The 576716-nt window shown below is 42.5% G+C and overlaps 12 protein-coding genes across 21 annotated transcripts in view; 6 read left to right on the top strand and 6 right to left on the bottom strand.

Moving 5' to 3' along the window:
* Positions 1-43454: 43454 nt before the first annotated feature.
* On the bottom strand, positions 43455-121910 carry satb2 (SATB homeobox 2). Of its 5 annotated transcripts, none has more exons than XM_049593957.1 (14): positions 120832-121909; positions 104346-104561; positions 96180-96365; positions 80869-80995; positions 78476-78599; positions 76589-76691; positions 72872-72922; positions 72103-72695; positions 71104-71316; positions 68427-68513; positions 67504-67656; positions 63432-63626; positions 46190-46396; positions 43455-46096 (listed from the first exon to the last, which is right to left on the bottom strand). In XM_049593957.1, exons 2-14 carry the CDS (start codon positions 104515-104517, stop codon positions 45596-45598), a joined length of 2712 nt encoding a protein of 903 aa, XP_049449914.1. In that variant the 5' UTR covers positions 104518-104561; positions 120832-121909; the 3' UTR covers positions 43455-45595. The 5 variants fall into 5 exon arrangements, with proteins under 5 accessions (XP_049449914.1, XP_049449917.1, XP_049449915.1 ...); XM_049593960.1 differs by having other exon boundaries at positions 72175-72695; XM_049593958.1 differs by having other exon boundaries at positions 46190-46375; positions 120832-121908.
* Positions 121911-151931: 30021 nt separating this feature from the next.
* dnajb11 (DnaJ heat shock protein family (Hsp40) member B11) lies at positions 151932-160666 on the bottom strand. The gene is made up of 10 exons (XM_049593974.1): positions 160469-160666; positions 159893-160049; positions 158286-158383; positions 156821-156953; positions 156458-156600; positions 154729-154811; positions 154581-154638; positions 154356-154467; positions 154049-154208; positions 151932-153064 (listed from the first exon to the last, which is right to left on the bottom strand). Exons 1-10 carry the CDS (start codon positions 160540-160542, stop codon positions 153000-153002), a joined length of 1083 nt encoding a protein of 360 aa, XP_049449931.1. The 5' UTR covers positions 160543-160666; the 3' UTR covers positions 151932-152999.
* Positions 160667-162213: 1547 nt separating this feature from the next.
* Positions 162214-171743, top strand: tbccd1 (TBCC domain containing 1). The gene is made up of 9 exons (XM_049593967.1): positions 162214-162419; positions 164387-164451; positions 164536-164802; positions 165037-165195; positions 165355-165471; positions 166183-166432; positions 166575-166761; positions 166848-167378; positions 169291-171743. Exons 1-9 carry the CDS (start codon positions 162227-162229, stop codon positions 169502-169504), a joined length of 1983 nt encoding a protein of 660 aa, XP_049449924.1. The 5' UTR covers positions 162214-162226; the 3' UTR covers positions 169505-171743.
* A 3498-nt stretch (positions 171744-175241) lies between these two features.
* crygs2 (crystallin, gamma S2) lies at positions 175242-176927 on the top strand. The gene is made up of 3 exons (XM_049593978.1): positions 175242-175250; positions 175659-175901; positions 176595-176927. Exons 1-3 carry the CDS (start codon positions 175242-175244, stop codon positions 176865-176867), a joined length of 525 nt encoding a protein of 174 aa, XP_049449935.1. The 3' UTR covers positions 176868-176927.
* A 77-nt stretch (positions 176928-177004) lies between these two features.
* Positions 177005-185422, bottom strand: lcmt2 (leucine carboxyl methyltransferase 2). Of its 2 annotated transcripts, none has more exons than XM_049593965.1 (14): positions 185037-185422; positions 183479-183597; positions 182788-182869; positions 182489-182669; positions 182233-182389; positions 181510-181699; positions 181305-181412; positions 181104-181191; positions 180797-181024; positions 179638-179883; positions 179448-179545; positions 179015-179202; positions 178767-178902; positions 177005-177403 (listed from the first exon to the last, which is right to left on the bottom strand). In XM_049593965.1, exons 1-14 carry the CDS (start codon positions 185082-185084, stop codon positions 177239-177241), a joined length of 2034 nt encoding a protein of 677 aa, XP_049449922.1. In that variant the 5' UTR covers positions 185085-185422; the 3' UTR covers positions 177005-177238. The 2 variants fall into 2 exon arrangements, with proteins under 2 accessions (XP_049449922.1, XP_049449921.1); XM_049593964.1 differs by having other exon boundaries at positions 177007-177403; positions 183479-183603.
* A 131-nt stretch (positions 185423-185553) lies between these two features.
* Positions 185554-191137, top strand: rab5b (RAB5B, member RAS oncogene family). The gene is made up of 6 exons (XM_049593977.1): positions 185554-185669; positions 186487-186803; positions 186900-187051; positions 187327-187449; positions 187861-187954; positions 190656-191137. Exons 2-6 carry the CDS (start codon positions 186638-186640, stop codon positions 190769-190771), a joined length of 651 nt encoding a protein of 216 aa, XP_049449934.1. The 5' UTR covers positions 185554-185669; positions 186487-186637; the 3' UTR covers positions 190772-191137.
* Positions 191138-195800: 4663 nt separating this feature from the next.
* Positions 195801-202525, bottom strand: dbr1 (debranching RNA lariats 1). Its single transcript, XM_049593968.1, has 9 exons — positions 202391-202525; positions 199920-200258; positions 199713-199837; positions 199547-199627; positions 199378-199463; positions 199051-199275; positions 198822-198899; positions 198592-198737; positions 195801-197140 (listed from the first exon to the last, which is right to left on the bottom strand). Exons 2-9 carry the CDS (start codon positions 200114-200116, stop codon positions 196366-196368), a joined length of 1713 nt encoding a protein of 570 aa, XP_049449925.1. The 5' UTR covers positions 200117-200258; positions 202391-202525; the 3' UTR covers positions 195801-196365.
* A 257-nt stretch (positions 202526-202782) lies between these two features.
* Positions 202783-219111, top strand: armc8 (armadillo repeat containing 8). 2 transcript variants are annotated; one of them, XM_049593963.1, is made up of 22 exons: positions 202783-203074; positions 206135-206211; positions 207142-207213; positions 208978-209120; positions 209239-209336; positions 209457-209549; positions 209650-209730; positions 209839-209914; positions 210435-210525; positions 210619-210679; positions 210783-210983; positions 212436-212531; positions 212626-212708; positions 213289-213370; positions 213468-213554; positions 213651-213743; positions 213938-214087; positions 214664-214759; positions 215022-215117; positions 215363-215435; positions 218234-218327; positions 218419-219111. In XM_049593963.1, exons 1-22 carry the CDS (start codon positions 203030-203032, stop codon positions 218450-218452), a joined length of 2022 nt encoding a protein of 673 aa, XP_049449920.1. In that variant the 5' UTR covers positions 202783-203029; the 3' UTR covers positions 218453-219111. The 2 variants fall into 2 exon arrangements, with proteins under 2 accessions (XP_049449920.1, XP_049449919.1); XM_049593962.1 differs by lacking the exon at positions 202783-203074 and adding an exon at positions 205671-205750.
* A 786-nt stretch (positions 219112-219897) lies between these two features.
* Positions 219898-455764, bottom strand: kcnh3 (potassium voltage-gated channel, subfamily H (eag-related), member 3). The gene is made up of 15 exons (XM_049593955.1): positions 455197-455764; positions 307696-307929; positions 293905-294039; positions 286562-286701; positions 282231-282489; positions 278665-278822; positions 277910-278111; positions 262699-263064; positions 254789-254988; positions 252933-253182; positions 240110-240324; positions 231059-231315; positions 230562-230662; positions 230398-230450; positions 219898-227730 (listed from the first exon to the last, which is right to left on the bottom strand). Exons 1-15 carry the CDS (start codon positions 455270-455272, stop codon positions 226756-226758), a joined length of 3621 nt encoding a protein of 1206 aa, XP_049449912.1. The 5' UTR covers positions 455273-455764; the 3' UTR covers positions 219898-226755.
* A 7893-nt stretch (positions 455765-463657) lies between these two features.
* Positions 463658-477213, top strand: idh1 (isocitrate dehydrogenase (NADP(+)) 1). The gene is made up of 9 exons (XM_049593969.1): positions 463658-463795; positions 465598-465727; positions 469338-469629; positions 473276-473378; positions 473960-474137; positions 474253-474404; positions 474537-474677; positions 474836-474998; positions 476245-477213. The coding sequence occupies exons 2-9, from the start codon at positions 465606-465608 to the stop codon at positions 476336-476338; spliced, it is 1245 nt and encodes a 414-aa protein (XP_049449926.1). The 5' UTR covers positions 463658-463795; positions 465598-465605; the 3' UTR covers positions 476339-477213.
* Positions 477214-479022: 1809 nt separating this feature from the next.
* epsti1 (epithelial stromal interaction 1) lies at positions 479023-508661 on the top strand. Of its 4 annotated transcripts, XM_049593971.1 has the most exons (12): positions 479028-479289; positions 483090-483152; positions 483450-483476; positions 486756-486814; positions 486918-487001; positions 488828-488901; positions 489077-489160; positions 494291-494364; positions 497419-497497; positions 504372-504445; positions 504794-505005; positions 508333-508661. In XM_049593971.1, exons 1-12 carry the CDS (start codon positions 479117-479119, stop codon positions 508464-508466), a joined length of 1137 nt encoding a protein of 378 aa, XP_049449928.1. In that variant the 5' UTR covers positions 479028-479116; the 3' UTR covers positions 508467-508661. The 4 variants fall into 4 exon arrangements, with proteins under 4 accessions (XP_049449930.1, XP_049449927.1, XP_049449928.1 ...); XM_049593970.1 differs by lacking the exon at positions 483450-483476 and having other exon boundaries at positions 479027-479289; positions 483090-483260; XM_049593973.1 differs by lacking the exons at positions 483450-483476; positions 504794-505005 and having other exon boundaries at positions 479023-479289; positions 483090-483260; positions 508333-508468.
* A 62272-nt stretch (positions 508662-570933) lies between these two features.
* The window catches only part of tnfsf11 (TNF superfamily member 11), a 9180-nt gene continuing 3397 nt past the window's right edge, over positions 570934-576716 (bottom strand). The window contains exons 3-4 of the mRNA XM_049593976.1: positions 573544-573670; positions 570934-572804 (exon numbers count right to left, since the gene is read on the bottom strand). Of these exons, the coding sequence (XP_049449933.1) occupies positions 572365-572804; positions 573544-573670 (567 nt within the window). The 3' untranslated portion in view covers positions 570934-572364. The remainder of the gene's footprint in view (positions 572805-573543; positions 573671-576716) is intronic.

Raw genomic sequence — 576716 nt, 5'->3', positions numbered from 1 at the left:
TTCACCTCTGCTCTCACCCCCTCCCTCTTTGACCGCCTCTTTTTTCTTCGTTCAGTTTTTTGCTTCACGTTGCCAAACACACACACATGCAAGCATACACACACATTGCAGTAATACATGTGAACACCTACATGTGCAGAGAAGCTCACCTTCACATAGAAAAAAGCATCCACACACACACACGCACACACAGCCGCCCCCTTTCTTCCCTCTTACTCTGCATTATTTAGGGAATCAGCGCCTGCAAACATGGTAAACAGGAGTGTGTTGGGTTGTGTGAGGCGATAATGGGCAGGGCACTGGAGCCACGCAGTAACACAGGCGCTCTTTAGCAACAAAAACTGCTCCAAAGTCTTTTTCCCCTTCGACTGTCATGAGATCAAACTTATCCAGTTTACATACATGTACCTTACATGCTGCTGCAGACTCAGCGTTTAGCTTCTGTTAGCAAACACATGCAGAAAAGAAAACAGTGGAGGAGGACATACTGAGATAGAGATGCAAATAAAGGGAAAGTAGCAATACAGTATGTAAAAAAAAATATACTTCCTTCAGCATGAAAAGTTTTGCTGACTAACTAGAATTACTGTTGGGTAGCACGGTGGTGCAGTGGGTAGCATAACCACCTCACAGCAAGAGGGTTGCTGGTTTGAACCCAGAGTGGGGAGCCCTTCTGTGTCGAGTCTGCATGTACTCCCCATGTCAGTGAGTGGTTGTCTGTCTCTGTAGCCCTTTTAAAATAGGAGTTGTGCAAATTTGCAGGAAAGCCCAATCAGTCTTTTTTCAGCATTGGCAGTATAAAAACAAAATCGGGGAGTGCAGCAAAATGCCGCCTACCTACTTTTGTTTATACAGAATGTGCCTTTTTCGGGGCAATGGGGGGCGTGAGCAAGTAACAAAACGTGTAGCTCAGCGTGTGACGTAAACAGTGACGTGGGAGGGAAGCCGCGGCTGGTCAGTCCTTCGGTGATTCTCTCATAAGTCGGCTCGTTCTTCACCGTCCCCGTCATCTGACGGTTAATGGCCTCTTCGTTTGCGAGGACAAGGAGGGCGCGCAGTTCCTTGTCTCCCCAGTTGCTCATCTTTACAGTGTCTGTCAGGTTTGTGTTTCCCTCTTGCTACTAGCTGCTCGCTAATTCCTGCTATCAGCTGTTTCCTGTTTATCCACCGCCAGTGGCTCGCACGTGCAGCGTCATCAACAGCTCCTCCCACAAGTCATCAACAGCTCCTCCCGTTGCAGAAGGCCGCCTCAGTCTGTTTAAACTAAAAGGGTTCCACCAATATGTCTACCCTACGAGGAGGAAAATTGGACACCAACTCGCCAATCCGGCTCTGTGTGTCTAAACGCTCGCAGCTGGCCGGCAAAACGGCCCAACATTCGCAGAAAATCTGGCAGTGTGAACGGGGCTAGAGTCAATAAATCAGCCAAACCCCAATCATCACAGTGACTCTGGCAGCTTAGTGGAAATATGACCAAATCACTTAAGACTGCCTGTAAAGAATAATGTTGTACTGTACTTAGTGCTGTATTTAAGCACAAATTTGAGGTACCTGTACTCTGGAGAACTTATATAAGAAAACATTATTTTGCAACTATTGCTGCCTTCAAATCATGTCGTGTTTACCTCAATCATGAGATGAATCCATTTAATCGGCCCCTTGTTGTGGTGTTCACAACCTTGTACGTGGAAATTTTCTGAAAGCACCGAGTTCACGAGTTGTGACTCGTTTGCTGATGTTTTCAGAAATGGCGACGACCATAGAATTTCATTTCTCGGTGGCTGGTAAGATAATTTATTGGAATTAAGAGTTTTTCTTTGTAATTTTATATGTTTGAGGAAAATGTTGATGTTTGTCCTCATCATTTTCCTCAGTCATTATGCCTTCACATTTCCTGCATCACATGACCCGCATGCCAACTTGCTAATTGTTAGCCACTTAGCCAAAGGGGCTTTCAGACCACGACAGTAGCATCCATGTTGTTGTTCCCTTGCAGCAAGGCTTTTACGACTTAACCGCTTGCAAAGCATATCGTGGATACAGCTTCCTGTGCTGTAACCTCAAACTCACCAGTTCTATTAAATTTTGACGTTTGGTCTCTTTCATGCAAAAACATTGCATGATCCCAAGTTCACCAATGTGAGAATTTGCTGGGGTTTTTCTTTTATTATTATTAGTGTTCATCTCATTGTCATGAACATATCTCAAGAAGGCCTTGGCGAACTTTCTTTGAATTTGGCACAAACAACTGTGAGGCAGTAATTCTATTGATTCATCCATTTCCGTTTCCTGTTGGGGGTCGCGCGGGCTGGAGCCTATCCCAGCTGACACTGGGTGAGAGGCAGGGTTCACCCTGGACAGTTCACCAGACTGTCACAGGGCTGACACATAAGCCCCTTTTACACTGCCAGATTTTCGGTAAATGTTGGGCCATTTTGCCGGCAAGCTGCAAGTATTTAGACACACAGAGCCGGATTGGCGAGTTGATCCGAGGTGTCCAATTTTCCGCCTCGTAGGGTATTGCCCCGAAAAAGGCGCATTCTGTATAAACAAAAGTAGGTAGGCGGCATTTTGCTGCACTCCCCGATTTTGTTTTTATACTGCCAATGCTGAAAAAAGACTGACTGGGCTTTCCTGCTAACTTGCACAATTCTTGTTTAAAAAGGGTTTGTGTGATGGATGGACGGTCCAGTATCGACTCTGTATGTTTCTGATTTGGATGTCGTGGTTGTTGACTTTGTTGCAGACTGTTGAAGATTATTTGCCAGATTTTAGTGTCTAAAATTTTGAGCATCTTAGGCCTTGATGATCTCTGGGTTTCTGTATGTGGACAGTTTTATTCTATGTTTCTCCTATGGTTCCTGGAGAATTGAACTTTGAATGAATCTACAGTGGGCTGTTCTGGGATCAGCTGAACACACTTACAGTGAATGTCACGAGTAAAAGTCCTCATTATGCGAAATGTCTCTCAGAGTGTAAACTGTAATCTGCGTTATATTGTTTTAGTGGCTCCAGGTGGTGTAATCTCAAACTCTATTGTTGTTGCACATCATCAGAGTTTATCACGTGTGTTATGTCTAACATCGCACTGTGATCTGTAACTACAGCTGATGAAACATGTAGGAGCACAGTATCCTCCTTCAAAATAAAGAAGAGTAAAAGGGAAATACTCAAGTTCAGGAACTCAGAACTGTACTTGAGTACAAATGAGTGTTAATCTCATGCGATGACACACACACGCACGCACACACACACACACACACAGATTTGTTGAATTGGTGTGTTCATCTTCAGGCCACTTTTAGACGTCTATCGTGATGGCTGCAGGAATGTGTGGGGAAAGCTCAGCAGTAAAGTCGAGCGACTGGGCCTGCGTCTGGCCCCGGCTGAGGCATGCGCTGATAAATATAGCTGCCGCGGAGGCAGTCTAAATACAAGGCTCTTCTTTGCTGTAATAGATGGGTGTCGCTAACCTATGGTGCAATCACGCTAGATTCCACAGAAATATTTCTGCACAGTGGCAAACAAACAAAGCAAAAAACAAAAGCATGGAGCAGGCAATGCTAATCATGAGGCATGGCTAGGCGTCTGTGGCCAGGGCGGTGGAGGTGGGGTGTGTGTGTGCGTGTGTGTGTGAGTGAGTGAGTGTGTGTGTGTGTTTGTGTGTATAGCAACGACTGTAACAACCACCGCTGACCCTTATGGACCACAGGACCTCTCCACAGGAGGACAAAACCAATGTGTGTGTGTGTGCGCAGTTACTTTATAGTGTGCATGGCAGTGTGTGCGTGCAGAGTGAATAGGGTGATATTTATGACCAGGGATTATCCTGAGGACACTCTGCAGAGTCCAAAGGTCGCCCTGCTGTCTGTCTCTCTGTGTTTCTGGGCGCATCATTAACCAACATTTAACTGCTGGCTTATGAGTACAATTTAACAACCTGGACCGTCCTCTTGTGTATAAGTCACACAACACACCCATCCAATACTGTCGCTTCCCTCCAATATCCGGACTGTTAAACCACTATTTATCAACCAATGAAATGACAATAATCCTTCGATAAAAGTGCACTTGGTCCTCTTTGTCACATAAAACTTGCATGTGCCACATAAATTCATACACCTTTATAACGATGTGGATGTGCTTGGTTGGTCTTTTCTCTCTCTCTCTCTCTCTCACACACACACACACACACACACACACACAACAAATCGCCAGAATAAATTTTGGCATTGTGCGTTTCTGCAACCCAAGGATATGTACATTCTATTTCAATATGCAGTGGATATGTTTAAACTTTACTTTTCTTTATGTTTCAACAACACTGTGGTGAACGTGTGGTTGTGTTTAAGCACAAAATCCACCTATGTTTGGGAGAAGAAGTGTGGGCTGAAAATACCATGTTTTGGTAGCAGAGTTTCGGCTGGAAATGCTCCCGATATCTTCTGAAGAAAAACCTGCTTTTAGTGGCACAGTCAGTGATGTAAATGTTGCTGATGTCTCACTAACAAACACCTGCTTTTAATGGCACTAGTGCTGCAGTAAATGCCATCTATGACTTGCTAAAAACTGCCCGTCGTTGGTGGCTCACTTGTGGCTGAAAATATCGCCGATGTTTCGCTTAAAAACACATGATTTTAGTGGTACAGACGCCCGAGAACTGCCACTGATGTGCTGTTTTTGGTGGCACAATCACTGTTGGAAATGCCGCCTATGTTCTGCTAAAGAACAACCCGTTTTGGAGGCACGATCCAGGCGGATATGTTGTTGATGTTGGTAATGCCACTGATGTCTTGCTAAGAAACACCCACTTTTGGTGGCTCAATCATCCCTGGAAACGCCACCAAAGCCTCACTGGCAAACACCTGCTTTAAGTGGCACTGCAGGAAATGTCACCGACGTCCTACTAAAAACTGCCCTTCTTTGGTGACTCAGTTCTGGCTGAAAATGCCACTGATGTTTCACCTAAGAACACCCGCTTTTGATGGTACAGTTGCCCTAGAATTGCGATCGATGTCTTGCTAAAAAACACCTGTTATTGGTGGTGCAAATAACAACAGGTTTTGGTAGCACAATCCACCACAATCCACGCACAGCTGATTTAGTGGTAAAGTCATCCTGAAATTGCTGCCATCTCACTAAGACACCCTCTTTTGGTGGCACAGTTGCCGCTGGAATTGATACAGATGTCAAGCTAAAAACACCAGCTTTTGGTGACACCATAATAGCTAAAAATGCCACCAATGTCTCACGAAGAAACACCAGTTTTTGGTAGCTTAATCAGACCCTCCAGAAAATTGCGATCTTGCGATAATAATTAATGCAAATTCAATGAAAGTCTGCAATATCTTTGGGGGCTTGCAATTTTTCCAAAAGTCCCGTGATTCTTCCGCGTTTTTACGCATTTTCCTGCTGACTGGAGGTTGTTGCGCATGCAACGTCATTTGAAACCTCATCAGATGCGTCATCAAATTGCGCTAATGGCATTGCAGTATGGAGGAACGCTCTGTATTGACATAAAAATGTAAAAAAAAAAAAAACAAACAAAAAACAACACTTTTTTTTCTCCTTTTGTCATTTGCCACAAAAAAATCCCATAAAAATTTTGACAAAATTGGACGCAAATTCAAGGTTTCAAGAAAATTCAAGATCCCAGAGGGAGTGCTTAATCATGGCAGGAAATGCTGCCAATGTCTTTATAAAAACAATCACTGCAAGAAATGCCACTGACATCTCACTAAAAACTGCCCATCTTTGGTGGCACAGCCCCGGCTGAAAATGCCGCTGACGTCTTGCTAAAAAACACCTGCTTTAGGTGGCTCAATCACAGCTGGAAATGTTACAGATGTCTAGCTAAAAACACCTACTTGTGGTTTCACCATTACACCAGAAATGTCACAAATGTCTTGGTAAAACCAGTTTTGGTGGCACAACTACAGCTGGAAATGCAGCTGATGTCTTCTAAAAAACATCCATCTTTGGTGGCATAATCCTGGTTGGAAATGCCAATGATGTCTCATTAAGAAATACCAGCTTTTGGTGGCACAATTGTCAGGTGAAATGTTGTCTATATCTCGATGAAAACACACACTTTTGGTATCAATCATGGCTGAAAATGCCGTCGAGGTCTTGTTTAAAAAAAAACAACAAAAAACACCTGTTTTTGTTTTTTCCTGAACAGTGGTCTGCAGCTTGGCAGCCATCTTGTTTGCACCATTTTCTCCAACTCTTAATAACAAAGACAGCGCGTATGTAATCAGAACGACATCACTTCAGAAACCTTGATATGGTGCTTATGAAACATGTATTAAACGTACAAATATAACAGAGGTTTGCAGAAACGTACAATGCCAACATTTTCCTCTGGCGACTGGGCTACACACACACACACACACACACACACACACACACACACACACACACACACACACACACAAGTCATCAGCTGCCACAGTCTGTGGTGATTTGCAGGGCAGCTGTTGTAATAGAGTGGGTTGATGTGAAACAGTTTACACACACAATTACTATTAATACCAAAGACACATGCGCCTCTGCTATTTATCCAGCTCGCACTGTGCCATCTTTTGGACGTGAAGCGCGACTGATTAGGCTGCTCCGTGTGTGTGTGTGTGTGTGTTTGAGAGTGTGTGTTTTCATGTATGTTTGAGGGAGAAAGACGGAGTTAAGAGGCAGGAGGCAGTGTAGCGTGAGGGACACACCTGTTAGGGACACACACAAGCAGAGGCGCAGACACGAACGTTCACAAACAGCGAGCGGCTCACAGGCAACAAGGTTATCGCACAATACGAGTATGTAGTGACCCTGCAAGCTGAGTGTGAGTGCGCTGTAGTGATAAGGATGGCTGAAGGGTCAGTCTCACAAAGCAGTGACACAAGAGTGTGTGTTATCAGAGTCTGTTTTGGATTTGGTGAATTCATTGATCTGTACAGGAACATGGTGATACAGTTTATTATAGGCTGGTGATACAGAAGATCCCTTTAAACATTTATCATCCTGTTAAATGGCTTTAAGGTTGGAGAAATGATCTTACTCCACATTGTCTGATATTTTAATGATTTACTTTGTCAGCTTGTTTCACATCCTGTTTGAAGCTACACAATGTTTAAACAGTAAAATATTTATACACAGGACTTTGTGTTTTCGGTGTCTGAACCACCCAATCAAATATTCTACGTCTTGTGTATCTTTGAGCTGGAGTTTTAGGATGAATGCAAACTCAAATTAGGTGCTCTTTTTATATTGTTTTATTGTATAACCAAGTTTGTGGCCACTTTTGCTTTTTGTCAAGGCACGTCTAACTTTAATTAAACGAGTTAAACTGATGGACTGAGGCCACAGCTGCTTTCTGAGAAGGGACAGGTCAGTGTCTGTAGTCCAGACTTGACTGTAATAAAGCAGGATCGAGAGGGTCAAATTACAGTTATTTTAACATTGATAGTTAGACTAATTATCGGTAGCTCTGTTCCATTCAGTGTCACAGTAAGTCGTGTCAGTGAGCCAACATGCACAGTATCAGGACTCTGAAACCACAGCAGCTGGCTAAATTAAATTCAGCCATTTTTTGGTCATATAATTTACACCTGATCTTCTCCTACTAAAACATGTCAGGAAGTGTGGCTGTTTGTGGCAAATAAACATCAACAAACATTCTGACCAAACAATTAATTTGTCTCACTGTTAGTCTAAACTCACATTTACAGACAAAACACAAAGTGTGCAAGGTCAAAAACTTTTGTTACAACAGATGGAGTGCAGCAATGTTGGTGGGAGTGTTTATGTTGTAATATTTTATGAGTGCAGTCATCGTTAAAATTACTAAACTTTTTCTTCTTGTCTTAAACATAAACTTAAAGACATCATTATTTGAAATACCTGTAGGCTATAGTCTGTATTTTTCTATATAACCCAGAAGACAGCCATGTGCTTCCTCCATGTTTCCCATCATGTCACATTTAATATTATTTAACTCTTTATCTTGTTGTCACAGAATTATTGTTTGTGCTACAAACCCCATTATACTTTTCTGTATTTTCTGTATTTTCTTTCATATATATGATGTTCTTATTAAAATGTGGCCAAAGTTTTAAACATTGAAGTAAATGTATGAAAAAGTAATCTGTGTTCACAAAGTTTTGAAGTACAAAGAGTTGCTTCTTGTGATGAAATTCTAAGAAAAGTCCTAGAATTGTGATATTTTCTTAGAATTTTCCCTTAAAGTTAAGACTAGACCTAGTAAAGATAAAAGTTATTCACAGAGCGTCTCAGACATTAAAAGAGCTCCTAAGGTAATAAACTGCCAGGAGCAGGGAGGAGGAGTTTCTTAAGCAGAGGAGAAAATAGTAGAAAGACAAAGAGGTTGGAGAAATATTCTCCGAACGTTGGATGATTGTGAAATAATGAAATCCTACACATTAAATCACTCATTAGGAATGTGTACACATTTCCCTCTTAACGCTATAATGCCAGAAATAAAATGATCACAACACTACGATACTTAGCAACTGGAAAAATGAAATGATGACAGGCCTCCATCAGCAGAATCACACTCCATCACACAAACAGTGACAACACTTTTACAGTCTCATATTGAGCTGCAGTTCATTTAATGCCCACTGGGTGTCCACACCTTCTTTGTCTCTGACAACCAATTACATCTGCTAAAAGAACGCGTCACACCTAGCAACGGGGTCAACCACACCTCCTCACTTAGGTAGAAGTTTCTGTCCCTTCAATGCTTAGAGTCGCTCTGACAACTTTCCTAAATCACTCCTAAGACAGGACTCCTCATTAAAGATTTTTCGTCTCAGTTAGCAGCTCTTTATATGGTCATCTGCTCCTAGCACAACTGCAAGTGTTTACATTATGTAGCCTACACTGCTACATGTAGCTCCATGCTAACGTCAGGGTTGTTTCGCCCTGATATTTCTATCATACTCCTGCTAGAAGGTGTGCTATGTAAAGATTTTGGTTTGGAAGCTTTTACTGATGATTCTCAGTGGTAGAAAGTTTTGCTATACTCTGTTGAAGTCATTTCCCCATCGCAATGACGATGCAGGAACGCCGAAATACCAAAGACCCTGAAATGTTGACCAATCAGAGCAGGAGGAGGGGCTTAAAGAGACAGGCACTAAAACGAAGCATCTCAGGCAGAAGGTGAATACAGGTGTTCAAACACAGACAATATGAGGAGTGTTTATTGAACATTAAAGTATGTAAACATGTTGTAGTACAAACACTAAATACAAGTATGAACCTGAACTTGAGCAGAGTAGGTCCCCTTTAACCTCGCTGCTACCTCCTCTTACACACTAATGCACAGGCCTTCATACAGCAGCAGTGAGATCTCATAAAAACTGAAGAGTCAGCTCATAAACGTCCCCCACACTGACAGACAGGCAGCACTGTAAATGTGAGTCCAGTAATCCGTCACTTGCTGCTGATTTGACCACATATTAGTGTCTCTGCTCCCATTAACTCTGTCACTCTCTCTTCCCTGGCCTGTTATGTCCTCTTCTAGATTACCCTAATCCTTTCTCCTTTAGTAACGCCGTTTCCTCTCACTGTTGTCCTTTATCTTGCTCCCTAATCCCCCCATCTCCTTCTGCTGCTGTCTCTCCCTTCTTCCTTCCTATTCCCTTGTTCCCTGGATGCCTGAGTGGACCAGATGCCAGTTCAGGGGACCCTCAAATCCCCCCGTTGCTCCAGACACACACACACACACGCACACATACACTGTAACATATTGGTTCATAATTAATGAAATTAGCGGCTTTATCTGCTATGAAGAGGCCTGCGTCTGTCTCTGGCTGACTGGAGGGAGACAGATAGGGTGGGGAGATGTTGGGGGAGGAGGAGGGGGTGAGTGAAGGGGCTACAAGGAGGGAGAGATTGATGGGAAAGACACAAGTGATTAACAGGAGTGGCAGTAATGAGTGGAGAGAGTTGAGAGGAAGTGCGTATATACTTCAAATGAGCCACAGAGAGAATGATTGAAAAGTTTGTGACGATAAAAAGTGTGAGAACTGAGGAATCGTGTGTCCTTCAATATTACTGCTGCCGTCAACACGCATTTCAATTAGCTGTTCTGATACTATGTCAACTTTACGGTTGTGTTCGCGGTCAGTTAATTACAAGTATTGAAAAAGTGCAGATCGATGACTTATGGTCACGGCGGCTGTTACTGAGAGCTGGGTTGCCAGATATTTGATTAACCCCCATTAGTGTGGACAGTGTTTTCCCCCAGAGGAGCCTCTGTGGTGACAGCAAGTGCCTGATGGGTGTCCATCACTGAGTGCAGCATCTCATCGGCCATCTTAACTCGCACACAGTCTCTACAGTGTTTATATGCCTCCGTGCAGACGGCAGCCGTCGACAGAAGCATTATGTCATCGGGTTGTCCATCCCGATCAAGTGTCGTTAACGTAGTGACCGAAAAGAATTTCTTCAGAATTGGCACAAACATCCACTTGGACTCAAGGATGAACTGATTAGAATTTGGTGGTTAAAGGTCACTGTGACCTTGTATCAGTGTCATTTTCATTAATGTGAACAAGAACGTCTCAAGGGAATTTCCTCAAATTTGGCATAAATGTCCACTTTGACTTAAGGGTGAGCTGATTTGAATTTTGGTGGTCAAAGGTCAAGGTCACTTTGACCTTGTGTCCACCTCATTCTCAGTAAAGCAATATCCCAAGAATGCCTTGAGGGAATTTTTAAAAAACGTTCGCACAAACGTGACCTTGTGTTCATCTCATTCTCATTAACGCAATAAATCAAGAAAGCCTTGTGGGATCTTTTGGCACAAACGTCCACCTGGACTCAATGATGAACTAATGAGAATTTGGTGGTGAAAGGTCACTGTGGCCTTGTGTCCGTCTCATTCTCGTGAACGTGGTATCACAAGAATGCCCTGAGGGAATTCCCTCACATTTGGCACAAATGTCCACCTGGACTGAAGGGTTAGCTGATTGGATTTTGGTCGTCGAAGGTCAAGGTCACTGTGACCTCAAAAAAATGTTTTTGGCTATAACTGATGAATTCATACGCTAACTATGTCAAAATTTCACACAAATGTCTACACTGATAAAATGATGAGGTGATGGTATTTTCTGTTCAAAAGGTCAAAGGTTTTCTTCACTGTGACATCATAATGTTCTGCAACAACACTTTTCTTGTCGTTATTGAATGCCATAACAGAAGGACAGACGTGGTGACTGTGGCTCAGAGGTAGAGTGGGTAGAGTGGTCATCCACCAATCAGAAGATGGGCAGTTCTCCAGTCTGCATGTAGAAGTATACTTGGGCAAGATACTGAACCCCAAATTGCTCCCAATGGCTGTTCCATCAGTGTGTGAATGGGTGAATGTGACGTAGTGTAAAAGCACTTTGAGTGGTCGGAGGACTCAAAGACTAGTGCTATACAAGTGCAGTCCATACCATTTAATTGGTGACACTATTCTTGAAGATGTGTATCCACACTAGAATATGCAGCTTCTTTGCAGCAACTTGCATATTTGAAACACTCAGTACGTTTACATGCACAGTTTAATTCCACTTTTAATCGGAATGAAAGGCCATTCCGATTAAAAGTGGTCATGTAAACGCTCATTCCGATTGAAAATTAAATCCGATTAAAGGGGGTGGTTTATTCCGTTTGTCATTCCGAATGAAAGAATTTTGTGTGCATGTATACACTCATTCCTCTTTAAGTTCATTCCGGTCTTTCTGTGCATGCTTGTTTCCTTGCCCTTCTGGTGCGTATATAGTGCGCATAGCAACGGGCTGAGATAGAGCAGTTGGACTCGTTGCGCTCACTGGTTTCCATTCGCCACAGCACGGTCTTCTATCTCCCTTCTTCGACCTTCTACCTCCCTTCTCCTCCTCAGCAGACGAAGCATTAGCAGAACAAGGTTGTTGTCGTACTGCTGCTTCAAGAATATAAGCAAAACAAGCCTGAAAAAGGCACTAAGAACGGCAGCGTCAAGCATCTTGTTATCCGGAGCGAGGACTACAGTGTTTTCTTCCGGTAAACGTAAACATGTAACATCCGCCCCGCCCCCTATCCAATCAGAAACCTTCCCTGCCCCAAACCTTGCGCAGACCCAAATAAAGGCGATTAAACTGATCTTCCGTGTAAACCCTCATTCAGAATGAATATTTCTCATGTAAACTACCTGGAAAGACTTTAATTCCGAATGATTTCATTCAGATTTATTTCATTCCAAATGAGAAGCCATCACGTAACCGTAGCCACTGTCAACAGTTATGGCTTCATATGTGTCAGGACAGACATGGATGTAAACTGCAACTTGACTGGTTCGAATTAGCATCTAACTATGTAGTGGTAAATCTAGTCCTCAGCAGATATGTGCTGTGTCAGCTCTGTAATAATCAGTGCGCAGTATTAATCTCATCGTCAACTCAGAGGAATATTTACGCCACACTGGCTCTGCTACCAGTCCTCTGGGTGTCTTTAGTCAGCCTGCGTGGTTCCTGTCCCACCCAGCCTCTGTGTTAACACACACACAACAACACACACACATATCAACTGTGGTTTAGACTAGGTGAGTAAATTGTTTTCTATTCTTGAGGTATTTATCAACCGCGGTGCCGCCCGTTGGACCAATGGCTTCCGTAATGGATCTGATTAATGACAGCTTATTAACAAAAGCTCTGTTGTCGGGGCCCTGAGGGCTCGGTGTAATTCTAGAGCTCAGTGCTGATATAATGGCCTATTTTAGGAGCTCTGTGATTAAGCACCATTAAGCGGCAAGCAAAGCCAGGCTTTGGACAACTTCAATGGCAGCAAACGTAAACGCAGCCGTGTCCCCAGAGTCCCTCCATCCCTCTCTGTCTGTCCCACTCCGTCTCTCTGTCTGTCTGTCTGCCTCTGTTATTGAAATAGAGAGCTGTATTTATATTGAGTTTGGAGAACGATTCTCAGGGGAGCAAAATTTATCTACATTTTGTGCAAACAGTAAAGACGTATCACGTCAGCAGCCATTGGCAAAATGGGAAATCCATGTTGTGGAGGGAGTATTGGAGAGCCTGCTCCCACTCTGGGAAATTATGAGGCCGAATTAATCTGTGAGTTTGTGCACTCATTTTGTTCAGTACATGGCAGAATGAAGAAGGGCGGTCAGGCGTAGCGCCAAACTGCATCCCCAAACAGAGACTGCAGCAACTCAGGTCCCTGACATCAGCATGCTAATGGCTAACCAGGTTACTCTGTCTCTTTACCTGCATGCTAATATGGTTAGCCTAAATTCAGACCACACACTCTCCAAACAGGGAAATCTGGTGACCCTGAGAGCTTGACTCACTGCAAGTTCTGAAAACAAGTGCAAATACACAACACAAGCAAATAAAGAAACCTCTTCACCAACCTGACGACATATAAAAACATCAATTTGACAATACATGTCTAATATTAAGAAACTGTGCTGCAAGAAGTTCACAACCTTACGGCCGCACTGATGTGTGTTGTCACCTTAACAGGTGACAAATGAAGACACATCTTCAGCTTCATGAAACGTGCAGCATTGAGAAAAGGTGCTGTGGGAAGCTCACAACACATGAAACTTTTTCCAAGGGACACTAAAAAGTGATAAACACAGCTGGCCACCTGTTCTAACTCTGAAGTCATCGAAATTCAGCACTTGGTCAGTGATTTCTAGCGTCAGACACTGACGGAAAGAAGCTGTCTTTTCACATCGGCATGATATTCGGCACCTAGTGGCAACAGGTAGAAATTAGTTGGGATAATCACGAAAACGAAGGCAGCGTAAGTCTGAGTAACCCCCAAATTCCACCAGATTTGTGTTGGTTGCGATATGTTTCAATTCTAGTCAATGTGTGTGTTTCCATCGGCTGCGGCTGTGCTGCGTTCCGGCTCCGTCACAGCTGCGGCACTCCGGAGCCCTCCGCAACAGATACACAGGATTTCTATTTTTGCCGGACGCCGGAGCACAACGCAGCAATTCAGCACAGAGCAGATCGTGCGGGGCAGGAAGTCGTGCACAGAAACAAAATAAAACATCCGGTTGATTTTCAAAATAAAATACACAGTGTTCACGGCGGATCATATTTCCCTGCACTACACCTTGAGAACATCATAATGGGCGGAGGCAGGCCTGAAGTCAACAGGTCAGAGGTTTTCAGATGTCATTTCACCCCGTTGACACCATGGACGAGGAGATGTCAATCATGGAGGTGCACCCAGATGTCTTCCTACTACTCCTCTGGTTTTGTGGTTCTGTTTATAGAAGCTACATCTTGTTATATCAAGCGATTATGCGTGAATTCGCAAGATCTTGTGGGTACTTGTGACTCTGCACCGCTCCGCACAGCAAACGCAGCCGGTGGGTGTTGACAGATGGCGAAGCACGCAGCGTATAACCAGCACTGCTGTTCCGCAACAGACACACATCCAGTGAAATTCCGGCGTCAATTTTCATGATTGTCCCACCGCATTTCACCCACCAGGCGCCATTAAACAATGACAGCGACTGGCCACATATCATGCCAACGTGATAAGACAGCTTTTTTCGTCGGTGTCTGACGCCAGGAGTCACTGACCAAGTGCTGGATTTCGACAACTTCAGAGTGACACCGAGTTGCCCAGCTGTTTATCACTTTTTAGTGGCCATTGGAAAGTTTCATGTGTTGTGAGCTTCCTGCAGCACTTTTTCTTACTGCTGTGCACGTGTCATCAAGTCGGTGAAGATGTTTGTTTGCTTGTATTGTGTCTTTTAGTATGTGTTTCAGATCTTTTTAGTGTGTGGAGGTCCCTAGAGAAAGGCAATTTGTTGATTAAAAAAAACAATAGTTCTAGCATTGCACATATACAGTTTACAATAATAACATGGGCACATTTATCGCTCTAAATTCTAAATCATTTTTGTAATGTTGGGTTCTTGATTTAAGACAAAGGTGGACAAAATAGCTTTGTCATGTGTTGAGCAGCGATTTTACCAACAGAGATATTGTTCTAAAGCTGTGTCAGGTAAACAGCGAAGAAGACATGGAAACAAAGAAAGTATTTTTCATCTCTTACAGTGTGAAACTAGTGTTTGGATAAATGCAAGATCAGACTCTAACACAATGCTGTGTGGCTGCTTAGCTTACATACACTGGATAAACAAGACAGAGGTCAGATGTGTGCTTTATTTATTTATTTATTTATTTAACTTTTCTCGTGACAAGAGCAAATGCTTTTAGGAAGAGGACTAACTAATGTGTTTGGAGAATGTAAAGTTCTCTGGGATAATACGTTTTGTTTCAAGTTGCTGTAACGTCAGTTTCCCCAAATCCAAGCGTAAGACAGAGCCTTTGACGTCAGTCTGCATTCTGATAACATCCAGGAGTCTCCACAGTGTCGTCTCTGCTGACTTTATCCTGATACTTTCACTTTGAAGCTGAAAATGCCGATTCATGTTCTGCAGCATGTGTTTTGAATGGCACTTTGTTTTTCACCTTTCCTGGTGTTTTACATATTTTCGTGTCTCTTATAAATCTGCTCTTGTCTTTCTCAACAGGAAGACTCTTCACCCTTCCTGCTCTTTTCACTGTCCACCTCCTCCTCCCTCCTTTCCTCCCCCCTCTCTATCCCACCCTTCATCTCTCCCCAGACCCTGGCGTTCTCCCCTGGCTCCTCTGGGGAGGGCGGTAATAATTATTATGTAAATAAATACGCCTGCTGTAATCACATTCGTGCCACTGATCCAATTAGAGAGCTGATAGCAGGCGGCTGATTGCGCGGACTGGCGGCTGATGGTCAGGGCCTGTGTGTCTGTCTGACTGGCCAGCCAAGGTAGCTGGGGAGCAGGCATTAGCGGGCTAGCAGACTGGCGTAATGAAAGCCGTTTGGTGCCGCGCTGCATGCAGTCATGTACTCTAAATAATGCTCTTTGACCAGGACCCTGCATGTCTGCCAGCCTCGCAGTCTGCTCGCTGGGTTGTCTGTCACTGTGTGTTGGTCTGTGTTTGTGCTATCATGATCCCTGGCTCTGGATCACTTTCACCATACATCAGCTTATCACCAATTACTGCCTGGTTGTGATTCTCATCAGCTTAATGATGCTCCACTGAGACCATCATCGTCAGCCTCACCCTTCACCCTCCATCTATACTCGCTCACTGTCCGCTCCTAATGTTGGGATTTTCTTAGAGGGTGAATGATGTGCTTTTAATGACTTTCTTTTGTTTATCATAAATGTAATGAGCGGGCGATATTGTTGTTCTTGGGGTTGTAGAGGCTTTGTTTTTCCACCACTGTCAAAAATATGGAGCCTTAGTTTTCCCTTGTGGTGCTTGGTTTACTCCACACAAACTGTCGAGCGCAGCAGCCCAGTCGCCAGAAAAATATTGGTGTTGTACATTTCTGCAAACCACAGATACGTTAGATTTGATTGTTACTATGTGGCTACAATACAATGCTGAGGTTAACGTGTGGTTCAGGCTGTTCCCATGCGCTGTACGTATGTTTGCCTGTGAAAAATAATGCACCAAAATTTGCATACATCCTACGTATCCATGAGCCAGTTATTTGTGCATTACCCATGTATTTTGGAAGGCTGTAATCTCGTGACTGTTGAGCTAATGGGAGTAAAGAAGGAAGCATCCAGTAAAGAGGCAGGTCGGGTCACAATACACAGGACTTTCCACAGGAGACTGGTGTTCGAACCCATGGGAACTTTGAGTCAATTTAAGATACCTTGTCACCACAGACGGTAGATAAAGATGGAATGACGCGTGTCCACTTACCCCCACTGCACAAAATGAAGCTAGAATTTCCCAGATATGGCCACTGCAATCTTTCACAGGTGAAGTCATTTGGAGCCAGAGCCTGAGCAGTAGTGGACTCTGTGAGTATTACTAGTTATAACCAAACTTTGCAGACAAACAAACACTTGAACAAACATCAGCGTAATTACAACTACATAATACAACAGAAACTATCTTTGGGAGAATTTTATTTAACATCTACATGGATCTTGTAGTTTGGCCCATGTCCCATCCACTAACATGGAGGGAGTGGTGCTTATGACCTATACTGCAGCCACCCACCAGGGGGCAGTTAAGATGTTTTGGCTTCATTTTTGGGGAGCTTTTTTATCATCCATTTTTTAATACAGTCTCTGGTCGTCACCGTGTTTATTTTTTCTAAACCTAACCACAGTAACTTTACGTCAATTATGTAACTCTACGTTAAGTACGCAATGTCATTCATGGGGCGCTAATTTTGAGGATATCATACAAACTGTTGTTTGGTTGGGTTAAGGCACAAAAACTGTTGAGATATGGTTGGAAAAAGCACAGGTTTTGGCTCAAAATACCCAGATTTGGGGGCACAAGCCCTGCAGGAAATACAGTGATTTCTTTGTAAAAAAAACAAAACATTGCAATTCATGGCACTTTCCCGCTGGAAAAAAAGCATCAGGATGCTGAAAAACACCCACGTTTGGTGCCTGAAAAGCTGCTGGAAACAGTAGCTCCTTTTACACTGCCAGATTTTCTGCAAATGTTGGGCCGTTTTGCTGGCAAGCTGCGAGCGTTTAGACACAAAGAGCGGGATTGGCGAGTTGATCCGAGGTGCCCAATTATCCACCACGTAGGGTAGACATATTGGTGGAACTTTTTTGTTTTAAAAAGACCGTGGCAGCCTTCCGTAACAGGAGGGGCTGTTGAAGACTTGTGGGAGGGGCTGTTGAAGACTTGTGGGAGGAGCTGTTAATGACGCCGCACGTGCGAGCCACTGGCGGTGGATAAACAGGAAACAGCTGATAGCAGGAATTAGCGAGCAGCTAGTAGCAAGAGGGAAACACAAACCTGACAGACACTGTAAAGATGAGCAAGTGGGGAGACAAGGAATTGCGCGCCCTCCTTGTCCTCGCAAACGAAGAGGCCATTAACCGTCAGATGACGGGGACAGTGAAGGACGGGCCGACTTATGAGAGAATCGCCGAAGGACTGACCAGCCGTGGCTTCCCTCCCACGTCACTGTTTACGTCACACGCTGAGCTACACGTTTTGTTACTTGCTCACGCCCCCCATTGCAACGAAAAAGGCGCATTCTGTATAAACAAAAGTAGGTAGGCGGCATTTTGCTGCACTCCCCGATTTTGTTTTTATCCTGCCAATGCTGAAAAAAGACTGATTGGGCTTTCCTGCAAATTTGCACAATTCCTGTTTAAAGAGGGTTTGTGATGATTTATTGAAAAACAAACGGTTTTGTTATTGGTCTTGTATGGTCTACAGTCGTCTGCAGCTAGGCGTCTCGTCTAGGTGACATGTCATCGAAATGAATGGATTACTGCACGGGCATACCAGGCACAGGCCCAGGGGCCCAAAGTGTCACTGGCCTTCATCATCTGCAAAATGTCACTCAAATTACCGACCAGGAGGAGACTTAAAATGACCACAAAGAGACACGAAACCACAAAAAGGTGCATTCTGACCACAAAGAGACACAAAACAACAGTAAAGAAAAAGACAAAACCACAAAGTCTGTGTTTTAATCCTGTGTAGGAGAGGTGGTGGGGCCTTTTGCATATCGGCGCCCATGGGCCCATTTTCTCATACTCCGCCTATGGCCATCCACCATCCTCTCCACCTCCCAACGATAAAGTCAGCTCATATACTGTGTCAGTTTGAAAATGTTGATATGATATGGACAGATGTAATGTGTTTGTGGTTCGCAGAAACATACAATGCCACACTGACTGAGCCGAGCGCAGAAGATAAAATGTTGTGATTTAACAGACCTTTATATTTCTAATTTTGGATTTGCTTCAGGAGCCTTTGCAAATCATCGCCTCAGTGTTTTTCTTCTCCGGGTGAAGGCAGGAGCGCTGCACTGTTTTTAAGTGCAGAGGAAAAGTTGAATCTGGGCTGGGAAAAAAAAATGAACAAGTGGTTTGAATATGATAACTCTTTACATTAACGGATACCACAATCCGGGAGCGTCTATGTGAAACATGTCAGTTTTGTGGCAGTATCATGGCGCTGCCAACCGTAGCCCATACTTTCCGAGGGTGTGGGCACAGGCGAGCGGTTAAAGGAGGGGGGCATTAGTTCTAACCTCACCGTTTGCCCAGGGGCCATACTCCCACCACCATGTGTCGGCTGAGTAGACTACTGTTAATGTTGGGAAGTAATGTATGGGTCCCAGTGCTAACTCCCTGCCTTTTACATCTCAATCAGGTCACTCTAGTTTATTTATATATTGTCAGGGGGCGGGGGGGCGGGGGAGCACCGGGGCTAAGAGATGAATGTGGCAGGTTTTTTTCTCTCTCTCTCTATTTAGTTAGCAAAAAGCTTTTATAATGAATTTGAAAGGCGGCACAGATCCAAGCGTTTGAAATTCCCAGAGCACTGCTAAGTGAAAGACGGGGATGGGGGGGGGGGGCGGAGAGAGAAAGAGAAAAGACGAAAATGCATTAACTCACAAAATGTGGAATGGATTTTAAAAAAAAAATTAATACATCTTCATTTTTTCCCATGCTGTTTTCTTTCCTCATTTCTTCATTAGTATTTTCCTTCTCTGCCTCCCCCTCCCTCCCTCCCTCCCTCCCGCCCTCTCTCCCGCCCTCTACATTCTGCTCTTACCCAGTTGGTCGCACGCTATTAAACAAACAGTCCTAATATTTTGAGCTGGCTGGCAGTTTGAATTTCATCTCGCCGACGCATCTTGTTTCTCTCAAGCCCTGACTGTTTTGACATGCGCCCCGATTAAATTATAAACAAGCAGGCCTCCTGATGGTGATGCTGGAGCCACTAATTTCCCTAATTGTTTGCAGTTGTCTGGGAGGCGAGGCTCGGAGGCCCGGGCCTGATCCCACTGACTGGCACGGCCTAGTTAAAGGAAAGAGAAGGAGGGACGGAGGGACGGAGGGAGGGAGGGAAGTAGAGAAGCAGGAAGAGGGGAGGAGGAGAATGAAGGAGGGAGGAGATGAAGCAGGTAAAAGAGAAAGGTAAGAAATAAAAGTGGGGGTGTAACTGGAACTTCCTCGGTTGGTTTACTCACCAGCCTTCACACACACCCATTAGTGACCAAAATGGCTGACCTGCAGTGACCTGGTGAGCAGCGGTGGGAGACGTACTCAGATCCTTTCCTGAAGTAGAAGTACCAGTACAACAATTATTTCAAAAGTACTCCATTACTAGCAAACAACTTGCACTCAAAGTTTTACTCAAGTGAAATACAAAAGGATTTGTTAGCAAAAGATACTCAAAGTGTCAAAAGTAGATTTTATTCCAGAGAAGAACATGATTCCTGTGACTGTTTTATTATTAAATATTATATGATTTAGAGTAGCTTACAAGGTGGAGCTGGTTGAAACTGTTTCATACAGTTCAGTAGTATAGTCCACTGATTTCCAGCGCAGGGGTCAGGCCTCCTCCAAAAGGTCACCTGATAAATCTGGAGCGTTTCTGCAGATCCTTCAAAAGTCCTAACAGGCACTGACGTCTCTCCTTGGCTCTGCCCTCCCTATGCTGCTCCTTACTTTTCTGTCTACATATGCTCTTGCCTACTTTTCTATCCATCTAACCTTCACCCTTTGGCTCCCACTTGGTAATCCCCCAGACGGCGCTATAAGTCCCACTCATAGCCTCAACTATGTGCATCAATAGATTGTAACATCTAGTCCTAAACTGAACTGATTAATCTGAAAAAATAAGGTCTTACTTGGCAATAAAATGTTTGATATTAAACTTTTAAAAGTCTAATATTATGCTTATTATGATGTTTCATTGTAAAATCGCAAATTAATTGGTTCTGTCTATTTTTTAAATAATTTACTGAATGTCTCTCGCATTAACGTTGTGCAGTGAAGGACAGTGGAACCAACAACATTCAAATTTCTGTTTCTGGCTGGGATGCTCAGAGCAGATGATGTCTGCTGTCTGCTAGCTAGCTGTCACTGCTCTGTGGACGACATGGGGAAGTGCAGATTCAACTAAAAGCGGTGATTTAACTAAGATTTTGCAGCATATGAGGCTGGTTAAATACAAAATGGCCAAGTCATGTTTGTCCCCGACCCTGAGACATTGATGTTGGTTTAATGTTTGTTTTTGTTGGTTTTGATTATTGTAAAATTGGTCTTAAATTCTATTCAAAGTGCCATTAAAAAGAAATCTTAAAAAGTCTTTAACTTGTCATAAACTGTAGGAACCCCGATCTGATGGCTCCTCAGAAAAGTTCTGAGTGAGAAAAGAAGAAAAACCAAAAGTAGACAAATACACAAATTCCCTTTTTTGTACATTTCTCTAATCTTCGCTTTTTGTGGGAAAAATAAATATTTTTACCCTTTATATTTATATGCAGTTCTCAAATGTTTAAATCCTGCTCTATAATTAAAGGTTATAATTATATAATTATATTATTATAATCAAATGAAACTGTTTGAGGAGCCTTCTGTGGAACTACTACCACCGACATCAGAAACATCACAATGCACCATTTATTATAAACTAATCCAGTGTTTTTAGTGTAACCTTTATTAATCTGAACAGTTGGAGTAAAATGCAATAATACTGAAATGCAGTGAAATAGAATTATAAAGTAGCAAAAAAATAGCAATACTTAAAGAATAAACAAGTACAACAAAATTGCCCGTTGAGGGATAGTTTGGATTTTATTGAAGTGGGGTTGTACGGGGTACTTATCATTCACTCAGCCTTTATTTATTCTCGAAGAATCATTGAGGGCTTGCCCTCATTTCCACTGATGACGAGAGTACAAAAACAAATAATATGCAGTTAAACAGAACAATAAAAAGACAGTAACAACACAATTTAAAAACAATTACACTCAAAGACAAAGTATTTATGTAGCATGGTTTTAAACTGACCCACTGGAGCGAGTGTCTGTAGTTTTAATGTTTGCTGTAAAGTGTTTCATGTGAATGCAGCAGAGAAACCAAATCAAGTGTTAGTCCATGGCACTCGGAGCATTAGCTGGTTGCTAGAGCGTGTTGAGTAGTGATTGTGAGATGTATTTAGTGAGGAGGTAATATATGATGGCATCTTGCCAATTAAAGCTCTTTAAATGAATATGAACCAGTGCCTGTCACGTCTCACAGTTAGAGGAGCCCAGCCCACCTTTTCATATAAAATACAATGATGAGTGGAGTGACTGTCACCAGTGATGAATCTGAGGGCAGTGATAAATGGAATTAGAGGAGCAAGTGTGGAGGCAGAGGCATTCCTATAAACAACATCACCATAATCTAAAACAGATTTAAAAAATGGTGTTAATGATCCGTTTTCTGCAAAACATCAGAAAATTTGTTTTGTTTCTGTGCAGGATATCTTAGTTTGTTTGTCAGGGAATCAGTATGGGATTTGAATGTGAGATTGTGATCTAACCAGATACCAAGATATTTGTATTCAGACTCTCTTTTAATACTGTGTCCTGACAAAAAAAACATGTATCTTTAGTCAGTGTGTTACACATAGCAGATGTCAGTCGGCACACCTTCAGTTTGGAGAAGCAGACTGGAGTCTGAAATGGAAGCTTAAGCAGTGTGTTGCTGTGGAAAGGTCAGCAACAAAACATATTTTAGTCCCCTAAAAATGTTCAATATCAGTTTAACTGTATGTTATAGTGAGAGTATTTCAGTGCTTTGTCTTTTCGTCAGACAGCCTGTTGCAATGGGGAAATGGTTTCAGTTTCCCTTCTATACTCGTGTCAAAGCCAGACTCCATTGAGAAAAACGGTAATTTTAGCTCCCTGAACACAGGAGCTGCTGGTCTACTGCTGCCTCCATCAGTTAGTTAGTTTGTGTTATTGTGTGACTTTGGTGAAATACAACTAACCCTTTTAATGCTAAAGTCACAATAACACAAACTAACTAACTTATCGTGGCAGCAGTAGACCAGCAGCTCCTGTGTTCAGCATTATTGAATCACTGTTTTTCTCAATGGAGTCTGGCTTTGAAGAGAGCGATATAACTGCTTCATTTTCCAGTTGGAAATCACTGTCTGGCATTGAGGTGAAGCAGTGAAAATATTCTAAACTAGACCATACTAGTCCCATTGAGTGCACAGTTGCCCACGTACAGTTTCACATGGTGTGTGTTTGGGATACAGGTCATAGGAAATTGCAGATTAAATAGTCAGCTGAACCCATTAAGAAGAGCAATGTATTCAGACAGAGTGTTTGTGAGTTTGATAGTACGATTGCTTTATTGAAAGTACAGTAGTACCATTGCCAATAGTGGTAGAATGGTATCATTTGTCAAACATGGGACAGACAGAATGACTGACTGACAGAATGACACACTTACAGTTTCCGTGATTATGTACAGCATACCATACCATGACTTAGTCATACCAAACATTAGAAAACAACACCAACATTGGTCCACAGGGGGAGCCACATCCATCGGTCGCATTTTAGCCATTTTGGAGCATTTTTCTGTTGTTATAGCGCCACCCAGTTGCCAATTAGAGTTAAATTTCTCCAGTCACCTTGAGGCGTCCTGTTCTACATATCTACCAAGTTTAGTAAAAATCCATATGGCGGTTAGGCCTAGATAAGAAATGAGCTCTCTAGCGCCCCCATTTTGTTTGATGGGCTCAATAATGGAGGGGTCCCCTCAGATTATGTGTGGTCATATGCCTACAAAGTTGCGTGGTGATGGGTGAAACCCTTGAGATGTTCTACACCTTTATGTGATGAGCCACGCCCTCCGCAATATTCATTGCCTTATAGAAGCTCAGGTTTAGGAAGTTTTCCAACTTTTGCCAAGAGGGAACTTTAGATATTGCTCCCTAGATTATGTTCACCCAGTTTCATGCAGATGGCTCAAACTTCCTAGGAAGAGATCCATTTGAAGTGTTTTTCAAAAAATTCAAAATGGTGGAAAATCTATATAAGCGGAAGTTATGGGTTCTTGAGGCAAATGTGTTCCTCATGAGGAGAGGCATCTCTGTGCAAAGTTTCATGTCTCTACGACATACGGGACATGAGATATGCCCATTCAAAGTTTGGCATTTCAGTGGGTTGCTATAGCGCCCCCCTTTGGCTAATTGATGTAATATTGCTTCATTGGCATCCTCCCATGACCCTCTACCACTGTGCCAAATTTCACATGGATTGACCAAGTCAGTGAGGAGAAAAACGTGGAACACACACACAGAGGTTTCATCATTATATAGTGAGATATAGCGTACACTTAAACTGATATTGATTTTTTTAGGTGGCTAAAATACCATTTTGTTGCTGATCCCTCCACGGCAATGGATGAATTAGCTTCTGTGGTGACCTCCAGCCTGCTTCTCCAAACTGGGGGCGTGTTGACTGACATCTACTGTTTGTAACACACTGTCTATGGATAAATACCCCGTACAACCCCACTTCTAAACCTAAACTATCCCTTTAAGTGCAGTTTTTGAGTAACTGTTACTTTGCCCCACTGCTGGCAGGTGATGGCAGGAGTGTGTTAGCATATACTGAGGCCAGGATACATTTGGGAAACACTAAAAACACATCAGTTTCTCTCAGTCCGTGCTTGTTTATTTCACCTCCCTCACCTTCAGCTCGTATCCAGTGTCACGTGTGTCTGAGTTCCAGGAGTCACCGATCACAACACGTCACTCCAGCTCATGATATCATCTGGCCTTCCAGTCGCAGTGTTTTCCAGAGCTCCGGTGGGGCAGCCTACTCAAACAGGCCTGCTGTGTGACACAATGACTCACTCACATGCTGCTGAGAAGTTAAACCAAAATAAAAAGGTGGGGAAGCATTATTTGAAATATGCAGCCTTTGGAAGCTTCTCACTGTGAAGCAGCACTGCTATGCCCTGCATGGTTTTATTTCTATCATCCCAGTAATCCCAGTAAAATGAAAACGTTGGAAAACACACAAACATCTGTGGATTGTGTGTGTGTGTGTTTGTGTGTGTCGTCGTGCTCCAGATGGGAGGGGATGAAAGAGTTCTGAGCGGAGCTGTGAATGTTATCCACACTGGCATCAACAGACAGGCATCGTTACCTAGCAGACGGGGGGGTGCAGTCATATCGCCGCTGTCATCACCCAATCACTGGTGTCGTCCGTGTGTGTGTTTGTGTTTATGTGTGTACGTGCCCAATGAAGGCTAATTTAGCGTGACACTGGAGATGGCTGGTATTGTTATTGAGCAGGTGAGCTAATACACCTTTGTGACACAGAGGTGAGACCTGAGGGGGAACACGTACACCAAACCAAACGTCTGCAGCTTCCAATGTGGAGTTAATAAAAAACTGGCTTCATGGTGAAAATAGGACTGAAGACGAGTTACAGGTCAAAGACAGAAAAACGGATATCTGGGATGTATTTTGGGTGATAGTGCTGAGTTGTCCGTCGGTCAGTGGGTTGGTCCGTTCACTACTTATATCCACACTGAAATATCTCATTAACTACTGGATGAATTGTCATGAAATATTTGTATGGACATTCGTGGTTTCCAGATGAGGAATCCTACTGACTTTATTGATCCCCTGATTTTTCCTCGTCACATGTCCACGTTTGGTCATGGACTTTCCACGTCCACATATGACGTCCAAGGTACCCTGGGTGTGTTGGTTGTTGACGTTCTGGGACGCCGTGTCAACTTCAGCCTGTTACATGCATTGTCTGTTTTCAAAATACACTTCTGTTTTCACAGGAAATGTGCAGTTTACAGTCTCTTTCAAAATAAAAGCACTACGTCGGTACAACACCGCCAATTGATGTTTTTCCCGTCAACAACACACACCTTGGTGGGTTTAGGAAAACGAACATGGTTTGGCTTTACCCAGGTAAAAGTTGGTGGCTGTCCAACCCCTCCACCAACCCTCCCGCCCACTTTACTCAGACTTCCGATGCCTTAACTTTTGTTGTTGTCCCCTCATGTCTCCCTCTCATGGTGTTAAACAGTAATAGCGACTGGCCACTTGCTATGCCAACATGAAAGGATGGTAGTTTTGGCTGTGTCTGACGCCAGAAGTCACTAATCAAGCGCCAGATAGAATCCCATGAAATTTGCTGCAGATTAGAGCCCAACCAAGACTGGATTTTCAGGGCCAATACTGATATTGGGGAGCAAAAAATACTGATATTGATATTTATATCATCTGATACTGATAATGATATATTTGTACAGTTAAACAGTAAACTTTATTGTCAAAAATGACAACGTTGCCCCACATGGGCCATGCTGGGGCTTCCATCTTAGACTTAGACTTACTTTATTCGTCCCAGAGGGAAATTCGTTTCCACTAACTGTACATTTACAGAGATCGATCACAAATATCACAGGCACAGACATATCACAGACATCACAAAACATCACATGTCCATTTACAGGGGTAGACGTTTTGAGTCAACAGGTCTCTCGTTCAGCGTTATGGCTGCTGGGATCAGGCTCTTCCCGAGTCGAGCTTTCCTAAATTTAAGTGTTCGGTACGTGCGCCCTGAGGGTAATGGGATGAGTGGGTGTGTGGTGTCCCGTTCTATTGATTTTGCAAAGCGTGTAATGGACCTGTTATTAACTGTGAGGTTGGGTGTGAGAAGACCAATGATTTTGGAAGCGGTGTGTGTGATGCGTGTCAGTTTGACCCAATTGGTGACAGCATGGTGAAGATCTTGGGTCAACTTGGGTAAACCCACACATGTGGGCAAATATCATGAGGCCAATGTGGAACCCATGGACAGTCCCACATAGGACCCATTTTTCAGCCCATTCACCCCCACATGGGCCCCACATACAAATGTTGGCTGGATAGCACCGCCCAGGACGATTGTGATTGGTTTAAAGAAATACAAACAAACCAGTGTTTTTTCCTCTCCATGTTCTCTTTCAGTATTTATTGAAATATTCCAGCAGCTGTTGGACGGCTCGCCTCGACATTTGGTACAAACATGCATGTTCCCCTCAGGATAAACTGTATCACTTTGGTGCGCTTCTAACTTCTCGTTTAGCGCCATCACCGGGTCAGATCAGTCAAATCACATGACCAAATACCTGCAAAAATAATGACTGTCTCATCAGTCTCGGCTGTACTTTGTGTTTACTGCTTATTGACCAGTGTTAGCATGCTAACAGCTGCCACCATGGAGCTTTGTTTAATCAGGACACACTTCGTCTTCCCTTTCCTACTCACTTCTATTTGCTTGTTACTGGGTGTATGTGTGTGTGTGTGTTTGTGTGTGTGTGTGTGTGCTGCTCTGCTGCTCTGTCAGCTGTTTAACTATTTCAACGGAAGGAGCCCATTATGTGACAGCTTGTGGTGATGAATATTGAATACACTGTGAGCCCATGTTAATGTCTGCAAGTGTGTGTGTGTGTGTGTGTGTGTGTGTGTGTGGCCTCTGTCCTTTCTTGGGAGGAAAATGCGTGCAATGAAGAAGCTGCACACTCATCTTGATTTTAGTTTATTAACCCACACATGCAGATGCATATTTACCACACACACACTCACACACACACACACACACACACACACACACACACACAGCTACATTAGTGCGCACACTGCGTTCATTACTCATTTTCACAGTAGTAAATATTTGAATGATTCCTGTTTGTCTTTAGCAGGGGAGCGGAGGTGGAGGGACGCTGACAGAATGATGGCTTGGACATATTAAGATAAACAGACAGGGAGAATCAGTGACAGATGTCCATTCAGCCAGGACATGCTGCTCAATAGGCTACTGATGCAGTTAATGCCTAATTGAGAATTCAACACCAATGGTCCCAAATGCTGAAACCAGTGGTTACTGACTGACAGCACTCTGCTGCCTGTTGAGGTTCGGGCTCTTAATGTAAGGACGTGAATTTAAACGGACAGGTTTGAGATGTGGGGTGAAACAATCTGCAACACTGAGACCATTAAAAGTCTAATAAGTGTAAATGTGACTCAGGAGCTTCACAGGAAATCTGGACAGTTTGACATGTCACAGCAGGAAAAGCACATGTAAATGATAAAATAAATGATGGTTTAATTCCATTTAGCTGCTTCAGTTTCAGGGTCCTGGTAGTCTTCATGCTGACTCACTGTCCTGACTTCCTGTGAAATAAATAGAACAGACATTGTTAATTTTATTAGTAACACCTGTGTTTGTCCTACTATGACAAGTCAACATGTCTGCTGGGAAAAAAAGCCCACAGAAGTCATACTTTGCTAAATTACCAACACATTCTCACTCCAACCTCGTCATGGACTTCCCACGTCGAGATACTACGTCCAAGGTACCCTGGGTGTGTTGGTTTTTGATGCTCTGGGACGCTGTTTGCATACAGTCTCTTTCAAAATAAAAGCACAACACCGTAAAATGGCTTTTTCCCCTTCAATAACACTCATGTGCTTACGTTTAGCTAACACACAAACGTGGTTGGGTCAAAGAAAAAGAAACAGCGTTTGGGCCTACTTGGACTTTTGCCGCCTTCATTTTTATTTTTGTTCTGACACGTTTCCCATGACGCCACTAGGTCCGGTTAAACAATAACGGCGAACAACCATGTGTCACGGGAAAAGGATGGCTTTGTCCTTGGTGTCTGATACTGGAGGTCACTGACCAAGTGCCAGTTTTTGACAACTTTGGAGTGAGACCAGATGTCCAATGCTCGCTATGGTGAGCGAACCACCCCCCCTGCCCACCCTACTTGGATTTGCGCCACTGTAACTTTCGTTGTTGTTCCGCGTTTGTCCTGATGCCGCCAAGCATGGTTACACAATAAGGGTGACCGGCTGTGTATCATGCCGACATGAAAGGACGGCTTTTTTCATCCGTGTCTGATGCCGGAAGTCACTGACTAAACACTGGTATTCGATGACTGCAGAGTGAGACCGGGTTGAAGTTAAAGCCATTTTTGCAGATTTTACAAGGTGACACAAAGTCTACAAGAAGTCTTCTACAGTACAGTGATACATTTAGGGATGTCCTGATCACATTTTTTTTGCGTCTGATCTGACACCGAGTCCTTTATTTTGAAACCGAGTCTGATACCGAGTCTGATCCAATACTTTGCAAAGCATTAAGAAAGAAAAAAAAACAAGAAAGCATCCAAGTTGTCCCATAAGGTTTGTTTTTTATTTAAATAGTATCCAAAAAGCTTATCGGTGGTTCAGCAGCACAAAATGTAAACAAATTCTGAATTGTAAACAAATTGTCCCTCCAGACTTGCCGTAGGGCTGTGGTAGGCGAGGTTCTGCCATTAGGTGTGGTTGTGTTGCTCGAAATAAAGAGAGAAGTGGTGGTCGCTGAACCTGTTGTCTCTACTCCTGTCTGTTTATTGCTCATTAGCTGCACTCAGTTGGGCAAACCCGGGACACTTGGGTGCAATACATTGGAAAGCGGAGGCAACAATGAACAACGTAGATGAAAAACCTGGCCATTTTTGTTGTTTTGATTCCTCCGATCTTTTATTACCGATTCTGTAAAAATAATATAAATAAATAATTATTTATACAGTCTATGAAAATAACATGATCGGTGCCGATACCCGATCCGGGGCATTACCCTCTGGTGGTCTATTTCATTTTAATTTATATATTGAATAACTTATTTTTGATGTAACTTATTAGTTTGGTTACTTTAAGTAAGTTCATCCTGATAATCCATTTCTTGTTGCATTTGTTTGTTGACTTCCACTACAGATTGGTGGAGCAGAATTGGGCAAGAAAACAAGTAACGTATTTATAAATAAACAATCTAACTTAAAAACTGATTAACTTAGAATAACTACTTTTACCCCTCAACCAAACCACCCACCCACCCTACTCGGACTGCTGCAGCCTTAAGTTTGGTTGTTGCCCCACCACATTTCCTCCTGATGCCTCTGGGCACCATTAAACAATAACGACAACTGGCCGCGTATCAGGCTGACGCGAAAGGACGGCTTTTTTGTCTGTCTGATGCTGCAAGTCACTGACCAAGCGCCAGTATTTGACAACTTCCAAGTGAGACCACGTTGGTCTGTTGTTCGGTGTTGGGCAGGTAGTGTACAGTGGATTTTTACAGCTATCTCGCAGAGAATGGTGAGACTGAACCAAAACAATGAGCTGAAAGACTCTGAAACACTCTGCAGAGTCAGGTGATCACTGAGCAGTATTTATTCTGCCAGCTTTACCTCAGTGTCTACTAATTGGCTGCAAAGACATGCAGTTGTAGCCACATGTGCATCTGCAAGCTCGGAGATGAACTATACTACCTAACCTCACCACTACTCCCATTATTATTTTGCTCCTTACTGTAAACACACAGTATTTCTTTGAGGCTACAGTACAGTTACCACAACACTGTGATTGCTACTCCAACACCAATCGCTCTCCAATCAAAACTTTGGCTGACTCGACTTTGACTTGAGGTTGGTTCATCAGCAGCAGTCTCATCTCACCAGCTCTGCTCTGCTATTCTCATCGCTGCCTCATTCCAGCAGTTGTTCCGGCTTCTCTGTCAGGAAGCATCAGCGCTGGGCAAGGTGGAGGCCGCCACCCAGGGACGGCCTCAGGCTGCTCTGTCCTACACACACCTGCCTCTGCTCACCCAGAGCGTCAGACCTCCACCCCACCCAGCATCATAGCCTGAGGGAGACTGAGCCGAAGGCCGTTCTCATGGCCCCTGAACCGAACAGTCAGATGTGTTCACTGCTGCTGAGTGACACCTCCCACGAACCAATCAGTGACAAGATGCATTGTTTCATGAAAATTAGAAGCTGTTACGACCTTTTAATGGTGGATTTTCTTTTACTTTAATCATCCTCATTAGGGTCGATGCGTCCAGGGTCCATTTGATGAAGCCCAAACATAAGCTGATGTGACTCCTTTAGGGTCTTTTGAATGAAAATTTTTAGGAAACCACAATGAGCCACTTTTGATTTAACAAATGAATACATGTAGTTCAACTGTGCAGCCAAATGTAGGAGCTGAGTTACATCGAAAGGTTTATTTACGCTGGTAAAGACCCAACAGCCACAAACAAACTGAACAAACTCAGTGACTTCTTCCAGGTGACTCCTTAAACTAATATTATCTTCATCACTGCTTGGATGCTGCTCCATGTGTGTGTGGGTGCATCCAAGACTTTGGTTAAAAGTGTTTGAGTAAATCCTTTGATGGATGAAATCATTACATTTGCCCTCATGTATATTTCATGTCCCAGTCCAGATTAGTTATTCCAGGGTTTAGAGAAATGCTGAGTGCGATTTATTTTTAATCACAGCAGCTGTTTGCCTTCTCGTATTGAAGATCTCGCCTGACAAAGACCCAGATTGGATGAGACAAATCTGACCCCATGCGACCCACGCCATTTTTAATTCACACAACATTTTGCAGATGAAACGGCCGTGTTTCAGTTTCCTGCAGCCTCGTGCTTCATACCAAATTAATCCACTTCTCTCAAACACACATGTCCAATCAAACAAACACAACTGCGGTTTCCAGTCGCTCCGTCTCCCAGAGCAACATCTGAAAGTATTCTGATCAACTTGAAATGTCACAAGCCATGTTCGCCGAGGATCCGATGAAAGGCTTCGTCCTGACAAGCGGTTGTTAATCTTGCCGTAACATTTGGCTAATTGAATGTCTGCTGTTGTTTACTGTTTGTTTCCATGTTGCCCCTCGAGTGACTACCACCGCTGCCTTCTGTTTCTTCGGTGCATTAGCGTTGACGTACAGCGCTGCCATGCCACGAGCCCGCCAGCTGCCCCGCCACTCTGCGGCTCCATGGCAAAGCTCCCAGGGGGCATCGCTCCATAAAAACTCACGGCTCTGTTCTTTAACTCTTCTCACATCTGCACCTTATCACGTACTCCAGCTAACAGGACATCGTTGGGTTGTGTGTAGTGAACTCTATTAACACCAGAAAACGCTGTGACTCTGTGGTCTGTCACAGAACGAGTACATATGTGCATACGTGCTTCATTCATGCTTGAATATGTGGTAAAATGTATGTTGATCTACACACACACCTCCCTGAGAGTGTATCATCTACACAGCGGGAGGCCACAGGTGTGTGAGCCCGCTCCACAGAGAGCCTCCCCTCTGATGCTGCATTGTGGGTAATAATAGTTAGCAGCAACAGCTGTGCCCCCTTCTCCCCCTCTTCACCTCTAATGTCTTCTAATCATCCATCTATCAGGCCTAATACCCTGCAGTGGTGCCCTCACAGCTGTCTGAGGGGCCGTGGGTATCGACACACCTGTCAATCTCTCTCTGCCTCATTCAAACAAACAGAAACACAGGCCAAAAAATCTGAGACTGTTCTATTATGTCACAGTTTGATTACACTCTCAGAGAGGAAACACACACTTCCAACATCCCGCTTTGATATGCTGCATGTCAAGTTGATACCAGTTGAGACGTTCAAGTGAGGAAGGCCTCTAGTGGAGCGAAGCAAGGCCAGAAAATGGAGGCTGGGATACTTTGTCATACAGTGTCTTACCACTGGGGTACAACACAAGTGTAGTAAAGTCTGGTCTGCACTTGTTGAAAGGCTCAATAGCTCAAATAGATGGCGCACTATTATAAAACATGAATATGCGCTGGACGTTGCTCTATGTACCCTCTTTCAGTTCGATGATCCTTATGTTCTCCCTGCGGCTGTGGTTTTCCTTGTCCTCGGCTTGTTGTGATAGAATGTTTGCTTCTTTTTTGAGAGCCCCGATCTTGTTAGACAGAGACGCAGCGTAGTCTTCGGCCTTCGTAATACAGGATTCTGCCTCTGTGATGTGCTTGGTGTTGTCCTCGATATGCTTGTTAACTCCCTCCAGAGTCTGGTGCAGTTTGGTGAATGTCAGGTCCATTAAAGTGCTGATTTTCTGTTTGATGTCCTCGGAGAGTCGAGTGGTTTCTTCAACTCTGAGCAAGTTCTGGTCAGAGTATCATGTTGAGTTTGGGCGGAAACAGAAAACTGACTCCATGGAGAAAATAATGGTGATGGAGGTCGGCGCCTCTCACGTAGAACGCATCATGTGACTCCCCTGCCTTCGTTCTAAAAAAAAAAAAAAAATAGAGCAATGTTTTTTAAAAACAATTAGGACATGGATGAGAATTACAATTCTGCAATTATTGAAAAGATCTTCAGTAAAGCACCGGGGTCTAAAACTAACACCCATTAAGCACCAAATGAGGATGGATTTTCCATTGGGGAGTAAATCTGGGAAGGCTATCTGCCACCCGGACGGGTAAATGTTCATACCAAAATAGTCATAATAATAATAATCGTAATAATTAACCATGTTGAGTCTCTTCTGCATTGCGGCGTCATTTACAGGCCGCTCTGCTGCTCCTTTTCTGTCAGTGTCAGAGTATGACACACAAACACACACTGCAGATGTGTTTTTTGTTTTGTTTAGTTTTGTTTATGATCCTCATTGCCACTATTCTTCCTGGCTTCCGGGACATATTCTCAATATATGCAGTGCATAACATGTAACTGTACATAACACGTAACAATAAAGACAAAACTAAACAAATAGATGGAAAAGTAAAATGAAAAGATGGAAAATTAAACACAACTGTTTTTGCTAAACTATCGCTAAACAAAGCATTGTTGGATTATACTCTTGTGGAGGAATTTGTTGTGTACATGTGTGTACAACAAATTCATCCATAGAAATTGTTAGTGTTTGGGGTGGCGAGGGTCCGAGACTTTCTCTGCACACTTTAATGGTGTAAAATGATTTAATTGTACAGCTCTTGTAGACTGTCCAAATGTTATTGGACTAAATTTGTCAAATTCAAATCATACAGTCATTTCACTCAGAAACATTTGTTCATTTTAACAGACTCTCTTGCAGTAATTGTATATGGGGAAAAAAGGCTTTTGGGCTAACTTTATAAGCTAATATTGAGTGTAACCAGTATGCTACAGGCGACACAGGACCCCTTACCTCAACCAACAAGTTATTTTAACCCAAACTATGATCTTTTCTTAAACTGCAAACCTGTAACAACAGATTTCTTGTGCTGGGAACACATAATTTCACCTTTTAAAGATAAATGTTGAACTTTGGGCAAACAGCTGCTTATTTACACGTACAAAGTGACATTATCATTCATTTAGAGTCATGTGTCAGGCCACCTGGTGAATGTAAATCCCTTATTCATTCTGCTTTGTGCTCTGTTTTGGTCCCCAACTCTTGAGGGAAATATCTGGCTCTTTAGCCGCTAAAAATCTCTGGTCTGTTCTTTAGTTTGTCTGTGTTTGGTGCTGAGCTGGGAGCAAGAGCTGGGGGAGTGAGCCAAACATAGCGGGCTGGAGATCCAAAACATTGAGCTGAAAGATGCTCTGAAGCTCCGCGGAGCCGAGGGAGACTGCAGAGTCATTGTGGTTTCATCACTACAAGCGTCCCCTTTTTACATAACCACTACTGTAGTCATTTAATATAATAGACACTCGACCCACGAGATCAGAAACTCGTTTTATTTGTGCAACAGTGATTTGTAACGAAATGATGTCGTCCTGCCTGAGGCGGCGTCGGATCAGAAAACGCTTACATGTGTCGCTCTGGAGGGCAGCGGCTTTGTTGTTTCATTTGGAGGACTGGAGCAGCAGTTACTGCAACACTGACTGTGGATTTAACTCATCGTTTGTCCCAGGAAGCTCAGGTTCACATACTGCTGCATTGTGATCTACATGAGAGTGCAGAGCCGTGACTGTCGCAGCTTCCTGTTTGTCCACCGGCAGAAGTGATAAGCTTCATTTGCCTTCAAAATAAAAAAAAGAAATCCTTCAAAGAGAGGTCAAATTAGCGGTCCCCAGAGACTTCCCAGAAGCCATCACCCAGACGGATGCTCAGCTCACATCAGCCGAGCGCCAAGACTGCAGTGAGCATCTCTGAGAACCACAGACCTCTGGGTGGTCTTGCTGCGTCTAACCAAGCAGACCTGACTCCCATCCAACTTCTGACGGACCCGCTGTTTAACACTGGGAGGCTGATATGTGTTTAACTGCAGCGACACCCCGCAGGCTCTTCAGGCGCTTTATGACACTGCATGTGTGTGTGTGTGTGTGTGTGTGTGTGTGTGTGTGTGTGTTTGGGCCTGCTACCCCCTTGCTCTGCTCCGTCACAAATCCTGTCTGCTAATGACTACCAGCTCTATAGGACCCGAGGCAGGAGGGGTTAAAGCCCACCAATTGAGCGAATAATGAGTTGAATTAGGAGATTTAGGGATGAGGTGGAAGGAGAAGGGGACGGGTGGTACTGAATGAAAACCAGAGGTGCTTACCGCAAAGCTGCAGAGCAGAGAGGCTGTGTGTTGGAGTGTAATAGGGGGGTACAGCTGGGCGGGGGTGAGAACGGAGGAGTGAAGACGGAGAGAAAGCATTCTGATGTAGAGGTGGAAGTCACTTCGATTTGTAGACACTGATGTATTTTACTTCAGTACGTACAACAGTACCTGAACGCATCACCGACCCTCTTCAGTTCTGTCGTAGTTTACACTGTCTCCTTCAGTTCAGTACAAAACTACAAGCACGGCACACAATGGTGATAAGTCAGCGGTCTGTTATCTATGACAGAGTTATGAAATAATTTCACTGGCTTTCAGCGTCTTTTAAAAATGCTTTTAATGAGGAAGTAACACGCTGACCCAGTATTTACTCAAGTAAAGTAATAATCTCAAAGATTTTCATTAAAATAAATATCTGCTCAGTTACCATTATCTACTTCCACATGAAATAACACAATGGTGATTGAGCCTGTGGACCACTGATGAAAGTCCTCCATTTGCAGTCCTGTGAACTCGCTATATTTCTGGGAAAAATCACAAGCTCCACACAGTTATTAATAATCCGCTCTCACAACATACACACACAAACACACACACACACACACACTGGTTATGCTATGGTAACCCTTTCATCTCGCCAGCTGCTGGGCTCATAAAACGAGCTGATATAAATGTTATGAGAGCCCATCCACACCGTCCAAACCGCAAAGATATACGTTAATCAACCGCCCAAACCTGACCCAACCACAAGCCGCCAACTTTGAGCATTATAATAGCACAATTGTCAGGACTGAGGACTGAGACAAGGAATATGTGCTGAGGTCTGTGTGTGTTTGAGACAGAGATAAACTGACAGAGAGAAGGTGGAAGGTGGACTATTGCATGCAGTGTCTCTAAGTTATTAATAACTTACTTGGAATGCTGCTTTCTCACTTCAGTCACTTTTCCAGCTGCTAGATCTGCTTAACTGACCAGCAACAACAACAATCATCTATTAAGTGTCTGGTAGATTTTGGAATCCAAGTTCCAACCCTGCGCCTCAACCCATTATAGTACAAACATTACATAAAATAACACAACAATGGCACACGGCGTGGCTGAAGTACAACAAATGTTACTTAAGCAAAAGAAGGACATTCTTCCTAGTTTACAAATAACGTCTGGCTCATCTGATTGTAATAACAAAATGATTTTAAACATACATGGACGGTTGAAATGATACTTTGGCAAATACCTTTTTCTGTAAGTCGTTAGTCATTAGAAAGTAAGTCAGGAATTATTGTACTTTTTATTCCACTACATTTATTTGAAAACTTAAGTTACTTTCCAGACACAGATTATCATTAAAAATATAATGATATTATAATTGAATATAGTGAAAAATATCATCAATAAATGCTCTTACATGCTCTGTTATTAATTAATCGAAATTAATTGCATACATCAATTTGTTTGTGAGTATTTAAAAATTTCAGTTCAAATGAATGTTGGCAGATGTGTCGTAGTAAAGCTGTAGGATTTTGGACACTATTGTCCCCGTGTCCTCCACCACCCAAACTGGTCTGCAGTCCATTGCAATCCATTTTATAAGGGAGTTAGTCAGTTGGTCACAGGTAGACTGACTCAGTCTGCGTCTGACTGTCCGGCCGAGTGTGGCTTGACGAGGCTGACTGCTAGCGTTAGCATCAGAGGCTGTGCTAACTCGGACCTCTGGGTTTGCTGCTAAATGCTTTGTGTGGTAAGGCAAGGCAAGGCAAGTTTATTTGTCTAGCACAATTCAACACAAGGTAATTCAAAGTGCTTTACAGAGACATTAAAAGCAACAAGACACAATTTAAAACAATAAAAACAGTCGATTAAAAAGGGAAATAGAAATTGAGAATGATAGTGATAATAATAAAATACAGTAACATAAAATAAAAACAGGCTCAGTACATTGAACAGTCAGGATAAGAAAAGAAGTAATGGTATGAAAATTCCTTCAGTGGTTCCATCTGGGTGTTTTTTAAATGTAAATGTTCCACTCACGGGGCCGAGCAGCGTCGGCCTCCGTCATGTGACAAAGCCACTGTGGCCTTCAGTGACACACACCGGGTCAAAGGCCACCACACAGTGCGACTAATCAGTGTTACTGTTTTAACATGATATTTCTTCTGTGATTAATTAATCGAAATGAACGGCTTATTTTGACAGGCCTAATAACTAAGTATATTTTGATGCTGATATTTTTACTCAAGTTTTAAATGCATGCATAGCAGAGTATGTCTGCACTGTAGTGTTGCTACTTTTACTGATGAAAAAGATTTGTGTACGTCTTTCACACTGCTGTGATTAATGAGGAGCTCCACTGCTGAAAGCTCAGTATAGAGAAGATTCATTGGCTCATATATTGAACACTTCTACTCTGTTATTGCCGTTATGCTCCCACAACACACATTTATGGATGTATTAATTATTTTATTAACACCATGAGAAGGGGCTCAGAGAAGAAGTATGAACAGATAACACTGCTGGAACAAATGTCATCACTGTGAGGAGCCGTCTTCTTAATCAGAACATTCAGTTCAGTTTGCTGGCAGAAGATTACGCGGGTGAGAAAAGCGTTTCCATTCAGATGAAGCTGTTCTCTCTTTAAAAGCCTGATTCTGCATAATATTTGTTGGTGGGTTTTTAAACTGATGAGTTTGGACCATTAAAAGGAAAATGTGCGTCTCAGTGTTTATCAGTCTCGAGGAGGCCGGGCGATGGTTTGATTCTTTTAATTTCCTGGAACATCCATAGAGGCCTAGTTTTCAGTCCAGTTTGCTCACAGAAGAATTGGCAGGTTTGAATATCATCACCAATCAGAGCGAGCTGTTGGCCACTTATTAGCTTTATCTTGCATAATATTCTCCTTTACTTAGTCTGAGGCTGATTAGTTTAAATGAGAACTTAGATTGACAGCTGTGAGTTGGCCCCGTCAGAGTTTATTTTTTAATTTCCTGGAACATCCATCGGGCTCGTCTTTGGTAATAGTGCTTTTAAAATGTATTCTTTCTCTATATAAACACAGGAAGCTGCATTGTCATCCACAATTTCCAGTAAATTCCACCCAAACAGCCTCTTGGGCAGTGCTTTTTTTTTTTCCATCTCTGGTTTTCTTTGATTGCATACATGTACAAATGAAGCAATATTTGGTTCCTGTGGCCACGTAGTTGACTCGGCCCAGCCTGCCCCCCCCTCCTCCTCCCTTGAGCTAAGCCCTATTCAAGTTTATACACAATGAACAACATTGTTCAAAAGACAAAGCGCTCTGAAATAGTCTGGAAGCCTTTGAACATCATGAAACAAGTCATTCCAAGGTTAACTTGGACGACTTAACATAAACTCTCAGAGAGGAATGATTCATGCTGCAAAGAAGAAATAGATGACAGGTTTCTGTTCGCTGGATAATGAAAATATCAACTGCAGCAATAAAATGAGCAGCTGCTCCGTTTCAAGAAGCACCAGCGAATTCTTTTCATTTCTCTGTAATTCTTCTCGTAGCTTCGTCAGCTCTCTTCTACCCTCTAGAAGCATGCAGCAGGGAGACAGACACGCTATTTTGGGGGGGGAAGTATGGAGAGACGTCGGTGTGTCTCAGCAGGTATAATTATCCCACTGTGGCAGAGTCACAGCGTGAGCTGATTGTCTTCAGTCAGAGAAGACAAGCTGAGAGGAAAACGCTTCTTTAGGAAGACCTCGACCCTCCAGCTCATCACCAACACTTAGGCTCTATTGTTTACTGAAGGAGTCCAACACACACACATACACGCGCACACACACACACTCACACACACAGATACACACACAAAATGCCTGACCCAACCCCCAGTGGCAGGTTAAACACCAAGATTGTTCTGCCCTGCCACACCTCATCAGAGTTGAAACTATTTAGAGAGGCAATTGAAGTGTGTGTGTTTGCATCTGTGTGTGTGTGTGTGTGTGTGTGTGTGTGTGTGTGTGTGTGTGTGTGTGATGCCTGTGCAGCTGATTGTCTGGAGGTAGTCTGTCAGAAGAACTATATTATTTCACTTGTTTACTCAAGTTGATTTTAGGGCTGCCACATAGTTTGATAGATTGACGGCCGACTGGTCAGTGTGTCTGTCTTGACCAGGGTTGGGTATCATTCACAATTGGACTAGCACCAGTTCCAGGACCTGGACTTTGGTGCTGGTACTCAACGGTACCTTTTTCGGTACTTAACTTCCACTTTAATTACAAAAATGTAATGTTTGTTTTGGAACAAGTGGCATGGGATGATGTTGTAGACTGAAAAGTCACTCTGCTGCACACACAGAGCATAACCTCTGTTTCTGTGTGTGTGTGTGTGTGTGTGTGTGTGTGTGTGTGTGTGTGTCCTCGTCAGCAGTGATACTAGGCTATTACTAAAACAATATAGAAAAAAAAGTTGACCAGCAGATCTGCAGCAGCAGTAGTTTTAGCTCACTCAGTAGTAGACACAGCCCATACCGGCTTCCCAGCTTTGGGATGCGTCTGCCTCCTGTTTGAAGTTGAACCTGAGGTCTCTGCAGAGCTCCATTGCCACGCTTTGAGCTCTGCTGCTGTCTTCAAGGCTTTGGGGCATTTTGTGGCACCTCTGATTCTTGTCTAACAACCCAGTCTCACTCCAAAGTCGTTGAAATATGGCACTTGGTCAGTGACCTCCGGATTCAGACACCAACAAAACGTCGGCATGATATTTAGCCAGTCACCGTTATTGTTTAACGGCACCCGGCAGCATCAGTTAGAAAGCTCTACTTTTATTATTTTCACAGATTACACAGCAAAAAGCATACATCATGCTAAGTGATAGTCAAAGTCTTTTTTTATGGCCCCACACTGTGGCACAGGTTTCACAAAATACAATATGTTAGCCTGGATTTAGGCCTTTCTTAGTTCTGATGTTAGACGAGTCTAATGCTAGTTAGTTGAAGAGAAACTTTAGATTTTCAACCAGGTCTGTGTCAGCATGGTGTGGGGAGTGAGTGCAGATAAATGGTGTTCAGGTGCCCCCAATACTGACAGCTCCTCAAGCTCTTCATCCGTCCACCAGCCACAATCTGTTGGACGACGATGCAAAATGACCAGTTTCCCTTTGCTAGGCAGACTTTTGCTCATGGCGCTGCAAACAGGCAACTTGGCAACTTTCATCTGCACACACTCCCACACCACAGTGACACAGACCTGGTTGAAAATCGTCAAAGCTTCCATGTAATACTCCCTGTTCTACCTCTGAAATGATACCTGTGTTTGATTAACTGATGAGTGTGAAACTGTTTGTTCTTATTTAATGTAGCTGCTTGAAGCCATAGCTCCATTAGCTGTGTTTGTAGTTTAAAGCAGTGGTTCTCAAACTTTTTTTTATCATGCCTCCTTTAGAGGAAGACACATTTTAATGCCCCCCTTCCCCGCCCTGATAAAATGACAAAATGATGAAGAAATGGGCCAAGCTGAACTTGTGTATTGAAATAACCAGAGCTTTGTTACTGCCGCAGCTTTTACGATTTGTTCCTGTTGATGGTATTCACACAGTTTCCTCTGAAAGAACTCGAGTGGCTTATTGACGTGACTGCGGTGTTTCAAAGTGTCTTGTGTTGGGTCTCTTACTGTCAGCTCCCAGACATAAAATACACACACTGGTCTCTCCCCATCTCCCACCGCATCCACTGTGAACCCGAGAGCCAGATAGTCTTTGTCATATTTTCTACTTGACTTGTTTTTTAGTTGATTACAATCAGCTGGGCACTTTGTCTTGTTTGTCTCAAAAGCTTTTCTTTTCGGCCCTGACAAATATCTGTTCATCCTGTAAACCTACAGACTGTCTGTCTGAAGAACACCGTTAATATTGTGAAAGCATGATTTATTAACTGTTGCACTATGAACGTCAAACACTAGTTCTGCAGCACATTTCCCCCCTGTCATGTGTGTCACACCTGTCATTAAGAAACACAAATTCGGTGATATTCTATATTTTTCTCATATATAAAAACACATCAGTGAGTCACATTGTTGCGCTGGGTGACATGTTCCTTCATTACCATGAACATTGCGCTGTAGCTGCAGTGTTTTTTTAAATCGATCCCACTCTGTCCTGCTGCTCTAAATACTCTCTGACGCACCAGATCTGCTGCTGAAAACAGTCCCCACCAAAATGCAACATTTCCTCCTGTTTGAATAACCTTTGCTAAATACCAGTGTTCACCACTTATAGTGACCAATTTTTAAAAATGTTTGTCTTCAGTAGCAACAAACTGGCGTGAGGCTGAGAGCCACAGAGAGGGCAGTGAGGTCGGAAAGTATTTAGAGACGCACTGACAGGCCTTTACACACTGGAGGCATTTATTTTATTAATTCACAGGTCAATATATTTTTAAGCCATGAGTACTTTGACACAGAAAGGGAATATTGATAAAAAGCCAGGAGGGCTTGGAGGTTTCTCTCCTCAAATAAAGGCAGCAACCAATCATATTTTACAGACCACACATCACAGTGTCACAACAGTGACAGACTTGTTGCAACTCTTGCAAATTCATATTGCTGTCAGTATGAATAGTTTTGATGTGGGCGAGCATTTCACATTTTAGTGTCGGATATTCACCTCGCCTCCAGTGCCTAAAGGCCTTAAGGTGTTGGTAGTTTTGGCCTTTTTGTAAAATGTGTTGACGATAACAAAAATATAGACTATCGCCAGCTTTACTCCTTAAAATGAAACTCAGCTGATTTTTAACCAGCTCTGTGTCATCGCAGGTTGGCATCACCCGCTGGACTGTTGCCGGCAGATAGGCTGCACAGGTTGCCATCCAGGGGCTTACTCACTTCATCATTTAAGGGGACACATTTTAAATGGGGGTTAAAGGGTCCACCGCCAGAAAATTTTGAGCATCAAACACTTCATTTTCTGCAACCTGGTGAATTTCTATGCACCAATTTGTGCCTTTTCTGCATCAGTTTATAGAGTAAATTTGTTTTATTTTGACAAATATAAGTCCTCTGCTACTTTCAGGTTTTTTTGGGGGGTGGACAAATGCACATGTTCTGAATATTGTAGGGGACGTGTCCCCCTGCTTCTCCCTTGGAATCTACTCCATGCTGCCCACACTGCAATGACACAGAGCTGGTTGAAAACTGGCATAGTTTCCCTTTTAAAAGCGTCTTAATTTGCCCAAAATACACCAGATTTCCACAGCTTTGTGCAACCTGTGATCTTAAGCTCTTAAACAGCTAGTCTCGCACGAGTTGCCATGTAAACACAGCATAGCTGCAGGGCAGGCTAACTGACCACAGTGAGAAATGATGCTAAAACTGTGCTGTGTTTACATGGCAACTCGCGCGAGACTAGCTGATGGCTAGTGGTGGTGCTAGTTCTCGAGTCTCGCGCGAATTGTCATGTAAACACAGCACAAGTGTAGCTGTTATTCTGGCTAGCTGTTATCCTCTGATACCCCGAACAAGTTTTGTGGATTTAAAAACTACACTGGACTTCTTGTTGGCATGAGGGTCAGTAAGTACTGTCTGTATTTTCATTCTAAAGTGGCCATTTCCTTTAAGCATTAATTCACTGGGCCGACTGCCGGCAACTTTTAAGGTGGAACATTAACTTGTAATGTTACTCAATGCATGAGTTGATGACGTGAATCCATCAGCACACCTTAAATTTCAATATGACAACTTTGACCGTTCCATTAGTTTTTATATGACAGACACTTTTAGTAATGAGTGCATCTTCAAGCATTTAAATATAGATTCATTTGGAGCGGATTATGTGAAGGTCATATATTCTAATCCTCACTTCCTGTGGGCTACAGCAACACTAAACCCCTGAGCTTGCCTGAGAAGGACTAAATGCACAAAGCTGCTATTTTGAAATATCCCATGGAGAGAGACTCTCACTGCAGCCTGTTCTATTTTGTTGTGAAAATGTGGGCGTGCAGCCTCGTTCTGTGGACGATAAACCAGGTGCAGACTTCCATCTGTGTCAGCGTTGATGAGGAAATACAGCGAGTGCTGGACGGAGCAGTGAGTGACAACAACCCCGCCCACATTTAAGAGGACTGTCTGAACAGACCGAGGGTCTAGGTACCATGTCTGAAGGCTTACTGCTGGTTCCAAAGGTGCTGGACTGAAAGGGTTTGGTGGAGACGGGGCTTTTGTGTTTAGAGTGTGAAGATCCATAAAAAAAGAGTGATGTAATTGAAATAAAAACAGACAATGTTTGAATTCACAAATTTTAATTCACTTCAACATGGGATGAACTAAGATTTCATTGGAACTGCATTTGAGTCTAACCCTGATTCCTGTTGTACAGAAAAGCACAATATCATCATACGGAGTGATTGGAGTCGACGTCATCATTTAAAGGCAGGTCATCTGTTTGAGTGTAGCAGCCGATGAGGATAGTCAAACAACATGGACACTATCCATTGTCAGATCATTATCAGATATGTTTTTTAACATACTTTATAGTTGTTCACAACTGACACCAAGCAAAGAAAAAAAAGCCAGTCTGAATTCTTTTTAAATACTCTGGTGATTGAATTTGCCTGGCACAATGAAACTGATTTCACTGAGTCGTCTAAAGAAAAGGAAAACAGAACAGCACTCTTCTGATACTCCAAACTGGCTCAAACACTTAAAGTCACTCAGCAAAAATAAAAAATAAAAGTATATCAATAACAATTTATCCTGTGTCGGGTATTTACAGACATCAAAAGTGAAGAACAGAGTCGAACCTGCCACATTTCTTTAATGGCTCAAAAAAGTAGATTGTCATCAACTGCAGCAAAAAAAGCTCAGTTTGGCTTTCTTATTTAACTGCATCTCTCGTTTACTATTTTTGGGAAACAACTATAAAAAATGGCATAATACAACATGACAGGTTTTTTATTTACCCAATAACACTCAGTAACTTGCTTCTTTTTATTTCTTTCACTCTCTGCTCCTTTTCTTCCTCTTTCTCTCAGGGCAGAGCACTCCTAATGTCTCTTGTTTCCCAAACCACCGCCCTGCTCTGAAAACCAATATTTAAAACCATGGAAATAAAAACTAAAAATAGCACACGATGACAGCAATTCTAACCATAATAACAACAATAATAACAATAATGATAATAATAATCATGGATAAAGATAGCAATAAATAGGGTTGGTGAAGTTTAAGTGCGGGTAGGTGTGGTGAAACACAAGACTGTGGGCACCAATTAGAGAGGGGGGGGGTGAGATGGAGAGAGGAGAGGAAGAGTGGAAGGGGTGGACTACCGCACATAAAGTGACTGATTGTTTGGTTGCTGAATCTCCGCTCTGTCCTTCCTTTCTTGACATTTTTCTCACCGCATGTACGCGGGGCGGTGCCAGGAAGGGATCAAGAGTCGTGGGTACGTAGGCCTCGAGTGTCCCTCCGCGCCACATCCTCTTGAAGTCGGTCCGATATCCTCCCGCCAAACTGTCCGCTGTCATTTCTAAACCTCACACTTGTTTTGTGAGCCTTGAGAGGAGAACCAGAGGGAGGGGAAGGGAGGCAAGAGTACATCACATCCACAAAATGTCAGTGTCTTTGTGAACAGTAAGTGCTAGATAGGACTGGTAGTGATTCTGGAGTGCGGCGGTGAGGCGAGGGCAGGTTGTCGTGGTGGTTGTTTCCTTTTTTCCACAATGAAATGAAACTCGTGGATGAACAGCGAGTGCCGTCCGTCCACGTTCTCAGGCAGGCAACAGCATTAGCAACATCAGTGTGTGTCCTGAGGATTTATAGGATTGTAGAGGTCTCAGAAGGCCCCCGGGATCCAGTCTATGAATGTCACTCAGCGGGGCAGATTCAACCCAGCATGTAGGGAGTATGTCTTATGTGACTGTGCTCAGACTTTAGAGAGGAGGAACAGGAACCATTTCTGAACCCCACCTCCTTGGAGTGTCTTCTGGTGTTTGGCTGATTAGGAGAAAGTTTAGTTGTTGACACGTGGACATTCTTTGTCTCTGTCCGTCTGTAGGTCGGAGGCGTGAGCAGCACTAGGTTACCTGTTAATGAGAGTTTGTGAGTGAATTATTTAAATGTTTTTTGGGAATACTTTCTTTCACAGTTACACAACCGCTGCTGTGTCACAGCACTCTTCTGTCTTTTTGCTGAGGTAATTTCACTCTACACATCAGGCGTTCACAGATGTCTGTCTGAGATTGTCACTATAAAGAGTCGTTTGAGAGATGTACAGTATTTCAGCCTCATTGTTTCTTGACGTTCACCTCTCACACAGTTTCTATGCAGCCATCCTCCATCAGTTTATGACCAGTTCCTCACTTCATCATCATAGACCTTTCTTGCTTTCTCTCCCTCTCTGTCCGCTCCTCTCTGAGTGTCAGTCTCTACCTCTGGTAGTCAGCCTGCTCTCTGGGACTGGATGAGGAGCTCCCAGGGCCCAGAGGGCCACCAGGCCGACTGTGCCCCTTGTCCTTTCCTTCCTCCTGAGCAGTGTTGGTCCCTGAGGACGACTGGTTGGAGTTGGAGTTGGAGCCGGAGGAGGCCTGTGGCTGGTTCAGCCCCCCTGTGCTCCCACCATTCCCCTCTGTGGACTGGTAAATCTCCTCAGCTCCATCCTCGCTAGACTCCGGGTCCTCTGAGCCTGAAAGTAGCTCCTCTTCCCTGTACTCGCTGACGTCCACACCTCCGCTGGCGGCAGCCCCCTCGCTCAGCTCCTTGAGGCGGCCGTGGTGCTTGACGTGGTAGCGCTGGTTCTGGAAGAACTTGATGATGGTGTGTTTGGGCAGGTCGAGCTGGGCTGACAGGGTGTGGATGGCCTCCTGGTCAGGGTACAGGCCAACATCCTGGATGAAGCTCTGCAGGATACCCAAGGCCTCCAGGGAAATCTAGAAAAGGCAAAGAACATAGATTAAAACCTGCCACTAAAATGTATTATCATCACGTCATGGGTCCTGAGAAAGCGGAGTAACGTTCTGTACCTTAGTGCGTGATCGTGGCTTCTTGTTGCTTCCTGCACTGCCAACTGTGCCAGGTGGACATCCGCCTGCACCTCCTGCTCCCACATTCTGAGACCCCTCCTCGTTGACCGGAGCAGATAACGGCTCTTCACGCATCGGAGACAGGCGGTGCTCCTTCATTGGGGTGGGGGGTGGCCTGTGAAGTGCCTGACGAGAAAGACAAAAGAGCTGATTGATTAATGGGGCACAGTGACCCCTGATCAAGACTGCAGCAGGAATATTTACAGCAACAAAATGACAAGCAAGATACATGAAATGCGTTTATGTGTTTTATCTGATGCATGTCCTGCATAATGTACATGTGCATTTGTGTGACAAGCTATCACACAGACTCCTCAGTATAAACTGTAGTAACAGTGTACAGTAACCTTGTATGATGCAACACATCTTATAATTCCAGCAGTAACCTGTGTCCCCTCTCCAGCACACAGTAGCCAGGGCTGCACAGAGGGTGAGAACAAGTGTTTCACAGCTCACAGAGTGTCACGGTCTATTAACCAGCTCCGAGGCTGGCATTCAAACTGCCTTGCGTCCCCGGTATACCTTTGACCTAATGTGTGTAAGATTAGCTCCAGTAAAACGCCAACCACCTGTCTGCCAGGAAGTCTCCTATTTACAAACTTATGACACCCCATCACTATTTAACCAGCCCACTCAACACCCACTCACCGCGGAGGGTGGAGAGCGAAGAGAGAGGACAAAGACATGTAATCGTTTTGATTTAGTACTTAGATTAGGTCGGTAACAACTGCTGTGGCTGTAGTTTGATCATGAAGGAAAAAGGCAAAATACAGAGAAAAAGTTTCTCAAGTGAATCAAAGTGTTAAATGAATATATAGTTGCAGGACTGGGTTTAGTTTCAGAAGTCAGGGCACAATAAAATAAAACTAGGCAAGTTTATTTGTGTATGCAGCTTTTTAAGACAAAAAGGAGACAATTATAAACTGCACTGAACTTTCTACAAAGCAATAAAAATGCAAAAATAAAATAAATTAGAATTAGACAATAATAATAACAACTTATTACAAAAAATGTATTACAAAGCAGTGACAGAACAGTTTTTGGTAACACTTAATTTGGATAGTCTCTACACACTTTCAGTTGGACTTTAACTATTCACGCAACCTTTGGTACACAGGTTAAGTTAATAGTTCAAAATTATTCTGAGAATGTGTAGGTACGTTCCTGAATCGTCACATATACTCTATAGACAATGTGTTAAATATTTACAGACAAAGAGAGACAGTTGAAGCTGTTGAAGTGATACAGATACGCTATGTAGTGCAAACCCAACAATGACCACAAACCACCAAAACAATGTAACTATTTTGTGAGTGCAGGAAATTTAAATAAATCAAATTCATCACTTGATAACACAGGGATGTAAATGTGAGTATTGTCTGCATAGAATCGAATTTGTGCTAACAGGAAGTTTGAACAGAAGTGGCTCAAGAATCGATCCCTGAGGAACTCTTCCTATTATTTCTGTTTATTAAGACATTGTGTTTGTTCATGAGTCGTAAGAAATCACAAATCATCTTTTAGAGAGGGAAGATGTTGACAAGATGAAGATGAAGATGACATCTTAACAGGGCGAGGCGAGCTAATCGTGAATACCATCAGTTAAAAAGAAAAACATTCAATGCTTTAACATTGTAATAAAAAATATAATCACTTAAGCTTCATTTGCTGACGTATGCTTGAACGTAGATCGTGGACACAACGAAAAATACCTCAATAATGGCAGAAAAACCCATGCACTTTGGTTATAGTAAGTTTAGCATGATCTATTAAAGACTGATTGTTGCCTTTGTGCTTTACTGACTTTTCTGTGTTTTTATACATTGTTACCTGTAAAACAAATGATAGCTTTCTTTTAAATGTTTGCCAGTGGAGCTCTCTGACTTTGCTGCCTGGTTACTGATTTGTCTTTAAATTTGATCTGTTTGATTGTCTTTAGTTTCAATCCTAAACACCTAACTCGAGGTTTAAAAGAAAGTGCTACTTTGACTGCTGCTGGTAAATCAGCTGGAGAAGGATGAACTTTAAATGAGGGTACATGGATTTTCAGTATTGCAGATTAAAACAGAGACGAGGAGCTCGATGTTTCCAGCAAGACTTGAAAAAAGTCCATGTGAGCAGCATTAGGAAGGTGTAAAGAGAAGTTATAAATCAAGACAATGTGGGTGTAGAAATGTGTCTGCTATGATGATGGGTGGAGCCCCACTCTGTCAGCGAGGGGTCCTCTGGTTGTCAGGAGTGTGAGGGCTGTTTGACAGCAGTGAAGGAGGGCAGGATAAAGTGTTGGAAGGGAAAGTGGGGACTTTGGTTGTTTGTCAGAAGGTAGTGGCTGTTGTGAGAGCGTTGCGGTCGTGTCCCGCCCGCTCGCTTTAAGAGCAGGGAGGGGCCTCCCCACTGGAATGCCCAGCTATAAATCTGTGGCGCATTAAAATTAAAGGACCCACATAAAGATAATAGTCATTCGCTTTTCTCTCCCTTCTCTTCAATAATAACAGGGTATTACTTAAATAATATTGAGGGCAGGCCAGACCATGAAATTGCTCCGATTTCATTCGCAGGGGCTTTATTTTCAGGGGGGGTGGAATGACCAATTTACAGGAATTCACTTGGTTCTTTCCTTTTTTTGTCATTTTTCTCCCTCCTTCCCCCCATCCTCTGTTTCTTTCCCGCAAAGTGACGGTTTTAGATATTGAGAAAAGACCATAAGAATGTTGGAAAACCAACAACAAAGAGAGTGAGAGACAGAAAAAACAGATATGTACCCTTGCCCTAATGAGGACCACACAGCCACAAACTTCCCCCCGTACAAACTTACTGAGACACTTAATAACTAAATTGAGGGTAAATCATGGGGGAATTGCGAAACCTACCGTCTCCCCTCCTCCACCCACAGACCCCTTCATCATTTCTGGGCTTATTTGGTCTGACAGCAAGGACTCTTGGATCAATTGCCACACACACACACACACACGCATGATGCAACAATGGCGGGTCTGGTCTCCCTCATGCACTAATGATGATGTTAGAGAGCAGAGCCAAACACACAGGCCTGCTTGGCTTCTTCAGAGTTTATCTCTGCCTTCAACTGGTCATCCTCTTTCTTCCGTGCTCACACTCGTCTTCACCTTTAGTTTTTCTTCCTCTTTTCCATCTCTTCTTCTACCCCACTGTACTTTCTCCTTCCTCCGCCTCCTGCTCCCCTCACTTCTAATGCATCAGGACACTAATGAAGTGGGCCTCTGCCAAGCCAACATGACTCCACATCCAAATCAGCCCTGAACTGGTGGATGCCAGGAGCTCCTACCCCCACCTCTGCATGTCCTCCACCTCTACCTCCCCTCCACTCCTCACTGCCGTCCCTCCCATTGTAACTCGCCACTTTTTACACCTTCAGTCCCCTCTACCCTCCACCTCCTGTGCCTATTTGCCTGGTGCTCTTCGACCTCTCATTGGAGCCTGTAAATCAGTACACCGCAATATCGTGTGTTACAATCAAAACTGGCATTAGTTAAGGTGAGACTTACTGGTTTTGGTTTATTAAGAAATTCTGAATTCTTCAAAAATCTGATCTTATACATTTAATATTTCAGGCTGGACTCGCATAAATCTGTAATAAACTAGAGCACAATCTGCACCCTGATACATAATTAGCATTTCATTTTTTATAAGCCTTTACACTGGAAGCATTTTCTCAACAGTGCATGATGACTTGTGGGTAATGAGTGTCTTACAACACAACTTTTGGGTGCGTGGGAGCATAAAATCCAGGTGAAAATCATTAAACTCATCCGCTCCTTTTGGTAAATATGATTAGAACCTGAAAAACAGTGAGCATTAGTCATATGCCGTGTAGGGCAAACTCACACCCCGGGGAATAATACCGAGAAATGTAACCAACCCCTGCATGTCAGTGGCCAACAAGTCCACCAAACTGAATGACAAAAAGTTTGTCATTGCCTTATAAAATGACCCATATGACCTTTCTGTGATCCTGCGCCCACATCTGCACGACAACTTTGTTTTTCAGTGCGCGGACTGTCACTAAATGATTCATATGCCTGTTGTCTGACCTGCCACCTCCATGGTTAAGGTTTGGTTAGTTTTAGGGATAAAAACTACTTAGTAAAGGGAAAGAAAAGATGGTGGTCATGGTTTAAAAAAAAGCAAACTGTTCATAGGAAACTGAGCAATACGAACACTCAGCTGACCCTTAAACACCCCGATCTCCTTTTTATAGTCCAACAATAATGCTGAGCACCTTCTTCCTTTCCTTTGACAAATTTCATAATTAACACAACCACAAGGAGTACCTGTCACGTTAACGCAGTGTTTCTGTAGGTCCTTGTAGAAATCTGAACAAACAACTAGTGCATTGTTTTCTTCAATGAGAACCATCTCCATCGCTTACTGGCTGTTTGACTGACATAAGCACTTACAGTGTGGCACTGTATGTCCATTTTAAGCAAATTTATAGTTTTCTTACTTTTATTTGTCAGCTAAAGTTCCTAATACTTTGTTGTTAAAGACTCATCATACAAAACATGAGCTTTTGAACTTGTCAGTGAAGATTCTCAGTCATTCAGGTCATGGTAATCGTAAGTGCTAGTATCGTAGGTGACTGGACTTGCTTGTGTTTCTTGAACGCAAGAAATGCAAGCAAGTCCAGTTGCCTACGATACTAGCACTTACGATGAGCTTTTGAAATATGATTTGGACGACATACTATACTATGACTTTTTTCCATGATTTTGGACGACATACTATACTATGACTTTTTTCCATGGTTTTGGATGACATACTATACTATGACTTTTTTCCATGGTTTTGGACGACACGCTATAGTATGACTTTTTTCCATGGTTTTGGACGACATACTATACTATGACTTTTTTCCATGATTTTGGACGACATACTATAGTATGACTTTTTTCCATGGTTTTGGACGACATACTATACTATGACTTTTTTCCATGGTTTTGGACGACACGCTATAGTATGACTTTTTTCCATGGTTTTGGACGACATACTATACTATGACTTTTTTCCATGGTTTTGGACGACATACTATACTATGACTTTTTTCCATGGTTTTGGACGACACGCTATAGTATGACTTTTTTCCATGGTTTTGGACGACATACTATACGATGACTTTTTTCATACTTTTGGACGACATGCTATAGTATAACTTTTTTCGCTGATTTTGGACGAGATGCTATACTATGACTTTTTTTCATTCTTTTGGACGACATACTATACAATGACTTTTTTACATGGTTTTTGACGACATACTATACTATGACTTTTTTCCATGGTTTTGGACGACATGCTATACTATGGCGTTATTTCATGATTTTGGACAACATACTATACTATGACTTTTTTCCATGGTTTTGGACGACACGCTATAGTATGACTTTTTTCCATGGTTTTGGACGACATACTATACTATGACTTTTTTCCATGATTTTGGACGACATACTATACTATGACTTTTTTCCATGATTTTGGACGACATACTATACTATGACTTTTTTCCATGGTTTTGGACGACATGCTATACTATGACTTTTTTTCATGGTTTTGGACGACATACTATACTATGACTTTTTTCCATGGTTTTGGACGACATGCTATACTATGACTTTTTTCGATGATTTTGGACGACATGCTATACGATGACTTTTTTCATACTTTTGGACGACATGCTATAGTATGACTTTTTTCGCTGATTTTGGACGAGATGCTATACTATGACTTTTTTTCATTCTTTTGGACGACATACTATACTATGACTTTTCTCCATGGTTTTGGACGACATACTATACTATGACTTTTCTCCATGGTTTTGGACGACATACTATACTATGACTTTTCTCCATGGTTTTGGTCGACATACTATACTATGACTTTTTTACATGGTTTTTGACGACATACTATACTATGACTTTTTTCCATGGTTTTGGACGACATGCTATACTATGACGTTATTTCATGATTTTGGATGACATACTATACTATGACTTTTCTCCATGGTTTTGGTCGACATGCTATACTATGACTTTTTTTTCATGGTTTTGGACGACATGCTATACTATGACTTTTTTTTCATGGTTTTGGTCGACATGCTATACTATGACTTTTTTTTCATGGTTTTGGACGACATGCTATACTATGACATTATTTCATGATTTTGGATGACATACTATACTATATACTATACTATTCTTCCCTCCCTCCTTCACTTGTTACTCCTCCCACCTCTGACCATTACGCTTTGTCATTTAAAACCATGAAAAAAATTCATGGTAAAGTATGTAGTCAAAAACCATGGAAAAAAAGTCATAGTATAGCATGTAGTGAGAAACCATGGAAAAAAGTCATAGTATAATAGTATGTTGTCAAAAACCATAGAAGAAAGTCATAGTATAGTATGTAGTCAAAAACCATGGAAAAAAAGTCATAGTATAGCATGTCGTCCAAAATCATGAAAAAAAGTCATAGTATGTCATCACAAACCATGTTTACAAGCTGCAACATCTTTGGGTTTCCAGTGGATCTTCCTCTTCATTTGTTTTTGGACACTGCAGTGCTGTACTATTTCACAAGATGCGTAACAGCACCCCCTACTTATAAGAAAGACAACACGGATTGCCGGAATATCTCGTCAATGGCGGGGAAGTGTTGTGTCATAAATGGCGCAATGTCTTGTCAATGGCGGGGAAAGTATTTAAAATTTCATTAAAAAGATGTAGTACAGCATGTCAATAAAAATGTCATCAAAAACAATTTTAAAAAAATCATAGTTTAGCAAGATGTGTAACAGCACCACCTACTTATAAGAGTGAAAACACAGATTGCCAGAATATCACGTCAATGGTGGGGAAAGTCTTAAAATGCCATAAAAAAGTCATAGTAAGGCGTCAAAAATGTCATAAAAAGCTCATAGTATATCATGTCATTAAAAATGTCATAAAAAGTCATAGTTTAGTATTTCATTAACACTTTGCCCACCAGAGTGTTATTTTGAAGTTTCCAGCCACCACCAGCATTTTTGATCATATTCACTAATCTTTAAAGACCCACAAAATAAGTTGTTCCATAAATATGTAAACAGTGTATACGTGAAACGAAAGAAGAGACCTTCTGTTCTTAAGCGCAAAACATCTTTATTGTATCTCATTCCATTTCCTTTATATCAACACTTGTATTTGTGCATTTTCATAAAAAAATTTCATACAAAAAGCTGAGAAAAATGCATTTTTGTCAGACATTTTTGAGAACACATTCAATTTCACATTTACATTTTGTTTTTTCATTTTCCCACATCAGTTTGAATTGTATAAATGAAAGCAAGAATAATGATATGTTGTCTCCCGCTCCTCTCTGGTCATATCTGTGTGTCACTGTCACCCTCATGGAGATCCTGTTTCATCCCACCAAACTCGCTGACGCCAGCATTTTCGTACAGTTAACAAGCTGCAACATCTTCTTTGCAGACTATAACATGTCGTCCAAAATCGGTAAGAAAAAAAGTCATAGTATAGCATGTCGTCCAAAATCGGTAAGAAAAAAAGTCATACTATAGTATGTCGTCCAAAACTATGGAAAAAAGTCATACTATAGTATGTCGTCCAAAACTATGGAAAAAAAGTCATAGTATAGCATGTCATCCAAAAGTATGAAAAAAAGTTATAGTATAGTATGTTGTCGTCCAAAACTATGGAAAAAAGTCATAGTATAGCATGTCATCCAAAAGTATGAAAAAAAGTCATAGTATAGTATGTTGTCGTCCAAAACTATGGAAAAAAAGTCATAGTATAGCATGTCGTCCAAAAGTATGGAAAAAAGTCATAGTATAGCATGTCGTCCAAAAGTATGAAAAAAAGTCATACTATAGCATGTCGTCCAAAAGTATGGAAAAAAGTCATACTATAGTATGTCGTCCAAAATCACGTAAAAAAAAAAAAAGTCATAGTATAGTATGTCGTCCAAAATCACGTAAAAAAAAGTCATAGTATAGCATGTCGTCCAAAATCACGTAAAAAAGTCATTATAGCATGTCGTCCGAAATCATGGAAAAAAGTCATAGTATAGTATGTCGTCCAAAATCACGTAAAAAAAAAAAAAAAGTCATAGTATAGCATGTCATCCAAAACATCACAAAAAAGTCATAGTATAGTATGTTGTCGTCCAAAACCATGGAAAAAAAAGTCATACTATAGCATGTCATCCAAAAGTATGAAAAAAAGTCATAGTATAGCATGTCGTCCAAAAGTATGGAAAAAAGTCATACTATAGTATGTCGTCCAAAACTATGGAAAAAAAGTCATAGTATAGCATGTCGTCCAAAAGTATGGAAAAAAGTCATAGTATAGCATGTCGTCCAAAAGTATGGAAAAAAGTCATAGTATAGCATGTCATCCAAAAGTATGAAAAAAAGTTATAGTATAGTATGTTGTCGTCCAAAACTATGGAAAAAAAGTCATAGTATAGCATGTCATCCAAAACATCACAAAAAAGTCATAGTATAGTATGTTGTCGTCCAAAACCATGGAAAAAAGTCATAGTATAGCATGTCATCCAAAACATCACAAAAAAGTCATAGTATAGTATGTTGTCGTCCAAAACCATGGAAAAAAAAGTCATAGTATAGCATGTCATCCAAAAGTATGAAAAAAAGTCATAGTATAGCATGTCATCCAAAACTATGGAAAAAAGTCATAGTATAGCATGTTGTCCAAAAGTATGAAAAAAAGTCATAGTATAGCATGTCATCCAAAAGTATGAAAAAAAGTCATAGTATAGCATGTCATCCAAAACTATGGAAAAAAGTCATAGTATAGCATGTCGTCCAAAAGTATGGAAAAAAGTCATAGTATAGCATGTCGTCCAAAACCATGGAAAAAAAAGTCATACTATAGCATGTCATCCAAAAGTATGAAAAAAAGTCATAGTATAGTATGTCGTCCAAAACTATGAAAAAAAGTCATAGTATAGCATGTCGTCCAAAACTATGGAAAAAAGTCATAGTATAGCATGTCGTCCAAAAGTATGAAAAAAAAGTCATAGTATAGCATGTCGTCCAAAACTATGGAAAAAAAGTCATAGTATAGCATGTCGTCCAAAACTATGAAAAAAAGTCATAGTATAGTATGTTGTCGTCCAAAACCATGGGAAAAAAAGTCATAGTATAGTATGTCGTCCAAAACTATGAAAAAAAGTCATAGTATAGCATGTTGTCCAAAAGTATGGAAAAAAGTCATAGTATAGCATGTCGTCCAAAAGTATGGAAAAAAAGTCATAGTATAGCATGTCGTCCAAAACTATGGAAAAAAGTCATAGTATAGCATGTCGTCCAAAAGTATGAAAAAAAAGTCATAGTATAGTATGTTGTCCAAAAGTATGAAAAAAAAGTCATAGTATAGCATGTCGTCCAAAACCAAGGAAAAAAGTCAGAGTATAGCATGTTGTCCAAAAGTATGAAAAAAAAGTCATAGTATAGCATGTCGTCCAAAACTATGGAAAAAAGTCATAGTATAGCATGTCATCCAAAACATCACAAAAAAGTCATAGTATAGTATGTTGTCGTCCAAAACCATGGAAAAAAAAGTCATAGTATAGCATGTCATCCAAAAGTATGAAAAAAAGTCATAGTATAGCATGTCATCCAAAACTATGGAAAAAAGTCATAGTATAGCATGTCGTCCAAAAGTATGAAAAAAAAGTCATAGTATAGCATGTCGTCCAAAACCAAGGAAAAAAGTCATAGTATAGTATGTCGTCCAAAACTATGGAAAAAAGTCATAGTATAGCATGTCGTCCAAAACCAAGGAAAAAAGTCATAGTATAGCATGTCGTCCAAAACTATGGAAAAAAGTCATAGTATAGCATGTCGTCCAAAAGTATGAAAAAAAAGTCATAGTATAGTATGTCGTCCAAAAGTATGAAAAAAAAGTCATAGTATAGCATGTTGTCCAAAAGTATGAAAAAAAAGTCATAGTATAGTATGTCGTCCAAAAGTATGAAAAAAAAGTCATAGTATAGCATGTCGTCCAAAACCATGGAAAAAAGTCATAGTATAGCATGTCGTCCAAAACCATGGAAAAAAGTCATAGTATAGCATGTTGTCCAAAAGTATGAAAAAAAAGTCATAGTATAGCATGTCGTCCAAAAGTATGAAAAAAAAGTCATAGTATAGTATGTCGTCCAAAACCAAGGAAAAAAGTCATAGTATAGCATGTTGTCCAAAAGTATGAAAACAGTTATAGTACAGTATGTCATATGTCATATGGATTAGAGCACACAGAGGTCGCAGGCTTCACTCTGATCTTCAAGTAGCAGATAGGTGTTTGCTGCTGTATTCATGTTCTGAATGTCACATACTGAACCTTTAAGATCGACGTTAAACTCATTCATATTTTCAGGTATTTTACATGAAATCTTTTCCTTTTTTTTTTGCAGAAATAATAAGTGAACAGTACAGACCCAGTCGCTGATGTGAAAACAAGCTTGCAGTATATTTGTTCCGTTTCACCTTCCTCCTTCCCTCCTTCACTCGTTACTCCTCCCACCTCTGACCATTACGCTTTGGAAGAGATTACATGTCACTTCAGCACAACACAATACAGCCCCGCTCTCCCAAAACCACAAGCACTGGAGCCCCGCGGCCAGACCAGCTCTTCTCATGGCATGATTCAATATTCCTGAAAAACTTCTTTCCCTTCCTCTCCCTCCATCTCTCCGCCCCCCCTCCCTCTCTCCCTCTCTCCTGGCAGCGCTGTGAGTGCACTGCAGTAAAATGAAAAGTTTTCTTTTAAACGTAAATCAAGGCAAATTACGGCGCAGAACTATGAAAGAATTATAGAACATGAAATATTCATCTTCTCCTTAATGAGCTCTGGTCCTCCAGGGCCCCTGACTCTCTCCCTCTCTGTGTTTTGGTGGGGGTGGGGGTGCGGGTGGAGGAGGGTGTCTCTGGTGTATGACCACCAGAGACACCATTAACACAGGGGTAAATATGTAATGAAGGAAAAATCACTTTTCTGTTAGTTTTGTGCATGACTTCACCTCTCCTGTTAATCAGTGTGTTTTTTATTTTCTCCTTCTGTCTGCCTGTCTGTCTCTCTGTCTTACTGTCTGTCTGTCTCAGTCTTGTATTTGAATATGTGTGTGTGTGTGTGTGTGTGTGTGTGTGTGTGTGTGTGTAGTTGCGATTCATGAGGACTGGATCCAGGCTAGGGGAGTAGATGAGTCACTGCACCGTTCCTTTTTATAAAATAATGTTTCTTTGATGAAAAGCTGTATACACGTAATGTTATTGAGGCTAGCTGGGAGTGCAGCTCAGTGTGTGTGTGTGTGTGTGTGTGTGTTTGCGTGGTAATAATGTGTGTATGTGTGTGTGTGCATGCACTTGTGTTGTTGCATATTTTTTTCGTTCGAACTGTGTGTGGTATTCATTCCATTTATCTGCAATTAAACAATTAACTTAATTGTGGTTTGCCAAAAAAGCCCAAACTCCACCCTGCACCAGTGAATAAGAGGCCACCGGGACGCACTGAGGACTGCAGAGGGAGGGAGGAGACACAGAGACAGAAACACAGAGACAGAGACAGCTACTTCCCTCAAAGTGAAGAAATCAACAATACAAATAAATAGTTGGAGCACTGACAATCTTTCCCCAAATATGAAATGAATTCCAATAGATTTTGGGAGAAACAGCAGCAAATTATTTATTGTCACGATGACAGAGAGGAGGGACTTCATGTTTATGACTTCAATACATTTTTCTATTGATAATTTATTATGCTGTTGAAATATTTGATATTGTAATTGGCAACTGTATCTTCTTTCATAACACTAATTTAAGGTAAAACCTGTGCATTTGTCTGGGACTATTTTCAGCGGCGGATTGATACACATTTGGTGTTCTAGTATTTACCATATACTGTATAACATAATGGACATAGCTACAGCTTTTTGGAGCCAGAAGTGACTATATTTGGATGAGAGGGTGGAGCTGTGGAGGAGTGAGGGGTGGACCTGATTCACAGACTGCTGCTACTCAAGCAGCCACGCCCTTGAATATGTGTAACTTTAAGCCTTAATAAAATGTGAATGGGTCAGTTAGATAAAATTCACCCTCTGTACAGTTGTCATAAATGTTGAAATTAGCTGTACAGACCAAAACTGTTTTTTGTACCAGGCTGTAAACATTTTTATTTCTGCTCTAAAGTTGGACATTTTAACATGTCAGTCTGTGGGGATTGACTCACTCTTGGAGCCAGCCTCAAGTGGCCATTAGAGGAACAGCAGTTTTTGATACTTGGGCTGTTGTTTCATTTACTGACATTATTTTGAATAAAATTGTTTTGAATCAACTCAGTTTTGTCAAATGTTGTGCTCTCTGGCAAAAGTTTTTTCATGCTCTGACAATAAATAATAGTTTAAACTAGGGATGCACGATAATATCAACATGTCATCGGTATCACCCAACATGCTTTTACTTATTTTGCATGATGAATGAACATTACATAAACTGAAAAGTATTGTATTTATTGCCCCAATCTGCTGGTGGGCCATTACAATAAGAGTGTGCATGTATAATATGATGTTAATTCCACTACAGAAGAGACTTGATGATCATTAAAATTAGCTGGGGAAAGAAGTGGACATATCGGTATCGGCCAAATAAGTTGATATACAACCACATATCGGATATTGACAGAAAACCCAATACTGTGCATCCCTAGTTTGAACCACAATTAACTGTATGATTTTAAGCTTTTACTCAGGAGCAAAAAATTTGCCTTTAAATTTGAAAGAATTTGAATTTTTTAGCGCGATAATTATCAATATCGATTGATATGAAATTTTTTTTATCACGACAACATTTAAAGCACCATCATCCATTCCCAAAACAAAAGCATGTTATTTTTGTGTACTGTCACACCCTTATGTCACCCAGTGCAACATGCGGCTCATTGACTTTTTTTTTTTATGGCGCAGAGGAATGAGATCAGGATTTAACTTCACACACACAACGCTTGTAGATACTATATAGATTTGTTAGATGGTCAGGGTGATTTTTCAGCCTGTGCAGAATCATGTGATCATTTAAAGGGGCACTATGCTTATTCTACACATCAAGCTCAGTTTACTCATCGGGGGAAGCACCACTCTGCTGGTTGTGTAATGGCTCTGGTGGGAACTTTCCAAACTCTGAGAAAGTAATACCTGATGATGTCATCAGGGTTTTCTTGGCTTGAATGTCTGCGTTACAAAATCAAGGAGTGGAGGTTAAAATATGTGGGCATGTGCCAGGCAGTGAGGGTCTAATGATGACACTATTGAGTTGCATTATGGGAAGTGCAGCAGCTTCAGAGCTTGGCACATAAAGGGACTACTGTAAGAGTCAGAAAATCTTGGCCTCTGTTGCACTAATTTGACCACTCTTGCTTTAACCTGCCTTGGAGCTATTTGTTGCTGCTTTGGTTATAAGTGTCTTCAGTTTGTGATGCCAGTCGAGCACCTTTGGATTGATGTGAGACACAAGAAGAGAGAGGAGGAGGAGGAGGAGGAGGAGGAAGGGCACAGTGGTTGTTGCGTCTTGTTCTAGTCCACCACTCCTGGGGTCTCAGCCTCGGTGAGCGGTCACACACATACACACACACACACACACACACACATACATAAACAACCCCTTGACTTGCAGCAGAAATCAATTTAGCAAAAACAATAAAGAAATTATTTATAAGGGCAGACTCTGCCAAATTAGCTGTGGGACGCACTTAACTGCTAAAGCCGTATGAATAAGAGCTGTGGAGCGAGCACCAGGGCCGTGTCACTCATGAAGAAATGTGATGCTGCTGAGGTTACTGACATGCATGCACACACACACACACACACACACACACACACACACAAAGCACCTGCAGACTTAATAGACACACAGTCAGAGACCTCCCAGAGCCCCAAACATGCAGAAATGGCTCACGCTACTGTACACGCAGTCCAGTCCAAGCACACATCACTGCTGTGTGGATTAACTGTGCAGCTCCATCTCAGCACCACATCCATTTTTCATGTGTATTCTGTGGTTGGTTGCTTCAGTTTTCGAGACCCTCTTATTGTCCACAACACAAAGGAGTGCTCACATTACCAACTATCAGTGTGAGATGTTGTGTACGTGCATGTGTGGCAGATGGGACACATGTGTGGTCTGTGGTGGCAGGCTGGCTGGAGCCTGAGGTTTGGTGGGGGGCTTCATCTGGGACGGAGGGGGGCGTCTGAAGACAGCAATGCACATATTTATACACACACACACCTCATTTTCCCATTAATAAATCACCAGTGTTTCACCACAGTTCATCTCCGTGCGTCTCTCGAGGTGGGTGGGGGGTGGTGGAGGGGTTACAACATGGGCGTTTTGAGGGTAAACTTTATTTTTAGTCTTTGCTGAGAGTGTGAGAGGAGCAGAGGAATGTGTTAATGGTGCCACCACAGCTTCCTCCCAGTCTTCCCATCAGCCTTTAATACACAGCTCTGAATGGGAAGAGAAAAGATTGCTCCGTGGTGGAGTTGGAGGTGGGAGGAGCCGCAAACTACAGCAGAGGATTCGTGTTGAGATGCTAAATGGGAAGTTTCAGCATTTGTCTGTTTTTGATTTATAGCATATGGTATATGCTATATGTGGGATATAATAGCTGTGAGTTGGGGGATGGGGATGGGGGGGGGGGGTGACTGGTGGTTAGACAGGCTATCTCTCAACTGGAAGACCCGGGCTCAGTCTGAAGCATGTTTGAGAGAGCAGTGCATTGTCAGATTGTGTGGCTGGACCCTGACCTTTGACCTTTTTACAGTTCAGTCAGTTGGTAGTCGTGACAGGAGCCGTGTTTTTATGCACAGTGTGAAGTGTCGCATCAGTAAAAGCTGCATGAAACGGAAAAGTTTAATCAAATGCTTGCTTGAATTTGAAATGGAAAAGCCTTTGCTGAAAAAGTTCTGATATAGCGAACATTTAATTCACATAAATGATCGGCTGTTTTCTTCCCCGATATTCTCCTTACAACATAATTTGTCTTTGTCTCTAGAAGTGTGACGAATCTGACATTTATAAAGATAAATAGTACTGTTGAAATTAAATTAAATAAAGCATGACCACTGGTGCTTTTATTCTGAAGCACCCGGCTTGTCTTAGGCTGGAAGTGTTAATGTTTTTGCTGTGAACTTGAGGCTTCGGGTCAACAGTTAGCTGTTAGCAGTTAGGACACAGTTAAACTGTGCCTTTATACGTGATGATTTATTCACTGTGAGCTGTAAACAAACTTACAGTTCTCCAGTTTATATATTAATAGTATTTGCAGGTTGCACTGGTGCTCCATGGTCACAAAATGTGACTAAGTAGTTGCGGTCTGCAGATACAAAGACAGGCTTCCTCTCTCACGGTATTGTTAATCTCATGAAGTTAAAACTGTTACTGTGGTTTCATTACGTGATGATTTATTTACTGTAAGGTGAAAAAAACAAACGGCCCTCCAGTTTATATACTATTATCATTTGCAAGTTGCAGTGGTGCTCCATGGTCTCAAAATATGACTAAATAGTAGCAGTCTACTAATGCTACAATGCTTCGCCCTGCTCACACACTTTTGCTTGGGAAAAAGTGATCCAGATAGGGAGGAGTGTAGATTTGAACATCTGCAGTCCAATCCATCTTTGTAGCCCTTTAACAAACAGGTTTTTTTTACAGCCAAACTAATCACCTGACCTCAGTCCAAATGAACGTGTTACTTGCTAATACCAGACTTCAGGCAAAAAAAATATGTGGCTGCAATCTGACACAAGCAGGCAGTGAAGGTGGCTGCAGTAGAGGCCATTAAGCATTTCATCCCTTAATTGGGGAACTGTGTATAAAACCTCCAGCTATCTAATGTACTGGGGTTCAGAGACAGCTAAACAAAAAAGTCTTCTCTTCAAGTGAGTGAAAAGACAGTTTGTCATATTTTTCCGTGGTGTCTGCTACTTAAAATCAGTAACCGATAAGGTATTATCTGTGCAGCCTGAGAGTGATAAAGACAACCGGACAGATAGACAGGGTTCAGTGTGTGTGTGTGTCAGAGTAGGAGGGTTACAGTAATGACAGAGGACAACAGGTCAGAGTGTTTCCTGCATCGATCTCCCTCAGCCCTCCTTCAGCCTCTGCCTTCCTTCATCCTCACAAACTAATGGGGCATTTCCTCCAGTGCCACACCACCCAGCAACTCTGTTTACGCTTCGTTCCACTGGGGCACGCACTCACACACAAACACATGTGCACACACAGCTAGATCAAACAGTACAGTACGTTCTCATACCTAATGAATATAATGAGGAATTAATAACGACGGGTGTGGTCTCTGAGGGCGGAGAGATACAGTTACACCCTTTTTAGCTTTTAAAGGGAGTATGTTCAATAATAATCATCACTGTAACTGATGGTGGTGAAAAGTAACGAAGTACATTAATGTGCTTTTAGGTGGTGATTATTGCTGATATTATAAAGGAGCTGTTGAACATATTTAGCAACATGATGCGACAGATGACAGATAATTAGCTCAGCAGAGCAGACTGGAAACACTTAGCCTCTGTGGGTCTTATGGTAAAACAGTCCGCCTAGCAGCACCTGTAAAGCTCACTCATTAACACGTCTTGTTTGTTTATCCGCACAAAACTACAAGTGTAAAGATCATAAGTTGTGGTTTTACTGGTAGTTATGTGTTGGACAGTTTCTTGACATGGATCGGTCGCCAGGAAAAGCTGCAGAGTGTCCAGGAAGTTGTTGCTTCCAGCCAAGAAGCACTCTGGCACATTAACAACGAGTTTTCATTATTTCGCTTTGTACGGAATTTTTGTATAAAATGGAAAATTTGCTTTTGTACACTGATCCAAAAACAAAACAGGGGTTGAGGAGATCTGGTAAAAACACATTTCTCAGGGTACTGGTACATGGTGGGGAAGACGGACAAGGTGTTTACAGTCAATTTCAGCAGATGTAAATATTGTTAGATGAGGTGACGTGTGCAGGAAATCTGTTTTTAATGCCTGAACCGGACGTCCATTTTAACACCAGGTGTTGCAGCCATCTGGACGTGACGATATGAGGTGCATGTTCGCACCAGCAGTAAACATGCCTGGTTCTTACCTGTGTGTCCTGTGGCAGGTGGAGGACGGTGTGCAGCCTCTCCGAGTGATGGTGTCTGGACTCTTCCTCGTACGCCAGGTCTCTCTCAGCCTGCGGCAGCGTCAGGAACCTCCGGATGGTGCACAGGTTCTCCCACAGAGTGCGGTTCTCTGGGCTCGGGTTCTCCTTCCACCGGAGCAGCTCACACAGCCAGCCCTGGAGAGGAGGCGGAGGCAGACGAGGAGAAGGAAGGTGGGGGTTAAAAAGAGCTGGTGTTGAAGGAATACTGTACTTCCATAGTTTGAGAAATATGCCTTTTTGCTTTTTGCTGAGAGTTAGATGAGAAGATAGATTCACACTCTCATGTCGGTACAGTAAATGTAAGGCTACAGCCGGTTAGCTTAGCTTAGCATAAAGACTGAAAACAAGGGGAATCAGGTAGCCTGGTTCTTTCCAAAGGTAGAAACATCCACGTACCTGCACCTCAAAACAACAAGCTTATGTCTCATTTGTGCAGGATACATTTTTAGCCAATGTAGGGGTGGGCAATATATTGATTATACCCTGTGTATCACCGCTTGTGCCATTTGAGACCTTTTAGTCATTTTTTGCGACCATGGAGCACCAGTGCGACTTGAAAGTACGATTAACATATAAGATGGAGAGCTGTTAAGTTAATTTCCTCCTCACATTTACTAGCACTGCTGTAACAGTTTAACTTTCTGCTAAGTACTAACAGATCACTGTTGACCAGAAGCTTTAAGCTCACAACGAGAACATTAACACTTCCTGCCCAAGATGAACTGGGTGCTTCAGAATAAAAGCACCAGTGGTTTCGCTTTGATTTAATTTAATATATCAATACTTTTTTTTTTAACTTAAATATACATATATATGTATATATATAACTGTACTTTAGTTTAACTTTTTTTTAATAACAGTACGTTATTTAATTTTACTGTAACTGTGGGTGGTCTATTGTAGTTTTAAAATATTGTATTATATACTGTGTATCACCATAAAGCCTCAATATATCATAATATTTTTTTACAGGTCATATTAACCAGCCCTAGCACGGTGCTGTGTTTTGCTGTAGCCTTTACATCACTGGGAGGTTGCCAGGCAACCACCGGAAACTTGAGCCAGGCTAGCTGTTTCCCCCTGTTTCCAGCCTTTATGCTAAGCTAAGCTAACCTGCTGTTGGACGTAGGTTCTAATTTACAATAAAGACTCGTGATACGATCGTACTCTCAGCAAGAAAGCATGTAAGTGTATTTCTCAAGACTTCAGACTATTCCGTCTCATAAATAGAATCTGACGGAGCGGGTTCTGTCCCCCCTTTAAAGACTACAACAGTGGGCCCTCCTTGTATTCCCTGTTTTATGAACCATTTTATGGGCTTCCTCCAGTTGTGGAGCCCAAGAATCAACACCTCTCACCTACTAGCAATGACACAGGGTGAAGGAGGAGGATGATGAGGAGCAGGATGGCAGAAGACAGATAAAGAAAAATGTGAGTGCAGGGAGGTAAAATTAGCAGAAGAGTTGAAAAAGTTGGAAACGTGCAGAGTGTGTGAGGTAAATGCAGGAGAGAAAGATGGGGGAAGGAGAGACGGAGAAGATTCAATTATATCTGCTAGACTGGTTCAGTTTGTGACACCAGCTGTTGTGTTCAACCAGCCACCTCGGGCAGCATGCACCGCTAATAGCCTGATCATCGCTCCCTTCCTCTCTCTCTGTCCTTGTGGCCAGCTGCAGCAGATGGGTGCACTGAGCCGTGACCCTCAGCCACCCCCAGACCCACCGACCTGGGGGACCTCGCTAACTGCACACACACACACACACACACACACACACACACACACGCACGTACTGTATACATGATGCATACATCGCTACATCTTCTCACGCTTACACAAGTGAATCCTGTGTGTTTTGTTCTCTTTAAAAATATATATTTAAGATCTTTGAGTTCTTTTATATACAGTTCTTGTTTATATATCTACGACAGTGGGTGCAAGTAAAGCATTGTCCTTATTATCCTCCTCCTTCACCTGATGCCACTGCTACAGTAAGACACTGAGAGGCTTTCTAAGGGGTTGAGTGCAGTGCTTGCATCTGTGTGCAAGTACACCAGTTCTGATCTGACTTAAAGGAATACTTCATCCCTGAAATTGCTATTTGTATGTCAGTTATTCACCCTGTGTTCTGTTGAATTTGTGAATTTGCTTTTCTCACATGCCTGCGCAGTGAATAAATCCAAAAACTGAGAAAACTGATGACGAATTGAGGTCACAGGGGTCCAGGGTTAACAGTAGCAGAACTATGTCAAGAAATCTGTTTTGAAATTCTGACAACTCGTGCAGTTTAATCCAAGTTTTATGTATCTAGCAGTGTGCTCAGTGCTGCCAAAACAGTCGGCCCTTTTTGACAGGGAACTGAACTGAAGGTGAAACTTGTCTACGCTCTCCTCACAGCCAGAATCCACTGACAAAAACTGTACTTTTACCTCTCTCAACACAGGAGCTGCTGGTCTACCACTGCCTTGATCAGTTAGTTCAGGGGTCAGTGACCATTATTATCAAAAGAGCCATTTTTGACCAAGAATAATAAAAACAATCTGCATGAAGCCCCAGAATATACAGTATTTGAGGCTTTTAATGAAACCTATTAAGTCTAAGTTAGCCTGTACTAACAGTCTAAATGAGCTTTCATGTTTTACCACAAGGCTGCTGCTCTGCAGGATGCTATTAATAATTATTTACCACTTTAACTTTGCAGAGCTGGCAGTGAACACAAACAAAAATGTCCATGCATTACTAAATTCTCTATTTTATTCCAAGACTTTTACTTTTTGGATTTGGCAACCATAGCTAGAAGACTCGAGACGAGCCACTGCTATCGAGGTTCACAAAATTTTAAGGAAAATCTCCCAGGCAGTAGATTAATTGTTGAAATGTCAAAACGATTTTTTTTATTTGTATAGAGGCTTCACATTTATACAATTGGAGGATGATGAGAATTTCTTTAGGCCTACAACACTGATATCTAAAAATTAAAATGTTAAAAAAGAAAGAGCCATTTGCAGGTTGCCGACCCCTGAGGTAGTTGATTGTGTTAATTTTTGATTCTGTCATTTTAAAGGGTTAGTTTGGACTCACTGCAGTCACACGACAACACAAACACACTAACTGACCGAGGCAGTCGTAGAACATCTGCTCCCGTGTTCAGCTGTGTCTGGCTTTGAAGAGATCGTAGATAAGATTCACTTTCAGTTCAGTTCCCCATCAGAAAGGTCTCTATGTTTGAGAAGTACTGACTATACGACTGAAAAAATGAGTTGTGTGAAAGTATGTAAACGCATATTTTGATATAGTTTTGCGGTTTTTAAACATGGACCCCTATGACTTCAATTCATCGAGAAGTTTCTGTTTTTGGTTTCTTAGTTCACCGTGGAGGCATCTGAGAAGGTTTCTTCACTAATACAACTTAACACAGGTGTGGTACAGGTATACACAGGTATACAAGTGATAATCTGGAGAGTGTAGTATTCCTTTAAACAGAGCCATTAGTAATGTTATTATTATTTTAATGACATGTTGATTAATTATGGGATGCTCTGTAGCAGTTAGCAGCAGCTCACTGTGCATGTATGTCTTTTTGTGACAATGTGCATCAAAAAGCTACGTTTCAAAATAGCTATTGTTTCCAGTCATTTCTAGAGATATTAATCAAAAATTGCAAACATTATAATAGTTTCAGTGCCGCAGGACATCACGTTATCAGAGCTCAGAGGAAACACAACTATCAGAAGTGTCCATCATCCGCGAGTGACAGATGACAGAGTGTGTACACTGTGGCAGCGCTCCAGCTGAGGTCTCTGAGAGTGTTTTGGCTCTGAAGCTCTGTTTTTCTGTATTGTTGTTTTTATGAGGGTTTTAAAGCTGTTCTGATTTACATATTTATCAAGCAGTAATATGTAAATGGCTTGACTTTCTCTGGGGATAAAAAAAAAAAGCTCCTTCATTCAGAAGTTACTGCCTGCTCCTCTGACGTAAGACTTTTGTGGTTTCTTGTCCCCAGTGTTTCCTCACCTGGCTCTTGTTGGCAGCCACCTTAGCGAACAGAGCTTGGGACACCTTGGCTCTCTTCATCTCCTGCTGAATTTCGTCGTAGATGCCTGACGTTATGTTGACCAGCGACTCCAGCTTCAGTGGGAGGTCAGGAGCCGGGCCGGACGGCTTCGGCTGGAAGAGAGGATCAGCGGGATGATGTTAGACGCAGTAAATACAAATTAAAGTCCCTCTGAGCAGTTAATGTTTAACGAGGAGATGTTATCAGATCAGTCTGGACGACAGGAAATATCATAAAGGCATCTATCACTTAAGGATTCTGCTGCAACTCTAAATCTAAAACTAAGAGTTTCATCCATAAAAGCAAATGTTGTGTATATGTACATGAAGAAAGGTTATCAGCTGAAGATCAGGAGAGCTGCTCTGGGAACAGACATGCAGTGTTCCCTGTGTGTGCATCAGCGGCACATCTGCAGCGCACGTCTCCACATGAATTTTGTTTACAGATCAAAGTCATTAAGTCCTCCTCTTTTGTCTTTCTTTGTTGTTTCTGTTTGAATGAACATGTATTGGCTCTCAGAAAGCTTGTATACACAGTGTTTGAAGTCGTCCACAAGACATGTTCAGACCAGCTAGCTTACATTCCCCCAGTGTAAACGATGCTGAGATTATTTTACATAGACATAATAAGAATAGCACACAAATTCACCCACAGCCATGAATGGGCATCAGAGGGAACGTCTTATCACTGATGTTGCTGAACTGTTTTGTGCATGTGGAAAAAGAAATGTCCAAGTACTGTATAATGTCCTTTATGTTTACAGTGTGCTGCTTTGAAGCTGTTTTTCCTTTATAAATGGGATTTGTTGAAAGTTTTAAGACTTGGCGCATGACGTGCTGCCGTCTGCTCTGTGAGGGCGAGTTAAAGATTGGAGATAACTCACCGAGTTGGAGATCTTAGTCTTGTTCTTCCAGATGGAGGCCCAGGTATCAGGGGTTATCTGGTCGTCCAGGCCCCTCTCCCACACTTTCTATGCACACACACACACGCAGGGCACATGGCATGTTACAATCATTGTTTGCATCAGTGTGATTACACATGCAGTCACATTACAGATCTGGAAACCAACTAATGGCACCACTGACTACGGCGGCGTACCGGGGCCATTGTAGGTCAAAGAAACAAAAAACAGAGCCAGTGGAGAGGGTGATATTCAGAGAATAAAAACAAGAAGAAGAAATTATTTATTTATTTTCCATGATTATAAAGTCTTGTGAGCACTTGTGAGGAAAAACGGAGATATTCCCTGACTGCCAGAACGTCAGGTAAATTAGTATAACAGGCTACAGAGCGAGGACTCAACATTGGCTTATTATTCTTAAACTTAGTTGACTCATGCACAGGATGTGTGTCTCTGACTCTGATCTGTTTTGATGCTGCAAACAAGATAAAGGTACTTTTTAATCATATGGTATGGACTTGTACTGAGATTAAAACCTTCTGGGAAAATGTCATGCAACCCCTGGGAAAAGTTATTGGCTATACTGTTCACTGTGATCCAGCAATGTGTCCTTTGAATTATACTGTTAAAGGAATCTGGTCAAAACAATACACAAGCTTTAAGAGCTGTATGACAGCTAAAGACTGATAGCAACTAATCTGAGGGACGCAGATCAGCTGAAAGAGGGAGTGAGGCTTCAAACATTTGGAGATGATCTCAATGGAGGAAGCAGCGTCTCAACTTTCTGATGTTTATAATGAGGAACAACAACTGTGGAGATCGTACTGGATACTTTTTGTAAAATACATATCTTTCCAAGAATCTAGAGACTCCAGGAGCAACATGAATGGACCAATATTTCTTTCTGTTTGTCTAGTTTATCCTGTCGATCCACAACTCACTGAGACGCACATAAACCCTCTGTAATTAGTACTCTTTTATTTTTTTTCTTACTCTGTTTAAACATCTTTGCAGGTATGCAACTTAAATATTCTGAGTTTTTTTTCTTCCGTTTGTTGAGAAAATCAATAAAAGTTCAAGTAAATTATTCAAGTAATTATTTTTTTGTTTTTAAGATGTATAAAGCTGCTGAGTGCACACTGTGCATAAACTTAAGTAGGATAGCTGAACATGTCCACATCATATTTTAACACTGCAGATATTCTGTGAGATCATAAAGTCATACATTTGTGAGGAAAAGTGATGTATGAAGAGCAACAACGTCCACGTAAGGAGGAAGTCACGGTGGACTAAAGGGTCAAGCACAGAGCTCAACGCTGGCTTATTATTATGAGACTTAGTTAACTCGTTGGTTTTAGTTTTTAGGATGTATAAAGCTGTTAAATGCACACTGTACATAAACTTAAGCAGAACAGCTGAATAGGCCAGCTTGTGTCAATGTCATATTTCATCACTGCAGTTACTCTCTGAGATGAAATGTTAAATTTACCAGGAAGAAAAAATGTTTGGTTTTTTTTGTCAAGGAACAACTTAAACCTCATCACCAGTGTTGTGCATAAAGTCTCTTGGTGAACAGAGAACTGTACACACCAGTTTGCAACTAACAAACCTGAACATGAGCGTCATTGACTTTTACGACAGTTAAGTTAGGATTTACAGCACCCAGCATGCTGACACCACACACAATACAGCACCAGACAACGCAGCTACGGGTGCTGCTGAAGTCTCTGAAGGACTTTTATTAATAATTCAGTCAGATACAGCTTCAAATGGAAAAAAAAAATATCCCACATTTATGCAAACTGTGCACACCGGGTCTGAATAAATGAATCTGAATATCAGCCACATCAGCAACAAATTTATAATGACACAAGGTTGAAGCATCTAATTGGTCTTTGGAATTATATGCAAGTGAATGATGCGCACAAGATTATATTTCATTTTTAAAATAATTCTAGTTCATCTTTTGAGACTGTGAACTTGTTCAACTTGTAAACTATGAACACTAACTAGTTCATTTCAATCTGTGTAAACTGAACTTTGAGAGAGCTCATGTAAAGTGTGAAAGTGCTCAAGTTTGAAAATTAAAGTTGTGTCGAAGTCCGGGACGTTACTGGCAATCAGCTAAACGTCCTTCCTGGGCATCCTGGTCAAGTATTATGTTAAGACAAACTAGCCTATTCAGCTATTTTTCTAAAGTGTATGTACACTGTGCGTTCAGCAGCTTTTTACATCCTTGAAAACTGATGATAATTGAGCAACAAAGTCTAAAAGAAATTAGCAATCGTTGACTCACACAGGACACAAACCCCTGTCTCCTGGGTCGAAGTCCTGTGTCTGACCCATTCATCAACTACAACTTCCTCCCTACATAACTTTAACGCTCTTTAAACAAACTCACCAAACTTCACGGCCAGTTATCTCAGAGAATTTCTGAGTTTTTTTCCTGCAAATGTACAACTTTATAATCTTAGAGAATATCAGTTTTTACTTGTAAATTTACTGCTTCAACCTCAGAGAATATCCATTTTTTTCTGTAAATTTATGAGTTAAACTTGGAAATTTTTCTTGGAATCTTACCCTTCTTCCCAGGCTCCATTTTTTTTTAATCTACAATGGTCTGAACATGCCGTTGTAACTGTCTCCATGGCACACTAACCTGTGAGAGGCGCGGAGGTCCGGAGTTGGAGGAATTCGAGGCGGGGAGGCCGACTGAAGGGTTCATGGTGCGTTCTCTCTCCTCCTGGTAGATGCGGTCCCTCTCGCTCTCCGGCAGGTTGAGAAAGTTCTGCATCGCTTTCAGATTCACCAGCAGAGACTGCGAGGCCGTACGAGGGTCCTCCTCCTTACGCAGGATCTCTGACAGCAAGCCCTGAACAGTGACGACACACACGGAGACACATTTAAACTGTGAACTTTACAAGATGCTTCATATGTTTTGTATGTAAAACCTTTAATCTATAAAGTAACTAAAGCTGTCAAATAGAATTAACGGTGGAAAAAAAGTAGTTTTCCCTCTGAATTGTTGCAAATGAAAATACTTAAGTACAAGTCTGATGTACTTCAGTGCAGCACTTGAGTAAATGTACTCAAGTAAAAACTTCAAATGAACATTAGATACACAGTAATTGCACAATACGTACACTTATATACAGTCACACACATGCAGAACGCACTCACACACACCTGGCCTCTACACCAACAGGTCTATGAGCCTCCTCCCATTACAATAATCTAATGGGGCGTGTGGTAACCAGTTTAGCACAGCCTGAATGCATCAGGTGTTTGTGCTGCTGCGAGGGCGGCGAAGGAGACTCAATGACCCAGAGAGCCACCCCGCCACGCTTCCACTAATCCCACTGAAAATACCACGAGGTGGGTGAGAATTACCCTGCGTGAAAAATGACAGTCTATCAGTGACGTCAGGTTCCATTACAGCTATTATCTCTGCTCACCTGAGATGTGAAATATTATCTGATAAAATGACTTCACGCCACCACAGGGTGATATTAATATTCAGATTATCCCTGTCTCTGTCTATGCCTTCTGACGCTACCCTCTCTCGTCCTTGCTCCTCCTCTTCCTCTGATCATTCTACCCCCACTCTCCCCCCGCTGTCTCCTAACCTGCTTGACCGCAGTCTGTCCTGTTTTCCTACCTGTGTGCGGTTGAAAGCCACACGGGCGAACACGGCCTGGGAGACACTAGCTCTCTTCAGCTCGTCTCTGACCTGCTGGTAGATTTCACAGGAGACCTCGGCGGCCGAGGGGTTGCTCCCGGGATGGTCGCCGCTGGCTTTTGATGAACCCCGAGGGATGGGCGGGTGGTTGAGGAACTGCTGGTTGATGGCCTGCGGGTGCTGGTGGGCCAGCAGGCGGCTAACAGCCAGTTGCTGGTTGATGAGGTGGGCCATGGCGAGCTGCTGACGCACCAGCTGTGGGGAGAGCTGAGGGGAGAGCAGCCCACCTGGCCCCAGCAGGGGCTGCAGGGCACCAGGCGGGGGCGGTGGTGGCGGAGGAGGCACCTGGCCTGTACGCAGAGGAGGGCTGTGGTGGAGGGGGCCGTGGGGCGAGGGCTGCTGTTGGGGAGGAGGAGGCTGCTGAGGAGGCTGGGAGGGCGCTTGTGGATCTCCAGATCCCGCCTTGAGGAGGGGACTGCCGGCTCCCAGGTGACTGAGCTGCGCCAGGCCGGCCAGGTGAGGCGGAGGTCTCTGGCCCAGCACACAGAAGTCGGCCATGTTGTCTCTCTCAACTGGAGAGGAGAAACAGTCTGGGGTCAAACCACCACCTTCACATCAGCAGACAGATGTGGACAAAAGGCCACATCCACACTTTGTTTTAAACACGTAACTGCTACATTTACAACTACTGTCCACACTATTCCACATATCAGTGTGGACGAGGCCTGAGATTAATATGAGTCCTTACTTTTGATGTCAGCAGCGTCTCGTCCAGACCACATCTTCTCCAGATAATCTACTGCTCAACCAAACACAGAGATTAGACCAGTCAGACTGTTCGGATGTAAAATGCATTCGCCAGAGAAAACAAATATTTGCCCCGTTTTTCTAAATTAACGAGATTATCTCAGAATTAAGAAAAAAAAAATCTGCTCATTTTCCTGAATGAACCCAGCTGACACCAGGCGCCATTATGATGTCAGGATGATGTTGGACTCTTATCTTGGACGGACGTGAAATTTTAGTTGGAATGAAAATTGGGTTGACAATATTTTTTTAACGTTAGTGTTTCATTTTGTGTGGACGTTAACTTGATGTTTTGCAGACGTTGGGTTTTATTCGTCATATGTCACAACTAAATGTTATTCGATGATGTTGGCGTTAGACGTTTGGAAGATGTTGGATTTTGGTTACTTAACACAATTTACAAGCAACAAAACATAAACATCTGTCGTCGGTATTCTACGTCAGTTGATGTTGGCTTTTAGACGTCCTGACATTTGAATCTTGGTCACACAACGTCACAACCTAAATTCAATTAAATATGAATGCACAACCACGCTGGTGGCCAACTTCTTTTCTTTTTCTTAACAAAATGTATTTTCTCAGTAATTAAAAAACAGAAAACAAGCAGATATTTTTTTCTATAAACCTTTGTCATTATTCTACGATAATAATCTTGTTAGTTTAGAAAAACAGCAGATTGTTTTTTGTTCTTTTTTTCAAGTGGCTGCATCAGGCTGTCATAAGAAGGGAACATCCTGATGTTGATACACACACGACCAAACTAGTTGACAACAGTCTCACATCAAGGTCTATGTAATGAACTTTGAAGCTCGACTTTTGAGCCAACATTAATAAGAAGTCCTTGAAGGGCTCCGAAAAATGGAAAATTGATCATTTCAACATTTCCGTGACGACTGGACGAACTCCAGCTGCTGATGGAGTGACCTTGAGTTGAGATTTGTCAGCTGCTGTGTCAAAGAACGACGACTGAAGCTCATGAACACATTTATGTAAAACTCAAGATTCAAAAAAGAAACTTTTGTTGTAAGTTGAGGAGTTGTCCCCTTGATGTTCCAGCTATGATTGACAGGTGTAGCAGCCAATCAGAGAGCAGTGAGCTCAATGAAACTGCTGCCAGGTGAAGAACAGGACTAAACACTCCTCCCTCTGTCAGCAGCAGGCTCCACCATCGCCCCACCCTCTGACTCTGTCTTCCTATTTTCCGTTCAGGCTCAGGGTTTAATGTGATGATTATAGTGCAGCTTCTCAGGAGGAGGAGGACGGGCTGACGGGGTCGACGAAGAGTCATTACAGATGATTAGTTTGAGAAAAGTCAGAGGAGCATGATGCTGAATATCTGCGCTGATCAGAGTCACTGTAAAGCTACAGTACAGTAGATACACACACCCCCACCCCTGTTACACAGAGACGTATTTATTCCACCCTTCATGAGTGGTTGCATGTCTGAAGCTGGATTTATACTCGATGCCAGAGGTCACAGATACCCACAGCACAGGTTCTGATTTACAGTCTGGTGTCAGATTTCACCCTCTGAGAGCAGCACTGCAGTGAATGTGATCAAGCCACCATGTCTGAATTAGATTTCCAGTTAAATGTGTTTACATACTTTTATTTACTTTATGATATGGAGCGACGGGAGGCTGCGTATGCACCGCTTCGTCTCTTATACTGAACGGGAGATCGCTGCCATGCAGTCACTGTGTTTACGTTCATTTATTCATGGAGGGAGAGTGGTGATCGAGGCCAGCAGGAAATAGACGTGTTGTTAAGTGAAGACGACGATTTTAACTTCTCAGTGTATCAACAATCTCCACTGGCATCACACACTTGTAGAAAACACAAGCAACGTACTACTGCATGTGTAGTCATGTGACGCCGCCCATTCAAGTCTGCAACCTGGAAGCAACATGGTGGAGAACTCAAACACTGAGAGACATGCCCTGTCTATCGTTTGGACACATTTTGGTTTTTGTGAAGACGTCGCCGTACAGAAATCAAATGTAAACACGGAAAAAATGTTTCAGTGACCAAAGGTAACACCACCAATCTGTTTCAGCACAATCATGTTACCAAATATGAACAGTGCACAGCTCAAAAAACAAAGATGACGGGAAAAGTGCCTCCACAAAGCAGCTCTCAATAACATGAGCATTTGCAAAGGCTACACATCATGAAAAAGATTCAAGAAGATGGAAAGAAATAACTGATGCCATTTCCAACTACGTCGCGAAGGATTTGGCTCCCAGAGCAACATTGGAGGATACACTGTGCCGTCACTGTGTTTTCAGGGAACTTGCCTTTTCCATTAAAACTAAAGTGTGACCTTTATCGGGAGACATTTTCATTTCAGTGCTTTAATTTAAATTGTTGGAAATATTCAATTAATAACCATTAACAGTTCATCTGCATGTTTCCTTTGGTTATTTTAAAATCACAAAGCTAAGAAATGCACTCTTTCATGAGAAAAAATATTTCAGCTTTAATAGTTGAGCATATATAAAGTACAAACCTTGTCGGTGAACTATGAGGGCAAAAAACCCCAACAAAATAATCTGCTGCTATAGTGAGCCAATCATACAGAAATAAAATGTCTCTGTCTATTTACAATATTTTTTATTGACATTATTGTGATTATAACTGTTCTGATCTACCCCAGATTTGTAAAATGCTCTGTTGTTTGGCAAATGGTTATCTTCTGACAATAAAAAAAAAGTTTGGTAACACTTTACTTAAAGGTATCTACATAAGGGTGACATGACACTGTCATAACTATGACATGACACTGTCATGAACCTGTCATAAACATTATGTACATGTCATAAACGTTTATAACTGCTGTCATTAAGTACCATTTGGTCTTTGTAATGACAAGTTGACATTGTTTGAGTTGTCTTGATTATGACAACTTGACATTAATTAAAGTGACATTACCAGAAGTTGTCTTTGTCATGACAACTTGACATTAAATTTGTTAGGGATGTCCTTACTTATAATGTCCAACTTGACATTAACCAGGATGACATTATCAGAAGATGTCTTTATGTTAATGTCAAGTTGTCATTATAAAGACATCCCAAACAAATTTAACATCAATTTGTCATGACAAAGACAACCCAAACTATGTCAACTTGTCATTATAAAAAACAAATGACACTTAATGACAGCAGTCATAAACGTTTATGACATGTACATAATGTTTATGACAAGTTCATGACAGTGTCATGTCACCCTTATGTAGATACCTTCAAGTAAAGTGTTACCAAAAGGGTAAACCACAATGAACCCTCTGGTTCCCTTCAGGAGCAAAACATAATGATTTGGCATTTATTGTAATAATTACTGATATTATTTTTTTAGCATGAACAACCTTGCTTAAGATATATTACTGCACATGCATAGATGTGTGCCACTTCTCATACATATTTGTATACAACCCAGCAGGAATGATCCTCACTGTTAACCTGTTTATACTATTGGCATTGTGTATTTTTGGATTTGCAACTCATTAATGTTTTATCATTGTATGTTTGCATTTTTCCTAACTTGTCCTTCGGAAGAAATAAATGTCTTATCTTGTGTTATTGGGTCCAAACCCCTTCTGCTGGAAACCAACTGTCAGAGCATTTAAAGACACTGGACTACTGTCTGAACAGCTCACCTTTAATTTTTTTGTACTTCTTGTACCAGCGACCGAACTCCTGGCATTTGGCGGTGGAGACGTTGGCGTAGTACGAACTGTTCACTATGGAGGAAATCATACTCTGAGGACAGAAAGAGAGGGGAAAGATAATTAATAACCAACATAATATGAAATGCTTACACTCACGCAACCACCTCATGGCATGCTCACATAAACACACACACACACACACACACACACACACAATAGAAATAGACAAACATTAATCATGATTGGAAGCCACCCATGGAAACTCGAGCCAGTGCAGCACAGAGAGGGAATCTCCAGCCACACACACATATGCTTACAATTGATGCTGCGATCAACACCCCCACCAGAGCTGCGTTTAAACACTGTACACTCACACACACATAAATCTCACACAGCAGTCGTTATGAGACCAGGAGAGAGGGCGAAACATGCAGCTGGGGACTTGAACATGATTGAGGAGACAGTGCTTAATTTTGTGGGGTGGAGTTTGATTAAAATGTAGCAATAATCAATAAAAGGCATGTAGGATTAATTCTGAGTGTCTAAATCTCCCGAGGCCGACTCCAGTCATTAGTCAGGACATGTGAGGCCTCATCAGGGAAGTGACACTTACAATAAACATTTTTAAAAGTAGATGTAAAGAATTAGTAAAGTGATAAACAGGTCAGTCAGCTGAGGAACATGAGGGGCTGTAACGTTGTTGTTGTTGTTGTTGTTGTTGTTGTTGTTGTCATTGTTTTGCAAGTCACAAGTTAGTCTCAAGTCTTTGACCTCAAGTCCCAACTCTTAAACTTTGAGTTTTGAGTCCTAAACAAGACCTAATGTGCTCTTCGCCAGATGTAACGTCATCTTAACAACAGAATAATAATATATTACATTCACAAAAATCCTAATATTTTTTTAAATGTTGTATTTATTTTTTAAAACAGCTGTGTTGCAAGACTGTGACTTCATCTCTAATTTTAATCCACATGTTTTGCGTACTGCATTTCATTTTCTGTCGACGACCGCTTTGTTTTTGTGCACAGACGAAATCATCTTAAATAGCATTTTTAAAGAGGAATATAAAAATGATAGTTTGGAACAGGAGAAAACCAAGAAAAGGCCTAAAAGCCAACAAAAAATTTGACGGAGTCGGAAATTAACGTAATTAAATCAACGTAATTATTCACTGACATTATTAGAAACTGGATAACTGCTAAAATGAACATCTCAATTTCAGTAACAAATAAATTTATTTCAAACTCAAAGTAATGAATACATATCAAATAAATCTGGACATCAAACTAACCGTAAAAAAAATCTAGGTGGGATTGAATTTCACTTCTTGAGCTCTCACATTTCCTCAATGAAAACCTAAAATTTTTAAATACACAGTGACATCACTTTGACTTCATGTACGGAGCCTCTACGCAAAATGGTGATCACAGATGGACAGTATTTGTCTTAATTGTAGTTGAAGTACGTATTTTATTTACTTTAAAGTAAGTTGTAATTGGACATTACACAGGGCTGAAAATGTTCAAATATAATTTGTAACAAAACGTTAGTTCTTCATGGTTCTCTCCTGTAATTTGACAGGATGTTGGCTCAAACAAAGTGGATCTGATGATATAAGTGTTGACTCATTGGGACTGAATGGAGTTAATGGCTTTTTAAATAACAGACATTCTGATTTTTGGTCTTGAGGGAAAGTGTCAAGTATGTTTTAGTCAAAAGGCTCAAGTCCAGGCGAAGTCACGAGTCATCGGTGTTAAAATCCAAGTTGAGTTGAAGTCTTTTTTTATTCTGTCAAGTCTGAAATCATCAAATTTGAGACTTGAATCTGATGCAAATCCGAGTCATGTAACAGCTGCTGTATCCAGAGGTTGATACCTGAGACAGAGGACACTCTTTGGCCAGAGTGCTTTGGTTCATTTCCTTCAGCAGCTCTTTGAGAGCGTTCCTGACGGTCGCGTGGTTCCACTGTTCACAGGGCAGATCCTCCAGCTTTGAGAAACTACAACACACACAGTCAGGTACATCTTCAGCTTAGCGAGTCGAGACATGAAACGATTAACAACAAAAAATGTTTAACAGTAAAATATTGGCATAGATATGCTTTCACTTTTCTGCCAAGGCTGTGATCTTCTGAAAATGTTTTTTCAGACTTATGGTGAAGCTGGTCAGCAAATAGTCTCACAATAGAGACCTTTCAAAAACTAATACAGTGTTGTCCTTTTATGTGTTATATTTATTTCTGTATGTAATAAAATGGACACCGTATTTGCACTTCTCTCTCTTGCCGGACCTGGTATCCTGCCCCACCCAGAGGATCACGAAGGAAATAAGCCTGTGGCTTTCTTACATCATTTAATCCTCTGACAGTTGTAGATGTGTGTGATAACTGTCCTCTGGTGGGGCAGTTTTATCTGTATTTTATGATGGTCAAATAAATTTATATGTGTATCATATATTAAGTAATTTTGCTATTGTCCAACTGTTGCCACATAAGTCTTGAGGAAGTTCCAGGTGATGATTAGCCAAGTCATTTATAACCAAATTGTAAAACTACAACTTGTTCAACTTTTGTATGGATTAAACAAATTAGTTTTTAAGCTCACTACCTCGTGGTTGTTTTCCACAGCAAACCAGTCAAGTTGCAGAATGGCAAGAAGTGTTTTTGCAGAACATTATGATGTCACAGTGAAGTTGACGTTTGACCTTTTGAATATAAAATGTCATCACTTCATCATTTTATCCTGTTAACATGAGTGTGAAGTTTTGTCATAATTTGCGTATGAATTCTTGAGTTATGGCAAAAACATGATTTGTGAGGTCACACCAACCTTGACCTTTGACTACCAAAATCTAGTCAATACATTGTTCAGTCCAAGCGGACATTTGTGCCAAATTTTAAAAAACCCTTCAAGGTGTTCTTGAGATATGGTGTTCATAAGAATGAGTCAGACAAAGTCACAGTTGAACTTTGACCTGTAATTGCCAAAATCTAATCAGTTCATTGTTGGGTCAAAGCAGACGTTTGTGCAAAATTTGAAGAAATTCCCTCACAGTGTTCTTGAGATATGGTGTTCATAAGAATGAGTCAGACGAGGTTACAGTTATCTTGACCTTCGACCTGTAATCACCAAGACCTTATCAGTTCATCCTTGATTCCAAGTGGACGTTTGTGCCAAATTTGAAGAAATTCCCTCAAGGTGTTCTTGAGATATCGCCTTCATGAGAATGAGTCAGACAAGGTTACAGTTATCTTGACCTTTGACCTGTAATCACCAAAATTTTATCAGTTCATCCTTGAGTCAAAGTGGACGTTTGTGCAAAATTTGAAGAAATTCCCTCACAGTGTTCTTGAGATATGGTGTTCATAAGAATGAGTCAGACAAGGTTACAGTTATCTTGACCTTTGACCTGTAATCACCAAAATTTTATCAGTTCATCCTTGAGTCAAAGTGGACGTTTGTTAACATGTGAGCTTTAAGGTGCTGGTGGATGAATGCTGCTGCCTTTAAACAGAGCCAGGCTAACTGTCTAGACTTTATGCTAAGCTAAGCTAACTGGCTGCAGCTTCATATTCACCACACAAACATGAGAGCTGTATTAATCTTCTCATCTAACTTCTCCTTTAATCCTAAATTAACCCCAAATTAAACCTTCACTCTGCTGATCTCTCAAACATCCTGCATTAACCTCAGACCCACCACTTCCTGTATCTTCCCACAATCTTCCTGCTTTTATTTCATTTCGACCTCAAATGAATCATTTCGACTCTGAGCGCAGAGCGTGCCAAAGCCCTGCCATCGCTATGGAGACACACATAAACATGTAAACAAACCTGGCTGGTATGTTCCAAGACAATAACAATAATAAGCGTCTCATCTGGAGTTTATCTGTTTTTATCTGTCCATCAAGACCCTGCTGCACTTACTCGAGGGAACTAGGAGTTCCTGGCAGTCGGACTCTCCCTGACGGAGACAGATAATAGATAAATCCCCACCGGGCTGTTTAGTGTTTCAATATTACCACTTTTAAACGTGATAGATATGGGAAATTCTTGAACTGCAATCAGCTGCCATGACATCAGCGGACCAAGTGTCTGAATCAGTGAAACCGCACACAATGACGTGTACAGTTTAAATGGCCTTAATGTGTGTATGAAATATGGACGTGCACTCCTTCCAGTCTTGTTTTCACAGAGATTTCTACCTTCCCACACACACACAGTGAACTCCAGTGATTTTAAAACATGTCAGTAAAGGTGTCAGTCTGACCTTTGCAGCTGGATGCGTAGTGTGACCATGTGATAAACCTCCATCAACATGTCTGCTACTGTAGCTTCTGGTGCGTCAGTCAGGAAGTGGATGGGCAGAGGGTTCCACCTGCCCACCTTGATGATGCCTGGAGGGAGACACGAGAGGTTTCTGTCAGTTAAACTCTTATTCATTTCATTTCATTCAAAAAAGGCAGTCGAAGAGAACAACTTCAGAACAACCGGCAACTTAAAGGGATAGTTTGGAGTGTCTGAAGTGGGTTTTATGGGGTGCTTATCCATAGTCAGTATATTACCTACAGTAGATGTCAGTCAGCATGCCCCCAGTTTGGAGAAGCAGGCAGGAGTCTGACACAGAAGCTAAGCAACGTACTGCTGTGGAGGGGTCGGCAACAAAACATAATTCAACCACCCAAAGAAATCTATATCAGTTTATGTGTGCGCTATATTGAGAGTATTTCCACCTCTTAATCTTTCCGTCAGACAGCCTGTTCCAGTGGGGAAGCCTTTTACGCCTTCAGTTCCCCATCTATGCTCTCATCAAAGCCAGACTCCATTGATAAAAACAGTAATTTAACTTTGCTGAACACAGGAGCTGCTGGTCTACTGCTGCTTCGATCAGTCAGCTAGTTTGTGTTATTGTGTGACATCAGTGAATCTGAAATAACCCTTTTAAATGCCAAAGTCACAAAATACCACAAACATGATAGCTGATGGAGGCAGCGGTGCAACAGACAGTTTCTGCGTTCAGTGATGTTAAATTACTGTTTTTCTTAATGGACTCTGGCTTTGAAGAGAGCAAATTAGCAGCCTCATTTTCCCGTCTAACATCACTGTCTGATGAAAAAAGTAGAGTAGTGAAACTACTATTGATAAAGTGCACACTTAAACTGATACTGATTTTTTTTTTTTTTTTCAAATTAAAAATACGTTTTATTGCCGCCCCCTCCACACCAGTAGATTGCTTCTATGTTGGACTCCGGGATGCTTCTCCAAACTGGAGTTGCGCTGACTGACATCTACTGTATGTATCAAGTATCCCATACAACGCTGCTTCAAAAAATCTGAACTATCCCTTTAATACTGCTTCATATTCTGTGTACTCGTACCCTCTCTGAGATGTTGTCCCCTAAATGAAAGTCAGAAAGCGATGCCAGATTTGGCTGTTTTTGCTTTGGACATTATTAACGTTGGCAGTCTCTGTCATGAGTCGGTCTATGTGGGCTCTTCCAGTTACATAAAATAAGCCCAGCTGCTCTAATAAAACCAGTTACTGCAAACCCAAACTGTGCTTCAGTAAGTCCTGATGACGTGAGGAGTTTATCCCCTCACACACACATTTGTGGCGATTCTGGTGGAGGCTGTTTTAGCCATTCTTAAAGTTTCTTTCAGCATCTCCTCAGAGAAAGGGACAATTCCACAGGACGTGTAGAAATGTGCACGCTTCCTTTTTACATTTCCAACATTTTAAACACGGGGTGTGCAGTTATAAATATCTTCTTCTAGTATCTATCTTCTTGCATCTCTTGTGGCCATAAATGTTCCGTAATCTCACTTTCAAGATTGCTTTGCTATTTTAATCTTTAAATAAAATACTGCTGCAGAATGTAATATACTAGGAGAAAAGTATTCAAGCAAATTCTCTTCTTCCTCTTCCCCCCTTTTTCTTTAGCATGGACAGCATGGGTACATCATGAGACAATAGACCTCTGGGCCCCACCACCTCTCCTACATCAGAGCAAGACACACAGTTTCTGGTAGTTTTGAGACTCTTTGTGGTCGTTATGTATCTTTTTTGGTGGTTCTGTGTCTCTTTGAAGCCATGTTGCCTGTTTTTGTAGTTTCTTTGCATCTCTTTAAAGTCATTTTGAGTCTCTTCAAATTACGTGTTAATTTGACATTTTAAATTTTGCAGGTGGGCGGCACGGTGGTGTGGTGGTTAGCACTCTCGCCTCACAGCAAGAGGGTTGCCGGTTCGATCCCGGGCGTGGGAGCCCTTCTGTGCGGAGTTTGCATGTTCTCCCCGTGTCAGCGTGGGTTCTCTCCGGGCACTCCGGCTTCCTCCCACAGTCCAAAGACATGCAGATTGGGGACTAGGTTAATTGATGACTCTAAATTGTCCGTAGGTGTGAATGTGAGTGTGAATGGTTGTTTGTCTCTATGTGTCAGCCCTGCGATAGTCTGGCGACCTGTCCATGGGGTACCCTGCCTCTCGCCCGATGTAGCTGGGATAGGCTCCAGCCCCCCCGCGACCCTCAAGAGGATGAAGCGGTTAGAAGATGAATGAATTTTGCAGGTGAGGTCAAGGGCGCCCCCTGACGGACCTGTGCTCAGTCGGTCAGTTCATTAATCTATCCATGGTTTTCAGGATTTGTTCTTGATTAGGGCTGCAACTAACGATCATTTTTCTTGTTGGTTAATCTGTCTGTTATTTTCTTGATTAATCGATTAGTTCTTTGGTTCATAAAATGTCGGTCAATATTTCCCAAAGCCCGAGATGACGTCCTCAAATGTCGTGTTTTGTCCACAACCTAAACATGTTCAGTTTGCTGTCAAAGAGGAGGAAAGAGGCCAGAATCAGAGAATTTATTTTCTTTTCTTCGACAAATGACTCAAGCTGATGAGCAAATTAGTTGCCGATAATTTAATAGTTGACATCTAATCGATTTATTGTTGCAACTCTGTTCTTGTTATAATGAAACACTATAAGAGACTAGTTAGGGTTAACAAATAAACAGTGGTGTAAGTTTCAAATGCAGTTTGAATAGTAAAAATCTGTTCAATCGCTGTGGAGATATTATCTAAAGACAAAAACAGTCTTGCCTGCAGATCTGACGCTGTAGGTTTAAACAGTTTAACATCTATAAGCTGCAGGTGGGTGTTTTTAACATACTGACCCAGGGAAACATTAGCCTTCACTGCTGAGAACATAAAACCCTTTAACTGGTGTCGTTAATGTGTCATATTAGAAGGATAATACGTTTTTGTATGAAATATTTCAGACAAACCCTCCTGATGGTGTTTTTTTATTTGCTTCTCTGCATCTAATTCTAAAAAGCGAGCACAAACTAACAACTCATTTTTAACAATTTCGCTAAATTTCAAAATAAGAGAAAATCTTGTGACGGGCTCAGTGCACGAGTGAAGTATACTCTCAATCAAAAAATGTACAACTCCTTCAAAAACAATCCAAGGCACACTGTAGGGTGTATGCAAAAAAGTCTGCACAAGTTTTTTAACTGACAGATTTTGACTGAGAGTAACTTCACTGATACAATGAGCCCTTCACTAGATGAGATAAACACAGTGCACCTGTGTGTGACTAAGAGCCAGTAGCACTTCTACTCATTTGTCATCAAGAGAAAATCGTATTTTGCCTCAGTGAGTTGCAGCAGTATACCGTAAAATCGTATACCGTGGTATGAAAAGTGACAGTTATCATATCGTGGACATTTATAAAACTGGCCGAGAATCTCAACCTGCCTGTGTGCATCTCTTTTCCTCCTCAGCTGCCTGTTATTTGTTTTAGAAACTGCTTCACATTTTAATCACAATGAGGCATTTGTTCTTCTGTTTTCATCCCTTTAAGGATCACTGTCGCTGATGTGTAATACTGGATACAGTGACACTGTGTTTCTTTATTCTGAGATGTTATCAAACCATAAAAACTCTCAAACTGCTGCAGCCCTACTCACCATGTCTCAGTTTTATGTGCTAAAGTTTGAGAGTCGTATCCACCTGTGGAAGTGTTGCCACCAGCCAAAATAATGGACCAAAATTTGCAGCTCAAAGCTTTTAAAAAATTAAAAATGAATCTTTCTGTCAACTGTCTATCAAGGAGACTTTTACACAGCTGAGGGCTCATATTCATGAGTTCACAAGTGACTGGGTTAAACTGTATCTCAGCTAATATTTGGTGTATTTTGGGGTCTATGTTGGTGGAACAGCTACAGAAATCCTCCCAAATTACAGACAGAACTAAGAGCTTTTTATGTCTAATCATGTGCGAGTTTAGTTTCTATTTCTGCAGTGTTACCATATAAATATCTCTTTATTTGAACAATCCAGATGAATTTCTTTAAGAGGAACCGAAAAAAATCATTCAAACACAGGACATGACACACACGTGCACTTCACCTCCGCGTTCACACACACTCTGAAGGGTTTTCATGGGGACTGGCTGGAGCTGTGAAAACTAAACAAAGCTAATCGCATTACTATCCTCTAAATGAGATCCAGACGGGTCCTGAGAAGTCTCTCCCTCTCTGTCCCCTTGTTCCTCCCACCTCCCCTCCCCCCATATCTCCCTCCGCTCCTCAGACGTCTCCTCTCTGCAGACCCCTCTGATCTCTGTCTCTTTTTGTTCTCCTCCACTGTGTTTATATCTCAGTTATATCTTTGATTCGCGTCAGGCCGAGCTGTGTTCTTAATTATCTGCTCGTACAGGGGGAGCATCATTTCATCCGCTACGAACAGAAAGGACGTGGACCCCTCGGGGCGGGGACGAACCCCAGAGGAACCTAAGACCACCAAGACAACGTTTAAGAAACCAAACTGAACCAGATAGTCACATTATAACATTAGTTTATTAGTTTTAGTTCATCTGGGCTGCATGAAAATTTTCTTTTTACAATATGAGAGCTGAGTTTTCTGTTTAAATACAATAAGCATCAGGTTTATGTGGAGATGTTCTGATAACATTTCTTTTCCTTCCCAATACCGACTGTGACACCTGAACTTGGATATATACTATTTTTAAAATAGTAAATGAAGTATTTTGATGTTATATACGACATCAACAACTTCGGGAATTTAAAGTTTATTAATAAGTTACGTGGTATCGGATCAGTGCACAGACTCTGTATCAGTATCAGAACAACTTTGTTTTAATGTGAGAAAAATATGTCCTTATTTTACAAAGAACAAGTTACACAAAATAGCACAGGACGCTCTTATTTCATATTATTCACATATGAAGCTCAATTTCACATGTGAGAAATGTGTATTCACGTATGGTTTTGAGACATTCCACAGTTCATAAGATCACATGGTACAGGCTGAAGTGGTTTTAAGACATTCTACTTAATAAATGTCAAGGTGTGTAGGATTTAATGGGGTTGGTTCATATAATTACCTGGAAATAAGAATCATTGTGTCCTCGTTACCTTAGACTGAGCTGTTTATATCTACAGAGAGAGCAGGTCCTTGTCTACAGAGATCACCTTGTTGCTTTGCCATGTTTCTACAGTAGCCCAGAACGGACAATCAAAGACTGACTCTAGACAAGGACATTTATGTTTTCGAGGAAGAGACCTCTTTGGATAATTCAGCTCCTGGTAAAAACCTCCTGAACAGATGGATCTTAAGTTATCAAAGAAAAAAGGGAGCACACGCTAGTAGGTGCTGGGCTAGTGGCCTGTCTCGGCAGAGCCGAACAGTGTTGAAGAAACACTGATTTTTAACGTTAAACTACTTTATTCAGTGTTTTTACCAATTTCTTTTGGAGAGGAAGAGACCTCTGCGGATAATTTGACTCCCAGTAAAAAACTTCCTAAACAATTAATACTAGCCCCTTTAACACAGTGTTCAAGGCGGAAATTTTGCAGCGTTATTCCGCCGCGTGGTTCTTTATAAATGGTACAATCACGGAGTGAGAGGACAGAATTGTGTCACCTTTTAAGTCAGCAGTGAAGGTAGTAGCAGCACCAAATCAACGTCTGTATAAAGAGTGTAGTTAGCTGGACAGGACCACTGATTGGGCAGGTGTGACATTTTGATGATGTGTTGATGTGTGACCCACCGCAGGAGATTTAAAAAGCAGCTAGCAGCAGTTAGCAGCTAACTCAAAGACGAAGAACAGCAGCTGAAAATGTCTGCAAATTGTAAAAACAATGAGCTCCTTACCCTCAGAGCAGAGGATGAGATCAGCCACCATATAACAGGGACGGTAAATGATTGTTACTGGCATGTTAATGTTGTTGTTAATGTTCATAAGGCGCTGTGGACGTGCATGTTAAATGTCACACTAGAGGCCGATGCTGTTGTGTCACATGTCACGCCTCTTTCTTGCTGGATGCCAACATGCTGTCTACAATCACACACTGGAGCCACATGACGTTGCTGTTGTTTGGTTTGGTGTGTGCAAATGCAAAGGCAGCATGAAGAGGTGACGTCATGACGGCCCTATTGCATGACCTCTGTGTAAAAAGTCTAAAGGAATCCTAACTGGGACAAGTTTCAGCTGGTTGCAATCTGCAGTCCTCACTGTGAAATACCATTGAATCCTGGACACTGCTGCTTTAAGTTGTTTCATGTATAAATTCTAAATATAATATCAGATTTGTGATATTACACGTGAAATAAAATATTGCACATGACACGTGACAACACGAGTTTCAACACGTGAAAGAGTTTTGTTTGGAAGACGTCATGAAATGCATTTTTAAGAGATGGAAGAAAATACTCAGATCATTTTATGAGAGAGAGGAAAACACTGAGCACATCCTCCTCGCTTGTTTTTCTTATTTTTCTTCTTCACACACACACACACACACACACACACACACACAAACACTTCATCTTCAGCATCTGAAAATAAGCCATAACAATTTCACTAATGCCAAGTTGGGTGGAAGCAAACGCGTGAATAAGCAGACAAACACAAACTCACAGAGGACCCATGACAGCACACAGAGAAGTGGACATGTACATGTACCCGCTCGCATGCAAGCACACACCCACCCACCCACCCACCCACGCACACACACACACACTCATGCTCACAGTGTGACGGTAAATGCATTAATAATTGATCCATCATTTTTTGGTCTGCTGTTCGATGGGCTCTGCTTCTTGTCCACATTTAAAAGTAGAAATCATTGTTCCCATTTCCACATTAAAATTCCACCTCCCAGAGACATGCTTTTATGTGGCCGGCTGGTGGCTTGGCTCATGTCTGAGTGTGCCCATCCGCACAAACGCAAATCCATACACAAACACACACTGATGTCTCCGACTCCTCTCATCGACACTCGCGCAGGCCTGCACGCATGGATGCCTGCGTGCACACAAACACACGGGTACACACAGTAATCCCATTGTCCCATGCTAGAATAAGTCTTAATGGTCGCAGCAGCCTGCACACGCATGCAGGGCTTCATCCAAACTGGTTCCAGCTTCCACCCCTGGCACACGGCGAGGGAAACCCCACACGCCTGACTCACCCTGATCACCCGTCACTGCACCCTGAGGAACTCCTGTTGATGAAAATCTGTCATGCTGTTATTTTAGGGAGTGCTCCTCTCCGCTGAAATGCTTCTGAAAGGCTCATCTGTAAAATACTGTGCACGAGGTCGAGCCCGCCGCTGAGGAACAGCAGAGTTTCAGGCTTATTGTGCCGCAGCTCGCTCGATCCAAATACTTTAAATATGGCTGCAGCTTTCTAATAAAGCACACTTTATGAAGGGTTTGTACGTTTGTCTTTATCAACAGTTAATGCATCACTTTTAATGCTTGACCGAGCAGCAATAAGTCATTAATAAGAACAAATATTGAGTTGCCATGCTGTGAGAAATCCATTCAGTTTGTTTCTATCCTCAGTTTTGTTAATGGAATTAAGCTTCAGAGCAAAATCCATTTATCAGTGTAACATTTACAAGTCCAGACTGGATGAATTATGTTTGTAGAATAATCTCTGATAAATGACTCTAATGTTTATAACTCTAAAATAGGGAACTTGTGGCCCATTGCTGAGATGTGGGAACACGGAGACATCACTGCAACAAAGTCTGACGGGGCATAACAACAGATAATCAGACAGGTTGCAAATAAAAGGCAACAACTGATCTAAAACACTTAATTATTTGGAGTTAAAACAGAAAGTGAACAAAGCCTGAACATTTGTATTCATCCTTCATTGCACACATAGTTCCTACCATACACTAGACAACTTTGAAAACGGTGACACCCTCTTTCATCTTAAGACAATACGAGTTTTGCAAAGACTGAGAATCTTGCAGGGACACTATTCACAAAACTACAATTAAATTATTTTTGAGATTATCTCTCTTCCTGCTCCTGGTCGAAAATATTACACCAAACTCCCTTTAACAAATATGACATTTTAACAATTCCTTACGTGTCTGCAAAAAACATAACTCTAAAAACACAAGATTAAATGAGTCATACGTCGACAGTATTCTTGTCAATTCGGCATCAGTATAATCCATTAAGATTAACTGTATTTAAGTAGAAACTTTTAGATTTCGTTTCCTCAACTTATGACCAGCCTCCACTGGTTAGTCATGCTCAAGTCAGACTCTTGTTTACTCCACAACTCCACCAGTTTCTCCTCCTTTTCCACAGTCCAAGAGAACCAAGACTTTTTGAGTCCCCTCCATGTTTACTGTCTACCCTATTTACTGCTTCCTGTTTGGTGCTGACAACAGCACAGCTATTGGTTATTGATGTTCATGTCATTGATCTTCAGAATTTGCATGAGCAAAGACTAAAAACTTCCTATAATATTAAACATGTTTGATTTTGTTGAAACATCAAGAGAAGAAAAAGGCTGACTTCAGACAGCTCAGACTGAGATTTATGACGGCATTACAGCAAACAGTTCAGACCCAGTAAGGTGCTAAAACTCTAGTAAAAGTCTCATGATTTTATTCTGTTACTGGAAACTTGTCAGCCGATTTAACCAAGATGGACGCCTGTGATGAATGTTACATCTGCAGTCCATTGACTAATTTTGGGTTATACATCTCATTCTTAATAGAAAGCTGAATTATCATCTGGTGACAGCCGTTTGAAAGTTAAAAAGCACTCATTACAATCCAACAAATGATACTAGTTAGTTGCATCATGGGAGTTGTAGGATCCTTGTGTTTGTGTTTGCTTGTGTTTTTCACCCATCTGACTTTTATTTAGCAAAGTGGCCATGCTCTCAGATCTCAGCATCGACCCTGGTGACTATTTAATAAGTCCCAGGTTTTTACCAGCATTTAAAGGAGACATCATCCCCCAAATGACCATTTGTGTATCATTTACTCACATTGGTGTTTTTTAAGAGTCAGTTCGGGTTCACGCGACACGGTGGTACTGCTGTGGCCTCACAGCAAGAGGGTTCCTGGGGCTCAAACCCAGGGTGTAGGAGCCATTAATGTTCTCCCTGTGTCAGCGTGGGTTTCCTCCAGGTGCTCCGGCTTCCTCCCACAGTCCAAAGACATGCAGGTTAATTGGTGACTCTAAATTGTCCGTAGGTGTGAATGTGAGTGTGAATGGTTGTCTGTCTCTATGTGTCAGCCCTGTGATAGTCTGGTGACCTGTCCAGGGTGAGCCCGCCAAATCTGGATACCCACACGGGGTGACTAACTGATATACAAATGATCATTTAGGGGTGTGAAGTGTTCCTTTAAGACAAACTGGAGAGCAACTGAAAAAGAAAAAAGCTGCTCATCAATAAGTGGATAACCACCAGCGGAACTTTGAAGCCCGAAAGATGTTTTTAATACTGGACACTTACTGATTTATAAATGTATTAGCAATTAATAAACACAGCAGTAAAGTATGCCTTGAATAAACAAGCCTGCTGTATGAGGAACAACTGCCAGACCCAAGGCTACACTTCACAGACGGTCTGAACTCAGATGTCCAGTGAGTCGTGGACACGGTCTGCAGCAGTGACCCTTTGTGGCCTGTCAGACGTGGCACTGCAACAATGCTCTCCCTCTCTCACACTGACCACTGTTAACTGTTCGCTGGCTAAAGCCGTAAAGTACAGGTCTGCTCCCATCCATTCTATAAAAGCCTTCAGACCCTTATAATTGAAATAAACAATATCTCCCAGTTAATTACTGGGCTAAGCTAATTAAAGAAAGGCCGTGGTCCTCGGCGGGGACTTTAAATACACCGCTGGGACACAAGAATGCAGGACACAATTCAAACAGGGAGAAAATAGCTGGGACTCTGTGTAATTTTGGTCGTGGACCGCAGGGGAAAAAATGTATAATTTAAGCCAGAAATTATTCATTTAACATAAACGCTTGTTTTAAAAAACAAAAAGTATTCATTTGAGAGAAACTGGGGGAAGTGTGTGTGTGTGTGTGTGTGTGTGTGTGTTTTGTCTGTGATACTGCAGGACTACACGGTGTGCTCCACGCCGAGTGTATGTGAACTTTGAGCACATGCATCCTCGCATGGGTTAAATAGAGTTTACAAGTCTGTTGTGCACACACACACACACACACACACACACACACACACACACACTGTAAGCGAACAGCGCTCGAGTCGATTCTCAGAGTTGTGTTTGTGTCGAGCTGCGATGTTTCGTTTAGTCTTCGCCTTTGAAGCCCCTGGTGTGGTGCTTTTTAGAGGGGGCTGCATTGATGTGGACAGGGGACCAATGTGGCGCTGTTTTCCACACACACTGATGAGACAGACAGAGAGAGACCTCCCCTGATACTTGGCAAAAACACTGAGGCCAAAAGTGCTACTAATGGCATTCATCTGCAAGCTGTACCAAAACTCGCCGTACAATTTAGCGGGCTATTTTCAGCCATCACTGTAGCATAATGTGCATCTGTGTGTTGTTTATGTTTCTAACTCGCTTTAACAGCCTGTCAATTGCAGTTCTGAAATTTTACAACCAAAAGAGAGAAGAAAAAGATCTGTGACACAACCAGCAGATGAGAGTCAGTTTATACGTACACCAGAAGGACCAGTAACAGTGACACAGACTGCATTTGCATAATGTGTTAAGAGCAGCAACACTGCCTGAAGATTTCTACTGACTTCCAGCTGTGTAATGCCTCATGTTGCTGCAGTGGTGTGCAGGTATACTCCATGTGTGTTAGTGCGCTGTGACATCACAGTTGGGTGCAGTCAGAGGTGCAACAGGCTTCAAACCTTTCAAAACTTTCTATCAAAGAAGGCAGAAAAACGCTGCTTTTCAGCCCATGTTGCATCTCTGTTGTCAACAACTTCGACTACTAGGGATTAGATAAATTTAAAGAGCCAACAGATGCATCTTTTCCTAAATATATCATTATGAAAATAATGTAAAATCAGACTATCAGCGTTTACATAGGTTACTTAGTGGCTTTGCAATCTTTACAATAAGCTTCTGCCACCGGTGTAGAAATTTCGTGGAAAAAATCTGCTTTACGGCAGGAAACGCATCATGAATTGTGAAATTGGTCGGTCAGCCAATCAGGGACTGGAGCTGGTCCTTATGAGGAGTTGGGCATGAGATAGTTGAGTCAGGAGCACAATGGCAGACGGACAAAGTTTGGAGACAAGTGAAAAACGGCCTAGCAAAAGAAAAGGAGCTCCTCTGTGTGAGGAGGCAAAGAAGAGCAAAAAGGAGAGTGATAAAAGAAGAGGAAAAACAAGAGTAAACCTCAGTCAGGCGTTCAAGAGATGGAGGGAGCTCCGTGTCCAGCTAGCTTTCTTTCTAATGGATCAGTAAGTAACACGGCTAAATGTTAGCTAGACCAGAGAGGACTGGACTGTACTGGCTGCTAGTTCATTCCTAGCTGGCCAGCATCGCAAATCGCCGCAACCAGGGAGCGGGTAGCGAGTGTTGGTCGGCTGACATCCTGGTTGCCATTCTACGGCAGCCCTCGGACAGTGATACCCCCCTCCCTTCCTTCTGTTCTCTTCTCACGGAGGCAGCTATCCACGCACATCGCCCAGCTGAGTTACGTTATAATTCCACTGTGTCTACTGTTGTTTGTACTGATAGTGTACATATTGGTATCATTTACGCATTTGACGCAGCGGAAAAAAACCGAAGTCATCAAATACTATGTCCCGAATGCTATGTCAGTGGACGTCCATGTAAGACATCGACACACAAAACACCAGACTTTCACCCAGGAAGCGGCTGTCCTTTTCCTGTGCGAAACCAAAAGTCAATAGACCTATTTTAATAACAACATAGTGTGCTAGTGTGTGTAGTATACTACAGTAGTGACATGTCACATGATTTCACGTGACGTGACGTTAGCAATAACCGTAATTATTTTAAGCCAAACTATGATGTTTCTTTCTGAACCTAACTACGTTCCTTTGTTGCTTAAACTTAAGGAAATAAATGTAAAAAACAGGTGTTTTAGGTACGCTGTAAGTTTATTTTGAAAAAGTGTAACGAGCAGAAACTGTTAATTTTTATTTTGAAACGACACAATGCACGTAATGTCGTGTTCACACCGGGAGGGAATAAAACAATTTGTGTGAGTGAATTACATGTAAAGTCATGTAAAGACATGATTAGATGCTAACTCCTGCCGGGTGGCTCTATGGATTCAATGGACGTGACACAAATGACGCAAAATATGCGAATGAAGCAAGTAGCGCAATTTCGCATCATATGCTCATTCACGAGAGTTGAAAAATCTGAATTTAAGTGACCAATTCACGCTGAAATCACCTATCAGCGTTGAGATCCTCCGGGGATGTATGACAGCGGGGATGTACCGGAAGTAGTTCATGTATCGATTCAGCTATTTTACACATGTATGACACAAGTCAACAAAATATTCTAGGGTTGAAGCTAGCATGAGTGACGCGTTTGGTGTCAACACAAAAAACCAGGAGGGTATCTAATGCGTCATATTTTGCTGTTGTTTAACACGACCCTCTCTAAAGTCATCCAGAATCTCCTCTGCTTTTGGATTCTTCATTCACTGTGGAAGCATGTGAGACAAATAAAGTTTTGTTCACAGATTCAACGTAACACTTGGTGAGTGACTGATACACACATGATCATTTGGGGGTGAAGTATTCCTTTAAGTTCAGGATACCTTGAGTCAGATTTCTAACTGAGGTCGAGAGTACACGCTTTGTTTCAGGTGGGCTGCAGGCCTGATAAGAGCTGCTGGCCTTGAGGCTGTAAAGGGATTACCTGCAGCAGTGTGTTTCTGAGAAGGCGAGAACACACACACACTCACACAACTCCTACACATTAGAAACATGTCTGCACGCTCACGGGTCTGCAGATTTAATTCGAACGAGACCTGGTGGAGATGACACACACACACACACACACACACACACACAGTGGAGCGAGATGTCAAACAGATGGGGATCTCCCACCATTTGCAGTCTCTTGCAATAGCCTTGTTGCTCACTGTTTCTCTGTTGTTACCATTTTATATCGATGTGAGGCAACTTCCCCAGATGGCATTTTCTGCATACTTGAGAAAAGACAGCAGTAAATGACACTGTCCTGTTGCAGATGACTACCATGTGTGCAACAATAAATTACAGAGTTTTTCTTTTCCTCTGCTTCATAAACATTCTCACACATACTGTACACACACACACACACACACACACACACACACACACACACACACGCACAATGTATTTTTGTCTTGCGGAGACATTCCTGTCCAGCTCTTTGTTGTGTCTTTAATGACTTTTACAGGCTCTGTCTGTGTCTTAGTTGTGTTTTTCAAACATTCTTGTGCTTATTGCCGCCGTAACAGTACAGTGTCTGCTTCAAACAGACGACCTCACATCCAGTTCTCTTCTCGGCCCGCTGATTAGAGGGACGGTCTCCTCTCAAGGATCATTCCCATCTTGACCCCTAAGCTGCACGGTATTTAATTCTGAGTCAGAAGCACCAGAGTTTACATAGTCCGAGACACTTGGAGGTTGGAAATTATGACTATTATTAATAATGGCCTTGATGAAATCCTCTTAATACAAACAGACACAGGCAACTTGACCTCAGATATTTAGCTGTTTGAATGATATTCTGTTTTTCTCTGCCAAGCTGAAAACGTTTAAAAGTTGGTCATCTGTACAAATGTCTTTTTCTTCCTCCAGCTAGCTCTCAGGTTCTTCCTCTGCTTTCTTTCTTTTTATTTAATTTGTCAAATGAATGCCACATTACACATAACTTCTCCTCATTTGGGGATTTTTCCAAATAATTTTTTCCCCGAAGCAAAGACCAGCCAGACAAAGTCTTTCATCTGAAAATGTTACTGCATTTTATTAATGACAACGCTAACAAGCACAAAAGCAAAGTCAAGAGGCGATCAGTCCTGCAAGTTAAGAGTGTGCAAGGACCAGTGTTTGGACTGTAACTCAATTATGTGTTGGTGACATGAAGCTACAAACCGACGCCCAACACTTGTCGCTGCTGACGGGAGTGACGTGCTACAAATGAAAGTTGAGCTGGTCTTTTTCAGCGCTCCAATGATGCGGTAAGGTGTGAGAACAGGATCAGAGGGCTCGGCGGGGACGGAGCACCTGCCGCAGCAAGCCAACACGCCGTCTGCGGTCATTTTGACTTGACCAGCGGACTTCACTACAAGCTGATTGGCTGTTGAAACAGGTGACGTGCTTTAAAACCAGCCGCCAGCGATTGGACCAGCTAAGTTGCAGGTGACACCATCAGCCGGCAACAGTTTTGTCTCATCCTGAATGTTTGGTCTGAACAGATTTTTATTATATCTGGACAAAGCCATGCTACCTGCTTCCCCCTGTTTCTAGTCTTTGTGCTAAGCTAACTGGCTGATCAAAGAAGCTTCATAAATATAAGAATGATAACAATCTTCTCATGAAATTCTTGATAAGAAAGAAAATGTGCTACAACAATTTCCCAATATCTCTCCTCATAACTGTTCCTTTAAGGGTGCAGAGACAGATTTGTAGGCATAAAAAAGTTTGGATGCACAAAAAGGTGAATGCATCTTTATAGATCATGGGTCTGTGCGTCACCAAAATTTATTTTCACAGCTCCGATTGTGGTTTCAAAACTTCTATCATAGTCACAAATTCAGTCCATGTAAACGCTCAAAACTTTGCACTTGATGCCGGTCAGAGGCTCTGAAATTTGACTCACAGATAAATTTCCATTTGTTTTGTGCTTGCTCTGTAGTTTCAAACTGCCGTGGTGTGAGTGTAGTCACGGCATTAGCATGCTATCGTTTTTGATCTCTTACAAATTCACCTATAACTTCATTTTTAGTACACGTACATGCACAGTCTCATATGAAAGAAGTATTTCCCAACAGTCAGAGTCACTTTCAGTGCTTCTGTCATTCAGTAACAGAAATTTTACCACACTTTTTTATCTTCACTTGTGCTTTTTCAAAACAAAAAGAGGGTAAAACACTGAGTGTGTGATCAAGAGTAAAAAACACATCAACGGAAGCAGAAATGTTTCCTCAAGAGATTATCTGAATTATAGTTATAATTTTAGGCACCAAAGGCCTCATGTCCTGAATTTCAAGTTTCTCGGACAGATCCCAGAGATACAGCAGTGCCTGTGTTTGCAGTGTCTGTCTGACTGACCGTGGGCTTGTGCCGCCGAGCTGTGGGAGTATCCGAGGGCCAGCAGAGCTGTCTCCACCAGCTGAGAGAAGAGAATATCCTTCCTGACCAGCACAAACTCTGCATGCTCCTCTCTGCCCTCACATCCGTCTGTCTGGATCCCTCCATCCGACTGCTCCACCACACAGAAGACTGGAATCATTAGACCTGCGGAGGAGAAGGAAACAACAAGAAGATTCATTTTAATGTCTGGATTTTATTGTGTGTGATCACAACACAGTTTTTCCCTCAGAGACAGCAGACATGTGGATCACATTTATTGTGGGTCAAGCTTGTAATCACTTCATCCTTTGTGTTTTACACAGTTGAATAATGCAACACCTGAAGGTCTCAATACGCTAAGGTCAACCAGAGGATGTAAAACAAATGATATGTGCTCCTAAATCAACTGTAACAGTGCTGTTCACTGTCAGCTGGACGTTTCCAGGCATCTAATCTAACGGCATATTAGTCTCTCCTAACAGATATGCAAAGATTATACAAATATACAGGAGAGCTGCACTGACAGCAGCTTTCATTAGAGTATTAATAACAGACTACAATAAAAATTTAACATCCAACACAACTGTAAACAGGAGATTTAAAGCAGAGGATGCTAAATATTAACGTTAATGTAGTTATTAATTGTTAAGAGAGACGTGTATTAATTTACACGATAGTCTTCCTCGGAAATGCAAATTCAGTCCAGGTGAAAACCAAACTGGATTCTCTGGAAGAGTTTAACAGTTTGCATGACTGGAGCTCTCCCAACACACACACACACACACACACACACACACAGACCTTGACATACTTTCAAATTCATAGTTCTTTAAACCATTTCACAGCAACACACGTGGAAGTGTGACTCAATAACAGAAAGGCCAGAGAAGATATAAATGCGTCCAATCTCGCTGCTCCAGCAGGTCGGGACTTTTCATGCCAGCCTCTGACCTAAATGACAAAACAGGTCCTTGTTGTTTCCTTCAAAACAACTGAAATGAGTGATGAGCTCATCTCGTGTCAGGACGATATTATTTGCCTTCCTTACCAAAATTACTCAGTCTGATCTGCCCCCGCTGTGGTTCAGGTTTGGTTTGGTTCAAGCAAACAAAACTAATGAAAAGAAACAGTTGACAGTTGGTAGGAAACACAATGTGATGAACGTCAAACTCATCAGACGAGCTTCTCTCTTCTTTTGGGACACAATGACAGTGTTACGCTACTTCTGACAGACAGCAGTCACGATCTGAAGGCCACCATAGTTCCTTATCAGGAAAATATCAGTGCCAAAAACTGCAGTTCCACTAATGACCACTTGAGGCCGGCTCCAAGAGCGAGTCAGTCCCCATAGACTGCAGAAATAATGGACGTAGCTTCCGTGATGTCACCTATTGGTTTGTGGACTCCTGTTCTTTGAAACCAGAGGTGTCCATATTTGTACGAGGGTGGAGCAGAAGGAAGCATCTACTGCTAGCTCATCTAGCACCACTGAGCTAGCTAGCGTTACAGCTCAGCCAAGGAGGACGCCATTAAAAGATGTATATCTCATGCTGTCACAAGCACGAGCCTCTTGTCCGAGAGTAGATGCACGCCTCCCTCTGTGCAGTGATACAGTTGGTGAGTGTAGTTCAGTAAAGAGAAAACAGTTCCTACATAAACTGCTCACAACAAGGTCTGTGGATTACCTTGAGTTACCACGTCATGATTTCTGGAAAGAGACACTGATGTTGAGTTTTTGAGCTCCACAAGCTGAGTGCCTCCTAGATCCATTATACTCTACGGAGTATACAGACATCTCAACAGCTGATATCTCCAACACTTAACGACTCACACCAAAACTCATCCTCACTGTGACCTCGTCACATGTCCACGTTTGGTCATGGACTTTCCACGTCCACATATGACGTCCAAGGTACCCTGGGTGTGTTGGTTGTTGACGTTCTGGGACGCCGTGTCAACTTCAGCCTGTTACATGCATTGTCTGTTTTCAAAATACACTTCTGTTTTCACAGGAAATATACAGTTTGCCTACAGTCTCTTTCAAAATAAAAGCACTACGTTGGTACAACACAGTGAATCAACACTTTTTTTCCTTCAACAACAAACACACGTGGTTGGGTTTAGGAAAAAAGAACAGGGTTTGGCTTTACAATCTTACAAGACACAAACAACACTCTCCTGGGTGAAAGTCAGTGTTTGTTGGACCCATCCACCCCCCTACCACCTGCCCTACATGGACTTCGTTGCCTTAACTTTCGTTATTGTCCTGCCATGTTTCCCGCTGATGCCACTGAGCGCCATTAAACTATAACGGCAACTGGCTGCATATAATGCCTACATTAAAGAATGGCTTTTTTCATCGGTGTCTAACCCTGCAAGTCACTGACCAAGCATCAGGTTTTGATAACTTCAGAGGGACACCGGGTTGATCAAAACACTCTATATTAACAAAAAGCACTACAGGTAAGAGGAAAAATGCATAGCTGTCAAGTCTCCTGTTTTGGCCAGGAAACTACTGTATTTTACCCCTCTTTCCCGCCGTCCTCCCATATTAGTATTTTCCCGTATATCTCCCGTATTATGTGTGCCCTCCAAAAAAACCCCAAACAAACAAAAAAAAAAACCCTCGCCAGTTTTCTAGACTACTGCTCATTTCCACGTCAAGTTAGTGGAGTGGGTGCTGGGGTGCCCCTATTATCACGTTTCAACCAGCAGCAGAAAGGAAAGGTGAATCCTGGTGGTTGTGGGTTGAACGGGGGTCACAGACAGGAATACGGCGGAGGATCATAGTGCTCTGAGGCACAAGATAACGGCTTACAGGTGACAGAGAAGTCCGCCGAGGGATGATTCGCCCAGGGCGTAAAACTAGCCAGGACCGCCTCTGTGTACACCTGTCTTAAAATGTAAGGGATACTGGAGCTTGGTTGGGGTGGTGGGACGGCTCGCGAAAATTTCCCTTATTTTCAAATCCAAAACTTGACAGGTATGAAAATGTGTTTTGGATTTTGGAACAGTGCATTTAAATTACTGATATGGTGAACTGTAGTCAACACTGGAAACTAAACTACAAACAAAACTGAGTAAAAACAAAAACACGTCCATCCATTTTTGGCTATGTTATAAGTTTTTTATGGCAGTGTTTGCATATAATTAATAACGCACTCCTGTGCTCTACGTCTCGGCGTTCTTCACCTCCTGCTTGTTTAGTTCAATCTCATAAGAAGACACCCTGACTTGCATTATTGCTTATTTACAGCCTCCTCGTCAGCTCCACGTTATCAATACAGCACTTTACAATATTTAAATCGTGACAAGCACTTGTTCCTGCTCAGTGTTTTCGGTATCTGGTTACATTAAGTATCCGATTCCCAGCATCCGCGTCGTTTTGGCTCTGTGCACCAATATCAATCCTTCCTCTCCAATCTGACCCTTTTTCCTAAAAGGCTTTTGGTTTTGGGCCACCTGTCAACTGGCAATTAATTAAAGCTCTCTGAAGAAATGATGGAGGGAGAGCATTAGGCAGCGTCCCAGCACTAATAATACAGGGCACGGCAATGTGTTCCACTGCATGGATACCACACAATACCAAACACACACACGCACACCCATGAGGTGCATGCAGCATTAGCCCCCACACCCCCCACCCTCACACAGATCCATCCCACCCGTTGTTTTAATCAGTCAATTCCTATATTTCTATTTCCTCCTCATTAATCACTCGGCTCCCAGTCCTCCAGGCTCTCATGGAGTGAATTACACACTGGAGCACTGTGCCAATTCAAGTAAGTGAATTTCCCCCAACAGGGAAATATAACTGTCAACACAGAGCAGCTCCCTCCGACCAGCGCTCCTCTCCCTCTCTGCCTCTGTCGGCCTGTATCGCTCTACGCTCGGCTGTCTCCACCTCAGTCTGTCTTCTCTTATATCCAGTGTCCTGTGATTTGCCCGCTCACTGTATGATCTGGTTTGGATGATGTGATGTTGCCTCAAACCTCTAATCCCTCTAATATGTATGGGGATGAGTGAACGGGGATATTAAAATAAGATATGTGTGTGTGTGCAGTGTAAGTGGGTGTGTGTTTTGGCAGCATTTGTTGGGTGTCACAGCGTACAAGTTTGAATGTGGACATATGGTGTGTGAGAGCATGTAAATCTGTGTGTGTTTGTTGCTCTGTGTGTGTGTATGTGTGTGTGTGGCCCCCTCCTCGTGGCAGCAGTGTGGTTTGGAGGAGACACGTCGAGTTTCCTGTCTTCAAAGACAACCCGTCATTATTACAGGCCAACCATCCGTTGAGCACAGGAAACCCCTTCCTCCTTCCTCCCTGCGTCCCTCCCTCGATGCCTCCACACTCTTCTCACACCGAGATGTTTTCGTCTTCTCTACGTTTTTAAACATTCATTCATTCTCTCACTTCAACACGTCGCCTCGTCTTCCTCTCTTCTTACTGTGGTCAAATCTGAGCTCCACATTGATTTGTTAACCTCTTTCACTCTTTCCCAAACCACAGATGGGTCCATCTTTACAAAAACTCTCACTGTGCAGCCGAGCACTGTTCAAAGCCACAGAAATGGATCTTTCTTATTCCAGTAAAGAAGAAGAGTTTCGCAGAAACATTCAAGAATTAATTTTACAGGGTGTCAGATGATTACATTTAAAGCTTCTGAAGACGTTTTCAAGATAAATTTAACCAAACTTAAGACTGATGTTTTGACAAGCATTGCAGGTAAGTTTAAAGGTGAGTACGTGGTCCTGCGCAGAGGAAGCTTTTATGAGCGTGATTAAGGTTAATGTGCATTTTGCTAACAGGTACGTTCAAGTATAAAGTTAAGTATTGGGTTGATTGGTCAGATTAAAGGTCCAGTGTGTAGGAATATATTGGCAGCAGTGGAATATAATATAATAAGTTTGTTTTCTTTAGTTACAATCACCAAAAAAAAAAAGAAGCATCGTGTTTTCGTTACCTTAGAATGAGAGTTTTATTTCTACACGTAGAGCCCTCATTTGGGTAGATCACCAAGTCATCCTCACTGCGACCTCGTCACATATCTACAGTTGGTCACGGACTTTCCATGATGAGATACAACGTCCAAGGTAGGGTACCTCGGACGTTGTATCTCAATGTGTGTTGGTTGTTGACGTTCTGGGACGCCGTGTCAACTTCAGCCTGTTACATGCATTGTCTGATTTCAAAATAAACTTCTGTTCTCACAGGAAATGTACAGTTTGCACACAGTCTCTTTCAAAATAAAAGCACTACATCGGTACAATATCGCAAATCGACTTTTTTTTACCTTCAACAACGCACACGTGGTTGGGTTTAGGAGAGAAGAACAGGGTTTGGCTTTATAATCTTACGGGTCACAAACACCGCTCTCCTGGGTGGAAGTCAGTGTTTGTTGGACCCATCCACCCCCGCTCCTGCCCACCCCACTGGGACTTTGGTGCCTTAACTTTCGTCCTTGTCCCACTGTGTTGCCCCCTGACGCCGCCAGCTGCTGTTAAACTATAATGGCAGTTCAGCTCCTGCTAAAAACTTCCTGAACGTCTTCTTCTCAACTTATCAGAGACAGAAGTTGAGCACGTATTAGCAGGTGCTGGGCCCATCTCCAATGTGCCAAATAGCATCAGAAAAACACTGATTTGTAATGTAAAACTGCTTCATTCAGTATTTTTACCAGTTAAAATCATCTGGTCTGTTTGTTTTGGAGACAAAGAGAAGTCTGCAGATAATTCGGCTCCTGCTAAAAACCTCCTGAACAATTAACAGTAAAGGAGCAGGAGAAGATTCAGCTGTTTGCAATCTGCAATCCTCTCCTCTAGACAACACCTAATCCCCCTTAATCTTACACACTGGACTTTAAAGATTTGTAACATCTGAAACTTTCTGGTAGAAGAGCTCGACTTAAAAAGATAAATGAAATTAGATAAAATGTTTGTGGCAATTCAGACTTCAAAAACTCAAATTAAAGACTATTTAATGACCCTAAGGTCTAATACGAATAAAACTGAATTTAAGATATTTTAGGACTTTTAAGGACCTGCAGACACTCTAAAGGAAAATGTGTATAAAATGATGCACATAATATTTAGAATATTCCTGCTTTGATGTGATGGTGCAGCGTTAAAATCACAGCATCTTTGATCAAATGTTTCAGTCAGTGTAAAAGTATAAAAATAACTGATGTCAATAATGTGTTGGAACAAGAACATGATATATTAATACACTGCAGAACAGCGTGGAACATATTTCCTTCTAAATCTAAGGAAAGTCACTGAAAAACGTCACCTGAATTATTTCTGCAAACATATGGCGACAGAAACAGGGTTAAGTGCACACACACACACGCACATAAACAAGAAACAACTTTCACAATGAATGCAGGGATCGATAAACCAGAGTGAGTTGTATAAATCTTGTTTATATGGAGCAATCTCCTTTATTTGGTAAGCCTGTGTTATACAGTTCCCCCCAGACTTATAGATTAACAGTGCAGAAACAGCTCCAGTTCTCCCGGCAGCGCTGCCACACTACAACACAGCGCGCTGAGCCAAACTCCGCTCGTGGCCAGGATGTGGCTCGCTGCAGAGCCAGGAGCTGTCTTTGGGTTTGGTACTCAAAAAACCTCTGACACCTGAGTGAAAACGGCAACAGCTGTTCTGAGGTGTCGTCATCTGGCTTCCTCTTTTTCAACCAGAACCCAGTGATGTGAGCACTTTGGATAATAATTCCTACCTTTTTGTTCATTTCTGAAACATGAGATATTTTAATTTTTTTTGTCTGAACCACATTAAAGGGAGGTGTTGATTAACTTTTCATAAATCAAATTTTCATCAAAATTTAGTCACATTTTGGCCAAATGTCCAGAAATTCTGCAGAAGAAAATGCACATTAATGCTCCTTTCTTTCCTCTTCTGTTTTGTGAATATTTGGAATTGTTGGTGGACGTAATTCAACCAGTCAGGTGCCAGCTTCTTCCCTGCATCTTAACTTCACAAGGTGGCCCGATTTAGATTCTAACCACCTACATATGTATGTGACTTTATCATTTTCAGTCACACTGATCCTGCAACACATTTTGAGTTTTATGCACTGTTGGAAAGAGGAGATTCTTGGCTTTCTAATGGTAAACAAAAGCACGTGGTTATGTTTAGCCAACACGCACACGTGGTTGAGTTTAAGAAAAAAGAACAGGGTTTGGCTTTACAATCAAACGGGAAGTGAACTATAACTGCGCATGGCCGAGTATCATGCCGACGAGAAAGGACGCCTTTTTTTGCCTGATGTTGGAAGTCACTGACCAGGCGCCGTATTTTGACGACTTTGGAGTGAGAGCATGTTGCCTCAGTCTGTACAGAATTTGGTAAAAGGGCCTTGTTCAACTCTTCCATCACAACCTGGAGCACGCTACAGCAGGAACCGAAGCTGTCCAGCATGAGTCCCTTCAGGGAGAGATCTGAGGAGAGTTTGTGTTGCTTGGCGATATGTTTTAAACTATCAGTTTGGCAGTTTCTTTACTAATCATTGAATGATTTGTGTCCTGTTTGCCTGTAATTTCGTGAACAGGGGTCATTTATAAACACTGTGTACACACAAAACGAGGACCGAAAGAGGCGTACGCCACTTCCCAAGGAAAAGTTGTGATCTATAAAAACAGACCTGACCCATGCGTACAAAGATTTTGGAGATGGGAAATTGGTAACACAGAGTGTGAGGTGGAAGCCAAATATTTTTTGGGCACATGCCATTTTTGGCTTTTGTCCAAACGTACTTTTTCAGTATGGATCCTATTCATCATTTTATAAATGAAACCCCAGGTCTCTGAGGAGGAGACTCTGTGTCTCAATGAAACACTGCAGAAGAAGAGGGTGCATTGAGGTGACATGAGCTCCAGTCAAACTTCAAATGATGGAAAACCCGTGTAGAAAGCATGATGGAAATATGACATTTCTGCCAGTTGCATGTGTGAATGTGAGGAAGGTTACAGTCTCCTCTTCTCTCCACACATATACAATGTTTTCATCTCTTCACAGGTGGATGGAAACTCGCTTATAGAGTTTGTCCCTTTGAAATGAATCTCTTCATACTATGAATAAACAACACCAAAGCCCATATGTTTGCATCTCTTGATCAACATGTGGCTTACCTCCCAGAGGCCTCTGTGGGGCTCCGTTGTGACGTATTCGTGGCCCAGTGGGGCTCCCGTTGAGCTCCAACCGGCCCTTCTTCCCCGGCGGTGGAAGGCCGCTGAGGTCGGGGCTGCCTCCCCTTCGCTCAGGACTGTCCTGGGTGATGGGACTCTCTCCTCCTCGCTCCATCCTCCTCCAGACCCCCAGAGGAGTTCCAGCCAGAGAGAACGAGTCTGGAAACAGTTAAAGGAGAAATCTGAGGGGTAGAAACTATGTATTATGTGTGTATTAATACGCAGCTGCAAGTAGTCCCCAAAGTACAGTGCCCAGCTTTTTTAGGACAAATTATTCTTAAAAATAAAACTTGATATTTGCAACTCTTTTTTTTTTTTCAAAAAGACTTGTGTCTTGTGTAAGGAATGGGCTTGGAGCTGAATGCTACAGACAAGAAGAGAGGTAAGACAGAACTGCGAGATGGACCGAGGCTTTGGTCTCTGAGTCGTCCTGAGGACTGCAGCCCAGCTATTATTACTGATGTTGATGAGGTTCAAGGGCAGTTCAAGTGAGATAAGGCCCTTGCTCTTGCATTCAATTTTTTCTTTCTCTCCATCAAAAAAATTCCAGTAATGTGGAAAACATCTTGTCTTCCAGGTCCCAAAAACGCAGGAGGAGCAGTAGTCTCAGTAACCTCAGACCTACAGCCCTCATGGTGCACATAATAAAATGCTTTGATAGGGTTGTCCTGGAGTGACCTGGCCGGCAGGAGGACAGGTCTTCGTCTTTAAAGATCCTTTGCAATTTACTTTCAGGGAAATGTGGCAGTAGACTGTGCACTACCTTGTGACAAGCGCCGGCCCTGTTAGGATTATATTTTGGATTTTTTTTTTGGTGCTTTTAAAAGTGGTACTTTGCAGATTTTGACCCAGCTCTGCATCAAAACAATGTGGGCAGTATGTGTAAATGACCTGTGATAAACTTCCCTCCATCTAATGAGTGCCCAGATATCCCACCTCGCCCCCCGGCCAAACTCCAGATAACATTAATTATGTCATCCGGAGCAGTTTCAATGGCTCTCAGGCTGTTGCTCAAACTACAGGATGTACTGCCCGCCACCCATGTTGTCACCACAGACCCGAGGAGTATAGAAGTGGGTCAAGAGAAAGACCACTTTCTCTCTCTCTCTCTCTCTCTCTCTCTCAAGCTCTGACTGAAATCCTGTCAAATGGTAAAATTAGGCAGCACTAATCAAATATATAAAATATTATGTTACTCATTCAGTTATTTATGGCCTACAATGTTTTTTAGAAACATATTTAAGTGCACTGTTTAGCTGTAATAGTGAGAATTTGTTTACAGGAAGTGGGCGCCATACTGTTTCTTGAACAGTTAAATGGAGGCAGAAAAACCTGAGATCAAACCATAAAACTAGGCAGCGCTGATCAAATTCTGTCTGCCTGTTTCTCACCTCAGTTACTGTTTAACTTCAAGAGACTGAGATAGTTTCTTGCCAGCTGGCTGCCATTGTCCAAACAGGTGTGTTTGCATTATGTCACCCACCAGCAAGAGTGTGTATTGGTCCGGTGCAGCACAGTGCATTCTGGTAGTTGTAGGTTTTCTCCCTCTTTAGCAAAAGCATCCTTTTTCTCTGTTTTCTCTGGTTCTGTGGCAACAATTTCAGTATTTGTGTCTTTATACTGCAGAGACATCCTGGTTTTATTAAACGGCCATCTGTCCATCAGCGGAATAATAATAATAAAATACTCTTTAATACAGCTGCCACAGCTTTCAGCTAATAAATTAATGAATTTAAATCTGCACAACACAAATATCGCTTGGGTTTTAGACTATCATTTGTCTCAACCTCAGTTTGTCAGGTGTGATAACAAACTGTTTGGCACTATCTTAACTAAAACAGGAGCCCCTCTTTTTATTCACACTCTATACCGCTGACTCAACTCATCCTCACTGTGACCTCGTCACATGTCCACGTTTGGTCATGGACTTTCCACGTCCACATATGACGTCCAAGGTACCCTGGGTGTGTTGGTTGTTGACGTTCTGGGATGCCTTATTTTCATTCTTTCCTCCTAAGGCCACTGGGTGCCGTTAAACTATAAAGGCGACCGCCTGCGTATGATTTGGACATTAAAGGACGGCTTTTTTCATCTGTGTCTGACGCAGCAAGTCACAGCCCAAGAGCTGGATTTCAACGACTTCAGAGTGAGACCAGATTGGCTGCCTATAGGCACAGTCAGGCATCTTGTCAAATCTAAAATTATTTAGATGATACTGCGCTAGTTGGTCTATTTAACCAGGGCAAACACCTTGTCGATTAAGGCATAAATGACAAACAGGAAGCCTTTATGAACCAGAGTGTACACAAAAACTTTTGAGGAGGGAGATGGAACAGACCAAAAGAGAGATGTGTAAGAATACGGATGTCCTATGGTTGAGAAAATGTAGTCCCCAAGGAAAAGGCTGTCTCTTCCAGCGTGAAGGCGAGAAGCTCCGTCCCTCCTATGCTGTGTTTGTACCAACAGCAAGGTAAAAATATTCTCAATACAGCGCACACTTAAACTGATACTGATTTTTTAAGGTGGCTTAAATACATTTTGTTACTGCCCCTGTCCACAGCAGCACATTGCTCAGCTTCCATGGCGGTATTTCTGCTGCTCCTCCAAACTGGGGGCGTGCCAGCTGACATCTACTGTCATAAAACCCTACTTCAAAATATCTGAGCTCTCCCTCTGAGTGGCAAAATATGGCAAGTTTGTTAGATTTAATCAAAGAATTGAAAGGGAGACAAATAGAAACACAAGACGACAGAGAGTCCTGTTTCTCAGTGTTTGTTGGGACTGTAAACTCAGCAGTAACAGTGCAGGCTCGCCTGTGTGTTTGCGTTTAATATGTATGAGTACATATACATCATGTACGCACACACATTCACGAGAGCGTGAGCCTCGTGGGTCGGTGTCCCCTGATAAGGGAGCGTCAGCCAAACGTCTAATACAGGGTAATGCCATTAGAAACGCTGCCAGGCCAGACAGGGGACACACGCCAACATGCGAAAGAGCAGCCAGCTCACTCACGCCAAATGCGCCCGCTTTTATTTACATACGAGCCCCTGGACAATATCTGCCAGCATGTGTGACCCTCAGAGAAGAGAGGGAGATTAGAAAGTGTCCATGGAAAAAACGGTAAAGAGGGAGCGAAGTATGGAAATCAAGTTAGTGAGCAGATTTGGGAGTGGAAAAACACAGAGGGTCTCTGCACTGAGTGACATTGGCCAGCGATGCAGCAGAACAAATGAGGGAGAATCCGTGGTTATTGTTTGAGTGTGGCATTTTCCACAGCGCTTGATTAGAAACCGAACCCCCTCCTTCTCCCTCACTTTTTAATATTTCTGCTGCTTTTTACGGCTGCAGCTGTCGTAACTCTGAACAAAAGACAATGTTTTGTGTGGTGGTGCTTCTCTGCCTCCCTCCTCCTCCTCCTCTTCCTCCTCTCGCCTCCTCTCTACCTTCTATACCGACTCTTTCACAACAACGCAGCTGAAAAACACCATCCACCACAAACAGTGAAAAAACAAAACTCTCAATCTGACAAGTATTAAGAGCTCGGGCAAAATTTCAAAATGTATAATAAATTAAAAACATTAGCTTTGGCGTGATTAAAAAGTGTGGGAGGCAAAGAGGCCAAAAAATGTGAGTGGCAGAGTTTAATAAAAAAGAGAACAAGTTCAAAGAGTTACACTGAGTGGAAAGCAATGGCTTTAAATGTGAGTACAGTGGCTATAATTCACAATGTGAGGGCTCACTGAGAAAAAAGGGAGGCTTTGCAAATAAATCCAACCGCTAACAATGTTGTAGCTACAATAAAAAAACAACAGAACACTGAGAGGAATTCACTGTCGGCTGCACATCACATCCAGCGCTGCTCTTCTGAGATGATAAGTGGAACTTTACCTGCTTTGTAAAACTGCCAAGAGGAAGTGACGGACTAGATTTCCTTTTCTTATTTACAAATAATCCTGCACAGAATCTGTCTTTATCACCGACAGGTCCCAACCTGCTGCAGCTCCTCCGCTACTGACGATCCCTATCAAGACCTGTCCTCGCCGACATCTCACCATCTAACCTCCAACAGTTTCCCAGCATCATATAATCTCTGAACACATCCTGCTTCAATTACATTTCATTTGGTATTTGACCCGAGAGATAAAGAATATCGTGCTTTCCTCGCTCAGATAAGACGTCCCATCTCAACAATGGCAACTATCGCCACATCAAATCATCGTCAGGTCACGTGCGGTCAAATGAAGCAGATTGTTACGTATTTATTAAAAGTCCAGTGTGTAGAATTTAGCAGCAATATAATAAGCATGTTGTGTTTTTGTTACCTCAGAATGAGACATTTATATCTACACAGGGAGCAGGTCCTCAACTATAGAGATCACCATGTTGCACCACCATGTTTCTACAGTAGCCCAGGACAGACAAACCAAACACTGGCTCTAGACGTGGATGTGTTTTGCATCGGAGAATCACAATTTTTAAATGTGAAATTGCTTTACTCAGTGTTTTTGCCAGTTTAAATCACCTGGTCTGTTTGTTTACAAGAGGAAGAGACCTCTGCCAACATCATCCTCACTGTGACCTCGTCACATGTCCACGTTTGGTCATGGACTTTCCACGTCCACATAAGGCGTCCAAGGTACCCTGGGTGTGTTGGCTGTTGACGTTCTGGGACGCCGTGTCAACTTCAGCCTGTTACATGCATTGTCTGTTTTCAAAATACACTTCTGTTTTCACAGGAAATGTACAGTTTGCATAGTCTTTTTCAAAATAAAAGCACTATGTCGGTACAACACTGCTGTTTTTCCCTTCAACAACAAATGCACGTGGTTATGTTTTGCCAACACACACACACACGCACACACACGGTTGGGTTTAGGAAAAAAGAGCAGCGTTTATGGGAAGCAAACACTGGCCTCTCGGGTGAAAGTCCGTGGTTTTTGGACCTATCCACCACCCCTCCCACACGTCCTTCTTGGACTTCTGCCACCAGAATTTTTCGAAGCCTTTGGAGTGAGACCGGGTCGGCTGAGATGCTCTAACTTCTGTTTTATTGGGACTTTACAGCTTATTACATGGTATCTGATCTGTGCATTGACTTCTGCCAGTGTGAAAGTTTGCGATGTGGCGGCCATGTTGAGAACAGTTAAGCCAAAATGATGCATCACCCACCAGCTGATTTACAGCTAAACAGCACACTGAAATATGTTTCTGAAAACATTCGGGGTGAGAAATAGACAGTGCAATAACAGAATCTTGACTTGCATTTTTTTAGCGCTGCCAAATTTGACCACAGCTCGACTGCAGTGATTGACAGTGATGGAAGCCACTGCCCTAGTGCTGGATTTCAGTGACTCTGGAGTGAGACCAGGTGCCTCTGTGGATAATTTGGCTCACTGTAAAAAGCTCCTGAATGTCTGGATGTTAAGTTATCGGAGAAAAAAGGTGAGCACACATGAGTATGTGCTGGACAAGGGGGCCGGCTCTGACATGCCAAACAGGGTCAAGAAATACTGATTTGTACTGTGAAACTGCTTGATTCAGTGTTTTTCCAGGTTTTAATCTCTGAATCTGTTTGTTTTAGAGAGGAGGAGACCTCTGTGGATAATTCAGCTCCCGGTAAAAGCCTCCTGAACAATGAACTCTGAAGGAATTCTAACTGGGAGAAGTTTCAGCTGGCTGCAGTCTGCAGTCCTCACCTCTAGACACCATTAAATCCCCCTAAATCTTACACACTGTACCTTTAATGCATTTATTAAAACTATAACACCTCCTGTGAGCACCCATAAGTGAATGCTGGTATTCAGTTAAATTCAATCTGCACCCTCTGTCCTCGGACCCTCACAGTGGATGAGGAAAAACTCCCCAAAAACACCCTTTAAAGGAGGAAAAAGTGAGTGTATTAACACACACTCACTTGTTTGTCCTTCAGGAAAGTACTACAGATCCATCAACGCCACAAGATTAACATTTTCTACCCGACGGCCGTCACCACACTGAACTCTGCACTGAATGCACACCCACCATAGACAATATTCATACTGTGCTGGAAAACCGACCTCTGTGCAATATCCTTCATTCTTCTTCTGGTTTAATACACATATGGGTGCACAGGCATGATGTGTACGTGTGTTCAGTGTGTGTGAGTTGCATGAAAAGTTTTTTTTATTCTTCTTGCTCTTTTCTTCTGTCTTTATATATCTTGTATATTTGGGCTCCACCCAGAACAGTAACAATAAAGAAACTCCATTCTGTTCATAAAATCAAATATTCTTCACAGTCTTCAAACATGACGTTAAGATTATTGACACTAATAAACACGTAAATATTTGTGTTCTTATGCCCCAATTGAGGTATACAATTTAAATAGTTAAAATAATTTAACATGGTCATATTATTTTATCATGTTATGGGAAGGAAGCACATAGTTCTCAATGTATTGTCCCTAATTACAGTTTTTAGGTATTTGTACTTTCCTCCTGTGTTTCCATTTCATGCTACTGTAAACTTCTGCTCACTACAATTATTTGACAGCTTTAGTTATATGCTACATTCAGGGATGGGCGATATGTTAATATTATATTAACAATGTGATATTAGACTAGATATTGTAATATCGTAAGTTTTGTATATTCCTGCTTTTAATGGCGAAATTACAGTAAAACACTTACCAGACTTTTCTCGCCGTTCTATTATATCCACAACATTTACTTATCAAAAATTTCATTACGTAAATATATTGTGAAAGCACCAATAGTCAACCCTACAGTGTTACAGCAGTATTGTTTATTTTAGTTTAGTTTATTTAAGAAGGGACCGTCTTGATTCCAGGTTAAGAATTTACATTAAAAACACACATATGGATAATTTTTGTATGCATACACATTTAAAGATTTAACATTTAACATTTTTGAATTGTGACTTGTTCCAAAAAAAGGTCTGTACTTTTAACTTTTACATGTCATTTGTCTCCGATTTTCTTCTCTCTCCGTATCTATCATCTCATGACCCCTCAGGTTTATCTGGTGACCCTCAGGGGCCCGACCTGGGTTATATAAAGTGGTTAAACTAGCTCCACCTGGAGCAGCTGCAACAGGAAGCTGCCCTCACATTAATGCATCTGTATGAGTCAATATAGGAGGTGATTAAAATTATTCAGCAACTGTTTTGATAATTGATTGAAGAAAAAAACGCAAATATTTGTCTGTTACAACTTTTTCACTGTGAAGATTGCTGCTTTTCTGTGTTTGATGTGAAGGTGAGCTGAACATCTTTGTGTTTTTTTCCGCTATTTTCTGACGTTTTAAAGATCTAATGATTAATCAAGATCAACAACGAGAATGATTGCTCACCAAAGCTCTACTAATGTTGGGATACATGACAGGAAAATCTGAGGTTTTGATAAGAACATTTAGTTAATAAAATGTATGTTCTACCTAGATTAGGATTTTAAATGCAGGGCTTTTCCTGGGGTGGTTTTGGTGCTTTCACTAAAGTAAAGGATCTTCTTCCAGCACTGGGAGGGCGCTGTTGTTTTCATAAAGTGAAACATTAACATACATCCTCATTCACCACTGCAGTCACTGTCATACGATCCCTCACTGAAGCTTCATGCTGCATCGTTCAGTTTATGGTCGAGGAGCTTCTGTTAGTTTGAGGGTCAGTGAACTTAAATCAAACCTGGCGCCTCATTTCAGCAACAAAGTGTTGTGTAATACAGAGTTTTAATGGTATCCTGTGGGCCAGAGAGCCCAGATGCAGATGCGTACTTACAGAATAAAAGTACATCATCCTACATCTCTGTTTTTACTTTGTTTCTTTCTCCCAGTTTTCACTGTAAACACTTTAAAAATGTTGCAGAATGACGTGTAAATAATAACACGGGTGTGGACGTGCCCGCCGTCACGCACTGATAAATGCTAATCTATTTTATGCAATTATTATGGGCGTGCTGAGCAATAACCTTTTGTTCTACACATCTTTAACGGCGTGACGACGATCAGCACATTAAATCGAGGACTGATATCACCCAGATTGTTATCGCCTGCATCCTAAATCCATCTGTGCTGCATTGTTTGATAAGGCGTGTGATAGTTAGAGCAGTTAATAAAGACGCGATAAGAGGAGCTGTTGCATATCTGCTATGGAGACGGGCAACAAATGTAATGTCTTTTTGATAAGGAGAGGGGTCATGACACATTTCCCAATTTACTGCCTCTCTGGTCAACTGTCAGCCCTGTGTGGGAAACTTTACAGTCAACTGTAAAGATTTTTCTTTTAAAACCTGCACCAGTTAAAGTGAAAATAAGCTGCTGTATCTTTGTCGCTCACTGTCTTTTCAGTAAAAATGTAATAACGTCAATATTTCTGCTCTGAGACCGTCAGATGTCAAGAAATAAAACCCCCACTCTGCTCTGTTTGTCCCGCATTGTGTTTGATTCTGGGACAACCTCTTGTTTTCAATGATAAGCCACTATCAAATTCCACATTATTACACGTTCTAGACATAACAAATACACACTGAGGGCCAAAGACAAGATTGCAGAGCAAAAAATGCAGACACACCCAAAGAAATAGAAGAGTGGGACACGACAACAAACACACCTATAAACAATATGTCCAGCTCAAAGACATAAACACACACAAACTGAGGCTAACGTGTAATTCAAAGCCAGTCTAAACTCTACAAATCAGACAGCTGACAAACACTGATTGGTAGTCCCATCCATTTGAAAGACATACGGTGTAATGACTGGTTTGAAGTGGGAGCTGCAGCAGCGGCCCATGAAAGCTGCTTTTTGTAAATCTGTCTGTCATTTACTTTTTTTTTAAAGGTTTATTTTTGTCTCCATCACTCTCTCTCTCTCTCTCGTGCTTTTATTTTTACATCACTCAAAGTTTGGAAAAACACTTGAAGTTGCATCCAGCTGTTTTTAATGTTCGGCCTCTGATGAAGCAACATGTTCACAAAGTGTAAAACTTTTTCATCCTGGGTGCTATTTTCACATATTCTTGTGTCTAAGTGACAAATGGAGACACTGTTTCTGACACTGATCCAGTATCGACAGAGAAAGAGAGCGCTGCAGACGTGAGAAAGGCTGCAATGTAACCACTGAGGGCGTGTTCGCTCTGTCAGTGTACGTCTACTAAAAGTGCTTATTTTTGACATTGACAGGCTCAGACTGTTATTCTGAGCGTCTGACAACATTAAGGAAAGAATCCCAACAGAGAAATGAAATGTTTTTTCGCTTACTCCGGTCTGTTTTTATTGTGTTTCACTCTTGAGGAAGTTTTGTTTTGAAACCTCACAAAGTTTGATTTGTTGCAGAAAAACAAGGTGGAAACATTAATGAGAGCTGGAAAGTGAATGCCAAGAAGGGTGTGTCAAATCGAGGTAAAGAAAGTGTAACTTAAACCTGGGCCACACTGCCTGTGTAAGCAGCACACATGCATCGCTTAACGTCTAGTTTTTTGTTTGTTTTTTGCAGCTGATTTAACAGGGTAGAGCAGCCTCACTGCTTTTTTTTAAAATCATAGTGAAATCATACAACCTTTCTCTGCAGTCTTACTCTGAAATCCCACAAGGTGTGACATGTAGCGGGAAAAATAACGGTGGAAACACTGGTGAGAGTTTGAGACAGGAGTGTCGAGAAGAAGAAGTTGAGTCAGAGTACACCTGGGCCACACTGCCTGCATGAACAGTGCATGTGTGTGGCAGAACGTCTAATGTTTTGGGGGGTCTGCGGCCAATTTAACAGGTTAGAGCAGCCGTACTGCCTATGTGAGCAGTGCTGCTCAGGTGCAGAACATCTAGAGAATCAAGATCTCACCTACTTTTTCCGCGTGTCGCACACAGTTTTCAACAAAACTAGACAGTTGAAATGGTCTTTCGATAACTATACTGACATCGTATCACCTTTCTCTGCAGTCTTGTTGTGAAATCTGGCGAGGTGTGACTTGTTGCAGAAAAACAAGAGTGTAAACATTAGTAGGAGTTGGAGAGAGGAGTGTGTTGAGTTGGAGAAAAGAAAACGTAGCGTACACCCTGGCCACACTGCCTGTGTAAGCAGCGCACATGCATCGCTTAACGTCTGTTTTTTTTGTTTGTTTTTTGCAGCTGATTTAACAGGGTAGAGCAGCCTCACTGCTTTTTTTAAAATCATAGTGAAATCATACAACCTTTCTCTGCAGTCTTACTCTGAAATCCCACAAGGTGTGACATGTAGCGGGAAAAATAATGGTGGAAACACTGGTGAGAGTTTGAGACAGGAGTGTCGAGAAGAAGAAGTTGAGTCAGAGTACACCTGGGCCACACTGCCTGCATGAACAGTGCATGTGTGTGGCAGAACGTCTAATGTTTTGGGGGGGTCTGCAGCCAATTTAACAGGTTAGAGCAGCCGTACTGCCTATGTGAGCAGTGCTGCTCAGGTGCAGAACATCTAGAGAATCGAGATCTCACCTACTTTTTCCGCGTGTCGCACACAGTTTTCAGCAAAACTAGACAGTTGAAATGGTCTTTCGATAACTATACTGACATCGTATCACCTTTCTCTGCAGTCTTGTTGTGAAATCTGGTGAGGTGTGACTTGTTGCAGAAAAACAAGAGTGTAAACATTAGTAGGAGTTGGAGGGAGGAGTGTGTTGAGTTGGAGAAAAGAAAACGTAGCGCATGCGTGTCGTGGAATGTCTAGTGTTTTTGTTTGGGTTTTTTGCGCCTGGTTAGAGCAGCCTCACTGCCCGTGTGAGCAGCGCTGTTCAGGTGTGACTCGCCGCGTTTGGGGTCCCACCTATTTTCTCCAAGTGACGCACGCAGTTTTCAGCAAAAATAGACAGTTAAAATGTTTGACTCAAAACTTCCTGTGTCCATTTCAAAATAAAAGCCCGCTTACAACGTTTCAATAGAAAAAATCCCTTCATTTGTTAACACAAGGGTTTTAATGTGAAGTATTTTCAGATTGACATTACAGTGGCTTGTGTGACTCCATAAATGTGTGGAGTTCTGGCTTTTATTTGTGGAAATACGCTAACAAACAGACCAGATGAAGTGAAAGGTATGGAAAAACATTTCATTTCTCTGTAGGGATTCTCTCCATAACGTTGTCAGACACTTAACAACAATCGAGCCTGTCAGTGGTAAAAACAAGCACATTTAGCGGACGTACACCAACAGTGAGAACATGATCTGAGTGGTTACACTGCAGCCTGTGTCACGGCATCAGTGTTCTCTCTTAATACTGGACCAGTTTCAAAAATTGTTTCATTATGTTTCTGCATATGTGACGTCAAAGTTGTCAGCTGTCGGGAAATCACTTTTCTGATTATTCCCACATCACATAAATGCATCATAAGTGACTAATGAAAGTAAATGTTTGGTTGACAGTAATAAACTTTTTATTAATTCTTGTGTTGCATATCTTTTTTTTTTTTGCTCACATGAAATCTATTAAATGGTATTTTTAATTAGTAAAGTTATTTATTCCAGTATTTTGGTGTGGTATAAAACCACTTTGTAATATAAAGTTTCAGCATATTTATAGCTCCGTGAATTTTTGCTGGGTCGTCCTGTTGTACAAAAAAAAAAAAAAGATTCATCAATACACAATGATTCTGAAAATTTAAAAGGTTTCATTACTTATGTTTTAGCATATGGGACCATCTGAGGAGCAACGTTAGACACAAACACTCAAGAAAAAGAGTCCAAGTTGAAAAATACCAAAGTTTCCCTTTAAAGGAGAACAACAGGTAGAATTGAAAAAGCTCCCCGGGCGATACAATAAAGAAGAAACCAGTTTTTATGTCGCCTCCTGCCTCCACACACACACACACACACACACACTACTTCACTGCACTCCCATTGTGATAAGTGTGCAGGAAGCAGAGAGCAGAGAGCAGCAGCTCACACACTTACACTCTGAGATTTAAAACACGAGAGGAAATAAAAGAGGGATAATTGTGGGTGAAAAGTGAACGCAATCATCCGAGCAGCAGGGAAACATCTCCAATCTGTAAATGTATGAAACTAATGGATCTCAAAGTGTTAGTAAGAAATACAACTAACCTCTCACACTGCAGGGCTCAGGAGCCAAAGCTACATCGCCTCCGCTCCCTCCGGTATCTCTTTTACCGTTACGATACTGTGTCGGCTAATGAAGGGTTGTGCCTTCAACATGCAAACCAGACAGAGACAGACGGAGACGGAGAGAAGGAGAGTGACCTGTGAGGGCATTATTAGCACTGATAGCAGGGAGGACGGGACAGGCGTCACCTGTGTAGGAAAATATTCAGATACGGCCGTTCTTCCCGTTCGAGATCCACTTTTATAGCAGCGTTATCAAGCTATTGGTTAATGCTTGGCTCTGCAGCCCAGATAAAAAAGAAGGCAGCGGGAGGAGGAGGGGGAGCGATATTAAAAGCCCTGCTGTCAAACTGAATGTACACACACATGTATGCACAGGGAGGGACCGACGTCATGTTGGTACTCTTCCCGAAAAAACAGCAGGAAGCACAAAAAATATCACAATTTGTTTGCTTTCGAAGTCTGAAAACAAAACGGGGAACAACACAAAAAATTTTATGTGGCTGTTTATGAGAAATGATTTCTGTTCGGGAACATTATTGTGGAATTTGTCGTTTATGGACGTCAGATGTGTCGCTGTGATGTGGGCAGAGCTGGTGTGAGGGCAAGACAGACCTTTACAGCACACACACACACTCAGACACAACTTATGTGGAGCTGTGGAGAGGGTCCTCGGGCTCACACACACACACACACACACACACACACACACACACACTCGTGCGCAGAGAGGAAAATAACTGGGGCGAGGGAGGAGGGGACGAAGGCCTCCTGGCAAACATGTTTGGCTCCCTTGTAAACTTCTCATTTGATAATATGGGATGAAGAGTTAACAGCGAGCATTTACAGCCTCGCCCTTCCAGCTAGAGGATGCATGCTTAAACACACTCATCCACACACACACACACACACACACACACACACACACACACACAGACAGACACTAAGCCACACAAACCACAGCCAGCACGCTACACAGACTCTCTGCTTTAACACTTCCAGGGACCACACACTGACTCAGCCAGGGACAAGTAAGAGTGTGAGGAGCACACGCATGTATACAACACAGGAGGAGTGGACAAAATAATACAACACGCTGCAGCTCAGCGCGGTGATGCAACCTGTGTTTTTTTTAACAGCGTTACATCATAAGGTGTTCCTGCTGTATTGTCAGATATTTAAAGAGGTGACGCTGCTCCAAGAAAATGCTAAAACTTTACTGCAACGCGCTCCGATGCCAAACCAGTCCACCACAGCCTCACCAGAGTGGGAAAACACAGAGCTCAGGTCTCAGCGTCCACATGTCGGAGTTCTCTCAGCTAAAATAAATGAATTTACCCTCAACGATCACGCCGAGGCCGATGATGAATCTGCACCAGGCCGAGCAGGAGACATTATGGAGATCTGTGAGCGACGCCCACAGCCCGACAGAGGAGCATCATTAGTGCCCACAGAGCTTCTCCACTATCTAATCTGCAGTTTAATAGTGCGGACACACCCATATTACGTGTGAACAGATAGCTGAGTTCACACAGAGAGGCAGGAAGCACAGAGGAGGACTCTCACTGAAATACTGACAGATTTAAAGTTAGATCTTTAATTTGGAAATTAATTGTGACTTAAACTTTGTTTTTCAAGATTATTTTTATGCTGCTGACTGCTGAAGCACTTCGCCTCTGTTTTTATTTCCTCTTTATGTGTTTCTTGAACGCAAACCTACTTGGAAATAAACCTGATTTTGATTATCTGACGACAAAGAGCTTTAAGAAGTTACAATAACTAAGAAACACTCGGGAATTAAAAGAATATTTCAGCTATTGAAACAACGACAAAGCCGAGTTGCAGAAGTCAGGGAGGTCAGAGGGCACGTCCTCCTTAATATTCAGAACATGTGCATTAATGCCATCACCCAAACATAAGATCACTAAACTAATAAAGCAGTAGGTCTTTTATTTTGATGGAATTAAATATATTTCCATCATAAACTGCTGCAAGTAAATTCACCAGAATGCAGGAAATGAAGTGTCTGATGCTCAAACTTTCCTAGATGAGGACCCCAACCCCCTGTTTCATATTTCCCCCCCTATTTATTGAAACAAACCTACGCCCCTGCTACAGAGTGAAGCTAAATAAAGTCAGAGGGGGGTCTTCTTTATGTGCGTAAAATTGCAGACCATAAATAATTTGCGCATTTTGGCGGCAGCGTGAAAAAAGCCTCGAATCCACGCGCGCACATGAAGCCCCTGCAGCTCAGCTGGAGCCAAAGAAAATATGAGTTTCCCACTATTTTTGATACGCAAACTCTTTGCACATTAACGCCCCCTCCTCCTCTTCCTCCTCCCCGACAGAGTCTGCGCGGCCCGTCAACTTTTTGAACATGTGAGCAAACTTTGAGCAGACAGGGAGGCCGGAGACCTGCAGAGCCTGCGCACACTCTCCCATCACAGCAGCTGAGACGAATCCGTTTCTCCTCGCGGTTTGCTCCAAAAAAACTTATGTATTTTTTGTTTTATTTTCCTGCTGTGATGGACGGACTGTGGCGGGGAGGAGACGGCACAGTGGTGCGCTGAGGTGTCTGACAGCGCGTCACAGTGCCGCCATTATGATTTCATTAATTATCAGGCCTTTTTTAATTAAATCTAAACTATTATAATTACTGAAAATGATTCTCTAATAAATATTAATCCGGATTCTGCAGCCACACTTTACCTGCTCAGGTGACAACAGGCGCATGTGTGTGAGCGCAGTCTGTCGGTTCACACGCGTTTTAATTAGATGAGAAAAAGCCCAAACGCTGTTTGGATTCCTGCTGGTTTTGGAAAAGAAGACTCAGCCTGTTTTTTTTCTGTTAAAGGTCAGAGAGGACGAGGAGCTGGAAGTAGCTGCTGTCAGAGAGGAGGCAGAAATAAATACAAGAATCATTTCACTTCTCTGCAGCCTCGCATGTGACATTTTAAAACCTTTTACTGCACATTCAGAATTAATTCTAAAACCTACTTAAGGATGTGGGTTTGATTTCTCCATGTTTGGTGCAGGGCAGAGTATTGCTGCTGACAGGACGGTCTGCAGGAGGACTGGTTCTCATTTGGACGCATTTGGCTTCAGTTTCTGGTGATTACGCAGAGCGGACTGGAGGCCTAAACTCCTCCACAGTCCCTGACCAGACCTGGGCTTTCTGATCTCTCCGTGTTCCTGAGTGTTTCTGACTGTTTCCACCCTCCGTGTCTGTGCATCTCTGCTCGGAGGCGCAGTGTCTCCTGCCCCAGGTGCTGCAGAGGTTAAAGGCCCTTGTAGCAGCCGAGAACACTCGGAGCGTGTTCGACACCTTTCTGTTCCCTCTGTATGTTTTATTCATCGTACTGTCCCGGTTACCGGTGGAGGTGCAGTGTTTAAAAAAACTGGTGCTGTTATTTAAACTGTGCACGTGTTAAACAGTAACACCAGTGACACCTCTCACTGTGTGTGTCTCATTAATTATTTTTTAAAAGTTAAAAAGTCACAAAGTCCTGTTGTGGCGCATTGTAACGTGTCTCCGAAGATTTATAATAAACTTCTCTCTCTCTCTCTCTCTCTCTCTCTCTCTCTCTCTCTCTCTCTCTCTCTCTCACACACACACACACACACACACATATAAAGTTTTGCTATAAATTATTCTGAAGCTCTGCGATTAATCAAACACTTCCTGCCAAGGCTCCAAAATAACTTTTCATTTTTATTTTAAAGGCTCAAAGCATCATCTTAAATATTAAATTCACAATATTCACACACTAGTTAATAACTTATATAAAATTTTACTCACGTATCTACATTTTGTGCATATTTAAAATACTAAATACAACTAATATTTCGTAAAAACAATACCAATACATAAAGAATCTCATTTTACTTCAGTGCCAAGAGACTGAAATTGTTCATGCATGTGCAAATTTAATAAGTAGATATGATTTAATTTGTATAAACTTTAAGAAAATTAACGCATACTTATAATTATTGAAAAATAAGTGGCTTATTTGGAAAATAACTAATTATAATAGCTTAATATTTAAATGCATGGGCGTTAAATATTAATAGATTAACAATAAACAAAAAAATTAGCAGCCTAATAATTGTAATCACAATAATCACAATAATAATAATAATAATATATAAGTTCGTTGTATTAACTGGAGGGACGGTGCCAACTCAGAGTAAAAGTTTTAGTGAGATCAGCTGGATCACTTTATTATTTATAATTTATTTTCACTTTATTATAATTTACAGGCACTTTAAATGGTGGTGTCTTCAGTACTGTGTCTCTGAGTGTGTGTGAGAGTGTGTGTGTGTGTGTGTGTGTGTGTGTGTGTCTGTACTCACTGCTTACGGCGTGTCTGTAGCGCTGTTGGCCGCTGAGGAGGCTCTGTCCATTGATCAGGAGTATTGAATCCAGGGCTGGGCTGTGGGTCGGCTCCTGGATACACGGCGGGTCACGCTGCTCAGTCTGGACTCGTCGGACACCGGACCGGATCCACACAGGAGAGAAAAGTTAGTGGGCAGGGAGGTTTGGAGAGGGGGCGAGGACAGCGCGCAGAGCAGCGGAGTGCGTGGAGATCTGGACGGAGGATGCTCGTCTGTGGGAAGTGGAAGCGAACAGAGAGACAGAGGGAGAGACTTTGTGAGCACCGGTGGGTCTGTCCTGGAGCCGTGAGCCGGAGCGCGCGCACAAACTTGATATTTTAAAATTCTGTCTTCCGTCCTCCTTTTTTACGCTTTTATCCGCCTGTTTTAGCTCAAAACGCGTCTCTGTGGCACAAATCTGCCCTCCTCTGAACTCATGGCTTCATCCTCGGAGAAAGCGCAAAAATAACGCGACGCAGCGGGAAACAGGAGCAGCACAACCCGGGACACAGAGCGCACAACACGGACCTGACCGAGCAGCAAACACCGGCGCGTGAGGTACAGTAAAAGCGGGATTTCTCGGCGCAAAGGACCGGGTCCTAATCAGAGTGTCACTTTCAATCGTCCCTGTGCCAACGGGCGCACTGACTGATAGAGGGAGGAGAGAAGGGAGGAGAGACAAAGAGAGCAAGGGAAGGGAGGGAGGCGTCAAAAAAAAAATAATGTGACCCATGGAAGCATTTTGTGGGCCGGATCTCTCTTATAGGACGCTTAACATGATATAGAAGAGTCCAGCAGAACTTTATTCTGTTCATAAACAAGCCTTTTAGGTGATTGTAAACAGACCCATCAGGAGGGGGCACCCACAGGGATCCTTGACTAAACCCTTCCTTCAGATGCTTAAATAAAGTCTGTTTTGACTTTATGTTGTCTCCACTCAACATAAACAGTTGCGTAATAATCCTCTAAATCATATCTGACTGAGATCTTCCTCCCCGGGGCCATAACATGGAGCAGGCTATCACACAGACCTTGACATCAGAGCGCTCTGCTGTTACTTTTCCACCAGGAGAAGATTTCTGCCTCACGCAGCAGGAACTTATCAACTTCCCTCTAATACTTTCACACATGTCGGTATCATCCCGGATGATAATCCGCCCGAGGTGAAGTCCACGCGCTGATACATGTTAATAAGTAGCCTAATAATAAGTCTCCTCTTTATCTCTCGTTATTAGACGCGCTCAGTGCAGCCGCAGTCTCTCTGTTAATGATCAACCCGTGCGTGGGATGAGAGGTCACGACCCTCCAAATATATGAACAACGGAAACTTCTGTCAATATTCAGAGTTAAAGGGACTCACAGACACTGCGGATGGTCAGTGAACTCCTCTTGCTTCACGTGAGACAGACAGTGAACACAACAGCTGCAGGAGCGCGCACCAGGTCATCACTGTGTTGCTGCGCACAGGCGCATTGTCTGTGGCGCACAGTTCACTCTGTGTGTGTGTGTGTGTGTGTGTGTGTGTGTGTGTGTGTGTGTGTGTGTGTGTGCTCAGTGTTTTACTGAATGTAGAGCTGCTAGTTAAAGAGATAATACTTAGACCCCGCTCCATATCAGGTTTTCACTACACCTTTATGGCGGCACAACAAGTTCACGATAACGATATTATCGCAATATCGAGAGAAAATTCGCCTTTAACTTTGATTGTTATGGATTTTGTTTCTCTTTTTGGCACATGACTTACACCAAAAATACAAGAGTAAGTTGGTGGAGAGAGTGTCTGTCACTGTAACCAAACAAAAGTGTATAGAAATTACAGTAATTCCTCTAAGTGGACAGTGAAGGCAGCCAGATGGCGCTTGGCAGAGAGAGACAAAGCCAGAATGAAACTGATTTAAAAGGTGCTGGATTATTTACACATTTATTATTATCATATGTCCACGAGTGTCAGAATATTAGGGAGTATATTAGGGGTGGGGGAATAAATCAATACAGTATAGTATCACGATACTTTTGTCTGGCAATATCGTATCGTCACACAGATTTTTTAAATTCTATAAATTACTAATATTATAAATACCAATTTAACTTTATGGGAGCCTTCTAGAATAATACAATCAGTTGCTTTTTCAGTCCACTAGATGCATTTTGCTGCTGCAAAAAAAACATGTCTGAAGTCAGATGAACTGACTGAAAACTTTATCTTATTGGATTAAACAGATGTTGACAAAGTTTTCATTTGAGGACGTAATTTACGGTTTAAAAAAAGTAAATAAATCGCAATATATTTTATTGCAATACTCAGCATATTGATTTAAAATCGCTATAATATTGTATCGTGACTCAAGTATTGTGATAATATCATATTGTGGATTCTCTGGTGATTCCCACCTCTACGATATGTCATTTTGAAATATCTCAGTTATCGTCGGTAGGCTACATCGCTACGCCCCTATTGGTCATATTCAGTCAGTGTCATATAGATGGGCGATATGCAGGAAATCAAATCGCACGATATTTTTTACCTCAACTTTGACAATTTCACAAAATACTCACACAATGAGATTTCTGATAAATGAATCATCAGTAATGTCGATATAATGACTACGCGACAGATAACGGAACAGCGAGAACAGTCGTTAAGTTTGGAAAATGACATCATCTTACTGTAATGCAGGAAAGACACCACATGATATAACAATATCCCAAAGACAAATCTGGTCTCATGTCACGGTATCTATTAAATATCAATATACTGCACAGCCCATATACACACTGCGTGTCATAGGGCTGGACGATACGGAGATATCAAATATCACAATATTGTTTTAAACCAAACATCTCAATATTGTGACGATACTGTGACTGTTGGTGCTTTCATGAAATATTTACACACTAAGATTTCTGACAAATAATCACCAGTAATGTGGATTTAATGACTTAGTGGGTAAAGACAAATAATAGAACAACAGTCTCAGACAATCATATTTTACTGCGACGCATTCTTTGACGCCCCAGTGTGGGATTTAGTGGGATATACTGGCAGAAATATAATATAATTATGAAACTGTATAACCTGAGAGTAGGGTGTGTTTTTGTTACCTTAGAAATCAGGTCCTCGTCCTCAGAGATCGCCATGTTGCAAAAATTACATAACTTTACAGTAATGACGCTGTTCAAACCAGGAAAAGACGACATGTTCAATATCAGGATATCAAAATCTAATCTCATATCCTGATATTGACATAATATCAATGTACTGCCCTGCTGTCAGGTGTGTGTTTGGATACAGAAAAACTCATTTCATAGATCAGTACCTTTAATAATTACCCATTAATGCTTTAATAAATATACAAATATATATACACACAATTTTATGAGGCTACCAGCTGCCCTCAAGTCTGACTGAAGGTTTCACCTTGACCCTGTGACCTGTCAGATGTTGCTGTCTGATAAGGAAGTTGCAGAAGGTCAAATGACACTAAAGATATGGAAAGTTTTCTGAATGCAAAATAACTGACAAAATTAAAAACGTGTTTTTAAAACTGTGGGGAAACTGCAGCCGTAATGAGGTCACTCCTACTGTCTTCTTTTTGTGAGAATTCATTTGCATCATTATTTGTTTAAATCCATAAAGAGTTGCTCTACGCTGGAGGCCAGTGGTCAGACATGTAAACTTATTTTAACAGGAGTTCAGACCACATGTGAGTTTTTCAGAGTATTAACTCAGCAGTAAATATTTTACTTTAACTCCGTTTGTGATTCCCTCTCCTTCCTCTCCTTCTCCCTGCTCAGATGTGCACGCGCTGTCTCCACGGCCTCACGGTAAGCTGCAACAAGGGAGTCTTTCATGCACATTTTAACGAGAGCATGCGCGACGGAGTTGAGCAACACGACCGAAGCCACAGGTTTGCAACATCTGCAACACTGTGACTGTGCGTAAAGCGCTGCTGGCTGCACGGAGCCTTGTGTTGGCACCAGAGGAGCCGCGGCGGGCACCAGTGAGGAGGGGGCGGGTGGACCCACTGCCTGCTCCGGCCCGGGGGCCTCTGGATGCTCAGATCGTGGATGGGGAGCCAGAGGGGGTCCCACTAAAAGAGCGTTAGGCGTGTGTGCGTCGCCAGTCGTGCGCGTAGCTTTCCAGGAAAGAGACTCGAGCTGAACGGGCCTAATTTTTGGATTTTGGTCCTGATCAGCAGGTAGAAGACGAGAATTTCGGACATCCTGAGATTTGAAAATCAGCACCAACCTCTCCTGACTGAGCTCCTGACAAACAGCTGCTGAGTCTTAATTAAAACCTGATTTGGAGACAGAAGCGCTCCGCTGTCTGAGACTCTTCTTTACATCACCAACACTGCACCAAAGCGTAAAAACAGTCTCTATAAAGCATCTGTAACTCACCTCTGTAACGCAGCCTGGTTATCAGACACCTGGCAGCTCAGCTCTGACGCCAAGTGAGAATTAAGTGGCAGCAGCCGGTGGCGCAGAGCCAGTCCGCTCCTCGCTGCTCATTCGTCAATAATATTAAATATGATAATGACGGTGATGATGATGTCGACGCGCGCAAGTGAGGCTGCTGGCTACAGCGTGGGTCTGCTGCAGGCCTGGCTCTGATGTGACAAACTGAACCTGTGTGAGAGTCATAAATAAATATGAAATGCTCATTAAACTATTTCTATAAACATAAAAATGAGCAGATTGTGATTTTACCTCTCCAAGCCGCGCGGCGACATTTACGAGTCTCTGCTGAATTCTTGCAGTTATTTTTAATTTCATCGTAAAGCGCTCATTAGAGGTTGAAAATAAGAGTGTTAAAATCCATTTAAAGCTTTATTTCTCACCATAAACCCAAAGTGTCTGCGGTTTTTGGATAAGGCGATATTAAGCTCCAAAGTGCTGCTTTTGGCGGAGCGGAGGACGCGTCATGTGACCTGTGGCATTTGTAGTTTATTTAGACAATTATCTTCAGATTAATGGCGCCGTTGGAGACCTGGGTCACAGGAATATTTCGTTTTGTTGTTGCTTTACAAGATCATTTAATGGAGTTAATTCTAAATTAATTTAGTACGCAAATATATTTTGGGTTAAATATTTAATCACTGCGGGTTTAATGACTGAATCAAAGCTGCAGATTGAACCAAAGTATCTCACTAAACTAAAATATCACAGAAAATAATTAGACAGACATTTTTTCCGTCTGTGTTTAAATATTTAAAACTCTTCTCCAAGCCTCATTTTGTCAACTTAAATTTCCCTCCTGCAGCAGGAGTGTGTGTGTGTGTGGGTGTGTGTGTATTTATTCAAAGAAATGTTCTGTTAACTAACTGCATCATGTGCATCTCATCTCATCATGCAGAGACATCGGGCTGCAGCAGGCGCTGTGAATTATTGAAGCCCGGCAGGGAATCGTTTGCCTGCAGAGCTCCTCCGCTGCATCACTTTACACACTCAGTCCCTTTATCTATTTTCCATTTCTTGGGGAAAGAGGGAATCTAGGAACGAGACCAAACAAGCGTAAAAAGCTCCACAATGCCGTGAAGAAGAATGAAATATTGATCCCTGAAATAACCCCGATGGAGGACAAATTCAGAGGACCGGTGTGAATAATTGATGCGATCCTGCGCTCCCACAGCTTGTGTTAAACATGATAGTGACTGGAGAGTCATGTGGGCCACTTACACTTATTGAGAACATATTTAGAGCGCAGGTAAGTGTGTGTGTGTGTGTGTGTGTGTGTGTGTGTGTGTGTGTGTGTGTGTGTGTGTGTGAAGCATGGCCTGGAGGGGGCTGAGTGCTGTGGCCGATCACCCCTCCTGCCTGAGCACCAGCCTCCCCAAACTGAAAAAAGCAAAGAATAACAGGCTTTTATTTATTTCACATCCTCGGAGCGGAGCGATTTATAGAAGTGACCCTGTGATTTGAAGCAGAGCTCAACTCCGGCACAAAACTCATTTAAAATTCAAGAAGTCAGCAGAATAATTTAGAGAAGAATGCATCTGGCTTGGATCAGGCAAAAATGACACATTAATAAATAAGCACAGTTGAGTTTACATTATGGAAGTACAAAGAGGAAATCAGGCATTTTTACGCACCTTTTATTCACGAATCTACCTCTATCTTTATGAGCTTTCAACAGACAACACAGAAACAAATGTGCTTTTAGGAACTGTTTGGTTTCGTCTGACACGAGCACATCTTCCCCTCAGCTTTAGTGGCACGCGCCCGCCTGTACTCGCCATCGGGGACGCGGTTTTGTTTGGTGTGCATGATTTTTCAGACGCCTGTTGTCACCTCCTGAGTGTTTGCCTGAGAAAAGAAGAAGCATCATTTGTGCAAACAGCGCGGCTGTGTGGTGGAGAGGAAAAGACAGAAACAACAAAAATACCAGGGCACCAAAACCTCTGAATCTAAGTCTAAAAAGTGTCAGATTAAATTATGATCCTGTGTCTTTGTTTGTCTTTAATTTAACGGAGCGAGAATCTTTTCAGCTCCTCTGTTGGCGCCATGTTCCCAAACACTGCTGCTAATTATTTCTGATGAAAAAATTACTTTATGTCAATCAGATGAAGAGCTGTCCACTACATGAGGACACGCATGCGTGTCAGGAGGTTGTGACAAACCAGCCTGCTCCAAACTGTCTTATTACACACTGACACACACGTTAGGAAGTCTTTTAATCATTTTAACTCATTTTAATTAGTGTGTTTATTTGTAAGAAGGCCGGAATATCTGCAGACAGTTGCCATCAGAGCGGTGGACTGACGGACGGAGCTCTGAGCTGATGATTCATCAAACATTTCTTAATTAATTTCACAGTTTTTCAGTGTTTGCGAAGATTTCACGCAACGAAAAACCCAATTACACTCAGTGAACTCTCTTCGATGGTTTGTTTTTTTCAGAGAAATGAACCTTTCCCATATCGCCAGTTCACTCCAAGGAGTGCGTCATTTATTTATGTGAATGCTGGTGATGTGTCGGACCGCTGGTAATGATGATGATGATGGTGGTGATGATGAGTGAGACAGTGTGTTAAAACAAAAGGCCTTCAAGGCCAAAATTCAGGGCCAAAATATTGACAGAATCAAAGAAGCTCACCTGAGGACGGAGACTCAGGTGTGAAGGAAATAATGGAAAAAATAAATAATGAATGAAACATTATACTAATGTGTCCTTGTGTTATTGAATTAAGAGTAATAATATAATTAAACATGATAAAATCCGACTGAATTAGCAACACGTTTATAACTGCTACCAATAATAACAATAATAATAATAATAATAATAATTTGAAATTAAATAGAAAATTCTCATTTCTTTATTTTACCCTCATTATGATCAATATTATTATTTTATTATTACTATTATTATTATTATCGCATTTTTTATGAGTGACGCAAACGCTGTTTTTTATATATAAATATATTCTTGTATTTCCCAGTGTTCCGCTAAATTACCGGCTCGTGCTGGACACAATCAGCGTTAATTGAAAACGAAAGTAACGAACGGGTAACGAACAACAGGCGCGCGACACTAAACAGACAATTAGACAAAAAGCTGAGAGAAAATAAATACATATTTCTGCAGAAAATCTATTTCACATTTTTTCTTACCGTTTGCGTGATTACAGTGAATCATGAAGTTTAAAGGTTGTGAACTTATTTTATTTCTACTCGTTAATAAATAGATTTAAAGTTTCATTTGATTTTATTATTATTATTATTTTCTGAGCGGTAATAAATGATTGCTGTGAGATACTGTGTCTCTGTGCAGCTCTTAAATCGCTCCGGTTGGCTGAGGAGGAACTGAAGGGCCACAGCGCTCCAAATGGCTTGTTCTTAAAGGATGTATCTCGTTTCCGTCGAGGATTAATTTGTCTTTTGCGCCACTTTCAAAGCTTTTTCCCCAAATTGCTTCCATACAGAGGTCACGGCTCACAGTCCATTATTGCGCCTTCACACCATTTCTCACTCCGCAGCCTCCAAAGCTGCAGACACTGGATCCTAATACCTGATTTAATCTCAAGCTTTGGCGCCTCTTAAACCACATTTAACGAAAAAACAATAATAGCAATAATTATTAAGTCAATTATCTTGTTATTAAGTGTTAATAGTAACAAATAAATACAGTTAATCAACATTAATGTAATCATAGTAATTGATTAATAGTAGAAGCTGTCATTTTAATACTCTAGAGAAAGAAAATCAATAATCTGATAGACTTCTAATTGAAATATTTCAATACTATATTAAATATTTAATCTATCAAGCAAATAAAATTGTGTGAGGGCAAATTCTGACCTGAAATTTTCAAAATATTGCATTGCAAGTGTAATAGTTTAAACTAATGGCTTTTTAAATATTAAATTATTTACTACACATCAGTTACAAGCCATTAATAATACATTAATAATAAGGTTGAGGATCTGGATCAAAATCTATTAATTAACTTAAATTATTAAGCATTTATCAATTGTTTATGAACATTTCCAACTGTGTTTTTACCACTTAGATGAGAGAAACATTGGCCAAAGAGATTTTTTCACAACCGCAAACTTGCTTTTATTCTTATAACTGATCATTTATTAACCATTAATAAAGCCAAATTATACCTTAGAAAGACTTTATGAAAGGTGTCATATTATAAAGTGGTGATTAACTGAAGATTATTGAGTGTAACGGCTGGTTTAAGATGAATTTATTTTCCTTTCTGATGCACAAATGTCACATAAGTGGAGCCAGCAGCACCTGACGGCCTCAGAAACCAAACTGCAGACGATTTTATTTTCCGAGCAGATTTGCGTCTATCAGAGGCAGCGGCTCTAATGTCCTCATGCCTATCTGAGCTCCTCAGCGTCTGGGCCTTTGGAGCTGTGATACGCACCGCAGAGGATTGTTTTCCTTTCGGTAAAAGCCGTGGCCCTCGCTGGCGGGCCCCCACAGCCAATAAGTTCTTACCTGAAATCAAATCCGCCTGCTTAACGAGGAGGGAGTCGAGTTTGGAGGGAGTGAGGCGGTTGTGAGCGTCAGCACTCTGCACTATGTCATTGGGCACAAGTATTTGACAGTTGGAATTATCTGTAAATACTTCATTAAACTGTGTATGAGTTCCCCTCTTGTGCCTCATGGTCCACTTCTGGTAAGATTTACAAATGATAACATAAACACTTTGAAAAAGAAATTCAATTCTCATTTGAAAAGAATGGCACAGGGTGGAGGAGAGGAGGAGGAGGAGGAGGAGAGGAGGAGGAGGTGGGGGGTTTGATTGGGGCCCACGAGCAACAAAACAGCGGAGGTCTCTGTAATGAGGTTTGGAAAGTGTGTTCAGTGTTCAGAGGTTTGCTTGACCTGCCAGAGGGATTGTCTTCCACACGGACAGCGTGCCAAGAGCTGAGCCGTCCAGACATTCACTAGCAGCTACCTCTGCTCTATTAAATCTCTTATAAAGCTGAGTTTCTCAAAGTGCGTCAGACAAACGGTGTCAGCTCATCAACAAGGTGAAGCTAATTCATCCTGCAGCTTGGCCCCTAATATCCAGCCTCCATGAAGCAGAATCAAACTCCCTCTGCGCCAGTCCACTGTTTATACCGTGACATTTTTTCCTTGACGGATACTCGCTTCTCCCCCTAAAAATACAGCGTCTAAATTAAGCGCCGCAGCGGGCGAACAGACAGGACAGCCTTCAGACCGGTGCACACAAAGCGTGCCAGTAGAATAAAATGCTCTCTGGCTCTCACATCATTGAGGCTACACTCACACTCACACTGACACACACACAGCATAAAGTCACTCCAGATTCAACTCTGTTCCACCTCTGCTGGTCACTCTGCTCCACAGGCTGACACAATCACCCCGGCACACACACGCACTCGCCATGACAGGCTGTCCGTCCTAATAACACAGGCGGCCGGCCTCTTATACCTGAGAGCCTCACGTCAAGAGCAGGCTGATGTTTGGAGGAAACGGAAACTGATACGCTTTAAAAGTGTCGGCGCTGGAGGAGGGAGGAGGGCTGGAAAAAGTGAGGGTACTGAAGAGGAGAGAATGAAACAAAGGAGGGAAGAGGTTTTATATTTGGTTGCAGGTGGAGCTGCAGATGCTGAAGCAAGATTGAGTCTGAGGACCCGGAGAAGACGGACGCACGCCCACAAACACGTACACACACTCACACAGGTCCTACCGTGCAGCGCGCTGCTCCCCTGAGCCTTCTGGAAACGTGTCGTCTACAGTCGGCGTCACAAATTCCCCCAAACGAACCCTGTCTACGACTCTGAACCGCTGCGGGACACAGACGAGCAAACGGCCTTGTGGGTAAACAAGGGTGCTGGGTGGTGGATGGTTTCACTTCGCAGGTCCCCCCGGAGTGGGCGGGGCCAATGCATTCAAAGTAAATGTCAATCATTTACTGTCAGACACCAACGAGGAAGCTTTTGTCTCCCAAAGTAACTCCCTTTGATTTCTCTGAAGGGAGTCAATGATTGAAAACATGAGGGACACCCATACTGGCCTGTCGGGTATTTAGTGCGTCTGAGAATGCGTGCGTGTGTGTGTGTGTGTGTGTTGGCCGGTTCCTGAGTGGCTGTCAGAGCGATAATGATCTGGTCGGCTGTGCGGAGGGTGCAGGGTCAGAGGTGACCTCACTGCTGTGATCTTGTGTTTGTTATTGCTTTGCTGCCCTTGGACGGGTTAACATAGCACACACTGCATCAGCTGGTCTGTGCACTTCCTCTGACTCACACACACACACACACACACACACACACACACACACACACACACACACACACAGACAGCGCTCAGTCAGCGGGCCTGTGTGAGGCGTCTGAGGGTCACTTCCACATGTGTTGATGGGCCCTGAGCGAACTAATCTAAACTGGTGAAATGTTATCCCGCTGCAGGGCGGACAGGAGCCCAAATGGCCCCACGGCTGCTGCTCGCTTTATCCCCTAATGTGCAGAGAACAACCGTGGAAGAATCTAGACGTGCACGTACTGATGGCTCGAGGCTTCAGAGGGAGAAAGAATTGGTTTCATGGATTAATTTGTGATTTTCTGTGATATTACATGTGAGGTTCCTTTTTCAAAATCATGTCAACTCACTCTGCAGACTTATCCTAAAACACAAGCCTCACACAGCAGTAATCCCTCTCAATCATCTCTTACAACGCACTCTCAGTGTGTGGTGGTGTGTTTATCTTGCGTGGCGTTTGTGGCCGTGTACCCCCGCAGCGCTCAGGTGAGGTTGGAGCTTTGCATAAAAAGGTAGCCACCAGGTGCCAGACTGTGCGCAGCAGGCGCCCACGAGACACACACGGAAAATAATGCAAATATACTGAGGCAACACGCCAACGAGAGTGAATCTGGGGTTGGCTTTCACTTTCACTTTTGCTGTAGCTGACTTTAGTACACCTTTAAGCTTGTGTTCTCTGCATAAAATGGTCAGTGGGACACAGAATGGCTCCCACTGCCTTTACATTCCCCCTTACCGTCATCCATTCATTTTCCATAACCGCTTATCCTGTTGGGGGTCGCAGGGGGTGGAGCCTATCCCAGCTGACACTGGGTGAGAGGCAGGGTTCACCCTGGACAGGTCGCCAGACTATCACAGGGCTGACACATAGAGACAGACAACCATTCACGCTCACATTCACACCTACGGACAATTTAGAGTCACCAGTTAACCTGCATGTCTTTGGACTGTGGGAGGAAGCTGGAGCACCTGGAGGAAACCAACGCTGACACGGGGAGAACATGCAGACTCTGGGTTTGAATCAGGAACCCTCTTGCTGTGAGGTGACAATGCTAACCACTGCACCACCATTTTGTTTAGTGAAAATTACATGCAAAAATTAGCCACCATCTCCACTTAAATCACAGCTCTTATTGTAACTGCAATATCTGTCAGAATAGATGCAATACAATTTTTGGCACGCTGAGATTTTTAGGTGGGTTTTTGCATATCGTGCCGCCCTCTAAATGGTTAGAGTGGTGGAAAATACACTTACATCAATACAGCACAGTATCACAATATTTTGCATGGCAGTATTGTGTCGATACGCGGATGCCAAATATCTTTCTTACTATATAAATTATTAATATTGCAAATACAAATTAAGCATTGGGACTTTATTATTGTCTCATTTGAAGACATTAGGGCGACATGGCCCTATATCACAATATATCAGGGTATTTTCTTGATGATATGACAAATTAGTAAAACATTTTTAAAAAATAAAAAATATTATTAATTTAAGAACATAGAGTTGCAACAAAATAAGTGATAAAATTTTACAGTTTGCTTCAAATATTCAGTAGAAACAAAACTGATCTCTCATTTCTTCAGTTTGTGAACAACAGTAACTCAAAGTGAGATTCAGACTCTGTCACAATATTAATAGTTCAACTAAATAAATCTACCACTAATTACACATTTCAAAAAATGTCCCCAGCCCAGTGATCTATATATATATATATATATATATATATAAATCAACAGGTGATTTCCTTCTCTTTCTTTATGCTCTGCCATTTCTCCTCTAATCATCAGGCTGTAACCTGTGACAGGCTGTTATGATACCACAACTATCACACAGTCACATATATGGAGTTTTTTCATCAGCAAAGGTTTATGACAAAATCACTTAATGACACGGCGAGAGAGGAGAGGGAGAGACGCTGTGCTGCTGCCAGAGGAGCCGCTGACTGAGTTCCTCTGAGCGCTAAGAGAAGTAAAACAGTCAGGACGCCACAGTTTCTTCCACACTACTGAAGCTGCTCCTCTTTTTGGAACCAACAAGGAGTCGGTAATAATTTCACTTTCAGCCATGCTTGTTGTTGCCGTGGGTAACAGTATGATGTCAATATGTCAACAAGTTGAAATATTGCGAGTATCACGATATGAATTTTTCATGATATTATGGTATTATTGTGAGCGATATGATATGGCACACCCCTATTGTGCAGCCCTCTATCGATACAAGGATGCCAGTTATCTATTTTTAATTATATAAATGATTAATATTGCAAACACTGAGACTTTATTGTTGTCTCATTTTAAGACGCTGGGACTTTATTTTTGTGTTACTGCAGCATTTCACACAGGCTCATTACATGTGACAGACTGATGCTGCAGACAAAAGGACATTCTTATCTTGGAATATGAAGCAGGGAAAATTCATAGACTTAGAAAACAGGCAAATCACAAGGCTTCAGATTTGTTGCATTAAAATGTTTTATAGTATTCCACACTAAAAATCGTCTTTGTATGAGGACAAAACTACTTCCTGTTCAAAGATGACGTTCAGTTTTTTATACTTATCAGGTCCTTCTGATCACAAATAACTTGGAAAGATTAAACATGCATACCAGACAAAAGCTGGGGTCTCAGGAGGTTAGAGCACACAGTCACAGATCTCATGTGACCTGACGTATTTAATCGATGGGCTTCAGCCTGCAGATACTCATGCGGTGTAGCCTCCATACAAATATAATCGCAGCCACATAAGAGAGTGGCGCTGACTGTGTCTGTGCCAGCAGAGGTATGCTAATGGAGTCAGAGGATAGTTCTGTGTGCGTCACAGGTCTCCTCTGAGTATGGTGGTCGGATGCCCACCCACCTCCTTCATTTTCATACTTCAAACACTCAACAAAGCCCCACTAATACAGAACATACTGGGGAAGTGGAGGGCCAGAGCGCCGGACATGTAAGACAGAAGAGAGTGACGGGAAAGAAAGAAGAAGAGACTTAATCAGCCATTATTTATAGTCCGCCGAGGTTTTAAATCAACATGCTCAGGACCCGGGGCCAGGCCTTATGGCTTTATAACTGCTGTTCAAATAATCACGGCACAGATACCAGATATGGATCGTTCCACCTCAGCTCCCGCCGCTCTCTCCTCCATCTCAGGCTCAAGATTCACGACACATTTTACTAATAAATCTCAGCATTTCATTATATTTCTGAGGCACCTGTTTGCTTCCATCTGCACTCGTCTGTGCTGCTTTTACATTTGACAGAATCGCTCAGGATGGGTGATAGTAGACGTGTGTGTGGTGTGTGTGTGTGTGTGTGTGTGTGTGTGTGTGTGTGTGTGTGTGTGAGTTTACATGCATCTTTGTGCAATTGTGTGCACACATGCATATGCAGATACTCGCCTGCCTGCCTGCCTGTGTGTGTGTGTGTGTGTGTGTGTGTGAAAGCTGTGAAATGAAAACAAATGGGAATCCTAAGCGAGGTGAACATGACGGATGGAGCTGCTCAGAGGGAACAGAAGCATTAGTGTATATGGAGAGTGGTCTGGTTTGGCACATGGGGTGTGTGTGTGTGAGTGTGTGTGTGTGTGTGGGGGGGTGTGGGGGTGGGGTGGGGTGGTAATAGAGGAACGGGAATGACAGCGCAGATGAGCGGAATGGTGGGATGGAGTCAGTGAAGGTCTGACATTGCCAGAACCTGCCATGTGTCATTGATTAACCGGGTAGAGTTGCAATGATTTAGTTGACAAAGCATCACATTAGTGCTGTGGAACCAAGTGTGTGTGCGTGTGTGTGCATGTGTGTGTGCAGATTAATGATCCAGCGAAAAGCCAGATACTTGTTGACATAAACGGAGTTGCCAAAGTGATATCATGACATTGTTTTATTTCTCACGGTGCTATTTTCCTTTTATTACCGAGACATTATTGAGTGTGACTGCAACGCTCTGCTGGAACGGGCACTCACAAAATGATTCATGCAGCAACAGTAAATATTAAAACTGAAAAGGAAAAAAACAGGACAGCAGTTGTTTGGCCATTGTTGAGAAAATTGCAGTAATTATAAAAGCAGTCCGATTCATTTCAGTGCATTCGTGCTACAAACGAAAACCCGAAGCTCTCCGACCTTCGAGCAAATCTCTTGGTTTAGTTTTAGTGTCAGGAATACAAACACAAAAATGCTCCACTTTCCGACCGACAGACATGCCTTCTTGAAATTACACAATGGGGGCTGGCGCTGGTTTCATGGACCTTAAAGTTCATGGAGCTTACTCAATTCATGAGAGAGCGTAAAACCACTCGGATCAGGAAACAAAAAGGTGAAAAGCATCAACAGCGCGGATTTAAGCTGGCAGCAGAGCTCGCAGTGCCTCTGGATCGAATACGCTGCTTCAGCTAAAAACTGTAAACAGCATGAAACTATATCTACGACTACTACAGTGTGTCTGAAAGTGTGTGTGTGTGTCACAGAGGGGGAGAAGTGTGTGTGAGAGGTGAAACGGCCAGGTAGACTAGACAAGAGGAGTGGATAAGTGAGGGACGGGAGCAGCCGACACTTTTCTTAAACCGAAGCTGGACCTGTTTTATCTCAGCGTGGAGGAGAGACAGAGGGAGCGAGGTCTTTGCAGGGACAAGGCCAGGCGTGGCGTTGTGTGGCTGGTGGGGGAGGAGGTGGGGGTGGGGGGTAAGATGAGGTTGCTGTAGGTCTGGGGCTCTGTCTGTTTGTCTGCGAGCTGTGGAGGGCCTGCTCCTGGGGCTAACTGATTAGGCCATAATTTGAGGGGGGTGTCTTGAGGGAGCAGCCCCCTTCTTCGCCCACCGCCACCACCCATGGGAGGCTGGAATAGGTGCAACAGGACCCGAGACGTATCGACACACACACACACACACACACACATACACATGCATGCTTATGAAATGATGGATAAGCAGACGTGGGGATTGAGAACAGGAAGTGATGATTTAAACAGAGCACCAGAGACGCCAGCAACAGAGCTACTCCCCTCCTCCTCCTCTCTCACAGTGAAACTATACGCACGCTGGAGGAGCAGGTAAGCTTTGAATTATGTTTCATATTCATGTCGCCAGCGCAGATCATTTCGTTTAAAGCGGCTGTAATCAATATTTCACTGGATCAGCGATGGAATGAACGGCACGACTACATGTATGTGAAAAGTATGAACCTACAGAGAATTATCTCCTCAGCTCTGAGAGGGTGTTCATGGACTTGGACAACTTCGGGCCGTGAGCCTTTATGGATATACGTACACCTTAAATTAATAACAAATTTGTCACTTGTTTGCATACTTCTTTTGTTTGTTGTTTGTTTGTTTTGTTTACTTGGGAATATGGGAGTGGAGGGAGGAAATGAGGGACATGATGATATTCAATTTAATTAATTTAAATAATTATATAATTATTTAAATTAATTATTTAAATAATTTAAATTAATTTAAATAATTATATAATAATAATTAAATAATTATATAATAATAATTAAATAATTTAAACTGAAGTAAAAATATGAAGGAAAAAAGTTTCTTTAGCATCTTTTAGCTCCTTGTTTTGGTTTTCTGCCCCTGAACTTTTCAGCCTTACGGTGTTCCCACTGGGAGTGGGAATCACCAGAGGATCCACGACACGATATCATCACGATACTTAAGTCAAGGCTTGAAACTTGACTTGGACTTTAACAACAATGACTCGTAGCTTCACTTGGACTTGAGCCTTTTGAGTTTAAAATACTTGATATCTTCCCCCAGGCCCAAAGACCAAAGAGTATGTCATTTAAAATGTGTGTGAAGTATCAATTCATTTCCTGAATCAACTTGCATTATCTTCGCATTCCCAGTAAGTCGACACTTCATTCCCCAGATCCACTTGCTTGAACCAGTCCAACAGCGTACAATAATCATGCAGAAGAGAACCATGAAGAACCAACGTTACATTATTGAGCGCTAGCTGGAGAAAAAAACAAAACAAATATAATTTCGTTTGGATACAAAAACTATGCAGTGGTCAACAAAGAACAAACTGCAGCATGTAAAAAGTGCAGGTCGAAAATTACAGACGAAGACGCAACAACTTCAAACTTTATTTGACATTTGAAGTTGCACAAAAGACAGCTAATGCTTAGCTAACGTTAGCTTAAAAGTTGAGTAACTTTTTAACAAACTTGTTTTAACAAATATATACAGATTTAAAAGGCATTTATGATTTTTGTAAATTTAATATATTATCACTCTGCTGTTAAGATGGCTTCACATTTCATGAGCGTATTACGACTTGTTCAGGACTCAGAGTTTAGGATTTTGGACTTGACTTGGGACTTGACTCGCAAAGCTGGAGTGCAAAGACTTGCAACATACTTGTGACTTGCAAAACAATGACTTGGTCCCATCTCTGGAGAGAACACCAGAATATTATACGAGTACTGTAGCAACTGTTGTTTCCGTTATTCAAGTAAAAGTAAAAGCATAAACGCAAAAAGTAGGTCAGTTTTACTCTGCGTGAACTTCACTGTGTTACATAAAGAAAAAACATATCATGATAAAGCGGAGGCTGAAAGGCTACTGTTGAATTAGAAACAACCTACAATATGAAGCACATTAACATGTCAGCTTCTACACCAGTGGAACAGCATCACAACACAACTGGCCAAACCAACAATAAGTTCAATTTCTACAGATGCAGCACCAGAAATACAGCAGAACATCAGAGACAAATATGTAACCACTGTCCTCAGTGCAGCCTCGTTAGAGCCGACGAGAGACAGAACTCAGACGACTGCACAGAAATGACCTACAATAAATAAAGTGTGTGGACTGAACACCACAGGTAAGAGCAACAGATATTATCAAGCCACAGAAATTCAATAGACCTTACGAGTCAACAGCAGAATAAAATATCAATATCAGTCCCACTGATCACAAGTAGGGTTGCAACTGTATGAGATATTCACGGTACAATAACTGTCTCAGAGATTATTGCAGTTTCACGATATCAGAATGTGACATCATTTATATTATTATCAATCATGACCATTAAAGGAATGAATGATTTTTCTACTCAATATTGTAGATAAGCAAATGCACAGGTATAAGAACCATCAACTTTTATATCATGGTATACTCTGAAACTAGTACATACATAAGTAACCTGTTGACACAGGTAACGCCCCTAAACATGATATAATGACAGGTGTGCAAAGACCTCAAATTTAAGACTTATGTTTGAGTCTCTGGACTGTGACAATTAGATGTGTTTTTACTTATCTTGGAACAAGTGTCCTCGACCACTCCTGAATTATTTCCTCTTCCCTAAGAGAATAATAAAAAGAAAAACAAACACTGCGGAATTTCAGAGATCAGTCGATACAGACAAAAGTAACAGACATTTTGTTGGTCATCTATTCTTTGCTGCATGAGGCCCAATATAAACTCCACAGCAGCTACAGCAATAAACATGTAACAACAGAAACAGAGCTGCACAGATTTGACCCACTGCAGAGCAGAATACGCATGCGCACACAGATTAAAAAAGGAAGCTTTACAGTTACAGTGTTGAGTGTGTTGATGTACTCACCTGTCTGAACGTCATCAAGTGTCTGCTGCAGGTGTAACACCTGTGCTCGTTCACTCCCAACGTAAAAGTCCACTCAGCTTCTCTGGTCCCAGTAGAACCAGTCCAATTATCCTCTCTGGTCCCAGTAGAACCAGTCCCTCGGCCTCTCTGGTCCCAGTAGAACCAGTCCCTCGGCCTCTCTAGTCCCATTATAACCAGTCCACTCGGCCTCTCTAGTCCCAGTAGAACCAGTCCACTCGGCCTCTCTCTGGTCCCAGTAGAACCAGTCCCTCGGCCTCTCTAGTCCCATTATAACCAGTCCACTCGGCCTCTCTAGTCCCATTATAACCAGTCCACTCGGCCTCTCTAGTCCCATTATAATCAGTCCACTCGGCCTCTCTGGTCCCAGTAGAACCAGTCCACTCGGCCTCTCTGGTCCCAGTAGAACCAGTCCACACACTTCAGTGAAGGTAAAAGTTCCTCAGTGAGCAGAGAAGTCTGAAGTCTGCTCCTCCACCTGTTAGCATCTTAGCATGTTAGCTACATCCTGCATCCACCTGTTGGCTGTGCAGGTGTTTGATTTGCGTCACTTCGCGCGCGCGGGCGGTGCATTACATGACTGATTAATTCATGTGAATGTAACCTGGTTTTTATCATGCCGAGGTACAACATGGCTGACCATGACCTGCAGTGATGTCATACTTACTGTTATTAGCATCATCTATGAGGAAGAGTGTTAGCTAACTGCTGACCTCGGACTGTGTGCGCGTCCGAACACACTCGCGACTGAATTCGTGTTTCCCTCCTGTTTTCCGTAGCGCCGCCCCCAGGTGACACACCTGAGTGTCTCCTCTCGGTCACAGCGCCCTCCTGCGGCTGCAAACACACCAGCAGCTTCTGCTCTAGAGTACATTTAAGTACGTTTACTCAAGTAGCAAGTATAAGTTAGAGGTAACGATAGCTACTTGTACTTGACCATGGTATTTTCATTTCATTTTATTTTATTTTATTTACTCTGTACATATCTACAGACCCATACTTTTATACTCTGATACATCATACACATTTTGTTATTTCACTTTTTTGTGGGAGTCAAATCCCACCAATATTCACATAATCTTCCAATACACAGAAAAATCCTAATCTACAACCATGCACCGCTGTCCAAATAAATGATTATCACATGTAATCATAATCACAAATAAACTTAAAGTAAGTACATTTTGCTCATACATATCTTTTTACTTAAGTAAGGTTTTGAATGCAGGACTTCTACTGGCAGTGGAGTATTTTTTACAGTGTGGTATTTGTACCTTTACTTCAGATCTGAATACTTCTTCCACCTCTGGCTGCAGCTGCTGATTTATCTCATTTCTTTGGTTCCACTTTCACACAGTTTATCATGATGTGTTCTTACTCTGTGGTAAATGCAGCTTGAAATGTTGCAAAGTACAAATTATGTGATTAAAAAGTACTTCAGTAAAAGCCTTTAAAAGAAAAATACTCCAAAAAGTCAAACTTTGACAGAGCAACAAGAGTAAACTTCCAAAGACAAAATTTTACCTATTTCTATTATTTTGTCCACCCCATCTCTCTGCAGCCTGTAATACAATCAGAAACTACTCTGAAATGTTCACACAGTGGACTCAACATCTCTCCAGAATTAGTTTTAGTTATTTGTCCCTGTATAAACTGGCAGCTCTGTGTATTTCTCTACAAACACACATAATTAACAAATGAATAAACCCCAAAAAATTAAATATAGCAACCCACTTCAGTCCAGTCTCCATGAGCCCTTCATATTTTAACCAATACAGACAACATAATAGCTGTAATTACGGCAGCATATGATATTTATTGCTGTCGGTTTTAAGCAAAGAAGCTGATATTTATCTGGTAATTACAGGTACTAAAGCTCAGCCCTGCTTTGTTTCCCCGTGTTGTTTGGCCATTGCCATGACGCTGTGTGGGTCTCCACTGTCAACAAGCAGCCTGCAATCTCCCATTAGATCAGATGCTATTAGTGCAGAGAGGAGTCACTGAGCAAACAGTATCCCTGCCTTTAAAACCGGGTTATCTAATCTAGTCAACAGGGATGAGCTGGACTTTGGAGTTCACAGACTGACAGGGCAGTTTGTCCACAAGTGTTGTTTGGCACAGGAATAAAACACCACTCGAGATCAGACGAGTCTTGGTTGGTCGATTCCCCCAGACCCTCCTCGCTGAGCTTTATGAGTGGGGATCAGATAAGAGTTTGTGGAGGTACTTTGTTGAGGGTCAGATAAGGTGTGGTGCTGATGACTGGAGATGGTGCTGTGGTCCCTCTCACTGGAGAGTTGGTTCAGAGGCTGAGTTCTGTAGCGTTAACCAACCAGCTGCTTTGTTCCCAGACAGTGAGGAAGGGTTTAAATTTAGAGGTAGATGTGTTTCCTCCTCACTAGTTAAAATATATAGCTTCACATTTTTAAATCTACCTTCAAACCACGTGTTCATTTAAAGTTTGTGGTGGCTGTAACTTCCTCCTGTCCACAGCGGCCCTGAACACATCCCCTCCTGACGTGATTTTAATGGAAGAAACAAGAGACAAAAGTCCTTTCTCTGTGTAAAATGCATTCAGAAGTTCAGTTGAAACTTATGTGGTGTTAATTAGACAAATCTACAGTCTGTTTTGCACCAGTTTCATCGTGTTTCCAGACTGAGAGTTCTTGCTGAGCTGCAGGAGAGAGATGGAAACACAGGAGTTTCGTTTGGCATTGTACGTTTCTGCAAACCACGTATACGTATCAAAAGTGACATACTATATCAGCTGACTTTGTCATCAGGAGGTGGAGGGGATTGTGGACAGCGCGTCACCTAGGTGAGACCAACCTGCCAGGCTGTAGACCACTGTTTAAGACCAACAAGAAAAAAAACCCGTTGTGATTTAGCGAGTCATGGCTGTGTTTGCAGCGGCTTCTTAGCAAAAGTGGGTGTTTGGAGCTATTCTTGATACCAAATCTTTGCTGCTTTTTCTCTTGGGAATGTGGCCCGAAAATGTTTTGTTCTTTTAACCGTGACAAAAAAGCATCATTTATGTACCGAGACAACGCTGCTTTACTGCCAGGTTTGTGGTTGGAAAACCGGTTGTTATTTGCAGAGTCACCGCTGCTTTTTCTCCCGGAAACGTGTCCCGAAAAGCTCTTGTTCTTTTTACTAAGACATCGCTGCTTTACTGTTGGAATTGTGGTCAGAAAAGTAGTTGTTCATTGCTGCTTTTCCCGCAGAGATTGTGGCCTGAAAAACTGTTTCTCTTTTTATGGAGACATTGCTGCTTCTTGCCGGGATTGTGGCCAAAAAAGCGTTTTTTTTTTACATGCCAAACTTCTTCCTCTGGGAATGTTTTCTGAAAAGCTTTGGTTCTTTTTTACTTCCTGCCAGGTTGTGGCCTGAAAAGCGCTTGTTCTTCTTATTGAGACATTGCTACTTTGCTGCCAGGGTTGTAGCCAAAAGAGCATTTTTTATTTACTGAGACATCGCTGCTTTACTGCCGGAATTGTGGCCTGAAAATCGGGTGGTATTTGCTGAGACATTGCCACTTTTCCGCCCTGGCATGTGACCTAAAAAGCTGTTGTTTTTTCCCAAGACATCACTGCTTTTCCTGCTGGGATTGTGTTTGAAAAACGGTTGTTATTAACTGAGACATTGCTGCTTTTTTGCCTGAAAAGCTGTTGGTTTTTTTTTCCTACACATTGCCGCTCTTCCTGCCAGGACAGTGGCCCATAAAGTGGTCATTTTTTACCGATACTTTGCTGTGTTTCCAGCGGGGGTCGTGGCCCAGGACGGGGTAAGCCGTAACATGATCTTTTTCTAACCATAACTAAGTGGTTTTTGTGTCTAAACCTTACCGCACGTTAACCACATTATTGTTGAGAGTTTCAACTCATCTGCTGCATAATAACAAATGAAACGTATCCTCTGTTTGCAGAAACGTTCAATGCCAATGTTTTCTCTGGCGACTGGGTTGGGAACTTTGTTCTACAAACACAGGAACTTTTAAAGATACCAACTTGATTTGGTAATCTGAGACTGATGAGGCGTCTTCTTAGGTTTCTAACTTTAGAATGTGTTTTTACACAAAACAAGGAATCTGGATTTTGTTGGAAATATAAAGGATCTCCTCGTGGCCAGTGTGGACAGGAGGAGCTGCTCCAGTGTATATTGGCATGTGAACATTGTATTAAGACAGACTTGTAAAATATGTGAACTTCTCCTTTCTGCTTGATCCTGGACGGAGCTCTGCTGCTGCATTGAGACTGGCACTGAATTCTTCAGGGAAGACACCTGAGCTGAGTCTGGAAAACTTGCCCCAGTTATTCACCCTCTTCATGCCTATTAGATCCTGCTTAAAACCATCCCCACACAGTGAATGTTTTCCTGTAACACCCCTGTTTGTTTTGTCTGATTCATGCGCCCATCCTCTAAAACCTCGACCCGTGTATAAGTCTCCATCTCTGTGTCTCTTCTCCTTCATGGCCGAGTGCTTTGGTCCAGGCTCAGGAGGCAGAGGCGGCTGTGTATGCGGGCTCGGCCTGGCCCGGCCTGCCCAGCGTCAGGCTAAGTGCCTCTGACAGCCCACCGCACAGTTATTAACTGTGATCCGCCACCACAGGGCCTGGGCAACCCCGCGCCGAGGGGAGGGTCCACCAGAGGGCTCTGCTCTAAACACAAAGACCGCTTTCACCTCTCTCGCAGTCCCCTCTGCAATCCACCATTTACCCTCCTGACCCCCCCACCAACCCGCTAATACATATTTACATCATTTCATATACTGTGCATACAGTTTTTCTAATATGGCCCTATTCATGTGTCCCTGGAACTGCTGCGGAGCTGCTCTGCCAACCGTCCGGGCCGCTGACACTGATGGGCTGAATAAAAATGCTTTTGTAAAGGACAACTGTGAAGGCGGTTCTTTTATGAAGGATTACTGGAGGGCACATACATATACAGGAACATGTACAGCGCTGCCTCGGCGGCTTGATGTTGCCTATGGAATGCCGTCCGTACACTTGTGGCTTTCATCCATATAGGTGGTCTGCAGCACTGTTTGTCCTGCGCTCGCCCTCCAGTATCCCAGCCGCCCCCTTTTTCTTCCTCAGGATGTGGGAGACCGGAGAGCCATCAGCCCCTTCAAACAACAACACAACACGGGTCATTAGATGACAAAATTGAGAGAGAAATAAATAAATGTTAGTGAGGGGGAGGACAGAGGGAGAGACAGACAGACAGACACGGAGAGAGAGTGAGATCCATAATGACAGTTGACTATGTTTAGCCCCCAGAAAGGCATTGGGATAAACAGCCGCTCGTCCTAGCTAACAGGAGGGCTTTAAGTCGCTGAATTGAAAACCCCCAAAGCCACTTTTTCCTGCCCACATTGGCCATAATGAGAGCCCCACCATTCAATTGTTGAATAGTTGAGGCTTTTCCCTTTGAGGTGACTGGCTTTAATATAGCAACACGACATACACAGTGGAGCAATGGACGTCCCCAGCAGTGTTCAAAGCTGTGGCGGGATAAGGATACGGCTGACATGCATTATTCCTTACAAAAGCTGCCCTTTGTTTGCTTTATGCTCAGATCCCACAAATTGTAGGCTTTGTCCGTCAACATTTCTTATTTCGGGCAGAGTCCTTTTTATTTTTTCTCTCCCTCCTCGCCCCCCTCTCTGTCTCTCTGTCTCTCCTTCTCCTGCTGTCCTCCCTGGCCTTGGCATGTGTTGGTGCTTCACGGCATTGATAACTGTGCAAACACTGAAAACAGTCGGATGATTTGGTGAATTCATGCTCGCTGCAGCTCTGCAGGAGCTTGAAGGGAAGGCCTGTCAGTCTGTGCCATGCTCGGCTCACAGATGACAAATTCAACCCAGATTTTTGAGAACTGTCATGACGGTGACGTTTGCAATTTCCTATATCCAGATTAAACGTCTCTATTTCATCCTAGAAGATTAGTCTGAATTTTTATTGATTTTAAATGTGATAGAATATTGTTACTCAGTGAAAATCATCTGCAGTGTCTCTCACACACATCGAGGTGCAAAGAAAGAAAAACCTAACTGTTGGTTTTTGTTTTCCTGGAGAAATAAGTAGAGAATTTAGTTTGGTTGCCAAAGAAAATCTGTCAAACAGGGAAAAAGTCTTCAAACTATCAGCTGTTTGTAGCAGAGTATTATTGATTTCATTTTCTGCTCATGCTCCAAAATAAAAAGTCACTTTGAGCATTTTATCTTTAACAAACGACAGAATTTGTACATGATTTCTATGCATAAAACGAACTGTCATCAGAATTCTCATGTACAACCATGTTCAGTCCTTTACAGGGATGGTTTGGATACTTATCCACTGACAGCGTGTTACACACAGCAGATGTCAGTCAACACGCCCCCAGTTTGGAGAAGCAGGCTGGAGTCTGACATGGAAGCGAAGCAGTGTGCTGCTGTGGAGGGGTCAGCAACAAAATGTATTTTAGCCACCTAAAAAAATCAATATTAGTTTAAGTGTACGCTATATTGAGAGTATTTTCACCACTTTACCTTCATCAGACAGTCTGTTTCTACGGAAAAAAAGTTCCCCATCTATGCTCTTGTCAAAGCCACCAGACTCCATTGAGAAAAAATGTAATTTTAGCTCTCTGAACACAGGAGCTGCTGGTCTACTGCTGCCTCCATCATTTAGTTAGTTGTGTTATTGTGTGACTTTGGTGAATCAGAGCTAACCCTTTAAACGAATAAGTCACAATAACACAAACTAACTAACTGATGGAGGCAGCAGTCGACCAGCAGCTCCTGTGTTCAGCAATGTTAAATCACTGTTTTTCTCAATGGAGTCTGGCTTTGAAGCGAGCTACTTAATGGCTTCATTTTCCCGTCGGAAATCACTGTCTGGCATTGAGGTGAAGCAGTGAAAACATTCTAAATATAGCGTACACTTAAATTGATATTGATTTTTTTAGGTGGCTAAAATACGTTTTGTTGCTGACCCCTCCACAGCAGCACATTGATTAGCTTCAGTGACAGCACTCCAGCCTGCTTCTCCAAACTGGGGGCGTGCTGACTAACATCTACTGTGTGTAAAATACTGTCTAAGGATAAGTACCTGATACAACCCCACTTCAAAAAATCTGAACTATCCCTTTAAGGTCTAAAGGATACAGTATGTGTACCAGCAGTGCTTTACAATTTAAGTCCATTTCTACAGAGAAAACGAGCTCATTAATATTTAGATCTGCTTTCAGGTCCCCCAGCAAGTTTATTCCGTGTTTGAAATATAATAATAAGATGACAAAATGCCGGGAAACGACTGTAAATGTTTCTGTGTTCTGCTCTGTGTAACGCTCTGGTGTTGTTTTGGGGCTGTACTCTTTACAAACTCTGCATTTGACAGGTCAGGCACCATTAACCGAGCACACTGTCGAGTCAGAGCAGGTCAAAACACCCATTGGCGCCACCACACACACACACACACACACACACACACACACAGATTGCTCAATTAACCCTCCTTTAGCCTGTGCCTCTCTTAACCCTGCAGCTACGCTTATAAGTCATTACACTCAGGGTCAAGTGTGATCCCTGTGCTTATCTGCATCAACGACTGGCAAGTGCAGGCCTTCTCTAACACACACACACACACACACACACACACACACACATGCAAACACAGACACACACACACTCAAACTACACAGATCCTGGCGAGTGCTGTGGGCAATAAAAAGTGATTTAGCGAGGGATTTGATTGAAGAGGCAATGCTGCCCTCATGTGCTCTGCAATTTGTAATTACAAGTGGTTAAAAGATATTATTTGTGGGCGATTGGTAAATCCCCGACATAACTCACCCTGCTCTCTGAGAGCCACATCTCACAGATAGGGTCACTAACAGTCACTTCATGTATGGGACAGAGGGGTGGTTTGGGACAGGGGACAGTTGGGACAGTGCCACCTCTTTTGAGTGAGTTAGAAAACAACCATGCCTTTAACATTAGCCACACTCATACTCAGCCACACCCTCTTTACTTTCAACCTCACAGTGGAGACCTTCTGACTATACTATACCACATTTTATCCACAGTTTTGATATTTACAGCTGTTGTTAGTTTTGCCACATTAAAAATATATATCATTAGAGAGGAGATTTTCTGGCCATCAGCTGATGCTAGTGCTATCTGTTTACAACTTTGTGAGGAGCTACACACCTTCAAAACACTAGTCTGGGGGAATTCTGTGAAGTGCTGTAAAGTTTGATTGATTAAAAAAAACCTCACATTAAACTCACATCAAACATGGCTTAATAGAGACAGTTTCAAACACAAGTACACTAATCAGCTTCACTATAACTCCCAAAGTTCACAGACAAACACTTGTTTTTATCTGGACACGTTTTCCCCACAAATACATCATGCTAACATTATTAGCACAAGCCTATGGCATTTTACATTGAATAAATTAGCCTAGCAGCTAGTGGAGTTTTTGCCTACTCAAATGAAACCAGGAAAAACGTTTCTAGGGAGGTGCTTGTCAGGCGACAGTGTGGGTAAGCCTATAGAGTCTGCGCTGTAGGTACGGGGTCTATTTGATGCAGAAGTATAAATCCTGCTTTGCCCAGGGGTGGATGGGACAATATTATTTATTGTTCCTATCTTGTTACAAATTAAAAAAAAAAGTGGACAAAAAAGGCAAAAAATGTTTTCCATAACTGAATAAGACCCACTGTGAAGTCACTGAGTGAATGCATAGGAGAATTAACAGATATAATAATTCTTAAAACGTTTTTGTATTTTGAGATCAAGTCATAAATAAATGTAAATAAAAGGTGCTTAAATTTAAACTGCTTTTTTTTTTTCAATTTAAATCTGTTTAAATTTGTAAATTTGTTTTAGCTCAGAACGAGGAATCCCAACTGCCCCTGTGTTTTTGCTTATGGTGATGCAAATTCTTGGAGTCTTCAAATGCTTCATGTCCCTGAAATCTGTACAACCTGAGCTAAAGTGTTATGAAAGTCAATAGACCTCAGTAACTGAGAAATGTATAGAAAATTGCATCATTAAAATAAATAGAAAAATCTGGGACCAGTTGCACAAAACACCTCAAGTTAAGATTGTCCTTATAGTTCAGGTTAAGATTTTCTTAGAATAAAATTGGTTACACAAAACACATCTTCTCCTTCAGGTTTCCTTAGAATATACACTTAAATATTTAAGGTTTTCTCCTTAGCTTGTTATGTACTTAAGGAATTTCTTCAAGTTAGTTAAACCATTGCACAAAAGCATTTAGGTGTCACAAGCTCCAGTACAAGCAAACAAATGGTTGTCATGGAAACTGTAAAAGTTTATCGCTGTAAAATCTCTTTCACTGCAGTGAATGCCCTAACTTTCTTTCTTAACTAAAGACCCCACACCCTTATGTCGGTCCCTCAATGAATGAAAAATTAAGCCTAAAGTGTCATACAAAAAAATTGAGGTGTTTTGTACAACTGACACCGACGTGCCACCAACGACGTTTTTTCATCAGATTTTACAAAATAACAACACAAAACATAGTCTGAAAAATTTAAAAATTTAGAAACAAACAAAATATTTCTTCACACCCCATACGTTATTTGTACTATGTACATTATTTAGTTTTTGAGATATGCTCATTTTTTTGAGCAGAGAGCATTGTGATGGATTCACCATTCAGTCCTCTGATGCCGCTGTGTGTCCACTGGGTTCTCCTGGTCACAGAGCACTCCTCCCATCTTTTTTAATTTATCACCATAAACTCGGTCATGTTGTTAAGATAGAGTCAGAGATACCCTAAGTTGTTTTTTTTTTTTTTTACCTTGCTTTGGTTGCTAAGGTCTTAAGGGATTCCTTAAGTACAAGACAGTAATCATTTTGAGGAAACCTGAAGGAGAGGACCTAAGGGTGTTTTGTGCAACCGATTTTATCTCAAGGAATTTCAAATCAATTTAATTTTTGAATTTAAATCATATTGTTTTAGCAGAGAACGGGGTGTCCCGGCCGCCACAGGGAGGGGGAATTTTTTGCAATCTGGTACATTTAACCTTTTGAACCCTGCAACACAAATGATCTACCAGTCCCAACATCGGTATTTGTGCTTATGGTGATGCAATTTCTCTGAGTATTCTTGGGATTCCTTAAGTATAAGACCAAGACAAGGAGAAAATCATAAATACTTAAGTGAACATTTTAAGGAAACCTTAAGGAGAAGATTTAGGGATGTTTTGTGCAACTGATATTATCTCAAGGAAATTCAATTTAAATCAATTAAGACCTTAACTCGAACTTCACGGAAACTCTTAACTTAAAGTGTTTCGTGCAGCTGGCCCCAGACTCTAATATGAGCTGAACGAACAAACATGGAGACAAATATTTGTCCAGGTGCTGAATCCTAAACGTGTAACTGTGGGCTGTGTCTCCTGAAACACCTTCAGTTTTGTGTGATGAATTATAAATAAGAAGTGCAGCAGTCTGACACACAGAGCAGAGATGCAGCTCATGCTCAGACTTTAGTGTGTGTGTTACTGTCTGAGTCTCCCTGGTCCTATTAGGGTGTAATAGCTGTGAGGTGAGACAGCGATGTGTTTTATCTGAGCAGCATCACAAAGCCTCTCTTCTCCTCTCTGGAGCCTCCTCAGGCTGAAAATGACTCCGGGATGTGCGGCAGGCCGCAGAGGAAACTCCCTTCACCACAGCCCTGCTATCTCTGTGGGAGTTCATTATACACACAGACCGGCCACACACATGAACGCACACACGCAACACACACACACACACACACACATTCATAAGCACACGCTGCATGTACAACACACGCACACACGCAGTATCTATTGTGGGAGATTATTCCACACTCACACAGTCTGTGACATGAACACTGGAGGGCAGATGTGTTCACCATTCACCACACCAGAAACTTACCATCATGGATATGTTTCTGTGGACATCCCCTGCTCCACCCATGCAGACAGACTCTCTGACAGCCTTCCACCCACAGTCCCTCCGCCCACGAGGTGCGGGGTGTGTGTGTGTGTGTGTGTGTGTTGGGTCTGATGTCTCTGACACTGAACCACTTGTGTTCAGACGGCAGCGGTTACTGTAAAACACACAGAGAGGTAAAACCACAGAGGGGTCACAAGGTCAGGACATGTTGGGGGTCAGCCTCCTACAGTATCTCATGGACCACACACACACACACACACACACTTGTACACTTACACTTGTGGCGACCCTCTGACACCATGCATTCCCTAGTTTCTAACCTTAAAGATGCACTGATCAATATTTTATAACGCTAAATGCTTCGATATGTTCACCAGCAAGTCGCTAACTTTGTCTGTCTGCTGCTTGGAGCTGGGTAGGTAACTAAGTGTGGGTCTGTGGGAGCTTTTTTTTGCTACGAGTGGGGCTGTGAAAAGTGTAAAGCCACAAAAAAAGATTACATCACTTTGTAGTTCATCTCTTTGGAGAGTTTTCACATCTTTTAGCAAACTGTTTTGGCTGTACTGCTCACAGTTTTGCTGTTTCAGTGCAGAAAGACAAATATGATATTTCCTCCATCAGCTGACAAAAACAGAGCGAAACGACTGAACATTGGTTTCAAATTCGTGATGTGGCCAGAAACAATATTTCTCTGTCTCTGCTGGATGTGTAAATAGGAATTTAACTTAAGGTTGGTAGGGTGGTGCAGGAATGAGTCCTTAAACCCCTAAATATAACACTCCTGGTCTCCTCATCTCAAAGTCAGTGTTTTGTTTTGTTTTTTTTAATTAACACAAGCTTAAGAGACTTTCATGTTCTGTTCTGCAACATGAAATCCATCAGTAAATACCCCACTGTGAATATTGAAGCTTTTACTTCAGAAAGGTGGATGGTAACAAATGAAGCTCAGCCGAAGCACAATCAGGAAAACTTTCTTTTGCTACATCCATTCACAGTTCTCCCTCTATCCCACCTTCTCCAATCAGCTGATTATGGATGTTCCCTCTTCTCGTTAATCAATCAAACTTTGCCATGATCTCCTTCAGTCATTCATGTTTAAATCTCGTCTCCTCTCTGCTCCAGTCAGCTGTCATTTTAGACCCCAGTCACCTCATCCAGAGCCCAGGACTCTTCCTCACACCCAGATCCTCAGCTCCTTCATCTCATCATCACCACCAAAGTCTAGACTCCATAGTGTGTCTCCTAATCTACTACATCTTCACTTCCCTCCTGGAATATGTGACATCACGATGGGGTCTAATCGCCAAAGACTTTTCACATGTCTCATTTTATGTACACATGTAATTAAATAGTCTACTGGTACAGGTAACACTCTGAGTTACACACCAATCCTGTTTTAATGGGTTACGAATCTACACATGTAAGGCCATTAATTGTGCTTCACATAGACTGGTTGTCCATAAAAATAAAGCAGCACATTGACATTACCATAGTGCTTCTTAAGCCAGAAACAAATATGTTCCCCAAAACCACTGTAAGAGTGAGGAACACCTGATGTCCTCTCACATTAAAGGATATTTTTGCTCCATGTTAGACGTCTCAGGGAGCTCTTCCTCCACAGCTACATTCGAACTTTGACCTCAGTGTGCCACCTGTCTGAATTCAGGACAAATAAAGTCCACCACTCTACACTCACTACATTCCCTGCTTCTTGGAGGTCAGGGTGACTCACTTATGACCACTAACTAGACTCTGATGCCCTCTGCTGGTGAATCTGGGGTATGACATCTCATCAGAATTTGTAGAAATCTTTATTTATAGTCAGTCAAAAGTACATTTATCCCCTTAAGGCCATGACACTCTCAGAACATTGGGAGGCAGCGTTGCAGTCGATAGTAAAAACAGAGACAAGTGAGATCCTGAAACCACATTAGAAACCTAACCCTCAGGAGCAGCAGCACCCAGCGTGGATGTTGATGCTTCCTGGTCTGAAGTCCCTTTGAGTCTGAAGCCCAGACAGAGAGAGTGTCACAGGTGTGTGTGGTGGTGCTGGAGGATGTGCAAAGGGCCCAAATACCTCCAAACATATTAAACTTCACTGTCTCATGAAGAGGTCAACTCTTGTTCAGTGAACCGGGGGGTTTGTGCAATGCGGACGGCTTTCCTGCTGTAAACATGTGAACAGAAGAGCCAACATAAATTAGGAAAACTAAAACACAACAAACAGATGAGCTTTGTTCTTCCTTATTTACAAAGTATTATTGAGGAGGAGACGATCAGAGTGACGTCAGTCAACAGGTGCTGCTGGTACATTCATAAAACTAGTAAAAATCACAGGGCATCTTTTGATTAGTTGGAAGTTGTCGGGGATTTTCTTCTTCTTCTTCTTCTTCTTCAGGTGTGGAGTTTGTCAGTAGCTCATCCTTCAGATGTAGTGGGTGGCACCCAGACAGGTTCATGGACACGTCAGTAGACAGTGTTTGTTTTTAACTTCACTCAGGTAGAAACAAGTGAATTTGTTTTGGTTTTTTTTGCTTCTTAAAAAACAAACAAAAAGGTCTTATTACAATAAGATGTGGGGACAAAAAGTACAACAAAGACATGGCATCCTTCCCATTTATACACACAAATAAAACATCTGCACCTGTGCCGCTGCCGTCAGAATGTAGAACGTTAAAAACAGATTGGGTTTCGAGCCATCCTGAGAACAATCTGAAAATAATAAATACACCCTGGCCAGAATTGTGGAGCAAGGTCCTGTTGATTGACGGTGTGTGTGTGTGTGTGTGTGTTCGTGTGTGTGACTGTGTTTGGTGTGTGTGTGGCAGGTAACTCAGTCCAGGCTGTGTCTGTTTGTGTGTCAGTATCCTTGTAGTCCGTTATAAACCTTCTGTACAGATCCCTGCTTCAGGAGACTTCGAATACCTGCAACAGCACAAAGACAACTCTTAGCAACAGCAACACATCAACGACAACAACAACAACAAAAAAATCTATATCTGTATAAATATAGACATAAATATGTATGTATGAGATGAGCAACAAAAATGTGCCATGACTATGGGCTGTTAAAATTTAGGGAATGTAATCAGGTCTGCAACTAATGATTTTTAAAATATTTGACAATTATTTAGTCAATGAAATGTCCATAAAAAAGACAAGTGATCACTGCATGTTTACAGAGTCTAAGGTGTTATTCCCCCGTCTGCCTGAACATTAAAACACAAACATAACAAACAAACAAACAAAAAAAACTTCTTATGATATGAGTTTAAGAAAAATAATCAAATGGTCACATTGGAGAAGCTAGGACCTTCAGTTTTTTGGCATTTCTCTCTGGGAAACTACTTAAAAATATTAATTAATATATAAATGAACGCCCTGACAACCATCCCATTACAGCTCTGATTTTCTGCCTGAGCCTGATTGGGTTCGACCTGACCAATCGGGTTTGGGCCAGGCCATAATTTCTTATTTCATTTCACCCGGGCCTGAATCAGGTCGGGTTCTTACCACTTTTCTTTTTTTCTCTTTAAATTAAACTAGCAGCTCTTGTGCATAAATGGCAGGAGTTGTACCGACTGGGGGAGATAGATACAATATAAAACATATTTGAACTCAGGTTGGGCTTGGACAGAAAATGTGGGTGTAGGGTCGGGCCTGATCAGAGGAAATGAAGCTGCTTTCTGAAGCACCAGTGACGTCAGAAGCTTCGGACGCCATCAATCAATTGTTTGTCTTTGTTTGACACAAACTCAGACAAACTGTTTTTGGAACATGTCCATCACCGGAGTGAAACAAGCTTCAGAGCTTCGTTATCATTTGGCATCTCTACCTTAACGTAGAGCATGAAATAATTTCCCAGCACTGATCCCGTCAGGACAAATATCCTTTAACCTTCATTCTCACCGTCTTTCTGCTGTTCATCGAGCTGCGTCTGAGGAAACTCCACGTCGAAGGTGATGATGAGGGAACCTCGAATGTTGATGTTGTCAAAGTTCGGCAGTCCCTCTCCTTTCTTCCACATTCTAGCACCAGGCTTTGTGACCTTATCTCTCACTATATGAACCTGTCAGGCAAAAACAGACCTGACATTCAATCACACACTCCTCTCTTTTGTGATAATATGAAACTGTAAATTATCTGAATAGTGTGCGCTCTGAAAAACTGTTCCATATCAGGACAGCTCTGTAACAACACCATGTATGTACAGAACCTTGTGTCCGTCCAAATGTATGATGTCCATCTCAAAGCCGACCAGCGCCTCCACCAGGGAGATGGTGACGTTGGTGTACAGGTCGTCTCCTCTGCGTTCAAACACAGGATGTCTACAAAGAAAACATCCCCGCATCATGTTACTGTATGTCACTGACTGAATGTTCTGCAGTGTAAGTATTTTGTTGAAAGTCACAGACACACAGGAAATCTGGCTTATACATACTTTAACACTTTGATGCGGAATCGTAGATCTCCAGGTTCACCGTCGATGTGAGGCTCCCCTGTGGTCACATGTAACATGTTAACAACAGGTGACATTTATTTTAAAATAAACATACATATGATTTATATGAAGCTTTACATAGTTTTACCCTCTCCGATGAAGGGGTACTCCATCTCATCTCTCACTCCCTGTTCAATTTCTACCTCCAAGGTTCTCTCTTCATTTACAAGCCTGTGGTGGAGAACACAGAAGAAGAACACATGTTGTCACCTCTAATAAACACTCAGCTGCCAGATTATTTTGTGAAACCAGCGAAGACCAATTCAGTCCAACACAACAGTCCTGCAGTGAGTCCTAACTATATGAAGGTTATAATGATAGGTTTTGTGTTGAGGCTGTTTTAGAGGTGATGATTCAACTGTATGATCATTTTAGAAGATGTATTTTGTGTAACTCAGAGAGGTGTTGGGCTTCAGATAGAAAGCATTTAGCAGCTGGAGGCGGTGATTTGTAATTGTTTTTAATGAGAATGAAGCTTTTTGCTTGCAGTTTTTTTGTTGCTGCACACCTCATGTTTCTGCGCTCCAGGTGCCTCGTGCTTTTGTTGGAGCACTCTGAACTCCTCGAGTTGAAAAAACTTCAACTCGGAGCCGAAAAGAGCCGCACGCTTTCTCTCCATTAACCAATAGGATGATTTGAGAGATGGGCCTTCCGTGGTGGTCACAACAACAAGTTTACAGTCCGTAAACAATGGAGGAGAAACTGGTGGTAAACAGCATAAACAGCAGGTTGTCAAACTGCCCCTGAGTCGTCCTAAAATCTGCCTGTAAACGTCCATGATGGAGGAGAAGCTCCTGGACCAACTGGTGGTACTCCCTGTGATCCAGCCTCTTTTTTAGGGTCTCATGTACCCACACAGATCTCTGTTTATCTGCTGACAGCCTCTCACCCTCAACCAGAGCTACAGACAGCACCCTCTGCCTCAACATGGCAGCAGCTACACACTGAGTACTGCAGGATAAGTAGAATAATAAACAGTAGATTGATTACACAAGACGTTTAGGGTAAGGAGACGATGAGCAAACTCTTTTTTTAATAGTGGCATTCAATATTAAAAAACAAAGAAAAAGGCAATGCAGAGCACCTTGCGTTTAGAAACCAGCAAAACACTTTCTGTGTGATCTGGCCTGAGGCTATTCTGCCTATCCTCATTAATATACATGCAGTAGAAAAAATAAGAGAAACAAGTAAAGTATGACACATCCTATGATCAATGCACATTCTGCTGGTAGACATACGACACAGACTTAGGATCTGCAGCAATAGAGGTGGACCCTACCAGGCTCAGTTAGACTGGGTATAAGCTGGAACCAGCTTGATTCGAATCCCGGGTCAGGTCTCATTTTACTGGGAACCAAAAGGACGAGGCCTAAAATTTCATTATTTTAGGGACAAGACAGATTGGCCTGTAGTGGGGCAATTTTTTTTAGAGGGCACAAAAGCACCATGCCGGGACATCAAAGCAGTACGTTAAAAAACATGATTCTGATTTCACTTAAGGGGACGGATCAATTTCTAAAAGCAATAATTCCTTTTTCATAAAATGTGTCCCACTCTCAGAGAAATAAAACACAAATTTAACAAAATAAAAAGGCAGAGAGCGAGCACCAAGGCCACAGTGACTGACAGACGTACTATTTTAACAAGGGAATCATGGCCAGACAGAGGGGCCGAGATGGCCATAGCTCTCGTGACACCCGTGAAATTCCTGCCCTGGAGATCAGGGCCTTGAAATCAAGCACTGCAGATAATCTGTGTTCCCTGCACTATTCAGAATCGTGATAACAATAAGAGTTTAACTACAAGCAATGACTTACTTTACATTGGGACACTCGTCGCACACCATCTCCTGAGTCATCTGGAAGCGGCCAGGACCGAGCTGCGTCGTCCTCATTTCCTGTCTGCAGTTACACTTCCTCTTGCCGGGAGCTTCTTTGGCTACAGGCTTGTTGCGTACAACCTGTTCGACAGAGCAATTTTAGAAAAGATTATAAACAAAAAGTAAATAAGTAAACAGTCAGAGAGTAAATCAGATGATGAATCAGTGCATGCTGCGGCGTGACAGCTTTAACAACTTAATGACATCAATGTCTGTCAATCAAACACACAGCAGTCGTGACACAGACTTCAGATATGATTAATGAGCGCAGTCAATTTAGAGAACAGGATTTGCTCCTCACCTCCACAAAGTTTCCAGAGTACACCTCTTCAAGCGTGACCTCCAGGTCTAGTACAATGTCATTTCCTCTGGGGATGTTCCTATCCTGCTGCTGTCGGTTTCCTCCGAACATGAACCCAAAGTCACCAAAGAAGCTACAGAGAAGGAAACGAGGCAGAGGAGGCTTTTAGTACAGACAAAAACACAACATTCATTGCAGATACATTAAATATCCAGGTTTTTTGAGCATGTTTGTAGAAAATATCCCCAAAACAATTTAATCTTGTAGACCTATGTCCCTAAAGGGCTGGTTCACCTTAATTACAAAACTAAAATCACCACCTCACGATCTGTCTCCGGCAACCAGTCTAGTTGCAGTTCACATCCATGTCAATCAAGAATCATATAATAAATGTAGAAAAGACTCCAGAAACACAGGACAGGACATTTAATAACAGGGTTTAAGTGTATTTTTGGGGCAAAACACAGATCTTCAGCCTGGCAACACAGAAGATCTATATAATCAGCACAGTGTCAAGATGCACTCCCAAAATTAGAGACACAAATTCAGTATTTGATTAATACATTGAGTTATGACATTGAGTAACAGCCAGAAAAGTGTTTTTGCATGACATGATGATGTCACAGTGAAACTGACCTGTGACCTTTGGATATAAAATGTCATTACTTTATAGTGTTGGACATTAATGTGAAATTTCATCATAATTAGTATAGGAATTCTTGTGTTATGATTAGATAACACTGACCTTACATCACCAAAATATCACCAGAATCTAATCAGTTCATTGTTGAGTCCAAGCGGATGTTTGTGCCAAATTTGAAGAAAGCCCCTCAAGGCGTTCTTGAGATATCGTGTTCACGAAAGGGGAAAGCAAATGAAAACATAATGCCTCTGGCCACAGCTGTCATGGGCACTGAGGCATAACTCCGCACCAAAACTTTGTCAGTTATGACTATTGTTATGGAGCTTTATCTCTATCTGACTCAATCTAGTTTTGGTTAAATTTATTCCACTCAAAGGACTGAAAAATCCCCCAGGAAATTCAACAGCAATGTTTGTTTTCAGAATCAGTGTCACATTGACACGGTCAGTTTGACCTATCACTCTCAATAATCCACAGAACACAAAGTCAGTGGCTTTGATATTAACTATTTTTTGTTGATGTTACAAAAAAGTAGTTCGAGGGTAATCTGTCCCTGATGAGGTCTGTGGATTATCCAGATTAACCACAATGCTGTTTCTGCAAAGACACACTGTTGAGTTTTTTTTAATGTGATCATTCAGTGCTGTGACCGCCACACACAGGATATTTATCTCAAATATATCAAGGTGGAGAAGGAAAAATTTGTCTTTTGGGTGAACTGGCCCTTTAACTTGACCTTACATTAACCATTCAGCTGCATACAGTAAAGAACCCCACTGGACTTTACTCCTGTATAAAACCACCTGAGCTCATGAAACCCACCTGGAGAAGATATCGTTGTGTGAGCTGTGGTGACCCTCTTTGAGTCCGTCTTCTCCGTATGCGTCATATTGTTTCCTTTTCTCCTCGTCTGAGAGCACCTACAAAAATACAAGCTGTCAGTCACACAACACGCAAAGTCTACACTGTGTTTAGCACAATGTGTGGAACGAATAAAACAAACATTTTTTCAATACAACATTACAAAACACAAGCTCAAACAGCTCTTTTATTAGAACTGGGTGTAGTTAAAAAAAAAAATCAGATACCAGTCCCCGTAGATTACTTCATTTGATACCTTTTTGTTTAACTTCTTTAGATACCCATCATGTGAATAGAAGCATTCAGTTTTGGTGGCATCTCGGCACGCTGAAGTGCCACACTTGACTTCACCACAGCACAGACTGTGTGGGTTGTAGCAGCTGATTTAGAGGGCCAATCATACGTTGCGTTAAATCAAAGAACGCTTGCTGTGATTAGCTCCGAGCAAAAACCGTACAAATAATCTTTTTTTTTTTTCCTGGATCTGGGTACAGGAAAGATTGAATGCAGGTATCGTCTGACTCCAGAACTTTCAATACCCTGCACTCTTTTACACAAGCTTGAATAATAGAGTATTCACTAAAGCTGTATTATTTGCATACTGATTTACATCACACTGTTCAGGTGTTCATGTGTGTATCCACTGTCTGCATATCCAATCACATGACTAATCACAGAGACTTTCAGTGGTGGAAAACCATATTGGACGATTCTGATATTTCATACTAAAGCCAGGCTGCATTAATGCGTATGTGTCATTTTCCTGCTGTAGATGTTGAAAGTTGTGCTCATTTTCACACCTTTATACACTGTTGGGTAGTTTAATCTACAGCAATGTATCATATTCTATAAGAGCATCATATGTTTGAAGCGTGGCTGTCTTGTGACGATCACATATCTCTACAAAGTCACCTTTTTATGGCGTCAGAAACCAGCCCTGTTCTCAGCTTTGTGACGATGCGTTTCAGCTGATCCAGGAGGGTTTTTAAAGAGTTTATTTAGCCTTTATTTCATCCTTCACTTTATCACAAACAGTCAAAATCAACACATCTGGAGATATGCAATTTTCACTTGACAGGAAAGGGACTGTGATCTGAAAAGTAGCTACAGCTGTCAGATAAATGTTGCACAGTAAAAAGTACAATATCTATTTACTTTATTACACTCCACCGCTGTTATTTTTAGGAGCAATGTGAACATTTGATAGGCAAACACCTGCAGCTCTGATCTGAATCCACTCCGATTGATCCACGTCTTGTTTTTCTGGATACCAGCTGTGCTGCGTAACAGCCAATCAGATGCAGCCACACGGTCTAATCGACCAATCACAGCGGCCGTGTCGTTTCCAACAACAACCAAACAGCTAACGTACAAAAGTCTTTTGTATCGGTGCCTCCGGCTGTTCCGCACACAATCACCATTTACCACACAAACCCCACGACATCAGTGTGAAGTTAGAGACAGTTATTTAAATAAAACCTTTATCTGTTGAGTCTGAATGAGTTTCCGGTGCCTGTGTTCAGCTTTAGCTCACAACAATAGCTGTGTGTGTGTGTTTGTGTACTCACCTCATAAGCTGCTCCTAAATCTGCAAACTTGTCTTGAGCTTTGGGGTCATCCTGGTTTCTGTCGGGGTGTAGCTGCAGAGCCAGCTTTCTGTAGGCCTTCTTTATGTCTCTGATTGATGCGGTCTTACTCACCCCCAGGATCTTATAGAAGTCTCGCCTACAGACAGGAAGGTAGCGTTAACAGTTATGGACGACACGGAGAGAACAAAATGTACGACACATGACGGCGGGAGCTTGATAACACTGTTGTGTGTGTACAGGGTGAATTATTCTGGTGACAGTGAGCTAGCTAGCTACAGACACAGGAGGAGGAAGCCGGCCGGTGCAGCTTCACAGGCAGCGGTATGAATGCTAACAGCTAGCTACAAGCTAACTAGTCAATCCAAACATGGCGGTTACAGTCCTGAATATGAACTCTGAGCTAGATAACAGCAAAACACATCGAAACACTTATTATGGAGTTATCTGAGCTGCTCCCGTTCACTCCACACATGCACAGCTGCTCTGGACCAATCACAGTGGAACATGTGTACCACCTGGCGATGCTGTTTCACCGCACACGTACAAGCGACTCACCCCGCGAGCACCGCCGTGATAACGTAAAGCAGCAGGCAGCACACATTGCACAGGTTCATCCCTTTGTTAGCCATAGATCCCGGTGTTCCTGAAGGGAGGGAGCAGACAGAAAATACAGCCGGCTTTTGAAGGTTGGATCCCGGCTGCCAGTCAAGCCTTCTTCCTCCTGTCAGACAGAGCCCGCCCGCTGGATGTCGGCGTGTACGCCTCTCGGTCTAAACCCCGCCCACCGTTAAAGGAACACATCTCAGCCTGCCCCTCCAGTGGAGAAAACATAAGAAAGTGCTCGCTGAAGTGCCCTTTATTGGAGAAAGCACAACTATGGGTCCTCTAGTGTCCCCTTGAATGGATAAAACATAATGATGTACCCTCCCAGGTACTCTTCCAGTAGAGAAAATGTAATAAAGTGCACTTTAGTGGAGAAAACACGATCAAGAGCCCTCTAAGATGCCCTTCCAGTAGATTGAAATGTGATGTAGTGCCCTCTAGGACGTCCTTAAATGAAGAAAACCTAATGCAGTGCACTTTACGGCGCCCTTCCAGTAAATAAAATGTGATCAAGTATCCTCTAGGGTGCTGGGGTCCCTTTCCAGTGGAGAAAATGTGATGAAACACACTCCAGGTTGCTCTTTTGATAGAGAAAACAAGATGAGGTGCCCTCCCCAGTGCCCCTAGGTGGAGAAAACACGATTAAGGGCCCTCTAGGGTGCCCCTCTAGTGGAGAAAATGTGATTTTCCCTTTAGCATGCCCTTTAGCAGAGAAAACATAATTAAGTCCCCTCCAGGTTGTTTTTACAGTTGAGAAAACATGAAGTGTCCCCGGGATTCCCTTCTAGTGGAAAAAATGTGATACAGTGTCCCCTGGAATGCGCTTTGGTAAAGAAAATGCAATTAAGGGCCTTCTAGGGAAAATGTGATGAGGGGCACTCTGGGGTCCCCTTCCAGTGGAGAAAACATGATAAAATGCCCTCCAGATTGCTCCTACAGTGGAGAAAATGTGATGAAGTTTCCCCTGGGGTGCCCTTACAGTAGAGAAAATGTAATAAAGTGCCCTCTAGGGTGTCCTTAAATGGTGAAAACATGATGAAGTGCTCCCCAGGGTGCCATTCCAGTGGAGAAAACATGAAGCAATGCTCTGTGGGACGCTCTAACAGTGGAGAAAACATGATGACGTGCCCTCTAGAATGCCCTCGAATGAAGACACGTAATAAAGTATCTTCTCAGATGTCTGTAGAGAAAAAATAATTGAGTGCCCATCAGTGGAGAAAACGTGATGCAATGCTCTGCAGGGTGCCCTTCCAGTGGAGAAAACATAAAGTGCCCTCTGGGATGCCCTTAAATAGAGAAAACATGTAGAAGTGCCCTTCCAGTAGAGTAAACGTAATATGAGGCAGTCTAGGATGGCAATTAGTGGGGAAAACATGATAGAGTGCCCTATGGGGTCCCCTTCCAGTTGTGAGAACATGATGCAATGCTTCTAGGTTGCCTTAGAAAACGAGATGAAGTGTTTTCTACAGTAGCCGTAGAATTGAGGAAACATGATGCCATGAAGGCTACTTGCTGGAAAACTTTGTGCACACTGGTGTCCTTTTTTATTGTTTTGCCCCTGCTCCTCAGACAGCCTGAGTCCGCCACTGTTCACACATGTAGATATATAAATTCAAATACAGCAGCATTAGCATATTATGCTAACTGTATGCAAACTGCTGTCAGCTCAGGCTGAAGCTAAAGCGCGCCCCCGCGAGCTGCGCGCAACAGATGTCAGCTCCAGTGTCAGAGGAGAGGAGGGCGCCAAATAGGAAGAAGAGCAGATGTGTGTGTGTGAGTGTGTGTGTGAGTGTCGGGTCTGACTCTAGTCACAACAACCCGACAGGACTCGTCTTTGCCGTCACGTATGAGAGACTCGTGGAGATGGAGCACCGCGCTGCCTGGACGAAGACAAAGACTGACAGTAAGACTTGTCTCATAGTCCTGTCCTGTTGACGTTAGCATGGGGAGCTAACTGTGGCTAAGTTAGCTGCTGAGCCCTGAACTAGCTCAGTGAAGTTAACTTAGAGACCAACAACTCATCCCTCCAGCTAACAAGCTAACGTTAACTCACCTGTCACACCTCACCACAACAGGAAGTGAGTTTGGTGCACATTAACCTGCTGCCTGACTGAGTTAGCTCAGGTTAGCCTGCCAAACTTGGTGTGATGATGCCAGGTCAGGTGTTGGTGACATTAGCAGCCTGGTGCTAGTTGTCATGGGAGCATTGTAAGTTACAGCAGATTTGTGGTGTGTTAGACACTGCACAGATCCCCCTCAGTTAATCTGTAAATGTAGTGTTTAAGAATATAATCTCCTAATCTGACAGCACCTACAAATAAACAACCTAATTCCCATTTCATATCATGTGTGGAAACAATTACAGAACATTTTTACCACAGTATAATGTAATATTACAAAACACAACCCCAGAAACTATCAACACCTCTTTTGTGACGTATGAACACTTACTTTCAAACAGCTTTTTATCATGATACATTACAGGGGGTGAAGCTAACCTTTTAGGTTTGATTTAATCCATATTGTCAAATCCTTCTGTTAGTTATCATGAGTTATACACCTTACAAAGTGCAGGTTTGTCACAATATATAACACTTGTTTTATTTCACTCTTGTTTGGCTTTGAACCTTTTGTCTTGTTACTGAATATGTTAATTATTTATAGTATACATTTATGTCACATGACCCTCACGTGAGCTCTTAAACTGCACACCTGTTTCCACTGCATTTTACACCTCTCATGTCAAAACACGTTGGCGTATCCATGTATTAATAAAGGATTTTGAACTGCAGTCAGAGAGCCTCGGATGCACTTTTGGACCGCCTGCCTGTACTGCTCATGTGTGGTCGACCTTTTAACAGGTGGTAATTTATAAAAGCTGCTCCTCAGCTCTCTCCTCACCGAATCACGTTTTAAAATAAATTTTGCATCATGTCTGGGTCCCTGTTCTCAAGCTTTCGATAGCTCATTAGGATGTCCCATTTCACATCTCCTTTTTTATTTTTTATGTTCATGTGAATAAAAATTGTGAATCGTGAGTCTCTAAATTTAGTGTTTAGGACTGTGGTTTTCAAATGTTTTGTGCCCAAGGTACACCGAAGGGTAAGCCAAAATCTCAGGGTACACCTGTATTTATATCTGCGTACAATAGACTCTTTATCACTGCTATCACAACATAAATATTTGTTTTTATTCACTAATAAAATTGTATGCTCTGATGAAGGTCAAGCAGACCGAAAGCTTAACAGATAAAGTGAAACACTGCATAGATGCAAGTGTGCGGAAATCTTTTTTTTACCATTTTATTTACTAATCTCAAATGACAATAGTGAACCTATTGAAATATTTGTTAACAAAATGATACAAGAATTAATTTTAACTTTTTAAAATTACATCACAGCACCAATAACACATCCATTTAAATGGAAAATAATATAAGATAATGTGATGTGTTACACACACTTATAATTTCCTTGTGCACATGGCGACAAATAGGTTCCCATGAAGGTTTTTTAAATTAAATTAAATTACATTTTTTAAGTAGAGTTTGGCTCTTTATTAAGAAATGGGTGTGCACAACATACTGATTAAAAACCAAATTAAATATTCACTCATAACTTTTCCCATAGGCCCAGTTGAATATTGCAATAATAATGTGTGGTAATCACAAAATGCCACAGCACCCCTGGATCTGCATCATGGTGCACCATTTGAGAACCACTGATTTAGGGATATAGTGCAATACTTGCACCAAAGATGCTCTGTGATGTCGTGTGACTCAAAAGAGACTTGATTACATTACTCTTGTATACTGTGAAGTTCTTGCGTATCAGTCCATCATGTGTCTGACTTCCACATCTTCCTCTGTAGACATGGACACAGACAGTGTGAGCATATGGCCACGTATGGAACCTTTCTTACTGGGAGCCCTGCAGGTGAGTGTACTCTTCCCCACTGTTTCCTGTAATTAAATCGCCCAATGGATGCTGTCTAATAACTGTAATTAATGCAACTTGTAGGTGGCTCCCTCCTCCAAGCTCAGCCTGCACTATCTTCGCAAGATGGCGATCTACGTGCGGACGCGGGATGGCTGCTTCCCCATTTTGGGCTGGCCCATGTGGAGGCACATTGCCTGTGGAAAGCTGCAGCTTCCAGAAGACCTTGCGTGGCTCTACTTTGAGACATTTGACCTTCTTATAGGTCACACTCCAGAGGAGAGGCTGGAGTGGGCAGAGTGTCTGTCACAGTGCTCTTCCAAAAGCGAGCTGGACCAACAAAGGAACAAGGTACAAAAAAAGAAAATGGGTGGAGTGTGAATGTCTCAGTTTACCCAAGAATGTAATGCTATCTCATCGTCCTGGTTAACTTTTTTGTATCATGTCTGCCTCTTTTGTTTCAGTGTGCTGCTTGTATTGTTGTGTTTTGCCCCAGGCAGAAGTTGTTGTTGTAACCCTGCTCTTAAATTCATCTAACTACTCATTGACATGCACCTCTTTTTCCTTTCCTCCTCCTAACTGCAGTTGTCTGTGGACACACTGCAGTTCCTCCTCTTCCTCTACATCCAGCAGCTGAACCGTGTGTCTCTGCGTACCTCTCTGATTGGTGAAGAGTGGCCCAGTCATCGCACTCGCTCCCCGTCTCCATCAGACCGAGAGACAAAGACCAGCTCCCAGAACAAGGTCCTTGTTACTGTGAAGGACAAAAGACACACTGAAAGCATAACTGCACATTCTGCAGCATTCTGTAATTCTAATTACAGCCTATTAGGTTTAAAGCACCAGTGTTCATCATGATGTGCCACTCATCGTCCTTTATTTTGTTTCTGTTTGATTCTGCAGAACTGGGATGATCAGGCCCACCTGTCATTTGTACAAAGCCATCTAGCTGAGGTCCTGGAGCTGCTGGTGGAGCCAGGCCAGCTGTCACAGTCGGGACAGGCTCTCAGAGACTGTCAGGTCTGAAGACAGCAACAAACGCATCATCTATATTTTTATTACTTTGTGTCAACTGACAGTGACGATGTTTACATGCATAAAATACTCTGGTTTTTGCCCTTACTCTGAAAAAGAAAATATTCCTGCAAAGTTGTTTCCATGGCTAATGAAAACCAACATTCCTCTAATATTCCTGTTTATGTGCAGCTGTGCACACTCTGATTAATGTGCCCTAACATGTCGTTTATCACGTTAAAATTTGGGAAAGTGGAACAGAGCTGCTGATGCATCAAAATAGGATTTTTTTCAAAGTTTTCCACGGGTGGCAGACGTGTTCTAACGTGCAATCGCAGCCTCCCTTTTTTATTCCTTCAACCACCTTCTTGAAAAGTTCGTCACCGCAATACAATATCTAAAACCCTGTCAGTCGCTGAGAGGCTGAGCCTGGTGAACTTGTCTGACATGCCAACAAAAGATTTGATGAGATCCAAAAATTTGTTAAATAAATATGTTTATGAAAAGCAATCAACCTTTTATAACGTGCACAAGCTGCAGCTTCTCTCGGCTTTACAGATGCCATAGTTTTAAATCTTTGCTCTCAGAATAGCCAACATGTTTTCAGATACAATCATCGGTGCGTCTTAAAATTTTGACTGAAATGAACCTCTAAAGCAAATTACCACTCATATTACATGATGCATTGTAGCTGATTTTACAGCTGTGTGTTTCCAGATATCCCTGGAGGCTGTGAGGAGCTTGGGTCTGCTCTTGGAGGGCTCGGCCTGCCATGGCAGAGCTGTTCAGCCTGTCCACCGGCTGCTCACCAAAGGTCCGCTCCAGACACGAGCCGGCTACTCCACACTCAGCCGCTCTTTCCCCCTGCACAAGCTGCTCTCGTGTCTCCAGCAAAACCTCACGCTCAACCCGTTTGGGATGACGGCCTGCCTGCGCTCAGGCAAGAAACTCGCCTGGGCTCAACAAGGTATCCAGTTAGATTTTATATTGCAGTTTCTTAAAAATCTGTTCAGTCATTTTTAGGGGGAAGAATTACAGGTCAGTCGGGAATACGGTAATGTATTGGTGTGTGTGTGTTCTTCCTGCATTTATTCAATCGTGCTTTTTAGTGGAGGGGGCGATGAAGAGAGCCAAGATAGCCCGAAACACCCACACGGCTCCACCTGGCAGCAAGATGGTGCTGATGTCACAAGTCTTCAAACAGACCCTGGCCAAAACCTCAGACAGGCTGACTGGTGCCAACATCAAAATCCACAGATGCTCAGATGCCTTCATATACCTTCTCTCACCTCTCAGGTAAGGTTTGCGTCCATCAGGCTGTGTTATGAACTTTAAGGGACACAGTTCACATATCATGGGTTTTATTGCGTCTGCTCCTTCAGATCAGTCAGCGTGGACAAATGCCGTGACTGCACGGTGGTTCTGGGTCCTGTCGAGACCAGCGTCCACATCCACAGCTGCCAGAACCTGCGGGTGGTGTGTGTGGCCGGAAGGGTCGCAATCGGAGCCTCCTCACGTTGCACTGTTCACGCCTTGACGCCCACCCGCCCCTTGCTCCTACCTGGAAACACAGACATTACACTGGGGCCTTTTCACACCTTCTACCCCTCCCTGGAGGATCACATGGCCAGCGTGGGGTTGGCTGTAGTCCCCAACGTCTGGGATCGACCTTTGCTCCTGGGGACTGAGGGCCTCGTCAACCCCTCGCTCAACGTGTCATCCAACCCGGACCCCGCCTGCTACCGCCTGCTGCCCCCAGCTGAGTTCCACACGCTGGTTGTGCCTTTCCAGATGGAGGGCGACACATGTGAGGTGCCGGGGGGTTTGCCGCCTCCGTATCAGGCGGCACTGGATGAAAAGCAGAAGAGGATACAGAACTGGCAGAAGACTGTGATGGAGGCCCGGCTAAACAAGTGAGTGGAAAATCATGCTCTCAACACACCATTATTAATGAGCGGAGTAACACAGCGGTGCAGGGCTGATGTTTATTGTAGGCCAAGTTTGCATTTAGTTTGCATGTACCTGCCACTCACCCAGCCAGGGCTTGACGGGTCACCAGACTATCACAGGGCTGACACATAGAGACAGACAGCCATTCATACCTATGGACAATATAGAGTCACTAATTAGGCCAGAGAACCCAGAGAAAACCCACACTGACATGGGGAGGACATGCAAACACACAATGACCCAGCTGACCGGCGGGTTTGAACCTGGAACCTCTTGCTGTGAGGCAACAGCGCTAACCACTGCACGCCCAAAAACAAAGCAGCCATGCCTTATTGCACGATTCAGTCTTCATCAAAACGTGTCATTTTCAGTGTGTAGGCTGTTTGCTCAGAGGTTTTTGTCTCCTGTAGTGAAGGGGATTTGAAAACGGTAACATGCAGATAGCGGAAGAGGGGAGCACGTCGCTCTAAATAACCAGCCAGTGGCAGGCTTATAGCCGCAGTCTGCATCCGGTGAGCCAGACTAACATCACCCTGGTTCCCTCGACAAAAAGCCTGTTGGATTCTTTTCCACTGGATTTTTGATAACTGCAGAAAAAAAGCTCTGTGCCAAGTTTATGATGCTCTCCCATTGTATTCAGCAAGATAGTCTTCACAAATGAACACCACTTTTATGATTCTTTACATGTAAATGCAGTTGTCAAAAGTAAAAAGCTAACGTCACCGCCACAACGAAGCTATGAAGCTGGATTAGGTGACAACCTCTGTAGTCTTATTTAGCTACTTGCAAGTTACAGTCTTTTTTTGAGACACATAAAAACTTCAAAATTCACAAGTGGGGTATTTACTTACGTATATTGTGTCATAGAACAACATGTACAAGTCTCTTTACCGCGTGTTAACCACAGACCTTATGTCAGGCTTCCAACCAAAAGCCTATTGACTTTGAGGCGAGGGACCTTGGAGTGCTAACATGCCAACTCATTTCCAGGTTTAAGGACTCATTCCTGCACCGCTCTATTTAACAGGAATAGAGTCTCAAATTGCGTACTTTTGTTAGTACACTTCAGTGTAGGGTAGTGTTGTCTCAAATCATGCACTGCTGTTTTACACTTACAAACTTTTACTTTTTTTAAATCGTCTCTTCTTTGCCTTCCTTTTAATCATCAAATTGCAAATGGATGGTGGAGTATTATCGCCCAAATTTGACCGCTATCTCCGCTCACGCATTAACAAAACTTGCGGCACAACGTCAGTGCTGATTAAAGTGTGCCGCTGTAGCTAGGAGCTAACTCTCTAAATCTGGAACTAAGTTTGTTTGCAATGGTTATGTTTCACTTTCACCGCGCCTGACTTTCTGCTTCTCCATCTGTGCTTCAAATACACTCTGTGCTCTGAGACTGTGGTGCAGTGAATAACTGAATGGTATGTATTCCAGTGGTGCTCTAATGAACGGTCGACCTCCAAAAATAACAAATGTATGTGCCGATGTTACCGTGGTTGGCTGGCAAAAATAAACCTTGATGTGTAAAATAAGGTTTTATATTCTGCTATCCAGTATGCTATTTTACCCAGTGGAAAAGTGTAACAGCACAGCCGTTCCAAAAATCAATAAGGATGTGAGTTAGCCACTCAGCTGGAGAGATATTACAGAGTTCACTGATGGATTTGGTGTCAGAAAACTTGCTGGAGGGGCTCCACTCTCTACCTGACCCTGACAGCACAGGGAGCAACAGAGATGTCACTTCATGATTTATTTATTTCTTTATTACGGTATTTTAATATCAGTTTCTCTCTTATATTGCAACTTTTACTGCTCTGTGGTTTACCTCTTTTGTTTCTCTGTTGTAACCGATTTCTCGTTCTCGTTCTGAAGGGAGCAGAAGCGGCAGTTCCAGGAGTTGGTGGAGGTCAAGTTCCACGAGTGGCTTCTGGAGGCGGGGCACAGGCAGGAACTGGACAGCCTCATCCCGCCCACCATGGCCTCTCTGAAGGACTCCAACGGGCCTGCAGGAGACACAGCCCGAGTTAATGACAACAAACATATAAGGACTGGACAGGCAGCGGGACAGTCACCTATGGCTTGTTGAGTCGTTGGGTTTGTCTTATTTGGGTCTGAGCCAGCAGAATAACTGTACCTGTACATGAAGGTAACATGACAGTATACACAGACAGGCTACATGCTTAACAGACGAGTATGTTAACTGCAAGTATTGCACAGTGTGCTTGTAGTCACTGACATTTTACTGTGGTGAGTCTGGAGCTGCTGATTCAGCTTATATTGCAACTCAGGTCCCACTCGTTGTTGAGTGGGAGGCCAGTATGAGCTGCTCTACAAGTTCTTCTGAAAACAAGGCAGCTAAGTCTTTAACGTAAGTAGGGAGTGGATCGGCATGTGGTAAAACAACATCACAGGCACCTCTCAGTAGACACACAGGGTGTTGCATCTGTGATGTCACCACAGGCTTTCAGAAGGGACATTTTGAAAAAAAAAAATTGTCCTTTTTTTGGAGTCAGAAAGAAAGTGGGTGCAGCTGAGAAAATGCTGTTCTCTTAAAGCATCAGTAGCTCTTAAATGTACATTAAGCCACAGTTTGAGAGCGGAAATTCACCTCTTGAGAAAACTCATCATAATATGGTTGGATGTTGTGGAGTCTGCATTTAAACACCATTAGAGGAGCTTAAACGTTAAGGAATACTTCACCTGCAAAAGGAGGATTTGTACATCAGTTATTCACCGTGTTACGTGTAATTTGGTAAGAACACTTTGTTTTTCTCGCATCCCTCCGCAGTGAACGAAGATTAATTCTTGATAAACTGAAGTAAACGGGGACAGCGTTTAACAACAGTAAAACGATATCAAAAACATCAGTTTACAGACTCTCACACAACTCGTGCAGAATAATCAAGTCTAATTTTTCCTGTCATATACTCAGGACTTCCCAATCACACACATTTTTACAAAAACATTACAGTTTAAAACACTTGTAGTGCGCTCTGAGCAGCCTGAGCAGCACCAACGGGCCACTTGAGCTCAAATGCACGAGCGCGCTCAGGCACACTTCTCGTCCATGCGTGATTTTTTTTTAATGAAAATGCATGTGTTAGGGAAGTACTGAGCATATGGCTGGATAAATGAGACTTGGGTTATACTACACGAGTTGTGAGAGTTTGCAAACTGATGTTTTGATGTAGTTTTGCTGTTAAAACATCTCTGTTTACTTCAGTTCATGAGGAACGTTTGCCTTTTTGGATGTTTTGTTCACTGGAGGCGGACGAGAAAAAACAAGTTTTCTTCACAAATGTAATGCAACACAAAAATGACTAATTGATTTACAAATGATAATTTGGGGAGTGAAATCTTCCTATATGATATTTTCTTTTAAAAAAATAAAAATAATAAAAAAAGAAGGTTAACATGCATTTAACGATGGAGGATATAGAAACTAAATAAATGTAGCACTTTGGGTATTAAGGACGTGTTAGTGCACCTACAGTTATTAGCTCAGGTCGTAGAACTTTTATTAGCAATCAAGGGTTTTCCATTTTGGAGGAAGGAATATTAATTTATTGTAGGTTTGTGAACGCACCGTCCAAACTGTAAGTATAGAGTAAGTTAACAAAACTACTCCGCTCTCCATGTGCTGAATGTTAGGAGCCGGGCCCAGTTATTGATCTCATGTTGGGGGTTGTCACCAGCTGTCAAAAACAGATGTTTGCTCTGACATGTGTGACTGCTGTGCGGACTGGTCCTTCAGTATAAATCAGTACGATTGAAACAGCTGCCAAATGAGGCTAAAACACTTTGGGTTGCCAGATACTGTCTAAATATTTATTTTTATATTAATGCATCTGAATTAATTTGTATATTTTAGCATTATAGTGAGATTATTTTGTCATTAATCTACCCTGCCTACAGAACCATTTCTAGCATTAAAACCTTGAAGTGTACTTCAGTCCAGTAGCTTCCTGTTTCCACACTTTCACTCATTACAACATGCTAACGGTCGAGCTTTCGCAGATTGGGACATACATTACATACAACAGAATCACTGCATGTGTCTTCAGGGCAGCTTTTGAATTAGTTGTAGGAAGTTAAGGGAAATTAGACTTGATTAAAAAGGTACTGTTAAATGCTGTTACACGTCAGAGAATATTGCTGTATGTTATGAAAATGCTAGTTATGTATCTTTTTATTTTCATGGTGATTACACAGTTAAATGCCTCACTGCTGAAAACATTTAATCTGAACACATGCACCTCTATGCAGTTACCACATGAAGAGCACAACTTAGTTTATGAATGTTTAAAGAATAAAAATGAATAAAGTTTTTCACTAAAATAAAACTGCTTTTTATTTTCTGTCTTTACCCAGGTCGTGGTGATCTTATTTGAACTGTTTTTATTTGGAGTTTCCATAACAAAAGACAGGTCACGGTGATCTTAAGTACTGTATCATAGGCAACTGGACTTGCTTGAGTTTCTCGAAGATGCCTCTCATCCAAGAGGCTTCTTCAGTCTTGGGAACCCTCCCCAGACGACCTAACACCCTTTCTCACCTGGGCCCATCCAACCCTAACAACACACATGATGGCTGGTTGGGTGAACGCCTCACAGGTGACCTCAGCGACTCTGTAAGTGTTCACACCCACACTGAGTTTAAAGCCTCTGCGATGGCAGTCAGTTATAACTGAAGAAGCCTCTTGGATGAGAGGTGAAACGTCTTCAAGAAACTCAAGCAAATCCAGTTGTCTATGATATAGCACTTATGACAATCCCTTGATGCATACATTTGAGACCAGGAGAGATGTGTGAGGGTTCCCAAGTGGGAGCTAAAGCGTTAAGGTTAATGGATAGGAAAATAAGATGGAGCATAGGGAAGGCAAAGCTTGGGAGAGACATCTTGATGAGAGAGGAAACTAGTCTGGAGAAAAACGTACCGAACTTGAATCGAGGTGGAGTTTAACTGTTCAAATATTATAACACATACTTGGTGGTGTTAGTGATAGTTGGAGCCATGCTGGGGAAGGGGGTGGGGTTCAGTGGGGACTTCAGGTGGGTACCCTGATGTAATATGTAATATATATCACAGTAATGTGCTCTAAATTTAATGGGAATTCTTCAAATCAAATCAAACTTTATTTATATAGCGATTTTCATACATTAAGAATGCAACACAAAGTGCTTCTTGATTCTTGATGAGATTCACCAGAGTACCAAAGAAATACAGTGAAATGTTTGAATTCCAATAATACTTAGAAATAATACTATTTATTGCATCTGTCATAACACAACACTGCCAGTGGTGGAACATACTGATATATATTTACTCACTTAAGCACAATTTTTGGGTATTTGCACGAGAATTTCCATTTTATTCTACTTTTTACTTCAACTTCACTACATGTCATTCCCATTTTCCACCTACATACAAAACCAGCACGGGTTTCTGCACCTTAGTTTGAAACATTCAGAGCATTTCGACCAAAAGTAAAGTGGGGAAAAAATCAATACAGCATAGTATATTAATATTTTTGTGTGGCAACATCTTATCTATACACTGTGCCACGTGTCCATTTTTTTATTGTAGAAATTACTTATTTTACACATACAGATTAAACTTTTGATAGCCTTCTAGAGTAATAGAATAAATGACTTTTTCAGTTCAACAGAAACATTTTCCTGCAAGAAAAATTATCAAAGTGAGATGGACATATTAAAAACTTTGTACGTTATTAGATGAAACATTTGTTGATGAAGTTTTCCTTTTAGGACGATTTACAGTTGAAAAAAATGTAATGAATTGCAAAATATCGCAATATTTTTGATATCGTAATAATACCGTATCGTGACTCAAGTATTGTGATAATATAATAGTCTGTGTTCAGGTGCATAAGCCAGTCTGAACAGGTGGGTTCTGAGATGGGATTCAAAGGATGTTATGCTGTCAGACTGTCGAATGTGTGGAGGTAGGGAGCTCCAGAGCCTGGGGGCGGTGCTGCTTAAAGCCCTGGCACCCATGGTGCTGAGGCGTGAGGTGGGGATGGTCAGGAGACCAGCAGAGGAGGAGTGCAGGGAGCGGGAGGGGGCGTACTCCTGGGGAAGGTCAGAGAGATAAGTGGGAGCTAGGCTGTGGAGGGCTTTGAAAGTGAGCAGAAGGTTTTTGTAGTCAATTCAGTACTGAACAGGAAGCCAGTGCAGCTGGATAAAAATGGGGGTGATGTGGTCGGATGATTTGGTGTGGGTTGATCCGGGCAGCAGAACAGTCATTGAATAGCCTTAAATTTGATTTTATAAGGTCTTAATTGCCACAAACATTTTACGTAATTTCATTTATCCATCTTTTAATTTCATTTTGTCAAAATAAGTCACGCTCTTCTGCACCAAAGTGTCTGATGCACCAAATCTCTAAACCTTTGAACCTAATAGTCTTTTTACTTTTCACCTACCTGTTGGCAAATGTAGATTAACCTAACTCACTCTAATGATTATATACCCACATAAAACCTACCCCTGAACAAGAAAAAGATGATTTGTCCAAAAATCTGGTTTTAAATAATCTTAAGAAGGTCTTAAAATAGATTAAATTTAAGTGTAAGATACCTGTAGACACCCTGTTTTTACTCCACTACATTTCTTTGGCATTAGTTAATTTGCAGATTTAAATTACTAATACAAAATATAATCAACTTACAAATTATTATGTATTATTATTGTTGTGTTAGGTACTCAGCAGTATATAAAAAATTATCTCCACTTTTACCAGCTGCAACATGAACGTGATGAACACATGAATGCATAAATAATTATGATCCAATAAGTACTTTTATTTTGGTACTTTAAGTATATTTTGATGCTTACACTTAAGAACTTTTCCTTCAGATTTTGAATGCAGTATTTATACACTGTACCAATGCTACTTTTGGTTAAGTTAAAGATGTGCGTTCTGCTTCCATCACTGGGTGAAACCTTAAGTTAGGTGTTTTTTCTTGAGTATTTCCATTTTGTGCCACTTTATATTTCTGTAATACACTCAGAACTCTGCCACTATAGATACAACTTACTTTGCTGTTACGCACAACCCTACAGTATGTAAAATAGATAAAATTAGTTCCACATGGACCAAAAACTATGATAAAATGCTGCTTTAAATGGCTGCATTAGTGATAATAATTCAATATATAATAAGATATAAGCATTAATATCACCCACTGGGGCTTTTTTTCTGAAAGAGTACTTTTGATCCTTCTAAGTGAACTTTGCTGTTAATATTTCTGCACTTTAATCTCAGTGAGATTTTGACGGAGGACTTTTTACTTGTAATGGAGTATTTTTACTGTGTGGTTTTGCTGCTTCTACTTCTGACATATTTCTGAGCACCTCCTCCACCTGTGGACTCTGCTCTGTCTGGATTCATCCATAAGGCAGAATAAGTCATGAGCTGGCAGGTCCTCTCCAGGTGGGGGCAAGCTGCTGGAGCTGGCATGTGTAACACATGGCACGGTGCGAGAGCCGCAGCGAGGGGTGGGCACTGGACCCAGCCAGTACAGAAGTGGGGTCAATGGACGCTTACCATGCCCGGCCATTATGCCGTAATCCTTCCTCGCTTTTCTGGAAAAACTGAATAGCACTAGAATCACTGACTCAATTTTTGGATCTCATTTTCATGACAAAGCGATTGTTCCCCTTTTGCCTCCACTGTTGCTGTTTATAAATGTGGGGAAGTGGGGATATAAAAGGGACCGGAGAGGGGACAGTGCAACATCGAGACCTCAGGGGAAGGACCACCACCGCCATCACCAAGGCTATCCTACACATTACATCAAGATGGGCAGGGTGAGTTCAGACAGAGTGGGACTGGCACTGACATAGAGTCAGGTAACACTGTGGCATGGAGCTGAAGTATGACTGTGTGGCTTTAGGTCATGGCTACGGCTGCTTACGTGACCCTCTCTGGAGGTGTTACTGGGGTTTGAACCTATTTTAAACTGGTTCACAGGTGAGGCGAGTGTTGCTGACAGGACTGGACAGGTATAGGTGCTGATGGCTTCAGTCAGCTTGAACTTAAAGCTGCACTATCTGCTGTAAAACACTGCCAAAAGAATGCTTTTCAAGCCTTTATGAAGTCAGAAAAGCTTATTGTAAAGTTTGTGTGGTTGCTCAGGAAATATCTGACCTCTCTGAGATGAACCACCCAATGTGAAATATGGAAGAGAGCTAAGACTCCCATGTGTCGTCCCCCAGATTGTCTTCTATGAGGACAAGAACTTCCAGGGCCGTCGCTACGAGTGCGACAGCGACTGCTCGGACTTCCACGCCTACCTGAGCCGCTGCAACTCCATCCGGGTTGAGAGTGGGGCCTGGGTGGTGTACGAGCGGCCCAACTACATGGGCTACCAGTATGTCCTGACTAGGGGGGAGTACCCAGAGTACCAGCGCTGGATGGGCCTCAACGACCGCCTCAGCTCCTGCAAGATGGTCCACTTTGTAAGTCGCCTGTGATCTGCACTGCTGACCTATTTCACTGAGTGTGTGGAACACTGCGTGCACTAACCTGTCCAGATTTGACCTACAGAAGGATTGGGTGTGAAGCTCTGTGTGGGTTATGAACTTAAGGTGCATGACTCAGGCTGTCTGAGTGAGCTGATAAAAGCCACAGTGAGCGCAGGAGAGTAGAACACACTGACAGGCACAGCACAGAGGTCATGGGATGGTGTTGATGCTCCCAGTGACTGCAGGGCTTCGTCGATGGAGACCAATACGTGGCTCAGTCTATTTGTATGATCGGGCTTCGGTCCAGCCGACCCACAGCCTGCAGGCAGAATCAGGGACCTCACTTTCATACAAAAATCAATCTTGTTAGTACGAGCATGTGTGCAGTGTTGTGCTATTTATAAATGCAGCAACAGAAGTCAGTTATCTGATTGATGTGGTGCGTCACACCAGATAACCATGATGAGTCTAATTATACATGCAATGCTACAAACATTTTCCTTTTGTCAGATGCACATCTCATCTCCCTACATATCTCCCCTTCTCCCTTTCTCTTCCCCCACAACCCCTCCCGACTCTACCCCAACCCCCTGCACTAACCACCACTCTCCACCTGCGTCCCCTTTCCACCCTTCTTCCACTTTAACCCTGTCACCACCTCCCCTGCTTCCTCCCGTCCCCTTCCAGACCAGTGGGACCCTGTACAAGATGCAGCTGTATGAGAAGGCCGACTTCGGGGGCCAGGCCTTCGAGGCCACAGAGGACTGCCCCTCTCTACTGGAGAAGTTCCGCTGGAGGGAGGTCAACTCCTGCAAGGTGTTCGACGGCTGGTGGGTCTTCTACGAGCACCCCAACTACCGCGGACGGCAATACTTCCTGGAGAAGGGGGAATACCGCAAGCCTGGCGACTGGGGTGCCGTCAGTCCTGCGGTCCAGTCCTTCAGGCGCTTCACTGAATGATTTCACCTCCATCCAAAATCTAAAAGAAAGCAACCTGCTATGTCGATATTTGACCATGATTTTAATTTACTACATTATTTTGTGATTTTGAACTGAGGTCTCGCAAATAAAAGCCTGTCCAATAAGCAGACCAAGGACGTCTCTTTGGATTTTTCTATGCATGAAATGTTTAATGTCTTTTCAACCTGCATACTCACTGTAGACATCCACACATCAGGGCTCAATAATAACAAGTGCCTGGAGACGTAAGCTCTATTCAGAATGTCCCAAATAACGTCCATTATATCCTGTTTGAGATGTCTGATAGTTGGTTCACTTTAAGTCACTAATTTGAGCAGCTTAACAGTTTCACAGAAACCCTTAAGGCTGCTTCATCCCAGCACAGGTCTGAGGTCCACAGTCACAGGCTGAGGGTTGAAGTGAGTCCCAAAAGAGAAACAGTTTCCTCCCCCGCCTATTAGGAGCAGCTCTGGTTCTTCGGAGTCCGTCAGCTCAGAGCAGAATGAGTGCAGCATCAGAGGCCAGGGCACAGAGGTCTAGAGATGACAGAAGACCCACACACAGGGAGTTATCACCCAGCGTCTTGTCTATTTGACCTTTGTACAGTTTGATGATGATGCGCATGCAGTTTGGCAACAGAAGTATAGCAGAGTGCAGCAACTTGTCAAGCTATGCAGAGCATTAACCATCAAAGACTGCTAATGCTACATAAACAATTTAGCTGATAGTGGGTTGAAGACATTAGCAAGTAGCCCAATACTCAGAGTGGTCAGATATGTACATGTATTCGGTGGAGAAATGTCGGGTTAGCATGTACGTCAGCGAGAAATTATGACCATACGAGTCACTAAATGCTACTGACTACTTTATAAATGGTTATGTGCAGAATGTCAAATGCCATGACAGACTCAGAATTTGTGTCTTAAAGTCAAAGATAAGGACACAAGACGACTCTGTATGAAGCTTGTGCTGTAATTAACAAACCTAAAAAACACTAACGTGATGTCCTGACAGAAGTCTGTACCTGCATTTTGTGTTGTTGGTGTGCTAGCGAGCATAGTTCAGAGCTCAATGATAGTTGTTATCCAAGCATGAATTCTGCTTGTTTCACTGTAGCTCGAGAACTCTTGATCCTGTCCTCAGTCCAGTGGTAGTCAACGTTTTAAGGCTCGCAGCCAGAGATGTCGCCAGTGTTTCCGTTTAACAAGTGACTATGTAAACTGGTTTTAGCCGAATGTGTCGTGGTTGCTGGTATCGAAGGCAACATGTGAACATGTAGGCGTCCTTGTAAAAGCCTCCAATTTAACTTAAATCAATTCTAATTACATAGTACTCATATAAGTTTACTATCTGTGCCAAGTTACAACGAGCAACTACAAACGCATCCGGCTGAAAGTCACCAGCTGACATGGTCACTCCTTAAACCAAAACACCTTTTGCTCTGAAACAGTTGTGATCATGGTTGGAAATTAGCACCAGTCACCAGCAGAAAGTTGGTAAAACATGTGAATGGCTGCTAAATTTGCTTCACTCATCAGCCAAAACAATAATAATAATCTATTCAGTGGCTTGGAATCCACCAGCCACAGTGGCAGATGAACACAAAGTTAATGTCCGACCCCGTAGAACCTGAGTCTGCTGCTGGAATCTCAGTTCTGACAACTGAACAAGCAACAACCGGACATTTATTCAATAATGTCGGTTATAAAAGGGTCTACAGATCCATCCTAAGGCAACATGATCAATAAAAATGCATTGATAAAAATGTACTTTGTGTAGCACTTGATGCCACTTTTTGGGCAATAACCCCAGATGTTTAGCACCTGTGGTGAAAGCCACTGAATATCAGTTACAGCCACTGTCGTAATATCGGTATCTTAGAAATACATATGAACTGACCGTGTCCAGACTGAATTCCACACTGCTGCGTGTGGCGAGGTTGATCATGATGACACCAGGTACACCATCTGAATGCAGCCACACTCCACCGACCACAACCAGCTTTTCACCGATCACATGGGCAGAATGAGAGTACCTGAAACACAGCAAACAGCAGGTGCTTTCCTTAAATAGAAACTTCAGGACACGGTCTTAAGAGTTTGGATTTGATGAAGTGAATGATGGGGAGGGTTAGAAAAACATCAGACCTGGGAACAGGAGGAGGCTGCACCTCTATCCTCTCCCAGGAGAAGCCTCTGTCAGTTGGCCTTAACACTGCTGTGTCTCCCAGTGGCACTCCTCTTCGGTCTAGTCCTCCAAACACCACCACACCTCCCTGATAGGAACATGCTGAGTGGGAATGACGAGCCTCTGGTGCTGCTCCCTCTACCGGGACCTGCAAATAATACACACACACACACACACACACACACACACACACACACACACACACACACACACACACACACACACTCTTACCTCTTTTCCTCCAACATGGAACAGGTTCAGTACCAGTTCCCCCACTTAATGTTGAACCGTTTGGGGCATTTCGTCAAAAAATAATTTTGTTCAGAATCAACAAATTTGGTTCTCACTGGAACCCAAAAAATAGCTTTGAAAGGGTTTTGAAAAGACACTGACCTCAGTCCAGTGCTGCTGGTTTAGACACAGGAAGTATCCGTCAGCCAGAACTGCCTCTGATTCGTTCTTTCCACCAAACACAAACAGAAAGTCTTTGCCTACAGACAAAATGAGAAAGCTTTATTGTGCAGGCTGAAAATAAATGAGTGAGAGACAGAAATCACACAAAACTTCCTGTTTTATATCTCACCTTTGCGACTGACTGCAGTAGCAGTGTGCCTCCATCTTGGCGGCGGTGGATCTCCCGTACAGACCACCTGCTCTACATTAAGTTTCACCGTTTCTCTGTCCTCTGAGTCGGGAGGATCAGGTGGACCACCGGGGTCCAGCATGACTCTGAAAAGGCCTCTGGTTGGGTTGAGTGGGGAGGAGCGACCACCATATATGACGATACCTCCTCCAGGAAGAGAGGTAGCTGTGTGGTAGAGTCGCACACCTGGGAGAAGGAAACACAACAACCATCTGTTCACACTGAAAGTAAAATCAGTCTCACTTTACTTTTGATAACACAGCTAGAGAGATAATTTGTTATACTAACACCAACTAGCTTTTCTGAACAAATAATTTTGAGCAGATGCTTTGTTCAGTGCTACAGGAAATAACACAGTATTAATTCTTATAGACGTCTTGGCTGCCTTCGACTCTATTGATCACTTAGTCCTCTTGGACCGTCTTCAGCATGTTGTGTGCATTCAGGGACTGACCCTACAGTGGTTTGCCTCCTACGTACAAAACCGAGCTGCCTCTGTTTCAGTCGACAATGTGTCCTCTTCCTCTGTACCCATTTCCTGTGGTGTACCACAAGGCTCCATATTAGGCCCCATTTTATTTTACTTGTATATGCTTCCTTTGGGGTCTATTTTTAGAAAGTGACGACACTCAGCTTTACCTCTTGCTCAAACCTTGTGATCTATGCAGTGTCAACATCCTCCTGTCCCGCTCGCAGCTTGTTAAAAATGCAGCTCCTCATTGGTACCAGGAAGAGAGACCATATCACCCCAGAGCTGGCCTCTCTTCACAGAATTGATTTCAAAACTCTTTTATTTGTTTTCTAAAGTGCTTGCTTATATTTTTGAACTGCTCATCTCCTATTCCACTTTCTGACCCCCCAGATCTGGTGACCAATCACTGCTTTTATTTCTTTGCGAAGCACTTAAGTCAACGTTTGCTGTTTTTAAATGTGTTTTATAAATAAATCTGATGACTACAAGCCTGCTATACTGGGATTTGGAGAGAAATTTCCAGGCACTCTGAGTCCTGCGTGAGTGTTAAATTGCTGATTCCATTGTAGTGTAGGAGCAAAAACACCTACTGACAGAGAACCAAAAAATCAGAAGCAGCTCTCTCACCTAAATCAACTGATGGTTCAACACCAACAGATCTCCAGCCTTCCTGGCCCCTCAGGAGGATCCAGGTCACTGGCCCCCTGCCTCCTCTACTTGAGCCTCCTGTTAGCAGGACCTGCCCCAGGCTCACCAAGGTGGATGCCATCCCCAGCCCCTCCATACAAACTGGTACGGTCTGCACACTCAGGGCTGTGGAGCTCCAAGATGGGCAGAAGGATGACACTGGAGATACTGAGCCAAACAACAAAACATTGTTAGTTGAAAGTAGGAACTGTGGGTTTCTATAAGAGGGAAATAAAGTGGTAGCTACCTGGAGCAGGCTTGAGTAAAACCTGTGCCATCAAAGAGCCTTGAGATGCAGTGAGGATGAAGTAGTGGGAACATTTCTGGTGCCACTCCTGAATGTTGACAAGATGTCACCAGGTTTAATATTATTACGAGGAGGTTTGATTTTATAAAACAGAGAGACACGCACGAAGCCACAAAATAAGAAGACATTTGAACAGCTAACCTCGTATTCATCAAAAGGCTCCAGGCTCTCCACTCTGCCTCTCTCCTCCTCAGATACCAGCCCGAGGTAGAAGTCATTCATATCCAGACACACACACTGCTCCCAGCCCTGAAGACAAAAACACCACGATACCATCTGATTAAACACTTGTCAGCACAGAGCAAATAGCAACAGTAACAAGACACAGTTTAAAGAATGTACTGGCCTTGCCCAGGAAGCGGCGCCTCTGAGCAGCAGTGTCCGGGTAAAGTTGAAGGGCATGCAGAGTTGAGTTCAGCTTCAAGAAATGATCCTGCATGATCCGACCGAAGGGATCGTGTGGATGTATCTGCTCATACATCACAAAGAGTGACTGTGGCAGGTGCTTTGACGCCCAGCGAATAACAGCATCTGACCTGGAAGACAAAACATGAAACAGACTAGAATTACTGTCTCGCGGTTGTGTGCCTCCGCAAACCAGTCAAGCTGCAGTTATAGTTTACATCCATGTCTGTCCACTCATATGGAGCCATGACTGTTGACAATACTTCAAATGGAGTAATGCCAGAAATGTGTTTTTGCAGAACACCGAGATGTCACGCTGAAGTTGACTTTTGACCTTGTGGAAATAAAATGTCATCACCTCATTTTGTCCTATTAGTGTGAAATTTTAGTTAGGCCAAAAACGTGTTTTGTGATGTCACAGTAACCTTGAAATTTGACCACCAAAATCTAATCAGTTCATGGTTGGGCCCAAATAAACGTTTGTGCAAATCTGTGGAAATTCCCTTAAGGCGTTCTTGAGATATTGCACTCACGAAAATCACGTAACAAACGGACAACCCGAAAACACGATGCCTCTGGCCACAGCTATCACCGGCACGGAGGCATGAAAACATTCTCATTAGAGCTGCAGCATATAGCTTATATACCAAACAGCAGTCCTTACCACTGTGTCTCCATGTAGGTGAGCACCACTTCAGAGAGAATTAGGGTGGGGGCAGCCCAGTCCAGCCCAGCTGCACCCAGAGCCTCCTCCACCTGGGACTCCTCTCTAACATCCACCCCGAGCAGACGGTACTGACCACTGGACACAAATACAGGTCCTGAACACACACAGGTTTATGCTCATGAATATAACATTATGATATATGACAAAGAACATCTCTTTGAATCTCAGTGAAGTGTGTGACGGAATGACAAACCTGTCAGAGAAGGTAGATGGGGGTCTAACATCTCCCTCAGTGTATTATTAGAGTTGATAAGAGCAGCCTTGCGCCGGCTGACATCAGGAAAATCCACCTCAAAAACAACAGCCCTGTCGAGTGCTTCAGCTGCGTGCAGGCGGAAATACACAGAGTCGAATCCTGCGCCCAAAGACAAAATCTAACAAGAGGGGAAAGATAATGTCAGAGACAGACAAATGATGGTAAATAAATAATGCCACCCTTCATAATGCAAACCTTCTATATAAAACAGTGTTGGACATGATGCTGTAACTTGCCTGTCTTTTGGGGCAGTTTTCAGTGATGTGTAGGAACCTCCTCACACAGTGGTCCACAGCTCGCCAGCGCACGTAGTAGCCCCTGAAATGTGCGGATACACGAAAGACTTTAATTTGACAACACATTATTGTTGTTGTTATTATCATACACTGTGATCTGTTTACAACTGTATACAATATGAGGACATAATATTGAGTTCTAAGAAAAACTTTCTAATGTTTTATAACCAAGAAAAAATACTTTAGATCAATCCAGAGTAAAAATAAGTGGTACTGTAGTTACAGTCCTAATCCCAGGCCTTCTGATTTGTCATTCATTTTTTTGATGTCATTCTGTCATTATTAATACTTAACAATTTTTTATCACCTTGCAGTACATATAAGTCTTTTGAAACCTTAGTGGGTATTTATGTAAAGCAGGAAACATCAGACCTGCTTTATGCATCATCCCACAGTACACAGTGTGATGTGATGATATGTGATCTGTGCTTGTTGTACCGTTGTTCCACCTGCACTCTTCCGTTGCACATAAGATTAATTTCATCCTACCCCAAGTGTGAGGCGGTTCTTTGTCAGTGCATGTTCATAAATCACACCGCCATTTTCAACCAAGGCCAACTCCTGCAAAGGTACATTGTGTGTTTAATAAAGTGACTGTGACCTCGATCACTGAGTCCCATGCACCGCTGACCTGTTGATGAGCGGGGCCCTCCTGGCCACTTTACACACAAAGTGTTGGAGGAAGACATCCTGGAAGTAGCCCTGCGCTGCAGCAGACACCTTGCTCACCACACTGCTGTCATTGGTCCCCTGTACCTGGGTCCAGCCACACACACAAAAAAAACAAACAACTCAACAGAGTCTTTATACTGCAGATGCCTCAGCCTGTAACCAGTTTGAGTCAGGCTACTTTCTGCCAGTAGTAAATCTAATCTGCATTTTATCCATATCTATACATTTACATTCAGGCTCTTACTGTGTATGTGCACCCAAGTCTACATGTTAATCACAAGGAGTGAGTACATAAGAATAGAAAGCAATGACTGTCCCTGCTTACTCAGTGTAGATGTCCATGGTGCGGGCTGAGAGTCAAACAAGGCATCCAAGGCACTCTGATTATGGTTAAAAATTCTTTATTCATACATGTGAATAAAAGATTATCCCAGCTCATACCATGGACCTCTACTCTACTCTAAACTGGGACAGGCATTGCTTTTAATTCTCACATGACTGTTGGTCCTTTCCTTGAAGAGCATCTGATATTTTACAGTCACTTATATTTCAATTCAATAAGCTTTAGTGGCAAGACATTTCATATGTGTTGCCAAAGCACAATTACAATTTTTTTTAGGGCATTTTTTGCCTTTAATTGATAGGACAGTGAAATGTGAAGGGGGAGAGAGAGAGGGAGTGACATGCGGCAAAGGGCCACAGGCTGGACTCGAACCCGGGCCGCTGCGGCAACAGCCTTTGCACATGGGGCGCCTGCTCTACCACTAAGCCACCGACGCCCCCACAATTACAATTTAAGAAAGTGAATTCAATTAACTGCAATGGGATATAATAGGTAATTAACTTATTTAAGGAACAATTAATAGTAAAGTATTAATACAAAATTAAAGAAAAAACATTAAGTGAAGGAGTAAATACAAAGGCAGAGTGTGATCTGTGATGAGATGATCTGTAGGTTGTGTTGGTTGTCTCTCAGGCTGTGACATGCACTGACACATTTTGCTGCATCTGTGGAACTGGCACTATTTCTCCAAGTAGATGTTGCACTTCAATCTGGCCAGAGAGTCAATCAAAATCTTAGTTTACATTTAATTTTTGTTATGAAGTTTGTTCTCATGTTGCTCTACCTCCTGTCTCTGTGGACAGAGCTGAACCAGCCTGTCTTCTAAACGCAGCTACACTAACTATTTTCTTCATTATTACTAATTTTTAAGGTGTTTTAAACATCGTTTGGGGTAGTTTAATCTATATCAAAGCTTCATATCCTATAAGAGCATCAAGTTTGCATGTGAAATCTTTATTTGTGAAGTAACTGAAGCTGTTAATTAAAATGAAAAGCACAACATTACCCTTCTGAGCTGCAGTAGTGTTGAGCTACATGGTGCCATGCAACAGAAATAAGTTACCCAAATAAAGTACAAGTACCAAAAATTTTACATACGTTTGATATCAGGTTTGCTAGCTCTAACATTAACAGTAAATAAGCAGCAAGTAGAGGAAAGTAAAGTCAGATTTACCGCGGTGTCTCTCCCCTTCTTCTGCTTCTTTTTGTTTGTAGTTGGCATTACGTCAGCAAACTGTCACATCACCACCAAACTCTAACACACATTATAAAGTGTATTTAATAAATGTTAATAGTTTTCAGTGCTGAGTGGAGTCTACACATCAAAATAATTCAAACATCCTTCACGTGGTAAAGACTTCCGGGTGTTTTCCTGTCTGCCCTCTGGCGCCCCCTGCGGCCTGGAGGCCACACTCTCGGTCAGGGAATCCCGTTCAGAAGCCCATTCAGATTATTTACAATTTAAAGGGAATATTTGTTATTGCGGCGGCAGTCATGTGATTGTCTGGACTTTGAGTATACGTGCTGTTGTAAATGGAAATGATTTTGCATTCGGCTGTAAAAAATAACAATAAATGTTTGTCTAAATCAGTAAATTTAATCAAACTGAAGACTGTAAAACTGTGAAGTCACTGAAGGGACCGTTGGGGAATGCGGTCCTTCTTTCACAGGTTTGACAATGCGGCACTCAGTGCGCATGCGCCAGCTGAACAGGAAGTGTTAACATTTTTCTTTTACCAGCTGATATAGCCAAATTGTCAACAGTCAAACCTGCGATACCTGCGCCGCTGAAACGACACTAAACAAGGTGAATATTTTTATATTTTCCTCTCCGTGGAAACACGTTATTCAGATGTACAGGTTGTGTTTGTGTGTTTAATCGGGCGTCGAAATATAAATTCAGTTTTGTCTCGTCTGACCCGAGTGATCGGAGCGGTGTCCCGTTAGCACATAACGCCAGATAAGCAGGGCTGGTGATCTGATAACATTTACTGAGGGACTAACCTTAATGTTAACAGTGACACAAAGCAGGGACGTCACACACCTCACAGTGAGAGACGCTGAGGTCGCAGTAATGTCTCAAATGACTAATGTGCTGCAGTGATGGATGATCAGCACTGAGGTCTGTGAGGTGGGAGACAGCAGTTTGAGGCGCAGCATCCCTGTTAAAGCTCGAGTTTCACTGCATGATAATGGGACACAGCGAGCATCGGGTCATATTTTGAATCATGGGTCTGAATCTGTGAACACACAACAGACATGCAGGGCTGCTAAGTGTTAAGCAATGCAGCTGCAATGCAAACTTGTCTGTTGGTGTTCCTGCAAAGGAAATCTCCACCCTCCTCTGACTTCATGGAGGCGTTTGTTGCCTTGAGAAATACAAGTATTTGAGAAGCAAGGAAACAACACACACTCAGGGCTGATGAATGTAAAGTGGTGCAGCTGCAATGCAAACGTGTCTTTCTTTTCCTACAATTCATGTCAGATCTGCACCCCTTCTTTAAAACCATTATCTTTAGACTTTATGGATGCATCTGAAGATGTGTGTGTTCCTTTGAGAAAGAAAGATAAGTGTATATAAGGTGAAGCATGATGTAATCTTGCACCACAACAAAACCTTTCAGGTAAAACAAGGAGCGAAGAGAGGTCAAGACACCATCAGCGAGGCTCGACTTCACTCTGGAACGGAAGTGCAAGTGACTGACATCCCAGAAGCACCCGTCTCCAGCCCAGGGAGGAGGCCCAGCCCACCTGCCGTCTCCTACGAGGGCCAGTATGAGCTCCAGAGGGAGTGGAGGCCGCTCCAACGGCACACTACCGCAGACCAAGATCTGCCAGTTCAAGCTGGTGCTGCTGGGAGACATGGCTGTGGGCAAGTCCAGCCTGGTGCTGCGATTCGTCAAGGGACAGTTCGATGAGTTCCAGGAGACGACCATAGGAGGTGAGTGAGGAGGGTGAGAAGGTTGTATGTTGGGTTTAAATAATACTCAGGTGATTTTGAGGAGGTAACCTGTCATTTCTCTCCCTTCACATCCAGCTGCGTTCCTGGCTCAGTCGGTGTGTCTAGACGACACCACAGTGAAGTTTGAGATCTGGGACACTGCAGGACAGGAGCGATACCACAGCCTGGCTCCGATGTACTACCGTGGTGCTCAGGCGGCCATTGTTGTCTTTGACATCACCAAGCCGGTACAGTATAAACAGCTTCAATACTATTCTGGGTAACACCCTTTGCCTCTTGCCGAATTGTTCGTGAGGCATTCATGGTTTATTTTACACAACTAAAACAAATGCATGAAGAAATCCTACATCAGAATATCAGAGCAGTTTGTCCCCTAACTTATATGACTGAATAACTTCCCTGATGTGTTATTAAGGCTCAGCTTCCCCGACCTCTGTCGTCTCTCCCTTGTGTTTACATGTGTGTCGGCGGTGTATCTGACCTTGATCTTGTGTTTATGCAGGAGACCTTTGAGAGAGCCAAGGCCTGGGTGAAGGAGCTGCAGAGGCAGGCCAGTCCCAACATTGTTATTGCCCTGGCCGGGAACAAGGCTGACCTGGCAGAGAGGAGACTAGTAGAGTACGAGGTGAGACACTTGTTTTCATTGAGATTGCAGTGGAGCAGGTGGAGGTGTTTACATGTGAACAGTCGATCAAGACTACTGTAGGAGTGGAAATCAGGCTCAGGCGTGTGGCGGGAGAACAGGGCACAAGGATCTGTGCATTAAATTGTTGTGAAATGCATTTTAACCATACCTATTCAGCTGCACTGCACTGGTGAAGTCCCTCTGAGTCAGCGGCTACCTTACGATACGAAACATAAACCTTATTTGTTGCAGAGGCTGCACGTCACAGCTCAGAGATTTGTGTCGTGCTCTCCTGAGTGCCTGCTGTTTGTAGATAAGAGACATTCTAGTTCTTTTCCGCTTGAGGCTTTTTTAAGTGTTTGTTAAACTACTGCTGATGTTATGTTTGCTTGTGTGTGTTGTGTGGAAAAGGAGGCCCAGACGTATGCTGAAGACACTGGCCTGCTTTTTATGGAGACCTCTGCTAAGACAGCCATGAACGTCAATGAGCTCTTCCTGGCCATTGGTGAGTGTCGTTTCATTTAAGCAAATGATTAGACAGAAGAGAATGAGGCTAAAACTGTGGGCGTCATCAGGTATTCTATGCAGGAACTGTTTGTGAACAGCATCACAAGCAAAAGTGAAAGCCAACCTCAGATTCACTTTACTTTTGGAACGAGCTTCGTCCATTTGGCACTTCATCCATCCATCCATCCATTTTCAACTGCTTATCTGAAGCCGGGCTGCAGGGGCAGCAGGCTGAGCAAAGTACTCCAGACATCCCTCTCCCCAGCAACACTTTCCAGCTCCTCCTGGAGGATCCCGAGGCGTTCCCAGGCCAGATGAGATATATAATCTCTCCAGTGTGTCCTGGGTCTGCCCTGGGGCTTCCTACCAGGTGGATGTGCCCGGAACACCTTTACCACGAGGCACCCAGGAGGATCCTGATCAGATTCCCAAACCACCTAAACTGACCCCTTTCGGCGCAAAGGCTCTTCTCAGAGCTCCCTCTGGATGTCTGAGCTCCTCCCCCTATCTGTCTGAGTCCAGACACCCTATGAAGGAAACTAATTTCAGCTGCTTGTATCTGCGATCTCATTCTTCCACTACCCAGAGCTCGTGACCATAGGTGAGGTTTGGGACGCAGATGTACCAGTGAATCGAAAGCTTCACCTCCTTGCTCAGTTCTCTCTTCACCTAGACAGTCTGGCACTTTACCCACATCACTGCAGACGCCACGCCGAACCACTAGTGTTTCGCCTTGCTATATTTGCAAGTTTTGTAGCTTCCTCTCAGATCTGTGCTGCTTATGATCTAGCACCAGGGGCCATACATATAAACGATGCATATGCAGAGAAACCACATGTACGCCTTTTTCCACACATTAACTAGTATTTATACAGGACGAATGTGCAGCAAATATGTGCAGACCTCACGCAGACTTCAAACCAGGTGTACACACTGAGATGTGTTTTAGCTGAGATGACTGCAGGTAATATGAAGGTCAACATGAAATATAAGGCGAGAGATGTAACCTCATAATAGCACATTGTTTTCAGGTTGTTGGTCAGTTTCACTTATCATATTACTGTTTTTGCAGGCTGCACAGCGTTCTGTAAATTAACAATTAAAAGCATAACAATAAACTTCATTTTGAAATATTTAGGGCTTATCGATCTTTTTATATATGTTTGAGCCCTAATCTCAATGTTAACTATTGTTGAATTTGATGCTGGATTGTGAAGCACTTTGCAAAGTCAGTTTCAACATGAGTGCTATGAATGAATCACTGATCATCCTTCTGACGTTTAACAACAGTAATAATGGAGATTTTAACATTACAATGGACTGCAGAAATGTAATGAATTATTGGTACAAATGCTACAAATATCCACAGCCATGTGTAACATCAGCTGCTCCGACACCGCTTGAAAATCTCGCCAGTCAAATTGCACTTTCTTTGCTGTTGTTTTCATTCACAGGTATAATCAGTGGTACAGCAGGAACAAGTATCAATATGCAAATGGATATTTAAGGGCGTTTCCCATCAATTTCCGGTGATCTGTGGGGGTGGAAATGAGGCACATGCACAGCTGCAGTGATTGAGATTCAGAAAATAGAATCAGGCATACATGTTGCTTATAAATCTGATAAAAGAATGGGTACGCACATTTCTGTCTTTGAACGATGTACGCAAAGTTTTAGTCGTGTATCTACAAAGAGTTTTATGCATCTGGCTCCTGGTCGCAACCTTTTCATTAAGTCTCAATCTCACCTCCACACTGTGCCCCAGGAACATCCTGAACACAGCAGAATAAGAAAACCACCACACACTTCTCATGGTCTTTAGTTTTTTGTTTTTTTTTAGGAAAATCCTGCATAGTCCACCTTTAAGAGATTATATGTTTGGTCCAGGTTGTTTGTAAATTGGCTGCATGTCAAGGATTTGCTCAGAGACTTAATTAAATTTGGTGGGAAGTTAAGCCACAGGACAGGCAGGGTGGAGGACAGGCACAGCCAAAAAACATTCACAGGTGCTGGATCAAAAAAATCAAACTAAGGCAAGAGCCAGGCACAAGATCTGCACACTGTATTTAAAGCTCCCAGTAGCTTTATCATCCTGATTCTTGCTTAAATTAAGTCATAGGCTAATGAACAAGTTATTATTTTTTATGCAGTCCTAGAGTCTTTAAAAGGATAACCAGACATTGTGAGATATGAGGATTAAAAATAGTATTTCCTTCTGATAAAATGATGTATTATGATGAGAAAATGAGGCTCACACACTATGTGAATTAAGGTGCAAATCCAGATTAAAATGTGGATTTAGGGATTACTCAAAGTATTTTTTGACAGTGTGATACAGACGTTATTTTCTTTTGAGCTACTGGACTTATCTGTGTAAAATATTTTTGAAAGTCTGGTGCATGTATCCATAATTATCTGTTACTACTTTGGTTTAGATCTAAATTCAGATGTAGATACAGGAATTAAAACAAAAAAAATTTCTTACTTATGTCATAGGTGGGGGAGCTACTTCGGCTAGCGTTGCTTAATGGCGGCTGTACCTCAGTATTTTCTGACCCATGAGTAGTTTTCCTACTGTTTCTAGTAACTCTGTTTTCCATCGGGAGCACAAAAATGTGCCGTCTTAGTACTTTCTAGTTACAAAGTGTGAGTTCATTTTGATTATCTAAGGTTAACATATTTCACTTTGTCTTCTGTAGCAAAAAAGATGCCAAAAACAGACACCCAAAACCCTACACATGCAGCGCGACACCGGGGAGTCAACCTCCAGGACCCAGATGCCCACTCCACCCGAGCCTGCTGCGGTGGGAACTAAACCTCCGCAAGTCCCACCAGTATTCCACCATCCACACCACCACAGCCCTTCAACCATCCTGTCTCCTTCAACCAACTTACAGGGGTGGGCCTGATGCGGGGAGACCCAGTGTCCACTCACCCTCTTACCCTCCACTCATCCTCCTGTCAAAGCAGACAGAAATTCAGAGACAGAAATTCAAAGGAGAGAATAAGAGGAAAGGAAGAGCGAGCACAGATGGAGGAGACGTGTCACACCTGCGTCTCTTGACCAACAACTGAGATTCTGCGTTTGGAAAGAACGAGGGAGGTAAACTGAGATTGAGAGGAGGAAAATAAAGAATGTGGAAGACAGTGGCGAGCCTGTTGTAGTATTTAGCACTAATTGTGAACTTTCTTTTTCGTCTCATTCTGCCTTGCATTGTTTAGTCACAGCCCCGGTTGCGTAAAAATGCACAAAATGAGCAGCACATGCTGGCGAGTGGCCAAGAAAGGAAAGGAGAAAAAAGGGCAAAGACATAAAACAAAAAAAGCCAAAACGTAAAGTTGTGACCGCTTTCTTCTTCTCCGTTTGTCGGAGCTCGCGCCCGGCTTGCTTTGCCTCCTCCTAGACCAGAATCAAACAAATCCTGCTGTGAATATCGCCACATATTGTACCCCTGGAATGATCCCATGATTTGTAATCCCTCCATGTCCTGCCTGACCTTCCCTGGTGTCACTGGCACTGTCGAGGCGCACATTAGATAAGACCCATGGCACAGTTTGCTCAAGTCCATTTGTACGTATTTGTTGTCCGGTGTTCTGAGTGCTCCTTCCACTCACATCTCTCCTCTCCTTCTGTCAAGACTGTGTGAGGAAAAGATTTAAACTCTACATGATGGCTGATTTTACATTGTGTTTCTGATTGATACTTTTGGTCTGATGGACTTGATATTTTAATGAAAGATTGCTGAAGTGCCGTGTTCCTCACATTTTGGGTGTCAATGCCTTGCTCGAGTGCTATAAGGAAAAATGTGAAGCAACAGGTTGTCGCTGTGTACAGCAACGATGTAGGATTGATCTGGAGTGTATGTAGTGACATGACATTGAAGGGAAACAGGTGTTTGTAAACCTGTACCCTGTGTTCTCAAGTTTTTGTGTGTCAGTGACTAATGAAGACAACAATTTTGGAAGCTGGTCCAGTATTCAGAGAGGTAGCTGCAGCAAAACAGGCGATGTGCCGTCAATTTACATCCAATAAAAGTGCCTGTTTTTTGTCACTGACAGCTCAGATTATTAGGACTCATGTCAGACATTACGGGAAGGATCCCGACTGAGAAATGAAACCCTTTTCTTTACTTTTCGCTGGTACTTTTGTCATTGTGTCTAACCAAGTCTCGTTTAAGAAGTCTTGTCCTAAAATCTTGCGAAAGGTGACTTACTGCAGCGAAACAATTGTGGAAACATTAGTATGAGTTGGATGATTTCCTTGTGCTTAAGCACAGAAATCTCACGAGTGTTATCGAAAAGGTTTTCAACATCATGGCTAATTATTTTGCTAATTTCGACTCTATGGAAATGTCTGCAAAATTTGAAGTGAGACTTGGTTACACACAATAACAAACAGGCCAGGGGTCTCATTTATAAACATTACGTCCGCATAAAACGAGGCCTGAAAGAGGCGGACACCACTTCCCACGTAAAAGTTGTGATTTATAAAAACAGACTTGATGGGAGACACTTTGACCTATGCTTACGAACATTTTAGAGACAATTGGCGACAGAGATGGAGAGGTGGATTGTAGAAATTGTCGAATATTTTTTGGTGCACACCATTTTTGGCTTTTCTTTGTACATACATTTCTAGTAAGGATCCTACGCACTGTTTTATAAATGAGACCCCACATGAGTGAAAGTTAAAAAAACCTTTAATTCCTCTGTAGGATCGTTTTTATAACGTTATCGGACACTTCTATAAAGATAACGTGAGCCGTAGTCAAACCCACCAGTCTCCATTTAAATAAACAGTAATTTTAGCGTGCATAGAGGCAGCATGTTTTCACATCTAACTGGGTGAATTAAGGGTTTATTTCAACCACACCAGAGATGGTGATGGCTGGAACAGTGGAAAGACAAACCAAGACAGCTTTTGTTAATTGTCTTTTGTGTGTGTCGACTTTAAATGAAGTTTGTTTTATGATGATAAAATTACTGTCTATTTAAATGGAGTCTGGTTGGTTAGACTACGGTGATTTTAGAGCTGTTTCTGGTTAAACTTAAAGGGATTTTTCTCTGTAACAAATAGGTATATCTCTGTAGGGATCCTTTCCATAATGTTATAAAACACATATATTACAATCTGAGCCTGTCAGTGGCAAAACTTAACACTTTCACTGGACAGAAGTTGACAGTGCACAGTTGCCGATGTGGACGAGCCACATCGCTGCTTGTTACATCCGTGCAGCGCTCTCTCTCATTACTGGACCAGTTTCAAAAATTGTTGTCTCCATTTGTCACTTAGACACAAAACATGGGAAAATAGGGTCCAGGTTGAAATGACCAAAGTTTCCCTTTATCATTGCTATGTATGAGGAGAAAACTGAGTTCTAGCTGATGACATGTCTGTAGCAGAGAACGTGTCCCTCAAATACAACCCTTACAAATTCCCTGTGCGGAGTAAAAAAGCTTAAGCTAATTTTTCAATTATTGTAGGAGTGATGGGGCTCATGATCCATCTATGGCTCTGTCCAGATTAAATTACTGGTGTCAGATAAATGAAATATTGGAGACAGAGAGAAAGAAAGGAGGAAAGGAAACTATGAGAGTTGTAGTAAACCTGTACCATGTACCCTGTAGGAGAACATCTCCCCATCTTGTGTCCAATGTGTCCCTCATCTGTCCCGTGTCCTACGGCTAAGTTGTTGGTGAACATGAAACCATAGTGATTTTGAATGGTTTTGCTTTTTCATTTATCTCAATATGATGCTCTTAAAACAGAGTTGTGTGCTTGGTTGCTGTCTACGGCTTGGCTGAAGAAAAAAAAAAAAAAAATGAGGAAGTGAATTGATGAAAACACACACAAAAAAACAGAAGTGCCTATTCCCAGTTTTCTTTTTCTGTGAATCATATTTGAGGCTTTCTCTAAGTGTGTGCTTGCTTCGTAGGCAACGTGCAGGAAAACCCATTTCCCTGACATCGGCTTGTACTATACAATAACCTGGCACCCTGTCATTAGGCTATACTGTATTGGCTCTTTGTATGGATGTAAAGAGATCTTGTTGAATACACTGTATGTTATATATTATTGTCTTAATTTTAATGAAAGTGTATGTTGATTTTAGCAGAGCACACTTGTGAACCTGGAATGGATCGTTTAAGAAAAAAAGGACTCTAATCGATGTTAGAAATCTGTCTGATTTAAACACATACTGGTGTCCAGGAAAATCTTTTGCTGTGCTTTATTTTTAGAATCACAACCAGGCTTATTTAAAGGTGTTTTGATCACAATATGAACTAATTAAGGGTCTGAAAATAAGACTTGAATTTGAAGAACAACGCTGTTTTTAATTAGTTTTCAAATGAAAGCTGAAATGATTCGCTCTCTCCTCCAGGACACTAAGATCTCATTAACAGCATTCACTTACTCATCCTTCAGTGATCACAGGTAGGTTCAGTGTTCTGTGCAATTTAAACTTGATTTTTCATCAGCACCTTGAGTATGTAAAGTGTTCAATAAAGCTGTGAATGGCGCTTTGAGTGCAGAATGCTGATCGCTTTTCTTTCACTTGACTACTGTCTCTGATAACTAAAACAAAAGACAAAGTATTAAAGGTCCAGTGTGTAAGACTTAGTGGTATCTAGCAGTGAGGACTGCTGATTGCAACCAGCAGATATTCCATCAGTCCTCATTATTCAAGAGGTTTTAAATGGGAGCTGAATTATCCACAGAGGTCTATTTCTCTCCACAACAAGCAGATCAAGTGATTGAAACTGATGAAGAACACTGATTAAAGCAGTTTCACGTTACAAATCAGTGTTGCGCTGACACCGTTTGACATGTCGGAGACGCGCCATTAGCCTAGCACCTGCTATTTTTTCCTCTGATAACTTAACATCCAGTCATTCAGGAGGTTTTTACCTGCAGCTGAATTATCAGCAGAGGTCTCCTCCTCTTCAAAATAAACAAACCTGGTGATTTAAACCAGTAAAAACACTCTAGTTTACATGACATTAGGAAAAATAGATTTAATGTGTTAGTCCGACTAAAACCGGACTTTTAAAATACATGTTAACGTGTTCATCCAACTGAAATTGTACTAAATTGAATTTCTCAAAGTCACCCAGATAATGCGATTGGAAGTCAGATTAAGTCAATCAGAGCCAAACTGTCAGAGGCGCTCTGAGCATGCTCCACAGTTTCCGCCCTGGGTTTTGACCCGGAAGTCCAATAGCATTAAATGTGTAAGAGAAGAAGAAGCCGGTAACAACATGGAGAAATCTACATCCAGAGCTGTGACTTTCTGGACGGACCAAATGTACAGAGCTGTAAAGTTGTCCACCATGGTAGCAGTTAGCTGCTAGCTAACCGTAGCTAACTTGTTTGTCCATTGTTTAGTCTGTGACGTAATAGGTCAACAGGAAAAAGGTCCAATACTAACAAGATGAAAGGGGGCATATCTCCACCTATCGTAGAGGAGTCGCACATACTTGGCTCAATAAATGGATTCCCCTCCCGTGCTTGTATACTGGGACAAGGACAGTAGGCCAGTTAAATGTCCTCGTCCAGCTGAAACAGTAGCTCCACTTCACTGTGACTGGGAACCTACTAAATTACGCAGTTTCTTGTGAAAAAACTCTGTGGGTTTTTTTTGACACCCTTGTCATGGAAGGGCTGCTAACTGCGGTGGCCAGTGGGAATGGCTCTGAAGGACCTGCTCCCAATGAAGATATAAACGGCTTATTCAAAGGTAACAAAAATGCAATTCTTCTTTTCAGGTGATTAATATTAAAGAAAACATAATATATTATAAATAATAATATTTGGCAACATATTAGCATACAAAGTCAGAATGTGACATGTTAACAGTTGGATTTATTTACATAATAAACATGTGTCTGAAAAATCTACATAAGTCTGGAAATTTGAGTTTAGAAAAGTCTGGAACTTTGAAATGGAAAATGTGTAGAAACCCTGAAAATACATTAACAGCCACAATTCATTTGTTCCTTTTGCCAACTGGCTGCACAACTGTGTATGATGTGATTAATTCATTTAAAAACAAGTCTCCTCACGTTGCCGTTGTCTTGAAATTATGTCCAAAAAATTAACACAAAACCCAAAAATCTGTTTCCTAAAATCCCCTTGGTTCAATTAAAATATATAAAAATAATATTAAAACAAAGAGACAACATTTTTGTGGTTATAATCTATAACCTTTCTGTAGAAACTGAATCCAGAAACTAACCCTCTCTAGTCGTCTGCTGTCTGCTGCACCCCTGCTCTGTCATGTCAGCAGCAGACAGAAAATATTTAAACGAATACTAAGTTTTACAACTCAGTGAAACTAATGAAGTGTTCACTCTGTGACAGATGGTATGTAGTGAGTCCTCACCTTTGGCCTGATCTCACCCTGACCTCTAACCCTCACTCTCGTCATCCTCCACTGCCGTATAGATGACCTGGTTCCTGCGTTTGATTCTCGGAGTCGGGCCTCTGCTGCCAGGAGCCTCGGCCTCGTCACTGGTACGTTTTGGGACACGTACAGCTGAAGCATCTTCAACATCATCCTCACAGTGTTCTTCCCTTTCTGCTCCAGAGTTAGTGCGGACTGTTGCTGGCGTAGAGTGAGAGGGAGGCGGCAGGTTCATCAGTTTGGACAGTAGATTGGGGGAGGCGTCAGATTTGGGCGGAGGCAGAACCATGCGGCTGGGGGTGTGGACTTCACCTACAGGTACATCAGAGAGCTGAGCTCCCTTTACTGCTGCCTCTGAGTTAGACCTGTCCTCAGCCTCCTCGTTTCCCTCCTCTTCCTCCCACTCATCCTCTATTGTGATCTCATCAGGGTTAAATGAATTGGACAATCCTGAGGTGTCGGTCGGGTACTCGCTGGGCTCATCTGCACTTCCCACACTATTTCCATCTTCATCATCCTCCTCTCCTCCAGTACTGCCCTGAATTCTCCCCAGATCACCGCCTCCCTGCCCGGCGTAGGCGTAGAGGTCTGTGAGACCTAACGTGGCACAGAGCTCAGTGGTCTGAGGGTTGGTGCTGCAGCTGGGAGCGGCGTGGGGCTGAGGCCTGTTGGGGTCATACGGTGTCACAGTCTGGCTGAAGTTGTCTGGAATGGCGAGGTCACCGTTGAGATCCTCCACTACCTGCATCATGGCCACCTCTGAGGGTCTGAAGTCCCACCTGATGGGTACAGACAATCCATATATAATAAACAGCATGAATCAAAAGTACAAGCCCATCAGCTGTGTCACTGAGCATCTTACACCTGCTGCAGAGGGGCACACAACACAGCACAACTGTTGTTACTAGTTTCAGACTGACGCAGTTGTCATTTTTAAGACCAGCGCCCATGGTGTGTATGTAGCAACTGTACTTAGTCCATCTGTGCACCCATGGGCATGTAGGTCTTAAAATAAGTAAAATATTAATGACAATCTCATAACTGTATTGAGATAAAATGATTATAAGCACATCATAAAATACGTATCAAAAAAACGGTGCACATGAAAAAACCAATGCCTGTGTACTTACTCCATGCCAAGCAAGTTTAATAGACAACATTTCGAAGCAGCATAACTTCAGTGATTAATTCAGCAGCTAAAAGTTTAGGTCTGTTTCCTCTGTCAAGTTTAAACTCCAGCTTTTAGTTTTGCTGCTTAAATGTCCCCAGTTTTACTGCTGTTACTGCATTACTCTCAGCAGACAACTGCTCGCTTCTCCACTTTGCCAAACCCACCATGTAAACAGCAGTGTGGCAGGTGCAGGCACCAGTGGCTTTTAAAGGGAATGGTAGGCAACACTCTGATTGGCTGAATAAATCTCACACCCAAAACACACCTACGATTAATTAAGGGACTGGATACAACCCCTTTGCCCCTTGTGCCTTACTTTGCAAAAGCAGAGTTGGACACACCCCACATGCACTTGTGCCATGCATATATAAAACTACGCTGAAGCTGCAAAAGTATGAGAGGGAATTTTCAGCAACTGGCTGATTAACTATTACACCAGCTACATTATTTTAAGCATCAGTCCTGAAAAATTTCCATTAAGAGCTTGTCTTGTCTTACAATAAAGTAAACTGAATATGAAAAAGAAAGGCTTTGTGTTAACATGTACGGGGCTGATTGTGCTGCAACTGTAAGATGAGCACATAACAGAAAAAAATAGATTTAAAACACACACGGGAAACTCACTAGGTTTTTCCTTCATTCTGTGCCCATTCTCTAAAATTGAGGTTTTAGCGGGTCCGTTTACCCAGCACATGTATACCTTTCTTCTCCCGCAGGGGCAGGTTGTTAAGTTTGAGCCTTGGGGTGGAGAACTGATCAGTTTGTGGTCAGACTGATCAAAGCTAATCAGATCAGATTGATGGATAAGAGAAGCAGTTGCTACAGAGGAATGCAAAGGAGTGCAGCTGGTTTTCTCTTCAGTCGGGTGTAAAAGACAAAGACAATACTAAAATGCAAGCGCTCAAAAAAACAAACAAACAAACAAAAAACAGTGTTCTATGTCTATAACTTAACAAATGGTTAAGTTTCAATTTCAATGTGCCTGACACTGTGGCAGGGCTGCCACAAACAAATTAATGTGTGGGGAACCTGTAATTATATGTCTTAATATCTGTGTACCGTTCATGCAGGCCATTATTCTCTGGGGGGTTCCAGGGGTTAGGAGTGGTCCTCTGCAGACTGTTGGTGGCCTTCAGAATAGCAAGCCACTCTGGATCATACTCAAGACCCTCAGATGAACCCGGTCTGTCTGGCACATCCACAATCTGCAACACAAGCGTATATGTCATCACCTAGCACGATCACTACACCTTCAACTAGACTGTGACCTCAACACAACAATCTCTCACCTGTAAGAATTCCCTGTAGGGCAGACATTTATCCAGCGACAGGAATTTGGTCAGACGTGGGGCAGCGTTACCTTTGGGCTACAGACAAGAGCATTCACTGAGTTGGTGTAACATACTGGTACATTAGACTGGTGCCCAGAATTATTAAAATCAACACCTAAGACATATCAGCTGCTGATACTGACAGGAGCAACAATTCAGCTCGCTGCACACAAACTGTGATTCTCACCGGATGCTGCATAACAGCAGCAAATTTGACATGCAGATGAGCAGAGAACCAGTAGCTGGGCTGGAGGTAAGCTAGGAGCTCCTCTGCAGCAGGACTGCCCAGAGTGTTGGACTCCACCTCCTGACGCAGAAACTTCTTCTTTCGCAACAACTCGCCCGTACTGCCATAGTGGTAGATTCCACGAGGCCAGTCGTGGCTCATAAAAATGTCGATAGGCATCTGGATCTTAGTGGAGATAAGCGTTTATGAATTATTATTAGTAAATATTGTTGAGATAATTTTTTTTTAAATGTGTGCAAGAGAACAAGCTGAATCTACGATATTTACCTGTTTCAATTTGAAAACCTCAATATTTCGGATGTGGTAAACACTTCGAAGTGTATCAGGATTGTATGGAGGGAATTCATGGTGACCTTAAAGAGCACACATTTCTTGTAAACATACTGCATGCATAGTGTTTATAACTTCAACCATTAGACAGTAAATAAAAACGTACCCCTTCTGTAGTCGCGGGACTTGAAGATTCCAGACAAGCCGCCAATTCTGATCCCTTTGTAGCGGACAACACCAGCATAACCTATGGAAATACGGTTAAATCAGGACTGGGGATTAACAGATAGAAGAGACAATAATAATAGCAGCTCACGTCAGGTGGTCCCTACCCAGGTAATAGATGTTGGGCGCCACCCAGCCGCCATATGGCAGCTCCTGCAGGTGGTTGGAAGCCTCATGGTTCCCTCCGATGAAGATGGTCAGGACCGGAGCCTTCTTCTCTCCAGAATAGTATCTGCAACAAAGACAGTAAAGTTTTAACCTCCCTCACTGACATCTTGCACTTTTAAAACACTGAAACTAAACAGAGAACTGACTTGTAAAAGGTCTGCATCGTCCTGTACTTGGCAGGTACTGCCATGCACTTCATGTCTCCCTCATTTCGCACTGCTTGGAAGTCTCCGCAGCAGAGCAGCAGGTCCACTTTCACCCCTTCCTTCTTCTCCAAATAGCCGATTGTCTCGTAGATCTTGTCTAGCTCGCCATGGCAACAGCCCTCCACTGCAATCTTCATTCTGCACAAATAGGTGAGCTGCTGATCCCCAGATAAAAGTCACAGTAAGGGTTGGTTTGTATTCTGTGCCCACTGAGGGGCGGTCAGCCTCCACACTCAGGGACGCTGAGGACGGCTCCTTTGTAAATAATCGGTTGGTGATCTGTGGGGAAACAAACAACACAACGTTCAAAACACTGGTGGTGCTATTCCTTTCACTGAAAAGGATCAGCCATGACAGGAGAGTAACAACATGGTTTTAAATAAGGCTGCAAAATTAATCCAAATATTATTGATATTGTGATGCTACAAAGCTGCCCTGGCCTAAAAATCATATTCCAGATGTAAGGGAACATGCTTTTTTGGTACAGACTGAAAATGAAATGCAAAGATGACCATTCCCACTAAAATCCTGACACATATTGCAGTTGCAGTATCTGTCAAAGTAATTAGGGCCGCAGCAGTGCATCCTGATTTTGAGGTAAAATGTGGTATAAAAATTGACATTTATCCTACAGTGTACATTTGCTTGTCTTTGGTATTGAGGAAAAAAAGCAAAAAGACGGAGAATCTTACCTTAATTTTAATTATTTTCAGAAGGGAGACTTTTTACATACAGATATATTTGCATTTTTTTTCTCCATATCACGCAGCCCAAGTTTTAGGTCAGTGGGTCTGACATTAAATTAAAGCTGCAACTATACGTCTAATAATCAACAATAAATTAACTGACAACTGTTTTTTCTGGAATAATTTGTCATTTTTTAGGCAAAATATAGAAACATTTTCTGCTTTCATGCTTCATAATTGTGAAAATTTTATGCTTGTCTTTGTCATACGTGATAACAAAGTGAATAGCTTTGGGTTTTTGGATGGTTGATTAGATAATAGGCTACCTATCATTTGCAAACATCACCTCAGGTGTTTTTCCTACATTTTATTGTTACAACAATTAAGAAAATAATCAGCTGATTAATTGATATTGGGTTCAAGCCAGTGGAGTAAGGTGGTTACCAGGGGCCCCAGTGCATGCTAGTTACGAGTTACAAGGCACAAACACACACACCATTTGCAACTGTTTATAAAAATGCCTCCTATTCATTCCTTGCTTGTTCTTTCTTACTTCCGCTTCTGTTTAAAAGGCATGACTGCTTACTGGACCTGCAGATGTGCTCAACTTGTCAGTCTTGACAGATTTTGTGCATAAACTAGCTCCTTCATCGTATCGTCTTGTCACATGATCAAATAGAGACTTCAACATTAACATATAGGCTACACAACAATCATCACTGCAGATCTGTACATGACAAAATATCAAAGAAAATAATAAATGATTCATTATTTATTATTCGTTCATTTAATTTAATAAATATATAGTTAATTCATATGTTTTTATAGTTTATGTAGAATAAGCACTTGATTTTGTTATAGCTTACTACTCACTATTTCACCCCAAAAAGAAACGAAAATCATAATGGTGATGGGTTTGCATTTTCCAGGGCAAATAGCCTGTAGTAAATGGCACCATTTTTAATTTAATCTGAGTTTCTTTTTTTATATAAACACAGTGTAGTTCTGAGGTGGTAATCTAAATCATTTACAAAGGCCAACCCTTCCCACAGGCTCCAGTGCAACTGCACTGTTTGTTTTTACGCCCCTGGTTCAAGCCTATCAACAGTATTGTCGGTCAATGTACAGAGAGTTGACTTCATTTTTTTATTTTGGTTAAACTTGCTGTAAATTCAAATAATAGGGGGCTTGAGTTGGACTTTCCAATACAGTGGCAGGCATCATCTTTAAGTCAGAGTAAGCACAGAACAGTCAGTGTTAAGTTTCATATTTAAATAAAGGGTGTACTGAGAGGCAATGAAATGAAATCCATGGGAACAGAAGCTGTTAGAGTGGCAGGACTGTCTGTGTCCACTTTCATCACTGCACCTGGCGTTAGGGTACAGTTACTTTGGGCTTGTGGAGCTCTTTAAAACGTGTATATTGTATCACCTTTATCTGACACATGAGGCTGTTTGTACTTGGCATTCAGCCTAATCAGCGAGTCCACAAGGCCTTTGCAGTAATTAGTCTGTCCAGTGTAGTCACTTACAACACACCGTTAGTTAGCAACTTCACTGCTAAAACTAACCACATAACAAAACATGCATTAGCTAGCTAAGCTACGAAGGTTATAAATGCCCCTCAACGTTACATGGTGTTAAAACGACCACCAACGGTCGTGAACCATGTTTCTCACGTTAACACACAAACAAAACTAAACAAGGACACAAACTGAGCACTTACGGTGATTAATGAAAAACTGAAGAGTGTCTGTCGGGTTGTGTGCTCCGTAAAGTTAGAAACTTCTCCTGAAAATCATGTTTATGTCTCGAGTATGAAGAGACACCATAGAATGAATTTTCCCACCTCGCAGCTATCACTAAAGCGCATGCGCGAAACGTCATCAGTGCTTTGATCAACGGAAGCAGATTCAACACAAAAAATGTTGAACGCAGTTATTTATATTTACGTATTTATTTGCGAGTATATAGTATTGATTGCTAAATGTGAAAAAATCTGTATATAATCTTAATTTTATTTATTTATTAGATAGTTAGTATGGGTGAAGTTATTGTGTTGAATCTACCACACCGACACACCACCTACGTCACATTTATAAACAAAATTTACTTCATTGACAAATCCACTGTGTGACAGACAGCTCGCCAAGTTAGCGGTGTTGTTTTCTGTTGTATATCTGCTGCTAGTGTTTACAGCCGAGCCGACGGAGGATTACAGGGACCTGTTTTCAGCCCAACACCAGCGAGGAGCGGCGGGATTCAGCTACACTTACTTTTTTTAAAAGCCGCTCACAGCTGCTCTGGGGGGCGGAGTGTCTGCAAAGTGCTGCGCCGATTGGGGCGCTCGATCGGGGGAAGAGAGATGGCGTGCTTGTTGGAGGCCCCTCTCCGCATCAGTGTGCTGTCTGTGAGTGTCACTCATGATTTTTGAATAGCGTTGTCAAACTAACAGTGTGCTCACTCCAACTGTGCGCGGCTGGTGTCATTTGCTCGGTCACATGAAGGAGCTAGGAGCTGTCAGAGGTGTGCAGGGTTTATGTGTCCTGTTAGCCTGCAAGCTAAGTTAAAGGCTTTGCAACACATAGCGCTGTAGCGGTCCGCCTACGTCGCTGATGGTGGGAACAGTTTTGTGTCCTGACCTCGCCCGGACGGGCGGGGACGGTCTGAACATGTCGAGCTAAGCACGCGGGTTATGTGTCCGTTCGCGCCGTCGGTGTATCAAGGAAAGAAAATCAAACGAGCGAAGTACCTGTCAGTGTCACTCGAAATGAGTTAGCAGCTAACTGCTAAGTCCTCACTGTTCCAAACACGCTTAAATTATCCCGTATTGCACATTGGAAGATAAGTTGCAGGATTTAGCTTTTAAAATAGCAGTCACCCGACATTATTTGTACTAAACCATTGCAGCTTGCTAATCACAGCAGCGGAGTTACCATTTTAAGCTAGCTAACGTTATGTGCTCTAAGTAACATCGGCTAACCACTAGCTTCTGGTTAAGCTAGCGAAGCTAACACACTGTAACTCATGGATTGCCGACTTCTTGAGGAGTTTTCTACCCGGCAAAATGAGCTTTATCAGCAGCCTAAAGTCTAGCAGTTAGCTAAAGTGTGGTATTACAGTTTATTTTCAGCAGGTGACAGTGGCTGTCAGGTGTAACTTAGCTAAAGTTAGCGTTAAAAGGGTAATGCTAGCGAAAAGGAGCATAGTTAGGGCTTCAGTAGTGAAACGCCCCCACGTTGGAGACATGCAGAGGGGAGACTCTTAGATATTGTGACAGCTTGTCCTTTTTTACAAATGTTATTTTTATGCTTTCCATAACAAACGCATTACAGAAGCATTTAAAGGGTTAGAATAAATACAGAGCAAAACAAAAGAAACATATGACAGGATCTGGGACCAGTTGCACAAAACACCTTAAGTGTGACGCTTAAAGCTTAATTTCTCCTTAGCTGAGGGACTTACATAGTTGCACAGAATCATTCTAAGGGGTTCTTTAGTTAAGGAGTAATGTTAATTCATTTAATGTGTTGAAATAGATTTCACAGCAGTAAAAGTTTCCATGGAGATTGTTTGTTTGCTTGGACTCACGCTTGTGACCCCTGTTATCGTGTCTCAAAGTGGGCTTATAGTGAGATGGTGAAAACATAGCAGAAGAGAAGAAGACAAAGAAACCATACTGGTCAGAAAAGGAAGGGGTTAAACTTCTGGTGGAATACAGTCATAAAAAGCTCAAACTATAAAGTGAAGGTGATCCCAAATAGCAGGAACCTGAAAACGACTGTTGGAAGAGGCAGCAACAATGAATTCAGTCACATGTATTGTGTAAAATCAAAAGAGTATTCACCGAGTTCCCCTGGTTGTAGAACACTATCCTCGGAGTGTGTTAGTCTTTTTCATTTATCATCATAAACTCAGTCATGTTGCAGTTAAGACAGAGTCAGACGGACCGTTTTTTAAACCATGCTTTGGGTGCTGGATTCCTTAAATATAAGACCAAGGCAAGGAGAAAACCATAAACACTGGAGTGAACGTTTTATGGAAACCTTAACTAGGACCTTAACAACATATTCATTGATTCAGTCTCTTACCTTGTCGTTGCCATGTAAACAGTGCCCATTTCTCTCGACAGCACTCCTCTTAGGTTCTCATCCAATGAGTTTACAGTGCCATATCATATATTTAATTGTGTTGGTACCGCCTCTTTGTGATGGTTGTTTTACAAGCTGACAACAAGATTTTCCAGAGATCTCTCTCTTCTCTTAACACAGTTTGACCTGTCATATTGCCAAAGATCTAGGGAGGCATGATACTGGATTTTTTGCCAATATGTAACAACTCATTTGACCGGAACCGATGCATCTGTGGTGGAAATAACATCATATTATGCATCCATGCTCGTTTCATGATGCCGCACCCGCAGATAGAGGCATGAAGTACAGTACTTTTCAATCTGTGTAATATTCATTCATTTTGCAAATTAAGAAAAAGCATGTTGGCTGATTCTGTCAGTTCATTTTAAAGCCAATATCAGCCGATGATGTGCCCATATTATCGTGCGTCTCTATAAAGTACAATACTGTGCATGATGTAGGTGTATCACAGCCCAGAATTCTGGTAATAACCATAATAACATTTACACAAAACTACAATTTCAGGACGAAGCCAGACTACATAGATATGGTCCACATTTATTGCCCCACACATGGTTGTGCTATAGACAAGTATTTGCTTTAATTTGGGGTGAAGTAAAAAATCTGTTCTTCCAGCAGTGTTCTCTGCAGATACATGAGGCTTTTATTACTCCTTTGAACATACGCAGCCCTGTTGTTGTGTGTACTGTATTTATATGATAAACATTTGAGCTAAATGTAATGACTGCATATCAAAGACAGGTCTGTGCAGGCGCCAGAAGCCAATAGAAGCAGTGTGTTTTCAGCAGGGTGAGGTTTGCTCCTCTGGGGTCATGCAGAAAGTTCTGGCTTAAGCTGTCCATGATATAAACACAGTTTTCTGGTGTCACATGCGGCCACTGGGTGCTATGTGTAACAGCTTTTTAAAGGGCCCTGCCATGGAGGCTGCTGCTGTATGTGTTGGTGTGCATGCTTTTATTTATGAGGAAAGATCAAACAGTAATTATTTAACACGGTTTAGTTGTGTTTCCTAACATTTGAATGTCTTTGAATTCTTGTTGTTGCTCCAGATTATGCAGACGTAGTGCGACAGGCTCGGTCTCTCAGCCTGGCAACTTTAGTTTGATGTTAAATTGATCTTGAAATGTATGAATGGCTCGTAAATACGTTCAAATCTGTTCATTATATTTATTATTTTTTGCTGTGTGTGTGTGTGTAGCTGTGTGAGAGAGAAATTGAGTAAGATACAATGCCTTTCTAGTAGGTTCGCCCTAAGTGGGAAATGTACGTCAGTGAACATTGTCTCTAACGTTTCTGTTATATTTGTCCCCACACAGGAAGTCACTGCCACTAGTCGCCATTATGTTGACAGACTGTTTGACCCCGACCCACAGAAAGTGCTGCAGGGAGTCATGTAAGTCCAGCAGCACTTTATATATATATCATCTTCTCTGGGGCAGGAGGCAGTAAATGACATCCCATCCTCTCAGGTGGTTGGCTACATTTTGAAGAGTAGCTATTGCTGCTATCTCACAGCCAGCACACCGAACGAGGGTGGACTTGATGTTCTTTTATTCTTATTTCTTTGCCAAACACTGATTAAGTTCCTGTGCCTGTGTGTTGGTTGAGTGAGCAGCATGACCTCTGTGTTTACATGCACAGGCTTTCATGTGACGATCTATTTCAAAATGTATTTCACTCATCAGTGTGACTTCATATCTCTCACTCTCGCTGTCTCTCTCGATGGCGGTGACCTGGACTCTGACTGTTTCACCGTTATTTTTAACTTCGGAGGAGACTAGCTCTGGTTACGGCTTGTAGCACTCCGTTAGCTGAGCACCTGACTGACTTGACTGCCTGCTACAGCTGTACTTTTCCATTAGCCTCACTCACCTGCTATATGATATCATCTGGGGTGCTGGCAGAGCGGAGGAAAAGCTGCGTGGAAAACAAATGCAGTGCATGCAAATGAAGCGGCTCGTTCTGTGTCCGACAACAACATGTGGAACATCTGCTTTATGTAAATCTCCTGTGTTTCATTATGGAAATGTCGGCCTGGCTGCCCTCTGTCATAAGTTCTCTAAAGATCTGACGTCTGACAAGTTCCCAGATTGTCACTGCCTTATTACCTAACTTCACATCTTGTTCTTTTGCACCTACATGTTTATGCTGTTAGAAAAAAATCCCTGCAAACTGCATAGAATTACGCTGTATGCTACAGGCCATTATCTGGGTTACCATTTCAACACTTAAACTTTTGCTACTGATTTCAAATTTGTCTCAGTTGCCTCAAGTAGATTGCAGAGAAGGGTCCTCATCTGTGTGTGTCTGTCTGGCTTCACAGTGACATGAAGAATGCTGTCATTGGAAACAACAAGCAGAAGGCCAATCTGATCGTCCTCGGAGCTGTGCCGAGGTACGTCCCTGCACACCCGTCCACCTCTACTCCTTCACGCTTTCTGACTATTAAAACTTGTATTCAGCTACACTCAAGATACAGACGTGACATTTGAGTTACATAATGTTTTTGTTCAGACAGACGCTAAATGAAAAATGACAATGGCTGCATCTGAAATTCCGCACTAACATGTTATTTAGTCGACTAAAACAGCATGTGAGATCTTTTTGTATGTCCAGAACCTCAGCACCTGTGTGAAATATTGCAGTATACAAACATTGGACACTACGCTGGCATAAATATCCCACAATGCAGTGTCGTAGTGACTACAGTGTTTACAACAGCAAAGAGGCTGTGCTGCTATGTCATTAAGTAATAAAAACCATGAATAACTTTGATCATGAGTCCTCCGCCTGATGTGCAATTTAGCAAACATTACATGACGTATTGTTGTGGGGAAATCATCACAGATGGATGACATATTACAGTTAAGGAGTTTTGTTTTGGGCACAACATGGTTTGGTCACTCCACCACTCTGATCCAGACTGAAATATCTCCAAAACTATTTTGATAGCATGCTGGGAAATTTTACCTGCTAAACACCCGCTTGTTAGCATGGTGATGTTAGCATTTATCACTGTTAAAAATATATATTTTTGAAAGGGGAGGACACGCAATAAAGGTGCTCTAGTCTGGACTCAAACCTGGGTCACTGCATTAAGGAGTGAGGCTCATTTATACTCCAAAAACATCACTGCCCTCATACTTTCATGTGTCCTTTATGTCGGTGTAAATACAGCCAATAGATGGCACTAGAGGGCGGAGTCAGAGTTTCACACAAGAACAAACAAGGCGACAGTGGAGTAGGTTATGATATTGGACCTTTAAATAGAGACAGCATTGCAGATGATGGCAGTCTGTGAGGCCATTAAATACATCCCGACATGTGGATGGAGAATTATTGTCACTATATCACCAATTTGTTACGTTCCACCATTATTTAAATTTCTTTGTCGTCTCCTACAGTCATATCTAGCTTAAACTATGCCACACTGCCTCCACGATCTCCAGTGGTACTGCCTTGTTTCGTCTGTAACTGTAAGCTTTCGGAAAACATGCACAAATATGGACAGAAATGACCAGAGTGCGGACAGAAGGCTCTATACGTCTCTGTCTCCATATCTAACATTGAGCATAAATGAGCCTTTAAAGGTGCACACTCTACCCGGCGCTCTAGCATTTAGCTAATTCAAGCATCACCTGGTGACCAAGATGCCTGTGATGTTACGTTACACAACAAGTTTGCCTGTGATTCATATTTTCTTACATCCAAAGTAACTACTCCTACAGAGGTGATGGAAAAACCCAACCAAACTGGAGAGGTTCATAATGCTTGTAGACACCGCTAGAGCTAAATTTGGCACTGGTTATTATAGTTATGCGTCTCCAACCGGCAAGGAGGCTCTCAGAGAGCGGCGCAGTAATCACAGCTCAGTGCTTCCCAAAAGATACCACTGATTGTGTATATAAAAGTTTGTTAAACCATAGCACACATATTGGGTATGTGGTGCATAGTATGAGATTTCAGACACAGCGAATCTCACAAAATAAGTGTAGAAATACAACAGAAATATCAAAGTGTAAGACTTTAACTTCCAAGCATCATCTACCCTCCACCTTTAACACCCTTTACAGTGAACTTGCTTCTGTGTGTGTGTGTGTGTGTGTGTGTGTGTGTGTGTGTGTGTGTGTGTGTGTGTGTGTGTGTTCATCTGCTCCAGATTACTGTACCTGCTTCAACAGAGCTCGTCCAGTCTGGAGCTGCGGACAGAGTGTGCCGTGGTGCTGGGCAGCCTCGCCATGGGCACCGAGAACAACATCAAGTCCCTGGTGGACTGTCACATCATCCCTGCCCTTCTTCAAGGTTGGAGCACACACACACACACACACACACACACTTAATGCATGTAAATACTTAATGTAAAGGACGACATGTTTGGTGACATGAAGAGAGCTTTACAGCAGCTGTGTTGTGCTCGCAGGTCTTCTGTGTCCGGACCTGATCTTCATTGAAGCTTGTCTTCGGTGTCTCAGAACGGTCTTCATCAGTCCAGTCACCCCTGTGCAGCTGCTCTATACTGTAGGTTGTCTTGAGTGTACTACAAAAACACATACGATACACACACATTCTGTCCCTGCATACATTTAATCAGTTCAGTTGTCCTCTAGACTGAGTCTAACTATTGCCATTTGTTTGTAGGACCCCACTGTGATTCCCCATCTCATGTCTCTACTGAGCCGCTCACAGAGAACACAGGAGTACATCACACAGATCTTCTCCCACTGTTGTAAGGTATTTGTTGGTATTCGCACACACACACAAATGCAGTGGAGTCCATCACACTCGTGGCTCGAAGAAGATTCATTGTTGATTGGTTGTTTGTTGTCTCCAGACCCCGGAGCACCAGACGGTTCTTTTCAACCACGGTGCCATCCAGAACATTGCCCCTCTACTTATCTCACCCTCTTATAAGGTATGTGGCCGTCTGTCTGTGAGTGTTTTCATTTACCTGACTGGATGATAAGTCCTTTCACACATAATTACCTCTGTTTGTCTTCTTCTGACCTTGTTGTCGCTGCAGGTCCGGATGCAGGCGTTAAAGTGTTTCTCAGTCCTGGCCTATGAGAACACTCAGGTCTCCATGACACTGGTGAATGGTGAGTCTCCTCTCTTCGCATCTTATCTCTTCTGTTCTCGTCAAGTCTCGTCTCTTCTGTTTGCATCTCGTCTCTTCTCTTCTCGTCTCATCTCTTCTGGTCTCTTCTTCACATCTCTTCTCGTTGTGTCTCGTCTCTTCTCGTTTTTCTCTGCACATCTCGTCTCATCTCCTCTCTTCTGGTCTCTTGTCTCGTCTCTTCTCTTCACGTTTTGTCTCCTCATCTCCTTTCCTCTGAGCTTCACTTTTTTCTCTTCTCTTCTCTTCTTGTCTCGTCTCTTCTCTTCTCTTCTCTTCACGTCTCTTCTCTTCTCGTCTCGTCTCTTCTCTTCTCTTCACGTCTCTTCTCTTCACGTCTCGTCTCATCTCTTCTCTTTTGGTCTCTTCTCTTCATGTCTCGTCTCTTCACATCTTGTCTCGTCTCTTCTCTTCACGTCTCTTCTCTTCATGTCTCGTCTCCTCATCTCCTTTCCTCTGAGCTTCACTTTTTAACCCCAGTCTGTCTGTGTTTTTGTCTCCAGTGCTGGTGGATGGCGAGCTGCTCTCTCAGGTATTTGTCAGAATGATGCAAAGGGATCAACCCATAGAAATGCAGCTAACAGCAGCCAAATGGTGAGTGACATAAATCCATATGAATCAATATTATAAGTCTATATTTCCTATGTGCTCTTTCCGTGAGTGTGACCTCTTCTCCTTCTGTCCCAGTCTAACGTACATGTGTCGAGCGGGTGCCATCAGGACAGACGACAGCTGCATAGTCCTAAAGGTCAGGCTTTTCTGAGACCTCTGCACCTGCACCTTTATTAATCACTAAGATATTATATCACTTCTTTATTTGATGTGCATGTCACTTCCTGTTTTTCATCCAGACTCTGCCGTGCCTCGTGCGGATGTGCAGTAAAGAACATTTGCTTGAGGAGAGGGTGGAGGGTGCAGAGACACTGGCCTACCTGATGGAGCCTGACGTGGAGCTGCAGAGGATCGCGAGCACCACTGACCATCTGGTGGCCATGCTGGCCGACTACTTCAAATACCCCAGCTCTGTGTCCGCCATCACTGACATCAAGAGGGTGGGTCAGTGGGCCTGAGAGGGCCCTTTACATGTCACATGGGCAGGTGTTTAATGTATGTGTCAGGACTGTGTCATCACACTGACAGAACAATAGTACATGTCCGTAGGATCTGTCACCTAAAAGCTTCCCTTGCAGCCATGCAATGCATTCTCATTGCACTGAGTTGTGTTTGGAGAGGCAGGTTGTCCGCTCCTCATTTGCATAAAGTTGAATCTAGGCTACTTCATGCAAATCAGGTGACACCAGCACAACTCCCACCTTTGATAGCTCATGAAGAACTTTGAAGGAGCCGTTGTTTTCAGAACATAAAGCTTCCCGCTGCACAAATAACCCGCTTACATCTGTTTTTTAATGTAATAGAAAGGTTAAAGTTGGCATTCACAACCGGGTAAAATGACTCAGCAGTAGTCACAAGTATTTACCAGTTCTGGGTCTGATTGGCTTTGATGGAAACACAACACCCTGATGAACACAGTAAATTTAGCACTCAAACATCGTTCCAAATGAGTCTGCGCTGAGTTTGAAAGAGAGACTGAATAAAAAAGAGGAATATCAAAAGAAGTGACCAGGCCTCCGTGCGGCTTTCTACAATTTACTAACCTGTTTTTAAGCCTGTCCATGACATCAAACATGACACACCAAAAAACACACACACAGAAAGGCATATTTGAGTCTTCCCATGTACACGTGCTAATTTTGGACGACAAGGGTTGTAAGAGAACATTTCCAAACAAGCTGCAATGTTGGTTCGGTTTGAAATACAAGAGGAGACAGCCCATGTGCCAAGTGACGCGACCCCTCACGTCCAAAAATGTCACTGCTGACATGTACCACAGCTTATAGCCACGCTAGCAGCACCATGAGGCTGCGCTTCGAGCTAAATGCTAATGTCAGCATGCTAACATGTTCACAGTGACAATGCCAACATACTGATATTAAGCTGGGGTCATTTTCACATCCTTAATTTTGCTTGTTGGCATGCAATCATTTGCTAGTTAGCACTAAAGGCAGAGTACAGGGACAAAAGGGCGGACCGACCAACCTTTAAATCTCTAGAGCCGTGCTTGCGTGGCTACTAATGATAATCACGATGTAATTTCTTAATAAGGCCAATTAAAGGCTATTTTTATCAGAATAGTTTATTTTGCTCAGACTTCCAGACAGCACTTCAGCCAGTCTACTTATGCCGCTATAATCAGCTATGACCCAATAATCTTAAGTGCATCTGAATGTCGTCATTTGTGGTTCATATTTCCCAGAAACTAACAAGTGAGTCTAATTATGAATGTCATCCACGGAGCAAAATCAGATTATTGGGAGTGGAAATGGAGCCTTATGGAACGCCTGACCTTTGATCAAGTTTAAAGATCTCATCTTTGTGTATGAAAAAGTTTTGTCTCTTAGTGACATCATGCACCGTTCACTTTCTGTCTGCTCTGTCACCTTCAGCTGGACCATGACCTGAAGCACGCACACGAGCTGAGACAAGCTGCTTTCAAACTTTACGCCTCGCTGGGCTCCAATGACGAGGACATCCGCAAAAAGGTCACCTTTCCTTGGGTGCATTTTTGTTTGCATATGCAATTGTGCACATACATATTTATATTCTGATCCATCTTTTTCTTGTTTCTGACCTCAGATCACAGAGACGGAAAACATGATGGACCGGATAGTCAGCGGCCTGTCAGAATCCAGCATTAAAGTCCGTTTGGCGGCTGTCAGGTACGGCGAGAAGCGAGTCTCTGTCACCCACCATGACATCTGCCCCTGCTGATATTGCCCTCTTATCCCTGTTATCCGTTTATAAAGAATTTAACGGACATTTGTGACATGAAAGTTCTAAAAGAATTTAATGAGCTTTGAATTTATATTTAACTTGTATTTAACTGTTTCTTCCCTTCAAAGTCTAAATTACATCAAAAGACGTTAGGAAACAGTATTGCTGTTTAATTTGCTTATTTTTTAAAGATTGGTCAAAATAAAGTCTCTGTGTCTCTTCACCATATTCCCTTTTGATTCCTGTTTTCTTTTTATAAAAAAAATAAGATGCAACGCTCTCAACTCATGATTAGACTCGGACAGAAAGATAAGGACAGCTTTTCAGTTTGCCTTTTTAATATCGCCACACAGACATTTCAGTGAAATTGCCAGAATACACGCTGAAGAAGGCAAAAATGTCCACATAGCAATATTAAAAAGTCAAATTGAAGTGCTGTCCTCGTCTTTCTTTTTAATTTTTTCTTACAAAGTGTTGTGCAACTGTGACTAAACTCTCCCCTGTTTGTCCGTTCATATTTGGCAGGTGTCTCCACAGTCTTTCGCGGTCGGTGCAGCAGCTGAGGACCAGCTTCCATGACCACGCTGTATGGAAACCCCTCATGAAGGTCAGTGGAGCGGTGACGGAGTTTAATGAGTGTATACGGCAAAGCATATCTCTACATGTTTGAATACTCACACACTGACTGAGATGTTGTGTTGTAGCTATTGCAGAACGCCCCAGATGAAGTCCTGGTCATGGCCTCCTCTACACTATGCAATCTACTGCTGGAGTTCTCGCCCAGCAAAGAGGTACACACACACACACACTCACACACACTCACATGTATAAAGAGAACAGATTGTATGATTTTAATATTGTGGCCATTTGTTTGTGTCGATCTGCAGCCCATCCTGGAGTCAGGGGTGATTGAGTTACTATGCAGTCTGACCCAGAGTGACAGTCCTGCACTGAGGGTCAACGGGATCTGGGCCCTGATGGTAAGAACATTTTACACTTGGACATTTCTTATTAACATCAAAGTCCAGGAAAGTCTGTTGAATTTGTGTTTTCCTTGACTGTGTATGTGAGGCTGCAGCGAGTTAAAGTAAAGTCAAGCAGATCCTTGTCACATTTTCACACAGTGACTCATACTGTCGGATTATTTCAGTACAAACTCTGTTTATGTGTTAAGAACATGGCGTTCCAGGCAGACCAGAAGGTGAAGGTGGAGATAGTTCGGTGTTTGGGTACAGAACAGTTGTTCCGCCTGCTATCAGACCCTGACACCAATGTGCTGATGAAGACCCTCGGTTTGCTGCGCAATCTGCTGTCAACACGCCCAGTAAGACTCTCTCTCACACGCACACACACACACACACACACACACATACACACACACTCACACACACTCACACACACACAAGCGTGATTAGAGACTTAAAGAAATACTTCATCCCCCAAGTGATCATCTGCACATAAATGTTTTTCTGGCGATCCTTCATGGTGAACGAAGAATCCAAAAATGGAGAAAATTCTAGATGAATTGAGGTCATAGGGGTCCACCAAACTCACGCCAGGGTTATTATAGGTAAAACTAAATGCCTCAGATACAGTGTATACCACACAGGATGTAGTCAGGCTCAGTCCCTGTAGTTTAATCTATATCCTCCAAACACCTGCAGGAGCAAAGAGGCTCCAGTGTATGTATGTCGGCTCTTAGACTGCAGGCTGCATCTTGGACTGTTGTGTTGAGCGCTGCGGTCAGTGATGTCACAGAAGAGTTGTAGTATTCCACCTCCAACCTTGAATGCTTCACACTTCTTACCCACTCTGTAGATATTCGTACAAATGCACGTGTGTACTGAACTGGCATAAATCCTTGCATACTGATTGTCTCCCGCTCCCTCTCCACCGTCAGCACATTGACCAGATCATGAGTTCTCATGGGAAGCAGATCATGCAGGCAGTGACTCTCATCCTGGAAGCAGAGCACAGTATAGAGGTCAAGGAACAGGTGAGCTCTCCCTCTGCTTCATGTTTGCAAATGGTTTCCACACAGAATTCATACTACAGCTGCACAGAAACAGCCGCATTGCAGAGTGGTTTTAACATTCTGCAGGTATGATGACAGGCTGAGGGGTCGGTCTTTATTCATGTCCAGTGTGCAGAGCTGGAAGCACATGAGACAGAATCAGCTGGCAGTTTTTTCTTCTGAATCACAAAGTACAAAATGTTCACATAACAGCACTGACGTAACATTTCTCCTTATCTGTCAGACGCTGTGCATCCTCGCCAACATCGCCGACGGCAACACAGCCAAGGAACTCATCATGACCAATGACGACATGCTCCAGAAAATCAAATACTACATGGTACTTTATATAAAACCATCTAGTGCAATCAGATCAAGTGTGTGGTGTTGCTGCAGCATGCATACTCACTCTCTGCTTCCTCTTTACTCCTGACGTGTTGTCAGCACACAGAGCTTTAATGAGAAGCAGATCACGCAGTTATGTTCAACCAGCTGAAGACTGTGGACTGTTTAATAGTTCGACTTCTTATCACAGACACGTGACCTGTGCTTTTGTTGTTTTCTTCACTTCTGCTGTTCCTGCAGGGGCATTCGAATGTGAAACTGCAGCTCGCTGCCACCTTCTGCATCTCAAACCTAATCTGGAATGAAGAGGACGGTAAGGAACACACTACACCTCACACATGAAGAGAGCCTAAAGAAAGGTGCCGGATTCAGAGAGAGGAGGAGGGATGTGAGGAAATGTTGTAGGTCTGAAGGCGTATTCACATCACAGTGGGAAACATGAAGGTCTTGTGCTGCAAGTTCTGTGTTACCTGGTGCAGGATTTATCATTCAGGGACTTCGTGTGGTTCTGTCATACACACAGGGTTCCTACGCAAGTATGGAAAGTATGGAAATAAATTTGATCAATTTCCAGGTATTAAAAAGTATGGAAAATGAAAAATAAAGTCTGGAAAAATATTTGTGTTTCCAGATTATTACCACAGTTCTAAAATGCTGTTTTCTAAAATAGAAAATTAGGTATTTCCAAAAATAATTTAATCAATCCGGATCGTGTTTTATGCCGGGCCAAGCACAGTTTGTGTGAGAGCAAATGTCTCAGGAAACATACCGCCCCTTTTACCTGATTGACAAGTGGTATGTCCAGTCCGCTGCCCCATGACCCTCCTCCAGCCCCCCAGGTATCAAGTTTCACTCCAACACTGCACCTTCGACAAGAAGACGAGTTTCACGTGGTTCACAATGGGTAGATGCAAGTTTTTGGATGGATGGCTTGATTGAATTCACACACAGCTAGATGCAAGCTTTGTGTGAAATCGCCAACATGGGGGAGAAGGCGATTCTGAGCCACATGAAAGGAAAAAACACTGACGTCTCGTTACTGCATCGCTTGCACCCAGAGTCCCGACCTTTTTGCCTCAGCCCAGACATTGTACTTACCTGAGTTTCTATTTGCATGCCATTATGATACTTGGCTAGCCTGGAAATCCAGACCCAAAGATTTAGGGTCTGGCCATGAGTAATGAAAATGGCCCAACTCGAGGGGCGGCACCAAGCATGTGTAGTGTAATGTACTGATTTACTGAAGTGTTTATACTGTAATTTTAAGTTGACTTTTAAAAGATACGTGTTGAAGCAATGTACTCAGTGCAACTGACAAATCACACACTGAGTTGTTATTTCATGTATTCTTATGACACACATACACACACATTGAGCACTTAAGCATTGTGGTAGAGAAGTACCTAGGATTCACTGTGCATCATTTCTAAAAATAGCATGAAGATGGGCTCAGAAACATTGGTGGAAAGTTAGGGGAAATTCCAGCTTGTCCTGATATGACTCTAGAGGAGGTGGGTTTAGACTGCCCAGAAAAGCATTATACGGTGAAATTGGCTCCAAGGGAGAAAAGGAGAGCGGGGATACTATTATGAACGAGTGCAAGGATTAAAGCAGCCATCAGGGGGAGAGCGGAGAAATGTGACACCGTTATGTTTCAGTTCCAAGGGGGAAGGATTAAAGAAAAAGTGGAAACTCAGCAGAAATGGGATACTGTTACGATCAGAGCCAAGTGGGAAGGATTAAGAAAAAGACGACTCAGCAGAAAATCTTCACAATAAAAGCGAGTGCGCAGACAGAGACATTCCAGTCCTGCTCCGGAGCTTGACTCATTGAGTTGTGATGTGTTTGTTGCCTGCGAGCACATTAAACTCAGTTGCATCTGATTCTACGTGTCTCCAGTGATTTTTTTATCTCGGTAATTTGAGTTTTTGATATCTAATAGAAAACAACGAAAGTCCGTTCAAGAAGAAAGCAACGAGGTCACGAGCTTTCTGGCCCAGCTCCAGACCCTTAAATTTATGTTTCAACACATGCATTTGAAAATATCACTGCATGCAATTGGATAACACTACGACCAATCAGAACAATACACAGGGTGACGTATCCAGAGCTTAGCTACCAGTGGAGCTAACTGGTAGATTAGACTCTTGCCGTATCCGGTCAACAAAACAGCAAAAACATCCTTCTTGCAAAGGAAAGACTCGAGCGCCGTCTTCTGTTCCTCTTTTAGAGAAAAAGCCAAGTCTAACTCGTTCATTGTAGCGGCCAAAGCCATTTCAAACAACTGGTGTTCATCCGTAGCCATCTTGCAGTGTTTACTGACTGATTCCGGACTTCGTCGTCGCAGCGCTGTCGTCATTTGTTTAGCTTGCCTCTGGCCCGCCTATATCAGATACACCGATGTGATTGGTGCAGCTCGGCTCCAACGGCATGGGTAATGAGCATCATTACTGATTGCCAGAGTGACTCGCTGAGCAAATTCAAATTGTGCTCTCGCGAGAACTCTGGATTTCCAGGGTAGTAGTTGGCTACAATCGCCTATTAAGAATAATTAAATATGATGTGAAATATGATACACAGATATATTTACTCAGATGTCACATATTCTCTGGGAAAACAAAACAAAAAAAACGCCAAGAAGTCTGGAAATAACGGTATGGAAAAGTATGGAATTTTGAAATTCTAAATGTGTAGGAACCCTGTACACAGAAAAAATGATGAAGACACAACACATGCCGGTGGCGGGTGCGTGTCCATGTGACGTAAAGTTTGTCTGCGCTATCAGCTACAATGCTAATGATGCTAGCAGTAGATCACTGCTTCAGAGACTCCAACTAGAGTCTAGTCAGTAGCTCCATCCATACGCTGATATGAATATCTTGTCTGTCTTTCTTTTCTGTCCATCTTTCAGTTTAAGCTGTGGTCAGCAGGGATTGTACTCACTAAGGTTCAGCACAGCTCAGGTCAAAGTTAGACAAATTTCAAGATGCAAAGTGAACTCAAAACACTCAGATTAAAGAAATAAAGCCATTTAAGCTTGAACCCAAAATGGAAGTGTCAGCTATTAATAGATGTGAATGAATTAATCTCTGCTGTATCGTGTGTTCTCAGGTTCTCAGGAGCGTCAGGACAAGCTGAGGGAGATGGGCTTTGTAGACATCCTGCACAAACTCACCCAGGCCTCTGACCCCAACCTCTGTGACAGGTGGGCCTGAATAAGAACATCCTAAACCTCACAGCACTCTCATCAGACACTTGTTGAATAGCTGAACTGATTCGGTCTCTCTGTCTGTCAGGGCGAAGACGGCGATGCAGCAGTACCTAGCGTGACCACAGAGGGGAGAGAGCCCCTCACCGCCAGCCTAACTAACAATCGTCGGGAGGACACCTGCTGTTGGTTCTTTTCTTGTTTTCTTTAACCTCGAGGCTTGTTTCGTTGCACAAAGACACCTTTTTTGGACCTGTGGCTGGCCTCCCTTCACCTCCCGCCCACCGCCCGAAACCACCCTCAGCAGTTAAGCTCACTCCAGACCTCACCTTGGAGACTCTGAGGCCATGGTTGTTGGGAAATCAACGGTTAGGAGGGGTTCTCTTGTTTTATTTTCTTTTTTCAACAATGAAGTGATTTATTTTTTTCCTTTTGGGACTTTTGTGATTTGAGATTTGCAATCTTTTTTGTTTCTTTGTTGGAGTGCAGCAGCCTGACACCAGCGCCACTGTGGCGCTTCTGGACTCCCGACAGTGGAGAATCGGGTCTCAGTAAACCAGACTATGAGGTTTGACGCGAGCACGGCTGGTGGACAGCAAAGCTTCCGATTTTTTTTGTTTTTTTTTAATTATTGCTATTAATAATAATGTTTCCTTAAGGCGTCGCAGAGCAAGGACACATTTAGAAAAACACAGACTGCCTATTTTGAAATTTTGGGTGTTTTCTTTTTTGTGGATACATACCTCGTAAATATATAAATATATATAAATATAAACATAAATATATATTTTTGGATTTTTATTTTCCCCTGACCCTCTGTTTGTGTTCAGTCACTCTGAGTCATGATGTTTGGCACACGAGGGCGAATCCACTGCAGTCTGATTCCAGTATGTTTCTGACGTTGATCATGGTCTCTGGAGGTGAACAAGGACAAGAAATGTAACACCCCGAATTTTTATTTTTCTCACACCTTTGTGGTTCTGCGTGCACTGTCGCCTGTCACTTCGGTCCCACCTTATAATCCCAATGGGAAATGTAGTTCCAGAGTGCTCACTCTGTCTCCGACCTGCCCGGTTACTCATTAACAGGCATGATTACACACGACACCAGAGATCAGAGGATGCATGTATCCTCACATCTCTGTTAAATATGAAAGTCTGTCCCTCCCCTCCCTGACTGGGTGTTTGTCCAAACGGATAAACGAAAGCTCCTGGGTTTGTTTCAAGAAGCGAGCGATTAGATGTAAGGAATAAAGGAGCAATGATTTGAGACCGGCCCCGGGGGGTGAAGCACCAAGTGCGTCCACAGCAGCAGAGTCGAGCGCTACATCGTGTTTCTTCCCTCAATCATATAATTTCTTCTTCCATCAGGATATTTCTAGAGTGTTGATCCCTGACATTTCAAACCTTAATGAAACTGATAGAATGAATGTTACCATTGAAAATATATGCAGACCTGAAGAAGGATTACCTCTGTGTTGCGTCTTATTTCTCCTCAGAAGGTTCAGTCTCACCTTAAACAAACAGTCTGGGTTAAAGGGATAGTGCACCCAAAAATGAAAATTCAGCCATTATCTACTCAGGAGTTGTGTTGCTACCTCCTCTCCCCTTGGATCTCCGCAAGTGATGTGAGGACTCTAAAACGTCACCTGAGCCTCCCTCGGCATATGGGTGAGTAGATAATGGCTGAATTTTCATATTTGGGTGCACTATCCCTTTAAAGCAGAGGGCTGTGGGGCTGCCTCCAGGGATGCACCGAGGCTTTAGGTATCAGCAGATGGTGTGCACCAATCCAAGACCAGTGTTTAAATATAGCAGCGAGCGGGTTTAAGCCATCATGGAGCTGCAAAAGATCAAGACCTCTGACAGTTTACAATACCTGTATGACAGATAGCTAAAATGTTTTATGACAATCAGGTATATCCTCCTGAGACCTGGAATTTTGTTTGGTTAAAAAAACAAAACATTCTCAATGAAAATAAATTCCCAATGTCTTCAAACGAGCACTTTTACATTAACAGTGCCTGCGCTTGTCACTGTTTCTAAAATTGGTTAAGTGTTTGGCATATCGAGCTACAAACATTAATTATTAAATTTGATCAGGTTTTGGACGTTGTCCACTTTTGTGTACTGTGCTCTTCCCACCACTAGATGGCACAAAAAAGTGTCCACGAACGAGGACAACAGGTCTAAATTAAGCAGAATAAAGTATAAGGTCCAGTAAACCCAAAATGTGGTGTCCTCAAAGGAGGACGCAGGGTCTCAGCAGGATATGTTCATTCATTCATGTCCAAATCTCTGCGGGTCATGCTTTTCTTTGGTACACTGTCGCCCTCTGTGGGTCAGTTGCAGAAATGTTTTGGGGATAGGCGTTAACAGCTCAAATAAAAATATCCACCAGGTTTGGTGACGTTTGGACAAACTGTCATTGATTTATGACCAAATTCTACGAAAGGCCAGTGCACTTGTTTGGAACTGATGGCGCCCCCTGTTAACTGATTTCAAAACACACATGGTTATGAAACATATCCTGTGGTTTTGTAATGATTAGACAATATCTGATATGTGTTCTACCACACTATATACCAGGGGTCGATTTGAATGAACCCTTCAAGGTATGTTTCAGATACTTACGTGGACATATCCTGCAACGACAGTTCAAGTGTAAACCTTGAAATGAACAAATTCAACTGCATAAAAGCAGAACAAAATGCGATCTGTTGGCGCGCTCCTGACACATGATGTACACACGTGTAATGAGATTAATACAATGAACTGATAATGGATTGGTCCCACAGTGTCTGGTACCTGATCCAGCTGTGTGTGATGCTAATATCAGATCCACATCGGTGCAGCCCTGGTTGCTTCATGTGTTTAGTGCTGCAGTCACATGTAGCACAGAATACATTTCTCTCCGCGGTGTAAAGGAAGCACAAATACAGTTAATGCAAGAACAGTGAACTTGTGTTTCCCCACTGAGTCTGAGTCACAGAGGTAATTATCAGTTTCTTTGAAAAGTAAATTCGTAGTGATGTCTGAAGAACCCAGAGGCTTTTTTTAACAACACTTCCTGCTGTGCTGAGGATAGTTTCAACTAACACAACACTTCTCTAACAAACTGGATAAAAATACTGTGTCTGCTGCAGGACGGAAAAAGATTTCTGACCTTTTTCTGACTCTGTTTCCTTCCAGACAGAGACAGTATCTAAAAATAATGTCTTTTATGCATCTATGCAACATGAACAAACATTTTAAAATGTTATCAGTTACATTTGTTTCTATTGCCTCTTTCTATGTGTTTCATTTTAAAATAAAAAATGCATTTTTCTTGCATTTTACAAAAAGAGTGAGGATCACCTGGATCACAAACAGCCGACGCAACTTGTGAAACAGGAAAACATATTAGTCTTGCAGACAGAATATAATTTCATCCAGATGGTTAGACTTACTAAAGAGTTCGGATTTTTTGAGGTGGGGTTGCATTGGGTGCTTATCCACAGTCAGTGTAATACCTAAAGTAGATGTCAGTCGGCACACCTTCAGTTTGGAGAAGCAGGCTGGAATACTGACATGGAGGTTAAGCAATGTGCTGCTGTGGAGGGGTCAGCAACAAAATGTTTTTTTAGCCACCTAAAAATATCAGTATCAGTTTAAGTGTATGCTATATTGAGAGTTATTTCACTGCTTTACCTTTCTGTCAGACAGCTTGTTCTAACAGGGAAGCTGTTAATGGCTTCAGTTTTTCATCTTTGCTCTCGTCAAAGCCAGACTCCATTGAGAAAAACAGTAATTTTAGCACACTGAACACAGGAGCTGCTGGTCTACTGCAGCCTCGATTAGTTTGTTAGTTTATGTTAATACATGACTTTGTTGACTCTGAACTAACCCTTTAAATGCAAAAGTCACACAATGAGACAAACAAACTAACTGATGGAGGCAGCAGTCGACCAGCAGCTCCTGTGTTCAGTGAGGTAAAATTACTGTTTTCCTCAATGGAGTCTGGCTTTGAAGAGAGCGATATTACGGCTTCATTTTCCAGTGGGAAATCACTGTTTGACATCAAGGTAAAGCAGTGAAAATATTCTAAATATAGCGCACACAGTAACACTGAAATTGATCTTTTTAGGTGGCTAAAGGTTTTTGTTGCTGACCTCTCCACAGCAGCTTCCATGTCAGACTCCATCCGTCCACTGACATCTACTGTATGTAATATTCTTTCTATAGATAAGTGTCCCATACAACAGCACTCCAAAAAATCTGAACTATTCCTTTAACAACTCTGAAACTATCTCCAGATCAGCAGTTAGTATTGTTAAGTGTCCTTCTAGGTTTCCCAGTCATCCTCAGTATTTATTTTTCAGACAGGACGCTCACCTCTGTGACTCAAACTGGGGCTAATGGTTCCCAGAGTAGCACAGGAGTCCAACATGTTACAAAACAACACTTCTTTATTGTTGTACAGTATGTAATCCTGGTAAAGTTCTTTTTTTTAATGTAACAGCAGTCTTTAATAAAACATCTGAAACCCAACAGCCTCCAGTCGGGCGGGGCAGTTTGTCGTCTCCCGTCAGCCCTCCGCCCTGGACAGCTCCAAAGCAGGCACATTCCTCATGCAAAAAAAAGCTGTGACATGCATTTAAAACCCTTTTGTGTACCCAAGACCCTCCCACCCCCACCCCAGAGCAACCCGCAGGATCTGAACTCCATGGACATCAGTGGGAGTTCTGCTCAGTGAATCTGTGTGTGTAAAGAGTCCAGGTCGTCCCTCCCCTGCTCCCGTTACAGAAAATAGAAACCAGAAATCTGACTGTCTATATTACAAGTAACGCGGCGCACAAAGCACCTCACCAAAGCAAAAAGAAGTCCTGAGACCTCCGTAGCAATGCAGCCTGGGTATTGGAGTTTTAGGGTTAGGCTGTTGTCTCGTCCCAGCATAAAGCTCAGTGGTTGGCGAGGTTGGGGGGGTGAAGATGATGATGATGATGAATGTGTCAATGCATGTGTGCTACATAAGAATCAGGAAGGTGACAGTCTGGAGTGTTAATGTGCAGTTAGATGGCAAACACTCGTCACAACCTTCCCACTGAAAATAAGTTTCCCTCGTTGCTTTGCTCCACAAAATAAATAAATTCACAGCCTAAATAAATAAATAAATAAATAACATTTTAGATAAAGGTGCACGTGTTCTCTGAAGGTGACTCTGATGGCTTTCTGTGTAAATTTTGATCCAAATGCTGCCTGTGATTAACAGGTGGAGGATTTTAGGGAACTTTTCATGAAGAAGGCACGAATGGCTGGATGGCTAAAGCTCAGGAGTGATGTGGGAGTTTGCTATACAATCTGATTGGCTGTTTGTAAACAGTCATGATGGTGATGGGTGCTGTTTATGATGTTTGTGTTTCCGCCAAGTTTTCCATCAGTCTTACTTTTTGTCTTTGGCACACGTCACAACCGCTTAAAGTTCACACCAGTGACTGTGAATAAAGATGGACGACGGGTCTCCACTTCGTCCCACTGTACAAAAGTGAAGCCAAAATATTTGGTGCATCGAATACTATGGCAGTTTCGTGTTACCGACCAATAACGAACAGCAAAACTGATCAATCATGATGTCAAACCCCCTTTATATAGCCTCAAATTTAAAAAAAGAAAAAAAAAAGGTATCGTTAAAACCAAAACTTATCAGAGAGGTGAGCACTTCAACAAACATCAGCGTGATGAAAACTAACTAAAATGTCAGAAACCATCTTCGGAAAAAATGTATTTGATGTGTACTTTGAGTTTTTAGTTTGGCCCATGTCCCTGCTGCTAACATGGACAGGGTGGGGTTTATAAGTTATACTGCAGCCAGCCACCAGGGGCCGAACAATATGTTTTGGCTTCACTTTTGAGGAGCTGTCACGTCGTCCATCTTTATTATACAATCTACGGTTCGCACTTTAATAGAAGCTGCTCCTCGACATGCTCATCTGCTGACCCGACTGTGTACAAACCCACTTGCTAAAATATTGGGACGCTGTGTGAAATAAAAACAGAATGCAAAGATCTGCAAATCCCTTTCAAAATGAGAATTCAACACATCCAATTTGTTTTCATTAAACATATTTTGCAGCTGTTCACATAACGTGTAAAATGACCGTCTGCATATCAGTTACTCACTGCGTGTTACGTCGAATTAGTGACAATAGCTTTATCTTGAATGCCTACATGGTGAACGATGAATCCAAACAAAGCGAACATTCTTCATGAATTGAGGTAAATGGGGGCTGAGTTCAACATCAGCAAAACTACATCAAAACATCGGTTTACAAACTCTCACACAACTCGTTTGATTTATGTGGTCAGTACTTTCCAAACACATACATTTTGATAAAAAAATGTAAAACTTGAATTAATAGCCCGGGCTATTATTTGCTTAAATCACTGAACTCAACAGGCCTGTATTTGAGACAGGCCTTTAATTCCTCTCACACAAAACTGGTGCTCAGCAAAGATCAGGAAATACAATCAAACTGTTTATTGAAACCAGTATGAATATTACTTGTATGAAATTAGGCTTCAGATAAAAACTCCGACAGACAGAGCATCAGAGAGTGAGTTACGTCACCACTTTATCCTGTTAAACAACCCTCACAACTTGGATTTATCTTTTGATCTGAGGACCCTTATGGACCAAAGAAATATGATAACTCACAGGGTAATCAAGGAATGGACACATAATTTGAGGTAGCCAACAACCCGCTTTTATACATCTTTTTATAATTAAAAAAAAAGAACTGCGTGGGAACCAGACCAGGCCTCTAATCGAGACAGGCCTTTATCTGTCAAAATGTGTAGCCACACCAGGCTGGATGGCTGAGTAGCCTGCCTAGGCATGCGTTTGAACTCTGCTCCAGCGCAGCTCATATGCACACGTGTGTGCTATGTGTAGCTGGAAGTTTTTTTTAAAGTAAAATGTTTTAGTGAAAATGCATGTGACTGCATAAATGGGACTGGGATTATACTGCAAGTGTTGTGAGAGTTTGTAAACAGATGTTTTGATGTAGCTTTGCTTTTGTTAAATGCGGCCTGTGTTCACTTAATTTCATGGCGAGTATTGGATTGGATTCTACGTTCACTTTGACGCACAGGAAGGACAAACTTTTCTTCACAGATTTAACCTAACGCACGGTAACTTACTCACAAATGGTCATTTTGCAAGTGCAGTATTCTTTTAACCCTATAAAACTACACTAATAAAGAAATCCTAACATTTCAATCCCGAAAAATTATGTGCGTAATGTGGAATGACACCAGGAAAAAGTAGTGAAAACACTAAATACAATTTATATAATACTTTTGTTTGCGATGTACGCCTCAAGACGATTCCTGTAAGAAGAAACTAATCTCTCACAGTGTTCACACGGGATTTTCTTCCACAGTCTGTCAGTCTTCAAGATTTTTGGGGGCCTGCTTGAGAAATTTCACTTTCAAAACTTCAACAACTGGTGTCCTCGGTTCCAAAGAAAAGGTGAAAAGGTTTTGGAAAGTGTTGCAGGTATAAAATTCAGAATAAGTTTATCAGTTTGAACATTAAATATCTTTGTACTGTATCCAATTAAATATACGTTGCATTCTGTTTTTATTCACACAGCGTCCTGACTGTTTAAAATCGGGTTTCTTCCCTCAAACTTATTTTATAGGGGTAAAAAAAGTTTCTGTCAGAAGTTAAAACCAATTCAAACATCTCTGTTTTTTTTTTTTGTGAACATGAGTAACGGCCGTGTGTATGACTCTGAAGATGATGTCAGCTTCCCTCCACCAGCCCAGAGGAAGATACTTTAAAAAATAATCCCACTGATGAAACGAACTGGCTCTCCAGGAGAGGTGACCTGATCTGTCTGAGACTGAACGAAGAGTTTACATTCCCAGTCCCAGTGCTGTGGCTCCGACTATCTGGCTTTGTTAAAGATGTGTCCCGCTGAGATATGTGTGTTTGTACCTGCCCTTTGAAGAGGAGGAGACATCCATACTGGGTTTAAAAAGCAACATTAAGTCAGCTGGAAAAATTCGGCTCCAGAGTTCAGTGGAACTGGTTAAAAAGCTCTGGTCCTGCGTGTCCCAGTAGCTGCGGGGGTCGACTGATGCTACTGACGTGTTGATACTGTAAGACAAGTTGTGCTGTTGTTGTTGATCAGTGTAGAAAAGTACTCCCTCACACTGATTTGCTCACAGCTGGCGTTGCGTGTCGGCCTCCCAGGTGTGTTTCCTGTCTGTCCTTTGAGCATCACTTCCTGTGTGAAATGGACCAGGTGTCTGTTTCCCTGTCAGTCTTCACTCCATCATGCAGCCGTCACTTTCCCTGATCTGATCTCCATTGTTCCCCTTTTTTCATCTCTTTTATTCTCTGCTGCTCTTTTATCATCTCTCACTCAGTTCCAACTCGTTCATAACGCTGGCTCCTCTTCGTCGATGAAGCTGATGTGCTCTGTGGAGGACTTGCTCTCCTCCACCTGTCGTCCCCACTCCTGCATCTCCAGCTCCTGTGGCTGAGTGACGGGTCTGGCCTCCCCGCGGCGCAGCTGCGAGTTACACCAAAGTGGCGTCTGGCTGTCTCCCGGCCTTCCCTGTGCACTGACAAAGTCCAGAGACAAGGGCAGGGAGACGGTGGAGGGGTGGAGGGAGACGGGGGGAGAGACGAGAAGGACGGAGGGGGAAGGCCTCAGCCGATGGTCTCCTGGTGAAGATGTGAGCGATGGGGGAGCTGAGCAGTGGGAGGACGGGGGAGGAGGGGTGTCCTGGGAGGGTGGCGGGGGGAGCAGGCCTCTGCTGGCACAGCTGCCAGGTCGGGACGGGTGGGGGCCTTGGCAGGGGGACAGAGATGGCGAGGAGCAGAGAGACATGGAGAAGGACAGAGAGGGTGACGGGGTGTGAGAGGCCAGGGGAGGCTGGTCCTGCAGCGAGGGCAAAAATATCCCGTTACTGGAGGAAGCGTTGAGGCTTCGGAGGCCCTCGGGATGCGCCTCCTCTGGGGAGGAGGGGTTGGAGTGGGTGGGGCCCGTTACGTTGCACCCTGGGGGTTTGGACGGGACCTGGGGCAAAGCTGAAGATGATGAGTTAGGCCTTTTCGGTGAATGAGGAGTCGGGAGAAGGCAACCTGGCAGGTCCACACCCTCAATGTCTCCACTGTCCAACAGGGAGTGAGTTTCAGGTCTCTGGAGGGAGCAAGGTGTGGCGGGGGGCTGCAGCACCAGGCAGGTGCTTGTGGACAGCTGGCTGGCGCTGCTTGGAGGCGGGGTTAGATTTGGCATCATGGTCATCAGGATTGGCTGTGGTGCTGTTTGGAGGAGGGGCTTGAGCAGGCGTGTCATTTCCTGCAACTCCTGACTGAGCTTGGAGACTTGTTTAGAGAGACTGTTCATCTGAAGAGAGGGACAGGGTAAACACACACACACACACACACACACACACACAAAGGTCAGTCCATGCAAATGTTGTATCAAGTTTCTTGTTGCTCAGGAGGATGATGGGACGGCGGGGTTCTTTCTATCTGCCAGAGTTAATCCATATTTGTGTAAAAGACAATCTGATACAGACGCTGCATACGTAATGTTCACACACACATCAACATTTATCTGACTGCAGAGCACACGCTGCGTGCTCAGATGGAATATTATGCTGGAAACACTCAGAGAGTTTGTACCTCTGCTAAAGCAGCATAATCCCTCTAAACCTATTATCTTAATAATAATAATAATAATAGAATTTAAATTAATTTGCATCTGGAACAAAACCTACACGGTGATGACAGACTGTCCTGCTGATTGGCTGATGGGGCTCCTGATTATGAATGCTTAAATCCCTCAATGGATTATTGGGGCTTTGCACAAGGATGCAAACGTTAAAGCAAATTTTTAGTGAGTCGACTTTTCACCACCAAGTTATTGACGTTTAAATTAATCATGTTGTTGAAGTCCCATGAAGAAATGGAAAGCCATCACATTCTGCCAGTAGTGGTAGTGGTGATATATTTTTTACTTAAGTAAAAGTAATGGTATAACGACATTCAAAACCCCACTTCCTGCACGTACAGGTATTGTAGTATTAACAGAAAAATATACTCAATGCTGGGGTAGGCAAATGCACATGTTCCATACAGTAACCCAGTGTTTCCCAGGCATCCCAAGCAGGCATCAACTTGGGCAAGGGACGTTTGGTTGGTGGCGGCTTGAATTCAGCCAGTACACACCCACAGTGTGTGCAGCAGAGCCAAGTCTAATCTGTGTGATGGCAGCAACAGAAAGTTTTATGATCTGCTGGCTGGATTCAGGCTGCTGCAGCCGCTGACTACGGCTCTGTCTCTGGAGCTGCTGCTCCTCTCCTCCAGGCGAAGTGGTCTGTAGCGGTGGGGAGTGAGGCGGACGACAAACTGTGATTCGAGGCTCTAGCTAACATTAGCTACATAACCATAAACATGAAGCTGCAGTCATGAGCCTCTGGCTCCAATTAGCAGAAGGCTAAAGTATTAGCAACATTACCTCTCCATCTTAAGGCCCGTTTCCACTGAAGAAGTTCCTGGTACTCTTTGGGGGGCAGGAACTACTACGGGAACGTCCTCTCGCTCGGCCCTCTCAACCACCGTGTCTCCACTGAGAGAGCGGAGTAGGAGGAAGGTTCCTGTAAAGTTACCGGGCTCTGGATGTGACGTAATCATTGCGCGACCATTTTGACCGGGGTGACGTAGTGGTGTAGGGACGCTGTTAGCTGTTACCCGATAGCGGTGTCTGTAATAACTCACTAAATGGCCCATGAAAAAAATATTTTCTCCAGCGGATGTCTTAGTTACAACATGATTGAGCTAACTGGAGTAGTTTCATGTCGTTTCCGACAATGGGAGGCTTTTAACAGATGAAGTCCTGATGTTAGCTTTGCTGCTGCTGTTAGCTGTCCCTGTCAGCTGATGCTTTCTAGACATTGTGATTTCCCAAAACTGAATAAATACCACACATAGCAACACAAAACTGCTTTGCTAGCTCAATCATGTTGTAATAAGATATCCGCTGGAAAAAATATGTTTTTCACGGACCGGTAATTGAGTTTTTTTACATGGCGGTGGAAGCTATGAACGAGCTAACCCTCGTCTGCTGAGCTTTAAAAATGCCGGCTATTTTGTTGCTTTCTGTTGACGTCACATCCCACCTTAAGTATATCCAATCAGCACCAAGTAATCCCCAAGCCCCACTCAGGAGTTTTTCGGGGCCGTTCAGAGTACCTACTCCGAGGCAGGGACTTGTTTAGCCCCTGTAAAAGTTCCGGAACTCTGTCCTTCGGGGGTGGTTCCTGTGGTGGAGACACGCACCAACAGCCCTGGCCCCGTAAAATTACCCTGAAGTTCCTGCAGTGGAAACGGGCCTTTAGAGACGTTTAACCGATTCTGACACGTATTTTGTTTATTGTCAGACTTTGTTTTTGATCAGTCCGTCTTCCTTTTTTGGGTTCCTTTGCAGTGCATGCAGTTGTCGCCAATACTGGAATAGCAACTTTTTCTGCAGGACTCTTTGCCATTGAATCAGACTTTCACCAAATGGACGTACATCTGCATTTGTAGAACAGCCAATAGGAATGCCCTCTCTCTGAAATGACCTGTGATTGGCTAAAGTCTCCTGTCACAGGCTATAATTTCTAAAGCCTGAAAACAGAACCATGAGGAGGTGCAGAGCTTTCTCTCAGACCATTTGAATTACAATACAATCAAAGTTTATTATGGGATTTTTGCCCACTGACACCAAATGAAACTGCCTACCCCAGCTTTAAAGTATTAAAAGTACTCATTATACAGTGTTATTATAACTATTAAAGTGTCCCAGTGTGTCACGACAGGGTGCCAACATGCACAACACCAGGACTTATTAACACACCTAATTCCATTATTTGCACTGGTCCTTTAATGTAAAAACGTCTGCAGTGAAAGCTGTTAAATAATTTATGAAATATTCTGCTGACTAACAGATGAACGAACAAAACACCCAGAGCCCTCAGGTAGATGTAGACAGGCATCATCATCATGTACAAACAGCATCAGCACTCACCTCCTCAGTCAGTTTAGACACACTCTGCTTGATCTCAGAGTGCTCACGGATCCCTACACACACAACACACAACACAAACATGAGCATTAATCCTCCAGAAAAAACAATTCCTCGGACAGAGAGGTAAAATGGTGTGTGTGTGTGTGTGTGTGTGTGTGTGTTACCTGGGTACGGGGACGGTGGTGCTGCAGGTGACATGCTGGGACTGAACTCAAACTTCTGTGACGATGTGCAGTTGCTCTCAGTTTCGATGCCGTCCACGAATCTATGCAGGAAAAAGGGATTTAAAGTAAGAGATGGTGAACAGGAGAGGAATGTAAAGCAGCTGTAGGAGCACTAATTACAGTGTGTGTGTGTGTGTGTGTGTGTGTGTGCAGTGTATTTATTCGCACATATAAAACCCCTCGGTCAGCAGGTTTGTTCACACACTGCAGCACAGCACACAGGGTGTCATTAATCTCTGTGCACATATGGACACATTTACTTTGCATGAACACACGTCGTCCTACAGCGAGAAAACCTGTACACCTGCCAGCAGCTGCCATGTGACCCAGCAGTATGGTTACCATGGCAGCCAGACACCTATGCTGCAGCATCAACTGCTGCTACTTCTTTCACAGCAGTCTGTGTGTGTGTGTGTGTGTGTGTGTGTGTGTGTTACCTGGGGCTGAGTTCAGGCGGCGCGCTGCTGAAGCTGACCACTGGTATCTGCAGGGTGGTGGGGCGGGAATGCTCTGAGGGAGCACGGAACGGCCTGGGTGGCAGCAGAGGAGAGCGCAGGGGAGAGTTGAGCCCCCTGCTGAGACGCAGCGGGGAGCGAGGAGCACGGGACACTGTGTTCTGCTCCTCGTCGCCCTCTTCGTCCTCACGGATCGATGGCAGCTTCTTCACCAGGCCGCCGTTACTCTCCCAGTCCACCTGAGGGAAGAGGAGACAGTGAAAGTTTGAACCCAGTCACAGTGAAACAACATGAGCCGTCTCACCTGCTGTCAGTGACACAGAGGTTGTGTTTGTTTAGAGCTCAGCTGCATGTGTTGGCAAATAGAGCGCAGTGACACGGTTGTACCAGTGGGTGGCAGAATAACACCAGTTTCTACCAGTGAACACTGAATGTTTGATGTATTGTACTCACACAGGTTCAGTTCAACACACTGCCTCTACTAACAGAGATCAATTAAAGAAATAATTCAGATCTTTTAAAGTGGGACTGTACGAGGTAATCATACATAGTCAGTGTGTTAGCTACAGTCATAGAGTTTGAAGAAGCAGAAAGGAGAAAGACACGGAAGCTACGCAATGTGCAGCTTTAGAGAGGTCAGCAACAGAACATATTTCAGCCACTTTAAAAACAAATCTAAATCAGTTTAAAGGTCCAGTGTGTCAGATTTAGTGGCATCTAGTGGTGAGGATTGCACATTGCAACCAGGTGAGACTTCTCCAGGTTCAAATTCCTTCAGTGTTCATTGTTCAGGAGCTTAATTATCCAGAGGTCTCTTCCTCTCCCAAACAAACAAACCTGGTGATTCAAACTGATAAAACGCTGAATAAAGATGTTTCATGTTACAAATCAGTGTTTTTGTGGCACTGTTCACTATGTTGCAGACGCCCAGCGCCTGCTAATGTGTGCTCATTTTTTTGTATTTGATGACTTATGATGCAGATGTTCAGGAGGTTTTACCAGGAGCTGAATCATCCACAGAGGTCTTTTCCTCTCCAAAAGAAATGGACCAGGTGATTTAAACTGGTAAAAACGCTGAATAAAGCAGTTTAAAAATATTTGTTTTGGAGTCAAATGCTCTTTGCTACTGCCCCCTGTCAGTGGTCGAATGCAACTAAGTGTATTTACTGAAGTACAGATTTGAGGTACTCATCCTACTATATAATGATGAAAACTCTGTCTGTGTGTGTGTCTGTTCCATGTTTTTCTCCTCACTGACTTGGTCAATCCATGTGAAATTTGGCACAGTGGTAGAGGGTCATGGGAGGATGCCAATGAAGCAATATTACATCAATTGGCCAAAGGGGGGCGCTATAGCAACCCATTGAAATGTCAAACTTTGAATGGGCATATCTCATGCCCCGTATGTCGTAGAGACATGAAACTTTGCACAGAGATGCCTCTCCTCATGAGGAACACATTTGCCTCAAGAACCCATAACTTCCGCTTATATAGATTTTCCACCATTTTGAATTTTTTGAAAAACACTTCAAATGGATCTCTTCCTAGGAAGTTTGAGCCATCTGCATGAAACTGGGTGAACATAATATAGTGAGAAATATCTAAACTTCCCTCTAGGCAAAAGTTCGAAAACTTCCTAAAACTGAGCTTCTATAAGGCAATGAATATTATGGAGGGCGTGACTCATCACATAAAGGTGTAGAACATCTCAAGGGTTTCACCCATCACCACGCAACTTTGTAGGCATATGACCACACATAATCTGAGGGGACCCCTCCATTATTGAGCCCATCAAACAAAATGGGGGCGCTAGAGAGCTCATTTCTTATCTAGGCCTAACCGCCATATGGATTTTTACTAAACTTGGTAGATATGTAGAACAGGACGCCTCAAGGTGACTGGAGAAATTTAACTCTAATTGGCAACTGGGTGGCGCTATAACAACAGAAAAATGCTTACAAATGGCTAAAATGCGACCGATCGCTGTGGCTCCCCCTGTGGACCAATGTTGGTGTTGTTTTCTAATGTTTGGTATGACTAAGTCATGGTATGGTATGCTGTACATAATCACAGAAACTGTCAGTGTGTCATTCTGTCAGTCAGTCATTCTGTCTGTCCCACGTTTTTCCAAAACTCTGTCTGAATACATTGCTCTTCTTAATGGGTTCAGCTGACTATTTAATCTGCAATTTCCTGTGACCTGTATCCCAAACACACACCATGTGAAACTGTACGTGGGCAACTGTGCACTCAGTGGGTATGGACTAGAACTTAAAACAAAGGAATACTTTGCACATCTATTTCCAAACAGGTGTGTAGGAGACATACAAGAACAACAAAACTTGTGGATCAAAACCAGGCAAACCTGGTTTGGCTGATGAAGGCCTAGTCACTGAAACTTTGCAGCATTAAAGTCATTATTTTTGCAAGTTAGACAGTGTGCAGGAGTCTTTCCAGATCAAATATACTGTAGCTGGAGAGTCAGGCTGGAGAGCAAGGCGCCGAAACCCCAACTGCTTGAGGCCCCAGTCTAGTCTTAGTGTTTCTGCACTGGGTACTATTACTTTTAATACTTCAAGTATATTTTTGTGCGATGAGTATTGATGATACTCACTTTACTTCAGTAACATCTCCAGTGCAAGGCTTTTACTTTTACTTAGCTTCCATGTCAGCACTCCAGCTTGCTTCGTCAAACTTAGGGTGTGCCAACTGACATCTGCTGTATGTAACATACTCACTGACTATAGACAAGTACCCCATACAACCCTACTTTAAAACATCTGAATAATCCCTTTAAGTAAACACAAAGCATATCGTATCAACACACTTACACATGAGCAAACGTTTAGATATTACTTGATAAATTATATTTCTTTTATCTATATTTTTTGAGCCTCTTCTGTAAACTTCTTTTTAGTGAGGAGTTTTAGATTTACTCAGGTGTAGAGGTGATGTCAGACAGATTTTATATCAGTGTGTCTGAGCAGGTATTTTGATCAGTGGTTTAAAATCCTCACAAGACTCTAATATCTAACTTCTGGGATAGAAGATCTCTTCATGTCATTGATATTATCTCTGCTAGTTTTTACTGAGGAAAGATTGATGTGCTGGCCTTGAGAAAATAAAATATCGGCAGTATGAAGGTTTAATTCAAACTTATCTTGTTTTATTTGACTTTACTATGTCTCATGTTTGCTTTAAGTTTTATTATCAATATCATTTCATGATTTACTTTATGGTGCTGCAATCTGTTTTGATTTTGTGTCTATCAAACTATGAAGAATGAAATACGTACACATGCTGACATTAAAAGTTAAACTCATGAAGGACTTCCAGAGTTTGAGCCATGTTCCAAACTCCTCCTGTCACCCTGGGGGATGATGTCAGAGAGAAATCAGACGGAGAAATGAAGGAGAGAATCATAACAACTTAAATTCCAATTATTTCTTATTTTGTTTTGAGTGAATATTGTTTTGCCTCCGACTTTGCCAGACTGTCAAAAGAAGCCTGTCATGCTACATTTAATACAGACTGCTGTGTCTGACTTTTCCTCATCACTTTCCTCCAAGCGCACGCACACACGCACGTGCACACACACACACACACACACACACACACACACACACACACTCCCCTGGCAGTTACACTCGTCCCTGTTCCCCATCAGCTCTGTCCCTGCTTATGAACTGAATAATTTAGGCTGTCTCCAGTGTTGATGCTGGGTCGCTGAAACTTCCAGAAATGACGAGCTAAACAAAACAGGACTCTGCGACTGTGATTGAACGACAAGAACTTTAAAGTTCTGCGTTAAATACACAACAGAAGAAGACACAGAGAAAACCCAAGGAGAAAATCTTAATTTATTAATTCCAGATGATTGCTGTGTAAGAGTTGGTGTGACTTAAAGGAACAGTTCAGCCCCAAATCAAAAACCCACACATTTTTCCTCTTACCTGGAGTGCTGTTTATCAGTCTAGACAGTTTTGGTCTGAGATGCAGTGTGCTGGAGATATTGGCTGTAGTGATGTCTGACTTATCTCCAACATAATGGAACTAGATGTCACTCAGCTTGTGGAGCTCAAAGTGCCAAAAAAATACTTTTGAATCTACTCATAAATGAGGGGCTTGTGACAGTGTGGCATGTAAACATTAACGGTGTCCTCCTCCACTGAGGTGTAATGTTACTTAGCTTAGTGGTGCTTGGTGAGCTAGCAGATGCATGCTTCCTTCTGACCTACACGTTTGCAGGTGTAGTTCTATAGAAAGAAAACAGTTCCTACATGGAGGGTGTGGAGCCTATCCCAGCTGACACTGGGTGAGAGGCAGGGTTCACCCTGGACAGGTCACCAGACTATCACAGGGCTGACACATAGAGACAGACAACCATTCACACTCACATTCACACCTACGAACAATTTAGAGTCACCAATTAACCTGCATGTCTTTGGACTGTGGGAGGAAGCCGGAGCACCTGGAGGAGAACATGCAAACGCCTCACCCTGGGTTTGAACCAGACACCCTCTTGCTGTGAGGCGACAGCGATAAACACTGAGTATTTAAGAAACTACTGATCTACTGGGATTTTCAGCACAACCATCTCTAGGGTTTACAGAGGATGGTCCCAAAAAGAGCAAATATCCAGTGAGCCAAAATGCCTTGTTGATGCCAGAGGTCAGAGGAGAATGGCCAGACTGGTTCAAGATGATAGAAAGGCAACAGGAAGTCAAATAAGCACTGGTTCCAACCAAGGTGTGCAGAAGAGCATCTCTGAAGCAACAACACCTTGTCCAACCTTGAAGCAGATGGGCTACAGCAGCAGAAGACCACACCAGGTGCCACTCCTGTCAGCTAACAACAGGAAACTGAGGCTACAATTCACACGGGTTTTCTCACCAAAACTGGACAATAGAAGATTGGAAAAACCACATTCAGATGGAAGCATGGATCCATCCTGCCTTGTATCAACGCTTCAGGCTGCTGCTGCTGCTGCTGCTGGTGGTGTAATGGTGTGGGGGAGATTTTCTTAGTACCAACTGAGCATGGTTTAAACACCACAGCCTACCTGAGTATTGTTGCTGAGCGTGTCCATCCCTTTATGACCACAGTGTACCCATCTTCTGATGGCTACTTCCAGCAGGATAACGCACCATGTCACAAAGCTCACATCATCTCAAACATGACAATGACTTCACTGTACTCCAATGGCCTCCACAGTCACCAGATCTTTTAGATCTTTAATATGATTTTGTGACAGAATTTTCTTTCTTTAATGCTCTCTCACACTACCAGTATTATAATGAGGAATAATAAGTAAGAGTAAATAATTTGTGTGTAGGAGCAGAGTGGCCATTAAATCTCCCATGTTCCCAGTAAACTGAGATCCTCTATGGTAGCTTCTAAAATACAACAATGAAATAATAAGAGTGAGGAAGAGTCTTTCCTGCGTGTGTGCTGTGTCTAAAATCAGTGACATTGAGTTTGACTTTACCTCCACCTTCAAACTAATTCATTTACTTCATCAAGGGATCACATGACAAATTGCCATTCTCCTCCACCGGCTTCAAAATAAAAACATAACTCGTGCCCTGACACAGAATGACTGGTGCAGTGAGTAATGAATGTATTTCATTCCTCATCATGCAGACAAGCCAACGCCCCTCCACTCTCCCCCTGCTCCTTTAATCAAGTCTCTCCTCTCCCTCCATCTCTGCCTGCTCAGCATACTCGCTCTCTTCGTCCTCCTCCCCCACTGCCCTCCTCTCAGCCTCCCCCCTCTTCTACTCCCCCCTCCTGTGCCACCGTAATTTATTTTTAGCTCCCTTGTTCTAATATTAGCTCCCAGCTCTGGAGGAAACCGAGGAGCGCTGTGCGATGCGGGGGCGTGATAAGTGTGCACTTGCCGCGTGTCGGCGTGTGCTTGTCTGTGTGTGAACGTGTGGGTGTGCTGAAGTTTGCAGTCATGTATGTGTGATGGAGTCATGCAGGAGTCTGGGAGCGGGCATGCACATGTGAGGATGTATGTGAGCTCTGTGTGTGCTCGCAAGGACAAGAATGAACAAAGTGCTCTTTTTTTCTGGTTTCTGCTGCAGCAGTGTGAGTGCAGTGTTTGTACAGTATGTGCAGGTGCAGGCACGATGTTGCCGTCATGTTTCTGCTGCAGAGATTGAACAGCACAAGAACACGGGGTACTCAAACATGCTGTAATGCCCCCCTCTCTCTGTAGCACAGCTCAGAGCACCCAGCTGACTGGTTGTTTCTGCACATTGCATTGTTTCGCCTGAGGCTGCGGGGTCATGACAGTCAATGTGCAGCCTGTGAATCAGCAGGGAAGGCCGCCCGAAGTAACCATCACTTCGATGATGGATCTTTTGCTTCCTCGTCTTTTTCAGACAAAAACTTCTGCCTTCTTTCTCGCTTTGCAAACCATTTCCACATTTGGTACCTCAACGTTTCAATCCCTACTTCCCATCTCCTCTTCATCATCCTTTCTTGTATTTTTCATCAGGTCTGCAGCGGCCGACACGTCTTTTTCCCTGCTATAAACATTCTCATTCATCCTTTGGGATTGCCTCTTGCAGTATGTTTACTGAGCAGGGAGGTGCTGGGTACCTGCAGGCTTTTCCCCCATTTTCCAGCAGTCTTGTCTAACATACATATGCATACACACTCTCCTGTGTTGCTGGTACCAGAAGGGATCAGCATACATAACCAGGATGGACATCTGCAGCGCGGATCAAAGATACGGGCAGCAGCTTGTGCATCTGGACTCGTGCATCTTCTCGATGCTGCTACAGACACACGCTGATATGTGCACACATTTGCACCCCGCTCACACTCTGCAGTAAGCGTGCCGTAACCGGGAGAAACACATGGCACTGCAGTGGAAAAGGAGGAACTGAAGAGAACAGAAAATGAGCCCCCTCCCCTTCGTCTCTCCTCCTCCTCCTCCTCCTCCTCGTTTCTCTTCTCCTCGGCTGGCTGAGCTATTTATATCGAGCAGGATCCAATCTTAGCAGCAGCTGCGGGGGACACAGCCAGTCAGGGACAGCCCGTGCTTCCCCCCTGCACTATTTTTAGCAGCAGGACAGCTTCAAACAGCAGCACTGAGCTATTCTTGTCCCGGTGTTTCGCTCCCTCTGCTGCTGCTGCTGCACCAGCCAGAGGCGCAGGCTGTGTGTGTGTGTGTGTGTGTGTGTTTGATGGCAATAGTTAGGAGAAATTGTGATGTGTGCAGAGATCTGTGTGTTACAGTAGCAGTGGTGGAGAGGTCACGCATAGCTTTTATCCACAAGACCCCTCTTAAGGTGTCGCTCAGGCTGCCCATTAGCACCAAACGAAATGCCATTTATAATTTGCACTTTGATGGCTGCACACGGATGGGTGGGACTGATCTGATGGGTGGTATGCCGCAGGATGTTGCTGAGTTTCTTTTTATGAGAGACTTTTCTTGTTTTTGCTAGATCATTCCTCTAGAATAACATATTAGATATTAGATATAAGATATTTTCCTCGTTACTGGATACCAAATGATCATGTTTTTACAAGAGGCTTTTATTGTTACATATAAACATATTTCTCTATCCCATTATATCACAAAACCGATGCTGCTGTCGTCGCATGCAGTCGGCTTTGCCTTTGTGTATTAATAAATACTCCCATGAACAGTCTTTATGCACCTGCACACCTTTCTTTCACCATTTAAAGGACCATTTCTGTTGACGCAGTCCCAACCTTTAGCTACATTAGTCTCTAAATACCACTTCAAACTGCACAACTACTCATATTCCTTCTGAGTGCTCAGCATTGGATGAAGACGGGTTAATATGTACATAAGCCTAGATGTATGTGATTTGTAGCATTAAAATGTTTTGTTCAAATTTGGCCTCTACCTTCTAATTCTGACTAAAACAACCCAACAACTCCGACCCCATCTGCTGGCAAAATCATCACCACAAGGGGGCAGTCTAATCTGTTCAAGTCAATTAAAAATATTTGTCCTTTAAGGGGCAATTTGAGGCATGAGGGCTTGCAAAAATAAAAACACACAAATCCAACCCAAGCAACCCAGTCACAACTCTTAAAAGAATAGTTAGTTCACAGCGTTTGAAGTGAGGCTGCATGAGGTACTCGTCCATAGTCCATGTATTACATACAGTAGATGTCAGCTGACACGCCCCAGTTTGGAAATGGAGGCTGGATTACTGACATGAAAGCTAAGCCATGTACTGCTGTGGACGGGGGCAGCAACAAAACCTACTTTAGCCACCCAAACAGTCAATGTTAATTTGTGTATATGCAGTATTTAGAATGTTTTCACCACTTTACTTTGCCATCAGACTTCCCCTTTCCAATGGAGAGCTGAAGCTGTTATTGCTCTCGTCAAAGCCTCCAGACTCTTTGCAGTCATTTCACCGCACAAAACACAGGAGCTGCTCGTCTGCTGCCGCCTCGATCAGTTAGTTTGTGTTCTTGTGTGATTTTGATGTTTAAAGGATTAGTTTGGATTCACAAGAGTCACGGCATAAAACCCAGAACAGACCAAAGATTCACAACAAGACGAAGCTATTTTAGAACGTTGCAGAGAAAAGTAGCAGCCGAGTGAATTGGACAGTCTGAGCTCGACTCAAGCCAGCTGACTGGTCAGCTGTTCAAATGGCCGGTGGCTGCTTTTACCGCTGGTCAAGTCAAAATGACCACAGACAGGGTCTCGCTGTGAATCTTTGGTCTGAACTGGGCTTAATGCAAACAAACCAACCAATCAAGGCAGAGGTAGACCAGCAACTCTCATGTTCTGTGAGCTGAAATTATTGTTACTGTCAATGAAGTCTGGCTTTGAAGAGAGCACAGCAAGTTAAAGCAGTGAAATTATTTGAAATATAGCGTCCATTGCTGCTGCCTCTGTCCACAGCAGCACACTGCTGAAAGGGACTACGGGAAAGTAACACACTGACGTGGATAAAATCCGAACTATCCCTTTAAATTCACTGTGTTGCCCTCTGCCCTTCAGCACTCTACATGACTGTGCGTACTCACGTCAGCCCCGTGGCCTTCTCGCAGATTATACGTGAGGTCGTGCTGTATCTCGCTAACAAACTTCTGGGCGTACTCGGGGTAGAGTCGGAGGACCTCACGGAGGCCCTTGAGGCTGATGTACTGCAGGTCGCAGTAGGTCAGGGCCTTGACGTTGGCGTTGGTCTTGATCACCTGCTCCTTCGTGAGGGAGTCTGAGCCAATCAGATCTCCTTTACCTGCACATGTAGACAGACACAGAGACACATTAATGTCTTTGAACCAGTACATCAGAGACGGTGTATTTCCACCAACTGTCTCCACCTGTGGGTGAAATAAACACACAGACTGTTTGAGCTGCAGATATTCAAAGACAGACGGTCTAGGTAATGAACAGGAATATCATTTCAACAAAGACAGTTGGGAGAACGTGTTGACTGTATGTATAATGTACATAAGAATTCATTTGGCCAGGGCCATCGCTGTATTTTTGTCACAATTGTCAAAGTTGGCCAGTTGCATGGTTGATAGCTGAGTTATTCTTAGTAAAATTAGAGGTATTCTAATCTCTAAACTCTTATTACTTGTTGTAATTCACCTCCCCTCGATAAACATGACAAACATGCTCCTAAGAAAGCTAACAGGGGTTTAACATCAACTGAAAATGACACTGATGGGAATGACAAGACACGTCAGACTGAATATTGAAATTAGAAAAGGCTGAATTCTAAATTTCTGAAGAAAAAGCTGTGGTTGCAGGTGAAAATTGGCAATTTAAATGTTTGAAATAGTCAAAATACTGACAGAAGCTGAAATGGCAGTTAAAGAGGTTTAAGTGGAAGCTGAAGTATCAGTGGAAGTTAAAGTGCTGAAAGGAGCTGAAGATTCTGACAGATTTGAGGGAGCTGAAGAGACCTTTGAAGAAACCTCCTAAACATCTGAATCTTAAGGCCCAGACACACTAACCTGACTCCAGAAAACTAGCGGCTACAAAAGCCGACTGTTGCGTTGCCTCATGTTAACTATATCTCTGTAAAAAGTTGCACTGAATGCACCAGAAAAGACTACAGCCGACGGCCAAAAGTAGCATGTAGGTTCTGCACATGCGTGAGAGGAAATAACGCTCCACACAAGCGGTGGTCGTCGGTATTTATCATTCACAAATGGGACACCGGAAGATCTTAATGCTATTAGCCAGTTAGTGCATTAACAACATGATCCAATATTGACAGAACTTAGCATATTTACTGTGCGACAGTGGATAAAGAAAAATAATCTGATAATCTTCTGTAACAAGTTTGTTTTGATCTCACTCCCTCTGGACTTTAGCTTTTTGTTTACTTTCCTCACTTCTGTTTCTCTACTCGTGCTGAGCTGAACTACAGAGTGATTTCATTAAGTGATGGGCTGATGCTGAATCAGACAAAAAAAGCTGGCAGGGGCCAACAAGGTGTGGGACATACTGCACTGACTAGGTCGACAGACGCTCACCAGTGGCCCAACATGGACCAACGGCCAACTGTTGGTTTGGTGTGTCCGGGCCCTTAAATTATCAGAGGAAAAAAGGTGAGCACACATTAGCAGGCGCTGGGTTAATGGCCGGTCTCCGACATGTCAAACAGCGCAGGTTAAACACTATTTTGTAACATGAAACTCTTTTATTCAGTGTTTTAAATCACCTGGTCTGTTTGCTTTGGCGAGGAAGAGACCTCTGTGGATAATTCAGCTCCTGGTAAAAACCTCCACTAAGTCCTCCTAAATCTTACACACTGCTCCTTTAGCTCTTTTTTAAAGCATCACTGCAGTAAGTTTTCTTCTGGCTCTCCTTTAGCCACTCATGCAAATCCACTGCACTGTACAGATGAATAATGTTGGGCACCACCCACAATTTCTTTTACAGTAATCATATTTGAACGGATTATTTTTGTGTTTTGTCAGGAAATGCGTTGCAGAGGAGCTGTCTGTTGGCATTTCACAGAACAACCAAACCAGTAGGAGAAACAAAGCCGGGGTGTTACTGAAGATAACAAACACTGCTGCTCTGCTTATTATTCACCCACTTTCTTCTTCAACAATATGTGACCATACAGCATGCATATGCAGTGTTTTCATTAAGATTATTAACTGAGCGCACAGCGTGATGTCAAACAGAAAATGCATTATAGTTTATGATGGGCGACATTCATTTGTGAGGCGTTTGACAGACAAAGCTGCGGCAGTATTGGGAAAGAAAAGGGAAAAAGTCAAACAAAGACTGCTTCAGGGCTGCAGAGTCACACAGCTGAGAACAGAGGAGCGAGTAAAGGAAAGAGGGGGCTGGAGAAAAATAGGCAGAGAAACAGAGGCAAGATGGAGGGAGGCAGGGCAGGGTCGGCCAGGGACCTAAAATGGGTGATGGAGTATGGAGGAGGACTGCAAAGAGGGAGGGTGAGAAAATGAAGGAAACAAGGGAGAGAAAGGTGAGATTGAAGAGGGACACAGTGTGGGGGTGGCTGCGGACTGGCATGGGCTGATTGAGTCAAAATGGATGGGTTGGGTGAGAAAGTGAGAGGGGAGGTGATAGTTAGGGCGAGCAGGAGTTTGGAGCACGCCATGTTAGCAGCCATTAGACATGGACCTCAAACTCTCCTCCAAACCTCCTACCACCTCCACATCCGGCTGTCTCTGCACCCTCTTCTCTTGATCTCCCCCATCTGTGCTGTACTTAATTTGGCACGATGGGCTCTTCACATGCTCCGTCTGTCTCTTTATCTTATTCACATCACTCACACTTCTGCTCCTCCACTTCCTTTTTTCATTCCCACACCACACAGTTCAGCTCCAATTGTCTTTTGTCACACAGATGATGGGTGTCGACAGAGCCAAGAGCGACAGCGAGCGTCGGGGAGAGCTTGGGCTTATAATCACAGCAAAATGTTAAACTGAGCAGGAGGTGAATACTTGAAAGTGACATTTAAGAGTGTGTATTTGTCTCGGCTTCAAGTGTTTGTATCTGTGTGTGTGAGTGGAGGTGAAAGAGATGAGGGCAGCTTATGAAAGGAGTTCATTTTATCCACGTTAAAGATGTTAAGCCTTTAATACTGTATGCACTAACAGGTTGTTTCTTTGGTCCTTGCTCTGTTATAAATGTGAAGTTTCAGTTGATATTTCATGCAACACTATTCTTCTTATGAAAAATGACTTGTTGGGAAAATATTCACATTGTGGCACAGCAGCCGCACTGATCAGCCGAATCAATAAAACCACTGACAGGTGAAGTGAATAATATTGATCACGTTGTTACAGTGCAATGTTTTGCTGGGAAACCTTGGGCCCTGGCATGTGGATGCCACTTGACATGCTCCACCCACCCAAACACTGTTACAGGCCAAGTACACGCTTTCATGGCAACTCCCTAAAGGCAGTGGCCCCCAAGCGTGACAATGCACCACACAACACTGCAAAAACTGCTGAGGAATGACCCAAAGAACGTGACCAAGAACTCAAGGCATCGCCCTGGCCTCCAAGTTCCCCAGATGCCAATTTAATCAAGCATTTGTGGGACGTGCTGATACCCCAGAGGTGCCCCTGATCCAGGGTGGGTCTCCTTGAATTGGACTCTGACTTATCTAGGCATGGACACAGGACCTCTGGGGGTGCTGGGTGAGGATCCTTTGAGTCCTTTGAGTTCTGAGGTGGGGTATCACGTCCCATGGCTACTCAATCAGATTGGTATCTGGGGACTTTGGAGGTCAGGTTGATACCTTGAGTTCTGCAACAGTGAGTGGGGTGGAGCATGTAAAGTGGAATCCACATGAATGAGAAAATCAAAGGTTTCACATGATCAAAATGATTCACTTCACCCGCCTGTGGTTAATGTTGTGGCAGGTCGGTGTATATTACAGGTTAGTGATGTCAGACTTCAAAACAAATGATTCTTTTTAAACAACTCTCAAAGAGGATCGAGTTAACATGATTTGGAAGCCAAAATCCTGGCTCTGTATGTTACATTCACAGCTGTGTGTAAGATAAGATGGTCAGTTGCTCAAAGCACCTTAAAGTTAAGATTTTCCTCAAAGTCCAAGTTAAGGTTTCCTTGAGATAAAATCGGTTGCAGAAAAACATCCCTAAGTCTTCTCCTTAAGGTTTCCTTAAAATGTTAGTGATTAAAGTTTGTCTCATCATCTTGGTGTTGTACGTAAGGAATTGCTTAGTCTCGCCTCCAGACAATCAGAGATCTCCGCCTTCTGATAGTCTGGGGACACTCCTTTCTAAAGTGTGCTTAACACACCGGAGAAAATGGCCAGCAACAAAGCAACGCCTCTTGCATTTTTGAAAAGGACACGCCCTCCTGGAAATGTGCGCTCATGTGTGCTCAGTCCACAAGATTGTGGAAATGAAGGACTTACAGCAACTTTGTTTAAAACTTTTAACGCAGTCGGACTATGTTTACGAGCACAAGAGTTCAGCGAGCCACCGAAGGACCGCCCTGCAGATTTACTATTGGCTCTGCAATGTAGGGAGTTTTTTTAACCTCTGAAACTGTATCCGCCCATCTAAACACAAAATCAGGGTTCCACTTGTTTGTCAAGTGGGACACCTGGTGAACTTTGGTATGTTGCTCTGGTGTTTGGCTAATATCAAACCGGTTTGAAATTTTTCACACTGACCCGACCCTACCAATCAGAACAGACTGGGCTTTTTTGGGAGGGGGCGCTAAAAGAGACAGAGGCTAAAATGGAAGATCTCAGAGAGTGAAGACAGGTGTTCCAGCACAGAAAATAAAGTGTTCTTTGAACATTAAAGCAGGTAAATATGTTAAAGTAGAAACCCAAATACAAGTAGGAACCCTTCAAATGAGCACAATAGTTTCCCTTTAACACTGCATGATGTGCAAAATGTCTCCAGCCATGACTGTAATTGACTTAATGCATAGCTGCACTTTAACTGTTGGGTCAGACTGACTATCAGCTGGAGATGAACAGCTCTAACATCAGCACGGACACAGTATCATTCCTAGAAGAACGCTGTACATGCAGGTTCTTGTTAAAGGCCATGATGGGCTGAACCATGTGAAGAGCTCGCTGTGCTCTGCAGGCTCTGCTCGATCCACTCTTCAGCATTAATAATCAAGGTGCTTTAATAATGTAAAATCTATTCATTATTAATACCAGCACAGCACTGCATTCCCTCTATTGATGTGCATGTGTGTGTGTGTGTGTGTGTGTGTGTGTGTGTGTCATGATCAAGATCAAATATGGCTGGGGGCTTGGCATTTGAAGATAAATCCACTTCATCACACACACACACACACACACACACACACACACACACACACACACACACGGATGGACACAGAGGGAGATGCAGGCGCGCAGGTACAGACCATTAATTCAATACACCTTGACCTTTTGAGAAACCGACTTTTGAGACGTATACATCTGTCATCGCTGCGCAAACATACACACATGAAATCCTCCCCCTTCCTCCCTCATCTGTCCGTCTATGACTTTCTCTGTTACACATCCACACAAACACACCTCGGGAAAGCTCGCCCCGTTTGCTGGATTAGTGTTGCGAGGGCTCTGAAGCACATCCAGAGGAAATTAGATTTCAGCCTGCGAGACAGCCAACTAAAGAAATTATTTTAAGCTGTTGTCACAGGTGCGACATCGTGTCTGACCACACAATTTACAATTTGTTCTGTTCTTTTCAGTGTTCAGTTGTCTTTAACTTTTACTGCTGAGCACTGATTGATTCAGATTTTATTCCTAAAACATTTGGGTGTGTCTGCAAAGAGAACTACCTCAGGAAAAAAGTGAATCTCTGAAGCGACACGGGGATTAGCTTCTGATGTTACCAGAGTCATTAAAGAGACGGCTGTTGTGTAAACTCCATTCACTCTGTTTAAGCAGATTCTTGCTGCAGATCTGCAACATTTGGAATAAAGTAGAAAACATCATTTACTTCCCTCAGGATGAACTGTAATAACTGTGTTGATTCCTGCACACTGAAATTTGCTTGAGTATGTTTGTTTCTGGTCAGCTGGGATAGGCTCCAGCCCCCCCGCGACCCTCAAGAGGATGAAGCGGTTAGAAGATGAATGAATGAATGAATGTTTGTTTCTGTCTTTCATTCACTGAAGGGGACGATATAACATCTGACGAAGCAGCATCGTTGTCCAGGTGAAAACAGTAAACTTTGAGAGTCGCAGAAACCAGTTGTGATAACGATAAGGTGTGAAAAGGTGCATTTCTACTTTTAGTGATTATATATTACTGTTATTGTTGTTTTGATTTCAGTTCCGTTTTACTTGGCGAGCCTGATGGTTCTTTGTTTGCTTATTGATTGTTTTTAATGTCTCTGTTCATGTTCACCACCACTGAAATTAATTTCCTGAGTCTTAGACAAGGGTTTGAATGAACGAATAAATGAAAAAAAAGTTGTCATAAATTGGGAAAAATTCTGAACTGTGACCCCGGGAAAATAACCAGGAGAGGGCAATAAAAAACAGTGATCTCCTCAGTAAATCAGGAAGGTTGGCACGTATGAGCTTCATACCTTTGTACACAGAAACTAGTGGTCTGCCTTGTAAACCAGTTTGAACTGTACATCTCTTGATGCCAGGTACACTGATATCAAAATACCGGCCCCATATCTGAATAGATTTTTGTTGTTGCACATAATTTAGTCCACCTAAATTAAGCACAATTTAGTTGTACATATTTGCCAGTATAATGTTATGATCATCAGTTAGTGAATTTATCAACGGTCAAGTAAAAGTCATTTGAAAATCTGCAGGAAGTCTAGCTGCAGTTGAAGCTGTGCCAGCAGTGCAAGGAGCAAAAATCAAAGTGTATCTTCGTAAAATCGATTATGACAAAAAAAAAAAGTCATCTCTGTTTGAAATTACAGTCAAGTGTGAGGCAAAGATTAAGCTAATAAAAACCTCTGCTAGCTTATTTAAAAAGTGATGAGACGACTCATTGTGTACACTGTTTATATGTAGATTATTTTTATTCTTATTTTACTTTATCTTTATGTGTATATTTATATATATGTGTAAAGAGTACATGGCTGTCAGCTCTCAGTTTTGCAGTCAAACTTAATGTATGTAACATCAGGACTGTTTAGGAACCTCAGTATGCAGAAATATTTAAATACACCATTTTGAAAAATGACAATGTTCCTTTTTCCCTCGCCAAAATTTACCGCAACTTTGGAGCATTATTTGGCCCCTTTCCAACAAGATAGCAGAACATGGTTAGTACCAATGGATGCCTCAGGTCCTGTAGTTTGATATGATACCAGTGTCTCTACTGTAGCTTTAAAATGGAGCTCCATACAGCAGGTTTTATTCGCTAATATTAGTCCGTCTCACTTCTCACCTTCAAACCTGCCTGTCATACCTGCTGCGTCTTCACATATTTTTTGTCAGACATCAGGTCAGTGTCTCTCTGCTGCTTTCATTTTCTTGTTCTCTCTGTACTCTGACTTCTTTGAGGAGCTCCTGATTTTGGTGTGACATTCTGACCTAACTAATCAGGCAGCAGTCCGACTCAACGTTAACACCAGCTGCACTTGTGAGTTCTGCACATCGCACACCTGTCAGATGGACCGAACCATTTCGCAATACCTGCAGGGGGTGAAGTATCAGATGGCATGTTATTAGTGATTTAAGTCAGTAAGTAAATTGTTGTAGTTGATCCCATTTAAGGGTCAACCACAGAACTTTTCATGAGCCCTCATCTAGACTCTTACACTTGATCATAATATGTGTTGATGAGTTTTTAAACCGATGCTCCAAGCATCACAAAGAAACTTTCTGTTTACCACCTGCGTTGTTTTGTAGCGGCTGAAGAAGTTTCAGACAGACACAAGAAATACCGCACATCTTCTTGACTTGACAACACTCGTAGTAAGTGAGGAAATATGCTTTTGCTCCATTACAGTGTCACCTGACTTCCTCTTTTGTTCCCACTATAATTACCACTGTCACTGGAGGGCTTTGTCATTTAAGTAAACATGTGGTAAACATGTGGTTTTGGGGCACCTGCTGAAATGACTGATCCTGTTGTTTTCCTTTGAAGGACTGAGCGCAGCTGTCACATCAGACTAGAAAAGATTGAGCAGAACAAAAGGACAGAAAAAAAAAACACCACCAGTGTCTCTTTAATTAATGGATATAATGGAGTAAATGAGGTGTGACTTGTAATAAAGCACAGAGATGACATGTCATGTGATGGTGGTAGTTGTGATATTTGTGGCTGTGCAGAGCATGACTCTCTGGTTGTTCCTCCCACACACTGTCTGCAAATCAGTCCTGTTTAATATTAGACTTCACTGGAACACAACACCGCCTTCACAGTCTCCAGAGACCGATGTGAGTGAGCACATATGATCACACCATCTCATAAATGCCAGTGCGCACACACACACACACACACACAAATGTTTTCCTCACACAGTTACATGTTATTCCAAAAATCAAAACTCAATTTCAATGTGTGAAAGCCGACAGTTTATCTTCTGTGCGATGCCACAAAATCCATCTTTTCTAACTGATGAGCTGCTCGTCACACTTTTGTATACAAGTTCACATCACGCTCCTCAAAACTTGGACAAAAATATTTCTCTTTGTGGCTCAAAAGACGTTTGAAAGTTCTCACCATTTACAGATGTTCAATGTGTTGAGCCACACAGACACTCCACACTTTATAAAAATCTCAAATTGCACATTTAAGTGCCTCTTTCTGCAACAGCCAAAACGTACAACCTCTGTGGTCAGATCGATCGACTGGTGCTCACACTAAACATAAACATATACCCCCTCAGGGTGCGAACTAAAGAGGAGCCAGAGGCAGCTTGGTTTCTCTTAATAAGAGCTCTTCTCCTGCGTCTTCATCATGTATAAAATCAGGCTGTTATTCACGTACGCTGGTTTGTTGATAACATGACCCTCAAATTAAAATACCTGGTTTGGTCACCACAAGCACTCCTGGAAATGTCCTGAACTCTTGTTGCAAAATACCTAGTTTTGTTGCCAAAAAATGTCCTTAACTCGTTAAAATAATCCAGATTGTGGCGCCAGGGACACAGCTGAAATATGTAACTGATCTCAAACACTGTTCTGCTTCTTGGCCGCCTGCTCACAGCATGATAAACTCAGCTCATATATATGTCATCAGAACTATGTCACTTTAGAAATGTTGATGTTTGTTGTGCAAATGCAACATGTCCGTGATTTGAAGAAACGTACAATGCAAAAATTTTATCCTGGTGACTGGGCTGGTTTATTGATATGAAGATGTGACTGACTGTTAAATACGTGCAGCCAGTTCTTCTCCCCAGGTTGTCAAATACCAGCGCCTTGTCACGCCCCTCTGGCGTCTGATAGTGATGCACGTTGCAACTTTTAGTGTATCTGTGTGACTCACAGTTCTAACTAGGACTGTCAAATGATTATTTTTCTTAATCGCGTGTTTAAAATTCCATTATTTTGCATTTCAAAACACTTTTGAAGTCCATATAAGCAAGGTGAAGCAGTTCTTACCAGAGTGTCTTAATTAAGAATCAAATGAATTTACTGTGCACATTTCAGGAGTTTCAGTTTAGTTGCTTTCTCTGATAATACAGGTCCTGTATGATTGAAACTAATGCTCCCTGTTACAGTAAGACATATGCCTGGTCACAACATGTCAACCTGACGACGTCCCTTAGACCCGTGTCTGCCATAATGTTGACTGTTCTGCAGTCAGTTGCAACCCGTTTAGCAGCGCTGTAGTTAACTTCTTAGTTTCATCCACAGGTCCGTGGTGATTGCAGGCTTTGGCGATGCGATGATATCAGTCTGATTAGCTGCATCTGTGTGCTCAAAGTACTTCAGTGATATTTTAATTCTGTTTGACACTAGGTGGTATCACTTTTGACTTGTCAACTGAGCCATTCGGGAGTTTTATAAAGTGAAAGGAACCGTTTAAAAGCAGGGTTGTGTCATTATTTTCCATCACTGCAGCAGCAGGAAGCCGCTGTGGCCGCTTGACTAAACGTAAGGACATGTGGAAGGGACAAAGTAGCAGCATGTGATGCATGGTCAAGGTAAGGTTTAGGCAACAAAACTATTTGGTATATAAACTGCGTTTCGTTACAACACTGACTAATGGTTTCACACGGGACACAAACTGTGGTCTTGTGGGTGGAAGTCCAGTTTTGTTTGACACATCCACCTCCCTCCCATTCAATGAAAACTTTCTCACTATTTATACGCCAGTTACTCTCAGCGGAACGTGTTGCTGTGGATGGGTTTACACTGGAGTTTGTTGAAAGCCCTGTGCATCTCATGCAGATACTAAAGGTTGATGTTGCCGTCTTTATCACATGTCACGGAGTGTGACGAAGTATTTGATGACCTGGAGATGATGTACTGCGTTTGCCACAGATATTAATGTAAAAACTATAGCAGGGTATAGACTGTGCAGAATCTCAGTGATCTGCAACTGATGTATGAGGAGCTTCCCACCCTCATCTAGCTCTCATGTATTCATACTTTGTGCATCCTCGTTCATTCATTCATCCGTCTCTTTCTGGATGTCTTTACTCTGCCATATGTGAGGTCTGATAGCACGACTCCCTACATCTCTATTCACACTGGATTGAAGGATTATTGTGTTTAGCTCACAGGCTCAACACTGTGGGGGCCTTGACTCTGTGTGTGTGTGTGTGTGTGTGTGTGTGTGTGTGTGTGTGTGTGTGTGTTGAGCATGGTGATGATAACTCTTTAAAGCAGCAGAGCACAAACAACAGCTCTTTATCAGCTCTCCCTCAGCCCTGCCTTCCCTGTTGTTGAGTGATACACACGCACGCACGCACGCACGCACGCACGCACGCACGCACGCACGCACGCACACACACACACACACACACACACACACACGTTACTCCGTCTCCCTCATCAACCTAATTTCCCCTCAAATCCAGATCAAGTGACTCCTCAGGTCTGATTGGATGAAACTGAGCTCAGCACTGTGAAATGATTTCACCTGTAATCACTGAGCTGAGGTGATCTCTCAGTCCGTACTTCATTACCAGCATTTGATATCAAACAGACACAGTTCTTATCAGAGCGTTCTTCAAATTAACGGTTCTCACCTTCATTAACTGTCCCACAGATCGTCTCACATCCTCTCATTAAGTCTCACTCTGACAGGTAATTGTCTGTCAAAGCTGCCGGGCTGCTGCGTAGTTTTCATCCAATTCTGCGTCGCCAATTTACACATAATTTTCCTCAAATAATAAACAGACCATCCTTGTTGTATTTTACTCTAATTAGATTACCGGTGTGTCATTTCTGCAATCCAACAATCAGCTAAAGTCATTTCAGATCAGTTTCTGTTCCCGTCTCTCAATTCATTTGAACACTACTGTGGTAATTTGGGACAACAAATAATTTGAATATTGAGAGGGGAACAGCAGAATAAATGGATATAAATAGAGGCAATAAACAAGGAAAGTATGATTTTAAGCTTCCTTTTTTTTAATCAAGCACACACTCTCAGCTTTGACACGTACTGCACAGTATCAAGTATCTCTGCTAGGTATTTAAATTAAATACAGTCTTATCTAACAGCTGCTTGTGCCCTTTAAATTCTTATTTTTATGGGAGCAGCTCACATTGAACGCTATCAGTCAATATGTTCATATGACATTAGAGAAAATTGATTTATTGTGTCAGTCCGACTAAAACCAGACTTTTAAAATCCCTGTAAACATGTTAGTCTGACTGAAATCATACTAAATTGCTTTTCTCACAGTGGGACTAACACACCCAGATCATGTGACTCCTGCATGTATACAGTTAATCAGACCCAAACTGGCCGAGGCGCTCTGAGCATGCTCCACAGTTTCCGCCCCGGGCTTTGACCCGGAAGTCCAATAGCATTAAATGTGTAAGAGAAGAAGAAGCCGGTAACAACATGGAGAAATCTACATCCAGAGCCGTGACTTTTGGGACGGACCAAATGTACAGAGCTCAGAGCTGTAAAGTTGTCCACCATGGTAGCAGTTAGCTGCTAGCTAACCGTAGCTAACTTGTTTGTCCATTGTTTGGTCTGTGACGTAATAGGTCAACAGGAAAAAGGTCCAATACTAACAAGCTGAAAGGGGGCATATCTCCACCTATCGTAGAGGAGTCGCACATACTTGGCTCAATAAATGGATTCCCCTCCTGTGCTTCTGTACTGGGACAAGGACAGGAGTCGAGCTGGAACTGTAGCTCCACTTTGTGCATGTAAATGGTTCAATGGGCTGCACTATAGCACTTTTCTAGTCTTCCAACCCCTCAAAGCACTTTTACACTATATATCACATTCAAACAGTCACTGGAGGCCGAGGCTACCATACATGGTGTCACCTGCTACTCAGTGTCCATTCACACTCTCTCACACTTATGGAACAGCCATCAGGAGCAATTTGGGATTCAGTATCTTGCCCGAGGGCACTTCAACATGCGGACTAAAGGAGCCCAGGATTCGCGGACGACCTGCTCTACCTCTGAGCAACAGCACAGCCGCAAATGTATTGAATTAATGTATTGGCAGAAGTAAAGAGGTGCGCTTTGGTGGATCCAAACAACTTGTCCTCACACAAGGGTTTGTATGATGTTTTACAAATTAGCGCCCCATCAGTTAGCTTAGGTTTAGGAAAAGAGAAACGGTTGGGTGTGTTATTTTGGCGAGTATTTTCAGTATGCTCAGGCCTGAACAAAGGTCAGTGAGTCTAACCTGAAACAACACAACCTAAAGAGTAAAGAACAGAAGAGCACATTTCTACAAACATTACCAGGAGCTTCTGTCTCTGTAACCTCACTTACCCAGGATGGCCAGCACAGTGTTGTCTTTCAGCACCTCCATGGACCCTGAGCAGACGAAGTAGATGGCCTGCAGGGCGTCTCCCTGCCTGATGAGGAACTCGCCCGGAGCACAGAAGGAGGTCTTGATGATGAGGGAGAGGGAGCGCAGGCAGCCCCTGCTGGCTGACTCGAACAGGGGCAGCTGGAGCAGCTCCTTGTTCAGGTGCATGGCGATGTCGGCCCTCAGCTCGTCTGGGAAGTCCTTCAGTAGCTGTAAAGCGAGAGGGGGGTTCACACTCATCAGGTGGTCTTTCCTGAGACTCACAGCGGCTGCTTCGACTGAACAGCAGGCTTCCACACAACTCCACCATCCTTAATTACCTGAGAGCAGTAACTCCCAAACATGTGACTGAGGACAAAGATGTGGAGCAGAATGAAAGTTAAATAAAGATTCAGGTTATCAAGGTTTATCCTGACAGCAAAAATGACATGACAGTAAAGATAAACAGCATTTTTAGAAGATCATTATGGGGTATTTTATGCCTTTATTTGATAGTGACGGATGAGAGAGGCAGGAAATGTGGGGAAAGAGAGTAGGGGATTGAAATGCAGCACAGGGTGCCGCTGGTCAGGTTCCAAACTGGGGACTGGAAATCGGGTCCGACTCTCTAACAGATCAGTTACAACCAAAATATGAAGAAGCAGCAAAGGGCTGTGGGTGAATCGAACCCGTAGCTGTCGGGGTACGGACACAGCCTTTGAACCAGGTGAGCTCGAGGGCGAAATCAAAATCCTCAGAGGGGCTGCCATTGTGCGTCAACGTTGGGACTCTCAACATGAAGTGGAAATGCGCTGGCATGGTGACATTTCCACTTTGCATACGATGGATTAACCTCCTTACGTTGCAAACAATGGATTACAGCAAAGGGAAAGAAACGCTTGTTGTGATCAAAGACATGGCAAATTCATTTAAAGTGCACTCTGTAGAAATGAGTAGTGTTAACAACAGCTTGTATTAAATGGCCCTGTTGGGCCTCACCACTGGTCGCATATTTAATTTCCACGTTTCATGCCTAAATCAGGACTTTGGCCGGGAATAAAACACATGGCCAGAATGCACCAGAATCTAGTGGCAACCTCCAGGGCTGACAAAGGAAGCCTACGTGGAAGTGCCAAAAACTGCAGCTCCTTGAACGTCCACTCAAGACTGGCTCAAGAAGCCGGTCAGTCCCCATAGGTGCCCAACTTTACAGCAGAAATAAACATGTTTACAGCCTGGTACAAAAAACAGTTCTGATCTCTTTAGCTAATTTCAACATTCATGACAACTGTAAGGTTGATCAGTTTTTACATAACTCACCTGTTTACATTTTTTTAAGGCTTAACGTTGGAAATAATCGAGACTGGTTCCGCTTGAGTGACAGGCTGTCTGCCAAAAGTGTCTTGGATTCTGAGTCAGATCGAATTTGGTCACCAAAAACCAAGATAGTGACGACCAAAATAGTGAACTAGAGGCTTCAAAACTGGAGGCTACAAACCAGTGGGTGATGTCACGGTAGCTACATTCATTATTTTTACAGTCTATGACCAGAATGCATCAAACTGCACCAACGCAACACTCATAAAGTTCAGTTAAAAAACAATAATTCCCAGCAGCACCCATTAGTTCTCCTCCATGATGCTGACTGAAACTAAAACTATTTGCAGTTCTGGCTTTCTCTGCATTTTGAGTGAAATGACCCTTTATGATGATACATATGTGAGGTTTAAAGTGGAAGAATGTGTTCATGAGATCCTTATAAACAGTGAATATTCACACACTTGTCCCTCTGTATCACATGCATGTTGAGGTGAGATGAATGTATTTGCTCTCTCACCTCACTGACGTCTATCCCATTGTTGACCGACCACGTGGTCTGGAAACACTCCAGCATGCGCTGCTCCAGGGCCTTGGGCAGCCGATGGACCCTGATGAAGTCCTTCAGGTCCTTGGTGCGGGTGTGGTACAGCGAGCGGCGTGAATACATCCTCTGGATGATGGCGGTCACGTTACCAAACACCACTGCATGCATCAGCGCTGCAGACAGAGGACAGGTCGTGTGCTATTAGTATGATACAGACTTAATTACAGAGTTATCTGATTGGCTCTTATCTACAGTGGCTCAGGATAAATCCCATAATACTTCTGCACAGTGGGGAGCTTCACAGGACGTCTTTATAAACCCCAAGAAGTTAAAGAGCACGGGGCTTAAAAGGACTTAGCTGCTCTAAAACCACTGTAAAGCACCGCCTTGAGTGGATTACTGCTGCCACAAAGGAGCAGAGACACTGCTGAAATAAAATGAATGAATCTTTTATTTTAATGAACAAAAAAACAGTTAGAAAATTATTATTCTAAAACCCAAAACTAACGAGAACCTCAGTCTACGAAATGACTCTGGTGTATTAATATTTATTAAACACTTCCACAGCCACACTTGAGTTAGAACGTGCACACAGCTCACCAGCAGCCTCCCAGTGAGGACTGGATCTCTCTATCCCATAATGCACCTCCTGACTGTCCTGCAGAGCACTTTCTCCTCCTAAATTTAATTCCTGTCCAAGTAGAAAAGGTGCTGAAACAGCGTTCAGACCACAGGACACTTAAACAGTCCACTGACACCCAGACTAATGACATTATTTTAGGATGACTGCTCCTTCAGGCACAATGAAACACCTCACATTTAGAAAAACTCTGAGTTCAGATGTGGAATTATCCGTCAGTTAGAGCTGAAGGGCACCTGCTCAGTAGGCAGGAAAAATGTTGGCATTGTACATTTCTGCAAACCACAAAATGCTACATCTGCAAGTTTCATATGTGTCGCATCAATGTTTCTAAAGTGACGTAGCACATGAGCTGACTGTCGGGATAGTGAGACACCTGCCAAGCTGCAGAGCGCTGTTCGAGACCAACAAACAATAAACCAATTGTTTCTTAGCAAGCAGCTTTCTGGCCGCCAAACATTGGAGTTTTATGGTGACTCAAGGCTGTTTTTCCAGCATGATAGTGCCATGAAAAGCCATGGATGGTGTGAGACCTAGGTGAGATATCTGCCAAGCTGCAGAGCACTTAGGTTTTTAGTAAGATGTCTCTGTGTTTCCAGCTGCTTTTCAACCACCAAAAATGGGTGTTTTTTCACCGGGATATCGCTGCGTTTCTAGCGGGGATAGTGTCCCCAAAACTAGGGGTCATATTCACAAACATTTGGAAAACACTCACTCTCAGAGAATTTTTTTAGTAAGGAGTCGTAGCTTAGGAGTGATTTAGGAAAGTTCTCAGAGCAACTGAGGGAAGGGACAGAAACTTTGACCTTAGTGGAAATGAAATGAACTGCTGACTGTGAAAGTGTTGTCATTGTTAGTGTGATCACTCTGCTGATGGAAGGTTGAGACAGACGCAACTCATCACTGCTGCACTGTTGCTTTTTGTTGCCCAAATATGTTGGTATCTTACTATATAATGATGAAAACTCTGTGTCTGTGTGTCTGTTCCACGTTTTTCTCCTCACTGACTTGGTCAATCCATGTGAAATTTGGCACAGTGGTAGAGGGTCATGGGAGGATGCCAATGAAGCAATATTACATCAATTGGCCAAAGGGGGGCGCTATAGCAACCAACTGTTTGAGCAATCTGCATGAAACTGGGTGAACATAATCTAGGGAGCAATATCTAAAGTTCCCTCTTGGCAAAAGTTGGAAAACTTCCTAAAACTGAGCTTCTATAAGGCAATGAATATTGCGGAGGGCGTGGCTCATCACATAAAGGTGTAGAACATCTCAAGGGTTTCACCCATCACCACGCAACTATGTGACCGATCGCTGTGGCTCCCCCTGTGGACCAATGTTGTTGTTTTTTTCTAATTTTTGGTATGACTAAGTCATGGTATGGTATGCTGTACTCAATGGGTATGGACTAGTAATTTTGATTTTGGCGTTATAGCGTAAGGTGGGAAATGTGTTTGTATTAATGACATCAATCACTCATATTATCATCGCACCATCTAACCTGTAGCATTTCATTTACTCACTGTCATCCAGTGATTGGAGAATATTTCTCTGATTACATCATTTTCTCCTCTGATTAAGAAACTCTTAAGCCTCTTAAAAGTCCTCCTCCCCTCCTAACAGTTTTACCTTAAGGTCTAAGATGCTCTGTGAATAACTTTTATCTTTACGAGGACCTAGTCTTAACTTTAAGGGGAAATTCTAAGACAACGTCACAATTCGAATAATTTTCTTAATATTTCATCACTAGGAGCAACTCTCAGCACTAGGAAGCTTTGTGAATACTGCCCCAGGTGTTTTAACATGATCTTTTCCTAATCATAACTAAGTGTTTTTGTGCCTAAACATAACCACACATTAACCACAGCGTTGTTGAAAGATAAAGAAATGTAAAGTTTAAACATATTTTCTACAAAATAACACAAATCTAACGTATACTTGGTTTGCAGAAATGTAAAATGCCAAATGATGTTCTTGCGACTGTGTTGAGGGCAGACACTGCTGCAGGGAAACTCAGCAGGATAAAATTCAGAGAGATTAATGAAGCTATAGTGTCCTCTCTTTAGCCTCTCTGTGTGTTGGTGAGCTCGCTCTGCTTTGACAGAAGACTGTACACACACACGTCTGTGGGTGCAAGGTTATTAAAAATCAATGCAACACAAAAAACACCTACTCCAAAACCAAAATTTAATTAAAGGACGAGGAGCTTTATTCTATGTTTTTCTTTCTGTCTGCAAATCCCATGAAAAGACAGGACCAACGTGTTGGTCTCTCAACACTGTGAATGCTCTGTCTGTGGCGTTCAGCTCGTTGGTTCCCTCTGAAGACGTAAATCTTTAAAAAGGGGTCAGAACAAACAGTTTTTAAAAATCGTTCACTGATTTCCTTAAGCAGCTGGGCTCTGCAGCTTTTAGCAAATGTCACTTTAACAGCAGGGTGAATGGAGAACTGCAAAGTGTTCTTGCTTCATTAAGCAGTGTTCTGTGGTGGGCTGTGTATAGTGTGTTGTGAACAAGCTGCAGGCTGCAATATCAATCTGTGAGTGGCCATCTTATACTTCTATCACAATGTTCTAAGCCCTGATACAAGCATTCAACTTTTGGATAGGCACCTAACCAAAACACGGATAGCTTTTATTACATATTTATGACTTGAAAACTTGACACAAAGTGATGAGTCCTCATATTAGCATCTCAAATTAACCCTCAGGTCCCCAGCTTTCAGATTATGTGTACCACTTCGATGGGCTACATACTGCTGACCTGATATCGCCCCCTAAAGATCCACTGTACGCCTAAAAAAAAAAAAAAAAAAAAGGGTCTACTAGCGGACGAGGTTAATGTTATAACATTAAAGTTCAGGCACATCAGCACCTCTCACTGGAAAATGGCAGATTTGATTACTTCCACTGAAGAAACATCGAGCACAGGCAGAAGTCACCGCCTGAAGTGTGTGATTTGTTACCTAAAGGCTGTGTGTGTGTGTGTGTGTGTGTGTGTGTGTGTGTGTGTGTGTGTGTGTGTGTGTGTGTGTGCCATGTGTTTACTGTGGACAGAGAACCTTTTCATTGTCACACATGAGTTCATGTAACTGCACGGTGGCAGTTAAGGATAAAGTTTGGGTTTTAGCCCCTGGAGAAGAAACGCAAGTCGATATAATGTCCTCACACGTATAACACTAAAAGTGTGAGTGTGAGAGTGTGTGTGTGTGTGTGTGTGTGTGTGTGTGTGTGTGGTCATTTACAGCCCACTTAATGTGCAGCGAGGCCTGAGACATCCCCACACCTCGCTGTGTCCTCTGACCATAAATGTTGGCATTTCTCTCAGCAGATAACCTTTTCCTTCCCTCCATTTCTCTCTCATTTCTTCTTTTATTGCTTTCTGCCAGAACATTCAGCTCCCTTCATTATGCATCAGCACAAAAACATCTCAATTCATAGCTCAAACAGGTGGTATGGTGCCGCATTCATCCAACACATATTCTGTTTTAGTTAAGTAGGGTTAAAAAAGAGACCTTTAGGCAGACTCACCGATACAGATACACCTTGCTGGTACCGGGTTGGACCCCTTTTTAATTCTTGGTGTCACAGATTCAACAAGGTGCTGAAACATTCCTCAGAGATGTTGGTCCATATTGACATGATGACATCACACAGTTGATCCATGATGAGAATCTCCCGTTCCAGCACATCCCAAAGGTGCTCTGTTGGACTGAGATCTGGTGACTGTGGAGGCCATTGGAGTACAGTGAACTCATTGTCATGTTTGAGATGATGTGAGCTTTGTGACATGGTGCGTTATCCTGCTGGAAGTAGCCATCAGAAGATGGGTACACTGTGGTCATAAAGGGATGGACACGCTCAGCAACAATACTCAGGTAGGCTGTGGTGTTTAAACCATGCTCAGTTGGTACTAAGAAAATCTCCCCCACACCATTACACCACCAGCAGCAGCAGCAGCCTGAAGCGTTGATACAAGGCAGGATGGATCCATGCTTCCATCTGAATGTGGTTTTTCCAATCTTCTATTGTCCAGTTTTGGTGAGAAAACCCGTGTGAATTGTAGCCTCAGTTTCCTGTTGTTAGCTGACAGGAGTGGCACCTGGTGTGGTCTTCTGCTGCTGTAGCCCATCTGCTTCAAGGTTGGACAAGGTGTTGTTGCTTCAGAGATGCTCTTCTGCACACCTTGGTTGGAACCAGTGCTTATTTGACTTCCTGTTGCCTTTCTATCATCTTGAACCAGTCTGGCCATTCTCCTCTGACCTCTGGCATCAACAAGGCATTTTGGCTCACTGGATATTTTCTCTTTTTGGGACCATCCTCTGTAAACCCTAGAGATGGTTGTGCTGAAAATCCCAGTAAATACTCAGAGCAGCCCGTCTGGCACCAACAACCATGCCACGTTCAAAGTCACTTCAATCACCTTTCTTCATCATTCTGATGCTCCGTTTGAACTTCAGCAGCTCGTCTTCACCATCGCTACATCACTAAATGCACTGAGTTGCTGCCATGTGATTGGTGTACCTAATAAAGTGGCTGGTGAGTGTATCTTAACCATGTCAGACAGATAAGATGGGACAAGGCCATTTAGTGATATAAAAAACAATAAAAGAGTTGTACAATTAGTTCTGTGATGGACAGGGAACTGATGAGTAATGTGGGCTCTCTGTCTGGTTTTTGTCAGAACACATGCTGCTGCATTTTGTACAAGCTGTAGCTCACTAATGTCTTTCTCAGACACACCAGACAGGAGAGCGTTTCAATAGTCCAGTCGGCTGGAGATAAAAGCATGTATTACCTCGTCTGTATCTGCATGGCAAAGAACTGGTCTGACTCTGGTGATATTCCTCAAGTGATAAAAGGACACTTTAGTCACGTTTCTAATATGATGCTCAGAGTTGAGGTCAGAATCAGTGATAACATGTTTGTTACATGTTCCTTGGTGTTTAGTGAAAATAATTTCAGGTGTTAAACCAGTTTCTCTCTGCTTTTGCTCTAATTACAAAAAGTTCTGATTCATCCACAAAGATACTGTATTTATTCAGTGTATTATTATTTCAGACGGCTGGAAAATAATTCTTCAGCTTATTAAATACGAAATTTTAAAGTTCCATCCACGAACACGTGTTGATCGGAGCATTTCAGGACAGTTGGATGATTGTTAAAAACCCTGCTGATGTGCTTTTAGTGATTAGAGACGCTCGCTGACATTTTACAAGACGTCTCTCAAATGGTGCCCTTTTTTTTTAGCAAACAAAACCTTATTTTATGTTCAGTGCTGTGGAATCATTTCCCCACAAGTGACATCAATCACATCAGAGAGCAAACTGAAGGGAGCCTTGAAAAGATGATTTATGAGTCAGTTTGGAATATGTGAGCCTATTGTCTCTGCGTCGGTGTGCTGGGTTATTTGGTTTGTTTGAAGACAAAGAAAATGAGGTGTTTGTGAGGCGTTATTGTCTTGTTGTCCTCACTGATTGGAGCTCCAGTGCTGACTTTTATTTTAATCAGGAAAGAAAATCAATTAGTTATATTTAGCATCAAAGCAATATCACCCTGAGACTTGAGTCGATTATATTAATGGGCAGCCATTGTTTTAAAGTTAATAGTCTGTCAGATGTGCAGCGTTCAAAGTCTTTCTCCAGTTTTCTCCCATTAATCATCTGATCCTCACTGGACTCCATGAACAGAAGCTCCATGACAAAATGCACATATTTGACTCATTCTGAAGATTCAGCGTCTGTGTGTGTTTGTCTGAAGGTGAAACTGTGGAGTGATGGCGTCCAGAGCAGAGACTGAAGTCACGCTCCCTCTGTGTGTGTGGTAATCTGAGCTTCTCTGTTCTTTGTTGGGTCTGGTCGAGTGAGCGTGTCAGTGCATGTGAATCCCTGTGTGTGTATCCCACTGGCTAGCTCATCGCTGGATGGCGTTATCATAGCACCCATCCTCCAGTTCCTACCCAGGTAACAGTAGGTGCATTTACACAAAGCTAATATTCAACTAATAATCTGAATAAGCACCTAGATGAGAGGAGACTAGCTCGATCAGACGGGTTCTTCAAACGGGTTGAAAGGGGTGGTGTAAACCTTTTAATAACCCGGTCAATAGAAAAATATTAGCACCTGATTAACCATATGTGTTTGTTCCAATCATCTCTCTGTGGGAGGAATAAACATATTCTTGTGGGTCAGACAAGACATGCCACAACAGCTCTTTCTACACACCTTCCTCTGTTGATATCGACAGAGAATCATCCAGAAATTAGAAAATATTTCACACTCTGCTTGAGCTACACTCTCATGTGAGTGCTCTGATTTATAAAGTACTCTCTGATTTTGAAACAGCAGACTTATCTAATGTTGCGGCTACAGGCTAAATTGTTGAGTCGCTGGATATAACATTCATCAGTGCTACCAGTAGCAGTGCCCTGCGTGTGAGACATTTGGGTCCCAATCATACAGAAAGTGATTTAGCAGCCAGAGGCGAGAATACAACTTTTTGCTTTCAGCTGAATTCTCTAATTAGACTGATTTCAATTGGATTGAAGACATATCGTCCATGTAACCAGGGATCAAGGTCAAACTCTGAAAAGAGTAATTATCAGTGTGTTGTAGAATTTTAGCAATGTACCATTTTCTATTAAACTAGATATTAAAACTGCATAATTCTCTACGTTTATTTACAGTAAAATAAATGTTGTATATTTTTAATCAGTGTCTGGATTCAAAACAAAAATACTAACAGTGATATAAAATCATTGAAATAGTTCATGAGAAATATGCTGGAAATGTTCAAAAAAAAATAAAGAAATCAAATAAATCCCATACACACAAAAAACTGATGACTCATGGCAGAACTTTCACTGAAATCTGTAGTCAGCAGTTTTTGATACGTCCTGCTAACAGATAAACAACTGCACCAAACATGTGATGAAAGCATTCAATCAAGAGAATGGGACTAATGAGACACTGAAGATACAAGTGTGAGTGTGTGTGTGTGTATGTGTGTGTGTGTGTGTGTGCGTACGTGCGTATCGATCGTACAAAAAGTGCTCAGCTGTGTGTTGATGTCTTACTGGTGCCAGATAATGAGCTGAGTACTTAAGACTAAGAGGAGGAGAGCTTCACGCCCTGACGGGAAACACCAACATGCATACAAAGCAGAACTTAAACACACACACACGCACGCACACACACACACACACACACACACACACACACACACACACACACACATTGTTCTCACCTCCTATGAGCATGGTGCAGATGGAGAAGATCTTCTCAGAGTCTGTGTTTGCTGACACATTTCCAAACCCCACACTGGTGAGACTGCTCAGAGCAAAGTACAGTGATGTCACATAGCTGCTGCGCATCGACGGACCGCCACCCAGCACCCCGCTGCCGGTGCCCATTCCCAACACGGCCTCGCCTCCAGACATGTTTCCGTAATACTGGCTGGAGTTCCAGGAGCCCTGATTCCCGACCTCTGACCCCGACACGTTCCACTGACTGCTGTTGGCCGGGAGGCTGCTGACTGTGGTGGGGACCAGCGTTGTGAGGGTGGGCAGGAAGTAGGGCGTCCCCAGGCGCTTGGCCAGCTCATGGAGCCAACCTGAGAGACAAAGATGGAGAAATTCATTAGAAAATGTTCAGCTCTGACACATCTTCTCTCAGATACCTGAGATAAATGAAACAGACTGTTACTATTCCATCACAAAACTAAACCATCATCTCCCACTGTCCACAAAACTCCTGCTGAAGCTCATTTAGAGCCAAATATTTCCTGACAAATCCACCTTTTGGTTATGTGGCATCCAGTGGTGGAGAGTAACTAAGTACATTTATACAAGTCCTTTCATTTAGTACCATTCTGAGGCACTTGCGCTTTATGGGACTTTATACTTCTACTTCACTACATGTCAGTAAAATATTGTACTTTTAAATTTATGTAACAGCTTCAGTTACAAATCACTTTGATGCAACAAAACTAAATAGAGTTGGTCTAAAGTCCAGATCCATATCCTGTGCACATAAAATTTCATAACCTTTCAGGACCTTGGTGGCTCCATAGTTAATAACACTCCAAAAGAGGCCATTACGCACAATGGGAACTTATACTTTGGATACTTTAAAGGTCCAGTGTGTAGGACTGAGGGACAGAAATTGTATCTAATATTCAGAATTATGCTTTTATTAGTGTTTAATCATCTGAAAATAAGAATCTTGTTTTCATCACCTTAGAATGAGTCGTTTATATCTACATAGGGAGCAGGTCCTCGTCTACACAGACTGCCATGCTGTATTGCCATGTTTCTACAGTAGCTCAGAATGGACAAACACTGGCTTGAGATAGGGACACTCACATTTTCACGACTTTGCATTGACCATAGTTCACCCACACTTCGCACACGGGAGGAGTCTCAGCTCTGTCACCTCACCTCAACAGAATATTTTCACATTGTAGTATTGCTAATTTGACTTAAATGAGCAGTGTGTAAGATTTAGTGGAATATAATGTTTAGGACTGCAGACTGCAACCAGCTGAAACTTCTCCTGGTTAGAATTCCTTCAGAGTTCATTGTTCAGGAGGTTTTTACCAGGAGCTTAATTATCTGTAGAGGATTCTTCCTCTCTAAAATAAACGAACCAGGTGAATAAAACTGGTAAAAACACTGAATAAAACAGTTTCACTTTTCTAGTCAGTGATTCTGTGACGCTCTTTGGCTCATCACAGATGGGCCACTAGCACGCTCCTGCTAATGTTTGCTCACCTTATTTCTGATTCAGAGGTTCAGGATGTTTTTACCAGCAGCTAAATTATCCATAAAGGTCTCGCCCTCTCCAAGACCAATGTACCAGGAGATTTAAACCAGTAAAAACACTGAATAAAGACGTTTCAAATCTGTGTTTTTTCAGCACTGCTTGTTGCAAAGGGACTGCAAACTGTCCGTTCTGGGCTACTGTAGAAACATGGCAGTGCAACATGGTGATCTCCATATACGAGGACCTGCTTCCTATGCAGATAAAAACAGCTCATGCTAAGGTAACAAAAACACAATGATTATTATTTTCAGGTGTATTCAGGTATATTCCATTTCTGCCAACAATCCTACAATAGACCTTTTAAGAGATAATTTGTGTGAGGAGTGTGTGCAGAAAAACCGTTAAGGCACTCATGCCGCTAGGTCCCGGAGCTCCCCGCCTGCCCGCCAGGGACGCCAAACACTGTCCATCTGCACACACTCCTCACACTGCCATGACACTTGGTTGAAAGTCAGCAATGTATCTCTTAAAGTAAATTACGTTAATATTTCTTTCACCCCAGAAGGCATCGACAGCGCTGGAATGAGCTGCCGTCACTCACTACAGGACCCGCACTGTAGTGTGGGGCTCATATTAAAGACTTCACTCATTCTGCTGATTTGTATTTCTAATTAAGCAAACCTGGACATTAAGTTACCTGGAACATGTGCATCTGTCTGTCTGACTTTGTTGTTCAAAGACAGGATTAAGTTAATTTTACAAACATGAAGAAAGCGATTCAGCTTTAGAGGAAGGACAGGAGGAAGGACAGAAAAGGGAGACTGGAATGGACCAAAGAAGGAGAAAGTAGGAAGCAGGAGGTGAGGAAGGATAAATTATAGATAAACTGTTTGTGAGTGGACGAGCAGTGAAACCCAGCTGAGACACCGACAGCAGAATCAGTAAAAGAAAGACAGCAGAGTGGGAATATGAATAATACAATACGGATGCATCCATTCATTGATCTCCGGCATCACACACTCCAGCCAAGCAGCTTCGACCTTGTGTGTGTGCGCGTGTGTGTGAGAGCTCTCCGCCTGCCAGCATAAATAAGCTGGAGTGACAATCGAGCTGCGAGCAGAGTCCCAGCAAAGCAGCTAAACCAACAACATTAGCGGATTTAACACCTGAGTAGTTTCCTAATTACTTTGTCATTAGCACAACTTAACCTCTGCCTTCCTGCAGAAACGTGGACCCGACTGAGCCCTCACACTGCATGTGTGTCTGCGCCTGGAGAGCAGAATATATAAAAAAAAATAAACTACAAAGAATTTCTTTTATCTCGTCAATGCACAAGGGAACGTGAAGGGCATTACTGATGTTAGCGTAGGCTGCGCCATAATGAAGTCTGCACGTCTGAAGACACACTGAGATAAAACACTTCTTTCTTTTTCTGTTCATGATTTCAGTTTGTGACATTGAATTCGGCTGAGAGGGCAGCATTGTCTGGGTATTGTGACAGTCTCTCTGTAATTTAACTCGATCATCATGCTCAGTTTCATCTGGTCCTCATAGTGGCAGGTTATCGTTCAGCCATCGCAACAGGTGATGATGTTTTTTTTTTATCAGGGGATCTTCAGGTAAATACTGTACAAGTATTCAAAGCTCCAGTGGAGGATTTAGGGGGATATATTGACAGACATGGAATATAAGAAATATGTTTTCTTAAGTGTATAATCACCTGAAAATAAAAGTCACTGTGTTCTCGTCACCTTTATAGCCATTTATATCTACGCAGGGTGCAGGTCTTTGTTTAGATTGCCATTTTGCCCCACTATGTTTCTACAGTAGCCCAGAACAGACAAACCAAACACTGGCTATAGATAGTGTCATTCCTGTTTTCGTGGGTTTGTGTCACTCAGCTTAGTTCGAGGCCCAACTCTAATGAGCAGCACTGCAGTTACACTGATTTGTAACATGACACTCCTTTATTCAGTGTTTCTGACAGTTGAAATCAGCCGGTCTGTTTGTTTTGGAGAGGAAGAGACCTCTGCAGATAATTCGGCTTGTGGTAAAAAACCACACACAAGATAACCACACATTTGCAATTGTGGGACAAGCTGCCTGCAGCGACATGCCAAACTACATCAGAAACACATGGATTTGTAATGTCTAACTGCAATGTTCAGTGTTTTTACTTGTTTAAATTACTGGGTCTGTTTGTTTTGGAGAGGAAGAGAACATCTGAGATCCTCAGATGCATCTTTTTGTGTTGTTCCGAGGTCTAGATTAATCAACAAAGGTGACAGAGCCTTTGCAGTACGAGCTCCACGACTTCAGAATGACCTACCTGAGGAGATGAAGGCTGCGAATTCTGTCTCATCACCTCTGAAATCCTACTTGTTTAAAATGGCCTTTCTGCTTTATTATTGTGTGTTTTACTCTGTCATGGGTATTTTGTTTTTATTCCTTTTATCTTGATATTTGCTCTGTCCTTCATTCGGTTTTGTAAAGCACTTTGTTACTGTGTTTTTGAAAGGTGCTATATGAATAACGTTTATTATTATTTTTATTTCCTGGATTACATAAAGGAGAGCACACATTAACTTATGAGAAAAAAGGGGCGAGCCACACATGATAAGATGCCGAACAGCGTCCGAGATACACTGATTTGTGACGTGAAACTGCTTCGACTCCCAATAAAAATCTCCTGAACAATGACCACTACAGGAATACTAGCCGAGAAAAGTTTTAGCTGGTTGCAATCTGCAATTCACTGCAAGACGACACTAAATCCCCCCAAATCTTACACACTTCACTTTTCAGAATATTGACATTTATTTTAATCTTACTGCCTGTAAACTAGACGTTTCTGCAAAGGCAAAGACCTTTTATATTCTGCTTGTTAAACACATAATGGGCAGGCAGGTGAAACAGCAGTAAGAGTCAGTTTCTTGGCTTTGAGCCTTCCAAGACATGAGTTCAGTATAATGCACCTGGCATAGCACCCAGCAGCAGAGAGCAGGTGGGTCACTAGTGTCCGCTGGATCCACACAAACCGTTCACAGAGGGAGCAGACAGGAGGCGATGTCAGATAAGCAGAGAGTCCGATACCAGGTGAACAATGCTGTGGTTAACATGTGGTTATGTTTAGGCACAAAAATCACATGGTTATGTTCAAGAAAAAAAATCATATTTTGGCTGAAATCACCCAGATTCATTGGCTCAGTGCTGCTGGAAAACACTGTGGTGAGTCAGTGAAAAACACACAAGTTCTGTCCCACAAACACCTGTGGAAATATCACAAAGAGTCAACAAGAGACAGCCAGTGTGGTCTTCAGCTTGGCAGGCGTCTCACCTAAGTGCCACACCATCCACCATCACCTCCACCTCCCCATGACAAAGTCAGCTCATATATGATGTCACTTTAGCAAGGCTAAAAATGATATGTATGACACGTTCAACTGTAACGTCTTCATGGTTTTCAGAATGTGAACATTTTCCTCTGGTGACTGAGCTGTGTGTCTCGCTAAATCATCAACACTTCATAATGATGGTACAAAACACAGACCTAAGTTTCATTCATTCCTGCTGCTCAATATTTAAGTGCTTCAGATTACACTCTGCCATCTGGGCATGATTAGAGAGCAGCAGAAGACAGGAGGGAGAAAATATATAAAAACAACTAAAAGCAAACAGACATCAAAGGAGCAACCTGAGGATTTCCCTCCCAGTTGTCGTTAGGTGCTGTCGGATAAAACTACTGAAGTCTGATACAAAAGTGCTGCTATAAAGAGGCTCTAATGTTCAGCTACATGTTTAAGAGGTGTTAATTTAACTATATGATCATCTGAGACAAGCTCCTGACATGACAAGTGTGTTTGGGTGCAGCTTCTCTGCCTCTGTCCACGGTGCTGATTCCTCCTGTTGACTGAACTCAGCTGTGAGCTGTCTGTGGTCCTGAATGCATCAGTCTCTCTGTGTTCATGTCAGTATTCACAACAGTGACATTATTTAACTGCTGCAGTCAGTGGATTTTATTCCAACACAGAGCAAACACACATCTCAATAAAAGCACAGGACTAAGTCATATAACAAGTCCTTGAAATGCATCAAGGTATAAAGTCAATACAGCTCAAAGTGCACCGTGCATCATTCAGCGAAGAAGATGCCCACGTGTCAACCAGAAGGAGCCACTTGACCTCCTGGAGCAGAATGAAGGTGAAGTCTCTGAGGATTTTACTGACCTTCTGAAGGACGACTTGACCAAACATGGTGGGCAGAGACCTGAGAGGAAACCTGGGGCCCTTTCTACAGTCGGTGCATAGAAGCACAATGTTCATTTCAAGGTTCAGACCAACACAGTCAGCGACCATGCTGTGCAACCGTGCTTGTGCCTATGTGTGAACCCATGGGTGTGTAGGTCTTGAATAAGGTGTGGTCAGGTGCATTTTTGCTTTTGCTATTTTGTGGCAGCAGAGAGGAATAGCACCACTGACCAACAGAAAGCTGGTCTGAAGTCAGATTGATGCAGTATTTTTTTTTTGCCGTTTAAGATAGGAGGATGCACCTACCTCTGTTCCACACTCAAGGACATCAATCAATCAATCAATCAATCAATCAAACTTTATTATGTAGCACATTTTCATACAATAAATTGCGACACAAAATGCTTCACAGGATAAAAAGACAATTTTTTTTAACTTTTTGGCATGGTTCCAGAGCCCGTGTTTGTGGTTTTGTATACAGTTTCTCTCTCTGTGCTTCAGACCCAATAACTAAAAATTCTGTTTTGTCCTGGTTGAGCTGTAGAAAGTTCTCTGTCATCCAGCACTTAAAGAGGACATATTATACTCATTTTCGGGCCTTTGTATTTGATTTCTGGACTCCTATAGAGCAGCTACACACGATTACCTGCACACAAAGCTTTGTAGATCTTCAGGACGCTGTGCCTCTCGCTGCACTGCTTCCTTGTATTTCCTGCATCCCGCAAAAACGGTCTGTGTAATTTACTCCACCCCCCGGCCCTCGCCTCCCGCCGAGCCCACTCAGCTGTGATTGGTCACACTCCTGAGGACTTCCGAAGGGCTGCCGAGCCCACTCAGCTGTGGCATGCCCATATAAGTAAGTCCAGCACGCAATAACATCACACGGACTACACTGTTTAAAAAAAGACTGTAAAACACAGCTTGCAGGGCTCACTTCCAAATGCACGAACCTCATTATTTGACGCATTGGCATCGTTTAACACGAGTATAACATTTATAGGTCAGAAAAGAGGAAAAGCGTAGTTCTCCTTTAATATCTACAGCAGCACTATCAACCAGCTCACCAGCTTCAGTCCCTTACAGCTAACCCTGCAACTTATAACTTCTGCTGTGTCACAAGCTTACTGTACACAAATAAAGATGGACGTCCAAAACAGCTGTTCATCATAGAAAAATACTAACAGTTCACACTTGAGCATGAACAAGTGAAATTGCCTCCAGGTGGGTGAATTCACTGGGCCTGCAACGGTATGATAACTGTCAACTTTCATATCACAATGTACCTTAAAACCAGTATATCGCTGCATCCCTAGTATTCACCTTATCACACAGCATCAAACGGGACTCTTTGTGCTTCTCTGCCTTCGCCTTCAGTGTCCTGATACAGTAAAACCACAAGCAGGTTGCCCTCTCCTGACAACGAGACAACCGCCGCAGCTTTATTTTTTTTCTGTCTTTATCTATTTGCATCCCCATTAGCACCAGCACAAAAATTAGCTATTCTTCCTGGGGTCCACACACGCACACACTTACAACAATACCACATATAAACACAACAAACATCTCATCTTGTTGTTTCACACTGACTATGGAAAAGGAACGAAGTCGTCATCACTATTACAAAAATTAAGACAGACACAGAAGTCCTAAGAATTCATAAGAGACCTGACTTTGATCTTCATACAGACACATAGTAATTTATAATAAATAAATGAATATAATAAATCCTAGTCTGCCTGACCTTGAATTATATATTAACCATCCTGAGTTTTCTCATGTTTAATTCCAAGAAAATACGGTATCACATGACACATCTCATTTTCACCTGGGTATATATATAATGCATCCAGCATTCCTATAATTCATGAACACAATTCATTTATAACGTCTGAAATGTTTTGAGATGCTGTTTTAACACATTCAACATTTTTGAAGGGATCCTTAATATTCTCTTGAAAAATAGAAACCTGCAATGAAATCAGATGGCTGACCAGGTTAATGCTGGTTACATTCTGTTTTTCTTATTTTCAACAAATCCTGTGAAAAGACCAAAACCAACAATTTAGTCATCCCACTAAAAAGTATTTGCCTTCATAGTCACATATAGCTTGGATATACAGAAGCTTATTCCTCTGTGCCACAGAGCTCAATTAAAAGCACATGAAATATTAAAGTCACATAAATGAGTCATTCTGCACACGCCTTGCGCGGGAACCAGACGAAAGTGTGAGCTCATGTTTCATTTGCTCCGGCTGCTGTGTTTCGTCCCCCTTCCTCTCAAAAAGATTTCCAGCACAGGTTTGGTGTCACCAGTCCAAATTTGAAAACTCACATGTCACACATTTCACAGCTCTGATTGGCTGTAATTGTGTCCACACTTGACTCACAAAACTTACACTGCAGCCCCACTATTTGCCCCCACAGAAATTTGCTCCCATTTGTTGCCCATTGGAAACCACTGATTTGCTTCACAAAGCTCGTTGGATACCTGAGATGCAAACCAAGCTGGACGAGAGGATGTGACAATTCAAAACTCAAACGGTGCTCACATCAAGACAGCCAATCAAGCTGCAACCACAAGCAACAAGTGAGCTGGGCGGATGTGAGATTATGCAAATATACCAATTTTTTCCCAGTGGACACCTGCGGTATTAGATCAAAAAAATCCTCAGTGGCCCAAAAAGCATTTCCCCTGAGGCAACCATTATAAGAGACATCTGTAAAACTGTTGATGAGACACCTCAAACTGCAAATACAGTCAGTCATGACTTTCTATTATGTAATTTTGGATAATGGAGGTTTTGTATTTGCGAAATTCCCTCAAGCCGAGAAAAGTGATTTAAAAATCTGTGACCTCATCATGATGTGAAGTCTATGAGCGGAGTGAGACAAACGCTGCTGTGCGTGCTCAGTGGGCGGCACACCCCAGAATGAAACCCAGACGCTAGAAACTTTTTTAGCATATGCACCAGGCGAATAAATCCATTGGACCAAACAGGCAGCATCTTGAGGTCCAGTATCCAGATCTTACAATACATCCATGCATCCCCCCAGCCAAGTCATGTTGTCTGTTTCATTGCTCTGATTGGTTCTGAGTCGATCCAGCTGCACCAGAGACATTTTAGTCTGCACCTGTTGATGACGCATGCTAGAAATAAGAAATAAACAGATATTCTAGACTAATTCTGACGATGCCAGGCTAACAAACACCATCCAAGTGCTGTAAATACTCACTAGAGCACCACATGTTTGAAGGAGAATAGTCTCCAAAAACTGCATTTACTCCTTTTTTTAGATCAACATGTGACAGAATCCACATCCTACTATATAATGACGAAAACTCTTCACTGACTTGGTCAATCCATGTGAAATTTGGCACAGTGGTAGAGGGTCATGGGAGGATGCCAATGAAGCAATATTACATCAGTTGGCCAAAGGGGGGCGCTATAGCAACCCATTGAAATGTCAAACCTTGAATGGGCATATCTCATGTCCCGTATGTCGTAGAGACATGAAACTTTGCACAGAGATGCCTCTCCTCATGAGGAACACATTTGCATCAAGAACCCATAACTTCCGCTTATATAGATTTTCCGCCATTTTGAATTTTTTGAAAAACACTTCAAATGGATCTCTTCCTAGGAAGTTTGAGCAATCTGCATGAAACTGGGTGAACATAATCTAGGGAGCAATATCTAAAGTTCCCTCTTGGCAAAAGTTGGAAAACTTCCTAAAACTGAGCTTCTATAAGGCAATGAATATTGCGGAGGGCGTGGCTCATCACATAAAGGTGTAGAACATCTCAAGGGTTTCACCCATCACCACGCAACTTTGTAGGCATATGACCACACATAATCTGAGGGGACCCCTCCATTATTGACCCCATCAAACAAAATGGGGGCGCTAGAGAGCTCATGTCTTATCTAGGCCTAACCGCCATATGGATTTTTACTAAACTTGGTAGATATGTAGAACAGGACGCCTCAAGGTGACTGCAGAAATTTAACTCTAATTGGCAACTGGGTGGCGCTATAACAACAGAAAAATGCTGGTATGCATGGTATGGTATGCTGTACATAATCAGGGAAACTGTCAGTGTGTCATTCTGTCAGTCAGTCATTCTGTCTGTCCCACATTTTTCTACTCACTGATGTGGTCAATCTGTGTGAAACTGCACATAGGCATTGAGGATTGGCATAGGTAGAAGGTGACAAAGCTACCAATGGCTATGGACTAGTTATACATGATTTAGGAAATCACTAAACCTTCAAAGAAAAAAAAGTATAATAAAAAATATATAAAGTATATATTCGTGACATTCGGGAAGTTGGAAAGTTTTGGTCCTTTCATGGAGTTTGTTGGAAACAAGAAACTATAGAATAACATCAGCCTTATAACTAAAGCTGCAGTTCCTCTGAGGGGTGCGAGATGTATTTTTCATTTTTTCAAACGTGTGTCCTTGTGTTCGTTTTCAAAATGAAGATATAAAAATTTAAAGAAGGGAACTGTATGTTTGGGGTTGTTTTGGTGAGACTGACAGCAGCAGTAGTAGCTGGCGCCTGCTTGCCCCTCTAAGGCACACACAAGGTGGTGTAGAAATTTGGATTTTCTGACCAGGTGTAAGCAAAGAGAATAGAGAATTTGTTTTATTGTCATTGTACTGGTGCATACAACGAAGTTCAGGCGCAATGTCTGAGCGAAACTCAAATATACAAGATATAAAATAACAATTAGAGTGAGAAGAATAAAAACTGTTCATACAACTGACACTCCAGCGCGCACTGTGACCTTAAGGCTTCCTTTAGAGACCTTCTGTATGTACGACAGCATGTACCATGTCTACTTCTTTATCCCCTGTTCAGACTGTGTCCTGTATGTGTGTGTGTGTGTGTGGTGACTACAGCTCGATGAGGGGCTGTAAGGACGGCCCTGGCTCCACTGCCCCTGAATTATTAATAGTCCTGCAGAGAGAAGTGCCCCTCTCCCAAGTACCAGAAGGACAGACGGAGCTGTTTAACCCACGTACATGCCGATATCAGACCTTTCTTGTGAATCACAGTTGGTGTCACCGAAAGGTCAGACAGCAAACTGGTTTTTGTTGTCCCCTGGATTCTCTCCGTCTGTCTGAATAGTAAATCGAGGGACCGCTGACATGAATTGACTGCAATGTCACTTCCTGTCATTATGTGGTTTGCTGAGAGGATAATGACAGCTCGGTTGGTACAAATCAATGAGAGGGGGAGAGATGGAGGGAGAGAAAAGGAGTACACATCTCGTATTGTGTCCCTCAGACCGGTCCATAGCTTAGACTAAATTTACCTCCTCGCAGTGGTATGCCTCCGCGAACCCGTCAAGTTGCACTTACAGCTTACATCAATGTCTGTGATAACATGGATGCTTCACATACATTTCCCCTGGGCAGCACAGAAGAGCAACGCAATCAACAAGGTGGACATCCAAGATTAGAGTCACCAATTATCTGTCCAAATGTCTCTGCTTTTGATCCTGAAATTAATGGCCAGAAAAGTCGTTTTCTTTTTAACAGTGAAGTTGCCCTTTGACCTTTAGAATATAAAATGCCATCACTTCCTCATTTTATTATATTAGACATTTGTGAGAAATTTTGTCATAATTAGTGCATAAGTTTCTCAGTTATGTGAGGTCATAGTAAACTTGGCCTTGTGAAACTCTATTATGAGCTGCGCCTTGTCAAAATAAATCCAAACCTATATGACTGGACCATGTGGGAGTTTAATGTGAAAGGACAGACACAGGAAGTGTCCACGCTCAGCAGTCAGACAGGAGTCAGGTTAATCTCCAGGGCTGGTACCTGCGGTTATTCCACAGGCTAGTTAATAACATGTCGGGCAGGAAATCCAAAGTGTGGGATCATTTTGAGAAGGTGAAGGACGAACCCAAGGTGATATGTAAACTCATCTTCATTGGTCGACTACAAACATGATGTATCATCTGAAACATGGAAGTAGCTACATGCCCATTAGCCCACAGCATCATTAACAGGCGGCTCGCTCAGTGTGTGACGTGCACTTGGAGATAAAATATAGGCCTATATTAATGAAGGTTCATTAGTACGGTTTGTATTTCTCTGTAATGTAGCACAGTGTTAACAATGTTACTGATACTATTCTTTCTCACACCTTCAACTCAAACCACCAAAATATATCATTACATTCATATCAGAAACATGCAGGAGACTAGTCCACTGATGGACCCTGATGAGGACTGCTGGTCGACCAAGAGAATTCTTAGTCTTCGTCCAAATTCCAATCAGTTCGTCCTTGACTTAAAATGGACATTTGTGCCGAATTTAAAGAAATTCCCTTGAGGTGTTCTTTAAATATTCCGTTTATGAGAATGAGACAAATGCAAGGTCACAGTGACCTTGACCTTTGACCACTAAAATCTAATCAGTTCATCCTTGAATCCAAGTGGATATTTGGGCCAAATTTGAAAAAAAAAACCCCATTCAAATAAATCCCGGAGTTCTTGAGATATCACATTCACAAGAATGTGACAGACCAGGTCACTGTGACCTTGTCCTTTGACCTATTACCACCAAAATCTAATCACTTCATCTTTAAGTCAAAGTGAAGAGTTGCACCAAAGTTGAACAAATGATCTCAAGGTATTCCTGCGTTCACAAGAATGGGACAGACAGACAACCTGAAAACATGTTGCCTCCAGTCACAGCTGTGACCGGCGCTGAGACATAAAAACATCATCTGCAGTTCATTATTTGACCCAACAACATGCTTGTGTGTGTTTTGCTGATGCTCACTTAGAATAAAGTTAAAGACACACAAAGTCTAATGTTGATCTTTGCCCCAGTTCACAGTCAAAAAGGAATAATGTTAGCTCCACTGGAAGCTGTCTGTTTGTACATGTTTACAGGTTTATCAGATCGTACGCCAGAGTTTCATGTCACCGGCAGGATTTGAGATTCTCCGCTGAGAGACGCTTGTGGAATATCAACAAAGCTGCGTCTTATTAAAAGCATCGGTCGTGCTGAAAATTGATCCACGTGGGGGCCGTCCTTGTGCATAAGTGCCTCTGTGCCTTCGCTGTGGATACAAAATTACCAACATCACTCTGCTGAGGTGTGTAAGTGTCATCTCGGATCTGTCTTTCAAGCGAGACGAGGTAGGTGAATGTGCAAATGGTTAAAGCTGAATAAGGCGATCTGTTAATGTGAGAATCTGAACATCCCATCATACTGAACCACAAAGCGTGGCTGCAATAAGATACGATCTCATTTAATCTGCATCTGGGAACACTAAAAATGTTTCCCGAGGACAGAGCTTACAGTATAATTGAGAAGAGTGATAGAGTATCCAATATTAGATCTGCTCAACTTGCCCAAATGAAATTTTAGCGTCTGGCAGGATATTACAGTACATGACAATTAAAAACGTGTACACTAAAAGCCGTCCGCCCAGAGAAAGTGGACCACAAAGCATTTTCAGAGAGGAATTTTCTACCACTCCCACCACACAGACTCTAAATTTAGATGTGAGGAGCTCACTGTTTACCGTAAATACCTAAAAAGGAACCTTTTTTCTGGCCCTGACAACACGGCAACAAGCGATCATTAGTAAATCAGCCTCACTGATTGGGGTGTGTGCAGTAAATCCGTGTGTGAGAAGCACTTACATCCATTATTAATGTAACCAACATGTTTTTGGACTGTGAGAGGAAACTGGAGAAAATCCAGGCAGGCAGACGGAGAACACTCAAACACCAAACAAAAGGCCTCAGCTGGCCGATAGGTTCAAACCCACATCCTTCTCACAGTGAGGTGACGATGTTAAACACAACATGTGGCAAAGTGGCATTAAAGATACTGTGAATAAAAAAGTCAACATTTTACCTGAATAAAAGAACAGAGGTTTTAGCAACAAAATGTACTGCAAAGCTTTCCCATGTTTTCTGCCACATATAAAATGCTACAATGACGGATGTTCATGTTAAATGTGGCTTAAGTTTGAAATAATGAGGTAAACTTATGAAACATATTCGCTGTGTGCAGAGACCTCAGGCTGCAGACCATTGTGAACACTCTGTTTCACAGTTTTCAGACTTTAACATGCTCATGTCAAATCGTGACAGATTTCTTCATATGGTCATCTGCACAAGGCACACGACTGCAAGTCCACAGTACATACTATGCTGCATGTAGCTACGTGCTAACATCAGGGAAACATGAGCCCTTTTTAGACAGGAACTGTGCGAATTTGCAGGAAAGCCCAATCAGTCTTTTTTCAGCATTGGCAGTATAAAAACAAAATTGGGGAGTGCAGCAAAAGGCCGCCTCGGTCTGTTAAAACTAAAAGGATTCCGCCAATATGTCTACCCTACGAGGCAGAAAATTGGGCGCCTCGGATCAACTCGCCAATCCGGCTCTGTGTGTCTAAACGCTCGCAGCTTGCCGACAAAACAGCCCGACATTCGCCGAAAATCTGGCAGTGTAAAAGGGAGCAAGTCCAATGGTGTTTAGAAGCTTTTATGTGTGATGTTTCCTGGTAGAAAAGTGCAGCTATTCTCTGTTAAAGTCAGTACCTGGCTGTAATGATGGTGCAGAAACACTGAGATGTGGAAGATGCTGACCAATCAGAGCAGACTGGGTGTTTCTGAGAGGACGGCTTGAGGCCCTGACACACCAAGCCGACGATCAGCTGTTGGTCAATGTTGGACCGTTGTTGAGAGTCTGTTGCCCTAGTCTTTGTGATGTGTCCCACACCACTGGCCCTTGTCAGCTTTCTTTTAGCCCGTCCAACATAGTGAATCGGCGTCACAGACAGCAGAGCCCGTCAGTGAATTAAATTACTCTGAATGCAGTTTCTTCACCACTTTACCTTAATGTCAGGCAGGACTCCAGTCTGCTTCTCCAAACTGGCAACGTGCCAACTTACATTTGCTGTATGTAACATACCATCTATAGATACATACATACATATATACATACAAACCCCCCTCAAAAAGGCTGAACCATCCCTTTGTACAGTAAATGTACCTGAAAACATACCTCTAATTTCTAAATTCTAATCCAATACTCGTTTTGACACAGTCAGTGAATGTCTCCTCACGATCAGCTTACTGTTGTTCTGTGTGTGCTAAAAACATCCAGTGCTCATACACAACCCTGGATTTGTAAATGGGACACAAACAAAGTGGCTTGGACGAAGCAACACAGCGCCACCGTGTTTTGCTCGAGCACAGGACAGATGAAAGGTGACAGATGTATAAAGACAGAGGCAGAGGGAACGAGAGGGACGGTGCGGTGAAATGGCGCTTCTGAAGCATCACTGCGAGAGGGTTGGATTTATTGGGTGCTGAGTGCAAATATCAACAATCTTTTTTTGCTGATTCCACCTTTAAGTAAAGCTCCTGAGTAAATGTACTTCACTGTGTGTGTGGGTGTGTACTCACCAATATCCCAGGAGCCAGGACTTTCGATCTCTTTGCGGCCTATGAAGTACCAGACGCACGCCATCCAGTGGGCCAACAGGGCGAACATGGACATCAGCAGAGTGAGAACCACAGCGCTGTACTGGGAGTATCGCTCCAGCTTCTGCAGCAGCCGCAGTAACCGCAGCAGCCGGACCGTCTTCAACAGGTGGACCCCAAAGTACTGCACAGATACATACACACCACGTCATTATAATACTCAAGGAACTAAATTACTGAATACATTTTTATCCCTTCATCATGTGCTGTTAATAATTTGTTAGTGTAGTTGACAGTTAATCCAAAAGACGGATCTTTAAAATATTCTTCAACTGAAATGAAACATTTTTCAACTCTAAATTAAAATTTAAAAACTCATTTTGCATACATGTGTAGTAATTTAGCTGCACTTTGAGTCATGTTTCAGGATTCTGAGCATGGAAACACAAATTAATGAGACCTGCAGTGCGTGAGCACCAACACCAGATTGGCGTGGTGCCATTTGTTAGTCTGATGAGCATCAGTTTGGATGAACTGTTCATCTAATAAACTCACGAGGGAGCGGACGACATTATGCATTCATTCTCTCTTTCTCCTAATTTGGCTTATTGCCATGGGTGTGTTGGTGTGGATAATGAATGCAGGAGACACAGTAAGTGTCCATGAGTGCTTTTCTTTCCAAAAAAGTTGATTAGTCACACACTTTGTTGATGCAAACACACACAGAGGAGACTCACCACGCTGACGTTGAAAGCGTACAGCAGGTCGAAGGGCAGGGCAGCGATGAGGTCGACGAAGAGCCATGTGGTGACGTAGTGGACGCAGATGGAGCGGGCGTCGTACACGACCTGACCCGACGTGCTCACAAAAGTGGTTCGAAAGTTCAGCAGTATGTCTGCAGAGGTCGATGGCAACAGGAGACGCAGGTGTCAGTGACAAATGAGTGTTACAGGATAATGAATAAATTACAGAGCGATGGTTGTTCAGTGAATCAAATTAAGTTTGAAAACAACAGAAAGAAAGTCAGAAGTTCATTAAACAGCTTCGAACTGATCGAATGTGTTAGTACTAACATTTACTAATATACATAAAAGAAATACTTCACTCACAAAATGAGCATTTGTGTATTTCACATTTCAACAGAAAACTTCAATTCTTCAACTTCAAGTTTACTTCTGAACTTGCTTGAGACATCCTGTGATCTATTACAGTTACATTTTTTTTACTTCTGAATGTTTAAGGTTTCAAAGTTGTAAGGCAGGACAGTTTTTTAAACTCTTCCACTTGTTGTATTCAAAGATATTGACATGTGAAACCTCAGAGACCTACTGAAATCTTTCTAATTTAAGAAACAACTAAATTTTGAAGATGACCTTTTCTTTGACCTCCATGTTTAATCACTGGTTGTTTTCAAGGTTTAGTTGTCTGGAAGACAAGACGTAAGTTATGTTACATGCAATTTGGCCTCAACATGACAAAACCACCAGCATACCTCTTAAGACAACCTGCTATTCCATGTCTCAGGTGTTAGTAAGGATCTCTGGGGTGTAGATAATTGATGCAAAGCAGCTTAGGAAGAGAAATGAACACATCTGAGGGCTGGTGTCACATTAAGACTCTTCCACTGTAGCTCTCTGAGTGAACGTATTGACAAACACGCTGCCCTATTAGTCCTAACAAACAGGATATCCTTTAACTGCGGGTGGCTCGTATAATTTCATTGCAGAAGTTTGCTGATGGAGGCCTCGTGTTCACTCTTTTCCATTAAGGCAAATTGTCCATTGAAGAGCGCTCCTATAATGCTCCTACAGTTAGATGGACAACAGTGGGGACAGACAGGCCCGTTGTTTTCTAGGAAATGAGTTAGCAATGAGACGTAATGGTCTTTGGCGAATGGCTCATATCCTTTCACTGCTGCGTGTGCATCATTAAAAACTTCAACTAAACTTTCATTGTGACTGATGAGCCTCTCAGAGACAGGCTGTTTTATTGACTTCCCATCAGAGGCGGTTAATACATCGATGAACAATCACTGAGTCTTGTTAAATACTGAAGCGAGCGCTGATGTTTGATAAAAGACAGTGTGTCCTCTGTGAGAAGATCTGTCATGATTTTCTAATTTCACTCTGCACTTAAAACCTGTCGTGGCACACATGTTGGTGGAACGAGTACCTTGCAGAGTGAACCTTGTTAAAGGAATACCTTACACAAAAACATGACTATTTGTATACCTGTAACTCGCCCTGTGTTAGGTTGAATTTATTAAGAAAAGTTTGTTTTTTCCACGTGCCTCTGCGGTGAACGAAGAATCCAAAAACAGCAAACATTCTTGATGAGCTGAAGGAAAGGGGTCTGCGTTAACAACAAAACCTCCATGCACAACTTGTGCAGTATAATCCAAGTCTCACTTCTAGACTTGTGTGCTCAGTCCTTCCTGAACACATACATTTTCACAAACACCTTACTATTTAAAACCCTTCCAGACAAACAGTCGTATGCACAGACAAGTAGTGCGACCAGGCAAGCGCATGCGTTTGAACTCTACTCAACTGAATATGTGAGCAAAGTTTAAATGCAGGGATGTTTTCATGATAGTCATGTTTGTGTGAAAATGAGTTATGAGTTGGGGAGGTAATGATCATGACCGGATGAATGAGACTTGGATTATAGGGAGCGGGATGATGTCATCATTCACAGCGAGTCAGCCATTTTGGAAGGATTTAAAGGAATTAAAGGCCTGTCCCATGTACAGCCTGTTGAGTTTGGTAATTTAGGCAAATAACAGCCTGGGCTATTAATTGAAGTTTTACGATAAAGGGCTCTAGTTTCCCAGCGCAGCGCAGGGTGGCGCAGGGTGGTAAACCCCGCGCAGAGCTAGTTTTGAGCAGCGCAACCTGAGGTGCGCTCAGTTTGGTAGTTTGGTAGACCGAGGTGCGCTGAGATGGGTGTGGCGGTGCAGCAGGGGGAGGTGCCAACAGATCCAGCTTGGCGCAGTGACAGTTACGTGCCAAAAGGCTTCGCCAAAGGTGCGCTAAAAGCTCGCCAGTCAGGTTTCCAGAATGTCAGGCACATTATCGATGCAATAAATACCCAAAAACCACTATACAATGCAACTATCTGCAATCAGCACATAAATGTATCTCTATATTGACTGTCCCGTCACATCTGATGTCAGATCAAAGGGGATTAGCACCGTTTGGCACGTTTGGCACGCGTAATGGAAACCCAACCTGATTTGATTAACACAGCTGCAAACTAAAGAGTTCACATCCCTCCCAGCCAACCACAAACAGCCACAGCATCGGCCGTCTGACGCTGCTGCTCTCTTCTGCCATGGCAAATTGAGTAAACTCTCATTACACCTTCGTGCGGTGCATCTAAGGGCGAGGAGAGGGGCTCATTTGATTGGTGTGATGTGAATCGGCTGTATAAAACCCGCTCCACGCCTTCTCTCCTCCCTCTTTCCGACTTGCGCAGGTAGGAGGGACGGAGGTGGGAAAGAGGAGTAGCTGCGTCAGTGCGCACGGTGTGCCAAACTTGCAAAATCTGCCTGGCCACATCCAGTAGCGCAGAAGTGCAGGTGTGCTGCGCCTCTGCCTCGTCCGGTCTACAAAACTGGAGGCCATATATATACAGTCAGACACAAAGGTAGGCTAACGTTGTAGCTAGCTAGCTTATCTTTGTCTGAATAACTGTGTAGTTGTGTATTTGGCTTGTAGATCTGGAGGTCCTGTAACTTTACCCACCTGTTTGTAAATTGGACATTGGCCACAGATATAAAATCCATAGATTTAAAGTTTTTGAACTGCTGACAGGTGCAGGCACTACGGTCAAACACCAAATCATCCAGACATCAGGGACTGTAACATTAATAGGTAATAAGCTGCCACGGTCTGTAAGGATTGATATTATTAACTACCTTCAGTTTTGTAATATTTCGCTGCTTTGCCTCTGTCGAGAGCTTTTCTTTATATGGCCGTTTGTCTTTTGGGTGTACTTATATGTTTTTGATGAACGACTGCCTGATGTTGCCAGATGCTCTGTGATTCCCTACACTGCTGGAGTTGTGCGAGAGTTTGGAAACTGATGTTATTATATTGTTTTGCTGTTGTTAATCGAGCCCCAACTTTCTCCAGTTCATCAAGAATTTTCTCTACTTTTGGATTTTTCGTTCACGTGGAGGCAGGTGAGAAAAACAAAGTTTTCTCCGTGATTTCAATGTAACACAGTGTGAGTGACTAATAAACAAATGATTATTTTGGGGGTGACAGATTCTTTTAACAAATGCAGCACGTTCTCTCACCTAAAATAAACAGAATCTCTACGAGGATGTCACTGACGCTGGGCGGGCTCCGTGGGGCCGTGCTGCTCCCTTCATCCCGCCCTCCCACCACTGTGAAACACACGTTATAGGGAACAGTGACGGCCACATAGAAGGTCGCCAGCAGGATCAACCAATCCCAGCCGGCCTTGAAGGTTCCATAGTGAAGCAGGATGAAGCGAGACTTCTGGATGGCTGCTACCTTGTACTCCGGGATCGGAGGCTTCTCCCCGAACATGTTCTGGATTGGACGACAGGGGGCGACAGAGGTTAACGTCATTTTCCCTTCCTCTATTACTTTTCACCTTTTTTTGCTCCTGCACATGAAAACATGTCCTTATACACACTCTCAGTAAACCTCTTCAAGCTTATATTGCGCAGAGAGCCATTAAGACCCACACAAGTGTAACAGAAACTCCAGTGAAGGTCTCCAACAATGCCAAGTACAAATACTGAACTGTATGTCACAGAGAATTACAGTGTGTATAAATACCATATAAAATGATTCACAGGACACTTTGAGTTTTCCACTTGATCTCACAGCGCAGCCATAGAAACAGCACCTCACTCACTTTAACTGTGTTAAACTGCAGAGTTTTGATTCAGCATTGAAAAAAAAAAACACAGACAGAAAAATCATGCGTTATACTGTGGGAAATGTTTTTCATTACTTAAGGAAACAATGAAGGAGAAAATTGGGAACATTAGTTTCAAATAAATGGATAATTAGCCTGCACATATACAGTATTGTCACTGAGAGGTGCGGAGAGGTTTAATCTTATTTTTATTCCGCTTTTATGTTCTCATTAATCATAAAGTTTCTGTGTTTCCAGCTTGAAGACAATGCTTACTGTAAACAGGGTAATACTGCAACGATCACCTCAAAGAAAAGCTTCTGCTGATAGAAAGTGAAGACAAAGGGAAAAATAAATGAGCTGCTAATTTAAAAAAGGTCTAAAACTTAAACTACAAAATGTTTGTGCAACATATTGTAACTATATAATGTGATTTCCACCTGGATGTTAGTATCACTGATCTATTCACACACATCTTCATTCATTCATTCATTCATCTTCTAACCGCTTCATCCTCTTGAGGGTCACGGGGGGGTGGAGCCTATCCCAGCTGACACTGGGCGAGAGGCAGGGTACACCTTGGACAGGCCGCCAGACTATCACAGGGCTGACACATAGAGACAGACAACCATTCACACTCACATTCACACCTACGGACAATTTAGAGTCACCAATTAACCTGCATGTCTTTGGACTGTGGGAGGAAGCTGGAGCACCTGGAGGAAACCCACGCTGACACGGGGAGAACATGCAAACTCCGCACAGAAGGGCTCCCACACCCGGGATCGAACCGGCAACCCTCTTGCTGTGAGGCGCCAGTGCTAACCACCACACCACCGTGCCGCCCCACACACATCTTCACCCATTTTAATATACAAAACTAGAACTACCTCTTCGTGGTTCGTCAATCAGTCAAGTTGCACTTACAGTTTACATCTATGTCTGTGAAAACATGGATGCTTCATACACATCTTCAACCTGACGGCCCAGAAGATTTGCAGCAGCACAGTTTTAAGGTGGACACCCAAAATTAGTGTCACAGATTCAGTATCTGACCAAATGTCTCCCCTTCTGTTCCTGAGACATGATGCTGAATAAAAAAAAGTGTTTTTGCGGAACATTATGATGTCACAGTGACGTTGACCTTTGACCTTTTGGATATATGTCATCACTTCATAATTTTTCCTACTAGACATTTGTATGCAATTTTGTCATATTTAGAATATGAATTCTTGACTTGGGACCTCACTAGTCTGAGTGGGCAGAAGTTCACTGCAGAGATCAGCCTCTCATTGGTAGGAACGAGCCACCCGCTGAAGTCCCGCCTTACCACCTCCGGTTGTGCAGCAGTTTTCAAACGTTTTCAACACGTCCTTTACTAACTTTTGCGGTGTTTGATCTTGCGGGGATGTAGCCATTTTTCTGCCATGGTTCGCATCCTGTAGGCGATATTTTTGTGGACGTGTTACACCAAAACCTGTTTCCCCCCGGCAATATTTTTGCAAGCGCACCGTTGCTGTGGCACCGTCCAGAACGATTGTGATTGGTTGAAAGAAATACAAGCAGCCGGGGCGTTTTTTTCTCCAATCTTAAAGTGAGAGTCGGCACAGCCAGACCTTTCTTTTCTTGAGAAAGGTCTGGTGAGCGAGACTAGGACCTCACAAAACATGTTTTGCGTGGTCACAGTGACCTTGACCTTTGACCATTGACCTCCAAATTCTAATCAGTTCAATGCTGACGCCAAGTGGATGGTTGTGCCAAATTTGGTGAAACTCCCTCAAGGCCTTCTTGAGATATTGCATTCACGAGAATGACACAGGTGCAAGGTCACAGTGACCTTGACGTTAGACAACCAAAATCTAATTGGTTTATTGCTGAGTTGAAGGGAACTCCAAAGGATTTCCCTCAAGGTGTCGAGATACTAAAACATACGCGTCAGCAGCGCTTCATAAAATAATAATAATGGCATAACAGGCAATAACAAATATCAACCATCTCTGTTCTATGGTGCCTGATCTCGTCCTCTGCTCAGAGGGTAAGGAGCTCCTGGACCCCATTGGTTTCCCAGTTGGCAGACATTTTTGGCTGCTGTTCTTCTTCTTTGAGTTAGCTGCTAACTGCTCAACTCTCCCATAGTGGGTGGCACACATAACACGGTTTCAAAACATCACACTCATGCTACCCATTAACCCTTCCTGCTGGCTGTCTGATTTATAAAGACACCGTTTCAGCGCTTTTACTACCTCCATTCCCGGCTCACAGGTGAGACAATTCCGCCCCCCCCCCATTCCTTATATACAGAATGGTGAGGTGGCATAATGGCGCAATATTCCGGCTTTGAACAGGCAGTATAAAAAGGGCTAATGCCTCTGGCCACTGCTACCGATGGCGTGGAGGCATAATAGAGACAGCCAAACAAAAACCTAAAATGATGATCTCTAAAAACTAAGGATGGGATCGAGAATTGCTCCCAGTTGAGAACAGCTTTCGAATCATCCGATCCATCGGAACTGTAAACCTCCAACCTTATCACTTCCTTTCATAAATGCATACAAACATGTTTTTCTGATGGTTGTATGTGGCAAAATGATGACCTTGAATACATGCGTCTACACAGCTGGAAGCTCACAACGAGAAGGAATCATGAGGAAGAACGAAGCTCCATCTCACAAGTAAAGATGACTGCAGTGCTGCTGTCTGTAAAATGATCATTTAAGGTGAAGGTGAAAACACCAGCAGTATACTGAAACATCTCTCTACGCAACACTGGCTTCAGTTTCAGGAATGCCGTGTATTTGAAACTACACGAGTGCGCCTGCTTCTAAACCGAGCAGCATGTCCGTTACAGAGATAAGAGATATATGCAGAGATGAGAGATAGATGCATGCGTTTTTCTACTCTGCTTGTGCACTGTGTTCAGAGATGATAAAACTGCGTTGACACTGAAAACCTGAGAAGGTCTACTTTTATTCCAAGTAGAAAACAGATCTGGAATCACGAAGGGAATCAATAAAGAATCAGATTGATGAGAAGAATCCAGACTGTCATTGGTAATAATAAAAATAAAAATTACTATCCTGACTGAGAACAAGTAATGCCCCCTAAGTAGGCGTCACACGTTCAGGATGCAAACTGCACAGATCTGCATGTTTGTTTTATCACTGACTTCAGCGAAATGCAGAACTCTTTACCTCAAAGTCGAACATTAGTGAGCAGACTTCAGATGACCTTCACACCATCTGTCAGGGTATGTGTGTGTGTGCGTGTGTGTGCTGCCCACTGTAGCTGCTGCAGGAGGTCTGCACCACAACGCTGGGCCTCCTTTTTTGGTTAAAGAAACAACTTGGGAAACAATTAAAACCAACTTCTTTCATTACAAAGCAGCAACTAACTTTTATTCCATCAGGATAAAAGAGTCTTTGAAGAATCTGGAAATGTCTTCAGAACAGATTGTTTGTTGTTGAACAACCTGTAGGGGTTTTTAAAGCTTGGCTAGTTCTATATTTAGCCATACCTCTGTGACTTCATCACTGCAAAAGTCTCAAAAGTAAAAATAATGATTACAAGTGAGGCTGTGCGGTGCTGGTCTGGCATGCAATACATCTTCTGGCAACCAAACATGTTATTACTCCAAAAATATGAACCTGTGTCGGCACAAAGTTCGTCCAGTCTTTGGGGGAAGTAGATTAAACCCTTTTTTACAGATAAAGCAGCGCAGACAGCTGCAGAGAAACTTACATTGTTGATCTTGAGCTTGCTCTTGTCTTGTTTCTGCAGGTGTCCCGACAGGTGATAGAGAACAGCTCTGCTGCGGCGCCGGTTGGCATTGAAGCCTGGAGGGCGAGTTACCTGATGCACCTCCAGACCCGTCTCTTCATCTGTGGAGGAGATGGAAACATGCTGAGCCACAATCCAATACGCGCCACAGGGTGAGAGTTTAAACCAAGCTGTGTGGACTGAAACACTCGCAGCACAGAGACGGTGCTTTATCAGCTACCTTTTATTAGTCAAGGCAGTGAAAACATCACTTGGACCACGTCTTAAACCTTCTCACCTCATTAAACCAGCCGATGCTGCCTCAGTGAAGCAGCGTACAGTCTCACAACTGTCTTTGTCAACATGCTTTAGGGTGGATTTCCCAGTATGTGAGCTCATAACTCCTCTGTGCCGGGCCTATACTCAGATGTACACATGCTGCTCGAGAGTTTGTGTAAATATTTGATGTGATATTGACGTTCTGTCTGCCTCTGTGGCTCTTTATCGACTAAACAAGTGTTCTTTAGGTAGACTTTGATGCTCTGGGCTGACATCCAGATCTGTTTTCTTACCTGTTTTTTGTCTTCGTCTGTGTTGTGTGTTTTTTATGCCACTGTCAAAGACAAATTTCCATTTTATGTAAAGTCTGATGGACATTAAAGAAGTCTAAGTCATTCACTAAATAAATAAGGATAAGATCAGATAAAGTAAAGAAGGAAAGAAGATGAAGAAATGCAGCAGGTAGATTAAGGGAGTTATTTTCTGTTAAACCATCGTCGCAATGGAAAATCCTCTTGTCTCCATTTCCACTTGACATTTCCGATTATGATTGCTCCTCTGTGTCCATAATATGATGCCATGCTTAACAACCCCTGTAACCAAATCATTTTCATATTCAGCCACTAAATTTAATTTGTTCATGGTATCCAGGATGGATTTCAGATGGTGGAGAAACTAAACACAGATACTGAGATTCTTTCTTTCTCCCTGAATGTACTCTGCTGTTGAGACTTAGACTCAGACATTTTCCTATCTTCAACAGCTGTTTTGACAGATGTACAAATGAGGTATTGTGGTTGTGTTGTAGTGTGAATCTGTAGAGTTAGAGACAACGTTCCTCTGGGAAGCTTTAAACAGGATAAACTAGACACATAGTGCTGGTGAAGATGACAGTTTGTCCGCTGAACTGCGTTGAAGCAAGGGATTCCTTTTACTTTAAAACATGAAATCCAAATTAAACTGCCAATATTCTCCAAATATCTTCAGACACTGTGTGCATTACCGCATCTTGAACCTTTCTACAACAGCTTTATACCCCAACAGAGTGTGAACATCATCAGAACACCTCTAGACACTTTTGTCTTTAGACATGGTCGCAGCTGGTTTCGACACCTTAAGAGGAACAGTTAGACATTTTGAGAAATACGCTTCTTTGCTTTCGTTCTGGGACTTAGATGAAAAGGTCGACACCACTCTACAGACTCCAGGAAACTACTAGTCCTATCCAAGAAATAGACATCACATTTTACTTTATTCCCTCTGGTCAGTTTATTGGTTGTTTGGTCGATATGCTCATGTCTGACCAACTTCTCATTGGCTGAACTGTCACTAGAGTTACTTTCATTTGGCTGAGTGTCCACCAAAGTGTTTTAATTCCAGCTAAGATGATACAGAACAGCCACAGAAGTTAAAATGTCAGCACAAGGTGGAGTACTCGTTCTGGTCCTTGTTTTGAATGAAAGGAAGGCTGAAGCATGTAGGGAGAGCGGACGGACCCACTGGTCTAACAGTATTGATTTCCTCTTCACTGTTATTGTTGTTGATCAGTACTTGGTATTTGTTCTGCTCTTCCTTCACTGTGATTGGATGGGTTTGCAACTCTCAGCGACCAGAAAAACAATACCAAAGTGCTCAGCACCTCGTCACACTGCTGGCGTCTGTAGCAGAGTGTAAATATGCAATAATTTAAAAAGGACACGCACCTTTAGTCAGAAACAGTTCAGTGAACACACAGCGCTACAAGTTGTACAGGTAGAGTGACCGATTCAAATAATGCAGAGACAACGTGCAGATTGTTCCCCCCATTGACCAATCAATTGGTTTAAGAGCAGATAGAATTTGAGGCAACCATGATTTGAACCAGATTAACCAAACAAGATTTAACATGTTGATAAATTAACCTTCTGATAGGTTTATTTTGTTACCTTAAAGGTGCAGTGTTTAGGATTTAGGGGAATATATTGGCAGAAACAGAATACAATATGTTTTCTTTGGTGTATAATCACCTGAAAATAAGAATCATTGTGTTTTCGATACCTTGGAATGAGACGTTTATGTCTACACAGGGAGCAGAACCTCATTTACAAAGATCTCCACGTTCACCCATAGTGTAGCTTTGAAAAAAATACTGATTTGTAACATGACATTGCTTTATTCAGTGTTTTTACCAGTTTAAATCACTTGGTCTGTTTGTTTTGGAGAGGAGGAGACCTCTGTGGATAATTTGGTTCACGGTAAAAACCTCCTGAAAGTCTGGATTAGATAAAAGGTGAGCGTACATTAGCATGTGTTGGACAAGCTGCCCATCTCTGACACGCCAAACAGCATCGGAGAAACACTGATTTTTACCATGACACTGCTTTACTCAGTGTTTTTACCATTTTAAATCACTTAATCTGTTTGTCTGTGGATAATCTGACTCTCGGTAAAAATCTCCTGAATGATGAACAGTTTCTTTGTTGTCTTTGTGCTAAGCTATGCTAACCGGCTACTAGCTGCAGCTACACAGAGTGGTATTGATTATCATCTGACTCACGTTTTATATCGTTCCGAGATGTCAAACTGTTGTTCTATGGGAGACATAAATACACTGGGCTGAGACACACTGAGATAACAGCACTCTGAGGTCTCAGGGTCATTCCCCCCCCCCCCCCCCCATACTATACTATACTATACTATATGAACACTATAGGTGTTCAGTCACATTCACACATGGAGACAGGTGCTGTCTGTTTTTACCTGTAACTGCTCTCCATGCATTTGCTGCTGGCAGGTGAGGAATGTAAAGAAGGAGACGGTATTTACACGCCTCAGGGCAGATTCTTCATACTATGCTGTGATTACTGATATGGCTGCTTTACAGAATATACAGTGTGTTCTCTGGGGGAGCGTGTGTGTGCTGGTGGGGAAAATGGGCCGGCCATACATTTTAAATTATTAATACAGTCAATTAACAGTGTGTATATATATATATATATATATGTGTGTGTGTGTGTGTGTGTGTGTGTGAGTACGTTGTAGCGTACACCAGTGTGTTTTTAATAGAACTTTCTGTGAGACACATTTAAGTCTCTCTTTCTTTGATATTTTTCCATCCTAAATGTGTTCCATGTCTTTTCCTGTCCTTGTCAGTCCCCTTCTATCTCACGAACTGATTGTGCATTTTGAAAAGCCACATCACGCTGCGTTAATTGCCAAAAGTGAGCTGTTCATCCAGTCAGCAGACTCCCGCTGAGCAGGAGCACAAGCAGGTAAACGTGCTTGTTTGTGTCAACTCATCACATCAGAAATGTCAAAGTCTTTTCTTTCTTTCATTTTCCACTTGTTACTTTTTCCTCTCTTTCATCTCGCTCTCACATCCAGAGGTTCCTAATTTAGCAGAGAGTTGAATGCTATGTTAACGGTCACGGTCGTGTCTGGTCATGAATCAGAAATAGAAGCAATTTAAGGTCTCTTTTGTCTCTCGCTCGCCTTCCCTTTCCCTCTACTTTCCCCTGTGGTGTGTACCGCACACCAAATCTGGCAGCTTGAATCTGACATGTCATAAGTCATATGTTGCGTGAAACACAGCCAGAGAATATGAAAGCAGGCTTCAATCATTTGGGCTGTAAGGCGATGAGATATTCAGCCAAACGAGAGGGCCTGTGCAAGTGGGGGAAAATTGGCTAAGTGATTTCAAGCAGGTGCTCTTCCCCACCAGGAAGCACCGCAGACAGCAGCTCCGAAAGTTAATCTAAAAAAACTAAAATTTTAAACACTCCACTTCATCTTAAGAGTCTTGATTACTCTGCTTCTCTCGCCGTCTCTCTACAGGGTTGCTATTCAACTCTCACATTCTCTGCGGTGATCTCAGCAGGCAACAGGATTTGGAGGTTTAAAAGTTAGATTTGAATGTTTGTAATAACTGTGCATTCAGTGTTTGCCATATGAAGTCTGCAGGAATGCAAAATATTGAATGCAGAGTTTCTGAACACAGTGTCATCCCTTCAGACTCAAAACACACCTCTGAAATCTGCTCTTACAGCTTTGCATGCTGGGATTTCTCACTCTGTTTTCACAGGAGTACCAAATACAGTTTGAAACCCCCCCAAAGAACTCTGGGCTGATGGAGGGTCAATCGATAGTGTGTGCTCTGACAGAAATACAACCAAGCAAGTAAGCGAATCAACTGGCTCTGGGCTCACTTCATAACGTGCAGTATCCTGGCAAACTACAGGTTTCATTGTTGCCCTGCAGGTTGAAGGTTGGCTTTCAAGGCGTACAGAATTTATTTTAACAAAGTGAGACAAAAAAAATGAATAGACTGAGTTCAGAAGGCCTCCAAATTAGAAGACAAAATACCCTGCTTGCTAGAAAGACTTCTGATATGACGCCCCAATCGACAGGACATCATTTGTCTGTACCTCCAAAACATGTTGGTTAATCAATGTTTTTTTGTTTGTTTTTGCAGCAACAACAACTTGGTAAGGGTTTGGGAAAAATCATGGTTTGATTTAAAGGCTCTGTATGCAACATTCAGAGCATTAATATGGCAGCTGTGTAAAGATATGGTGGGGTAATGGCATCTGATGCTTTGGTAGACGGACTGGCACATGTGAGTGCCGATGTGTTAGGCCCACTGGCTACTTAATCACCAGTGTTACTGCTGATAGCGGGACTGACGTGGTCACAGAAGCATAGCGCCCATCTTCTGACTCAGCCACCTTCATGTTGAGAACCATGCGCACAATCATAAGTTGGGTGTCTATCCAGAATGTGAAGGAAATTTTTACTGAGTTTCTAGAAAATCGGCAGAATGAAAATGTGAATGTATGTGCTTTTCTATCCACTACGGTTCTGCAAATATTGGGAGTTGGTTAACTGAAATAAGCAGCAGGTGGCGCTAATTCTCCAGAAGAAGAGGGCGCAACAAGACGACATAACTAAAGACACACAGAGAGCACACATAGAAAGTTTGGAGTTCTGGTAACAGCTCTGTGTGCGTACATCAACAGAAGGCTTGCAGGGTCATGACTATATGTCATTTATTCACCGCATCTGTTTCCATTGCGCTACGTCACACTGACTTTTTATCAATGCACTGGCAGTGGGTCGTCTACTAATGGGAAGATTGGCGGTGCAATCCCCGGCTCCTCCAATCTGCATGTCAAAGCATCCTTTAGCAAGATACTGACTCCCAAACTGCTCCCGATGGTGCTTCCATTGGTGTGCACAAGCGTGTGAATGGTTACTGAGTAGCAGGTGGCACCCTGTATGGTAGCCTCAGCCAACAGTGTGTGAACATGTAAATGTGACGTAGTGTAAAAGCACTCTGAGTGGTCGGACACTAGAAAGGAGCTATACAAGTGCAAATTAATTTACCTAACGTTTCCACCTCCCCTAAACTTGGGGTTTCCACTCAGGGGTTTTCATGCATTGACTGAAAATGCACATACAAAGAGATGGATGGAAACACACCTATGGATACCCTCTAAATTTTGCACACGACTCCTTTAAAACAAGTTTTTTGTCAAGGTTCGGGGAGTCTTTGTCGTCATGGTTTCAATCATACAGAAAGTGGTCACGCAACAAGAGTGATGACTGTTGCTTGGGAAAAGAAAAGAACAGCTGTCCCCTGTATTAGCTCCAATGTTTTGACCTGTATAAAAGATGAACGTGGCTATGGTGATGTCACCCATCTGTTTGTGGAATATTCACTCTAATGAGAACTGCTAAAAAGCCAAAAAAAAGTTTTTCAGCCTCTAGGGTTATTTTTGTGGTATGCAGCCAACTGAATGTGTGCAGTAGTGCTGCCTCCGTCCTCAAGTTCCTGCTCAACTAGGCCGGACTTTAAATTTTAATCACCTCACAGAACTTTTAAATCAATTTTCTCGGCTTGAGGAAAGTTTTACAGAAATAAAACCTCCATGGATCAAAAAGAATCAATCAGAAATGACCTTGATTGCAGTTCATGGTGTCCTGTAATAGTTTTACAGTCAGTATATGTTTTTTACACTTTTTTTATAATGGTGGTCCATGGGAAAATGCGATCAGGGCCACAGGGGATTTTTTTACGCTGCAACAATGCGCGTGGTGGCGAGGAAAAAACTTGAAAGCAAGCCTGAGCGGCTTTCCTGGGCACATTAGGTTTAGCATTGGGCGAGAGGGTGGAGCTAACCTTAACACTAGCTTGGTTAGCACGGTGCAGTAACAGTAATAACTAATTGTGGTAATGCTGATTTTAATTTTCGTGAGTTACAAACACTTCCTTTTTCAGCCCTGGAGGTTGCTGCTTGACCCCGACTCAAGAAGGTCCAACTGTGGACATCCAACTTGTGACTCTACTGTCTTCTCATTATCTGGAGTCCCTAGGTGTGGAGTCCTCAGCTGGACCCTTCCCCTCCGATATCCTTCTTATGTGGATTTTGTTGCTCTATGATAACGTCACTTAACGTCACTGCTAAAGGTGTTTGTCACGTGAACATATGTGGTTTTGGGAGGACAGTGTCACTAACATTGAGGAATAGTTCAAATCTCAAATATAAGAATATTAAAGATTACCAGATGCAGTTTTAATTCGTAAAGTCTTAATGTCAGTCACTGTAAACAGAAAAGACGTCAGTGCAGTTTGCATATTCCCTGCCCGCAATTAATTCCTGACTGCCTCTAATTAACTCACAAAATACCGCCTGCTAATTTCAATTGTAGCCAAGTATCTGCATTATCACAAGCTGTGTGTCATCCCTGACAGAATGTTTATGGCTCACCACATTCATTTTATTAGAGGAAGTCGTTAATATTAATGCAACAATATTCAAATTGACAGACACAGTTATTTAATCAGGGTTGGATTTACACTGGGGAGAAGACGCAGCACAAAAGAAGGGATGAAAATTACTAATCAGAGCTTAATTGTTGTTTGCTTGGAGGTACAGTAATTGCAGTGGCACTTAACAGCTGAAAGGAAAACCATCCTGCATGATGAGATTACATTACGTTATAAATACCAGCTTTACAGGAGATAAACAGGACAGAACTGTAAGCAGGTGTAACTCATATAAACTCACCTGTGTCGGGTCCTTGCTCTGGATCCTGGTCCTTCTTCTTGTCCGTGATGTCTTTGTGGGACACGAGGAACAGAACCACCTCGCCCTTCTCATTCTTAATGGGTACAATGTCCAGAAGACACCAGAACTGTGTACCTGTAGAGACAACACAGAAACACTCAGTCAATGCATCTTATCCAGCATGTACTGTTATTACATGGTAAAGTAAGGCATGGCAGGTCTATTACTCCCCACAGTCAACACGTTGCAGGCGTGTGCATCAATTGCACCGTGTGAATAAAGTGTCAGGAAGGTAAATAGGCTCACTGGCAAAGTGTGTTTGTGTCTGTAATGTCACCGACTGTACTGGAGGTTCACTCGGTCTTTTCCTTTAGTCAAGATAAAGTGAACATGTATCAGCAGGCCGAGTCAACATAATTAAACACCCACCTGGATGATCAGTAATTTGGTATGATTCATTTCAAGTGGAATACACAGGTCAACACCAGAGTGAGTCTATCATTACATATTTTCTGTGTCTGTGACAGAGATCAGATCATTGTAAGCTGAGGTGGAGGAAGTACTCAGCAGCCCCTTCATGATGAGTTCATCAGGAAACACTGATTTGTTTTATGTGAAACTGTTTTATTCAGTGTTTTTACTGGTTTTAATCATCGGGTCAGTTTTGGAGAGGAAGTGACCTCTGCAGATAATTCGACTCGTGGTAAAAACCTCCTGAACAAAGAACACAAAAGGAATTCTGGCCAGAGCCTTCAGCTGGATGCAATCTGCAGTCCCCATAAATATTACACACTGAACCTTCTAACGTGTTCATAATGTTGCAGCTGTTAAATGTGGGGCTAATTTTAACTACTTTATGTAATTGATCCAGCCCAGTTGCCAAAATAAATGTTAGCTTTGTCTGTTTCTGCAAACCACAGATGCGTTACACTTGTATGTTATTATGTGGCTAATTCATTGATCCATTTTGGCTCAGAATATTGTCGGAAATGTCGGAAAAAAAAACCTGCTTTGGTGGTACTATTCCAGCTGGAAACACAGCAACAGGTATTAAAAAACAGACATTTGGTGGCTAAAAAGCTGCTGGAAGACGCAGTGATGTCTGGCTATAAAACAACCAGTCTTGTTGTTGGTCTCAAACAGCGGACTGTGGTCTGTGGTCTGCAGCTTGACTGGCGTCTCACCTGTGTGACACACCATCCACAATCTTGCCCTCCTCCTGATCAAAGTCAGCTCATATACTACATCACTTCAGCAACATCGATATGACACAAATGAAACAGGCAAATGTAACATATCCGTAGTTTGCAGAAACGTATAATGCCAACATTCTCTGCTGTAAGGGCTGATTTTATCTGATGGGTGTATTTTGGATTTCCCCCAAGAGCTCAAAAAAGTTTAATCTTAATCTGTATTACATCATAATTGATTATATTTTGTATTATTAATCTGGATCTGCAAACTAAATAGTAACTAATGTTATTAAAAGAATGTAGTGCTGTAAAATGTCCAATATTTTCCTAAATGTAGAGAAGAAACAGGGTTCTTCCTGGTTCAAGATGAGGTAGCGGCGGTACCATCCTGATCATGTGCACCATGGAGGTCACCATGTTCTATGGCTAGGTTTCTACAGGAGCCCAAAATGGATGAACCAAACACTAGCTCAGCTCCATTTTCATGTCAGCCACCATAGTAAGAAGCCCAACTGCAATAAGCAGTGTTGGAGTTACACTGATTTGTTTGTTTGTTTTGGAGAGGAAGAGACCTCTGTAGATAATTCAGCTTCTGGTGAAAACCTTCTGAATGTCTGGATATTAAATTATCAGAGAAAACAGGTGAACACACGTGAGCATGTGTTGGACTAGCCGCCTGCAGCAATATTCAAGATTCAAAATTCAAGACAACTTTATTAATCCCCTAAAGGGCGATTTCATTTGACAGCTCGCACAACAACACACACACACATAACACATAGAACACAGAAAGAAAATTGACAGCTGTGTGCAAATTCTGTTAGTCGCCATGATGAATTACATTAAAATGTGAAGAAAACACCAATAAATATGTTCATTAAAAATAATCAATACTGGCACTGGATGATAAAAATACATAGAGGTACACAGTACCCAATGCACAATGCACAATGTACACAATACAGTTCATAAGGATGTGTTTAACAATCGGACAGCAGAGGGGATGAAGGACTTGGAAAAGCGATTACCCTTACAAGCAGGTTGGGCGTAACGACGCCCTGAAGGCAATAGTGAAAATTCACTTGCTAAAACATGCCTGAAGAACTTAGAATGCTGTGTGACTTCCTCAGAACCTGTTGCTCCCATAGAGGACCTAGCTCTCTCTGCTTAAGTCCGATAAGCTTGGAACAAATTTTCACAACTCTGTTCAGGCTATTCTTGTCCCTGAGTGACAGGTTTTGAATCAACAGATAAAAGAATAAGTCAAAAGGCTTTCAATGAAGGACTGATAAAAGCGACAAAGAATCACTGGGCTGACAGAAAAAGAATTTAACATTTGAAGAAGATGAGTCCTCTGCTGTCCACGTTTGACCAGTGCTTCAGTGTTAACCATTTAAGCTGGTTGTCAAACACAGTGCCTAGATATTTATAGGAGCTGACAATTTCAATCTTCTCTCCATCTATGACACTCTCAGTGAAGGCCTTCTTGTTACGTCTAAAATCAATCATCATTTCTTTAGTTTTGGATGCATTTAACTCTAGAAAGTTGTCCTTACACCAATCTACAAATGCAGGGAGAGCCACACCGTGGTTGTGTTGGGCACCCTGAAGGAGAGACAACAACACAGTATCATCCGAAAACTTAACAAGGAAGCTGCTGTCACAAGATGATCTGCAGCTGTCAGTGTATAAGTTATAAAGAAGAGGTGACAATACGCACCCCTGTGGTGAACCGGTATTAGTTACAACAGTGTCAGACAAACGACCATTCACAATGACCCTCTGCTGTCTGTTGGTCAAGAAGTCTAAAATCAATAAAACAAGTAGATGTGGTAGTTTAAAATCAGAAATCAGTCTCTCGATTAAAAGACAAGGTTGCATGTGATTAAAAGCGGAGGAGAAATCTCCAAACAGTCTAGCATGGGCATTAGGTTTCTCCAGATGTTTACACAAGGCGTTAAGAATAAAAATCTTAGCGTCCTCAACACCCCTTCCAGCCTGGTAAGCAAACTGTAGAGGGTTGAGTTTACCCTCGATAGCTGTGAGAATCTCATTCTTAATTATTTTCTCCAGGATTTTCATTATCAATGAAGTGAGGGCATTGGCCTTAAGTTATTAGGCTGCCTAGGCTACTATTCTTCGGTAATGGCACAATATGAGATATTTTCCACATACTGGGATACTGAAAAGAATCAACTATCATTTGAAAAATATGTTTAAGAACACCACCAAGCAGCACAGCGCAGTGATGCAATGTACGGCCACATATACCGTCAGGACCTGGGGCTTTTCTCACATCAGTGCCTTTCAATAACTTCACCACCTCGTCTATCCTCTCCCTATCAATAGCCAAACTGCATTAGAAATACATGTATTTGTAACATGAAAGTGCTTTCTTCGGTGCCGTAACATTGTTCCGACCTCTCATTGTTCTGACTTCTCATTAGTCCGACGTCCCGTTGTTCCGATATGTGATTATTACTGTATTTGTGTACCATAGAGGATCAGCAACACAACAAAAGTAGGCTACTGGTCGAGATACAAGTGTCATAGAGAGGAGAGAGTGAAACACCATAACCTCCTGTTATTAACTCTGGGATCGGGGTTGTGTGGGGAGCCCTCCGCGGTGCTGAACGGCTCCCAGCGGGCGTATTTCTGCCTTGATGGTGCGCCGCGACCGGCTCTGGGTCAGCTGGAAAAGGCTTGAGGTGAAGCAGGCTCACGGCTTATGTGTTTGTCACTTTCTTTTTCATTTTAACCCACACCATGATCTTTTCCTGACCCTAACCAAGTGGTTTTTGTGCCTAAAACTAACCAGACCTTAACCACAGGGCATCATGATGATTTCAGAACAATGGGATTTCGGAACAATGGGTTTAATATGGTCGGACCAATGGGCTGTCGGACCAATGGGCAGACCCCCTTTATTCAGTGTTTTTACCAGTGTAAATCACCAGGTCTGTTTGACTTTGAAAGGAGGAGATTCTTTGGATAATTCGGCTCCCATTTGGCTCACAGAAAAAGTCTCCTGAATGTCTGGATAAGAAAAAGGTGAGCACACAATAGCATGTTGTGGACCAGCTGCCTGTCTCAGCCATGCCAAACAGCGTCAGAGATGCACTGATTTGTACCATGAAACTGCTTTATTTAGCGTTTTTAACACTTTAAAATCACCTGGTCTGCTTGTTTTGGAGAGGAGGAGCCCTCTGTGGATAATTCAGCTTGCGATAAAAACCTCCTGAAGAAATTCTAACCAGGAAAAGTTTCAACTGGTTGTCATCTGCAGTCCTCACCACTAGATGCCACTAAGCCCCCCTAAAACTTATACTGTTCCTTTAACATGGGGATATATGGGGGCTGACTGGGTCCTGGAGCCAGCCTCAAGTGGCCATTAGAGGTTGCCGCTTGGCTGGTACCCACTTTGCTGCGGGCCAGCCAAAAACAGATGGCTCTTTTCTTCCCCTTAAGAAATTTTGGCAACACTTTTCTTAGTGCACTGTGCTGATTTTGATACAGTGCCACCACATCGGTGTAATGCCACAGCTGCAGTTACAAACCACATAAATCTACAAAGTGCAGCGGCCGTCAGAGAAGTGTTTTCCATGAAGGCATTCGTCAGAGTTTTGTTGAGAGCTGGGGGCAGGATGAAAGTTGACAATAGTGTCCACCTCATTACTGGCTATGTAGGAAAAACCCTGAAGCAGAAGTATAAAGTGGAAGATTATGGACACACTCGAAATTGTACCAAAGTACAGTGCTCCAGTAAATGTAACTTCAGCCACTGATTGTAAGCATTAGACTGCAGAGAATGAGAGCCTGTATGGAAGGTATACTGTACGTGAGTCAGTGAGGAAAGCAGGCTGAGCTCTTATGTTTAAATCTTTGTGATTTGCTGCATGTTGTGTGAAATATATACTGGGCCAAGTTACTGAGCTGAACATACACAGACTTCAAATGAGGGGCTCAGAGAATAGAGTGAAGGAAATGCCCACAGTGTCACTCTCTGTCCCCCTCACTATCACAAGCCCTTCACACATGAAGGGAAATGACTTGCTCTGGACAGTTGAGACGGTATTATATTCCAAGAACTTTTCCATGTGTGACCATTCATTCACATTCGGGGGTTCCATGTGCCTGCAGCTATAATGATACTGTGTTCACAGAGCCCCTTCAGCCTGGATGAAACGCTGCTTTTTTCTGTGCTATCTATACCCTCAGAATTCACCACATCCCCCATGTGAGTAGGTGCAGTGTGCAGAGGGAGGCTGCAGGAAGTATAGATTCACTTTAAAGCTCCCCAAGTCCGTGCTTCAACTGTAAACTAGAATACAGCAGACGACACGTAAGCCGTCTCTACATGAGACTCTTCCGACTGCTTTGTAAATGGAGCGATCATATTTGTTACAGCTGCAGAACATGTCTCATTTCAACCATCTGATTTTGTGATGATGAGTCTGGCAGATGTTTAGATTCTGAATGAAATCAGTGTTTGTGTTTTAACGCAGTTTTGTTTCATAAGTCAGTAAAAAGATACGATGCAAAATGATTGTGATCTTCAAAGATCTGTGAAATCCACAGACTTAGAGAGTAACATTACACCAGGCTGAAAGCAGCGTTTCACTGCCGTCTCTGACTAAAAGCAGGACTGGAAAGTAACTAAAGGCCCATTTCCACCAATCATTTGGGTTCAGTTCAGTTCAGTACGCATTTTTTCTGTCTCCACAGTAAAAGTTGTGGATGGTACCAACAGAAGCGTTCCTTAGCGTCCCCATGTTTGGTCCCCCTCTGTTGGGGTACCTAGCACACAGATCTGGTCCTAAAAGGTGGAGCTGTGAACCCTGCAGTCTGATTGGTCAGTAGAGGACGCTCACTCTGCTCAGGGCTGAGTTGTGTCTGGTTTTGAGGCTCATGTAACCACTGTTCATACTGTGGAGAGTTTTATTAGTAAACTGTAACTATAAAATGAAAGGATGTGTTGCTGCCTCTCACAGCAGCTGGAGTCTGAGAAAAAATAACTTCATTCACTGGGCCGACTGCCGGCAACTTTTAAGGTGGAACGTTAACTTGTAATGTTACTCAATGCATGAGTTGATGACGTGAATCCATCAGCACACCTTAAATTTCACTGTGACAACTTTGACCATCACTTTAGTTTTTATATGACACACACTTTTAGTAATGACTTTAAAAATATAGATTCATTTGGAGCGGATTATGTGAAGGTCATATATTCTAATCCTCACTTCCTGTGGGCTACAGCAACACTAAACCCCTGAGCTTGCCTGAGAAGGACTAAATGCACAAAGCTGCTATTTTGAAATATCCCATGGAGAGAGACTCTCACTGCAGCCTGTTCTATTTTGTTGTGAAAATGTGGGCGTGCAGCCTCGTTCTGTGGACGATAAACCAGGTGCAGACTTCCATCTGTGTCACCGCTGATGAGGAAATACAGCGAGTGCTGGACGGAGCAGTGAGTGACAACAACCCCGCCCACATTTAAGAGGACTGTCTGAACACACCGAGGGTCTAGGTACCATGTCTGAAGGCTTACTGCTGGTTCCAAAGGTGCTGGACTGACAGCCATTTTTCAGCTGGGTCTGTGTCACTGTGGTGGGGGCAGTGTGTGCAGATAAACAGTGTTTGCTGCACTCCACCTGAACATCACTGCAGTGAGGCGAGCAGTTAAACCACTGAGGTTAATCTCCTCTTCAAGCTTTACAAACTTGGATCCACATTCTGTATAATAAAAGGAAAAAACATTATATACATGTGAAGCATATAATTGAAAGCACTGCACCAGCCTGGTGTTATATAAGAGACAATTATAGAATTACAAAAGCTGGATCCTTTAAAAAGAAGTTCTATTATAACACAATGTGTGAGTAGGTTCAGACATCCCCTCACTGTGTCTCTGTGACTCTGTGACTCTGTCCATTCATTCCTTATAAAGATGTTAATCAAAAAAATCTGGTCACAGTTCTATGCACACCTTACATGTTGCACGTGCTGCAGACCATTTTCAGCACAGATACACTGAAACACTGTGGCTCACTGATGCAGTTCTAATAGTTTTTGGAGAACAGTGGAGCTCTGTGGCACAGAGGCTCTAGATACACACACACACACACACACACACACACACACACACACACACACACACACACACACACACACACACACACAGCACTACCAGGATCAATCTATTATTGGTTTGGTTCTTTGCATGTGATTTGTTGACACTATAAAATGGTGAATATCACCAGCCTTTAAATAATGCTGTCAGACGAGAAAAGGGACCCCCTGCTGGCTGCTACATAAATGCATGAAATCAGGCTAAAACAAGCTGTTTTTGGTTTTCTGTTTCCCACCTGTAATCTCTGACTCGTGACTCTGTGGGCTGCATGTGGCACACTGCATACTGTTTCCTCCAACTCCGAGACTAAATCCCAACAGGGGATCATGCGTGTAAATAATGCATTTAAGCAAGCGGGAGGATTGCCTCAATAAAAACATCAGCCATATCAAGGCTGGATTTGTCCCTGTTTGACTGGAACACCATGGTACACAATGGCAGGACTGAAACAACACATACTGTCGTCTCTTCTGCCGCTCAATGCATAACGATAAGCATGGTATAAAGATAAAGAATGAATAGATATTGATTATGTATTACTTGATTAGAGCACAGCTTTATTACTGACAGGTATACCAGGTTTATTCTGGTAAAGTCTTTGGTTTATTCTTTGTCATTCCCCAGTTGTTCATCACTTCTTGCTTTTTATTTTTCATTTTAATAAACAAGTCAGCATTATCACTGATGTCTTTCCTTCCATACAGACATTATTTACTCTCTTGCTCACTTAGTGTCACTTCTGTGCACCTGCAGATCAGCCACCTTCCACTTAACTCCTTTATCAGCCTACATTAGGCTCATGTTTTACCTGTAAGTACCACATTCTCATATATTTCATCAACAGATGTCCACAGAGTCAGAGAAATACAAAGTCCTGGTCACAGTTCAGGTATAAAACCTTGGCAAACCACGGAGAACCTCTCCTCTTGGATTGAACTGATTGACAGGTGGCGATAATGAGCCAAGAAAAGCAACAAAGGCAGAACAAAGAAGACTACAAGCTAGTAAACATGGATGTACACAATGCAATAAATGTAAGTCCAAAAAAGCAGGAGGGTTCCTGGTTTGAACCCAAAGTGTGAATGGTTGTCTGTCTCTGTGTGTCAGCCCTGTGATAGTCTGGTGACCTGTCCAGGGTGAACCCTGCCTCTCACCCAGTGTCAGCTGGGATAGGCTCCAGCCCCTCGCGACCCTCTAGAGGATAAGCAGTTATGGAACAGACAGCATCTTTTCCTGAATATATCATGATGAATATAATGTGGGTTGCACAGGGTAGTGTCCACAGTAAAATCAGACTATCAGCGTTTACATAGGTTACTTAGTGGCTTTGCAATCTTTGCAATAAGCTTCTGCCACCGGTGCAGAAATTTTGCGGAAAAAATCTGCTTTACGGCAGGAAATGTGTCATGTATTGTGAAACTGGTCGGTCAGCCAATCAGGGACTGGAGCTGGTTCTTATGAGGAGTTGGGCATGAGATAGTTGAGTCAGGAGCACAATGGCAGATGGACAAAGTTTGGAGACAAGTGAAAAACGGCCTAGCAAAAGAAAAGGAGCTCCTCTGTGTGAGGAGGCAAAGAAGAGCAAAAAGGAGAGTGATAAAAGAAGAGGAAAAACAAGAGTAAACCTCAGTCAGGCGTTCAAGAGATGGAGGAGCTCCGTGACCAAAGAGGCTTCAAAACCCATGTCCAGCTAGCTTTCTTTCTAATGGATCAGTAAGTAACACGGCTAAATGTTAGCTAGACCAGAGAGGACTGGACTGTACTGGCTGCTAGTTCATTCCTAGCTGGCCAGCATCGCAAATCGCCGCAACCAGGGAGCGGGTAGCGAGTGTTGGTCGGCTGACATCCTGGTTGCCATTCTACGGCAGCCCTCGGACAGTGATACCCCCCTCCCTTCCTTCTGTTCTCTTCTCACGGAGGACTGGACTTTGTTTCCCACTCAGTTTGAGCTCCAACCGGCACATGGTTTCCATACTCAGTTTGGCGTTCATTCTAGAATGGGGACTGTTTACATGTGCATATTGGTATATTCTACTGTGTCTACTGTTTACTGTGCATGGTACTGTACATATTGGTATCATTTACTGTGAGCTGTTTGTACTGGTACTGTACATATTGGTATCATTTACTGTGAGCTGTTTGTACTGATACTGGACATATTGGTATCATTTACTGTGAGCTGTTTGTACTGATACTGTACATATTGGTATCATTTACTGTGAGCTGTTTGTACTGATACTGGACATATTGGTATCATTTACTGTGAGCTGTTTGTACTGATACTGGACATATTGGTATCATTTACTGTGAGCTGTTTGTACTGGTACTGTGCATTCTGCTATAATTATTTGCATTACTATGTGTTTTTTCTTCAGATAAATCTGATAATTGTTACTCGTTCTCTTTACTCATTTATTTAGTAGAGTGTCCACACACCTTCTCATTCTACATATACATAGAGGTATACTGGTGGCTTTAAAGCCTACATTTTATTTAATTTAGAGAGTCTAATAGCGCCATATTATTGATTATCTCTGATCCCCACGGTCAAGTTGGTTGTTGCGACGCAGCACCACTGACGCTAGGTGGCGCCAAGTTTTTAAAAAAAACCCGAATCCTATCTGTTGCCTCTTTAAATTTTGGTGCTAAAGCTCACTGAGTCAGTGGTGCGCCAGACTAGAAGTAAAGAACAATTGTATTTAACATTATTTTGTGTTTGTTCACTTAAAAAATTAACCAGTTAGTTCCCAGTTGATGGGTGTCGGGCTACCAAAAGCAAAATTAACCAATACTGATATCCCTAACTTATACTATTAAATAACAAAATAAAAAAAAACAGGTCAGTCAGCCCGATGGATGTGAGAGGACACTGATCATTGGCAAATCTGCACAATGGTGGCAACAAATGTGGTCGCTAAAAAAAGTACCACTTCGCCCATCGGCGGACCATGCAGGAAATGAACTTGGCGAGCACAATTAAAAACAAACAGATTTTGTTTGTTTGTTTACAAGTACACTCCACAGGGTACAGCCTTGCAACCTGACTTTTCATCTATAGCCATCATCAGGTCATTTACTTATTTTCTTTTATTCCCACTTTTATTTATTGGCCTGTAAATCATGTTTATATTAATATAATATGAGTACGTACTTCGCGGTGGATACAATTTTAAAACTGTGCCCGAGGCGTTGGTGAGAGAACCGTTGTGATCTGAGAGAGCGAACTGGATATAAATGTGTTTATTCTTCTGCTTGCTCCCCTGGGGAACAGCTAATATGCTAATGTGAGCTCATGGAGAGCTGATAAAAGCATGAAACACTTCTAATTTGTCATTTGTGTGTGTTTGTGAGACGCAGGCTTTTATAACCCCGTGTTGCTTTTTGTTACGGCCTTGTATCTCAGAGGAGCAGATGTGTCCATGACTTCCTGTGTCTCTCCTCCATCTATACGTGACTCCCACTCCTCTCATTGTGTATTTGCGGACTGGGTCTTTGCTTCTTTACGCCCTCACTCATCTGTCTCCCTTTTTGTTAATAATTAATAAAGAGAGGATGAATGAGCAGGAATTTTTCTCCTGCTGTTCTTCTTCATGGCTCTCTTCTCTTCTCAAGACTTTTCACTTTCCTGTTTCGTTGTCTCTCAAACTTTCAGCTCACTCAAAGGCTTCGACAAACCACACCAAGAGTTCAGACGTTCATCATCTGATGGCATTCATGTGAACTTTTATGTGTTTTCTACCTTTTAAAATTACTCCGCTGACTGACTGCTGGAACATTTGATTGTTGTGGATTCTCTTATGGTGAAACATGTGAGGCAGCCACTGCTCGATGAAAGCTCTTTAGACTTTGCACATAAAAAGGCGATGGTTCCCTTTAATATATGCACGGCTCAGTAATTCATACGTTCATTCCCTCAGTCAGCTCAGCTGCACAAAAGAAATCTGGCATAGCACTGAATGTAAGGGATGTATAGTGTTTGTCAGCAGGATTTCTTTAAGAATTCGTACAGGATTGTTAGAATGGTGTGTCTTATATCCATTTTATTCATCCAGGGAAATGTTGCTTAAATGTGTGAACTATGCAGGAATAATTGGTGAATGTTTTTATACAATATCACCTGACAAAGTGAAAATCAACAGCTCTCATTTTGGAACAAGCTTTGTCCACTTGGCATTTGGCACTGTGTTTGCAACTTTTGTAGCTTCCCCTTTGATGCCTGCTGCTTACAGTCTGACCAGTTGTTCCCAGAAACGCCCCGGTTAACCTTTAATTGATTAACCACCAAGAACATTTTTGACGGGTTTCGCAGGTTGGTTTATAGCTTAATTTTGCTACTCATCAGTTTACTGCACTGCGTACCACCTAGATCTATTACCATCGTCATATCTATTACCTCTAGTAAGACTGTCGTGACTCAACAGTGTTGCTGTGGAAACCCGCCCTCCGGTCTCCCCCCAGCTCTCCTCGATGAATAAGCAGCTACATTCTGAGCAGGAAAACCCCTTTAGCATTGTTGACCATATTATCACTGTTAGCTCTGTTACCACCGTTAGCAGTGTCAGCACAGCTAGTGGTGCTAACATTGTCAACAATGCTGAGAGGGTTTTGTGATTCAAAATGAAGTTGCTTGCTCATCGGGGCGAGCTGGGAGGAGAACGGAGAACGGGCACAAAGTTTCCTTCCAACACAGTCTCACTCCAAAGTTGTCGTCAAAATCCAGTGCTTGGTCAGTGACTTTAAGTATCAGACAGTGACGAAAAAAAAACGTCCTTTCATGTTGGCATGATACCAGGCGAACGCAGCGGGACAACAATGTGAGTTAAGCGGGTAAAAGTCCGAGTAAGGCGGTTGGGAGGGATTCCTGTAAAACTGTAAAATCAAACCCTTTCCTTTCTTTCCTAAACCCAAGAAACTGTACACAAACTGTACATTTCCTGTGAAAACAGAAGTGTATTTTGAAAACAGACAATGCATGTAACAGGCTGAAGTTGACACGGCGTCCCAGAACGTCAACAACCAACACACCCAGGGTACCTTGGGCGTCATATGTGGACGTGGAAAGTCCATGACCAAACGTGGACATGTGACGAGGTCGGACTGAGAATGTATGTGTTGGTGTTTTGCCACCAGAACAGCAAGAACAACTGTAACCACAGAATAAGCAGCACAACTAGCTAGCTAGCATTAGCTTCGTCCTGACCAGGGTGGTGCGCAGTGCAGAGTGGCAAAGAAACCAGTGGAGACTAAGGGTGGGCAGTGAGCATGTTTCAACACTTTGGCTGTCAGTTAGCATATCCATCAGAAAATAAAATAAAAGGCAGAACACTTAGCTCTACATCACTTAACATGAAAATTTCACCACCTCTAAATAGAGGGTGCTTTGAAACTCATCCTCAGCAGTGATTCACATTCACCATGAAACTTTCTGGCTCTGTCAGAAAAACATTATGAGATGCAAATCCTCCGTTAGCGTCCCAATTAAACAACCGGAGGGTTCATCTCTAGTTTAGATCTAATCACTGCCACAGTTTCCAAAGAACGTTGCAGCGGTAACGGTCCACATGGTACACTGTATGTAGGAATGTGCTTTCACCTGATTTAATATCATCCCCATCCTCGACCTTGCACACATCTGCCCCAGAGCGACATCACATATGTGCGACCACACTCAGTAATGCATAGAGTACATGCATTCACACATGATGGAGGTCGTTCCAAAACACTGGGTATGTGCAATCATGGAGGCAACACAAGACAAGCAGCCAGGGACCCTTACAGCGGGGAGATTTATGTTCTGGACTCTGAACTGATTTTCTAAGGTTTTTAAAGCTTTTATATTTACACTGTTATGAGTCTGGAGATGAGAGCAAGAGAGGAGAGGGAGAGGGGATGACATGCAGCAAAGGGATGCCAGTCAGACTTTATTCCAGACTGCTACTCAGTGGTCAGCATCCACTGGGCATACGCTCTACCAGGTGATCCACTGGGGTGTCCCAGGATATTGTAAATCATATAAATGTATGCAAACACTGACACAAATGTAAATATTCCTTTAATCAAAACTGCTGCAAATTGTTCACTGGTAGGTCAGGTCTAGGCAGCAGTCTGGAAGCCGCCGTGTACCGCGCTTCACATTCTTTTTTCACTTGACTCAACAAGAATTATTTGAAAAATACACTTGTGGCTTTAATAAATCGACTTTTTAGATTGAGTTGAATCAAATGACCTCCTGCAAAATGAAGGTGCTACTTCTGCCAGTCTTAAAGAGCTCATCTGCAGCTCTTCAGCCCCCACATATCAAACTGTAAATTCATTTCTGTACTGAGGTTAAGTGGCTGGTGAAAAATGTCTGAGAAGATTATTTGGTTTTACACTGTATGAATATTTAAGCCTCGTTGGTCTTCACAAAAGACTCGCAAAACAAGAGTAATAGCACACACACACACATTCTTGGTCCAGTCTCACCTTCCTTCTTGTAGAAGACCAGCTCGGTCTTGAACTCCCTCCTCTCATCCAGGGCTCCTTGGATCTGAGCCGTCAACCGGTCACTTGTTTCCGGGCCGTACAGGAAGTGACAGGCGCAGCTCTTCTGCATGAGCTCGGCTCGGGCGTAACCGGTGAGCTCGCAGAAACCGTCGGAGCAGTAGACGATGGGATAGAGAGACTGCACCTGGGCGTTTCCCAGCACAAAGTTGCTGTCTGTAGGGAGAAGAAGAAAAGAGTGATCAATAGAGAATTCAGGCCTGTAAAGTCTGATTTGTGAATTGCTCTGCGAGTAGACATCCAGCGCGAACTCTGACATGTTTAATATGAAGCTATGGTTCTCATACACAACCTTCAACACAAATGCTTGTTGAAATACTGTTATTATTGCATCATTCCTATTTCTAGTTAAAGTATCTTGGATTTTCATTGAAAATTCCATTTAACCAGGGTTTGAATGCTACAGAGACTTTCACAGTCCTGCAGAGAGTAAATTACTCTGAACTCTGAAGAAGAAATTTTCAGTTTAAGTGGTTAGGTGAGAGCTGAATCCAAAAACTATCCATTCTCAATCTTTAAAAACTCATGGGTGAATTCTCAAAGAATGGACTGCACCATCAATTGTGCATCACTTCCAACCGCTGTCTGCCCGTCTCAAGGTCTGATCATAGACTGTTTAGAATAATAATACCACAACTTGCAGACAGCCGTCACTCAAGCAGCCCTGCTCTGAACCTGGCGTGACTTCAAGCCTTAATAAAATGTAAACAGGTGAGTTATATAAAAACTTGCCCACTGTGCAGTTGTCATGAATGTTGAAATTATCTACAAAAACCGAATCTGTTTCCTGTACCAGGCTGTAAACATGTTTATTTCTGCTGTAAAGTTGTGCATTTTTACACAGGGATCAATGGGGACTGACTGTCTTCTGGAGCCAGCCTCAAGTGGCCGCTCAAAGAACTGCAGTTTTTGGCACTTTTGCATTAGCTTTATTTTTCAGCCCTGGAAGCTGCCACATGGGTCTGACTCACAAAACATATTGATGATGATATTACAGTGCAAACACTGAAGTTGTGCAGTGCAATCTGCCCTTCTTGGCGTCAGATTGCAATTATTCACGTGGCAAAGTATAAATGCTGCCTTTGCGGTAGGAACACAGCAAGATGATTAACAGCAATGAAGAGGTGCAGAGACATTCCTCCGTTAAGGCAAGGATAGGTGACAAAGAGAAACCATATTTGGCATCTAATATTATAGTCTGTCAGTGCGGTGAGAAGTGGTGTCAGTTACCACCAGAGTTGGGTATAACAACAAAGTAACACGTTAGAGTACTTTGATTACTTTTTGCAGTAACGAGTAACCTAACGCATTAGTTTGCTGTTTGAGTAATCAAATACTTAAGTACATTTTCAAACAAGCCATCAGTTACTTCCGTTACTTTCAGAACGCTGGCCCTTCAGCTCCAAAACAGCAACTGCTGTCGTTTGGTTCTTATAACGTCAGTCTGAAAGAAGCCACAGAGCTTGTGGCTCGCTACGTGGTCGGAGAAATGCTGCCGTTGTCTACGGTGGAGTCTAAAAAGAGGTGGAGGAGGACTCACTGACAGACAGGTCAGACTCAGGAGGACTTGCATTATGCCTGGTACACACTACATGACTTTTTGCCGTTCTGAAAGTCACTATGTCACATTACATGATTGTGGAGTCATAAAATCGTGCCGTGACTTGGCCGACAGACATGACACACTACACGATGGTCCACATGTTATAAGGGGCTTTTAATATGAAAGAAATTCAGGAAGTGTTGAGTTTGAAATGACGGCGCTATGTGTTAACTTTAGAAAGACAACGGAGCGGATAAAAAGTAAATATATAAACACACAGAGGGATTAATAAATAACGGAGCGTCTATAATGTAGTTTGTTTCAAATGAAGCTGGGAGCCTCTGCAGTTGTGGTGAGTAAAAGCCCCGCCGCTATTTGTTAATGTTAGTACTTTATGTCCGACCGTGAGGATGTACCATTGTTTGCTAGCTTGATGCTAATGACAGTAACGTTAACTCAGCGGGTTGACAAAGTGCCTCTGCTGTTTCACACCATCATTTCCCCCTTTTACTCTGTGTGGTAACATCCCTAGAGGAAATATTAAAAATGCTGGGGTGTTGTTGTCATACAGTTGTCTATGGCAGCAGATCGTTCTGTGTTTCTACTGGTCAAAGTGACGGCTGTGATGGGAGAACTGGATCTCAGTGAAGGGCAAGTGGTCCATAACTTTAATTTTGGAGACAAAAAAAATGTAGGCTTAGCGCCCTGTGGTCCATTGGACAATAGGAAATGTAGAATATTCAAAAGTACTTTAAAAGCGAGTTACTTTTCTCAGGGAGCAACTTTGTAAAGTAACTGGTTACTTTTCAAAAAAGTAACGCAGTAAAGTACTTTGATTACTTTTAAAGTAACCCTTACCCAACTCTAATTACCACCACCTCTCCAAAGATGTTAATAATTGCACTTTAACAGTTTGTGGTTATTAGTGCTGTTTTTGCAGCTAATTTGCAAAGAAAGGGGCCAATTTTGCACCAAATGCAACCTAGTCAACAGAAAAATATTGGCATGGTACATTTCTGCAAACCATGGATATGTTAGAGTTGCACGGTATTATGTGGTGAAAACATTTGAACTTTACATTTAAACAAAAATGTAGTTAACATATCGTTAGGTTTTGAAAAAGATCATGGTTTGGCTTAAAATACCCATTTTTGGTGGCACAATCCTCGTTTGAAACGCAGCGACGTCTAGGTAAAAAACAACTGCTTTTCATTGCACTATCCCCGCTGGAAAATACAGCAACAGGTCGCTAAAAACACCTACGTTTGGAGATTGAAAAGCTACAGGAAACACAACGACTAAACACTAAAAAAAACAACCATTATTGTTGTTTGTTGGTCTTGACAAATCTGCAGCTTTGCAGGCGTCTCGGCTAAGTGTCAGCAACAGGTTGCTAAAAACACCATATGTGGGGGCTGAGAAGCTGCTGGAAAAACAGCTATGGGTGATGAAAAATTACCCACACATGATATGTAAGAAACATGTAAAGTAATTATGGTGTGCAGAAATGTCCAATGCCAGCATTTTCTTCTGGCGAGTTGGCTGCCAAATATACAAATATTACCTGAAATTGAATAAAAGCTGCTATTTGCTTGGCAGCACAGTTACATTTCACCCTCTGCAGGTGCTTTGAGCATCACAGTTTCTTTCTGTCTTATTTGTGCAGGTTTACTGGCTGCAAAAGCCCTGCAATCTTTCTGTGAATTCCCCCGTCACATTAAGACTTTCACCATATTTGTATCCTGCATCTCTCACTGAAACACTGTGATAATTCCTCTCACAATATTCAAACAAGAAGGCAGCCTCGCTGTGAGAGAGGAGACAGACTGCTGGAAGCACAGCTGCTGGTGTCCAGAGCACGAACACCCGGCAGATCAGTAACAAGAATCGATCGGGTGAAGTAAACACTGTCAAGAGTCATCACAAAACCTTATGAGGTTTCATTCATTGATGCGGCCAACAGCACATCCGCCCTCCCTCCAGTAACATTGTTGTGTACGAGCAGGAGCATGCCCGGCATGATCCTCTCTTTACTTGCTTTACAAACACAGCTACGCTCTTGGGCTGTTGATTGGTGATCAGCAGAAGATGGATGTGTGTGTGTGTGTGTGTTTGAATGTGTGTGTGTAAATACCAAGTGGAAAATTTTGCCAGTGCACATTCAGCTAATGGCCCCAGGCATGTAGATGGGTGAACTCTCTAAAATGGACTATTTATTACTTTGTGCTCAGGCGTCCACATTGATCCATCAATTCTGAAGGCCCTCAAGACCCCCTTATTAAATATTTTATGGCCTGATGTGTGAGGTGTGTGTGTGTGTGTGCGTATTTGTGCGCCATTGCCTGTGCTGCTTTGAGCTCATCTGACAGCTTAAAATGAACCATTGAGACGAGCAACTTTTAAAATCTGATAGAAATAAACGTCAGGAGAGAGGGATACATGTTTCTGAGAACAGTATACATCTGAGTGCATCTGTCAGTGCAGGAGTTTGCCCAAGTTGCACATTGTCATTTCTCACACTGGCAGCAACAATCCATCTCCTGAGCTAATTACTCCCATGACTGACACTTGCACACTTCCTCTGTTTCCTGCTCTTTGCTTTCTCTTTCTAACCTCTCCGGGGGGATGGCAGCGGTTTCCGGTTATGCCAACGAAAACACCAGATAAACAGAAGTGAAGACCCCCTTCCATTAGAATCCATTAGAATCCCTGCTGGCCCTCATGCTTCCCGTCTCTATCCGTCCTGTGGGAACCAACTCTGATGTCATCCAGTGCATCCTGTGGTTGGATATGCAACCAGGCATGAGACACGAGGCTCAGAGGCCAACGCTCGACTCTCAGTAGTTATCACTACAACAGAGGTAATATGCTGTTTACCCAAGATAATTAACACACATATGATATATAATATTGTGTCCAGTGATTTTGCCTCTGGAAGTCAATGAATTTACAGTATTTCAAAAGATTTGTGACAGTTTTGATTCAGACTAATATTAATTAAAACTGGCATTATTCTTTCTTTTCCCCTGAAAGACCAAACTCAACAAAACATAATACTGTCTGATTTTCCACCACTCAGCCACAAACTACTCCTTTCTTACGGATGATGTAAATCTTGCAGCACTGACAATACTGGATAAACTTCACCCAGTAGTTACCCACAAAACAATGGGATTGTTTTGACCCTGTGTCAGTGTTTATTCCCTACACTACTGTTGAGTTATTTGCCCAAACTGAAACATAGCATGGTTGTTAACTTTAACAATCTACTGCAGCTCTTTTACAACTCAGGGTTCCACATTAATCATGACGGCTCGTGGCCACAAAGTTTCTCTGTGGCCAACAAATACCACCTGTGTGTGGCCCACTGTGGCCATTAAGTTTTATCAAGTCTCTTGAGAATGAGACTGTGTGTCTAAATGAGATTACCTGTCTAAATAAATGTTTAATAAATGTTAAACAAATCCTATACTGCTTGATTTAGTTTAACATTATACTGAAACAGCTGACATTCGACTGAAACAGCTGACAGGAGCTTTGGTTGTTGCCAGAAGAAAGCAGAGGAGCCATGCAGAGCGCCGCTCAGAGTGGCGCTGGTTGTCCCGGAGTACAGTTGAGAGTTTTACTGCATCGATTGAAAACAATGGTTCGTGTTTGTGCTTATCCGAATTGCAAGAACAGGACGTCGCACAACACCTCGTACAGCTTTCATAGGCTGCCTTTGTCGGACGGTGAGATGCTGAAGTTGTGGCTAGTTGTGCTACAAATGGATGCTAACACTCCTGTCCAGACACTGCGCCTTGCAGACCATCGGGTCTGCAGTGCTCACTTCTCCCAAGATGACTACTGCCAGCCGAAGAAGAGAAGACATCCAATCCCGAAACACCTCTTCCTCAAGAAAATGGCTGTCCCACGAGTAGAGAGAGGGCTAAAGACACAGTGGAGCAAAGCTCTCGTGAGATGACGTCACACAGCCCAGAGGTAAGGGAAACGCTTAGTATGCTATTTACAGAGAAAAAGAGAAAAAAAGCACTTTTAATGCGCAAACTTATACGGGACGCATTTGCCCCCAAATCTACTTCACGGCTGCCGGCTGCATCTGCCTCCCTCAATACTGAACCAATTTTAAAACGAGTTGTACCTATGAATCATACGCACACATACACATGGGGAAATAGGGCCCAGGTTGAAAAATACTGAAGTTATCCTTTAAGCGTTAAACGGTTAATTGAAGTTTAATGTGATTGCACAAGTTTACAGTAAATACATGTAACATTACTAAAGTACTTAAGCTGAAAACCTGGAGTGACATCACTTTTCTTATGCTGCTTTCAGACGCCTTGCGCAAGTGTTCAAACCTCTGAACTTTGAACACATTAGCGCAATTTCTTTCAAAAATCACAGGGGAAAAAGTCAATGAGCAACTTGGTAGGAAATGTCCCACAAATTGCAAATAAATTAATAGATTTAGACAATTATTTTAAAAATGCTAGGGACTTTATTTATAATTATGAATAGAATAGAATTATTATATTTTTAAGCTATTTTTTTTTAGGTAATTTCCTTGCTTGTTTGCTTGATTTGACTCTTTTCTTTTTTCCTATCCTTTTTTTTAAACTAATTTTCTTGTTTTAAATTTTCTCTTATTGTTAACTAATTTTTTTGGGTAATTTTTTCTTTTGTTGCTCATTGCCTTCTTCACGTGTTTTTAAAACAAACCACGTCAATTTATTCAGGTTTCAAAGGGTTAAATTTGAGTGCATTTGTTGGGTTTTATTTTCAGCTTCAGATTAATGCACAGCTAATATTTACAACAACAGGAAGGTGAATGTGGTATAGAATCAAAATAAACTACAGTGCCAATGTCCACTGTAATAATGACCATGTCACCCAGGGCAACAGTGACTACGTGGCCTTAATAGTTTTTGGACAGCAATGACCGTTATGGCACAGAGGGGGAAAGAGGAATTAGGCCTGGACCATACTGCCTGCGTGAGCAGCGTGTGACATTTACCTTGCTGAACTGCTGCATCTTGCATGCTTACAGTGCTCACACAGACAGTGTTGCTGCTGCTGACCTGCCTGCTGCTGTATCTACAGTATTTTCACAATAAAAAGCAGATACTGTTGATTTATTATGTTGATCTGTTCTGTACGACATCTATTGCACGTCTGTCCGTCCTGGAAGAGGGATCCCTCCTCAGTTGCTCTTCCTGAGGTTTCTACCATTTTTTTTTCCTCGTTAAAGGGTTTTTTGGGGAGTTTTTCCTGATCAGCTGTGAGGGTCCTAAGGACAGAGGGATGTCGTATGCTGTAAAGCCCTGTGAGGCAAATTGTGATTTGTGATATTGGGCTTTATAAATAAAATTGATTGATTGATTGATTGATTGATACTTCACCCATGCAACTGTGTAAGGGCTCATTTATGCTCAACGTTAAATATGGATACGGATACGGACGGAGCCTTCTGTCCGTGCTCCGCGTTCATTTCGTCCGTATTTCTGCACGTTTCCATAAAGCTTAACGGATTTCAATTCGAACAATTCAATTTCTCTCATCGGCAGTACTAGAGAAAAGAATTCTCCGTCCTCCAGTCGCGATGTATTTAACGGCCTCACCGACCACCGCCTCCTACAACGCTGCCTCTGTTTTTGTCTTTTATGCAAGAGGTACATTTTCAATATCTCCTCCACAGTCGCCATGTTTGTTTTTGAGTTTGCTGTTGTCATAAACTTTTGACGCTGGGCTGCCCCTGGTGGATATATTGGTTAACATCCATGCCAACGTAAAGGGCGCATGGAAGTATGTGGACAGTGACAGTAACATCGTTTGAAACGGACGTATACATTTCGTATGTAAATGGAGCATAAATGAGCCTTAAGACACCGCATCGTCAACAACATGGTCATGCAAATATTTCACAATAAAAGCCTCATGTTGTCAAATGTAGAAACGTTGTCACAGCGCTCTTATTTTGAGACGAAAACAGGAAAAGTTGAGTAAAACAGAAGTATTTATATTTCCTCATGTCTGTGAGTGATCTAGACATTGAAACTGAAATAAGTTAGAGGTGGTATAATGTCAACAAGGTTAGCATGTCTTGCGGAAGAAAATCGGCAAGCCTCCGAATCTCTCGATGTGCGGCCCTAGCCTAAGAGACATCAGGGTTTGGATGCACAGGTTTGGTCTGTTCATGGCATTGTTGACAGTATAAAAAGTTAAAAAAAAAATACAAGCATTTCCTTTAGAATGAGATTATTATTTGGGGTAAATCAAGTGTTACAAGAAGAGACGGACCAAAGAAGAAGGTTCAGCTAAGTAAGTAGAAAAACAATAAATCAAAGTCAGAGAGCTTTAGACAGATGGCACTTTGACATAAACTATGATGGCATGAACAAACACAATCTAACTCAGGTTTCTGAAATGATCAAGCAGTCACTGTTAGCTCCTTTCAGTCTTTCCAGTCTTATTTTATGTTGCCAGGATACAGTTTTCATGTTCATCTCCTCTTAATGACTGCCCTGATACATGTCCATGTCTCTGTCTCCACCGTACTGTCAGTGTCATTCCCCATCTCTCTCTGTTTCTCTCTGTAACCGCTGCATTTGTTAAATAGAGGTTCAACTCCATCTTCCATGATCGTTCGTGTCAGTTTCTGCTCGGTCCCACTCTGCTGCCTTCGTCTCGTTTCATTCCCGCCTCAATTCTAAATTCAGAGTTGGTTTTAATGAATGTCTCGCGGTCTGTCTTTTGCAGTTATGTCACTTTCTGTGGGGTCAAACGGGGCCGTGAGCAACTTCAAATACAAACGAGAGGTGCTGGATCTGACCTTGTGTGCAAGAATAGATACTGTGTGTGTGTGTGTGTTGTACTAATTGTACTCCTGTCCCTGTGTGATTAACAGATTGATTGGCTGATCTGTGTGCACGTACAGATGAAACGTTCCTTTGTTTTGTTTCTCTTTTGCTGAACTGTATGTGTGAAACTTCACCCTTGTTGTAACTGAAGTCATTATTATCTGTTTGTTTGTCATTATAAAAGGTTTATATCTCGTCTACTGTAGGAGGTGTGGGAATTATTCATGGTATATGGACATGGCTGTAGGCTGAACGCTGTGCTGTCTAAATAGCTCCTGGTCATATTTACGCAAACTATGATGCCACAGCAACAAACACCTCATCTAAGCATTGCAGACAAAGGCTGATTTTTAGTCGGCCTCCAGCTCTCTTGCTGCAGGAGTCGGGGACCTGTTGGTTTGTGAGGTTTTCATTTCTTCAAGGGCTTATTTTTGCTTTCGACTCTGGATGTGTGGGCTCAATAAGTCAGACTTGGAGTGGCTTTTAAGGAGGATTAGAGTGAGGTATGAGAGGACAGTCAAGCACAGGACATACTCAAAAAGTTCAGAACATTTGCTCCAGTTCATGTTCGTCTCCTGAGCAGCTACAAGGGCAGGAAACTATAGAGTCACGACTAAAGCTGTGTGCACACCCAGAGACAGAAATATGAATTATTTTTGATTCCTGAAGTCACACGTACGCCTGATTCTAATTTATAAATGTCAATAATTGTGGAGCTGAGCCTCATTCCTACTCCTACAGGTGTCCATAAATAGATGTAGAAATGCTCTCAAGCAGCTGTTTGTGTGTTAATACCTGTGCCTGCCCCTCCACTCATTAGACCTGTCAATGAAAGATACGGCAAGGAAGTGCTATGTCACAGACTGTGTGAGGTCGATAAGATTCTCCAACAGAACAGCTGTGATTATGCACGGCTGTGGATATTTGTGGCGTCCGTACCACTTATCCATCACGTTTCTACAAACCATCATTGCAGTAAAATCTAAATCATCATTATTATCAAATGTCAGAGTGATGACCAACTATAATCACTGCCTCACAGTTGCATGCCTCCGTGCTAAATTTACGTTGCACTTACGGTTTCCATCCATGTCTGTGAAAACCTGGACGCTTCAGTTGCACAGTTTTAAGATTAGAGTCAGTTATTCAGTATCTGACTAAACACTTCCCCTCTGTTGCGGAGCATGGCGTTGAATAATGGCCAGAAAAGTGTTTTTGCAAACCGTTATGATGTCACAGTGAAGTTGACCCTTGACCTTTTGGATATAAAATGTCATCACTTGAATCATATGAAGTTTTGTCATAATCAGCTTATGCATTCCAGAGTTATGGCCAAAAACATGTTGTGTGAGGTCACACTGACCTGTGGCCTTCGACTACCAAATTTTAATCAGCTCAATCGAATCCAAGTGGACGTTTGTGCCAAAGTTGAGGAAACTTCTTCAAGGCATTCTTGAGATATTCATCACAATAATGAGATGGTAGCAAGGTAACAGTGATTTTGACTTTTGACTATCAAAATTAAATCAGATCATCGTTTAGTCCAACTTGACGTTTGTGCCATATTTGAAGGCATTCCTCCAAGGCCTTCTTGAGACTTCACGTTCACGAGAATGTGATGGCCACAGCTATCACCGGCACAGATGAACAATATGAATAATGAGCAAAATGGATGTTTTTGCACTTGTGCGTTTTTCTATATATTGTGCAAAATGTGTGCACCGTAATAAAATCACTACTCAGACATAAAGCTGCATGTGCCCACTGTGAAACGCAGCCTGCGGCACCACCTAACCCAGACAAATGACAAAGCTCCAGCCATGACTGGACATTAAAGTGAACCTCTCCAATCCCATCAAGTCGTCCAACGTCTTTGTCAGGGAAACATCTGACAGGCTACCTCAACAAAAATCATAATCATGTCAAAACATGTCTGCTGTGAGGCCTATTGTCCGACCTATTGTCCAGCCTGGATCCAAAACAGCCACCTGTGGAGAGATCTGCTGTGTGGTTTCATGCAGCACGGCTGTGTTCTCAGTGTGTTGTCCTGTTGTTTGTCTTTTGTACAGTAGAGGAGCAGAGGAAATCAGTGAATTAAATTCCTAATATGTTTTTTCCTCCTGAAGTTGTTGCATGCCGATGTGCATATTCTTCAGCTAAGATGCACACGCTGTTTAAAGATTTCTGTATTTCCTATTTTGTTTCCAAGAAGTTTGTTTAAGTTTGAAAACACATGAAAGGAGCTGGAGGAAACATCCTGAAACCCTGAGGACTAATTTTTCCTCCCTCTACTCGCTGACAGCGGCGGAGCTGGACATTGTAAACATTCAGGGCTCAGCCGAAAAGGGGGGCCCTGGGCATGCTCCGTTTACATCAGCTATACGCACCATTTTTCAATGGAATACCTAAAAACATGCACAAAATTTAGGTAAAAACAACTGTCACCAACTGTCCTCTTCATTCTGAAACCACTTCTCCTCTGTCAGAAGTACAGTATACAGCCATGATGAAGGATAGTGACTATACTTGCACTAATACAAACATATTTCCTGTTCAAAGTGTTCTGGACTGTCTGTTCTGACATACTGTACTGTGTCCTCACAAATTACATGCAAATTACTGCTCTCGTCTTCTGACGTTTATGCAGTAAGTGCTATTTCTTGTAAATCCATCGTGTTAATGTGCGCACCATTTAAATCCAGCACAGGAGTGGTGGCCCCTGACCATATAAAAACTACTGCATAGTGTGGTATCTAATGAATGTTAATAGATTTAATGGCTAGAGCAGAATAAATGCCAGACATAAATAATATAGGAACTGAGGATGTTGATTTCAAATAACACGGACCAAAGCCACAGCGTTTATGGCCAAAGCTGGCAATAAAATGTTATGTACCATATATGACGATATCATACTATACTACCAGGTAATAATTAAAATACAACACAGAAGCCTTTAGCACACTTACAACAAGTCATAACTCAACTGGGATCGATTGAATCAGAGAGGTTACACACTGAGGTTAGTTTTAAGGTATGAATTTGTAATCGCTACCTTAGAGTCTTGGAGTTAAAGCCACAGTGGAGTCAAGGATCCCGGGGCAATACTATACGTGCACCTTGATATCATATTTTATTTATATATTTTATCTTGTGTGTGTGTGTGAGAGGGAGTGTGATGGGATTAAAAGTTCGCCCCGAAGCAAGAGTTTAACCGTGCAGCTCTTCTCGGGCGCGTTCTCTCACCACCACATCACAAACTGCCCTGTGGCACTCACACACACGATTATAATGAAGTGCTTTGAGAAACTGGTTCTCCAGCACATCAAAGACCACACACCAGCCAGCCAGTGTGGACCCCCACCAGTTTGCATCCCCTGCCAACAGATCCACGGAGGTTGCCATCTCCCCTGCCCTCCGCTCAGCCCTCACACACCTTGGAAATAACAAAACCTACATCAGGATGGATTTTGATGATTTCTGCTCAGTATTCGCCCGATTACCCGCTGGAAAATAGGTTGGCAAGCTCAGCACTCTGGGCGTGAGCACAACTCTGCAAATGGATATTCCTCACCAACAGACCCCGGGACCAGCAGGAGCACCACATGACTTTCCTTGTGCACCCCCGGGCTCTGTGTTAAGCATCCTCTCCTTCACCCTCTACACCCATGACTGCATCTAAACCTGGGGAGAATTCACGTTAGATGAGTTTTTTAGATGACAACATACCATCACCAGCTGGTTTGCAAACATCAGTGAGACTTTGTATCAGGAGGAAACCATACAACTAACAAGGAGGTGTACAGTGAACAACCAGTTGCAAAACATCAGCAAAAGTAAGGAACTGATAGTCAAGATGAGGCACCCTGTGAGACACATGAATACACTCTGATGTGTAAAATCTGTAAAGTTAAAAACATGACCGTTAATTGCAGATTGGTGAGAGGAGAAAAACTCTCCACACTCTTACTTTCCACCACCACCAACCCAATCACCAGAATAAAAGTTGGCTGTGTACGTTTCTGAAAACCATGGATACATTCCTAGCAGAAAATGCAGCGACGTCTTAGTACAAAGAAAACTACCATACAAAGTAAAAATACACCCACTTTAGGTGGCACAGTCTCCGTGGGAAATGCAGCGATGGCTCGAAAAAAAAATTGCTCTTTGTGGCACAATCCCTGCAGGAAATGCAGCAGTATCTCCGTAAAAAAACAACCACTTCAGCTGTCTTGATAAAAAAACAGCAGCCCTCTGTGGCACAATCCCAGTCGGAAATGCAGCAATGTCTCGGTAAAAAACAATCGCTTTTAGTAGTATGATTCCTTTAGGTAGCATTATCACCATGAAAATGCAGCCTGATAGGTGATGAATGCCGGCAAGAGATGGAACAATATCTTGGTAAAAAGCAACTGCTTAAGGTAGCACAACTGCGGTGAAAGACACAGCGATGTCTCAACTTCTTTTCAAGGCACGATTCCTGCAGGAAATGCAGCAATGTCTTAGTACAAAAAAAACTAACATACAAACAAACAAAAAAAACTACTTTAGGTGGCACAGTCTCTGTGGCAAATGCAGCGATGACTTGGGAAAAACAAACAAACAAAAAAAAAAAAAAACGCTTTTTGTGGCACAATCCCTGCAGGAAATGCAGCAGTATCTCCGTAAAAAAAACAACCACTTCAAATGTCTTGATAAAGAACAGCAGCCCTCTGTGGCACAACCCCAGTCGGAAATGCAGCAATGTCTCCGTAAAAAACAATCGCTTTTAGTGGTATGATTTCCGCAGGAAATGCAGCTATGTCTTGGTACAAAAAAACAAAAAAAACAAAGAAATGCTTTAGGTAGCAAAATCGCCAAAACAACCTCTGTTCAAGGCACAATTCCTGCAGGAAATGCAGCGATGTCTTAGTACAAAGAAAACCAATATCCAAACATCCGCTTTAGCACAATCTCTGTGGGAAATGCCGCAACGGCTTGAAAAAAAATTACTTTTTGTGGCCAACCACTTAAGTTGGCACAATCCCCGCAGGAAACACAGCTATATCTTGGTAAAAAAAAAAAAAAAGCAGCTGCTTTTAGTGGCACAATGCTGGCAGGAAATGCAGCAATATCTTGGTGAACAAACAGACAGACATATCACCCAACACAGAGCCAAACTTCCTGCAGGGATACAGGGGTGTAAAAAGCCAAGAGAGCAGCTGTCACCTCCTTCTACAAGACATGCTATATACTGTACTGTCAGCTGGTAAATCTCTCTTGTTCTTCTTTGCAGTAACCAGGAGCTGGTCTCGCACAGATGGAAACCACTGGAAGAGGGAATCAAACTGGTCTAGTCAGAGCCAAAATCTGAACACCACTGGTACCCTGCTAACTGGCATCAGTAATAAAATACTCTCACCTCCTTCTACAGGAGATACATGCTATATACTGTACTGTCAGCTGGTAAATCTCTCTTGTTCTTTCTCCCGCGTTACAGGAGCACAGCGTTCCACAGATGGAAACCACTGGAAGAGGGTTTAAGGGACAGTACGTACAATCCACATTACATCTGGTCCATTAGCAATAAAAATCCAGCTTAAGTAGTTAGCTGCTAGAGTCTATTATTACCTGCACAGTTTTTAAGCTTTCCTTTCCTCTTCTCCTCCTTAGCAGCATGTCAGTGGCCATTACTGTGCTCCCCTTATTCTGTCAATCAAAGCTCCTACAGCTTTCCTTCCTTCGTTTTCCTGCCATGTAGCATCCATTAATTTCAGACTTTACCACTGTTCTGCTCTCTAGACATTTCTCTGCAAAGTGCTGAGACAAAATAAGAAAACTGTCACTGTGGCATTTAGGAAAGCTAACATAACAGATTTTATTTCCTTACTTGTTATTGGTCAATGTTAACAACTGTTGCTGCAACTACAACCAGTGACAAATGAACGTCTCTTGAAATAACCGTCCCCAAAGTCAAGCAGGGTATCTCAAGAGATGACAGCCAAATCTTTCTCTGAGACACCATCACATAAAAGTGTCTCTGCTGGTTGCTCAGTTAGTTCACTGACGGTATGAACTGTCAGAGTAAATGATGGGAGAAATATTCTTTCAGCTGTTCCTCTGTCTCTTTTCTTATTCAGTTGTCGAGAGCTTTCAACCGTAGTGCAGCCGCAGCAAAGCTTTTGTTCATCACCCTGCTACATATTCTACACCAGCTTACTGCTAAGTATTTTCTTGCTTGAAAATCTGGCCTTCAGATTCCTTGTGTCACAACAGTGTCTCAGAGACCAGGCTGAAAAGCTACCAGTTTGGAGAGTTTCCCCACAATACAGCACTTCTTTCATACTTTTAAACTTGGTATTCACTGAGGCATATAGCTTTTAGCCTCAAGTCCACACACCTCACAACACGATGCCGGCTCAACGCTGCAGTAAACATGGACAGAGTCCAATAAGCGATATATATTCAACAAAGAACATTTTAGTTTGTCTTGTCCTTGGTAAAAAGCTTTCAGCATGGTATTTTGATAAAGTAACATCATGCTTCTCCTGTGAGAACAAGTCTACAACACAATGTATTTTTAGATACTCACATTTCTCGTGGATCAGCAGAACAAACACTTAACAGAACACAGTAATCTTTTGTAATTACTTAACAAATATAAAGTCTGGGGCCAAGTCCGCACTTATGTGGGAACTATTAAACCAGAGATGACAGTAGCCATCAGCCTGTTTAGATGCGCATCTAGAAGTATCGCATCGGAAAATTATGATGGAAACGCCAAAATTCAAATTAAAATCCCCTGATTCGCACAAACTAAAATACGCTCGCTTTAGCCGGGTTTTGGTTGATTTGAAAAAATGTTGATTCGCAAAACGCAGGATGGAAACAGTCATGTTCGAATTAAGTCTGACGTAGCGCACCTCTCTCCATGGTGATATCCACACTCCGGGTCAGGAAGGCGGTAATGCATTTACAAGCTGGTTGCCAACCACCAGAAAACGTAGAAGAAGATGAAGAATGTGAGACTTGTTTTGTTTCCGGTTCTGAGGAAAACTTTGTAGTTTGTAGTTTTCACCAAAGAATGTACATTTAATGGAAACACACAGGATTCATATTTCTTTTAATGCACATTTCCCAGTGATTCGAATCACTTTTGGATGGAAACATAGCTAATGTAGGCTAATTTTTCATTAAGGGCGGCACAATTAAAACACAGTCAAAATCTCAATATGGCCGAGTGAAATATTTAAATCACAGGAGCTGCAATTTTTTGATAAACTTAAAATTTGTCACAACTGATTCCGCTTTCTGCATTTTTACGTCTGGAAGATACGAACGACGGGCTTGAGACGCAGCCTTGTTGAGGACTTGACTCAGATTAATCTGATCACGTTTGATTCAGCTGTGGGAACGTCTTGCAGGATTCTAGCCCGGGACCTTCTGCATGGAAGCTCTAACCACTACACTAGGGAGGCCCCTTAAAAGATGTCACAACATACAATTATAGATGAAGCACTGAGGTGCTACAGAAATGCGTCCAGCTACAAATTGTTTTCCAGATGTAGCCAAAGGGAACATGCAAAAATAAAAATAAAAACACAAAATGACGTGAAATACAAGAGGTGCTATCATTTTAGTCCGACGCTCCATTGACTCATTGAGCCTTTGCATAGCATTTTGAAAACCAGTCCAATCGGAGGTGATGAAATCTTCATGTTTTGTACATATCTTTTCCTTTTACTTTATTTTCTGTAAGCTGTGCTGCATGCTCATCCCCTGCCTCCACCGGTTAGCTAGCAGCTCAGCACTGGTAGCTGTGCTCATGGTGCTAACAGAGCTAACAGTGATTGCATACTTAACGATGATAAATTAGTTTTGTGGCTCAAAATGAAGCCGCTTACTCAGCAAGGGCAACGTGGAGAGAGACTGGAGGGTAAGCACAGTGTTTCTGCAGCAATGCCACCATGGGTCAGGATGGCATTATCAGCGGTGATCACCGAATGAGCGATGACGCTTGTTAGCTCCCACCTGACCCAGGCGATATGCAGTACCAAAGATATTCCATAACAAAAGATAACGGATTACAAGCCACACCAAAGGTATATATATACACAACACTAATGCACTACTGGTCTTCTAAGTGAGCGTGGTCTCCTCTCCTGCTCATTTGGAAGTGTTTTAAGCATCATGTGGATGGATGAAAATCTGATTCAAAACAATACAACACTATTACCAGAACAAACAATAATGTGAAATATCTGTGAATATATCTAATATCTGATATCAACCCCGTACAAAATCATATCAGTCTAATAATGTTCTCTATTCACCCTACAAAAACAGTCAAAGCAAAGAAATAACTTTGAAATAATAATTTTGGTGTTGCCTTGGTAAATTTTGTTCAGGTTTCACTCATATGTCTGTTTTAATTTCTGTGTGTGCGGCTGGACGTCGGTATCACTGCTGTGAAACCAGAGCAACAGTGGAGCACCAAAAGAGAAGAGATTGTGTGTTGCCTGATCTCATGAGAGAGGGAGATGTGCCTCAAACAAAATTAATTTTCACCTTATTTGTCTTTCTGAAAAATACCATTTTAGTGTGATATGTGATGGAGAGCTATGTGGCTTGTGAAACCTGGGTCCAATATTTACTTTGATGACAATGGGGGGAGAGATCTGGTCATAATCTGCACTCACGTTCACTTTTGTCATCAGACTGAATAGACTCAGGAACGCTACTGATCTCCTAAAGCGGCGGGGCCGTGGTGAGACCCACGTGACACAGATACCAGATGTTTCTGGCAATACAGAGTGGTGGCGACCAATTAACCCGTGTAACATGAATACCTTATAGCTTTACTGAGAGTAGCCTACAACAAAATAAACCTATAGATCAACCATCAAAGGATTCTTGCTAATGGATATACACTTTACCATCGACATCCCGACTGGCTATTTAAAAAGCTGACTTGAGATGACAGCAGCAGCAGTGTTATAAAGCAAACTTTCAGCCACTTGCAGCTTCCTCTGAGTGGAAGCACTTTAGCCATGTTTTCAGGAGGTTGACAATCTGTCAGTCGTACCTAGCATTTTCAAAGAGCTCCGCTTTCCATGTCCACGCTCCTGCTCCATTTTGGAGAGTATCTGTAAAGCCACCGTTCCCCTGGTTGTAAAATGGATGTGGGTTTAAAATGAGAAGGAGGAAAAACACTGCTTAAAATGTTTGGTTATGAAGTGGGACAAACTGCTCTATATTTATCTTTTTGCTTCCCAGGGCATTTAGCAGAGGAACGCAGCCTCCGTGAGTTGTGTACATTATAAACAGTTAATTATTAATTAGCTAATTATTTATTACCACAGGGTATTTGCTGTATGATGGATGGATGGTGTGTGTTTGTGCTGGTGCGCAGGGAGAGATGGACAGGCTGAGGGATCTATCCTGCAAACATGCCTGAAGGCACAGCAGCTGTACAGCCTTGATGAATAATCTAACACTGGCCTGGCAACAACTTGAGATGATTGCAGCCCTGGACAGTGTGTGTGTGTGTGTGTGTGTGTGTGTGTGTGTGTGTGTGTGTGTGTGTGTGTGTGTGTGTGTTTATGTGAATGAGAGACAGACAGAGATGTGAGGTTACTTATGCTGCTTGCACTGATTTTTGAAAAATTTGTTAATGGATTACCGGACTTTGCTGATGAAGTTGTGACTGAATCATTCTTCCACGACCCTAACTTGTGATTGGATTACGAAGCATCTGGGCGGCTTGAGGTGAGACATAAAGTGCATATGTAAAGAAACACACTGACACAGTTTATACGCTTACAGACTCAGATGTGTACAAGTAGGGATGTCCCAAGCCAATTGATATCAGGGGAGACGCAGTCAGCTTTGAAATAACCTCGAATCCATTTCCAATTATCTTACATTTGGACTGTTTTCGGGTACACCAGCTGTCAGAACACCCCCATTAAAACACTGCAATCGTCTCCTTTGTTGTAAGAAAGTGAACCAACAATTGAACGGTAGCCAGTGGTTCAGTTAATGATATGACAGCATGTGTCACGGAGCAGCTTTAAGGTTTTAGGCACAACCTTTGCAGGGACCCCTGCTGTGAACATTATGAGCCAGCAATCAAAATAATGAGCTGGAAGTGGTTTAAAGATGCATTAGATGCACAGTTGGTATAATAATCTTTGTGGGATTAGCCGTACTGGCACGCCTTTCAGTTTACAGGGAGTGTTTATGTGGAAAATACAGACATCTTAATGGAGGAATTCTCTACACCTCCTGCTATAAATTCCCCTCTTTGGTTATTCCTGTCAGCATCTGAGGAAAAAAACCTTTGTGTGCTCTCAGAAGAGAAATCCCTTCCTATCAAAGGTTGTGTATGTGTGTGGAATAGCAGAATTACACAGCGCTGAGTGGTTTGTGATGTGTGCAGGCAACAAGGCTTGAGATAGACATCCTGTCAAGGCAGACAAAGATGGATTGACAGCAAGAGGAAGAGGCAGAGAAGAAACGCACAGATGAAGAGAGAATGAAACTGGTGACAATAAATGACACCAGATAAAACAGGAAGCTGAGTGAAATAAGATGCTGTATAATGACTGCCAGCTCAAACCTCATGTTTATCAGCTGAAGCTAATATTGATTATTAAGATAACCTTTGCTCCATGTGTTAGCGGGAAAAAAAAATCCAGTTACGCTGTCACAATACTGAACTTCCTAACTTTAATACATTATCTTGAAAAATATAGATATTGCATAACATTTTTGAAACCACGGGGACATTGAGAGCATAAAACAAGGCTATGACATGACAACAAAAGCGTTTCTATTCTTGGTTAGTGACGGAAAACAGCAGAATGACTGTAGTAAACACAAACAATATCGATACTGCAGAAAATAAATATTGAAACCACTTCAAATATTCAGAATTGATATGCATCACTAAATCGGTGTATTTGACAACAGTACTTTCCAGCTGACTCATTTTAAAACAAGAACCCAGCTACCTTCTTGTTTAGCGCTCCCTTAACTTGAGTAATCTGATCGTGCAGCTCTTCTAGACAGTCTCTCATTATCAGACCAACTGGATTCAATCCTGATAATGAAATGAGTCATTTCACAGGGCTTGTGACGCTCAAAAAAATGTATCCACTGATTAACAGACATCTCTTTCACAACGTAACTCAATGGGAAAAAGTGTTCTCAGGCCGCAGGGCATCATGTGACAGACCCCGCAAGGTGTAATTCCACTGTTTGGCTACAATGAAAATTGGCTTCAAAGCGCAGCACACTGGGTGCCTGGGGTCATGACACTGTACGCCTGTGATGATGTCATTACGCCACATTATGTGTGGTGCAAAACTGCACAAAAATGCATGGTGGCACTAGTGAAATGAATGATGAATCCATCACAATCAATGCGTTCCAGTTAGGGCTGTCAACGAATATTCTAAATTTGAATTTGAAAACAAAAAAAAACCCTTCAAATGTAAAAATTGATATAGCGAAGCGCAGCGCACCGAAACCGCACCGGAGCACCTCCGTTCACATCAGACGTGCATTTCTCCACGCTGGTCGAAAAGCTGTTCTGCTCCCAGCTGTTGTCTCCGTCACCCGGCTTGACACCACATTCGCTCGCGGCTCGCACAGAAAATAGACCAGATGCCGAAACGATCGCTGCAGGGCGCGAGCCAGCCACGGAGCTGCTCGGGGCAATGCAGCCGGTGTGTATGACACAATTAGTTAACATGGGCGCCGAAAGGAAACTGGCTTCGCTTGAGGTGCTTCGAGGCTATTCGCAGAGGTTCCGTGGGCGGTGTGGCCTGACGGGTCAGAGAGGGGGGGCGAGTGAGAGGTCCACGGTCGTTTATAACGTAATGTTATAGATAATTGTTTTATGTGTTTTAATGTGTAGGTATGTAAATGTTCTCAAAGACGTTTATGTTGAAATAAAAATACCTACAAGTAGTTATGTTTCCTTGTATTAGTTTGCCCTCTTGTGGACATAATGCGAAAAAAAAAATTCCAATGATTCGAACCTTTGACTTTTTTTTAAAAGGAATATTCGAACGTCATTTTTGAGCAATTTTGACAGCCCTAGTTCCAGTATCCATACTATCATACAATACAGTATGTCAGAAAAAGATTTTGTATGTCCCAATGCAGTACGTCAGAAATACCAGGATGTTCTACCACATCCATACTGTTTTTGCAGTCTGTAAGCCAGCATGCTTTTCTGCCAACTCTGACCCAGCTGACTGACGGCTGTCAGAAGCCACAGAGATGGATGACAGCACATTCAAGAAACTGATGACCAGTCGATTAGTAAAAATTACCTCCGCCAAGGAGGTTATGTTTTCGCCGGCGTTGGTCTGTTCGCAAAATAACTCAAAAAGTTCTGAACAGATTATGATGAAACTGATTGTTGATAATGGGACAAGGAACAGATGATAAAATTTTGGTGGTGATCGGTTGAAGCGAAGTAAAATAATAAAATGGCGGGAAATCCGAGCTACTTGGCAGAGGTCTGCGCTCTCCGAGTGCTTTTCTAGTTGTTTAAGTGAACAAAATAATCAGACATATTACACACAACAGAAGTAAATAACTATAAAAATAAAAATGACAGAGAACGGCAGATGTAATTTCATTGTCACAAATATAATCTCTTAGAATCAACAATCTGTGCAGCTTTAAAGGTAAACTACATACATCACAAAGTAACAATGGTAGATCTCTCCAGGTTGACCTCTATCTCTGGTGAACTCGGTGAGTGGCGTTTATCTCCAAGTAGTCTGTCCAACTGCATGTAACAGTACATACTTTGTGAGGGCAGCTGCAGTACATACTGAAAGTAAAAAGGCCTTGGCACTCTTATCTTAAACAAATAAATAACGCATGTAGCTCTGATAACTTATGATGTGTTGTGAAATATTTTGTTTATATTTCTGTCTTTTGGAACAAACCAATCAATTATTATGTTCTATTGACTTAGATAGCCTTTTAGCTTTGGTTGTACAGATTTTAGGGATATGAAGCATTTGGAGATACATCAGCATAAGCAAGAATACAAATGTAGGCACTGGTGGACTGTTTCTATGCAGAGTTTAAAGGGTTAAAACGCTCCATCGTGCAAACTGTGAGATACAAGAAATCATCTGTACGTAGAAACACACAGATTCACATTCAGACTTGCATGAAAAAAAAACAGTTTTTGATTTCATGTGAGTCCGTGGTGACGTGTGTGTTGGCACGACTGTAGTTGGATGCTAGTTATAGGCTGTCTGGTAATCAGGGTCCCTTCAAAGTGCCTTTGAAGGGACCCTGGGCAGCAGCTTTGAAAGGTGGAAATGGTGGGGGTTGTTTGTGTGTGTGTGCATGTGTGTGTGGACTTTTTCATCCTCTGATGCCCTTTAGGGACTGGGGTACTGTATAATTCCTGGGCACCTTCGTTTACTGCTGGAGCAGATTAGGAAAACATAAAGAAGAGCATGTTGTGTGTAAATGCGGTGTGTGGTATGAACACATTATACAGAGGGCGGTTAATAACGGTGCTGGCTCTTTAGGTAACATGCAGCTGTGACTCGTGGTGGCACCTGAATCAACAGAGAGAATATCAGCTCTCATGTGGGATCAATGCTGGATTAAGAACACATGGGTCCGGAATTTTTTCAAGAACAGAAAGAGAGAGTTCATGCTCTGCAAAAGTTCAGACTGGAAGCAGTGATATTAGAGGCTGTGTAAGCAACACAGCACAGAAGTATAGAAGACGGCAGAGGAGGCAAAGAAACCCCAGAGACAAGGGAAACAGATGCCGTGTGGAAAAAGAATTGAAAAGCAAAAGAGGATACTCTCGTCCAGAGACACAAATCACTTCCCTGGACCTCACTGATTTGTTTTTTTCCTTCAAGCCAGACTCTTCTCCACAGAGCCACAGCATATCGTCACCACTCATCAGAGTTCTCAGATGAAAGGGAACAGAAGTTTGGGATAGAACAACAACCTGGCTGTGGCATTGAGGGTGCTTGAAGTTACTGTGGGAGACATATTGTTGTGTTGTTGCCGTCCTCTCTCCTCTGCGATCACAGTGTCAGACACAAGCACCACAATGACTGCACCACAACTCAGTTCTAGAAAAGAATAACTATCAAGAAGAATCTGGTTTACAGCCGCAAATTCAAAATAATAGAGTTGTATCGATACTGCCTAAAATCCAGCATCGGGTGTCGGCGAGTACAGCCTATGACCAATCCGATACCACGAAACGCCTCACGTCATTACGCATACGCACGCTACAGACAAACGAAGCGGAAATGGAGCGGAGTTTAAAAAGCATTCTACTGTAGCCTTTAAAATGTCTTTTTACCGAATTGTGTAGCTGCACTTTAACCTGTGTCTTGATCTGTGTCAACACCGGATAATAATATTTTTTTAAAAAAAAGTTTTATAGCATTCATTCTACTATTATGTATTTATTTCTTAATATTTTACATAAAGTTTTAGGAGTTGAGACACACAACAATTCATATCCCATCCATTTTTATTTTATACGCCGGTATCGGATCAGTACTCAGTATCGGCAGATACCTAAGGTTCAGGGATCGGAATCGATATCGGGAAGGAAAAAGTGGTATCGGTTAATCTCTACAAAAAAGTTGTGACGTTGTGTGAAACATAAATAAAAACAGAATGCAATATATTCGTGGTAAAAGAACGTGCAGAATGGGTCTCATTGTCTGGCTGGAATAAGCAGGGACGTCCCTGGATAAGATGTCGTCTGAATGGCAGCATATGTTGCTTTAAAACCTCAGTGTGTAAAAACGGTGAGTAACAGTGACATCAGCGGTCAAATTCTAGATTGCAGGGCTCACTCGCACTCACTCGCTCACCCCTCCCGTCGGGTAAGTGACGGTGGCCTCGTAGGACAGAAAGCCTTGTGCAGACAGAGATGGCATCATCCACGAGTTTATCAAGTTTTTCAGGAGTAGGCCTATCTAGCGATGAGGTGAATATTTATTTAGGAATCTAAACCATGTTACGATGTTGTAGCGACCCTGCAGTAAATGTTCTGTTATAATGTCAGTGTTCTGTGAGTTAATGGCATGTTTGGGATTGAGTGAGTATAGGTAGGGGGGCAGGGTGCGAGTGTGACGGGGATGAGAGCTGTGTGAGTGCGCGTGCTGGTGTGTGTATGAGCACACACAGTTGGAGTTACAGCTAAGTTCTTGTTTGTTGGTTGTTTTGGCGTGGTTACGGCCAACAGTAACCTGTACTGTTCAGTAATAAACGCTGGTTTGCTGAATAACTGCGTCATCCTTTCCACACGTCCTGGCGGGCGCTACAATATGTTATAGCTTACCAGTGAGATATAGGTTATCTGTGAGATATAACGTTATGCTAGAAGTGTTTTATTTCTAATTGTTTTGGTAACACGAGCAAACATTAACACAGTAATGCTAATATAACACGTTTATGTGATCGTCACGGCACAGTGAGGCAAATATTGGTTGGTACGATTATAATATATGCGTCTCCAGAGTGTTCTTCCACAGGAGTTTTTTCCACCTGGAATAAGCAACGCCGATATTCACTCGCATTTTGTCCCGTCCTCGCTTGATCTTTTTCTTTTATTTGGTGGCGTGGTTTCCCTCTTACGGGGCAAAACATATGTGTGCTCCTCCATTTAAAGTGCAACAGAATCATAAAAGTACAAAGCAGGTTCACGCAGAAGCACCCCGGATTGATCTTCACCTTCTCTGTCTCCAGTGACGGCAAGTTCTACATAGAACCAGCAGACCGCGCCCTGCCTGTGTATATATAGAGAAATCATTCTAAGCCTATGAGAAAGCTTCTCCTTGTATGTGAATTACATTACACTTTAGAAAATATGACACAATGTCCAATTCAGAATATTTGTATATTTATGATTATTTATTATTTAATAGAGTCCATAGATTAAGATTCACTTTCATTTCAGTTCCCTGTTGGAGAGGGCTGTCTGTTTAGGAAGTACTGAGCATATGACTGGATAAATGAGATGTGGATTATATTGCAAGAGTTGTGTGAGAGTTTGTAAACCGATGTTATGATATCGTTTTACTGTTCTTTTTCTTTGTTTCTGGATTCTTCGTTCACTGTGGAGGCATGCGAGAAAACTAGGGCAGTACCTGACTAAGTTCTGAAGTTTGAACGGGGCTCAATGGGGCGTTCAAAGTGACAACAGCATTCGTGTAACAGCAAAAATGCTAACTGCGCTAACGATGGATCAGAAATGTGCAACATTTTTGCTGACAATAGATAGCAAACAAAAGTCAGAGACTGTGACGTATTAAGTATCAGTGAGCTGTAAACTTTGAAGTAGAAAGTTTTCCCCTCTTTTCTGCATTTGCATTGTGTCTGCTCGCTCCGCTGCAAAATGTCCCCAGAAGCTCACTGACTAGCAAAAAAAAAACCCAGACTGAGGGGTATCTGACTGACGATCCGTAACTCTGACTCTCAGGGGACAGTCCTAAAGAAAATCAAAGTTTTCTTCACAAATTCAACATAACACAGGGTGAATAACTGATTTACAGATAGTCACTTAGGCGGTGAAGAATTTCTTTGAGGCTCCAGGATGCATACGTATATTTGAATTCTACCACGTGCAATGATATGGCTCAACAGTAGAGCTCTATGGCACAGAACACGTTATTAACTTCAGGAGCAATACTGATTTAGCTGGTTTTGGCCTGTTCATGGGATTAATTGAAAACAAGAAGCTAAATAAAAGCAGAGACTAATATGTGGTGTCAGAAACATAAAGGATCTCTGCAGTCTCAGATGGTATTCATACTGCTGCACGTGATAGATTGACAATAAGTGAATCACAGCGGTGTCTGAGAGTCATTGTGCCGTTTCACCTTGTTAAAGCTCATTCACACATTATGTGTCATCTGTCCTGGCCTGTGCCTGTGCTTTATCCTAGCCTATAATTATTGCATGAACAATCAAGTAGGACACAGTGTCGATGTATACACTGCTCTGAATGACTGATTGTCAGTCTGTTACAGGCAGCATGTTAGAAAACGCTCACTTTCCTGATGTGATTATTAATCTATGCTTCATATAGTGTGTATAAAGTTAAAATGACACACCAAACATTTTTAAAACTCTTCTAATCCCCTCACTCATTTTACTCTAACAGCCTGACATAAAATATCTTGTTTGGACCCTCCGGGGGGCTTTCCAGACTTTATAATACAAATCATTTATTTCATTGCTCCATGCTTACAGATGCACCAGTTATTAATGGTGCTGTGTGCCAGCAGAGGATCAGTGCTTCCACCTGCAATGAATCCTTTCCTGCTGCTGCGCCTGATGAACATTAAATATTGGACATGTATGTGAAGGCTGCAGCCAATTTAAAAAATTAAAGCAATAAAAACAAGACAAATACGACCCTCTAAATAGAAAATCTACCAAACTCTGAATTCTCCGGAGTAATTGAGTAAATGTTCACGCACACATGCACAAAGCTATTATTTCAGCATCATCAGGCTGAGCTCCAAAGTGAATGGTGGGCTGTTAACAGGCCTCTAGCTAGTATTGTTCCACTGGTATCCTTTCATCTGACTGATAGATGATCTAATTGGGAGAAATAATCTGTTTCACACACGCAATCCTCTCCGCCACGTGCACTGTCCGCAGTAATTTAAGTATACACGCTGTGCTCACTCGCAGCTTCGCACTTTTATCATTTCTCCAAACAAATCATTGACATTCTGCAATCAAGGCCCTTTTTTTTTGTCTTTGAACAGAGACAAGTCCTGGGAATAAGGTTGATATCTAAGTGCATATGCATTTGTGTACAGATGTTTCACATTAAAAGTCTTCTAGCGGCTCAAAGAACATCATCTCTACTTTATTCCTGGTGTTTAGTATCAAAGATCTGAGTGTGCACTCAGATAGAAAACTCTGAAGTGATATCAGAAGTGATATGAATGAATCAGTGAGTGAAAACAGCAGGTTTGTGAGTATGACATAACTGCTATCCCAGTCTCCAGGAGAAAGTGTTGGCATTGTATGTTACTGTAAACCAAGGATACATTTGGATGTTACATATTTATCATATCTGGGTTTCTGCAGTGATGTGATATATGAGCTGACTTTATCATAGGGAGGCGGAGGGGACGGAGGACTCCTGCCACAAACAACAAAGCCGGTTGTGATTTAGGGAGTCATTGCTGTGTTTTCAGCGTCTTTTTAGCCCCCAAGTGTGCATGTCATGACCAATCGCTGTGTTTCCAGCTGCTTTTCAGTCCCCAAACATGGGAATGTTTTGGGGACCCGTCTCTGCTTTACCTGCTGCTTTTCAACCCCCAAACGTGGGAGTTTTTTTTAACCAATCTGTGACTGTTTTCAGCGTCTTTTCAGCCCCAAAATGCAGGAATTCTAAGGAACCACTCCCTGCATTTCTAGCAGCTTTTCAGCCCTGAACTATGGGTATGTTTTAGGGATCGGTCTCTGTTTGACCAGCTGCTTTTCAACCTGCAAACGTGGATGTTTTTAGGGACCCATCACTGTGTTTCCAGCAGCTTCTGAGCCCCCAACTGTGGGAGTTTTTTTTTAGCAACATGTTTCATGACCAATCGCTGTGTTTCCAGCTGCTTTCAGCCCCCAAACATGGGAATGTTTTGGGGACCCGTCTCTGCTTTACCAGCTGCTTTCAGTCCCCAAACATGGGAGTTTTTTTTAACCAATCTGTGACTGTTTTCAGCGTCTTTTCAGCCCCAAAATGCAGGAATTCTAAGGAACCACTCCCTGCATTTCTAGCAGCTTTTCAGCCCTGAACTATGGGCATGTTTTAGGAATCTGTCTGTTTTACCAGCTACTTTTCAACCTGCAAACGTGGATGTTTTTAGGGACCCATCACTGTGTTTCCAGCAGCTTCTGAGCCCCCAACTGTGGGAGGTTTTTTTAACAACCTGTTGCTGTGTTTCCAGCAGTTTTCTCAGTACCCAAACATGGGTATGTTTAAGGAAACTGACTCTGTTTTACCTGTTGCTTTTCAGCCCAGAATTTGTGGGAGTTCTTTTAAAAGCAGCATGTGGCTGTGTTTCCAGCTGCTTTTCAGCCCCTAGAGATAGGTATGTTTTTGGGACCTGTCTCTGTTTTTCTAGCAACTTTTCAGCCCACACATGTGGGTGTTTCTTAGTGTCCAATTTCTGTTATTCCAGAAGGTATAGAGCCATTAAAAAAGTGTTTGTTCTTCACTGAGAAATTGCTGTGTTTCAAGTGGAGATGTGCCCCCAAAAGCCGGCATTTTAAGCCAAGCCATGATCTTTTTCAACATTACTCAAGTGGTTTCTGTGCCTAAACCTATCACATGTGGACCACAATGTTCTTGAAACATTAAGTTTGAAGGTATCTGCTAGATAATAACATGCAAATGTGACGTGATGTGTTTTTATTAGTGGCCAGCCTTTATTCATGGATACCAAGACATCTCTGTTAGAATACCAGCTTTTATTCAAGACTTTAATGTATTTGAAAATCTTTTTTCAGAAAGAGAAGGAGTGTAAGACGATAAGGTGTGAACAATAAAAGTCAAATCGATCAATCATCTGCTCTGCTGCAGGTTCACCCAGCCATGTGATAGGGGTCCACACATCAAGCTTTTGCATCTGTTAGTGTGTATGAGTGAAAATGGGAGGATTTGTGGGTGATGGTGTTGTGTCTCTGGGGACAGATGGAGTGGCTGACACCCAGCTGAACTCTTTGACCTCGAGCTGAACCCTTCCTAAAGCTCATGGCCCACTGCTTTGGTTAGTACTGGCTGTGTGTGTGCACGGATAAATCACATGTGCCCATAATATACCTGTACTCTAATAAATTTACCTTAGGTTAGGCTTATTTTCTACTGTTAACATCAGTCATTTTACTTCAAAGACCACTTCACAAGGAGCATGATGAAAGTTTAGACATAAACATCACAATAAAAATGATCTGAACGATACAAATGTCAAACTAAACACATATTTTGCCGTTCCTCGTGCAGGTGCTTCCTCTTAAGATGCTCTTAGCATCCTATTAGTGGGTAGGAGGTACTCATGAATCTATGATCATACCTAAGAGCATTTCAAAGGGATAGTTCAGGTTTTTTTGAAGTGGTGTTGTTTGTGGTACTTATTCATATTCAGTGTATTACATACAGTAAATGTCAACTGGCAAACCCCCAGTCTGTAGCAGGCTGGAGTCTGACATGGAAGTGAAGCAATCTACTGCTGTCGATGGGGCTCAGCAGCAAAATGTATTTTAGCCACCTAAAAGAAATCAATACCAGTTTAAGTCTACGCTATATTGAGTATTTTCACTGCTTCATCTTGCCTTCAGACAGCCTATTTCAACGGGGAGGCTGTTAACAGCTTCATTTCCCCATCTGTGCTCTCGTCAAAGCCACCAGACTCCATTGAGAAAAACAGTAATTTAAGCTCACAGGAGCTGTTGGTCAACTGCTGCCTCGATTAGTAGGTTAGTTTGTGTTTTTGTGTGACTTTGGTGAATCTGATGAAACCATTTTAAAGGCAAAAGTCACACAATAAGACAAACTAAGTGATGGAGGCAGCAGTAGACCAGCAGCTCCTGTGTTCAGCAATGTTAAATCACTGTTTTTCTCAATGGAGTCTGGCTTTATGAAAATATTCTAAATAAAGTGTGCATTTAAACTGACTATTTTAGGTGGCTAAATTGTGTTTTGTTGCTGACCCCTCCACAGCAGCACATAGCTTAGCTTCCATGTCAGACTCCAGCCTGCCTCTCGATGCTTCTGTAAACCCTCTTCAGGTTATTTTTTGATCATACCGACTATAAGATTCTTTTGGGCAACAGCACCATGGTTATTTATGTAGACTCCCATATACATATTGTCCATACATACAGACACACACCTACATAAGGATAACACATTATCCAATCAGCCTCCATCCCATCATCCTCCTCCTCCAGTAGGAGTGTGTGACGGGGCAAAAATAGAAAACTAAATATGTTGCTGTCACAGCCGTCTCATAGCCGAGTACTGTGTGTGCATGTGGACGTGTGTGTGCTGACAGAGGCTAATGTGACTGCTTAAAACCCAGTTACCTAAACCAGTACCAGCTGGTTCACTGCCCCAATTAGTCGCTCTAATGTGAAATGTTCTGAATCAGACATAAACCTCAGTTCAGTCACTGACCAGTTTGCTGAGCGGTGACATTTGCTCTGTCAGTAACACGAGACTTTCAAGAATAATTGTCCATTCACTGAGCAGCCTAACCTTTAGGGCCTAATTGCTGCAGCATTAGCAGCCACTCTCTGCTAATGATAACATTAAAACTTAAAATCATCATCTGGGGCTGATGTGTCGTACGAGGACAGCCTGGAGGTAGAGAATTAAGTCGCTATTATGATTTACACGGTTTCCTTTTATTCAGGTTTTAACCTTGTCATGTAGACCAGAAGAAAATAAACTTTGGTTAAGAATCTGATCCACAACACAATGACAGTCTGACCAGATGTCGACTGTGGACAAAAGCCTGCTAATGGCCGACTATTTTGCCCAGCATTCTCAGGCCCCCATTCCCTCTCCCACGATCACATCACCCCTGTCCTCCAGAACCTCCACTGGCTCCGTGTCCCACAACACATCCAATTCAAAGTCCTTCTCCTCACCTATAAAGCCCTCCATAACCAGGCCCCCTCCTCCCTTACTGACCTGCTCCACCACCACACTCCTTCTCACAGTCTCCGCTCCTCTGATGCCAACCACCTGACTCCACCACTCAGGACCAAGCACCAAACCTGAGGTGACAGAGCCTTCTCCATAGCCGCCCCTCCTTCTGGAACTCTCTCCCCAAACACATTTGAGACTGCACCGACCTCTGCCAGTTCAAATCACTCATCAACACTCATGTTTTCAAAATGTCTTTGAATGTGTGAATGAAGTTGTGTGTATTTTACTGGACTCTATTTTAGGATTGACATCCATTGGCATTCTCCCTTTTCTCCTCAATCTGCATGTTACTGTTACGTGTGGCCTGCATTATGGTATATTGTATTACACACCCTTGTGGGTGTGGTTGTTGTTTTTTTTGCCCCCTCTTGCTCTGTCTCTCTCTCGCTTGAGAGAGTGTAGCACCTGGGAGGAAGGATTAAAAGACAGCTGAGGGGCGGAGTGTGAGAGACACCGACAGACACACTGAGACACGCGGCCACAGCAACACAGTCATCGTGGGGACGGGAAATGGCGTCCCTTTTTTGCGTCATGTCCTAGCACGACTTAGCAAGTTGGGCTTTGTTATTTTAGTTTGTTACTTAGTTTGGGTTGGAGGTTACTGGTAGTTAAGTTTAGGCAGTTTAGGGGGATGAGCTGAGTGGCCCAGTGACTCCCCATCTTTTGCTCTTCTTGGTCAGGACCTCCACCCCCCTCGCAGGAGTATCATGCCTGATATTGATCTGGTTTTTACAAGGCCAGTGGGAGTCATCTGCAAGATCTTTCCAAACATCTCCAGTCAAACGCACCTCAATAAAATCCTTTGTGCTCCAGGGGTCAGATCTCAGACCTTCATGACTCCCTGCCAGATCATGAAACTTTCTGTTGCTGCTGTTAACGAGCCACTCTCCACAAGCCAACACAGCAGCAGCGCTAACATGCAACACTGAGCTGTTAAACGGTCCCAACAAACCCACACCATGACGAAATGGCTCAACTCTGTTGTTAAACCCGTTCAAAACCATTACGTTAGCTGTGTGATGCTAACAGTTAGCCCTGTCACTTTGTGTGGCCCCAAACATTTTATTGCAAGGGCACCATCCTGGGCTCTAAGCTGCCCAGGATGATTATGATTTGGTTTAGAGATACAAAAACAAGCCAGAGCATTTTTCCCCTCACAGCAAAAAAGTAATATGGTGAATCCAGATCTTTCTATAGCGCTGACACAGCACTGTGGAGACAGGTCGGGCTCCATGAGACTCTTCAGCACATAACTCCAAATGGGTTTGAATGCAACATGTTATAGTGGATCTTTTTTTCTATCCGCTCATCTGTCTCTGTCATGATCTGATCTTCTCCTGAGCAGCTCCACTGGAGCAGTCGGGGGTTGAGGGTGTTGATGGAAGGTGCCTCAGCAGTGGAGGTAACAGGGGAGGTAACAGTACTGCTGCAGTATTAGAAAAAACGCAACCAGATTTACCCAGGGATCCAACTTGCACCTTTCACTACAGGAGTGCTACAGGACAAACTGCCTTATTCACACCTCTTCAGGCGTACTGTAAATCTGTAAATACTACATTTTAAAATTTCATTGTTCTGTAAAAGTTTTATGACTGAATGTAAAATATAAGTGTTATGAATAAAGCCACGTTCTACGAGGAAAAAAACTGTATAGCAACTGAAGGATAAAATCCATTGAAATAACTGATCTTGGTTGAAGTAACAATCACTCAGTTGTCACACACCTGCCTCTCTTTATGGTAAAAATAACTCAAATAAAGGTGAGATTCTTCGTCTAGTTGAATATCATAAATAAGCGAATGTACACAGTATGATAACCATCAATTTTCATATCACAGTATTCCACTGCACCCCTACTAATCAGATTTAATTACACTTTATTTTATTAAGTCATTTCCAAGCTCCACAGAGCTCGCTGTCACATTTCTGTCCTGTGATATGTTGTGTCATGATACAGAGCTCCAGTCCTGACAGACTGTGGGAGAAGCCTCGTGTTTCACGGCGCTTTATCTCTCCGTACAGTGCGTACAGTACACGCTGGATACCCCTGATGAATGCATCGGCTTAAACACACGGTCAAACTCGAGCGCAGCTGAAAAGGCTGCGCAAAGAAATGTGAAAAGAACCACCTCTGTGACAGCTGACAAAGTGTGTGTGTGTGTGTCTATTCTCTGCCAGCAGCTCTGTGTCCCAAAGATACCGGGCAATGTTGCCAGGCGACAGGTACCAATTGTGTTGCGTTTCCGTGGAGACAGTAGGGAGGGTGGGGCTTTGAAGAGAAGAACACAGTGTTTCTGACTCCCTCACATGTTCACGCTCTCTCCCTCTCCCACTCTCACACACACACACACACACAAACACAGATCTGAATGACCTCTTTCACTGGTACAGCCGCTGATATAATACACTCTGAGGGTTCACAATCTTCGATACAAAGAAAGAGCAAAACAAAAAGATTTGCTTAAAGACCTCATTTGGCACTGAGTCCAACAGACGACTCTTCGAGAGCAGAAGCTCGGCCCGGCAGTGACCTGTGATGGAGCGCGTCTCCTCTTAAGAGCTAATGTGAATCAATAACAGGCTGGCTGTAGAGACCCACAGAAAAATCCTGTTTAGTTTAACTGAGCTGGTCTTTTTCTTTTTACATATTCAGAATCTTATTTAACCTCCAGTCATGATTACAGCAATGACTCTGTGTCTGCATTCAGCGTTCTTTAACCACTCTCCGGTGTCGGTGTCATTGGTTTCTATCGTCACAGTGTCTCTGTAGATGAAAATAAATGTATTCATTTGGTGAGGCCATCCAGAAAAGCCAAAAAGGGCTCAACTACTGACTCACATTTATTTCCATTTAAAGATGCAAAGGAGTTTGGATTTCTGCTCTGTGATAACTTAGTGATAATGGAGGATTCACAGGAAACTGCAGCATGTAATCCAGTGTAACTGTTAGTAATTTGTTGCCTCGTTGTTCACTTTGCTACAGCTGTATCAGGTGGATCAGTTTAAAGGTCCAGTGTGTAGGATTTATGGGTTAAATATATAAGTATGTTTTCTCAAGTGTATTATCACCTATTATCATGTTGTGTTTTCGTTACCTTGGAAAGAGCCATTATTTTCTGCAGAGGGAGAGGGTCCTTTTCTGCAGAGATCATTATGTTGCACCGCCATGTTTCTACAACAGCCCAAAACGAACTCAGTCTCACTCCAAAGTCATCGAAATCTGGCGCTTGGTCAGTGACTTACGTTGTCAGACACAGACAAGAAAAGCTGTCCTTTCTAGTGGGCATGATATGCGGCTGGCCAGTGTTATTGTTCAATGGCGCCCAGCGGAGTCAGGGAGAAATGCAGAGGAACAAAAATTAGAGTTAAGGTGGCGGGGGTCAGAACAGGGCAGCCAGGGGACATCCCAGAACGCCAACAAACTTAGTACCTTGGACATCGTATCTCAACATGGAAAGTCCATGACTAAACGTCGATATGTGACGAGGTCGGAGTTTGAATGTGTGCCAAGACAGACAAACCAAACGCTGACTCTAAATACGGCCTTTCGCATTTTGTGTCGACCATGTAAATAAGCAGACGCTCGATGATGAGAGGGTTGGAAAACACAATTTTTTTTAATGTGAAACGCTTTTATTCTGTGTTTTTACCGGCCTGTTTGTTTTGAGGAGGAAGAGACCTCTGCGGATAATTCAACACCCAGTGAAAACCTCTTGAACATCTGGATCTTAAGTTATCAGAAAAAAAAAGAAGGTGTGGAGGCAGGTGCTGGGCTAACGGCCTCCAACGCGCCAAACAGCATAAGAGAACCACTGATTTGCAACATGAAACTGCTTTGCTCAGCAGTTTTGACATTTAAATCTCCTGGTACATTTGTTTGGAGAGGAAGAGACCTCTGCGTATCATTCGGCTCCAGTGAAAAAAAACAAAAACATTTAGGTGTGGTGCATCCTGCAATCCTTACCTCTAGCTGCCACTAAATCCCCCTAAATCTTAAACACTGTTCCTTTTAATCTTGCAGCAAGTAAGGAGCTGATGCATGTGTCATGACAGAAAACAGGCTGATTATTGACTGACTTCTTTATCAAAGCTACGTGAGGAGGGCTGCAACTAATGATTGTTTAATTTAGTGATGAATATTCCAATTATTTTTCAGTTAACTGAATTATCCTTTTATCTATAAATTCATTAGTAACCAGTTCCCAGAGCCCGAGGAGACATCTTCAAACTGCTTATTTTACAGTCGAAACCCCTCCTGAAAATGACATGAAACAGAGAAAAGCTGCAAAACTTCACATCTGAGAAGCTGAAGCCAGAAATCAGAAAATCCAGCTGATCAGTTAATAGTTGAAGCACCACTTGTTCTTTTTTTGTATCTCTGACAAAGTAGCTGCTCAGTTACTTTTGTCATAGTTAACGCAATGTGCTGTTGCTACGGTAACTTTGGGTGTTGCCAAATCTTGGGGACTATAACTCAAAGGAGTTTAAAAATTCATTTTCACTCAATCATTCATTAAAGTTACTAAATATTAGCACTGAACCATAATAAACTTTGACATTAGACAGCACTAATGATGTCCACCTTTATTCTGATACATGAGGCTTTGTTTGCTGTGTGAACATGGAGGAGTTAATTGACACACACTCATTAGCAGCAGAGGAGGAGTCTAACGAGGAAGATTTAATTGCACTGACTGCCATTGTCAAATTGTCATTTTGTGCTTTTCTCTCAGAGTTCAGAGTAATTGTCTGGGCCGTTTTAATGATAAGGAAGTAATTGTGATGATATTAATTGTGACTTCTTTTTTTTAAATTAAAGAATTACAAAAGAGCACAAAGGACCGTAAAAAGAATCTCAAGCTAGTCAAGCATAGAGACACAGTGCAGGGACTGAGGGTGATGTGGTTCAGGTCTTGTTGGTTTCAGACAAACTAACAGCCATGACTGAAGAAACATGTTGGTAATAATTACAGACTGAAACAATCTGCTTCCGTCTTTGACTCCCTCCTTCATTTCCAGAGCCTGTGAGACATACAGCACAACCTCACAAAGCTGCTGCATTCCTCCTCCATTAATCTTCTCTCCTATAGAACCACGTCTAATGAAGCTGAGCTCCTGATGCAGATCTGACCATCACTGAGATGCTGTTTCACTGAGGTTTATTCGGTATGCTGTTTTCACATGCACGTCTCTGAGTACACCAAAATGACAGGTGCACTGAGGTTGACACAAACCGCACCTTTTGCAGCAATATCGTACACCGCCAGGGGGCGTCGGTTTATAATGCCACGGGACAGCGTCAATTAGTAATGCTGCTGGTCACAATTCAAAGAGCTGGGGTGGGCTGAAGTGGAGCTGGATGGGTCAAACATACCCTGGACTTTCACACTGAAGCCAGTTGTTCGCCTTCCTGTGTAAATGTGGAAATGTCCCACACTCTTGCAACAGACCAGAGTGACACAACCACCGCCTGACGGAGCACAAGCCACAGCCCATCACATTTATACTGCACACTAGAGCTGCACAATTCATCGAATATTAGTCTGAGTCGGCGGAAGTTCGCTGCATAGATCAGCCTCTCAATGGGCGGAATGAGCCACCCGCTGAAGTCCCGCCCTACCACCTCCGGTAGCAGTTTTCAACATGTCCTTTACTAACTTTTGCAGTGTTTTTATCTTGCGGGAATGTAGCCATCTTTCTGCCATGGTTCGCGTCCTGTAGGCGATATTTTTGTGGCCGTGTTACACCAAAACCTGTTTCCCCCCGGCAATATTTTTGCAAGCGCACCGTTGCTGTGGCACCGTCCAGACGATTGTGATTGGTTGAAAGAAATACAAGCAGCCGGGGCGTTTTTTTCTCCAATCTTAAAGTGAGAGTCGGCCCAGCCAGACCTTTCTTTTCTTGAGAAAGGTCTGGTGAGCGAGACTAATCAAATATTAATCCCAATCACAACTTTGGCTTCCCACAGTTAATGAACATGATTGGTTGTGATATTGTGGTCCACTCATAGAAAGCTTTGCCACATATACAGTCCATCACTTCCTAAACTAACAGCCAGCCTTCACTTTTGAAGAGCCGTCCACGATGTGCGCATTCTGCAGAAGCACCTGTAAAAAACTTTCCTCAACGGGCAAAACAAAAACCATCCGTCATCAACCATCATCATCCGTTCTTTGGACACAGGAGGGAACAAATCATATGCAAAGAGTGCATCAAACTTGTGTCACACCATAAAGCAACACAACCAATTTGTTAAACTGCCTGAAAATACTCAGCAACCTGCGGTACGACGAATGCATGACGGCCAAGAAGAATAATGTCACTATTGTTACCAATTGTCACTGTGCAATAAAAACATTTTGTCCCTAAAAACAATGAATAATTGTGTTCTCAATATTGATCTAAATAATCGGAGCATCATTTTAGCCATGATCGTTAAACCTTTCTGCACACTGTGCACAATTTAAATTCAGATAGATCATTACAGATTGAATGTTTCATGTTTGCACAGTATTTGAAATGGTAAACAAACAGTTACAGCCCGAGCTGGCAGAGACATTTCAGCCGTACTGAGAGTCGGTTGTAGCTTCACTAACCATACGACACCTTTTGAAAAAAAATCTACCCCCAATCACCCCCTGTCTCGGTCTCTCTACCTCTCCTGCTCTCCTAGGTGAGGCAATAGGGAGGAGCGACAATTAGTAGAAGGAGACCTGCGGTGAAGTTGCAATAATATTTTGTGTCAGTGAATATATTACCAAATACTGTTAATGAGTTCAGTCTGGCGCTGAAATCTCGCAGCAAATAGAGATTCTAGTTCACCTCAAAAGACCCTCGGCAGCATGGAGAAAGGCACCAAATTTGATTACAGGGAAACGGTAAGAGGAGAGAGAACACACACTGTCACACAGCCACACACACACACACACATGCACACAAACACGTACGCACTAATCAGCAAGTCTTGCCAAACTTCTTTAATCATGAATCTTGGAATAGAACTAATAATCAAGCTCTCTTTCCTCAGAGGCTCCAGACACTGGCTATTACCGACTGTGTGTTTACCGTGTGTGTATCTGCAAGTGCATGGGTCAGTGTGTGTGTGTGTGTGTGTGTGTGAGACACATGCTAGCTCAAATACATGGCAATAGGAGCACAAGGAAAAAATGAGAGCGTGAGTCAGTGGCAGAGCAAACACTTTTCCCATGTGCTATCTTCTCCGCATACCTTGGCCCTGACCCAATCACGGCGTTAATGGCTCATTAGGAAGTAGTCGAGCCGTAAAAGGAAGTTGATCATTAACCCTCCCCCAAGTGCTGCGTTCTGCCGTTGCCATAGTAACCTGGCTACAGGGGCTGAGTGGTGGCGAAGGTCAAGCTCCTGTCTGGCCGATGCATAGGATGAGGGACCGACACTGTCCAGCGTATCTGATTGCCTTAAATTAAATGTTACATTTTCAATGGGAGGCCATAAATCATACTTTCATTCACATACGTTTCATATGCTTAATCACACTCATACATTATCATCTGGGTCACAAATCATAATTACCTTACACACTACTGCACTCTATCATCTTCACTCACACATCATCATGCTTTTCACTGAACCTGAAGCAAATGTGTGCACAGTGGAGAGAAGCAAGACGGCACGGATACACACAGATTCACTCTCTGCGGTGTGAACTAAGACTTATGCATATCCCGAGGCTCTATGGCTTTATACTGTAAACGTACACACACAAGAAGAACAGGAGGGAAACAGCAGAAACTCTCTTGGTGGGCTCTGGGATCAGCCAAAGTCTGAGCGACCAAAAACACTCGCACATAAACTGTCGGTGCGTGTATACAAGCTGTAACTGTACACTGACAGCTTGAGGCCAATAAAATAGATGCAACAAATAAATCAAGCAGCACACCCTCACAATATAGGATCTCATATGATGCATGGATTGTAAACTGTCTGACACAGTTATGATTTTGGGCTACAGGTACGTAAATAAGTCTGACTTGCTTTATAACCAAAATACTCTCTGTACCAGTCTTCAGATATACATTAGTTATACCTCCAGCAGCAGACAAACGTCAGTGTATGTGAGAGAATATAGTTTTGTGTGCAGTAGCAATTTAAATCCTCTGTGCTGTTTTTGATCCAACGAATCTGACACTGTTTTAAAGGCAACTGGAGAATATATAATGTTGTTAAAGAGTCCGATAGCCTCAGTAGGTCGCTCCCTGTTGGCCAACTTTTAAATTGCCTAGTCACAATTTGACGGGACAGAATATATCTGAAACTGCTCTCCCTCTGGATATGGCTGTTAATGCTATCATCGCCTCATGTAGACTATTATCCTCTTCAGAATATGCTCTGATGACAGAGCTTAAAGAATGTAGTTCTACAGTGACTATAATGGAGGAGAGAGAGAGACATTATGGTGGTGGGTATGATTGAGCATATTAGAGTGTATGGGAGTGTATGTGTGGGAGTTGGGGCGGTAACGGTTCGTGCATTTGTACCAGACTGTCACAGTCTGAGGGGTCATGGTGCGGTGCAAGCAGGTGCACACAGCAGGGTGTCCCATCTATTAATTTATCTGTGATATTGATATCAGTATTTGCTGCCACATGTTGTATTTCTGGAGCTGGACCATTCATTAGAAGCTCTGTCAGAGTATATATTTAAGTTAACTTATTCAGAGCACCACACTCTCCAAGCTCAGACTATACTCAGGGTACAGAGGGAGCAGCAGAACATCAGGCACACTGAAAGTCCCTGGCCTCCTACCAGTGGGACGTGCCCAGAACCCCCGTAACAGGAGGCGCCCAGGAGGATCCTGATCAGATGTTGAACCACCTCAACTGACCCCTTTCAATGCAAAGGAGCAGCGGCTCTATTCCAAGCTCCCTCCGAATGTCCGAGCTTCTCCCCCTATCTCTGAGGCTGAGCCCAGCTAGCCCACAGAGGAAACTCATTTCGGCAGCTTGTATCCGCGTTCTCATCCTTTTGGTCACTACCCAGAGCTCATGACCATAGGTGAGGGTTGGGACGTAGATGGACCAGTAAATCGAAAGCCTTGCTGTCTAAAGGTATTTCAAATTTAAAAAAACTTTAACTTGCATCTTATAGCTAATCTCTACAGTTTGTGCAGCACAGACAGGAAGGCTAACCCATATTGAAACCTGTTCTTACCGTCATTACCTAGAATTCTTATCTTCGTTACCTAGAATAATTTAGTTTGGGTACTTGAATATGGAAATTATTTAAACTGTCCATCCCTAATTGAAACACTCCTCCTACTGCACAAGTTTAATTTTCATAATGACAACAGTTTACCAGAGGTGACAGAAGGCCAAATGTTACCTCAGTCTGCAGCAGGAGGATTTTGTCTGTCTGACACTTGCACCACCGTCTGCTGAAAATAAATGGAAAGAAATGTATTCTTATGCATTTGCTTTTCTTTTGTACTGAACTTGCACTGAACCATGACTCCTAAGCCGAAGTATCAACCAAACTGAGACCTCTGTGTTGTGTTACACCCCTAGCAGGAGTGTATAGCGTGTGTGTCAGGAGAAACTATTATTTTATTTTTCTGTACTGCCTCTCGCAGTTTTCAGCTCCTGCATCAAAGAACCTGAGCCTCTTAAATCGACCAGCTTTAGTATTTGCCTGCAACACCAGTCCTGGATTAATAATAAATGCATTTAAGGTTTATTGTTTTCTCAGTTGCTTTTGTTTTGTCTGGGCCGGACTTTGTTAGAGACGATGTGGTGAGATCGCCTGCAGTGTCAACTCATGATCCCAACAGACTGTGCATCCTTCACCCACTGAGACAAAAGCTGGAGAAAGACTAAGACACATCAGGGTTGGTCTGAGATCGACGGGAGGTAAAATGAAAAGTATCAAGAGGAAGGAAAGAGAGAGGCAGAGCGCCACGTAACAACATCTTTGGTATTAACCTCAGAAAGCACGTCAGAATAAACTGACAGACATCAAAGTTATTGTGCAGATTCTCTCCAGATTCATGTCTACTAAAATATTGATAGTGTTGAGCGCCTCTGCATCGAGCAGTGCTTACTGATAGGCCTATCAAAGACATCAGATGATAGCTCATGCCTCAACCTTATCAGCCACTTCCCTGCAGCAAGATACAGTAGCTGAAGCAATAAGCAGCGCAGCACTGTGGGCTAGTTTTGGGGCACTCAGCTGTGACAGATTCATTGAGCACTGCATGGTGTTTTCCTGCTGTAATTCTCTGATGAAAAACACAATTAGGAAAAACGCTGGTGGGGCACCGCAGAGAGGAACTCAGAGGAGGCAATAAAACTGAGAGAAGGAAGACAAAAGAGCGACGGAGGCTTTCTGTGTGTCAGCATGTGTTTGTTAGCGAATTGAATTGAAATGTGATCAGTGCAGCGGCACAAACAGAGCATCTGAAAAGCAGGAGGGTCAGTATGGGCTCATGGGGGTTGTGTATGTGTGTGTGTCGACATGTGTTACATTTGTGTGAAAGTGGAGGGGATGCCCACATACAGCGTGGCATCTGTCTCTCAGCAATCAGCGCTGCTCTCCAGCCAAGACAAAGCTCATCAGACCTAATTAGCAACAAAACTCCCACCAGATACTAAAAAATAAAGTGGTTCACATCACCTGTACGCTAAGTACTATCAAATCTATTTTTTTTAAACTTCCATGGGGCATGATCAGAATACAGACTTACAAACAATGACTGTGACAAATACAGGAAACATGAAGGACGGCAGATCTAGATTGTTTTGGTGCGACTTGCTGAGTGTTGAATATATCGGCTCGATGTCACTCGGCTTGTGGTGCTCAAAGTGCCAAAAAATACTTTGGAAAAACTCAACATCAATGTCTCTTTCCAGAAATCATGACACAGTTACTCAAGATAATCTACAGACCTTGTTGTGAGAAGTTTCATGTAGGAACTATTTTCTGCCTACCAAACTACAGTTGCCAAGGGTATCATCGCAGAGAAGGAAGAGTGCATCTACTCATGGATAAGAGGCTCGTAACAGTGTAAGATGTAAATATTAATGGTGTCCTCCTCGGCTGAGTTGTATCGTTAGCTAGCTCAGTGGTGCTAGGTGAGCTAACAGCAGATGTGAGCAGTCGCTGCTTGTCTTTTATAAATCATTATAAATGTAATATATTTGGGTTTTGCTGCAAACAAAACAAGATGTTTTAAAGCAACCCAGAGTTCTATACCTGGAGTTCTATCTTCCTGCCATTCTGCCGAATCTTTGTTTATATGTTTGTTTGTTTGTTTTTAACCCACACTATCTGGAAGGTGTTGTCCATGTGCCTGATTCCATATAAATGTAGAATAAGGCCGAGTCCGGGGCGTCGGTGGCTTAGTGGTAGAGCAGGCGCCCCATCTACAAGGCTGTTGCCACAGCGGCCCGGGGTTCAAGTCCAGCCTGTGGCCCTTTGCTGCATGTCTCTCCCTCTCTCTCTCTCTCCCCTTCACGCTTCACTGTCCTGTCAATTAAAGGCAAAAAATGCCCTAAAAAATATCTTCCAAAAAAAAAAAAAAAAAAAAAAAAAAGAATAAGGCCAAGTCCTCCCTGCAGCAGCCTGAGTTCGAGTCCAGCCAGAGGCACCTCTCCCCTTTCATATCTCTCTAGCACTATCAATAAAAAGCATGAAAAATGCCCAGAAAATTCTTAAAAACAAACAAACAGAAACATCAGCTTGAGCTCTTGGAAATTTGGAAACATAATTTTTTAAACAATTTATGGACAAAGTAACTGATTATTTTCTTGATTAACTGGCAGATGAATCAATGATGAATAATCTATAGTTTAGGTGCAAGGAGACGCGAGTGATATAGTTAAAAAAAACATATATGTTTTTTTTAACTATATCATATATATATATATATATATATTCATTCATTCATCTTCTAACCGCTTCATCCTCTTGAGGGTCGCGGGGTGGCTGGAGCCTATCCCAGCTACATCGGGTGAGAGGCAGGGTACACCCTGGACAGGTCGCCAGACTATCGCAGGGCTGACACATAGAGACAGACAACCATTCACACTCACATTCACACCTACGGACAATTTAGAGTCACCAATTAACCTGCATGTCTTTGGACTGTGGGAGGAAGCCGGAGTGCCCGGAGAGAACCCACGCTGACACAGGGAGAACATGCAAACTCCGCACAGAAGGGCTCCCAAGCCCGGTATCGAACCGGCAACCCTCTTGCTGTGAGGCGAGAGTGCTAACCACCACACCACCGTGCCACCCTATATATATATATGATATAGTTAAAAAAAAAACTAGAGAGAGAGAGAGAGAGAGGACAGTTAGCCAAGAGAGAAAGAAAAAGAGACTTCAGAATTTTTCATTGGCACCTGCCTGAGGATCTGACTGGGACAGAAGATGTGAGGAATGTGTTAAAATCACCCACTGTTACCTTTTTGCTGGTGCTAACAATCAGACTGCCTGCCTCGAGCGTCTAGCCTCGTTCTGGCAGCAGAGACAGGCCTTTTTATAAATCATTGGGACCCTTTTTGGACGTTAAAAGGACAAGTGCTCTCGGCTCTTCTGTGTCATTTATTGGGTGCAAACAGGGCTCAGTCTGTTCAGAGAGGTTGCAACAGAGAGCGGACGGAGACGTCGCTATAATAGAAATGTGTACTCAAATAAACCACAGTTTTTTTCTTTAATTTAAAAGCCTGTGATGTATGAACTCAGCAAGCTGGCTTCTACACATACATCAAACACTAAGAAACCTGGAGAGTCTCATTGTGTTGCATGGAGAGATTTCAACCTCTGGAACCAAAGTTATTTTTGCCTCTCATCCACTTCTTACAAGTCTCAGTCTGACCTGTCTTCAACTGGAAGTCCCTGGAAAAGATGCCTGTGAGTGACCCTTTGAATGAAACCATTTACTACTACTACTACTTATTAAGACTACTGTCTTAATACAATTTGCATCCAGAGTGTTGAAGAGGAGGCTTGACCAATTAAGACTGGAGGACAGCGAATTGCAACCAGTTGAATCTTCTCCCAGTTAGAAATCGTTCAGTGTTTATCATTCAGGAGGTTTTTACCAGGAGCTGAATTACCCACAGAGGTCTCCTCCTCTCCAAAACGCACAGACCAGGTGATTAAAGGCCTTTCATCTGTAATTGCCGCACGTCTAAAAATAAATATGACCTCACATTATGTCAATCACATTTACACACTGAGCGCAAAACCTATGTCCGTCATTATATTTTTTTGGAACAGGTTCGATTTTCTGCATCCGTCAGACTCTTTAGAGACGTTTGACCAAGAAACGGCAGCGGGACACAGCTGAGACAAGACAGAGGACAGGACACACAGAATCATTTCATGACTCAGATAGCTACATTCAACAGGTCAGATAATAATACTCAGGTAGATGACGATGAAGAGGAGGAGGGTGTGGACCGCACACAGAATGTGGAGGACAACTCCGCCCCTTTATGCAGCTGTGGGCGGGAGTGGTGACAGCCAGACAGGTAACTCCAGTGGAGAGAGGAGGAGGAGGAAATGTGTCTTTTCATTTTATCAAGTATTGCAATTTTTCATAATGAATAGAATAATAAAACACACCGGACTCAGTGTGCAAGGTTCCTGTGCGTAACCATTTTTTGTGGATAACGGATTAAAAGAATGTGTCTGCAAAAAAACAGACTCAGTGTGCAGAGGCCTTACAGCCATTAAAAACCCTGAGGAAAGCAGTTTCACATTACAAATCAGAGTTTCTCCGACACTGGCATGCCTGCCCAGCACCTGCTAATATGTGCTCAGCTTTTTTCTTTGATAAATCATGATCCAGACTGTCAGGAGGTTTTTACCGGGGAGCCGAAGTATCCGCAGAGATCTCTTCCTCTCAGAAACAAACAGACCAGGTGATTTAAACAGGTAAAAACACCAATTAACACAGTTTCAAGCTAAAACAAACAAACAGCATTTTTCCGTTTCTTTCTTCTTGGAGGGGCTGCTAACTACGATGACCGACATGAAAATGCACAAGGCCTTATCTCGAGCCTGTGTTTGGTTTGTCCATTCTGAGCTACTGTAGAAACACGACGGTGCAATATGGTGATCTCTGCAGGCGAGGACCTGCTCCCTATGTTGATATAAACGTCACAGTATAAGGTAACAAAAACACAATGATTTTTATTTTCAGGTGATTATACACTAAAGAAAACAGACTTATTGTATTATAATCCATTTCTGCCAGTGTATCCCCCTAAATCTGACACACTGGACCTTTAATCTGAGATCTACCCCACCACACAGCAGCACGAGAGCTTTAAAATCTATTTACTTTGGACACGTCTTCCCAAAGCTCCTTTTTCAGTGGTCTAAAACACCTGTTCAGTGGAATGAGATGGTTTCTTTGCAGGATGTGGTATCAGTCACTCATGCTTGAGAGGAAACTGTAGTTTCGGTACATCAGTGACAGCAGATCACACCTCAGTCCAGTCTCTTGACTGTATATTTAGTGAACCAACCCTGCTTGACTGTCTCCTCTTTCTGAAATCTCGAGGTGGATCTGTGCAGACATTCAATTCCCAGTCGGTTTGTACCAACTTTGAACTTATTTTGTGGTACACTGACTGAAGCGAGGTGTGTTAAGATGGAGAACCTTAAAGCCTTTAGCTGTGTTGGTGGATGTTCAAAGAAAGGTCACACTATGGCAGAGGAAAAAAAACCCTCTGACCTTTGCATCAATGTCTGTGGATGATTGTGGTCCGCTGAGGGAGAGATAGATAAAATAGCCGCCAGCTCCTACAGACACACTATTACAGAGTGCAGCCTGTGGATGGACTTTGAGATCTATAATAAAAGGGCATGACGATAATCTCTTGTCGGTGTCAGTGAGAGAGGAGTTTTACAGACTGGTGGCGACTGGGAGGAAGGGTCTCCTGTGGGAGCCTGGTGGTACCATTATCGTTGAAGGTGTTCGGGTGCTTATAGTACTTACAGTGTGACATTATCAGACTAAAGATGGTCAGTTTGCACAATCAAAATCGATGTTGCAGAGCGAGAGATACTGTCCTTCCTCGTCAAAACCTGGTGCATACATCACCCACAACTTGACTGCTGATAGTTTAGTCAGGGATTCTGGTGTGTTACGCTGGCTGTGTCTGGACCCTCAGGCCTAAAGCAGAGATGGGAGTGGGCCAACGGAGGTCTGGACCTCTTTCTAACTCCACACCTCCAGATTTGTTTGATTTTCAAACGTGTGGTCTTCAGCCCTGATCGATGCTGACTCAAGTCAAATCGCTTGAGGCAATTTATCAAAATTTCACAGCTTTCTCTGGAGGAACAAAACACTTTATAGAGTGCTCCAGGGGTGACGTTTTTATATCTGCCGACACAGAAGTTAGTGTTGCCCTGGTTCCCTTGTCAAACACTCAGTAGGATTTTCCCATTGGATTGTGGCTTATTGCAGATTGTAAACTCTGTGGCAAACAAATGTTGATGATACTTGGATGTTTTCTTCACAAATTAACACCACTTTCATGAGTTTTGAAGCTTAAACGCAGTCGCCAGAGGACAAAAGCTATCGTTAGGCTATAAACAAACTACAACCATGCTACAATGAGGCTGTAAAGTATTTGACATGATGATGTTCTGTAGTCTCATTCAGACACTTGTTAGCACCCCCCTTTTTTAAGACTCATGAAAGCTTCAAAATTCACAGTGGGGTATTTACAGATATATTTTATGTCATAGGACAAAAGGTGAAAATCTCTTAAGCTTGTGTTACCACAGACCTTATTTCAGGCATTTAACCAAGAACTCTTTAAAAAAAACCCACTGACTTCAAGATGAGGGAACTGGATCCGCTAAAATGCTAACTTATATTTGGGTATTATGATTCTTTCCTGCAGCTCTCTCTTAGGTAGGGGAATTTTAAGAAACTTCCATGTTGTAGTACTCGCAAGAAAAAGAATTTGAACAACCAGGCTTCAATTTGCCATTAAACCATAACATAAACAAAAAATCAGCAGCTATCACAGTGCTGCTACATAGGTTGGACACAGCACTGAAGTATCGTCTCTAGAGCCTGGAGTGGCTCTCTTCCTGGTCAGTTCAACATCCACCTGGTTAGCATGAGCTAACACAGCAGCAGTGCCCAACATCTGATACCGAGCCATATGACAGTCCCTGCAACGTCAAACCAACACTGAAACGGCTCAACTCTGCACCAGTAATGACCGTTCGGTTAGGTCAGCTGGGTGATGCTAACAGCTAACCCTGTCACTGTGTGCATGTGTGTGCAAACCATAGACTGTATTAAAAAGATGACAGCTCCCCAAAAGTGAAGCCAAAACATCTCAATCGCCCCCTGGTGGCTGGCTGCAGTCCAGGTCATAAAGCCCACCCCCTTCATATTAGCAGACTGGACATGGACCAAACTAAAAACTCAAAGTACGCATCAAATAAATGTTGCCCAAAGAATGGCCTCTGTCATTGTAGGTAGTTCTTACCATGCTGCCATTTGTTCAAGTGTGTCTGATAAACGTGGTTTCAATTAGCTATTTGATACTATAAAAATGAGGTTTGACGTCATGATTGACAGCTGTGTGAGCCAATCGATGTGCTCGGTGATCAATGGCGCTGCTTGTGATTGGGTTGAACGGGTGTTTGGGCATGAAACTGACACTGCTGTAATCACTACCACACAGACTCTGGCTCCAAATGTCGTCAACATGGCAAGATGGCAGCTGCTGTATCTGGGATATTGGCTTCATTTTTGTACAGTGGGATAAGCGGAGGCAAGTCATCCATCTTTATATACGGTCAATGGTGCAAATGATGGGGTGAAAGGGCGCTGAGTGAATCAATACACTGCATGCAGCTCCACAATGAAACAAGATTTTACACATTTTATATTTAAAAAATTTAAATATAAGTCATGTTCACATGTGGGAGGTTAGGTTAATAACATTTACACGCTTGCAAGAGATAACAGGTAGTGTTCATGATGCTCAGCTCGAGCGGCATCCCTCTCCTTGACACCTCCACCAGAGGTCTGACCCAGGATGGAGTTTTCCTGATGCACCCTGCTGGTGAATCGCTGTTTGTTGCCTCGGCTCACCATGATGCAGAACAAAACTCTGGACCACACCGGATGATGGAACATCTGCAGCATGATGATGCCAACACTGAACAACTCGTCTTTAAACTAAAATGTCTCACTAGTGTTGAGCTGTCCACGACACCTCCATATATATAACTTCTTGGCAGCTGATACAAATCTTGCACAAACATCTTCAGGTGACAGTAAAGCTCACTACATGCTTCTTTCCAACGGTGTCTTTGACCTTCCCATGTCCTCTGTTAGTTTACCTTCTTCACTGCTCACGTCATTATGCCTTTCTGTGTCACCGTGCTCCCCTGTGACTCTACACTACCTTCACTGACCTCACAGAATAATCCCTGCTCATCTACTCCGGCCAAGTGGATAAAAGAACGAGGAAGGTTAAAGTACATGTGATGGCTAAAGCCGCATGTTGGACTGTTCATTTCCAGATCAGCACAGACATTTTTGTCTTCCTCCATTTTCACGCAGAAGTCAAATGTCACACTGAGCTAATAAAATAATGACTCGGATCCACTTTTAAACACAAGGACGTCGCACCGGGTGGGACTCACATTACAAGAGGAGCAGCCAGTTCATAGACAAACAGGAGGTAATTGCAGCTGTAATCATTACTGAGGTGGGAATGAAAAATTATCCATTTAAATGCTTAAAATTACTGACCAGCGTAGGTACTGTTAAAATCACCCCACTTCCTTTAGAGAAATAAATCCGGTCTAAATGGAGCTGTAGATCACGACAGGTCTCCTCTGTGAACAGAATCATAATTGCATCCTTACAGGTCCAAACAAAGGCTCACCGTAATGCCTATAATTAGAGATGCTCTGAAACCATTTTCCCTTTAAGTACATCACAATATTTTTTAAAAAAAACCTTAAGAGCAGCCACAGTTCAGCGGGAAGCAACACTAGTGCCCCTACAAACTAAAGCCTTACACACTGTACACTTTTTACTGCTCGGACATTTCAGTGTGAAGTTGCTGGCAAACCAATTCTTCTTTGCTGCTCTAAAACAGAAGTTGCCAGTGGCTGTACGGCACAACTTGCTGTGTTGGCTGCTGTTTTAGAGCAGCAAAGAAGAAGAATTGATGTCCAGGAAAACTTGTTGTTTCATCTGGTTGTGAAAGCACTTTAAAGTTGAGATGGAATGAGAAATGTCTTTAAACCTGTTCAGATCACATTCACAGACATTCTGTGCACCTATTTAACAATATGTGCCAAAAAAACTTGTATTCTTATATCAAAATCCAATCATGTCTTGCTTTTTCAATGATAATTTCACAACATTTCCCATCCATCAATCAATCAATCAATCAGCAACTTTCAGCTGCAGAGGTACCTAGCTAGCAACAGCATGTTACATCAGTTTGTTTTCATTTCCCCAAAATGCCAACGTTACGAGCCGCGAGCTTGAATTCATTCTCTTGCAGAAAGCGTTCTGTGACAGCGTCATGTTATGCATGAGGTACGATGTGCTTTATCTCCCTTACCCTGACAGATACTAATATCCTGTCAGCATTACACCGTCAGGGCCTCACTGTTATGACTCGTCCACTTTTCAGCAATCAAATGTTCATTTTCATTTTTAAAAACAAACACTGTGGCTGAGGTCTAATTCACTATTTAATTAATTCATCTAATTCATTGATTCATTGATTCATCCAGCTCTCCCTTGTCCTCCTCTACTGCAGAGAGAGGTGTGTGTGGAGCCAGCAGTCGGCACGTCCACTTTTAGCGATCAAGCCCAACCAAATGTTAAGGATTTGATTTAAACCCTCTTCCAACTGTACACCTATCAAATATTCTATTTCTTTGGGTAACACGTCACAGAGCAGAAGCTAAGACAACTCATCCTCACTGTGACCTCGTCACATGTCCACGTTTGGTCATGGACTTTCCACGTCCACGTATGACGTCCAAGGTACCCTGGGTGTGTTGGTTGTTGACGTTCTGGGATGCCGTGTCAACTTCAGCCTGTTACATGCATTGTCTGTTTTCAAAATACACTTCTGTTTTCAAAGGAAATGCACAGTTTGCATACAGTCTCTTTCAAAATAAAAGCACTATGTCAGTACAACACCGTGAATTGAATTTTCCTTAAACAACACATGCATGTGCTTGGGTTTAGGAAAAGAAACAGGGTTTGATCTCCTGGGTGAATGTCGGTGATTGCTGGATCCATCCACCACCCCTCCCACCTGCCCTACAAGGACTTGTGCTGCCTTAACTTTCATTATTGTCCCACCACATTTTACCCTGACGCCACCAGGGGGTGTGAAACAATAACGACGACCAGCTGCATATCACGGTGACGTGAAAGGATCGCTTTTTTTTGTCAGTGTCTGACGCCAGAAGTCACTGACTTAGTGCTGATTTCTGATGACTTCAGAGTGAGACCGGATTGGCTAAGACGCTCTAACTTCCATTTCACTGGGACTTTAAATCTTATTAATAAATTACGTGGTATCTAATCGGTGCATTGACTTGTGTCAGTGAGAAAGTTTGTGATGCAGCTGCCATGTTGAAAAGAGTTGAGCCAAAATGAAGCATCAACCACAGCTAAATAGTCCTCTAAAATATGTTTCTGAAAACATTTGAGTGAGAAATACACAATGCAGTTACAGATTCTTGATTGATATTTTATTAGCGCTGCCGAGTCTGACTGCACTTCAGGGGCAGTCATTGACAGCCGTGTTAGCGAGGCTCCTTTCTTTAATTTGGTTGTGTTCATTCAGATGAGATAGATGCAATTAAAATCACTAAGAGGAGGAACATGATTTCTTTCCCAGATTATCTGGCTCATAAACTACTGTGCAGTTATCGTGACAATTTCAGAAAATATTGCAAAGTTATTTTTATAAAAGTTACCAGCTGCAGCTTTAGCACCAGTTCCACCACAGAGTGACTGCCTTTGAATACATAAAATAAAAGTTTAACAAAGTACAGTGCTGCTCAACAGTCCTATTCTCCTCTCCTATTGAAAGTGCTACCTTTTGTTACCTGAGGCTGACATTCTTCAACGCCGACTTATCTTTACAAATGGAGAGAAAAACAGACCTTATCATTCCCCTACGGACACACAGAGCCGCTCCCTCAGAATCAAGGTACAACATGAAAAGAACAAATCTTTTTAAATGCCACTGGATGGAGTTATGCATGTACGCGTGTTTATGAGAGAAAGAAAAAAAGAGAAACCAAGTCGAGAGGTCTCCTGACACTCAGGTAAATGGACCACATGAACACTTTATAGATGGTCCATTTTTCAAGCGGAGAGGACAAAGCTCTTTAAAAAGCCTCTCGTTCACCCACGCACACTCTCACAGAGCTGCCATGCAAAGCATCGGCCTGATCATTAGGAACAATTTGGGGTTTCAGTCACAGCCATGAGAACACACGGTTGAGCAGGTCGAGAACAACAACTCTCTGGTGTAATTCAGTTTTTTTTTACTTTGAATACAAAGAATCTGCTGCTTCTAACAGGTTAGAAAAACTCTGGTAGATCCATGAAAGGAGAGAGGAATGAGATATTAAATAAGGAGGAGTCTCCTTTATCTCCACTGCACTAAGAGAAGAGGAGATCAGACTCTATTTAAGGGTGAATTGAATTCTTGACCCACCAGCTGATAATACGTCTCTCACATTATGAGGTGAATGCTTCATATGACCAGTCGATCCCTGCTCACTCCCACCTCTCATATAACAGTCACATCATCATATCATTTCACATCACGAGCCATCTCTCATGCAGTAATTGCAGCAGCTAAATATTAACAGAGGAGCTTGTTGTGTGTGTGGAATAATTAACTTCTTTCTTCCTCCGAGACATTCATGCTCAAGTTGCTTTTACAAAAACTGCCTTTCTGCAGCCAGGTGTTTGAGTCAGGAGGGCTGCCAGGAGGTTCACTCAGTCCACTACTCATCTCACACTGAGCATGTTCATACTGAAACATATGTTATATTTAGATCATATATTGTTGAGGATACACAACTCAAATTACTTAATTATTGTTTTTCTGATGTGCAGCCTCTTGGAAACCATTATCCTCAACACTGAAATAACTTGTCCTTGGCTCTGTCTTCCACAGAGACAAATTTAGAACAAACTAAGTCACAAACTGCTGTGATTTTTACCACATATGATGAAATGTTTAATACTTTTAGATGAATTTACCCTGTCGTGCAAGTGTGTCAGAAATCTACTTGCCCAAAGTCAACTTTAAGGGAGAGAGTCTCTATACTTTCTGTGATATTGCTAAATTTGCCAAAATGTGGATGCAGTTTCTTAAAAGTTAGAGTTTCCCCAGCCATCATCAGTGCTTTCTCACAGCACCTTAACCGAATGAACAAGACAACCCCCTGCTGCTGTGTTCTGGTGTCATTTACAGGTACACTGCATCTGTCCTCTGTTCTCTGTGCTGGTGTTTCTGCTCCTCCACACACACATCAGGTATAAAAAGTTATATCAGGGCGATAAACACAGTCAGCCAGCTGATCAGGACTGTCTGCTCTCTGCTCTGAGACTTGGCTCTGCTCTGTCAGTGCCTGTCTCTAACTTTAACATCGTCTGGTTTGACGGTGGAGATGCAAGTGATAGCTAACGGTGGCTCGACTGTAGTCTGTTTCTCTGTCAACCGAGCTGGATCAAATTCTACCCTCCTCTACTTCTCTTCCAAGTCATCCAGAAAACCACCAGAAATGCATTGAAACAGCCTAGCTTACACATATGACTACGTCCACTTTTCAAAATAACTATAGCTTCTTTTACACTGCATCTTCAAGGCTGGAATGTCATGTCATTACTCCTCCTCGCCGTGCTGTGCAAAAGGTACAATCATGGAATAGGGGGACAGAGTTGTCTGGCCTTTAAGCCAACACTGGGGGTAGTTACAGTTCCAAAATAAGTTGTGTATAAACGGTACAGCCTGCAGGACAGGATCATGGTCAGCAGGGGTGTGACAATTTGATGACACGTAATGCAGGCAACCCAACACCAGGAAATTTAAAGAGTAGCTGATAGCAGTTAGCAGCTAACTCCAATAAGAAGAACAGTGACCAAAGATGTCCGCAAATTGGGAAAACAATGTCTGATCCATCCTCGGTCAAACAAACATGACTTTCACCCAGGAGACCACCCTCCCTCCTGCCCGACTTTCTTGCTTTCTCTACTTCTTTATTGCCATGGACTGGATTACATCGGAGCTTGCTGAAAGCCCATTGCGTCTCACACAGACGCTGTAAGGCGCCTTGTGCATTGGTAACAGAAGCCAAGGACCACTGACCAGACTGCCGCCCTGCGAATGTGAACAGATTGGATTTACATTTGAGGTCTATTCTATTTCAATAACAATACAACACATACATGGACTATAGCAAACACAATTCAGAGATAGCTGTAAACATATAGGAACATCAGATCTTAGCAAAGTTTCAGCTTCAACAGGTGAGGAGCAGGTTGGCGTGACAGAAGGAGCTAAAGAAGCAAACAGCACTGGTGTAAGTGTACGAATGGTGTGTAATACTCAGCTCGTTTCCATGCACAGTTGAGTGGAGCTACAGTTACAGCTCGACTAGGCCTTTTAACTGGCCTACTGTCCTTGTCCCAGTATACAAGCACGGGAGGGGAATCCATTTATTGAGCCAAGTATGTGCGACTCCTCTACGATAGGTGGAGAGATTTCAGCTTGTTAGTGTTGGACCTTTTTCCTGTTGACCTATTACGTCACAGACCAAACAATGGACAAACAAGTTAGCTACGGTTAGCTAGCAGCTAACTGCTACCATGGTGGACAACTTTACAGCTCTGTACATTTGGTCCTTCCAAAAAGTCACGGCTCTGGATGTAGATTTCTCCATGTTGTTACCGGCTTCTTCTTCTTCTCTTACACATTTAATGCTATTGGACTTCCGGGTCAAAGCCCGGGGCGGAAACTGTGGAGCATTCTCAGAGCGCCTCGGCCAGTTTGGGATCTATTCGACTGTATGCATGCAGGGGGAATTCGACTCGCAGGAGCCATTTTCTCTGATGTCATGAGAACTGTCAGGATATAAAGGCTCATCTGAAATCCTGTGTGACTATGCCAGCATATTACAAATCACTGCTAATCATCTAATGCATCAATGCGACCCTGATGCCGAAGCATGAATGCAATGCTGACAACAAAAAACACTGATGTAAGCATGTCTTTAGTGCTATAACTGAACTAATGCTTCATTAACTGTGTTCTAATATGATGCAGATGCTGAAATGAAATCCCACAGACAGGCAGAGGGAGACAGACGTCACACTGAGCTCACTTAAGACATAGTATGTAGAAAATATAACAACACGGAGGATCAAATATTCAGTATTGATGGAGCACATGAGAAAGATTAAGTGAACAGCGTGCCGCATGTACAGCATTCACAGTTTTTCAGAATCAATCTGCTTTATTTTCTCTCTGCTAATTTGGTGCTGGGTTGTCAAGTTGCCCTGCTGATTTGCACAGTAAGATAAAATGTCATGCCACTGAAATGTACTAAAAGCATTGTGGCCATGAGGACATTTGTGTGAGTAAGAGTGCTCTTTGTCTCCGCTCCTCACTCAGACTACATCCACACTTAAACACCTCATTTTCAAAATGCAGTTCTGTGTGAAAGAGACGTGCGCCCACATTTCAGGTTGAAAACAGCTAAATCTCTCATTCTTCCTCCTCTTTTGGTTGGCACACACAAAAAGACATCAGAGCCAACATCTGGTCAGGGGTGGGCCAGACAGTCTGTTTTCAATACAGTATAAATCACAATTTAGTTCTTCTCATTTACATGTCTTTCAGTTGTTGTTTCCAGACAACTGAGCCAAAAATACTGACACAGCCAGTTTCAAGACTGATCCACTCCAGAGCCTCGTTTTAAAAGTACGTGGTGTGAAAAATGCCAGCTTGATGTGAACATGAGGTCAAAACAGGAAAAAAAGATTCTGCTCTTACTCACAGTCACTCACAGGAGGAGAAAATTTATCAGACAGAATCAAAAGTAAAAGGAGAGGAATGATATGTGAGGGAAAACTAAGACGAGTACAGAGGAGTAACTGAGCTCCAAAAGGCAGATGGGGAGCGAGGGATAGAGAAAGTGAAGGGTTTAGGGTTTCATGCTGCTGTGCACGGATCAGCATGATCCATGCACGATGGGTAATTCAATTACAGGGAGGGAGAGTTAGAAGAGGGGGAATTCAGAGAAGAAAGAAATGGTAGGAAAGAAGGACAGGATGAAAGATGGAGAAGCAAGGGGAGGAAGCATCAGAGGAGATTAGAGGAAGAGAGAAAGAGATGATGAAACATGGAAGAATCACTTTGAAAACCTATAAGAGTGAAACAGAGAAGGAAAGAGGCCGAGTTGGGTTTTGAATAAAGGAACTGAGAAACTGAAGCAACGAGCAATCCCTTGAAAATAAGGTCATACTGCAGCAGAGAAATGCCCCTTTCCTCTTTTGTTAGTCTCTCGCTCGTCTCTTTTTCGCTCCTATTTTCACTCTCTGTCCGTCTCTCGCCGTCTCTCACCCATCTCTGCCTGTGCCAGCGTTAATTTGCCCTGGCATTGTGTGGCTCAGTGTCTACCTCTGGGGAAAAGCTCACTCTGAACAGGTGGTGGTTTCTAATATCACACACACACAAATAAACACACGGCACATCTTGCCAGTTCATAAATGTACAAACACAGGGCTCACCGACATATGGTGCACAATGCACTCAATTGTGGTAAGAGGGACAAGCTGTGTGTGTTTATGGTTATTGGATTTGGATGGACAGTCAGGTCTTTAATAAGTATTTCTAGGACTGTGCATGAAGCTATGAGGACAACTAGTATTACCACCTCACGGTTGTTTGCATCTGTGAACCAACCAAGTCGCAATTACAGATGGTGCTGCAGAGAAACTACAAATTCCAAGAGGGGATGCTTTAAGGGCTGCACACGTGGCGCGTTATTTGCACCCTCAAATACATTATTTAGATAGATTAGATAAATACAGTTCAAGTTTTGTAACACAGCAGCGTGCACTGCATGCCATGTGATTAGGAACAACCAATCACAGTCGACAGATATCTTTGCTTTCGTTGACAAATATCAGTCTGTGATAAATATGACGAGGGTGATCATATTAGTGCAGAGCTACCCAGAGCTTTACATCTGTCCCACAGATAATATATTTGGCCTAATACACACTTTCAAAACAACTCTGGATGAAGATCAGCTCTGCACTCAGGCTATGATCTGGTGCTGGTTATGGTCGCTTAGCAACCTCAGATGCAACCTGCCTCTGCGCCCTTGAAAAGTGGCACAGAGTCGGCACAAGTAGTGCCCAGCACCTGAACTCACATTTTCAAGGTCGTTAACGACGCAGCATTTGTACATCACCTTACACACATCTTAAACACAGCAGGACAGAAGACAGTTTCACAGTGGACACCCAAAACTAGTGTCACCAATAGAGTCCTGCAGACTGATGCAGAAGTTGCATCGCCTTTGTTCCCTTGTTAAAAAGCCAGTAGGATTCATTTATTGGGGCTTTGATTGTGGCAGAAGAAAAGCTCTGCGGCAAACAAATGATTATGATACTTATATGTTTTATTCAACAAGATAATCTTCTCAGATGAATAACACTTTTAAGATTTTTGAAGCCTAAATGCAATCACCAGAAGTAAGACACTGATGATAGTCGATAAACAAACCACACCACGGTCAGCATAACATAACATCAGTACCACAACAAACTTGTAAAGCCCTCTTCAGCATGATGACGTTATGTGATCTCACTTAGCTACTTGTTAGCAACCGCCTTTTTTTTTTAAGACCGCTAAAAGCTTTAAAACTCAAGAGTGAGGTCTTTACTGACATGTCATGGGACAAAGTGTGAAAATGTCTCACACTTGTGTTACCCACAGACCTTATTTCAGGCATATTGATTCATCTAATGAAAAGTTATTAAAAAAAAAAAAAAAACACTGACTATAAGACGAGAACCAGGAATGCTAAAATGCTAACTCATTTCCAGGTTTTAGGACTCATTGTTGCAGCACTCTATTTAGTTTCCTAATGTCTCTCCTTCTGCTCCTGAGTTATGACATTGAATAATGGCTGGAAAAGTGTTTTTGCAGAACATCATGATAGCTGACCTTTGACCTTTTGGCCTTAAAAACATTTAAAAATCATTTTATCCTGTTAGATATTTGTATAAAATTTTATTTAATTTTACTACATGGCAAGAAAACATGTTTTCTGAGGTCACAGTGACCACAAAAAAAATCTGATAACTTCAACATTGAGTCCAATTGAACGTTTGTGCCAAATTTGAAGAAATCCCCTTCAGGCCTTCTTTAGATAATGCACTTATGAGAATGAGACAGATGTAAGGTAACAATCAACCTTTGGCCACCAAATTAAAATCAGTTAGTCGCTGAAACCAAGTGGACGTTTGTGCCAAATGTAAGGAAATTTCTACACAAAGTTTTCAAAATATTGTGTTCATGAGCGTGAAACAAAGCAGGGTCACGCTGACCTTCACCACCAAAATCTAACCAGTTCATTGTGAGCCCAAGTGGACGTCCGTGCCAAATTGGCAGAAATTCCTTTCAGGTATTCTTGAGATATTGCATCCATGAGAATGGAAAGGACAAATAAAAAAAATATTCCTCTGGCCACAGCTATCACTGGTGTGAAAGCATGAAAATCCTGAACTGTGCTCTATTTCAAATACTGCACCTGCATTTAGGTATTTTCTTTTAAATCTACAAGCAAATAGGAAGCAATGAGCCATGAAGCATCATCTGGTAATGGAACGCCTCCCATTCCAGCCTGTCAACCTATGTGTACGTCCAGGTGATAAAGCACCCTGTGGGACATTATGGAAATCCCCCTAATCATCATTCATAGAGGATTCATCATGGTGTTGTCTCGTGGAGGCCGGGCTCTGCTGATATACGGCTGTTATTCCGCAATCTGTCCAAGAATCCTGCTTTATACTCCCTGCTTTGACTGCAGAGGTCCCGTGGACTGGCTCCACCCAACTTATTTATTCATCTATTTCCTGGTGCAGTTATTTACAAACTGTGCCCATAATTGCTGAGATTGAAATGACTCAATAACAGCCTGCTGTGCCGTCAACAAAGCGCTCTCAGGGCCCATGTGGGAAACGGCCATTGAGCATTTTGTCTTTATCGCTAATCCTCCTTTAGCTTTCTTTTTCTCCCCTGGAAAGATCCAATTGAAGATGAAACCATTTCAAATCAAAGTTTCATTTGACTTTAGACGATCAGTCAGCCCTTAAAGGTCCATATTTCTGTTTTACTGGCAGTTAATTGTGACAACATTAGGGCTGTAGTCAACCAAAGAAAATCTTGGTCAACTAAAGTCGCACATAATCTTCAACTAATCGATTAGTTGTGGGGAAAAAAAATCTGGACGTTATGTCGTTACTTCTGCGGTGGTGTGTCTGTGTAACTCTGCAGTTACACCTCCAAAACACTAGTCGGCGGGGGAGGACTGTGTTAAGTGCTGTAAAGTTTAGTTCAAATCAAACTTTATTTATATAGTTGATTCAAATCTCACATTAAACACACATTAAACATGGCTTAATAGAGACAATTTCAAACACAAGTACACAAATTGGCCTCGATATAAATCGCAGAACTGACAAACACTTGTCTTCATCTGGACACATTTCCCCCCCCAATACAACAACAACAGCTAATGTTATTAGCAGAAGTCTATGGCATTTTACATTGTATAAACTAGCCTAGTGTCTAGCAATCTTTTCCTCTTCTCATATAAAACCAGGGCAACAGCAACATGTAACAAAGGTAACGGCACATAGTTTGGCTCCATTACAACTCACAAGATTCACTGACAAAACAACTGTCACACTAAACACGTTTTCCAAACAAATACAACATGCTAACGTTATTAGCACGGCGATTATTCCACTAATGAGAATTTGACCGGACGAGAGCATAGCGACCAAATAATCGACTAGTCGACCAGGAGACTACAGCCCTAGACGACATGTCATGACAGATGTTTTACTTCAAATGTTTAAATATCTGTGGAAATCACAGTTTTAACTTGATGCACATACCAGTATTATCCAGTACACTGCAATGAGTTAAAGTTGAAGAAGAAATCAACACTATAACGAGACATGTGGATATTATCACCACAGCAACTGCTGATCTCCTGCAGCCGATACTGTCTCATTTCAACATGAGATGTTGGAGAACTCTTGACCTGATTCTCAGAGAACTGTTGTAACATGACACTAGTACACTGTGTCCAGTTCAGGGCAGCTTTAACATTGGTTGCTCTAAAACAGACGTGAGCACGCAGCCCTGTTGCAAGAAAAAAATGTCGTCAATTTACATTTCTGGGAACCAGAAATTTGCATGTGTTCATACGTAACATATCAACTTTTCTAAAGTGACGACGTATATGAACTGACTCTGTAATCAGAAGGTGGAGGGGATGGTGGATGGTGTGAATTCTAGGCAAGACACCTGCCAAGCTGCAGAGCACTGTTCAAGACCGACAAACAACAAAACGGGTTGTGGTTCTGCGAGTCATTGCTTTCTTTCCAACGGCTTTTTAGGCACAAAACCAATTACTTTTAACCAAAACATTGCTGCTTTTCCCATCAAAATATTGGCCCAGAAAGCGGTTGCTTTTTACAGAGAAATTGCCGCTCCTCCTGAGGGGATCGTGGCCTGAAAAGTGTTTGCATTGCTGCTTTTATCACAGAGACTGTGTCCCCTAACCGGGTAATTTAAGCCAATACATGATCTTTTCTGAACCACAACCAAGTGGTTTTGTGCCTAAACCTGACCACACGTTAACCTCATATCTGCTTAGAGGAAGAGGAAGAAGAAAAGTCAAGCCCTATGGACTGGGCTGCTGCCACCCAAAAAAGCTGCGAACATAACAACTATAACATATCCATGGTTTACAGAAACAATGCCAACATTTTTTGTGGCGGTTACGTTGAAGCAGGAATGTCAGATATTGCAATATGATTTGCCTTTCTAGCGGGAATGGTATATTAAAGCATGCTTTCTCCTGGGGTCTGTACCAAACAAGCATATTCCCTTATGTCTGCAATATGATTTGTAGGCTGGTCCATCTCCGTAGCACCATGAGTTATTGCACACATTTACCTTTATCAAAAAACTGCAGCTCTTGCAGTCTGGATATCACACTAAGCCATTTTGTGTATTTCAATAATATTTCAATTAATGGTGCAGCCCTAATTGACAGGTAATTTTACACCTGCATTTCACTGCTGTCTGGTTGTATGTTTCAAGTCTGTTAATCTTGTGAGCCTGGAGAACACGTCTACATCCCTCCAGAGTAAAAGGGTAAACCCTTGGTGGTCACAAAAACAAGATTCCCTGAGGGTGTTCAGTGACTCACTTAAGGTGTCAACAAACTAATAGTACACTGATGATGATCTTGCAGATTACAACTTGATCTGAACTCAAAAGACATCAGTAAGAAAAGAAATGATAATTACATTTTAAAGTGCAGTTTTCTACTGAAACTCTTTCAACTAACTATAAAAAATCCCTGAGTACAATACTCACGGTCTTACACAATGGTTTTCGAAGTTGACATAACGATGATGATATATTTTGTAGCCCTATTTGAATTAAGGAGATGCACTGAGTGAAACCAGACATGTGGAGGATCTATAAGATCATTACCATTTGAAGTCACATTAAAACTGCAATTAGAGTCTTTATCCGTTTAAACATGTTTTTCTGAGTGAAACTATGCGAGTGAAGTAATGAGAAGGATTTGGTCCAGTTCTCCAGATTTGATTGGATTACTCAACTTTCTGTATCTCGGAGAATAAAAAACAAGACAGAGCTGCAGAGGACTGGAGAGACTGTTTTCTACAACTGAAATCCCACATACACCACCTGCTAAATATTCCTCTGTGAGCTACTACGACCCAGGAGCTCACAGTCAAGTGTTTTGTAGAGGTGGTGGTTTGTTGAGCAGATCTCTTTGGAGAAGAAACATTTATGTGTGGATACAGATATGACTATGTTCACGATGAGCCACCAAAAATCTATTTTACAGGAAGAAGAAAGACAGGGATGTTGATACATAAACACACACAAAAAATGCAGTATGTTTGGCATGTATCTAAAGATCAGGAGTGGGGGAAAATAATCGATTCTCAGAGGCATCGCAATGCAGATGTGGACGATTTGGCATCGATTCACAAATGTCAATAACTGAGTGTCTAAATGTTTATTAATAACATGATGTTGATGAAACTAAAAAGGCAGAACTCAAACGCGAGCTCAGTGCAGCACCCGGACAATCTACAGCACAGAGGCGCTAGAGTTAACTTGTAATTCATTTTCACAAAAGGCAGCAGTTGCAAATCTGTTTTAATTAATTGTCAACATATTTACATTTGAGAGACGAACGTGAAGTATATGGTGAACGCTTTCTACGGCATCACCCAGAGATGAATGTTAGCTGGGCAGAGCAGTAACATAAACAAACAAAACCTGACCAACACACACTGCAGCATTAAACAACTTCAACCACCTGTGTGGTGAAGAAAATAACTCTGCACTCTGCAGTCTGTTTCACATCACAAACCCTGCGTCCGGTCCTCTTGGCGTCCTGGATTTTCTGGAGCTGAAGGTGCAGCAGAGAGGCTGCTCTCCACTAGGGCTATGACTGAAATCTCATATCACGATATCGTTCATTTCATATCCTGATAACGATACATATCACGATATAGCACATTTTAATCCAATGGATAAAAAGTCATGCTCTCTGCAGGGCTGAGCCTTCAGCGTGTGCAGCGCAGCAGAGACAGACAGAGGAGTTTTATAAACTTGTTATGTTACTGTAAGTGCCGTAAAAGCTTCGTGAATTAAAAAGCCAAGAAGAGTAGTTTATCAATGAGATCCGTGCAAAAGATGGACAGACTCCAAATGACGAAAAATATTGCCGTACAAAGTATAATTTGCGTCACAACGATATAAACAATAGAGCAAAATATGCAACTAGACATTTTTCTCTCGTCACACGATATATATCGTCATATCGCACAGACCTACTCTCCACTGATGGAGATGTTAAAACAACACAGCAGAACACGCTGCCTCCCCCTTATATTGTTATCCCCATACAGGCAGTATGACTGTGAGGTGCTTTAAATTCTATTAATTAATGCAGTTAACTTGTATGTAGCATTTAGTGGGGGGCCGCAGGCTTTAAGTGAACCCGCAGCTGCTGCAGCAAGGACAACGCCTTTGTATATGGGATGCCTGCACTACTCACTAAGCCATCGTTCAACCGATTATTTCATTAACGTCATTTATTTAAAAGGGACAGTGCGCAGCTACGTAGCTAGACCAGTTAGCTATAAGCTAATTTTTATCTGTAACTGAATCGAGTAGTGAGGTGTCTGAAGATTATTACAGGGATCCAGGACTGGAACTTGTAAATCTATTTTTTTATTATCATTTTCCTCTTTGTGTTGCAGCCTCTGCCACCACACACTTGCCACCAAAATTATCTAAGATTCTCGTTAATTACCCAGGTTCATGTCATTGTCACCGACGTCTCTAAAGTGGAGCTGATGTTGTGAGTTCATGTTTGGTGTAGTAGTCCCGTCTCTTTGAGCTGCCGCTGCACTCACATAACAAACACAAAGTAACAGAGACTTGGCAACGCTGACTCTCAACATGACAACCACAGTAAACTCAGCTCATCTGTCGACATAATTGATCAAATATTATCATTTCTTGTAGCTCTCGGGCTCAAGGACTTAAAGCCTGGAGACAACTAATTAAAATTTTGCAAGGAAGTGTCAGCGAGATCAACTCCTGAAAATGTTTTTCATTTCAAAACTGGCATCTGAATTCCTCGAGCTCAAGCACCTTTAACATCCTGAGAAACAATCAGACAAATTCAGCAACACAGGGCTTGATGCTAACTTTTTTCCGAAAAAGTAAGGAGCGCACAAAGAACTTTAGGGGCACAAAGTAAATTGGGAGGGGGGGGGGGGGGGGGGCAACCTTAAATTGGGACCCACGGTACAATACCAGTGAAAGTATCATAGTATCAAGTATCATAGTATCATGGAGTAGTATCAGGATACCACAGCGAAAATGAGGCAGATGTGCCTTTTGTCATTTATAAAAAGATAAATCACTTCTATAATACATCAATGATATTTCTAGTGCTGCACGATTAATCTAATCGCAATTGCAATCGCGATGTCAGGCTGTGCGATTACATAACCACATAAAAGGCTGTGATTTTCTCTCCTGTAGTGTGTAGAGTTTGTTGACATCACACCCGCAAGCTATCCTGGTGCATGCAGCCGGCGTGCAGCAGTGACCAACACAGACACTGAAGAAGAGCATGAGCTGGACCATGAACAGGCTGAATTGGTGGCGAATAAAACATCTGTTACATGGCGATACTTTGGACTCAGGTACGGCGACGTTGACCAGAAAGACGTGCTGTGTAAGTGTAAAAGTTAAAGTCACCACGTCCCGCGGCAACATGACCAATCTATATCAACAGTTGAGACAACACAGCACAGGGAAAAGAAGGAAGGGTGCACGTGAGAGAAAGCCGAGCTGTGTAACGTTAAAGACAAAGAGACAACTGTAAGCCGCCAGAGCCTCATAAAACAACATCCAAGCACAGTTACTCAAACATCTTTAAGTGTCACAGGGAAATCATGGACTCCATAACAAATGAAAAATTGAGCAATTTTGCTCAGGTTCGGCCCACATGACACGCTGCTGTGTTGTGCTATGGCGTGCTGGAATTTGTCATTTACGTGACAACGCCTGAATGCAACACAGGCTCGCTCCGCTGTGTGTAGTTTATGTTTATGTTTATTTTATTTGAGAGGGGACAGTGCACATTAATTGACATGATCACTTAAGTCACGTAAATGTGCCATACAGGCTAATTTTCATCTGCAGATGTGCTGCGCTGCTGTGTGAGCAGCGTGTTTGACTGTGCTCAGTCTGTTGATGGTCACTGACACACTGTCTGTCCATAACAATAACTATGTCAGGTCAGTGCCCCCCTAATATAATGTAGGGAGGGAAACACTGAATCAAGCAAAAAGACTCATGATACCATTTATTTATTACATTTTATTGTAATTATATTGTAATCGCAATCACGATATTGTCCACCATAATCGCAATCTCACATTTTTATCAAATCGTGCAGCACTAGATATTTCAATGGAATAAATTACTTATTGACTTATTCATACTTCAAAAACAGCATCAATAAGTGATTAACATAGGGGGATCAAAATCAAATAAATAAATGAAATAAAAATCAACCAGCCACCCTCCTCCCCTGACAAGTCCCTTCATAAGTAACAAACAGTCCCTAAAGTTTCTCCTCTGATACGTCACATACTGTGTGCCGCCATGGCTCAGCTGTTCAGGTACTTCTGGGCAGTTATGACAACAAGTTATTCACCTGGAGCCGGACTTCTTCACCAGTAAGCCGTTATAATGCGCCGCCGTATTTGACAGGAATACGTATTCCTGTCCGTGTCTGTGACCCCCGTTCAACCCACAACCGGCGGGATTTGCCGTTACTGTTTATCGCCACACTGCCGACATTTTACTCTGTCCGTCACCGCATGCTGTTTGATTGCGTTATCAAAACACACCGCTATTATTCGGCCTTGCTTTTCACTTATATTCCACCGAATACCGAATGTGTGGGGTTTTTTTTGCAATATTCGGCCGAATATATTCGGTGCATCCCTAAATAGGAGCCTTCCCCCACTTCCCACTCCCCTCACCGCTGCTCTCCTCACTATACTGGCTGCTGTGCTGTGCAAGTGCACAGATGTCTCAGAGTGGTGGTGCACTTGCAAAAATGTTTTGAAGGAGCAGCAGCGGCAGCAATAATTTAGAAGCAGTGACACGCCGCTGCTAAATGAATGTAGCGGAAACACTGGACTTATATTCATTGTGCCGACAGTGGCTTGGAACACCGCCCATAACCGTGTCACACAGGGAAGAGGGAAGGCAGTTGTAGTTCCTCCAACATTTGCGGTTAGATTATCATATTTTTTTATTGACAAAAATATAGGCTGTTTCGGCTCATTTTTTTATGCGCACATGTGCCCCTAAATATTTTTTACAGTTCGCACACACCTATTTTTAGTCGCAAATGCGAGTGAAACGCTCGCACTGTCGAGTCCTGCAACATAAAAGAAGTTTTCCTCGTCTAGTTGCTCGTGAAATATTTTAAAATTAACTTTCTGAAAATAATTTGATGACAGTGTGATTACTTACACATTCTCTGTTTGAACTGCTCTGATCTGAGATCGAAGCTAGAGATCACGTTTCCTGGATAAAATGAAATTGAGGATGATACTAAGTGGGGTAGAAATTGAAGACTGCACTTGAATAGATCCCTGCTGTGGTCACAGTCGCTCGATAAAAAGTGCATTATGTGTGATGTAAGACGCCTTACACCACATCTGTTTGGATGGATTCAACCTCCTCTGAAAAGGTCCAGTCTCTCCCAAAGGGAGCGAAAATGATCAATATATCCATGTCCAGTGGCAGTGAGTGCAGAGGTTCAATAACCAGGAGGCTGAGGAGGCAACTGAAATGACTCTGTCTCCGCACTCAGCAAAGGCTCAGACAAAATCACTTTTTTTTCCACAAGACTGAAAGCTTGTGGCTCATAACTGTAATTAATGATGCAATTTGCCAGTTTCTCCTCGATATTTAATCATTTGTCCGAACATGAAAAATCAGTGCAACTAGGAATTACAGTTTCAGAAAACTGTCAATAACACCAGCATCTCTGCATCGAGGAAACAGAATGTAACTGAGCCAGTGAACGGAGCATGACCACAATCTGTAGCTCATCATCAGGCCGACCTCGGATACACACATTAAGAAACTGATAGAGAATCTGCTGCAGTGGAAGGCATCAGATTATCCAGAGATGTTCACCTGATTCTGGCTATTCATTTAGGGCAGACTCGGGGGAAGCAGAGGACAGATATGGAGGGAGACTGCTCCTGGGCTGGATGACGGTGACCACGTTTACATGCACCAAATAGTCCATTTTTCTATAAAGCTGTTTACATTGCTAATGAAAATGAGTATTCCACTAACATTTCCTATTACACGCAGCCATGCATACACTGATTAATGTGTCCTATGGAAAATGAATGAATTTTCCGTTCGGTGGCAGACTCGTTGAAATGCGCAAAAACACCTTTCTTCTTTCATTCCTTCAACCACCTTCTTGGAAAATAGTTGTTATGATATGTGCACATATCCCACAACCTTTTAATATCTAAAGGCCAAAACACACCAGCGGCCAACGCAACGCATCAGAAAATACGCCCCTATTATTTTCAATTTCGGCACACATGGATGCGCCACCCTGCAGTACTTTATGCCATTGTCCTATTTCTAGCCTTGCCGCCCCTGGACTTAAATGCATTTCCCCCCACTTGGTCTCTGCGTAAACACACCAGCTCCCATAGCAGCTCCTGTTCTCTGCTCCTGTGGCAGCTCGACTCCTCTCCTCACCATGAATGTATAAAGAGAACTCTGCAGCTGTTGCCGTGTGTTGAAGAATAGATGAGGAGAGACTCGTTGTTGAGGTGGAGAAATATCCCAAGCTAAATGACCCACAATCTCGTCATTATGAAGACAATGGTCTGAAAGATACTTCCTGCTGAGTCACAGCTCTGGAGATCGGCTCTTCAGGAGATAAATCAGATTTAATTAGAGGCCGTCCACACATGATTTTAAGCTAATGCAGAGGTGGAAGACGTACAGATCTGTCAGTAAAAGTAGTGATAACTTTGCGTAGTTGTCTGTTTATGAGCTGCAGCACAACGCGTCCAGTGGGTGCTCGGAGCGACACTTGATGGGCAACACATGACAGCACCGTTGTGTTTTTAGCTTATGTCTTTTACAATAATGCTATTTTACTATAATGCTGTCCTTTCATCCTTGCCCAGCAGATTTAACAGCTTAATCTCTAAAAACAATGGTCGTTCACAAATGGCCTCATGTGACTCTAACTCCAGAAGAAGAGCTGAAGAGCCCTGGTTTCCGGTTGCAGGCTGTTTGTAGTCCGCGTGATATTGACCAATCACGTTTGAGCCGGCTGCAGCTGTTGCCAGGTTAAACGGTCTGTGCGGTGAACTAACGAGGCAGAACATAATTGGCGTCACTGCAAACTCTGAATCCATTGCAATGGTTCAGCATATTTACTTATATATAAACGGAAGTCGGAAACGGAAATTCGCCTCCTCTGCCCAAAACAAACCGGAATGCCAAAAAATCGGTCTGACAGAAGTCAGACGCCGAATACAGTCGATGGGTTCCGAGAATGTTGGCCTTGTGAAGACCTCCTCGGAGGTTAAATACCTGGGTTGCCTTGAGATAACTATGACCTGGATAAATGAGAATATCCACAGGCATGTTTACAATACAGGTTTTCCCACATATTCATTTATTTGTGGGGGCCCGCCGCAACAAAACACCACTTTATTCATTGCACCACACTCTCAGAGCGCAGAGCGTAGGCTGCTCTGAGCACAGACAGGCAGCAGAACACCAGGCACAGCAAAAGTAAAACTTAACCATTCTTTAAGCTGGGTCTAAATCTGGGTCATCCATCTCTGCATCAGCCTTGCAAATTGTTGAGTTGGTTTGTGTACCATGGCACTGCACAGAGCCAACTGTAAAAAGCAAGAGGCTGTGTGTCGCAAACTTGAATCATAACGGAATATCCCACATGTCTCAAGAGGAAAATGCTTCATCAGAAAAAGGGCTAATTCTGAATATGCAAACTGAATACGCTGTTCACATGACCCATATCAAATTCAGCACTGTCATACTGGAATATCTGTGTTCATGTAAATGTAGCCAGTGTGTCTTTGCCGTTCTGGAAATAGCAGCTTGAAATCAGAGCAGAGGAGCTGAATGGTTTTTTTGACAATGACGTGGTCTGTGTGTCGAGTAAAGAAGACAAACATCATCCTCCAGCTGGGCTACAGGGCTACATAACTGGACAAATGCAGCGTGTCTTCTTCTCCCAGGGGATCGGGAAAGATGAGAAAAGGGTGTTCACAGTAAAACAGCCAGGAGTCCAAAGATCAGCTGTTCCTTATTTAAGGGAAATAAATGTCAGTAGGCTCCAGCGCAATCAGTTTTACTCCGGACTGCCTCTTAGATCTTAAGCTGGAGAGCTCTACAGCCGACGGCAGTTTTGTTTTGCTTGTAGTTGTCGTGGGAATGCACGACTAGGAGATCAACTAAGAGATCTGCGAAGCCCCATTATTTAGCAGCAAGGTGTGTAGCTGGTCTCCGGCTGACTTAAATATAAGCAGAGTGTGTGTAAGGAACAAGATGTCAAAGTCCAGTGAAATCCAAAACAGAGCTTTGAAACAATCTTTAACCACCAGGTAAATGCAGGTGCTGCACAGCTCCACAGTCATGATCCACATCTATATGCTTCCTTCTTCTCTTCTGTGTCATAAAATGCAAGCTCAGGCTAAAGCAAATGAGGCAAACCCACACACGTGCGCAACATCTCTGTTCATCGAACCATGCAGATCTTAATATTTGGCCCCATTTGCAACTTACAACATCCTCAGCAATAATTGGTGAGGTGGGTGCACAGTCTTGATGGACGTGGTGATGAATATTGATGAACGACCCCAGGATATATGCATGAAACTGCAGGCTGCTAATAGGAATTTGACAAAGAAGGTGGCACCAGCTGCCTGCCTTCCAAGAAGCATGACAGAGAGAGACAGAGAGGCAAAGAAACAGAGCCGGTGACAGACAAAGAAAGCCAGTAAATTAACTCGGGTGAATCACTGGAGGCAGTCATTGGAAGTGAAGAGGCAGAAGAGAGGGTGAAAGAAGGCAAGGGTGAGGAGAGGGAAGGACAGACCAAATGTAGATAAGACAAAAGAGACAGGGGAAGGACGAGAGGAGGGGAATTAGGCCAATTTTCTTTGGGGATTTACAGATTATAGTTGGGTCAGAGGGACAGATGGAGAGCAGAGAGTGAAATCTGTATGACATGGAGAGAATTCTTGAAATGAACACACACACACACACATATATTTAAAGAGCCAACACACAGGCACTGGATGGAGCTATAGCGTCTAGACTGGGCTCTTGATCCCCCTGTCTCCACAAGGAGAGATGCTGTGCAGCTGTGCCAGCAGAGATGGGTTGGAGGGAGGGAGGTGGGCAGAATCTGGATGAAAGAAGAAAATAAGGGGTCGAGGTGAGTGAGAGCAATCAGAGAGGAGAGAGACAGATTAAATCAAAATGAGGATGGAGCTGGAAAAATGGAGGCGCCACAGAGAAGAGCAGGCAGAGATGTGAGATGTTGAAAAGCCAAATGGAAGAAGGGTTAAAAGACAGAGCAGGGTTTTACGTCTCTAAATGATACATACTGAGGCTTTGTGGGGACACATTAAATTCTGCTGAGGGAGCAGAAGTGCGTTCGTCCCACCAGAGACGATGAAGTGTGGCCGAGCAATTGTGGCTCATCAAAGCCCAATAACATGAGCACAAGTGGCACAAGACAAAAGCCAGGTTCATTAGAAAGATGGGTGGGTGGGATGAGTGACAGAGGAAGTGGGTGGTGAAGAGGGCAGTGTGAGAGGAGAGGAGTGAGACTGACGACCAGCTCACACCAGCTGTTATGGCAGAAATATTCTGCTGTTTAATTCAGCTGGAATGTAATTGTCACATATCAGTCTATAAAAACCCAGCGTGTGATAATGTAGCTGCTTCCGATACTGAACCGTGCATTCACTGGTCACTTCCTGCTGCTCTGAGAGCTGAAAGCACGCCACCCACCATCACTGCCTTTGTTCCTTTACATGCAGTGTCATGCCATTCAACAAACGCACCATTTTCTGAAGCTCGTAATTTCTGTTTTGTTGTAACTGCATCAGGTTAAACTCTGAGTCTGTGGTTAAATGGAAATGTATTGAATAGCCCTTCCTATGTCCCGCCTTTTTCGCTCTATTCTCCAGTACGAATCAAGCAAGCTTCAGCAGAATTTCAGACAACTTTCCCCTTCCTGTTGTACCAAAGCCCCCAGTAACAGCAACAGGCTTTGAAGCCAATTTCATATAGTTGCCAAATTGCGACTTCCAGGTCTGTCATGTGACGCCACCGGGCCCAAAAAAGACTTCCTATTGACTTACACTGGGAAAGAAACATCTGTAAATGATTTGTTTCTCGACTAGGATTTGATCTATTCAGTCCAATAACGTTTCAAAAGTCTAAAGACCCGTTCAGACCAAAGATTTGTGATGAGAAAAGTTGCAGGAGTGTGAACTGGCTGGTCTGGGCGCGACTCAATCTGGCTGATGATGATGATGAACGTAAAGTTGTCACCTGTTTCAACATGCAAACATGCTCCGTCTCCACAGAGTCCTGTTTCCTCCTTTTAGAACGTTACAGAACGGCGCATTGCAAGTAGCTGTTTCAACCCGTCTCATCATGAATCTTTGGTCGACCTAGGCCTAAAAGAGCCAATCAATCTTTTTCGATTCAAGTTAGTAGAGCACTAAACAGGAAGTAAGCTGACTAGCTGGCAAAGTTTTGAGTGTGCTTGCTCTACGAACCCAATGATGCGGAAGATCTGGGTAATTTTACACCCGGAAAGTCGAACTTTTTTGGCTTCATGTGCCACTGAGAAACTTTCATAGGAATAAACAGGCCCTGCCTCCAACGCTGCATCCAGTTCTCTTTAAACATCCATGACATCAGCCAGTTTGCTTCCTCCGTACTTTTGTGGCCACGTTAAAAAAGATTTGGAATAGGACAGACAGGTTGCTGAAATATTTCTAAATGTTAAATAGTGCAGGCAGAGCTAATGGTGTAAACCGAAGGGGAAGCGGAAGGTGGGCACTACGCTTCTGCGACAACCTGTCATGATATCAGCGGTACCTGCTGTTTGAGCGCAGTGCAAAGCGGTGGCAATGAGTTAGCTGGTGGGATACACACATACACGAATACACTAGGGATGGCACGATACCAAAAATTCAGTAGTCAGTGCCGACACCAGTAAAATTACACGATTCTCGATACCAAAGTCAATACCACGGAAAAATCAAACACCCCAGTACAATAAATCAAACGCACCCCAACCACTGTGTTTCGGTTGTAGACGCGCATGCACAGTCACGTAATGCTGAGAGCGAAATCCCAGATCGTTAGCTCACACGCAGCTTGTTCAAGCTGTTCTCTGTGTTGCTGAAATTAAACAAAATTACATGGAACATATCTGCTTATTATGCTACTGATTTTAACCGGGATATTTTTTGATGAACTGAATGACATTTAACGGAGTGTTGCACCCCGTCTCGAAGGCTGGGCTCATAGGAGACCACCAGACTCTCTCCCAGGGGAGGGGCTGGGGGAGAGAGGCGGATGTCAAGGCTCCATCCAGCATGGACCAAAACACAGCACGGACGGTTCAGAGGCAATTCGGAACGATTTAAAAGCAATTATTGAACAGACAACAGAGGGAGTGTGACTTCATTCACTGTCCAGGATGCCATTATTTCACAATACCTTCACAGAGCACAGCGTGGTTTGCTGCCACATTAATGCACTGAATGTTGCATACATGAATATTTGTAGCCAGAAAATATCAAGGCTAACATTACTTTGTTTATTTTATCTCTGTACAGCTATGTGTCGGCATAAAGTAGCGTAATTTGGGTGTTATTTATTTGGATATACACGGCGTGACTGTGAATATATCCTTCCATCTCATACTGTAGTCCTTGCTGTCCGCTTCTTGGGGGTTTATAACCTGACGCACAAAAATTAAGGGCCACAGTGTTTATTATAATTATACACATTGGGGCTCCCAGCTAAATGAAACCAGTGTCGCCATGTCTCTCTTTGCCGAGCTTGTTCAACCTAGCGACAGTAACAAAGGGGGACTTTGGATTGCTTGATTGCAAATATATTGTTTGATAGCAAAATAACAAGAACCTGAGAAGACTGAATCTTAAAAGGTGTCTCCAATCTCAGAGCAGAATTCATGAATCAATAAGACAGAGCTGCAGATTCAACAACATGGAGAAAATTCCCCAGCTAGATGAAGCAGAGTGGCATGGCCCCTAGTAAAATCTTAACCAGCACCATCACACTTCTCCCGATCTCATTAGACAACCCTACTGTGAACAAGATTATGCTTATGGTGGAAATATCTATTAATATCCACTGGTTGTTCAGGTTATGTCACCGACTGTGGTGCCTGGAAAACAGAGCATTTTCACCATCTTCTCACATCCTTAAAAGCTGAGCCTATCCCTTGCGGTTTTTGGCTCTCGTCTCTGTAACTGGTGTAGTTGCCTTATAAATAATTCTCTGTCAGTCTGCACCGGAGTCAGCCAGTTTATTCTGTGGCACAGCTCATCACTAGTTCTCCAGAGAGAGGCCTTGAGAGAGTTCCTGCTGCACGGTGGATGTTGGCTCGACGAGAGGTTAGAATTTGTTTTGCAGCTGTAGTGGACAGAGATGACACAGTCTTTGTTTGGACTCCATGATTCTGTGCATACCACTGCAAGAGTAAAGCAGCAGACAATTTACATAGTGGTCAGTGAGAGCGGCTCAGCCTTGTTTCGCAAACACTGTGTGTCAATGTGGCTGTAATATGAGCTGGAGAGCCACGACAAACGTGGAAAAGCTCCTCTGAAACTCTAAAGATGCAAATAAAACGCAATTATAAAGCCAGTCTTAGAGGTAGGCAGAGCACGCCAGCTCTCTGTTTTGCACACAGAGCACTCAAATGAGACTGTCTTCTTATTTAGCCAAAGAAATAAAACACAAGAGATAATTACAGGCCTTAATTGCTTCATCAAACTGAATAAAAGAACCCACTTCTTTATGTGGCTCCTCTCTAGAAGTGTTGGCATCCTGTCCAGACACGTGGATACATCTGGTGTCTGGAGAGCAGGGGGTTAATCTCTTAAACTCTGGGTTGATTCTGTGTCAGATAATGTGGACAAAACCTTTGAACGCTGCTATAGATCTTTCACTTTACTTTCAGGGAAAGTTGAAATCCATGAGGGACTGAAAGCAAAGATGGCAGCTGTATAAGTGTGAAAAAACTGCAGACAGCTGCCTTCAATATAAGCCACTGTAAAACTAAAGGATGCAACCGACAGTATAGTATGAAAGCTTATGTATCACTTTGAGTTCTTGAAAATAAGAACCATGCATATGGAAAAGCAGGACGGTGTGGAATTATGGTATTTGCACCACAAAGACTGATACATGTTGACTGGAGAAGAGTGTCTACAAACTGAGCCGGCCCAAAAGCTCAATGACACATGAGGAACAGCAGAAACAAAGAATTCAACCCTTAAAAGGTCCAGTGTGTAAGATTTACAGGCAGGCTCACTGTTGGAGGGTTTATAATCCACTTCCACTCCTCACTAGTTGGTTTGAAACGCCGCTTAATGTGGCGGACACTCTGCCTGAACACGGGAACGGAGTGGAGGTGGATAGGTGGAGGATGTAGGGGGCAGTTTGGGAAAAGGCCATAAATAAAGCAGTTTCAAATCAGTTTTTCTCCTGTGCTGTTTGGCATGTTGGAGACAGCCACTAGCCCAGCACCTGCTGAAATGTGTTCACCTTCTTTCTGACCCAGGCGTTCAGGAGGTTTTTACAAGGAGCCAAATTATCCACAGATGTCTCTTCCTCTCCACAACAAAACTGGTTAAAAAAAAAAACAAAAAAAACAGTTTCACGGTACAAATCAGAGTTTCTCTGACACTGCACGTCACAGATGGCTCCATCTACAGTTTGGTTTCTGTTCTGGGCTGCTGTAGAAACATGGCGGAGCAACATGGCGATCATTTTAGACAAGGACTGAGTCTCTGTGTAGATATAAACGGCTCATTCCTTGGTAACGAAAAAGCAAAGATTGTTACTTTAAGGTAATTATATACTTAAGAAAACATACTCACTATAATCAATTACTGCTAATACAGCCCACTAAATCCTACACACTGGATCTTTAAAGATGAAACTCATGATCTGTGTTGGTAATAATATTAGTTTACCCAGTAAAGAGTAGTGAAACAAATTACTTGTAAAATCTCAGTAATATTTTTACAATAATATTAACTTTTTACAACGTAACTTTTGTTGTCAGAGATCTACAGGTTTGAAATCTATCAATCAATAACATACTGGATTCATTACTGTAATCGTCATGCATGCACATGCGTTGGAAGATGGAGTTACATCCAACAGCTGGAAATATTCCCATTACTTTGATGTTGTCAGGAGGAAAGATGACAAGAACACTTGTTCCAGGTAGTGGTACAAAGACTCTTTCTAACCTCCTGAAACACCTGCGACTACAGACAGCACAACAACGTGAAGCTCCAGGAAATACACCCCACCAAAGGTGAGCTCTCTGGCAGAGGGGGATGGCTGTAGCCTCACTCTGGCTAATTTAATCATGGACGGCCGCAGGCTACAAGCAACAAGGGACTAATGAAGCTTGTGGCTGGATATGTGATGTACAAAATGTTATCTTCATGATCAACTCTCCGTCTTTCAGACAGATCCTTGGGGGAACATGCCGCTCACAGGCAAAAGCAGACCCTCAAGTAAAATATCATCTGCAATCAATCTAGCTTTAGCTGCACTTCTCTGAGATTACCCTGACACACACACAGAGGTGAACATGCAAAAAGGGTGTAACTGAAAAGTAATATAAAGAGTTACCTAATGAATTACTGTTGGCAGGGAGGAAAATGTAATATTACTTTTAAGAAGAGCAATGAGTGATGAATCTTTTTACCAGCCCAACACTGTCTGTGATGCAGTTTAGTTAAAGCAGCAGAATAATATACGTGCATTTATCATCTTAATTGAAGTTTTTAATGTCATCTGCACGGTCAAGTAGTCTGCGTTTGAAATCATGCCTTAGTTGTGGTGGGCGGACGGGGAGACGGGGAGATGGAGAGGTGTGGGTGTGCAGGTGAGACAGAGGATGAAGGAGAGAGCAGAGGATGTTTCAAAAGTGTAACAGCGCATTTTCTTGCCCTTTTATCACCTCCTGGTTCTGTCAGCGACCACAGAGGCTTACAAATCAATGAGAAACCCTGCTGCCTTCACCGGATGCACGCAGCACACACGTTGAATCCAAATCTGGTATGTGTGTAAGTGTGTGTGCGTTGAGTTATGTATTTGCAACTATGCAAGAGAGTACACGCTGCTCTGTGTGGCTCGAACTCGTGGCCTGCTCCCACACCTCCAGAAAGCAGTGGCAGATCAATAGTAATTTCTTTTACCCCCAACCTTTCCCAGTATGACCCACAGCTCCCAGAACGCCCTTGAGGAAATGAAGTGTATTGTTGCGTGGAGAGGCACCTTTTGTACTCGTGACAGGAGTTCAGAGAGGAGCTCTGATCCCTCTTGGTTTACGCTACAGGGGGCAGAGGAAGAAGAGGAGCTAAAATGGAAATTATGTAAGAAACCATTAGCCTTGTAACATGCCCTGACTCACACACACATACACACACTCACATGTGCCATGGTGTACAGGCACCATCAACCACACAGATTCACACAGAATAACGATCACTAGCTTCTTCACAGGGAAGGTGAAGAGGAGAAACACCACACTGTGAATACACAGCTGAACACTTCCTGGTTTCAGCAGCCTCATGGTGTGTAGATGCAGCAGATTGAGGTGATGAATGTAGCTGTGTTGTACTGTAACATGGATCAAATAAGGTGGAAACTGTGCATGTATCACAAGCTTTAATTATACTGAGCCATGTTGCGTATCACCTGGACCAGATGAAGTGGATTAGGGTTGGGCGATATGGCTGAATTTACCGTGTGACAGTAAAAATGTGTCCAGTGGTAGAGAACCAGGAACCCTCTTGCTGTGAGGTGACAATGCTAATCGCTGTGCCACCGTGCCGCACAGTAAATGTTAATTATATTACTATAATGCTCCAGGTCCGCAGACATGGATCAGAGCTTGCAGAGTGGAGGAGTGATACCCGACAGCCCTTGGACTGCTGGTTAATTTGTTTGTCAAAAAAGCATGCTCCATACCTTCGACTACCATGCCCTACTTTCAGAGCAGTGAACTCAAAGTGCCTGAAGCTGGTGCTCGTGCTGCAAGTGACAAATTAACGCCTTAGGCTGCACATCAATTACTCCATCTCAAACACACAGTAGCCTACAATTCAAAAGTCGCCCAGCATTATTCAAACATATCAGATTCAAACACTACTCAAACATGGTTCCAGCCAGGTGGTATACATTACATGGAGGGAGAGATGGGACATTTTAAATCATTGTTCTCAGGAACTTTAAACTTTTTAACTAACTTATAACATGATAGAGGACTTTGCCCATATCGCCCATAAACCTGCTTACTGAATTTCTTGGATTTGATGATCTGTTCATACTGTAAAGCTACAGTTAGCTTAGCTTAGCATAAAGACCGGAAGCAGAGGAAAACAGCTAGCCGGGCTCTGACCACCTCTAAAGGTGCTTTCACACTTAAACTTTTTGGTTCGGTTAAAACAAACTCAAGTCCGTTTGGGCTGGTGTGAAAGCTGTCAGTGGAACCCTGGTGTGGACCAAACGACCAAACCAAGACCGCTTGAAAAAGTGGGTCTCAGTCGGCCTCCAAAGGGACTCTGGTGCAATTTGTTTGTGGTGTGAAAGGAAACGAACCAACCACAGAATTTTATGACAGCAGATGTGTGATTTTACCAACAGCTACACCCAAATTAAATCATTAAATCTGTCTGTCATCTCATAACTGATCCTGATAAAGGCCACGAATATCCCATAATCTATTTATGCTAATGCATACATGTATCCACGGTAACACACATGCACGTCAGTGTGGGTATTTTCCCTGATTAAAAAGCTGTTAAAACTGCCATGATTGCATCTGACGCCGTGTACTTTTGTTCATTATAAAGTGTGTGACAGTGATCCCACAGTATTAAGCCCCAAATCATTACTGTACAAGACGCCTTCTTTTCATCCTGTCTCCATGTTACTCTATTGATCTGCAGTCTATTTATAGCCCACTAATAATGCTTACAATCTGTTATTTCTCTATGAGCTCTGCCACCAACGAACATAAATATAAAGACTGTGGAGGGATTAAAGTGCTGCTGTGGAAACTCCTGTCAGACACCACAATTTCATTTCCCCGCGTAGGTCCTGATGATGCAGGATGACAAACACAAAAACTGTCCAATCGATGAGTTACTGGTCAGTTGGTAAAACTTCATGTTTACTCCTCTTGGTTCGTTTGCAAAAAGTCAGTGTGAACAGGAACCGAACCAAAATGCAACAATGGATCATTTCCCCAGACTACAGCGTGCAGAGATGAGCCGTGATGGCGTTTTTGCTATCAGAATTTGGAAATATTACTTCAACACAAAGTTCCGCATCAGATGCAGCCATCTTGGTCGTTCTCCATAATACAGTGGTGCTCTTCTTTACTAAGATAGGTTCATGCTTCCCGTAGTGTGCCCTGTGCAAGGGTGGACAAACCAAACATGACATCATCACTTATTCTGTGTGAAGCACAAAGGCTCCCCAAGTCGTCAGTCCTCATCTCTCATATTAGATAAATGGCTGTGATTGGCCGGGGCCATCTGAGGTTTGCTGGAAATCTGAACAGTAGCGGGAGCAGACACATGATCTGCCACAGCAAATAAAACCTGAGCTTGCAGATTGGTCTGGTTACCTGGCTAAAATTAGACAGTAAATCGAAGAAATTGACAGATTGAACCCCAGTGACTGCGCCCGGGCTTATTGAGCTGCAGGCAGTGTCACATGTGTCCACTTTAATCGCCTTTAAGATGCTGTGATCTGAGTCCCAGTAGACTGGAAACAATATAATGGTCGATACCTAAGCCTGTAAATTCAGAGGGTAAAGTGGCATTATTGCAAAACACAGAGGAGTGTGTACATATGTAACACATACAGTACATAACATGGCTGCTGAAGTGAAATCAATCTGTACAGAATCAATACATGAGAGCACAGAAGGAGAGAGATAAGTGAGCAGCTCTTACTGAAGTCAGAAGATGCTTGCAAACAATTATTGGTCAGTATCATTCAAAGGACGTGTCACCTGTCAGGATCACATCTGTTTTACAGTGATGGTCGTGATGTATTGAGAGAGCCAGTGGACCACACTGTGACAAATCCAGATGTTTCTGAAGAAGCATGGATGTATGTCAGGGCTCTTAGTTTCTAGTTTCATGCCGGAGATGCCACCTGCAAAGCAGCCTTGCTGTTTGCTCAAACGAGGCGACACAAGTTTCACAGAGACGATTGTGTACTTGAATACTTTCAAATCTTGTGATACACTCACGAACCCTCTCCTCGTCCTCTCACTGTGTCTCAATCCTGCTCTGCTTACTTGTTGCTGTGGAAACGTCATTTTTGGGTTAAGATCCTCGTGTTAAAGATGTCAACAACTTATCCACCAATTCAGCTGTCATGGAGAGATACGGAAAGAACCACACACAGGAATAAATGTTCAATCTCTTTCTCCATCACACACACACACACACACGATGAGCCAAAGGGGAAACAGAATCATTCTGGGGGGTTCAGGGTGGAACAAGACCTGTGAGTGATGAGAACAAAAGAGGGAAGCTTCAAAACAATGAAAGTGATTCAGTGTGTCTGCCTCCTGGGCAATGCCTACAGCCACAGGTACAACCCAGTAAGAACAGGACACACACACACACACACACACACAGTGTGGTCGGGTAACCTGCAAAAAGCTGTTTAACAGGTAAAAATATGTGTATATATTTAAATTCATGGGTACGGATAAAAATGAACTACATGCCGCTGGGTTATATTTGTTATTTTTCAAAATAAACCAAAGTAAAAAGATGTCCAGTATATGTGTAATACTGTGACATCTAAATCACTATTATCAAGCTGCAGTTCCTTTTATTTTGAAAGTCAGTGACACAAGTGTAACCTTGGACTCCAGCCATGAAACTGGCAGCCTACATGGGGTTCAAGACACCCAAGGAGGATCCTTTGGAGGTTTGATGGTGGTGGAAGGAGCATGCGGGTCCATGTCACTGGTCCGACAGCCCATTGGTCCAACATCCCATTAGTCCGACTGTCCGCGGTGCTGAACGGCTCCCGGCGGGCATATTTCTACCTTGACGGTGCGCCGCGACCGGCTCTGGGTCAGCTGGGAAAGGCTTGAGGCGAAGCAGGCTAACGGCTTATGTGTTTGTCACTTTCTAAACCTAACCAGACCTTAACCACAGGGCATCATGATGATTTCGGAACGGACTTCGGAACATTGGGTTTAATATGGTCGGAACAATGGGATGTCGAACCAATGGGCAGTTCCCGGAGCATGCTCAAATGTTTCCTAACCCGGTAGTGATTGAATGTTTTCACCATCCAGTCAAAGAGACATCCAATTCAATAACGGAGAACCAGCGTAATGTGAGGGACTGGAGCCTGGGTGGGTTTGATCATGGGTCACGGGACTTTTTTTCACGGGTGAAGCTTTGACTTAAACATAATGGCTGCTTAGCTAACGTAAGCTTTAGCTGCTCTGCACTGCACACTGCAAGGTCGTACAGCCACCAGGACAGCGTTACCAGCAGTAGTCGCAAAATGAGTGATGCTGCAAGCTACCTCCTGCCTGACCCAGGTGGTGCAGAGCAGCCAAGGCTAAAGTTAGCTAACCAGTGGAGGCCGGAGGGTGGGTTGTGAGCACTATGTTTCCAAAGCTAACAGAGGATAAAAGACATCTACGTCACAAGACATCAAAATTTCCCCACCTCCAAACAGAATGTGCTTTGAAATTTGGTGCTAAAGCTCACTGAATCTGTGAAGCAGTGGACTAAAAAGAAAGACGTTTTGCATTTTCTCTTAAAACTGAACTGGTTAGTTGACAGTGGAAGTTGGGCTATCAAAACCAAAATTAACTGAGACTGACATCCCCACTCCACACGCGCCTCCGTGCTGGCTACTCATATGTAAAACAAACAATTTAAGAAATACTACATAGCAACACAGAAACTTCAGTTAACTTCCTCTCCTCCTGCACAACACTGTCCCATGTCTCAAACGTCCAGCTGTGAAACAGGCTCTACTTCAGCCAAGACATCAGTCAAAATGCTTCAAAGCAATTCCTCCTCTTCCCCGTCCTCCTCTGTCAAATCTCAATCCCTAAAGAAGTGAGGCAAATGAAAGCGCTTTGGAAATATTCAGATGACAGTTAGTAGTTATTTTGACTTTAGAAGGGTCCACTGTGGAGTGTGTCACTTTTTACACTGAATTAAAGTTAGTTCATACATTTAAAGACTGATATAAATTATGTGCTAAAACTGAAAGTTATTTTCAAAGAAAAATCATCAATATTACTTTTTCCTTATTCTCATCTTGAGTCACAAAATTAATCTTAAGAGGTTTAAAGTTAAACTGGCCAATCAGAGCTGCTACTGCACTGTGTGTTGGACTTCATTAAAGGTCCAGTGTGTCAGAGTTACGGGGGATTTTGTGGTGTGTAGTGGTGAGGATTGAAGATGGCAACCAGCTGAAACTTCTCTTGGTTAGAATTCCTTCAGTGTTCATTGTTCAGGAGGTTTTTACCAGGAGCTGAATCATCATCAGAGGTCTGTTCTTGTCCAAAACAAATAGATCAAGTGATTAAAACCAGTAAAAACACAGAATAAATTTGTTTGACAGTACAAATCAGTGTTTCTCTGATGCTGTTTGGCATGATAGGGACAGTCTGCTAGCCAAGCACCTGCTATTCCTTTCTCCCCTTTCTCCTCTGGGTACTTCAGATTGAGTTAGGAGAGAGTTACTGCTTCAAGTGAGGGAGTTCAAGGCCCAATCCCATTTCTCATTTTTGCCCCTACCCCCTTGCAACAAAGTTACAAGGGGTAGGGGTTGAAATATTCCCCTATGAAATGGGACAACCCTTCATACCCAGAAACATCATCATTAGTCGTCAGTGACATCATAAAAAGACGCGACGGGTATGTTGCCGGGGAAACCTCACAATTAACGATTTTTTTTTGTTATGTTTGTTAGCACAAATGTATATAATACATTGAAATGACATTTCCGATGGTTATCATAGTCTTTAAATCTTTAGTTACAAAGAAAATACTTACATTTATGGTTTTCTTTCATTGCCTCTGAAGCCTTCCCTGCCATCTTGCCGGTGATTCACAAGGCATTCTGGGAGATTTCTCGTAGCACTCGCTTTGAAGTGTGCCTCTGAAAAAACTCAGTTTGGAGGGCCATATAGCCCTAGCACTCCTCAATGAGAATCGGGACATCCCTACCCCTATGCGTGAACGCGCAAAACGGAGGGGTAGGGGCAAGTGGTAGGGTTAAGGGGTGTATTGGGATTGGGCCCAGGTATCTCGGGTCTTGTTCTCGAGTGAGGGTAAAATGGAGCATGAGATGGATTGGCAGTTTGGTGCAGCGGCCGCAGTGATGCGGGCGCTGCGCCAGACCGTTGTGATGAAGAGGGAGCTGAGCCAAAAGGCAAAGCTTTCGATTTACTGGTCCATCTCCGTCCCAACCCTCACCTATGGTCATGAGCTCTGGGTAGTGACTGAAAGAATGAGGTCAGGGATACAATAAATTAATGTGTTTCCTCTTTGGGGTGTCTGGGCTCAGCCTTAGAGATAGGGGGAGGAGCTCGGACATCCAGAGGAAGCTCTGAGTAGAGCCGCTGCTCCTTTGCATCAAAAGGGGTCAGTTGAGGTGTTTCGGGCACGTCCCACTGGTAGGAGGCCCCGGGGCAGACCCAGAATACACTGGAGGGATTATATATCTCATCTGACTGAACACCTCAAGGTCCCCCAGGAGGAACTGGAAAGCGTTGCTGAGGAGAGGGACGTCCGAGGTACTTTGCTCAGACTGCTGCCCCCACGACCCATCCTTGGATAAACGGATGAAAGTGGATGGACTTCAGATCCAAATGTTCAGTAGGTATTTACTGGGAGCTGAATTATCCACAGGTCTCTTCCTCTCCAAAACAAAACACTGAATGAGGAAGTTTCCAGTTAAAAAAAAAAAAGTGTTTTTCTAACACTCTCATCGTGGAGGGTCTTCTAACTACAATGGCCGATGTGAAAACGTGAATGACTGTATTGTATACACAACATATACTGTATTTATGCTGTGTATTTATTGGGGTTTCCTCTGTGTTGTGCTGACCTGAGCAGAATGAGTTTCCCATGAGGACAATAAAGGGCAACGAATGGTTTTTCCATTATGGACTACTGTAGAAACATGGTGGCACAACATTTTGATCTCTGTAGACGACGACATGCTGTCTTTGCAGATATTAACGACTCATTTTGAGGTAACAAAAACACAATGCTTCTTATTTTCAGTTGATTTTACACTAAAGAAAACATATTTATCATATGAAAATCCATTTCTGCCAACATGTCCCCCAGAATCCTACACATTGGACCTTTAATAAAAGTGATCATGAAATCAAAACTGCTAATGTTGAAGCATAAAATTAATGGATTGTAAAATGGAAAATCATAGGTGGAGACATTAGTTAATAAAATTCTGATTCAATTATTGAAATGCAAAATTAATCTGTTTATAATAGTTTATAATAGCTTTATAATTGATCAGTTTCTCAATTTTATTATGATTTAATATCAATATATAAAATTATAGCTGCTTTCAGCCAGATGAAATACTTGTATATATTTAACTGATTATTCCAGTTTTTCAAACAACAAAAAACACATTAGTATAACTTTGTATTGTTCGTCAATGAAAAAAACAAACAAACAGGGGCTTGCCAAGTATCCTTAACCAATCCAACACAAAGCTCCCACCAGGGATGTGTGTGTGTTATTGACAAGGTTACGTCATTAATCTGCTCCCAGAGGAGATCGTCTCCATACCGATCCATACAAACCCTCCAGAAGCTTTGGAAAAATACAGACACACACACACACACACACACACACACACACACATATGCGCACACACAGACAAATGTATGCCTGTTTGATAATGCTTTGCTCTCACACCATGCAACACCATCCACCCACAGCAATCTGTAACAGAACAGAGACAGAGCAGGCTGAGCAGAGCAGAGAGGATCAGGTAGAATCAGGCTGAGGAGCTCCATATGTCTCATTACATTCAAATCTTATTCCAACTCAACGACACACACGGATTGGTTCAAAATGCTGCACAGAGTGTGTTATAACCAGCGCTGATCATCTCTCACGGGGCTGGGAAAAATGAAGTCTTAGATGCATCGCAGTTCTCTTAAAACAGATCATTGTCTCAATGCAGAAAAGCCAATAATCAGAAATTTAAAATCTAATTCTGTACATTATGATCATCTGTAATTATTCTGTACGACGGAGCTGTATGTTTCGTGAGGCTGAACTACCTGGATGGTGACTGGATGTAAATATGTGCGTCATGTTTACGTTCTAAACTAGGACACTTCTTTAGTTTTGGTGGCATCACCCACATATGCTGGGATGAGAAAAAAACAAATCGGAGGCGAGCTCCTTTTCAGCGCTGAGACTTAGGATGTAAAAGCAAAACATGATACGTTATAGGTAGATGAATGGAAGCACAGTGAACATGCTAACACACAGTACAGCATCACCCAGATGTGCCGATCACCTGCACCCTTATTTAATGTGGTCTGTAATGACATGACGAGACACAATAACCTTCAAGGGATGTGTTTTTTCTGGTGGGGCACTGACAGAAGCGGAGCGGTGTGGATTATTGCGGCAAAATGAAAAATTAAAACAGTTTATCAAGTGGTAAATCATTACGTGACATTTGTCTAGCTTGTGAGTGTGCTGTAGTAGTGTAGCTGCAGAGTGAGCACTCTTGACTTTCAAGCTATTTTTTGGTTACAGTCAGCTGCAGATGTGATGCAGCGGCCCTGAGAGAGAGAGACTCTGCACCATAAGGTTCTGAAATAACATGATCTTCTCTCTTCTGCTGAGAAGGGTCAATTTACAGCTCACAGATAATTCATACGACACAATCTCCAAAAAATGTTGCATATTTCTGATCCATCGTTAGCGCTGTTAGCTTGTTTACTATATTACGTGAATGCACCTGTTAGGGCCATTTCATAGTCGACGCACGCAACGTGAGCAAGCGACACAAGTGACGCCAGCAACACACATCCTTTCATAATCCACACATTGAAGGCAAGCGACGCGGGTGACACTTGAAATGCAATACATCACTCATGCAGTAGGGGGTAGCAGAGTCACAGGCACATTCCGGCTAGCTAGTACTGCTGTAGCTAGCTAGTACTGCTGTTTTATTAAAGTACAGGGAGCTAGAACTGTCACATAAGTGGGGATGTGCCCGTACGAGTTCGCAAAGTTTTTCCTCCTCGCCTGCCATATTTCATACCTGCTTCTTCTGTGAATAACAAAAAGTGGTTAATTTCAAGTACGTCGCTTGCATTTTCACCCCCGTTGGCAACGCATGGTATTACATGCATCGCTGCGTCGCATATCAAAAAAAAGGGACAACACATTTTGAGATGCAAGCACGCATCATGGAGGCCAATGCATCTCGATGCTCTATGTTCTATGTGCCTTTGTGTCAACTATGAAACAGCCCTGACACTGAATGCCCCTCAGAGCCCTGTCCAAAATTTAAAACTTTATATGAAAAAAAAAAACAAAAAACAAGTCATCGAATATTCGTATTCAACAGCCAAATCTGATTTGACTGATAAGTCGGGTGCAGCCCTTCAAAATTCTGATACATCAACATGCATTGATAATCATTTTATAATCACCCTCTGAACTGAAATCACTTTGTGAGGTGCCTAGAAATTTCCAACCCTCGCTCACACTGAGAGCTCATCACCCTGGACAATTACACACAGGCTTTATGGATCTGTCCCGTGTATCTTAGCGTACAATGAAGCCAACTTTACCCACCATCGTTGGCCAGAGTTCCACCAAACCACCAAATACACCAATAAAAGCCAACATACAGCACTCAGACATTCCCACACTAAATAAATCATTTTAAACCTCGGTGTGATGCAGACGTTTGACTTCCCTTTTGTTTCGAAAACGTGTTGTCGTTTCTTACCCGAAGAGCCGAGCGAATGTACAGAGATAAAAGAGAAAGACAAAGCAGCACCAAAAGAGACCACAAAGAAGCTAAACAGGTACAACACAAAGGCAGGACACACATGTAGGTGAGAATACTTCTAAAGCCTGTGTTGTGCCAGGTTTACATGTTTTGAGACCTGTGGCATTGTTTGTGTGCGGTGACGAGTGTGACTCTCGCAGCTGCCACAAACAACAAGCGTCATGTTGGAAATCTGCTGCTGCTCAGCGGGACGTCTTTATCTGTGGCTGAGATGAAGCAGCGTACCCTGACACCAACAAAGACAAAGAGATACTGAGAGAGAGACAATAATACACTGAGGAGGAAGAGAGGAGATGTGAGAGTTCGCATCTTTACAGAGAAAATCTTTTTACATCCTCTGTCAGGAGATAAATGCTCAGTGTTGGTTATTTGTGGACCGTCCTGTGAGTGTTATCAGCTGAATCTGCAGCTCTCCTCAGTGTCACAGAGCTTTATAGTGAGATTCAGCTCATTGTTTATCTGTTCAGACCACATCTTTACTGCTCTGGTTCATTCTCAACACTCTCAAAATGTTTTCAGAGGAAAAGCTGTAAAAAGCCTCCGAACCTGCTCAGCAGCAAACAGCACACACACACACAGTTATCCTACATCCACACTAATATGTTTCAGTCTTAAACAGCACATCCTCACTGTGACCTCGTCACATGTCCACATTTGGTCACATCCACATATGACGTCCAAGGCACCCTGACGTTTTTTTCCTTCAACAAACACATGTGGTTCCGTTTAGCCAACACACACACACACGGTTGGGTTTAGGAAAAAAGACCACGCTTTGGCTTTACAATCTTACAGGAAGTGAACACCTGCTTCCTGGGTGAAAATCAGTGGTTGTTGGACCACCATCCCTCCCTCTCACCCACAGCCTTAACTTTCGTTGTTATCACACTGTGTTTCCCCCTGATGCCACAGTGTGTTAAACAATAATAGCAACCAGTTGCGTATCATGCTGACGTGAAAGGATGGCTTTATTTGTCAGTGTCTGATGCCGAAAGTCACTGACCAAGCGCCAGATTTCGAAGACTTCAGAGGAAAACTGGGTTGTTTGGAGTTTGGAGGATAAGCGTTTTCTGAAAGTAACTGAGAGTAGGTGTTTCTGTGGTGATCTGGAGAATTGAAGGATGAGGCCGATCACGGAGTTCTTTCTTAATGCACGTTTAATTACGAACTCAGATCAACATGGCTACATGTAGAAGCTATGTGATGATTGTGAACAGAGAGAGACACACCTTATATGGGATGGTGGCATGCATACTATCACCTAAAATGGTGCCTTGACACATTTAACTTGACCTTGGACCAACTAAAATTAGTCTAACTTGTCCATTCATCAGTAAGCCTAGCACTTCTGACGCCATGACGTCTGTCATAACAGAACTTGATCCCCAGGGCTCTTGACCAAGTATCCACTGGTCAGTGGAGATGTAAAATACATACTAACAGTAACATAAGTATAAGGTGATCAAGATGGCAGAAAACAAATTAGGAAGTGTTGCAACAAAAAAAACAGCCGCATAACAGAGCAGTAATGCTGCTGGGATCATTATCCATTGCGAAAGGTAGCCATGGCGTTGGGAAATTACGGAGGTATGAAATCTGTTGGGGTTTAATTTTTCTGAATTCCATGTTTTACAACTGAAGTCCATTTTATCATCTGTAATATTGTCTAATCATGTGGTGGATGAATAATATTTCAACACCTTCGCTGCCTTGACTTTTGTCCGCTGTTGTCTGGCTGTGTTTCCCCCTGATGCCAGCGGGCGCCATTAAACAATAACAACGACCAGCTGCGTATTATGCCAACATCTGTGTCCGACGCCGGAAGTCACTGACCAAGCACTGGATTTCAATGACTTCGGACTGAGACCAGGTTGGAGAAGCACAGGAGGACATGATTTGATATGTTAATATTCAGTGAGAAGCATTTAGCAGCTGAGGACACAGATATTTCCCTGAGGAGTTGGTGGAGACCAAACACAGAGCAAAAAGACTCACATTCATCATGTGGAAACAAACACAAAGACTTGTAATGAATCATCATGTAGCTGTGTAACTGCTGAATGTGTAAGTGTGTGTCATGTCAACTTAAAGGTGATGATATGTCAGTGTTGTGTTCACATGTTGCTTCAACTTCCCCCAAGAAGCCAAAAAAGATCAGTCTTTGCAGGTTTAAGTTCACCCAACAGCTTGAGTCAATATACTTCTGAACTCAGCATCAATTTTGGATCAATTCAGCCACTGTAGTGCTGGTGGCGTTTTGTTACTGGTTGCAGTGCCTCTGGCTGGTGTCGTCTCCATAGCAACGGGGTGTTAAACGAGGCAACTGAAAAAAAACCCCGACCATTTCTTAGACATAAAGTTTAAATATGTATAACCAAAATGTAGCTGAAAACATAAGCCTGTGATATTGGCCAATTTTACCAACTAAGTCATCATCAAATATTAAACTATCATTAGTGAGTATTATGGTCTGTGCGAGCCACAACACATAAAATATCCAGTGCTCCCAACATCTGCTGCTGGCTCGACCCCATGCAGACCCTTATTACAGGGGACTCAGTGAAGCATAAGCTCTGGTCCATTATGCCATTGTGATGTCATGCAAAGTTAAATTCAAACTGAGTGTATTCAATTGACATATTTAACCTGAACAGTGAGAATTTAAATGGGTTTTTACGATTTTAGCAGTAGCGGTGCAATAAATGGTCCGTATGGTGTGTGTTGGAGCTGATGTCATCAAATCTGGAGAAAGAGATACATCCTCCTCTTGCAGCTCTCTCCTCTTTGTCCTAAGCACCTCCCGCCAGATGACCATGGGTACATGCTTCATACAGTAACCCAGTATTTTACATACGTTGATTTGTTTAATTTTATTTAATTGCAGAGCTCTCTTTGTTTATCAGACCACAAATAGCCTCCTCACAGTCTATCCGCCTTGCTCCCTGTCGCCCGACTGCTTCCCTGTGAGGACAGCTGGCAGCAGCTCTGGATATGGACCTTCTGCCAGTAACTTGAATTCAGCTAGAGCTGCACCATGATGTCTCTCTTCATGTACACAATCCATAGTGCAGGGTGAAGATGTGCTGGGTGAGAAATGGCGTACTAATGCACTATGTCTCCAAAACATGTGTGCACATGGGTCTGAGTTTCTCTAAGGCTGCTTTCACACCTGCCCTGTTTGGTTCGGTTCAATCGAACTCAAGTTTGTTTGCCCCCTCAGTGCGGTTCGTTTGGGCAGGTGTGAACACAGCAATCACACCAAAACAATCGGACCGAGACCTTCTTGAAGAGGTGGTCTCAGTCTGGTTCCAAACAAACTCTGGTGTGAACTCCTGGATGTGAAGCAACTGCAGTCACATGACACATTGTTTGGGTTAAACACGAGCATGTTACAGTCCTGGAGGATTATTAATGTGCACCTCCTCCTGTACTGCCTTAATATGCACATTCAGCACATCCAATGCATCAAAACATTGTTTTCTAGTTGGAGCCGCGTTTGCCTCGTTTTCAAACTGTATGCTTTGACTAAAATGAACAATGACAGCAATATAGTCCACGATGAGCAGCGCTAAAATCAACCTGCGTAGTTGTCCCTCCATTGTGACATTAGAAAGTGTCACATTTATCTTGCAAGTGTACTCTTCTTCAACGTTTGCTTTACTTCCTGGATTTTTCCCACATGGAAATTCTGACCAATCAAGAGCAGCTTTCTCACACAAGGCATTTGATCTGGTCCTCTTGTAAATGCTGCCGTGAGAACACCAACCAACTCTAGGCAATTATACAACTTTGGAACAACATGAGTCCCTGATTCAGACCAGAGGAGACGACTCTAGGGCTGACAGCAGCCTAAATATATGCACATTTCATCAAATGTTTCTTAATAAATCCTAATTTATGCCTAGAAAGTGGTGTGCACTGGTTATAAATGAGGCCCCAGAGGTCAGAGTGCTATTGTACTCTTTTAAATGATACACAATGCTGTAAAACCCTGGCACAGATAATAATATATTTTATAGTAATAATATAATCAGTGTGGGCTTCAAGCCAACTAGTATTTTTTTTTTTTTTAATATTTGTGTACAATTCACAGATTCCTTCCAATTGCATCACCGTTTTGAATATTTATTCCCATCATGCCTGGGGCAAAATTTGTTTCTAGTGTCAGAGATATATATTATTAGAATGTGAGTGTAAAAGCAACACAGACTCATTTCGATCCAATTAACCCATGTAAGACCACTTTAATCTGCTATGTACGCTTTAATATGTTGTCTGTGTGCGTAACCACATATATGTAGGCGATAACCTTCAGAAGTTGCTCTGTTTTATTTTAGGCCTCGAGTCGTGACTCACAGTTTTCCAAATGTACAAAGACCCCTGAGTGTCTGATGGTTTCTGTCAAACACTTTTTGTCTTCATCTTTCCCTGATTTCAGCTGCTCAGTATCACGCAGGATCTGGGACCATTGTAGGACTTCTTCTTCTTCCCTTGTTACATCACAGGAGGAACAAATAGCTCCAATTACTATCATTACCACCTGTTGATCTGTGGTTATACACACACACACACACACACACACACCACAGTGTGCTCATCCCTTTAGTGGTTTGTTCCCATGGAGACACTATTGTTGCTCTGCCCCTCCTCCTGTGCTGACTGCCACACACTGGTCTCCAGTCTGTGGTACAGTGGTATGTGCTGGTGGAGGACGCAGCACCAGTCAGGGCAGAGCCAGCTGGAAGAGACTGGAGAGGCAGAGTTAAACAAACATTTTGATTTTGTTTTGGGGGCATGATCCTAATTATATTTCATTATACATTCATTTCAGATTCCCTACGCAAATAAACCTGAGCACCTGCAACAACCAAACCTTCCAAACAGCATCTTCCTTTGTCTGTTACCTTTGTCTCCGAAATCACCAAATTATTATTTCTTCTTTTATTAGAGCAATTACCCAAATAGGAATTTCCTGAGTTACCTATTTTACCGGTTCCATTACTGTCTATTCCAGTATGTGCATCCCATTAGGGTTCGGCTATTGACAACTGACTGAGTACCTTGTTTTCATGGGGGGAAATTTGGTCTTTTTATTTTGCAAATTTAATTGCTTGCTTTCAAAGAACCAGTAAGTGCTGCTGCTCAGCAGACAGCTGGGAAGAACAGTGTTGAGATGTAGCATATATCTACACCTTACTCAGTGAATCCAGGGTTTATTTCAACCAAACCAGAGCTGGTGATTGTTGGAAGAGGGGAGAGACAAATCAAGACAGTTTTGGTGAGTTTCACTTTGTTTCTGTCCAATACAGTCTCACTCCATAGTTGCCGGAATCTGGCACTTGGTCAGTGACTTCCGGTGTCAGACACTGATGGAGAAAGCCGTCCTTTAACATCAGCATGATACGCAGCTGGTCGCCGTTATTGCTTAAGGGTGCCCAGTGGCATCAGGGAAAACACAGCGGGACAACAATGAAAGTCAAAGCTGCAGAAGTCTGAGTAGGGCAGGCGGGAGGTGTAATGGACAGGTCCAACAACCAACGACTTTCGCCCGGGAGGCCAGCATTCACTTCCTGTATGATTGTAAAGTAACCTGTGAAAATGGAAGTGTATTTTGAAAACAGACAATGCATGTAACCATCAGAGTTTGCCACAACATCAACAACTAACATATCCAGGGTACCATGCACGTCATATCTTGATGTGGAAAGTCCACTAAACAAATGTTGTTATGTGACGAGGTCAGAGTGAGAATGTTTTGTTCTGTCAGGTTTGAATGTGTTGAATTTAGGAAACTTAAATTTAGAAATTGTGTGGTTGTATTTTTAAGGTATAATTGACTTTTGGGAGTTTATTTTGTTTATTTATTAGAATAAAAAGCTAAGAGAGCCTGTGGAACGTAGCGAACTCTCCACTTGAACCAGCCAAGTTGTCAGAAGAAATTGTTGGCACTGTATATTTCTGCAAACCACGTATACAGTACATTTGCACATTTAATATTTTTCATATCAAAGTTGCTAAAGTGATGTAGTATATTAACCTCCTGGTATCTTTGTCATCAGGCAGTAGAGTAGATGGTGGATGGTGCGACACCTAGGCAAGAAGCCTGCCAAGCTGCAGACCACCGTTCGAGACGAACAAACAACCAAACCGTTTGTATTTTAGTGAGACGATGCTGTGTTTCAAGCAGCTTTTCAGCCCCTGGGACTTTCTGGCACTGTGCTAAATTGGTTTAAATCTTATTTACAAGACAGGGATTTCTTTGTGTCACTTGGCAATTATGAATCTGTGCGAACAAAGATTACATGTGGAGTTCCTCAAGGGTCCATTCTTGGGCCTTTTCTGTTCAACATCTATATGCTCCCTCTTGCTCAGATTATGGAATATCATAACATCTCCTACCATACTTATGCAGATGACACACAACTTTACATAACAGTGTCACCAGATGACTACAGTCCCCTATATCTACTAAATAAGTGCATTGACAAAATCAATACGTGGATGTGCCAGAATTTTCTACAACTAAACACAAAAAACTGAGATAGTTGTTTTTGGCCCCAAAGAACAAAGATCAATAGTCAGTGCTCACCTTGACGCCATGTCACTAAAACCTACAAATCAAGCCAGAAATCTTGGTGTAGTTCTGGACTCAGACCTAAATTTCAATAGTCACATTAAGACAATTACTAAATCAGCCTACTACAACCTTAAAAACATAGCAAGAATAAAAGAATTTCTGTCTAAACAAGATACAGAAAAACTTGTTCATGCTTTCATTTCCAGCAGGCTGGACTATTGTAACGGTGTCTTCACAGGCCTGAGTAAAAAATCAATCAGACAACTGCAGCTCGTCCAGAACGCTGCTGCCAGAGTCCTCACCAACACCAAGAGAGTGGAGCACATCACACCAGTGCTTAAATCACTGCACTGGCTTCCTGTGTGTCAAAGGATAGACTTTAAAATCTTGTTACTCGTCTATAAAGCACTAAATGGTCTCAGGCCTAAATACATCTCTGATATACTTGTACGTTATGAAGCATCCAGACCCCTCAGATCATCTGGAACAGGTTTACTCAGTGTTCCCAGGATCAAAACCAAACAAGGTGACTCATTTAAACTCATTTAAATCAGGGCTTAAAACATTACTATTTACTGCAGCTTACCAGTGAACTAGATATGTAACTTACTGTTAGGATAATCTGTAGCTATTGTTTATATATATGATTAAATATTATATATATTTATATTGTTTTATATTTTTATATTTTATATTTGTTTTATTTATTTTTAGCTTTTGTTTTTAATGATCTATTGTTCCTTTAATGTTTTATCTTAACCTATTTCTCTTGTCAAGCACATTGAATTGCCTTGTGTATGAATGGTGCTATATAAATAAAATTGCCTTGCCTAAATGTGGGTGTTTTTAGCGACCAGTGGCTGGGATAGTGTCACTGAAGGCAGCTGTACTTAAGCAAGACTTCTCTGCTTTTTACAGCTGGGATTGTGCCCCAAAACCTGGTATTTTCAGTCAAAAAAATTATCTTTCCTAACCATAACCAAGTGGTGTTTGTGCCTAAACCTAAGTTTTCTGATGAGTGGGTTGCTGTAGGTTGGCATTTAATTGCTGGACACTTACAGCATGTGACACAATGTCTCCTCCGTCTACAAACTGCTTTGTCAGCTGAATTTTGCATTTATTTTATCTATTGGACTTCATGGTAAAGCAGAGGCATCTTATGTTGCAGACGCTGCTAGAAGAAGCAGGTCAATAACTTTTGAGGCCATTAGCCTACGTTGCACCATCTAACTTCTCAACATTTTAAAACAGGTGTAAGGACACACACAACCACACAGCACGATTCATGGGTGTTCCTGCTGTGTTTGTCCCTTGAGAGCTCAGAGAAACACCACTGCTGTTACATCACCACCTCCAAACAAAGGTACAGAGGGGAGGGGTAGAGGGCAGAACGAGGAGCAGAAGGCTAAAGAGGGCTAATAATGGAGAGGAGGAGGAGGAGGAGGAGAAAGAAAGGAGGGAAGGAAATGTGGGTGCACAATAGATGAAGGAGAAGAGAGGGAAGGAACGAACAGAGAGCCCCAACTGTTACATTCCCATTATATGTGGGCGACACGCAGCACGGCAGTAGAAGCCTCTCGGTTGCCGGGTGGTGGGAATGTCATCTCTGTTCTACAACACACAATCCTCTTCCCCTCTTCACTTTGGATCAGCTTCAAAGCTCTTCCACCCCCAACTAACTTGGCTTGTGCGCAGTGCATGAGGCACATGTGCACACTCCTCCTGTTGCTCCAAGGTACATGCATCATATTTAACATTTATGTCTTTCTCCTTCATCCTTACATCATGCCCTCTTCTCTCAGAGTATTATCCCATTTACAGTGACATGCATTTATCTCCACATGTCTCCATCCGTCCATTGGGATTAAAATTAAAGCTGTACCTGCTATTTCAACGCTGCAGGCACTGTGGTGGAGTCACGGGCTTCAGTCGAGTGACATCAAACTCGCAAAAATTATCTGCAAAAACACTGATTGGATTTGTACAAAACTTGGGGGAATGATGTACTCCACTTTTGCTTTCTCACACTTTAGAGAGCACAGTGTTCAGGATTTCTTTAATCTCAACCTCAAGATAAACAAAGATAATTAGCAGCAGAGAGAAGTTCAAATCAACATGGCAAAAATGTTTAAAAATCCCTGGAGCCACATCAGAATGCAAATCTACAGCAAAACATAATCAGTTGTTCCTCTGTCTGCGGCCTTCCCACGAAATTTCATTAAAATCTGTCAAAAACTGTTTTTTAATAACTAAAAATTAACACCAAAGAGATAACCTCAGTCGACTGTTTCCATCACCCTGTGGCATGTGTACATGTGCAGTGCAGATTTTTCTGATTAATTCAAAGGGTGCTTTTGTTTCCGGAGGACTTAATCAGTACAAAATGGTTTGATTAGATGCTTTTGTCTTGTAGCCGCCATGAGTTGTTCCCTAAAAATGTGAGCTCCATTTTGCGTTATCTTCACTTATGAGAAAGCCTGAGATTTCCTACATTCCCCTGAGATGATTTGCATAATGTAAAGATAACTACATTTTGTTTTGTGTATTTGGGATTGACTGGAGTGAGTCAGGAATCTACTTTAAGCATAAAGTCTGAAGTCTTACCATGAAATGTAAAAATATATATCTATAAATATATGAAACACAATTGTGCTGCCAGTCTCTTGTCACAGTGACAGACACTTGGTCCAAATTTAGTAATTCCACTCAACCCAAAAATAGAAAAGTCCCCACAGGAAGTTTGATGCTGCCAGTGCAAGAATTTACACAAATTCAACCAACCCCTGCACCGAGAAACAAAACCTGAGCCATGTTTTTGTAAATATGTAAAAGCTGACGGGGCTTTTCCTCCTTTAAAGTCAGCTCTCACAAGGGCTGCAGAAGTATGAGATTTTACAGTACAACACCCACCTCTGTAAATATCAGTTTCAGTTTCACCGTTTTATTATCATCAGTTACAACGACCCTTTAAGAAGTGAAAGTGAGGGGTTATTTGGTAGAACAAAACTTTATCATAATTGAAACTTAAAGCAATTTATTTTAAAGGAAGTATGTGGAAAGACACTGACAGGGAGTCGAGGAGGAAAGGAGATGTACAGGTGAGATTCCTTGTCTGTTTTTCTTTTTTTTTAATATCTTAAATCAGCAGATGCATGCTCAACAATAACCTTCAATATTCATACCATGGTGTATGATTTCAAGGTATATCAAAGCAACCTTATCTCACACAGTGTGATAAAAATCAAACTCTGCACCATTCAGTTCTTATCAAATCATGTACCTAAACTGAACTGTGTGTAAAATAATACCTAAAACTAACCATTTTATTTACGGAGGGTGGTGAGAGTGCTGTTCATGGCTGGGCAGGAAGCATCACCTGACTGGATTTAGGGGAGAAAGCCTCTCAAAACACTTATACAGCAATTAGCTGTTGACTAAAGATGGATTTATACTTGTGTGTCTGTGTCACTCTGCAGTTACACCTTCAAAACACTATTCAGAGGTGGGGTTTCTGTGAAGTGCTATAAAGTTTAGTTGATTCAAAACACACTGAAAACACACATTAATCACACATTAAACACGGCTTAATAGAGACAATCTCAAACACACGTACACAAATCAGCTTCACTACAACTCACAAGATTCCCAGACAAAACATTTGTCTTCTGCTGGTCATATTTTTCCAGCAAATACAACATGCTAACATTTTTAGCACAAGCCTATGGCATTTTACATTGTATAAATTAGCCTAATGGCTGGCGGAGATTTCCTCTGCTCATATGAAGCCAGGACAAATCGCACAAAGGACTTACAATGCTGTTTTGCGGAGGCTTTATTGTCTTCACAATTTATAGTTTATCATCTGTAAAAAAAAAAAAAAGTAAATAAAAGTTTAGTTTCCACTGAGGGAAATGGTTTCAGCTTACAAAAATAGACAGGAGGTCTTATTGCAACAGTGTGTAGTTACATTGCGAGGAAGGTGCTACAGCATAGGTTACGATAGGTACAGTGTTGATTCGATGCAGAAGTATAAATCCCATATAACAGCAACACTCATGCTACGAGTAAGGCACTCTTGCATTAAGATTATTTTTTGGTGTGTGTGGAAAAATAGGCATGCTTTAAAGATGTATAAAGATATTATGGTGAACTTGTCAGCAGCAGTTGACTACTTAGCCCACACATCTAATAGACATGGAGCAAAATGAACAACTTTCATTTGAATTCACGGTTGAATTCACGGTTCTGGACACCTCCAAGTCCAATAATTACTCTCAGCTCTGTTTCAGTCTCCATCATCTTCTGAGGGACTGCGCCATAATTTTCATCAGCTGCAAAACTGCTGCAGCTGTTGCAGGTGAAAATGTCACCTGTCCCTGTCAATATAGGCTGACTTTCCTTATTTTAAACCCACTGTTCCACCACTGTGCACATGTGTGCTGGCTGATAAAGGTGCAATCCTATTGAAACGTACAGAGCAGGTGTGTGAGAGACAAAGAGAGAGAATATCGTAGGGGCGGCCTTTAAAAGCTGCTTGAAATTTCAGTATGTGTAAACCTCTCGTCTCCTCTCTCCTCCTAAACCCTTAAAGTTCCCTCCAGGCCTCTCCTCTGTTAACCTTTGCCCCCCCCCCCAATCCCTCCGTCTCTCTTGACACTAGTAGCCAGGAAGCTTCCCGCCTCATTAATATCACAGTGAGTATTGACACTGGGTCTTTAATTAGGCCGGCCTTGCCTCTCCTGAAGGAATTAACTTCACATTTGTTCTTTAGGCTACGAACAACACTGGGTTTAATGGTTGGATAAACAACCCATCCCACAACAGCTCCTCCAGCCAGTGTTGTAACAACAGGAGGTGCTTAGTGCTGATCCTGCTGCATCTCATCTTATTGTCACTGGAGTTACTACAGAAACACTTCACTCATTAATTACATGGCCTTTACTGTGTGATGTAGCACCACTGCTCTTACGCTGAAGCTTGTTGGAGTGGGACTGTCCCGTGTACTTACTCATAGACAGTATATTAAATGCAGTAGATGTCAGTCAGCACACACCCAGTTCGGAGAAGCAGGCAGGAGCACAGACACAGCAGCAGCAAAATGTATTTTAGCCACTGAAAAAACGTCTCACCTACACACAGTCTGCAACATTTTAAGTTTACACAGTAGTCAGAATATTTCACTGCTTTGCCTTTTCATCAGACAGCCTGTTCCAACAGGGCATTTGTGTTAACCCTTCCAGTTCCTATCTCTGCTCTCATCAAAGCCACCAGATTCCACTGAGAAAAACAGTAATTTTGGATCGCTGAACACTAGGGATGTAATGATACCAGAAACTCACGATACGATATTATCACGATAAAGAGTCCACAGTACGATATATCACGATATTTATACAAGGGGAAAAAAGAAAAATTCATTGTTAAAAATAGCTATTTTATTCAAAAATAGTGCACGTACACTGTACAGCATGTTATTTTTAACTTGGAAGTGTATCATAAACAAATCAACACACAGTTGAACATGTGCTTTCATTTCCCCCCTATTACTGCTAGGCAGGCAGACATTAAAGTGCCATAACAAAGTCATGTCAATTAAAACTACAGTGACAGAATATGAAAATGGAAACATTCAGTATTTTTTAACCTACTCTGAACAAAGGTAGTGTAGTATTATTACTAGAAAGTCATCTGAATGACATCAAATTATGAGGATAGAGTCGTCTTAATATTCATCAAATATACAGAACTTAGAACAATCAGACCCTGCAACAACAACAAAATTAACAAATCAGAAATAATGCAAACTCAATAAGACACAATCCCTCACTCACAGATACACAGAGAGACAGAGAGAGAGAGAGGTGGGTAGAGATGTGTGTAAAAGAAAACATTTCTGTGCAACCCTGCATTCGCGAGTAATCCATCCAAAAGTAATGAGTGTGCAAAGCTGTATGAAAGCTTTGTTATACATTATTTTAGTGTAAATTTATAATTGTTTTTCGCTGTGAAAACACTGGACTACCGACAAGTGCTTGGTCTTGTCGGAAAGCCATGATTCCGCTGTATCACGTGATATGTGTGGCTTCTTGCTATGACGAACGGTTGCGGAGAAAATCCACAGAGAAGAACAATCAATCTCCTTACTTTTATTCGCTGTTTCCTCCAGCCCCGCACGGGTCAGAGTCGGAGGCTGAGAGGCTGAGCTGCACGAGTCTGCTCTCACCTGCGCGCACAGTTGCATGCAAAGGACTATGGGGAATGTAGTCGCACAGTCATATTACCGGCTCTGTAGGAGAACACAGCTATATAACTACTGTGGCATTCCTACGACGGTATCGAGAATTTATTTTATCATGACACCGTGAAATTCGACATATCGTTACATGCCTACTGAACACGAGAGAGTCTACAGTCTACTGCTGCCTCGATCAGTGTCATCACTCCATTAAATGGGCTGATTGCCAGGGTCCTGCTACGCTGACCAGATGGTTGAGAATGTCAACATCAGCTCTTGGCGTTGGGTTGCACTTTTGTTAAGTACAATGTGATAAGGTTTAAAAAAAACCATCTTGGTTTGGCTTAAAATGAGTATGTTGGTTACCCGTGTAACCTTAGGTGTTGTCAGTAGGGCTGTCAACGAATATTCAAAATTCGAATTTAAGCCGCAGCCTGGGCCGCTGCACTGAACGCACTGCATGACGGGTCAGAGAGGGGGGGCGAGCGAGAGGTCCGCGGTCATTTATAACGTAATGATAATAAGATAATTGTTTTATGTGTTTTAATGTGTAAGTATGTAAATGTTTTCAAAGACGTTTACGTTGAAATAAAAATTCCTACAAGTAGTTATGTTTCCTTGTATCAATACATACAAGTATGTTTCCTTGTATTAGTTTGCCCTCTTTGAATGGTTTGAACCTGTGAGTTACTTTTAGAAGGAATATTTGAATAATTTTGACAGCCCTAGTTGTCAGTATATGAATTATTGTACATTATGTAGTTAAAATAACGTTACGCGTTTGGGATTTCTGTGTGGAAGGGTTAGAGGTTAGAGAGAGTAAAATGAAGGGACTGTGTTTACAAAAGATATGAGAAGATTTATGGAAAGGAAGGAAAGAAGGAAAGAAACAAATACATAAAAACAAGGGGAGGGAGCAAGCATACTTGTGGACCACGTCTCCACTTGAGTCCCCAGGACGAAGAGTTGCAGGGGTGAATCTGTGGCAGGTTGGGACAGCTGGGTCTGGGCAGATTCCTTGTGTTTTATTTTGTTATTCCAATTTTATTTCTTTATTTCTTTACTTTTTGTTTGCTGTAGTCTGCTTCAGGCTGTCACCAGACACGTAGGAGTCAAACGCTGACTTTTGGTTTCACGCGGTACCATGGACCATGATCTGAATGAACAAGCTCACGTTCATTTCTTCCGTCTGCTCCGAGCTTTTGTTTTTAAGTAGAACCTCCTCCTAAATATCCGAACTTGTTTTTTCAGACCCAGCAGGCACAATTTGCAAATAAACATGAGATATTTTCTGTTATAATCTGTACTCATTTGTTCATAAAAGTCCTTTAAATATCCATATAAGTTCAGCCATTAGTACCAGCCATGCCAGTGTTGTCCTGCCTGATGGCTGACGTAAAACAAGCTTCGTTCACTGTCGGGAGATTGAGCGACACCCACACTCAAGTTCATAAGTTGCATGACGCGCTCAGTTCACCGCTCACCAACAACATGAGCACATTCAATGAACATACTCTTTAGTGTGTTCATGCACAACACTGCTGTACTTGGACTTTCTCGCTCTTTATACAGAGGTTACGTCATCTGACTTCCTCCCTGGCTGCATAAACAATAAACACAACATTGTAATGTGCTGATAACTGTGTTCTGAGCCTTCTAGTCAGTGTACCAGGACTGTTTTAACCCCTTTCTATGAGGCTGATAACCACTAACGCAACCCATTTAATCACCTTCAGTCTGAGTGTGTTCAGTCACGTCTCACCCGTCCTCATATTAGAACATGTAGCCCAATCCTTGCTGTGTTAATGACACTGATGTGTAACTACACTGGTTCACATCATTAGCAAGCTCTACAACATCTCAAGGGTGTCCATGTCACTTCCAGAAAGTGTCACAGTTACTTTATCACCACGTGATCCCACAGTTGGGAGCCGCGACTTGTTTCCTGAGGAACCTGCAGATGATGTGAAATATCTGTAGTGATTCCCTCGCAGCTGTCCGAAGCATTTTAATAACCTTCTCTGCCCTCACTTTGTCTCCGTCATCGCATCCGTTTTGACGTGATGCAGCTGCTCTGGTGAAGTCGATGAAATCAATCAAAATCCCAAATCTCATTGTGTGTCATCTTAATTAAGCTTCCTGCCATCAGCGGTCTACAGCCTCCATCCAGCGGGCCAGGAGGTGAAAATGGGCAGCAATCTGAATCCATTTCACACAGGCTTTCCCTCCATTACAGAGCAAAGCTTGTATGTAGCAGAACACACATTTCACCTCTGCAGCCTGAGCATCCATTTAATTTTCTCCTGCTATTATCCTCCATTCTTTCCCTGACAATGTCTGCTCCATTTGCCCTCTTTACACCTTGGTTTGTTCCGTTTCTTCTCATATGCTGAGCCACAAGGTGTCATTTTGCACCTGATAATAGACACGAGCCCCTAATTTGTGTCATTTTAAAGATCACACATTTGTCACACTGCAACAACAGGTAGCTGATAACTTGTTTCTTACAGTGAGGAGCAGGGACCTGCCTGCCCTGCTCCTTTTACCCATCACATCTAAATATCTGTTAACACACCTTAGAAATTGGCTTCAAATTCTAAGTATTTCTCTATTACATTACATTCCAGATCAAAGAATCCTCAGTGTGATCGACTTCACTGCCGCCTGACTTGTAGATGATGTTGTTTATAGAAAAAAAAGCTGATAAGGAAAACAGATTTTCAGGGCTTTCCCCCACAGAGTGTCTGCTGACATCCAAATTCTGGCTGAACGACCAGATAAAGACTGTGGCCCTGACACACTCTCCCTAACAACTTCCATTCAGTTTCCACATTCACACGGAGGGTCATTAAGTGCAATCCCAAACCAACTAGCAAGGAGTGGAAGTTGGTTATAAAACCCTCCTACAGCGAGCATCAATGCCGTCTTACTGACCATGTAAAACACAGGCTGCTGTCGCTCAATAGGTAGAGCAGGTCTTCCACTAATTGGAAGATCAGTGGTTCAATCCTTATTCAGCCTGTATGTCGAAGTATCCTTAAGCTCCCAATGGATGTTCCATGTGTGTGTGTGTGTGTGTGTGTGTGTGTGTGTGTGTGTGTGTGTTAAAGCTTAGCAACAGGCGGCCCCTTGTACAGTAACCTCGGCCACCAGTGTGTGAATAGGTGAATGTGACTCGTAGTGTAGAAAGCACTTTGAGTGCTCGGAGGACATGAAAGGCTCTATACAAGACCAGGTCCATTTACCAATTGTGCTCGTCAGTATGAATAACCACCCTAACAAACTTAAACTGCTCAAGCTAAGACAGACATTGATAGAAACGTTATCATCTTGAAGCTGACTTGTATTTAGGATAAAATTTAGGATACCCTTCTCTAGTCTCTAGAAAACTCAATTTGATTGTAAATTGTTGTATATTTACAGGAAGTGTTGGAGCCATTTCTATGAAGCCCTTATAATTTCCTTTATTTTTAAATCACTTTAATGCGTCACCTGACCTGTTCTCATTCTGATTAAAGGCAGGTGTGCTGAATTAAGTGTGGAATACGTCATGGGGTTACAGTCTCCCCCCGCTGTGTGTTTGGTTTTGTCTTGGTTTGATGAATTCGTTTATTACCACATTAATTTGAAATTTTGTAAAATCCTGTTTATTTTGGGGATTTTTGGGGTGAATTTTTTAATTTGCTTTGATGCAGCAGTAAGAAGAAAATCAGTTTATAGCTTCACCCAGCAACTCTACATACATCCGTCAAACCAATCAAGTCTTAAACCACCCAACGGACCCTGGATCATTCATTCATTCATTCATCTTCTAACCGCTTCATCCTCTTGAGGGTCGCAGGGGGGCTGGAGCCTATCCCAGCTACATCGGGCGAGAGGCAGGGTTCACCCTGGACAGGTCGCCAGACTATCGCAGGGCTGACACATAGAGACAAACAACCATTCACGCTCACATTCACACCTACAGACAATTTAGAGTCACCAATTAACCTAGTCCCCAATCTGCATGTCTTTGGACTGTGGGAGGAAGCCGGAGTGCCCGGAGAAAACCCACGCTGACACGGGGAGAACATGCAAACTCCACACAGAAGGGCTCCCAAGCCCGGGATCGAACCGGCAACCCTCTTGCTGTGAGGCGAGAGTGCTAACCACCACACCACCGTGCCGCCCTGGACCCTGGATCATCAGAAAGTGAATTGATCATGGCAGTTATTTTGAACTTATTCAGAAGCCATAACAGGGACTGTTGCAAAAACAAAACAAAACAAACAAAAAAAAGCAGCTTATAAACATCAGAGTGAAGTGGTTTAGATATAAACATCTTGGTTTGGCTAAACATTCATATTAGGGCTGGGCGATATGACTAAAATCTCATATCATGATATAGGTCATTTCGTATCCCGATACCGATACATATCACAGTATAGCACATTTTAATCCAATGAATAAAAAGTTGTGCAGTGCAGAGCAGCAGTGACAGACAGCAGAGTTTTATAAACTTGTTATGTTACTGTAAGTGCCGTAAAAGCTTTGCGAATTAAAAGCCAAGAAGAGCAGTTTATCAATGTGATCCATGCAAAAGATGGACAGACTCCAAATGACGAAAAATATTGCTGTAAAAAGTGTAATTTGCGTCACACCGATATAAACGATAGAGCAAAATATGAAACAACAGACATTTTTCTCTCGTCACACGATATATATCATCATATCGCACAGCCCTAATTCACATAGGAAGCAAACAGCAGGCTCCTGGGTGAAAGTCCAGTGTTTGTTGGATCCATCCACCATCCCTCCCTTCTGCTCTTTAGGGACTTTCCAGCTACTTAGGTTACATTGTTATCCAGCGGCGTGTCAAAATGATGCTGTCCAGCAGCATCTAGCAGTGTATCATGTCACTGAGAAATAACTGCTTCTCTCGTTGGTGTCCGACAAGAAAATCGCTGATTGTGTAAGTAGCATTTTCAATTTGGATATTCCTAATAAAGACTTTTCACAAAAGTAGCATTTTCCAATAAGATATGTGGGATAAGTCACAATTACTCAGGTTTAAAGGAGCATTCTTTGGGCATGTACGTAGCACATTTGGACTTTGGACATTTACTCGGGTTTTTACCGCAGTTTGCAACTCACAATGTCTTGACTGTTCACAGTCCGCTCTGTGCTTGTACACAAACCAGCTTGCCAACAGTTTGCAAGGCTGGTGTAGAGGTGCATGCCCGAAAGAAAACCCCACTTTTCTGGTCGGAAGGAGAAACATACTTTTAAACATTAAAAACTTGGATGAACAGGTTTTTGAGTATGCATGAATATCACAACGCCAACTTTTTCAAGAAGGCGGCCGAAAGAATGAAAGAGGGAGGCTGTGTTTGCATGGTCGAACCAGTCTGTTACCAAAACTTTGAAATAATCGTTATGTGATGCAAAGAAACAAAATGGCACAAGCAGCTCCAGGCGTTAAACTTCTCCACATTAGGGCACGTTAATCACGGCTGCATGTAAACAGGAATATTAATGAAATATTCACGTCCTTTAGCCATGTAAACAGCTCAGTGGGAATATTTTCATTTTTTGGAATACGGGCAAAAACCAGTTTCTCTCCGACGCTCTCTCCCTCTATAGGAGGTGGAAAAATGTGTGTGTCTCTTTCTTTTTCTGTGTGTGTGTTGATGGTTTTGTAATACTGCATTATCGACCCTAGATGTGTATTGTAGTATTGACCCTGTGGATCATTAGATGTCTGTGAGGCCTGTTCATTACTCTGACCATTGATCTAGAAAATTCCTATATCCAGCTTCTGCTTCCAACACTGAGAGGCAGGCAGCTTTTCAATAGTGGTCCTCTCAGGCCTTACTAATTCATGAAGCTGTGTATGTGTGTGAGTGTGTTGTATGGCTTTTGGGTTACGGTTGAATTGCGTGTGTGCTGAAGAGGGCGCAGTGTAATGGTCGGGTCAAGAGTGCATGTGTGTCATTGCCAACACATTATCCACCGTTTAGACATATGATCACACTGAGCTGCTGCTCTGCGGCTGCTGTTTGTGGAGAAACCACACGTTAACAGAATCAGAAGGCAGCACCATGTTTACTGCTCGTCTCTGCTGACTCCGGTGTGTACGCACAAAACACACATATACTGTTACACTCACACACACACATACACACACACACACCGGCTGCAAAGAAGCTGCATATCAAACCTCACCTCTGTTTAAGGTGGAATTTAACAGTGTTTATGAGTAAGAGTATCGGAAACTGTCAAGGTTATACTTCCATAGTCAGATGTTACCTGATGATGTTTTCACTGCATTTAGTGAGTAAATGAGTGTAATGCACGCAAACAAAAACAAAGCTTTCAGAACAACATTCAACCTCTCAAGGTTTGAATAATTTCTGTTTCTTCAACCACACACACTTCACAAACATACACACTTCACAAAGGCAGTCTTTCACATAAAAGCTTGCATAAACACACACACACACACACACACACACACGCTGCTATTACACCTGCAGATGATGTTGTATTTACATTTTTTCCTTTATTTTGTAGGAGCCTTTCTGTCCCTTCTTATTTTTATTTAATGTTATTCTGTTTCTCTTGCCTTGAGTTTTAGGAGAAGTCTTTGTCTGTGGGGTTCAATACATCTTCATGGACAAAACTTCAAACTTTTCCAACAGTTCACATCATGAATTTTTTTTTCTTTGTCCTACTTGCCCAGCATTTTCAGACACAACAGATTCAAGCTCTACTCAAACATAATTTCAGGTAGCTGGCGTACATGAAGAGAGATACGTCCGTAATGATTAACCCGGTCTCACTCCAAAGTCGTCAAAATGCGGTGCTTGGTCAGTGACTTCCTGCATCAGACATCAACAAAAAAAGCCGTCCTTTAACGCTGGCGTGATACCTGGCTGGTCGCCGTTTTAGTTTAATGATGTCAGGAGGAAACGCAGCAGGACAACAATGAAAGTTAAGGTGGCGGAAGTCTGAGTAGGGCGTGAGGGCGGGGTGGTGGATGGGTCCAACAACCACCGACTTTCACCCGGGTACAGGTGTTCGTTTCCTGTAAGATTGTAAAGCCAAACCCTGTTCTTTTTTCCTAAACCCAACCACATGCGTTAGTTGTTGAAAGTTAAAAAAAATGTCAATTTGCGGTGTTGTACCGACGTAGTGCTTTTATTTTGAAAGAGACTGTATCAAACTGTACATTTCCTGTGAAAACAGAAGTGTATTTTGAAAACAGACAATGCATGTAACAGGCTGAAGTTGACACGGCGTCCCAGAACGTCAACAACCAACACACCCAGGGTACCTTGGACGCCATATGTGGACGTGAAAGTCCATGACCAAACGTGGACACGTGACGAGGTCGGAGTGAGGATGTGTCGGACAGTAGGCAAAATGTCACAAATTGACGCATATTAGAACATTAGAACTACGCTGTTATGTTGCATAATGTAGAAGCTTATCCATGGAAAATCACTGTATCTGTTTCATGACACACAACAAAATTCCAAGACTTTTCCATGATTTTCCAAGATTTTTACAAATTCCATGACTTTTCCAGGCCTGGAAAATACTAACGTAGAATTCCATGACTTTTCCAGGTTTTCCATGACCCTGGGAACCCTGCGTATGAGCTTTAAGCCTCCCGCCTCTCCTGCACAACCTTTTATTTGCTTTGAATTCATGTTTATCTGAGATGTAACTGTTACTGTGCACATAACATATATCTTATAAAGGCTGCAAATAAATAAATAAAGTAGAAAAATAAACACTTGAGCTACACGTCAGATAGTCTGCTGTGCATCTGAAATGAAGTTGTGGCACTCCACACAAACCCAGAGCTCACACTAAAGCCCATAGTGAAACAGACGCTCACAGTCAAACTGCAGGGAGGCTTCGTTTGAGCCCCTCTCACACATGCCCTGCAACCCTGAACTGATCTCGATATTACCCACAGGGGCTGTATGTGAGAGCACAAATGTCTGAATCAGTTAGACCAGACATGAACTGGACTTCACATGAAGATGACAACAGAAATGTCTAACTGGAGAGCAGGGCTGCCCCCCTTGAAACTAGACCCACAACTACCAATTATTTTCATGAGAAAAAAAGTGAAAAATGCTCATCACAATTTCCCAGAGCCCAAAGTGACGTCTCCAAGTTGCTTATTTTGTTCAACCAACAGCCCAAAATCAAAAGACTCTTCATTTAGTATCATCAGTGATGAAGACAAGCAGTAAATTCTCACACTGAAGAGGCTGGAATCAAAAAATGTTTGACATTTTTGATTAAAATTACTGAAAAAACTCAAAATAGTTGGCAGTTAATTTTCTTTTAAATAACTAACATCGATTTATGAACTAATTGTTGCAGCTCTCTTCATGACGTATAAAAAATCAGAGGTTTGAAGAATGTAAATGTTTGTTAATGGAGAAAAAAAAGTTTGTATGTGCTTATAGAAATGTATAAACTGAACTGATCTGTTCCATAAGATGGACCAGTGACAGATGTACAGTATAAAATGCTCCAGAAACACTTGTGAATGTTGGGCTGCCCTTCAGGCAGGATGATGCAGGATGAGGTGAAAACACATGCAGCTGATCCAGAGGCAGACAGCAGACATGCAGAGATGCTAACAGAGAGAAACAGAGACTGGAAGTTAGAGCGCAGCACTGAGGCTACTGAGGAAATCTGGAGAGAACAGGTTGAGAAACTTGAACAAAACAGAAAAAACAACAACAGGCTGGTAACACAAACTGATGCAACAAGCTGTTGTGTTGTTGTTGTTCTGAATCAAGACTGGGGAGCAAACCATCATTTCAAAACAGCTCACACAGCCAAAATAATGTCTGTGATTATTTTTCACTTCTTGTTCCTGTTTCTCGGGAACATTACTCAGACATATACCATCATTTTAACACTGTCTATACATCACCAAGAACAGGGAGACCTGCACTCTATTCAAGGACCCACAAAAACCTCCAACTTCAGAGAGGGGACACAGACCCTCAAACTCAAACTCAAGCTCAACCTCTGACTCAAAGCCACCATTAATGACGTGAAATGTTTTACACTCTTGCGTCTGTTTCCTCAGACTCACAGCTCTTCTCCTGAAACTTTTATGAGCACAGCGTGTGCCTTTGACTCTTCTGAATGAACCTGTTTTTTAGTTTGTTTTTCCAGCACAGTTAGTGAGATGTTTGATTTGACCTGGTCACGTTCAAGCACTTTCAAGAGGAGCTGGAAGTGTGATGATGAGTTTGTTTTGCTAGTTTGGAGGAAAAACACTTGACTAACATGTCAGGAGTTGAGCAGCACGACAGAGGAAGTGGATTAAAAGATTCTTAAAAAGATATTTCCCCCCTTAAATAAACTGCTTGCGGTGCAAATGACAGTAATAAAATGTAACACAACATGTTGGCCACTTTTAAGCAAAGTGGATGAAAATGCGGTGCATTTTTTGTGTAGATTACATTTCTTAAAATCATCTCAAGGAGCTGAAGCACTGATCAATATGACTGCAGTTCATCTGAATTTTACCTTCGGCAAGACGTGACACTACGATCAAACTTTGCAGGGAGGGAGCTTTGCATTTCCAAAAATTTTTCCGAAGCAAGATCTATGTATGTGGTGTCTCCAAGCCGAGAAAAACAGTCTATTATGCTCACCAAGAAGAGGATGGGCTCACAAAAGCTGAACCAAACTGGCACCAGCAGCACTCTAACCCAACACAAACAGGGAAACAGTTCAAATGGCGCTCAAACCTGACAGTTCTTCTGATGTTGAGTCAAACTGTTTGTTTTTTAACTGATGCTTCATGATGCAGAACATGTCTACACTTAATTCGGCTTCTATGGGGGGACGATCATGATGTAAGGTGGCTTGTGGACATGACCACTGGGTTAGGCTAACGTTAGCAATGTAAGCTGTGAAAAAGTGCTGTCTGTGGTTTTTCAGCTGCAGCAACCGGACAGTAAATGTCACGTTGGTCAAGTTTAGTTTAGTTTAGTTTCACTTTTGCCGCTTTTTATCCGACTCCCAGGAAACAGGTCCAACCACTATATCTGCTTTCCTTGGCTCAAAAAGCACAGGCTATTGGTTTTTAACTTCAGGGATGCACGATAATATTGGCACATCATCAGTTTTGGCCAATATCAGCTTTAAAACAAACAATTACAATCGGCCAACATGCTTTTTCTTATTTTGCACAATGACTGAATATTTCATACATTGAAAAGTATTTCATGTCTCCATCTGCTGCTGGGCCGTCACGATAACAGTATGCATGTATAATATGATGTTAGGTGGCTATAATGATAGCGGTATCAGTTGTTGGCCAAATAAGTTATTACATATCCGATATCAGCAAAATTCCATTATCCTGCATCCCAGCCCTGGTTTTTTGTAACTCATCAAAACTCTCAAACTCCATCTATCAGCACTTAAATAGTCTGAATTACAGTGTTGTACACAGCACTCCAAGTAAACCACCATTTTTGTGACGTCACCAACAAGCTTGTTGAAAGATGGCTGCGCCCCGCTGGCAAAAACATGAAGTGCTCTCTGGTTCTGTAGTAAATCTAGGTGGGTATCAAGTTGGATTCTTTCCTGAGATAAAATCTAAACAAACCACAGTCATATTGTTCATTTTTTCATCTCTACTTCAAATGGTTTTCTCAATGACTTTTTCGTATGCACAAACCTGCGGAGAAAAGAGAAACAAAACACTAAATAGAAAGTAAGCACATGATAACTCAATAATCAGCCATATGGATACAAGAGGTGCCTGGAAACGTCCTGATTCACAGAGTGCAGCCACAGTGATTACCGCTGAGCGATCAAAGCGATACGAGTGTACGACTGACAGCCAGATATAATAATTGGACAGAGACAGACAGATGGAAAGACAGGTGGATAAACAGAGCGACGGTTTGGATGGACGGACTGGCAGATGAATAGATAAACAGATGGATAGACAGAAAGGCAGAGGGGACTTTAATACTGCTCATAAAGGGAGAGAGAGAAGTGGACAGACAGACTTATAAATAGAACAGTGGAGACACACACACACACACACACACACTCCCCCGATCTGAATGTTGAATGTGGATGTGTGTGTGCGTGTGTCAGTGCCATTCAGAACTGGAGAGATTGCTATTTGACGCTCATTTCAGACCTGATAAATCGTTGCCTGATTTTCAACAGCCTGGAGCTACAGTACCTGCACACACACACACACACACAGTACACAGGTGCATGTGGCAAAGCACCAGCCTTCATCACACATCGACCATATTTACACGTGCACAGGAAACCAGGTGGAGGCAGGAAATCAGAGAATGTGAGGTCTTATCTACACGCTGCCATCTAACATAACACAGGCTGACATATTTCGGGTGCATTAGTGATCTCTGACGCTGCTGCTTGCAGAGTCTGTACTGACTGTACAGACAGTTTTCTTACTAAGCACATTATGTTCAGACGCAAAAATCCATTTTCGCTGTCTGATCTTTTAAGTTTTGGTTCCAGTCTGAGTGTCAATTTAAATATTTTGGATTACTTTGCTGAAGAAAGCAAACAGACACTTGGCTAACTACCACCCTGCTGCCACATGGCTGTCATTCTCCAATTGACTGGACAATCAATGTCAAGACAGTGTCTCTGGTTGGATTTCAGCTCTCAGATAAAAATGAGTCGTTCTAAAAAGGATCAGATCAGATCATCAATCCAGTCTTGGTTTTGATCAAACCATCAGTATGTGTTGTTTAGAACTTTTGAGTGGGATTGGGATACCTCCGATCCAAATAATCAGGATTACCTAATCCCAGCAGAAGGGCGGATTCAGGGTGAATTTCAGGTCCAAAGTGTGTTCAAAGTTATGAACTGGTCAAATATATACATTTATTTATTTTTTTGCACTTGATTTATGTGTCCATTACTGCTCCCTATTAAGCCTTTCAGTACAGCAAAGTAAAAACAAAAGTGGAAGGATATTGTGGACCGACACATTCTCACTCCGACCTCGTCACACATCAACATTGGGTCATAGACGGTACCCTGGGAGCGTTGACTTCAACTTCAGCCTGTTTTCAAAATACACTTCTGTTTTCACAGGAAATGTACAGTTTGCGTACAGTCTCTTTCAAAATAAACTACACCAGTACAACACCTCAAATTGATGTTTTTTCCTTCAACAAACGCACATGGTTGGGTTTAGGAAAAAAGAACAGGGTTTGGCTTTACAGTCTTACAGGAAGCGAACATCAGCCTCCTGCGTGATCAGCGGTTGTTGGACCCATGCACCACCCCTCCTGCCCCCCCCACTTGAACTTTCGTTGTTGTTCCACTGCGTTACCCCGTAACGCTGCCGGGCGCTGTTACACAATAACCGAGACCGGCCATGTATCATGCCAACGTGAAAGAAAGCGAGGCTGCAAAGCTGTGCCAGCGTCATGATGTTATGTAGCCTCATTTACCAACTTGTTAGCAACCGCCTTTTTTAAGACACATAAAAGCTTCAAAATAAAAGAGTGGAGTATTTACTGATGTATTTTATTTTGTAGAACAAAACATGAAAGTCTCTTAAGCATTAAAAAAAAACACTGAATTCAAACTCTAACTCATTGCTGGGTTTCAGGGCTCATTCCTGGGGCACTCTGACACTGTGATATGTAATCCTATTTAGAGCACTGGTTATCCAGGTCTAGCAATCTTGGAAAATTAGTACCATGATCAGGGTAATCCAATCTATTGTTGCTTTAAAAAAATGTCACAAAAGTAAGATGATGACATGACCCTGGACAGCACAACATGGGATTTCCAAATCTGGATCAGGTCAAATTTTTTGAACAACTCAGCCAGAGGGAGGAGAAAGGAAACACCAATGCAAGACAGTTGCTGTTCTGCCGAGTATTACTGAAACCATAATGGACGGTGAATGATCCTTGAAGTATTTTCTGCATTTACACATTAACCTAAATGGACTGAAACTAGTTCCCAACACCCAGCAGACAATGCAGGAGAAACTCAACGGGGTTGAGATAGGACCCACATCCTTTAGCCTTCTACCACTCCTCCACTGAGAGTGGACTGGCATCCTGCATCTCAGTGAGGTACACCTGCTGCTCAGCAGCACACAGGGAGCTCTTAAGAGGGTCATCAGCTCTATGGAGAACATCACCTGCTGCCCTCTGCCCTGCCTGGAAGACATCTCCAGCTCCCGCTGACTCTGCAGAGCCAAAAACACTCGAAAGGATTTTTTCATCCTGTACACCACCTGTTGACCTGCTGCCCTCTGGCAAACACTGCAGCACAGTTACAACACGGACCAACAGACTTTAGTAAAAGTGAAAGGGATTTAGAGCGTCTTTAGCTTCTGCACTGTGATGCATTTCCCAGGTTAACGGAATATTGAGCGGTGTAAAGTAGCAAGAGAGATTTAAATTAAATCCTTTACATTTAATTGGACCACCAAAATGGGGCGGGCTGAACACACTGTTGGCTCGACAAAGACTTCACTTACTCGGGGCACAATATATCTGAAAGCGGTGTGCAAAAGTTGCTTCTGTTTCCAGGTTGCGTGAGATGTTTCTGTGAATCAGTGTGTGAACAGGCTTTGAGGTGCGTTTGTCTGGCTGTTGTCAGCTCAATAAAGGCAATAAAGGCTTTCTATTCTATTGTATTATATTTACACTCAGGCGTCACGCTGAGGCAGGTAAGTGTGTGTAATTCCCATAGATGTGACAATAAATCATTTCTATGGTGGACCTGTTCCTTTGTGGAGTTTCTGTCAACATGAGCAGGTCTTTGCAAATGTTTGATGAAGACAGAAAATGCATTTCATGTGTTTATCAGGTCTGAGGCAGAAACACAATGCATTCTGGTGCGAAACACTAAATGGGAACAAAACTATGTTTGTTTACAAGAAAGCTCCACAGGGTTAAGTGCATGTGAAAGCACTGGAAAGTCTTGTGTCTTTAGTTTAACCACAGTTTTTTTGCTACTATAGAAACCAACAACAACCTACGACAAATTTAGTTTTTCATGAGAGAAGCAGCCGCACATGAAATGCTGAGGTTTTTCGGAACAGGGCGAGATTTCATGTTTTGCTGTGAGGAAGACGGAAGACGAGTTTTACTGGCACGTCCCTTCAATCAACAAGACAAGTGTCGCATTTTTACTCCAAATATATCGGCACTTGTCAGACTGCTTTGCTTCGAACCTGCAATCCATCAAATGCTTTCACTGGAGTATTAAGAGTATATTAAGCCTGAATGTGTTTTAAACTCCAGCAACAAAGAAGCAGACCACTCTGTCTGCACAACTGTGTGTGTATTCACTAGAATCTATGTCCAAGATTCATTTAAAGGTCCAGTGTGTAAGATTTAGAGAAATTTAGTGGCAACTAGATTTGAGAATCGCAGATTTATACCACATTAAACTTCTCCCATTACAACTGAGAGTTGCTCCCATGCTGTTTGGCACGTTGCAGACGTGCTGCTCGCCCAGCACATACTATGTGTGCTCACCTTGTTTCAAATCCAGATGTTCAGGAGGTTTTTACCACGAGCTGAATTACGTGCAGAGGTCTCTTTCTCTTCAAAACAAACTGACGCGGTGATTTAAAACTCTGGACAGAGCAGTTTCATATTAAAAAAAAATCTGTTTCTCCAATGCTGTTTGGCATGTCATAGCCAGGCTGTTAACCTATCACCTGCTAATCTGTGCGCACCTTTTTAACCCAGTTAAAAGTCTGAATAAAGCTGTTTCACATTTAGAAAAATCTGTGTTTTTCTGACACTGCTCATCACGCAGTGGCTTCTTACAATAATAATAGTAATGATAATAATGCATTTTAGTAATAGGCACCTTTCAAAGCACCCAAGGACACCTGACAAGACACATTCACTCAATATGTGTGTCACCATTAAACAATCCAGAGCGAGAATATGGTTTGTCCGTTGTGGGCTACTGTAGAAACATGGTGGCGCAACATGGTAATCTCCATATACAAGGACCTGCTGATATAAACGGCTCATTCTAAGGTAAGGAAAACACAGTGATCCTTATTTTCAGGTGATTATACACTAAATAAAACATACTTTGTATATTATATTATACTAGTCCATACCCACTGAGTGACAGTTGCCCACATACAGTTTCACATGGTGTGTGTTTGGGATACAGGTCATAGGAAATTGCAGATTAAATAGTCAGCTGAACCCATTAAGAAGAGCAATGTATTCAGACAGAGTGTTTGTGAGTTTGATAGTACGATTGCTTTATTGAAAGTACAGTAGTACCATTGCCAATAGTGGGATAGTTAGTGAGCTAAAACTGTACATTAGTAGTTGAGGCAGCACGTTGAAACGCAGATAGTTAAAGTCATTGCCTTATAGAAGCTCAGTTTTAGTAAGTTTTCCAACTTTTGCCAAGAGGGAACTTTAGATATTGCTCCCTAGATTATGTTCACCCAGTTTCATGCAGATCGCTCAAACTTCCTAGGAAGAGATCCATTTGAAGTGTTTTTCAAAAAATTCAAAATCTATAAAGCGGAAGTTATGGGTTCTTGAGGCAAATGTGTTCCTCATGAGGAGAGGCATCTCTGTGCAAAGTTTCATGTCTCTACGACATACAGGGCATGAGATATGCCCATTCACAGTTTGACATTTCAGTTGGTTGCTATAGCGCCCCCCTTTGGCCAATTGATGTAATATTGCTTCATTGGCATCCTCCCATGACCCTCTACCACTGTGCCAAATTTCACATGGATTGACCAAGTCGGTGAGGAGAAAAACGTGGAACAGACACACACACACACAGAGTTTTCATCATTATATAGTGAGATAGTAAGATTCCTGGCGGACTTTTAAAGGGTTAGCATTTCAAATGCATTCAGCAATCAATCAACAACAATCAATTGACGTGAGATACAGGCCCACAGGCAGGCAGCACGACGACATGCTGTGTCTCCATGATGGTTACTGTTTAGCAGTGACAGGTCTGGACCCTTTCAGGAGGTCGATTTACCAAAGGAGAGAAGAGACAAGGGCAAATAATTTCCACGCTTCAACTGTCACAAGAGATTCACACACACACACACACACACACACACACACACACACACACACGTGCACGAAGACAAAGCTACATCATGATTAAATAAACCCCTCTTTCTGATGCTGTCAGTCCTGCAGGTGGCCGTTCCTTCTCTGTGAAGACTGAACTCTATCACTCACAGCTCATCAAACATGGTGACACTAAACATCAACGTCACTGGTCCTTTATGCCTGCCAGTGTTCCTCATCTGTCCACACATATTAAACAAATCATGGCTGATCACTTAGGCATCGGTTAGTTCACATGGAACATGACATGGACACTGGCATTGGTCCTCTGTCTCACACAATGGAGGCACTAAAGGGAAGAAACCGACCAAGGATCATGACTGAAGTGAGAACTGAGACCATTCTTTAAGAGTTTGTCACTAACATTCATCAAAACGTGCTGGCCAACACTCTGACAGGTGACTTATGAGGCCAGCATGTGGAGGAAACAGACTAATGTTCTAGTGACGGACCAGAGCAGTGACACTGAATGCAACACAAACAAATACTCCACATCTTAAACAAAAATGGGAAAAAGAGCTAAAGACAGATATTCGTTCCGGAACACGGGAAGTGATCTCAGGAATCAAACACATGGAGTGCAATAACACGGACATGAATGACCCGTTCATGATCATACTCAGGATGTTTTGTTTACATGAACACAGAAATCAGGTTATTCATATTTCCTGTATACATCCCACTTTCTTTCAGAGTATTCCAGCTGGAGCATGGAGAGAGTTTCAATGAAGGATAGATATTAGATTCTTTCGGACTCTCCACATTGTATCCAGAGTGAACCCCAGGCATAGAGGTATGTACTGGAGAAATTATGGAGAGAGAATTGCAAACCATATGTTCTGGGGTTGTTTTTCTGTCCTGCTGGACCATTTCTCCTCCAATCATCAGGCTGTAACCTGTGACAGGCTGTTATGATACCACAACTATCACACAGTCACATGGTTTCTGACAAAAATCACTTGATGAAACAGCGAGAGAGGGAACGGGAGAGACGCTGTGCTGCTGCCAGAGGAGCCGCTGACTGAGTTCCCTCTGAGCGCTAAGTCACTCAAAGAGTCTGAGAGGTAAAACATTCAGGACGTCACAGTTTATTCCACACTACTGAAGATGCTACTCTTTTTGGAACCTCCGCAGAGTCGGTAAGGATTTCACTTTCAGCCATGCTTGTTGCAAAATATCAGAGCATCATGATCTGAATTTTTCATATCACATTAAAAATTATACCAGTATTACTGTGAATTAGATAATATGGCACACCCCTAGTCAAGCATCTGTTATGGTTTCAAAACTTACAAAAGATGACCCCCAAAAAGTTGAGTAAAGAAAAGTGGTGAGTCAGAGCTACAACAAATGTGGCAAATCATCTGAAGACTTTAAGTCAGAGCTCTGCTGTATTGCAAAATTGTTTTTATTAGTGACTATGGCAAGGATTACTGTGACCTGCATACTAACGTTATTTTTGGATGCAATGGCTGAAAACTGATGTTTCCAAAAATGTCCTCTCGTCTCTCATCCCACTGAAGCTTCAATTAATCTGAATATTCCTTAATGAAGCTTCAGTGCCCAAAAACTTTTACTCTGGACAGCCCTAAAAAATGTATATGAATTTCAGCTGTATTATGCAAATTGCACATATTCTATTTCCTCAGAAAAAAGTGGCGTTGTTCCAGTGTGTGCTGGCAGCACTTCACCCCTGCACCCGCTGGAGTCCAGGCTTCAGGGGAAGAGGGTCGACCTACAGGGTGAAAGAGGACTCTCTCCTCCACCATATGTGCTGAAGGAGAGTGGATGTAAATGTGGGATGTGTCCCGAAACTGTTGGTGCCAAATAAACAAAAAGCTGCCAAAAAAAAAATATATATATATATATATGAATGCAAATGAAAACAGTCGAGACCATCTCGGTTTGACAGAGAACACTACCTACTGCACCCTCCTTCATTTACTGCTGCTAAATATTTCATGCCCCCATCCAGACCTATCCGTCAACTCTGCATACACTGGTTCTGTCTGGGCCATCTGTCTGCTCTGCAAAGACTTGCCATGTCTGCTTCATCCATCTCTCCCTGCGTTCACTTTCTCATCTTGTGTTTGTCTTTAAATCGACGCCGTCTCACACTCTTTTGTTTAGAAAGCAGCCAAGAAAAGTTGCTAGAGCTCACAAAATAATGTCAGTTTGCATTTACATGTGATTGAGCAATGATCAAATGTGGCGACACTGCATACTGATTTCTCTCTCTATCATTTTTCTTATTCCTCTACTGATAGCTCCACAACAAAGAGTATACAACATTAGTGTGTGCTCTGTAGATTAGTTATGTCTGAGGCACCTTTACCATCCATCCACTTACTGGTTTTGCTTTGAAATATGTTTTTCTTCAGCGTGTATTGATTGTCTCGAGTGCTGAAATCAGTTAATCAACGAAGCTGTTATGTGTGAAGTGGCCATTTACAGTGCGGCAATACAGGGTTTCTTATTTCATACAAAAATGAAGTCATCAAGAATAAAGAAAAAGACTTAATCAAAGTTTCAGAGGACTCGCAGTTTTTCAAAGAAGGCTTCACTTCAGTTTAGTTCTACTGTGGTGTACTGCAGCATGGCTCTGCTTATATGAAAGTTTAGTGATCACTCTGGGGTAATGCTCGCTGGTGGGAAGCTCTGAAGGCAAAACAACAACTCATGACCACATTTGAATACTTCTTTCTGATTTATTACATTGTTCTGTGACATCTTATTGTGTTTGCACCTCAGGGCCACAACAGTTTTTGAGCTCCTGCTACTTAAAGCCCCAAGTGGGAATGTGTCAATATATTTTACAAAAGGTTGACTACCGAATTAAAAAAAAAAAACGTGTGTGTTTTTCATCTGAGCATGATTAAAAACAGAGGCCTATGTTTACAGATATTACAAATGTAAACAGACATTTGATGATATCAGAAACCATCGGAGTGAAAGGAACAGCAGGTTCATCGTGTGTCTCATTTTGTTTGCAGATGGATCACAGATTGTGCCTTAACAGTGCATTTACCAGGTTTATGAGGTTAGATAATCAAACCTACTGTCCAAGCCGACGACAGCAACTGGATATTGTGATATTTCATTGTTTAGCAGTTTTGCTGTGATCTGTGTAAAAATTACAATCTATATGTGAATGAACTCAGGTGTCCAATAATTTGTCTTAAAAAATCAATGAGTGGCAGGTGTATATGACGGATCACCCAGCCACTGTGGCCGGTGACCAAAAAGTAAATTTTCCACCCTGATGCACAAACACAAAGAATTGAATTATGCCCTTTAGGCTCAATCACACAAACACACACGCACACACAGCCTCTACATGTACACATTTACATTCACACAAAAGCCAAACACAAGACTGAACGTGTGACGAATGTGTATAATGTAGGTCTGAAACAATTCCTCAGAAACCAGAGTAACTGCATTACTGAATATAATTTGCACTGAAGCTTCGTTTCATCCCTATAACCACACAGCGCACTGTGTTTCACAGGGATGATTATTACTGTGGCACAAGGCGCTAAGGCTTTGGACAGGTGATGTGATTTGACAGGGCGGACTGTGAAATGGAGGAAGAGACAATATAGCGAGAGAAGAGAAGAGACAGGCCAGAGAAAATGACAGGAAGTGTCCAAAGTCTGAGGTCATTTCGAGCTGAAACTAAACCAAAACTTTCAACAGTTTATCTACAACACATTCTCACTCCGATCTCGTCACACATCGGATTTTCTATATCAAGATATGACGTCCAAGGTACCCTGGGTGTGTTGGTTGTTGACGTTCTGGGACGCCGTGTCAACTTCAGCCTGTTACATGCATTGTCTGTTTTCAAAATACACTTCTGTTTTCACAGGAAATGTGCAGTTTGCATACAGTCTCTTTCAAAATAAAAGCACTACGTTGGTACAACACTACAGATTTACCTTTTTTTCCTTCAACAACACACACATGGTTGGGTTTAGGAAAAAAGAACAGGGTTTGGCTTTACAGTCTCACAGGAAGTGAACACCGGCCTCTCGGGTTAAAGTTGGTGGCTGTTGGATGCCACCAGGCGCCAGGGGAAATGACGACCAGCCGCGAATCATGCGGAAGTGAAAGGATGGCTTTTTCCTCACTGTCTGATGCTGGAAGTCACTGACTAAGTACTGGATCTCAATGACTTGGGAATGACACTTGGTTGGCATTGACTGTAAAACCAAACCAGCCGACCACAATGGCGTGACGTCAATGCTTCAGCATATCAACAGAGAGCATCCAGTCTATGGAGCCGACCTGACACAAGGGAACATTAACAGCATTAACATATGACTTCTAGCTGAGCTGAAGGTTCGCAAAGAATTTTCAACTAGCTCTATGTCATTACAATATGGGCAGTAACGTTAAATATTAGGGAATGCACCAATTGTGAAATTCTGGGCCAATATCGATTCCAATATTTAAAATTACTATTTGGCCAATAGCAATACCATCACATAGTCTATCTGCCAAACAGTCTGTAACTATTTGTCTTGTGCCTGCTGATTAATCTAAGTTTGTGAACATAAGCTTCGAGCCCTGCCTTTAAGCATGCGCAAACTGATGTGTGTGGAAAAATATCTGTGAATGTCATCTTGCCAATAGGCCGATAGCAGTCAACAGGGCATATATGGGCTTATAAATAAGTCTCTATTAAATACAAATAAACAATGCTCTGCCTCTCTTTGGGCTGCCAGCACCTGGAGCTAATCCAACAGCAAAAGTTAACAAGATGACACGAAACTCAGGGACCCTGACAGCGGATGAGTGGTGAGCTCCAGGCCGCATGGAGGGAAGCCTAACACTGTTCATCTGCACAAACGGCCCACAATGCAGTGACACAGAGCTGTTTGAAAATCCGCAAAGTCTGCTTTTAAGAACGTCAATCAATATGGTGGTTGGTCAGACTCTCACATTTTGACTGCAGCTTTATTTCTCCTGTTTATTTTCTTGTGAAAAACTTAGAATAAAATGCTGTAGTCAATCTGTGGATGCCCGAGCTTAATTCATGTTATTATTACGATAGTCACAAACACAGGAACACACACACACCTACTCCCCTCACAGTGATGCATAAAATCCTCCAAAAAACAAATTATCAGGTGATGTGAGTAGCAATTAGTGCCTGATTACTGTCTGCAATTTGAGCAATAAAAATGATGATTTTTCTAAAAGGAAACCAATGAGTCGTTCATTAAGAGACCCATCTTATTTTCTCTTTCGCATATTTACTACAGCTCTTTGACAAAGCCAAAGTATTTCTTATCTGATCATTCAATTAATTGATGGATTTCTAAAAATAGCTGACAACTGCAACTCTAATATAATGCAAATTCATATGCAGCACCTCCTCTTACGTCATGGTCTGAGCATTGTTTCCTTTATTCAGTGTCACAAAAGCACAAACTAATTACGCTGCTTAAATGCTTCCCGTTCAATAAGTGAAAACGCACCAACACACACACACACTCACACGCCCACCATGATAAAAAGCAATTTCTGGAGGTTCTTCTGTGTATAATGTCTACAGCCTGATGAGAGTTAAATGGGAGGGGAGCACTCTGTGGAAGAGAGACGATTGAAAGATTGGCTCGAGATTACAATTTGCTGTCTGTGCTCTGAATTCTTGATGAGTTAGCGGAGAAGCAGGGGAATGTTTGAGAGAAGGTCATCTTGTTACAACACCAACACGACGGCAAAACACAGACAGTAAAATGTAAAACATTCAGGAGCACGTTCACGGCACTGTCTCGAAAAGGTCTTGAACCACTTTGTTTGATAAATAAGTAAAAAAAACACGGAGGCTCATATTCCTGCTCCACAAGAGTCACACAGTCTCATTTCACACTTAAGAAACTGAGCCTGATTGGTTTTTCCAGTCTTTGGTTTCAACAGTTCACATGGATTTTGATCCCTTCACATGTTCACCCAACGTCAAATACTGACCATGTTCTTCTCCGCATGTGAGAAAGATACACATCGTGATAGGAAATAATAATACTGAACATCACAGATACATTTAAAGAATCTAACATATGAATGTCTTGTCACTTTTTTTATTCAGACTTATTAACTATCAGCTTACATCTCACATTATTTGCAGGGTGCTATCTGGAGCCAAAACCCAGAAGGAGTCGTGATTGCAGCAGCATCAAAACTCAGAGCTTCAATTTATCTGCTCCTTTCAGAGATGGTGTGTGTCACAGTCACCTGCACCAACACAAACTAAGTGAGATTTAATGTGCAGACTTCTAAAGGCATAAAAAAAACAAATATAAGAGTGGTGTGTTCATCATTAGATTTCTTACAGAAGCTGACAGTCAAGTGGGTCGAGTCCTTTTTCCAGCCTGTGTCTGATTAATACATGCATTTGTATTCTGGTACTTTTCATTCCTCCTCACTCTTATTGCCGACTAGGACAGACGAAGTTGTGACATCCATATTATCCGTATATTTATTTATTATAAATATATATGAGACATCAATTAAAATGAGGAGCCTTTCATGACAGTTTTCTGAGAACTGATGTCTCAACCTGGATAACGAGAGCTCTTACATCCCATCATCCAGCTGTTCTTGCAGCGTGGACCATTCACCCAGAAGCTGACCCTGACTGAGCCTGGGTAGCTCAGGCGTACAGAAATAAACTTGAAAGCTTGTTCAGGACACCTCACAGTGTTTAACAACCGTGTGCATGCATTGAACACTTTCTGTAAATCTCAGATGTGTGACCTAACATCAGGTATAAAGTACATGTCATTCTATTTGTGACTTGGAGTGATTTTAGCGATGATTGCATAGTTATATACTTTGCAGAGCTGTACCCAACTCAGAATCATGCCAGTCGAATCAGATTTGGTTCCCCAATACAGATATTCAACTTTTCATTTCTTCTATTTGAGAGTTTGTACAAAGTTCTGCAGGATGTCCAAGGTGACAATGACGTTAAAGTAACAAAACAAGCAAGCCAACTTAGCCTTCCAAGCTAATGCGTGCTAACTACACCAATGATGGATCAGAAATGTGCAACAGCAATTTTTGCAGATACAAGATATCAAACAAAAGTACTGTATTAAGTCGCTGTGAGCTGTGAATTCACCGCTTCTACGCAGAAGATAACCTGATCTCAGATCCTGATGAGGCAAAACCTCTCTTCCTCTGTGCAGCTGCCTCCATCTCACTCGAACCCCTCTCCCACTGCTCAAACAACTCACTAACACCCGCTAACATTTGGCTTTTGTATGAACAGGAAAAGTTAAAATCATCAGTCACACCTGGGTCAAATGACTCTGATGACTGACTGATTAAATATGCTAAATTCAAAAATGCAATGAGGCGCCACAACAAAATACCTTGACATCTCCTCCCAAGTGGCACTCAAACTGGATCCAAATTAATCTACACCGAGTTTGAAAGAGAGATCGAATAAGTACGAGATATAAAAAAGGAATAACCACCGAAAACTTTTCATAGGCCTCCATGCTGCTTTCTACTGCTTACTAACCTGTTTTCCAGTCTGTCTGTGACATCAAACGTGACACAGCAGAAAACAAACAGCTACAGAGCCGTGTACACAGCTCTGGTCTACTGGCAATAGGAAAGGAGTCTATCACCCATTTCTCGCAGGTTTACCCATGTTTAAAAGACCCATGTACACACACTAATGTCGGTGAAAAAGGGGTCTCACAGTCACCCTGGGTCTGAGTCCACAGCTGCCTGTACCAGAGAGCAGCAGGAAAGCGAGGAGCGCTCACTCTGCAGCATTCCCAACCCAGCAACATTCCTGACCCCTTCCCAAATCTAATAACTCGAGTCATCGACTTTCATGGGGTAGACCTATAATACTATTGGTATTACGATGACGCCTAATCACCCACTCCTGCATCTTTGCTGTCTACATGACAAGAACAACAGCACAACAGAAATGAATTCTGGACTTTATTGTCCTTCAGAATGTAAACTGAACACAACCACATCAAAAAAATTCAAACTCTTTGTGCTGTGTTACTCACTTAAAACTAACCTGATGATTTAACTGAATACCTTTTTTATAAATGGATTCATACTTACAGTAAACATGGCCAGGTCCCCCCCCAGGTTTTCCTCAGGAAATATTAGGCTCGGGAGAGGAAATACCACTCTGCTTCACATGCTGGTCAAGTCAATTTCTTTTATTCAAAAAGTTTAGCCACAGGTGTGTATGGTAGTGACCACAGCCCATAGAAATATCCAATCAATTATCATTTTCTCTCTTTTCCCTCAGAGTTGTCGGCTCGATCAGAAAGAGAAGAGAACCACAAGACAGTCTGTTAATATACTGTTAGAGGAGCTGTACATTCAATGTCATCTTCAGTCTCTAGTCAAATCAGGTGATTCCCAAACTAATGGTGCAGTTGTACCAGGATTAGTCAGGCAAAATCTAGTCTATACGTGATGTAGCAGACAGGACAGGAAACAACGCAGGCAGAGTTTTAAGCTGTATTATTTCCCCAAAGCAAAACTTTGTCAACATCCGTTTTACCTTATAAGATAAAGTTTTCAGTCTGTTCATCGACTTTAATTATTTTTATTGCAACACAAAGCAGACAGACTGACCAACGCTGTCGTAACACCTGTCAGAAATGCTGACAAACTGAACTGTGGGCAGATTTAACGCCCTCTGTGAGGCCAGATGAATCACGTGAGTTCAACACTTCACATGCAGGTATCCTGCTAACTGAGTTGCAGCACCCATTTATTTCCAGAGCATTTTATCCTCATATGACACTGCTTGCAAATCGCATGTGTCATATCAAAGTCCTTCTTTCCTTCAGTGTTAAGAAATCCAAAATAAGTCCAGACGTTCGATATAAACACAGACAGCGCTTTTCTGATTGATTTCTCTGGTGCCTCCATCTTTGTTTTGATGAACTCCCTGCCAAATGCCAACAAAAAGGAACTGATTTTATTGTTCTCATACCAAAAGTTGTATTGAAATGTGTATTTGCAAAAAGTAATAATGTATATAATAAAAGACTGATACTCGGCGTCCGTGTATCGATAGGATATTGCCACGCTACATATCGCAATACTATGCTGTATCAAGTTTTCCCCCACAGCTAGAAGATGAACCAAGATCCCACAACAGAGAAACAACATTCCTCACACACCATTGTATTTGTTATTTTAATAATTATCATGCTGTAATCAAACTGCCTGCACTATGCCTGCGGCACTCCAACAGTTTGGTAGAGGGAAAATCATGCGTAAAAAGTCTCCCCCATCAATTTGACACAGTGCCATAATTGCATAATCTTATGACTCCGGCAGGCTATATTAAGAAAGGTGGTAATAATGCAAACGGCTTGAAGCCACAAATTCAATGCATGAAAACTCACACACACACACACACACACACACACAGACACACACACACACACACTGTACCCAAACGTGGGTGCATTCACACATACAGCCAATTAGTTTGACAGAGGAGAGCAGTGGAGTTAAGAGTAGCAGTCAGTCTGTTGCTTCTCCCCACAGCTGACAGAATAAGAGGAGAATAAGAGGGAATAAAATAATACCTGCTGAGGTTAACACTCACACTGCACCACGCATACTCATTTACATAGATTTACATGTCCTTTTTGGATAAAGGCAAATATTGTCAAACACATACACTTGAATAAAGCCCTGTCATCTTTTATAATAGTGACTGATATGACTAACGCTGTGTTCCCTCCAATTGCATGTCTTCTGTGAGGTGGGCTGCCTGTCAGAGCCCAACAAATCTGAGGGATTAATAGCATCTGGAGCGTATTTGACCGGAGCGGCTCTGTTTATTAGCTAACATCTCTATCGACACGCTAATCCCTCTTGAAACATATGTCTTCAAAGATACAGGGACATATGCAACTGAACAAAGCCTCTCTGTTGCCGTCTCAGCAAATATTCTCTCTAGTCGAGCAAAATGTGAACATGTGGTGCTGCATGAGCTCCCGAAGCACAGGCCGCTCAGTCACAGATAAAGAGGCTGAGGAACACAACAACAACGGGTTTGATTTTGTCGCTTGGACCTCGTAAAGCCAACTCAAGGCAGTCTGTCTTGTCCAGTAACAGGTGCATGTGATGTTTTTTTGCAGCAGACTCTCACTGACCAGCTGCCACTCCCAGAGCTGTGCCATGGAAAACAGCACTGGGTGTCTTTATTGGAACATTGCTTAGTCACCGTCCTTTTGATGCTGCAGCGGAGACTGGCCCAGCCGTCGCCTTCTCTAAAGTCAATATTTACTACGAATACACAAAAGCAGGAAGAGATGGCAAACTGGAGAGTAGTGGCCGAGCTAATGATGCAATATAATGGTCATCTACCAATCCAAAAACAAACAAATGGACATGAACATGTTTTATACAATATGACCATTTACACGCAGACATAAAAAGGTTCTTTGAGGCAGAAAGAAGAAACGCCTCCATAGAGAATCTCTGAAAAGGCTGTTCAGAATGTCGGCCCTCCTCAGTGAGCAGGTGGGAGGTAGAGAGTGACAGTCCCCAGGCACTCGCTGCCAAGTCCTGTTTGGGTCACTTGGCTCTGACACAGTGTCTGTTTGACTGACTGTCTGGCCGACTGACTGAAGAGAATCCAACTGCCCCGCGCCACCTTTAACTCTCCTCCCAGCCATATGCCACAATCTATTTTTTCTCCAGGTGAGGGAGTCGAAGTCAATCACCCGGCCCTGTAGATTCATTTCAATCAGATGGGTTAAAGTTCAGAACACTCAGTATGTTTATGTCTGAGCAAGACCAGTGTTGGACTGTTACTGGAAGGACACCAAACATTAAGAATATCTCCAATGAAAAGCATTAATAAAAATATTATGTCTAGGCTTTGAACATGAAGCTCTGATAAACTGTTGAAAAAGCAGAGATACAATAAATACTGTAGTGGTTCTCCCTTTGCAACAAAACTCTCCTTCAAGATAGAGACACTCTGAATAGAGCTGCAGCTGTAAGACGATTAATCAGTTAGTCAAAAGAAAGAAAATGAATCACCAACTATTTTCATAACTGCTTATTTTTCAAGCAAAATGACGAACATTTGCTGGTTCCAGCTTCTTAAATGTGCAATTTCACTGCTTTTCTTTGTCATTTCTGACCATAAATGAAGAATATTTGGGTTTTGGACTGTTGGGTTGGACAAAAGAAGCAATTTGAAGACATCGCTTTGGGCTCTGGGGAACTGTGATGAGCATTTTTCACTATTTCTGGACATTTAACAGACAAAACCATTAATCCTAAATTGTAAAAAATAATTGCCAGATTATTCTATAATGGAAATAATCCTTAGTTGTGGCCCTTATTTTGAATTAAACAGGGTAGTATGGGAAATTACTGGTACTATTGTATCACATTCTTTGAAAAGCCTGAAGGCCTAGACACACCAGGGTGTGATGAATAAACACAAAAATGCTAAACGCACACCTGCTAATGTTTTGTATCTAAACTATTCACACCCACAACGATGCAAATTTGCGACAGCTGCGGCAATTTCTGAAATAAAAGATTTTAATAAAAGGTTTTGTTGCGATTAGTTTCAGCAGCAGCGATGCCAATTTGAGACACTACAGGTATCCTATTAACCCGAGTCAGCATCCGTCAGTCTGCCTGAGGTCAGTTGTTCTATAGCCGCAGCTACTGTAAGCTTTTTTATTGAGTTTCTTTTTAGCAAAATGCTCTGAGTGAATTTGATCTCCCTGTTTATGTCTGAGGCTTTTACTGTGAAAGGTAAGAACAGAAGGCATTGATCTGGCATGCTATGCATTTGTCAAGGTCTTAGTTCGGACTATGGAGCCTTTATAAGTGCAACAAGAGGTTAATTGCCTTTATTTGCTGTGTGAAAGCACTCAGGAAAAAACAGCAGTTCTAAAAGTATTTGGCGTGCAAATTAATGCCACAAAAGACAAACAAATCCCCTGTTGTTTCAAGACCTAAGACAAGTATTTCCCCACTGGAGAGGTGATGAATTTCTGCACGGCACAAAGACAAAAATACTCTTTAAATTGATGCAACACAGAGAAGGACTGGGGCATTTGCTTTGGCTCATGAGATAGAAAACCTACAACTACCAGAATTCACTGCACCGAATCAGACCAATAAACTCTGGGTAGGTGTAGGTTACATAATGCGAAATTATACGTTTGAAACAATGGCCGCCGGCTGGTAACAAACAACCTTAGAATTAAAGTAAAACGTTGAGCTAAAACAATAGGTGACTCTTGATTTATTGGTTTATTAATCCGTTTAATCTACGGGGGGGTTTTTTTAGCCTCCATTTTCACTGCCCAGGAAACAGTATGGCGCCCATTTCCTGTTCACAAACCCCTGCTGTCAGCTGTAAATTTTCTTCACTGCCTTTTAATTGTATTTGTGCTTTGGCAACACATATTAATTGTCATGCCAATAAAACCTGTTGAATTGAATTAAGAGAGACGGGTGTGTCTGTCTGATCTGGTCCACATCCAAACTTTTTGCGTCTGCAGTGGCGGGCAAGAGACAAATGCGTAAGTATCGCCTGGAGTTCAAACAACAGCCTTGATAGCCAGCAAAACTCACCACAGTACATGATGCACACACACTACCCACACTGTCATGATACAAAGCTGGTTGAAAATCATCAAAGTATCCTTTTAAACGTCTATACTCATCACTCTTTGTGTGTGTATTCGGGCATGTTGGTACTTTGAGCTAAATGCTAATGTCGATATGCTAACAAACTGATGTTTAGCAGGTGTAATGTTTACACTGGTCACCATTGTATTTTAGTGTGTCAGCATGATAACATTTGATTGATTTGATGCACTAAATTCTGAGTGAGCTAAGACTGATGAGAATGACATTATCTTTGCAGATAATTGGTCATAAACCAAATGTAGTGGACATTTATTAATTTTAACCTCTTGATGGTGCAAGATAAAAAAAAATAAAAATGAATCTTTACAATTAATTCTGAGGGCAACAGGAATATTTATACCAAATTTCACAGTAATCCATCCAATAGTTGTTGAGATATTTCAGTCTAGTCTGGACCAGACACTGCCATCACTACAGCCATGCTGCCAGCACACCTAAAAATACATCAAATAATAAGTAAATACCAAGCATGTTTACAAGTGCTGCAGCCAGTCAAAGGTATTTCATATTGTTAATGAACAAAAGCTCACATTTGTTGAAAAGGTAGCAGGCACAACAGCCAAGCTAGTCAATGTTTTCATCTCTCCAAGAGTAATAGTCTCTAATCACAAAAGCAGTGTGTGTAGCGGGGTTCTTCCGGGAAAAATATGACGTAGTCGGGAAGATACGTTTTAAAGTGTTTATTCCACCAAACCAACCAAAACAGTAAAAAAAAATATTTACAAAGTAACAACAAAACATTTACAAAAAGGTACACTGGGTCCAGAGTTCTTCAGTAACCCAAATTACAGCTGGACCACCGGCCAAAAACAAGGACAATAGTCTAAAAACACGCTCACTCAATACTTTCTCTTGTTGTCAAATACCTGCCATGTACCACCAACTCTCCACACCAACATGGACAAGATGGCTGCCTTATAAATCATAAGCCCCTCCCACTGGGCATGACACAAAAAGAATAATTAACTTTGAAATCAGTGTTTCCCTACAAACAGAAATAACCAAAAATGTATTGACAAATAGTTAAATACAGAGAAATACCTCCTTTAAATATTAACTGTTCAACATGTCAACATACAGTCTCCAATACCGCAAAATAAACATAATTAGCGCAAACACACATCTAAATTAATCAGGTGACCATTTTCCTGCTACGTCCCCTTTAAACCCCAGGAACTCAATACGCCCGTTTGGCGGATTCGGCGTCTGACAGTGGGCAGCGGGGAGGACAACCTGGCGTCTGCGGTGAGTGTCTATGTGATATGGATGGGTATGAACAGGCGTGCAGAACGGCGAGTGTGCACCCTCGTGCGAACTACAGAACTGTGGAGCGGTGAATTATGGCGATAATTGCAACCAATGTAGTGGACCAGAACGGGGCTCGGAAATGTTTGATGAGTGGTGTGTAACGTGTAGCGCATAGCGCGTAGCATGCTGCTCCGTCACACAGTGAAACCATTTCAGCTGATTGCCTGTTTACAGCGTCACGTGATCATCTTGTGGTCAACTTTGTTGCTGCTGCAGTTTTAATGTACTGGGCACTGCTGGTGAGGGAACAAACAAAGCTGAAGTGAATAAAGTCATTTGTTGGCGATGACATGTTTGATTGTGGCTCCAATCCATAAATCATAATGTTGGCAGGTTTCAGATAACTGGGATGTAGAACCACTGATTTACTGCAAAACATTTTATTAATGATGCTAGCTCTAATTGAGACATCTGTTCTCTGTCTTTAATGAAGTGCACTGAAAGAATATGACTGAGCATCGAACTCCAATGACTTTCTCAGAAGCTGTGATTAGCCATTTCATCAACACTGTGCTACACTGGACGTTGTTACTGGATAGATATTTCTAACTGGGCAGCTTCTCTGACTCTGCTTCTTAATGTACAGATCTCATCATTACTCTGTGTCCTCTTCACGTCCTTGTTGATGCATTTATTTGCATCTTTGACAGAATGATGTCCTATGGCTACACGAGGGCTGTGTATCCATATGTACTGCATGTTTGCCTGCATGACCCAAGAGACAGAAGGATGCCCTTGGGAATGTTACGCTCCATCCGGTGACTTCAAAGTGCTGTACATCCCACAGCATCTCTTATGGCTGCGACCACACATGAACTTTGGTGTACTGATGTGAAATGATCCCATAAGGGCCAATGCAGCAAAAACAAAGAGGTCACTGATTTGTAAAATGTTTTTTTCACTGTTTCAAAATCCAAAAGCGGTCTCTGTCTGAAAAGGGCGTCTGGTACAATCAGTGCCATATCACCCTACACAACTGCATCACAGACTGTATGCCAGTGTTTCCACGTCAGCAGGACAACATATGAAAACGCCCTCTGATCTGTGCAGGTTGGTGGCGCAGTGACTCACACATCATATGGCATTTGGCATCTACTTCAAAGCAGGCAGCTGTATCTGCTCCTGCATTTCTAGTATGGCCACTATGACTCAGAAGTTAACCGCATATGAATGTACAGAGAGCTGGAAATCAAGTCGTTACAGTGTGGATGTGAGCCAGGGTTTAAGGCTCCGCAGAATGGGTTAATGGAGGGATGTGTCACTGAGGCTTACTGTTTGCCATCGGGTTTACTAGTTTGCATAGCTTGAGGCAGAAATAAAACTCTGGTTGTAAGAATGTGTATAGGTGTGATGTGGCTTTACATGTGGCTATTTGCAGCTTTTAAAAGATGTAGAGAGGTAAGACTGACACTGCACAGCAAAACATATCCAGGCATCTCATAACTATGGTCATTAACATGCTGCTGTAACAGCCTCCACTCGTCTGCCAAGGCTTCCACAAGATTTTGGAACCTGGCTGCAGAGATTTGCTCCCACTGAACCAAAGGAGCATTGATGAAGTCTGGCTCACAGTCAATGTTCCAGTTCATCCCAAAAGCGTTGGATGGGCTTGAGGTCAGGGCTGCAGACCAGATAAGATCCCCCACACCAAACTGGAGAAATGCATTTCTTTATGGAGCTGCCTTTGTCCAAGCGGGTACCGACAAACAGGAAAAGATCTGTTTTGCCACAGCGTTGGAGGAACAGTATGGTCTGAAATATTATTGTATCATTGTAAGACTTCACCTTCTTTGAACGAAGTGTTAAAGGTCCAGTGTGTAGGATTTAGGGGGATATATTGTGTTTTCGTTACCTTAGAATGAGACATTTATATGGACATAGGGAGCGGGTCCTTGTCCACGGAAATCGCTGTGTTTCACCACTATGTTTCTACAGTAGCCCAGAACAAACAAACCAATCACTGGCTCTAGATAGTGACATTCACATTTTCACACTGGTCAGCAGCCGTCGCCCGCGTCGCTTGCATTCAATGTGTTGACTATGAAAGGAGTTGCATTGCTTGCATCCCTTGCGTCACTTGCTCGCGTTGCGTGTGTCGACTATGAAACAGCCCTAACCCTATTATTGGCTGTCTGGATAACGGGGATCAGGAAGCTGGTTATCAACTAGCTCAGTCAACTCTGGGTTTTCCTATCCAGCCACGAGCGTGCTCATGCGAAAGGGTCGGGGTTGTTTCTTATGAGCGGAACATTGAAGAAGGCTCGCACACTGCAGGGCTCCTATTAAGTGAATTATTTCACCTCGTGATGATAACGTTTCGAGCCTCTGCCCTTCATCAGATCAATAATCATGTTTCTTATGAGGGACACCATTAGAACCAGTCAGTATGTTTACACGACATCAGAGAAAACGTAGTCTGACCAAAACTGGACTGGATACACGTAAACATGTTAGTCCGACTAAAATCGTACTAAATTGAATTTCTCAAAGGCAGACACACACACCTAGATAATGCGATTAAAAGTTGAATTCCTCCTGCAGACCCAAACTGGCCGAGGCGCTCTGAGCATGCTCAAGTTTCTGTCCCGAGCTTTGACCCAGAAGTCGAAACAGAAGAAGATGCTGGTAACAACATGGTGAAATCTTCATCTTGAGCATTTTTGGATGGACAAGAAGACACAGTTCATGCTGTGTCAGCTGAAATAATTAAATATTTTCAAATACATGGACGGGAGGAAAACACAGAACGGCGTTATAGGTCAACCAGAAAAAGGTCCAACACTAACAAGCTGAAAGGGGGCACATCTCCACCCATCGTAGAGGAGTCGGACATACTTGGGTCAATAAATGGATTCCCCTCCCGTGCTTGTATACTGGGACAAGGACAGTAGTCCAATTAAAGGGCCTAGTCAAGCTGTAACTGTAGCTTGACTTGACTGTGCATGTAAACTTACAGAGTAATACTGATGACCTGCAAGAATGGGGCTTTATGGGACAGCAAAAAGTCACTTTCACAGCCTATGTGCAGGTATTATTATGACTTAAGTACAGAGTGAGTTTTTTTTTTTTTTGCTATTTAGTTGGATGAAGAAACTACTTTGAATGTGTCACATACAAACACTTCAAAATAGCCTAATGCCAGACTGTTAGTTCAGTAATGAGTGGAAAAAGTAAAATGACTGATGAGGTCAGTCTGACCCAAATGTTGTATTTATAATCACGGGGGCTAATTACCAGTGTGTGGATTATTTTCCTTTAGTTTTTATTTCCAGTCATTATAACACAGGTGCCTCGCTGCACTGATTCAATCAGAGGGAAAAATCAGCCACACTGTCGGCTATCACAGCAGGGACAAAATAAACTTTGCACAATTAAAAAGCAGCTAATTTCATCATGAAGTGTTCAGTGTATTAAACAATCTCTGTGTTTGTTAGAAGCTCTGTTTTACCACCAAAGTGGAAATATAAAGCCTGGAACAACAGAATGAGTCTATTGATCTACAGAAATATATTTTTACCTGTCACCCCAGACTTCTGTCTATGTTTGGACACTTTGGTGTCTGATAGGTCAGTGGTCGGGAGTTGACACGGTGATTTATGCCAGTAAAAAGTGAACCAGCTTCGTAGTGCTGAAAACGCAGAGTTAACCCTGAAGTTAGCAGCAGTTTGTGACCCGCAGGGTGGGTAAGTCCCTCCAGCTGTTCAGAGCAAGTGCAGAATGATCGGTTAAGTTCCACTTTCAAAGCACCTGATGTTCTGCTGCTCAGTCTCTACCCGGAGTGCGCTCTGTGCTCCGACAGTGTGGTGCCATAAATAAATGAACGTATATATATTCCAATAGTGCTCCTACTGAACGGTCCAGCTCCTAAAATAGAAAATCAATTTGTGGTGCCACAAATAAACTTAGATCTATACTAACTACAACAACAAAAGATAAGCATCTCGGCCTTGTTGCATGTGAGTCTCTTCTCGCCCAAGATGTGAGACAATGAACAGCCGCATCTGTGAATGTCATCTTATTTGCTGATAGGTCAATGGCAGTCAACAAGGCAAATACTGCTCCATAAATTGGTGCATCCCAGCGGTAAACTTCCAGGCCATGTTGGTTTCACACTCTCCTCTGTGCAGTCAGTGACCTCTGACATGGCTCCAGGTGCTCCCTCTGCCCTCTTTACTACTGCTGGGTCACTAACTCTGCAATACACTCACTCACACACATCCTCACCTGCAGGAAGCCACCCGAGACTCACACACCACACTGCACCGCCTGTATAATTAATCTCACCAAGTTATACAAGGCCCGCTCTATTAGTCATGTGGACTTTGATTGGGATGTAAAATTAATAGAACCATCAATTAGGCTCTCTCCTCAGCTCATTTGTAATAAAGAGAGCTCTGGATAAAGTGAGCTCACTTCATTATTCCTGAATTTAACAATCTCCTCTTTGCACTTGAGCAGTGCCCGCAGTCAGATTATGAAGTTGATAATCAATGATGAGAGAACTCTGCTCACTTACTGAATTAGGTCTTTAACAGATGGACAATTTCCACTCTTCAGACACAGAAAGGCTCCCAGAGCTGGAATCTGAGGGCCTACAGGGCAAGCTCTCTTTTGCTTAGAATCTCTCTCTCTCTCTCTCTCTCTCTCTCTCTCTCTCTCACTCACACACACACACACACACACACACACACACACACACACAGAGTCTTTCTGGCTACAGTAGATTGCATTTCTGAAGGCAGTGGGTGAGTTCTAATCAATAGCTACCCAAACAGTCATATATTATTTACAATGGCAGTCTGTTTAAAATAATCAATATGGAGGCTTTCACCACCCACCTGTTAGTGACTCAGTTTACTGAGGCTGTAGCTCAGATCATGACACAGTGATTTCTGAAAGCAGCATATGTACTGGTTTAACAGGACTCCCAGTTACAGAGGACCAGGCCTTTTTTACTGGTTTGCTTTTGTTCTCTCCAACTTTGTTATTAGTATTTATTTATGTAACAAATAAATTCCTTACGTGCCCCAAACTTTGTAAAATTCTTACATAAAAATTTATGTGTACCCATTTCTTGGACATGTTTTCCTGATGACAGTTTAAATTTTGTATTTAACATATTAATTAAAATCACTGGTGCATGTTACGTCTTTGCAACTTATGCAGGTTTACCCAGACTCATGTGAGCAGAAAGTGTTCTCGACAGGAAAGTTTGCAGCAGGAAAATACTTCTGTAAACACTTCACTTGATCTAGAAAAATCCTTCATGAATTTAGAGTTAACATTCTAGGTATAACTTTTGTCATTTCGATTGTCAATACTGTAATTTTATGATGTTTGCCTCTTCTGTGCATGACATGTGTTGCATGTCTGTCCATGCAGGAAGAGGGATCCTCCTCTCTTGCTCTTCCAGAGTTTTCTTCATTTTTTATCCATTAAAAGGTTTTTGGGGGGAAATGTTTCCTTGTGTGAATATTTAAAGCAGCTTTAAAGATCCAAATATGTTTGTGCATGTTGTTAATTATAGTTAGACAGAAAGAAAATCAGAATCAGCAGATCAGACTTAAAAAAAAAAATCTGAAATCAGCCAAGAAAATTACAATCAGCGCATCTCTGAGAATCAATACTGAGGATGATTTAAAGTGGCTTTAGGGTTGTTAGTGCCTGTACATTTTGTATGTAACTTCATTTCATAATGTACACAGAAACTGTATCCTCCCTTCTGATTCTGTGAGTGGCATCTGTCTGTCTCTTGTCAACATTACCTTTCAGTACCTGTTTCTACAAATAGAGTACATAAAGTAAAAGTGCATTTTGAATTGACTGACAGTGCCTATCAAAGAGCAGCAGGGAGGGAGCTTATGATACTGAATAACATGTCTGCTGCCAATCAAAAGACCTTATAACAGGGCTAACTATCCAGGTGCTGCTATAGGCGCTCTCGAAATGAGCCGGAGGAAACGGGTGTCAAAATGTCAAGTTGAATTTTGTCATCTTTTCTCCACTTGGAATCATTCAAGTTTTGGTGCAGTTGCTTATTATAGACCTGCAGACCTGTGTTAGACCCTCCGTGCTTCTTACTCCAGCATTGTCAAAAGAATAATTGGAGCAATTTTTCAGTTGTAGTGAGGCGCAGAATGCACCACGGCCAGGTAAACTGACAGGTCAGCAGGGGGAGGCAGAAAGAGACAGACAGACAGACGGGTAGAAGGAGCACAGACAGGCAGAGACGCAGACAGAGCTCGAAATAGACTCTAAACCAGCTGGTCAATGAGGATGTCACCATGTGCGTAAGAAATGAGGGAGGCAAAAGACATGAGCGTGCAGCATGAGAGGGACTGAGCCCAGGACTATAATAGCAGTAAATGAAAGTGATGAAGCCAAAGCGACAGGGGCTACATTAGACTGCTCTGCAGTAATATGCTACAATTGGAAGCAGATGAATTTGGGCTTCAGCTTTATTAGCCCCTGGACCCTCTGCAGCGTCATGGAGAGAGCAGATAGAGCCCCTATTAGGTTGTTTTTCCTCACAAATTTCCTAAAACCTACTTTTTAAATTTTGCCTTGTTTAGCCAGAATTCAGTGGAAGATCAATTAGGTGTTCTGAACCAGTGGTTCCCAACTGGTCCGTCCAGTCAATAGTTCAAGGTCCACACAGTTTAACACGTTCAGTGTCATACGTCATACCTTTGGCCATGTCCTCGAGCTACTTTATCGTATCTGTTAACTAGCTGTCCCTTAGTCATTTAATTTACAGCAGGAAACGGCACTTCAAAATAAAAGCACTGTGCCGGAAATTCGCTGAACTTCAAAATTTCATTACTGGTGTGTCACATTCGACCTCACAAACAGGCTGAAAAAGAGGTTAGTAAACAGCAGAATGCAGAACAGAGGCCAGTGAAAACGTTACAGTGGTTATGTCTTTTTACATCTTAATTATTCAGTCTCCCAAACTCAGTGCTGAGCTAAAGCCAATGCTTGATCGCTTGGTAAATGCTTGTTATAACCATTCCCATTAAATGCAAATGCCAGAAGTTAGTAGGTGTTCGTGGGTTTTCATGCAGTGGGAAAGGGGCTTTAAGCCTCGTTTCCACCGAGCAGTTCAGTACAGTTCAGTTCAGTACGCATTTTTTGCATTTCCACTGTGAAAGGTTTGGATGGTACCAACAGAACCGTCCCCATGTTTGGTCCCCCCTCTGTTGGGGTACCTAGCACTCAGATCTGGTCCTAAAAGGTGGAGCTGTGAACCCTGCAGTCTGATTGGTCAGTAGAGGACGGTTACTCTGCTCAGGGCTGAGTTGTGGCTGTCCTATATACATCAGTAAACTATAACATAACTATAAAATGAAATGACGTTTGGCGTGCACAACAGCTGTAGACTGGGAAAAAAATAACTTCATTCACTGGGCCGACTGCCAGCAACTTTTAAGGTGGAACGTTTACTTGTACTGTTACTCAACGCATGAGTCGACGACGTGAATCCATCAGCACACCTTAAATTTCACTGTGACAACTTGGACTTTAGTAATGAGTGGATCTTTAAGCATTAAAAAATATATTAATTTCGACCTTTTTATGTGAACTGCATATATTCTAATCCTCACTTGGAGAAAACGAAGCGTCACAGAGCGTCGTTCCTGTGGGCTCCAGCAACACTAAACCCCTGAGCTTGCCTGAGAAGGACTAAATGCACAAAGCTGCTATTTTTAAATATCCCATGGAGAGAGACTCTCACTGCAGCCTGTTCTATTTTGTTGTGAAAATGTGGGCGTGCAGCCTCGTTCTGTGGACGATAAACCAGGTGCAGACTTCCATCTGTGTCACCGCTGATGAGGAAATACAGCGAGTGCTGGACGGAGCAGTGAGTGACAACAACCCCGCCCACATTTAAGAGGACTGTCTGAACACACCGAGGGTCTACGTACCATGTCTGAAGGGTTACTGCTGGTTCCAAGGGTGCTGGACTGAAAGGGTTTGGTGGAGACGGGGCTTTATCACAACCAGGCCTGCTGTGATACTCTTTGCATGAGGATCTCTAATAATCTCTTGTAATTATCATGTCAGTTTCACCTCCTATAATTTGGATATTATCTATTATTAACATGCTCCTACCTATAATTATTACTACGACTATCATCTGGGATACATTTCAGCTTAAACCCAGATCTGTCCATCCATCTCTCCTCCTTTCTGCCTTCAATCTTCCTCCGGTTTTGCATTTTGATTATATCTGCCAGTTCCTTGAACACACCACACAGCTTCATCACTTTCCTTTAGCTCCTCATTACCCGCCCATCCTTATTTATTCCTCTCTTTCTTTCCCACTCTAACATCCATCTCTCCCCCACCTCTCTCTCTCGCTCCCTCTTTTTTGCCCAGCGGCGATAACGAGAGGCAGATTGTGACCTGCAGGCTGAGCTACTGTACAAACACAGCCACACTACATTAGGTACCAATATAAGCTGTAGTAATTCATGCTCTGAGTCGACCTTTTTTTCACCGTGTATAATGTCGATCCAAATCGTAAAAACGTATCTTGTGTATTCTCCCATTTTTAAAGCACTCTGATTTGTGCTGTGATTACGGTTTTGACATTTCCTTTCAGCAGTCGGCTCATTAATGCTGTCAGTGGAACTATATTTAGATAAGCGATCACATGTGACCACTGTGATCGTTATCATTCGCCTCATTCACTGTACTCACCTCAGCTGGTTTCCACTCTCTCGTACAGCAACATCATACATCATCTGCGCAAACCAGACCTGCGTTATAACCATGGTCAGTATGGTCATCTCAATCTGCCACTAAAACCTTTATCATCATCACTGTCATTATAACGATCAATAGCCTCTGGCATTAATGATGTTATGTACTCACTGAACAACATTATGAAACAGGCCGTTCAAATGTTACTGCGGTCATCCTGAGTAATTTGCGAACATGAAATAGTGTCTCTCAGACAGCGATGCTGATACAGCGAGCAGCTTCTTGACAAAATGCCACTGAGGATCTATGGGAGTTGGCCTCTGGACTTACTTAAATGAGCTTTATGTCACAGCAGTGCTAACAGCTTGGCACTAAATATCACATCCATTTTGCCCGGGGCTTATTATGACCCTGAATCATAGTCAATCAAATAGCACCACATCAAAGATTATAAACTGTGCTCTATTGATGTTTTTTCCTTTTCTAAAAATCTACCTTGTTTTTTAGGGGCACTTGTGTCAGCGTGTCGATCGGTCCACCACTTTGCTCCAGGCTGAAATATCTCAACAAATATCTAATGAATCGCCATGAAGTCTTGTACAGAGAGTTATAGTCTCCAGAGGATGAAACCTAATGACTCTTGTGGCACCATTAGGTTGACATTTTCAGGAAGGTTGCAACGCTATCAAGGTATACCATGATGTAGAAGCTGACAGTTATCATACCATGTATATTTACTTACCTGCGATATTGAAAAAATGCAACTGGGTGTTGAATCTACCCTTCATTTTAGTTATTTTCTAAGGGGAGACTTTTTACACAAACTTCCATCAAAAAATGGATTCAAGTTCCAATTACAGTAATAAAACGTTTGTCCAACCAACAATAACTTTTCTGTTTTCGTTCCTTTAAGGCTCATTCTGACTGATAATAATATTAATTCTGTAATATCGTGATACCATGATACAGTCAAACCATTATATTTTCTGAGACAGTCATCTACCATGAAAATCTCATGCTGTTGTAACCCTACTTTTCAGATCAGTGGGAAACGTCTCACCAACTATAGAATGATTCTGCATAACATTTGGTTAAAACATCCACATCTAGGCCCCACTGGATGAACTGGCACAGTTTTATAAACACATTCATGGTTCACAGAAAATGTTTGGTGATATTCTGACATTTTTAGGGCCATCATTCAGTTATTTAAATCTAAAAATACTTTGATTTATAACTAAATAGCTACAAAACTAATGACATTCCCATTCGGGATGCAACAATCGAACTTCTCTCTCCCGATACAGCGACTCAGGCTATCTGACAATACCATGTATCAATCTGATAATGCTTCATTGTGAACATGTTGCCATTCCAACATCACCATTCAGTTCAATGAGCTGCTATCCTATAGTACAACCCATAGAGTGTACATTAAGATGGACGTCGTGTCTCTGCTTCCTCCCACTGTACAAACATGAAGCCAAATTATAGCCGCTGCGCAGCGATGGGTCGGGTCCGGGCATTTTTAGGCAATTCTGAACAACAAGCAGAAGAATTGGAAGACATTTAGGAATTTAGCAACACAATCTGCCTTTTGCAACAGCTGAGGCTTGAACTCACAACCTCTGAGACTAAGAATCAATTTCTATCTCACTGAGTTAATTAGTCAGTGACAATTCATGTGTAGCTTCACAAACTGATTAAGCCAGAAGTGCAGGTTTAGCAGCCCTCCATGGAAAAACAGATTAACAAAAATCTAAAAATACACATATTGCATCTAGACAGCATGGAGATGTTGGTAATTTGTTTGTAACAATGATTGATTTGCTCCATAAGTGAAAAACTGATGTTTAAAATTGCCATTTTTACATTGACTCCAATTGTTCACATTAGAGCAAAATTCAAAATGCTGTCAAAAATTCAGTTTTTGAGATAAAATTCTGAAATTTGCCACACATCATCTACCATGACTCTAGAATTTTGTCCTTTTTTTATGAACATTGAAGATGTGTTTAGCAAGAATTTGCATGTATACGTTTACAGTCAAACACTTTGATGCACTGTAGGCTCAATTTTTGATAAATCAAAAAGTTGAGAAACATAGTTTTTGTAGGACAGTCTGAAGATGCTCTGTAGCAAGTTTGGTGTCAATTGAGCAAAAATTGTGGGAGGAGATAGGTTTAAATGTACAAAAGTTTCTTCAGTATTGGGGCTACAGTTTGATCAAAGTTGTGAAGTTGTAGCATGTATGGTTGATTTGTTATGAATTTTCAAAGTTTTGAACTTTAGACGCTTGCTGTAGCGCCACCATCAGGACTACTGGCTTGAGTTTACAGCTGAGGATATCTGGCATGAGACTGGACCTTTGTGCAAAGTTGGGTGAGTTTTCACCCATGGAAAGTATGATTTCCTCAGAAGAAGAAAGAAGAAAGAAGAAGAATACCTAGGATTACAATAGTGTCCTGGCAGCTTAGCTGCCCGGACCCTAAATACCCTGGATACAGCTGCTGCCATCTTGCTCTGATGACATCTTACATACACCTTCTATACACCCATCCGACAAATCACGAGCAGTTCTATCAACCACAAGCACACCGATTGGCTCACGCAGCTGTGAATCATGACGTCAGATCCCCTTTTTATAGTATCAAATACCAGATTAAAACCAAACTTATCAGAAAAATTACATTTGAACAAACATCAGTGTGATAAGAACAGCCTAAAATGACAGAAACCTTTTTTAGGAAAAATTTAGTCGACATGTACTTTGACATTTTTAGTTTGGCCCACACTCCATCTGCTACCATGGAGAGGGCGGGGTTTATGACCTTTACTGCAGCCAGCCACCAGGGGGCGATTGAGATGTTTTGGCTTCACTTTTGGGGAGCTGTCATGTTGTCTATCTTTATTTTAGAGACTAACGTACAGCCTCACAGAGCTGCCAGCATGACTGAGTCTTACGGCGTTTTCATTTTAGGCACAATTGACTTGTACTATGCCCAAGTACGACTGCACTGCCCTCCACCCTCAACTCCCGCCACTCACCTATAATATTAGCCATGTTGTTCTGTACCGGAGTACACAACCTATGTGACATTTCTACGTTGACATTATGTTTATGTTGCCGATACAGTGTAGAAAAGAGCTCCATTGAAAGATCCCAGCCCATATAATAGAGTCAGCTTTCTCATTATGCCTACGATGGCTTATATTTCGGAGACAAAGTCAAAAACGACCCTCTTGCCTGCCCTCCTACTTTATCACCTATGGCCATGCAGTTCAGAGGATAAGATCAGCCAGTGCTGGGCACATATGCAGATTCTGGAGGAGAAACTTTACTTCCCAACACGTTAAATAGCACCACCTCAGTGTTTTGGTACACCCGATGCGAACCATATCTGAGTACATATAAACCATACTCGATACCACTTTTTCAAGTGGACTCTGGTATGGATTGATGAACTGTGCCCGGGACAAAATACACAAAAGCAGTACACTAATCAAACAAACTGGACTGTGTGATCAAGCGTACTCTGATCTGGGCCCAATCCCTGATGTGAAAGCCTCCTCCTCCATTTTTTATCTGGTGTAAAATATGATGGGTGTAGCTTGCCCAACCACAAAGTGACATTGCTTCACCTCACCACTATTAGGCCTATCATTACATCTGTTCCTGCCTGACGTGCAGCCAGGAGGGGGTTTAAGCACAAAGCGCCACGGGGGAAACACACACCTGAGACAGGGCAATGCTTCACCGCTAATCTGTGCTGTCAAACATACACAGGCGCAGATGCACACACAGATACACAAACACAGGCACGGGGAAGTGGTGACAGGCTTTTTCCCTACAGCCCCAGAGCCTTGTACACTCATTGCTCACTCACACACATGCACGTAGACATGCATGCACAAAATCAAGTTGATAACAAGAGGAAAGGGTGGGAGGCAACTAATGAACAACTAAAGGAGAACAGCAGGGAGGGATGAGGGGTGTGAGATCATTTTGAGTTCTCTCAGCTGTTACAGAGACAGAATGTAATATGGTCTCATACTTCTCTGTGGCAAAGTGAGTAGCGAATGTGATAAGGCTGGAGATGAAGGAGAAAGATCTTTAAAGTCAAGAAATGGCACAATACTCCATCAATACTATCAGTCTTTCATATTCAAAGATTTTCTACTAATTCACTTGCTGCAACTTTGAGATGTTTTAATAAAGCCCTGACATTTGTGCAGAACTGGCAATGTAAGACATAAAGACAGCAGCTTCACTGCAGATTTAATTGTCTTCTATTCTTAAAACAGTGTAGGTGTGACCGAGTAACCAGGGAGAGACAGTCTGACACCAGGCTGAGGCTTGGATAAATAAGGGGTTCATGTGCGAGCAATTTGGACACAAATAAAATGGAAACATGTAAGATTTGTCGTTTGTTAACAGCTGGATCTCCCTGTTCGAGAATTTTCTTCATCAGTAAAGTTTTTGAACGTAAAACGAGACATCACAGGTGAAAAAGTTCTTCATGCACTGGTCAATTTTTTAGATTTTGGGCTATTTTGCTCCTTAACATGTCTTCTTTCAGACTGGTGGAAAGGAAACGTCCAAAATACACATTTAAGTTTATTTTAGTTCAGATTTCTGATCTGAGAATGAATGAAAATAAGCACATATTTAATTAGATAATGTCTTATTTGCAGATTTAAACAGACTTTTTCAGAAAACATACCACAAAAATAATTGTCTTAATGTGTGAAATTAACCGGGGATGTTTAAGTTTAGTTAAAATTTTTACCCTAGTTGCCTAAAAATGTATGAAATTTTACAATGTATGGCTGTTTTCTCAAAATTGGTTTTATCTCACACTCTGAGTCAGAAATCTAAACTTCAGTCACACGCACATACACCAAACTTTCCATTTAATTCCTATCTATTTTCTGAAGGTTTTACAGCAGGGTTTGTTCATATGTCATTCATACTATGACTTATTTACCATTTTATTCATAAAAAATATGGTGAAAATTGATTTCTTCTTTCTTCTTTCTTCTTCTTTCTTTCTTTCTGTTGTCAGTATTTTGTTATTTATGGAGTGATAAAAAAGAGATATGCAAACCACCCTCTGTAAAAACTTTTCACTGTGATATGTTCACAAAATGATAGGGGTGTAAATCACCAGCTTCATCACGATACAATATTATATCGATTTGTTTGGATGACGATACAATGTTTGCCGATATCACAAAGTCTGTCACGATACGATTTTGATTCGATTCGATTCAGAAGCCTGCGATCGATATGACGCAATATCATATGCCCATCTAACACAATCATTTACATCAACTCACAAAAACAACTAGAATATGATTTGACCATTTTATTTCTGAGCTCTGTTTGTTGTTTGAGCGGAGGCGTGCTTGCCCAGAAATGGTGCCACAGACGTCCTATGTGAATTTCAAAATAAATGTGTATCTTTAAGATGATGATATGGATCGATGTTTTCATTTTGCATCGATATAATCGGATCATTAATCAATGTATCGATATGGATCGATGTATCGTTACACCCCTACAAAATGACACAAGAATTTTGAGAAAACTTGCACAAATAATGTCTTAATGTCAGTAGCCAACTGGGGAAGTTTACTGGTGATATCTATTAGTTAGGGTTTTTTTACCCTGGTTTTCTATAAATGTATGTTAAGGCTGTTTTCTCACACTCTGAGCCAAAATCTCTACTTCAGTAATACCTAAACTTTCCAGCGTCAGTCCCATCTATATCCTGAAGGGTTTTACAAATGGGGTTTGTTCATATATCATTCATGGCCTCATTTATAGAATATTTTATCCCTAAAAACAAGGTGAAAACAGGTTTTTTTAATAGCAGTTGTGAGTATTTTCTGATTTAGGGAGCGATAAAACAAGATGTGCAGTAAAAACCTTTGACTCTGATATGTCAACAAAATGAAACAAGACTCTTGAACCTGGCTTCAGTTTTTTTTACATCTGGCAATGTATGCAAATCAGCTCATATTTAACTAGATGCTGTCTCATTTGCATATTTTAACATAAAATACCTGAAAACTTGCAATATAAACTTGATTTTCTAACAAATAGTAATAAACAGGGGAAGTTCCATGGTGATACAAATAAAGAGAAGGAGCGGGTGCTTGCAGGCAGGTGGCAGGTTCAGACGTCCACATGACGAGCAGGGCTCTGGCTCTAACCTGATTAGGACCAAGTCAAGACCCACTCAATTAATAGGACCAATTGACTCATGCAGTCCCACACAGCTGTTGCCCTTTCTAGGAAGTGCAGCAGCAAATGAATATTGATTGAGCTTTGCATGAGGTTCATGGTTGAGTCTACAGAGGACATATTCTCTCCTCGGTTTCCCCCAGACTGTAATTATCACATATTAACAAATTCAAAATTATGATTCGAATGATACATGGATTCTTCTGCAAGAATCCGCTGATTGCAGAAGAAAAAGAAATAAACATAAATTTGCACGGTGCTTCGTCAATTAACAAATTCTCTATTTACAAGGTGTGTATGTGCGAGTGTGTATGTTCTATGTGTTCTTTTGCTCAGGCTGTTCTGAGAGGTGTCGGCTACAACGTTCGTCATGAGAGGGGTCTATAAATAATAACCTTTCTCCAAGTGTGTGATTCAGAAGCTGTGAGGTAAAACTGCAGTGTGATGCAGCACTTCATGTCCATATTAAGGTGTGTGAATCTATGTTTGCCCCTGTGAACAGTCATACACACGTCTTTCATGATCACTCTCAGGTCAAGTCGGAAAAAATCCAAACCGCAAACTTGCTACTTCTTACTTATAATCTTGGTGATCTGATGTATGTGTCGTAAGCAGCTTTAGATACAATCATTTTAGAGTCAACTGCACAGGAATTGCCTCGATGATACAAATTCCTGCTGTAATCTTATTCTAACAGTGTAATACTATGAGTCTGACATGTGACATGAATCTCTTTCAGCATGTTGAACTGATTAGATTGTGTGCATTCACTGGGGCACTGATGTGTGGAAGGTTTCAGGTAGGGCTGCATCGATGTGAAACACTATCTGTGCAGATAAGGGCTGCAGCAAACACTTAGTTTAATTATAAATTCCTCTGTTGATTACTTTTTCCAAATTAATCAATGACTCATTAAGACTGCAAAAGGTCAGAAAATGGACATCAGTTTTCCAAAGCCTAAAGGTGGCATCTTCAAGTTGCATTTTCTGTCCACGAACCTTAAAATCAAGTGTCTGCTTTGACTTGATCCATCTACATTAAATAGTTTCTTGATTCATGTAATTATTAAAATGTATTCTATCCACCACCGGTAATTTCATTCAGTCCCTGGTCTCATGCTGTCTTACAAATAAATGAGTCAATAGGGTATACAGATTTTAGATTTGGGAAAAAGAAGCACTCCTATCAATTTGGTACTCGGTATCAGCAGGAGACGAAAAGTTCGATCGGTGCAATCTCTACTTTCAGGTTTAAAAGGAACTGCTAACAGTGAAAGGCACAAGCCTCTGAGCATTTATCCAAACTGACTAGTGCTTCAGTGTATTAGCAAGTCCTCCATCAGGCGATCGAACACCTTGCTGGAGCTTGTAAAATTCACTGTGCAGTCTGATTCCATCCTGCATCTGAAGCCAACAAGAGTTCGACGTGAACACTTTTACTCAATCTTTATTTATGTGTTGTGTTTGAGCCACAGCCAGTGCACAAAGCAGTGCAGAAAGTTGTTAGAGCCCAGTGGACATGCATCACACATGATTGATGCTACAGTGGATTAGTGATGGGCAAAAAGGAAAGAACAAATCTTTTTTTAACCACTTTTAGTGTTTGCTTTGTTTTAGTGTTCGGTATGTAACGGCTCAGCCTGTCGAATGTCAGAGTGCAGTCATGACTCCCTTTTCCCACTTGCTGTTATCATAGGGTACTGTTGCCTGCTAGGATGAGTGAACGAGAGGCAACTGAATCTGACTCGACTTAACCCCCGATGATGCATTCATGGTCTCCTCGGACAGTCGACGTCTGTGAGCTTTATGTTGTAATGTGAAAGCAACGTGGAGGCTACAAAGTAAATGTGTTGTATTTTATTGCCCAGAGTGCTCAAACAAGATGTTAATAATCAAGAGCAAAGTGGAGCACTAAATCAGAGCATTAAAATTAATATCTTATCTTTATTAATGTAAACGTATACATGATGTCAGAGACACCATACCTTGCAAAGAAAAGGTTGGTATATTTACATGTGTCAACTCAAAGGAGCCGATAAAGACAATCAGTGCAGTCAGAGACCCTCGCTTCAAACAATTACATTGGTTGTCCAATGAGAAATTAACAGGTGAGACAAAATGTGGGCCGGTATGTGCAGCTTGTGACTGTAGTGAAGTACTTGCTTTGCATCTAGTAAAGCGGCCTGACCTACGGCACAGAAACACTGCTTGCAATAGTCCACCTTCCCACTTTTCTTCACTCTCCCTCTAAAGTCAGTTCAGGTTGGGTTGATCTTGTTGCGAAATATCAAAGCTTCAAATATTCACAAGTAATACCACTGAGGCTTCAAAGCCATGAAATGGTATTCCAGATCCATTCCAGACAGCCCTGGTCAATGGCTCCACATCAGAGGGGCTGTGAATGTTGAAGGAAAGCCGACAGAGGGCTCTTGGCTGTGTACATAGACCCTGTTGACCTCCCACCCTCCCTCTGGTTCTCTGGCAGAGGAGCAGACCACAGCAAGGGTCAGTGGGGCTTGCTTGAGGCTGCTACGGGGAACCAGAAGCAGAAGAAAGGCGGGAGGTCTGCAGGGTCCGTACTCACGTCTGAGTGCCTGTTGTCAGCTGTCCTACAGTGTCCACACACGCCTGGATGTGGAGCCTCCATCAGGCTCCGCTCATACCCGCCACGACTGCATCTCCAAAGCCTCCAGATTTTCACAAATTAAATATATATGACAGGTTTATAAAGTGATGTTTTGTGATCAATCAAATATTAACAATCTTAAATTTTCATAGCCGTGAACAAATTCAACACTTTTAAATTGCTTCACGTGAGCATGGACAACTGATGGACAACCAACCAACAGAGCACAGCAGAGCATCCCTCCTCCGTCCAGCCACCTTTAGCACCAACCATCACACATGTGCACACACACACACACACACACACACACACACACACACACACACAGCTGTGAGTCCCATTTGATGGAGGCATGAAACTGGTCTTTTCTGCTCTAAACTTGGAGCTTAAGGGCCCCAGAGATTTCCAAGAGCGGCGCCAACGCTGCCAGCTAACAGTCTTCAACAAGAGAGAATGAAGAGCTTCCAGGTACGGGATCTGGCAGAGATGAGTGGCTTTTTAAACTAATCATGATTGCCTTTGATTCATAATCACAACAAAGGCCTTTCTGCACACACACTGAGACACAAAGCCTCCATCTCCTCCCCAGACAGACACATAACTGGCCCTCTCCTTCATTCTCTCTCAAGTGTCTGATTTAATGAGAAACTAATGTCACCATTTAAAAACACATAGCTGCATGTTTGTCACAGCGAGACCCGTAATGGATTTATATTTAGACATCCAAATATCCCTCCCTCCTCCCCTCGGAGCAGCTACACACATTCTCCCATCACACGGCCGCCCTCCCAACCCCCACAACCTCTCATTTCACCCCCACCCTTCTCCTCCACCTCCTCTGACAAGCAGAAAGGCCACGATGAATTCTTGACATCCATGCGAGTTAATTACAATGACTGCACATGTACTGCTGGAGATGTGTAATTATCGGCACCTCGGCAAACGGAAGGCCTGTGTTTTAGCCACTCAAAGAAAAATAGCACAACCACTTCTAGACGTGATGAGAGCTAATCTGCAGAACATGATCGTTTCTACTGTTTGGTTTGTGTGTCAGCATGTGTGAGGGCAGTGTGTGGGGGTCGGGGGGGTGGGTGAATGTACATGTGTGTGCATGTCTTCATCTGAACAATGCAGACTAAATGATTATAGTGTTTGTAGTATTTGTAGACTCTTTGTCATACGGCACATAACAGTGGGGAGATGAGTGTGATGATAAAGGACAACGCAGCACAGAGGAGCTATTTGTTTCTTTTTGTCCCCACAGCAGATCCTCAGTAAGAGACGGCACTAGCAACCCACTTTGCCTTTCAAAGTCGGAGCATTTAAATGTCCTGTCGACGAAAGCAAGAGGCACTATTACTGTGTTTTTGTCAGGAGAGGAAAGGACTTGGAAAAACCTTGAGTGAGATCGGGATCTGCCTGTAAGCGACTTGCTCCCTGCATGGTCGAATAATCTCCTCTATCATGCTGTCACACATAACTGGTTTGAGGAAGGGGGGGGGCTCACCCCACTCGCAGACTCACAGAAACTCCTGTCGTCCTGAATATTCAACGCAGAAGGAGAGACGAGTGGCCCAAACGCGATATAAGCATCTCTCACCCGCCCACCTACCCAGCATGGGCCCGAACACACACGGGCTGCTCATCGCATCTGTTCACAAGACACCCTCGCCAAAGGAAGAAAAAAAAAAAAACGCTCTCTATCCTACCTCTCTCTCCCCAGCAGCATTGCTTAAAGAGTGTTGTGATGGAGATCAGGGTAAAACAGGCTCAGCTGGGACATGAGGCACAAAAGCTCTGAGTTTGATGCGTAATAGAGACGAGTGCAGCCTGGACATGTGCGCAAAGGAGACACAATGGTCACAGTGGTGCACAAAGGAACTGAGGGAAGCCTCGGTCACACAACTACAACAGCTGGCAAAATCTCATGCAACCTTCAGCTGCAGAAAACATTTAGTATCCATCACTACACTGCCATCCCCGAGAAAACCAGACTACTGCTCATGATGCATGTGTGGAACTTGATTATTTGAAATGTGCTTTGTAGCCCATCATGTAAAAGCATGGTTTGACCTCTTCTTGTGCAAACAGGTGCACATTATATCATCCAATAAACCTTTTCCTTTTGTAGACTGACACACTGACAGACTATCCCTTTAATTTATTAGGCAGAGTGAAAATCCTTTAAACTTTCAAAGTTGTATTTTTCTGCAATATTCCTAAATGTGCATACAGGCTCAATTTGCATGCAAAATTCCATATTGCATTTTTTCTTTCATGCACGTTTGAGGGAAAGAAATAGTGTATCTGAAGTAAACAATATCTCAGCTGTGCGTAGAGGGGATCATCATCATCTTTTGTTACTCACGGGTGCCATCGAAGCGTGTGGCGATGGTGTCCAGGAAGGTGTTTTGCGGGGCCAGCAGCCCTCTCATCACCGGCATCCTGCTCCGGGTCGACTGGGTCCTCCTTCCTCGGCGCCCTGGGGCCGCGCTTGAGTCCTGCTCAGACCCGAAACTAGGCAGGAAGCGAGAGGTGCCCGGTGCGCATCCCAGCCCCTGGAGAAGCGCACCGATCCGAGATACGCGGGGTGACTCCACCTTGGCACCGCGGGGGTTGTGACCATAATCAACTAAGCACAGAGCGAGTATGAACCGCGGGATGCACCTGTGCACCTTCCAACGGGGGAGGAGAGAAAGGAAACTAAATAAAACGCCAGTGGGTTGTGTGCGCCGGAGAGAGATGAGGATGGATGGAGAGGCTGCAAGTTTGAGATGCTGATGGCGCGTGGAGTGAATCTTATCGCTGCAAGCTCCTCCTCAACTCTCCCCCTCGCTCCCTCTCTCCCTCATTGCGTGGTTATCTTGCCACAACTGAGAGCAGATGCAGAGTCACATGACGCCTTTCAGGTCTTGCCAAGCCGTGGTCCTGTTTGGAAGTGGAGGTGGGAGACAACAAAGAGATGCTGCTCTGGAAGCCAGTGGCCTTTTCCCCTCATGCGGATCGCTCTGCGTAAAAGGAAAGGAGACCCAGTAGGCGGTGTGCGGATCGATAAGAGTCTTCTTCATCTGCGGTGTGCAGGAAGCAAAACCTGGTTTAAAAAAACACGCTGTATATATTCAACTGAAAATCCCACCTTATTATGCGCTGCTGTCCTTAATTTAATTCCCAGAGTTATGAATGAATGTGGAATTTACTATATGTGAATTTTTAACTGATTTAGATTTTATGAGATGAGCATTAAATATGTCAAGTCGAGATGATGACTCTTCATCACTGCTTCTCGCCTCTCCTCAGGACCACATGGCCTCATGCAGGTGGAGATATCAAGAAGCGGTTCAGTCCTCGTTACGCAGTGAGATTGCGCCATCTTCTGGTGACGCAGCGCAAATTCAACGCACCGTGTGCATTTTTCATACGCACAAGACATACAGCACAAGCCATGATGTAAAACTTCATACAAATAGAATCTTGAGTACAAGTTTGAGTTTGTCATGTGATCACATAAAGAAGAGGACATATAGTTTATATCAAAACTGTGGTTAAAAAATGCTAAAAATGTGTATATAGTTGCAATAAAAGTGCAATAACCTGAATGTAGTTATTTAGGTGTACAGTAGGGGTGCAGATTGTAAGCATTTTCCTTTATCGATTATTGGCAAAATTAACAATCATTTGATTTTCAAAACACCATACTGCATATACTCTGAAAGCACTGTATAGCCTATCGATTGATCAATTAAAATTCATGTTTAATGACGACTGATTAATCGATCAGCAATTAATCATTATCATCCCTTGTCTACAGTTATGACATTAAAGGGACTGGACCCTTTTTGTTCTGTTATGTTCTGATTTGGTTTACCAATAAAAGAAATCTTCATATTTTGGGGGCCAATGATTTAAAACATCTTGGGTGGAAGTTATTGATTACATATATAGCTTCTAGCTCAGTAACAGTCCATAGGGACCTGGGTTGGAAACCAGAAAGTCACTGGTTCAAGTCCCAATTCAGGCCAAGTATGAAGTGAGGACTGGTAGCTGGAGAGGTGCCAGTTCACCCAGTCCCAGCAAGACAGCAAACCCCCAACTGCTTGGGACGCCTGTCCGTGGGCTGCCCCCTCGCCCGGGCATCTCTCCATTTAATCCATGTGTGTGTGTGTGTGTGTGTGTGTGTGTGTATTCCGGGCCTGTGTGTATATGACAATAGAGTGAAATAACTGACTTTTCAATATGTTCCTTTTATTATTTTTGCCGTGTTTTCTACTCATCACTCAGTCACTTCTTTTCCTTTTTTCTTTTGCTTCAGACTTTTGAGCTGCTGTAACTTGTGAATTTCCTCAGTCTTGTATTAATACTTTATATTTTATTGTTAACAGGACTGCACATTCACTGGTCTTGTGATATCCAGCTTGCACCATTTCAAAGGCACACCTTTTACACAATTATGTAAAAAATAATAATAATAATACCATGATATTTGTGATAACATTTTACTCATATTACAGCTAACATGACTGACTGCATGAGCTGTAAATATTTTTTTGTAGATGGTAAATAACTACAGAAAGCTCATGTGCTTTACAGGAGAGAGGTCACTCTCCCAGCAATGGTTACAACTCTCTCTTCAGGACTGTTAAAGTCACAACGTGTCCTGACTTACAGGGGAACAAGTGAAAGTTTCCCCTCAAGAAAACACAGTGTATGATCTTCTGTGTGTTGGCAGGTCAAAGATTTGGAGATCAGGTATGTGTGAATCCTTACAAGAATACTCCAAGATATTTTTAAGCACAGGAGCGTGTGTACATGAGTGTTTTCAGCAGATAAAAACTGGAAAAACTGCTTTTTTAGAATTACAACAATGTAGACCTTTGATTTTACTGGGAGGCATCAAAGCAAGGTTAGATTACCAACTTACTGGGCAACTAAACCAACAGGTCCCCAGACCCCCAAGGCCGCTATTAGCTCACCCTTTAGTCCAGTAAACTTACATTTAATCAAATTGCCATGTACTAACTGACACACCACAAACCAGGAGCCAGGTAAAAGAGCTCTGCTTGGTCTGTGGGCATGTCATGAACCTGCCATGTCTAGCCTGCTGTCAGCAGCACACTAATGGGAACATGGAGGTGACAGCACACAGTACACAGAGTGCAGTAGGTGGACAGCCTTGTAATCAGATTGACATTTCTTATTTACTCACAATAGAACACGCATCGACTGAGTTTAGAAACAGACAGCTGTGCGAAAGAAAATTCATAGCATAGCAGCAACCTTTAAAGGAGCACAATGTGACACGTAGGTCATCAATACTGGTAAAAACAGAGTTAATGCTTTTTAGATTTTAAGTTCTATCACATGTAAAAACTTTTAAAACATGCAAAAAAGATTTCAAATCCAGGTGGCATTAAGACAACAACAGATTTGTGTTCACCAGGCACGTGCACAGACAGACCCCAGGTGGTGTTCAAGCACCTGCTCTTTTGCCCTCTGACACAATATGTGCCCTTTTTGCAAGACATTTCTTTTCTATTTCTTCGTCTAATTTATTATTTTAGGTTGTAAGTCTGGCCTGCACCAAACACCTATTAGTATGTGACTATTAAATTAAATCACGTAGGAAAGAAGCAAGCACTCGCAAAATAAATCCCCTGGAAAGGTGCACTGTTTTTGGCTATTAAATTAAATCACAGCGGTTTTCTCATAACTTTATTGTTCCCATCTCTTGAGCAGTGGATTGAAATTTAAAAAAGAGGAATGTAATTTTATTTCTGAATCAACAGGAAACAAAGAATTCAGCTGGATCACAGGTTAAATTAAAGTGGTCTGATGGGAAAGTATAAACAAGAGAAAATAGAAAATAAGCCTTGCATTGAAGGCGTGAAGACAAGAAGCATGTTTGTAAGAAGCTGAATTTGATGTAAATGAGCCAAACTACCTCCCAAAAGACTCTTCTCTCTTCAGCAATCTGTTAACTCAATACTGGAATACTTTGAGGCAGAAATCCTCCTCAGTGTGTCAGGCAGACCCAGAACACACTTGAGGGATTACATATCTCATCTGGTCTGGGAACATCTCAGGGTCCCACAGGAAGAGCTGGAAAGCGTTGTTGGGAAGAGGGATGTCTGGAATACTTTGCTCAGCCTGCTGCCCCTGTGACCCGGCTTCAGATAAGAGTTTGAAAATGGATGAATTATGAGAGAGGTGCACCTTCTTTTGTTTCAGCACCTGCCCCCCAAAATGTCTCTGCACGGAGCTGATGTTCACATCAAAACAAACTGGGACTTTTACATGTCCCTTATCTATTTATTCAGTTCTCTTTATGAAGACTTAGAGGCTGAATGGAAGAGCTTGGATACCAAGAACAGCTGCATCAAATCCACACCCCTCCTATCTATAGGACACAACAATAGCACAGAGTATTTTTTTTATCAGTGTACCAACTCAAAACACAAGAACCACACTAATCCAGCAACACAGAGCATAATGACAGATCTCAGTAGACCATAACCTGCCCCTGGCTATAGCCTAACAGAAAACACATTCAGGCAAACAATATTCACTTTAACCCATCACAAGCATATAACCACGATACAGCACAGAGCAGAGAAAGGAGATTTGTCTGACTCACCTGTGTGAAGCTCCTCATGGTGGCAAAGTCTCCAAAAACCACATCATACAGTGTAGTTTCCCATATTTTGGCTGCCTGGTCCACAGTTTCTCCATCTCCATCCATCCAGATAAGCTCAGTCTCTACGTCAGCAGCTGCTTTCCAACCAAACCTCCATGAATCCACCGTCCACTGCTGCCAGCTACATTTTGTTAACACAAGAAAACACACAGTAGCAACGTTAGCAAACATGCTAACTCGGTTCTTTAAGCTAATTTGAAAAACGCTGCTAACGTTGTATCCGTTATAATAAAGGGAAAACCCGTCCGTTTATGTTTCGTATTTCAGGAGTAGTGTCCGTTAGGTTTTGTTGTTGTTTGTATAAAGTTAATAGTCAACAGACATCAACTTCACCTGCTTCCCTCTGACGTCACTTCCTACGCAGCTCGCCACAGCTGCGCACAACTTGCATTTTAAACATGGCGCCCATTTTACTTTGTCATCGATCCGTTTCCGGTTTTGTCTTTAATTTCCGGTCGCTTCTGTAATGGCTGTGTCGGTGTTATTTATACAGTCTCACTGCTCAGAATCACTCACTACTCACTACATAGTCCACTATATAGTGACTCACTATATAGTGAGTTTGCCATTTTGTCGTGTTGTCCGAAAATATATATATATATTATACTTCAAGTAAGTAAAGACTTAAAGGGATAGTGCACCCAAAAATGAAAATTCAGCCATTATCTACTCACCCATATGCCAAGTCCTGACAACACTTCGGGAGATCCAAGGGGAGAGGGGGTAGCAACACAACACAACACATAATTGAAACTACAAAATATCTCCATACTGCTCGTCCGTAGTGATCCAAGTGTTGTGACGCCCCGTTTGTTTGGACAAACGTCATTTGAACTCTGTTTTTAGCCTCATTGTAGCCTGTAGCTCTGACTGCCTCTCTGGGCACTGCTCTCACGTGTGCGTGCTTGCACACAAGACCAGCAAAAGCACGTGAACGCAAATGAAGGCGGTGCCCATGTCTCATGGTCTCGCGCAAGCGCACACACGTGAGCTCGGTGCACAGAGAGGCAGTTAGAGCTACAGGCTACAATGAGGCTAAAAACAGAGTTCAAATGACTTTTTTCCAAACAACGTTTTATGTCTGGGTTTCACGACACTTGGATCACACGGACGAGCAGTATGGAGATATTTTGTGGTTTCAATTATGTGTTTTTGGACGTTTGAATCTGGGGCGCCGTCAGCCTCCATTAGGTGGAGTTGTGTTGCTACCTCCTCTCCCCTTGGATCTCTGCAAGTGATGTGAGGACTCTAAAACTTCACCTGAGCCTCCCTCAGCATATGGGTGAGTAGATAATGGCTGAAGTTTCATTTTTTGGGTGCACTATCCCTTTAAAGTATCCCACAGTGCACCACGAAAAGTAGTCACCAAGCAATATATCCCACCATGCATTACGGCAAAGGAACGGTCAGACTATCTAGCCGTTTCTCAATCTGCGTTCTTGCCTGTACTTGTGTTCTTGCGGACTTGTGAAATGTCATCAGTCACAGCCCAAGTACTGTTCCGATTCAAAGTCCGCATCCAGCCAAGTACAGTCCAAAGGCCTGCATGTGAACTTGCTCTGCCCGTTCAATCGGTGATGCATCGGGAGGTGACTTGTGTGGACCTTTGACAGCCAGGTATCCCAGAATGCATTTCTCACAGACAAGCGGCAATGGCAGCCATCCTTGGGAGTTTGTATTCCCAAGTCGAACTTACCAAGTCCGGCCTACCAAGTGCTCAAGTCCAAACTTGGCATAGCTACTTGGTATTGAGAAGCGCCTTATGTGGGATGGACACCAAGACGGACAAAAGAAGAGAGAGTAGCTGGATTACAACCTGCTGGACATGTTTAATTTATAACTACTTGTAGAAGTTTGTTTTACCAGTTTCTTTGCCATGTAATAAACTGTCAATTCAATGTAAAGTCATTGGTCCCTGAAGAGATAAAACAGACTAGTGCTTAACAGTTACTGTACAGGGCTAAGTAAGTACGATGATGCAGGTTGTTACTGATAACTGAAGGTATAAATATAATTTGCAGATGCCACAAATAGTCTTTAAACCTGCTGATTTTTGCTTTGTTGGTCTGGAAGCTGATTTACAGCCTAAATATGAATAAAACAGAACTGTTCACCCGGCATTACCTCAGTCCGCAGAGCCTTGGCTTTGGAACTGGAGATTCGGCAGTTCAAGTTTCATACAAAGCAAGTACAGAGTGTGGACTGGCAGCTGGAGAGGTGCCAATTCACCTCCTGGGCACTGCCGAAGTGCCCTTGATCAAGGCACCTAACCCCCAAACTGCTCCAGTGCAGACTGATACATAATAAAGCAAATACTACAGCCTAAATACCGATGTCTTATTTTTTATAAATAACAATTTTGGGGTGAAACCCATCAAGTATCATATGATGCTGGGTTAAATGCCCCATTACACTATAGTCTTACTCTTAACAATTCACTTGTCTTATACTTAGTAAAACAGGACAAATGAGGTTTACATCTTGGGCTCTTTAAATATTTGCAGCCAGTCACCAAACATGTTGTTGCATTGCTACTACAAATGTGCCCCACAGGAAGTAAACATTTTGATTAGTCTGATGTAACTAGTACGCAAGATGAGCCAAGTATGTTGATTTTCTCGTTTTGGTAATAGGAGTGCTGCAGCTAAAACAATAAGAGCATAACAACAAAGATGGTTGTAGCATGCTGTATTTTATTGTATTGAATGCTTAGTTTATAATCAAAATATTTTCACATTACACTTTAGATTTTACAGGAAATGGTTTTGAGTGAGTACTTTTTTTACAGTACATTTTTCCTGAGGTGAAGCCAGCATGCTTTTAGGCTACCAGGTGCTATAAAAACATGGCTTATGATATTGTGTGCCACCCTGTCACATGACTGACATCTGAAGTATTTTTGTCACTTAAAAAACTGATGCAGTTAATCCATGTCAGCCACAAGAGTCCAGAATTAGCAATCAGTGTAACACACACACACACACACACACACACACACACACACACACACACACACACACACACACACACACACACACATCTATTGTAGACACTATGGCACAAAGGTAACAGACAAGAAAAACATGGCAGAAAAGTTGGACAATCTTTTTTTAATGAAAAGCCACAAATTTAATAAATGATTTAATGAATTAATGACTAAACTGATGAATGGATTTAACCATTTCAACAAACAAACCAACAGAGGTCCAAAGCTTCTAAATTAAGAGAGCTGTTACTACAATAGATATGATGGTAGTGAAAATTTAGGTGGATGACAGCGCAGGTATCGCAATGTAAGGTGATTAAATTAAAGTGTAAGAGCAGTGCAGGAGTAATGAATGCTTTGCTATGGATGATATGAATGAAACAGAAAATAAATGTATGTACAGATACCAATGCACATACAGGTATTCATATTTATTAATTTATTTAAAAGCACATGCCCTGTGCACAGCGCTGTAAGTCCTTACAACTTGGTGCAGGTGATGGCAGGAGACATCAGACTGATATACGGCACACTAGAGGGCTGAAATGCTTCTTCAAGTAATTTAGTCTTAATTTGAAATGTTACAAATAACGCATTTTGCCCAGCTTATGAAGCCATGGGCAAAACACTTTGTTTGTAACATTTCAAATGAAGACTAAAGTTAAAAAAGAAGCACTTAAGCCCTCTTGTGTGCACTGTTTCTGCTTATCTATTATTTATTTATTTATTTATTTATAGTAAAGGGTGCTTAAAAGTAAAATGTAAAGACTTTGTTAAATAAGGAATAATGAATGCTGGAAAATATAAAACAGAAAAGGCACAGAAGGTCAAATATGAAATGCTGAAGGTTATAATTGATAATTACATGGTAAATTAAATTAAGGTTACATTTAAATAAACCATTAAATAAAGTGTTTTATAATAGTGAGAAAGGGATGACAACGATCATTTTTAAGTAAGAATCGCTGAGATTTAATCAATTGTTATTTAAGACCAGTTTAAGATGCGGAAGAGCTCATCTTATCTCTGACCAATCAGCGCGCCACGTTTACAGACTCGCCCACCCAAGTCACGCCCCCTCCAGCTGTGTGGGCTTCTCTGATTGGCGGCTAGGTTTGGCTGTCTTCTCTGATTGGCCAGTGTCTTGTCAGTTAGGACGGGACGTGGAAGCCGGGTACCTGCAGCTGCTCGCTCCTTCTGAGCCTCTTTCAGTCCAGTTCCCTGCTGTCTGGGATCATACCGCCCCCTCATCTGTCTCTGACTGTGTCGCGGACCTTTAAACCAACCAAGGTAGGTCTTTGTTATGTGTTACGACATTGTTCCTCCTGAAGAACGAAGTAGTAGCTATATAACAGGCAGCAGTGTTACAAGGAAGTGTACTCGACTCTTAGCTCCTTGTCCTGACACGTAGCTTAGCCACAGCAGGCTAGATACAGCTGGACACAAAAATTAAGCTGATATGGTTTATTATCCGTGTTTTCAGTGAACTGGCTTCAACCAAATGCCACTTTTTGGGGGTCTTTAGTGAACTGAAGTCGGCTGCCTGGCTCTCAGATGGTGTGTGAGGCCTGTCTCAACATCTCCTTCATGTTTCCTCCTGTTATTTAGTAGTAACATTAACGTTTAATACCCAAACTGTGCGGTTAACGCGATGTTAACGGTCTGCATTCCTGGTGTGGCCTGCACACAGTCTGCCTATGGCTGTCTCTGCAGTCTCCTCCCCATCATGCGATCATCAGCCTGTCAACCTTATGTAACTTTTATGCCCCCCTTTTAAAACACAGAAATCTACCTTTTGTAAAGCTTATTTAATGATCAAGTGACCACGCATGCACACACACACACACACACACACACACACACACACACAGGAAGCTACATCATATCACACACACCTTCATGAACATGTTAAATATGAGCAAAAAGCTGGAGACACAATGCAGCCTGGATTAAGTTTGGTTACCCATATGCTGCAGGGTTTTGTTGCTCACTTTGACAGACTTAAGAGGATTATGGAGTTGGTAAATCCATGGGTGTATAAAGAGTAAATCAGGTGGAGCAGATAAATGCTGAGTCATGGCCTGGCTACGTCTGCTTCATGCTTTGAATGGATTCATTCATTCAGAAAACTGTAGTGTCAAGTGGAGAGGAGCTTTTCTTGTCTGTGGTGTCAGTGTCAGACATTTAAATGACTGATTCATCTGTAACTAGGTTTTTTGTTAAATCTCTGAACAAGTTAATATATAATTAGACTTTATTCTCACAAGCACCTCTTGAACGTGTACACTTAATCAACATACAATGCACACAACTGTACATATTTCCCATGTTTATCCTATTCTTGTTTTTATTCTATTGTAGTGACCATTACAGCACAATACATGTTTTATATTTCTGAATGTAACATAGTAGTACACATGTTTGTACACACTTACAGATTGCACAGTGAACATATTTTTATTCTTAATATCTGAAATACTAGTGTTAAACACTGTGTCATAATACACATTTCTATTTTATTTTATAACTTCTATTTTCACACAGTCCGAAGATATGCACCTCAATTTGGTGACTCTAAATTGTCTGTAGGTGTGAATGTGAGTGTGAATGGTTGTCTGTCTCTGTGTGTCAGCCCTGTGATAGTCTGGTGACCTGTCCAGGGTGAACCCTGCCTCTCACCCAGTGTCAGCTGGGATAGGCTCCAGCCTGCCTGTGACCCCTAACAGGATAGCAGTCACAGAAAATGAATAATGAATGAATAAAAGACAGTTATTTGATTTTACAGTGTCAAACAGCAAATCTTTATCATCAAACGTACATGTTTTTACCTAGATAAAATACTGCTACAATCTCTGACTGTCCTTATTCCATCTCTCTTTTTAAGAAGAAGATAATCCTTTACTAGTCCCACTGGTAGGAAATCTGCGTCATTACAGCAGCAAGGGGGGACAGTGCAAACAAGAAGCATCAGTACAATAACCAGCAAAGCAATATAATAATTACACATCAGTAAAAAACACGCAGATCAGTCTGTTTGCTTTAAGACCATTGTCTCAAATGTCTCTGTGTTTGTCCCGTGTGTCCACCACCAGGCTCAAAGATGTCTCAGAAGATCAAGGCTGGCTCTGTGGTGGAGATGCAGGGAGATGAGATGACTCGGGTCATCTGGGACCTCATTAAGGAGAAACTCATCTTCCCGTATCTGGAGCTCGACCTGCACAGGTGAAGTATGATGACGGCAGGGTGTGCACAATGGCGCTATAGACCAACTTCCTGCTTTTCATGTTTCTGATTAATGGAAAGTGCGGGGCTTTTGTCACCAGTACACCTGGGTTTATTAAATGTCTGTTCATGGGTTTGCATTGTGGCTTTGAATACGCTCCTTATATGACGAAAGGATAAAGTGTGGTAACCCATGCATCCAATAGTAGTGACGACTAGGTGAGAGAGAAAAAAGATTATCAGGTGACAGCTCCTGCTGTGCTGGGATTTCTAGTTTGGCTTGTTTATCCTGCCCTCACACCCCCACCCTCGCACCACCACTACAATGAAGAGTGAGATCAGGAGTGTGTGATTAGCACCCAGTGAAAAGGTGCTCGGGTTTGTTATAAATCAGAACCCACCCTGAGCCTTGTCCTTAACAAAAGGTCTCCTCAGATAGTTTTATTATCTCACCTACAAAGCAGTAGTTGCTGTACAGTGTGTAATCCCTTGTAATTATAGCACATGTAGTTCTGTCTACAGATGCTTCAAATACTGCTAACTGATTGGTTGTTTTTCCTAAACATTTTTATGGAGAAATTCCCAAGTTACTAGGTGACGTAACAATCTGTTTCCTAAAGTGTGGCACCAGAGATCACAGATAAGATCCTTTTCCAGTAAATAGCAGTCGCTTACAGTCAGTACCCCAAACGAGGGGAGCATCCATTTCTTCATCTGACCCCACTCCTCCTCTTATCTCCTGCATGGACTTTGTTCTGAGTTATATCGTGATTTCCATGACCTTTTTATGTTAAGTTCAAGTCCCTGATGTTCCCATCCCTCGTAATGTCTCCATACTGTGTAGTGCGGACAGATAGCCGACACTTTGAACTTCCTTTTTCTGATAGCTTTGACAGATGTGTCGCAGAATTTTCATCATCACTTCTTGTATTTCATTGTATAAGTTAATGATTTATTGTGCAACAGGCGTGGGAAGCACATGTTTGATTGAATATGGTGTAATAATTACGCTGTTGTAATAATTATTTCTCAATAAGCAGACCTGTCACTGATCAGGCCACTGGAGAAACAAATAACCCACTGGCACTGAGACCTGCTCAGTGGTGTCACATGTTTCTCACGTGACGCTTTAAGAACACTTAAAGTAAACTTTGCTAGTAATTGCAGATACAAAACAGACAGGATGGCCCTGTTTACACCTGGTATGAACATCGTCCTGGGTAATCAGAGGTGGACGGCATGACTGCACCCAATGCGTTTTTAATAGCCTTTTATACACAGAGATCGCTCAGCAGGGCCGCTACTAAATCCCTTCTTTACACCATCTTTGCAATTTTTTTTGCGTGTTGTGTGACATGCGTCAGCAGCAATTTTTAAATGATAACAATCATTCATCATCCCTGTTATATGGCGGCTGATCTCGTCCTCTGCTTGGAGGGTAAGGAGCTCCTGGACCTCATTGTCTCCCCAATTTGCAGACATTTTTGGCCTTCTTAGAGTTAGCTGCTAGGGAGTGGATTGCACACATTAAAATGTCCTCAAAATGTCACACCAGTCCCATCCACGGTCCCATTCTGCCGACTGTCCCTTTTACACAGATGCTGATTCAGCTCTGTTACCACCCCCATTAGTAGCTTAAAGGTGAGACAACTCTCCTCGCTTATACGACTCCCTGCTGGATAAGAAAACTTTCTGTTTCTGCCATTACGTGGGTTAGATGCAGTGCTAAGCCACCTTCTCCAGAACTGTCAGTTCAACGTCTGCCTGGTTAGCACAAGCTAACACAGCAGCAGCTTTTAAACAGTCCCAGCAACCTCTGTCGTTTAATGTTAGCCGTGTGATGATACAGTAACAGTGAGCCCTGTGGGCGGACTCTCACCAACTGTCCCTGCAAACGCAGTACATATAAAGTGGTGACGTGAGACTCGATCAAAGTAGTCATTGGGGACACATTCGGAGACGCATTGTAACGCCAGGTGTGAACAGACAGACATAAAGCTGTCCACTTACAATTAAATCATCCATGCTTTGTGTTAATACCAGATATGAAGAGGCTCATTATGTGCATATCGATTAAAGCTTGTTCAGGGTCTCTGGATAGAGTCCGAGGACTTGATGCACTTTGTTCCAGGTTAAACAGGCACACAGCAAAACAAACAAACAAACATATAATAACAAACAAGGACAACACTCTTGTTAAACCTGAATATGTTTGTGTACAGCTTTCTCTCTCTGTGCTCAGACGTATGTATCCATGACTTGTTGTGGCTTGGTGTTGGCTCATGGGGGAAGGGGAAGAGGAAAGTGGGTGAAAGGTCGTGGCTGCTTTCAAACAATGCTGTTGGGTTCAGAGGAACACACATACAGCACTGCATGCTATACTTCCAAGGAACGACAAGCACGTTGACCTTAATCTAGTTTTCACATGAAGTATGATTCCTTCTGTCAGTAGTTTGTGAGCTTCCTCCTGCATGAGTGCAACAAGTGGAGCAACATTTCTAGTTACGTTGGCGAAGGGCCAGTCGTCATTGCACAATTGATTCCTTGTTTCCTTTGTCTCTGCGCTGCTGGCTGGCTGTGCACATCACTTGGGCAAATAACAGGCGTAAAAAGAAGAACAGAGTGAGCACAGTTGCAGTGCTGAGAAGGAAGTGTGGAAGAAGGTTAATGGCTATTCTTGATGTTGTCACTGGGCCGGGTCTTGCAAGAAATATAAATATCCGAGATGTTGAGGGAATAAAGGGCCTGGTAGCAATTTGAGTTGTTCCTCAAGCTGGAGGCGAGCTCGCAGTCTCTCTTTCACTACTTATTAATGTCGTCCCTGTCTTTTGACACAGTGATAATGTTTCACATCACAGCTGTAACGTTCACAGACTAGCTTGGAGCCAACTAAAACATTGGCATATGTTCACTTTTAGTGCTTTGTTGTGTTTCAGGGTGTCTGTGCAACTGAAGCGTAAATAATCACTGCCCTTCTTGAAACAGAGTGCTCTTGTTTATGGCGTCCCATGCCTCTGCTGTGGAGATTATCAACGGTCTCCATGTCTGTTTGGTCCATTTCTTCGCCTTGATTGTAGAGGACAAGTGTCGCACACTCTGGCTCTATATGCATTTCTTTAATTTTGGGCCTTCTTCAAAATCAACAAACAATACCATTTCCTTGTCTTTACATCTCTGCTTACTCTAATTCTTAGAAGCACAAAATATAAAACTTTTTTAACCACTGACCGAAATATGTTTGCAGTATTGAGCATCTAAAAGTGGCAAGTAAAAGGAGCTACCATTGAATATCTGGCAGATTCGTAAGCTTATTTATTTACTCTGAGATCATGCATTTCCAGATCTAAAGCAGGACAACTTTTAAAATGTTTGACATCATCTTACATTGGCAGAGTTATTTAGTAACACTGATACATCCTGTGGTTTGGTAGGTTTTGTTAAAAGATTAAAATGTGTTTAAATGGCTGAAAGTACAGAAAAAAGTTTTGTTTTTCTATAACTTGTATCGGCACAGGTGTAGAAAATTTCAACACATTTCCAGGACGCTATAGATTCTTTTTCTCTGGTTCTACTAATTCAAACTCTATTCTCTTTCTCTCTCCCTGCACAGCTATGACCTCGGTATGGAGAACCGAGATGCAACAGACGACAAGGTCACAGTTGAGGCGGCGGAGGCTGTCCGCCGTTACAACGTGGGCGTCAAGTGCGCCACCATCACACCAGACGAGAAGCGCGTGGAGGAGTTCAAGCTGAAGCAGATGTGGCGTTCGCCCAACGGCACCATCCGTAACATCCTGGGAGGCACAGTGTTCAGAGGGCCCATCCTGTGCAAGAACATCCCTCGCCTGGTGCCTGGCTGGACCAAGCCCATCATCATTGGCAGGCACGCCCATGGAGATCAGGTACTCTATTGGTCAGTTGGACGGTGTGCTCTGCTGATGTCTGAAGAGTGTTTACTGTTTAAAAATTGCATGTTGAAGTGAGCTCAAGCTTCCAAACATGAGGAAGAGTTTAATCACTCTTCAAGTGCAGGACCATGTGAGAGTCTTTATATAAGTGCAGAGAAACTTCTACAAACTCCCTTATTGTCAGTGACAAAAGTGCTACTGTTACTGAAGCATAATTTTTTCCAGCAAACCTCTGTGACAAAGTGAGTTGAGGTTGCAGGGTTATCAGAGGAGACTCAGTCAATAATTATATTTCATCAGCTGCCCTTTGGACCATAATGTACAAACCTCTACAGCCTGAACGAGTTGCAGCAAGGCCACAGAACTAAATCACAAGTTCAACCCTTAGGCTCTGTGCCAAAGTCGACAGAGCTCTCCTGAGTCATGCAGGTGAAATGTCAAATAGCTGCGAGTTACATAATATCCCACACATGTCAGAGGTATACGTATACTGCTGACGTCACTACAGGTACACGCCTAGTGGTGCAGAGGTGTTTATGATGATGATCTAACACCAGGGTTGATTTCTGGTTTTGCCAGTCTGGTGTTCGAGCGCAAACCAGTTTGATTTGATTCAAACTGGCTAAACTGGCATTGGTCAATCTGCCACTTTCTGGCAAATTAAAAAGTAACCGGCATCGGTAAGCTGTGGCGGCAGAATCACGGCTCTAAATCCAACTTGTATTGCATTAGTAAAGAGCAATATGGCAACTTGATGAAACTACTTTGTTTGTTTATGAATAAACTAACGGAGCCACAAGTGTCTGACAGGCTGTGTACAACTTAATGCCAAACCGAGGCTGACAACATGAAGGAGATCAAAGTTCAGTAAAGGTGGAGGGAGTGAAGACGTGTACGATGCACATTGTGTTTGTTTACTAGAAAGTTCATGTGTTCTTTGGGGTGATTCTTGCCTATTGCATACTGCTGACAAACGCAGTACACAGTTCAATTGATTTATGTTGCAGAATTGGGCGACTGTGCTGCAGGAGGTAGAGCAGGTGGGTCAATCTCCGCCACCTCCAGTCTGCATGTCAAAGTATCCTTGAGCAAGATACTGAACCCAAATTGCTCCCAAAATGTGGCAACTTGTATGGTAGCCTCGGCCACCAGTGTGTGAATGGCTGAATGTGACTTGTAGTGTAAAAAGCACTTTGAGTGGTCGGAAGACTAGAAAGGCGCTCTACAAGCGCAGGCCCATTTACCATTTATCAATCCTTGTCCAGGCTTGGACAGCTTCTGGTTTTGCAAAGCAATGGTAAACAATAGCACGGCTAATCTCTGTTAACAGATACATGTGTATGTATATGGACTCTGTAGTCAACAGCACAAGATATTGGTATTGGAAAAGTTCTAGTTTCCCATACCACAGGGAAAGAGATTAGCTAAAAAGACTGGGGCAAATAAGAGGCCATATATCTGCATGTTACACCAGATCTCCTTAAGTATTGGCCGTTGCCACCAAAGGCTTATCGTCATCAGAGTAATAGCCAATGGGTTCCGAGATTGTAGCATGGCTAGTGTTGATAGCAAACCACTGCTACTAAAAAGCAGCGATTCACCAGCAGTTTACCAGCAGATAACTGCCTCTGTGTCCTGTCCTTTCCCTCATGACAAAAAATATTTATATCGTGTTGTTTTCACACTGGCAGCTCACTAAAGTTACTGTTGTGGTCTGTCTGATATCAAAGGTCAGCTGGCAGGCTTAACTTAAACATTATGGGCCCTAGTTAGAAGGTCTAAAGCGGACGGCGGAGGGCGCATAATCCATGTCGCAAGTGTCATTGCTATTTAGATGCAGATGCAGTTGTCATTTTTACACCCTGCGCCCTCGTCATCTAACTAGCAAACGAACTTGCGCTTCTCTGGGTGTGTTGGTCTAAAAATGACGAGTGGTCAGGCGCAGTCATGGCGCGTTGCTAGTTAGATGGCGTAAAAAGCAAATGCGCCAGTGACCAGCAAAAACCTGGTCTAAAGTCAACGGCGCAGTATTTCGCTGTTAAACAAGTTAGTAATATGCATCTCTAGGCGGGTGCACAACGCGCGTGCACTCTGCTCAGACACACACGGAGCAGCCACACATATGCAAAAGATAACAAATAAAAATATGATTACAATGTGTGTATTATTATTGTGCACATTAAAATATTTATCAGAAACACGTCTTAATGGTCAGTCATTAATCAGAATGATCTAATCGCAGTAATAATGAGCATCATAATTTGTAATAATGACAAATGAAATTGTGAAATTATCTGACCAATCAATCATTTTTTTGATTGAAAACCAAAGCCCACACATTGCATTTATTGTAACATGTTATACATTATATTATATTATTATATTGTTATCTGAGTGTAGAGAGGACACACATGCAAATAAGAGGCAGAACACAGCTCTAGGAAACATGTGAAAACAATTAACAAACGTGGGTGGGGGAGAAAACGCTGAACAGGTCCTAGCTGCAGGATCAGCACCTTGGGGAGCTCCGCGGCAGTCCTGACAGCTGTGCTCTGTTATATGATGAAAACAGGTTTGAATAATATTCCACAGATATTTAGTAAGATCTTTCTTGTATTAGTGATCCCACGCCTGCTTTACCTCGGGGAGCTTGGGTGCCTGTCTGCTGTCCCTGTAGATCTGGTTCTGACGGGCCCTCACCTCCCGCACGAGGAGATCCGTCTCCTCAGCTGTAAAACACTCACTCTTTGCAGTTGGTAGGTCCGCCATCTAACTAGCTCTCCGCCATGCGCTCCAATCGCGCCTCTTTTAAAGGGAATGAGAGGTGACACTCTGATTGGCTTATTGAATGATACGCCCAAAACACACCCATGACTAATTCACAGAGTAAGTCCAACCCTTTTAGACTCTCCGCCATGTCTAACTAGCAAGTGCCTGGGACACGCCCATGCGCTGCACGCCTGGCGCTTTGCATTTTAGACCATCTAAATAGGGCCCTATGGCTTTGTCAAAAGTAGTGAGAATAATGTAGTTATATATGTTCATTACAGATAGGCTTCAGCGTAGTCACAACTGTTATTTGTTCTCCTTACACAAGATTAAATTAGTAAAAACTGTTTTCCTGTTTCCTCCGTTTCAACGCTTTGCATTGTGGGATACAGTAAGCGACAAACTGGTCTGATGCAGACTGGAAATTTTTTCAGAATCAGTATGACATCTAGGTATTTTGGGTGAACTGTACATGTTGCCTTTGTCTGTATAGTACATGCTACATTTAAGCCAAATCAGTACATACTGCGAGTGTATTAGGGAGTTGTGAATACAGTCTCAAAGAAAACTTAATCGTGAAGAAGGAAATTTAAATTGAATTGTCGGCAAACCAGCTCAGAGGTGCATTACCGCCACCAAGTGGACTGAAGTGGGCTCTTACAGTCTCATTATGTTCCACTGGGGAGCAGCTGCTGAGTCAAGTGTGACACCTAGCGGTCCAGTCTGGTGTTTAGCTGTTTTTTACACTGGCACAGCCCAATCTGACACCATTACCTTTCAAAACCTGTCCCAGTCACATGTTTGCGGTATGAGGTCAAACAGCAGTGTTCTAACAATATTAATCGTGTCTTTCTCAATGTGCTCCCCACAGTACAAAGCCACAGACTTCGTGGTGCCTGGGCCCGGGAAAGTGGAGATGACCTACACACCCACAAATGGAGAGCCAGTTAAATATGTCATCTATGAGTTCCAGGGTAAGACCACAGACAGCACGATGCACCATCATGCCTCCATCTCTCACATACGAAAAGGGTTCAGACAGGATACCCAACAATCCTAACTGTGTACTTTCAGTATCATAGATCCACGTGTCTCAGGTGTGTAGACGTACTTCCATCTGTCTATAATGAAAAACATGTCAAATATCACAATGTGAGTGGGTGATAGAGTGTCAGTCAATATAACTACGCAGGACTGGCACCAGAGGAAAGCTTTTACAAACACATTTGCCATTGTGTTCACAGTGTAAATGGGGAAATATAAGATATGGCTTATCTGTTTGTTTCAGTTCCTCACTCAACACTGAACACTGAGCTGACTGAAACAGATTAGAGAGGCGGAGTGATGATGACTGGTAGCAACAGGGGGTTATTTTTAAGGTGTTTTTTCAGTGTTTGTCCAAGTTTGAAAGAAACAGTGTGATATCATTTATTCAGTCATGTATATTCAGTTAATAAACACACCCAAACACATAAAGGTGTGCTGCTGTATATGTGAGAATATATGTGAAGTTACTGCAGAGCATATGTAATGAACTATATTTGTGTGTGTGCAGGCACAGGTGGTGTGGCCATGGGCATGTACAATACAGACAGCTCCATCAGGGACTTTGCCCACAGCTCCTTCCAGATGGCTCTGACTAAAGCCTGGCCTCTCTATCTCAGCACCAAGAACACCATCCTCAAGAAGTACGACGGCCGCTTCAAAGACATCTTCCAGGAGATCTACGAGAAGTAAGAACTTAAAAACCCACGTGAACACATGCAAATGAACCCTTTCTCACACAGTTGCACACACTTTTATACCAGATATAGGTCATAATTAATGTCCGTCGTCTTGTGTTTCCAGGGAATACCGTGCTCAGTTTGAGGCCAAAGGCATCTGGTATGAGCACCGTCTGATTGATGACATGGTCGCCCAGGCCATGAAGTCTGAGGGAGGCTTCATTTGGGCCTGCAAGAACTACGATGGAGACGTGCAGTCTGACTCTGTGGCACAAGGTTGGTAGAAGCTGTCCTAATAGTCTGACCGCTGCCAAACTGTACTGCAATACAAAACAGAGATTGCTGATTTTGCCATTTCTGGTACAAAGACGTTCTGTTGGTAATGTGGTTTGTGTGATTCTGTTTCAGGCTACGGCTCCCTGGGTATGATGACCAGTGTGCTCATCTGTCCTGATGGACGCACAGTGGAGTCTGAGGCCGCCCACGGCACAGTGACTCGCCACTACAGACTACACCAGCAGGGAAAAGAGACCTCCACCAATCCCATCGGTAAAACATGACGCATAGTCTACTACTCAAACATAACCCCAAAAACAAAAGTTCAACTAGTGTAATTTTTATCTATTTTGCATGCCTTGTGTATAATACACTGTATATAAATTAATTTACTAAATCCTGCCCCTACGCTGGGTGTTTGTTTGCTACAGCCTCCATCTTTGCGTGGACGCAGGGCCTGCTCCACCGGGCAAAGCTGGACAGCAACACAGAGCTGCGAGTGTTCGCTGAGGCTCTCGAGGCCGTTTGCGTGGAGACCATCGAGGCTGGTTTCATGACCAAGGATTTGGCCATCTGCATCAAAGGCCTCCCAAAGTTAGTCTCCTCATTATCTAACACTCAGTTTAAGTGTCTGCATCAGGTGCTTTAGTGTTCCAGCTGTAGATGTCTGTGGCATAAGACTTGATTCATGTTCGCTGCAGGATTTCACTGTTGTACCACTATCTCAAGTCTGGCTGCATGTATGATACAATATCAGGCAGTCCAATATGTGAAATAGTCCATGTGCTCCTTTTCTCAGGAGTAGGGATGGCTACTGAAACCTGGTATTAAATGGGCCCCGGGGCCGAATTAAATAAGGCAGTAGTATTGATAAGATTTGATGTTCTGGTAACGGTGTTGGAGAATTTCAGAAGACATATTTAACAGGATAGCTACTGTTTGACTGTGTCCAACAGTTGAACTATCCCAAGATAAGCTACACTGAGGCTGCTTTCACACCTGCCCTGTTTGGTTCGGTTCAGTCAAACTCATGTTCATTTGCCCCCTCAGTGTGGTTCGTTTGGGCAGGTGTGAACACAGCAATCACACTCAGGTGTGCACCAAAACAACCAGACTGAGACCTTCTTGAAGAGGTGGTCTCAGTCCGGTTCCAAATGAACTCTGGTGCGGTTGGTTTGTGGTGAGAAGGTGTTCCGACCTGGATGTGAAGCAACTGCAGTCACATGACACATTGTTTGGGTTAAACATGAGCATGTTGCAGTCCTGGAGGATTATTAATGTGCACCTCCTCCTGTACTGCCTTAATATGCACATTCAGCACATCCAATGCATCAAAACATTGTTTTCTAGTTGGAGCCGCGTTTGCCTCGTTTTCAAACTGTATGCTTTGACTAAAATGAACAATGACAGCAATATAGTCCACGATGAGCAGCGCTAAAATCAACCTGCGTAGTTGTCCCTCCATTGTGACATTAGAAAGTGTCACATTTATCTTGCAAGTGTACTCTTCTTCAACGTTTGCTTTACTTCCTGGATTTTTCCCACATGGAAATTCTGACCAATCAAGAGCAGCTTTCTCACACAAGGCATTTGATCTGGTCCTCTTGTAAATGCTGCCGTGAGAACACGAACCAACTCTAGGCAATTATACAACTTTGGAACAACATTGGTCACTTGAAAACTTGAAGTCACAAACACCTTTGTACCCACCATTCTACTTTTCATCAAGGTTCAGATGGAAACATTCTTTAATACTGCTATGTATGCAAATGAAACCCAGCAGTCACACTCAGTGCTTGCCAATGTTACTTAGTCCTGTCTCCTCTCCTCCTGTTTGCAGTGTGACACGTGCCGACTACTTGAACACCTTTGAGTTCTTGGACAAGCTGGCAGAGAACCTGAAGAGTAAACTGGCCAACCAGCCCAAACTGTGATCTCACCTCCCAGCCTCAGCAGCACACACACACACACACACACAGTCAAACACATGCACCCAGAGACATCTACACAGCCACTGGAGTCAACACTGGAACAGAGAGGAGTGTCCCCACGACTCCAGGAGCTCTACTGACTGAAACCAAGTCATTCCCTAACCAGGGTCTGATTGAGCAGGGTGCCTTGTCCTGAATGAGTGTCGGCCGTCAGTTCTGTTAATGCATCACTGGTAGCCAGTGGAAACATTAACAGCCTCCAGGACTGACACTGGGAGAATGACCTGATGTCTCAGTGACCTTGTTTACCCTAAATGCACTAGGTCCCCAGATGTGAGTGTGTGTTGTCAGTATTTGTCGGTGATCTGTGCAGCAGACGGGGACAGAATCTGTGTGAGGGAGCCCCTGGACCCTCACTGCCTTATTCGTTTCATGTCAAAGTCATCGGTTGATTCTTGTAATGTTTAAACAATACCTCAGCCACCATTTTATGTTTCAGTGCCACGCTCAGAAACACAGCAAGAGCGCGTGCTTTTAACTAATGAAACCCCTCAGCATGGCGACAGAGAGGCCGTGCGTACTAAAAGTTTTACTGTAATTAAACACAAAACGTGTTATGTAGACTGATTAGTTTTAAATGTGGTAATTTCTGGCATTTAGAACGGTTATTCTTCTTACACATTTTATAAACACAGTACATTGCTTTTAAATTTTATACTCGTATTAATTTCACTTATCAGTTGTTTCAGAGGTGTATTTATTTGTCCTTCCTTTGTCTGTGTGTTGTGTCCATTACATCCTGCTGTTCAACTGTTGGTTTGTAATCAATATTATGCCTGTTAAGATGATAACTCACAATAAATGAGTTTTTGAAGAAATATGTGAATCATTTTTGTGCATCCAGATAGCTTGTTTGACCGACCAAATTCAGTTTATAGTTATATTATTAAAGGGGAACTATGGCCATTTTCTAAATTCATCCATGTCAATCCTATGGTCTAAGACAGTCCAAAAATATCAGTATACATTAACAAGTCTCTCCCAAAAGCTACAGTGCTAAACTTTATTTTTTTAGTGTCAATGTTTAATTGTAGTCACATTTAAAGCTGACACCAGAGGTCTTATCAAACACAACCGATGCTAAATCAGCACCATTTAAACTGACATATGGTCACATACAGTCCAACAGTTGGTGTAATCCCTAGTGTTGGATTTACTTCACTTGCCGCGACACATCTTCATTCTCTTGTCACTACTCAAGAGTCTGCAGCCATGCCAGACGCATGCTCAAGAAACTCCTCCCAAAAGTTGTACTCTCTGATCCTAAGAGATTTTTTTTTTATTTATTTATTTTTTTTTACCTTATGTGCTCTCTTAAGAGCTTTGGGATTAACTTTTGTCTTTACCAGGATCTATTCTTAACTTTGTGGCCCTAGAGCTCCATAGTTGTCAGCTGAAGCTTACGAAGTGAATCTATGATCAGAATAGTCACTAGCCCCGTTTACACTGCCAGATTTTCGGCAAATGTTGGGCCGTTTTGCCGGCAAGCTGTGAGCGTTTAGACACACAGAGCCAGATTGGCAAGTTGATCCGAGGTGCCAAATTTTCCGCCTCGTAGGGTAGACATATTGGCGGAACCTTTTTGGATTAAAAAGAACGAGGCGGCCTGCCGCCACAGGAGGAGCTGTTGATGACGCCGCACGTGCGAGCCACTGGCGGTGGATAAACAGGAAACAGCTGATAGCAGGAATTAGCGAGCAGCTAGTAGCAAGAGGGAAACACAAACCTGACAGACACTGTAAAGATGAGCAACTGGGGAGACAAGGAATTGCGCGCCCTCCTTGTCCTCGCAAACGAAGAGGCCATTAACCGTCAGATGACGGGGATGGTGAAGAACGGGCCGACTTATGAGAGAATCACCGAAGGACTGACCAGCCGCGGCTTCCCTCCCACGTCACTGTTTACGTCACACGCTGAGCTACACGTTTTGTTACTTGCTCACGCCCCCCATTGCCCCGAAAAAGGCACATTCTGTATAAACAAAAGTAGGTAGGCGGCATTTTGCTGCACTCCCCGATTTTGTTTTTATACTGCCAATGCTGAAAAAAGACTGATTGGGCTTTCCTGTAAATTTGCACAACTTCCATTTAAAAAGGGTTACTGTTATGATTAATTCTACAGTAAATTAAATAGCGACAATATCCATTCCCATTTTGTGGGGGCCCCCGAATTTTCCCAAAGGACCCCTGGGGGTCCCCTGACCCCTGGTTGAGAACCACTGCTCCATCTCATTTTTGTGGGTGGCAGTAGCTCAGGGACTTGACTTGGGAACTGTTGGGTTCAAGTCCCTGTTTGGACCAAGTATGGAGTGTGGACTGGTAGCTGGAGAGGTGCCAGTTCGCCTCCTGGGCACTGCCAAGGTGCTTTAAGCAAGGCACCGAACCCCCAACTGCTCAGGGCTCCTTGAACAGCCCTCTTGCCCCGATGTCTCTCCATTAATGCAAGTGTAGGTCCTGTTTGTACGTGTGTGTGTGACAACAGGGGGTTTAATAAAGTATATCTTCTTCTTCTTAAATGACAGATTAGACCTTTGACAATTAATGCAACAGCGCCATCTGGTGTCTCTCCAGCAGATGGCGCTGTTGCATCAAAGCCCTCCCACTCTGCTCAGTAAATAAACAGCTGATCATCAGTGCACTAAGAATAGAACACCAGGACTCTGAGTTACAGCTCAACTTGTGTCAGTCTGTCGTCACCTCTGAGCCGGACACTGTGAGAATAATGGATCCTTATCACAACCAGAGAGACACCAGAGACCAGCTCAACTCCAGCAGGGACTCTGTGAAACTCAGAGACACATCAGCTACACCTGGAGGTGCTCCCACACCTGAGGACCCCCTCAGAGAGGCACCTGACAGCCGGACTCCACAAGCGACACCCCGGCAGCCTCAGTAGTGAGTAACAGTTACAGTTTTATTAAAATAAGAAAAGACTGACGTGATATTTGGGCACAGACATGTCGTGTTACTTTATAATGACACACTAAACACACCACAGGATATTACCTGCCCAAAGCTTCATAGTTCATGTAATATTTCATTAGTATAAACCGCAGAAATGTCTCTGGTAAAAACATACTTGTTTATCATTTCAATCTAAAGCTGATAACTTTCACTTTCGTTTCATGCGATTCGAGGTCCAATATCTTACAACTGCAGCCACAAATGGGCGTTCTCGCGCTGGTGGGGGTTCCCGTTTTCGCCGACTGGAACGCCCCCTTCTTCTTCTTCTAGCATAGAACTAGTTAGCCAAGTTTCAAAATAAGATCTAGTGGTCTAAGCTTACATTTATGTATAGGACTAGTCTGGAGATCCAGTCCGAAAGCAATACAGTTGTGCAAGAATATGCCTGAATTGAATAATGACTACATTAAAATAACACTTAGGACATTGTGCAGTTCCAATCCAGTTACCGTACACTTTATGAAGGCTCAGACAGTAGGGTTCACTTACTTTTCCCACTGGCGGTTTGGATGATACAAATTGCAGTAAGTTATCTGAACAATTTACCATTTACCATTGTAGGCACAGTATGTACAGTATTATGGGGTGCCATTTGTAAAGTGTCTCACGCTGTAAATAACATCAACATTTTGCCACATTTAGCTTCAAACAATGTTTAAAAAAGTATTGTTATTTTTTTAACGTCACCTTTTACCACATTTACAGCAATATTTGTTAACTTAGAAATATATTAAATAGTTAAATCTAAATATTAAATGTGGCACCTAAATGTTAAATGTTAAATCTAAATATTAAATCTAAATCTAAATCTAAATGTTAAATCTAAATGCTAAATATAAATATAAATATAAATATTAAATCTAAATCTAAATCTAAATGTTAAATCCAAATGTTTTGGGTGAAACTAAATATTTAGCTAATATGCAAATTCACACTGCCGGTCACCGGAAATACCAAAATAAAAGCTCGAGATGGTCAGACTGTTTATAGAATCAAATAACGAATTAAAACCAACTTATCGGGGGAAATGGACACGTGAACATACATTAGCGTGATAATAACTACCTAAAATAACAAGAAACGTGTTTGGAGAAATTTTATTTGACGTGTACTTTGAGTTGTTAGTGTCCCTTCGGAGGGATTAACAACCTAAGCTAAGCTAACAACCGTCAGTTCTTAGCCCCGTTAGCAGTGTCTGTAATGACTCATTAACTCTTCAACGGTCCGTGAAAAAAATATTTTTTTTCCAGCGGATGTCTTAGTTACAACATGATTGAGCTAGCAAAGCAGTTTTGTGTTGCTATGTGTGGTATTTATTCAGTTTTGGGAAATCACGATGTCTAGAAAGCATCAGTGGCCGCAGCAGCAGCAAAGCTATCAGGACGTCATCTGTTAAAAGCCTCCCGTTGTCGGATACGACATTAAACTACTCCAGTTAGCTCAATCATGTTGTAACTAAGACATCCGCTGGAAAAAATATTTTCTTCACGGACCGTTTAGAGTTTAGCCCCGCTAATCTACGATAACCATGTTATTAATTTCAGACCGTGATAGTAATGTTTGTTCAGTCATAGTGTTTATAGGCTTTACAAACACCAGATTAGTCTAAACGGTGATACAGTGACGTGAAAAACGTGAGATGTGCATATATATATATATATATGTAGCTAAACTCCGCTGGTTTTCTACCCGGAAGTATTTGTAAACAACAAGGTGATTCCCTCAGAAGGGACACTAACAACTCAAAGTACACATCAAATAAAATTTCTCCAAACACGTTTCTTGTTATTTTAGGTAGTTATTATCACGCTAATGTATGTTCAAGTGTCCATTTCCCCCGATAAGTTGGTTTTAATTCGTTATTTTATTCTATACACATTCTGACCATCTCGAGCTTTTATTTTGGTACTTCCGGTGACCGGCAGTGTGAATTTGCATATTAGCTAAATATTTAGTTTCACCCAAAACATTTAGATTTAACATTTAGATTTAGATTTAGATTTAATATTTAGATTTAACATTTATATTTATATTTATATTTAGCATTTAGATTTAACATTTAGATTTAGATTTAGATTTAGCATTTAGATTTAGATTTAATATTTAGATTTAACATTTAGATTTAGATTTAGATTTAGCATTTAGATTTAGATTTAATATTTAGATTTAACATTTAGATTTAGATTTAACATTTAGATTTAGATTTAGATTTAATATTTAGATTTAGATTTAATATTTAGATTTAACATTTAACATTTAGGTGCTACATTTAATATTTAGATTTAACTATTTAATATATTTCTAAGTTAACAAATATTGCTGTAAATGTGGTAAAAGGTGACGTTAAAAAAATAACAATACTTTTTTAAACATTGTTTGAAGCTAAATGTGGCAAAATGTTGATGTTATTTTCAGCGTGAGACACTTTACAAACGGCACCCCATACAGTATGTATATTTACATTCAGAGTATGTGCAGAATGTACATTTAGTGGCAATATAATACAAAGTGCAGACATCTTCAATCAGATACCTGCCATAAGCTATGTGCCTCAGCACCAGGTGTGCGCCAGGCCAATTCCTTCTTTTGGAAAAGCCTTTGAGGCGTAGTGCAAGGCCACTGCCACGGCCTGCAGTCTTATACATTTTTCCAACCGTTATATGTATCAGACTGCCTTTCTTAAGTTTGAGGTCCCCTGCCAAACTATCATTAATATAAATAGAGGGGCAGAATGGCTTTGCAAGTTCCTGGAAAGTTTTTGAAACTCTGTTAAACACTCCAAGCATAGCCATGTCCATACTCAGTGTCTCTTCAATAATAAGCTTAAGGACGTCAGGTGGTAAGAATGGCCTGTCCTCTGTTGTGATGGGTGTGCCTGCTGGTCCTGCTGGACAGCTTCAGGACTGGAAGGTGTGGCTGAGATGGGGAGATGGAGAGAGTGAGACGAGTGTGCCAGCTAATTCTGCATCGCTAGAGAGAAAGAAAGAAAGAAAGAGCGAGATCAGTATATTGGCTACCATCTTCATGAGCACCAAATATAAGTAAATAGCAAAATATGGACACAATGTATAAAACCTTTCACTGCTTAGAGATTGGGAGGTGTGGCTGAGATGGGGAGATGGAGAGATTGAGATGGCTGTGCCAGCTAGTCCTGCAGGGCTAGAGAGAGAGAAAGAAAGAAAGAAATAAAGAAAGAGCAATCAGTATACCGGTTACCATCTTCATGAGCACCAAATATAAGTAAATAGCAAAATATGGACGCAGTATGTAACACCTTTCAAGCATAAAGGTCTCCAGCAGCTGCCCATACCACCAACTCCTGATAGAGAGCATGTCCACCTGAAAAGTAAAGTTATGCTTTAAATGTCTTCATAGCCTGATACAAATCCATGTTACAGTACTGTTTACTCATTGATAAGAACTATGGCAGTGTACATTTTTACAGATGTAGCCATCTCCTCCAGTAAGTACAGTACCTGCAGACAAAGTTAGGTGTATGGCCTATTGGTTCATGTTAACTGTAGCCTCCAGATAGGATGACTGAATTATTAAAAGCCTTATATTTCACGCTACACATCTGATTGAGATTTGAAAAAACTCACCTCACTGAAATCATATGGCTTTTGGAGGGTAGCATACATTGCGTACTGAAATGGACATACAAATGTGTTAGTTGTTCTGCAAACTAGTCATCAGTCATCATTTCTGAAAATATTGCATCTCACCATCAGCATAAACACCCCACACTCCTTCTGCTGGCTGAGAGTGTGGCGGGCCTTCTGGCTGAGAGTGAGGTGGGCCATCTCCTGGCTGAGAGTGAGGTGGGCATTCTTCTGGCTGAGAGTGTGGTGGGCATTCTTCTGGCTGAGAGTGCGGCGGGCCTTCTCCTGGCTGAGAGTGAGGTGGGCATTCTTCTGGCTGAGAGTGGGGTGGGCCTTCTCCTGGCTGAGAGTGGGGTGGGCCTTCTCCTGGCTGAGAGTGAGGTGGGCCTTCTCCTGGCTGAGAGTGGGGTGGGCCTTCTCCTGGCTGAGAGTGAGGTGGGCATTCTTCTGGCTGAGAGTGGGGTGGGCATTCTCCTGGCTGAGAGTGAGGTGGGCCTTCTCCTGGCTGAGAGTGAGGTGGGCATTCTCCTGGCTGAGAGTGGGGTGGGCCTTCTCCTGGCTGAGAGTGAGGTGGGCATTCTTCTGGCTGAGAGTGGGGTGGGCCTTCTCCTGGCTGAGAGTGGTAGGTGCTGAGGTGTCTAAGCAGTTGTTTTTTCCTCAGAAACATTAGACTACAAGCACAGCAGTGGTAGTGTGACTCCTTTCTGCAGTCCCATTTGCAGGTATACATCACAAACTCTGAAAGGAAGGTAAAAAACATTCTTCATATCATCAACACAAAGGTTATTAATCTAAACCAATGAATCAGCAATCAGTTAACATACCTCCATGCTGTATCACTGTTTTCAGATGAGACTGTAAATGTGTTTCCACTTTTGAGTAATCACCCTTATAAAGTGGGCAAAAGGGCCAGTGAAGAAATTGGCATCCTTGCTCTGAACATCTTGTGGCCTGGGGCTTGTGGCCGCTCCACAAAACTGACAGATGTAGCTATAGATTAGAGAAATACGGAGAACATTAGCCAAGCTCAACTTACTTTTCTCACCCTGTTAGAACTAGCTACTACCTGCTGAATCCAGGGAATCCTCACGTGAGAAAGCTAAAACTCTGTTAAAAAACTAACTACGTGAAAACGAAGTTAGTAAACAAGATGCGTTTATAAATTATGTACCCGTAGAGGCCTATATTAGACAAAGTTACCTACCACCAAAACGAAGCAACGCCCCCACCAATGTTCTATGTGTCGCCAAGCAGCGTGTCCGCTATTTCATGCCTCTTGCCGTGCTGGCTAACACGTTAACATCTAACTTAACAATGTACTGTGGTAATGTAAACTACACAGTAAAATAATTGGCAAAGTCTTCGCTGCAAACTCTAGCTTCCAGCTACAAACAGTCTAACATGTTGCTTTCTTCTGGCTAGCTGCTACGGCTAATAGCTATGGATAAGATAGCATGACATTAGCTGCTACTGAACCATGCTTGTCGCCATTATTGATATTGGATTCGGATACCATATAAGATTAAGGATTACGACACGACAGTTATATCAGTGGTATAAATGAGGATACATCCAAGTTAATGTTGTCGAAATAAACAATAGCCTACTTACTGACATAGTCTCTAATCGTATGACCACTTTGCTTTCCCTGGGAAACATTAGAAGCGGAAATGACATCATACCCAGTATGCCTTGCGAAACTCTTCGTGATTGGTCGATGAAACGCTATTGGGAACGCCCCATTGGACGTTCTTGTGTCATGACGGGAACGCCCAAACTGCAGCTGGACCCTCCAATCGAGAGGAAAACGGTGCGTGCACTGTTTCCCGGAAATCCCAGGAACTTGTGTGACGTAGGGCTACAAGCGTTACTTAAATGAGACAAAAGGAAAAATAACAACTAAGTGTACTCTTTGACTTAAGACGTTTGGCTGTGTTAATGAACGGAACAAAAAAAGGAAAACACAGGACTCATTTTAATAATTAGAGGCTACAAGAACAACAATAATCTGAATACTCTGAGTTTATAAACTATACATTTTTGGAAAGTTTAGAGTCTGACAAGCCCCCAAACCAATGTTTCCATTTTTTCCCCAAGTCTCTGTGGTGGCCATCTTGGACTTTTAAAATGGCGACCACCCTGTTTTTAGCTGGGTCCCTAATGATACATCAAATGGGTTCTGAGTTTATAAGTTAATTACACAGTTTTCAAGCCAAAGAAACAAATGGGGCCATTTCCTGTCATTAAGAATTGAATCTGGTGCTGCGCCTGCCTATAATGTGTGTTGTATGAGGCAAATAATCGCTGTATTTTTGTTACTGTACCTCTTATTACTACACTTGGCAACTAGATAGGTAGCGTTAGCAGCTGGCTTTAGTAAAACAACAGCAAAGATTACCTGTGTGGCTAGTGTTAACCACTGGCTGATACCAATCTAATGTTAAATACAATAAGTTATTAAACAGTCGTCAGTTCAGTTCCAGACTCTGGCGAGAGGAAGGGAGGAGGTGTGTGCTTAATGGTAAATAAGGACTGGTATGACAACATGAATATGAGATGCTGTCCTGTTCCTGCTCGCCCTGTGCTACAAGGAGAATAAACACCCTGGATCACTGCTCTACACCATTCAGAGGTGATTGCAGAGCAGCACTGCCTGTGTACAGGAGGAGCGACCATGCGGCTGTCTTGTTGAGGTTGAGATATGTACACATACTTCAACACATCCCCCAGTGACGTGAGAGATGGAGTCAGTCAGAGCACAGAGGACGTTCCAGGACACCTCCATCGATGTCACCAGTGAATTCACAGTCTGCGGTGGATTTCATTTGTGAAACAGCAGAAGCAACTGCACCCAAAACTACAGTTGAATCATTCCACAACCAAAGACCATGGATTGACAGAAACATCCAGGATGCCATAAACACACACACTGCAGCCAGACATTAATTTTCATATTCATCATGTTCTAACAATTCCAAAAATGTAGTTTATCAACTCCCCAAAAACTTTGAACAAAAATACACAAGGGACTGGACTATAAATTAGGAATCGAAAAATACATTACTTGTGACATTAAAGCAACAGTAATAACATGTTAGGATATTGTTGTTTACGATACTTGTCATGATAAACAACAGCTGCTTAAACAACTTATGTTCAGAGTCCGATTTCAGTTGAATGCAGCATTATACTTGGATTATTTTTGATCCATGACAGCAGCATTTTAATGTTTTGGCTGCACAAGGTGTTGATTTTATCAGCTTTGTATACGGATAGGTAAATAAATTCTTAATCTTAAAAGAAACACATGTCATAACAATGACCTGAGCAGAAAAAAACCCTGTCGTCAGGAACCAAAAAGATGTTGCCTTAAAGGAACAGTGTGTAAGATTTAGGGAGCTTTGGTGGCGTCTAGAGGTGAGGACTGCAGACTGCAAGCAGCTGAAACTTGAACCGGAAAAACACTGAATAAAAGAGGTTCACATTCAGAAAGTGTTTTTCTGACCTCTCATCGCGGAGAGGCTACTAACATCAGTGGCCGATACAAAAAAACTTGAATGTCTCTATATAGAGTCAGTGTTTGGTTTGTCCATTCAGAGCTACCGTAGAAACAAGGCAGTGCAACATGGCAAGCTCTGTAGACGAGGACCTGCTCCAAATAAATATCTGATTAAGAAATACAAGACAACAAATATAATCCAGGCATTTTAACTTTTGACAGTTTTGATACTCATTTGAAATAGTTTACTTTACTCTGTTAAATCACTAACAAGCACTTTCTGTCTCCGTCCTCAGCTCCAGTGGATACCACATGATCCCACCAAACGAAGCTCGCCGACGAGAGACCCAAATGAGTAGGCTGAATATACTGCTTTCGAATATGCTACCTGTATTGTTATATTGTTTAGGTTTTGCTGAACTTTATTTCCCAAGTAATGAAGGTTTGTGTTGCTGCAGTTGCTCAGAAAGGTGAGGAGACTTTTCAGAAATGGAAAGAGGCGAACAGACCCACCGCCGTGCACCTGACACCAGAGACGCTGGGTAAGCCAACACACCACAGTCACAGCAGTGTCAGCAGCCAGAATTGAGCCGGTTTATTCAGCCTGATTCTGGGGCGTCATTTATTCGGAGTCTCAGCCAAGTCGGGCATACAGATGCAGCCTGACTTATTTTCTCCAGCATGTTGATTTTGGCCTGATGCTGGGCCAGGTCATTATTTAATGGTGCAGTGATGGCAGTGTTGGCAGCCAGAATTGGACCATTTTATCTGGCCCGAGGTTGGGCCATGTCGGCTTGCCCGACTGGGCAAACCGATATGGCCCAACTTATTTCATATTTGGCCAGGTCATTTTTGATAATGGCCCAGGGATGGCAGTGTCAGCAGCTGGAAATCGGGTCAGTTTATCTGGTCTGATTCTGGGACGTCATTTATCCTGAGTTTTAGTCGAGTCAGGTATACGGACACGGCCTGACTAATTTATTCTATTGGGTTTGGTTTTCAAAGGCGGCCCAATGACGGCAGTGTCAGCAGTTTGATATCAGGCCAGTTTATTTGGCCTGATTCTGGGGCCTCATTCATCCCAAGTCACACCTGAGTTGAGCAACTGGATGTGGCTCGACTTATTTCATTCAGCAGGTTGTTTTGGGCCAACTTAGTCTTTTTTAAGGCGGACCAGTGTTGGCAGCTGGAATTGGGCAAGTGTATCCGGCCTGATTCTGGGGTGTCATTTATCCTGAGTCTTAGCCAAGGTGGGCATACAGATGCAGCCCGACTTGTTGATTTTGGGCCAACCCTGGGCCAGGTCTTCTTCTAACCGCTTCATCCTCTTGAGGGTCGCGGGGGGGCTGGAGCCTATCCCAGCTACATTGGGCGAGAGGCAGGGTACACCCTGGACAGGTTGCCAGACTATCGCAGGGCTGACACATAGAGACAAACAACCATTCACACTCACATTCACACCTACGGACAATTTAGAGTTATCAATTAACCTAGTTCCCAATCTGCATGTCTTTGGACTGTGGGAGGAAGCCGGAGTGCCCGGAGAGAACCCACGCTGACACGGGGAGAACATGCAAACTCCACACAGAAGGGCTCCCACGCCCGGGATCGAACCGGCAACCCTCTTGCTGTGAGGCGAGAGTGCTAACCACCACACCACCGTGCCGCCCCTGGGCCAGGTCATTTTTGATTTTTAATGGAAGTGTCGGCAGCTGTGAATCAGGCCAGTTTATTTAAACTGATTCTGGGGCTTCATTTATCCTGAGTCTCACCGGAGTCTGGCAACCGACTTATTTCATCCAGGGTGTTGGTTTTGGGCCACAGCTGGGCCAGGTCATTTCTCCAGGAGGACCAGTGACGACAGTGTCAACAGCTGGAAATAGGGCCGGTTTATTTGGCCTGAATTTGGGATGTCATTCATCCCAGGTCTCATCCAAGTCAGGCAACTGGAAGGGCCTGAGTTATTTCATCCAGCCTGCTGATTTTGGGCCGATGCTGGGCCAGGTCATTTGGTGATGGCAGTGTCGGCAGCCGGAAATGGGGCCAGTTTATCTGGCCTGATTCTGGGGCGTCATTTATTCTTAACCGAGTTGGGCGACCAGATGTGGCCCAACTTATTTCTTCCAGCATGCTGACTTTGGGCCAGTGCTGGGCCAGGTCATTTTTGATAATGGCCCAGTGATGGCAGTGTCGGCAGCTGGAATACGGCCGGTTTATCTGGGGACAAAACATCCTTACTACCACATTCACCTCTGAGCACCCAATGCAAATCATCGTCAACAGTTTGTGTCACATTATTTCTGCTTTGTTGTACTTACACACTTACTGCCTGACTGATACGGTGTCATATGCTGTTTGATTAATCAAGGTGGGAATGTCACAGAGGCTGAAGCCAGGGCGAGGCAGTTTAAAGACTTACGCTGCTCCAAAATCCAGAAGAAGGTACTCAATCACACATTTACTGTTGCAACCACACATCATGTTCATCCATTCAGTTTTTATGCACCTTTAGATATATTTTAATGCAAGAAATGGGTTTCTGAGTGTCACCGTGTGCTTTTCCTTTGTGTGATGGATGAATCAGAAATAAACATTTAATGTGACCTGTTGTTTCTAGCTGAAAAAGGAGGAGTTGGACAAAAAGAGGAGACAAGAAGAGGAGGAGGAGAACCAGAGGAAGAAAGATAAACAGAGGGAGATGGTGAGACCAAGATTAAAATGACTATGAATATGTACTTTGGCTTTTAGTAAAAGCTTTGTGTAATTTAGCATTAAAACTGCCATATATCACTCACTACCCCTTTTATTTATATTTCAATTACAGATGAAATTATTACGATCAGAGGAAAATCAGCCATTATATACATTATATATATTGAGCACGCTTTGGGGAGTTACTTTCAAATGAAGCTTCGGCTCTAATCTGTTCATATTTCAGTCAGCACAGTGATTTCCTTATTTCCCAGAGTGCTTTTTGGAGTTTATTGTCAGGAATGTACTTCACTCAGCCATGGTGTGGAAGTGTAGGTGGAAAGAGCAATAGAAGTTGTAATGGTTAGTGTTTTTCCAGTAGAAAAGTTGCACCACTAACTCAGAATATAGCATGTCTGGTGGCTTCGTTATGGAGAGTGAGTTCAATAGAAAACGTCCTATCTCTGCCTCCTCTCTGTGATGGGTATTTGTGATTGTTGAATGTCGGTGCAAACAGACTCCAAAAAATGCACCTGCCAATCAAAACCATGCAGGGTGCAGAAATGCAAATTACAAGCAAGTCTAAACTCTGGTGTAACTGTACGAATGAAGCGATATTACATCAATTGGCCAAAGGGGGGCGCTATAGCAACCCATTGAAATGTCAAACTTTGAATGGGCATATCTCATGCCCTGTATGTCATAGAGACATGAAACTTTGCACAGAGATGCCTCTCCTCATGAGGAACACATTTGCCTCAAGAACCCATAACTTCCGCTTATATAGATTTTCCGCCATTTTGAATTTTTTGAAAAACACTTCAAATGGATCTCTTCCTAGGAAGTTTGAGCGATCTGCATGAAACTGGGTGAACATAATCTAGGGACCAATATCTAAAGTTCCCTCTTGGCAAAAGTTGGAAAACTTCCTAAAACTGAGCTTCTATAAGGCAATGAATATTGCGGAGGGCGTGGCTCATCACATAAAGGTGTAGAACATCTCAAGGGTTTCACCCATCACCACGCAACTTTGTAGGCATATGACCACACATAATCTGAGGGGACCCCTCCATTATTGAGCCCATCAAACAAAATGGGGGCGCTAGAGAGCTCATTTCTTATCTAGGCCTAACCGCCATATGGATTTTTACTAAACTTGGTAGATATGTAGAACAGGACGCCTCAAGGTGACTGGAGAAATTTAACTCTAATTGGCAACTGGGTGGCGCTATAACAACAGAAAAATGCTTCAAAATGGCTAAAATGTGACCGATCGCTGTGGCTCCCCCTGTGGACCAATGTTGGTGTTGTTTTCTAATGTTTGGTATGACTAAGTCATGGTATGGTATGCTGTACATAATCACGGAAACTGTCAGTGTGTCATTCTGTCAGTCAGTCATTCTGTCTGTCCCACGTTTTTCTACTCACTGACGTGGTCAATCTATGTGAAACTGCACATAGGCATTGAGGACTGGCATAGGTAGAAGGTGACAAAGCTACCAATGGCTATGGACTAGTATACCTGATTACTGAAGATTAGAGGCATCATGAAAGTAGACTTCATGGCAGAACACTTGCACTGGTTTGCATCAGGCTGTACAGGTGCACCTAATAAAGTTAATCCCTTCAGGATTATGCAGGTATTTTTGCCTGATTTTACGGCAGCTTTCCTTTTTTTCAATTAATAGTTTTTCCATTTTGTTGCAAAACTAAACATAAACCACACACAAACATGTATATTATAAGAGAGAAAAATGTAGGAAAAAGTTTGCGGTACTTTGATGAAATTGCAAGGTTGCTCAGAATTCACAGATTAGTTTAATTTGCATTAAAGGTCCAGTGTGTAAGATTTAGAGGGATGTACAGTAGTGGCTTAAGATGAAACTTCTCCCTCATAGGATTCCTTCAGTATTCATTGTTCAGGAGGTTTTTAACAGGAGCCAAATTATCCACATCGGTCTCTTTCTCTCCAAAACAAACAGATCAGATGATTTAAACCAGGAGAAACATTGAATAAAGTAGTTTCACGTCACAAATCTGTGATTTTCCGATGCTGCTTGGCACGCCAGAGACCGGCCGCTCGCCCACCACATGCTAATGTGTGCTCATCTTTTTTCTCTGATAACTTAAGATCCAGTCGTTCAGGAGGTTTTTACAGGAGCTGAATTACCCACAGAGGTCTCTTCCTCTCCAAAACAAACGGACCAGGTGATTTAAATTGGTGACAACATTCAAAACATCTGTTTTCCTGGCACTGTTCTTCAATGAGCAGCGCCAGAAAATGTGAATATCCCTTTCTAGAGCAAGTTTTGTTTATTCATTCTGGCTACTGTAGAAACATGGCGGTGCAACATGGCGATCTCTATAGATGAGGATCCTCTCCTTATGTAGATTTAAACTGGTCATTCCAAGGAAAGGAAAAAAACAATAATAATAATTATTTTCAGGTCATTATACACTTAAGAAAACTTTCTTATTGTATTATATTCCATTTCTGCCAGTGTATCCCCCAAAATCCTACACACTGGGCCTTTAATACACATCATCACCTGTTTGTAATAATTAGAGCAGTATAAGCCCAAATTATAATGTTTAATGTTCATTTTGCTGCATAGCCACATTTTGATTTGTTGGTTTTCTTGACAAAAACAAGATATTGGCCTGTAAATACTAATTATACCAAGAAATATAAAAGAAATATAAAGAAAACATACTCATTTTATTCCATTTCTGCCAATATTTCCCACTAAATCCTACACACTGGAGCTTTAATTGTTGTGACTGCAACATTGCAACATCCTGGAGGGACTTTAAAGCGGACACTGAGTATATACATAGATTGCGACTTAAGAAATAATATGCATATAGATGAAACAATCAAATGATAAAACATCATCATATATTTGACAATAATTATGTAGAATAAGAAATGTACTGCAAATATAGAAATGACAACCAAACACAGAAACACACTGCAAATACAGATAACAGTGACTGATGTCAAAAGAAAGAAAGACTGATGACTGATATTAATTATGGTTATTATGGTAGTGTTAAGAAGGTGTGAAACTTTATTTTTAATTTATTCTGCTCATGTCCATGCGCAGCACTCAAAGTCACCATCACAACAACTTTAATACATATTCATGACCGGAAATTACCTGCCCCTCTCTCAAAACACAAATAATCAAAAGAAATCAATAGTCTGTTACAATTAATAACCAATACTTACAGTAACTTCAGAAAGAAAAATAAATAAACAAACAGAGAAGAATCGAGAGCCGAACACAATGTCCCCCTCAACAAAGGAACAGCTTCCACACGACAGCTTCATGTAGTCGAGTTGTTCCTTCTTTAGACATTTTCTTGAACTGAAAAATATTTAGACAACCTTTTAAACCATTGTGTAGATAATTCCACAGTTTAACGTCCACCACTGAAGTACACATCTGTTTTAGTGTGGTCTGTGCACTGTGGGGTGTCTCCCATCCACTGCATGGCACTTGTTTGTCCTCCTTCAGTGAGACAATATAATTTCTGGCCTCTAGATGTCAGTAGAGACAAGCATCCACCTGTGTGTGTCAGAGCGAGTCCTCCCTCACACACCCGCCATTAAAGCCATGACAACCACCTGATTAATGGTCTCGTGGGCTTCCAGCAAACCAAAGACAGCTCCTCACTCTGCTCTCAGACATGTCTGGCCCTACTTATGGTCTAATAGCGGTTAATGGACTGCTGCAGTTATGTGGACGGGTGATTAATGCTGAGGGCCAGAGTGGTGTTCCACAGACCTTTTCCTGTTGCGCCATGACCTCTATGAGGCCATAGGAATGTACTGGTAATCCAGCAAATAAAGACATGCATGCGAGGCAGCCTCTTCTTAGTCTATAGACGTGACCTAACAAGACGCTGGCAAAAACACGCCTCTGGGTCATGAGTTAGGGATGCAGAGGCAGATGAATGCCGGGTGGAAAATTATTAAGTGTTCAAAACCACAAAAACGGAGAACACTACAGCTCATCTCGGCTCCTGGACTCAGCAAGTCTCCTTTTTTTTGCTTTACAGTAAATACATACTGTAACAGCCCACATCATCGGGCTGCTCACGTCAGCTGTGCCAGAATGTAATCTTAAAATGAAAATACAGCAAATGCACTGAAATTACAGGGCCTTAAAGGGATTTCCATCTCTTTGTAGGACAATGGAATTAAGAAAATGGGATGTATAATCTTTCAAAATATCAAATATACCATAAAATAAAATAGATGATGAATGGGAATGAAATTGTAAATATAAATATTGTAAAAACCCACATCTTCTGACATATTTCCTGTGGACATTTTTTTGATTTATTAAATTTGATGCAGCCTTATCTTGGAAATGATTGGTTTTATGGTTTACTGTTATGCTTCCTGTAGGTTAAAAACACATTCTTAAAGGTCCAGTGTGTCAGGTTAAGGGAGATTAAGTGGCGTCTAGCGGTGAGCAGTGCAGATTGCAACCAGCTGAAACTTCTCCTGATTAGAATTCCTTCAGTTTTAATTGTTCAGGAGCTGAATTATCCACAGAGGTCTCTTTGTCTCCAAAACAAACAGACCTGGTGATTTAAACCTGAATCAAACAGTTTCATATTAAAAAATAAGTGTTTCTCTGACACTCTTGTCGCAGAGGGGCTGTAAACTACAGTGGCTGACATGAAAACGTGAATGGCCCTGTCCGGAGCCAGTGTTTGGTTTCTGCCAATATCTCCCCATAAATTCTTACACACTGGACTTTAAGTTACTTTTATTTTTAGAATATCATGAACTTGAACTTTATATTTTATGTCACACTGCCACAGGTAGCTCTTTAAGTAATGTTCATGTAGCATATGCATATTTCTGATTTTTTTTTAAAAAAAGCCTCATGTGAACAGGTGTTGCAAATTAGCATGTCGCTGCAAACACTCCACACAAGCATCTGTTTTCTTGCACATTAACGTGATGTTACAATTCTAATGCTATCGTGATTTCCGTGTCACCAACTATCAGATTTCTGCCTGTATATCATGCTGCATGTATGTTGAAAAAGCTTGTATGGGGTCTGCGTGCTTGCATCCGGTTGCGTGCTGTGGTGTGACTGCTGCCTGTGATGTATTGCAGGCTGAGCGCTGGGAGGAGAAGAGGCGACAGGAGGATGAGAGGAGGAGGGAGCAGTTCGGGCAGGATCACGTCAGGTCAGCCCTGGATCAGGTTAATCCGGGTCTCATAACTGTCACCGTGCGGTTACGGTATTGTGTTGTTTTGTGTGCCGTGTTGTGTTCTCTCTTGCTCTGCAATGCATCTTAGTCACTGATGTGGCATCGGATGACACAATCTCCAGACCCTTACAAAGGAAGCGCCCAGTGTCTGATCCTCTGCTGCCCTAAAATTGTCACTGGAGTTTTAGCGAGCTGCGTTTTCTGTTGGCAGGAAAAGGAACAGCGGAGCTTATCAGTCGTAGATATCGGGAAGCATCGAGACAGGTGACACGAGGCTCACCTCTGGGTGCCCCCGTTTACCTTTTCAATTTCGTAGGCATCTTTAGTGCCTGTTTTATACTGATGTAACAAAAGGATTTCCTGGGAAGACATCATCATTAATCACTGACAGGGCCTGTGCACCTCCATGAAGCTGGGTGATGTGCAAGAGGCAGAATAAACAAGACATAATGTGCATCCCCATACGACCACACTATTCAATCTGCCAGATAGATTTAGTTTGTCCCAATACATAGTGAAATCAAATCAAATGCAGCTTGTCAGAAGTACCAAGATGCTCTACTGCGTGCAGCTGCATGTTGCAGTATGCATGCCAGCATGCTGTACTGGCTATACTGACCCACAATCCTCTGCAAGATACGTCACATCAGCTGAGCCACAAACAGAAGCTGTCAGAAGCCACAATGATGAATGACAGCACATTAAATAACGATTGATCACCAGCTGAACAATAGGTGTACTAATTGTTTAAATGAACAAACAACAAAAGGACGTAACTATGAAAATAACAAAGACAGATGTAATTTTAATGTTGTTAATATAATACTGCATGTTACAATGCAGCTGTTACTTAAAAATCAAAACTCCATACACACATGGCAAAATATCAGCAGCAGAGCTCTCTGGGTTGACCTCCATCTCTGGTGAGCTTGGCAAAATTTTCTTTCATCTCCAAGGTGTTGTGTGCATACAGCATGCAACAGTATGTACTTAAAGTCAAAGGAAAAAGTATGCAATGCAACGTAAGAGTCCTACAGTCATGCTAGCTGCTGTGTAAGGATGTGCTTTGAGCTAAATGCTAATATCAGCAGGCTAACATGCTCACAAGAACAAAGCTAATGTGCTGATGTGAGTTAGGCATGCTGACGTGTTAACTATGGGGCTGCATGATATTGGATTTTTTGCCGATATTCGATATGTAACAACTTATTTGACTGACTATATACTGATTTCGATATATCCACTTTTCCCCACCTACTTTCAGTGATCATCAAGTCTCTTCTGTAGTGGAATTAACATCATATTATACATGCATACTCTTACCATGACGGCCCACCAGCAGATGGAGACATGAAACAGAATGCTTTCAGTGTCTGTGATATTCAGTCATTGTGCAAAATAAGAAAAAACATGTTGGCCGATTCCGGTATTTCATTTTAAAGCCGATACTGGTTGATACTGATGACGTGCCGATATTATCGTGCATCCCTAGTCAATTAGGACTAAATGGTAAATGGGCTGCATTTATATAGTGTGTTTTTAGTCTAAGCGACCACTCAAAGTGTTCACCCGTTCACACACGTACAGCTACCATACAGGGTGCCACCTGCTCATCAGACCACCAGAGACAATCTGGGGTTCAGTATCATGCCTAAGGCCAGTTTGATGTATGTATGTAGACTGCAAGGACCAGGGACTATACAAGTGCTCTGTCTCCTGAGCCACAGTCGCTAAACACAAAGTACAGTTGTGGGAACATGAAGGCATGAACCAAGGGTCAAAGTGATCCTTCCAGAAAGACATTTTACTCAAAGCTACGTGCTAACCTGCTGGTGAGAGTAGAGGAAGAGTCAGTCGGACAAATGACCACCTGGTGACAACTCCACACTTCGTCTTTAACACGGGTTTATTTATGAGAAATCCTAAAGGCCCTGACAAACCAAGCAGATGTTTATCGGGTGGAAAGAGCATCCCTTTTGTTTTGTTTGGCTGCTTTTTGAATGATTCTGCTGAGCCCACTGGTGAGAGGAATCCCTCTGATTGGCAGTTCAGAGAAATGGAAGTGAGGACAGCAAACAACTTCAGTTAAGAGGGTGTGAGATCAAAACAAACTTGTTAAACCAGTAAGAATATTTTTTTAGCCATTGAGCTGTTTAGCAGAAACAGTTTGTAACCATCATCAGGTTGCTCCGTCAATGTGCTAACTGGCTAACAACTTGAATCCATCCTGTCGGCCTTGCGGTTTCCCTTTTTGAATACAGACTCCCGCTGTCTGCTGGTGTGGTGTGGTGTGGTGTATTTCCTCTCACACAGGTGCAGAACGTACGTGTGAGTTGGTCGTTGGCTGTAGTCTTTGCGGTGTGTTCAAGTGCAAATTTCTGGCCAAAAACAGGCAGCATGAGGTGACACACATTTGGGATACCTGACTGATGTTTTACAAAGCTCCTCCAGAGTCACGGAGGACATGATCAGCACTTGTGACGAGTGAATTGACTCTGACTTGTAAATTCAGTGGACTGCTCCTTTAAAGAGGCCGCAGGGTTTTGGATAATGCATTGGATGTATATACAATAATGATTTAGAGTGTCTTCTGTCTGCACAAGCTTTCCATGCCGTATTCTCCAACAGAGCATCAGACTCTTTAAATCAATTACCCTGACAGTCAAGATGTTATTGGAATATTATACACAGTCGGTTCGGGGGGAAATGGCTTGTCAAGTAGCATCTCTGGCCTCCGTACAAGAGAAACAAAAACAGGAGACGGCAGACCAATGTGTGAACCCGGAGAAACAATGAAGAGATTTAGAAACGGGGCTATGGAGATGGAGCAGGACAGCAGATCAGAGGCTTGTGAATGGGGAGAGGAGAGTGGCGTCAGGGAGGGACAAACAAACTTGGTCAACCTTGTGGGACTGCCAGCACCCCGGGCCTGCGGAGTAAACGAAAACCCCTTCATACCTTATTATTAGTCTGTGTTTCCGTGTTTGTGTTTTTGAAATCCGGACGATGTAATGTTTGTATTTATTACAGGAAGACTGAGAAGTTTCTGCAGAGGTTTGAGAGATCGGGTCCGCCGGTATCCAGCAGCGCCACACACACGTCATCGAGGGTAAGCCAGCAACCGCACAATGTGTGTGTTTGCACTTGTATGTGCTTTCATGTGTTTTGTTTGTACACACGGCATCAGTGTGGGTCAGGGCCTGAAAGCACACACGCCTGCTCTATAGGTCCCAGGGTTCAGTGTCGAGCCTCATATCTGTGGCTGTGGGGTCGGAGACTGAAGCTCTGTGGTGATTCACACCAATAGATCTGCCTTTGTAAGCTGTTTTCTGAATAAATACTCTGGGGTGCGGAGGTTTCATCGTCCGGGGCAGCGCGGGTATTAAGCGGTATCCCCAGTTGGCCGGGCGGGGTGAGGAGCCAGATCCCCCTGCAATTATGTCCTGGTCAGAGCCGGGGCACACAGCGGTACGGCGAGCTCACGCTCGAGTAAAAGGAAGTGTAAATACACAGAGGAATAGGCCACTGATTTTCCCTCTCCGTGTTGTCTGTCTGTCTGCTCCTTTCACTCTCTTTTGTTTTCTCTGCTTCCTTTTCTCTTTTCTCAGCCCCTCTTCCTCTCTGCCTGTTAGTTTTCCTGGGAGGGAATGAGCGGAGGGCGGAGTTCAAGGGACTTCCCAGAGTTCACACTGAGCAGAAACAGAGACACAACATGACAAGACTGTGAGGGGAGTCTGCACCAGACAGAATAGAGTGGAATAACCTGCGCTGGTAAAAGTACCTGGAGTAATCCCAAACTCCTCACCAGCCAATCAGTGGAAGAGGGCAACCTCTCGCCCTCACTGTGAATAACTTTCCTCTTAATCAACTATTATTTTTAATTCTGCAATTGCTGCCATAAATCTTAAAATCAATAAATGTGAAGAGGTCACAGCTATTCTTAGCTCAGAAAACACTTTTATTGGAGAGTGTTGACAGCTTCTGTCAAAGAGTCAGACACGGTGCTAATAGTGTCTGCGCTCCTCCACCCAGCCCCGGCTCTCACTGATGTTGTACCAGAGAAGAAGAAGAAGCAGAAGAAGCAGAGAGTGTGCAGGAAGCAGCCCGAGGGCACGCTGTACTCCGCACTGCGCTCTGCTGTGAGCGGATTATGTGGTGACTGACAGCACCGTTAAAAGTGCACACGCAGCTCCCTCGGTGGACGCAGGAAATGTTTTCTTTCTGGGCTTTTCTCATTGTTGTGCATTTCTTTTCTCTCACTGCGTCTTTTTCTCACACAGACCTGACGCAAATCTTTCAGCGGGTGAGACAGAGAGGAGAGGAGAGAGAGCTCGGGTCAAACGTTAGTGTCGAGAGAAACAGAAAGCAGTCAGTTACAGTAATAAAGAAGTCTCTGTGTTATGATGGGACACACACACACACACACACACACACACACACACACAGTTCACCGGATGATACCAGGGTTACAGACAGCAACAAAGACTCATCTCTTCCCGCCTCCTCATTTCACTCCTCGCTTTGTTTCCTCACCTCTTACGTCTTCTCCTCTTCCTCCTTCTCCTCCTCCTCCTCTCCTGTCCCCTCGTCTCCCCTTGTTTTTTTTGGTCTCATCTCCTCTCCTGTCTCATCTTGCCTCCTTTTCCCTCCTTTCTTTTCCTTTTCATGTCTGCATTCCTCTCCTCTTTTCAGTTATTCCTTCCTTCTCATTCATTTACTCTTTTATTTCCTTTCCTGTCCTCTCCCCTTGTTTTCTCCCACCTCGTCTCCTGCCTTCTTCTCACCTAGTCTCTCCTCTCCTCTCCTTGTTTTCTCACCTTTCTTTTCCTTTCCTCTTCTCTTCCCACCTGGTGTCCTCTCATTTCCTTTCCTTTGCTCTGACCTTGTTTTGTCCCGTCTCATCTCCTGCCATGTTCTCTCCTTTCTTTTCCTTTCTAATTCTCTTCCCACCTTCTCTCTTCCTTTCCTCTCCTGTCCCCTTATTTCCTTTTCTCCATTCGCGTCTCCCCTTGTTTTGTCCTGTCTCACCTCCTGTCTTCTCTCCTTTCGTTTCCTTTTCTTGCCAACGTTCTTTTCATTTCCACTTCTTTTTTCAGACATTACCTGTCCTCTTACTTCTTTTCTTCAAATCTCTTTCCCATCTCCCGTCTTCTTGTCTCCTCTCCTGTCCTGTCTCATCTTACCTCTGTGTTCTCCTCTCCTCCTGTCTCCTCTCCTTTTCCCTCCTTTCCTTTCCTTGTCTACATTCCTCTTCTCAGCTTCTTTTCCTTGTCATTAATTTCTGTATTTCCTTTCCTCTCCTGTCCTTTCCTGTCCCCTCATTTTCTTTCCTCTCCCCTTGTTTTCTCCTACCTCATCTCCTGTCCTTTTCTCTCCCTTATTTTTTTATTTTCCTTTCCACTTCTCTTCATACATTTTCTTTTCTTTCCTCCCCTGTCCTCTCATTTCCATTTCTCATTGCTCATCTCGTCTCCTGTCTTCTTCTGCTAATATTCCTTTCCACATCTCTTCTTGCCTTTTATTTTCATTCATTCTTCCTTCTCCTCTCTTCTTAATTTTTATCCCATTGTCTCTTTCTCACCTTCTCTCTTGTCCTTTCCTTTTCTCTTCTCATCTTTTCTTTTCATTCCTTTTCTGTCCTCTTGTTTCCTTTAACTCTTGTCTTCTCTCCTATTGTTTTGTCCTTTCTCGTGTCCTGTCCTTTTCTCTCCTTTCATTTCCTTTCCACTTCTTTTTGCCTTTTTTATTCCCCTCCTGTCCTTTCATTTCCTTTCTCCTCTCCTCTCCTCTCCTCTCCTCTGCAGACTCTCCCAGGCTGCAGCTCCCTCAGATAGACGTCACAGATTAGCAGATGAAAGCTTGCGGCCGCGGAGCAGCAAAAGTCAAACTTCTTGATGTGGTTCTCGCTGGGACCCTGGGATCTGTTGTTCTTTCTACAATGGCTCCATGAGACAGATTGATCTCCCCTTCATATCCTCTATTTGTGGGCGTGTGTGTGCGGTGTGTATACATGTGTGATGTGTGTGTGTGTGTGTGTGTGTGTGTGTGTGTGAGATTTTAAGCTAAGCTTTGATGGGAGCTCACACAGGTGGGCTCTGTGTTCCTTCTTCCTCCCGTGCCATCCTAAATAACCACTTCCCTCGGCCATTAGCTCCCCTCGGACAGGAAAACAGAGAGTGAAACGGAGGGAGGTGTGTGTGTGTGTGTGTGTGTGTGTGTGTGTGTGTGAGCGTGTGAGAGATGGTATGTACCGGATGTATATTTAAAAGAAAAAGAAAATAGACTTTTTTTTCAGTATGAAATCACAGCCAACACAGAGCTGCAGGGATGATGTTTACTTGAAGGCCAACCAGAAAGTTAAAGGGACAGTCCGCCAAGTTTCAACCAGCTCTGTATCATAGCAATGTGGGTAGTATGTGTAAATCAACTGTGGTAAACTGCCCTCAGGCTAACCAGTGCCTAGATATCCCTGCTCATATCTTCCTGCTCCCAGCTTAGTTTTATGAAAAGACCATCTCTCCAGCGGTGAAATACTTCTCTAACATCGTCCTGCTTCCATCAACACAAAGCTTACGGGATTTTCCCCGCTGGATTTTGGATTATTTCAGATAAGCTTTGTGGAAAACAAACGTTTAAGATACTTCTGTGTTTTGCTCAGCAAGATAATCCTCACAAATGATCACCTTTAAAACTTATGCATTTTTTTTTTTTTTTTTTTTTTTTTTTACAGCTGTGCCGATGCAGCTTACAGGCAAACAACAAAAAAATTACAATACACCAAACACATCCCAGCTTAAGTATACATTTTGAGATAAAACAAAAAGGTATGAATTAGGGAAAAGGAATGTTGGACAAAAAAGACTAAAGAAAAACAGTCAGGGAGTTGTGTGTGTGTGTGTGTGTGTGTGTGTGTGTACAGTGTCATGACTGTATGTATATGCATCAAGAGGTGAGTCAGGTAGGGGAGATAAACAGACATATAAACTGTAAAATACGTAGGTTGATTTCGATTTCTTGAGTCTGGAGGAGTGCGTTATCCGTGCCCTCTGATTAAATGAACACTTTCTGAAGCGCAAATTCAATCACCAGAAGTAAAAAGCTAATATATGCCTATAAATGAACTCCACTACAGTCACATGACCTTTACGTCATTGCCATGACGACGTTCTGTAGCCTCATTTAGCCTCTTGTTAGACATGTAAAAGCTTCAAAATTCACAGTGAGGTGTTTACTGACCTATTTTATGTCATAGAACAAAACGTGATGGTCTCTTAAGCTTGTGTTAACCACAGACCTCATTTCAGGCGTCTAACCAAAAACCTGTTCAAAAGAAAACTGACTTTGAGACAAGGGAACAAGAAGAGTAAAAATGCTAACCCAGGACTTCTCTCTGCACCACTCCATTAGATTCACATTGAGCAATATTGACTATAAACTATAAACTTCTTAGAAAGCTGCTTCGTGCCAGCAACAACTAACAGCACACATTATACAGAGCTGGTTTTTGCGCAAGACAGGAAACAAACTCATTGAACTCCTACCTCCTGTGCTTGCTTTTGGCACTCATCTCTGTATGTCTTCAGATTTGGCACATTTTTCAGCTGCCTGTGCTGCAGCTTTGTTGCCAGAATCCTTAATGCAGTCATCCTCTTGACATTTCCCTCGTATATGTTTTACTCAGGATGTGCTGTCATTTGCTATGCTCATATTTAGTGCATGTGTTCACTCTGCTGTGTATTACTACATGCTGCTGCCATGTTTTAATTTCCACACCTAGAGAGGGATTGTGTCCCATTTAAATCCAGTGGATCCCTGCGGTAAAATCGACTTACACTTGTGTGTAGCACCTTTCTAGTCTTCTGACCACTCAAAGCGTTTTTACACTACAAATCACATTCAGCCATTTACTCACACATTCATACACTGGTGGCTGAAGCTACAATACCAGGAGCCACCTGCTCATCAGTTAAACACAGATGATGTTGAGATATTTCAGTCTGGACCAAAGTGGGTGAAGAAACAAACTTCAATTGGTTTATTCCTAAGTGGATGTTTGTGCCAAAATTTGAGGAAACTCCCTATCTTGAGATATTGCGTTCACAAGAATGAGATGGATGTAAGGTCACAGTGACCTTGACCTTTGACCCCTAAATTCTAATTAGTTCATCATTGAGTCCAAGTGGATGTTTGTGCCAAATTGACATCACATTCACAAGAATAGACATACAAGGTCGAAGTGAACTTGACCTTTGACCATTAAAACCAACACATCCTCACTGTGACCTCGTCACATATTGACGTTTCATCATGGACTTTCCACGTCCACATATGATGTCCAAGGTGCCTTGGGTGTGTTGGTTGTTGACGTTCTGGGATGCCATGTCAACTTCAGCCTGTTCCATGCATTGTCCTCTTTCAAAATTCACACCGGTTCTCACAGGAAATTTAACGTTTACATACAGTCTCTTTCAAAATAAAAGCACTTTGTCAGTAAAACACTGCGAATTGACATTTTTTTTTCCTTCAGCAACAAAAACATGTGGTAGGGTTTGGCTTAAGAATCTTACGGGACGCAAACACTTCTCTCTCAGTTGAAAGTCGGTGTTTGTTGGACCTATCCACCTATCCACTATCCACTTTCGCTGCCTTAACTTTCGTCCTTGTCCCGCCATGTTTTCCTCTGACGCCACCGGCCAAACTATAACAGCCATCAGCCGCGTACCATGGCAACATTAAAGGATGCCTTTTTCTGTGATTTCTGACGCTGCAAGTCACTGCCCAAGCGCCAGATTTTGACAACTTCGGAGTGAGACCAGGGTCATAAAATCTAATCAGTTCATCATTGAGTCCAAGTGCATGTTTGCGCCAAATTTAAAAAACTCAATCAAGGCGTTCTTGAGAATGGGATAGACAACATGGCCACAATTATCGCTGATGCAGAGGCATAAAAATCAATTTAATGTAGTGTAAACAGTCATATTACTCTAAGTATACCCATAAATTTGACCACAAATATGTTGGGAACTAAATGACAGCCACATTTACAGATCAAGACCCAACTGTCAAAGATCACAGAGACTACAGTGCACGCCCTATCTGCTACACTGAAGGCTGCACTTTCCATTTAAAACCACAGCTCTAACAGTTTCTTTATCAGGAGTGCGGTGGGTCAGTAATGTGTTTACTACAGATTATCCTCTGATAAAAACCTTTACAAGTCATACTGATAAGAAATTATTTGTCTTTCTCAGTTTCTAAGGGCGTATTATCTTGTAAGCAGGGGTGGGTAGAGTACTGAAAATCTGTACTCAAGTAAAAGTACAATTACTGCCATAAAAAATTACTCAATATTTTCTTTTATATAGCAGGCTATGTGCGTACTCACTTCAATATGCTTGCAGAGATTCGACGATGAGTTTTTGAAAGCAAGGATCTCCTGGTTTTTTGGCAGGCACAGGAGGCACTTCATCGAGTAAGTGTTATTTTTTATGGATTTTGGCACAAAAACTGTGGCGAGATGTGGCCAGGGATGGTCGATGGCAGCTCCCACTTGCTCTTCGTTTCGACCTGGCGCCGACATGATCTTCGCGGTCGGGGTCAGGTCAGGAGTGGAGGTTTGGTGCTTGCTTTTGTTCAGCAGGTTCAGAACATGGCACTTCAGCATGGTGTTTGTTTTTCTTCCGTTGGCATCTTGCCATCTGCAGTAGAGACGTGCCTCGCACCGCCTAATGTTCAACTTAAATTCCTGCATTTAGAGCAGACTAGTTGTAACGAAGGTAAATGACAAATGTAGTGAAGTAAAAAGTAGATTACTGGCTCAAAAATATACTTGAGTAAGAGTAGACATACAGTTTTAAAAAAGGAACTTACAAAGTACTCATTCCTCAAAAAAAATACTTTTTTACTCACGTGCGTTACTTGTAACTCGTTACTACCCACCCCTGCTTGTACTCTGAATAACTCTGAATAATGTTTTTTGTCAGAGTGAGGCCATGGAGACTCAACAGAGACAGAAGGAGTCGAAAAGTGTGAGAGACCAACAGCTGGAACACCGGAGGTATGTAAATGTATAAATTGTTTTATGCAGAAATCAGAGTGATGAAGGACTCTCTGCTCGGTGGAAATAAAGAAGCATTAAAGCTGCATACACACTACGCAGGAAAAATCGACTCAACAAGATTAATCGTTTGTTTTGTTCATCCTTTTGGAATTAGACTGGCCGGGTCGCCGAATGTTAAGAGGCAGTTTACTGACCTCACTATATTTTAGTGGGTATAGAAGTTTAAAAAGCTGTCAAACACATCCCACTCACTGCCCGTTACAGCCTGCCAGCATGTAAAGTTATAAAGTACAGCATTAGTTAGTTTTATGTGAACCATTTTTTTGATTCATTATATTTTGACAGGGTGAACTTAGCCTTCCTGGACAGGCTCGAGGGTCAAGGCAGACGCAGTGAGAAAGAGACACAGGAGGGAGGTTTTCAGGGAGAAGAGAATCCAGTTTTGGCACCTGAAGACTTTAGACACCAGCCGTCCAATCAAACTGGACAACAACCCCCCCTGGCTCACCTGACCCCAGACCCAGAACAGAGCTACTCGGGCTGGACCGAAGAATCTGGTGAGCTGAGCGGAGAGTGTTTCTACAGTTTCTCACGCCTTTTTTTAGTCTGGCTCAACACTGGTTAACCAAACCTAAAATCAGACATGTGACAAGCGTTGCCCACCTCATCCTTTCTTAGAAGGACTGTGATTGTCTGTTTAGTCTGCGTTAAATCAAAGGCTTTACGTGCTTCAAGTATGTAGGCAGGAAGTTATGTGTGGTACGTAGTGATACTGTAGCTCCTGGCATTCAAATCCTGCTGATACTTGTAGTTTGTGGGAAACGTGTGTGTGTGTCTTTAAGTGTGAGTAAGAAAGTATTTTCCCTTCTTTCTGGGCACAAACCTTTACTTACTATGGATTGAGCAATATATCAAACACATGTACGTGTGTTGTGTGCAGACAGGACAAAGAGAACATGGGCATGAAAGCCTGACACAAGCACACACTGTATGTCATTAGGCTTCTGTCAATCAGAGAGGAAAATTCTCCGGGAGCGCTGAACCCAGGCCAGACTGACAGACTCTCGGCCCGCAGCCAAACGAGCGCAGTCCCGCCCTTGTTTAATTGGTCTGGATTGACATGCTGAGTTTGATACTTGACTGGTTGCCAAAAACCAGTGAATAGCTGCCACTCACAACAGGACAAGGAACACAAACAGAACGTCATGTTCAATACCTGCTGCACTTAAGCATTTACTGCTGCTACATGTGTGCAGACTATATGAAATGATACTCATCCTTTCTGTGATTTATTGCCGGTGATGGGTAGCAGCACGTTACATTTACTCTCTTACATGTAGTTGAGTATTCTTTAACATAAATTGGACTTCTAAAAGTAGACTTCACAAGATTTCTTAGATACTTTTACTCTTGTTTGAGTACACCCATTAATTATCTGTAACTGCTCATCCTTCACAGGGTTGCGGGGGAGCTGGCGCTGATCCTAGCTGACGTTGGGTTAGAGGCGCGGTACACCATATCACAGGGCTGACACATTAGCTCCATTTACACTGCCTGCTCAAGGCGGGAATTTTACACCGATTTTCCGCCTCACTGCTCTGCTCTGCTCTGGTACAGTCGCAAAATGGGGCAACAGAGTTGTCTCACCTCTGAGCCGTGAACAGAGGTAGTAACAGACAGCAGGGACAGCCAGCAAACGGGATCATAGGCGGCATGGGTGCAGCGTTTTGACAACGTGTCATGTGTGTGACCTGCTGCGGGAGATTTAAAAAGTATCTTGTAGCAGTTAGCAGCTAACTCAAAGAAGAATAGCAGCCGAAAATGTCTGCAAATTGGGAAAGAAATGAGGTCTGGGAGCTCCTTACTCTCCGAGCAGAGGGTGAGATCAGCTGCTATAGAACAGAGATGGTAGATGAATGTTACTGTCATGTTATGCCTTTTTTTTTTTTTGTTTATAAAGCACTGCCAATGCGTGTGTTATATGTCACACTAAAGGCTGATGCTGTTAAATGTCACAACTGTCACACCTCCTTTGATTCTGTGATGCCAGTATGCTGTCTAAAATCACACACGGCAGCAACATGATGCCGCCGTCTTTTGTTTGTGTTTTAAAATGCAAAGGTGGCATAAAGAAGTGACTCTGTAGCGGCTCTATAGCGCAATCTTTGTGTCAAAATGGCTACAGAGACAGACAATCATTCGTGCCACATTCACACCTTTCTACCTACAAGGCAAGTCCATGTCTTTGGACTGTGGGGGAAAGTTGGAGAAAATCCACGCTAACAAAGGGCTCCGGTTGGAACCGGTAATCTCCTTCCTGTTAGCAGTACTAACCACTGCACCACCATGCTGCCCATGCTTGAGTACATTTGCAATAAAATACATGCACTTCTACTGCAACACACCTCTCGCTTCTTTTACCGATGACATTTAGTTATTGGCTGAGCTCACACACACAACGGCAGTTGTCCGACAGCAAGGGATAAGGTAGCCTACTCGCCAATCATTGCACCACAGATGGAACGGGAGTTTATGTTTCACACACACGAGATGCAGACTGCTTACAAGCCTTTTCAGGATTTAGTTGATTCCACCAGGCAAAGAAGTGCATTTTTGTGTATGTGTCTGTTTGTGACCATTCTGTGTTCAGCAGCAGTTTGTTTGAGTTTGAGTCACGGGATGGAGAACTGATCTGTCAGTCATTAGGTGTGTGAATAAAAAGGTAGTGACCAGGTGACAGACCATAAGCAACATGCATCTGAAAGACACAGCACCGAAAGAAAATACAGTGACGTGTAAGGACAAACGAGAGTGAATCTGGGGGTGGGCTTTTATTTTTACTTTCACTGGCGAGCATGTATACATAAATAAAACATGCAGCAAAATTGTGCTCATTGATTAATTGTAGAAATGAATCAGTTCGTTCACATGTAGTTACAAGGAGCTTGAAATCTTCAGATGACGTTGGATGGAAGGTTACCCTTTAGTGACATCTAACTGATACAGAGTATAATTAAATTCATGCATGTATCTTGCGCTACAGAGACAGACTTGGGTAAAGGGCACAAAATGTCAAGTTGTGCCTTGATGAGCTGATATTGGGTTACCACAGACTGCCAGGCATACAGTAGCACCACAGCTCTCCTCTACTGTAGCTGACGGGTCAAAGAGGTCAAATAGCGCAGTTTATGGGCCACTCTCTGTCTGGTAGTAAATCTCTCATCCCATCTAACTGCCCATCCAAACAGCAGCCACAGCAGGGCGATTTCACCAGTCCGAGGTTAAGGCTAAAATACCCCCAAAAATCTCAGACCTTCAGTCCTGGCACTGCCGCTGCGGGCACAATCGGAATCCCACAACATCCTCAATCCATGTCAGGCTGCATCCGCCTGCCCCGGTCTATATTTTACCAACGTGCTGATCAGGTCTTTCCGTTCTGTCACTACCTGCCCAAGCCAATCTCCTGCCTGGTTGTGTGACGGCTCTTTCATCTGCCCCTCACTGTTGCCCAGGCCTGCATTTCTGATCATCTGGCCTTACAGCCGGACCAGCCTGTGGCAGGGAGAACCACGAGTCCAGTCCCAGGCGGTGTGGGTAGTTGTAGGAAAGAGATGCCAAAGTGGTCAGACAGAAGAGCTTTAGAAGACTCTAGAATTCCTTATTTCTCTCTCATATAGCTGAGCAAAGAGCCTGTAGGGGATTGCCTCGCAGATCTTGTGTGCAAAATTTCATCAAAACAGCTCCTCCACAAAAAGATTGAGAGAAAGTTTGCTGTACTTTATGTCAGGATAATCAAAGAACTCTCTTTCAACAGGAGCCTCGCGGGAACAATAATGAATAAACTGGGCTTTATGAGGATTATTTCTTTCCTGTGTGCTTTCCAGACTCTGACTTTGACTGGGCCCTGATGAAACTGATGAACAGCTTCCCATACTGCGACAAAGACTTCCTAGAAGGCATCCTCAAACAATGCGGTGGTGATTACGAGCAGGCCTACGCACTACTTAACTGCAATTAAAATTTATGTTCCTTTTAAGTGAGGGCTGTCTGTCACTGAATATTGTGAGTGAAGCTTAAGGAGTTGGGCCAAGTAATATTTGTATACCCAGTGTTCAGATGATAAAGAAAAGCTATAAGTAAGTTACCTTGGTGTTTGATGCTTGTAAATGCTGCCTACACTACACAGCTGCATTAAATATATACCTATAAAGCAGTATGTGCTTCCTGTAATCTGTTTTTGATTATGCCATTAATCACTGAGCTTTTGGTGCCTTGTATCTGTCTGCATGCACTCGTGAGTCATGTTGGGTTTTCGCCCTGACATGGAGTTGAATTGATGTTCGTTTTCACCAGTTTAGTTGAAGGTCATCGCCATGACTCATAATCTTCAGATCATATTTGGGGCTCTTAATTAAATCAGTGTGTGCAGATGGAAGAAAAGCTCTACCCAAATGCATGATGCTTTTTTGTTTGTCTTATAATCAAAGTCGCATGTGGTGTATCTATAGCCGGATCCGTCGGGATAAAAAAAGATGCAAATCCACGCAGGATTTTCTCCAAAGGTTTCACATCAAAGGCACAATAAAGCAGCTCTTTGTGAACTCTCGCAGTTTGTGTGTCATAGCCGTGTCAAACCTTTCTCTTTCATCAGCGTGTTATATTCAGCAGTGGGAGGGTGGGGTTTCCAGGTGGGCAGAGGGCACAGAGCTGCCGCTGAGCCGGACAGCAGAGATGGTTATCACCTGACCGAGGCAACAAAGAACAAAGGGTGGTGCTCTCAACATGGGGGACTGAAAATCCCCTTCTACTTCGACATGAAGTCATACAGGGAGCGTTTTACTGCTGATGTCATCCAGAAAATGTCTTTCCTCTAGAGATCAGCGAGAACCTCAGCATCACTCTGGCAGCTTTGCACTCATGAAGAAGAACATTTAACTATCAAATATTTCAATGCTTTATTTTATAGACCTGTTTTCCCAATAATTCCCCAATACATTTCTAGGAAATATCCTGGAAAGAACAATGCAGTATGGTTCTGATTACAAACTGATTGATCAAACTGCTCTGTTTAAACCCAAGTAAGTATCATTTCATTATTCATTTATTCTTGGTTAAACTTTGTTTGTCGTCAAATTTCTCATTTATTCATGTCCAGCTGCTGCTGTGACTAAAAAACTCTGGGTTTAGGCCGATAAATAATTGAATTTTTTTTATAGTGGACCACTTTCTTTATTCCCCTTATAATAAGTAACAGATAAGAGAGTTCTTTCCAAGAAACTTTAGGAGAAATGATTAGGAAAATTGTTAGAAAACTCTGGACCCTTACAATAAAACATTACTACAATTTTTTATTTATGGAGGGTGTATAGCAAAAAATTGATTCATCAGGTGCATTGCTAAGAAGGAACTTGTCCCCAGTGAAGGAGTTCAAGTATCTCAGGGTCTTGTTCATGAGTGAGGGTAAAATGGAGCATGTGATGGATAGGCGGTTTGGCACAGTATATGCAGTGATGCAGGCGCTACGACGGACTTTCAAGGTGAAAAGAAAGTATAGCCAGAGGACAAAGCTTTTGATTTATTGGTCCATTTATGTCCCAACCCTCACCTAAGGTCATGAGCTTTGAGTAATGACTGAAGGGCGGTTGGACTCAGCCTACGAGACAGGATGAGGAGCTAGGACATTTGGCGAGAGCTCAGAGTAGAGCCGCTGTCCTTTGTGTCGAAAGGGGCCACATTTCCCCAGTTGTTCCCAATGAGAAGAGAGCATATGGCCTTCGAGAGAAAAAGCGTTGCACCCAGCTTCGTCTTCAGAGCACTTGTGCGAGCGCTTCTAGTTGGAAATCTCTGAACTTTTCAGAAAGGTGCTGATGATGTCACTGCCACTCCGGTACTGTCTATCCTGAGCTGTTTGATACGTCAGTCAGAAATTATCACAACAAAGACAGAAAAGCCCGTCTGTGGGAGCAGATTGGCCGTGGGGTCATCCCTATGTTTCCCGGGTTCTATGTTCCCCACTTAACCCTGCAAAAAAGCTTCTATGTTCGCCGCTTACACAAAAAGGGTTCTATGTTTCCTGCTTGGTTAAGCGGGCAATTAGAACTCAGGGAACATAGAACCTTTTTTGCAGGGTTAAGTGGGGAACATAGAACCCTGGAAACATAGATACACTCCCGCCGCCGCACACTGAATGTTGCTGGTGAGTGTTATACTTTTATCAACCGCTGTTAACGTAGCGTTACGTTAGCTATCTAGCGAACGTTAACATCAAGATATTGTGGTCACAGAAACAAAACCCACACGTGGCGGGGGTGAAGCGCTCCCTGGCGCCCTGCCTTCATTTTCCTGCCAAAAAAAAAGGCTACGTGGATTTGTGGCCTAAGTTTTAACATACAATGTATTTGCTAAGTCAAGAAACGTATGTAGAATACAGTAAAAGAATATTTTTAAAAATACTGCAAGAAATATGTTCAATATACCTGCTGTAAAGTGAATTATAGAGAATATGTGCAATGTACAGAGATGATACTTCAAAAGATGAACATTAATGCAACGCATCTATCTATATTGTTATATTGTCTATCTGTACCATTTGGGTTTTTTACAATACAGGTGCTAAAATGATACTTTTAAAAACAATACTAGTGCCTAAATGGTGCCTGAACCCTTTTTTAAAATTTTTTATTTTTAAACAAAGCACATAACAACGGTTTGATCATACCTAGTACTCGTGGTGCAGACACAAGAAATAGGCAGGTTCTTGGAACTCTGAGTTCCTCGTGGGAAAATGCCTCATGGGGGTCCTGGGCCTTGTTGATGAGGCCAGCTGCAGTCAGGAAGAAACTGTTCTATGTAACTGTAAGGTTGTATTTTATGGGTTAAATTAATGATTTTAGAAAAAAGATATTAACACGCACATGCCAAAGAAATATTGAAAGGGTGCTGGAGCATAAACTTCTAACATGCATCAAAAAAGAAAAAAAGGAAAAAATGATCCGCACACCGATAGAGCTCCCATTAATCCATTTATTTTCTGTCAAGTGACGTTTTTTCTTTTTAAATTAATGATTTACCACAATGTCTGTGTGTTAAAGGTCCTATGTGTAAGATTTAGGGGGACTATAATATAAGAATTATGTTTTGTTTGGTGTATAATCGCCTGAAAATAAGAATTGTCGTATTTTTGTTACCTTACCCCTAATTTCCACCAGATGCGTGTTGGTTGCGTCTCCGCTCCGGCATGGCAGCGGAGCCGATAGGATTCAATTCTAGTCAATGTGTGTGTTTCCACCGGCTGCGGCTGTGCTGCGTTCCGGCTCCGTCACAGCTCCGGCAGACAGGAGCCCTCCGCAACAGATACGCAGGACTTCTATTTTTGCCGGACGCCGGAGCACAACGCAGCAATTCAGCACAGAGCAGATCATGCGGGGCAGGAAGTCGTGCACAGAAACACGATAAAACATCCGGTTAATTTTCAAAATAAAATACACAGTGTTCACGGCGGATCATATTTCCCTGCACTACACCTTGAAAACTACATAATGGGCGGAGGCAGGCCTGAAGTCAACAGGTCAGAGGTTTTCAAACGTCATTTCACCCCGTTGACACCATGGACGAGGAGATGTTAATCATGGAGGTGCACCCAGATGTCTTCCAGCAGAGCTGCACCGCTCCGCACAGCAAACGCAGCCGGTGGGTATTGACGGACAGCAGAGCACACAGCGGATAACCAGCACAGCCGTACCGCAACGGACACGCATCCAGTTGAAATCAGGCGTTAGAATGAGTCGTCTTCATCTTTATAGACAGCAGGTCCTCGATCACCATGTTGCACCGCCATGTTTCTATAGGAGCCCAGAATGGACAAACCAAGCACTGGCTCTAGATAGGGACATTTGTAATTTTGCTGCCCACCGTCATTAGCACCCCCTCTGTGAGAAAAGTGTCAGAAAACACAGATGGTTTTTTCAATGTGAAACAGCTTTATGCACTGTTTATACCAGTTAAAATTACTAGCTCCTTTATTTTGAGGAGGACGGGACCACAGCGGATAATGCGGCTTCAGCTCAAAACCTCCTGAAGATCTGGATCTTAAGTTATCAAAGAACAAAGGTGAGCACACGTTAGCAGGTGTTAGGCTAGTGGCCCGTCCCTGAGTGTCAGAGAAACTGTGATTTGTAATACGAAACTGCTTCATTCAGCGTTTTTACAGGTTTAACCTTAAAAGACTATAACAAATTTTGATATACTGTCAAAATTTTGATAATTCTCAATCATGGTCTGTTTGTTTTGGAGACAAAGAGACCTCTGCGGGTAATTCAGCTCCCAGTAAAAACCTCCTGGATCAGAAACAAGGTGAGAACACAGTACAGTCAGAGAAAATAGGTAACAAATGAACAGTGAAGGAATTCCGTCACGAAATCGTCCTGAATCTTACATACTGGTCCTTTAAGTGTGGAGCTTTAAGCAGGAGGTGATCAGAGAAAAGACGGGAAAACCCCACAGTCTGATGAAGGAATAACTCTCACATAACATCAAATAATTACATTATATATTGTTAATGTATCATGATAACGTCACCTTTGCTCGTGAAACCCAGAGGGAATATGACAGCTTAATAGTATTTGCGTTATTAGATAATATTATAAGAACCATATGTTGCACAGTATAAGTTGTGACTAATGGGATGTTATCATATTATGCTGCAGTTTGTGTTATGGCAGCTTTATTTGGGTTTCTAAAGTCAAAATAAAAAGTTTGATTAAGTTACGCTAAGGCTTCGGGCTGGGTGGGAAATCATGGGATGAGGTCATCATATGTAGCGGTACAGCGTGTTTTGCAAAACGTGGGCGCCCTTTGCGTGTATCACTATCAAGCAAAGAGGAAAAACCTTGACATCAACTGGCCGTGCGTACGTGTGTGTGGGTAGAGGTGGGGACACACCACTTCTCCGTCGCCTAATCAATACAGATCAGTTCATGTCTGCGCGCTGATGAGGCACTGGTGTGGGAAGGTATCGCGTGATGTCTCCTCAGGCGCTGTGGATCTCTTACAGGACAGTTCAATCAGCTCAAATGGAAACAGCTCTGGGATCCAGTACAGCAGATCTGTTCCAAGAAGCAGGTTCAATGAGTTATCTGGATAAAAACATGAAATCCCCTCAAATTTGTTACAAAGAGTGATGTAGAGAGAGCTGTAGGAAGTATTCCAGATAAGTCAGTCAACATGCTTCTTGGAAATGTGGCTGTGTGTGTGTGTGTGTGTGTGTGTGTGTGTTGCGTAAGTTTCGGGGTTGTGCAGGTTGTATATAGTATTTCTAAGAAGAGCATTAAGGAGTCACATTCTTCTCTGTGCGTCTGCTACAGTGAATTTAAGACTCCTGCGTTAGTCATCGGCTCAGACAGCTGAAAACAACTACGTCTACGTTCCGTGCCAAAAGCAGAAGGTAGCGTGATTATCATATTGGGGAGGGGGCTAGCATGAACAGACACATGGATGGGCAGATATGGGCATGCAAAGTGTGTGACTTCAGCTCCAAAAACACACTATGTTTGTTCACACTTCAAAACAATATCTTGGGAAACACCTCATCAGACCAGCAAGTTAATTAGGGAGAAAATTTGACTCAGCTGTTCTGTCGTCCGACTTGCTGAAACCTATCACTGTTTATATCGAACACACGTTTGCTCACATTCACATGTAAGTGGGGTGGCACAGTCGCCAGGAGGAAATGTTGGCATTGTATGTTTTTATGCAATCCATGAGCTGACTTTCTCATCGGGGGGTGGAGGAGATGGTGGATGGTGATGGTGTGACACCTTGGCGAGACGCCTGCCAAGCTGTGGACCACTGCTCCAAGACCAACAAACAACAGCAAGACAACGGCAGCATTCTTGGCCGTGATTGTGCCACCAAAACTGGGTATTTTAAGCCCAAACATGGTCTTTACCCAACCATAACCAAGTGTTATTGTGCCCAAGAGGTCCAGTGGGTAGGATTTAGAGGGATATATTGGCAGAAATGGAATATAATATGATGAGAATGTTTTCTTTTGTTTATAATCACCTGAATAAGAATCACTGTGTTGTCGTTACCTCAGAAAGAGTCGTTCATATCTACACAGGGAGCAGGTCCCTGTCTATGGGCAACGCCATGTTCCACTACCATGTTTTTCTTCAAAAGGCCATTCCCGTTTTTGTGTCACCTACTGTAGAAGCTTCTCTGCCGTGAGAGTGTTGGAAAAACAATGATTTTTTATGTGAAACTGCTTTGGTCAGTGTTGCAGCGCCATTTTTCTACAGTAATTGAGAGAGTAACTGACCTATGGCTAAGTCCCACCCTCAAACACAATGAGCCAATCACAGTGCGTATAGCCATTCCCATACACTGGGACATTCTCTGCCTGGACGTCCATTGAAATGCATTACAGAAAGTCAGTTTTGTTCGGTTTTATGAGCTTTTTCCTGAGATTTGAAGTTTAAAAATGGTCAAAGGGTGTGCATGGGGTACATGCAACTCTGACACAAGATATCCTGAGAGGCTGGGCGACCAGGTGTATTTTTACACTTTAAACCACATCTCAACCGAGAAAAATGTCTCCTTTGGATAAAGTTGTGTGGTAACGTTAGACCACAACATCAACTCAACGTGAATAAGATTAACAATGATGTCTACATCTGTTCTAAGGTAAGTCAACATTGTGTTTGAGGCAACATATTGTCACTTTGCTGGAAAGAAATATAAAGTTATCTTTAACATCTCTAGCTAACGTTAGCTAAAGTTAGCCTAACGTTAGCTCCTAGCTGCGTTGTTCATCATGTCACCTTGTTTGCTGGGAGTTCATTAGCCTATTTTGTTCTAGTTTTGTACTTTGGTGATGGTACATCATTGTTAGCTGTTGTCCAAAGGGCTCTAGTTAAGCTAACGTTAACTTCTGGAGCTTAGCTTCATTAACTTATCTGTAATGGCAGAGATAACAAAGGTTGGCAAACGTTATGCTGAATGATTCAGTGTAAATACTGTAGCACCAAACTAACGGAGAGACACTCTTGGTAAAGACGGTAAAAAGGCTGTTATCCTTTTCTCATATTCTGAGCCAAAAACCTTAACTTCAGTGGCACTTTAACTTGTTGTCTTTGATGGTGACGGCAACCAGATGCGGTTCACAAGCGTACATTGTGACCTGTAAATTTTGGCTTGTAATTTAAGCTTTTCATCGACCTTCTCAACAATAAAATGATGAATATATCCCTCCAATGCGTAGTTTAGGCCCTTTTGGTTACTTCTCAATGACATCTGATCGTTATGTCTCCAAAAATCATCAGTTGCCTCCTGTGAAATGCCGTGTACTGTGACACCTGCCATAGCGCCGGCCACTGAATGTTGATAGTTTGGGCGTGGCTTAGCCATAGGTCAGTTGAGTACAAACCAAACACTGACTCAATGTAGAGACATTCACGTCAGCCACAGTACTTAGAAGCCCCCTCTGCAACGAGAGTGTTGGGAAAACACTGATTGTAAGGTGAAACTGCTTTATTCAGTGTTTTTACTGGTTTAAATCACCTGGTCCAGCATTTAGACTTTTGTGAATAATACGGCTTCCGGTAAAAAACTCCTGGACATCTGGATCAGCTATAAGATGAACACACGTTAGCAGGTGCTGGGTGAGCAGCCCTTCTGCAACATGCCAAACAGCATCTAAGAAACACTGTAGTGTAACATGAAAGGGCTTTATTCAGTGTTTATAGTGGTTTAAATAACCATGTCCATTTGTTTTGGGGAGGAAGAGACCTCCGCAGAAAATTTGGCTCCTGGTAAAAATCTCCACAACATCTGAATCCAAGGTTGTCACACAAAGGATAGCACACAGATTTGTCATGTGAAAATGCTTTATTCAGTGTTTTAACTGGTTTAAATCACCTGGTCTGTTTGTTTTGGGGAGGAAGAGACCCCTGCATTCGGCTCCTGGTTAAGGGAGCTGCCCATTGGTTCGACAGCCCATTGTTCCGACCATATTAAACTCATTGTTCCTAAGTCCGTTCCGAAATCATCATGATGCCCTGTGGTTAAGGTCTGGTTAGGTTTAGGCACAAAAACCACTTGGTTAGGGTCAGGAAAAGATCATGGTGTGGGTTAAAATGAAAAAGAAAGTGACAAACACATAAGCCGTGAGCCTGCTCCGCCTCAAGCCAGTCGCGGCGCACCACACGCCCGCCGCGAGCCGTTCAGCACCGCGGACAGTCGGACTAATGGGATGTCAAACCAATGGGCTGTCGAACCAATGGGCTGTCGAACCAATGGGCTGTCGAACCGATGACATGGACCCCCTGGTTAAAACCTCCTGAACAATGACCACCGAAGGAATTATCACCAGAAGAAGTTTAAGCTGGTTGCAATCTGCACTCCTCACCTCTAGACGCCCCTAAATCTTACACACGGTTCCTCAAACATAACCAGCCATTAACCACAGTGTTGTTGAAATGTAAAGTTTCAACACATCAGCTACACAATAATGTACAAATGTTACATATCTGTGGTTTCCAGAAATCTACAATGCCAAGATTTATTCTGGCAATTCAGTTGACTGTGGTCAGCCTTTAGCCGTGACACACTGTAACCTAGATATCTGCCAGTCATACAACAAACAGCAGACAGATGTTATTAGTGAACAGCAGGTTAAGAAAACAAACATCTAGCGGATGTCTTAAGTCTAAAGATCAAAATGTTCTTCTCAGACGTATGTGGAGACCAAAAGAAGAGTAGATACTGCACAATTTAACACACTGCTGAGATGGTGGTAGCTGATTATCTTCAGCTGGAAACTGACAGATGGAAACAAACATTTTCATTTGATTAATGTTTAAAAACACCAACACAGTCAGCTACTTGTTCATAGAAAACCCACCCTGTGCGTGCCATATGTCTCTGTCCTGCAGGGATTCAAACCTACATTTCCATGTTCTTGCTCATGTTCTTCACTCGGGTATTTCCCCATCAGGGCTGACTAACGCCAACAACCAGAGAGACACGGATCAGACAGAAGGAGTCCACAGAAAATTAATAAACCTGTAAAAACAAGAATAACAAAACCCTCCAAAGAGACAAAAAGTCCCATGTTAGAGTCAGACTTTGTGTTTGTTATCATAATGCTGATTAATATGGTGTAGTCAATGCTCTCATCTTAAGTCCATGTCCTCTGGATGAGAGATGACATATTTTAAAAGCAGGATTAGTGACCGAGAGGTCAAGTCATCTGCCTGATTTCTACACAGCGGTAAAAAGACTGCCGTGTGGGATGGATGTGTTGCACATGAGTTAACAGTCCAAGTGAAACAGGTAAAGAAGTGACACCTGAAAGTGTCAGATTCTGAAAGAGATCAAAATGTCAGTCTTTTCTTCTTATTAATTAATTATGAACAAATCCAAGCCGTGTGCTGCACTGGGGAGACAATGGAAGAAGGAAAATGAAGAAAAGAAAGCAAAACATAGAGTTGGTGCTATTATTATGGGGGATGCAACGATTTATCCGCACATCAATATCGGCCAATATTTGCCTTGTTGAGTGGCATTTGCCCATCGGCAAATAAGATGACATTCACAGATGGCAGTGGCCGATGTTTTTCTCTTGTGTCACATCATTTTTGCGCAGGCTAAAAAGCAGAGCTCAAGACTAATAGAGTCCGTTCCTCACGGAGACGATAGAAAAGGTGTTTGGGACGAACAGAGATCTTCCCTGGGACATCGTCTAGACAAAAGGACACAGTAAACTCACAATCAACACATTGATTGTTTCTCTGATAATGCTACATTGTGAACAACAAATCCGTCTTGGCGTAGGCAAGGGGAGAGGTAGTTAATGTTAGCTGTTAGCAGCCAGAACTAACTGCTGATGGAGGTTACCCCAAGTTCAATTATGATGTATTCAAGCTCTATTCAGAAAAAAATAGATTGCATGAAAGTAAATTATAATAATCTCATGATGGGTTCAAATGTTACCTTATAAAATGTAGTTTTTGGCAAGAAACTTGAATAAATATAGCTGCCTGAAGGAGAAATTTGTTTAGGTTTTTATACCAATATTAAATAGATATTAGAGAGGAAATTATGATTTATTAAGTACAGTAAAAAGATTTTAAAAGCTGTTATTTAAAAAATGTTTTTCATGTGAATGAAGGTAAATTTAAAGGTTGTTTCCTGTGTATGATTGAATTGTGTAATGAAGGTCCGGATGATTTTATAAAAGTTCAGTTATGTTTTTTTTTTGTTTTTTTTTTATAGAGTAGATTTCTTTGTTTCACTGACACAAAAAGGGAAAACAGATGCAACGAAAACAAAATAAACAACAATAAAAAAAACTTTATTATCGGCTATCAGTTAAATTGTTTGATAAACTTCTGTATCAGCCCAGAATTTTGCAGTCAGTGCATACCCAATTCTAATCATCATCATCATCAGGTAAAATCAAGCTATTATTAGCTATTATTGTTAAGCTAGCAGCTAGCTAATACCCTGTCGCATCACTGGAGATATCACGCACGACCAAGTGACATTGTTTCCCAACCCCACCATAATATCAGAAGGGGCTGGGAAACAATGTCACTTGGTTGGGTGGGGGGGTGGGGTGGGCGGGGGGGGTGAACAGATTATGCCCAGGGCTCCAAAAATGCTAGAGCCAGCCCTGCTAAAAAAAAACAAAAAAAAAAAAACGTCCCATCCAAGCCCAGGCCTATAGCTGATTAAATTATCATAATTCTTAATAGTCTTTTCTTCATACTCTTTAATATTGTAAAGATCCAAGTTGTATAATATAAAAATAGAAGAATAAAGACAAAGGAAAGAAAGCAAACTAAAGAGTTAATCTTAATGATGCTATTGTTATTATTGAGCAAAGCTAATGTTAGCTATTTTTAGCTGTTCTGTGGATATCAAGGGCGGCTGAGTGACCTTGTTTCCTGACCCCAGCTGAGGTGATGGGTGGAGGTGGGGGGGCTATACAGATTTCACCTAAGGCATTAAAAAATGCTTGAACCAGCTCTGCAAAAACGCCTCTCTCTTTATAACCTGCTGTCCCTCTCCAACCCCCAGGATAACTTCCTTTCTGGATCCAGACCTTTAACTATTTGAATTAATATTGACTTTTACATGTTTATTCTTCCCACCAGTTTGTCTCATTATATGCTGATGTGATTATTAACAGCACAGAGCATCTCAAATCTGAACTGACGGTACAGAAAATATTTTACATGGCAGTGAATCATGGATGAATCACTCACATTGGACATTAGAGAGGGGTGGTGGGGGTCTGTCCCTCCTGATAAAAATTCACAAATCACCTACCGTTCATAACAACTTACAATGTAATACATCAATGTTGTGTCCAAAAAAAAAAAAAGTTCCTTTGTGTAACTTAAACCTCGTAGTTTTAGTGTAACCAAACCATGACCACAGCTATGGCAGATTAAAAAAATATGTCATGAGTCATTTTGGAAGGTCCTGGCAGATGACCCACTTTGGCCTGTAGGTATGAGAACATGTTTCTGATCCCAACACAATATTTCTGCACAACAGAAGGAGGGAATCAGGAGGAGGAAAAAGCCTCTCAGCTGGTGGAGCGAAGAAGAAGAAGAAGAAGAAGAAGAGGAAGAGGAAGGGGGCAGGTGCAGGAGGAGACTGATTCTTTCCCACAGCTTCAAAGTTGTGAGATCTTTGCCTGCGTAACACCCAAACGGCACAAAACAAACACGTGTATGACACTGACACATGTGGAGGTAAACACACAAAACACCCACATCACTCCCGCCGGGGCGAGGAACACCGATCCCTTCCTGTCCGGTCACCAGTGTTGGTATACTGTTGTTGTTGAATGGAGATGAATCAGTGAACAGGAAGAGCTGCCTTTTCACTCTCATGCTAATACCCTCCGTGCAGGTCTTCCGTTTCCTCCCGATAGCCACTAGGTGGGTGCGTGTGTGTGTGTGTGTGTGTGTGTGTGTGTGTGTGTGTGTGTGTGTGTGAGCGTCTGTGTGTGATAAATGGACTCCAGTGAGATCAAATAAAAGTTGAATTTATTTGAATAAACTCAGAGGCTTGAACTTGCATTCATTACATTACTGTCAGGCCTCACAGCTGCAAAAACCATCACAGCTGAGCTTCCCCCGGCGCACTGAGGATAAACATTTAGCCTGTTTAATTCATCAGACCTCAAACTAATTCCTTAAACTCTTACAGCAGCAGCTCTGAGGCAGCTTCAGCCTTTGTTTCTTCCCACTTGTTGTACCTTTTCTTCAGGCAGTTGTCGCTGTTTAAGTCACTGGACCACCCAGTGGTTGTTTCTGAGGATGAGCTGTCCCCATGAGGACAACCATTACCTCAGCATATGGCACGGCTACACAGACCAACACACACACATGTATGAATGCAGAGGCCTACAAACAGTTGTGAGTTGGGGGATTCCCAGAGGGCGGTTCACAGTCAGAATGAGGTCACCTCATACTGTAGTGTTACACACACACACCCCAAAACTTCTGGGTGAAAAATACAATAAAATATGTCCACTTCAGATACACCCCGGCAGTCGCACACAGCCATAAAGCTCTGGAGAATATTAAATATTGGTTTGAAGAGCATAAAGCATCTTGATGTGTCGGAAATCACCTCCATTTGTTTTTACAGCTCTGAGATTGGTTATTTGAAAAGCTATTCTGCATCAAGTTACAGAGTGAGCTCACGTGTGACCAACAATGCAAAAGTTTTAGGTCACTTTGTTCCTCAGCCCGAGAGACTGCTGTGTGCATGCCAGGGAAGGTGGACCGGCAATTTTGCAGCAAAGCTCTGATGACGATAACAGCTAAGCTGGGTTGATCCCAGCAGAGATAACTATAAACAAGCGATTCTCATGCACCATCCGAGATGTGTGGGCTCATCAGCCTGAGAGATCTGTTCAACCAAAACAACTACCACGCATGAGATAGACTGCAAGTTGAGATAAGATAGATAGATGGAAACAAGAAGTAGGAAGATACAGAATTAGAGCAGTCAAGATTCACACGAAGCACAAATCAAACCAACACAAAGACGTTTATAAGAAAACATGACGAAGATAAATACATGTCATCGAGGTGAATAGCTAACTAATACAAACTAACACAACAATCACACTCAGCTTACAGCCTGTGGGCCAATAAACTGACTCACACTCTGAGCTTTTTTTCGTACTCTAATGTAAATAAGGGGCCACAGTGCATAAAAACATCTACATATAGCTTGTTTGTCAGAAAAGTGCCATGAGAGGATTCCAGGACTCTCCAACAGAGGGCCAGATTAACCCCAGAATGTCCTCAACTCTCCTGTGTACACCTGACCTGTGTGGGCTGCTGCCACTGGCCCCTGGCTGGTTGTCATTTAGCAAAAATGGCCCCGGGTCAAAGCAAGTTGAGTGTCCCTGGTCTACAATGCGAGCAGCTCTGTGAGGCTGGTAATAGGAGGTCATTCCTATGTTCCCAGAGCTTTGATTCTGTGCCCAAGCCCCGGTCAGTCTGTCATTTTTCGTTACTCCCCCGGGTGTGAATTGGGTCGGGTTCTTGCCACTTAAACTGGCAGCTCTCCTGCGTATATGGCAGCAGTTTTAATGGACTGAATTTAATGGACTGAATCAAGAGGCACTTAATCATTTTATCCACATTATTGGTGATTATTCTTAAAAAATCATTGTGTTAACATTTTGTGAAAGCACCGATAGTCAACCCTGAAATATTGTTGAAATATCAGCAGAGGCATTTGGTCGTACTTTTTGTTTTTTTCCAAATTTCCTTTTATAGACTGTATATTTCCTTTTATTCATAACAAGGTGCTTTATTGGAATTGTATAAATGAGAATTGGGAACAACTAAACAGTAATCTAAAATGTACATACAGTTATGTACAGGTATGTAAGACATATGAATGTTTTTGATAAGAATTTGAAGGTATACGACAAATATAAAGAATAAAACACTGGACTTCAATAATGAAAGTAACCTAACAGTGAATTTCTGGTGATTGTTTTATTATTCAAAGGTGCAGGCAGACATTACAGAATAAACAGAGATAATTAGGTAATATAATAGCGTCATGTACTTGGCAGTTTGTCCTGGTAATAGGCCTGACGCTTCACCTCAGTATGCACACAGGAGACTCATTGTTGTACAGTGTGATGGCAGCTGGCAGGAACCACTTCCTGTAGCGTAGTGATGCATTTAATTTCATATTATGTGCCAAGATTCTTAAGATATCAGCCTCTTTAACTTCTGCACACGACCACAGTACAATAGATGTGAATGGTTTCATTTCACAGAATTGAGTTTTGTGAAAATCTGCAGCAGCGTGTCTTCTCAGAAACAATGTTCTGGTTGCACTGGGTAATCCACAGACCTCACTGGGCAGCTTGCACTGGGACTATTTCCTCAGTAGAACGTAGGTCCAATGAAAACTGTTCACCATGAGGTCTGTGGATTATCCAACCGAGACATTCTTTCTAGAAATAGATGTTCCTGTACAAGTTTTTCAATTGTAATTTTTCAACACGTTGAACACCACAAGCAGAATTCCAGTCACCTCCATTGTACTGGCGGTGTTGAAGGAAATGTCACAGAGGGATATTTCAAAACTTCAGCACATAAAACCAAAACTATCTGCATGGTTAGCTACCGCTAGCAGTAAGTGAGGAAATGTGTTTATTTTGTGATTCAATATATAGACCCTTTAAGTTATTTCCAACCTTCCAGTTGTAGTTGGCTGACTTTGGCCGAACACGCGTACAGCATAAGACGTTTCCTCCTCCAGGAGACAAAGTCTGTGCTGTCTGGGTGCGTTTTGGTTTTCATAGCACCCTGCATGCTCCTCTTAGACTTTACATATGGGGCGTAGTGGTGTGATGTCTGTACCGACTGTCATAAAACATTTCCTACTGTGAGGAGGGAGAGGTATATTTCAGGACACCGGTAAACCTCAGAGTGACCTGAGAAAAGCAGGCCTGGAACTCCATCGTGTAATCACCAAAAAAAATGTTCAACGCGCACGAATGGATATACACAAGAATGTGAGCATGCAACGTGCACTCAGACACTCTTGCTCTTTTTTTGTAATTTTGTAGCCCGCTTTCTCACACACATATGCACTCACAAACAATGTCAAACCACAACTGAGTCACTTTGCTTCCTGAGGGAAAATTGGCTCCACGAGGAGGGCAGTGAAGGCACTCCTTGACTGTTGGCCGATACCGCTGACAGCAGTACTTTATACACACATGTCCTGTGCGCCCCCACACATTCTGCTCACACTCATCTGCTGGCGTGCAATCATTCACTCTGCGCCCCCAAAAAATCCATAAATCATCAGCATAAGCAAACAAAAGCACATACAAGACCCGATAAATTAAAAAAACTGAAATTAACTACAAACACACACAAAACTAAAATTACCACATTGAGGTTGTATGTTTCCACAAAACGGTTAAGTTGCAGCTACGGTTTATATTCATGTCTGTGAAAACATGAACATGAACACTTCATCTACCCCCGACACAAGATCTATACAATCAGCACAGTTTCAAGGTGGGCCCCGAAATGAATGTCACCACTTCAGTATTAGTATGACCTTTGGGATAAAAAATGTCATCACTTCATCATTTCATCATATCCAACATTTCTGTGAATTTTTGTCATAATTAGCATATGCATTCTTGAATTATGGTCAAAAGCATGTTTTATGGAGTCACAGTGACCTTTGACCATTAAATTCTAAATTGTTTATTCTTGTCCAAGTAGATGTTTGCACCAAATCTGAAGAAATACCCTCAAGGCCTTCTTAAAATATAGTGTTCACAAGAATGAGACAGCTGCAAGGTCACAGTGACCTTGCCCTTCAACCAACAAAATCTTATCAGTCCAGTCCAGTTAATTGTTGAGTCTAAGCGGGCATTTGTGCCATATTTAAAATAACTCCCTCAGGGCCTTCTTAAAAGATAGTGTTCACAAGAATGAGACACACAGGGTCACAGTGACCTTGACCTTTGAAATTCCTATCAGTTCACAGTTCAGTCTAAGTTGCCATTTGTGCCGAAACTGCAAAAAACTCCCTCAAGGCATTGTTAAGATATCACGTTCACACGGATGAGAAAGAGGGGGTCACAGTGACCTTCACTTTTGACCAACAAATTTTATCACTTCATCAATGAGTCCAAGTGGATGTTTGTGCCAAATCTGAAAAAACTCCCTCAAGGCGTTCTTATCATGTTCATGAGGATAAGACAAATGGGGTCACAGTGACCTTGACCTTTGACCAACAAATTCACAAGAATGAGACAGATGAGGTCACAGTGAACTTGACCTTTGACCTATGACTACCAAATCTTATCAGTTCATCTCTGAGTCCAAGTGGATGTTTGTGCCAATTTAAAGTAATTTCCTCATGGCATTCTTGAGACATTGCAGTAATGAGAATGGGAGAGACGTACAGACAGACAGACAGACAGACAGCCCTAAAACATAACGCCTCCAGCGATGGCTATCATAGGGGCAAAGGCATATAAAGACGAGGCAGTCTGTTTGGAGCTGAGAGAAGAACGAGGGATCCTGAAGCAAAGGTATGCAGAGTTTTTGGCTCCTCGTCCTCAGTAGTTTCCTGTGTGGTCCCCATTTTGCGTCTAGTGTTACAGACTCCTTGTTTCATCCAGCATCTATTACACAGACAAAGCCGGGGTCAGAGCACAGATATTACCCTGTAATGATGATTTATGGCCCAATTCATAACTCTGTGACATCCTAGAAAATGCAGAGCAGTAAGATAATATACACCCGTCTGTTTTAGCTGAACCTCTTGGCTTTTGGATGCGACTCGATCCAAGTCCGTGACACAGTTTTCCAGCTCGACTGCATTTCACTTGCACTACAAATCCATAGGAAATAAAAAGAGACCAAAGGAAATAAAATGAGAATCTTTGCCCTAATTGCAATGTAATCAAAGCCATAGAAATATCGGTCAGAGTTACCAAAGAGCCCACAAACAGTAGATGACGGCTGTGTGTGGATCAAGAATAACACAGCCTGTGACGGGGGAGTCGGTCTGTCAACTGGTGTTTTTTAATCATCAGTGCCCTGACCTCAGACTGATCTGTACATCCATTTAGTTCTAATGAACATGACTCACTGTGTTTGTAATGGCACACTGCAGTCTAATCTTCAGCATTACGGCAGGTTACAAGTTCAGCTGCTTTAAAGATGCAGATACTGGGGTGAAGCTGAGGTGAAAGGCTGCTGGGTTCAGAGTAAACACCAGGGTGATAAACACAGACACAGACAGACAGACATGCTGTGACAAAGCTCCAAACACACACAGGTCAAAAAGTGCAGCTGTTTTTGGAGTAAAGAACTTTGCACACCACAACACAACTGTTGCATGTTTAAAAATAAATACGACCTCACCTGTCAGTCAGGTGTACACACTGACTCTGAAACTTTCATCTCAAAGTTGTTGGTACAGGTTTGAGGGGTTTTTTTTTTTCGCTTTCATCAAGCCCTCAGAGAGTCGTCAGACCGAGAAGCAGTGATGAAAATCTGGCACGACACAAACATTCGCAACAAGAGATAGGAACACGACAGAAGTGGACAAAAAAAACAAGTGGAAATATATGGAAGCAATATCCTACTAGAAATCTGATGCGACAAAGAAAAGGTAACGTTAGCCTATCCAGAAATGCAAAACAGCAACGATGAAGCTTCCAGCAGAGTGTAATTTAAGCCATGCAGTATCATTTTATCCTTCAGGTAGCCGCAGTGCCAAATTCAAGATGCAGGCAGAGAGTGGTGACAGCCAGGGAGGTAACTCCAGTGGAGAGGAGCAGGGGAGCAAATGTGTCCTCCCATTTTGTCTTGTACTGTGAATTTAATAACAACAGAGCAATAAAAAACATGTGAAACAGTGTGCAAGGTTTCTGTGCATCAGGATTTTTATCAAAATGGTGGCGCCCAGCAGATCTTCTGGTAGAGAAGATGCCCCATGTAATAAAGGTGCTTTCACACCTGCCCTGTTTGGTTCAGTTCAATCGCACTCATGTTCATTTGCCCCCTCAGTGTGGTTCATTTGGGCAGGTGTGAACACTGCAATCACACTCAGGTGTGCACCAAAACAACCAGACTGAGACCTTCTTGAAGAGGTGGTCTCAGTCCGGTTACAAATGAACTCTGGTGCGGTTGGTTTGTGGTGAGAAGGTGTTCCGACCTGGATGTGAAGCAACTGCAGTCACATGACACATTGTTTGGGTTAAACATGAGCATGTTCCAGTCCTGGAGGATTATTAATGTGCACCTCCTCCTGTACTGCCTTAATATGCACATTCAGCACATCCAATGCATCAAAACATTGTTTTCTAGTTGGAGCCGCGTTTGCCTCGTTTTCAAACTGTATGCTTTGACTAAAATGAACAATGACAGCAATATAGTCCACGATGAGCAGCGCTAAAATCAACCTGCGTAGTTGTCCCTCCATTGTGACATTAGAAAGTGTCACATTTATCTTGCAAGTGTACTCTTCTTCAACGTTTGCTTTACTTCCTGGATTTTTCCCACATGGAAATTCTGACCAATCAAGAGCAGCTTTCTCACACAAGGCATTTGATCTGGTCCTCTTGTAAATGCTGCCGTGAGAACACGAACCAACTCTAGGCAATTATACAACTTTGGAACAACATGAGTCCCTGATTCAGACCAGAGGAGACCACTCTAGGGCTGAGAGCACCCTGAGAGTGTCCTTGCTGGAGCAGCCTGGGTTCGATTACATCCCATGGCCCCTTACTGCATGTCATCCACTCCCCCTCCCTCCCTTTTCTCTTAAGTTGTCCTATTAAATTAAGGCAAAAAGCAAAAAAAAAAAAATCTTAAAAAAATAGAATGACTGTTTGTACGCAGGTGATAATAGTTACACTGCAGCTATTCAGCTATTTATACCCATCCCTACGACACGTTTTAATTTTAGGGCATGCTGTGATTGGTTAGTACTTCTCCGCTTTATGCGTCGAGATCAGAGGCAGTCTGTATTAAGAGGTCATGGTTAGGGCTAGAACCAGCCAATCTTAGATATTCTCTAAGATGTGTGGTAAATTTCAGAAAATCAGGTTACTTCGTATACAGAGCGACACAGTCCACGGAAAAAGTAAGATTAGTGAATGGGTAAAGCACAGGACTTTCACACAGGAGATTGTAGTTGGTGAGACTCCATGTTGCCTATTATTTTTAGACTTATTACTTTCAGTTTTTAGGCTGTGTAACAGTGCTGAATGCACACTGCGTACATAAAATTAACATACATAAAACATAAAAAAACATGCGTGCATAAAACAACTGAAGAGACCCATTTGTGTTAACGTCATATTCCAATGTTGCTGGGACTAAAGTTAGGTACCGAACTTGGTACTTCTAAGACTACCGACCAAATCTCGTCAGTACTACCTTATACTGATTTACATGAAATCAATCAGTGCTAAATTTGGATATCTAAGAGCCAACTGGGTGAGAGTGCCGGGTTTGGACAGAATGTGGAAGCACCGCAAAATGACCCTTGTCAGGAAATTCACCTGCAAAACTCTGTGGCTAGCATACCTGCTTCAGTGTGCCATCAGCTTCCCAGAGAGCCAAAACCATCGCTGCAGTGTCGATAGTTTGGGTCTATATGGTCTGTTTTCTTGTCTACTTTATTTTAGAAATCGACTAGTACCACTGCTGCTTGTTGATTGATTCATTCATTCATTTTCTATAATCACTTATCCTGTTAGGGGTCGCAGGCAGGCTGGAGCCTATCCCAGCTGACACTGGGTGAGAGGCAGGGTTCACCCTGGAGAGGTCACCAGACTATCACAGGGCTGACACATAGAGACAGACAACCATTCACACTCACACCGCTGCTTGTGATTACACATATTTGTAAGTTGTGACTAAACGGAGAGCAAGAAAGACGAGTACACTCACATATACATACAGAAGCAACCAGATAGACAGACACCTGGGTGCTAATAACATCTGCCATTAAAAAAAAAAAAACACATATGAAAAATATGGAGTTGGTGTGCGAAGGCCTTAACACGTGTTCTGGTAATTTACCCCTCATGCAAAAAGCCAAAATAACAGCTCTCCAGCTCAGCAACTGTCAACAGAGCGACCAAAGGCAATGTCATCATCGGACTGATTCTAAGTTTCCTCCACCCACAGATGGTCTGCCCGGTGCCCCGTTTCTATTTTACTGCTTATACTCAGGCACAAACAAACACACACTAACTAACACACACATGCAGTGGGATGAAAATGACTGAAACCACTAATCATTTCAGGGCCACTGTGTCGATTCCCACTCCTCTTTAAACCCAGAAAGACGGAGAGAAAAAAAAGGAGGGAGAGAGTTGTTTGTTCTGTTCAAGCAGGTTTCGGCTCCGTGTCCTGAGCCCCCGACCCAAACACTGAAATATTCCTCTTTACATACGTCGCTTCCACAGCGATGACATCGCTCGTTGAGGGAGGTGTTAATCTGTGTTGTGGCTGGTTCTATATGCTATTCTGAGTGGAGCTTTGGGAATTGAGAGAGACAGGCGGAGAGCAAGATGACAATGTTTTGCAAACTGCCTGTGGATGCAGACCTACAGTGCAGTGTGGCTGGTTAGCGCAGCGTACAGTATGTGGTCCAGTGGGAGTTGACTGGGAGTATAATTAGAGGCTTGTTTCAAGTGGAACAGACCTTACAGTAACAAGGCTGTGACGGTGACAGATTGATGGCGTGTAATGGGAGGTTAGGACAACACTGGAGGTCCCTCTCATGAATGGACGGGCATTTTACCTTCTGCGATGCTGCATGTGATGCACAAGAGCTGTCCCCGAGTCTGGGAAAGAAGTTGGGGAAAATCCCACGGGGCTACAAATGTGCACATAAAGCATACAGCTGGTTGTTGCACTGACACATTGTATATTTATAGAGACAACACAGCTCGCCGTTTGTTATTCTAAATTATAAAATGCAATTTAAATATTAATAGAAAATGTAAGAGGCAAATGACAAATAAGTCTCCTGTCATGGTCAATAAATTTCCCCCTGTGTAACAGCGGTGTGGCTCCGTAGAAACATTCCATATCAAGCTACGCATTACGAAGGATTAATGGAATATGAAAAACCTCTGTGGGAAAACAATTTGCCCAGTTTCTGTGGTAAAACAGAAATGATTCAGAAAGATTTAGAACCGTACAAATATTCTTGTACAGAAGCCCCTGATAACATTTCCAAAGATCCAAATGGCTCACACTGAAATCAAAATGATTTGCGAGATCGCAGCAGTCCAGCTCGATTCAGGAGCAACAGAAAGAATAACACAAACAACTTACAGTACAATGAACCCAAAAAACACGGGTCAGCTCCTTTCCCTAAAAACATTCCCTGAAACAAACTCAGTGACTTAATATAGCCGTTCCCTGCGGACCCTGCCCTGACCCAAGCTTGACCATGTCCTGACCAAACCTGTGGTCGCTCGCTGTCTCACTAGGATCCTCACTGATGACTCTGAACTCTCAGCAACGCTTTGGCTCAGTGGACCCACTTCATCAAGTCAGGAGATTGCAGAACACAAAACACACACACACACACACACACACACATACACACACACACACACACACACACACAGAAGAGGGGCGCAGTCTCGCATGCATGTACAGAAACCGGGAAAACACACACTTTTACACACTATAATGCTTTCTCAGCATACTGTAGCAGGCTGCATTTGCGCAAGGGCCAATTCAAAGCAATTATGGTCTTCCTACCAAAACAGGTCTCCTAAGACTCCGTCTGTCCAACTGCTCCGCACAAAGAGCTTTATTTCACTGGACCCATCTCATACAATAAATCATAGACGCTACAGCGTAATTGTGATGTATATTTTCTTGTGGTCGCAGCTCACCATACTGGATTGGATACATTATGCAAATACTTTCTGTCAAAAATTTTGATGAGCTTTGAGATTGTGTTCACTGTCTGCCCTCCCCTCTGTCTCTTTGTTGTGTTTACGCTGTGGTTATTGTCTTTCTAAATCAGATATTTAGGGCAACAGACCGTGTGTGTGTGTGTGTGTGTGTGTGTGTGTGTGTGTGTGTGAGGGGAAAAAAGGAGACACCCATGCAGATTCTGAGCATATGGACATACAACATTTTCCATAATCCTTCAAACAAACTCGTCCCCAGGGAGCAGTTTCTGGTTTTAAAGAGCGTCGCCCATACAGTCCCTTTGGGTTACTTCAATGTTACTTTGACATAGTTTGACAATGTTTGTGTGAGGTGGAGTGTTTGAATGTTCTTTCCCGGGCTGTGAAAACATTATTGTTGAATATCCTGAAACAGCGTACAATAATCTGTTCCATAAGGAACATTACATAATCTGAGCCGTAGAGAACGTCCTCAGAGACTTCTAAGAATCTCAGTCATAATGTTCTACCTCTGTTAAGATAACACCGCAGAGGAGAAGAGGAGAGAAGAGGAGGGTATTTCACTTGTGGGAATGTGTGTTTTTATGGCCCACTTTCATAGCGTCCACAAAAGAAGGTTTGAAAGAATACGATATGTCCTGTAAGAAGTTGTATTTTCTAAATTGGCCCATGTGCCAGGACCATTTGTTTAAACACGGGAAGTTCCTTCTCGTAGTCGTAGCTGTTCATCAAGCAAGTTGAAATAAATTTTGTGTAAACATTTTTGCTACACAAGAACACAGGGAAAGCCCTCTGCAAGTCCCTTTGTGCATCACTCATGCAGTGTTTATAACAAGCCTCAAGCTGGTTTTGCAGTCGAGGGATAACTTCTGTTGTTCGTTTTTCTTTATACAACTGTGTCAAACCCTGTTGAAGGGTTTTTTGGGGGGAGTTTTTACTTATACGCTGTGAGGGTCACAGGACAGAGGGATGATATATGCTGTAAAGACCCCTGAGGCAAACTGTGATTTGTGATATTGGGCTTTATAAATAAAATTGAAGTGAAACCTTAAGTATTCTATTTTGTCAGTTATCTCATTTGTTCATCGTGTCCAGAGTTCAGGTCTGATTTCATTTCTAATGCTGATGAGAGAACAGTCTCCTGCATTTCTGTCTGTGACCTTGCTGTGGAAAAAGACACAAACTATTTTGCACAATATTTGTAAATTTTAGGATCCAAAATTAAAATTCAGGCTACAGAGCATGCTGAGTAAAGAACATATATGTATGCAGGGAACTACTGCATTAAAGCTAAAGTTGATAAAGTTTATAAAAATATCTTTGTCTTATTTGCTGAAACTGTCACTGCATCCACACAGTGTCACATGAAACCATGTCCCTCCTTCTAATGCTTCGAATGACTTTTGGTAGAGGAAACAGCATTACATCATTGGATTATAATATTGCTGTTTTAAATCTGACTATTTGGGTTTGCATTTTATTTAATTTTATGACAATAAAACTGTTATTTCATAATAATTCTGAGCATCTTTTAAAAATAAATCTTGTACAATTGCACTTGAAGCCACATCTCTGACTACAGTTTTTTACACTTAACTTTGTTTTGACCCAAAGATACTCAGTTTAAAGGAAACCAGGGTTAAGGGTGGGTTTAAACAGAACCTTTATCCCCCACTTGGGCGGGTCACACTAGAATCCACCGCAGCTGAAGGAAAACAACCAATCAGAGACGAGAAGTCTGTAACACAGCTGTCAATCATGTCAATCAGTGCTTGTGAACTGCAGTCAAATTGACAATGTGGGCAGCGCTGATCATATATGAATCAAGATTCTGTTACTGCTTTGTCTCTTTCTCACCTCAAACATATTTTAGTGACTGTTTAGATGTAAAATGAGAAAGTTTGTGACCTGGCTGGTGGGAGGTGCTTAATTTTGGCTCAACTGTTTCTAAAATGGCGGCTAGGTCAAACACCTTTCTCATTTTCCAGCTAAACAGTACATTAAAATATGTTTCTGAGAACATTTGAGGTGAGAAATTGGCGACAACAGAATCTTGACTCATATTTAATCAGCGCTGCCTCGTGTGTCAGTTCAGCTGCAGTTAAAGAGAGACTGCTCGGCCCTGATTGGCTGTCTTTGTTCACAAGCGCTGGATTTTTTTTAAATGCCATGAGAAGCACTATAAGGTGGAGGAGAAGGAGGGACATTATTCTTCCAAGGAGACCTCTAAGGACAATTCGGCTCGTGTTAAAAACCTGCTGAATGTCTGGATCAGAAATAAGAAAAAAGGGGAACAATCGTAGCAGGCGCTGGGCGAGCGGCTCGTCTGCAACGTGCTAAACATCATCATATAAACACCAATTTGTCACATGAAACTGCTTTATTCAGTGTTTTTTACAGGTTTTAATCAGCTGGTCATTGTGTTTTGGAGAGGAAGAGTTCAGCTCCTGCTGAAAACCTGAACAATGAACACTGAAGGAATTCTTATCGGGAGAAGTTTCAGCTGGTTGCAGTCTGCAGTTCTTACATTTAGACACTACTACAACTCCCTCACTATAGTATCTCAAAAAGTAAACTAGTTGAAAATGGCGGCTGGGTCACACACTCTCATTTGACAGTCACTAAAATATGTTTCTGAGAAACAGGCAATGCAGCAACAGAATCTTGACTCATTTGATCAGCGTTGCCTCGTGTGTCGGCTCAACCACAGTTCATGAGCAGCGCTTGATGAGAGACAGCTCAGCTCTGATTGGTTGTTTTTGTTCAAGCGCTGGATTCTTGTAAATGTGAAGGAGGAGGAGGAGAAAAATGATTCCCTCACAGATTATCTGTCTCATGTAATATTGTGTGCATGTGTGACAGTTTCAGCAAATATGACGAAAAAGTTATTTTTATAAAAGTTACCAACTGCAGCTCTATGTGTGTCCCAAGAAACATTATTTCACAACTGAGTTCACTAACTAACCAACTGCAAGACAAGAAACACACTCTCCCCTCCACTCTTTCAAACCTCTGGATGAAATGTAACCTTCCTTAACCCTTCCTCTGTCGAAACACTTTCTCCTCTAGTTTGCAGGTTTGTTCTGGAAAGGACTGTGGGTTCCCCGTGTACAGGTATTTCTTTATCACTTTGTGCGTCCCACACAAATTACACATATGCATGCAAAATGAGCTAAACAAACAAAGATGACAGTGTGAAGGTGAGCCACATTTTCAGGTCTGTGAAATGAAAACAAAAACATTGGTGGGACCCGCCCACACCAGGTCGGTGCCCACTTTGGGTGGGGAGAGTTTAAGAAAGTCTGATTAAGAGGTTCGTTAATGTAACCACGGCATCATGTATACATACTATCTGTCATGATTTGCTTAAATGTCAGTGTGGTTGATGAATCAGAGATGCTGAGGTGCTCTACAGGCCCCACCTTGGAAAAATACAGCTGAGGAATTTACAGTAGATGCTCTTACTCTCTCTCTGAATATCCTCCTCACGTGGACACCAGAAACACATATAACACTGTATACATCTGCAACTCTAACACAAAGGAAAAATTAATGACACCCCTTAAAGGTGGTTAATGCCCAGTGTTGTGCTCAGAAAAGAGATCTATACCGCAACCACACTGCCAAACCCTCCAGCACACACACAGACAAATGACGAGTGTATGAGCGAGTGTTTCCTGGCCTTTTGCTCCTCACTAAAGGAGTCTTACCAGAAACGTGTCTATCCAAGATCCACCAAATCTGTCTGAGGTCGGAGACGCAACACCTCGCACGACTCCGCCGTCATTTCCTAAAGTAAAAACCTCGTCCTCCCCCAACTCCATCTGCAGCGCCGCGAAAAAACCAGCCATGACCAGAATGGGTGGACAAGGCTTAACTAATGCTGTGTAATTGTTGCAATTATTGGGAAGACAAATCAAATCATAAGGACTTAGCTGGTCTTGAAAAGCCAGATATGTGGGTACCAGTCAGCTGCCTGCTGACATGTAGAGCTGTGACAGCCACTTGCGCAAGGCTCGTCAGGGCCTTAGTTGAGAAATAGGTTTTGACTCAGCGGGTTGATTTGCAATTGGGGTTTTTGGGGTCATTATCCAGTTGCTTGTGCCGAGTTTGTGAGAGCAGAGAAATGAAACATGGTGCTTGGACGAGGGATCAGTGGAAAGACAGATTTCAAAACCGTTTCTGTTTGAAAAGTGTCTCACACACTTTCTCCTAATTGTCACTCTTTATCATAAAGGAAAATCAACCCTTTGGATGCCCTTTAAATGTGAGATACAATCACGCTGTGATGTTGTAGAAATTCCAGGAAATATTAAGTTGTCAAGTCTTTTCAATTCGTTCTTTTGGTGTGACCGTTTTCACGTCTCCACTTCTTCTACAGTCAATGATTTCCTGTGTTTCCAAGAGCGACTTTCAGCAACTTCGAGACAACAGATGGAAAGTTGTAACATTCAGAAAGTGGGGTGCTGGTGATGACAGCTACGTGAGAGGGTTGGACTCTTGATTTCAAATGCTTTGTGGCTGTGTTGCATTCTGGTCTGCTGAGGCAACTGTCAGTAAAAGATTAGCCTCTTTGCCTATTTTAAAATCAATTTCTCCTTGTGTGGTTATTGCTTTCACATAATGGTGGCAGTGAGCAGCAAAACCACATCTGCTATTTTGCTATTGTTTTCTGCAAATAATCTCCTGTTTTTTTCCTCAAAATGACATCACTGTGTATCTTAAAGCTCCAGTGTGCAGGATTTAGGGGGATATAGTGACAGAAATTGAATATAATGTATAATCACCTGAAAATAAGAATCATTGTGTTTTCATTACCTTAGATTAAACCATTTATATCTACATAGGGAGCTCGTCTATGGAGATCGCCACATTGCAACACCATGTACAGTAGCTGAGGATGGACAAACAAAACACTGGCTCTACACAGGGACATTTTTGCACTGGCCACCATAATTAGCAGCCCATCTGTGACAAGCAGTGCTGGAAACACAGATTCATAGCAAGAACCTGCTTTATTCAGTGTTTTCACTGGTTTAAATCACCAGATCCGTTTGTTTTGGCGAGAAGGAGACCTCTGTGGATAATTTGGCACCCTGTAAAAACCTCCTGAACATCTGGATCTTCAGTTATCAGAGAAAAAATGTGAGCACACATTAGCAGGTGCTGGCAGGTATGCAATGTGCCAAACAGTAGCCATTTTTACGCAGAGATCGCGCTCTCAGGTTGCTACAAAGTCCCTTCTTTACACAGAACATAACCAAGGCTGCATCATGCTACACCAGAGTGTGATTTTAGACAGCATGCCAGCGTTGCACAAGCAGAAGAGACACGATTGGCATGACATGTAACACAACAGTGTCAGCCTCTGGTGTGACACATAACATACCCATCGGCAGCGCTTTAAAAATAATAGCAAGGGCATTAACATGGCAATAACAATAGTTTACTGTTCCTGTTATATGGTGGCTGAATTCGTCCTCTGCTCGGTGGGTAAGAAGCTCCTGGACCTCATTGTTTTCCCAATTTGCAGACATCTTTGGCCACTGTTTGTCTTTGAGTTAGCTGCATGTTACACCTTTGCCACCAATGATCCCGTCCTGCCAGCTGTCCTGTTTATACAGACATTGTTTCTGCACCATTACCATCTCTGATGCCGGCTTAGAGGTGAGACAACTCACAGCCCGGCTGCAATGTGCCAAACAGCAAATAAGAAACACTGATTTGTAACATGAAACTGTTTTAATCTGCATCAGTCACCTGGTATGTTTGTTTTGGAGAGGAACAGACCTCTGCGGATAATTTAGCTCCTGGTAAAAACCCCTGAACAGTGAACACTGAATGGCCCAGCTGTAGAAGTTTCAGCTGGTTGCAATCTGCAATCCTCACAGCTAGACGTCACTGAATCTTCCCAAATCCTCCACACTGTTCCTTTAATCAAAGTATCTCGATAAGAAAAAGACAGATTTTACTTTATTGAGCGGCCAACCTTATGCTCATGACCAAAATATTAGATAAGAGAAAATAAAAAACAGATTTTTGATCAATTCTCAAAGACACAGCGCTCTATTTAAATGTGGCTACAGATGCTAACATTAGCTCTTTCCATATGATGCATTGCGTGGTGGATTTCCATTTTTAGGTCACTGAAATTCACAGTAACTCTATGCCCCTGGAAATTCACGGTAACTCTCACCTCGTTTGTATTGAGTGCAAAAACCACATCTTGGGGCCACATCTGACACAGGAAGTTGGAAAGGAAATGCTAGGACACTACTTGGTTACCTGTAGGCGGTTTCAGCTTCGTGACCTTTCTAAACAAAAGCTGCAGATGCCTGGTTTCACTTTCAAACACGACTATTCAGTTATCTCTGACACAGATTTTTATCACCACCTTGTAAACTACAGAAGCACCAAACATCAACAGCTTTGCAGTCCTGAGTAAGAGGGCTTTATCTCGGGTCTTACAGCGCTGGCACGGCCAGCTTTGCTCTGACAAACTGCCTCCACCACAATGAGATTAGAGACAATCAATCTGAGGGCCTGTGGAGTCTGCGCTGCATGAACCTTTTCTTGGTACAGAGTGAGGTGAAGTCACCCTGGACTGCAGTGACGTCTGCAGCTGCATTCCAGCTCAAGTGTTGCTCTCTTACGAGCGGGGTAACTGAGAATCCTCATGTTGGTTTGTTTGATTGAACGCAGCCTTTCACTTGACTTTGTGGCGAATAATATAACTAATGCACCCAGCTCTGTGGGAAATGTCAAGCCCGCAAACGATGTTCAATAAACATCCAGCCGATCTGGATCGATGTCTGGTCAGCGTCAACAGGCCGAGACACGGAGGCTTAGCAATGGCAGCGACGCACGGCCCAGCCAGGGCATCTGAACTTTTCCCCTCCTGGCAGTATTAATCTGCACGTTGTTTAAACTAATTGAGATCGAGATAAATCTGTCAGTTTGCCGGCCTGCGGTCAGCGGAGCGAGGTAGGAGTGTTAATGTCGCTGGAACATGCCGCCTGAGGATTCCCTTAAATTTACAGTTAAGAGGAATAACAGTTGTGTGGTGTAAGGGTGTGTGTAAGGTTCAATATGGTTCTCTCTCTATGTGTGTGTGTGTGTGTGTGTGTGTGTGTTGGCTGGAGGGCCTAGAGTGACTCTGAAACCAAAGAGAGCCCAGCCCACTCCCACAGTGGAAAGTATGATGTGTTATTCTGTAAATGACACTATTGACCAAAAAGATGCTTGTCTGAGGTGAGACACTGGGCATTGTGTGTGTGTGTGTGTGTGTGTGTGTAGGAGAGAGACAGCAGTTGAATGCATGTGTGACTCACCTTGCGTGCAGCAGTTAGCTATCAAAATATTTTTTTATATTCCTCGGCCATGTGTGTTTTTGTGTGTGATCATGAATTAGTGCTCCTGCACATCATGCTGCTGGACACCATCAGCGTGGCCTCCTGTGGAGTGTTTGGTCGGTAAATCCACCATCGTCTGTTGTGGTTGCAGTGTGTGTGTGTGCACTGAGGGGGTTGTTGGACTCTCTCAGGGTGCTTTTCTAATCACATCGGCCGCAGAGGAAGTTGTTTATGGTGTGTAGGTGTGCGTCCATGTGAGAAGCCGGTGGGTCCGCATCGTGAGATTGCAGGTGCGGACGCATGCCATGTTTTGGTTTATGAGTGTGTAAGAGAGTGAGTAAGTATAGTGTGTGAGAGTGCCTGAGCGAGTGTTTTGCGTGAGAGTCTATCTCCCTTCATGTGGTCACTGAATCTTGCCACAGTTAGCATAATTGTGTTTACAGTAAAGCTACTGCCTACTTCTGACTGGCTGTGGAACAAACACTTACTGGATCAGAATCAAACCAGAGGCCAAGTGTTGGAGTGTGGGATTTAAACACGGTGCTTTCGGGTATCAAGGAAACACAAAAGACCAATTCAGCATTAATCCATTTCACATTGTCAAATTAACATCTTAATGTGTCTGTATGATATGAGAAAATACTTTTCTCACTGCATCAAGTCTCAGTGAGTGTCAGGATATTACCTGGTAATGCATCTGAGCCCACACCACTGGTGGTTCTGACCATTCAGCATTCAGTGAGGAGCTACTGGGAGCTATGGGTGTGATTAAGGTGCGTGTGATGACCTGATCGTTCGAAAAATGGCGTCTCCTAAAGAGGTTAGCGTATCAGAACTGAAGAGCGTTTTTAATTGAAAGAAGAGAAAAGAACGGCACTGACAGCTTTTTAATCAATGGAAAAGTTGCTCTTCACTCCTCTCCTGTCTGGCCCATGATAGATGATAGACGTTGTCGAATACTGGCACTTGGGCAGTGACTCCCGGCATCAGACGTTGACCAAAAAAGCCGTCCTTTCATGTTGGTATGATAAATGGCCGTTCGACATGATAGTTGACCAGCGTCCGGCAGTGTCGAGGGGAAACATGGCCAGACAACAACGTAAATTAAGGTGGCAGAAGTCCAAGTAATGCAGGCATAACGGGGTGGTGAATGGATCCAACAACCACCGACTCTCACCCGGAAAACCGGTGTTTGCTTCTCGTATGATTGTAATGCCAAACCTTTTTTTCCCCCCTAAACCCAACCACATGTGTGTGTGGGCTAAACGTAACCATGTGTGTTTGTGACATCTACAAATGTATTGTCACAATTATTAAGTTGTTTTACATATTTATTTGAAGAAACGCCACATGTGAACACGTTTCTACGATGGTTTTTAAGAAGCTACTTTCAAGGCACAGTTGCTTGATTGTGACACCAGAGGGAGTATCCACCCAGATGCTGGTTGTAGTAGGCCTGCAGGAGGCTTCTGTTCCCACGACCCACTGAGCGTATGCAGCTAACGTCTCCTGTCTCTGCTGTTCCTGTGTAAAACAGGACATCACACCCGTTACAGGCAACATAAGGCATGAGGCTTGTAACACGTTTGTTGTTGAAGGAAAAAAACATCAGTTGGTGGTGTTGTACCAACGTAGTGCTTTTATTTTGAAAGAGACTGTATGCAAAGTGTACATTTCCTGTGAAAACAGACAATGCATGTAACAGGCTGAAGTTGACACCCAGGGTACCTTGGACGTCATATGTGGACGTGGAAAGTCCATGACCAAACGTGGACATGTGATGAGGTCACAGTGAGGATGTGTCGGATAGACGGTTACAGACATCCAATCATCTGCCAAGTATCTGCTCTTTTCTGAACAGTTTTAAACATAGACATATATAGATAGACGCCGCATCAACTGCCTGAGCGCGTCCTTGCCGGCCGCCATCTTGGATGGGTCTTGCTTCGCCTCCACAGTGCATTCACTTCTATTGAGGAAGGAGCTGTATACACAAGTAAAATAGAATAACTCGCTGAATTTTCAACTGATTTTCACGCGGTTTGGTTTGTTACAAACAGCACACATGTAGTTATGATACAGGATGCTTTCGTACATTAAAAATGCGGGATTTCATGCTTTAATACTTCCTGCAGATAGCAACAGCATGTTATTTAGGTCACAACACAGTTATTTATCCATCCCACTCTCTTAAGGGAATTTCCTCAACTTTGGCACAAACGTTCACGTAAACTCAACGAATAACTGATTAGATTTTGGTATATATATATATATATATATATATATATATATATATATATATATATATCTCCATCCCACTCTGGGGTTGAGGTGAATAAAACTCCTTCCTCAGTAGAAGTGAATGCACTGTGGAGGCGAAGCGAGATCCATCCAAGATGGCGGCCGGCGAGGACGTCGGCTCCAATAGGCAGCGGCAGTCAATGCGGCGTCTATGTATATATGTCTATGAGTTTTAAACAAGGCTCTCAGATTGTTCTGGTGCATCAGATTGGTCTAGACATGCCACACTAATGCCCAGAAAAATGAAATGCCACACTTTTTGGCAGGCTATCTACACCAAGCATTCATTTGGATATTTTCAAAAATGCTCCATAAAGTTACATTTGAAAATGTGCTTAATTGATATGAGGACCACTTTTAAAAATCTTTTTTTCCATAAAGATTATAATACTTCTTGCTCCTGAGCGTGTCCCAGTTGACCAACCAAGCTTCTGTTTCCTCTCCCAGTGACAGCTTACCAGCTCCGAAGCATAGTTGGCAAAGCATTAAAGCGAGGCGTTCCGGTACGGTTTACCAGCAATGGCTTTATTGCAGTCTTCACCACAAAACAATAAACACGGCCTTCTCATGAGTCATAGTGACTTCTGTCCACCAAAATCTAATCAGTTATTCATTGAGTCTACGTGGACGTTTGTGCCAAAGTTGAGGAAATTCCCTTAAGGCATACCTGAGATATTGAGTACAAAAGAATGGGATGAACTTAAGGTCACAGTGACCTTTGTCCACCAAATCTAATCAGTTATTCGTTGAGTTTACGTGAACGTTTGTGCCAAAGTTGAGGAAATTCCCTTAAGGCGTACCTGAGATATTGAGTACAAAAGAATGGGATGAACTTAAGGTCACAGTGACCTCTGTCCACCAAAATCTAATCAGTTATTCATTGAGTCTACGTGGACGTTTGTGCCAAAGTTGAGGAAATTCCCTTAAGGCGTACCTGAGATATTGAGTACAAAAGAATGGGATGAACTTAAGGTCACAGTGACCTTTGTCCACCAAATCTAATCAGTTATTCGTTGAGTTTACGTGAACGTTTGTGCCAAAGTTGAGGAAATTCCCTTAAGGCGTACCTGAGATATTGAGTACAAAAGAATGGGATGAACTTAAGGTCACAGTGACCTTTGTCCACCAAAATCTAATCAGTTATTCATTGAGTCTACGTGGACGTTTGTGCCAAAGTTGAGGAAATTCCCTTAAGGCGTACCTGAGATATTGAGTACAAAAAAATGGGATGAACTTAAGGTCACAGTGACCTTTGTCCACCAAATCTAATCAGTTATTCGTTGAGTTTACGTGAACGTTTGTGCCAAAGTTGAGGAAATTCCCTTAAGGCGTACCTGAGATATTGAGTACAAAAGAATGGGATGAACTTAAGGTCACAGTGACCTCTGTCCACCAAAATCTAATCAGTTATTCATTGAGTCTACGTGGACGTTTGTGCCAAAGTTGAGGAAATTCCCTTAAGGCGTACCTGAGATATTGAGCACAAAAAAATGGGATGAACTTAAGGTCACAGTGACCTTTGTCCACCAAATCTAATCAGTTATTCATTGAGTTTACGTGAACGTTTGTGCCAAAGTTGAGGAAATTCCCTTAAGGTGTACCTGAGATATTGAGTACAAAAGATTGGGATGAACTTAAGGTCACAGTGACCTTTAACTACCAAAATCTTATTGGTAATCAGTTTTGTTGAGTCCAAGTGGACGTTTGTGTCAAATTTAAAGAAATTCCCTCAAGGCGTTCCTGAGATATTGAGTACAAAAGAATCGGATGAACTTCAGGTCTCAGTGACCTCTGTCCACAAAAAAACTGATCAGTTATTCGTTGAGTCTACGTGAACGTTTGTGCCAAAGTTGAGGAAATTCCCTTAAGGCATACCTGAGATATTGAGTACAAAAGAATGGGATGAACTTAAGGTCACAGTGACCTTTAACTACCAAAATCTTATTGGTAATCAGTTTTGTTGAGTCCAAGTGGACGTTTGTGTCAAATTTAAAGAAATTCCCTCAAGGCGTTCCTGAGATATTGAGTACAAAAGAATCGGATGAACTTCAGGTCTCAGTGACCTCTGTCCACAAAAAAACTGATCAGTTATTCGTTGAGCCTACGTGAACGTTTGTGCCAAAGTTGAGGAAATTCCCTTAAGGCGTACCTGAGATATTGCGTACAAAAGAATGGGATGAACTTAAGGTCACAGTGACCTCTATCCACGAAATCTAATCAGTTATTTGTTGAGTCTATGTGAACGTTTGTGCCAAAGTTGAGGAAATTCCCTTGAGGCTTCTTAAGATTTTGTGTTCATGAGACTGGGACAGACAGACAACTTCGAAAATATAATGCCTTCAGCCACGACTGTTGCTCGCACAGAGAAAGAACAATTGATGATAGATAATGAGCACACTACTTTCCGTGTCTGACCTTGCACACCAAAATCGGTTAGCTGTGATCAAACAAACATTCTCACTAATGTTTTGAAGGTCTTATGACTTATAGCTCATACTTCTCTACAATTCCTTCCCAAATCAAACACTGTGCGTCTGTGCAGTCTGCACATGCTCCATTCTTGGTGAAGTTTCTCGGTCAACAACCTGTCTCACTGTTTTAAGCACTGTAAATGTGACTTGCTCTGACAGGTCTTCAATCTTAATCTTCCCAGTCTAAACATACTCTCCTTCAGCCTGATGTTTCACTTGACCACTGCACAGAAACTGGGTTGACCGATGTCAGCTTTGCTGCCAGATGTGTCTACGTGAAGCGTCCCGCAGGTTCCTCCTCCATCCTTACCGAAGAAACACAATGTCAGTCCATCCAATACAAAGACAGGCGATCAGAGCGCCAAAGCAGTAAGTGTTGAGTTTGAGCAAACTTTTACATTCAGGGATGTCGGAAGGTCTGGCGGTTGATGGAACACTAATTGAGATTGATTGATACCTCAAACCGCGTTCCCTGCTGAGACTTAATTTTCCTGTAAGCTGCCCTCATTTTGTTGGTTTTGCAACTTGAAGACTACCCCTCGAGCGGATTTGGGGAAATAGATACCTGTTGGGTAGATTATGGTCTTAGCAGCGCGCCAGCAGCCCACACTCCACATGCAGACATCAAAGAGAGATTACAAGAAATCTATGAATATTATGAGTTTTCCCACGTCCTCATCCGCCTTTGAATGTTGCATGAGTCGCAGCGCTGTCACTGAGTTCATCACCCTGGCGATGTAATTCTAAACAGCTGTTTGTGTGTGGATGTGCTTGTGTGTCTATGCGCATAATCCTGTGTATACCAATGTGTATATGACTGTGTACGCGTGTGTGTGTGATCTTCTCCCAGACTGATGTTAACCCCAGCATGCCACACCACACAGACAGACGCTTGTTGATTCCTGGATTCCTCTCTCTAATCTGCTACCGCTGCTGTGGTTTACAGCAGACAAACTGACGGTCCGCTGCAGGGAAATGGCTCTACGTGACATGTTTGTTTCCAATCAGTGACGGGATTAACTAAAAATAAATAGGGTCTTGCTTCTCAGGTGATGCATCTCCAGCAATATACACACATCGCCTCCAACTCATAAATGTGGTCTTGCTGCTGGTTAATCCAACAGTAAGTATGGTATTTGAGTTTGATCCCATCCCAAGGTCGACTGGATTCTGGTAAAAGGATGTTTGGCAGAGGTGCTCAATCTCATGTCAATAACTCTGTGGGTGGAAGTTTTTACTAGCTCTCTGTGTGTGTCCTGTTGTATGAGTGTGTGAGAGTGTGTACGCACACATGTTTGTGTTTCCTTTGCCTTGAATGTCTCGCTCCTTTGTACAAATGTCAGTCGTGACTGCTTTCGCTGGAGAGTTCGGGCCATTTCTTTGTCTGCAAGGTTTCACAAACACTTAAGTCATCAAGAGTTATAGTCGGACAGCGTGTTAAGAGGCAGTGACGAAATGCAGATTGGTAGGAGAAACAAAGCAAAGGGAGAGAATGATAGCAAAGCCCGATTCAACTTCAGTTTTCATCAAGTTCAGTTCTAATCAATCCTCGTTGTTCAACACCCACGTCAAGCAGATCTTGTTTTTTCCACTTAAAAAATATGAGTAAACTGAGATCTGTAGTTTCAGCTGGTGAATTAGAAATGCTTAAACATGCCTTTGTCTCATCTCGCACTGACTACTGCAGTGCTTCTCACATGGTGTGCCTTGATGCCAATCCAGGTTTGCCATGCACAGATATAAGTGCAGGTGTGTCTTGAGATTTTGACTCACCCGTTGGTGTGCTTTGGGCACAAAAAGTTTGAAAACCACTGGACTACTGTAACCAACTTTTCTACCCACTTAGTGTGTCTGCTCTTAACCGTCTGCAGGCAGTCCAGAATACTGATTCAAGACAACTTCTTAGTGGGTCAAACAGGCAGTCCCTCTAGGATTTAATGCGCCATTTTTGGGATTGTTGTGGCCTAAAATTTCCTAAAAATTGCGATGCATGTTGCAATGTTTATTGACGTTTTGTTTAAAATTGTGGGGGGAAGTGAAAACTGCGAACTAGTTGTGATGCTGTCAGAGATTCCAAGCTTATCATTACATGCATTCAGTGTCTTATTATCAGATTCTATATGTGATGTTGGGGGTCGAGGGCATCAGCAGCTGACTGCCAACGATCAGCTGTTGATGCTGCTCGATGCAGCGCTGAAGGACTGTCTCCGTCGGCTGCTCTCCTCCTGCTCTTGGCCTGCTATCACGAGCAAACACAGCACAATATGATCTCATCACTTCTTGCTGAGGGGCGTGACAAAGCATTTGATGACCCGGGAATAAGTATGGGTTAGGAGATGATACACAGTTTCCTCTAGTAGCGTTGGTTTGGACTGGCAGGTTTTCAGAACATTGCAGACTGGCGCATTGCAAATACTTGCAAGTTCTGACTGTCTCGCAGTGAATCTTTGATCTGAACTGGGCTTAAGTCTTTAAATGAGAAGAGAAACACAATCATAAAAAATTAAGGAATTTAAAGAGCACTCAGAGAGCACAGACTGCTGCCAAGGCCAAATGCTTTATCTCACAGTATTCACGACAATAAAAAACACTTTGTGTAGCCGCCTTGTTATTTTGATCGGCTCCAAAATGTGATGGGTTATTCTTTGACCCATGCTACACCCTTCCACCAAGTTTCATGAAAATCAGGCCTGTAGTTTTTCCGTAATCCTGCTGACAAAAAGACAAAACGAACTGAAAACATAAACTCCTTGGCGGAGGTCATAATGATGAAGGACTTAAGAGCACTCAGAGAAAATCATACCGCTGTGATCAGAGTGACAAGCCACAAATGTCTTAACTGCTGCACCTAATCACCTGCAATCAACTACAGGCTCACTTATAAATCTGAAAAATGCCGTGCGTGACAGTGGATGAAATCAGATAACTCTGATTCAGGGCAAAGAGAAACATGCAGTAATAAAAAATGACAGTCTCCATTCTGTCAACTCAGTGAGGACAATGGATATACAATCGTTTCTCAGAGGGCAGAGCGTTATTCCATTGTTTATGACATATTGGAATAATCTGCCGCTCAGGGACAAGTGTGGGTTGCGAGGCTGGCTCCTGCAAATGGATGACAGGCGCTCTGCGACAGGATGTTTCTCATGTCACAGGAAGTGAACGGGGTCGTCTGAGCCAATTGGGTTTCCCCCAAATGAACATGTCTACAGCTTCATCCAAATCTGACAATCACTCTACATCAGGAGAAACATATGATCACCATTTTAAACCTGGGTACATATCTACCCCTCATCTTTTTATTACTGCTACATTACTGGATTGATTTTGGTCAGAGGTTCATGTGATTAAATAACGTGAAAATCCTGTTTTCATTCCAGCTAACATGAACAAAAACATCATTAAAGCTGGGGTAGGCAGAAATCTGGAAAGGGCAAAAGAAAAACGGCAGAATCTGAAAATACACCCTCGTCCTGCACCTCTCCCCTCGCTGTCCTAAGATGACTTCATATTCAATTTAACCTTATTTTATTGTAGAGTTGCATGCTGCACATTCATTCAGCCCCTCATTGCCCTGCTCTCTCTTCTGTATTTATTAGACCAACATTCAAACAAGAACTAGCTGCTAGCCACCTCACAGTTCCTCCGCCTCACTCCCCACCACTGTGGACTGCTTCTCCGGGAGGAGAGCAGGAAGCAGCAGTGTGGGAGACAGATATTTTAGTAGCTATCGCGGTTCGAATTCAGCCCCTACAAACCTCCCAGCACCGAGTGTCACAGCAGTGTAACAGCAGCAACAGAAAGTTTGCTGATCCAGCAGGGAGTCAGGGCTGTCCATTCCTCTGAAGCTGGCGTTTGCGCTGGCTGGATTTGTGTTGCTGTGGCCGCTGACTAGGGGTCAGTTTCAGGAGCTGCTGCCTGCTCTTCTCCTGGCAAGGTGGTCTGTAGTGGTGGGGAGTAAGGTGACGGACCAACACATTCTCTTTCCGAATTTGTCACATATCGACGTTTGGTCATGGACTTTCTACGTCTACATGTGACGTGCAAGGTACGCCGTGTCAACTTCACCCTTACATGTATCGTCCGTTTTCAGGATACACACACTTCAACAGCAGCCTCCCGGGTGGAAGTTGTGGTTGCTGGGCTCATCCACCACCCCTCCCACCCTACTCGCATTTCACCCCCTTAACTTACATTGTTGTCCCGCCATGTTTGACCCTGATGCTGATCAAGGTCAAACATGCCAGCTGCCTATCATGCCGACGTGAAAGAACTGCTTTTGTCATCAGTATCTGATGCTGGAAGTCACGACAAAGTGTCAGTATTCAACGACCTCGGAGTGAGACCAGGTCGGGAGGACACACTGTGATTTGAGGCTGTAGCTAATGTTCGCTACATAAACGTGGATTTGATGCCGCAGCTTTGAGCAGACAGTTTAGCAGAAGACTAAACTATTAGCAACATTTTCTCTCCATCCCTAAAAATGCTTCGCAAGTGTTTTACTTCGTTTATTGTCAGAATCTCTTTCAGACTCTTTTTGATCAGTCGGTCTTCCTTTTTTGGGTTCCTTTGCAGCATTCTCTGCCATTGAATCATCAGGCTTTCACCTTCTGAAGGGACGCACACCTGCATTTGTAGAGCATCCAAAAGGAACGCTCTGTCTCTGAAATGACCTGTGATTGAAACCTACGCCGAGAGGTGGTGCAGAAGTACAGTTTGATATACAATATGTTCAAAGGTTATTATGGGAATTTTGCCCAATGACGCCAATATAAAACTGCCTCCCCCAACTTTAAGTCTACAAAACCATCAGTTAAGTTGACCTAAAGCCTCCTGTAAAAGTAGAAAGTTTAAAAATATGAACAAGTATGTCAAACAAGTATGTTAGAAAGAAACAACAGTGTGCTCACCTGCTGTCACGTAAGCTACTGTTAGCATTTGATAATACAAAAAGTCTACATGCTATGCAGATAGACACCATAAAACGAGAAAAAAAGTCTGATCCTGTTTTCATATTCAGATCTATAATACTAGGACTAACCAGCTCTACACTGCAACACAACAGTGTTGTTTCTTTAATACCATGTCTTCTCCATGGATCATGAACTGCTGAGGTTGACTTTTTGGGACGTGCAGCTTTAGCCTCTGTCTGTAAGCATGACTTCATTTTTTGGGGCACCAAGTGCATATTTAAGATCCCTTGGCTGCAGTCCAACATAAGTTACATAGTTTCCTTCAAAGTCGCCCAGTATAGACTTGTCTGTCACTGACATCTCTTAAAAATGATAAAACTTCACAACATGTCACTCAGCTGGTATGCATGACATGAAATCGTCTACATCTTAGTGCCGTCTTCTCTTCTATGCAAGAGAGATTCTGGTTAAGCACGTCTTCTGACTTCCAAGCATTTGTTTTAAGCATTATTTTTATGGCTTTTTAAAAGAGGCCACAAACCCACAGCGTTGTATTTACAAGCAGCCCAGAAGTTGACCTTTAAGAGGATCTTGCCTCTTTTATAGTCTGTGCAGGAAACTGAGCATTGCATTGTTTTTCCATGTATCTGAGGAGACAAAGGGACTGAGGAGCAACACACATGGGTTGTGTGCAGCTGCAGAGGTACGATCCAAGCTGCTTTGAGTTTCCCGGTTGTGATTTTACTGCTGCAGATTCAGGGCAGTCCAACAGTGAATATGAGACAATGGGTATGTTTATGTGTACAAAATATGCCCTTGTTTGCCCTTATTCTGAAGAAGACAATATTCCTACCAAGCTGTTTACATGGCTAATGAAAGTTAATATTCCACTTATGTTCCTGTTTACATGCAGCGTGCATACTTTGATTAATGTGCCCGAACATGCTGTTCATCACATGTCAGAATATGGAAAAGTAGAACGGCTGGAGCTGCTTGTCACTAGCTAAGCCTGCATCTTTCATTCCTTTAATCACCGTCCTGAACAGGTCAGAGTTGTGATATTTGTGTATGTCCAAAAACCTTTGGACTTGTGTTTCTCCTTCAGCTTTTGCGAATGCATCTCTACCCCGGCCTTCAAACTCCTGGCAAGTTGGTTTGTGTACAACGCAAGGAGCTGACCTCAAACAAGCAAGAGACCGTGTGTCGCAAACTGTGGTAAACACCCGATTGAGATGCATATTCCAAATGAACCATGTACAGGTCCAAACTGTCCAAACTGCTGGCGAGTTGGTCTGGGTGCAACGCATTCACTACAATGCACAAAACACAGCAAACAGACAACAGGCTGTACGTAACAAATTATGGGATGCATATTCCAAACATCCAAATAGTGCTAATAAAACCCAAATAATGCTGCACATCAAGTATGTCTTAAATCGGAAATGCAGGATTTGGAAAAAGGCCTATTTTGGCAAATCCAAACGGAATATGCAGTTAACATGGTCGAATCAAATTTGGAATATTGTCTCATTTAGACTAACAGTGGAATATTAGCATGCATATAAACGCACCCAGGGACACATGTACACAGATTTAGCTAACTGCAAGTCAATATGATGAATAGCTACATCGAAGCAGTCAATTAAAAACTAGCAGACTAAATATAAAGGCATGTGATGTCATCACAGCTCATTTGCATATGAAGAGATGATGCACCATGGTAAAAAAAAACAGAGGCCACCTTGAGAAGGATTTGGGGGCTCACCGACAACAGAAGTGGGTGAAACCAAATCACTTGTTTTGGAAAAAGATTTGTCCACTTGTCATTTTGCCTCGCTGTATTTGCTGTGTCCACCATTTTCCTCGTGGCTGCGTGCTGACGATCTGACCCGGTTTATACATGTGACGATATGAAAACGCAGACAGAATCATGGAATTTAATAATAAAAATGCAATCAGATGTAAAACGTGGGATTTGCCAAAAATGTGGATGCAAGTTATAAAAATCATGATTTTACTGTTCATCATAGGCTTAAATATTTTTTCACAGTGTCTCGGCCAAATGAACAAAAAAAACTATCCGCCATTTACAGGCGCTCTGCGTCTGTCCTCTGCTCTCTTTGAGTTTCAGCGAGGACGGGACTCTGCTCCTCCACACACACCAGCAGGGCCGCTGACACAGAGGGAACGCCGGTCGCCACCAAGACTTCTCTCTGACCTTCCTGTGTCTGTCTTCAACTTCACTGTTAGCATGTTTGATCATGAAGACAAGTGACAGCTAGCCTGACCGCAATCTTTTTCTCGATCAGCCAAGCGAGGTCACATCCTGAGCCTCTCAGGTCGTCAAGAGGCAGCTGCTTATGATCCTGCGTCAAGCTAGCAATCACTCACATCTCTGTGGCAAAACCGGCAGTCGACGCACTCTAACACACCGTTAGAGTGCATCATGCACCTGTAGGCCTATTCTGGCCTTTAACCTAAATGCATTAAACAGCCCAGGAAACACACATGACTGTCTGTTTTCAAAATAAGAGGATTATATAGTGTAAATACATTAATTGGATTATATTCACAGGAAGTCTAAAACCTAAGGGAAATTATAAGATTGTTGAAAATAGTGCAAAATGTATTCCATTTCAATTGTAAAACACAAAATTCAGAAAAAATAAAATGGAAAACACTGAATTTGGGAAAAAACAACAACGTAATCTGGAAAAAATGAAGATGGATTTCACAGAGCTCTACCTACACGCTGTTATTGGCGGGGGCGTCACACCTTGTGCCCAAAGGTCGACACCCAGAAACGTCCCAAACACAGAAAAATTGAGAAGAAAAGACAAAACACAGGCAAAGGTCACTGCAGATAAACACACCGCCACATTTTTCATGGAATGAATGAGAGGAATTACTCTCGTATGACTCCATACATTGTTTCTAGGGAAAATTCTACTCATTCCGCCTTTAAACCGACCGCAGAAGTAAATATCATCTGTGTATAATCAAATGGTTTCAGTTTACAAAAAGCCTGAGTGTTTTTCCAGGAACACGACCTGAAGTAAGGACATCGCAATGTTGAGAACGATGTGAGTTTCCCGCCTGCCTCGGCTCCCCTTTAAGATGCAGGCTTCAAAACTGATGAGAAAAATACCTGAACTCAAGTGACCTCCAGTCTTTTGAACATTTGCATGGCTTATCCTGTCTGCAGCAGCTCACACAGACAGCACATGTTTCATATGTGTGTTTTATTGTGATTTCATGCTATTTTTGTGTCTGTGTCGTCACATATTAGAATCACTAAGCAAGTTTTTGCTTCTTTATTGATTGAATCAAAGTTTTTTTCTTAACTTAAAAACTTTTAATGTGGTGAGCTGCTGTCGGAGACTCAGACAGGTTTTCAATCACACCCGTAGCAAAATCCTTTTCTAACCACGTATGTTTTATATGTTGTTTTGGTTTGTTGCTTGTGCAAATAAATAAAGACAGAGACAACCATTACTGCAGCGGGACAAAATAATTATTTAAGAGGATACGGTAGAACAACTTGCCGTGCCAAGACAAGCATTGCATTAGTGAATACAATGGACCTTGGCCTGTTCAGTCGGAGTTTGTGTAACAGTACTTCAACCTCCAAATGTTTCCTGATGGCTCATCGTTGCTGATCTCGTTCCAAGTCCATTTTCAACCGCAGCTTTCTCTTTATAAACCCGATTAACCTGTTCTGTTCCCTGCGCTTTCAGGAGAACTTTATTCCATGCCAAAGGTGCCAACTCACATACAAGCTTTGAGTGTCAGGCTCAGATTGCTGGTCTTATAGTAACATGACTTAACATAAATGTCCTGTCAAGCTGTTACTGTAAATTCCTCCAACATCACATGGTTATTTGTAAGGAGAGGCAACCACGCCACAGACAGATCTTTGGCCGACTGTCCCTCCTCATTGTCCACAGTGTAACACGAGAATTCATCTCCTGATGTGCCCAAACAGCCGTCAGTCCAAATATTCGCTGACAGGCTGCGAGTTCACATCGCTGCACAGGGGGAAAACCAGTGGGAGCAGTTTCAATGAAATGAGATTATAGATATAAAGCCATGAGGATCTGACAGATAGTCTGAGGGCCTTCTTGCCAGTGCTTAGTGTCGGCGGTTAGGATGTGCTGTGTGGTCGTATCAAGGCCAACCCGATGGAAAACTGCTGCTCTAATCAGAATACGTGTGTTCTAGCGCTGAGATAAAGATAAAGATCTAATCTGATGCTGCTCGTTGCATCTCACATCAGCCGCGTTTGACAAAGAGTCAGACAGATCGCCGACTGTGATATTAATTTCCATTTGAGAGCAAAGGGGAAGTTTTGTCATCTGAGTTGTGGAAAGTAAAACATGCTGGTAAGTTGCCTGTGGCCTGTGGTCACAATTTAATATGCCGTCTTTCAACTGCAGTGACTTGTTTGGCTCCTCGATGTAGACTGAGATAAAAGATTACCCTCCTCTTCAGTGTTTGGCCCCAGGCAGCCGTTTATTCTCCTAAATTCGATCCCAAAGAGAGCATGAAATATGCAACTACTACAACCTACATCATGACCAACAATTTTATTGTCTCCATAATTTGTTACACAATGCAAGGATTGTCGGGATTATAATATTTAGAATCTACACAAACAGCCAGCTGGGGGACAGCCATGACTGTTTCACCACAACCCACCGGCCAATCAAACAATCAGCAGACCAGTCAGACAAACAACCAGCCAGAGGACCAGCCAACGAGATGACAGGTCAGTAGGTTTGCTAATGAGCCCATTATCAACCAACCAATCAAACGATTGGCTGACAGATGACTCACGAGCCAAACAACACGACCCAAACAATTACTATCAGGCATGGTTACATCATGGGGCAGACTGCTGCACCAAAAGCTGAGTTTCTATTCATGTTTTAACCGCAGGAGTTAAAGAAACACAAAGAAAATGAAGCAAAAAGAAAGTATTTTAGTATATGTATAGTTTATTCTTAATATTATATGTTCTATAGATAAACGTCATATTCTCACAGAGTATGCTAAGGTTTATTTTTCTATCGAGACATTTTTTATTCTCTTCTAGTGTGATATGTGTATCACTGTGCCTTGAACACCTGCTGCTGCAACAAAGAGTTTCCCAACTTAGGATAAAAAAAAGTACATCCATTCATTCATCCAGCTATCCAAATAAAGGGGCAGTTCACCCCAAAATAAAATTCATAAAAAAGTACAAAGAGCCTAGCCTGGAAATCCAGACCCAAATCTAGAAAGATTCAGGGTCTGGCTATGAGTAATGAAAATGGCCCAACTCGAGGGGCGGCACCAAGCATGCATTTGAAAATATCACTGCATGCAATTGGATAACACTACGACCAATCAGAACAATACACGGGGTGACGTATCCACAGCTTAGCTACCAGCGGAGCTAACTGGTAGATTAGACTCTTGCCGTATCCGGTCAGCAAAACAGCAAAAACGTCCTTCTTGCAAAGGAAAGACTCGAGCGCCGTCTTCTGTTCCTCTTTTAGAGAAAAAGCCAAGTCTAACTCGTTCATTGTAGTGTTAGTTGTTTCAAACAACTGGTGTTCATCCGTAGCCATCTTGCAATGTTTGCTGACTGATTCTGGATAAACAGCACTACAGGTAAGAGGAAAAATATGCTGCAGCAAGGTTCAACTTGACTCACTTTCGGTATGAGGTCCGTTTCTGTATTTGGTTTTCCACTGCAGATAGTAACCCCCTCAGTGTAGGAGGGATTCTACGCTGATTGCTGTATCCACGCCATGTGAAACTGCCATGACATCATCTTCAATGCAACACTCACTGAATCCTTTCATCAGCACTCAAATGAAGGAACGTCTGCACTTTCTCGATTGTATGATGGAGTGGACGCCCAATTTTTGCAGGCTGCCAATTTTTTAAATCTGAATGAGTGAATGAAAACATTGTCGTGGCTGTTGATAGTCATCCTGTGTTGTACAAGTGATGATTCTAGTGACAGTTCTCAGGCTATGGTCTGCAGTGTTTTAGCTCCACCTTCTAGCACTGGCCATAGGTACCTGCTTCGTTAGCCTGGAACCTCAACTAAGGTGGTACCAAAAAATCTACCAGGTATTATCCGCAACTTTTTTATCAGGTCGAGTAAAGTTGCGTGGTAACATGCAGCAGAAATAGGGCATCAGTCACAGCTGCCTTCAGTGACTCAAATCTACCAGCAGTTTACCAGTCTGTGGCAAAGAGGTTGCAACTCAGTTATTTACATGTTTAGTTAATATACCTTTTTATTTTTGCTGCTGATTCAATGTTTATGTAATGAATAAATAAATAATGTGAAAAATGTTCCCCAGAGCCCGATGAGACATCCTCACATCACTTATTTTGTCCATGCAACAGTCACAAACCCAAACATATGCAATTTTTAATTTAATTTAATTTACTATGGGGTGCCGTTTGTAAAGTGGCTCACGCTGAAAATAACATCAACATTTTGACACATTTAGCTTCAAACAATGTTTAAAAAAGTGTTGTGAATTTTTTAATGTCACCTTTTACCACATTTACAGCAATATTTGTTAACTTAGAAATATATTAAATAGTTAAATCTAAATATTAAATGTGGCACCTAAATGTTAAATGTTAAATCTAAATATTAAATCTAAATCTAAATATTAAATATAAATATAAATATAAATGTTAAATCTAAATATTAAATCTAAATCTAAATCTAAATGTTAAATCTAAATATTAAATATAAATGTTAAATCTAAATATTAAATCTAAATCTAAATGTTAAATCTAAATATTAAATATAAATGTTAAATCTAAATCTAAATCTAAATATAAATATAAATGTAAATGTTAAATCTAAATATTAAATCTAAATCTAAATGTTAAATCTAAATATTAAATCTAAATCTAAATATAAATATAAATGTTAAATCTAAATATTAAATCTAAATCTAAATGTTAAATCTAAATATTAAATCTAAATCTAAATATAAATATAAATATAAATATAAATGTTAAATCTAAATGTTAAATCTAAATCTAAATCCAAATGTTAAATCTAAATGTTCTGGGTGAAACTAAATATTTAGCTAATATGCAAATTCACACTGCCGGTCACCGGAAGTACCAAAATAAAAGCTCGAGATGGTCAGACTGTGTTTATAGAATCAAATAATGAATTAAAACCAACTTATCGGGGGAAATGGACACGTGAACATACATTAGCGTGATAATAACTACCTAAAATAACAAGAAACGTGTTTGGAGAAATTTTATTTGATGTGTACTTTGAGTTCTAAAGAGACACTTTACAAACGGCACCCCATAATTTACAGCAGTAGGAAACAAAGAAAAGCGAAACTGGTGGCGATTTATATTCTGTCAGTCAACTGAGTCACTGTTTCCAGCTCTACTGTCAGTGGAACACGCTGTCATAATGTTTGTGACATAACATGATACCAGCAGAGCAGCAGTGGCAGACGAGTACACGTCAATATAATGCAGCAATGCACAGCTGGACTGGGATAATATTTCAGGCCCAAAATCTTAACCTCAGCCCAGACCTCGACATATATATCACAACAGACCTCATACACTGTAGGGCTGTCTCTTTTGTTGCTGAAATATGTTCATGCTGTTTATGCCAGTAGAGTTTTCTTTTTTTGAAAATGGATTCAAAAACATCCCAAGTAGTTAAAAGAGCTTTCACTTCCATCATTAAGGCTGACGTGAATAAATATTTGGATGAATGTTTGTGCATGTTTGGAGTGTCTGTTTAGTACCTGACATTTCCTCAGAACTGACTGGACTTGTGTTGATCATCGTGAGTAACTGGAGGCTCCTCCACCTGAGAGAGAAAGAGTACACAGCTCTTCATTGTTAATATTATATCCATGCATACACACCTCCTGCTCCCCTACAGATTTTCAACCAGCTTTGAATCATAATAATGTGGGTAGCATGTGTAAATGAACTATGGTAAACTTTGCTCCATCTTACCAGCGCACAGATATCTCTGCTCATCTCTCAGCTCAAATCTGTGTTGCTTCAACTACACAGTGTACTGCATTTTCAGACACCTGCCAATACAGACACAAAGAGTAGAAGCACAAACTCAAAACAAGGAAGCTCTGATAAAATGAAAACCAAGATTCTGTTGCTGTGTTGTCCAGTTATTGCATAAATTTCCCCAGAAATATATTCAGTGCACTGTTTGGCTGTAATACAACAGAAAAAGCAGGCGCCAAACTGTTCGTGAGGCTGAAAAAACAAGCAGTGCTGATAACATATAACAAAGATTCTGTTACTGCGTTGTCCATTCTCTCCTAAAATATTTTCAGAAACATATCTTTGCTCACCCTTTGACTATAATTTGGGATTGTTTGTTACCAGCTGGCTGCCATTTTGTTTCCTGTCCAAAGACTGCCCTGCTCACATTTTGTCACTCACCAGCAGGAGTATTTATTGGTCCAGTGCGGAGCAATGCATTCTGGTAGTTGTAGGTTTTCTACCAGTTGAGCAAAAGCAAACGCCACAGTCCTTTTCTTTGTTTTCTCTGGTCATGAAGCACCAAATTCTACTGCATGGACAGTCGAGTTTTATGAAGACTTGTGGTGAAATACTTTTAAGTGTTTATTCATTTTTTAAAACACAGAATCAAGCGGAGAAGGGTAACTGTAGTCTAATATTATGACGTGCTGAGAGCCCTCTAACCCTGCAACACTCATCGTGTGTCTTTCTCATAACCATACCTGTCATTTAGCAGCAATTCGCTGCACATTCCTGCAAGACTTCTCCACTTTCTCCTTCCCTTCACCTGCGCTGTCCTCCTAACTGAGAACTCCATGCCCTGTCTAGTCTCGCCACCAGACAATCAGAGATCTCCGCCTTCTGATAGTCTGGGGACACTCCTTTCTAAAGTGGGTTTAACACACCGGAGAAAACGGCCAGCAACAAAGCCTCTTGCGTTTTTGAAAAGGACACGCCTTCTCGGAAATGTGCGCTCCCCTTTTCTCGTCCGCAAGGAAACAAACACACAGAGAGCTTGAAAATGGATGCCGAGAGATTTAACTCTGTTTTATCAAATGTGTGCTCAGTCCACAAGATTGTGGAAATGAAGGACTTACAGCAACTTGAGCCATTTTGTACCGCTGCACGTGTTTCCAGTGGGACTATGTTTACGAGCACAAGAGTTCAGCGAGCCACCGAAGGACCGCCCTGCAGATTTACTATCGGTTCTGCAACGTAGGGAGTTTTTTTAAACTCTGAAATTGTATCTGCCCATCTAAACACAAAATCAGGGAGAAAGACATCAGTCTTTAGTTAAGCAAAGCATCTAAAGACGGACTTGTGAGTCTATGCCCTGTCTGAATGTTGTGACGATGTTCGTGTGCGACCAATCACGTGAGCGGACAGGTAGAGATCATACCATCAGGTGAAAAGCAAGTGGGGGCTGATGGTCTGAGTAACGTGGCCTGCAGCAGTTCATGAAGGCTTGAGCAATTGTGAATAAATACCAGTGGTGGAGGAAGTACTCAGATCTTTTACTTAGGTAAAAGTAGCAAAACTAAAGTGTAGAAGTACATGCATCAAAGCTACCAAGAGTAAATGTACTCATGGCACACTGCACACAAACTTAAATGTGATGTGCCTGTACTGTCTCAGTTTATCACAGTGTGGAGTTATGAATTAATGAGTCTACACCTGGCGCCTTCTTTTAATGAGCTCTGTCAGAGGTATCAGTTCCTTGAAAAAACATATATATATACCTTGGAGGAAAAAGTACACATTATGCATACTGGCCCATTTCAGAATGATGGCTATATAGTCATATTTGTGTTTGAGCTAGTTTACTGTAAATCATAATATAATAAATAAATAGAAGGCTAGATTTTAGAGAGACCTCACATTTAATCTTACTTTCAAAATCATTCTTATTAAGTTACCTCAAGTGTCACAGTAATCTGTAGATTACAGCTGCAGCCCGACAACCAACAAGACAGCCAATCAGCACTGACTTGTCAAAGGGTCAACAGCGCTGACCTCATGACAAGCCAGCCAACCAGCAACATGAGCTCCAGTCATTCAACTAATCTTTGGGTCAACAACTCAGCTAACCAAACAAGCGAGCAGCCAATCCATCTCCTCGCCATGGGACGGAAAAAATCCGGGAGGAAGGGAGCGAGGGGTGAAATCAGGACCATATGAATGACATTCCAGCTAGTCTCAAATCTGGGTGTGTTGCTTGTTGTTGCTGGTGGTTTGGGAAGTCTGGGAGCCTCTGCTGATTTAGGTCTCATAAGTTGACATTGTCCTGGCACAACCCCTTTTGTCTGAGTCATCCCTCTGCCGTCACTGCATTACAGATCAGACCCACTGACGGAAAGGACACGTTCAAATGTTAATAAGACACTTAATGCAGTTTAAGAATATCTAAGGAATCGCTGCGTCCCGCTTTTATAGTCTGTTAATACTGAGGGCTTTGAGTTGATCGTACTGAGGGCAGTGAGTTGCAGGTGTCCTCGTGAGGATTACTGTGTTACTCAGCGTTACTTATGACTCCGTCCAGGTGTCACCACATCTTAATGGAAGCTACCTGATCCATCTGAGACATTTTATCCAGGGATTACACTGAGTTATGGCTGCTGCATCACAGATGGGGATTCCCTCCGTGCGTGCATGTGTGTGTCCGTGTGTATGTGTGTGCACGGGGTGAGTGCACACATACTTGAGTGTGGTTGCATGCATGCATTTGTGTGTGTGTGTGTGTGTGTGTGTGTGTGTGTGTGTGTGTCTGCTTGTATTGTCTGTGTCTATTAGTGTTAGTTCGACCACAGTCTTTCCTGTTTTTAACTTTATTAACATTCCCTCTTCCTCTGGGTGTAATCTGACGGCCCATCATTATATCTGCGGGTTAACCAGTGATTAGATCCCCAAATACGGAAGGATTTTAGTCAAAGCAATGGAAACTTGTAGCCATACAATCAAATACAAAGGGAAACATTGCATTAGATAAAATGTCAAAGATCCCTTTAAGGGAAGTTCGGAAAAACAGAATGAGTTTGTTACTTTATAAACACAAATACAGAGAGAAATGACCCAAATATACAGAGATGATTTTGCCTTTTTTGTGTGTCTCTACATACCATAAATGACCACATGTGCCACACAGCTAAGTGTTGGGACATTTATAAAATACAGCAAAATACACTTTTCCAGGGAGACAACGGTAAAGGCCTGAACTCGTTCCCATCTTTGTTGCATGTGTTTTTACAAGCTGTTTTTTAAACCTAATTCCTGTGAATCCATGTGTAGCACATCCAGTGGAAACAATGATGCAGCAGCTCTTTTTATGTTATACTGCAAAACAATCCAGGAATGTTTGGACAATGTGAAATGGAAAAAAAAACTTTTTGTGAAAAAAAAAATTTGTGTTGATTACTTTTGAAAGCGTAGCGGGAATACAAACACGAAAGAAAAGAAAACACAAACACAAACCGGCACAGCAAATCCTGCATAATAACAATAACCACAGTCATGACTGAATAAAAATACAAAGCATTTTTTTTTCTTAAAAAGAACAAAAGTGTACACAAGGTGAAACTAGAATTATTGCTTCACAAGTCAAGTTGCAGTTGTAGTTTACATCCATGTCTGTCCAGACTCACATGTAGCCATGAGCGGTGATAATGCTTCATGACCCAGGTCACAAGCCACGACAAAAAACGGGAGGGACACGGTATTAAACTTGTAGGTGCACAAATATTTTATTCAACAAAAGATAATTTTGGAAACTTGGTAAAGTCATGATGTTTGTAAATCTGTGTTTCAGTGCATCAGCAGATGCACGAGGGAGTGGGTGATGTATGAAGTGTTGTATGGTGTGACACTCAAACTAGTAACCAGACTGAAGCCAACTAAACCAGAACATGGTGCAGGATGAAGGGAGAGCACAAGCTGATTGAACAGCCAGGTCTTAAATACGTTGCCCCTGGGAGACTGGTCAGGTGCTCCCAGTTGCACTTATTAGCTCCGCCCACCAGGACCTGCAAAACAACAGAAAAATGGCTGCAAAGAAGCTACAAATTCTAAATCTTGGACACTTTACACACATTTTCAGGGCAAGTCCACACAGAGATGAGATTAGGTGTATCCGCAAAGGTTTTTTATCGTATAGACCTTTCGTAAACACGGAACCAGCGTTTTAGGAGCCCAAATACAAAAAATCTGAAGGCGCCACCTTCGCGTTTCCGTATTCCGTACTGTAACACAGTACGCTTCTTTTCTGAAACGATGACGCCATAACCTCACCTCTTCCTTAATCCGCATGTGCTAGTCAACATTCTCCTGCAGTTTTGTAGTTTTGTAATCAAGTGTGACCCTACGTAGCAGCTCTACCTCGTCGTTGGTCCATACAAAGTGGGCTCCTCTGACATTTGTATTTTCCGGCATCTTCTTCTTCGTGTTTGCTTACATCGCACGAGTTTTATGCACATGCTCCGTTTCTTATTCTCTGTTTTTGGTGTACTTTGTGGCAGCGTTGCAGCGCCACTTACAGGCCTTGCATATATACTACAGCATTTTCAGTGGCTTCATGTTTACGTACACATATCTTGAGACGATTCCGTGTTTATGGAAAACTTTTAAAAAACGAAATCGGGTCCGTCTTCGTGTGGATATGGCCTCAATGAGGAGAGAAGATCTATACAATCAGCATGGTTTCAAAATGGACACCCAAGATCAGACGTTCATTTTGACCGACAGGGTCATAAAAATCCGGTCATAATCTATTTTTACCGGTCATTTTAATTTTCGTTTTTAAATGATAATAAAGATTTTCAAAAACATTTAGTTTTCATTCGTTCATTTTTAATAAATCCAACAAGCAAGTTATAAAGTGTGCATTAATAAGGACATGAACGAAAAGATGAACAGACATCCACACGCCGCAGCACTTCAGTTCGGCGTCTGGTCTATTTTTCACGCGAGCCGCGAGCGCTTCTGTCAAGCTGGATAGAGCGGATCGTACCAAACAGGAAGTCAGAAACAGAAAAGACGAGAGAATCTGGACAATTTTCAAAATTTCAAAAATTTTCTCTTGCGTCACCGAGCCTACAGACATAACTACATGAATTAAATGGTCAGAACAATATGCCCTATTCATTCAGTGTTTATCCAACACGCTCAGTCAATACATGGACATGCAATAACAAATTGTCATTAACTTATTACGTTATAAAAAACGATTAAAATATGGCCTTACCCATGTTTAAAATGACCTGTTGAAGTGAAAAAACAAGTACTGTCAGGAACAGACAAGTGGAGTCGATGTTTAGCCGGCGCGGAGAGCGCAGGAGAAATGCGCTGCCTGTGTGGACAGTCAAGCGCCTGCGAGTATACTCGCAGGACTTCTGCGGCACTAACGCGCTCGGTGTGTCCAGGCCGTTATGTTAACAACACTACATGAAACAGATGAATGACTTTTTCTCTGCAGTGTGAAAACGGCAGCCACTTACTTAAACCACTGACTGTGCACTCCGCCGCCAAGTGGGCAGGGGTGGTAATTGCAACTGGTCAAAATGACCGACGGCCTTCAGATTTTTCGGTCATTGTTGTAAAAAACCAGTCAATGACCGAGAATATCCAGTTAACGTGACCCCTGCCCAAGATTGGTGTCACCAAGTCAGTATCTCGCCAAATGTCTCCCCTTCTGTTCCTGAGATATGATGTTGAATAATGGCCAGAAAAATGTTTCTGCAGAACATTATGATGTCACAGTGAAGCTGACCTTTGACCTCCAGGATATATACTGTCATCACTTCATTATTTTGTCCTGTTAGACATGTATGTGAAGTTTTGTCATAATTAGTGTTTGAATTCTTGAGTTATGGCCAAAAACATGCCACAGTGACCTTTGACCACAAACATCTAATCAGTTCATTGTTTAGTCAAAGTGGACGTTTGTGCCAAATTAGAGAAAATTCCCTACAAGTGTTCTTGAGATATGGAATTCATGAAAATGGGACAGACAACCAGAAAACATAATGGCTCTGGCCACGGCTATCTCCAGCACAGATTCATAAGAGAGGGAATGTCCGTACAGAACGTTTAAGTGGAGGAGGGGTTCATAATATGTACCAAGAACTACATTGCACAATAAAAATAAATGTTAACTAAATATGAAAAATTATAGTTTAATAGTTGCATCCTGGGAATAAGTTCTGTCTGGACCTTTTTATACAGATTCATTTGGTGGTTTGCAGCATTTCTTCTAATATAACTGCTGGAAAAAAATACTTGCAAGCTTGCACAAATAACCATTGGTTGATTTCGATTAGTTCAGTCAGGACCACTTTAGTCAAACACTTTATTTCCATTTGCAGTATTATATTTGGCGGCATGGCTCTGTTCTGGGCCTCTCTGCCTTTCGTAGTCCTATGCAGAAAGCCTAAGGTAGAGTGAGCACACCTGTCTGCCCTTCCACGTACAAATGAGGAAAGTCTGAGGCAGAGAGAGCACATGTCTCTGCCCTTCCATGCGCCTACATGGAAAGTCTAAGGCAGGGAGAGCAGCAGCAAAGATCCCCGGGAACAGAACAGAGCAGCATCAGTGACAAACAGAAATGACATCGATAAGTCAGACACAGCATGAAAAGGAGGAGCTGGGGTGGAGGCAGGTTGCAAAGCAGCTTGCAGAGGAAGCAGCAACAGTAGGCAGGACAGAGCAGTTTAAATTAGTCTGGGGCCGTTTAGTGGCCATTTTGGTAAGGAACCGGAACGAGGGCGAGAGAGACAGGATCCGGAATTCGATGGATGTGCCTTTCCGTCAAAATAAAAGCACCAAGCTAATAAAAATGCGGTGAAACTTTTTAATTTAAAGAATATAATTTACCAGAAAGCCCCAAGCCATTAAGTTAACCTTTTTCTTTTATTGTAATTCGATGGTGCGCCAGAATTTAAAGTTTTACTTTGGTGAACACTTTTATTTTGGTGAATTTGGTGAATTCCGGATCCGCTCTCTAGACCGGAACCAGAATCCAGACAAAATTTAGAGTGAACAGAAACCAGGCTCTGTGCCTTACGTGAAGAGCCTGGTGACGCGAGGCTAAGTTTAAATAGGGCGCCCTGAATGACCAACTGGTTGCATAGAAAGGAATCATGTGATCTATCAGCTGACTCCCTTCATCAATCAGCTGCTCCATCAGTTGATTGGGTTGCTTGAGATCAGCTGATGTAGCTGTGATGAGAGCTGAGCTTGACATCGTGTCCTGCCTGAACTAACGCTATGCTCAGTTTTTGGTCGTTACACATTCACATTACAATCACTGTTTGTTTTCATATGACAGAAAATGTTTGACAGTCTCTGGCTTTAGTGTGAATACAATGAGCTGTGACTGAATTCATCAACATCCTGTGACGCTCATCACATATTTGTGTATTTTCTTTAAAGTGTTGCAATGAATTTCCTTTAAATATTCCCAAATCTCTCTGAAATCAGAGCTCAGATTTATTTTGGTTTCCAGCACTGATGGCCAGCTGTTGGCTCAATACTTTTGAGACTCTGCTGGCTTGCTGGCTTCTCTTGTGTGCCAACAGCAGAGCGACTGACTGCTGGGTATTTCTTCACATAATGATGAATTTGTTTATGACAAGCTGTATAATGATATGCCCCTTTCTGTGCTCAGGGTTGATAGATGTTAGCTGCTAATGGTGGCTCATATGAAGACACACTCATATTATAACTGACCACAGCCACAAACACACACACACAATATAGGCCCAGTCACACGCACATTCACACCTGGAAGCAGCCCAGTATAACCACAGCCTGATCTGTTGGCCACTGAGCAGCTCCACTGCAGCAGTTGGAGGTTAAGGTGGTAACATGCTTGTTCCATGCTTGTTCCAGTCCACATAACCCCAACAAAAATGTAAGCACGCCACTGGGTATTGTTGGAATGGTTAGTGTAGCATAATCATAATCAGAAAAATGTGGTTTCTAATGTCATTATTTGGGATATTTTTGCTTCTTAAATCAACATCTAACATTCATTATTAGCAGTTTTTCTGAGCACTTTAAGGCAGCGCTTTTTAAAGGAATAGTTCACCTCAAAATCAACAATACGCATTTTCCCCCTTACCTGTAGTGTCATTTATCAGTCTAGATAGTTTTGGTGTGAGTTGCTGAGTGTTGGAGATATCAGCTGTAGAGATGTCTGATTTCTCTCCAGTAAGCATGCATCTACTGCTGGCTCAGCTGAGGAGGACACCATCAATGTTGTTTGATGTTTACTGTACATTTCACGCTGTCACAAGCACAAGCTTCTCGTCCATGAGTAGATGCACGCTTCCTTCTGCGCGATGATACAGTTGGCAGATGTAGTTTAACAAAAAGAAAATATTCCCCAACACCCCCTGTCATTCATGATGGATCGAAGACATTTTTTACTTTGTTAAAATTGAAAAAAAGTTGGTGTTCCATGAATGGCCTCTGGTTCTCTGGCCACATCTTTTAAAACATGGTGGCCTTTTTCTGCACATGCCGAGGGGTTGGTGTTGCTGCTATTTCTGAAAAACTGATTTAATTGAATGTGTTACGCTGGTCTCCAGTGTATGCTAGTATGACGGGTCCGGTAGTGCATGCTATTGTGCACATACTGTCTTGTCACATGATCAGAGACTGGACAGATAACATTTCAATCAGGAGAGACAGAAGAGTGAAGTAAAGATAATATTTAACACAGAATATGAGTGTACAGATTAACAGATGATTTGTGCTGATTAAGATTTAACAGAAGTCTCGGGCGCTTGGATGCCAGAGGGAGATATTTTGTGATCGAGGGACATCTGGGCAGCAGCAGGATAAATCCCCCCACGGAGCCCAGACATTGGTGGTGGAGGTGGCTGATGACTCTGAGGCTGCTGACTGCTGAGGCGGATGAGGATGATGAATCTGTAACGCCTAGGTAGTGATGGGGAGGTGGAAGGCACACATGGCTAAAGAACCATTTCTAAAATGAGGAGCAGTAAGGTGATAGGCTGACAGAGAAGGTGTGTCGCTATGCTATTGGCTGATTATTTTAGAGAAATATCAGTCTGGTTTTAGGATGAACCACAGTACCGAGACAGCCCTTTTAAAGATTTTAAATGATATTAGGTTTAATGCAGATTCACAAAAACTCACAGTCTTGGTACTACTGGATCTAAGCGTCGCCTTTGATACAGTAGATCACCACATTTTATTAAACAGACTCAGAAACCTGGTGGGCCTGCCGGAGAGCATCAGGACTGCAGAGACTGTTGATGTTTTTAAAATGAGGCTCAAGACTCACCTTTTTAGTTTGGCTTTAAACTGATTTATTTTACTTTTTTAATTATTCTATTATATGTTATTTTAATTTTTAATACTTTTAATTGATTTATTTTTAAATCTTTATGCATTTTATTTTTATTAAATATATTTTTAATTTTATTTATTTATTTATTATTAATATTAATTTAATCTTTAAATCTTTAATTTTTTTCTAAATCCTTAATTTTTTATGCATTTTATCATTATTTTATCTCATACTTGTTTTATCTTATCATATTGCCTTTTAGTTTTTAGTTTTTAGCTCCAGTGTTTCCTCATGGGGGGCCTCCACACTGAGAGGTGTGTCCGGTCTGCCCGCAGGGACGTCGTCCTGGAGATGCCTCAGGTCCGGAGGATATATGTGCAAAGAGTGAATGACAGAGTGATAAAGAAACTTACAGCCTGAGCATGAAAAGAATTGTCTTCCTGACTGAACTTTCACTGGAGCTTCATTGACATACATATTACCCTGCAAAAAATACCAGAGAAATGAGAAATTATTTATTTAACAATTTTAACAGTTTATTATAGTTTATTTGGAATAAGCATATCATTTGTTATAGATATCACTGACTGTTTTACAAAAGAAAAAAAACATGATTGAGATGGGTTTCCCATTTTTCAGGACATATCTAGCAAATGACACTATTTTTAATTTAATGAGAGTTTTGAGGTCTGAAATATTAGTGGCAGTCACTCACATTGTTGGAGGGGCCACTCTCTCTATGGGCCCCCCACCTCACTGCACTGCCTGCCTGCACTGTATATTTACACCCCTGTGTCTAACCACCTTATTGTACTTTAAGTGGGTTTGAAATGTGAGTTTACTTCTTATTTTTTTTTACAATGTAAACTTATTATTTCCATTTATTTTTTATTATTTATTCTTATATTTATCATAGGGGGTGTAAGGGAATGTTTTCTTTTTGCTGAACTACACGCTCCAAATCTTTCACTGCGCAGAAGGAAGTGTGCATCCACTCATGGATGAGAGGCTCATGCTTGTGACAGTGCGAGATGTAAACATCAAACAAGTAAGGTTAGGTGGCTCAGTGGTGCCAGGTGAGCTAGCAGTAGATGCACGCTTCCTTCTGCACGGCAATAGGGTTGGCGTTAGAAAGAAAAGTTTAGTAGAAAGAAAGTAGTTCCTTCATGAAACTGCTCACAACAAGCTCCGTGAGTAACCATGTCATGATTTCTGGAGAGAGACACTGATGATGAGTTTTTTTAAATTAGTTCTTTTGGGCGCTGTGAGCTCCACAAGCTGAGTGCCATCTAGTTCCATTATATTGGAGAGAAGGCAGACATCTCTACTGCAACTCACACCAAAATTATTTACACTGATAAACAGCTCTATAGGTAAGAGGAGAAATGTGTGGATTTTGATTTTTGGGGTGAACTGTCCCTTTAAGGCACTGAAGGTCAGATTTTAGATGTGCTATCCATGGTGCTGAAGCCAGGTCAAAAGGGACAAGTACGAAGTCAGAGGGTTTATTGACTTTCAACGTGGGATGATGTCATTATCAAGATATTTATATACATTTGCTTCATGTGGTTTGATGGAGAAAAGACGGGAGGGACCAAATGACCCATCAGGATGCCCTCTCTATGAGTAATGAATTTTCCGATGGGCGTGTCCTTTGATTAAACACCTCTGGATGGCCGAGGACCTCCACATTTCCACGCAGATGTAGACAGTCTGGCGCACACGCTCTTTGCTGACAGCTCATGCAGGAGATGACAGGGCCTGGTTACAGTAATAACCCTCCTGCTATCTCACGCCCATGCGTCTGCAGCCGAGCCTGTAAATCTCACTCTGTTATTGTTTTAATAACACTAATGTTAGCATTAGCCAAGTGGTAAAAACGTCAGACATCAAAAGCCGGAGACATCTGAGCTATATTGGGGTGAAGACAAAGGGCAAGGCCCAGCTTGTGAAAATAGCTGGCTGTGCTGACTCAGCAGAGGAGTGTGTGTGTGTGTGTGTGTGTGTGTGTGTGTGTGTGTGTGTGTGTGTGTGTTAGCGATTGGTTGTACGTGTGTTTGTTTGTGTGTGGGCACAGATTGATAGTGTGTTGATATTTAGATGTGTGTAAGCGTGCGAAACACTAAGCAACCTGACTGCACATAACAAAGCCCTCCAGCTGCTCGGTAAAAACCGACTCCTCAGAGCTCCATTTCCTCCAAACCACAAAGCCTCATAAAGCTAAGCACCCATAGTTAGCTAATGGCATTCACTGCTATATTGATGCCTCTGGTGCTGCTTATTGGGGGAAAACACCCTGATATATTTTCCAACACATGACTTTGTTTTTCTGAATCAACAGCTCCACCTCTGAGCTGAGCGAGAAGACTGTGAAATAATGTCTGATGGTGATGAAGCATCATAAAACTGTAGAAGACATGAATAAAGTCTCCCATCTGTTCCACTGCAGCTCGTCTGCAACGGACCGTCATGGAATATCTGAAGATCTGGAGGCAGGAGCAAAAACACAAGTCAGCAATCCATTTTATGCCTTGTAGTAGTTAAAATCCATACACTCTGACATGGACTGGCCCGTTGCGTCTCAGAGCCAAAGCCCCTTGTGTTTTTACATATGTAAGTAATAAAAGAAGCCGGTAAGTTCTGCACTTCTGCCAAATGAGCCTGTTTTATGAATCGCTGAGTGCAGCAAGCAAGTGAAACTCCTTTGTCTGTGTCTGTGTGTGTGTGTGTGTATGGATGTGAGTATATGTGTCGGGTGAGAGTATGTGTGTGGGGGTGGGGGTCCAGTGGATGCCAAGCTTTCCATAATGTTTACTGACACAACACATTTTAATGGTTTCTGTCCAGCGCCAAAAAGAATTGAGAAATCAAGTCACTTCAAACGGGTGGCACACAACGGAAGTCCACTGTTTACACGTATGGCTTCAGCTATTTAAATCTGAAACTGAGCAGCCCTATGGACACCACAGCCGAGCTGTTTGTGTGGTTACACAGCTCTGTCGAAGCGTTGTTTGTTAGTTGTGTAAAATAGTTCTCTAAAAGACAACATTCTTCTCAACAATCACCCTTAAAAATATATTTCGTTTTGTGATTTAAAGGGGACCTAATATGCTTTTCCTTGTTTTCTGTCATATATACTGTATATAAAGCTACATGTTCAGATGTTCATATTAAATGTGGCTAAAGTTTCAAATAGGTAAACTTGTGTAAGTTTGACGGCCTCCAAAAAACCTTGATTTTGTCAATCCCAGTGTATTCTGCTTAATAACAGATAGCGAGGTCACTACAAGAAGTAGGACAACCATGAATGGCAACTTGTCGGTGAAGATTCTCAGTCATCCAGGTGATGGTAATCGTACGTACTAATATCGTAGGCAACTGGACTTGCTTGCTTCTTGGATGAGAGGCAAAATGTCTTCAAGAAACGCAAGCAAGTCCAGTTGCCTACGATATTAGCACTTACGACAACCATGAAGATGATACAAAACAATCCTGAACAGAGGTAAGGCGATGTTAGCCAAAGCAGCTTTCCAGACCACTTCCTATGAGATGAGAACGGCCCCTAAGCTAGTCTGCAGAGTTCAGAAGAGACAAAACAGTACAACTTTTAGACATCAAACGAGAACTGAGGAGAGAAAACAACAGACTGGATGAAACAGAGGGAGAATGGATGGAATGAAGACCGTGCATCAAGCAACATCGATGCTAATCAAGAAGCTAATATAACACCAAGCTAATCTCGAGAGATAACTTCAGGATTTACGGAATACCCAAAGAAAAAGAGGGCACCGACATGGTTGGATTTGCTCAAAACGCAGCCTGAACACTGTTCTGGACACTCTGTTTCCAAATTGCTGATGTCAGCTCATGCCAAATTTCTTTAAATGGACACATTACTGCAACCATTTACAGTAAATACACTGCTACATGTAGCTACATGCTAACGTCAGGGAAACATGTAATCTTGGTTGCTGAGGTTGTTAATTTCTGCATGATTAGGGACCATAATCCTGTTGGAACATTTGCAGTGTGAAGATTTTACCTGTTCCGCTGAGTCCCTCCCTCTCATGTTGTGATTGGCTAGTACTAACCCTGACCATGACTGTCGTTCAACAGATACGTTACATATGTTGAAACTTTAGGTCTCTCAACACACTGTGGTTAACGTGTAGTTCGGTATAGGCACAAAACCCACTTCATTAAGGGAAGGTAAAGATCATATTTTGGCGTTAAACACTCATGTTTGGTGGCACAAAAGCTGCATGAAAACACAGTGATGACTCGGTGAAAACCAGGTTCAGTGCCTCAGATGCTGCTGGAACACGCCGCTGGAAAATGTTGGGATATGTCTGTAAAACACTTCCAGGTGCAGTGCCACAAATGCAGCTAGGAAACACAACACAGGGTCACCAGGAGACAGCTGGTGTTGTTGTTGTTTGTTGGTCTGCAACTAGGCAGGCGTCTCGCCCACGTGACACGGCATTCACCATCCACTTCACTTCCTGATGACAAAGTCAACTTGTATAGTCACTTAAGAAACGTTGATATCATACGTACAAAATGTACAATGTCACGTTCTTGGTTTCCAGAAACGTACAATGCCAACATTTTCTACATTTTTCTCTTTTCTTCTAGCGTATGACTTCCTGGTCCCGTGGGCCGCTCAGATTGGTGACAGCTACAGAGACGTGATCCAGGAGCTGCACATGGGCTTAGACAAGATGAAGAACCCCATCACCAAACGCTGGAAGCACCTGACCGGCACGCTCATCCTTGTCAACTGCCTGGGCGCCCCGCTGAGCTCTGCCCTCAGCCCCACCGCTCAGGACAACTATGGCAACTATGTGTATGAAATCAAACTATTGCTGCCTCAAAAACCGTTTTAAACCTCAGAAACAAATTTTGATAAACTTTTTCGTAATATAAGAGAAAGTTTCCGAATGAGCCGCCATGTTGGTCCAGTTTGGAGCAGACAGCCCATGTGAAAGTGCCACGTCCATCAAGAATCCAATGCTGGGAACCGTGGCAACCCTTCACACCCCTGTGTACACACACCATAACCATCTCCAACCTGTCTAGCCAATCAAGTCCTAGTAGGGAGGGGCTATGCAAAACACCCTTGGGAGAAAAAAAATGTGGTAGACGCTGAGATACCTGGAAGACCTGGAAACGCTGGCCAATCAGAGCAGACTATATATTATATACTGTTTCTGGCAATAGATGCTCCTAAATTACACACTGAACTTTTAAAGCTGTAAACATGTCCTAGTAGAAACCCAAAATACAAGTATGAACCTGTAAATGCATATAATAGGTCCCCTTTAAAATGCACTCAGTCAGTGAAAGAAAATACGGCAGTGAAAATCATGTCAGAAGTAATCAGCTCCTGCTGCACCTCAGCCAAGTGTTTCTCTTCAAACCCCAGATTTTATTTCAAACACTCGGTACCGTTTGAACAATGAGCTGAGAGCCGTGTGAGGTCCCGGCGTACAGAGACGTGTGAACCCCAGCCATTCTCTGGCCATATGCTGGTGAACGCCCAAGTACAGACAATAGAGGAATTGTTTGGCTTTGGGTCCAACATTAAATCTCTCTCGCACACGCCGTGGGGCTTCATGGGAGACCCATCACCACGATGATCAAAACGGTTTACACACATCGCAGCCGAGTAATGAAATTCTCATCATTACTCCCATCCCATGCAGTCTGTTTCTTGTTTATTCTGCAGGTCGCTCTGCGCTGTGGTCCAAACGTCTGCTGTGAGTTAGCAGCGCGGCAGCAGCAGTGGGCGGTTTTTCTATACAACCTATCTCTGTAATGAGCTGGTGGGCTGCTCTGACCGGGGTAAAGGAACAGCGTGAATTCACTCTTTGGCCGTAGTGGTGTTGAATTTTCCAAAGATTGTGGAGATTATCAAATTGCACATCACAATAATATTACAGTCAGGGTGGCCTGTTGGTCAGGTTACAGTGCAAGGTGGCTGCCGTCTAATCCTGTGAAGTTTAATCTGCTTCACTGCAAACACCAGCACCAGCCTGAGTCGGGTAATGTCAATACACATCAAACACTCTTTACAAAAGTAGTTTTTTTTATTAAAACATACACAAACATAAATAAAAAAAAAACACTGAATGGAAAAACTATCAGATGGAATCAGATGAAGATCTTACAGGTTTGCTACAATCTTGTAGAAGAAACAATATATCCATATTGCTTTTGGCTAGGCAAGTGCACACAGAATTGTCAAAATCAAGATACATAAATATGAAATTTAAAATGAAGCCCCTGTGTTTTAATAACAAAAAGCGTGTCTACTATTTCCTCTAAGTGCTGCATAATGAATGTCACACAGACATAAAATATACATGATTTTAACAGCCGAAAGGTCACTGTAACAATGACCTGTCTCTGTACTTCTATAGCTAATAAATAAATATTTAGTGCATATTCCCATTTACCTCACTGACGAGCCAAATGAAAAACAAAATTTAAGTTAAAGATGAACCAAACTCAATTTGGTTCCTCTAGTTAAAGAAGACAAAGAGTCCATTCGTGTCACTTATGGTCAGACAGTCCAGCTATCTGCATCGCTTGTTGATCGTCATAAACATGACAAACAGATGTCATTTCCTCCTCAGTCCAGAATGACATTGTCGTGTGATCGCCTTCAGTGAAGCAGGCCACTCATTAGATTTCATCAAGACAGAAAACTGGATAACAAATGAGTCTTTGGAGCACACACACATGACCTTCTTTTCCAACTGTTGCTTTAAAAAAACAAAGTCAAAGCGAATCTTTCAAAGCATTTTAAGTTCAAACGGTGCCTTAGAGATTCTGAGGGTGATATAACTCACCATCTAACCGCCTATTTTTAATAATACCGTTGAGTTACTTACTGTGAGGACGCCTCATTGCCTGCCTTGTTAACACTTACAAAACCTTTCAGGAAAACATTTGTGCATTCACTGCCGTGGGTCAGAGGCATTATTTTTATCCTGTGATAATCTGCTAAGTGCAAGCAGATGCCCGATCAGCGGCAGTGTTCTTTTTGGTCATTTTTCCCAACAGTCAACACTGATAAATCCTTTCTCGCTGCACTCCTTGCCAACAAACTTACTTCCTCAGTTGCTCCCCTATGGTTTGTTTAATTAGTGCATAAACACATGTCTGTGCTTAAGTCTGAATGTTGTAATCTGAACTGAAATGTATTGAAATTTCACAACACCAACCACAATACTTAAAAAAAGAAAAAACGTCTAAAAAAAAAAGAGTCCAGTGCTAGTTTGGATGAAGTCGAGAGCTGTGGGTCTCATATTGTTAGAGGGGAGGGCAAGATGATTTTTTAAGAGATGACTACCCTTTCCAAATTTCTCGTAAAGGACTCCAAGGCTGTTTGGTGAAGAGCAATGTAAAAAAAAATGACACATGAACAATAAAAAAACACACTTTTTTTGAAAAATCAACATCATAAATCACTAACAGTGGTTCTTTGGCATATCAAATGTTCAGTAGCATGTCCGCTCCCCACGTGTTTATCTTTCAGTTACCCAACTTTATGGCACCAAAATACGTCCCTTCTCCCTCCAGGTCCAGCATCCAAGCGTTGGACACGTTGACGTACAAGGCGTCTCCCTCGTCCAGCCGGACTCCTCGGCCCTGCTGGGCGCAGTACATGTTATAGCTCGTGTCGTTCCATCGCATGGTGCTGCCCGTCTTCATCAGCATCACAGACTTGCTGTTCTGTTTGATGCTCTCGTGGTAGACGTACTGGATGAGCTGGGTGTTGCTAACATCCACGGGCGGGACCTCGGCGTGACTGCTTTCCACCGGTCCGTCCTTGTAGTAGCGGAAGCAGGTTTTGGCGTAAATATAGTAGAAGCCCGACTCCATCACCAGTAGTTTCCCCTTCTGGTAGCCCATTTTGTGGCGGTATCCGTGCTCCTCGTCCCAGTCGATGAGGATGGCGTTCGGCTTCCCCTCTAAACAGCAACAAGGGCAGCACAGGTTTGGTTAATCTATGCATTTCTTTTTGTTTGTTTGTTTATCACAGCTAAAGAAATAGGTTCATAACTTGCTAGTTTCAAAGACTGGACTCCTTCAACTTAGTGTCTAATAGTCACACCCATCCCTACGCTACGACACCTTATTATGGATCCCACTGTGTGCTGTGATTGGATACTACTCATCACGTTGATGTATTGGAAGCAGTTACGATTAGGGCAAAGAGGTCATCTGTTGCTGTGTTTCCTGCAGCTTTTTAGGCCCCAAACATGGACGTTTATTAGCGATCCCTTGCTCTTTTTCTAACAGGGATAACGCCACAGAAACTTACTGACACATTGCTGTGTTTCCAGCAGGGATTGTTCCCCAAAACACAGACATTTTAAGCAGAAACATGATTTTTTTTTGTGCCTAAACCTAACCAAACATTAACCACAGCGTTGTTGAAACATTAAGTTCCAATGTATCTGCTATATATTAACATGCAAATGAAACATGGCTTCCAGAAACTAACAATGCCAGTATTTTTCTGGCGATCACGCTGGGCAGTTACTGGCTGTTAATATTTAGAACCAACTAAAATCTGCAAAGTTTGTGTGATGCAACCAGTTTGATTAAATGATACTCAAGTCGCCAGCTGGGTTAATAACCCATCTAGAACTTAGGAGAGAAGTTAAATCAGATATAGCTAAAGGCTGTTGATTTAACTGCACTCACTCTTGGAGTTCTCCTGGGGCCTTTTGATTGGTAGATGAACTGACGGCAGGCTTTCTTTTGGAGTTTTGCACCGTCTGTTTTTCCTCGTGTCCCTCAGAGCGTTCAGCACCGGCTCCGTCTGCACTTCCTGTGGAGAACAGGGAAAAAACATTAAGCAAACGCTGACTGACAGAGAAGGAAGGTCAAAACATCACTCGTATCTTTCTGTGTGTGTGTTATCCGTCTCTGAAAAGATGCCCAATTTGAAACTTACACCCACATCAGTAAAGAGACATCAACAATTAACCCGCACCCACAGACGGCTTTTTCTTTAAAGGCAACAATATGGTTTTGACATATTTCACCGCAGCTTTGTTCAGCTGTCTCTTCGAATAACTGTCTGCTCGTATGGAATGGTGTGTGTGTCTGAAGAAAGTAAGTGGATGAGCATACATGGACTGCATGTCTGTGTGTACTATCCATCCTCTTTGGCCAGCCTGCTAACGTCTTATTACACTCGTGGTTGTACTCAGGGCTGGAGGCTGCAACAGGGAGGCCTCCTGGTGAGTGTAACATTTCAGATAGATTGCGCTTCTCACGGATTTGGCACAAATAGTATCTGGACTATATTCAGCCCCCGAGTGCTGATTCTATTCAAGGCCGATGACGCCGCCATGCACAGTCTGAGCCGGGCTGTCCTCCTCAGGCAAGACGGAGCATATACACTCAAGGAAAACATGGTTTCCAAGCAAGTAAACAGTCGCTGCACCGGAGCTGCCAACTCTCTTACACATCTGGCATGAGATTAAAATATCAGGCGTGAGTGTTTTGCTTTCAGCCTCTACCAACCAACTGAAACACACACACACAAGAGAGCTAAATGAAGCAACCTCTTTGAAGTTGTAAAACTTTGTTAGCTGCTTTGAAAAAAGCTTTACAGCGCTGAAAGTGAGGCACACTTTTGGATGCAACTTTTAAAATAGTACATCTATATTTAGGTGTGCATGTGTGTGCAAGGGATACAATTAAATGTTATAATTTAGAAATGTCAGTCAAGTGTCAGTGGAAGAATTATTTACACTCAACTGATTGAGGTTTGATTACATCCTCAAAGTGTTTTATGGTTTCAGTAATTTCCTCTGATCCAGTAATCTCAGGTATCCTTGCAATATAATCTCACCCTGACTCTGAGCCAAGACCCCATCCCTCTATAAAAAAAAAAAAAAGACGAGGGAATGGAGAGTGTCAATTTGGACGGGAGCACACCAATTTAAAACACAGCACCTCTGAGCACAAACACTGCCACACACTCCAAATAAACTCAGCTCCAGAGCCAATCCCACCAGCTCCATTAACGTGGTTTTGCAATACTGCACCTGTGCTGTGCTAATATTACTGTCAAGTATTTATTCACAGCCCAAGTCCAGACAAATTTGCACGGCGCTCGAACTAAGATTAGCACCGTCTGTCCTCCAAAAACAATTTGCTGCACAAACATGTTTATGGCGCAGCGTCTTGGAATGAGACAGGGGTAAACAACGTCTTGCCAGGGCTACAAAGTAATTGTGAACGCGCTCCCAATTGGCCCTACATTGTGGGATCTATCTTGATTTGTGGTGAGACCTCGTCATACCTCTTTAACCAGGGAGGAGAGATTATTTAAACAAAGCAGCTGCAGCTTGGCAGCTTCCTGATCTACAGTGTTATCTAGAATTAAAGCGCTGCATGGTGACAACTGCTCGGCGGCAGACAGAGCTGCTCCATGAATCAGAAACGTCTGCTGTGATATGTACATGCAGCTACAGCTGATTTGATTTCTCATGCTTATTCCTGGAATACCACAGTGCATGCAGGCCTCACTGCAGCCCTTTAACTACACACCACATACATCACTCAGCGTCTCCATTATGCTGATGAGTGGTTTCTGAGACGCTTCACGAGAACAAAAGTCCTCTCACTCAAAGCTTGGCCACCAAAGCAGATTGTCTCTTTGTGTTTCATGCTGCATCAGTCAGATCCCCTCCTCACACAGTTGTACAGACCTCCACAGACTGTAAACATTCACATCACGGTGTCTGATTCATGATCCTGTGTTCTCACCACTCTCGAGATCTCGCTGACCACAGCCCCGGCCCGCTGCAGGCCCCGGCCTGAACATCCTGTCTCACATCAAAGCTGGACTGCAGAGCTGACAGCTGTCCACTGAGGCCTGCTCTCTAACAAATCCCCTCAACTGTCAGTGGACAGCACCGGCGGTCTCAGGGCTGACCCTAACACAACACAGCGTGGGCCAAGTGGACCTGTCACCCTGACACCTCATAAAGCTCCCAGCACGCCTCTCTGCGCTCCATGGGAAACAGCCGAGGGCTAACGACACAATGAGCTGCTCAGTCCAAGACAGGCTGGGTGGTTTGTGTGAGTACTCCACCAGGGATACCCAGGGCAAACACAAATACATAATTTCAAATGAAATTAAAGCATCATGGGAAACCAAACATTACTGAGGCAAAGCTTTTTAGTCAGTGTTGTTTTACTTCCTGGTTCCATGGTTTTTTGCTTTCACTCGGCAAAAACCTGAGCCAGAAAATGGGCGGCGACCTCCGAAAAGGGATTAGAAAAAAAAAATATGACTTCAACAATTAAGAATTTTATAACTCCCTCACGCTACTGCTGATCACAGAAGGAAAACTCTGCAACCACTGACGCCAATGAGTGACTCACTAATAGCCGATGCAGTAAACTACTTTGTGTGCACGGTGTCAGCAAGCATTAAGGGAGAAGCTATCTGACCCTGTATCAAAAGGCAGAGAGGTGTTTTTCCTGCTGTGGTCTGACCTCTTCTGAGCCTGTGTGACCACCTACAGTTTGCATTACAGGAGCTGTGGTATGCACTGAAAACACACCCATGGGAAAATCATGAAACTGTCAGTGAAAACTGCAGATGATTATCGTATTTCTCTTGAGCTGCTTAAACTCCTCTCTTTTAAAAACACCACCTCATTATTGCATGTACTATACTTCCCCCTGTGACAGTGACAGCAGGAAATACCTGGTGTGCTGCAAAACATTCTTGAAGCAGATCGCTGTTGGCCTCTCAGACATTATTTTTGGCTCTGTGCAGACTCTAAAGCCCCTGAGGCAATTTGTGATATCTGGCTACACAAATAAAACCTGACGAACTTTGTTTCACCAGT

This window comes from Epinephelus fuscoguttatus, linkage group LG13 (genome assembly GCF_011397635.1).
Source record: "Epinephelus fuscoguttatus linkage group LG13, E.fuscoguttatus.final_Chr_v1".
NCBI lineage: Eukaryota > Metazoa > Chordata > Actinopteri > Perciformes > Serranidae > Epinephelus > Epinephelus fuscoguttatus.
This window is presented reverse-complemented; position numbering and strand designations above follow the sequence as displayed.

What these genes read in the sequence shown, in the direction of transcription:
- satb2 (XM_049593957.1), bottom strand. Translation starts at nt 104,517, where the DNA reads ATGGAGCGAGGAGGAGAGAGTCCCATCACCCAGGACAGTCCTGAGCGA. An exon ending in AAGAGTGTCCTCTGTCTCAG is followed by an intron (nt 76,692 to 78,475) that starts GTATCAACCTCT and finishes TTCTGTCCTCAG; the next exon opens with AGTATGATTTCCTCCATAGT. An exon ending in TGGCTGCCAACAAGAGCCAG is followed by an intron (nt 63,627 to 67,503) that starts GTGAGGAAACAC and finishes CCTCCTCTCCAG; the next exon opens with GGCTGGCTGTGTGAGCTGCT.
- kcnh3 (XM_049593955.1), bottom strand. Translation starts at nt 455,272, where the DNA reads ATGCCGGTGATGAGAGGGCTGCTGGCCCCGCAAAACACCTTCCTGGAC. An exon ending in GCAAGCTCAAGATCAACAAT is followed by an intron (nt 282,490 to 286,561) that starts GTAAGTTTCTCT and finishes CGTCCAATCCAG; the next exon opens with AACATGTTCGGGGAGAAGCC. An exon ending in CTGCACCATGCTCATAGGAG is followed by an intron (nt 254,989 to 262,698) that starts GTGAGAACAATG and finishes CTCTGTCTGCAG; the next exon opens with CGCTGATGCATGCAGTGGTG.
- armc8 (XM_049593962.1), top strand. Translation starts at nt 205,688, where the DNA reads ATGCGGCCACTGGGTGCTATGTGTAACAGCTTTTTAAAGGGCCCTGCC. An exon ending in CCATCACTGACATCAAGAGG is followed by an intron (nt 210,984 to 212,435) that starts GTGGGTCAGTGG and finishes TGTCACCTTCAG; the next exon opens with CTGGACCATGACCTGAAGCA. An exon ending in AGTTCTCGCCCAGCAAAGAG is followed by an intron (nt 213,555 to 213,650) that starts GTACACACACAC and finishes GTCGATCTGCAG; the next exon opens with CCCATCCTGGAGTCAGGGGT.
- crygs2 (XM_049593978.1), top strand. An exon ending in CCTGCAAGATGGTCCACTTT is followed by an intron (nt 175,902 to 176,594) that starts GTAAGTCGCCTG and finishes GTCCCCTTCCAG; the next exon opens with ACCAGTGGGACCCTGTACAA.
- idh1 (XM_049593969.1), top strand. Translation starts at nt 465,606, where the DNA reads ATGTCTCAGAAGATCAAGGCTGGCTCTGTGGTGGAGATGCAGGGAGAT. An exon ending in CTGGAGCTCGACCTGCACAG is followed by an intron (nt 465,728 to 469,337) that starts GTGAAGTATGAT and finishes CTCCCTGCACAG; the next exon opens with CTATGACCTCGGTATGGAGA. An exon ending in GACCTCCACCAATCCCATCG is followed by an intron (nt 474,678 to 474,835) that starts GTAAAACATGAC and finishes TGTTTGCTACAG; the next exon opens with CCTCCATCTTTGCGTGGACG.
- epsti1 (XM_049593970.1), top strand. Translation starts at nt 479,117, where the DNA reads ATGGATCCTTATCACAACCAGAGAGACACCAGAGACCAGCTCAACTCC. An exon ending in TTCTCCTGGCTGAGAGTGAG is followed by an intron (nt 483,261 to 486,755) that starts GTGGGCATTCTT and finishes CTCCGTCCTCAG; the next exon opens with CTCCAGTGGATACCACATGA. An exon ending in AAGATAAACAGAGGGAGATG is followed by an intron (nt 489,161 to 494,290) that starts GTGAGACCAAGA and finishes GATGTATTGCAG; the next exon opens with GCTGAGCGCTGGGAGGAGAA.
- tbccd1 (XM_049593967.1), top strand. Translation starts at nt 162,227, where the DNA reads ATGTCAGCTCCAGTGTCAGAGGAGAGGAGGGCGCCAAATAGGAAGAAG. An exon ending in GACGAAGACAAAGACTGACA is followed by an intron (nt 162,420 to 164,386) that starts GTAAGACTTGTC and finishes CTTCCTCTGTAG; the next exon opens with ACATGGACACAGACAGTGTG. An exon ending in ATGGAGGCCCGGCTAAACAA is followed by an intron (nt 167,379 to 169,290) that starts GTGAGTGGAAAA and finishes CTCGTTCTGAAG; the next exon opens with GGAGCAGAAGCGGCAGTTCC.
- lcmt2 (XM_049593964.1), bottom strand. Translation starts at nt 185,084, where the DNA reads ATGCCAACTACAAACAAAAAGAAGCAGAAGAAGGGGAGAGACACCGCG. An exon ending in GGCGCCGCTTCCTGGGCAAG is followed by an intron (nt 181,413 to 181,509) that starts GCCAGTACATTC and finishes TTTTGTCTTCAG; the next exon opens with GGCTGGGAGCAGTGTGTGTG. An exon ending in TACTGCAGTCAGTCGCAAAG is followed by an intron (nt 179,546 to 179,637) that starts GTGAGATATAAA and finishes TTTTGTCTGTAG; the next exon opens with GCAAAGACTTTCTGTTTGTG.
- rab5b (XM_049593977.1), top strand. Translation starts at nt 186,638, where the DNA reads ATGAGCTCCAGAGGGAGTGGAGGCCGCTCCAACGGCACACTACCGCAG. An exon ending in GGAGACTAGTAGAGTACGAG is followed by an intron (nt 187,450 to 187,860) that starts GTGAGACACTTG and finishes TGTGTGGAAAAG; the next exon opens with GAGGCCCAGACGTATGCTGA. An exon ending in TGAGCTCTTCCTGGCCATTG is followed by an intron (nt 187,955 to 190,655) that starts GTGAGTGTCGTT and finishes TGTCTTCTGTAG; the next exon opens with CAAAAAAGATGCCAAAAACA.
- dbr1 (XM_049593968.1), bottom strand. Translation starts at nt 200,116, where the DNA reads ATGAAGATTGCAGTGGAGGGCTGTTGCCATGGCGAGCTAGACAAGATC. An exon ending in GCCCAACATCTATTACCTGG is followed by an intron (nt 199,628 to 199,712) that starts GTAGGGACCACC and finishes GTATTTCCATAG; the next exon opens with GTTATGCTGGTGTTGTCCGC. An exon ending in AATAATGGCCTGCATGAACG is followed by an intron (nt 197,141 to 198,591) that starts GTACACAGATAT and finishes TGTACCCATCAG; the next exon opens with GTGGGACTTCAGACCCTCAG.
- dnajb11 (XM_049593974.1), bottom strand. Translation starts at nt 160,542, where the DNA reads ATGGCTAACAAAGGGATGAACCTGTGCAATGTGTGCTGCCTGCTGCTT. An exon ending in ACTCTGGAAACTTTGTGGAG is followed by an intron (nt 156,601 to 156,820) that starts GTGAGGAGCAAA and finishes TCTGTCGAACAG; the next exon opens with GTTGTACGCAACAAGCCTGT. An exon ending in TTCCGCATCAAAGTGTTAAA is followed by an intron (nt 154,468 to 154,580) that starts GTATGTATAAGC and finishes TTTTCTTTGTAG; the next exon opens with ACATCCTGTGTTTGAACGCA.